Consider the following 576,716-nt stretch of genomic DNA (forward strand, 5'->3'; position numbering starts at 1 on the left):
TCTTAGAAAATCTTAAAGCACAAAACAACATCAGGTGTTTCGTATATACAGCTTGAAATATGAAATTGTCTTTTTTATATTTTTTTTAAAAGCAATAAAAAATAAAAACTTAGACAAATGTATTAATCGACCAGCAGAAAAATCTCCACCCGGCGTTACATTGATACTGCATAGATTTAAAAATTTAAAAGTAAGGTTACGTATCTTATATCAATTTTGGAAGAAAAATAAGACTTTCTTAGAAAATCTTGAAGCGAAAATCAACATCAGGTGTTTCGTTTATACTGATTGAAATAAAAGTTGTCTTTTTAATATTATTTTATTAAAAGCAATCAAAACTGAAAACTAAGACGAATGTATTAATCGATCAGCGGAAAAATCTCCACCTAGCGTAACATTGATACAGCATAGTTTTAAAAATTTAAGAGTTAGGTTAAGACTCTAATATCAATTTCAGGAGTAAATTAAGACTTTCTTAGAAAATCTTAAAGCGCCAAACAACATCAAGTGTTTCGTACATACTGGTTGAAATTTGAAGTTGTCTTTTTAATATTTTTTTTTAAAAGCTATCAAAAATAAAAACTAAGACGAATGTATTAACCGACCAGCGGAAAAATCTCCACCTGGCTTTACATTGATACTGCATAGATTTCAAAATTTAAGAGTTAGGTTACGTCTCTAATATCAATTTCTGCAGTTAATTAAGACTTTCTTAGAAAATCTTAAAGCGCAAAACAACATCAGGTGTTTCGTACATACTGGTTGATATTTGAAGTTGTCTTTTTAATATTTTGTTATTAAAAGCAATCAAAAATGAAAACTAAGACGAAATTACTAATCGACCAGCGGAAAAATCTCCACCTAGCGTTATATTGATACTGCATAGATTTAAAAATTTAAGAGTGCGGTTACGTCTCTAATATCAATTTCAGAAGAAAATGGGACATTCTTAGAAAATCTTGAAGCGCAAACCAACATCAGGTGTTTCGTATATACAGCTTGAAATATGAAATTGTCTTTTTAAAATATTGTTTTTAAAAGCAATAAATAATAAAAACTTAGACAAATGTATTAATCGACCAGCAGAAAAATCTCCCCACAGCGTTACATTGATACTGCATAGATTTAAAAATTTAAAAGTAAGGTTACGTATCTTATATCAATTTTGGAAGAAAAATGAGACTTTCTTAGAAATTCTTGAAGCGAAAATCAACATCAGGTGTTTCGTTTATACTGATTGAAATAAAAGTTGTTCTTTTAATATTATTTTATTAAAAGCAATCAAAACTGAAAACTTAGACGAATGTATTAATCGACCAGCGGAAAAATCTCCACCTAGCGTTACATTGATACGGCATAGATTTAAAAATTTAAGAGTTAGGTTACGTCTCGAATATCAATTTAGGAAGAAAAATGAGACTTACTTAGAAAATCTTGAGCCGCAAATCAACATCAGGTGTTTTGTATATACTGCACGAAGTTGGAAGTTGTCTTTTTAATATTTTTTATTAAAAGCAATCAAAAATAAAATCTAAGACGAATGTGTTAATCGACCAGCGGAAAAATCTCCCCACAGCGTTACATTGATACTGCATAGATTTAAAAATTTAAAAGTAAGGTTACGTATCTTATATCAATTTTGGAAGAAAAATGAGACTTTCTTAGAAAATCTTGAAGCGAAAATCAACATCAGGTGTTTCGTTTATACAGCTTGAAATAAAAGTTGTCTTTTTAATATTATTTTATTAAAAGCAATCAAAACTGAAAACTAAGACGAATGTATTAACCGACCAGCGGAAAAATCTCCACCTGGCGTTACATTGATACTGCATAGATTTAAAATTTTAAGAGTTAGGTTAAGACTCTACTATCAATTTCAGAAGAAAATGAGACTTTCTTAGAAAATCTTGAGCCGCAAATCAACATCAGGTGTTTTGTATATACTGCACGAAGTTGGAAGTTGTCTTTTTAATATTTTTTATTAAAAGCAATCAAAAATAAAATCTAAGACGAATGTGTTAATCGACCAGCGGAAAAATCTCCACCTGGCGTTACATTGATACTGCACAGATTTCAAAATTTAAGAGTTAGGTTACGTCTCTAATATCAATTTTAGGAGTAAATTAAGACTTTCTTAGAAAATCTTAAAGCGCAAAACAACATCAGGTGTTTCGTACATACTGGTTGAAATTTGAAGTTGTCTTTTTAATATTTTTTTATTAAAAGCAAACAAAAATTAAAACTAAGACGAATGTATTAACCGACCAGCGGAAAAATCTCCACCTGGCGTTACATTGATACTGCATAGATTTAAAATTTTAAGAGTTAGGTTAAGACTCTACTATCAATTTCAGAAGAAAATGAGACTTTCTTAGAAAATCTTGAGCCGCAAATCAACATCAGGTGTTTTGTATATACTGCACGAAGTTGGAAGTTGTCTTTTTAATATTTTTTATTAAAAGCAATCAAAAATAAAATCTAAGACGAATGTGTTAATCGACCAGCGGAAAAATCTCCACCTGGCGTTACATTGATACTGCACAGATTTCAAAATTTAAGAGTTAGGTTACGTCTCTAATATCAATTTTAGGAGTAAATTAAGACTTTCTTAGAAAATCTTAAAGCGCAAAACAACATCAGGTGTTTCGTACATACTGGTTGAAATTTGAAGTTGTCTTTTTAATATTTTGTTATTAAAAGCAATCAAAAATGAAAACTAAAACGAAATTACTAATCGAGTAGCGGATAAATCTCCACCTAGCGTTATATTGATACTGCATAGATTTAAAAATTTAAGAGTGCGGTTACGTCTCTAATATCAATTTCAGAAGAAAATGAGACATTCTTAGAAAATCTTGAAGCGCAAACCAACATCAGGTGTTTCGTATATACAGCTTGAAATATGAAATTATCTTTTTAAAATATTGTTTTTAAAAGCAATAAAAAATAAAAACTTAGACAAATGTATTAATCGACCAGCAGAAAAATCTCCACCCGGCGTTACATTGATACTGCATAGATTTAAAAATTTAAAAGTAAGGTTACGTATCTTATATCAATTTTGGAAGAAAAATAAGACTTTCTTAGAAAATCTTGAAGCGAAAATCAACATCAGGTGTTTCGTTTATACTGATTGAAATAAAAGTTGTCTTTTTAATATTATTTTATTAAAAGCAATCAAAACTGAAAACTAAGACGAATGTATTAATCGACCAGCGGAAAAATCTCCACCTAGCCTTACATTGATACTGCATAGATTTAAAAATTTAAATGTTAGGTTATGTCTCTAATATCAATTTCAGGAGTAAATTAAGACTTTCTTAGAAAATCTTAAAGCGCAAAACAACATCAGGTGTTTCGTACATACTGGTTGAAATTTGAAGTTGTCTTTTTAATATTTTTTTATTAAAAGCAAACAAAAATTAAAACTAAGACGAATGTATTAACAAACCAGCGGAAAAATCTCCACCTGGCGTTACATTGATACTGCATAGATTTAAAAATTTAAGAGTTAGGTTAAGACTCTACTATCAATTTCAGGAGTAAATTAAGACTTTCTTAGAAAATCTTGAAGCGCAAAACAACATCAGGTGTTTCGTTTATACTGCTTGAAATTTGAAGTTGTCTTTTTAATATTTTTTAACTAAAACCAATCAAAAATAAAAACCAAGACGAATGTATTAATCGACAAGAGGAAAATCTCCACCTAGCGTTACATTGATACGGCATAGATTTAAAAATTTAAGAGTTAGGTTACGTCTCTAATATCAATTTAGGAAGAATAATGAGACTTTCTTAGAAAATCTTGAAGCGTAAATCAACATCAGGTTTTTCGTATATACTGCACGATGTTTGAAGTTGTCTTTTTAATATTTTTTATTAAAAGCAATCATAACTGAGAACTAAGACGAATGTATTAATTGACCAGCGGAAAAACCTCCACCTAGCGTTACATTGATACTGCATAGATTTAAAAATTAAAAAGTGAGGTTACGTCTCTACTATCGATTTCAGAAGAAAATGAGACTTTCTTAGAAAATCTTGAAGCGCAAATCAACTTCAGGTTTTTCGTTTATACTGCTTGAAATTTGAAGTTGTCTTTTTAATATTTCTTTTTAAAAGCAATCAAAAATGAAAACTAAGACGAATGTATTGACCGACCAGCGGAAATATCTCCACCTGGCGTTACATTGATACGGAATAGATTTAAAAATTTAAGAGTTAGGTTACGACTCTAATATGAATTTAGTAAGATAAATGAGACTTTCTCAGAAAATATTGAAGCGCAAATCAACATCAGGTGTTTCGTATATACTGCACGAAATTCGAAGTTTTCTTTTTAATTTTTTTTTATTAAAAACTATCAGAAATGAAAAGTAAAACGAATGTATTAATCGACCAGCGGAAAATACTCCACCTAGCGTTACATTGATACGGCATAGATTTAAAAATTTAAAAGTTAGGTAACTTCTCTAATATCAATTTCAGAATAAAATGAGACTTTCTTAGAAACTCTTGGAGCGCAAAGCAACATCAGGTGTTTCGTTTATACTGCTTGAAATATGAAGTTGTTTTTTTTATATTTTTTTATTAAAAGCAATCAAAACTGAAAACTAAGACGAATGTTTTAATCGACCAGCGGAAAAATCTCCACCTAGCGTTACATTGGTACTGCATAGATTTAAAAATTTAAAAGTTAGGTTACGTCTCTAATATCAATTTCAAGAGTAAATTAAGACTTTCTCAGAAAATCTTGAAGCGAAAATCAACATCAGGTGTTTCGTTTATAGTGCTTGAAATTGAAGTTGTCTTTTTAATATTTTTATATTAAAAGCAATCAAAACTGAAAACTAAGACGAATGTATTAATCGACCAGCGGAAAAATCTCCACCTAGCTTTACATTGATACTGCATAGATTTAAAAATTTAAAAGTTAGGTTACGGCTCTTGTATCAATTTTGGAAGAAAAATGAGACTTTCTTAGAAAATCTTGAAGCGAAAATCAACATCAGGTGTTTCGTTTATACTGATTGAAATAGAATTTGTCTTTTTAATATTTTTTATTAAAAGCAATCAAAAATGAAAACTAAGACGAATGTATTAATCGACCAGCGGAAAAATCTCCAACTAGCGTTACATTGATACTGCATTGATTTAAAAATTTAAGGGTTAGGTTACGTCTCTAATATCAATTTCAGAAGAAAATGAGACTTTCTTAGAAAATCTTGAAGCGCAAAACAACATTAGGTGTTTCGTTTATACTGCTTGAAATTTGAAGTTGTCTTTTTAATATTTGTTTAATTAAAAGCAATAAAAAATAAAAACAACTAATGTAACGTTGCAAGTTAACGTCCCATAAATCTTAGTTAAAATTTTAACCAAAAAAAATATAATCACGAGAAACGTCTCATAAATCGCAATACAGCAAAAAATTGTTCAACCCTTAGCGGGTAACGGTACGCCTCAAGTGGCGTGGGGTCGTGGGAGCATGCTATTGGTTTAACGGATCTTTGTTTTTATAACAAAAATTCCAATGCGCCCGCGCACCAGCACACAGAGTTTACACCAGTGCTCGGGAGAAGGATCCAGGCCTCGGTCGCGTTCACTAGCTAGGTGTCGTCTCACGCACCGATGCACACTCGTTGTGTCGGTTGCGTTCACCAGCTATGTGTCTTCACACGCGCCGGGGCCAATTAGAATTTACGTTATAAATTTACGCCTTGGTCCTATTCATTCTCTGGGCATCATTTAGTTCACGCCACAACCTTTACATCGCCTCGCACCCCAAAGGGGTAAGTGTTGAACAAATATTATAAAGATATCATTATTAAGTAGCGTTCATCTATAAGTTAGAGCTCAACATTTTGTCTGTGTCCATAGTTCCATCATTATGTATTCATTATTACTTTCCAATTGTTTATTTATTTATCTCTTCTATTTTTATTTTACATGCTTTACATTTTGTAACTCCGTTCTGACAGTAAACAATCACATCAACTGCTTTCGGTTTCTGCCCTTACTTCATCGCAAGCCATCTCCGGGTTTAGTGTCAGCGGAGCAAAATGTACATATATTTATATATGTATATCATAACTGTGACATTTATTCACAGGTGCGAGTCTTATACTGCAAAGTTTACACTGCGACTTCTATACTGCAAGTTTTACGCTTCGAGTTTTACATTGCAAGTTTTAGACTGCAAGTTTTACACTGCAAGTTTTAGACTGTTGAAATTATATCACCGTGCACCGGAACCGATACAAACTGCAACCTAACGGCGCTCCCTGCTCTCGACTTGCTGCCGCCTGATCAGTCCTGGAAGATCGTGCGGCTGGCTACCACCACCATCAGGGGAGTACCGAGCTGCGGTGCAAAATTAGACCAGGCCTTCTGCCCACTACCCTTAGTTAAATAATTAAATACATATATATTTTTCTTTGTGTGCCTTTTTGTCGCCATCAACTTCTACCCTTAGTTAATTAAATACATATACATACTTTTCTTCTTGTGCCCTTTTTTTTATTGCCAACATAACTACCCTTTTAATTAATTAAATATATAATATTTTCTTTTTATGACGGCACACTAAGACGAATGTATTAATCGACCAGCGGAAAAATCTCCACCTAGCGTTACATTGATATTGCATAGATTTAAAAATTTAAGAGTAAGGTTAAGTTTCTAACATCAATTTCAGGGGAAAAATAAGACTTTCTTAGAAAATATTGAAGCGAAAATCAACAACAGGTGTTTCGTTTATACTGCATGAAATTTGAAGTTTTTTTTTTAATATTTTTTTATTAGAAGCAATCAAAAATAAAAACTAAGACGAATGTATTATTCGACCAGCGGAAGAATCTCCCCACAGCGTTACATTAATACTGCATAGATTTAAAAATTTAAAAGTTAGGTTACGTCTCTTGTATCAATTTTGGAAGAAAAATGAGACTTTCTCAGAAAATCTTGAAGCGAAAATCAACATCAGGTGTTTCGTTTATGCTGATTGAAATAGAATTTGTCTTTTTATAATATTTTTTATAAAAATCAATCAAAAATGAAAACTAAGACGAATGTATTATTCGACCAGCGGAAAAATCTTCAACTAGCGTTACATTGATACTGCATTGATTTAAAAATTTAAGAGTTAGGTTACGTCTCTAATATCAATTTCAGAAGAAAATGAGACTTTCTTAGAAAATCTTGAAGCGCAAAACAACATTATGTGTTTCGTTTATACTGCTTGAAATTTGAAGTTGTCTTTTTAAAATTTTTTTATTAAAAGCAATAAAAAATAAAAACAACTAAGACGAATGTATTAATCGACCAGCGGAAAAATCTCCACCTAGCGTTACATTGATACTGCATAGATTTAAAAATTTAAGAGTTAGGTTACGTTTCTAATATTAATTTCAGGGGAAAATTAAGACTTTCTTAGAAAATATTGAAGCGAAAATCAACATCAGGTGTTTCGTTTATACTGCATGAAATTTGAAGTTTTTTTTTTAATATTTTTTTATTAGAAGCAATCAAAAATAAAAACTAAGACGAATGTATTAATCGACCGGCGGAAGAATCTCCCCACAGCGTTACATTAATACTGCATAGATTTAAAAATTTAAAAGTTAGGTTACCTCTCTTGTATCAATTTCAGAAGAAAATGAGACATTTTTAGAAAATCTTGAAGCGAAGATCAACATCAGTAGTTTCCTTTATACTGCTTGAAATATGAAGTAGTCTTTTTAATATTTTTTATTAAAAGCAATCAAAACTGAAAACCTGCTCTAATCATCACCCAAAATATTGAGTCGTTCAAGAAATCTTTGGAGGCAGCAGTGACCGAGTTTCCAATGGAAACCGTTTGTAAATCCATCGACGAATGGCCCTATCGTCTAAAAGCGTGCGTCAAAGCTAAGGGTGGACACATTGAATAACTAGTTTAGTATATTAACATATCCTTTTCACTCTACATAATCACATGTAAAACTTTAGCATAAAGTTGTTTTTTAGCTATTATCGGATATTTTTTTTTGTAACGTAAGTTTATGCTAGACCAGGTATTATTTATATTTTTTATTATTCGTGATTATTTGACATTTTAACAGAAATGGACGTAAATACACAAGATAAAGATCGTGCGTGCGTGTGTGCGTGTGTGTTATTTAAATCCATTTCTATTACGATCCAAATGCGTTAATAACATAGTTATCGCTCCGCAGATGATTAGTGGCGCTAAGGTGGCCGGAGGCAAGGCGAAATCAGCCGGGGCGACCGCTCAGACAGTTCCATTTCAAGCGCAGTGTGTCCAGGTGCAGCCGGTGCTCGGAACGCAGCAGCTTACACGGGCACAGATCATCAGCCCACTACAGGTAACACTTGTCACGTCGCTTATCACTGCCATAAACATTATGCAGTTGAACTAGAGATAAAAAAAAATTAATAACTTTGATATTAGCAACCTTTGTGGCTAACCTTACTGGATTTCGTACATAAGTGGTCAATTTAAATTGTCCTATTATTTATTATCTTTGTTACGTACTCAAAAAGAAGATCAATAAATACTTGTATGCTATTTGAGAAAGTTAAAATCGAAATTGACCTGATAGCGGACAGCGCTGCACCGGTCACTGGGGGGAAGACAATGCCTTGCACTGGGAGTGTCTATCAGCCGTAGGAGAAGCTGAAAGTCCATGTGACTGATTTCGAATATAATTAGTTGAACAGAATAATACGTGTGTGTGTGTGTGCGTGTGCGTGTACGTGTGCGTGTGCGTGTGCGTGTGCGTGCGTGCGTGCGCACCTAAATACCAGATACTTGTCTATTTCCATACTATGATGGTCTGAAAAAATTTGCCCCATATGATAAAGACTGCCAATGTATATATTTTCTAACGTGTACAGTAAAGAGTAATATGTCTTTTTTAAAATAATAAGTCATTAAATCTCCTCAAAACTCATAAATTCAAGATGTCCCAATACAACTGTGCATTATTATGGAACTAATCGGTATATTTTGTTGCCTTTAGAGATGTTTGTTATGTTCAGCCCAAGTTATAATAAGCAGTTCGGCTTGTGAATTGAAACCCCTCTTTTCGCAATCTAATTAACGAATTGTTTGAAAATAAAATGCTTTCGCGAATCCCAAGCTCGCAAAAAAATTTGTCACTTTTAGTTAGTAAATAACATGAGTTTGGTTTTTGTTATTTTGCTAGTATGTCGCAACTGCGCATCGTCAATTTTTACAATGAGAACTTTAATTAAGGCATTACAGCACAATACAACGGCAGTACGAGCGTCATGTCACAGCGCGGTGACGAAACATTGAAATTTTGTTTGACTGCACTTGCGGACACCTGTACATGTATTTGCGAAATTATTGTTTATTTATTTGAATGCAATTGCGAATATCCTTATTTTATTGCATGTTATGTGGAACGTTCTTAGATTGGCAGCCGGTGTTTTTTATTAGTTGATCAGCGAGTGCGCGTGTAGTAAAACAGGTGCAAAACATGAGTCAATAATGACAGGAAAAGACAACTCGCACGGGGCATGATGTCCTTGTGGGTTGTCCATTTTATTTGTTGTTACCTGTTTTTTCTTACAATTAACTTTTGAAGTTTGCATGTTATTACTTTGTTAATTTATATATATAAATATATATATGTGGACTAGCTGACCCGGCCACGCGTTGCTCTGGCTAAAGTTTTTGTTATATTACATTATAGTAAACAATCTAATTTGACTCCTTATTTGACTTTCTACTACTATAACCCTTTAGTACAATGAAATTATTTATGAACAAAGACGAAAATGTTGATGTTGGTATACAAATTCACTGGATTGAGATTTGAAGGGGAAGTACGTTGAACACAATTAATTAAAATGTTCTTGCACTTGATATTAAGCAGAAATCAATAGGTACAAAATAAAAAATTATCAGATTTATTATTTCTATTTATTTTATAACAAATATAAGTATAATACAGTATAATACAGTAAATAACATGTGACGCTTAAACTCATAAATGAGGTATGCAAGGCAGACAGTCTTAAACTTTTAAACATTAATATCTATTTTTTTGAATTATAAATACTTTTAATTTCAATTTAATTTAACACCAATCGGTGCACAATGTTTTTGGTTAACCTGTCTTTAGCTAATACAAATATATTCGACGGTTTCCCAACACGTGAACACGCAACATATAGTTGCCCATGAGAAAAACATGGATTTTCCAAATCTAAACCACAAATGGACATTGTTTGACCTTGAGATTTATTTATAGACATGGCGAAAGCTAAACGAATTGGAAACTGTAGCCTTTTGAAGGGTACGGTAGAATCTGATGGTATCATCGGAATACGTGGCAGCAGGACCACTTTTCCTTTAAACTTCCCAGCCAAAATGGTTTGCTTCAAGAATGTTTCCGGTGATCTTTTTGATGACCAAACGCGTACCGTTACATAATTGAGGTGGATTCAAATTACGGAGGAGAATAATAGGGGAACCAATCTTTAATCGAAGATTATGTGGTGGCATTCCAGGGATATCTAATGAATTTAAAAATTCAATCGGAAAATTTACACTTTCATTTTCATCAACAACAGTATCGATTGATTTAAAAGACATCAGATCGCCTGGTAACAACTGTTGTAGCTGGAAGTTAATTTCATCAACATCAACGTTTTTGGCTGCCAAAATCGCCCGTTGACTAAGCCATTCATGATTCAAATAATTATTCTGTATATCCGGGAAAATACTCTGAATCAATTCATTTTTATCCTGAACAACAGTGCAAAAATTGTCTGGTAGTTTAATGCATTGCGTATTTAGTTGCAGTTCTATTTTACCGTTCCCAATATCTAGTAGTTGTTCGGAAAATATTTGTGCTGATGGATCATTTTGCAATTGTACTCGCATATTTAATCGAAGGTCAATCGAAGTGTTTCAACACTTCGCCATAAGAATGATTGTTTCAAACATGCATTAATCTCATCCGCGAAAGTAGAGCGAGGTATAACCGGTAAGGTCTGCCGGAAGTCACCAGACAAAAGTAAGATAGCACCACCGAAAAGTTTATTATTGCTGTTTAAATCTTGCATAGTTCTGTTTAATGCTTCAAGTGAATATTTGTGTGCCATTGTGCACTCATCCCAAATTATTATAGAACTCTTCCGCAACACTGCAGCTATTCCACTATTCTTTTTGATGTTACACATTGCATCTGGTTTATTATGAACGTCCAATGGCAGCTTGAATGTTGAATGTGCTGTTCGCCCACCATCCAGTAAAGTAGCCGCAATGCCTGACGATGCTACTGCTAATGCGATTTTTTGTTGCGACCGTATTTTGGCAAGAATCAACGATTTTAAAAATGTCTTACCGGTTCCACCGGGTGCATCCAAGAAAAAAAAACCGCCTTGTTCAGCAGCAACAGCCAGCATAATCCGATCATAAATAATTTTTTGTTCTGCTGTCAGTAACGGTTCACTGTTCATGATAATTGTTGCTAAACTTCCATGGTCATATTGATTTTCTCGTTGTAAATCGGTATTGACTAAGTCGGTGGCTGGACGATTAGGTGATGGCATACCATAATGATTAAGTGGTAAATTTGAAATAAGAACACATAAATCCTCGATTAAGACCAATGCTTCATTGTACATCTCTGGTGTATAATCTATGTTTTGGGATTGATTTGTTTGTCTAATTCGGTGCAAGATGTCTTCTGTCATACAATTTTTATATTTTTCCCACAAAGCTTGTGCTTGCGAGGGATAACATGTCGTCAAAATAATTGCAAACAACTGACGAATGTTATTCGGTGTTGATGTCAACGCAGCATCAGCAAGCGTTAAGTCCCAATGGTTATCGTCTTCTAGCAATTGCAGTTCACGACATGCATCCTGGTATGTATTGAATACTCGACCATTAACTGTTCGTAAAAATTCAAAAGACGTTGGTCCGGGAACATTCACCAATAACAAACGTAAATAGAAGCATTCACGTTGCTTTGGATGTACCGTGTAAAGTCTCCCCAATGTCTTAGCTTTGAATATGCCTGTAATGGAAGGATGTGGTTTTCCTTGTTTCCGTGGCTCCCATTTTTTACTGGATTTGTTCCATGTGAAATAACGTGGAACATCACCATACACCAATGTCTTCGCGAATTGGCCAAAAACATCAGGTTTTTGACGCAATGTAAAAAATTCAGTTAGAGTCGTTTTCGGAGCTTCGAACGCTCTTTGGAGAACATTTTCTTCAGTGAAGTATACACGTTGACCGTTTTCAAGATGTATTGCCAGATGTTGGACATCAGGATCTCTTTCGTGGATGGGAAAGCTGAGAATATGCCAAATAGCTTCATTGCTGCTAATGTATCTGCCCATTTGGTATCGTGCTATTTCGTCATTTTTATTAATGTTTTGTACTTCAAATATGGCCAAATCACTGCCTTTGTTTACATAATTACAAATATACTTAATTGATTTAACAGAACTGCAAAGCTCAACATTGATATGAGATTTGTAAGTTTTTGAAAGTAGTGGTGAGTATGGTACCACCCACTCATTATCAAACTCAACTTGATTTGGAAAGTTCGGCAGTCGCATTGTAAATGTGTGGCCACCATTCTCAGTACTTCTGCGGCGATACTTTGGATAACCATCAAAATCCGTGATCGTGTCATTCGTATGCGGCTTTGGGAAGTTTTTTTTACATTTTCCATTTTCCATGCACGGTGACGTCATGTTGAAAGCACCGCATGGCCCATGGATCATGTGTTTGGTGACAATATCAAATAATTCTTGATCAATTAATGGGTCTGGAATTTCGGCTGAAATTATTTGATCGATTTCTTCAGGACGGATTCTATCTTTAAGCCAAACCAAAATGTGGGCATGAGGCAAACCTCGCTTTTGCCACTCTATCGTATACAGCCAACAACGTGTGATACCAAAAATTGAATATTTAACAATAAAATCAATAAAGGATTTCAATTTTTTTTAAACACACGTGCAGTTAAATCATGACGATGAATGGCTTGTTGTCCTGGCAATAGTAAAGTTTGTATCTCTTCCTAATTCGGATTACATGTGAATGTAATAAATAAATCCGGTCGGCCGTAATGACGTACGTAAGTCATCGCATCTTGCATGTATTCCTGCATGTTCCGTGGACTGCCGATGTAGCTTGAAGGTAAAATGAAAGCATTACCGATGTCATTGGGATTTAAATTTCCATCGATGTTTCCAGCAACAGCATCTCGAAGGTGAATATACTCTTCAGATCGGAGTTTGGTCTGATTCAACCTGATGAATGTTAATCTCTCCGTTTCAATTTTAACATACATTTTAACAACATATTTGTGATATTGTCGCTGACAGTTCAATATGAGATTGTCTTCATTTTCCCGAATCATTAGGCGGTATGAATAATAGTTCATTGAATTGACTTTTTTGTTGATTTCAGAACCTGTAAATAGATTTTGTTTTAATAACATTGAAATATAAAATTAAAATACATAACGTAGTGACTGAGTTATTATTTCCATACCCAAAATAATATTTTAATTACCTGTAATGGGATTTATCATTTTTACTGAGAGATCATAGCCATCTTTACCTTGCCAAAATGCAATGGGATATTGTTGTGAATCATATGAGCGATGTGTTTCCTTTATACATTGTAATTGATCATTCCTACAATGTAAAACAATATCACGGGATTCCAAGTTTTCTCCAACTATAACGATAGCAACTTCATCGATAGTTGGTGCATTTAAATGTCTTGCATGTTGACCCGCAGGTGTTTTATCATCTTTTGTGACAATTTTGTGATTATCAGATGGCATCGGATCCAATGCAGTTTTAAACAATATAATCAATTGATTGTGTTCATGAAATAAAGTTTGTAATTGTTCTACAATAGACCTCTTTACTAAATTGTTGAACGCAGATTAATTTCTTGTGGTGAATTGGCCATAAAAAAAATTTGCAGGAATTTGTAGTCGCTATCTGACACTGGTAGTAGTGAACCTGCTCTGTGATATGTATTATTTGGCCTTGTATCTGTAAATAAAAAAAAATATTATGTTTGTACCAAACACCATAAAATAAAATTAAATAAATAAGCAATGTGGGATATAGATTTATGGATTATCAGTGATTAAACTTAAATAATATTTGTTCCTAAAAATGATATCTGTCTCCTAATCACTAAACAATATTTCATATCCTTAGATACCTCAATATGTAATATTTAGTTGTAACTAATATCTATCATCAAATAATTATATTGGGTTTCAAAATAATGAAAGTGTCACTAAAACTGAAACGCCAAATAATATGAAGACTAAGTGATCACATCTTAACTTGTTTGACAGAAAATATTGTTCACTAAAATAATTATGATCGACTGCTATAATACATACCCTCGGCCTGAGGGTGGGTAGAGCCAAATTCTCTACTCGTCACTTGGGTAATACCTGTCCGGCGCGTCCACGTCGCGGGGGTGGGCACCACTGACTCCAGTAGGCCGGAGTGAAATTGGTGGCCGAGTTCGGATAGGGACCTAGTGCCGCGGGATATAGCGCGGCCCCTTCCCCACGGTTACGGGTGAAGACCTTAACGGCTGCAAAGGCGGAGATGGAGTCCATTGGTACGGTAGAGCAGGCGGAAGAGGCAAATACCCCAGTCGCAAGCTGCCCTCACATATTGGGGTCACAGGTTACTCTGGAGCTACGCTGCCAGGTGGGGTGGTGTAGTAGGGTTGGTGATGAAGACCGCGGTCGGCAGAAGCACCCATAGCTCTCCAAGAGAGTTACTACCTTAGCGTCAGGCGACAGCCGGCTATAAAAACCCAATTGCCAAAACAAATTCTCCTTATCATGAAAGTTACAAGAAATAATAGACGAGATCATACTAGGGCGTACCCCACAAGCGACGCAAATACTTTAGAGGCGAATAAAAGGGCGACAAAAGAAGACAACACTAGGGCGTCCCCCGCAAGCGACGTAATTGACACTCCGAGATTCGCTACGTGGAACTTAGGTTTCCTTAACGGTCGCACCAGCGAACTAAGTGAAGTCCTCAAACGAAGATACATTGATGCGTGTTGCTTACAGGAAACCAAGTGGAAGGGTTCCAAGCCTCGTGATATTGGACTAGGATTTAAACTAATATATAATGGAACATTAACACACCGAAATGGTGTGGCCGTAGCTCTAAACTCTTGTCTGAAAGATAGAATCATTAGCATAAATAGGAAGTCTGACCGGCTCCTGGCCATAAAACTAGCGCTTGACAATCAGCCACCACTAAACATCATATCAGCATACGCTCCTCAAGTTGGATGCTCTAAGGAGGAAAAACAAGATTTCTATAGGAGTTAATGAATTAAAACTAATCGGCGGTGACCTTAATGGGCACGTTGGCCATAAAACTCCAAATGGCAGTGAACACCATGGCGGTTTTGGCTATGGCAAGCTAAATCAAGAAGGACATAGTATTTTAGATTTTTCAAGTAGACACAATTTAATGATCATTAACACATGCTTTGAGAAAAAGGAAGACCACCTTATAACTTACAAAAGTGGAGGTAAGAAGACGCAGGTTGATTACATACTGGGAGAGAAAAGCTTAATATCTAGATTCAAGGACTGTAAGGTTATCCCAGGGGAAGCATTAACAAGTCAACATCGAATACTTGTTACGAAGTTCAAATTGCGGAAACCACTGAGAAATGTCAAAGATATAAAGTGTTAGCGTCTTATTAAAAGATGTTTGTAACACTTTATCAATTTATTTAACACACGAACAAATTTTTATTAGCGCTTGAGGGCGAGCCAAAAGGACGTGCATTCGTCGTGGGACTCTGGGACGCACTGTGCTCCGCGACCGAGTGAAAGCGGGCAATAGAACAAAGGCGCAAAAGAAACAAAAGGTCTGCGCCCGCGTCACCGGTGCGTGCATGTGCCCGCTGCACTAATTCGGCACACTAAGTTCGCCCGTCGGCTACGCTCGCCCACAAAATCTTACACCTATTATTCATTCAGACATCACATCAGTGTATATACGACTCCCACAGATAAAACACCAAAAATCAAATGGGCTAAACTGAACGGACCAGAAGGAAGCCGCTTATTAGAAAGTATTACAAACCATTTAAAATCTAACTTGGACAACGAGTACCAAAACGTAAATGAAATGTGGTCCAAATTCGAAGATCTAACGGTCCCGGCAGCAAAAACTATACTAGGAGAGTCAAAAGGCATAATTCCAAATAAAGACCCTAGTTGGTGGAACGATACCGTGAAAGCAGCAGTGCGGAACAAAAAAGAGCATTTCAAGGCTTGGCAAGATTCGGAAAGCGACGAGGACCTAAAGGCATATAAAATAACCAAAGCCCACACCAAAATTATCGTTGCCCAAGAAAGACAGAAAGCTAGAGATAATTTCTATAGACAGTTAGAGGAAAACACAGACGATAATGATACATACAAAATTGCTAAGCAGCGCCAGCGCAGTACATTGGACATAAACATAAATAAATATATCAGAGATGTTAATGGTAAACTCTTGACCTCAAATAATGACATCAACAAAAGATGGAAAGATTACTACGTCGAATTATCCAACGAAGAATTTCCAAGCGAAAAATTCCCCTTCATACGTGTGACCTCAGGGCCCATCGAAGCCATAACAGAATCCGAAGTTAAAGTAGCGATACTAAAGATGAAGAACAAGAAGGCTACAGGGCCAGATCAGATACCTGCGGAGATATGGAAGCGTGGAGGAACGGTAGCTATAAGGTGGCTTACGAAACTCCTAAATCTTGTCCTCACGTCCGGTACAATGCCAGACTCCTGGCGAAAGAGCTACTTAATACCATTTTACAAGCATAAAGGAGACGTTTCGCTTTGTGGAAATTACAGGGGGATAAAATTAACATCACACACTTTTAAACTCTTCGAAAGAATTATTAATAATAGACTGCGGCTGCTTACAACCGTCACGGAAAACCAATTCGGCTTCACTGCTGGTAAATCAACGTCGGACGCAATTCAAGCCATGAGAATTATTATGGAGAAACATAGATGCAATAAAGAAGATTTACATATTGTCTTCATTGACCTGGAAAAAGCTTTCGATAGAGTGGCAAGACAACTTGTATGGCAAGCTCTCAGGTCTCAAGGCCTCCCCGAAAAGTATGTCTCCATAGTAAAAGACATGTACTACAACTGCGCGACCCAGGTGAGAAGCCCGGCAGGACTCAGTGACCTGTTCGAAGTAACAGTTGGCGTTCATCAGGGATCCGCACTTAGCCCATTATTATTTAACTGCGTCATGCATTACCTCACAAAGGATATACAGAATGCCTTACCATGGTGCCTTCTATATGCAGATGATATTGTTCATGCAAACAAATCAGCAGATGATTTTCAGAGAGACCTGAACCTATGGATTAGAGAACTAGAATCCAACGGCCTCCGCATAAGTAGATCCAAAACGAAACACATGCACTGTGCATTTGCACCAACACCAACACAAGGCCATAGCAATCTGAACATCAGTGGCATTCCAATACCATCCGTCACTAAGTTCAGGTACCTGGGGTCGACCTTAAGTACCGATGCAGACTCAACCGCTGATGTCAAGAACAGGGTACAAACTGCATGGATGAAGTGGAGGGAAGTGTCAGGCGTTCTATGTGATAACCGTATGCCCATTAATACCAAGGGTAAAGTCTACAAAGCAGTTGTCAGACCAGCTATGCTCTACGGCTCGGAATGCTGGACTGTAAGTCAGAGACACGAGCAAACACTTCATGTCAATGAGATGAAGAGGCTTAGATGGTCGGGTGGCGTCACTAGAATGGACAAAATACGGAACGAATATATCAGAGGTTCGTTTAAGGTAGCTCCGATCCCCAGCAAATTACAGGAAAAAAGATCACGATGGTATGGCCACATTCAACGAAAACCAGATGACCACGTAGTAAAAACTGCCTTAAGCCTCCCAGAATTCCCAAGAGGGAGAGGGCGTCCAAAAGCTACGTGGTGGTCTAATATCAGAAAGGAACTGGAAACCCTTCAACTTGATGCAGGGACAACCCAGGATAGAGTGGCCTGGCGCAAATTGATAAGGAGACCCGACCCCAAATAAAGGGAAAAGGGAAGGAAGAAGAAGAACTGATATAATACATACCTTAAAAGTTGACATAAAATTTTCTCAAACTACATTTGTTGCCCCAAATGAAGTCATTTGAAAGCAATTGTAATATTGTTGGATATTTGTCAAAAAGTGTATGGAATCTGGTCCTATTCCCGAAACTAATGAGTACAATGGCTCTGGTGGTGGATGCAATGGTATCGATTTCACTTTATCATTTGCGCAACACAATCCATTGGCTTCGTTTTTGTATTTCAATGCCTTACAATGTGAGCAAACCGAGTTCATAGAACCAATAACAACACATTGGTAGTTACTGTAGTCAACTGACACATCGTAACTAAATACAGCTCGATTCAAACTTGCGCGATTATTAGTTGAATGTCGCGTTCGCGCTTCACGCGTTTGTGATAACCGATTTTTTTCACGTTCATTTCGGTCGTTACGTTTTTGTGCACTAAGACAAGATAGGTAATTAGCTTGGTTTGTAGCATTTCGGGTTTTTCTACCTAAATTTCTTCGTCTTATAGGAGGCATATCAATAATATCATTGGTAACTAAACACTGCACAAAACACGGAAACAAACTCAGTGGTTAACAGAAAATCCAGGATAAACTACAATTGACATTGACAATTTTATATGACTTGGAGTCAAATCCATCAAGCCGTACCCACAATGTTTTATGTACGTAAAATAGGGATATTAATCAATTAAATTAAAACAAAACAAAAGTAATATTATCGCGAAGCTTAAATTAAAACAAAAGAAATATTATCGCGAAGCCAACCAAATTGAAAATCAGTACTATCATTAGTACTGATTTTCAATTTGTGTACATTTTGTGACTATTCAATTTGGTCGGGTCCGCGACATCACTTTTGTTGAGTTTCAGAACGCGGCATTAAATCCTCCAACGATGTATTCTGTGTTCCAACGCACACACGCACATTGTTTTGATAGATATGATTGAATTCGAACTTCGTGAAGCTATAATAAAGTGCAAATTGACTCGATAGGAACACACCTACATTGCTTAGACAACATTGAACTTTATTTCATAACAATAAACCTCAAATTGACGACTCTACGTTATAGTTATAAAACGTTTGTATGGAAAAAGGGAAAAGGCTGTTTTTAGGGTTTCTGCGGCAATTATTCGAATTTTTCTCGCTGTGAAATCCATCCTTGAACTTCAACGAACATTTAAAAAAAAGAATTGGCCAAATTGGTCCAGGCGTTGTTGAGTTATGCGCTTACCAACGCATTTTGCGATTTATTTTTATATTATAGAGAAGTAGATATGTAATATACATTCCATAAATCGAATCCAGCAATGAAGTGTTGATAGTCTTGTTTAGCTTGAACCTATTGTAGATTATTCATTTCTTTAGGCTTTGATAAACAAATGGAGCACGTTGAAGAAGATGGAGTCTCTGTCAATACTTGCGTTACTTTCCCGTCAATCATAGTCAAAAACATGTTGTATCTTACAGAAACTGTCGTATGTTCAGAAATTATTACTTGAGTAGGTTGAACCTACTCAAGTAATACGATTGATAGGTACCTATAGTGCAAGTACATACCTATATATATACATAAAATGTACATAAAATATTATATACTCTTATGCCTATATTTATACTTTGAAAACCATTGTTACATAATAATAAGCATATAAACAAAAAATAAAACTGTAGCCAGCTTGATTAATTAAGTAATTTTTAGTCTCCGTCGCGCTCTCTTTGAAAGTGAATTACAAAAAATGGGGCAAATATAGGCAAGATTTTATTGCCGATTCTGAAAGTAGATAGTTTAGCAAATAGAAAAACCATAATTTCTAATCAGCGGCAATCAGCGCAAGTAACTACTAAAACTTTAACGACAATTTTTATTTTTTTCGGTTGCAGTGTATTTTATTTCTCCATTTTTTTTTTAATATTTATTATTGATATTTTATACACCAAATAGTTTCTTATGCATATAAAAATATAATATTGTAAATATTTTACGTAAAAGATATGTTAACGATGGTTTGAAGCTGTCCTAGATTTTTTCAAAAAACTTCTGTTTGAAAATTCCGCAACTTTGAAGTTTCGTTATTAATAAATAAAAATAATTACAGAAAAATACATAGTCTATATAAAAAAACTACATAGTCTTACCTCTGTATACCATAGATTATATATATCGTACGACATATCAGACGAAAATGAATTATGAGATGATATTAACCTCGATGCACCATAGTGCGCTAAGGCTTTTTCTAGAGTGGAGACCACGAACCAACAAGCGTATGGAAGGATGTGCACCCACTAGGTGGACACACAACAGGTTTAGTAAGATCCTTGGAAGATGCTGACAAGCTACTTCCAACCAGTCCAGTTGGAAATCTATGTCAGTGGCATACATTAAGCTGTGGATGTCTTACAGCTATGATTGTGATGATTGAACCACATATTGCCTCAAAATCTCCGTTGCAGGTCTCTGGTGATCTGGGTAACCAAGTATACAAAGTGCGACGATACTTGAATCTACCATTAGTTTATGGGTTTATGTTACATTACGTTAGCTTCAACTTAAGAAGTACTTCAGAAGGTTCCTACACTGTTGATGTCCTTTCGTAATTTCATTGTACCTGTAACGTATCCGACGCATTAGTGAAAATCATCGACCTTACCCGACCGAAAATGTCGTCGACCGCAAAGGATTAATATCGCAAAAACATTTGCCATCGATTGCCGCGAAAATGAGTACACACTACAACTTTTCATATAACGATGAACTAAAATTAACGCAGATTTTTAAAAATTTAATATTCATGGTCATTTTGTTAACATAAATAAAAAGCCAATTCATTTGCTTTGTGACAAAAATTAAATACATCTTCCTTTTTGAATTATTTAATAGGGTTCCACTTTCAAAAATGCTATACTGCGAAAGCGCCATCTGTTATTGACTCGTCTCGTAACAGGTCGTACAGATGTTTTAGTTACACTTTTTAGCGACATCTAGGATATTTTGAAAAAATAGTTGCATTCTTAATCTGCGTACGGAAGGAACGTCGTCTATTACACAAGTCTCTATTATTATTATACATTGTATTAGTTATGCAATATACGATAATTTTATTCATTATTAATATTGTATATAAAATGTATATAAAATTAACAGCGGTTTATTACTGCAAGAAAAATAAGAAAATATATCTGTGAATAGATTGTTTTTATTACATTTCCATACAAATTTTATAAATCCATATTACATTTGAATGTCCAGAAACTTTAACATTACATTTATAAAGAATAATTACAAAAGTTGAAGTTTTTTATGAGTACACTTCTACCCGGAACGTTCGTAAAACATTTGTTATTGTCGAAAGTTGGAATCCCAAGAAATAACCCAGGTTTTTTGTTTATATTTCACTAAGCTGTAAAATGGAAAGGACGATAGTTCATTTACTTAAATACATTATGACGATTCCTGTGAGGTGGTACACGACAAAAACTAGAGAAAACAATGAATGGAGAAAAGAATACATTTCTTTGAAATAATAATGACGCTTACTAGCTCACTCTTGCTTCCCGTATACACTAGTAGTAAAATGCATAAAAAATATTTTCTATGCTCGCTCGGTGGAAACTTGTTTATAAGTACGTATATGTCGAAAAGTTAAAATAGCAGTAACACGAAGTATAACCATAAGAAGTTAGCTTTATTTTCAAGCTGTGTGTTCCTAGTGAAAATAATTACTGTTCCGCGCAAAGGATGATTAGGTCCGATTGTGCTTTCACTTAAATAAATGTAAATCTATCGTTATACAGCATCAAATAAAAAAAAATAATAAAAAAGCATACATTAGTAAAGTTATTGTATTGATTGTCATTTTTGGTATAAAAATCAAGTATCAGATGTCTCTCGTTAAATTCTAATTTGTACATGATTAAAAATGTATAATTACGTATAAGAGATTTTTTTACTTGGCTTAGACAGCTGCCCAAGTAACATTTGCAAAAAAAATTGCGGGTCTAATGAGGCAGGGCGCAGAGGGCGGGAACTTTGCCTAAAACCACTTTTAGCTGTCGAGTACCGTGCGGAGCCTCGGAGCAGAGATAGTGTGATTGCTCTATAGACGGCAAGTTTTGTGTGGAGCTTTAGGTCGTGAGACTTTCATACTCTTTGGTTCAGTTTATCAAAAGCAGCAGCGGCTTTTGCGATTCGCGCAGATATCTTTGCAGATTCTCCATACTGTCAGCCATAAGGCAAACATCGTCTGCATAAAGAATTTACAGCACAGAGGTCTGATGGATTTTATGTTTTACTCTGAAATGGGTAAGGTCCTGTACACTCTTGTCCGTGCGAACATTTAATGAAACACTATCATTGCAGTTCCTAAGGGCATCCTTCATAACCGCAGCAAAGTATGTAGCAAATAGGGTTGGAGCCATTACACAACCTTATTTCACTCCGCTTGTTACATTAAACTCTTCTGTCAAGTCATTTTCGTGGCATACACGGACCATCATGCCTTCATGAAATTGACGCATTAAATTTACGAACTTCAGAGGACATCCATATTTCTCGAATACTGTCCAAAAGGCAGATCTTGGTACGCGATCAAAGGCCTTTTCCGGGTCCACAAAACACATGTAGAGGTCACAGTGTTGCTCAAGGCTTTCTTCTTGTAATTGTTTGACAACAAAGATGGCATCAACCGTCCCTCGATTCGGTCTGAAACCACACTGGGTATCGGGAAGGAAGCTTTCAGCTAACGTACATAGGCGCTTGTTGATGGTATGCGCCAGGATCTTGCCAGCTATTGAAAGCAGGGCAATTCCTTAAAATGAGCTGCAATCTGAGAGGTCTCCTTTGCCTTTGTATAGTTTAACAATATTAGCATCCTTCCAGTTTTGTGGAACAAGCTCATCAGCCCAAGTTTGTTGAATAAGTGCAAACAGTCTGGAGTGCTATGGCAGATAATCTCGTGGTGCACTCTGTGCATAGATTTGAATTTATTAAATCTAAAAAAAATCAGGTTTTGTTTCTGAAAGCAAATTAAACAGAAAAATGAGGCATTATTAAAAATTAGAGCGAAAATCTATATCAGGTGTTTGGTTTAGACTGAATAAGTTATGATGATGTTATTAAAAGAGTTTTGGCTAAAATCAATTAAAAAAGAAAAATATGACGAATTTATTAACCGAATAGCGTGAACATCTACATTCAGCGTCCCATTGACAATGCATAGATTTGAATATTTTTTAAAAGCAGGTTTTGTTTCTGAAATCAAATTAAACAGAAAAATGAGGCATTATTAAAAATTAGAGCGAAAATCTATATCAGGTGTTTGGTTTAGACTGAATAAGTTATGAAGATGTTATTAAAAGAGTTTTGGCTAAAATCAATTAAAAAAGAAAAATATGACGAATTTATTAACCAACTAACGTGAACATCTACATTCAGCGTCCCGTTGATACTGCATAGATTTGAATATATTTTAAAATCAGGTTTTGCGCTTAAAATTTTGGTGCTGCGTCTTATTGGTCTGGTTGGCAGCGTCCTGCTTGGATCCAGGTGCTGGAGACGTGACGTCTTCCTTCCTACGGTGCTTGCCCTGGAATTCGATAAACAATACAGCATTGCTTATTATTTTCAAAATAAATATATATCACATAAATATAATCTTTTAATATTTTTTTATATCGCTTACACTGTTGTCCAAGAGATATTTGCAGATTAGATTAGAGGGCACTTTGTCTAAGACCTTTTTTAAGGTGGAGAAGCTCGAGGGCTCCTTAGGAAGCCTCAACTTGGTCAGCTTGTGATGTGTTACATCTTTGCCCTCTATTATTAACTCAATGGATATTTAAATAACAAGAATCCTGTAAGTACATTTAGGTTATATCAGACAGAGTGTACATACATAAGTCACAATTATTATTTAAAAAATAAAAGTGTTGTTGAGTTTCCTGTTCATCTCGACAATGACATGACACCTTGCAAATCAGAGTAGAGCCAAATATATAAAAAAATAATTGATCATCAATAAGAGACCTGATAAAAGTTCCAATATTGAGTAAATTAACTTTATCTTTATTTTTAAGTCATTGTTTCACATGGATTTTCATTCTTATAATATGTTCGACAGATCAAGTAAGTTAAGCTAATTTACTTGATCGGTCACAGGTACTCCGACGGCTTGCAGCTTTTAAATGTCAATAGGTCAAAAGCGACCATCACTTCACTGAAAAGAAATGTGGAAAAAAAAAATTAAGAGAAAACATAGGGCCAGCTTACTAGTGGATAATAAAATCTCTGATAGCCTATTAGGAATTTATGATAATAAATGAAACGGATTCGGAGCCTTAGAAACACGCAGTGTCGTGGGGGGTCGAATCGAAGAAAAATGTCATCGGATACTTTAGCTGTCAGATAGCGTTACATTGTCTTAACTTTGTAATGGGTTCTTAATAAGAAAAAAAGAATAGCAATTATCTTGTTTACTTGTAACTGTAATTTAATTTTTCCATTTTGTTATTCATATATGTATATAGAGCGCTTCATACAGCATAATGAACAAAATATTTATTACACGATATAACGTAAGGGCTAGTAAAAAGTATTGGTCCGTCGTTTCCGAATTAAAAAAAATGATACAACGTATTTCAAAGAGGTCACTTTATTTATTGATGACATTTTTATATTTCTAACTGATCTAAATAGCGTCAAACTCGGGAAATTTAAAGTAACTGGAAGTTAAAAAAATTATGAAAAAAATCTGACCATCCCGGAAATTTAAGGCGAATCGTCTGACTCGAAGTTCAAAAATAATTACAAGTTTAAAAAAAAAACAAACTGTCAAACGCGGGAAATTCAATGCGACTTGTCCAATGCGCGAAGTATAAAAGTAATATATATCCACATATGTTATATATATTTATATATATAAATTAACAAAGTAATAACATGCGAACTTCAAAAGTTAATTGTAAGAAAAAACAGGTAACAACAAATAAAATGGACAACCCACAAGGACATCATGCCCCGTGCGAGTTGTCTTTTCCTGTCATTATTGACTCATGTTTTGCACCTGTTTTACTACACGCGCACTCGCTGATCAACTAATAAAAAACACCGGCTGCCAATCTAAGAACGTTCCACATAACATGCAATAAAATAAGGATATTCGCAATTGCATTCAAATAAATAAACAATAATTTCGCAAATATATGTACAGGTGTCCGCAAGTGCAGTCAAACAAAATTTCAATGTTTCGTCACCGCGCTGTGACATGGCGCTCGTACTGCCGTTGTATTGTGCTGTAATGCCTTAACTAAAGTTCTCATTGTAAAAATTGACGATGCGCAGTTGCGACATACTTGCAAAATAACAAAAACCAAACTCATGTTATTTACTAACTAAAAGTGACAAATTTTTTTGCGAGCTTGGGATTCGCGAAAGCATTTTATTTTCAAACAATTCGTTAATTAGATTGCGAGAAGAGGGGTTTCAATTCACAAGCCGAACTGCTTACTATAACTTGGGCTGAACATAACAAACATCTCTAAAGGCAACAAAGTATACCGATTAGTTCCATAATAATGCACAGTTGTATTGGGACATCTTGAATTTATGAGTTTTGAGGAGATTTAATGACTTATTATTTTAAAAAAGACATATTACTCTTTACTGTACACGTTAGAAAATATATACATTGGCAGTCCTTATCATATGGGGCAAATTTTTTCAGACCATCATAGTATGGAAATAGACAAGTATCTGGTATTTAGGTGCGCACGCACGCACGCACTCGCACACGCACACGCACACGCACACGCACACGCACACGCACACGCACACGCACACGCAAACGCACACGCACACGTACACGCACACGCACACGCACACACACACACACACACGTATTATTCTGTTCAACTAATTATATTCGAAATCAGTCACATGCACTTTCAGCTTCTCCTACGGCTGATAGACACTCCCAGTGCAAGGCATTGTCTTCCCCCCAGTGACCGGTGCAGCGCTGTCCGCTATCAGGTCAATTTCGATTTTAACTTTCTCAAATAGCATACAAGTATTTATTGATCTTCTTTTTGAGTACGTAACAAAGACAATTAATAATAGGACAATTTAAATTGACCACTTATGTACGAAATCCAGTAAGGTTAGCCACAAAGGTTGCTAATATCAAAGTTTTTAATTTTTTTTATATCTAGTTCAACTGCATAATGTTTATGGCAGTGATAAGCGACGTGACAAGTATTACCTGTAGTGGGCTGATGATCTGTGCCCGTGTAAGCTGCTGCGTTCCGAGCACCGGCTGCACCTGGACACACTGCGCTTGAACTGGAACTGTCTGAGCGGTCTCCCCGGCTGATTTCGCCTTGCCTCCGGACACCTTAGCGCCACTAATCATCTGCGGAGCGACAACTATGTTATTAACGCATTTGGATCGTAATAGAAATAGATTTAAATAACACACACGCACGCACGATTTTTATCTTGTGTACTTACGTCCATTTCTGTTAAAATGTCAAATAATCACGAATAATATAAAATATAAATAATACCTGGTCTAGCATAAACTTACGTTACAAAAAAAATATCCGATAATAGCTAAAAAACAACTTTATGCTAAAGTTTTATATGTGATTATGTAGAGTGAAAAGGATATGTTAATATACTAAACTAGTTATTCAATGTGTCCACCCTTAGCTTTGACGCACGCTTTTAGACGATAGGGCCATTCGTCGATGGATTTACAAACGGTTTCCATTGGAAACTCGGTCACTGCTGCCTCCAAAGATTTCTTGAACGACTCAATATTTTGGGTGATGATTAGAGCAGGTTTTCAGTTTTGATTCCTTTAAATAAAAAATATTAAAAAGACTACTTCATATTTCAAGCAGTATAAAGGAAACTACTGATGTTGATCTTCGCTTCAAGATTTTCTAAGAATGTCTCATTTTCTTCTGAAATTCATATTAGAGACGTAACCTAACTTTTAAATTTTAAAATCTATGCCGCATCAATGTAACGCTAGGTGAAGATTTTTCCGCTGGTCGAATAATACATTCGTCTTAGTTTTCATTTTTGATTGCTTTTAATAAAAAATATTATAAAAAGACAAATACTATTTCAATCAGCATAAACGAAACACCTGATGTTGATTTTCGCTTCAAGATTTTCTGAGAAAGCCTCATTTTTCTTCCAAAATTGATACAAGAGACGTAACCTAACTTTTAAATTTTTAAATCTATGCAGTATTAATGTAACGCTGTGGGGAGATTCTTCCGCTGGTCGATTAATACATTCGTCTTAGTTTTTATTTTTGATTGCTTCTAATAAAAAAATATTAAAAAAAAACTTCAAATTTCATGCAGTATAAACGAAACACCTGTTGTTGATTTTCGCTTCAAGATTTTCTAAGAAAGTCTTAATTTTCCCCTGAAATTGATATTAGAAACGTAACCTAACTCTTAAATTTTTAAATCTATGCAGTATCAATGTATTGCTAGGGTGAGATTTTTCCGCTGGTCGGTTAATACATTCGTCTTAGTTTTTATTTTTTAATGCTTTTAATAAAAAATATTAAAAAGACAGCTTCAAATTTCGTGCAGTATATACGAAACACCTGATGTTGATTTGCGCTTCAAGATTTTCTTAGAATGTCTCATTTTCTTCTAAAATTGATATTAGAGACGTAACCTACCTTTTAAATTTTTAAATCTATGCAGTATCAATGTAACGCTAGGTGGGGATTTTTCCGCTGGTCGATTAATACATTCGTCTTAGTTTTCATTTTTGATTGCTTTTAATAAAAGAATATTGAAAAGTCAACTTCAAATTTCAAGCAGTATAAATGAAACACCTGATGTTGTTTTTCGCTTCAAGATTTTCTAAGAAATTCTCATTTATCTTCCTAAATTGATATTAGAGACGTAACCTAACTCTTAAATTTTTAAATCTATGCCGTATCAATGTAACGCTAGGTGGAGATTTTTCCGCTGGTCGATTAATACATTGGTCTTAGTTTTCAGTTTTGATAGCTTTTAATAAAAAAATATTATAAAGACAACTTCAAATTTCGTGCAGTATGTACGAAACACCTGATGTTGTTTTGCGCTTCAAGATTTCATTAGAATGTCTCATTTTTCTTCTAAAATTGATATTAGAGACGTAATCTAACTTTTAAATTTTTAAATCTATGCCGTATCAATGTAACGCTAGGTTGAGATTTTACTCTTGTCGATTAATACATTCGTCTTAGTTTTTTTTTTGTTTGCTTTTAATAAAAAAATATTAAAAAGACAACTGCATATTTTAAGCAGTATAAACGAAACACCTGATGGTTATTATCGCTTCCAGATTTTCTAAGAAAGTATTAATTTACTGCTGAAATTGATATTAAAGACGTAACCTACCTTTTAAATTTTAAAATCTAAGCCGTATCAATGTAACGCTAGGGTGAGATTTTTCCGCTGGTCGACTAATACATTCGTCTTAAATTTCAGTTTCGATTGCTTTTAATAAAAAAGTATTAAAAAGACAACTTCAAATTTCGTGCAGTATATACGAAACACCTGATGTTGTTTTGCGCTTTAAGATTTTTAAAGTCTTATTTTCTTCTGAAATTGATATTAGAGACGTAACCTAACTCTTAAATTTTTAAATCTATGCCGTATCAATGTGACGCTAAGTTGAGATTTTTCCGCCGGTCTAATAGTACATTCGTCCTAGTTTCCAATTTTGATTGCTTTTAATAACAAAATATTAAAAAGACAACTTCAAATTTCAAGCAGCATAAACGAAAAACCTGATGTTGATTTTCGCTTCAAGATTTTCTAAGAAAGTCTCATTTTCTTCTGAAATTGATATTAGAGACTTAACCTAACTTTTAAATTTTTAAATCTGTGCAGTATCAATGTAACGCTAGGTGGAGATTTTTCCGCTGGTCGATTAATACATTCGTCTTAGTTTTCAGTTTTGATTGCTTTTAATAAAAAATATTAAAGAGACAACTTCAAAATTCGTGCCGTATATACGAAACACCTGATGTTGGTTTGCGCTTCAAGATTTTGTAAGAAAGTCTCATTTTTCTTCCTAAATTGACATTAGAGACGTAACCTAACTTTAAAATTTTTAAATCTATGCCGTATCAATGTTACGCTAGGTGTAGATTTTTCCGCTGGTCGATTAATACATTCGTCTTAGTTTTCATTTTTGATTGCTTTTAATAAAAAAATATTAAAAAGACAACTTCTATTTCAAGCAGTATATACGAAACACCTGATGTTGAATTTCGCTTCAAGATTTTCTAAGAAAGTCTTAATTTACTCCTGAAATTGATATTAGAGACGTAACCTAACTCTTAAATTTTTAAATCTATGCCGTATCAATGTAACGCTAGGTGGAGATTTTTCCGCTGGTCGATTAATACATTCGTCTTAGTTTTCAGTTTTGATTGCTTTTAATAAAAAAATATAAAAAGACAACTTCATATTTCAAGCAGTATAAACGAAACACCTGATGTTGATTTGCGCTCCAAGAGTTTCTAAGAAAGTCTTATTTTTCTTCTAAAATTTATATCATAGACGTAAACTAACTTTTAAATTTTTAAATCTATGCAGTATAAATGTAACTCTAGGTGGAGATTTGTCCGCTGGTCGATTAATACATTAGTCTCAAATTTCAGTTTTGATTGCTTTTAATAATAAAATATTAAAAAGGAAACTCCTATTTCAAGCAGTATAAACGAAACACCTGATGTTGATTTGCGCTTCAAGATTTTGTAAGAAAGTCTCATTTTCTTCTAAAATTGATAATGCATACGTAACCTAACTTTTAAATTTTTAATTCTATGCAATATCAGTGTAACGATAGGTGGAGATTTTTCCGCTGGTCGATTAATACATTAGTCTCAAATTTCAGTTTTGATTGCTATTAATAAAAAAATATTAAAGAGGCAACTCCTATTTCAAGCAGTATAAACGAAACATCTGATGTTGATTTGCACTTCAAGATTTCCTAAGAAAGTCTCATTTTTCTTCCTAAATTGATATTAGAGACGTAACCTAACTTTTAAATTTGTAAATCTATGCAGTATCAATGTAACGCTAGGTGGAGATTTTTCCGCTGGACGATTAATACATTCGTCTTAGTTTTCAGTTTTGATTGCATTTAATAAAAAAATATTAAAAAGACAACTTCAAATTTCAAGCAGTATAAACGCAACACCTGATGTTGATTTGCGCTTCAAGATTTTCTTAGAATGTCTCATTTTCTTCTAAAATTGATATTGAAGACGTAACCTAACTTTTAAATTTTTAATTCTATGCAATATCAGTGTAACGATAGGTGGAGATTTTTCCGCTGGTCGATTAATACATTGGTCTCAAATTTCAGTTTTGATTGCATTTAATAAAAAATATTAAAAAGGCAACTCCTATTTCAAGCAGTATAAACGAAACACCTGATGTTGATTTGCACTTCAAGATTTTCTAAGAAAGACTCATTTTTCTTCCTAAATTGATATAAGAGACGTAACCTAACTTTTAAATTTGTAAATCTATGCAGTATCAATGTAACGCTAGGTGGAGATTTTCCGCTGGTCGATTAATACATTCGTCTTGGTTTTCATTTTTGATTGCTTTTAATAAAAAAATATTAAAAAGACAACTTCAAATTTCCAGCAGTATAAACGAAACACCTGATGATGATTTTCTCTTCAAGATTTTGTAAGAAATTCTCATTTTTCTCCCTAAATTGATATTAGAGACGTAACCTAACTCTTAAATTTTTAAATCTATGCAATATCAATGTAACGCTAGGTGGAGATTTTTCCGCTGGTCGATTAATACATTAGTCTCAAATTTCAGTTTTGATTGCTTTTAATAAAAAAATATTAAAAAAATAACTTCAAATTTCAAGCAGTATAAACGAAACACCTGATGTTAATTTTCGCTTCAATATTTTCTGAGAAAGTCTTATTTTTCTTACTAAATTGATATTAGAGACGTACCCTTCCTTTTAAATTTTTAAATCTATGCAGTATCAATGTAACGCTAGGTGGGGATTTTTCCGCTGGTCGATTAATACATTCGTCTTAGTTTTCATTTTTGATTGCTTTTAATAAAAAAATATTGAAAAGACAACTTCAAATCATCATGAGGTGTTTCGTTTATACTGCTTGAAATTTTAAGTTGTCTTTTTAATATTTTTTTATTAAAAGCAATCAAAAATGAAAACCAAGACGAATGTATTAATCGACCAGCGGAAAATCTCCACCTAGCGTTACATTGATACTGCATAGATTTACAAATTTAAAAGTTAGGTTACGTCTCTTATATCAATTTAGGAAGAAAAATGAGTCTTTCTTAGAAAATCTTGAAGTGCAAATCAACATCAGGTGTTTCGTTTATACTGCTTGAAATTTGAAGTTGTCTTTTTAATATTTTTTTATTAAAAGCATTCAGAAATAAAAACTAAGACGAATGTATTAATCAAACAGCGGAAAATTCTCCACCCAGCGCTACATTGATACGGCATAGATTTAAAAATTTAAAAGGAAGGGTACGTCTCTAATATCAATTTAGTAAGAAAAATAAGACTTTCTCAGAAAATATTGAAGCGAAAATTAACATCAGGTGTTTCGTTTATACTGCTTGAAATTTGAAGTTATTTTTTTAATATTTTTTTATTAAAAGCAATCAAAACTGAAATTTGAGACTAATGTATTAATCGACCAGCGGAAAAATCTCCACCTAGCGTTACATTGATACTGCATAGATTTATAAATTTAAAAGTTAGGTTACGTCTCTTATATCAATTTCAGGAGTAAATTAAGACTTTCTTAGAAAATCTTAAGGCACAAAACAACATCAGGTGTTTCGTACATACTGCTTGAAATATGAAGTTGTCTTTTTAATATTCTTTTATTAAAAGCAATCAAAAATAAAAACTAAGACGAATGTATTAATCGACCAGCAGAAAAACCTCCACCTAGCGTTACATTGATACGGCATAGATTTAACAATTTAAAAGTTAGGTTACGTCTGTAATATCAATTTCAGAAGAAAAAAACACTTTCTTTAAAAATCTTGAAGCGCTAAAAAACATTATGTGTTTCGTTTATACTGCTTGAAATCTGAAGTTGTCTTTTTAATATTGTTTTATTAAAATAAATCAAAACTGAAAACTAAGACGAATGTATTCATCGACCAGCGGAAAAATCTCCACCTAGCGTTACATTGGTACGGCATAGATTTAAAAATTTAAAAGTTAGATTACGTCTCTAATATCAATTTTAGAAGAAAAATGAGACATTCTCACGAAATCTTGAAGCGAATATCAACATCAAGTGTTTCGTTTATGCTGTATGAGGTTAGATATTTTATTGAAATAATTTTGGTTTAAAAAAGTCATAAAAGAAAAATATGACGAATTTATTATCGGACTAACGGAAAAATCTCCACACAGCGTTACATTGATACTGCAAAGATTTAAAAATTTAAAAGTTAGATTAAGTCTCTAATATCAATGTTAGAAGAAAATTGATACATTCTTACGAAATCTTGAAGCGAATATCAACATCAGGTGTTTCGTATATACTGCACGAAATTTGAAGTTGTCTTTTTAATTTTTTTTTATTAAAAGCAATCAAAAATGAAAACTAAAACGAATGTATTAATCGACCAGCGGAAAAATCTCCATCTAGCGTTACACTGATACGGCATAAATTTAAAGATTTCAAAGTTACGTTACGTCTCTAATATCAATTTCAAGAGGAAATTAAGACATTCTTAGAAAATCTTGAAGCGCAAACCAACATCAGGTGTTTCGTTTATACTGTTTGAAATTTGAAGTAGTCTTTTTAAAATTTTTTAATTAAAAGCAATCAAAAATGAAAACAAAGACGAATGTATTAATCGACCAGCGGAAAAATCTCCACCTAGCGTTACATTGATACTGCAAAGATTTAAAAATTTAAAAGTTGAATTACGTCTCTAACATCAATTTCAGAAGAAAATGAGACATTCTTAGAAAATCTTGAAGCGCAAACCAACATCAGGTGTTTCGTATATACTGTATGAGGTAAGACTTTTAATTAAATAATTTTGAGTAAAAAAGGCATGAAAGAAAATTATGACGAATTTATTATCGGACTAATGGAAAAATCTCCACACAGCGTTACATTGATACTGCAAAGATTTAAAAATTTAAAAGTTGAATTACGTCTCTAATATCAATTTCAGAAGAAAATGAGACATTCTTAGAAAATCTTGAAGCGCATATCAACATCAGGTGTTTAGTTTACACTGCTTGAAATTTGAAGTTGTCTTTTTAATATTTTTTTATTAAAAGTATTCAAAACTGAAAACTAAGATGAATGTATTAATCGACCAGCGGAAAAATCTCCATCTAGCGTTACACTGATACGTCATAAATTTAAAGATTTCAAAGTTACGTTACGTCTCTAATATCAATTTCAAGAGTAAATTAAGACATTCTTAGAAAAGCTTGAAGCGCAAATCAACATCAGGTGTTTCGTTTTTACTGCTTGAAGTAGGAGTTGCCTTTTTAATATTTTTTTATTAAAAGCAATCAAAACTGAAAACTAAGATGAATGTATTAATCGACCAGCGGAAAAATCTCCTCCTAGCGTTACATTGATACTGCAAAGATTTAAAAATTTAAGAGTTAGGTTACGTCTCTAATATCAATTTCAGAAGAAAATGAGACATTCTTAGAAAATCTTGAAGCGCAAACCAACATCAGGTGTTTCGTATATACTGTATGAGGTAAGATTTTTAATTAAATAATTTTGGTTTAAAAAAGTCATAAAAGAAAATTATGACGAATTTATTATCGGACTAATGGAAAAATCTCCACACAGCGTTACATTGATACTGCAAAGATTTAAAAATTTAAAAGTTTAATTACGTCCCTAATATCAATGTTAGAAGAAAAATGATACATTCTTACGAAATCTTGAAGCGAATATCAACATCAGGTGTTTCGTATATACTGCACGAAATTTGAAGTTGTCTTTTTAATTTTTTTTTATTAAAAGCAATCAAAAATGAAAACTAAAACGATGTATTAATCGACCAGCGGAAAAATCTCTATCTAGCGTTACACTGATACGGCATAAATTTAAAGATTTCAAAGTTACGTTACGTCTCTAATATCAATTTCAAGAGGAAATTAAGACATTCTTAGAAAATCTTGAAGCGCAAACCAACATCAGGTGTTTCGTTTATACTGTTTGAAATTTGAAGTAGTCTTTTTAAAATTTTTTAATTAAAAGCAATCAAAAATGAAAACAAAGACGAATGTATTAATCGACCAGCGGAAAAATCTCCACCTAGCGTTACATTGATACTGCAAAGATTTAAAAATTTAAAAGTTGAATTACGTCTCTAACATCAATTTCAGAAGAAAATGAGACATTCTTAGAAAATCTTGAAGCGCAAACCAACATCAGGTGTTTCGTATATACTGTATGAGGTAAGACTTTTAATTAAATAATTTTGAGTAAAAAAGGCATGAAAGAAAATTATGACGAATTTATTATCGGACTAATGGAAAAATCTCCACACAGCGTTACATTGATACTGCAAAGATTTAAAAATTTAAAAGTTGAATTACGTCTCTAATATCAATTTCAGAAGAAAATGAGACATTCTTAGAAAATCTTGAAGCGCATATCAACATCAGGTGTTTAGTTTACACTGCTTGAAATTTGAAGTTGTCTTTTTAATATTTTTTAATAAAAGCATTCAAAACTGAAAACTAAGATGAATGTATTAATCGACCAGCGGAAAAATCTCCATCTAGCGTTACACTGATACGTCATAAATTTAAAGATTTCAAAGTTACGTTACGTCTCTAATATCAATTTCAAGAGTAAATTAAGACATTCTTAGAAAAGCTTGAAGCGCAAATCAACATCAGGTGTTTCGTTTTTACTGCTTGAAGTAGGAGTTGCCTTTTTAGTATTTTTTTATTAAAAGCAATCAAAACTGAAAACTAAGATGAATGTATTAATCGACCAGCGGAAAAATCTCCTCCTAGCGTTACATTGATACTGCAAAGATTTAAAAATTTAAGAGTTAGGTTACGTCTCTAATATCAATTTCAGAAGAAAATGAGACATTCTTAGAAAATCTTGAAGCGCAAACCAACATCAGGTGTTTCGTATATACTGTGTGAGGTAAGATTTTTAATTAAATAATTTTGGAGTAAAAAAGTCATAAAAGAAAATTATGACGAATTTATTATCGGACTAATGGAAAAATCTCCACACAGCGTTACATTGATACTGCAAAGATTTAAAAATTTAAAAGTTGAATTACGTCCCTAATATCAATTTCAGAAGAAAATGAGACATTCTTAGAAAATCTTGAAGCGCATATCAACATCTGGTGTTTAGTTTACACTGCTTGAAATTTGAAGTTGTCTTTTTAATATTTTTTTATTAAAAGCATTCAAAACTGAAAACTAAGATGAATGTATTAATCGACCAGCGGAAAAATCTCCATCTAGCGTTACACTGATACGTCATAAATTTAAAGATTTCAAAGTTACGTTACGTCTCTAATATCAATTTCAAGAGTAAATTAAGACATTCTTAGAAAAGCTTGAAGCGCAAATCAACATCAGGTGTTTCGTTTTTACTGCTTGCAGTAGGAGTTGCCTTTTTAATATTTTTTTATTAAAAGCAATCAAAACTGAAAACTAAGATGAATGTATTAATCGACCAGCGGAAAAATCTCCTCCTAGCGTTACATTGATACTGCAAAGATTTAAAAATTTAAGAGTTAGGTTACGTCTCTAATATCAATTTCAGAAGAAAATGAGACATTCTTAGAAAATCTTGAAGCGCAAACCAACATCAGGTGTTTCGTATATACTGTATGAGGTAAGATTTTTAATTAAATAATTTTGGAGTAAAAAAGTCATAAAAGAAAATTATGACGAATTTATTATCGGACTAATGGAAAAATCTCCACACAGCGTTACATTGATACTGCAAAGATTTAAAAATTTAAAAGTTGAATTACGTCTCTAATATCAATTTCAGAAGAAAATGAGACATTCTTAGAAAATCTTGAAGCGCATATCAACATCAGGTGTTTCGTTTACACTGCTTGAAATTTGAAGTTGTCTTTTTAATATTTTTTTATTAAAAGCAATCAAAACTGAAAACTAAGATGAATGTATTAATCGACCAGCGGAAAAATCTTCACCTAGTGTTACATTGATACTGCAAAGATTTAAAAATTTAAGAGTGAGGTTACGTCTCTAACATCAATTTCAATAGTAAATTAAGACATTCTTACAAAATCTTGAAGCGCAAATCAACATCAGGTGTTTCGTTTATACTGCTTGAAATAGGAGTTGCCTTTTTAATATTTTTTTATTAAAAGCAATCAAAACTGAAAACTAAGATGAATGTATTAATCGACCAGCGGAAAAATCTCCATCTAGCGTTACACTGATACGTCATTAATTTAAAGATTTCAAAGTTACGTTACGTCTCTAATATCAATTTCAAGAGTAAATTAAGACATTCTTAGAAAAGCTTGAAGCGCAAATCAACATCAGGTGTTTCGTTTATACTGCTTGAAATAGGAGTTGCCTTTTTAATATTTTTTTATTAAAAGCAATCAAAACTGAAAACTAAGATGAATGTATTAATCGACCAGCGGAAAAATCTTCACCTAGCGTTACATTGATACTGCAAAGATTTAAAAATTTAAGAGTGAGGTTACGTCTCTAACATCAATTTCAATAGTAAATTAAGACATTCTTACAAAAGCTTGAAGTGCAAATCCACATAAGGTGTTTCGTTTATACTGCTTGAAATAGGAGTTGCCTTTTTAATATTTTTTTATTAAAAGCATTCAAAACTGAAAACTAAGATGAATGTATTAATCGACCAGCGGAAAAATCTCCATCTAGCGTTACACTGATACGTCATAAATTTAAAGATTTCAAAGTTACGTTACGTCTCTAATATCAATTTCAAGAGTAAATTAAGACATTCTTAGAAAAGCTTGAAGCGCAAATCAACATCAGGTGTTTCGTTTATACTGCTTGAAATAGGAGTTGCCTTTTTAATATTTTTTTATTAAAAGCAATCAAAACTGAAAACTAAGATGAATGTATTAATCGACCAGCGGAAAAATCTTCACCTAGCGTTACATTGATACTGCAAAGATTTAAAAATTTAAGAGTGAGGTTACGTCTCTAACATCAATTTCAATAGTAAATTAAGACATTCTTACAAAAGCTTGAAGTGCAAATCCACATAAGGTGTTTCGTTTATACTGCTTGAAATAGGAGTTGCCTTTTTAATATTTTTTTATTAAAAGCAATCAAAACTGAAAACTAAGATGAATGTATTAATCGACCAGCGGAAAAATCTCCTCCTAGCGTTACATTGATACTGCAAAGATTTAAAAATTTAAGAGTTAGGTTACGTCTCTAATATCAATTTCAGAAGAAAATGAGACATTCTTAGAAAATCTTGAAGCGCAAACCAACATCAGGTGTTTCGTATATACTGTGTGAGGTAAGATTTTTAATTAAATAATTTTGGAGTAAAAAAGTCATAAAAGAAAATTATGACGAATTTATTATCGGACTAATGGAAAAATCTCCACACAGCGTTACATTGATACTGCAAAGATTTAAAAATTTAAAAGTTGAATTACGTCCCTAATATCAATTTCAGAAGAAAATGAGACATTCTTAGAAAATCTTGAAGCGCATATCAACATCTGGTGTTTAGTTTACACTGCTTGAAATTTGAAGTTGTCTTTTTAATATTTTTTTATTAAAAGCATTCAAAACTGAAAACTAAGATGAATGTATTAATCGACCAGCGGAAAAATCTCCATCTAGCGTTACACTGATACGTCATAAATTTAAAGATTTCAAAGTTACGTTACGTCTCTAATATCAATTTCAAGAGTAAATTAAGACATTCTTAGAAAAGCTTGAAGCGCAAATCAACATCAGGTGTTTCGTTTTTACTGCTTGCAGTAGGAGTTGCCTTTTTAATATTTTTTTATTAAAAGCAATCAAAACTGAAAACTAAGATGAATGTATTAATCGACCAGCGGAAAAATCTCCTCCTAGCGTTACATTGATACTGCAAAGATTTAAAAATTTAAGAGTTAGGTTACGTCTCTAATATCAATTTCAGAAGAAAATGAGACATTCTTAGAAAATCTTGAAGCGCAAACCAACATCAGGTGTTTCGTATATACTGTATGAGGTAAGATTTTTAATTAAATAATTTTGGAGTAAAAAAGTCATAAAAGAAAATTATGACGAATTTATTATCGGACTAATGGAAAAATCTCCACACAGCGTTACATTGATACTGCAAAGATTTAAAAATTTAAAAGTTGAATTACGTCTCTAATATCAATTTCAGAAGAAAATGAGACATTCTTAGAAAATCTTGAAGCGCATATCAACATCAGGTGTTTCGTTTACACTGCTTGAAATTTGAAGTTGTCTTTTTAATATTTTTTTATTAAAAGCAATCAAAACTGAAAACTAAGATGAATGTATTAATCGACCAGCGGAAAAATCTTCACCTAGTGTTACATTGATACTGCAAAGATTTAAAAATTTAAGAGTGAGGTTACGTCTCTAACATCAATTTCAATAGTAAATTAAGACATTCTTACAAAATCTTGAAGCGCAAATCAACATCAGGTGTTTCGTTTATACTGCTTGAAATAGGAGTTGCCTTTTTAATATTTTTTTATTAAAAGCAATCAAAACTGAAAACTAAGATGAATGTATTAATCGACCAGCGGAAAAATCTCCATCTAGCGTTACACTGATACGTCATTAATTTAAAGATTTCAAAGTTACGTTACGTCTCTAATATCAATTTCAAGAGTAAATTAAGACATTCTTAGAAAAGCTTGAAGCGCAAATCAACATCAGGTGTTTCGTTTATACTGCTTGAAATAGGAGTTGCCTTTTTAATATTTTTTTATTAAAAGCAATCAAAACTGAAAACTAAGATGAATGTATTAATCGACCAGCGGAAAAATCTTCACCTAGCGTTACATTGATACTGCAAAGATTTAAAAATTTAAGAGTGAGGTTACGTCTCTAACATCAATTTCAATAGTAAATTAAGACATTCTTACAAAAGCTTGAAGTGCAAATCCACATAAGGTGTTTCGTTTATACTGCTTGAAATAGGAGTTGCCTTTTTAATATTTTTTTATTAAAAGCATTCAAAACTGAAAACTAAGATGAATGTATTAATCGACCAGCGGAAAAATCTCCATCTAGCGTTACACTGATACGTCATAAATTTAAAGATTTCAAAGTTACGTTACGTCTCTAATATCAATTTCAAGAGTAAATTAAGACATTCTTAGAAAAGCTTGAAGCGCAAATCAACATCAGGTGTTTCGTTTATACTGCTTGAAATAGGAGTTGCCTTTTTAATATTTTTTTATTAAAAGCAATCAAAACTGAAAACTAAGATGAATGTATTAATCGACCAGCGGAAAAATCTTCACCTAGCGTTACATTGATACTGCAAAGATTTAAAAATTTAAGAGTGAGGTTACGTCTCTAACATCAATTTCAATAGTAAATTAAGACATTCTTACAAAAGCTTGAAGTGCAAATCCACATAAGGTGTTTCGTTTATACTGCTTGAAATAGGAGTTGCCTTTTTAATATTTTTTTATTAAAAGCAATCAAAACTGAAAACTAAGATGAATGTATTAATCGACCAGCGGAAAAATCTCCTCCTAGCGTTACATTGATACTGCAAAGATTTAAAAATTTAAGAGTTAGGTTACGTCTCTAATATCAATTTCAGAAGAAAATGAGACATTCTTAGAAAATCTTGAAGCGCAAACCAACATCAGGTGTTTCGTATATACTGTGTGAGGTAAGATTTTTAATTAAATAATTTTGGAGTAAAAAAGTCATAAAAGAAAATTATGACGAATTTATTATCGGACTAATGGAAAAATCTCCACACAGCGTTACATTGATACTGCAAAGATTTAAAAATTTAAAAGTTGAATTACGTCCCTAATATCAATTTCAGAAGAAAATGAGACATTCTTAGAAAATCTTGAAGCGCATATCAACATCTGGTGTTTAGTTTACACTGCTTGAAATTTGAAGTTGTCTTTTTAATATTTTTTTATTAAAAGCATTCAAAACTGAAAACTAAGATGAATGTATTAATCGACCAGCGGAAAAATCTCCATCTAGCGTTACACTGATACGTCATAAATTTAAAGATTTCAAAGTTACGTTACGTCTCTAATATCAATTTCAAGAGTAAATTAAGACATTCTTAGAAAAGCTTGAAGCGCAAATCAACATCAGGTGTTTCGTTTTTACTGCTTGCAGTAGGAGTTGCCTTTTTAATATTTTTTTATTAAAAGCAATCAAAACTGAAAACTAAGATGAATGTATTAATCGACCAGCGGAAAAATCTCCTCCTAGCGTTACATTGATACTGCAAAGATTTAAAAATTTAAGAGTTAGGTTACGTCTCTAATATCAATTTCAGAAGAAAATGAGACATTCTTAGAAAATCTTGAAGCGCAAACCAACATCAGGTGTTTCGTATATACTGTGTGAGGTAAGATTTTTAATTAAATAATTTTGGAGTAAAAAAGTCATAAAAGAAAATTATGACGAATTTATTATCGGACTAATGGAAAAATCTCCACACAGCGTTACATTGATACTGCAAAGATTTAAAAATTTAAAAGTTGAATTACGTCCCTAATATCAATTTCAGAAGAAAATGAGACATTCTTAGAAAATCTTGAAGCGCATATCAACATCTGGTGTTTAGTTTACACTGCTTGAAATTTGAAGTTGTCTTTTTAATATTTTTTTATTAAAAGCATTCAAAACTGAAAACTAAGATGAATGTATTAATCGACCAGCGGAAAAATCTCCATCTAGCGTTACACTGATACGTCATAAATTTAAAGATTTCAAAGTTACGTTACGTCTCTAATATCAATTTCAAGAGTAAATTAAGACATTCTTAGAAAAGCTTGAAGCGCAAATCAACATCAGGTGTTTCGTTTTTACTGCTTGAAGTAGGAGTTGCCTTTTTAATATTTTTTTATTAAAAGCAATTAAAACTGAAAACTAAGATGAATGTATTAATCGGCCAGCGGAAAAATCTCCATCTAGCGTTACACTGATACGTCATAAATTTAAAGATTTCAAAGTTACGTTACGTCTCTAATATCAATTTCAAGAGTAAATTAAGACATTCTTAGAAAAGCTTGAAGCGCAAATCAACATCAGGTGTTTCGTTTATACTGCTTGAAATAGGAGTTGCCTTTTTAATATTTTTTTATTAAAAGCAATCAAAACTGAAAACTAAGATGAATGTATTAATCGACCAGCGGAAAAATCTTCACCTAGCGTTACATTGATACTGCAAAGATTTAAAAATTTAAGAGTGAGGTTACGTCTCTAACATCAATTTCAATAGTAAATTAAGACATTCTTACAAAAGCTTGAAGTGCAAATCCACATAAGGTGTTTCGTTTATACTGCTTGAAATAGGAGTTGCCTTTTTAATATTTTTTTATTAAAAGCATTCAAAACTGAAAACTAAGATGAATGTATTAATCGACCAGCGGAAAAATCTTCACCTAGCGTTACATTGATACTGCATAGATTTAAAAATTTAAGAGTGAGGTTACGTCTCTAACATCAATTTCAATAGTAAATTAAGACATTCTTACAAAAGCTTGAAGTGCAAATCCACATAAGGTGTTTCGTTTATACTGCTTGAAATTTTAAGTTGTCTTTTTAATATTTTTTTATTAAAAGCAATCAAAACTGAAATTTGAGACTAATGTATTAATCGACCAGCGGAAAAATCTCCACCTAGCGTTACATTGATACGACATAGATTTAAAAATTTAAAAATTAGGTTAAGTCTCTAGCATCAATTTCAGGAGTAAATTAAGACTATCTTAGAAAATTTTGAAGCGCAAATCAACATCAGGATTTTCGTATATACTGCTAGAAATTTGAAGTTGTCTTTTTAATATTTTTTATTAAAAGCAATCAAAATTGAAAACTAAGACGAATGTATTAATCGACCAGCGGAAGAATCTCCCCACAGCGTTACATTAATACTGCATAGATTTACAAATTTAAAAGTTACGTCACGTCTCCAATATCAATTTAGGAAGAAAAATGAGTCTTTCTTAGAAAATCTTGAAGTGCAAATCAACATCAGGTGTTTCGATTATACTGCTTGAAATAGGAGTTGCCTTTTTAATATTTTTTTATTAAAAGCAATCAAAACTTAAATTTGAGACTAATGTATTAATCGACCAGCGGAAAAATCTCCACCTAGCGTTAAATTGATATTGCATAGATTTAAAAATTATAAGTTAGGTTACGTCTTCAATATTAATTTCAGAAGAAAATGAGACTATCTAAGAAAATCTTGAAGTGAAATTCAACATCCGGTGTTTCGTATATACTGCTTGAAATGGAAGTTGTCTTTTTAATATTTTTTTATTAAAAGCAATCAAAAATAAAAACTAAGACGAATGTATTAATCGACCAGCGGAAAAATCTCCACCTAGCGTTACATTGATACGGCGTAGATTTAAAAATTTAAAAGTTAGATTACGTCTCTAATATCAATTTTAGATGAAAAATGAGACATTCTTTTGAAATCTTGATGCGAAAATCAATTCAGGTATTTCGTTTATGCTGTTTGAAATTTGAAGTAGTCTTTTTAAAATTTTTTAATTAAAAGCAATCAAAAATGAAAACTAAGACGTATGTATTTACCGACCAGCGGAAAAATCTCCTCCTAGCGTTACATTGATACTGCAAAGATTTAAAAATTTAAGAGTTAGGTTACGTCTCTAATATCAATTTCAGAAGAAAATGAGACTTTCTTAGAAAATCTTGAAGCGAAAATCAACATCAGGTGTTTCGTATATACTGTATGAGGTAAGATTTTTAATTAAATAATTTTGGAGTAAAAAAGTCATAAAAGAAAATTATGACGAATTTATTATCGGACTAATGGAAAAATCTCCACACAGCGTTACATTGATACTGCAAAGATTTAAAAATTAAAAAGTTAGATTACGTCTCTAATATCAATTTTAGAACAAAAATTAGACATAATTAGGTAATTTTTAATGGATTGAGGCGTTACATTGCGGAAGTCCATCCTAAATAAGAAAGGACCAATATCTAGCCACCTCCGCACATGCAGTGGTTGTCGTGCATGAAAGTGCACCGCCCGCCAGCCCGCTCGTAAATGCGCATGCGACAGACAATGCAAACTACACAACCGCCACCGTAAATTCACTCAACACGTGTTTCACCCCTCCACGGGGCACCTTCAGGAGCTGCTACACAGATTAGTGCTATAGCTGTTGCAAATGGCTACGAGCGGAGAATGGTGGATGGTTTAATTAGGAAGAAGATGAACCAGCGAGTGAGGGGCCTTTTATACTCGGTGACACCTGAGCGCGGTGTCCAAAACTGTAGGTCTAGTTTAGTGTATTTGGGACCAATATCCGAAAAATTATCTAAAATATTAAGAAAAAACGGCGTTTCTGTTTCATTCAGAACCAACAACACTATTCGGCGTGCGATTTGCAACGGCAAGGAAAAAACAGAGGTTGACAAAAAGTCGGGTATTTATAGGTTAAAGTGTGGTGGGTGTGAAGGGGTGTACGTGGGCCAAACTGGTCGAAGTTTCAACATTCGTTATAAGGAGCATATTTCCGCATATAGAAATGATCGCCCTGAAAGATCTCATTTTTCTAAACATTTATTAGAGACTGGACATAGTTTGCCCCATGGTCATTCCTATGACGTGCTGCACACCTGTAGCAAAGGATTACGTATGGACGTGTTGGAACGGCTAGAAATAATAAGACACGCGGGTAGTGGACCTGTATTTAATGAGCAGGTCAATGTCTCCTCCTCTCCATTATTGCAGGTTTGTCTGGGGAATCGGTCGGGGCACTCGTCTATTACGTAAAATCTCAAATATAACAAATGCGTAAGAGAGGGTAAAATAAAAAATACCCACGTGGTCGATCACGTGACATTAAGTTGTGGTGGGGAGGAGGTGACATATAAATAACAAAGCGACAGCGGACTGAGCTCACTCGGTGTTTAGCACTAATCTGTGTAACAACTCCTGAAGATGCCCCGTGGAGGGGTGAAACACGTGTTGAGTGAATTTACGGTGGCGGTTGTGTAGTTTGCATTGTCTGTCGCATGCGCATTTACGAGCGGGCTGGCGGGCGGTGCACTTTCATGCACGACAACCACTGCATGTGCGGAGGTGGCTAGATATTGGTCCTTTCTTATAATTAGGTAATCTTGAAGCGAAAATCAACATCAGGTGTTTCGTTTATACTGCTTGAAATTTGAAGTTGTCTTTTTAATATTTTTTTATTAAAAGCAATCAAAAATCCAAATTAAAACGAATGTATTAATCGACCAGCGGAAAAATCTCCACCTAGAGTTACATTGATACGGCATATATTTAAAAATTTAAAAGTTAGATAACGTCTCCAATATCAATTTCAGAAGAAAATAGGACGTTCTTAGGAAATCTTGAAGCGAAAAACAACATCAGGTGTTTCGTATATATTGCTTGAAATTTGAAGTTGTCTTTTTAATATTTTTTATTAATAGCAATAAAAATTGAAAACTGTAACGAATGTATTAATCGACCAGCGGAAAAATCTCCATCTAGCATTATCTTGACACTGCATAGATTTAAAAATTTAAAAGTTAAATTACGTCTTTAATATCAATTTAGAAAGGAAAAGAAACTTTCTTAGAAAATCTTGAAGAGAAAATCAACATCGGATGTTTCGTTTATCCTGCTTGAAATTTGAAGTTGTCTTTTTAATTTTTTTTTATTAAAACCAATCAAGACTGAAAACTAAGACGAATGTAATAATCGACCAGCGGAGAAATCTCCAACTCTCATTATCTTGACACGGCATAGATTTAAAAATTTACTAGTTAGGTTAGGTCTCTAATAACACTTTCAGAAGAAAAATGAGACATTCTATGGAATTCTTGAAGCGAAAATCATCATCAGTTGTTTCGAATATACTGTATGAGGTTAGATTTCTAATTTAAATAATTTTGGAGTGAAAAAGTCATAAAAGAAAATTATGACGAATTTATTATCGGACTAGCGGAAACTTCTCCACACAGCGTTACTTTGATACAGCATAGATTTAAAAAAATAAAAAATTAGGTTACGTCCTTTATATCAATTTAGGAAGAAAAATAAAACTTTCTTAGAAAATCTTGAAGCGAAAATCAAAATCATGTGTTTCGTTTACACTGCTTGAAATTTAAATTAGTCCTTTTAATATTTTTTTATTAAAAGCAATCAAAAATGAAAACTATAACGAATGTATTAATCGACCAGCGGAAAAATCTCCATCTAGCATTATCTTGACACTGCATAGATTTAAAAATTTACTAGTTAGGTTACGTCTCTAATTACAATTTCAGAAGAAAAATGAGACATTCTTAGGAAAGCTTGAAGCGCAAATCAACATCAGGTGTTTCGTTTATACTGCTTAAAATAATAGTTGCCTTTTTAATATTTTTTTATTAAAAGAAATCAAAACTGAAAACTAAGACGAATGTATTAATCGAACAGCGGAAAAATCTCCACCTTACGTTACATTGATACGGCAGAGATTTAAAAATTTAAAAGTTTGGTTACGTCTCTAATATCAATTTCAGAATAAAATGAGACTTTCTTAGACACTCTTGGAGCGCAAATCAACATCAGGTGTTTCGTATATACTGCTTGAATTTTGAAGTTGTCTTTTTAATATTTTTTATTAAAAGCAATCATTAATAAAAACTAAGACGAATGTATTAATCGACCAGCGGAAAAATCTCCACCTAACGTTACATTGATATGGCATAGGTTTAAAAATTTAAAAGTTAGGGTACGTCTCTAATATCAATTTAGGAAGAAAAATGAGACTTTCTTACAAAATCTTGAAGCGCAAATCAACATCCGGTGTTTCGTTTATACTGCTTGAAATATGAAGTTGTCTCTTTAATATTTTTTATTAAAAGCAATCAAAACTGAAAACTAAGACGAATGTATTAATCGACCAGCGGAAAAATCTCGACCTCACGTTACACTGATACGGCATATATTTAAAAATTTAGAAGTTACGTTACGTCTCTAATATCAATTTCAAGAGGAAATTAAGATATTCTTAGAAAATCTTGAAGCGCAAATCAACATCAGGTGTTTCGTTTATACTGCTTGAAATAAGAGTTGCCTTTTTAATATTTTTTATTAAATGCAATCAAAAATGAAAACTAAGACAAATGTATTAATCGACCAGCGAAAAAATCTCCACCTAGCGTTACATTGATACGACATAGATTTAAAAATTTAAAAGTTAGGTTACGTCTTTACTATCAATTTCAGAAGAAAATGAGACTTTCTTAGAAAATCTTGAAGCGCATATCAACATCAGGTGTTTCGTATATACTGCACGAAATTTGAAGTTGTCTTTTTAATATGTTTTTATTAAAAGAAATCAAAATTGAAAACTAAGACGAATGTATTAATCGACCAGCGGAAAAATCTTCACCTAGCGTTACATTGATACGGCATATATTTAAAAATTTAAGAGTTAGGTTACGTATCTAATATCAATTTAGGAAGAATAATGAGACTTTCTTAGAAAATCTTGAAGCGCAAATCAACATCAGGTTTTTCGTATATACTGCACGATGTTTGAAGTTGTCTTTTTAATATTTTTTATTAAAAGCAATCATAACTGAGAACTAAGACGAATGTATTAATTGACCAGCGGAAAAACCTCCACCTAGCGTTACATTGATACTGCATAGATTTAAAAATTAAAAAGTTAGGTTACGTCTCTACTATCGATTTCAGAAGAAAATGAGACTTTCTTAGAAAATCTTGAAGCGCAAACCAACATCAGGTGTTTCGTATATACTGTATGAGGTAAGATTTTTAATTAAATAATTTTGGAGTAAAAAAGTCATAAAAGAAAATTATGACGAATTTATTATCGGACTAATGGAAAAATCTCCACACAGCGTTACATTGATACTGCAAAGATTTAAAAATTTAAAAGTTGAATTACGTCTCTAATATCAATTTCAGAAGAAAATGAGACATTCTTAGAAAATCTTGAAGCGCATATCAACATCAGGTGTTTAGTTTACACTGCTTGAAATTTGAAGTTGTCTTTTTAATATTTTTTTATTAAAAGCATTCAAAACTGAAAACTAAGATGAATGTATTAATCGACCAGCGGAAAAATCTCCGTCTAGCGTTACACTGATACGTCATAAATTTAAAGATTTCAAAGTTACGTTACGTCTCTAATATCAATTTCAAGAGTAAATTAAGACATTCTTAGAAAAGCTTGAAGCGCAAATCAACATCAGGTGTTTCGTTTTTACTGCTTGAAGTAGGAGTTGCCTTTTTAATATTTTTTTATTAAAAGCAATTAAAACTGAAAACTAAGATGAATGTATTAATCGGCCAGCGGAAAAATCTCCATCTAGCGTTACACTGATACGTCATAAATTTAAAGATTTCAAAGTTACGTTACGTCTCTAATATCAATTTCAAGAGTAAATTAAGACATTCTTAGAAAAGCTTGAAGCGCAAATCAACATCAGGTGTTTCGTTTATACTGCTTGAAATAGGAGTTGCCTTTTTAATATTTTTTTATTAAAAGCAATCAAAACTGAAAACTAAGATGAATGTATTAATCGACCAGCGGAAAAATCTTCACCTAGCGTTACATTGATACTGCAAAGATTTAAAAATTTAAGAGTGAGGTTACGTCTCTAACATCAATTTCAATAGTAAATTAAGACATTCTTACAAAAGCTTGAAGTGCAAATCCACATAAGGTGTTTCGTTTATACTGCTTGAAATAGGAGTTGCCTTTTTAATATTTTTTTATTAAAAGCAATCAAAACTGAAAACTAAGATGAATGTATTAATCGACCAGCGGAAAAATCTTCACCTAGCGTTACATTGATACTGCATAGATTTAAAAATTTAAGAGTGGGGTTACGTCTCTAACATCAATTTCAATAGTAAATTAAGACATTCTTACAAAAGCTTGAAGTGCAAATCCACATAAGGTGTTTCGTTTATACTGCTTGAAATTTTAAGTTGTCTTTTTAATATTTTTTTATTAAAAGCAATCAAAACTGAAAACTAAGATGAATGTATTAATCGACCAGCGGAAAAATCTCCATCTAGCGTTACACTGATACGTCATAAATTTAAAGATTTCAAAGTTACGTTACGTCTCTAATATCAATTTCAAGAGTAAATTAAGACATTCTTAGAAAAGCTTGAAGCGCAAATCAACATCAGGTGTTTCGTTTATACTGCTTGAAATAGGAGTTGCCTTTTTAATATTTTTTTATTAAAAGCAATCAAAACTGAAAACTAAGACGAATGTATTAATCGACTGGCGGAAAAATTTCCACCTTACGTTACATTGATACGGCAGAGATTTAAAAATTTAAAAGTTTGGTTACGTCTCTAATATCAATTTCAGAATAAAATGAGACTTTCTTAGAAACTCTTGGAGCGCAAATCAACATCAGGTGTTTCGTATATACTGCTTGAATTTTGAAGTTGTCTTTTTAATATTTTTTATTAAAAGCAATCATTAATAAAAACTAAGACGAATGTATTAATCGACCAGCGGAAAAATCTCCACCTAACGTTACATTGATATGGCATAGGTTTAAAAATTTAAAAGTTTGGTTACGTCTCTAATATCAATTTCAGAATAAAATGAGACTTTCTTAGAAACTCTTGGAGCGCAAACCAACATCAGGTGTTTCGTATATACTGCTTGAATTTTGAAGTTGTCTTTTTAATATTTTTTATTAAAAGCAATCATTAATAAAAACTAAGACGAATGTATTAATCGACCAGCGGAAAAATCTCCACCTAACGTTACATTGATATGGCATAGGTTTAAAAATTTAAAAGTTAGGGTACGTCTCTAATATCAATTTAGGAAGAAAAATGAGACTTTCTTACAAAATCTTGAAGCGCAAATCAACATCCGGTGTTTCGTTTATACTGCTTGAAATATGAAGTTGTCTCTTTAATATTTTTTATTAAAAGCAATCAAAACTGAAAACTAAGACGAATGTATTAATCGACCAGCGGAAAAATCTCCACCTAGCGATACACTGATACGGCATATAATTAAAAATTTAAAAGTTACGTTACGTCTCCAATTTCAATTTCAGAAGAAAAATGAGACGTTCTTAGGAAATCTTGAATCGAAAATCAACATCAGGTGTTTCGTTTATACTGCTTGAAATAAGAGTTGCCTTTTTAATATTTTTTATTAAAAGCAATCAAAAATGAAAACTAAGACGAATGTATTAATCGACCAGCGGAAGAATCTCCCCACAGCGTTACATTAATACTGCATAGATTTACAAATTTAAAAGTTACGTCACGTCTCCAATATCAATTTAGGAAGAAAAATGAGACGTTCTTAGGAAATCTTGAAGCGAAAATCAACATCAGGTGTTTCGTTTATACTGCTTGAAATAAGAGTTGCCTTTTTAATATTTTTTATTAAAAGCAATCAAAAATGAAAACTAAGACAAATGTATTAATCGACCAGCGGAAAAATCTCCACCTAGCGTTACATTGATACGACATAGATTTAAAAATTTAAAAATTAGGTTAAGTCTCTAGCATCAATTTCAGGAGTAAATTAAGACTATCTTAGAAAATTTTGAAGCGCAAATCAACATCAGGTGTTTCGTATATACTGCTTGAAATTTGAAGTTGTCTTTTTAATATTTTTTTATTATAAGCATTCAAAACTGAAAACTAAAATGAATGTATTAATCGACCAGCGGAAAAATCTCCATCTAGCGTTACACTGATACGTCATAAATTTAAAGATTTCAAAGTTACGTTACGTCTCTAATATCAATTTCAAGAGTAAATTAAGACATTCTTAGAAAATCTTGAAGCGCATATCAACATCAGGTGTTTAGTTTACACTGCTTGAAATTTGAAGTTGTCTTTTTAATATTTTTTATTAAAAGCAATCATTAATAAAAACTAAGACGAATGTATTAATCGACCAGCGGAAAAATCTCCACCTAACGTTACATTGATATGGCATAGGTTTAAAAATTTAAAAGTTTGGTTACGTCTCTAATATCAATTTCAGAATAAAATGAGACTTTCTTAGAAACTCTTGGAGCGCAAACCAACATCAGGTGTTTCGTATATACTGCTTGAATTTTGAAGTTGTCTTTTTAATATTTTTTATTAAAAGCAATCAAAAATGAAAACTAAGACGAATGTAATAATCGACCAGCGGAAAAATCTCCATCTAGCGTTGCATTGATACGGCAGAGATTTAAAAATTTAAAAGTTTGGTTACGTCTCTAATATCAATTTAGGAAGGAAAATGAGACATTATAAGAAAATCTTGAAGCGCATATCAACATCAGGTGTTGCGTTTATACTGCTTGAAATATGAAGTTGTCTTTTTAATATTTTTTTATTAAAAGCAATCAAAACTGAAATTTAAGACGAATGTATTAATCGACCAGCGGAAAAATCTCCACCTAGCGTTACATTGATATTGCATAGATTTAAAAATTTAAAAGTTAGGTTACGTCTTCAATATCAATTTTAGAAGAAAATGAGACTATCTAAGAAAATCTTGAAGCGCAATTCAACATCAGGCTTTTCGTATATACTGCAGGAAATTTGAAGTTGTCTTTTTAATATTTTTTTATTTCAAGCAATCAAAACTGAAATTTAAGACGAATGTATTAATCGACAAGCGGAAAAATCTCCACCTTGCGTAACATTGATACGGCATAGATTTAAAAATTTAAAAGTTAGGTTACGTCTTTACTATCAATTTCAGGAGAAAATGAGACTTTCTTAGAAAATCTTGAAGCGCAAATCAACATCAGGTGTTTCGTATATACTGCACGAAATTTGAAGTTGTCTTTTTAATATGTTTTTATTAAAAGCAATCAAAACTGAAATTTAAGACGAATGTACTAATCGATTAGCGAAAAATCTCCACCTAGCGTTATACTGATACGGCATAGATTTAAAAATTTAAAAGTTAGGTTATGTCCCTAATATCAATTTAGGAAGAAAAATGAGACTTTCTTAGAAAATCTTAAAGCGCATATCAACATCAGGTGTTGCGTTTATACTGCTTGAAATTTAAAGTTGTCTTTTTAATATTTTTTTATTAAATGCAATCAAAACTGAAAACTAAGACGAATGTGTTAATCGACCAGCGGATAAATCTCCACCTAGCGTTACATTGGTACGGCATAGTTTTAAAAATTTAAAAGTTAGGTTACGTCACTAATTTCAATTTCAGAAGAAAATTGCGACATCCCTAGGAAATCTTGAAGCGAAAATCAACATCGGGTATTTCGTATAATACTGCTTGAAATATGAAGTTGTCTCTTTATTATTTTTTATTAAATGCAATCAAAACTGAAAACTAAGACGAATGTGTTAATCGACCAGCGGATAAATCTCCACCTAGCGTTACATTGGTACGGCATAGTTTTAAAAATTTAAAACTTAGGTTACGTCACTAATATCAATTTCAGAAGAAAACTGCGACATCCCTAGGAAATCTGGAAGCGAAAAACAACATCAGGTGTTTCATTTATACTGCTTGAAATTTTAAGTTGTCTTTTTAATATTTTTTTATTAAAAGCAATCAAAAATGAAAACTAAGACGAATGTATTAATCGACCAGCGGAAAATCTCCACCTAACGTTACATTGATACGGCAGAGATTTAAAAATTTAAACGGTAGGTTACGTCTCAAATATCAATTTTAGAAGAAAATGAGACTTTCTTAGGAAATCTTGAAGCGAAAATCAACATCAGGTGTTGCGTTTATACTGCTTGAAATTTGAAGTTTTCTTTTTAACATTTTTTTATTAAATGCAATCAAAACTGAAAACTAAGACGAATGTATTAATCGTCCAGCGGAAAAATCTCCACCTAGCGTTACATTGATACTGCATAGATTTACAAATTTAAAAGTAAGGTTACGTCTCTTATATCAATTTCAGAAGAAAAATGAGACATTCTTAGAATACCTTGAGGCGCAAAACATTATCAGGTGTTTCGTTTATACTGCTTGAAATTTGAAGTTGTCTTTTTAATTATTTTTGTATTAAGAGCAATCAAAATGAAAACTAAGACGAATGTATTATTCGAACAGCGGAAAAATCTCCACCTAGCGATACACTGATACGGCATATAATTAAAAATTTAAAAGTTACGTTACGTCTCCAATTTCAATTTCAGAAGAAAAATGAGACGTTCTTAGGAAATCTTGAAGCGAAAATCAACATCAGAAGTTTTGTTTATACTGCTTGAAATTTGAAGTTGTCTTTTAATATTTTTTTATTAAAAGCAATCAAAAATCGAAATAAAGACGAATGTATTAATCGACCAGCGGAAAAATCTCCACCTAGCGTTACATTGGTACGGCATAGATTTAAAAATTTAAAAGTTAGGTTACGTCTCTAATATCACTTTCAGAAGAAAAATGAAACATTCTTAGGAAATCTTGAAGCGTAAATCAAAATAAGGTGTTTCGTTTATACTGCTTGAAATTTGAAGTTGTCTTTTAATATTTTTTTAATAAAAGCAATCAAATATCGATATGAAGACGAATGTATTAATCGACCAGCGGAAAAATCTCCACCTAGCATTATCTTGACACGGCATAGATTTAAAAATTAACTAGTTAAGTTACGTCTCTAATTTCAATTTCAGAAGAAAAATGAGACATTCTTAGGAAATCTTGAAGCGAAAATCAACATCAGAAGTTTTGTTTATACTGCTTGAAATTTGAAGTTGTCTTTTAATATTTTTTTATTAAAAGCAATCAAAAATGAAAATTAAGACGAATGTATTAACCGACCAGCGGAAAAATCTTCACCTGGCGTTACATTGATACGGCATAAATTTAAAAATTTAAAAGTTAGGTTACGTCTCTAATATCAATTTCAGAAGAAAAATGAGCCATTCTTAGGAAATCTTGAAGTGCAAATCAACATCAGGTGTTTCGTTTATACTGCTTGAAATAGGAATTGCCTTTTTAATATTTTTTATTAAAAGCAATCAAAACTGAAATTTGAGACTAATGTATTAATCTACCAGCGGAAAAATCTCCACCTATCGTTACACTGATATTGCATAGAATTAAAAATTTAAAAGTAAGGTTACGTCTTCAATATCAATTTTAGAAGAAATGAGACTATCTAAGAAAATCTTGAAGCGAAATTCAACATCAGGCTTTTCGTATATACTGCAGGAAATTTGAAGTTGTCTTTTTAATATTTTTTTATTTCAAGCAATCAAAACTGAAATTTAAGACGAATGTATTAATCGACAAGCGGAAAAATCTCCACCTTGCGTAACATTGATACGGCATAGATTTAAAAATTTAAAAGTTAGGTTACGTCTTTACTATCAATTTCAGGAGAAAATGAGACTTTCTTAGAAAATCTTGAAGCGCAAATCAACATCAGGTGTTTCGTATATACTGCACGAAATTTGAAGTTGTCTTTTTAATATGTTTTTATTAAAAGCAATCAAAACTGAAATTTAAGACGAATGTACTAATCGATTAGCGAAAAATCTCCACCTAGCGTTATACTGATACGGCATAGATTTAAAAATTTAAAAGTTAGGTTATGTCCCTAATATCAATTTAGGAAGAAAAATGAGACTTTCTTAGAAAATCTTAAAGCGCATATCAACATCAGGTGTTGCGTTTATACTGCTTGAAATTTAAAGTTGTCTTTTTAATATTTTTTTATTAAATGCAATCAAAACTGAAAACTAAGACGAATGTGTTAATCGACCAGCGGATAAATCTCCACCTAGCGTTACATTGGTACGGCATAGTTTTAAAAATTTAAAAGTTAGGTTACGTCACTAATTTCAATTTCAGAAGAAAATTGCGACATCCCTAGGAAATCTTGAAGCGAAAATCAACATCGGGTATTTCGTATAATACTGCTTGAAATATGAAGTTGTCTCTTTATTATTTTTTATTAAATGCAATCAAAACTGAAAACTAAGACGAATGTGTTAATCGACCAGCGGATAAATCTCCACCTAGCGTTACATTGGTACGGCATAGTTTTAAAAATTTAAAACTTAGGTTACGTCACTAATATCAATTTCAGAAGAAAACTGCGACATCCCTAGGAAATCTGGAAGCGAAAAACAACATCAGGTGTTTCATTTATACTGCTTGAAATTTTAAGTTGTCTTTTTAATATTTTTTTATTAAAAGCAATCAAAAATGAAAACTAAGACGAATGTATTAATCGACCAGCGGAAAATCTCCACCTAACGTTACATTGATACGGCAGAGATTTAAAAATTTAAACGGTAGGTTACGTCTCAAATATCAATTTTAGAAGAAAATGAGACTTTCTTAGGAAATCTTGAAGCGAAAATCAACATCAGGTGTTGCGTTTATACTGCTTGAAATTTGAAGTTTTCTTTTTAACATTTTTTTATTAAATGCAATCAAAACTGAAAACTAAGACGAATGTATTAATCGTCCAGCGGAAAAATCTCCACCTAGCGTTACATTGATACTGCATAGATTTACAAATTTAAAAGTAAGGTTACGTCTCTTATATCAATTTCAGAAGAAAAATGAGACATTCTTAGAATACCTTGAGGCGCAAAACATTATCAGGTGTTTCGTTTATACTGCTTGAAATTTGAAGTTGTCTTTTTAATTATTTTTGTATTAAGAGCAATCAAAATGAAAACTAAGACGAATGTATTATTCGAACAGCGGAAAAATCTCCACCTAGCGATACACTGATACGGCATATAATTAAAAATTTAAAAGTTACGTTACGTCTCCAATTTCAATTTCAGAAGAAAAATGAGACGTTCTTAGGAAATCTTGAAGCGAAAATCAACATCAGAAGTTTTGTTTATACTGCTTGAAATTTGAAGTTGTCTTTTAATATTTTTTTATTAAAAGCAATCAAAAATCGAAATAAAGACGAATGTATTAATCGACCAGCGGAAAAATCTCCACCTAGCGTTACATTGGTACGGCATAGATTTAAAAATTTAAAAGTTAGGTTACGTCTCTAATATCACTTTCAGAAGAAAAATGAAACATTCTTAGGAAATCTTGAAGCGTAAATCAAAATAAGGTGTTTCGTTTATACTGCTTGAAATTTGAAGTTGTCTTTTAATATTTTTTTAATAAAAGCAATCAAATATCGATATGAAGACGAATGTATTAATCGACCAGCGGAAAAATCTCCACCTAGCATTATCTTGACACGGCATAGATTTAAAAATTAACTAGTTAAGTTACGTCTCTAATTTCAATTTCAGAAGAAAAATGAGACATTCTTAGGAAATCTTGAAGCGAAAATCAACATCAGAAGTTTTGTTTATACTGCTTGAAATTTGAAGTTGTCTTTTAATATTTTTTTATTAAAAGCAATCAAAAATGAAAATTAAGACGAATGTATTAACCGACCAGCGGAAAAATCTTCACCTGGCGTTACATTGATACGGCATAAATTTAAAAATTTAAAAGTTAGGTTACGTCTCTAATATCAATTTCAGAAGAAAAATGAGCCATTCTTAGGAAATCTTGAAGTGCAAATCAACATCAGGTGTTTCGTTTATACTGCTTGAAATAGGAATTGCCTTTTTAATATTTTTTATTAAAAGCAATCAAAACTGAAATTTGAGACTAATGTATTAATCTACCAGCGGAAAAATCTCCACCTATCGTTACACTGATATTGCATAGAATTAAAAATTTAAAAGTAAGGTTACGTCTTCAATATCAATTTTAGAAGAAATGAGACTATCTAAGAAAATCTTGAAGCGAAATTCAACATCAGGTGTTTCGTATATACTGCTTGAAATTTGAAGTTGTCTTTTTAATATTTTTTTATTAGAAGCAATCAAAAATGAAAACTAAGACGAATGTATTAATCGACCAGCGGAAAAATCTCCACCTAGCGATACACTGATACAGCATATACTTAAAAATTTAAAAGTTAGGTTTCGTCACTAATATCAATTTCAGAAAACAATAAGACTCTTCCAAAATCTTGAAGCGCAAAACAACATCAGGTGTTTCGTTTATACTGCTTGAAATTTTAAGTTGTCTTTTCAATATTTTTTTATTAATAGCAATCAAAAATGAAAACTAAGACGTATGTATTTACCGACCAGCGGAAAAATCTCCACCTAGCGTTACATTGGTACGGCATAGATTTAAAAGTTTAAGAGTTAGGTTACGTCTCTTATATCAATTTTAGAACAAAAATTAGACATTATAAGGAAATCTTGAAGCGAAAATCAACATCAGGTGTTTCGTTTAAATTGCTTGAAATTTGAAGGTGTCTTTTTAATATTTTTTTATTAAAAGCTAACAATAATTAAAACTGAGACGATTGTGTTAATCGACCAGTGGAAAAATCTTCAGCAAACGGTATCTTAATACTGCATAGATTTAAAAATTTAAAAGTTAGGTTTCGTCTCTAAAATCATTTTCAGAATAAAAATGAGACTTTATTACAAAATCTTTTAGCGCAATACAACATCAGGTGTTTCGTTTATACAGCTTGGAATTTGAAGATGAAGATCATTTTTAATAGCTTTTAATTAAAAAATATTAAAAAGGCTACTTCAAATTTCAAGCAGGATAAACGAAACATCAGATGTTGATTTTGGCTTCAAGATTTTCTAAGAAACTCTCATTTTCTTCGTAAATTGATATTAGAGACGTAACCTGACTTTTAAATTTTTAAATCTATGCCGTATCAATGTAGCGCTGGGTGGAGATTTTTCCGCAGGTCGTATAATACATTCGTCTTAGTTTTCATTTTTGTTTGCTTTTAATAAAAAAATATTAAAGAGACGACTAGAAAATTCGTGCAGTATGTACGAAACACCTGATGTTTTGCGCTTTAAGATTTTCTAATAAAGTCTGAATTTACTCTTCAAATTGATATTAGGGACATAACCTAAGTTTTAAATTTTTAAATCTATGCAGTATCAATGTAACGCTTGATGGAGATTTTTCCGTTGGTCAATTAATACATTCATCTTAGTTTTCAGTTTTGTTTGCTATTAATAAAAAAATATTAAAAAGACAAATTCAAATTTCAAGCAGTGTAAACGAAATACCTGATGTTGATTTTCGCTTCAAGATTTTTTAAGAAAGTCTCATTTTTCTTCCTAAATTGATATAAGATACGTAACCTATTTTTTTATTTTTTAAATCTATGCAGTATCAATGTAAAGCTAGGTGGAGATTTTTCCGCTGGTCGATTAATACATTCGTCTTAGTTTTCAGTTTTGATTGCTTTTAATAAAAAAATATTAAGGAGACGACTAGAAAATTCGTGCAGTATGTACGAAACACCTGATGTTTTGCGCTTTAAGATTTTCTAAGAAAGTCTGAATTTACTCTTCAAATTGATATTAGGGACATAACCTAACTTTTAAATTTTTAAATCTATGCAGTATCAATGTAACGCTTGATGGAGATTTTTCCGTTGGTCAATTAATACATTCGTCTTAGTTTTCAGTTTTGATTGCTTTTAATAAAATAATATTAAAAAGACAACTTCATATTTCGTGCAGTATATACGAAACTATAATGAAACGCCGGTTGTGAGATTCGAACAGAACTAACTTTTTATTTACGTTCAGAAACATACCTACATTTCACTTTATAACAATGACGGTAGGAACACTATACAATCTATGTTCCAATAGATGGCGGTATATGTATATTAATTAATGATTATTTGTATATAATTTCAACACCCCCACTATATCAAATAATCACATAATGACAATATGTTAACTGAACTTGGATCTATTTTACAACTACACCTAATACATTCATAAAAGTGTGATGCCTTTTAGAACACAAACTCTTTGTGAGCATATCAGCAGGCATATCAGCTGTCGACAAATATTTTAATTGAGTAATATTATTGGAAACACATTCTCTAGTAAAGTGATATTTCACATCAATGTGTTTAGACCTATTATGAAACACAGGATTTATTGACAGCTTCTGTGCACTCTGATTGTCATTGTATAAACACAACCTATATATTTTATTTGTTATTTCAAACTGTAAAGCCCGCAAATAAATGGCTTCTTTACAAGACTCTGAGATAGCCATGTGCTCAGCTTCACAACTTGATAGAGCCACAGTTTTCTGTTTCTTGCATTGCCAAGATATTATACCATTGGCAAGTACAAAACAAAACCCAGTATAAGACCGTCTATCCAAACGATTGTTTGCCCAATCGGCATCAACAAAACCTTTTATCTCAGAACTTCCATTTGCACAATATTTTATACCATAGTTTATAGTCCCTTTTAAATATTTTAAAACCCTTTTAGCATAACCCCAATGCTCACTAGTGTGACAATGATCAAATTGACTTAAATAGCTAACCGCATAAGTTATGTCTGGTCTAGTTAAAACAGATAGATACATCAAGCTCCCTATGAGCTGTTGATAAGGTACTTGGTTATTAATATTTTGTTTGTCTTTCACACTTAATTTACTCTCCATAGGTGTATCAACAGCCTTACAATCTGTCATATTGAACTTTCTTAACAAAGTATTAATATAATTCTCTTGACTTAAAGTTACTTGTTGACTTATTTAATTGGTCAAAATTAACGTTCATTCCCAAACATTTACTTGACCTAAATCTTTAATTTGAAATTGATTTGACAATACATTCTTAAGTTCTTCAGTTTCTCTCTTACAATTTGAGAATATAAAAAAGTCATCGACATATACTGTAACAATAGTCTTAAAATTATCAACATTTTTTATATACACGCATGGTTCCAACTTTGATTTACAATAACCTATTTTTAACAAACAACTGTCTACCTTCTTATTCCAGGCCCTTGAAGCCTGTTTCAGACCATAGATGGCCTTATTTAATTTTAATATTTTATTAGAGCTACCAGCAACATTATAATAATCTGTTTTTTGCATATAAATAGTTTCCTCCAAATCACCATTGAGAAATGCAGTTTTTACATTTAGATGTGTAACATGAAGTTCCAATAGTACTGACAATGAAAACAATACAATATGAAAAAAAAACAATAGTCTACCCCATACTTTTGAGAAAAACCCTTGGCAACTAGCCTGGCACGATATCTTACATTGTTCTCACTGTCACACTTCTTACGCAAAACCCATCTACATTGCACTATGGTTTTGTCTCTAGGCATATCAACAAGTTCCCACGCATTGTTACTATCAAAGCATTGTAACTCATCACGAACAGCCTCTAACCGTTGCTCTTTTTCAGGTCCTTTTAGAGCCTCGTCAAGCGAAATTTCACTATTATCTTCTATATTATGACCGATGCAAGCATTAGAATGCCCATACCTGTCAGGTTGTCGTCTCTGCCTACATGCAACATCTCTTCTACCGACACTTACAATACTTTCCATAGAGCTATCGGAAGAGTCCTCTTCTGGTACATATGTCTCATCAAGGATATCTTCATTTTCAGAGCAATCTGAAAAAACCCCCACTGAATCTTCATATACCTCTAAGGAGTCTGCAGGTATTTCTTGGATTGGAACAGAAACTTCATCAGCTACTAGCGGTTTTTCAACAATGATGACATCTCTACTGGTTGTAATCTGCTTAGTTTTCAGATTGTAAACGCGGTATCCTTTCACATCATCTGGATATCCTACAAGAATTCCTCTTTCAGCCTTTTTATCCAATTTCATTCTTTTTTCCTTAGGAATATGTATCATCACAATGCTCCCAAAAACTCTCAAATGGCTAATGTCTGGCTTTTCTTGTGTCCATAACTCGAATGGAGTCTTCCCATTTAGAGTTGATGACACAGTCCTGTTTTGTAAATAGACTGCAGTGTTAGATGCTTCAGCCCAAAATTGTTTATCAAGTTCATCATCAAATAATAAACATCTAGCTTTCTCTACTACAGTACGATTAAAGCGCTCTGCCAAGCCATTCTGTTCGGGCGTGTAAGGATTACTTCTTTGATGAATTATCCCAGAATTCTTGAGATGATCTTTTAAAACAACTAAAAGCTTCACTTTTGTTTCTCATAAAATAGATGTATATCATGCGGCTATAATCATCAACAAATAATATAAAATATTTAGATCCTCCAATCGAAGCATTAAACGGTCCAGATACATCTGTATGAACAGTATGCAGAAGTTCTTTACTTCTATAGCCATTCTGCGGAAAAGGTTAGCGGCTTTGCTTACCTTCACAACACACCCTACAAGACAATTTTGAAATATTTGCCTTTTTATCTAGTGTGATTCCTTCCACTGCATTCTCCATTCTATTTAGATAGTTGCTATTGACATGGCCAAGCCTGCGATGCCAAATATCGCTCGAGTTCATCACAGCTGCCATCAATACTTCAGGCATTCTTAGCTTGTAGACATCATTAAGTAATGTAGCAGTACCAACTAATTCACCACATTTATTGTAAATCTCACAGCCACTGTTGTTAAACAGTACTCTATAGCCTTTAGAAATTAGTTGACTCACAGAAATTAGGTTAGTGGTCAAACTAGGAACACACAATACACCTTCAACAACTATATCATACTCGCAGTTATCTGTTAAAGTTGTTATCGATACGTCACCAGAACATTTCACCGACACCTTTTCTTTATTCGCGACCACAATTTCTTTGATCGAATGCTCAACAGAAACATTTGTGAGCCAGTGTTCATTGGCGGTTAAATGTGCACTCGCTCCGGAGTCAATATACCAGTCATTTTTGGAGAAAGCACCATTTAAAAACACAGCACTAAATGCGTTTGATTGTTTACGTTCACAAGACTTGTTATTTTCTGAATCTTTATCGGAACTGGTGCACTGATTGCGATAATGTCCTGTTTGTTTGCACTTGTAGCATTTTATAACCTTCAATTTTGACTTTGACACATTTGAATTTGACACTTGCCCCTTTTTGACAAAGCTGCCAACCTTACAGTTTTTACGGAAACTCGCAAATGCTCCACTCACGTCGCCACTGTCTTCCTCCAAATCCAATAACTTAGTTTTAATGGCGTCCGCGGTAATCGAAATACCTGAATGTTCAATCGCCATTATCATCGGTGAATATTTTTCGGATAATCCTGCTAGAAGTAGCGATCCGACCCATTCATCGTTGATTTTAAAACCAGATCCACTTAACTTTTGACTAGTTTCAATTATTTGGGTGACATACGAAGTCATGGATGTAGAATTTTCTAGACGTATAGAAATCAAAGTCCTCAACAGACTGATTCTTCTGGTGAAACCCGAATCATCAAACAAATTTTTGAGTTTATCCCATAACTCTTTAGTAGTCTTAGATTCTTTTATATGTACATAAAGAGATAGATCAATAGTTAAAATCAGTTTCGCCTTAGTTTTTAAGTCGGCTGCAGCTTCTTCGGGTTTAGTAACTTTGATGTAATCAAAAGTTCCCTCCAACACGAGAAAATTCTCCGCTGCGAAAGCCCACTCTGTGTAGTTCTCCCGACCTTTCAGCTTAGGCACGCTCACGATATAGCTATTTGCCATTTTTAATTTTTAACTATATATCACAACTCACAGTTCACAAAACGTATAGTTCTCAATCTGCGTAGACTAATCGGCACGCTTGTGCAAGTCTTTTCGCGAGAAAAACACTTTATTATATAACTCGACTGGGCCCATAACCTATAATAAAACGCCCGTTGTGAGATTCGAACAGAACTAACTTTTTATTTACGTTCAGAAACATACCTACATTTCACTTTATAACAATGACGGCAGGAACACTATACAATCTATGTTCCAATAGATGGCGGTATATGTATATTAATTAATGATTATTTGTATATAATTTCAACAGCTTGAAATCTGAAGTTGTCTTTTTAATATTTTTTTATTAAAAGCAATCAAAACTGAAAACTAAGACGAATGTATTAATCGACCAGCGGAAAATCTCCACCTAGCGTTACATTGATATGGCATAGATTTAAAAATTTAAAAGTAAGGTTACGTCTCTAATATCAATTTCAGCAGTAAATTAATACTTTCATTGAAAATCTTGAAGCGAAAATAACCATCAGGTGTTTCGTTTATACTGCCTAAAATAGAAGTTGTCTTTATAATATTTTTTATTAAAAGCAATCAAAACTGAAAACTAAGACGAATGTATTAATCGACCAGCGGAAAAATTTCCACCTAGCTTTACATTGATACTGCATAGATTTAAAAATTTAAAAGTTAAGTTACGTCTCTAATATCAATTTCAAAAGAAAATAACACTTTCTTTAAAAATCTTGAAGCGCTAAAAAACATCAGGTGTTTCGTTTATACTGCTTGAAATCTGAAGTTGTCTTTTTAATATTTTTTTATTAAAAGCAATCAAAAATGAAAACTAAGACGAATTTATTAATCGACCAGCGGAAAAATCTCCACCTAGCGTTACAATGATACGGCATAGATATAAAAATTTAAAAGTAAGGTTCCCTCACTAATATCAATTTCAGAAACAAATAAGACTTTCTTCCAAAATCTTGAAGCGAAAATCAACATCAGGTGTTTCGTATATACTGCTTGAAACTTGAAGTTGTCTTTTTAATATTTTTTTATTAAAAGCAATCAAAAATCGAAATTAAGACAAATGTATTAATCGGCCAGCGGAAAAATCTCAACCTAGCGTAACATTAATAGGGCATAGATTTAAAAATTTAAAAGTTAGGTTTCGTCACTAATATCAATTTCAGAAAACAATAAGACTTCAAAAATCTTAAAGCGAAAATCAACATCAGATGTTTCGTTTTACTGCTTGAAATTTGAAGTTGTCTTTTTAATTATTTTAGTATTAAGAGCAATCAAAATGAAAACTTAGACGAATGTATTAATCGAACAGCGGAAAAATCTCCACCTAGCGATACACTGATACAGCATATACTTAAAAATTTAAAAGTTAGGTTTCGTCACTAATATCAATTTCAGAAAACAATAAGACTCTTCCAAAATCTTGAAGCGCAAAACAACATCAGGTGTTTCGTTTATACTGCTTGAAATTTTAAGTTGTCTTTTCAATATTTTTTTATTAGAAGCAATCAAAAATGAAAACTAAGACGAATGTATTAATCGACCAGCGGAAAAATCTCCACCTAGCGTTACAATGATACGGCATAGATATAAAAATTTAAAAGTAAGGTTCCCTCACTAATATCAATTTCAGAAACAAATAAGACTTTCTTCCAAAATCTTGAAGCGAAAATCAACATCAGGTGTTTCGTATATACTGCTTGAAACTTGAAGTTGTCTTTTTAATATTTTTTTATTAAAAGCAATCAAAAATCGAAATTAAGACAAATGTATTAATCGGCCAGCGGAAAAATCTCAACCTAGCGTAACATTAATAGGGCATAGATTTAAAAATTTAAAAGTTAGGTTTCGTCACTAATATCAATTTCAGAAAACAATAAGACTTCAAAAATCTTAAAGCGAAAATCAACATCAGATGTTTCGTTTTACTGCTTGAAATTTGAAGTTGTCTTTTTAATTATTTTAGTATTAAGAGCAATCAAAATGAAAACTTAGACGAATGTATTAATCGAACAGCGGAAAAATCTCCACCTAGCGATACACTGATACAGCATATACTTAAAAATTTAAAAGTTAGGTTTCGTCACTAATATCAATTTCAGAAAACAATAAGACTCTTCCAAAATCTTGAAGCGCAAAACAACATCAGGTGTTTCGTTTATACTGCTTGAAATTTTAAGTTGTCTTTTCAATATTTTTTTATTAATAGCAATCAAAAATGAAAACTAAGACGTATGTATTTACCGACCAGCGGAAAAATCTCCACCTAGCGTTACATTGGTACGGCATAGATTTAAAAGTTTAAGAGTTAGGTTACGTCTCTTATATCAATTTTAGAACAAAAATTAGACATTATAAGGAAATCTTGAAGCGAAAATCAACATCAGGGGTTTCGTTTAAATTGCTTGAAATTTGAAGGTGTCTTTTTAATATTTTTTTATTAAAAGCTAACAATAATTAAAACTGAGACGATTGTGTTAATCGACCAGTGGAAAAATCTTCATCAAACGGTATCTTAATACTGCATAGATTTAAAAATTTAAAAGTTAGGTTTCGTCTCTAAAATCATTTTCAGAATAAAAATGAGACTTTATTACAAAATCTTTTAGCGCAATACAACATCAGGTGTTTCGTTTATACAGCTTGGAATTTGAAGATGAAGATCATTTTTAATAGCTTTTAATTAAAAAATATTAAAAAGGCTACTTCAAATTTCAAGCAGGATAAACGAAACATCAGATGTTGATTTTGGTTTCAAGATTTTCTAAGAAACTCTCATTTTCTTCGTAAATTGATATTAGAGACGTAACCTGACTTTTAAATTTTTAAATCTATGCCGTATCAATGTAGCGCTGGGTGGAGATTTTTCCGCAGGTCGTATAATACATTCGTCTTAGTTTTCATTTTTGTTTGCTATTAATAAAAAAATATTAAAAAGACAAATTCAAATTTCAAGCAGTGTAAACGAAATACCTGATGTTGATTTTCGCTTCAAGATTTTTTAAGAAAGTCTCATTTTTCTTCCTAAATTGATATAAGATACGTAACCTATTTTTTTATTTTTTAAATCTATGCAGTATCAATGTAAAGCTAGGTGGAGATTTTTCCGCTGGTCGATTAATACATTCGTCTTAGTTTTCAGTTTTGATTGCTTTTAATAAAAAAATATTAAGGAGACGACTAGAAAATTCGTGCAGTATGTACGAAACACCTGATGTTTTGCGCTTTAAGATTTTCTAAGAAAGTCTGAATTTACTCTTCAAATTGATATTAGGGACATAACCTAACTTTTAAATTTTTAAATCTATGCAGTATCAATGGAACGCTTGATGGAGATTTTTCCGTTGGTCAATTAATACATTCGTCTTAGTTTTCAGTTTTGATTGCTTTTAATAAAATAATATTAAAAAGACAACTTCATATTTCGTGCAGTATATACGAAACTATAATGAAACGCCGGTTGTGAGATTCGAACAGAACTAACTTTTTATTTACGTTCAGAAACATACCTACATTTCACTTTATAACAATGACGGTAGGAACACTATACAATCTATGTTCCAATAGATGGCGGTATATGTATATTAATTAATGATTATTTGTATATAATTTCAACACCCCCACTATATCAAATAATCACATAATGACAATATGTTAACTGAACTTGGATCTATTTTACAACTACACCTAATACATTCATAAAAGTGTGATGCCTTTTAGAACACAAACTCTTTGTGAGCATATCAGCAGGCATATCAGCTGTCGACAAATATTTTAATTGAATAATATTATTGGAAACACATTCTCTAGTAAAGTGATATTTCACATCAATGTGTTTAGACCTATTATGAAACACAGGATTTATTGACAGCTTCTGTGCACTCTGATTGTCATTGTATAAACACAACCTATATATTTTATTTGTTATTTCAAACTGTAAAGCCCGCAAATAAATGGCTTCTTTACAAGACTCTGAGATAGCCATGTGCTCAGCTTCACAACTTGATAGAGCCACAGTTTTCTGTTTCTTGCATTGCCAAGATATTATACCATTGGCAAGTACAAAACAAAACCCAGTATAAGACCGTCTATCCAAACGATTGTTTGCCCAATCGGCATCAACAAAACCTTTTATCTCAGAACTTCCATTTGCACAATATTTTATACCATAGTTTATAGTCCCTTTTAAATATTTTAAAACCCTTTTAGCATAACCCCAATGCTCACTAGTGTGACAATGATCAAATTGACTTAAATAGCTAACCGCATAAGTTATGTCTGGTCTAGTTAACAGATAGATACATCAAGCTCCCTATGAGCTGTTGATAAGGTACTTGGTTATTAATATTTTGTTTGTCTTTCACACTTAATTTACTCTCCATAGGTGTATCAACAGCCTTACAATCTGTCATATTGAACTTTCTTAACAAAGTATTAATATAATTCTCTTGACTTAAAGTTACTGACTTATTTAATTGGTCAAAATTAACGTTCATTCCCAAACATTTACTTGACCTAAATCTTTAATTTGAAATTGATTTGACAATACATTCTTAAGTTCTTCAGTTTCTCTCTTACAATTTGAGAATATAAAAAAGTCATCGACATATACTGTAACAATAGTCTTAAAATTATCAACATTTTTTATATACACGCATGGTTCCAACTTTGATTTACAATAACCTATTTTTAACAAACAACTGTCTACCTTCTTATTCCAGGCCCTTGAAGCCTGTTTCAGACCATAGATGGCCTTATTTAATTTTAATATTTTATTAGAGCTACCAGCAACATTATAATAATCTGTTTTTTGCATATAAATAGTTTCCTCCAAATCACCATTGAGAAATGCAGTTTTTACATCTAGATGTGTAACATGAAGTTCCAATAGTACTGACAATGAAAACAATAGTCGTAGGGTAGTATGTCTAACAACAGGTGAAAATGTCTCCGTGTAATCTACCCCATACTTTTGAGAAAAACCCTTGGCACCTAGCCTGGCACGATATCTTACATTGTTCTCACTGTCACACTTCTTACGCAAAACCCATCTACATTGCACTATGGTTTTGTCTCTAGGCATATCAACAAGTTCCCACGCATTGTTACTATCAAAGCATTGTAACTCATCACCAACAGCCTCTAACCGTTGCTCTTTTTCAGGTCCTTTTAGAGCCTCATCAAGCGAAATTTCACTATTATCTTCTATATTATGACCGATGCAAGCATTAGAATGCCCATACCTGTCAGGTTGTCGTCTCTGCCTACATGCAACATCTCTTCTACCGACACTTACAATACTTTCCATAGAGCTATCGGAAGAGTCCTCTTCTGGTACAGGTGGCTCTTCTGGTGGAGGTACTCTTCTGAGACATATCTCATCAAGGATATCTTCATTTTCAGAGCAATCTGAAAAAACCCCCACTGAATCTTCATATACCTCTAAGGAGTCTGCAGGTATTTCTTGGATTGGAACAGAAACTTCATCAGCTACTAGCGGTTTTTCAACAATGATGACATCTCTACTGGTTGTAATCTGCTTAGTTTTCAGATTGTAAACGCGGTATCCTTTCACATCATCTGGATATCCTACAAGAATTCCTCTTTCAGCCTTTTTATCCAATTTCATTCTTTTTTCCTTAGGAATATGTATCATCACAATGCTCCCAAAAACTCTCAAATGGCTAATGTCTGGCTTTTCTTGTGTCCATAACTCGAATGGAGTCTTCCCATTTAGAGTTGATGACACAGTCCTGTTTTGTAAATAGACTGCAGTGTTAGATGCTTCAGCCCAAAATTGTTTATCAAGTTCATCATCAAATAATAAACATCTAGCTTTCTCTACTACAGTACGATTAAAGCGCTCTGCCAAGCCATTCTGTTCGGGCGTGTAAGGATTACTTCTTTGATGAATTATCCCAGAATTCTTGAGATGATCTTTTAAAACAACTAAAAGCTTCACTTTTGTTTCTCATAAAATAGATGTATATCATGCGGCTATAATCATCAACAAATAATATAAAATATTTAGATCCTCCAATCGAAGCATTAAACGGTCCAGATACATCTGTATGAACAGTATGCAGAAGTTCTTTACTTCTATAGCCATTCTGCGGAAAAGGTTAGCGGCTTTGCTTACCTTCACAACACACCCTACAAGACAATTTTGAAATATTTGCCTTTTTATCTAGTGTGATTCCTTCCACTGCATTCTCCATTCTATTTAGATAGTTGCTATTGACATGGCCAAGCCTGCGATGCCAAATATCGCTCGAGTTCATCACAGCTGCCATCAATACTTCAGGCATTCTTAGCTTGTAGACATCATTAAGTAATGTAGCAGTACCAACTAATTCACCACATTTATTGTAAATCTCACAGCCACTGTTGTTAAACAGTACTCTATAGCCTTTAGAAATTAGTTGACTCACAGAAATTAGGTTAGTGGTCAAACTAGGAACACACAATACACCTTCAACAACTATATCATACTCGCAGTTATCTGTTAAAGTTGTTATCGATACGTCACCAGAACATTTCACCGACACCTTTTCTTTATTCGCGACCACAATTTCTTTGATCGAATGCTCAACAGAAACATTTGTGAGCCAGTGTTCATTGGCGGTTAAATGTGCACTCGCTCCGGAGTCAATATACCAGTCATTTTTGGAGAAAGCACCATTTAAAAACACAGCACTAAATGCGTTTGATTGTTTACGTTCACAAGACTTGTTATTTTCTGAATCTTTATCGGAACTGGTGCACTGATTGCGATAATGTCCTGTTTGTTTGCACTTGTAGCATTTTATAACCTTCAATTTTGACTTTGACACATTTGAATTTGACACTTGCCCCTTTTTGACAAAGCTGCCAACCTTACAGTTTTTACGGAAACTCGCAAATGCTCCACTCACGTCGCCACTGTCTTCCTCCAAATCCAATAACTTAGTTTTAATGGCGTCCGCGGTAATCGAAATACCTGAATGTTCAATCGCCATTATCATCGGTGAATATTTTTCGGATAATCCTGCTAGAAGTAGCGATCCGACCCATTCATCGTTGATTTTAAAACCAGATCCACTTAACTTTTGACTAGTTTCAATTATTTGGGTGACATACGAAGTCATGGATGTAGAATTTTCTAGACGTATAGAAATCAAAGTCCTCAACAGACTGATTCTTCTGGTGAAACCCGAATCATCAAACAAATTTTTGAGTTTATCCCATAACTCTTTAGTAGTCTTAGATTCTTTTATATGTACATAAAGAGATAGATCAATAGTTAAAATCAGTTTCGCCTTAGTTTTTAAGTCGGCTGCAGCTTCTTCGGGTTTAGTAACTTTGATGTAATCAAAAGTTCCCTCCAACACGAGAAAATTCTCCGCTGCGAAAGCCCACTCTGTGTAGTTCTCCCGACCTTTCAGCTTAGGCACGCTCACGATATAGCTATTTGCCATTTTTAATTTTTAACTATATATCACAACTCACAGTTCACAAAACGTATAGTTCTCAATCTGCGTAGACTAATCGGCACGCTTGTGCAAGTCTTTTCGCGAGAAAAACACTTTATTATATAACTCGACTGGGCCCATAACCTATAATAAAACGCCCGTTGTGAGATTCGAACAGAACTAACTTTTTATTTACGTTCAGAAACATACCTACATTTCACTTTATAACAATGACGGCAGGAACACTATACAATCTATGTTCCAATAGATGGCGGTATATGTATATTAATTAATGATTATTTGTATATAATTTCAACAGCTTGAAATCTGAAGTTGTCTTTTTAATATTTTTTTATTAAAAGCAATCAAAACTGAAAACTAAGACGAATGTATTAATCGACCAGCGGAAAAATCTCCATCTAGCATTATCTTGACACTGCATAGATTTAAAAATTTACTAGTTAGGTTACGTCTCTAATTACAATTTCAGAAGAAAAATGAGACATTCTTAGGAAATCTTTAAGCGAAAATCAACATCAGGTGTTTCGTTTATACTGCTTGAAATTTGAAGTTGTCTTTATAATTTTTTTTTATTAAAAGCAATCAAAAATGAAAACTAAGACGAATGTATTAATCGAACAGCGGAAAAATCTCCACCTAGCGATACACTGATACGGAATAGATTTAAAAACTTAAAAGTTAGGTTACGTCTCTAATATCACTTTGAGGAGGAGAATGAGATATTCTTAGGAAATCTTGAAGCGAAAATCAACATCAGGTGTTTCGTTTATACTGCTTGAAATTTGAAGTTGTCTTTTTAATTTTTTTTTTATTAAAAACTATCAGAAATGAAAACTAAGACGAATGCATTAATCGACCAGCGGAAAAATCTCCACCTAGCGTTACATTGATACGGCATAGATTTAAAAATTTAAGAGTTAGGTTACGTCTCTAATATCAATTTCAGAAGAAAATAAGACTTTCTATAATAATCGTAAAGCGCAAAACAACATCAGGTGTTTCGTATATACTGCACGAAATTTGAAGTTGTCTTTTTAATCCTTTTTTTTAAAAGCAATCGAAACTGAAATTTAAGACGAATGTATTAGTCGACCAGCGGAACAATCTTCACCTAGCGGTACATTGATACGGCATAGATTTAAAAATTTAAGAGTTACGTTACGTCTCTAATGTCATTTTAAGAAGAAAAATGAGACTTTCTTACAAAATCTTAAAGCGCAAAACAACATCAGGTGTTTCGTATATACTGCACGAAATTTGAAGTTGTCTTTATACAAATTTTTTACTAAAAGCAATCAAAACTGAAAACTAAGATGAATGTATTAATCGACCAGCGGAAAAATCTTCACCTAGCGTTACATTGATACTGCATAGATTTAAAAATTTAAGAGTGAGGTTACGTCTCTAATGTCAATTTGGGAAGAAAAATGAGACTTTCTTAGAAAATCTTGAAGCGCAAATCAACATCAGGTGTTTCGTATATACTGCACGAAATTGGAAGTTGTGTTTTTAATATTTTTTATTAAAAGCAATCAAAAATAAAAACTAAGACGAATGTATTAATCGACCAGCATAAAAATCTCCACCTAGCGTTACATTGATACGGCATATATTTAAAAATTTATAAGTTAGGTTACGTCTATGATATCAATTTTAGAAGAAAAATGAGACATTCTTACGAAATCTTGAAGTGGAAATCAACATCAGGTATTTCGTTTATAATGTATGAGGTAAGATTTTTAATTAAATAATTTTGGAGTAAAAAAGTAATAAAAGAAAATTATGACGAATTTATTATTGGACTAGCGGAAAATCTCCACCTAGCGTTACATTGATACTGCATAGATTTAAAAATTAAATAGTTAGGTTACGTCTCTACTATCGATTTCAGAAGAAAATGAGACATTCTTAGAAAATCTTGAAGTGCAAATCAACTTCAGGGTTTTCGTTTATACTGCTTGAAATTTGAAGTTACCTTTTTAATTTTTTTTTTATTAAAAACTATCAGAAATGAAAACTAAGACGAATGCATTAATCGACCAGCGGAACAATCTCCACCTAGCGTTACATTGATACTGCATAGATTTAAAAATTTTAGAGTTAGGTTACGACTCTTGTATCAATTTAGTAAGAAAAATGAGACTTTCTCAGAAAATATTGAAGCGAAAATAAACATCAGGTGTTTCGTTTATACTGCTTGAAATTTGAAGTTGTCTTTTTAATTTTTTGTTATTAAAAACTATCAGAAATGAAAACTAAGACGAATGTTTTAATCGACCAGCGGAAAAATCTCCACCTAGCGTTACATTGATAAAGCATAGATTTAAAAATTTAACAGTTAGGTTACGTCTCTAACATCAATTTCAGAAAAAAATGAGACTTTCTTAGAAAATCTTGAAGCGCAAAACAACATATCAATTTCAGGAGTAAATCAAGACTTTCTTAGAAAATCTTAAAGCACAAAACAACATCAGGTGTTTCGTACATACTGGTTGAAATTTGAAGTTGTTTTTTAATTTTTTTTTTATTAAAAGCAATCAAAAATGAAAACTAAGACGAATTTATTAACCGACCAGCGGAAAAATCTCCACCTAGCGTTACACTGATACGGCATAGATTTAAAAATTTAAAAGTTTGGTTACGTCTCTTATATCAATTTCAGGAGTAAATTAAGACTTTCTTAGAAAATCTTGAAGCGCAAAACAACATCAGGTGTTTCGTTTATACTGCTTGAAATAGAAGTTGTCTTTATAATATTTTTTTATTAAAAGCAATCAAAACTGAAAACTAAGACGAATGTATTAATCGACCAGCGGAAAAATCTCCACCTAGCGTTACATTGATACGGCATAGATTTAAAAATTTAAGAGTTAGGTTACGTCTCTAATATCAATTTCAGGAGTAAATTAAGACTTTCTTAGAAAATCTTGAAGCGCAAATCAACATCGGGTGTTTCGTATATACTGCACGAAATTTGAAGTTGTCTTTATAAAAATTTTTTACTAAAAGCAATCAAAACTGAAAACTAAGACGAATTTACTAATCGACCAGCGAAAAAATCTCCACCTAGCGGTACATTGATACGGCATAGATTTAAAAATTTAAGAGTTAGGTTACGTCTCTAATATCAATTTCAGGAGTAAATTAAGACTTTCTTAGAAAATCTTGAAGCGAAAATCAACATCAGGTGTTTCGTTTATACTGCACGAAATTTGAAGTTGTCTTTATAAAAATTTTTTACTAAAAGCAATCAAAACTGAAAACTAAGACTGATTTACTAATCGACCGGCGGAAAAATCTCCACCTAGCGTTACACTGATATTGCATAGAATTAAAAATTTAAAAGTTAGGTTACGTATTCATTATCAATTTTAGAAGAAAATGAGACTTTCTTACAAAATCTTAAAGCGCAAATCAACATCAGGTGTTTCGTTTATACTGCATGAAATTTGAAGTTTTTTTTTAAATATTTTTTTATTAGAAGCAATCAAAAATAAAAACTAAGACGAATGTATTAATCGACCAGCGGAAGAATCTCCCCACAGCGTTACATTAATACTGCATAGATTTAAAAATTTAAAAGTTAGGTTACGTCTCCAATTTCAATTTTGGAAGAAAAATGAGACTTTCTCAGAAAGTCTTGAAGCGAAAATCAACATCAGGTGTTTCGTTTATGCTGATTGAAATAGTATTTGTCTTTTTATAATATTTTTTATTAAAAGCAATCAAAAATGAAAACTAAGACGAATGTATTATTCGACCAGCGGAAAAATCTCCACCTAGCGTTACATTGATACTGCAATGATTTAAAAATTTAAGAGTTAGGTTACGTCTCTAATATCAATTTCAGAAGAAAATGAGACTTTCTTAGAAAATCTTGAAGCGAAAATCAACATCAGGTGTTTCGTTTATACTGCTTGAAATATGAAGTAGTCTTTTTAATATTTTTTATTAAAAGCAATCAAAAATGAAAACTAAGACGAATCTATTAATCGACCAGCGGAAAAATCTCCACCTAGCGTTACATTGATACGGCATAGATTTAAAAATTTAAGAGTTAGGTTACGTCTCTAATATCAATTTCAGGAGAAAATGAGACTTTCTTAGAAAATCTTGAAGCGAAAATCAACATCAGGTGTTTCGTTTATACTGCTTGAAATTTGAAGTTGTCTTTTTAATATTTCTTTATTAAAAGCAATCAAAATTGGAAACTAAGACGTATTTACTAATCGATTAGCGGAAAAATCTCCACCTGGCGTTACATTGATACTGCATAGATTTAAAAATTTAAAAGTTAGGTTACGTCTCTTGTATCAATTTTTGAAGAAAAATGAGACTTTCTTAGAAAATCTTGAAGCGAAAATCAACATCAGGTGTTTCGTATATACTGCTTGAAATTTGAAGTTGTCTTTATACAAATTTTTTACTAAAAGCAATCAAAACTGAAAACTAAGATGAATGTATTAATCGACCAGCGGAAAAATCTTCACCTAGCGTTACATTGATACTGCATAGATTTAAAAATTTAAGAGTGAGGTTACGTCTCTAATGTCAATTTGGGAAGAAAAATGAGACTTTCTTAGAAAATCTTGAAGCGCAAATCAACATCAGGTGTTTCGTATATACTGCACGAAATTGGAAGTTGTGTTTTTAATATTTTTTATTAAAAGCAATCAAAAATAAAAACTAAGACGAATGTATTAATCGACCAGCATAAAAATCTCCACCTAGCGTTACATTGATACGGCATATATTTAAAAATTTATAAGTTAGGTTACGTCTATGATATCAATTTTAGAAGAAAAATGAGACATTCTTACGAAATCTTGAAGTGGAAATCAACATCAGGTATTTCGTTTATAATGTATGAGGTAAGATTTTTAATTAAATAATTTTGGAGTAAAAAAGTAATAAAAGAAAATTATGACGAATTTATTATTGGACTAGCGGAAAATCTCCACCTAGCGTTACATTGATACTGCATAGATTTAAAAATTAAATAGTTAGGTTACGTCTCTACTATCGATTTCAGAAGAAAATAGGACGTTCTTAGGAAATCTTGAAGCGAAAAACAACATCAGGTGTTTCGTATATATTGCTTGAAATTTGAAGTTGTCTTTTTAATATTTTTTATTAATAGCAATAAAAATTGAAAACTATAACGAATGTATTAATCGACCAGCGGAAAAATCTCCATCTAGCATTATCTTGACACTGCATGGATTTAAAAATTTAAAAGTTAAATTACGTCTTTAATATCAATTTAGAAAGGAAAAGAAACTTTCTTAGAAAATCTTGAAGAGAAAATCAACATCGGATGTTTCGTTTATCCTGCTTGAAATTTGAAGTTGTCTTTTTAATTTTTTTTTATTAAAACCAATCAAGACTGAAAACTAAGACGAATGTAATAATCGACCAGCGGAGAAATCTCCAACTCTCATTATCTTGACACGGCATAAATTTAAAAATTTAAAAGTTAGATTACGTCTCTAATAACACTTTCAGAAGATAAATGAGACATTCTATGGAATTCTTGAAGCGAAAATCATCATCAGTTGTTTCGATTATACTGTATGAGGTTAGATTTCTAATTTAAATAATTTTGGAGTGAAAAAGTCATAAAAGAAAATTATGACGAATTTATTATAGTAGTACTTTGATACAGCATAGATTTAAAAAATAAAAAAATTAGGTTACGTCCTTCATATCAATTTAGGAAGAAAAATGAGACTTTCTTAGAAAATCTTGAAGCGAAAATCAAAATCATGTGTTTCGTTTACACTGCTTGAAATTTGAATTAGTCCTTTTAATATTTTTTTATTAAAAGCAATCAAAAATGAAAACTATAACGAATGTATTAATCGACCAGCGGAAAAATCTCCATCTAGCATTATCTTGACACTGCATAGATTTAAAAATTTACTAGTTAGGTTACGTCTCTAATTACAATTTCAGAAGAAAAATGAGACATTCTTAGGAAATCTTGAAGCGAAATTCAACATCAGGTATTGCGTTTATACTGCACGAAATTTGAAGTTGTCTTTTTAATATTTTTTTATTAAAAGCAATCAAAAATGAAAACTAAGACGAATGTATTAATCGACTAGCGGAAAAATCTCCATCTAGCGTTACATTGATACGGCAGAGATTTAAAAATTTAAAAGTTAGGTTACGTCTCTAATATCAATTTTAGAAGAAAATGAGACATTCTTAGGAAATCTTGAAGCGAAAATCAACATCAGGTATTGCGTTTATACTGCACGAAATTTGAAGTTGTCTTTTTAATATTTTTTTATTAAATGCAATCAAAACTGAAAACTAAGACGAATGTATTAATCGACTAGCGGAAAAATCTCCACCTAGCGTTACATTGATACTGCATAGATTTACAAATTTAAAAGTTACGTTACGTCTCCAATATCAATTTAGGAAGAAAAATGAGACTTTCTTAGAAAATTTTGAAGTGCAAATCAACATCAGGTGTTTCGTTTATACTGCTTGAAATAGGAGTTGCGTCTTTAATATTTTTTTAATTAATAGCAATTAAAACTTAAATTTGGGACTAATGTATTAATCGACCAGCGGAAAAATCTCCACCTAGCGTTACATTGATATTGCATAGATTTAAAAATTATAAGTTAGGTTACGTCTTCAATATCAATTTTAGAAGAAAATGAGACTATCTAAGAAAATCTTGAAGCGAAATTCAACATCAGGTGTTTCGTATATACTGCTTGAATTTTGAAGTTCTCTTTTTAATATTTTTTTATTAAAAGCTATCAAAAATAAAAACTAAGACGAATTTATTAATCGACCAGCGGAAAAATCTCCATCTAACGTTACATTGATATGGCATAGGTTTAAAAATTTAAAAGTTAGGTTACGTCTCTAATATCAATTTAGGAAGCAAATTAAGACATTCTTAGAAAATCTTGAAGCGCAAATCAACATCAGGTGTTTCGTTTATACTGCTTGAAATAAGAGTTGCCTTTTTAATATTTTTTATTAAAAGCAATCAAAAATGAAAACTAAGACGAATGTATTAATCGACCAGCGGAAAAATCTCCACCTAGCGTTACATTGATACGACATAGATTTAAAAATTTAAAAATTAGGTAAAGTCTCTAGCATCAATTTCAAGAGTAAATTAAGACTATCTTAGAAAATTTTGAAGCGCAAATCAACATCAGGTGTTTCGTATATACTGCTTGAAATTTGAAGTTGTCTTTTTAATATTTTTTATTAAAAGCAATCAAAATTGAAAACTAAGACGAATGTATTAATCGACCAGCGGAAGAATCTCCCCACAGCGTTACATTAACACTGCATAGATTTACAAATTTAAAAGTTACGTCACGTCCCCAATATCAATTTGGAAGAAAAATGAGACTTTCTTAGAAAATCTTGAAGTGCAAATCAACATCAGGTGTTTCGATTATACTGCTGGAAATAGGAGTTGCCTTTTTAATATTTTTTTATTAAAAGCAATCAAAACTTAAATTTGAGACTAATGTATTAATCGACCAGCGGAAAAATCTCCACCTAGCGTTACATTGATATTGCATAGATTTGAAAATTATAAGTTAGGTTACGTCTTCAATACCAATTTTAGAAGAAAATGAGACTATTTAAGAAAATCTTGAAGCGAAATTCAACATCAGGTGTTTCGTATATACTGCTTGAAATGGAAGTTGTCTTTTTAATATTTTTTTATTAAAAGCAATCAAAAATAAAAACTAAGACGAATGTATTAATCGACCAGCGGAAAAATCTCCACCTAGCGTTACACTGATACGGCATAGATTTAAAAATTTAAAAGTTAGATTACGTCTCTAATATCAATTTTAGATGAAAAGTGAGACATTCTTTGGAAATCTTGATGCGAAAATCAATATCAGGTGTTTCGTTTATACTGTTTGAAATTTGAAGTAGTCTTTTTAAAATTTTTTAATTAAAAGCAATCAAAAATGAAATCAAAGACGATTGTATTAATCGACCAGCGGAAAAATCTCCACCTAGCGTTACATTGATACGACATAGATTTGAAAATTTACCAGTTAGGTTACGTCTCTAATTTCAATTTCAGAAGAAAAATGAGAAATTCTTAGGAAATCTTGAAGCGAAAATCAACATCAAGTGTTTCGTTTATACTGCTTGAAATATAAAGTTGATTTTTAATGTTTATTTATTAAAAGCAATCAAAACTGAAAACTAAGACGAATGTATTAATCGACCAGCGCAAATATCTCCACCTAGCGTTACATTGATACGGCATAGATTTAAAAATTTAAAAATTAGGTTAAGTCTCTAATATCAATTTCAGGAGTAAATTAAGACTTTCTTAGAAAATCTTGAAGCGCAAATCAACATCAGGTGTTTCGTATATACTACTTGAAATTTGAAGTTGTCTTTTTAATATTTTTTTATTAAAAGCAATCAAAATTGAAAACTAAGACGAATGTATTAATCGACCAGCGGAAATATCTCCACCTAACGTTACATTGATACGGAAGAGATTTAAAAATTTAAAAGTTAGGTTACGTTTCTAATATCAATTTTAGAAGAAAATGAGACATTCTTAGGAAATCTTGAAGAGAAAATCAACATCAGGTATTGCGTTTATACTGCTTGAAATGTGAAGTTGTCTTTTTAATATTTTTTTATTAAATGCAATCAAAACTGAAAACTAAGACGAATGTATTAATCGACTAGCGGAAAAATCTCCACCTAGCGTTACATTGATACTGCATAGATTTAGAAATTTAAAAGTTACGTCACGTCTCCAATATCAATTTAGGAAGAAAAATGAGACTAGCTAAGAAAATCTTGAAGTGCAAATCAACATCAGGTGTTGCGTTTATACTGCTTGAAATATGAAGTTGTCTTTTTAATATTTTTTTATTAAATGCAATCAAAACTGAAATTTAAGACGAATGTATTAATCGACCAGCGGAAAAATTTCCACCTAGCGTTACATTGATACTACAAAGATTTACAAATTTAAGAGTTAGGTAACGTCTCTAATATCAATTACAGAATTAAATTAAGACTTTCTTTGAAAATCTTTAAGCGAAATTCAACATCAGGTGTTTCGTTTATACTGTTTGAAATTTGAAGTAGTCTTTTTAAAATTTTTTAATTAAAAGCAATCAAAAATGAAATCAAAGACGATTGTATTAATCGACCAGCGGAAAAATCTCCACCTAGCGTTACATTGATACGACATAGATTTGAAAATTTACCAGTTAGGTTACGTCTCTAATTTCAATTTCAGAAGAAAAATGAGAAATTCTTAGGAAATCTTGAAGCGAAAATCAACATCAAGTGTTTCGTTTATACTGCTTGAAATATAAAGTTGATTTTTAATGTTTATTTATTAAAAGCAATCAAAACTGAAAACTAAGACGAATGTATTAATCGACCAGCGCAAATATCTCCACCTAGCGTTACATTGATACGGCATAGATTTAAAAATTTAAAAATTAGGTTAAGTCTCTAATATCAATTTCAGGAGTAAATTAAGACTTTCTTAGAAAATCTTGAAGCGCAAATCAACATCAGGTGTTTCGTATATACTACTTGAAATTTGAAGTTGTCTTTTTAATATTTTTTTATTAAAAGCAATCAAAATTGAAAACTAAGACGAATGTATTAATCGACCAGCGGAAATATCTCCACCTAACGTTACATTGATACGGAAGAGATTTAAAAATTTAAAAGTTAGGTTACGTTTCTAATATCAATTTTAGAAGAAAATGAGACATTCTTAGGAAATCTTGAAGAGAAAATCAACATCAGGTATTGCGTTTATACTGCTTGAAATGTGAAGTTGTCTTTTTAATATTTTTTTATTAAATGCAATCAAAACTGAAAACTAAGACGAATGTATTAATCGACTAGCGGAAAAATCTCCACCTAGCGTTACATTGATACTGCATAGATTTAGAAATTTAAAAGTTACGTCACGTCTCCAATATCAATTTAGGAAGAAAAATGAGACTAGCTAAGAAAATCTTGAAGTGCAAATCAACATCAGGTGTTGCGTTTATACTGCTTGAAATATGAAGTTGTCTTTTTAATATTTTTTTATTAAATGCAATCAAAACTGAAATTTAAGACGAATGTATTAATCGACCAGCGGAAAAATTTCCACCTAGCGTTACATTGATACTACAAAGATTTACAAATTTAAGAGTTAGGTAACGTCTCTAATATCAATTACAGAATTAAATTAAGACTTTCTTTGAAAATCTTTAAGCGAAATTCAACATCAGGTGTTTCGTTTATACTGCTTGAAATTTGAAGTTGTCTTTTTAAAATTTAATTATTAAAAGCAATCAAAACTTAAATTTGAGACTAATGTATTAATCGACCAGCGGAAAAATCTCCACCTAGCGTTACATTGATATTGCATAGATTTAAAAATTATAAGTTAGGTTACGTCTTCAATACCAATTTTAGAAGAAAATGAGACTATTGAAGAAAATCTTGAAGCGAAATTCAACATCAGGTGTTTCGTATATACTGCTTGAAATGAAAGTTGTCTTTTTAATATTTTTTTATTAAAAGCAATCAAAAATAAAAACTAAGACGAATGTATTAATCGACCAGCGGAAAAATCTCCACACAGCGTTACATTGATACGGCATAAATTTAAAAATTTAAAAATTAGATTACGTCTCTAATAACAATTTCAGAAGAAAATGAGACATTCTTAGAAAATCTTTAAGCGCAAACCAACATCAGGTGTTTCGTATATACTGTATGAGGTAAGATTTTTAATTAAATAATTTTGGAGTAAAAAAGTCATAAAAGAAAATTATGACGAATTTATTATCGGACTAATGGAAAAATCTCCACACAGCGTTACATTGATACTGCAAAGATTTAAAAATAAAAAGTTAGATTACGTCTCTAATATCAATTTCAGAAGAAAATGAGACTTTCTTAGAAAATCTTGAAGCGAAAATCAACATCAGGTGTTTCGTTTATACTGCTTGAAATTTGAAGTTGTCTTTTTAAAATTTAATTATTAAAAGCAATCAAAACTTAAATTTGAGACTAATGTATTAATCGACCAGCGGAAAAATCTCCACCTAGCGTTACATTGATACGGCATAGATTTAAAAATTTAAGAGTTAGGTTACGTCTCTAATATCAATTTCAGGAGAAAATGAGACTTTCTTAGAAAATCTTGAAGCGAAAATCAACATCAGGTGTTTCGTTTATACTGCTTGAAATTTGAAGTTGTCTTTTTAATATTTCTTTATTAAAAGCAATCAAAATTGGAAACTAAGACGTATTTACTAATCGATTAGCGGAAAAATCTCCACCTGGCGTTACATTGATACTGCATAGATTTAAAAATTTAAAAGTTAGGTTACGTCTCTTGTATCAATTTTTGAAGAAAAATGAGACTTTCTTAGAAAATCTTGAAGCAAAATCAACATCAGGTGTTTCGTATATACTGCTTGAAATTTGAAGTTGTCTTTTTAATATTTTTTTATTAAAAGCAATCAAAACTGAAAGTTTAGACGAATCTATTAATCGACCAGCGAAAAAATCTCCACCTAGCCTTACATTGATACGGCATAGATTTAAAAATTAAAAAGTTACGTTACGTCTCTAATATCAATTTCAGTAGTAAATTAAGACTTTCTTTAAAAATCTTGAAGCGAAAATAACCATCAGTTGTTTCGTTTAAACTGCAAAAAATATGCAGTTGTCTTTTAAATATTTTTTTTTATTAAAAGCAATCAAAATTGGAAACTAAGACGAATGTATTAACTGACCAGCGGAAAAATCTCCACCTAGCGTTACATTGATACGGCATAGATTTAAAAATTTAAAAGTTAGGTTACGTCTCTAATATCAATTTCAAGAGTAAATTAAGACTTTCTTAGAAAATCTTGAAGCGAAGATCAACATCAGTAGTTTCCTTTATACTGCTTGAAATATGAAGTAGTCTTTTTAATATTTTTATTTAAAGCAATCAAAACTGAAAACCTGCTCTGATCATTACCCAAAATATTGAGTCGTTCAAGAAATCTTTGGAGGCAGCAGTGACCGAGTTTCCAATGGAAACCGTTTGTAAATCCATCGACGAATGGCCCTATCGTCTAAAAGCATGCGTCAAAGCTAAGGGTGGACACATTGAATAACTAGTTCAGTATATTAACATATCCTTTTCACTCTACATAATCACATGTAAAACTTTAGCATAAAGTTGTTTTTTAGCTATTATCGGATATTTTTTTTGTAACGTAAGTTTTTGCTAGACCAGGTATTATTTATATTTTAATATTATTCGTGATTATTTGACATTTTAACAGAAATGGACGTAAATACACAAGGTTGTAGGAGTGGTCGTGGTACGGTAGCTTCTTGTGCTTCGGTAGTTCGTCGGTTGTATCTCGTTCGTCGATTTCTTCTTGTTCGTCGGTTGCTTCTTGATCTTCAGTTGCTTCTTCCTGCGTTGACCGCACCTCCGCTAGCCCTTATAATGAGCGCGGAGCCTCTCAACAGCGCGATGCAGATTTTCGTTGCGTCTACTGTGGCGCCATCTGTCATGTATCTGTACTTAATGTCTGTCGTGAATTGGGATATAAAATCTAAGTATCGAAACTGTCTTGGCGAACAATGCTGTTTGCTGGTAGTAAAGGCAAAAGTTAGCGGTTTATGATCCGTATAGATGGTGAATGACGCGGTTTCCACCATGTGTCTGAAGTATTTTATGGCCTCGTAGACCGCTAGAAGTTCTCTGTCGTAAGGGCTGTACTTTTTCTGCGTAGGCGATAGTTTACGGGAGAAGAACGCTAGAGGCTGCCATATGTTGTTTTTTAGTTGTTGTAACACTGCTCCAATAGCCGTGTCTGAAGCGTCGGTGACAATTGCTAACTTTGCCAAGTAATCTGGGTGAGCAAGAAGTGCAGCGTTGGAAAGCGAATTTTTGCAGTCTTCAAAAGCTTTTAGAAGCTCCGGTGTCATGTCTACTGGATGAGAGCCTTTAATTTTAGGTCCCTGTAGAACTGAATTGAGAGGCGCTTGGTGTTGGGCAGCCTTAGGGATAAATCTGCGGTAGAAATTTAGCATCCCTAGAAAACGACGCAGCTCTTTTACAGTTTGGGGAACGGGGAACTCTCTTATGGCTTGTATTTTCTCATCCAAAGGTTTACTTCCAGCACCAGATACCTCATAACCCAAAAATTTGACGACCTCCTGTCCAAATACGCATTTTGACGTGTTGATGAGTACGCCATATTGTTTAAGTCGATCGAAGAGCTGGCGTAGGTGCTGTTTGTGTGTTTCTCTGTCAGGAGAGAACAGGATAATGTCATCAACATATCCGTAGCAGAAATCCAGGCCTGAAAGTACTTCGTCGATGAAGCGTTGGAATGTTTGAGCCGCGTTTCGAAGTCCGAAAGTCATGAACGGGAACTCAAACATTCCGAATGGCGTCGTGATCGCCGTTTTTGGAATATCCTCGGGATTTACAGCGATCTGATTGTACGCTTTCACGAGATCAACCGTAGAGAAGATGGAGCATTCTGACAGCTGGTGGGCAAAATCTTGAATATGTCGGATAGGGTATCGATCAGGTATAGTCCTGGCGTTAAGTGCTCTGTAGTCACCGCAAGGTCTCCAGCTGTCATCTTTAAAATTTTTATTTCATTAATAATTATATTATTTTCTTTTATTATATTATTTTTAAATAATCCTTTATCAATAGGATTAATAATTCTTATTCGAACTTAATTTACTTGTATATTATCTGGCATATTTTTAAATACTTATTGATTTTCTTATATTTTATTCCTAGTATTTTTAGGAGGATTATTAGTTTTATTTATTTATGTTTCTAGAATTGCTTCTAATGAAATATTTAACATTAATATTTATTTAAAAATATTTTTCTACTTTTTTCCACTATTATTTTCATTATTTCAATAATATATATAATATAAATTGACTTAATTTTTTTTTCAATTATGAAATAAATGATATTCTTAATCCTTATATTTTTTTAATAATGAAAATAAAATTAACTTATCTAAATTATACAATAATCAAACATATTTTTTAATAACAATAATAATTATTTACTTATTTATTACACTCGTAGCAGTAGTAAAAATTACAAATATTTTTTTTGGCCCACTTCGTTCATCTAATTTCTAATGATAAATAAATTTTTAACCTTACGAAAAACCCATCCTTTACTTAAAATTATTAACGGTTCATTAATTGATCTTCCTTCTCCTTCCAATATTTCTTTTTGATGAAATTTTGGGTCTCTTTTAGCTTTATGTCTCATTATTCAAATTTTAACAGGTTTATTTTTAACTATATATTATACAGCAAATATTGAAATAGCATTTTATAGTGTTAATTATATTTGTCGAAATGTAAATTATGGTTGATTAATTCGAACATTACATGCCAATGGAGCTTCTTTTTTTTTATTTGTATTTATTTACATATTGGACGAGGAATTTATTATGAATACTTCAATTAAAAATTTACTTGAATAATCGGAGTTATTATTTTATTTGTTTTAATAGCAACTGCATTTATAGGATATGTTTTACCATGAGGACAAATATCTTTTTGAGGAGCTACTGTTATTTATTTATTATTTAACAGTTTATTGTACACAATAAAAACACTAAAGTAACAATACAAATATAACTGACACAACAGGCACTACTTATTTCTAACCAGAAATTTCTTCCAGTAGGCCTACGGAAGGAGATTCATAAAAAGTAAGGCAGACACAACGTGCACAATAATTTAATTGAAATATTTACAATAGATACGACTTTTGACCATAATTACATACTTAACATGAACAAAAATGTATACTTACATATTATATACTTACATAAATAAGCATAATAAATAATATATATACATAATATAAGCATAAATACATATATAACATATATAACTAAAAATATTATATATACTAGACAACTAGCGATAAATAGTGCTCTTTGACTCGCTTTTTAAATACAGGTAATGATGGACAATCACGTACTTCGTAGGGGAGAGCGTTCCATAATCTTGCGGCATGGACAGTGAAGGAATAGGAAAAGAAATCAGAGTGTTGGGTGGGGATGGCCAGTGACGTCCTTACGTTCGAACGACAAGGTTTGTCCTGGGCCCGGGAGAAGTGGAAGAGGTTACGGAGATAAGAAGGAGCAGAAGGATTGTATAGGATGTTATAGAGAGTAGAAAGAACATGAGCGTTCCTGCGGTGACGAATTGGAAGCCACTTGAGTTGCGATCGGAACTGGGAAATATGATCGTACTTACGTAAACCGAAAATAAATCTAATACATACATTTTGGAGACGCTCTAGTTTGTTTAGAAGCTCCTCAGTGGCATCCAGGTAGCACGCGTCAGCGTAGTCAAGAATGGGGAAAAGGAGAGTCTGTACGAGGGAGATCTTGGTTTTCAGAGGTAAAAAGTTCTGGAGACTTTTGAGCGAGTGAAGTGAAAAATGTATTTTTTGCTGACCTCATTGACGTGCGGGAGCCAAGACAAATTGGAATCGATGATTACCCCAACATTCTTTGCAGATTTGCTAAAAGGTATAATAACGCCATCGTAAAGCAATGGACGGATAGCAGTGACAGCGCCAAGACGCTTATACATATATGCGCTCCCAATAAGCAAAGCCTGTGACTTTTTCGGGTTTACTACTAGTCCGAATGACTTAGCCCAAGTAGAGATCCGCTCCAGATCGGCATTGATAAGAGCAATAGCATCATCAAGATCAGAGATTTTAAAATGCCGATAGATCTGCAAGTCGTCTGCATAAAGATGGAAGTTAGACAAAATTACAGTGGTGACTGTGTTTATAAAAACGGAAAACAGGAGTGGTGACAGTACACCACCCTGCGGCACACCCGCACCGAGATCGCACCAGTCTGAGGAGACATCATCAGAGTGGATCCGCTGAGAACGACCACGAAGGTAAGACTCAAACCACGCCAAAGCAAGAGGAGAGACGAAGAATAGCGAGAAGGACATCTAGGAAGGACTGTTATTACAAATCTTCTTTCAGCTATTCCTTGTTTAGGAACTATATTAGTAAATTGAATTTGAGGAGGATTTGCAGTAGATAATGCTACTTTAACTCGATCTTATTCTTTCCATTTTTTATTTCCTTTTATTATTCTTATATTAACAATAATTCACCTTTTATTCTTACATCAAACAGGATCTAATAATCCATTAGGAATTAATAGTAATTTAGATAAAATTCCTTTTCACCCATTTTTTACATTTAAGGATTTAATTGGATTCATTACTTTAATTTTATTATTAACTCTTTTAACTTTAACTAATCCTTATTTATTAGGAGATCCAGATAATTTTATTCCTGCTAATCCATTAGTAACTCCTATCCATATTCAACCTGAATGATATTTCTTATTCGCTTATGCAATTTTACGATCTATCCCTTATAAATTAGGAGGAGTAATTGCTTTAGTCATATCTATTTTAATTTTAATTATCTTAGCATTTACATTTAATAAAAAAATACAAGGAATTCAATTCTATCCTATTAATCAAATTATTTTCTGAATTATAATTATTACTATTTTTTTATTAACTTGAATTGGGGCACGCCCAGTTGAAGACCCTTACATTATTACTGGCCAATTATTAACTATTATATACTTTTCTTATTTTATTATTAATCCTATTATTAACAAATTTTGAGATAACTTAATTTTTAATTAATATTTAAATTAATGAGCTTGTATAAGCATTTGTTTTGAAAACTTAAGAAAGAATACTTATTATATTAATTTATACTAAAAATATTATTTAATTTAAAAAAAATTTTACCTCAATAAAAAATAATAAAAAATTTAACGAAATAGGTAAATAACCTTTTCAAGATAAATATATTAATTTATCATAACGATATCAAGGTAAAGTTCCTCGCACTCAAATAAATAAAAAAGAAATAAAAACTAATTTTAAATAAAAAGTAATCTAAGTCTATAACCCCCTATATATATTAAAATAAATAATAATCTTATAAATAAAATTCTAGAATATTCCGCTAAAAAAATTAAAGCAAATCCCCCTCTTCTATATTCAATATTAAATCCAGATACTAATTCTCTTTCTCCTTCAGCAAAATCAAAAGGAGTTCGATTAGTTTTAGCTAATCTTGATGATATTCAACATAATCTTAAAGGAATGATTAAAAATAAAAATCAAATTATTTCCTGATAAAAAAAATGATATTAAATTAAAATCTATAATTAAAATTATTCTTGATAATATAATTAAAGCTAATCTAACTTCATAAGAAATAGTTTGAGCAACCGCTCGTAAACCCCCCAATAAAGCATAATTAGAATTAGAAGATCATCCAGCAACTATAACAGTATAAACTCCTAAACTAGTACAACATAAAAAAAATAAAATTCCTCAATTAAATCTAATTATATTAAAATAATAAGGAATTAATATTCATAATATCAAAGAAATAATAAATCTAATAACAGGAGAAAAATAATAAGATATATAATTAGAATAATTAGGGAAAGTATGCTCCTTAGTAAATAATTTAATAGCATCAGAAAAAGGCTGTAAAATTCCCATAAAACCAACTTTATTAGGTCCTTTTCGAATTTGAATATAGCCTAAAACTTTACGTTCTAATAAAGTTAAAAAAGCAACTCCTACTAAAACACCAATAATTATAATTAATATCCCAATAATAAATAATATTATATCTTTTATCATCATTTACTATATATATAAATAATTATATATTCATGACTTCTAAAATCTTTACATTTTTTCTGCCAAAATAGTTATTAATTTATTAATAACATTCATTTTATAAAAAATATTTTTAATATTTGATCCTTTCGTACTAAAATATTATAATTTTCTAAAGATAGAAACCAACCTGGCTCACACCGATTTGAACTCAGATCATGTAAGATTTTAATGATCGAACAGATCAAAAATTTTAAACTTTTGCATTTAAATTTTATCTTAATCCAACATCGAGGTCGCAAACTTTTTTTCTTATAAGAATTAAAAAAAAAATTACGCTGTTATCCCTAAGGTAATTTTTTCTTATAATCATTATTAATGGATCATTAAATCATAAATCAATGTTAAATTTTAAAAAAACTTTATTTAATTTTTCTATCACCCCAATAAAATAATTTAATTAATTCTAATTTTAAAATTTATATATTAATAATTAATTAATTAAATTATAAAACTCTACAGGGTCTTCTCGTCTTGTAAAATTATTTTAGCTTTTTAACTAAAAAATTAAATTTTATAAATTAAGTAGAGACAGCTTATATCTCATCCAATCTTTCATACAAGTCACCAATTAAGAGACTATTGATTATGCTACCTTTGTACAGTCAAAATACTGCAGCCCTTTAATAATTTATCAGTGGGCAGATTAGACTTTATATTATTTTCAAAAAGACATGTTTTTGATAAACAAGTGAATATAAATTTTTGCCTAATTCCTTTACTTAATTTTTCATAAATATAAATTTATTATCTATATTTAAATATACTAATTTTATCATTATAATTAATTTTTATTTAATTATAAATTATTTTTTATAAAAAATTAAATATTTAATTTTAAAATAAATTAAATTATTAATAAAAAATTTGAATTTATTAACAATATAAATTCTAAAATTTTAAATTATAAGTTTAATTTATATTATAACATTTTATTTTAAAGCTTATCCCTTAAAATATTGAATATTTTTTAATAAAAATTTAATTAATAAAAATTATATAATAAAATATTTTAAATTAATTTTTTTCTAAAAAAACTAGTTATATTTAAAACGATTAACATTTCATTTCTAATTAATTATTAAAAATAATTATTCAACATTAACTTTTATAATTAATTAACTCTTTTAAATTCGAGATATTTTTTTCATAAAAATTTTTATTAATAAACTCTGATACACAAGATACAATAAATTAAATTTACTTTTATTTTGATTAATTTTCAAATATTTAAAATTTATTTTACAATACTAATTCACTATAAAATTTTTAATTTTTTCTTTATAAATACTTTAACCCCCATTAAATATCTATATTAAAAAAAAAAAATATTATTTTTTTATTTATTAATTTTTCCCCCTCAAATTAATTATTAATATAATATCTTTTCAATGTAAATGAAATACTTTTTCAAGCTCTAATTTGTTCTTTCTAGAAACACTTTCCAGTACCTCTACTTTGTTACGACTTATTTCAATTTATAAATGAAAGCGGCGGGCAATATGTACATATTTTAATTTAAAATCATTTTATTAAACTAAACAAAATTACATTTAAATCCACCTTCCAATATTTTTTAAAAAATATTATCCACTTAATTATTTCTTATTGTAATCCATTATATTCTTAATTATAATCTGCATCTTGATCTGAATTAATTTTTTATTTAAATTTTAAAATATTATTTTCATAAAAAAATATTTTTTTAACAACGATATACAAAATTAAATAATTAAGTAAATTTATTCGTGGATTATCAATTAATAAACAGATTCCTCTAAATGAACTAAAATACCGCCAAATTATTTAAGTTTTTATAAATAATTATATACTATTTTAGTATTTTAAATTTAATTTTTAATAATAGGGTATCTAATCCTAGTTTTTGAAAAAATTTAATAATTCATATTTTATAATGAAAATTTTAATTTATTAAAATTTCACTTAACAATTAATTATCTATTTTCTTTAAAATAATATTAATTATATACTGATAAAATATAAATTATTTTTTGTATAACCGCAACTGCTGGCACAAAATTTGTTAATAATTATTAAATAATACTAAATCTTAATTTCTTAAATTTTTAATTTTAATTACTACTATATTTTAATTTTAAAATTATTAAAATAATTAAAAATTAACACTAAAATTTATATGTAAAACAAATTTAAATTAAAATATTTGAACCATAAAAAATTTATTTATATATTTAATTTTGACACATAGTTTTTTTTATATTAAAATATTTATTAGAAATTATTAAATTTTATTTATTATTCTTTTCTTTTTTTTTCTATATTAATTAAATAATTAATTTTATAAAATAAACAATTTATATTAAGTAAATAATATAAAATTAATATTATATTATTTATAAAATACAATTTCTTATTTATATTATTAATTTATTAATATATTTAAATATTTATTATAACATTTAAATTAATAATTAATTATATATTTAATATACACGCATATAAATAAAATTTATAAATAAATTTAATTTGTTTTTCTTATTTAATATAATTTATTAACCATTGCTCATTAATTTTTTATAAATATAAAAATTAATAAATTAAAAATAAGCTAAATTTAAGCTTTTGGGTTCATACCTCAAATATAAAGGTAATTCCTTTTTTTAAAAAAATAAAGTGCCTCAAAAAAAGGATTATTCTGATAGGATAAATAATGTAGAATTCTTCCTTTATTATATTATTTATTGAATCAAACTATATCTAATAATATCAAAAATTATTGTGCTTCTTACACTAAAATATAAATATTAATAAATTGAATTTTTAGTTCTTTATAATCCCCCTATTATAAATTTTTCTAAATATTAATTCAAATAAAATATTTTTTTATTTTATTCTATTTGTTAGAACTTTAATTTCCATTTCTTCTAATTCTTGACTTGGATTAGAAATTAATTTACTTAGATTTATTCCCCTTATTTCTAATTCTAAAAATCTTTTATCTTCTGAAGCAGCTTTAAAATATTTCCTTACTCAAGCAATTGCTTCTATTAATTTTTTATTTTCAATTTTAATTAAAATAATTATAATTAAAAGATTTGAAATTAATTATTTTTTATCTATTATAATTAATTCTTCTATATTAATAAAAATAGGATCAGCCCCTTTCCATTTTTGATTTCCCAATATTATTGAAGGATTATCATGATTTAATTGTTTTATTATTATAACTTGACAAAAAATTTCCCCCATAATTTTATTGTCTTATTATATAAATTATAACTTTTTAATTATAATTATAATTCTTAATGCTATTATTGGTGCTTTAGGAGGATTTAACCAAACATCTTTACGAAAACTTATATCTTTTTCCTCAATTAATAATTTAGGATGAATATTAGCAGCTTTAATAATTAGAGAAAACTTATAAATATTTTATTTAATTTTTTATTCATTTTTAATTAGAATTATATGCTTTTTATTTAATTTTTTAAATTTTTATTTTATTAATCAATTATTTATAATTAATATAAATTCTTTAATTAAAATTTCTTTTTTAATTAATTTTTTATCATTAGGAGGATTACCGCCATTTTTAGGATTTTTTCCTAAATGAATTATTATTAATTTTTTATTAAATAGTCAACTTTTTTTTATTACTTTTATTTTTATCATAATAAGTTTAATTTTATTATTTTATTATATTCGAATTGTTTATTCATCATTAATATTTAATTATCTAAAAATAAAATGATTTAAATTTTTTTCTAAAATTAACTCATTATTTATTATTAATTTATTAAGTATAATTTCTTTACTAGGAATAATCTTAAGAACTTTTTTTTTTATATAAGGTTTTAAGTTATATAAACTAATAATCTTCAAAATTATAAAAAAAGAAATTCTTTAAGCCTTAGTAAAAAAAAATTACTCCTTAAAATTTGCAATTTTACATCATTATTGACTATAAGACCTAATTAATAAAAGAGATTATTTGTCATAAATAAATTTACAATTTATCGCTTATACTTCAGCCATTTTATTAGCGAAAATGACTATATTCTACTAATCATAAAGATATTGGTACATTATATTTTATTTTTGGAATTTGAGCTGGAATTTTAGGCACTTCCCTAAGTTTATTAATTCGAATTGAATTAGGAAATCCTGGCTCTTTAATTGGAGATGATCAAATTTATAACTATTGTTACAGCTCATGCTTTTATTATAATTTTTTTTATAGTTATACCAATTATAATCGGAGGATTTGGTAATTGATTAGTCCCTTTAATATTAGGAGCTCCTGATATAGCTTTCCCTCGAATAAATAATATAAGATTTTGACTTTTACCTCCTTCTTTAACTTTATTAATTTCTAGAAGAATTGTTGAAAATGGAGCAGGTACAGGATGAACAGTTTACCCCCCTCTTTCTTCTAATATTGCACATAGAGGCAGATTAGTTGATCTAGCTATTTTTTTCTTACACTTAGCAGGAATTTCTTCTATTCTAGGGGCAATTAATTTTATTACAACGATTATTAATATACGAGTTAATAATATATCTTTCGATCAAATACCTTTATTTGTATGAGCAGTAGGTATTACAGCTTTATTATTACTTCTATCTCTTCCTGTTTTAGCTGGAGCTTTTACTATACTTCTTACAGATCGTAATCTTAATACTTCTTTCTTTGATCCTGCTGGAGGAGGAGATCCTACCTTATATCAACATTTATTTTGATTTTTTGGCCATCCTGAAGTTTATATTTTAATTTTACTTGGATTTGGAATAATCTCTCATATTATTTCTCAAGAAAGAGGTAAAAAGGAAACTTTTAGTTGTTTAGGAATAATTTATGCTATAATAGCAATTGGCCTTTTAGGATTTATTGTTTGAGCTCATCATATATTTACAGTAGGAATAGATATTGATACTCGAGCTTATTTTACCTCAGCCACAATAATTATTGCTGTACCTACAGGAATTAAAATTTTCAGTTGACTTGCCACTTTACATGGAACACAAATTAATTACAGTCCTTCTATTTTATGAAGTTTAGGATTTATTTTTCTTTTTACTGTTGGAGGATTAACTGGTGTAATTTTAGCTAATTCATCTATTGATGTTTCTCTTCATGATACTTATTATGTAGTAGCTCATTTTCATTATGTTTTATCTATAGGAGCTGTATTTGCAATTATAGGAGGATTTATTCACTGATATCCTTTATTTTCCAGCCTTTCCCTTAATCCTTTTCTTTTAAAAATTCAATTTTTTACAATATTTATTGGAGTAAATTTAACCTTTTTTCCCCAACATTTTTTAGGATTAGCAGGAATACCTCGTCGATATTCTGATTATCCTGACAGTTTCATTTCTTGAAATATCATTTCCTCTTTTGGTTCTTATATTTCTTTATTATCTATAATAATAATAATATTAATTATTTGAGAATCAATAATTAATAAACGAATAATTTTATTCTCCCTTAATATATCATCTTCTATTATGAACTGACTACAAAATTTACCCCCAGCAGAACATTCTTATAATGAACTTCCTATTTTAAGAAATTTCTAATATGGCAGATTATATGTAATGGATTTAAACCCCATTTATAAAGGATTATCCTTTTTTTAGAAATGGCAACCTGATCTAATTTTAATCTCCAAAATGGAGCATCTCCCCTAATAGAACAAATTATTTTTTTTCATGATCATACCTTAGTTATTTTAATTATAATTACTATTTTAGTTAGATATTTAATGATTAACTTATTTTTCAATAATTATATTAATCGATTTTTACTAGAAGGTCAAATAATTGAATTAAATTGAACAATTATTCCAGCTATTACCCTAATTTTTGTAGCTTTACCTTCTCTTCGTCTTTTATATTTATTAGATGAACTTAATAATCCATTAATCACTCTAAAATCTATTGGCCATCAATGATATTGAAGCTATGAATATTCTGACTTTAACAATATTGAATTTGATTCTTATATAATTCAATATAATAATTCAGAAATAAAAAATTTCCGTTTATTAGATGTTGATAATCGTATTGTTTTACCTATAAATAACCAAATTCGTATTATAATAACAGCAACAGATGTAATTCATTCATGAACTATTCCTTCTCTAGGAGTTAAAATTGATGCTAATCCTGGTCGACTCAATCAAGGAAATCTTTATATTAATCGCCCAGGAATTTTTTATGGTCAATGTTCTGAAATTTGTGGGTCAAATCACAGATTTATACCTATTGTAATTGAAAGAATTTCTATTAAAAATTTTATTAATTGAATTAATAATTATTCTTCATTAGATGACTGAAAGCAAGTATTGGTCTCTTAAACCACTTTTTAGTAAATTAGCAATTATTTCTAATGAAAGAATTAGTTAAATTTATAACATAAATATGTCAAATTTATATTATTACTAAAGTAATATTCTTTTATTCCTCAAATAATACCCATTAATTGAATTTTATCTTTCTTTTTTTTATTACTATTTCTATTTTATTTAATATTATAAATTATTATATTTTCTTAAATAAAAATAATTTTAATAATAATCAAAATAAAAACGTTAAAAAAATTTTCAATTTTCGATCCTTCAACTAAATTATTTAATCTACAATTAAATTGAATTAGAACCCTTATTGGTTTAATTATTATTCCATATACATTTTGATTTATTTCCAATCGTAAATTTGTTTTTTGAAACTTAATTCTCAATAAATTACATAATGAATTTAAAACTTTATTAGGCCCTAATAGATTTAATGGGTCAACTTTTATTTTTATTTCATTATTTTCTTTTATTTTATTCAATAATTTTTTAGGACTATTTCCTTATATTTTTTCTAGAACAAGTCATTTAACTATTTCCCTTTCACTATGATTAAGATTTATATTATATGGTTGAATTAATAATTACCAACATATATTTATTCATATAATTCCTCAAGGAACTCCTAGTATTCTTATACCTTTTATAGTATTAATTGGAACAATTAGTAATGTTATTCGACCAGGATCATTAGCAGTTCGACTAACTGCTAATATAATTGCAGGCCATCTTCTTCTTACCTTATTGAGAAATACTGGAATTAATATACCTTCTTATATACTAATTTTTTAAATTTTTATTGAAATTTTACTGTTAATTCTTGAATCAGCAGTTGCAATTATTCAATCCTATGTAATTTCTATTCTTAGAACATTATATTCTAGTGAAACTAATTAATAACAATACATAATAATCACCCTTACCACTTAGTAGATTTTAGTCCCTGACCTTTAACAGGATCTATTGGAGTAATAACTTTAGTTACAGGAATAATTAAATGATTTCACAATTTTAACATAAATTTAATAATTTTAGGCTACATGATTATTTTATTAACAATATATCAATGATGACGAGATATTTGTCGAGAAGGTACTTTCCAAGGTAAACATACTTTATTTGTATCAAAAGGTTTACGATGAGGAATAATTCTTTTTATTATCTCTGAAGTATTTTTCTTTATCTCATTTTTTTGAGCTTTTTTTCATAATAGTCTTTCACCTAATATTGAAATTGGGGCAATATGACCTCCCTTTAGAATTATCCCATTTAACCCCTTTCAAATTCCATTATTAAATACAATTATTTTAATTACCTCAGGAATTACAGTTACCTGAGCTCACCATGCAATTATACAAAATAATTTTTCCCAAATAACTCAAGGTTTATTTATCACTATTATATTAGGAATTTATTTTTCTATTTTACAAGCATATGAATATTTTGAAGCTTCTTTTTCTATTGCAGATAGAATTTATTGATCTACTTTTTTTGTAGCAACAGGATTTCATGGACTTCATGTAATTATTGGGACAATTTTCCTTTTTATTTGTCTTATCCGTCATTTAAATTTCCATTTTTCCAATAATCATCATTTTGGATTTGAAGCAGCAGCATGATATTGACATTTTGTTGATGTAGTATGATTATTCCTTTATATTTCGATTTATTGATGAGGAAACTAATTTATTTATATAATATATTTAGTATATTTGACTTCCAATCAAAAAGTTTAATTTAATTTAATATAAATAATTAATTTATTATTAACATTAACTATTATAATTATATTAATTTCTAATATTTTAATATTTTTATCCTTAATTTTTATCAAAAAAATCATTTGTAGATCGAGAAAAAAATTCTCCATTTGAATGTGGATTTGACCCCAAATCTTCTGCACGAATACCATTTTCTCTTCACTTTTTTTTAATTACTATAATTTTTTTAATTTTTGATATTGAAATTGCATTAATTTTCCCTTTAATTAATTGTTTTAACTTAGTAAATTTTTCTACAATAATAAAAATTAGATTTTTTTTAATTATATTATTAATTGGGCTTTATCATGAATGAAATCAAAATATACTCAATTGAACAAATTAGGATTATAGTTTATAGAAAACATTTGATTTGCATTCAAAAAATATTAATTTTTAATTTATCTTAAATAAGAAGCAAATATTGCATTTAATTTCGACTTAAAAGAAGGAGTTAATAACTCCTTATTTAAATAATTAATTGAAACCAAAATAGAGGTATATCACTGTTAATGATATTATTGAATAAAAAATTCCAATTAAATTATGAAATATAAAAATTAAGCTACTAACTTAAACTATAGTGGTTAGTAATCATTAATATTTCTATTTATATAGTTTATTATTAAAACATTACATTTTCATTGTAAAAATAATTTTTTTTTAATAAATATTTAAAGATTTAATAATCTCCTTAATATCTTCAATATTACGCTCTTTTTATAAGCTATTTAAATTAATTAAATTAAAAATATTAAATATGTAATTAATATTCATAAAATAAAACTAAATAAATAAATTTTAAAATTATTTATTTGATAAAAATTATAATAAACAAAATAATTTTTAATAATATTAAATATACCTTGACCTCTATAAATTTCTCTTCATCCTATATCAATTATATGAGAGACGTAAACTAACTTTTGAATTTTTAAATCTATGCCGTATCAATGTAACGCTAAGTGCAGATTTTTCCGCTGGTCGATTAAAACATTCGTCTTAGTTTTCAGTTTTTGATTGCTATTAATAAAAAATATTAAAAAGACCACTTCAAATTTCAAGCAGTATAAGCGAAACACCTGATGTTGATTTTCGCTTCAAGATTTCCTAATTATGTTTAATTTTTTTTCTAAAATTGATATCAGAGACGTAATCTAACTTTTAAATTTTTTAATCTACGCCGTATCAATGTAACGCGAGGTGGAGATTTTTCCGCTGGTCGGTTAATACACTCGTCTTAAATTTCAGTTTTTATTGCTTTTAATAAATAAATATTAAAAAGTCTACTTCAAATTTCAAGCAATATAAACGAAACACCTGATTTTGATTTTCGCTTCAAGATTTCCTAATTATGTCTCATTTTTCTTCTATAATTGATATTAGTGACGTAACCTAACTTTTAAATTTTTAAATCTATGCCGTATTAATGTAACGCTTGGTTGAGATTTTTCCGCTGGTCGATTAATACATTCGTCCTAATTTCGATTTTTGATTGCTATTAATAAAAAAAATATTAAAAAGACAACTTCAAATTTCAAGCAGTATAAACGAAACACCTTATTTTGATTTTCGCTTCAAGATTTCCTAAGAATGTTTCATTTTTCTTCCTAAATTGATCTGAGAGACGTAACCTAATTTTTAAAATCTATGCAGTATCAATGTAACGCTGTGTGGAGAAGTTTCCGTTAGTCCGATAATAAATTCGTCATAATTTTCTTTTATGACTTTTTTACTCCAAAATTATTTAAATTAAAAATCTCACCTCATACAGTTTAAGCGAAACATCTGATGTTGATTGTCGCTTCAAGATTTCCTAATTATGTTTAATTTTTTTCTAAAATTGATATCAGAGACGTAATCTAACTTTTAAATTTTTTAATCTACGCCGTATCAATGTAACGCGAGGTGGAGATTTTTCCGCTGGTCGGTTAATACACTCGTCTTAAATTTCAGTTTTTATTGCTTTTAATAAATAAATATTAAAAAGTCTACTTCAAATTTCAAGCAATATAAACGAAACACCTGATTTTGATTTTCGCTTCAAGATTTCCTAATTATGTCTCATTTTTCTTCTAAAATTGATATTAGTGTCGTAACCTAACTTTTAATTTTTTAAATCTATGCCGTATTAATGTAACGCTAGGTGGAGATTTTTTCGCTGGTCGATTAATACATTCGTCTTAGTTTTCAGATTTGATTGCTTTTAATTAAAAATATTAAAAAGACAACTTCATATTTCAAGCAGTATAAACGAAACACCTGATGTTGATTTTCGCTTCAAAATTTTCTAAGAAAGTCTCAATTTTTTCTGAAATTGATATTAAAAACGTAACCTAACTTTTAAATTTTTAAATCTATGCCGTATCATTGTAACGCTAGGTGGAGATTTTTCCGCTGGTCGATTAATACATTCGTCTTAGTTTTCAGATTTGATTGCTTTTAATTAAAAATATTTAAAAGACAACTGCATATTTTAAGCAGTATAAACGAAACACCTAATGTTGATTTTCGCTTCAAAATTTTCTAAGAAAGTCTTTTTTTTCTGAAATTGATATTAGAGACGTAACCTAACTTTTATATTTGTAAATCTATGCCGTATCAATGTAACGCTAGGTGGAGATTTTTCCGCTGGTCGATTAATACATTCGTCTTAGTTTTCAGTTTTGATTGCTTTTAATAAAAAATATTAAAGAGACAACTTCAAATTTCGTGCAGTATATACGAAAAAACTGATGTTGTTTTGCGCTTCAAGATTTTCTAAAAAAGGCTCAGTTTACTCTTGAAATTGATATTAGAGACGTAACCTAACTTTTAAATTTTTAAATCTATGCCGTACCAATGTAACGCCAGGTGGAGATTTTTCCGCAGGTCGATTAATAGATTTGTCTTAATTTCCATTTTTGAATGCTTTTAATAAACAAATATTAAAAAGACAACTTCAAATTTCAAGCAGTATATACGAAACACCTGATGTGTTTTTGAGCTTCAAGAATTCCTATGAATGTCTCACTTTTCTTCTAAAATTGATATAAGAGACGTAATCTAACTTTTAAATTTTTAAATCTGTGCCGTATCAATGTAACGCTGTGTGGAGAAGTTTCCGCTAGTCCGATAATAAATTCGTCATAATTTATTTTATGACTTTTTTACTCCAAAATTATTTCAATAAAAAATTTAACCTCATACAGCATATACGAAACACTTGATGTTGATTTTCGCTTCAAGATTTCCTAAGAATGTCTCATTTTTCTTCTAAAATTGATATTAGAGACGTATCCCAACTTTCAAATTTTTAAATCTATGCAGTATCAAGATTATTCTTGGTGGAGATTTTATCACTGGTCGTTTAAAACATTCGTCTTAGTTTTCACTTTTGATTGCTTTTAATAAAAAAATATTAAAAAGACAACTTCAAATTTCAAGCAGTATAAACGAAACACCTTATTTTGATTTTCGCTTCAAGATTTCCTAAGAATGTTTCATTTTTCTTCCTAAATTGATTTGAGAGACGTAACCTAATTTTTAAAATCTATGCAGTATCAATGTAACGCTGTGTGGAGAAGTTTCCGGTAGTCCGATAATAAATTCGTCATAATTTTCTTCTATGACTTTTTTTTGACAGTATAAACGAAACACCTGATGAAGATATTCGCTTCAAGGTTACCTAAGAAAGTCTCTTTTTCTTCCTAAATTGATATTAGAGACGTAACCTGACCTTTAAATTTTTAAATCTATGCAGTATTAATGTAGCGCTGGGTGGAGAATTTTCCGCTGGTCGATTAATACATTCGTCTTAGTTTTCATTTTTGATTGCTATTAATAAAAAATATTAAAAAGACAACTTCAAATTTCAAGCAATGTAAACGAAAAACCCGATTTTGATTTTCGCTTCAAGATATCCTAATTATGTCTCATTTTTCTTTTAAAATTGATATTAGAGATTTTTCCGCTGGTCAATTAATACATTCGTCTTAGTTTTCATTTTTGATTGCTTTTAGTTAAAACATATTAAAAAGACAACTTCTATATCAAGCAGTATATACAAAACACCTGATGTTGTTTGTCGTTTCAAGATTTTCTAAGAAAGTTTTAATTTACTCTTGAAATTGATATTAGAGACGTAACGTAACTTTTAAATATTTAAATCTATGCAGTATCAATGTAACGCTAGTTGGAGGTTTTTCCGCTTGTCGGTTAATACATTCGTCTTTAATTTCAGTTATTATTGCTTTTAATTAAAAAAATATTAAAAAGACAACTTCAAATTTCAAGCAGTATAAACAAAATACCTAATGTTAATTTTCGCTTCAAGATTTTCTTAGAAAGTCTCATTTTCTTCTGAAATTGATATTGGAGACGTAACCTAACTTTTAAATTTTCAAATCTATTCCATATCAATGTAACGCTAGGTGGAGATTTTTCCGTTGGTCAATTAATACATTCGTCTTAGTTTTCAGTTATGATTGCTTTTAATAAAATAATATTAAAAAGACAACTTCAAATTTCAAGCAGTATATACGAAACACCTGATGGTTATTTTCGCTTCAAGAGTTTTAAAGAAAGTCTTAATTTAATCCTGAAATTGATATTAGAGACGTAACCTAACTTTTAAATTTTAAATCAATGCTGTATCAATGTAACGCTAGGTGGAGATTTTTCTGCTGGTCGATTAATACATTCGTCTTAGTTTTCATTTTTGATTGCTTATAGTTAAAAAATATTAAAAAGACAACTTCTATATCAAGCAGTATATACAAAACACCTAATGTTGTTTTTCGCTTCAAGATTTTCTAAGAAAGTTTTAATTTACTCTTGAAATTGATATTAGAGAGGTAACCTAACTTTAAAATTTTTAAATATATTTCTTATCAATATAACGCTAGGTGGAGATTTTTCCGCTGGTCGATTAATACATTCGTCTTAGTTTTTATTTTGATTGCTTTTAATAAAAAAATATTTAGAAGACTACTGCATATTTTATGCAGTATGAACGAAACACCTGATGGTTATTTTCGCTGCAAGATTTTCTAAAATATTTATTTATTCCTGAAATTGATATTAGTGACATAACCTAACTTTTAAATTTTTAAATCTATTCCGTATCAATGTAACGCTAGATGGAGATTCTTCCGCTGGTCGATTAATACATTCGTCTTAGTTTCCAATTTTGATTGCTTTTAATAACAAAATATTAAAGAGACAACTAGAAAATTCGTGCAGTATGTACGAAACACCTGATGTTTTGCGCCTTAAGATTTTCTAAGAAAGTCTGAATTTACTCTTCAAATTGATATTAGGGACATAACCTAACTTTTAAATTTTTAAATCTATGCAGTATCAATGTAACGCTAGGTGGAGATTTTTCCGCTGGTCGATTAATACATTCGTCTTAGTTTTCATTTTTGATTGCTTCTAGTTAAAAAATATTAAAAAGACAACTTCTATATCAAGCAGTATATACAAAACACCTAATGTTGTTTTTCGTTTCAAGATTTTCTAAGAAAGTTTTAATTTACTCTTGAAATTGATATTAGAGAGGTAACCTAACTTTAAAATTTTTAAATATATTTCTTATCAATATAACGCTAGGTGGAGATTTTTCCGCTGGTCGATTAATACGTTCGTTTTAGTTTTTATTTTTAATTGCTTTTAATAAAAAAATATTAAAAAAATAACTTTAAATTTCATGCAGTATATACGAAACACCTGATGTTGATTTTCGCTTCAATATTTTCTGATAAAGTCTCATTTTTCTCACTAAATTGATATTGGAGACGTAAATAAATTTTTAAATTTTTAAATCTATGCCGTATCAATGTAGCGCTAGGTGGAGAATTTTCCGCTGGTCGATTAATACATTCGTCTTAGTTTTCATTTTTGATTGCTTTTAATAAAAAATATTAAAAAGACAACTTCAAATTTCATGCAGTATATACGAAACACCTGATGTTGATTTTCGCTTCAAGATTTCGTAAGAATGTCTCATTTTTCTTCTGAAATTGATATTGGTGACGTAACTTAACTTTTAAATTTTTAAATCTATGCCGTACCAATGCAACGCTAGGTGGAGATTTTTCCGCTGGTCGATTAATACATTTGTCTTGGTCTTCATTTTAATTGCTTTTAATAAAAAAATATTAAAAAGACTAATTCAAATTTAATGCAGTATATACGAAACACCTGATGTTGTTTTGCACTTCAAGATTTTCTAAGAAAGTCTCATTTTTTTCTGAAATTGATATCAGAGACGTAATCTAACTTTTAAATTTTTAAATCTATGCCGTATCAATGTAACGCTAGGTGCAGATTTTTCCGCTGGTCGTCTAATACATTCGTCTTAGTTTTCATTTTTGATTGCTTTTAATAAAAAAATATTAAAAAGACAACTTTAAATTTCCAGCAGTACAAACGAAACACCTGATGTTTATTTTCTTTTCAAGATTTTCTAAGAAAGTCTCATTTCTTTCTAAATTAATATTAGAGACGTAACCTATCTTTTAAAATTTTAAATCTATGCCGAACCAATGTAATGCTAGGTGGAGAATTTTCCGCTGGTCGTCTAATACATTCGTCTTAGTTTTCATTTTTGATTGCTTTTAATAAAAAAATATTAAAAAGACAACTTGAAGTTTTGTGCAGTATATACGAAACACCTGATGTTGATTTTCGCTTCAAGAATTTCTAAGAAAGTCTCATTATGTTCCTAAATTAATATTAGAGACGTAACCTAATTTTTTATTTTTTAAATCTATGCTATATCAATTTAACGCTAGGTGGAGATTTTTCCGCTGGTCGGTTAATACATTCGTCTCAAATTTCAGTTTTTATTGCTTTTATTAAAAAAATATTAAAAAGACAACTTCAAATTTCAAGCAGTGTAAACGAAACACCTGATGATGATTTTCGCTTCAAGATTTACTAAGAAAGTCTCATTTTTCTTCCTAAATTGATATGAGAGACGTAACCTAATTTTTCATTTTTTAAATCTATGTAGTATCAATGTAACGCTGTGTGGAAAAGTTTCCGCTAGTCCGATAATAAATTCGTCATAATTTTCTTTTATGACTTTTTTACTCCAAAATAATTTAATTTAGAAATCTAACCTCATACAGTATAAACGAAACACCTGATGATGATTTTCGCTTCAAGATTTTCTATGTAAGTCTCATTTTCTTCTGAAATTGATATGAGAGACGTATCCTAACTTTTTAATTTTTAAATCTATGTCGTATCAATGTAACGCTAGGTGGAGATTTTTCCGTTGATCGGTTAATACATTCGTCTTAATTTCCATTTTTGATAGCTTTTAATAAAAAAATATTGAAAAGACAACTTAAAATTTCAAGCAGTATAAATGAAACACCTGATGTTGTTTTGCGCTTCAAGATTTCCTAAGAAAGTCTCATTTTCTTCTGAATTTGATATGAGAGACGTAACCTAATTTTTCATTTTTTAAATCTATGCTAAATCAATGTAACGCTGTGTGGAGAAGTTTCCGCTAGTCCGATAATAAATTCGTCATAATTTTCTTTGATGACTCTTTTACTCCAAAATTATTTACATTAAAAATCTAACCTCATACAGTAAGTATAAACGAAACATCTGATGATGGTTTTCGCTTCAAGATTTCCTAAGAATGTCTCATTTTTCTTCTAAAATTGATATTAGAGTCGTAACCTAACTTTTAATTTTTTTAATCTATGCCGTATCAATGTAACGCTAGGTTTAGATTTTTCCGCTGGTCGATTAATACATTCGTCTTAATTTCCATTTTTGATAGCTTTTAATAAAAAAATATTGAAAAGACAACTTCAAATTTCAAGCAGTATATACGAAACACCTGATGTTGATTTTCGCTTCAAGATTTTCTAAGAAAGTCTCATTATCTTCCTAAATTAATATCAGAGACGTAACCTATCTTTTAAATTTTTAAATCTATGCCGAACCAATGTAACGCTAGGTGGAGAATTTTCCGCTAGTCGTCTAATACATTCGTCTTAGTTTTCATTTTTGATTGCTTTTAATAAAAAAATATTAAAAAGACAACTTTAAATTTCCAGCAGTACAAACGAAACACCTGATGTTTATTTTCTTTTCAAGATTTTCTAAGAAAGTCTCATTTCTTTCTAAATTAATATTAGAGACGTAACCTATCTTTTAAAATTTTAAATCTATGCCGAACCAATGTAACGCTAGGTGGAGAATTTTCCGCTGGTCGTCTAATACATTCGTCTTAGTTTTCATTTTTGATTGCTTTTAATAAAAAAATATTAAAAAGACAACTTCATATTTCAAGCAGTATATACGAAACACCTGATGTTGATTTTCGCTTCAAGAATTTCTAAGAAAGTCTCATTATGTTCCTAAATTAATATTAGAGACGTAACCTAATTTTTTATTTTTTAAATCTATGCAGTATCAATGTAACGCTGTGTGGAGAAGTTTCCGCTAGTCCGATAATAAATTCGTCATAATTTTCTTTTATGACTTTTTTACTCCAAAATTATTTAAAGCAGAAATCTAACCTCATACAGTATAAACGGAACACCTGATGATGATTTTCGCTTCAAGATTTTCTAAGAAAGTCTCATTTTCTTCCTAAATTGATATTAGAGACGTAACCTAACTTTTAAATTTATAAATCTATGCCGTATCAATGTAACGCTAGGTGGAGATTTTTCCGCTGGTCGGTTAATACATTCGTCTTAAATTTCAGTTTTTATTGCTTTTAATAAAAAAAATATTAAAAAAACAACTTCAAATTTCAAGCAGTGTAAACGAAACACTTGATGATGATTTTCGCTTCAAGATTTACTAAGAAAGTCTTATTTTTCTTCCTAAATTGATATGAGAGACGTACTCAATTTTTCATTTTTTAAATCTATGCAGTATCAATGTAACGCTGTGTGGAGAAGTTTCCGCTAGTCCGATAATAAATTCGTCATAATTTTCTTTTATGACTTTTTTACTCCAAAATTATTTAATTTAGAAATCTAACCTCATACAGTATAAACGGAACACCTGATAATGATTTTCGCTTCAAGATTTTCTAAGAAAGTCTCATTTTCTTCCTAAATTGATATTAGAGACGTAGCCTAACTTTTAAATTTTTAAATCTATTCCGTATCAATGTAACGCTAGGTGGAGATTTTTCCGCAGTTCGATTAATAGATTTGTCTTAATTTCCATTTTTGAATGCTTTTAATAAAAAAATATTAAAAAGACAACTTCAAATTTCAAGCAGTATATACGAAACACCCGATGTGTTTTTGAGCTTCAAGAATTCCTATGAATGTCTCATTTTTCTTCTAAAATTGATATTAGAGACGTAATCTAACTTTTAAATTTTTTAATATGTGCTGTATCAATGTAACGCTGTGTGGAGAAGTTTCCGCTGGTCCGATAATAAATTCGTCATAATTTTCTTTTATGACTTTTTTACTCAAAAATTATTTCAATAAAAAATCTAACCTCATACAGCATATACGAAACACTTGATGTTGATTTTCGCTTCAAGATTTCCTAAGAATGTCTCATTTTTCTTCCAAAATTAATATTAGAGACGTAATCTAACTTCTAAATTTTTAAATCCATGTCGTATCAATGTAACGCTAGGTGGAGATTTTTCCGCTAGTCGATTAATACATTCGTATTAGTTTGCATTTTTGATTGCTTTTAATGAAAAAACATTAAAAAGGCAACTTCAAATTTCACGCAGTATAAACGAAACACTTGATGTTGATTTTCGCTTTAAGATTTCCTAAGAATGTCTCATTTTCCTTCTGAAATTGATATTAGTGACGTAACCTAACTTTTAAATTTTTAAATCTATGCCGTACCAATGTAACGCTAGGTGGAGATTTTTCCGCTGGTCGATTACAAGATTTGTCTTAATTTCCATTTTTGATTGCTTTTAATAAAAAAAAAATTAAAAAGACAACTTCAAATTACAAGCAGTATAAACGAAACACCTGATGTTGATTTTCGCTTCAAGATTTCCTAAAAATGTCTCAATTTTCTTTTGCAATTGATATTAGAGACGTAATCTAACTTTTAAATTTTTATATCTATGCCGTATCAATGTAACGCTAGGTGGAGATTTTTCCGCTGGTCGATTAATACAATAGTATTAGTTTTCATTTTTGATTGCTTTTAATAAAAAAAAATTAAAAAGACAAATTCAAATTTCAAGCAGTGTGAACGAAATACCTGATGTTGATTTTCGCTTCAAAATTTTCTAAGAAAGTCTCATTTTTCTTCCTAAAATGATATGAGAGACGTAACCTAATTTTTTTTTAATTTATGCAGTATCAATGTAACGCTAGGTGGAGATTTTTCCGCTGGTCGATTAATACATTTGTATTAGTTTTCATTAAAAAAATATTGAAAAGACAACTTAACATTTCAAGCAGTTAAAATGAAACACCTGATGTTGTTTTGCGCTTCAAGATTTCCTAATTATGTCTAATGTTTGTTCTAAAATTGATATCAGAGACGTAATCTAACTTTTAAATTGTTAAATCTGTACCGTATCAATGTAACGCTGTGTGGAGAAGTTTCCGCTGGTCCGATAATAAATTCGTCATAATTTTCTTTTATGACTTTTTTACTCCAAAATTATTTAAATTAGAAATCTAACCCCATACAGTATAAACGAAACACCTGATGATGATTTTCGCTTCAAGATTTTCTATGAAAGTCTCATTTTCTTCTGAAATTGATAAGAGAGACGTAATCTAACTTTTAAATTTTTAAATCTATGTCGTATCAATGTAACGCCAGGTGGAGATTTTTCCGCTGATCGGTTAATACATTCGTCTTAATTTCCATTTTTGATAGCTTTTAATAAAAAAATATTGAAAAGACAACTTAAAATTTCAAGCAGTATAAATGAAACACCTGATGTTGTTTTGCGCTTCAAGATTTCCTAAGAAAGTCTCATTTTCTTCTGAATTTGATATGAGAGACGTAATCTAACTTTAAAATTTTTAAATCTATGCCGCACCAATGTAACGCTAGGTGCAGATTTTTCCGCTGGTCGGTTAATACATTCGTCTTAATTTCCATTTTTTATAGCTTTTAACAAAAAAATATTAAAAAGACAACTTCAAATTTCAAGCAGTATAAACGAAACACCTGATGTTGATTTACGCTTTAAGATTTTTTAAGAAAGTCTCCTTTTTCTTCCTAAATTGATATAAGAGACGTAACCTAATTTTTAATTTTTTAAATCTGTGCTGAACTATCTAACGCTGTGTGGAGAAGTTTCCGCTAGTCCGATAATAAATTCGTCATAATTTTCTTTTATGACTCTTTTACTCCAAAATAATTTAAATTAAAAATCTAACCTCATACAGTATAAACGAAACACCTGATGTTGATTTTCGCTTCAAGATTTCCTAAGGATGTCTCATTTTTCTTCTGAAATTAATATTAGTGACGTAACCTAACTTTTAAATTTTTAAATCTATGCCGTACCAATGTAACGCTGGGTGGAGATTTTTCCGCTGGTCGATTAAAAGATTTGTCTTAATTTCCATTTTTGATTGCTTTTAATAAAAAATATTAAAAAGACAACTTCAAATTACAAGCAGTATAAACGAATTACCATATGTTGATTTTCGCTTCAAGGTTTCCTAATTATGTCTAATGTTTGTTCTAAAATTGATATCAGAGACGTAATCTTACTTTTAAATTGTTAAATCTGTACCGTATCAATGTAACGCTGTGTGGAGAAGTTTCCGCTGGTCCGATAATAAATTCGTCATAATTTTCTTTTATGACTTTTTTACTCCAAAATTATTTAAATTAGAAATCTAACCTCATACAGTATAAACGAAACACCTGATGATGATTTTCGCTTCAAGATTTTCTATGAAAGTCTCATTTTCTTCTGAAATTGATAAGAGAGACGTAATCTAACTTTTAAATTTTTAAATCTATGTCGTATCAATGTAACGCCAGGTGGAGATTTTTCCGCTGATCGGTTAATACATTCGTCTTAATTTCCATTTTTGATAGCTTTTAATAAAAAAATATTGAAAAGACAACTTAAAATTTCAAGCAGTATAAATGAAACACCTGATGTTGTTTTGCGCTTCAAGATTTCCTAAGAAAGTCTCATTTTCTTCTGAATTTGATATGAGAGACGTAATGTAACTTTAAAATTTTTAAATCTATGCCGTACCAATGTAACGCTAGGTGCAGATTTTTCCGCTGGTCGGTTAATACATTCGTCTTAATTTCCATTTTTTATAGCTTTTAACAAAAAAATATTAAAAAGACAACTTCAAATTTCAAGCAGTATAAACGAAACACCTGATGTTGATTTACGCTTTAAGATTTTTTAAGAAAGTCTCCTTTTTCTTCCTAAATTGATATAAGAGACGTAACCTAATTTTTAATTTTTTAAATCTGTGCTGAACTATCTAACGCTGTGTGGAGAAGTTTCCGCTAGTCCGATAATAAATTCGTCATAATTTTCTTTTATGACTCTTTTACTCCAAAATAATTTAAATTAAAAATCTAACCTCATACAGTATAAACGACACACCTGATGTTGATTTTCGCTTCAAGATTTCCTAAGAAAGTCTCATTTTCTTCTGAATTTGATATGAGAGACGTAATGTAACTTTAAAATTTTTAAATCTATGCCGTACCAATGTAACGCTAGGTGCAGATTTTTCCGCTGGTCGGTTAATACATTCGTCTTAATTTACATTTTTGATAGCTTTTAATAAAAAAATATTGAAAAGACAACTTAAAATTTCAAGCAGTATAAATGAACACCTGATGTTTTTTTGCGCTTCAAGATTTCCTAAGAAAGTCTCATTTTCTTCTGAAATTGATATGAGAGACGTAACCTAATTTTTAATTTTTAAATCCATGCTGAATCAATGTAACGCTGTGTGGAGAAGTTTCCGCTAGTCCAATAATAAATTCGTCATAATTTTCTTTGATGACTCTTTTACTCCAAAATTATTTAAATTAAAAATCTAACCTCATACAGTAAGTATAAACGAAACATCTGATGATGGTTTTCGCTTCAAGATTTCCTAAGAATGTCTCATCTTTCTTCTAAAATTGATATTAGAGACGTAACCTAACTTTTAATTTTTTTTATCTATGCCGTATCAATGTAACGCTAGGTTTAGATTTTTCCGCTGGTCGGTTAATACATTCCTCTTAATTTCCATTTTTTATAGCTTTTAACAAAAAAATATTAAAAAGACAACTTCAAATTTCAAGCAGTATAAACGAAACACCTGATGTTGATTTTCGCTTCAAGATTTCCTAAGAATGTCTCAATTTTCTTCTGAAATTGATATTGGTGATGTAACCTAACTTTAAATTTTTAAAACTATGCCATACCAATGTAACGCTAGGTGGAGATTTTACCGCTGGTAGATTAATAGATTCGTCTTAGTTTTCATTTTTGATTGCTTTTAATAAAAAAATATTAAAAAGACATCTTCAAATTTCGTGCAGTATATACGAAACACCTGATGTTGATTTGCGCTTCACGATTTTCTAAGAAAGTCTTAATTTACTTCTGAAATTTATATTAGAGACGTAACGTAACTTTTAAATTTTTAAATCTATGCCGTATGAGTGTAACGCTGGGTGGAAATTTTTCCGCTGGTCGATTAATTCATTCATCTTAGTTTTCATTTTTGATTGCTTTTAATAAAATAATATTTAAAAGACAACTACAAATTTCGTGCAGTATATACGAAACACCTGATGTTGTTTTGCACTTCAAGATTTTCTAAGAAAGTCTTAATTTACTTCTGAAATTGATATTAGAGACGTAACGTAACTTTTAAATTTTTAAATCTATGCCGTATCAGTGTAACGCTAGGTGGAGATTTTTCCGCTGGTCGATTAATACATTCGTCTTAGTTTTCATTTCTGATAGTTTTTAATAAAAAAAAATTAAAAAGACAACTTCAAATTTCAAGCAGTATAAACGAAACACCTGATGTTGATTTTCGCTTCAATATTTTCTGAGAAAGTCTCATTTATCTTACTAAATTTATATTAGAGTCGTAACCTAACTCTTAAATTTTTAAATCTATTCCGTTTCAATGTAACGCCAGGTGGAGATATTTCCGCTGGTCGATTAATACATTGGTCTCTAATTTCAGTTTTGATTGCTTTTAATAAAAAATATTAAAAAGGGAACTCCTATTTCAAGCAGTATAAACGAAACACCTGATGTTGATTTGCGCTTCAAGCTTTTCTAAGAATGTCTTAATTTACTCTTGAAATTGATATTAGAGACGTAACGTAAATTTTAAATTTTTAATCTATGCCGTATCAGTGTAACGCTAGGTTGAGGTTTTTCCGCTGGTCGATTAATACATTCTTCTTAGTTTTCATTTTTGATTGCTATTAATTAAAAAATATTAAAAAGACATCTTCAAATTTCGTGCAGTATATATGAAACACCCGATGTTGATTTTCGCTTCAAGATTTCGTAAGAATGTCTCATTTTTCTTCTAAAATTGATATTAGATACGTAATTTAACTTTTAAATTTTTAAAACTTTGCAGTATGAATGTAACGCTGTGTGGAGATTTTTCCGTTAGTCCGATAATAAATTCGTCATAATTTTCTTTTATGACTTTTTTACTCCAAAATTATTTAATTAAAAAGATTACCTCATACAGTGTAAACGAAACACCTGATGAAGATTTCCACTTCAATATTTTCTGAGAAAGTCTCATTTATCTTACTAAATTGATATTAGAGTCGTAACCTAACTCTTAAATTTTTAAATCTATTCCGTATCAATGTAACGCCAGGTGGAGATATTTCCGCTGGTCGGTAAAAACATTTGTCTTAGTTTTCATTTTTGGTTGCTTTTAAAAAAAAAACATTATGATTTAAAAATTTAAGAGTTAGGTTACGTCTCTTATATCAAATTGAGAAGATAATAAGACTTTCTTAGAAAATCTTGGAGCGAAAATCAACATCAGGTGTTTCGTTTATACTGATTGAAATAGAATTTGTCTTTTTAATATTTTTTATTAAAAGCAATCAAAAATGAAAACTAAGACGAATGTATTAACCGACCAGAGGAAAAATCTCCACCTGGCGTTACATTGATACTGCATAGATTTAAAAATATAAGAGTTAGGTTACGACTCTAATGTCAATTTAGGAAGAAAAATGAGACTTTCTTAGAAAATCTTGAAGCGAAAATAACCATCAGGTGTTCGGTATATACTGCTTGATATTCGAAGTTGTCTTTTTAAGATTTTGTTATTAAAAGCAATCAAAATTGGAAACTAAGACGAATTTACTAATCGACCAGCGGAAAAATTTCCACCTTGCGTAACATTGATACGGCATAGATTTAAAAATTTAAGAGTTAGGTTACGTCTCTAATATCAATTTCGGAAGAAAATAAGACTTTCTTTAAAAATCTTGAAGCGAAAATCAACATCAGGTTTTTCGTTTATGCTGCTTGAAATTCGAAGTTGTCTTTTTAATATTTTGTTATTAAAAGCAATTCAAAAATGAAAACTAAGACGAATGTATTAACCGACCAGCGGAAATATCTCCACCTGGCGTTACATTGATACTGCATAGATTTAAAAATTTAAGAGTTAGGTTAAGACTCTAATATGAATTTCAGGAGTAAATTAAGACTTTCTTAGAAAATCTTAAAGCGCAAAACAACATCAGGTGTTTCGTACATACTGGTTGAAATTTGAAGTTGTCTCTTTAATATTTTTCATTAAAAGCAATCAAAACTGAAAACTAAGACAAATGTATTAATCGACCAGCGGAAAAATCTCCACCTAGCGTAACATTGATACGGCATAGATTTAAAAATTTAAGAGTGCGGTTACGTCTCTAATATCAATTTCAGAAGAAAATGAGACATTCTTAGAAAATCTTGAAGCGAAGATCAACATCAGTAGTTTCCTTTATACTGCTTGAAATATGAAGTAGTCTTTTTAATATTTTTTATTTAAAGCAATCAAAACTGAAAACCTGCTCTAATCATCACCCAAGATATTGAGTTGTTCAAGAAATCTTTGGAGGCAGCAGTGACCGAGTTCCCAATGGAAACCGTTTGTAAATCCATCGACGAATGGCCCTATCGTCTAAAAGCGTGCGTCAAAGCTAAGGGTGGACACATTGAATAACTAGTTTAGTATATTAACATATCCTTTTCACTCTACATAATCACATATAAAACTTTAGCATAAAGTTGTTTTTTAGCTATTATCGGATATTTTTTTGTAACGTAAGTTTATGCTAGACCAGGTATTATTTATATTTTATATTATTCGTGATTATTTGACATTTTAACAGAAATGGACGTAAATACACAAGATAAAGATCGTGCGTGCGTGTGTGCGTGTGTGTTATTTAAATCCATTTCTATTACGATCCAAATTCGTTAATATAGTTGTTATTGTAGTTCGTATCATAGTTGTCGCTCCGCAGATGATTAGTGGCGCTAAGGTGTCCGGAGGCAAGGCGAAATCAGCCAGGGCGACCGCTCAGACAGTTCCAGTTCAAGCGCAGTGTGTCCAGGTGCGGCCGGTGCTCGGAACGCAGCAGCTTACACGGGCACAGATCATCAGCCCACTACAGTTAACACTTGTCACGTCGCTTATCACTGACATAAACATTATGGAGTTGAACTAGAGATAAAAAAAAATTAAAAACTTTGATATTAGCAACCTTTGTGGCTAACCTTACTGGATTTCGTACATAAGTGGTCAATTTAAATTGTCCTATTATTTATTGTCTTTGTTACGTACTCAAAAAGAAGATCAATAAATACTTGTATGCTATTTGAGAAAGTTAAAATCGAAATTGACCTGATAGCGGACAGCGCTGCACCGGTCACTGGGGGGAAGACAATGCCTTGCACTGGGAGTGTCTATCAGCCGTAGGAGAAGCTGAAAGTGCATGTGACTGATTTCGAATATAATTAGTTGAACAGAATAATACGTGTGTGTGTGTGGGTGTGCGTGTGCGTGTGCGTGTGCGTGTGCGTGTGCGTGCGTGCGCACCTAAATACCAGATACTTGTCTATTTCCATACTATGATGGTCTGAAAAAATTTGCCCCATATGATAAAGACTGCCAATGTATATATTTTCTAACGTGTACAGTAAAGAGTAATATGTCTTTTTTTAAATAATAAGTCATTAAATCTCCTCAAAACTCATAAATTCAAGAAGTCCCAATACAACTGTGCATTATTATGGAACTAATCGGTATATTTTGTTGCCTTTAGAGATGTTTGTTATGTTCAGCCCAAGTTATAATAAGCAGTTCGGCTTGTGAATTGAAACCCCTCTTCTCGCAATCTAATTAACGAATTGTTTGAAAATAAAATGCTTTCGCGAATCCCAAGCTCGCAAAAAAATTTGTCACTTTTAGTTAGTAAATAACATGAGTTTGGTTTTTGTTATTTTGCAAGTATGTCGCAACTGCGCATCGTCAATTTTTACAATGAGAACTTTAATTAAGGCATTACAGCACAATACTACGGCAGTACGAGCGTCATGTCACAGCGCGGTGACTAAACATTGAAATTTTGTTTGACTGCACTTGCGGACACCTGTACATATATTTGCGAAATTATTGTTTATTTATTTGAATGCAATTGCGAATATCCTTATTTTATTGCATGTTATGTGGAACGTTCTTAGATTGGCAGCCGGTGTTTTTTATTAGTTGATCAGCGAGTGCGCGTGTAGTAAAACAGGTGCAAAATATGAGTCAATAATGACAGGAAAAGACAACTCGCACGGGGCATGATGTCCTTGTGGGTTGTCCATTTTATTTGTTGTTACCTGTTTTTTCTTACAATTAACTTTTGAAGTTCGCATGTTATTACTTTGTTAATTTATATATATAAATATATAAATATATATATGTGGACTAGCTGACCCGGCCACGCGTTGCTGTGGCCAAATTTTTTGTTATATTACATTATAGTAAACAATCTAATTTGACTCCTTATTTGACTTTCTACTACTATAACCCTTTAGTACAATGAAATTATTTATGAACAAAGACGAAAATGTTGATGTTGGTATACAAATTCACTGGATTGAGATTTGAAGGGGAAGTACGTTGAACACAATTAATTAAAATGTTCTTACACTTGATATTAAGGAGAAATCAATAGGTACAAAATAAAAATTTATCAGATTTATTATTTCTATTTATTTTATAACAAATATAAGTATAATACAGTATAATACAGTAAATAACATGTGACGCTTAAACTCATAAATGAGGTATGCAAGGCAGACAGTCTTAAACTTTTAAACATTAATATCTATTTTTTTGAATTATAAATACTTTCAATTTCAATTTAATTTAACACCAATCGGTGCACAATGTTTTTGGTTAACCTGTCTTTAGCTAACACAAATAGATTCGACGGTTTCCCAACACGTGAACACGCAACATATAGTTGCCCATGAGAAAAACATGGATTTTCCAAATCTAAACCAAAAAGGAGAATAATAGCGGAACCAATCTTTAATCGAAGATTATGTGGTGGCATTCCAGGGATATCTAATGAATTTAAAAATTCAATCAGAAAATTTACACTTTCATTTTCATCAACAACAGTATCGATTGATTTAAAAGACATCAGATCGCCTGGTAACAACTGTTGTATCTGGAAGTTAATTTCATCAACATCAACGTTTTTGGCTGCCAAAATCGCCCGTTGACTGAGCCATTCATGATTCAAATAATTATTCTGTATATCCGGGAAAATACTCTGAATCAATTCATTTTTATCCTGAACAACAGTGCAAAAATTGTCTGGTAGTTTAATGCATTGCGTATTTAGTTGCAGTTCTATTTTACCGTTCCCAATATCTAGTAGTTGTTCGGAAAATATTTGTGCTGATGGATCATTTTGCAATTGTACTCGCATATTTAATCGAAGGTCAATCGAAGTGTTTCAACACTTCGCCATAAGAATGATTGTTTCAAACATGCATTAATCTCATCCGCGAAAGTAGAGCGAGGTATAACCGGTAAGGTCTGCCGGAAGTCACCAGACAAAAGTAAGATAGCACCACCGAAAAGTTTATTATTGCTGTTTAAATCTTGCATAGTTCTGTTTAATGCTTCAAGTGAATATTTGTGTGCCATTGTGCACTCATCCCAAATTATTATAGAACTCTTCCGCAACACTGCAGCTATTCCACTATTCTTTTTGATGTTACACATTGCATCTGGTTTATTATGAACGTCCAATGGCAGCTTGAATGTTGAATGTGCTGTTCGCCCACCATCCAGTAAAGTAGCCGCAATGCCTGACGATGCTACTGCTAATGCGATTTTTTGTTGCGACCGTATTTTGGCAAGAATCAACGATATTAAAAATGTCTTACCGGTTCCACCGGGTGCATCCGAGAAAAAAAAAACCGCCTTGTTCAGCAGCAACAGCCAGCATAATCCGATCATAAATAATTTTTTGTTCTGCTGTCAGTAACGGTTTACTGTTCATGATAATTGTTGCTAAACTTCCATGGTCATATTGATTTTCTCGTTGTAAATCGGTATTGACTAAGTCGGTGGCTGGACGATTAGGTGATGGCATACCATAATGATTAAGTGGTAAATTTGAAATAAGAACACATAAATCCTCGATTAAGACCAATGCTTCATTGTACATCTCTGGTGTATAATCTATGTTTTGGGATTGATTTGTTTGTCTAATTCGGTGCAAGATGTCTTCTGTCATACAATTTTTATATTTTTCCCACAAAGATTGTGCTTGCGAGGGATAACATGTCGTCAAAATAATTGCAAACAACTGATGAATGTTATTCGGTGTTGATGTCAACGCAGCATCAGCAAGCGTTAAGTCCCAATGGTTATCGTCTTCTAGCAATTGCAGTTCACGACATGCATCCTGGTATGTATTGAATACTCGACCATTAACTGTTCGTAAAAATTCAAAAGACGTTGGTCCGGGAACATTCACCAATAACAAACGTAAATAGAAGCATTCACGTTGCTTTGGATGTACCGTGTAAAGTCTCCCCAATGTCTTAGCTTTGAATATGCCTGTAATGGAAGGATGTGGTTTTCCTTGTTTCCGTGGCTCCCATTTTTTACTGGATTTGTTCCATGTGAAATAACGTGGAACATCACCATACACCAATGTCTTCGCGAATTGGCCAAAAACATCAGGTTTTTGACACAATGTAAAAAATTCAGTTAGAGTCGTTTTCGGAGCTTCGAACGCTCTTTGGAGAACATTTTCTTCAGTGAAGTATACACGTTGACCGTTTTCAAGATGTATTGCCAGATGTTGGACAGCAGGATCTCTTTCGTGGATGGGAAAGCTGAGAATATGCCAAAAAGCTTCATTGCTGCTAATGTATCTGCCCATTTGGTATCGAGCTATTTCGTCATTTTTATTAATGTTTTGTACTTCAAATATGGCCAAATCACTGCCTTTGTTTACATAATTACAAATATACTTAATTGATTTAACAGAACTGCTAAGCTCAACATTGATATGAGCTTTGTAAGTTTTTGAAAGTAGTGGTGAGTATGGTACCACCCACTCATTATCAAACTCAAATTGATTTGGAAAGTTCGGCAGTCGCATTGTAAATGTGTGGCCACCATTCTCAGTACTTCTGCGGCGATACTTTGGATAACCATCAATATCCGTGATCGTGTCATTCGTATGCGGCTTTGGGAAGTTTTTTTTACATTTTCCATTTTCCATGCACGGTGACGTCATGTTGAAAGCACCGCATGGCCCATGGATCATGTGTTTGGTGACAATATCAAAAATTCTTGATCAATTAATGGGTCTGGAATTTCGGCTGAAATTATTTGATCGATTTCTTCAGGACGGATTCTATCTTTAAGCCAAACCAAAATGTGGGCATGAGGCAAACCTCGCTTTTGCCACTCTATCGTATACAGCCAACAACGTGTGATACCAAAAATTGAATATTTAACAATAAAATCAATAAAGGATTTCAATTTTTTTTAAACACACGTGCAGTTAAATCATGACGATGAATGGCTTGTTGTCCTGGCAATAGTAAAGTTTGTATCTCTTCCTAATTCGGATTACATGTGAATGTAATAAATAAATCCGGTCGGCCGTAATGACGTACGTAAGTCATCGCATCTTGCATGTATTCCTGCATGTTCCGTGGACTGCCGATGTAGCTTGAAGGTAAAATGAAAGCATTACCGATGTCATTGGGATTTAAATTTCCATCGATGTTTCCAGCAACAGCATCTCGTAAGTGAATATATTCTTCCGATCGTAGTTTTGCCTGATTAAATCGAAGGAATCGCAAGCGTTCGCTTTCGACCTTAGCATACATATCAACAATGTATTGACGGAACAGCTGACGATATCGAAGGATATAATTGTCTTGATGTTGTCTAACCATTATTCGGTGTGCGTAGTAGTTCATTGAGCTAACTTTATTATTTTTGTAATCACCTAAAAAAATAAAATGCAATACGAAATTAAATCAATACATATAGTAAGAAAGTAAACGGATAATTGTCAAATTTACCGGTATTTGGATCATACTGTTTGATATTAAGGTGATATTAATTATATAAAAATATCAATGGATATTGTAGTGCGTCATATGAACGGTGTAGATCCGAAATCGTACTGATAGTGTTGTCTCTGTATACCATAGATTATATATATCGTACGACATATCAGACGAAAATGAATTATGAGATGATATTAACCTCGATGCACCATAGTGCGCTAAGGCTTTTTCTAGAGTGGAGACCACGAACCAACAAGCGTATGGAAGGATGTGCACCCACTAGGTGGACACACAACAGGTTTAGTAAGATCCTTGGAAGATGCTGACAAGCTACTTCCAACCAGTCCAGTTGGAAATCTATGTCAGTGGCATACATTAAGCAGTGGATGTCTTACAGCTATGATTGTGATGATTGAACCACATATTGCCTCAAAATCTCCGTTGCAGGTCTCTGGTGATCTGGGTAACCAAGTATACAAAGTGCGATGATAATTGAATCTACCATTAGTTTATGGGTTTATGTTACATTACGTTAGCTTCAACTTAAGAAGTACTTCAGAAGGTTCCTACACTGTTGATGTCCTTTCGTAATTTCATTGTACCTGTAACGTATCCGACGCATTAGTGAAAATCATCGACCTTACACTTACTTACCCGACCGAAAATGTCGTCGACCGCAAAGGATTAATATCGCAAAAACATTTGCCATCGATTGCCGCGAAAATGAGTACACACTACAACTTTTCATATAACGATGAACTAAAATTAACGCAGATTTTTAAAAATTTAATATTCATGGTCATTTTGTTAACATAAATAAAAAGCCAATTCATTTGCTTTGTGACAAAAATTAAATACATCTTCCTTTTTGAATTATTTAATAGGGTTCCACTTTCAAAAATGCTATACTGCGAAAGCGCCATCTGTTATTGACTCGTCTCGTAACAGGTCGTACAGATGTTTTCGTTACACTTTTTACAACATAATGTCGCATTAAATCTTACGAGATGCTGTTGCTGGAAACATCGATGGAAATTAAAATCCCAATGACATCGGTAATGCTTTCATTTTACCTTCAAGCAACATCGGCAGTCCACGGAACATGCAGGAATACATGCAAGATGCGATGACTTACGTACGTCATTACGGCCGACCGGATTTATTTATTACATTCACATGTAATCCGAATTGGGAAGAGATACAAACTTTACAATTGCCAGGACAACAAGCCATTCATCGTCATGATTTAACTGCACGTGTGTTTAAAAAAAATTGAAATCCTTAATTGATTTTATTGTTAAATATTTAATTTTTGGTATCACACGTTGTTGGCTGTATACGATAGAGTGGCAAAAGCGAGGTTTGCCTCATGCCCACATTTTGGTTTGGCTTAAAGATAGAATCCGTCCTGAAGAAATCGATCAAATAATTTCAGCCGAAATTCCAGACCCATTAATTGATCAAGAATTATTTGATATTGTCACCAAACACATGATCCATGGGCCATGCGGTGCTTTCAACATGACGTCACCGTGCATGGAAAATGGAAAATGTAAAAAAAACTTCCCAAAGCCGCATACGAATGACACGATCACGGATATTGATGGTTATCCAAAGTATCGCCGCAGAAGTACTGAGAATGGTGGCCACACATTTACAATGCGACTGCCGAACTTTCCAAATCAATTTGAGTTTGATAATGAGTGGGTGGTACCATACTCACCACTACTTTCAAAAACTTACAAAGCTCATATCAATGTTGAGCTTAGCAGTTCTGTTAAATCAATTAAGTATATTTGTAATTATGTAAACAAAGGCAGTGATTTGGCCATATTTGAAGTACAAAACATTAATAAAAATGACGAAATAGCTCGATACCAAATGGGCAGATACATTAGCAGCAATGAAGCTTTTTGGCATATTCTCAGCTTTCCCATCCACGAAAGAGATCCTGCTGTCCAACATCTGGCAATACATCTTGAAAACGGTCAACGTGTATACTTCACTGAAGAAAATGTTCTCCAAAGAGCGTTCGAAGCTCCGAAAACGACTCTAACTGAATTTTTTACATTGTGTCAAAAACCTGATGTTTTTGGCCAATTCGCGAAGACATTGGTGTATGGTGATGTTCCACGTTATTTCACATGGAACAAATCCAGTAAAAAATGGGAGCCACGGAAACAAGGAAAACCACATCCTTCCATTACAGGCATATTCAAAGCTAAGACATTGGGGAGACTTTACACGGTACATCCAAAGCAACGTGAATGCTTCTATTTACGTTTGTTATTGGTGAATGTTCCCGGACCAACGTCTTTTGAATTTTTACGAACAGTTAATGGTCGAGTATTCAATACATACCAGGATGCATGTCGTGAACTGCAATTGCTAGAAGACGATAACCATTGGGACTTAACGCTTGCTGATGCTGCGTTGACATCAACACCGAATAACATTCATCAGTTGTTTGCAATTATTTTGACGACATGTTATCCCTCGCAAGCACAATCTTTGTGGGAAAAATATAAAAATTGTATGACAGAAGACATCTTGCACCGAATTAGACAAACAAATCAATCCCAAAACATAGATTATACACCAGAGATGTACAATGAAGCATTGGTCTTAATCGAGGATTTATGTGTTCTTATTTCAAATTTACCACTTAATCATTATGGTATGCCATCACCTAATCGTCCAGCCACCGACTTAGTCAATACCGATTTACAACGAGAAAATCAATATGACCATGGAAGTTTAGCAACAATTATCATGAACAGTAAACCGTTACTGACAGCAGAACAAAAAATTATTTATGATCGGATTATGCTGGCTGTTGCTGCTGAACAAGGCGGTTTTTTTTTTCTCGGATGCACCCGGTGGAACCGGTAAGACATTTTTAATATCGTTGATTCTTGCCAAAATACGGTCGCAACAAAAAATCGCATTAGCAGTAGCATCGTCAGGCATTGCGGCTACTTTACTGGATGGTGGGCGAACAGCACATTCAACATTCAAGCTGCCATTGGACGTTCATAATAAACCAGATGCAATGTGTAACATCAAAAAGAATAGTGGAATAGCTGCAGTGTTGCGGAAGAGTTCTATAATAATTTGGGATGAGTGCACAATGGCACACAAATATTCACTTGAAGCATTAAACAGAACTATGCAAGATTTAAACAGCAATAATAAACTTTTCGGTGGTGCTATCTTACTTTTGTCTGGTGACTTCCGGCAGACCTTACCGGTTATACCTCGCTCTACTTTCGCGGATGAGATTAATGCATGTTTGAAACAATCATTCTTATGGCGAAGTGTTGAAACACTTCGATTGACCTTCGATTAAATATGCGAGTACAATTGCAAAATGATCCATCAGCACAAATATTTTCCGAACAACTACTAGATATTGGGAACGGTAAAATAGAACTGCAACTAAATACGCAATGCATTAAACTACCAGACAATTTTTGCACTGTTGTTCAGGATAAAAATGAATTGATTCAGAGTATTTTCCCGGATATACAGAATAATTATTTGAATCATGAATGGCTCAGTCAACGGGCGATTTTGGCAGCCAAAAACGTTGATGTTGATGAAATTAACTTCCAGATACAACAGTTGTTACCAGGCGATCTGATGTCTTTTAAATCAATCGATACTGTTGTTGATGAAAATGAAAGTGTAAATTTTCTGATTGAATTTTTAAATTCATTAGATATCCCTGGAATGCCACCACATAATCTTCGATTAAAGATTGGTTCCGCTATTATTCTCCTTTTTGGTTTAGATTTGGAAAATCCATGTTTTTCTCATGGGCAACTATATGTTGCGTGTTCACGTGTTGGGAAACCGTCGAATCTATTTGTGTTAGCTAAAGACAGGTTAACCAAAAACATTGTGCACCGATTGGTGTTAAATTAAATTGAAATTGAAAGTATTTATAATTCAAAAAAATAGATATTAATGTTTAAAAGTTTAAGACTGTCTGCCTTGCATACCTCATTTATGAGTTTAAGCGTCACATGTTATTTACTGTATTATACTGTATTATACTTATATTTGTTATAAAATAAATAGAAATAATAAATCTGATAAATTTTTATTTTGTACCTATTGATTTCTCCTTAATATCAAGTGTAAGAACATTTTAATTAATTGTGTTCAACGTACTTCCCCTTCAAATCTCAATCCAGTGAATTTGTATACCAACATCAACATTTTCGTCTTTGTTCATAAATAATTTCATTGTACTAAAGGGTTATAGTAGTAGAAAGTCAAATAAGGAGTCAAATTAGATTGTTTACTATAATGTAATATAACAAAAAATTTGGCCACAGCAACGCGTGGCCGGGTCAGCTAGTCCACATATATATATTTATATATTTATATATATAAATTAACAAAGTAATAACATGCGAACTTCAAAAGTTAATTGTAAGAAAAAACAGGTAACAACAAATAAAATGGACAACCCACAAGGACATCATGCCCCGTGCGAGTTGTCTTTTCCTGTCATTATTGACTCATATTTTGCACCTGTTTTACTACACGCGCACTCGCTGATCAACTAATAAAAAACACCGGCTGCCAATCTAAGAACGTTCCACATAACATGCAATAAAATAAGGATATTCGCAATTGCATTCAAATAAATAAACAATAATTTCGCAAATATATGTACAGGTGTCCGCAAGTGCAGTCAAACAAAATTTCAATGTTTAGTCACCGCGCTGTGACATGACGCTCGTACTGCCGTAGTATTGTGCTGTAATGCCTTAATTAAAGTTCTCATTGTAAAAATTGACGATGCGCAGTTGCGACATACTTGCAAAATAACAAAAACCAAACTCATGTTATTTACTAACTAAAAGTGACAAATTTTTTTGCGAGCTTGGGATTCGCGAAAGCATTTTATTTTCAAACAATTCGTTAATTAGATTGCGAGAAGAGGGGTTTCAATTCACAAGCCGAACTGCTTATTATAACTTGGGCTGAACATAACAAACATCTCTAAAGGCAACAAAATATACCGATTAGTTCCATAATAATGCACAGTTGTATTGGGACTTCTTGAATTTATGAGTTTTGAGGAGATTTAATGACTTATTATTTAAAAAAAGACATATTACTCTTTACTGTACACGTTAGAAAATATATACATTGGCAGTCTTTATCATATGGGGCAAATTTTTTCAGACCATCATAGTATGGAAATAGACAAGTATCTGGTATTTAGGTGCGCACGCACGCACACGCACACGCACACGCACACGCACACGCACACCCACACACACACACGTATTATTCTGTTCAACTAATTATATTCGAAATCAGTCACATGCACTTTCAGCTTCTCCTACGGCTGATAGACACTCCCAGTGCAAGGCATTGTCTTCCCCCCAGTGACCGGTGCAGCGCTGTCCGCTATCAGGTCAATTTCGATTTTAACTTTCTCAAATAGCATACAAGTATTTATTGATCTTCTTTTTGAGTACGTAACAAAGACAATAAATAATAGGACAATTTAAATTGACCACTTATGTACGAAATCCAGTAAGGTTAGCCACAAAGGTTGCTAATATCAAAGTTTTTAATTTTTTTTTATCTCTAGTTCAACTCCATAATGTTTATGTCAGTGATAAGCGACGTGACAAGTGTTAACTGTAGTGGGCTGATGATCTGTGCCCGTGTAAGCTGCTGCGTTCCGAGCACCGGCCGCACCTGGACACACTGCGCTTGAACTGGAACTGTCTGAGCGGTCGCCCTGGCTGATTTCGCCTTGCCTCCGGACACCTTAGCGCCACTAATCATCTGCGGAGCGACAACTATGATACGAACTACAATAACAACTATATTAACGAATTTGGATCGTAATAGAAATGGATTTAAATAACACACACGCACACACGCACGCACGATCTTTATCTTGTGTATTTACGTCCATTTCTGTTAAAATGTCAAATAATCACGAATAATATAAAATATAAATAATACCTGGTCTAGCATAAACTTACGTTACAAAAAAATATCCGATAATAGCTAAAAAACAACTTTATGCTAAAGTTTTATATGTGATTATGTAGAGTGAAAAGGATATGTTAATATACTAAACTAGTTATTCAATGTGTCCACCCTTAGCTTTGACGCACGCTTTTAGACGATAGGGCCATTCGTCGATGGATTTACAAACGGTTTCCATTGGGAACTCGGTCACTGCTGCCTCCAAAGATTTCTTGAACAACTCAATATCTTGGGTGATGATTAGAGCAGGTTTTCAGTTTTGATTGCTTTAAATAAAAAATATTAAAAAGACTACTTCATATTTCAAGCAGTATAAAGGAAACTACTGATGTTGATCTTCGCTTCAAGATTTTCTAAGAATGTCTCATTTTCTTCTGAAATTGATATTAGAGACGTAACCGCACTCTTAAATTTTTAAATCTATGCCGTATCAATGTTACGCTAGGTGGAGATTTTTCCGCTGGTCGATTAATACATTTGTCTTAGTTTTCAGTTTTGATTGCTTTTAATGAAAAATATTAAAGAGACAACTTCAAATTTCAACCAGTATGTACGAAACACCTGATGTTGTTTTGCGCTTTAAGATTTTCTAAGAAAGTCTTAATTTACTCCTGAAATTCATATTAGAGTCTTAACCTAACTCTTAAATTTTTAAATCTATGCAGTATCAATGTAACGCCAGGTGGAGATATTTCCGCTGGTCGGTTAATACATTCGTCTTAGTTTTCATTTTTGAATTGCTTTTAATAACAAAATATTAAAAAGACAACTTCGAATTTCAAGCAGCATAAACGAAAAACCTGATGTTGATTTTCGCTTCAAGATTTTTAAAGAAAGTCTTATTTTCTTCCGAAATTGATATTAGAGACGTAACCTAACTCTTAAATTTTTAAATCTATGCCGTATCAATGTTACGCAAGGTGGAAATTTTTCCGCTGGTCGATTAGTAAATTCGTCTTAGTTTCCAATTTTGATTGCTTTTAATAACAAAATCTTAAAAAGACAACTTCGAATTTCGTGCAGTATATACGAAACACCTGATGTTGATTTGCGCTTCAAGATTTTCTAAGAAATTCTCATTTTCCTCCTAAATTAATACGAGAGACGTAATCTAACTTTTAAATTTTTAAATCTATGCCGTATCAATGTAACGCTAGGTTGAGATTTTCCTCTTGTCGATTAATACATTCGTCTTAGTTTTTTTTTTGTTTGCTTTTAATAAAAAAATATTAAAAAGACAACTGCATATTTTAAGCAGTATAAACGAAACACCTGATGGTTATTATCGCTTCCAGATTTTCTAAGAAAGTATTAATTTACTGCTGAAATTGATATTAAAGACGTAACCTACCTTTTAAATTTTAAAATCTATGCCGTATCAATGTAACGCTAGGGTGAGATTTTTCCGCTGGTCGGTTAATACATTCGTCTTAGTTTTTATTTTTGATTGCTTTTAATAAAAAATATTAAAAAGACAACTTCAAATTTCGTGCAGTATATACGAAACACCTGATGTTGATTTGCGCTTCAAGATTTTCTAAGAAATTCTCATTTTCCTCCTAAATTGATACGAGAGACGTAATCTAACTTTTAAATTTTTAAATCTATGCCGTATCAATGTAACGCTAGGTGGAGATTTTCCTCTTGTCGATTAATACATTCATCTTTGTTTTTATTTTTGATTGGTTTTAGTAAAAAAATATTAAAAAGACAACTTCAAATTTCAAGCAGTATATACGAAACACCAGATGTTGTTTTGCGCTTCAAGATTTTCTATGAAAGTCATAATTTACTCCTGAAATTGATATAAGAGACTTAACAAAACTTTTAAATTTTTAAATCTATGCCATATCAGTGTAACGCTAGGTGGAGATTTTTCCGCTGGTCGGTTAATACATTCGTCTTAGTTTTCATTTTTGATTGCTTTTAATAAAAAATATTAAAAAGACAACTTCAAATTTCGTGCAGTATATACGAAACACCCGATGTTGATTTGCGCTTCAAGATTTTCTAAGAAAGTCTTAATTTACTCCTGAAATTGATATTAGAGACGTAACCTAACTCTTAAATTTTTAAATCTATGCCGTATCAATGTAACGCTAGGTGGAGATTTTTCCGCTGGTCGGTTAATACCGTCTAAGTTTTTATTTTTTATTGCTTTTAATAAAAAATATTAAAAAGACAACTTCAAATTTCGTGCAGTATATACGAAACACCCGATGTTGATTTGCGCTTCAAGATTTTCTAAGAAAGTCTTAATTTACTCCTGAAATTGATATTAGAGACGTAACCTAACTCTTAAATTTTTAAATCTATGCCGTATCAATGTAACGCTAGGTGGAGATTTTTCCGCTGGTCGGTTAATACCGTCTAAGTTTTTATTTTTTATTGCTTTTAATAAAAAATATTAAAAAGACAACTTCAAATTTCGTGCAGTATATACGAAACACCCGATGTTGATTTGCGCTTCAAGATTTTCTAAGAAAGTCTTAATTTACTCCTGAAATTGATATTAGAGACGTAACCTAACTCTTAAATTTTTAAATCTATGCCGTATCAATGTAACGCTAGGGTGAGATTTTTCCGCTGGTCGGTTAATACATTCGTCTAAGTTTTTATTTTTGATTGCTTTTAATAAAAAATATTAAAAAGACAACTTCAAATTTCGTGCAGTATATACGAAACACCTGATGTTGATTTGCGCTTCAAGATTTTCTAAGAAAGTCTCATTTTTCTTCCTAAATTGACATTAGAGACGTAACCACACTCTTAAATTATTAAATCTATGCAGTATCAATGTAACGCCAGGTGAAGATTTTTCCGCTGGTCGATTAATACATTCATTTTAGTTTTCAGTTTTGATTGCTTTTAATAAAAAATATTAAAAAGACAACTTCAAATTTCGTGCAGTATATACGAAACACCCGATGTTGATTTGCGCTTCAAGATTTTCTAAGAAAGTCTTAATTTACTCCTGAAATTGATATTAGAGACGTAACCTAACTCTTAAATTTTTAAATCTATGCCGTATCAATGTAACGCTAGGTGGAGATTTTTCCGCTGGTCGGTTAATACCGTCTAAGTTTTTATTTTTTATTGCTTTTAATAAAAAATATTAAAAAGACAACTTCAAATTTCGTGCAGTATATACGAAACACCCGATGTTGATTTGCGCTTCAAGATTTTCTAAGAAAGTCTTAATTTACTCCTGAAATTGATATTAGAGACGTAACCTAACTCTTAAATTTTTAAATCTATGCCGTATCAATGTAACGCTAGGGTGAGATTTTTCCGCTGGTCGGTTAATACATTCGTCTTAGTTTTTATTTTTGATTGCTTTTAATAAAAAATATTAAAAAGACAACTTCAAATTTCGTGCAGTATATACGAAACACCTGATGTTGATTTGCGCTTCAAGATTTTCTAAGAAAGTCTCATTTTTCTTCCTAAATTGACATTAGAGACGTAACCACACTCTTAAATTATTAAATCTATGCAGTATCAATGTAACGCCAGGTGAAGATTTTTCCGCTGGTCGATTAATACATTCATTTTAGTTTTCAGTTTTGATTGCTTTTAATAAAAAATATTAAAAAGACAACTTCAAATTTCGTGCAGTATATACGAAACACCCGATGTTGATTTGCGCTTCAAGATTTTCTAAGAAAGTCTTAATTTACTCCTGAAATTGATATTAGAGACGTAACCTAACTCTTAAATTTTTAAATCTATGCCGTATCAATGTAACGCTAGGTGGAGATTTTTCCGCTGGTCGGTTAATACCGTCTAAGTTTTTATTTTTGATTGCTTTTAATAAAAAATATAAAATATACAACTTCAAATTTCGTGCAGTATATACGAAACACCCGATGTTGATTTGCGCTTCAAGATTTTCTAAGAAAGTCTTAATTTACTCCTGAAATTGATATTAGAGACGTAACCTAACTCTTAAATTTTTAAATCTATGCCGTATCAATGTAACGCTAGGGTGAGATTTTTCCGCTGGTCGGTTAATACATTCGTCTTAGTTTTCATTTTTGATTGCTTTTAATAAAAAATATTATAAAGACAACTTCTATTTTAGGCAGTATAAACGAAACACCTGATGTTGGTTTTCGCTTCAAGATTTTCTAAGAAATTCTCATTTTCCTCCTAAATTGATAAGAGAGACGTAATCTAACTTTTAAATTTTTAAATCTATGCCGTATCAGTGTAACGCTAGGTGGAGATTTTACCGCTGGTCGATTAATACATTCGTCTTAGTTTTCAGTTTTTATTGCTTTTAATAAAAAATATTAAAAAGACAACTTCAAATTTCGTGCAGTATATACGAAACACCCGATGTTGATTTGCGCTTCAAGATTTTCTAAGAAAGTCTTAATTTACTCCTGAAATTGATATTAGAGACGTAACCTAACTCTTAAATTTTTAAATCTATGCCGTATCAATGTAACGCTAGGGTGAGATTTTTCCGCTGATGGTTAATACATTCGTCTAAGTTTTTATTTTTGATTGCTTTTAATAAAAAATATTAAAAAGACAACTTCTATTTCAAGCAGTATAAACGAAACACCTGATGTTGTTTTGCGCTTCAAGATTTTCTAAGAAAGTCTTAATTTACTCCTGAAATTGATATAAGAGACGTAACATAACTATTAAATTTTTAAATCTATGCCGTATCAGTGTAACGTTAGGTGAAGATTTTTCCGCTGGTCGGTTAATACATTCGTCTTAGTTTTCATTTTTGATTGCTTTTAATAAAAAATATTAAAAAGACAACTTCAAATTTCGTGCAGTATATACGAAACACCTGATGTTGATTTGCGCTTCAAGATTTTCTAAGAAATTCTCATTTTCCTCCTAAATTAATACGAGAGACGTAATCTAACTTTTAAATTTTTAAATCTATGCCGTATCAATGTAACGCTAGGTTGAGATTTTCCTCTTGTCGATTAATACATTCGTCTTAGTTTTTTTTTTGTTTGCTTTTAATAAAAAAATATTAAAAAGACAACTGCATATTTTAAGCAGTATAAACGAAACACCTGATGGTTATTATCGCTTCCAGATTTTCTAAGAAAGTATTAATTTACTGCTGAAATTGATATTAAAGACGTAACCTACCTTTTAAATTTTAAAATCTATGCCGTATCAATGTAACGCTAGGGTGAGATTTTTCCGCTGGTCGGTTAATACATTCGTCTTAGTTTTTATTTTTGATTGCTTTTAATAAAAAATATTAAAAAGACAACTTCAAATTTCGTGCAGTATATACGAAACACCTGATGTTGATTTGCGCTTCAAGATTTTCTAAGAAATTCTCATTTTCCTCCTAAATTGATACGAGAGACGTAATCTAACTTTTAAATTTTTAAATCTATGCCGTATCAATGTAACGCTAGGTGGAGATTTTCCTCTTGTCGATTAATACATTCATCTTTGTTTTTATTTTTGATTGGTTTTAGTAAAAAAATATTAAAAAGACAACTTCAAATTTCAAGCAGTATATACGAAACACCAGATGTTGTTTTGCGCTTCAAGATTTTCTATGAAAGTCATAATTTACTCCTGAAATTGATATAAGAGACTTAACAAAACTTTTAAATTTTTAAATCTATGCCATATCAGTGTAACGCTAGGTGGAGATTTTTCCGCTGGTCGGTTAATACATTCGTCTTAGTTTTCATTTTTGATTGCTTTTAATAAAAAATATTAAAAAGACAACTTCAAATTTCGTGCAGTATATACGAAACACCCGATGTTGATTTGCGCTTCAAGATTTTCTAAGAAATTCTCATTTTCCTCCTAAATTAATACGAGAGACGTAATCTAACTTTTAAATTTTTAAATCTATGCCGTATCAATGTAACGCTAGGTTGAGATTTTCCTCTTGTCGATTAATACATTCGTCTTAGTTTTTTTTTGTTTGCTTTTAATAAAAAAATATTAAAAAGACAACTGCATATTTTAAGCAGTATAAACGAAACACCTGATGGTTATTATCGCTTCCAGATTTTCTAAGAAAGTATTAATTTACTGCTGAAATTGATATTAAAGACGTAACCTACCTTTTAAATTTTTAAATCTATGCCGTATCAATGTAACGCTAGGTGGAGATTTACCTCTTGTCGATTAATACATTCATCTTTGTTTTTATTTTTGATTGGTTTTAGTAAAAAAATATTAAAAAGACAACTTCAAATTTCAAGCAGTATATACGAAACACCAGATGTTGTTTTGCGCTTCAAGATTTTCTAAGAAAGTCTTAATTTACTCCTGAAATTGATATAAGAGACTTAACAAAACTTTTAAATTTTTAAATCTATGCCGTATCAGTGTAACGCTAGGTGGAGATTTTTCCGCTGGTCGGTTAATACATTCGTCTTAGTTTTCATTTTTGATTGCTTTTAATAAAAAATATTAAAAAGACAACTTCAAATTTCGTGCAGTATATACGAAACACCCGATGTTGATTTGCGCTTCAAGATTTTCTAAGAAAGTCTTAATTTACTCCTGAAATTGATATTAGAGACGTAACCTAACTCTTAAATTTTTAAATCTATGCCGTATCAATGTAACGCTAGGTGGAGATTTTTCCGCTGGTCGGTTAATACCGTCTAAGTTTTTATTTTTTATTGCTTTTAATAAAAAATATTAAAAAGACAACTTCAAATTTCGTGCAGTATGTACGAAACACCCGATGTTGATTTGCGCTTCAAGATTTTCTAAGAAAGTCTTAATTTACTCCTGAAATTGATATTAGAGACGTAACCTAACTCTTAAATTTTTAAATCTATGCCGTATCAATGTAACGCTAGGTGGAGATTTTTCCGCTGGTCGGTTAATACCGTCTAAGTTTTTATTTTTTATTGCTTTTAATAAAAAATATTAAAAAGACAACTTCAAATTTCGTGCAGTATATACGAAACACCCGATGTTGATTTGCGCTTCAAGATTTTCTAAGAAAGTCTTAATTTACTCCTGAAATTGATATTAGAGACGTAACCTAACTCTTAAATTTTTAAATCTATGCCGTATCAATGTAACGCTAGGGTGAGATTTTTCCGCTGGTCGGTTAATACATTCGTCTAAGTTTTTATTTTTGATTGCTTTTAATAAAAAATATTAAAAAGACAACTTCAAATTTCGTGCAGTATATACGAAACACCTGATGTTGATTTGCGCTTCAAGATTTTCTAAGAAAGTCTCATTTTTCTTCCTAAATTGACATTAGAGACGTAACCACACTCTTAAATTATTAAATCTATGCAGTATCAATGTAACGCCAGGTGAAGATTTTTCCGCTGGTCGATTAATACATTCATTTTAGTTTTCAGTTTTGATTGCTTTTAATAAAAAATATTAAAAAGACAACTTCAAATTTCGTGCAGTATATACGAAACACCCGATGTTGATTTGCGCTTCAAGATTTTCTAAGAAAGTCTTAATTTACTCCTGAAATTGATATTAGAGACGTAACCTAACTCTTAAATTTTTAAATCTATGCCGTATCAATGTAACGCTAGGTGGAGATTTTTCCGCTGGTCGGTTAATACCGTCTAAGTTTTTATTTTTGATTGCTTTTAATAAAAAATATAAAATATACAACTTCAAATTTCGTGCAGTATATACGAAACACCCGATGTTGATTTGCGCTTCAAGATTTTCTAAGAAATTCTCATTTTCCTCCTAAATTGACATTAGAGACGTAACCACACTCTTAAATTTTTAAATCTATGCAGTATCAATGTAACGCCAGGTGAAGATTTTTCCGCTGGTCGATTAATACATTCGTCTTAGTTTTCAGTTTTTATTGCTTTTAATAAAAAATATTAAAAAGACAACTTCAAATTTCGTGCAGTATATACGAAACACCCGATGTGGATTTGCGCTTCAAGATTTTCTAAGAAAGTCTTAATTTACTCCTGAAATTGATATTAGAGACGTAACCTAACTCTTAAATTTTTAAATCTATGCCGTATCAGTGTAACGCTAGGTGGAGATTTTTCCGCTGGTCGGTTAATACATTCGTCTTAGTTTTCATTTTTGATTGCTTTTAATAAAAAATATTAAAAAGACAACTTCAAATTTCGTGCAGTATATACGAAACACCCGATGTTGATTTGCGCTTCAAGATTTTCTAAGAAAGTCTCATTTTCCTCCTAAATTAATACGAGAGACGTAATCTAACTTTTAAATTTTTAAATCTATGCCGTATCAATGTAACGCTAGGGTGAGATTTTTCCGCTGGTCGGTTAATACCGTCTAAGTTTTTATTTTTTATTGCTTTTAATAAAAAATATAAAAAAGACAACTTCAAATTTCGTGCAGTATATACGAAACACCCGATGTTGATTTGCGCTTCAAGATTTTCTAAGAAATTCTCATTTTCCTCCTAAATTAATACGAGAGACGTAATCTAACTTTTAAATTTTTAAATCTATGCCGTATCAATGTAACGCTAGGTTGAGATTTTCCTCTTGTCGATTAATACATTCGTCTTAGTTATTTTTTTGTTTGCTTTTAACAAAAAAAAATTAAAAAGACAACTGCATATTTTAAGCAGTATAAACGAAACACCTGATGGTTATTATCGCTTCCAGATTTTCTAAGAAAGTATTAATTTACTCCTGAAATTGATATTAGAGACGTAACCTAACTCTTAAATTTTTAAATCTATGCCGTATCAATGTAACGCTAGGGTGAGATTTTTCCGCTGGTCGGTTAATACATTCGTCTAAGTTTTTATTTTTGATTGCTTTTAATAAAAAATATTAAAAAGACAACTTCAAATTTCGTGCAGTATATACGAAACACCTGATGTTGATTTGCGCTTCAAGATTTTCTAAGAAAGTCTCATTTTTCTTCCTAAATTGACATTAGAGACGTAACCACACTCTTAAATTATTAAATCTATGCAGTATCAATGTAACGCCAGGTGAAGATTTTTCCGCTGGTCGATTAATACATTCATTTTAGTTTTCAGTTTTGATTGCTTTTAATAAAAAATATTAAAAAGACAACTTCAAATTTCGTGCAGTATATACGAAACACCCGATGTTGATTTGCGCTTCAAGATTTTCTAAGAAAGTCTTAATTTACTCCTGAAATTGATATTAGAGACGTAACCTAACTCTTAAATTTTTAAATCTATGCCGTATCAATGTAACGCTAGGTGGAGATTTTTCCGCTGGTCGGTTAATACCGTCTAAGTTTTTATTTTTGATTGCTTTTAATAAAAAATATAAAATAGACAACTTCAAATTTCGTGCAGTATATACGAAACACCCGATGTTGATTTGCGCTTCAAGATTTTCTAAGAAATTCTCATTTTCCTCCTAAATTGACATTAGAGACGTAACCACACTCTTAAATTTTTAAATCTATGCAGTATCAATGTAACGCCAGGTGAAGATTTTTCCGCTGGTCGATTAATACATTCGTCTTAGTTTTCAGTTTTTATTACTTTTAATAAAAAATATTAAAAAGACAACTTCAAATTTCGTGCAGTATATACGAAACACCCGATGTGGATTTGCGCTTCAAGATTTTCTAAGAAAGTCTTAATTTACTCCTGAAATTGATATTAGAGACGTAACCTAACTCTTAAATTTTTAAATCTATGCCGTATCAGTGTAACGCTAGGTGGAGATTTTTCCGCTGGTCGGTTAATACATTCGTCTTAGTTTTCATTTTTGATTGCTTTTAATAAAAAATATTAAAAAGACAACTTCAAATTTCAAGCAGTATATACGAAACACTTGATGTTGATTTGCGCTTCAAGATTTTCTAAGAAAGTCTTAATTTACTCCTGAAATTGATATTAGAGACGTAACCTAACTCTTAAATTTTTAAATCTATGCCGTATCAGTGTAACGCTAGGTGGAGATTTTTCCGCTGGTCGGTTAATACATTCGTCTTAGTTTTCATTTTTGATTGCTTTTAATAAAAAATATTAAAAAGACAACTTCAAATTTCAAGCAGTATATACGAAACACTTGATGTTGATTTGCGCTTCAAGATTTCGTATAAATGTCTCATTTTTCTTCTAAAATTGATATCATAGACGTAACCTAACTTTTAAATTTTTAAATCTATGCCGTATCAGTGTAACGCTAGGTGGAGATTTTACCGCTGGTCGATTAATACATTCGTCTTAGTTTTCAGTTTTTATTGCTTTTAATAAAAAATATTAAAAAGACAACTTCAAATTTCGTGCAGTATATACGAAACACCCGATGTTGATTTGCGCTTCAAGATTTTCTAAGAAATTCTCATTTTCCTCCTAAATTAATACGAGAGACGTAATCTAACTTTTAAATTTTTAAATCTATGCCGTATCAATGTAACGCTAGGTTGAGATTTTCCTCTTGTCGATTAATACATTCGTCTTAGTTATTTTTTTGTTTGCTTTTAATAAAAAAAAATTAAAAAGACAACTGCATATTTTAAGCAGTATAAACGAAACACCTGATGGTTATTATCGCTTCCAGATTTTCTAAGAAAGTATTAATTTACTGCTGAAATTGATATAGGAGACGTAACCTACCTTTTAAATTTTAAAATCTATGCCGTATCAATGTAACGCTAGGTGGAGATTTTTCCGCTGGTCGATTAATACATTCGTCTTAGTTTTCAGTTTTGATTTCTTTTAATAAAAAATATTTAAAAGATAACTTCGTATTTCAAGCAGTATATACGAAACACCTGATGTTGATTTGCGCTTCAAGATTTTCTAAGAAATTCTCATTTTCCTCCTAAATTGATAAGAGAGACGTAATCTAACTTTTAAATTTTTAAATCTATGCCGTATCAGTGTAACGCTAGGTGGAGATTTTACCGCTGGTCGATTAATACATTCGTCTTAGTTTTCAGTTTTTATTGCTTTTAATAAAAAATATTAAAAAGACAACTTCAAATTTCGTGCAGTATATACGTAACACCTGATGTTGATTTGCTCTTCAAGATTTTCTAAGAAATTCTCATTTTTCTCCTAAATTAATACGAGAGACGTAATCTAACTTTTAAATTTTTAAATCTATGCCGTATCAATGTAATGCTAGGTTGAGATTTTCCTCTTGTCGATTAATACATTCGTCTTAGTTTTTTTTTTGTTTGCTTTTAATAAAAAAATATTAAAAAGACAACTGCATATTTTAAGCAGTATAATCGAAACACCTGATCGTTATTATTGCTTCCAGATTTTCTAAGAAAGTATTAATTTACTGCTGAAATTGATATTAAAGACGTAACCTACCTTTTAAATTTTAAAATCTATGCCGTATCAATGTAACGCTAGGTGGAGATTTTACCGCTGGTCGATTAATACATTCGTCTTAGTTTTCAGTTTTTATTGCTTTTAATAAAAAATATTAAAAAGACGACTTCAAATTTCGTGCAGTATATACGAAACACCCGATGTTGATTTGCGCTTCAAGATTTTCTAAGAAAGTCTTAATTTACTCCTGAAATTGATATTAGAGACGTAACCTAACTCTTAAATTTTTAAATCTATGCCGTATCAATGTAACGCTAGGGTGAGATTTTTCCGCTGGTCGGTTAATACATTCGTCTAAGTTTTTATTTTTGATTGCTTTTAATAAAAAATATAAAAAAGACAACTTCAAATTTCGTGCAGTATATACGAAACACCTGATATTGATTTGCGCTTCAAGATTTTCTAAGAAATTCTCATTTTCCTCCTAAATTGATACGAGAGACGTAATCTAACTTTTAAATTTTTAAATCTATGCCGTATCAGTGTAACGCTAGGTGGAGATTTTACCGCTGGTCGATTAATACATTCGTCTTAGTTTTCAGTTTTAATTGCTTTTAATAAAAAATATTAAAAAGACGACTTCAAATTTCGTGCAGTATATACGAAACACCCGATGTTGATTTGCGCTTCAAGATTTTCTAAGAAAGTCTTAATTTACTCCTGAAATTGATATTAGAGACGTAACCTAACTCTTAAATTTTTAAATCTATGCCGTATCAATGTAACGCTAGGGTGAGATTTTTCCGCTGGTCGATTAATACATTCGTCTTAGTTTTCAGTTTTTATTGCTTTTAATAAAAAATATTAAAAAGACAACTTCAAATTTCGTGCAGTATATACGAAACACCCGATGTTGATTTGCGCTTCAAGATTTTCTAAGAAAGTTTTAATTTACTCCTGAAATTGATATTAGAGACGTAACCTAACTCTTAAATTTTTAAATCTATGCCGTATCAGTGTAACGCTAGGTGGAGATTTTTCCGCTGGTCGGTTAATACATTCGTCTTAGTTTTCATTTTTGATTGCTTTTAATAAAAAATATTAAAAAGACAACTTCAAATTTCAAGCAGTATATACGAAACACTTGATGTTGATTTGCGCTTCAAGATTTTCTAAGAAAGTCTTAATTTACTCCTGAAATTGATATTAGAGACGTAACCTAACTCTTAAATTTTTAAATCTATGCCGTATCAGTGTAACGCTAGGTGGAGATTTTTCCGCTGGTCGGTTAATACATTCGTCTTAGTTTTCATTTTTGATTGCTTTTAATAAAAAATATTAAAAAGACAACTTCAAATTTCAAGCAGTATATACGAAACACTTGATGTTGATTTGCGCTTCAAGATTTCGTATAAATGTCTCATTTTTCTTCTAAAATTGATATCATAGACGTAACCTAACTTTTAAATTTTTAAATCTATGCCGTATCAGTGTAACGCTAGGTGGAGATTTTACCGCTGGTCGATTAATACATTCGTCTTAGTTTTCAGTTTTTATTGCTTTTAATAAAAAATATTAAAAAGACAACTTCAAATTTCGTGCAGTATATACGAAACACCCGATGTTGATTTGCGCTTCAAGATTTTCTAAGAAAGTCTTAATTTACTCCTGAAATTGATATAAGAGACGTAACCTCACTCTTAAATTTTTAAATCTATGCAGTATCAATGTAACGCCAGGTGAAGATTTTTCCGCTGGTCGATTAATACATTCATCTTAGTTTTCAGTTTTGATTGCTTTTAGTAAAAAATTTTTATAAAGACAACTTCAAATTTCGTGCAGTATATACGAAACACCCGATGTTGATTTGCGCTTCAAGATTTTCTAAGAAAGTCTTAATTTACTCCTGAAATTGATATAAGAGACGTAACCTCACTCTTAAATTTTTAAATCTATGCAGTATCAATGTAACGCCAGGTGAAGATTTTTCCGCTGGTCGATTAATACATTCGTCTTAGTTTTCAGTTTTGATTTCTTTTAATAAAAAATATTTAAAAGACAACTTCATATTTCAAGCAGTATATACGAAACACCTGATATTGATTTGCGCTTCAAGATTTTCTAAGAAATTCTCATTTTCGTCCTAAATTAATACGAGAGACGTAATCTAACTTTTAAATTTTTAAATCTATGCCGTATCAATGTAACGCTAGGGTGAGATTTTTCCGCTGGTCGGTTAATACCGTCTAAGTTTTTATTTTTGATTGCTTTTAATAAAAAATATAAAATAGACAACTTCAAATTTCGTGCAGTATATACGAAACACCCGATGTTGATTTGCGCTTCAAGATTTTCTAAGAAATTCTCATTTTCCTCCTAAATTGACATTAGAGACGTAACCACACTCTTAAATTTTTAAATCTATGCAGTATCAATGTAACGCCAGGTGAAGAGTTTTCCGCTGGTCGATTAATACATTCGTCTTAGTTTTCAGTTTTTATTGCTTTTAATAAAAAATATTAAAAAGACAACTTCAAATTTCGTGCAGTATATACGAAACACCCGATGTTGATTTGCGCTTCAAGATTTTCTAAGAAAGTCTTAATTTACTCCTGAAATTGATATTAGAGACGTAACCTAACTCTTAAATTTTTAAATCTATGCCGTATCAGTGTAACGCTAGGTGGAGATTTTTCCGCTGGTCGGTTAATACATTCGTCTTAGTTTTCATTTTTGATTGCTTTTAATAAAAAATATTAAAAAGACAACTTCAAATTTCAAGCAGTATATACGAAAAACTTGATGTTGATTTGCGCTTCAAGATTTCGTATAAATGTCTCATTTTTCTTCTAAAATTGATATTGAAGACGTAACCTAACTTTTAAATTTTTAAATCTATGCAATATCAATGTAACGCTAGGTGGAGATTTTTCCGCTGGTCGATTAATACATTCGTCTTAAATTTCAGTTTTGATTGCTTTTAATAATAAAATATTAAAAAGGAAACTCCTATTTCAAGCAGTATAAACGAAACACCTGATGTTGATTTGCGCTTCAAGATTCTCTAAGAATGTCTTAATTTACTTTTAAGACGAATGTATTAATCGACCAGCGGTAAAATCTCCACCTAGCGTTACATTGATACGCCATAGATTTAAAAATTTAAAAGTTTTGTTACGTCTCTTATATCAATTTCAGGAGTAAATTAAGACTTTCTTAGAAAATCTTGAAGCGCAAAACAACATCAGGTGTTTCGTTTATACTGCTTGAAATAGAAGTTGTCTTTATAATATTTTTTTATTAAAAGCAATTAAAACTGAAAACTACGACGAATGTATTAATCGACCAGCGGAAAAATATTCACCTAGCGTTACATTGATACGGCATAGATTTAAAAATTTAAGAGTTAGGTTACGTCTCTAATATCAATTTCAGGAGTAAATTAAGACTTTCTTAGAAAATCTTGAAGCGCAAATCAACATCGGGTGTTTCGTATATGCTGCACGAAATTTGAAGTTGTCTTTTTAATATTTTTTATTAAAAGCAATAAAAACTGTAAACTAAGACGAATGTATTAATCGACCAGCGGTAAAATCTCCACCTAGCGTTACATTGATACGGCATAGATTTAAAAATTTAAGAGTTAGGTTACGTCTCTAATATCAATTTTAGGAGTAAATTAAGACTTTCTTAGAAAATTTTGAAGCGCAAATCAACATCGGGTGTTTCGTATATACTGCACGAAATTTGAAGTTGTCTTTTTAATATTTTTTATTAAAAGCAATAAAAACTGAAAACTAAGACGAATGTATTAATCGACCAGCGGTAAAATCTCCACTTAGCGTTACACTGATACGGCATAGATTTAAAAATTTAAAAGTTAGATTACGTCTCTCGTATCAATTTAGGAGGAAAATGAGAATTTCTTAGAAAATCTTGAAGCGCAAATCAACATCAGGTGTTTCGTATATACTGCACGAAATTTGAAGTTGTCTTTTTAATATTTTTTATTAAAAGCAATCAAAAATAAAAACTAAGACGAATGTATTAACCGACCAGCGGAAAAATCTCACCCTATCGTTACATTGATACGGCATAGATTTAAAAATTTAAGAGTTAGGTTACGTCTCTAATATCAATTTCAGGAGTAAATTAAGACTTTCTTAGAAAATCTTGAAGCGCAAATCAACATCGGGTGTTTCGTATATACTGCACGAAATTTGAAGTTGTCTTTTTAATATTTTTTATTAAAAGCAATAAAAACTGAAAACTAAGACGAATGTATTAATCGACCAGCGGTAAAATCTCCACTTAGCGTTACACTGATACGGCATAGATTTAAAAATTTAAAAGTTAGATTACGTCTCTCGTATCAATTTAGGAGGAAAATGAGAATTTCTTAGAAAATCTTGAAGCGCAAATCAACATCAGGTGTTTCGTTTCTACTGCATAAAATATGCAGTTGTCTTTTAAATATTTTTTTATTAAAAGCAATCAAAAATAAAAACTAAGACGAATGTATTAACCGACCAGCGGAATAATCTCCACCTGGCGTTACATTGATACTGCATAGATTAAAAAATTTAAAAGTTAGGTTTCGTCTCTAATATCAATTTAACGAGTAAATTAAGACTTTCTTAGAAAATCTTAAAACGCAAAACAACATCAGGTGTTTCGTACATACTGTTTGAAATTTGAAGTTGTATTATTAATATTTTTTTATTAAAAGCAATCAAAAATGAAAACAAAGACGAATTTATTAACCGACCAGCGGAAAAATCTCCACCTAGCGTAACATTGATACGGCATAGATTAAAAAATTTAAAAGTTAGGTTACGTCTCTAACATCAATTTAGGAAGGAAAATGAGACTTTCTTAGAAAATATTGAAGCGAAATTCAACATCAGGTGTTTCGTTTATACTGCTTGAAATATGAAGTTGTCTCTTTAATATTTTTTATTAAATGCAATCAAAAATGAAAACTAAGACGAATCTATTAATCGACCAGCGGAAATATCTCCACCTAACGTTACCTTGATACGGAAGAGATTTAAAAATTTAAAAGTTAGGTTACGTCTATGATATCAATTTTAGAAGAAAAATGAGACATTCTTACGAAATCTTGAAGTGGAAATCAACATCAGGTGTTTCGTTTATACTGTATGAGGTAAGATTTTTAATTAAATAATTTTGGAGGAAAAAAGTCATAAAAGAAAATTATGACGAATTTATTATCGTACTAGCGGAAAAATCTCCACACAGCGCTACATTGATACTGCATAGACTTAAAACTTTAAAAGTTAGGTTACGTCTCTAATATCAATTTTAGAAGAAAAATGAGACATTCTTACGAAATCTTGAAGTGGAAATCAACATCAGGTGTTTCGTTTATACTGTATGAGGTAAAATTTTTAATTAAATAATTTTGGAGTAAAAAAGTCATAAAAGAAAATTATGACGAATTTATTATTGGACTAGCGGAAAATCTCCACCTAGCGTTACATGGATACTTCATAGATTTAAAAATTAAATAGTTAGGTTACGTCTCTACTATCGATTTCAGAAGAAAATGAGACATTCTTAGAAAATCTTGAAGTGCAAATCTACTTCAGGGTTTTCGTTTATACTGCTTGAAATTTGAAGTTACCTTTTTAATTTTTTTTTACTAAAAATTATCAGAAATGAAAACTAAGACGAATGCATTAATCGACCAGCGGAAAAATCTCCACCTAGCGTTACATTGATACTGCATAGATTTAAAAATTTTAGAGTTAGGTTACGACTCTAATATCAATTTAGGAAGCAAATTGAGACTTTCTTAGGAAATCTTGAAGCGAATATCAACATCACGTGTTTCGTATATACTGCACGAAATTTGAAGTTGTCTTTTTAAAATTTTTTTATTAAAAGCAATCAAAAATGAAAACTAAGACGAATGTATTAATCGACCAGCGGAAAAATCTCCACCTAGCGTTACATTGATACTGCATAGAATTAAAAATTTAAAAGTAACGATACGTCTCTAATATCAATTTCAAGAGTAAATTAAAACTTTCTTAAAAATCATGAAGCGAAACACAACATCAGGTGTTTTGTATATACTGCTTGATATAGAAGTTGTCTTTTTAATATTTTTTTATTAAAAGCAATCAAAAATGAAAACTAAGATGAATCTATTAATCGACCAGCGGAAATATCTCCACCTAACGTTACCTTGATACGGAAGAGATTAAAAAATTTAAAAGTTAGGTTACGTCTCTAATATCAATTTTAGAAGAAAATTGAGACATCCTTAGGAAATCTTGAAGCGAAAATCAACATCAGGTGTTTCGTTTCTACTGCGTGAAATTTGAATTTGTCTTTTTAATTATTTTTGTATTAAGAGCAATCAAAATGAAAACTAAGATAAATGAATCAATCGACCAGCGGAAAAATCTCCACCCAGCGTTACACTGTTACGGCATATATTTAAAAATTTAAAAGTTACGTTACGTCCCTTGTATCAATTTCAGGTTTAAATTAAGACATTCTTAGAGAATCTTGAAGCGCAAATCAACATCAGGTGTTTCGTTTATACTGCTTGAAATAGGAGTTTCCTTTTTAATATTTTATTATTAAAAGCAATCAAAACTGAAATTTGAGACTAATGTATGAATCGACCAGCGGAAAAATCTCCACCTAGAGTTACATTGATACTGCATAGATTTAAAAATTTAAAAGTTAGGTTACGTCTCTTATATCAATTTCAGGAGTAAATTAAGACTTTCTTAGAAAATCTTGAAGCGCAAATCAACATCGGGTGTTTCGTATATACTGCACGAAATTTGAAGTTGTCTTTTTAATATTTTTTATTAAAAGCAATAAAAACTGAAAACTAAGACGAATGTATTAATCGACCAGCGGTAAAATCTCCACCTAGCGTTACATTGATACGCCATAGATTTAAAAATTTAAAAGTTTTGTTACGTCTCTTATATCAATTTCAGGAGTAAATTAAGACTTTCTTAGAAAATCTTGAAGCGCAAAACAACATCAGGTGTTTCGTTTATACTGCTTGAAATAGAAGTTGTCTTTATAATATTTTTTTATTAAAAGCAATTAAAACTGAAAACTACGACGAATGTATTAATCGACCAGCGGAAAAATATTCACCTAGCGTTACATTGATACGGCATAGATTTAAAAATTTAAGAGTTAGGTTACGTCTCTAATATCAATTTCAGGAGTAAATTAAGACTTTCTTAGAAAATCTTGAAGCGCAAATCAACATCGGGTGTTTCGTATATGCTGCACGAAATTTGAAGTTGTCTTTTTAATATTTTTTATTAAAAGCAATAAAAACTGTAAACTAAGACGAATGTATTAATCGACCAGCGGTAAAATCTCCACCTAGCGTTACATTGATACGGCATAGATTTAAAAATTTAAGAGTTAGGTTACGTCTCTAATATCAATTTTAGGAGTAAATTAAGACTTTCTTAGAAAATTTTGAAGCGCAAATCAACATCGGGTGTTTCGTATATACTGCACGAAATTTGAAGTTGTCTTTTTAATATTTTTTATTAAAAGCAATAAAAACTGAAAACTAAGACGAATGTATTAATCGACCAGCGGTAAAATCTCCACTTAGCGTTACACTGATACGGCATAGATTTAAAAATTTAAAAGTTAGATTACGTCTCTCGTATCAATTTAGGAGGAAAATGAGAATTTCTTAGAAAATCTTGAAGCGCAAATCAACATCAGGTGTTTCGTATATACTGCACGAAATTTGAAGTTGTCTTTTTAATATTTTTTATTAAAAGCAATCAAAAATAAAAACTAAGACGAATGTATTAACCGACCAGCGGAAAAATCTCACCCTATCGTTACATTGATACGGCATAGATTTAAAAATTTAAGAGTTAGGTTACGTCTCTTATATCAATTTCAGGAGTAAATTAAGACTTTCTTAGAAAATCTTGAAGCGCAAATCAACATCGGGTGTTTCGTATATACTGCACGAAATTTGAAGTTGTCTTTTTAATATTTTTTATTAAAAGCAATAAAAACTGAAAACTAAGACGAATGTATTAATCGACCAGCGGTAAAATCTCCACTTAGCGTTACACTGATACGGCATAGATTAAAAAATTTAAAAGTTAGATTACGTCTCTCGTATCAATTTAGGAGGAAAATGAGAATTTCTTAGAAAATCTTGAAGCGCAAATCAACATCAGGTGTTTCGTATATACTGCACGAAATTTGAAGTTGTCTTTTTAATATTTTTTATTAAAAGCAATCAAAAATAAAAACTAAGACGAATGTGTTAACCGACCAGCGGAAAAATCTCACCCTAGCGTTACATTGATACGGCATAGATTTTAAAATTTAAAAGGTAGGTTACGTCTTTAATATCAATTTCAGCAGTAAATTAATACTTTCTTAGAAAATCTGGAAGCGATAATAACCATCAGGTGTTTCGTTTATACTGCTTAATATATGCAGTAGTCTTTTTAATATTTTTTTATTAAAAGCAAACAAAAAAAAAACTAAGACGAATGTATTAATCGACAAGAGGAAAATCTCAACCTAGCGTTACATTGATACGACATAGATTTTAAAATTTAAAAGTTAGATTACGTCTCTCGTATTAATTTAGGAGGAAAATGAGAATTTCTTCGAAAATCTTGAAGCGCAAATCAACATCAGGTGTTTCGTATATACTGCACGAAATTTGAAGTTGTCTTTTTAATATTTTTTATTAAAAGCAATCAAAACTGAAAACTAAGACGAATGTATTAACCGACCAGCGGAAAAATCTCCACCTAGCGTTACATTGATACGGCATAGATTTAAAAATTTAAGAGTTAGGTTACGTCTCTAATATCAATTTTAGGAGTAAATTAAGACTTTCTTAGAAAATCTTGAAGCGCAAATCAACATCGGGTGTTTCGTATATACTGCACGAAATTTGAAGTTGTCTTTTTAATATTTTTTATTAAAAGCAATAAAAACTGAAAACTAAGACGAATGTATTAATCGACCAGCGGTAAAATCTCCACTTAGCGTTACACTGATACGGCATAGATTTAAAAATTTAAAAGTTAGATTACGTCTCTCGTATCAATTTAGGAGGAAAATGAGAATTTCTTAGAAAATCTTGAAGCGCAAATCAACATCAGGTGTTTCGTATATACTGCACGAAATTTGAAGTTGTCTTTTTAATATTTTTTATTAAAAGCAATCAAAAATAAAAACTAAGACGAATGTATTAACCGACCAGCGGAAAAATCTCACCCTAGCGTTACATTGATACGGCATAGATTTTAAAATTTAAAAGGTAGGTAACGTCTTTAATATCAATTTCAGCAGTAAATTAATACTTTCTTAGAAAATCTGGAAGCGATAATAACCATCAGGTGTTTCGTTTATACTGCTTAAAATATGCAGTAGTCTTTTTAATATTTTTTTATTAAAAGCAAACAAAAAAAAAACTATGACGAATGTATTAATCGACAAGAGGAAAATCTCAACCTAGCGTTACATTGATACGACATAGATTTTAAAATTTAAAAGTTAGATTACGTCTCTCGTATTAATTTAGGAGGAAAATGAGAATTTCTTAGAAAATCTTGAAGCGCAAATCAACATCAGGTGTTTCGTATATACTGCACGAAATTTGAAGTTGTCTTTTTAATATTTTTTATTAAAAGCAATCAAAACTGAAAACTAAGACGAATGTATTAATCGACCAGCGGAAAAATCTCCACCTAGCGTTACATTGATACGGCATAGATTTAAAAATTTAAGAGTTAGGTTACGTCTCTAATATCAATTTTAGGAGTAAATTAAGACTTTCTTAGAAAATCTTGAAGCGCAAATCAACATCGGGTGTTTCGTATATACTGCACGAAATTTGAAGTTGTCTTTTTAATATTTTTTATTAAAAGCAATAAAAACTGAAAACTAAGACGAATGTATTAATCGACCAGCGGTAAAATCTCCACTTAGCGTTACACTGATACGGCATAGATTTAAAAATTTAAAAGTTAGATTACGTCTCTCGTATCAATTTAGGAGGAAAATGAGAATTTCTTAGAAAATCTTGAAGCGCAAATTAACATCGGGTGTTTCGTATATACTGCACGAAATTTGAAGTTGTCTTTTTAATATTTTTATTAAAAGCAATCAAAAATAAAAACTAAGACGAATGTATTAACCGACCAGCGGAAAAATCTCACCCTAGCGTTACATTGATACGGCATAGATTTAAAAATTTAAAAGGTAGGTTACGTCTTTAATATCAATTTCAGCAGTAAATTAATACTTTTTTAGAAAATCTGGAAGCGATAATAACCATCAGGTGTTTCGTTTATACTGCTTAAAATATGCAGTTGTCTTTTTAATATTTTTTTATTTAAAGCAAACAAAAAAAAAAACTAAGACGAATGTATTAATCGACAAGAGGAAAATCTCAACCTAGCGTTACATTGATACGGCATAGATTTTAAAATTTAAAAGTTAGATTACGTCTCTCGTATTAATTTAGGAGGAAAATGAGAATTTCTTAGAAAATCTTGAAGCGCAAATCAACATCAGGTGTTTCGTATATACTGCACGAAATTTGAAGTTGTCTTTTTAATATTTTTTATTAAAAGCAATCAAAACTGAAAACTAAGACGAATGTATTAATCGACCAGCGGAAAAATCTCCACCTAGCGTTACACCGATACGGCATAGATTTAAAAATTTAAAAGTTAGATTACGTCTCTCGTATCAATTTAGGAGGAAAATGAGAATTTCTTAGAAAATCTTGAAGCGCAAATCAACATCGGGTGTTTCGTATATACTGCACGAAATTTGAAGTTGTCTTTTTAATATTTTTTATTAAAAGCAATAAAAACTGAAAACTAAGACGAATGTATTAATCGACCAGCGGTAAAATCTCCACTTAGCGTTACACTGATACGGCATAGATTTAAAAATTTAAGAGTTAGGTTACGTCTCTAATATCTATTTTAGGAGTAAATTAAGACTTTCTTAGAAAATCTTGAAGCGCAAATCAACATCGGGTGTTTCGAATATACTGCACGAAATTTGAAGTTGTCTTTTTAATATTGTTTATTAAAAGCAATCAAAAATAAAAACTAAGACGAATGTATTAACCGACCAGCGGAAAAATCTCACCCTAGCGTTACATTGATACGGCATAGATTTTAAAATTTAAGAGTTAGGTTACGTCTCTTATATCAATTTCAGGAGTAAATTAAGACTTTCTTAGAAAATCTTGAAGCGCAAATCAACATCGGGTGTTTCGTATATACTGCACGAAATTTGAAGTTGTCTTTTTAATATTTTTTATTAAAAGCAATAAAAACTGAAAACTAAGACGAATGTATTAATCGACCAGCGGTAAAATCTCCACCTAGCGTTACACTGATACGGCATAGATTTAAAAATTTAAAAGTTAGATTACGTCTCTCGTATCAATTTAGGAGGAAAATGAGAATTTCTTAGAAAATCTTGAAGCGCAAATCAACATCAGGTGTTTCGTATATACTGCACGAAATTTGAAGTTTTCTTTTTTTAATATTTTTTATTAAAAGCAATCAAAAATAAAAACTAAGACGAATGTATTAACCGACCAGCGGAAAAATCTCACCCTAGCGTTACATTGATACGGCATAGATTTAAAAATTTAAGAGTTAGGTTACGTCTCTTATATCAATTTCAGGAGTAAATTAAGACTTTCTTAGAAAATCTTGAAGCGCAAATCAACATCAGGTGTTTCGTATATACTGCACGAAATTTGAAGTTGTCTTTTTAATATTTTTTATTAAAAGCAATAAAAACTGAAAACTAAGACGAATGTATTAATCGACCAGCGGTAAAATCTCCACCTAGCGTTACACCGATACGGCATAGATTTAAAAATTTAAAAGTTAGATTACGTCTCTCGTATCAATTTAGGAGGAAAATGAGAATTTCTTAGAAAATCTTGAAGCGCAAATCAACATCAGGTGTTTCGTATATACTGCACGAAATATGAAGTTGTCTTTATAATATTTTTTATTAAAAGAAATCAAAAATACAAACTAAGACGAATGTATTAACCGACCAGCGGAAAAATCTCACCCTAGCGTTACATTGATACGGCATAGATTTTAAAATTTAAAAGGTAAGTTACGTCTTTAATATCAATTTCAGCAGTAAATTAATATTTTCTTAGAAAATCTGGAAGCGATAATAACCATCAGGTGTTTCGTTTATACTGCTTAAAATATGCAGTTGTCTTTTTAATATTTTTTTATTAAAAGCAAACAAAAAAAAAACTAAGACGAATGTATTAATCGACAAGAGGAAAATCTCAACCTAGCGTTACATTGATACGGCGTAGATTTTAAAATTTAAAATTTAGATAACGTCTCTCGTATTAATTTAGGAGAAAAATGAGAATTTCTTAGAAAATCTTGAAGCGCAAATCAACATCAGGTGTTTCGTATATACTGCTTGAAATATGAAGTTGTCTTTTAAATATTTTTTATTAAAAGAAATCAAAACTGAAAACTAAGACGAATGTATTAATCGACCAGCGGAAAAATCTCCACCTAGCGTTACATTGATACTGCATAGATTTAAAAATTTAAAAGGTAGGTTACGTCTCTTATATCAATTTCAGCAGTAAGTTAATACTTTCTTAGAAAATCTGGAAGCGATAATAACCATCAGGTGTTTCGTTTATACTGCTTAAAATATGCAGTTGTCTTTTTAATTTTTTTTTATTAAAAGCAAACAAAAAAAAAACTAAGACGAATGTATTAATCGACAAGAGGAAAATCTCCACCTAGCGTTACATTGATACGGCATAGATTTTAAAATTTAAAAGTTAGATAACGTCTCTCGTATCAATTTAGGAGGAAAATGAGAATTTCTTAGAAAATCTTGAAGCGCAAAACAACATTAGGTGTTTCGTATATACTGCTTGAAATTTGAAGTTGTCTTTTTAGTATTTTTTTACTAAAACCAATCAAAAATAAAAACTAAGATGAATGCATTAATCGACAAGAGGAAAATCTCCACCTAGCGTTACATTGATACGCCATAGATTTAAAAATTTAAAAGTTTTGTTACGTCTTTTATATCAATTTCAGGAGTAAATTAAGACTTTCTTAGAAAATCTTGAAGCGCAAAACAACATCAGGTGTTTCGTTTATACTGCTTGAAATAGAAGTTGTCTTTATAATATTTTTTTATTAAAAGCAATCAAAACTGAAAACTAAGACGAATGTATTAACCGACCAGCGGAAAAATCTCACCCTAGCGTTACATTGATACGGCATAGATTTAAAAATTTAAGAGTTAGGTTACGTCTCTTATATCAATTTCAGGATTAAATTAAGACTTTCTTAGAAAATCTTGAAGCGCAAATCAACATCGGGTGTTTCGTATATACTGCACGAAATTTGAAGTTGTCTTTTTAATATTTTTTATTAAAAGCAATAAAAACTGAAAACTAAGACGAATGTATTAATCGACCAGCGGTAAAATCTCCACCTAGCGTTACACTGATACGGCATAGATTTAAAAATTTAAAAGTTAGATTACGTCTCTCGTATCAATTTAGGAGGAAAATGAGAATTTCTTAGAAAATCTTGAAGCGCAAATCAACATCAGGTGTTTCGTATATACTGCACGAAATATGAAGTTGTCTTTATAATATTTTTTATTAAAAGAAATCAAAAATACAAACTAAGACGAATGTATTAACCGACCAGCGGAAAAATCTCCACCTAGCGTTACATTGATACGGCATAGATTTTAAAATTTAAAAGGTAAGTTACGTCTTTAATATCAATTTCAGCAGTAAATTAATATTTTCTTAGAAAATCTGGGAGCGATAATAACCATCAGGTGTTTCGTTTATACTGCTTAAAATATGCAGTTGTCTTTTTAATATTTTTTTATTAAAAGCAAACAAAAAAAAAAACTAAGACGAATGTATTAATCGACAAGAGGAAAATCTCAACCTAGCGTTACATTGATACGGCATAGATTTTAAAATTTAAAATTTAGATAACGTCTCTCGTATTAATTTAGGAGAAAAATGAGAATTTCTTAGAAAATCTTGAAGCGCAAATCAACATCAGGTGTTTCGTATATACTGCTTGAAATATGAAGTTGTCTTTTAAATATTTTTTATTAAAAGAAATCAAAACTGAAAACTAAGACGAATGTATTAATCGACCAGCGGAAAAATCTCCACCTAGCGTTACATTGATACTGCATAGATTTAAAAATTTAAAAGGTAGGTTACGTCTCTTATATCAATTTCAGCAGTAAGTTAATACTTTCTTAGAAAATCTGGAAGCGATAATAACCATCAGGTGTTTCGTTTATACTGCTTAAAATATGCAGTTGTCTTTTTAATATTTTTTTATTAAAAGCAAACAAAAAAAAAACTAAGACGAATGTATTAATCGACAAGAGGAAAATCTCAACCTAGCGTTACATTGATACGGCATAGATTTAAAAATTTAAAAGTTAGATTACGTCTCTCGTATTAATTTAGGAGGAAAATGAGAATTTCTTAGAAAATCTTGAAGCGCAAATCAACATCAGGTGTTTCGTATATACTGCACGAAATTTGAAGTTGTCTTTTTAATATTTTTTATTAAAAGCAATCAAAAATAAAAACTAAGACGAATGTATTAACCGACCAGCGGAAAAATTTCACCCTAGCGTTACATTGATACGGCATAGGTTTAAAAATTTAAAAGGTAGGTTACGTCTTTAATATCAATTTCAGCAGTAAATTAATACTTTCTTAGAAAATCTGGAAGCGATAATAACCATCAGGTGTTTCGTTTATACTGCTTAAAATATGCAGTTGTCTTTTTAATATTTTTTTATTAAAAGCAATCAAAACTGAAAACTAAGACGAATGTATTAATCGACCAGCGGAAAAATCTCCACTTAGCGTTACATTGATACGGCATAGATTTAAAAATTTAAGAGTTAGGTTACGTCTCTAATATCAATTTTAGGAGTAAATTAATACTTTCTTAGAAAATCTTGAAACGCAAATCAACATCGGGTGTTTCGTATATACTGCACGAAATTTGAAGTTGTCTTTTTAATATTTTTTATTAAAAGCAATAAAAACTGAAAACTAAGACGAATGTATTAATCGACCAGCGGTAAAATCTCCACCTAGCGTTACACTGATACGGCATAGATTTAAAAATTTAAAAGTTAGATTACGTCTCTCGTATCAATTTAGGAGGAAAATGAGAATTTCTTAGAAAATCTTGAAGCGCAAATCAACATCAGGTGTTTCGTATATACTGCACGAAATTTGAAGTTGTCTTTATAATATTTTTTATTAAAAGCAATCAAAAATGAAAACTAAGACGAATGTATTAACCGACCAGCGGAAAAATCTCACCCTAGCGTTACTTTGATACGGCATAGATTTTAAAATTTAAAAGGTAGGTAACGTCTTTAGTATCAATTCAGCAGTAAATTAATACTTTCTCAGAAAATCTGGAAGCGATAATAACCATCAGGTGTTTCGTTTATACTGCTTAAAATATGCAGTTGTCTTTTTAATATTTTTTTATTAAAAGCAAACAAAAAAAAACTAAGACGAATGTATTAATCGACAAGAGGAAAATCTCAACCTAGCGTAACATTGATACGGCATAGATTTAAAAATTTAAAAGTTAGATTACGTCTCTCGTATTAATTTAGGAGGAAAATGAGAATTTCTTAGAAAATCTTGAAGCGCATAACAACATCAGGTGTTTCGTATATACTGCTTGAAATTTGAAGTTGTCTTTTTAATATTTTTTTACTAAAACCAGTCAAAAATAAAAACTAAGTCGAATGTATTAACCGACCAGCGGAAAAATCTCACCCTAGCGTTACATTGATACGGCATAGATTTTAAAATTTAAAAGGTAGGTTACGTCTTTAATATCAATTTCAGCAGTAAATTAATACTTTCTTAGAAAATCTGGAAGCGATAATAACCATCAGGTGTTTCGTTTATACTGCTTAAAATATGCAGTTGTTTTTTTAATATTTTTTTATTAAAAGCAAACAAAAAAAAACTAAGACGAATGTATTAATCGACAAGAGGAAAATCTCAACCTAGCGTAACATTGATACGGCATAGATTTAAAAATTTAAAAGTTAGATTACGTCTCTCGTATTAATTTAGGAGGAAAATGAGAATTTTTTAGAAAATCTTGAATCGCAAATCAACATCAGGTGTTTCGTTTATACTGCACGAAATTTGAAGTTGTCTTTTTAATATTTTTTATTAAAAGCAATCAAAAATGAAAACTAAGACGAATGTATTAACCGACCAGCGGAAAAATCTCCACCTAGCGTTACACTGATACGGCATAGATTTAAAAATTTAAAAGTTTTGTTACGTCTCTTATATCAAATTCAGGAGTAAATAAAGACTTTCTTAGAAAATCTTGAAGCGCAAAACAACATCAGGTGTTTCGTTTATACTGCTTGAAATAGAAGTTGTCTTTATAATATTTTTTTATTAAAAGCAATTAAAACTGAAAACTAAGACGAATGTATTAATCGACCAGCGGAAAAATCTCCACCTAGCGTTACATTGATACGGCATAGATTTAAAAATTTAAGAGTAAGGTTACGTCTCTAATATCAATTTCAGGAGTAAATTAAGACTTTCTTAGAAAATCTTGAAGCGCAAATCAACATCGGGTGTTTCGTATATACTGCACGAAATTTGAAGTTGTCTTTTTAATATTTTTTATTAAAAGCAATAAAAACTGTAAACTAAGACGAAGTTATTAATCGACCAGCGGTAAAATCTCCACCTAGCGTTACACTGATACGGCATAGATTTAAAAATTTAAAAGTTAGATTACGTCTCTCGTACCAATTTAGGAGGAAAATGAGAATTTCTTAGAAAATCTTGAAGCGCAAATCAACATCAGGTGTTTCGTATATACTGCACGAAATTTGAAGTTGTCTTTTTAATATTTTTTATTAAAAGCAATAAAAATAAAAACTAAGACGAATGTATTAACCGACCAGCGGAAAAATCTCCACCTAGCGTTACACTGATACGGCATAGATTTAAAAATTTAAAAGTTTTGTTACGTCTCTTATATCAAATTCAGGAGTAAATTAAGACTTTCTTAGAAAATCTTGAAGCGCAAAACAACATCAGGTGTTTCGTTTATACTGCTTGAAATAGAAGTTGTCTTTATAATATTTTTTTATTAAAAGCAATTAGAACTGAAAACTAAGACGAATGTATTAATCGACCAGCGGAAAAATCTCCACCTAGCGTTACATTGATACGGCATAGATTTAAAAATTTAAGAGTAAGGTTACGTCTCTAATATCAATTTCAGGAGTAAATTAAGACTTTCTTAGAAAATCTTGAAGCGCAAATCAACATCGGGTGTTTCGTATATACAGCACGAAATTTGAAGTTGTCTTTATAATATTTTTTTATTAAAAGCAATTAAAACTGAAAACTAAGACGAATGTATTAATCGACCAGCGGTAAAATCTCCACCTAGCGTTACACTGATACGGCATAGATTTAAAAATTTAAAAGTTAGATTACGTCTCTCGTATCAATTTAGGAGGAAAATGAGAATTTCTTAGAAAATCTTGAAGCGCAAATCAACATCAGGTGTTTCGTATATACTGCACGAAATTTGAAGTTGTCTTTTTAATATTTTTTATTAAAAGCAATCAAAAATAAAAACTAAGACGAATGTATTAACCGACCAGCGGAAAAATCTCCACCTAGCGTTACACTGATACGGCATAGATTTAAAAATTTAAAAGTTTTGTTACGTCTCTTATATCAAATTCAGGAGTAAATTAAGACTTTCTTAGAAAATCTTGAAGCGCAAAACAACATCAGGTGTTTCGTTTATACTGCTTGAAATAGGAGTTGTCTTTATAATATTTTTTTATTAAAAGCAATTAAAACTGAAAACTAAGACGAATGTATTAATCGACCAGCGGAAAAATCTCCACCTAGCGTTACATTGATACGGCATAGATTTAAAAATTTAAGAGTAAGGTTACGTCTCTAATATCAATTTCAGGAGTAAATTAAGACTTTCTTAGAAAATCTTGAAGCGCAAATCAACATCGGGTGTTTCGTATATACTGCACGAAATTTGAAGTTGTCTTTTTAATATTTTTTATTAAAAGCAATAAAAACTGTAAACTAAGACGAAGTTATTAATCGACCAGCGGTAAAATCTCCACCTAGCGTTACACTGATACGGCATAGATTTAAAAATTTAAAAGTTAGATTACGTCTCTCGTATCAATTTAGGAGGAAAATGAGAATTTCTTAGAAAATCTTGAAGCGCAAATCAACATCAGGTGTTTCGTATATACTGCTTGAAATATGAAGTTGTCTTTTCAATATTTTTTATTAAAAGAAATCAAAACTGAAAACTAAGACGAATGTATTAATCGACCAGCGGAAAAATCTCCACCTAGCGTTACATTGATACGGCATAGATTTTAAAATTTAAAAGGTAGGTTACGTCTCTTATATCAATTTCAGCAGTAAATTAATACTTTCTTAGAAAATCTGGAAGCGATAATAACCATCAGGTATTTCGTTTATACTGCTTAAAATATGCAGTTGTCTTTTTAATTTTTTTTATTAAAAGCAAACAAAAAAAAAACTAAGACGAATGTATTAATCGACAAGAGGAAAATCTCCACCTAGCGTTACATTTACACGGTATAGATTTAAAAATTTAAAAGTTAGATTACGTCTCTCGTATTAATTTAGGAGGAAAATGAGAATTTCTTAGAAAATCTTGAAGCGCAAATCAACATCAGGTGTTTCGTTTATACTGCACGAAATTTGAAGTTGTCTTTTTAATATTTTTTATTAAAAGCAATCAAAAATGAAAACTAAGACGAATGTATTAATCGACCAGCGGAAAAATCTCACCCTAGCGTTACACTGATACGGCATAGATTTAAAAATTTAAAAGGTAGGTTGCGTCTTTAATATCAATTTCAGCAGTAAATTAATACTTTCTTAGAAAATCTGGAAGCGATAATAACCATCAGGTGTTTCGTTTATACTGCTTAAAATATGCAGTTGTCTTTTTAATATTTTTTTATTAAAAGCAAACAATAAAAAAAACTAAGACGAATGTATTAACCGACCAGCGGAAAAATCTCCACCTAGCGTTACACTGATACGGCATAGATTTAAAAATTTAAAAGTTTTGTTACGTCTCTTATATCAAATTCAGGAGTAAATTAAGACTTTCTTAGAAAATCTTGAAGCGCAAAACAACATCAGGTGTTTCGTTTATACTGCTTGAAATAGAAGTTGTCTTTATAATATTTTTTTATTAAAAGCAATTAGAACTGAAAACTAAGACGAATGTATTAATCGACCAGCTGAAAAATCTCCACCTAGCGTTACATTGATACGGCATAGATTTAAAAATTTAAGAGTAAGGTTACGTCTCTAATATCAATTTCAGGAGTAAATTAAGACTTTCTTAGAAAATCTTGAAGCGCAAATCAACATCGGGTGTTTCGTATATACAGCACGAAATTTGAAGTTGTCTTTATAATATTTTTTTATTAAAAGCAATTAAAACTGAAAACTAAGACGAATGTATTAATCGACCAGCGGTAAAATCTCCACCTAGCGTTACACTGATACGGCATAGATTTAAAAATTTAAAAGTTAGATTACGTCTCTCGTATCAATTTAGGAGGAAAATGAGAATTTCTTAGAAAATCTTGAAGCGCAAATCAACATCAGGTGTTTCGTATATACTGCACGAAATTTGAAGTTGTCTTTTTAATATTTTTTATTAAAAGCAATCAAAAATAAAAACTAAGACGAATGTATTAACCGACCAGCGGAAAAATCTCCACCTAGCGTTACACTGATACGGCATAGATTTAAAAATTTAAAAGTTTTGTTACGTCTCTTATATCAAATTCAGGAGTAAATTAAGACTTTCTTAGAAAATCTTGAAGCGCAAAACAACATCAGGTGTTTCGTTTATACTGCTTGAAATAGGAGTTGTCTTTATAATATTTTTTTATTAAAAGCAATTAAAACTGAAAACTAAGACGAATGTATTAATCGACCAGCGGAAAAATCTCCACCTAGCGTTACATTGATACGGCATAGATTTAAAAATTTAAGAGTAAGGTTACGTCTCTAATATCAATTTCAGGAGTAAATTAAGACTTTCTTAGAAAATCTTGAAGCGCAAATCAACATCGGGTGTTTCGTATATACTGCACGAAATTTGAAGTTGTCTTTTTAATATTTTTTATTAAAAGCAATAAAAACTGTAAACTAAGACGAAGTTATTAATCGACCAGCGGTAAAATCTCCACCTAGCGTTACACTGATACGGCATAGATTTAAAAATTTAAAAGTTAGATTACGTCTCTCGTATCAATTTAGGAGGAAAATGAGAATTTCTTAGAAAATCTTGAAGCGCAAATCAACATCAGGTGTTTCGTATATACTGCACGAAATTTGAAGTTGTCTTTTTAATATTTTTTATTAAAAGCAATCAAAAATAAAAACTAAGACGAATGTATTAACCGACCAGCGGAAAAATCTCACCCTAGCGTTACATTGATACGGCATAGGTTTAAAAATTTAAAAGGTAGGTTACGTCTTTAATATCAATTTCAGCAGTAAATTAATACTTTCTTAGAAAATCTGGAAGCGATAATAACCATCAGGTGTTTCGTTTATACTGCTTAAAATATGCAGTTGTCTTTTTAATATTTTTTTATTAAAAGCAAACAAAAAAAAAACTAAGACGAATGTATTAATCGACAAGAGGAAAATCTCAACCTAGCGTTACATTGATACGGCATAGATTTTAAAATTTAAAAGTTAGATTACGTCTCTCGTATTAATTTAGGAGGAAAATGAGAATTTCTTAGAAAATCTTGTAGCGCAAATCAACATCAGGTGTTTCGTTTATACTGCACGAAATTTGAAGTTGTCTTTTTAATATTATTTATTAAAAGCAATCAAAAATGAAAACTAAGACGAATGTATTAACCGACCAGCGGAAAAATCTCCACCTAGCGTTACATTGATAAGGCATAGATTTAAAAATTTAAGAGTTATGTTACGTCTCTAATATCAATTTCAGGAGTAAATTAAGACTCTCTTAGAAAATCTTGAAGCGCAAATCAACATCGGGTGTTTCGTATATACTGCACGAAATTTGAAGTTGTCTTTTTAATATTTTTTATTAAAAGCAATAAAAACTGAAAACTAAGACGAATGTATTAATCGACCAGCGGTAAAATCTCCACCTAGCGTTACACTGATACGGCATAGATTTAAAAATTTAAAAGTTTTGTTACGTCTCTTATATCAATTTCAGGAGTAAACTAAGACTTTCTTAGAAAATCTTGAAGCGCAAAACAACATCAGGTGTTTCGTTTATACTGCTTGAAATAGAAGTTATCTTTATAATATTTTTTTATTAAAAGCAATTAAAACTGAAAACTAAGACGAATGTATTAACCGACCAGCGGAAAAATCTCCACCTAGCGTTACACTGATACGGCATAGATTTAAAAATTTAAAAGTTTTGTTACGTCTCTTATATCAATTTTAGGAGTAAATTAAGACTTTCTTAGAAAATCTTGAAGCGCAAAACAACATCAGGTGTTTCGTTTATACTGCTTGAAAAAGAAGTTATCTTTATAATATTTTTTTATTAAAAGCAATTAAAACTGAAAACTAAGACGAATGTATTAATCGACCAGCGGAAAAATCTCCACCTAGCGTTACATTGATACGGCATAGATTTAAAAATTCAAGAGTTAGGTTACGTCTCTAATATCAATTTCAGGAGTAAACTAAGACTTTCTTAGAAAATCTTGAAGCGCAAAACAACATCAGGTGTTTCGTTTATACTGCTTGAAATAGAAGTTATCTTTATAATATTTTTTTATTAAAAGCAATTAAAACTGAAAACTAAGACGAATGTATTAACCGACCAGCGGAAAAATCTCCACCTAGCGTTACACTGATACGGCATAGATTTAAAAATTTAAAAGTTTTGTTACGTCTCTTATATCAATTTCAGGAGTAAATTAAGACTTTCTTAGAAAATCTTGAAGCGCAAAACAACATCAGGTGTTTCGTTTATACTGCTTGAAAAAGAAGTTATCTTTATAATATTTTTTTATTAAAAGCAATAAAAACTGAAAACTAAGACGAATGTATTAATCGACCAGCGGTAAAATCTCCACTTAGCGTTACACTGATACGGCATAGATTTAAAAATTTAAAAGTTAGATTACGTCTCTCGTATCAATTTAGGAGGAAAATGAGAATTTCTTAGAAAATCTTGAAGGGCAAATCAACATCAGGTGTTTCGTTTATACTGCACGAAATTTGAAGTTGTCTTTTTAATATTTTTTATTAAAAGCAATCAAAAATGAAAACTAAGACGAATGTATTAACCGACCAGCGGAAAAATCTCACCCTAGCGTTACATTGATACGGTATAGATTTAAAAATTTAAAAGTTAGATTACGTCACTCGTATTAATTTAGGAGGAAAATGAGAATTTCTTAGAAAATCTTGAAGCGCAAATCAACATCAGGTGTTTCGTTTATACTGCACGAATTTGAAGTTGTCTTTTTAATATTTTTTATTAAAAGCAATCAAAAATGAAAACTAAGACGAATGTATTAACCGACCAGCGGAAAAATCTCACCCTAGCGTTACATTGATACAGCATAGATTTTAAAATTTAAAAGGTAGGTTACGTCTTTAATATCAATTTCAGCAGTAAATTAATACTTTCTTAGAAAATCTGGAAGCGATAATAACCATCAGGTGTTTCGTTTATACTGCTTAAAATATGCAGTTGTCTTTTTAATATTTTTTTATTAAAAGCAAACAAAAAAAAAAACTAAGACGAATGTATTAATCGACCAGCGGAAAAATCTCCACCTAGCGTTACATTGATACGGCATAGATTTAAAAATTTAAGAGTTAGGTTACGTCTCTAATATCAATTTCAGGAGTAAATTAAGACTTTCTTAGAAAATCTTGAAGCGCAAATCAACATCGGGTGTTTCGTATATACTGCACGAAATTTGAAGTTGTCTTTTTAATATTTTTTATTAAAAGCAATAAAAACTGTAAACTAAGACGAAGTTATTAATCGACCAGCGGAAAAATCTCCACCTAGCGTTACACTGATACGGCATAGATTTAAAAATTTAAAAGTTAGATTACGTCTCTCGTATCAATTTAGGAGGAAAATGAGAATTTCTTAGAAAATATTGAAGCGCAAATCAACATCAGGTGTTTCGTATATACTGCACGAAATTTGAAGTTGTCTTTTTAATATTTTTTATTAAAAGCAATCAAAAATAAAAACTAAGACGAATGTATTAACCGACCAGCGGAAAAATCTCACCCTAGCGTTACATTGATACGGCATAGGTTTAAAAATTTAAAAGGTAGGTTACGTCTTTAATATCAATTTCAGCAGTAAATTAATACTTTCTTAGAAAATCTGGAAGCGATAATAACCATCAGGTGTTTCGTTTATACTGCTTAAAATATGCAGTTGTCTTTTTAATATTTTTTTATTAAAAGCAATCAAAACTGAAAACTAAGACGAATGTATTAATCGACCAGCGGAAAAATCTCCACTTAGCGTTACATTGATACGGCATAGATTTAAAAATTTAAGAGTTAGGTTACGTCTCTAATATCAATTTTAGGAGTAAATTAATACTTTCTTAGAAAATCTTGAAACGCAAATCAACATCGGGTGTTTCGTATATACTGCACGAAATTTGAAGTTGTCTTTTTAATATTTTTTATTAAAAGCAATAAAAACTGAAAACTAAGACGAATGTATTAATCGACCAGCGGTAAAATCTCCACCTAGCGTTACACTGATACGGCATAGATTTAAAAATTTAAAAGTTAGATTACGTCTCTCGTATCAATTTAGGAGGAAAATGAGAATTTCTTAGAAAATCTTGAAGCGCAAATCAACATCAGGTGTTTCGTATATACTGCACGAAATTTGAAGTTGTCTTTATAATATTTTTTATTAAAAGCAATCAAAAATGAAAACTAAGACGAATGTATTAACCGACCAGCGGAAAAATCTCACCCTAGCGTTACTTTGATACGGCATAGATTTTAAAATTTAAAAGGTAGGTAACGTCTTTAGTATCAATTCAGCAGTAAATTAATACTTTCTCAGAAAATCTGGAAGCGATAATAACCATCAGGTGTTTCGTTTATACTGCTTAAAATATGCAGTTGTCTTTTTAATATTTTTTTATTAAAAGCAAACAAAAAAAAAACTAAGACGAATGTATTAATCGACAAGAGGAAAATCTCAACCTAGCGTTACATTGATACGGCATAGATTTTAAAATTTTAAAAGTTAGATTACGTCTCTCGTATTAATTTAGGAGAAAAATGAGAATTTCTTAGAAAATCTTGAAGCGCAAATCAACATCAGGTGTTTCGTATATACTGCTTGAAATATGAAGTTGTCTTTTAAATATTTTTTATTAAAAGAAATCAAAACTGAAAACTAAGACGAATGTATTAATCGACCAGCGGAAAAATCTCCACCTAGCGTTACATTGATACGGCATAGATTTAAAAATTTAAAAGTTAGATTACGTCTCTCGTATCAATTTAGGAGGAAAATGAGAATTTCTTAGAAAATCTTGAAGCGCAAATCAACATCAGGTGTTTCGTTTATACTGCACGAAATTTGAAGTTGTCTTTTTAATATTTTTTATTAAAAGCAAACAAAAAAAAAAACTAAGACGAATGTATTAATCGACAAGAGGAAAATCTCAACCTAGCGTTACATTGATACGGCATAGATTTAAAAATTTAAAAGTTAGATTACGTCTCTCGTATTAATTTAGGAGGAAAATGAGAATTTCTTAGAAAATCTTGAAGCGCAAATCAACATCAGGTGTTTCGTTTATACTGCACGAAATTTGAAGTTGTCTTTTTAATATTTTTTATTAAAAGCAATCAAAAATGAAAACTAAGACGAATGTATTAACCGACCAGCGGAAAAATCTCACCCTAGCGTTACATTGATACAGCATAGATTTTAAAATTTAAAAGGTAGGTTACGTCTTTAATATCAATTTCAGCAGTAAATTAATACTTTCTTAGAAAATCTGGAAGCGATAATAACCATCAGGTGTTTCGTTTATACTGCTTAAAATATGCAGTTGTCTTTTTAATATTTTTTTATTAAAAGCAAACAAAAAAAAAACTAAGACGAATGTATTAATCGACAAGAGGAAAATCTCAACCTAGCGTTACATTGATACGGCATAGATTTTAAAATTTAAAAGTTAGATTACGTCTCTCGTATTAATTTAGGAGGAAAATGAGAATTTCTTAGAAAATCTTGTAGCGCAAATCAACATCAGGTGTTTCGTTTATACTGCACGAAATTTGAAGTTGTCTTTTTAATATTATTTATTAAAAGCAATCAAAAATGAAAACTAAGACGAATGTATTAACCGACCAGCGGAAAAATCTCCACCTAGCGTTACATTGATAAGGCATAGATTTAAAAATTTAAGAGTTATGTTACGTCTCTAATATCAATTTCAGGAATAAATTAAGACTCTCTTAGAAAATCTTGAAGCGCAAATCAACATCGGGTGTTTCGTATGTACTGCACGAAATTTGAAGTTGTCTTTTTAATATTTTTTATTAAAAGCAATAAAAACTGAAAACTAAGACGAATGTATTAATCGACCAGCGGTAAAATCTCCACCTAGCGTTACACTGATACGGCATAGATTTAAAAATTTAAAAGTTTTGTTACGTCTCTTATATCAATTTCAGGAGTAAACTAAGACTTTCTTAGAAAATCTTGAAGCGCAAAACAACATCAGGTGTTTCGTTTATACTGCTTGAAATAGAAGTTATCTTTATAATATTTTTTTATTAAAAGCAATTAAAACTGAAAACTAAGACGAATGTATTAACCGACCAGCGGAAAAATCTCCACCTAGCGTTACACTGATACGGCATAGATTTAAAAATTTAAAAGTTTTGTTACGTCTCTTATATCAATTTTAGGAGTAAATTAAGACTTTCTTAGAAAATCTTGAAGCGCAAAACAACATCAGGTGTTTCGTTTATACTGCTTGAAAAAGAAGTTATCTTTATAATATTTTTTTATTAAAAGCAATTAAAACTGAAAACTAAGACGAATGTATTAATCGACCAGCGGAAAAATCTCCACCTAGCGTTACATTGATACGGCATAGATTTAAAAATTCAAGAGTTAGGTTACGTCTCTAATATCAATTTCAGGAGTAAACTAAGACTTTCTTAGAAAATCTTGAAGCGCAAAACAACATCAGGTGTTTCGTTTATACTGCTTGAAATAGAAGTTATCTTTATAATATTTTTTTATTAAAAGCAATTAAAACTGAAAACTAAGACGAATGTATTAACCGACCAGCGGAAAAATCTCCACCTAGCGTTACACTGATACGGCATAGATTTAAAAATTTAAAAGTTTTGTTACGTCTCTTATATCAATTTCAGGAGTAAATTAAGACTTTCTTAGAAAATCTTGAAGCGCAAAACAACATCAGGTGTTTCGTTTATACTGCTTGAAAAAGAAGTTATCTTTATAATATTTTTTTATTAAAAGCAATAAAAACTGAAAACTAAGACGAATGTATTAATCGACCAGCGGTAAACTCTCCACTTAGCGTTACACTGATACGGCATAGATTTAAAAATTTAAAAGTTAGATTACGTCTCTCGTATCAATTTAGGAGGAAAATGAGAATTTCTTAGAAAATCTTGAAGGGCAAATCAACATCAGGTGTTTCGTTTATACTGCACGAAATTTGAAGTTGTCTTTTTAATATTTTTTATTAAAAGCAATCAAAAATGAAAACTAAGACGAATGTATTAACCGACCAGCGGAAAAATCTCACCCTAGCGTTACATTGATACGGTATAGATTTAAAAATTTAAAAGTTAGATTACGTCACTCGTATTAATTTAGGAGGAAAATGAGAATTTCTTAGAAAATCTTGAAGCGCAAATCAACATCAGGTGTTTCGTTTATACTGCACGAATTTGAAGTTGTCTTTTTAATATTTTTTATTAAAAGCAATCAAAAATGAAAACTAAGACGAATGTATTAACCGACCAGCGGAAAAATCTCACCCTAGCGTTACATTGATACAGCATAGATTTTAAAATTTAAAAGGTAGGTTACGTCTTTAATATCAATTTCAGCAGTAAATTAATACTTTCTTAGAAAATCTGGAAGCGATAATAACCATCAGGTGTTTCGTTTATACTGCTTAAAATATGCAGTTGTCTTTTTAATATTTTTTTATTAAAAGCAAACAAAAAAAAAACTAAGACGAATGTATTAATCGACAAGAGGAAAATCTCAACCTAGCGTTACATTGATACGGCATAGATTTAAAAATTTAAAAGTTAGATTACGTCTCTCGTATTAATTTAGGAGGAAAATGAGCATTTCTTAGAAAATCTTGTAGCGCAAATCAACATCAGGTGTTTCGTTTATACTGCACGAAATTTGAAGTTGTCTTTTTAATATTTTTTATTAAAAGCAATCAAAAATGAAAACTAAGACGAATGTATTAACCGACCAGCGGAAAAATCTCCACCTAGCGTTACATTGATACGGCATAGATTTAAAAATTTAAGAGTTATGTTACGTCTCTTATATCAATTTCAGGAGTAAATTAAGACTTTCTTAGAAAATCTTGAAGCGCAAATCAACATCGGGTGTTTCGTATATACTGCACGAAATTTGAAGTTGTCTTTTTAATATTTTTTTTTAAAAGCAATAAAAACTGAAAACTAAGACGAATGTATTAATCGACCAGCGGTAAAATCTCCACCTAGCGTTACACTGATACGGCATAAATTTAAAAATTTAAAAGTTTTGTTACGTCTCTTATATCAATTTCAGGAGTAAACTAAGACTTTCTTAGAAAATCTTGAAGCGCAAAACAACATCAGGTGTTTCGTTTATACTGCTTGAAATAGAAGTTGTCTTTATAATATTTTTTTATTAAAAGCAATTAAAACTGAAAACTAAGACGAATGTATTAATCGACCAGCGGAAAAATCTCCACCTAGCGTTACATTGATACGGCATAGATTTAAAAATTTAAGAGTTAGGTTACGTCTCTAATATCAGTTTCAGGAGGAAAATAAGAATTTCTTAGAAAATCTTGAAGCGCAAATCAACATCGGGTGTTTCGTATATACTGCCCGAAATTTGAAGTTGTCTTTTTAATATGTTTTTATTAAAAGCAATCAAAACTGAAATTTAAGACGAATGTATTAACCGACCAGCGGAAAAATCTCATCCTAGCGTGACATTGATACGGCATAGATTTTAAAATTTAAAAGGTAGGTTACGTCTTTAATATCAATTTCAGCAGTAAATTAATACTTTCTTAGAAAATCTGGAAGCGATAATAACCATCAGGTGTTTCGTTTATACTGCTTAAAATATGCAGTTGTCTTTTTAATATTTTTTTATTAAAAGCAAACAAAAAAAAAACTAAGACGAATATATTAATCGACAAGAGGAAAATCTCAACCTAGCGTTACATTGATACGGCATAGATTTAAAAATTTAAAAGTTAGATTACGTCTCTCGTATTAATTTAGGAGGAAAATGAGAATTTCTTAGAAAATCTTGAAGCGCAAATCAACATCAGGTGTTTCGTATATACTGCACAAAATTTGAAGTTGTCTTTTTAATATTTTTTATTAAAAGCAATCAAAAATGAAAACTAAGACGAATGTATTAACCGACCAGCGGAAAAATCTCCACCTAGCGTTACACTGATACGGCATAGATTTAAAAATTTAAAAGTTTTGTTACGTCTCTTATATCAATTTCAGGAGTAAATTAAGACTTTCTTAGAAAATCTTGAAGCGCAAAACAACATCAGGTGTTTCGTTTATACTGCTTGAAAAAGAAGTTATCTTTATAATATTTTTTTATTAAAAGCAATTAAAACTGAAAACTAAGACGAATGTATTAATCGACCAGCGGAAAAATCTCCACCTAGCGTTACATTGATACGGCATAGATTTAAAAAATCAAGAGTTAGGTTACGTCTCTAATATCAATTTCAGGAGTAAATTAAGACTTTCTTAGAAAATCTTGAAGCGCAAATCAACATCGGGTGTTTCGTATATACTGCACGAAATTTGAAGTTGTCTTTTTAATATTTTTTATTAAAAGCAATAAAAACTGAAAACTAAGACGAATGTATTAATCGACCAGCGGTAAAATCTCCACTTAGCGTTACACTGATACGGCATAGATTTAAAAATTTAAAAGTTAGATTACGTCTCTCGTATCAATTTAGGAGGAAAATGAGAATTTCTTAGAAAATCTTGAAGCGCAAATCAACATCGGGTGTTTCGTATATACTGCCCGAAATTTGAAGTTGTCTTTTTAATATGTTTTTATTAAAAGCAATCAAAACTGAAATTTAAGACGAATGTATTAACCGACCAGCGGAAAAATCTCATCCTAGCGTGACATTGATACGGCATAGATTTTAAAATTTAAAAGGTAGGTTACGTCTTTAATATCAATTTCAGCAGTAAATTAATACTTTCTTAGAAAATCTGGAAGCGATAATAACCATCAGGTGTTTCGTTTATACTGCTTAAAATATGCAGTTGTCTTTTTAATATTTTTTTATTAAAAGCAAACAAAGAAAAAACTAAGACGAATGTATTAATCGACAAGAGGAAAATCTCAACCTAGCGTTACATTGATACGGCATAGATTTAAAAATTTAAAAGTTAGATTACGTCTCTCGTATTAATTTAGGAGGAAAATGAGAATTTCTTAGAAAATCTTGAAGCGCAAATCAACATCAGGTGTTTCGTATATACTGCACAAAATTTGAAGTTGTGTTTTTAATATTTTTTATTAAAAGCAATCAAAAATGAAAACTAAGACGAATGTATTAACCGACCAGCGGAAAAATCTCCACCTAGCGTTACACTGATACGGCATAGATTTAAAAATTTAAAAGTTTTGTTACGTCTCTTATATCAATTTCAGGAGTAAATTAAGACTTTCTTAGAAAATCTTGAAGCGCAAAACAACATCAGGTGTTTCGTTTATACTGCTTGAAAAAGAAGTTATCTTTATAATATTTTTTTATTAAAAGCAATTAAAACTGAAAACTAAGACGAATGTATTAATCGACCAGCGGAAAAATCTCCACCTAGCGTTACATTGATACGGCATAGATTTAAAAAATCAAGAGTTAGGTTACGTCTCTAATATCAATTTCAGGAGTAAATTAAGACTTTCTTAGAAAATCTTGAAGCGCAAATCAACATCGGGTGTTTCGTATATACTGCACGAAATTTGAAGTTGTCTTTTTAATATTTTTTATTAAAAGCAATAAAAACTGAAAACTAAGACGAATGTATTAATCGACCAGCGGTAAAATCTCCACTTAGCGTTACACTGATACGGCATAGATTTAAAAATTTAAAAGTTAGATTACGTCTTTCGTATCAATTTAGGAGGAAAATGAGAATTTCTTAGAAAATCTTGAAGCGCAAATCAACATCAGGTGTTTCGTATATACTGCACGAAATTTGAAGTTGTCTTTTTAATATTTTTTATTAAAAGCAATCAAAAATAAAAACTAAGACGAATGTATTAACCGACCAGCGGAAAAATCTCACCCTAGCGTTACATTGATACGGCATAGATTTTAAAATTTAAAAGGTAGGTTACGTCTTTAATATCAATTTCAGCAGTAAATTAATACTTTCTTAGAAAATCTGGAAGCGAAAATCAACATCAGGTGTTTCGTATATACTGCACGAAATATGAAGTTGTCTTTTTAATATTTTTTATTAAAAGCAATCAAAAATGAAAACTAAGACGAATGTATTAATCGAACAGCGGAAAAATCTCCACCTAGCGATACACTGATACGGAATAGATTTAAAAACTTAAAAGTTAGGTTACGTCTCTAATATCACTTTGAGGAGGAGAATGAGATATTCTTAGGAAATCTTGAAGCGAAAATAAACATCAGGTGTTTCGTTTATACTGCTTGAAATAGAAGTTGTCTTTATAATATTTTTTTATTAAAAGCAATCAAAACTGAAAACTAAGACGAATGTATTAATCGACCAGCGGAAAAATCTCCACCTAGCGTTACATTGATACGGCATAGATTTAAAAATTTAAGAGTTAGGTTACGTCTCTAATATCAATTTCAGTAGTAAATTAAGACTTTCTTAGAAAATCTTGAAGCGCAAATCAACATCGGGTGTTTCGTATATACTGCACGAAATTTGAAGTTGTCTTTATAAAAATTTTTTACTAAAAGCAATCAAAACTGAAAACTAAGACGAATTTACTAATCGACCAGCGGAAAAATCTCCACCTAGCGTTACATTGATACGGCATAGATTTAAAAATTTAAGAGTTAGGTTACGTCTCTAATATCAATTTCAGGAGTAAATTAAGACTTTCTTAGAAAATCTTGAAGCGAAAATCAACATCAGGTGTTTCGTTTATACTGCACGAAATTTTAAGTTGTCTTTATAAAAATTTTTTACTAAAAGCAATCAAAACTGAAAACTAAGACGGATTTACTAATCGACCGGCGGAAAAATCTCCACCTAGCGTTACACTGATATTGCATAGAATTAAAAATTTAAAAGTTAGGTTACGTATTCATTATCAATTTTAGAAGAAAATGAGACTTTCTTACGAAATCTTGAAGCGCAAATCAACATCAGGTGTTTCGTATATACTGCACGAAATTTGAAGTTGTGTTTTTAATATTTTTTATTAAAAGCAATCAAAAATAAAAACTAAGACGAATGTATTAACCGACCAGCGGAAAAATCTCACCCTAGCGTTACATTGATACTGCAATGATTTAAAAATTTAAGAGTTAGGTTACGTTTCTGATATCAATTTCAGGGGAAAATTAAGACTTTCTTAGAAAATCTTGAAGCGAAAATCAACAACAGGTGTTTCGTTTATACTGCATGAAATTTGAAGTTTTTTTTTTAATATTTTTTTATTAGAAGCAATCAAAAATAAAAACTAAGACGAATGTATTAATCGACCAGCGGAAGAATCTCCCCACAGCGTTACATTAATACTGCATAGATTTAAAAATTTAAAAGTTAGGTTACGTCTCTTGTATCAATTTTGGAAGAAAAATGAGACTTTCTCAGAAAGTCTTGAAGCGAAAATCAACATCAGGTGTTTCGTTTATGCTGATTGAAATAGTATTTGTCTTTTTATAATATTTTTTATTAAAAGCAATCAAAAATGAAAACTAAGACGAATCTATTAATCGACCAGCGGAAAAATCTCCACCTAGCGTTACATTGATACGGCATAGATTTAAAAATTTAAGAGTTAGGTTACGTCTCTAATATCAATTTCAGGAGAAAATGAGACTTTCTTAGAAAATCTTGAAGCGAAAATCAACATCGGGTGTTTCGTATATACTGCTTGAAATTTGAAGTTGTCTTTTTAATATTTCTTTATTAAAAGCAATCAAAATTGGAAACTAAGACGTATTTACTAATCAATTAGCGGAAAAATCTCCACCTGGCGTTACATTGATACTGCATAGATTTAAAAATTTAAAAGTTAGGTTACCTCTCTTGTATCAATTTTTGAAGAAAAATGAGACTTTCTTAGAAAATCTTGAAGCGAAAATCAACATCAGGTGTTTCGTATATACTGCTTGAAATTTGAAGTTGTCTTTTTAATATTTTTTTATTAAAAGCAATCAAAACTGAAAGTTTAGACGAATCTGTTAATCGACCAGCGAAAAAATCTCCACCTAGCCTTACATTGATACGGCATAGATTTAAAAATTAAAAAGTTACGTTACGTCTCTTATAACAATTTCAGTAGTAAATTAAAACTTTCTTTAAAAATCTTGAAGCGATAATAACCATCAGGTGTTTCGTTTATACTGCTTAAAATATGCAGTTGTCTTTTTAATATTTTTTTATTAAAAGCAAACAAAAAAAAAAACTAAGACGAATGTATTAATTGACAAGAGGAAAATCTCAACCTAGCGTTACATTGATACGGCATAGATTTAAAAATTTAAGAGTTAGGTTACGTCTCTAATATCAATTTCAGGAGTAAATTAAGACTTTCTAAGAAAATCTTGAAGCGCAAATCAACATCGGGTGTTTCGTATATACTGCACGAAATTTGAAGTTGTCTTTTTAATATTTTTTATTAAAAGCAATAAAAACTGAAAACTAAGACGAATGTATTAATCGACCAGCGGTAAAATCTCCACCAAGCGTTACACTGATACGGCATAGATTTAAAAATTTAAAAATTAGATTACATCTCTCATATTAATTTAGGAGGAAAATGAGAATTTCTTAGAAAATCTTGAAGCGCAAATCAACATCAGGTGTTTCGTATATACTGCTTGAAATATGAAGTTGTCTTTTAAATATTTTTTATTAAAAGAAATCAAAACTGAAAACTAAGACGAATGTATTAATCGACCAGCGGTAAAATCTCCACCAAGCGTTACACTGATACGGCATAGATTTAAAAATTTAAAAGTTAGGATACGTCTCTAATATCAATTTAGGAAGATAAATGAGAATTTCGTAGAAAATCTTGAAGCGAAAATAAACATCAGGTGTTTCGTTTATACTGCTTGAAATAGAAGTTGTCTTTATAATATTTTTTTATTAAAAGCAATTAAAACTGAAAACTAAGACGAATGTATTAATCGACCAGCGGAAAAATCTCCACCTAGCGTTACATTGATACGGCATAGATTTAAAAATTTAAGAGTTAGGTTACGTCTCTAATATCAATTTCAGGAGTAAATTAAGACTTTCTAAGAAAATCTTGAAGCGCAAATCAACATCGGGTGTGTCGTATATACTGCACGAAATTTGAAGTTGTCTTTTTAATATTTTTTATTAAAAGCAATAAAAACTGAAAACTAAGACGAATGTATTAATCGACCAGCGGTAAAATCTCCACCAAGCGTTACACTGATACGGCATAGATTTAAAAATTTAAAAGTTAGGATACGTCTCTAATATCAATTTAGGAAGATAAATGAGAATTTCTTAGAAAATCTTGAAGCGAAAAACAACATCAGGTGTTTCGTTTATACTGCTTGAAATAGAAGTTGTCTTTATAATATTTTTTTATTAAAAGCAATTAAAACTGAAAACTAAGACGAATGTATTATTCGACCAGCGGAAAAATCTCCACCTAGCGTTACATTGATACGGCATAGATTTAAAAATTTAAGAGTTAGGTTACGTCTCTAATATCAATTTCAGGAGTAAATTAAGACTTTCTAAGAAAATCTTGAAGCGCAAATCAACATCGGGTGTTTCGTATATACTGCACGAAATTTGAAGTTGTCTTTTTAATATTTTTTATTAAAAGCAATAAAAACTGAAAACTAAGACGAATGTATTAATCGACCAGCGGTAAAATCTCCACCAAGCGTTACATTAATACTGCATAGATTTAAAAATTTAAAAGTTAGGTTACGTCTCTTGTATCAATTTTGGAAGAAAAATGAGACTTTCTCAGAAAGTCTTGAAGCGAAAATCAACATCAGGTGTTTCGTTTATGCTGATTGAAATAGTATTTGTCTTTTTATAATATTTTTTATTAAAAGCAATCAAAAATGAAAACTAAGACGAATCTATTAATCGACCAGCGGAAAAATCTCCACCTAGCGTTACATTGATACGGCATAGATTTAAAAATTTAAGAGTTAGGTTACGTCTCTAATATCAATTTCAGGAGAAAATGAGACTTTCTTAGAAAATCTTGAAGCGAAAATCAACATCGGGTGTTTCGTATATACTGCTTGAAATTTGAAGTTGTCTTTTTAATATTTCTTTATTAAAAGCAATCAAAATTGGAAACTAAGACGTATTTACTAATCGATTAGCGGAAAAATCTCCACCTGGCGTTACATTGATACTGCATAGATTTAAAAATTTAAAAGTTAGGTTACCTCTCTTGTATCAATTTTTGAAAAAAAATGAGACTTTCTTAGAAAATCTTGAAGCGAAAATCAACATCAGGTGTTTCGTATATACTGCTTGAAATTTGAAGTTGTCTTTTTAATATTTTTTTATTAAAAGCAATCAAAACTGAAAGTTTAGACGAATCTGTTAATCGACCAGCGAAAAAATCTCCACCTAGCCTTACATTGATACGGCATAGATTTAAAAATTAAAAAGTTACGTTACGTCTCTAATATCAATTTCAGTAGTAAATTAAAACTTTCTTTAAAAATCTTGAAGCGATAATAACCATCAGGTGTTTCGTTTATACTGCTTAAAATATGCAGTTGTCTTTTTAATATTTTTTTATTAAAAGCAAACAAAAAAAAAAACTAAGACGAATGTATTAATTGACAAGAGGAAAATCTCAACCTAGCGTTACATTGATACGGCATAGATTTAAAAATTTAAGAGTTAGGTTACGTCTCTAATATCAATTTCAGGAGTAAATTAAGACTTTCTAAGAAAATCTTGAAGCGCAAATCAACATCGGGTGTTTCGTATATACTGCACGAAATTTGAAGTTGTCTTTTTAATATTTTTTATTAAAAGCAATAAAAACTGAAAACTAAGACGAATGTATTAATCGACCAGCGGTAAAATCTCCACCAAGCGTTACACTGATACGGCATAGATTTAAAAATTTAAAAATTAGATTACATCTCTCATATTAATTTAGGAGGAAAATGAGAATTTCTTAGAAAATCTTGAAGCGCAAATCAACATCAGGTGTTTCGTATATACTGCTTGAAATATGAAGTTGTCTTTTAAATATTTTTTATTAAAAGAAATCAAAACTGAAAACTAAGACGAATGTATTAATCGACCAGCGGTAAAATCTCCACCAAGCGTTACACTGATACGGCATAGATTTAAAAATTTAAAAGTTAGGATACGTCTCTAATATCAATTTAGGAAGATAAATGAGAATTTCGTAGAAAATCTTGAAGCGAAAATAAACATCAGGTGTTTCGTTTATACTGCTTGAAATAGAAGTTGTCTTTATAATATTTTTTTATTAAAAGCAATTAAAACTGAAAACTAAGACGAATGTATTAATCGACCAGCGGAAAAATCTCCACCTAGCGTTACATTGATACGGCATAGATTTAAAAATTTAAGAGTTAGGTTACGTCTCTAATATCAATTTCAGGAGTAAATTAAGACTTTCTAAGAAAATCTTGAAGCGCAAATCAACATCGGGTGTTTCGTATATACTGCACGAAATTTGAAGTTGTCTTTTTAATATTTTTTATTAAAAGCAATAAAAACTGAAAACTAAGACGAATGTATTAATCGACCAGCGGTAAAATCTCCACCAAGCGTTACACTGATACGGCATAGATTTAAAAATTTAAAAGTTAGGATACGTCTCTAATATCAATTTAGGAAGATAAATGAGAATTTCTCAGAAAGTCTTGAAGCGAAAATCAACATCAGGTGTTTCGTTTATGCTGATTGAAATAGTATTTGTCTTTTTATAATATTTTTTTATTAAAAGCAATCAAAAATGAAAACTAAGACGAATCTATTAATCGACCAGCGGAAAAATCTCCACCTAGCGTTACATCGATACGGCATAGATTTAAAAATTTAAGAGTTAGGTTACGTCTCTAATATCAATTTCAGGAGAAAATGAGACTTTCTTAGAAAATCTTGAAGCGAAAATCAACATCGGGTGTTTCGTATATACTGCTTGAAATTTGAAGTTGTCTTTTTAATATTTCTTTATTAAAAGCAATCAAAATTGGAAACTAAGACGTATTTACTAATCGATTAGCGGAAAAATCTCCACCTGGCGTTACATTGATACTGCATAGATTTAAAAATTTAAAAGTTAGGTTACCTCTCTTGTATCAATTTTTGAAGAAAAATGAGACTTTCTTAGAAAATCTTGAAGCGAAAATCAACATCAGGTGTTTCGTATATACTGCTTGAAATTTGAAGTTGTCTTTTTAATATTTTTTTATTAAAAGCAATCAAAACTGAAAGTTTAGACGAATCTGTTAATCGACCAGCGAAAAAATCTCCACCTAGCCTTACATTGATACGGCATAGATTTAAAAATTAAAAAGTTACGTTACGTCTCTAATATCAATTTCAGTAGTAAATTAAAACTTTCTTTAAAAATCTTGAAGCGATAATAACCATCAGGTGTTTCGTTTATACTGCTTAAAATATGCAGTTGTCTTTTTAATATTTTTTTATTAAAAGCAAACAAAAAAAAAAACTAAGACGAATGTATTAATTGACAAGAGGAAAATCTCAACCTAGCGTTACATTGATACGGCATAGATTTAAAAATTTAAGAGTTAGGTTACGTCTCTAATATCAATTTCAGGAGTAAATTAAGACTTTCTAAGAAAATCTTGAAGCGCAAATCAACATCGGGTGTTTCGTATATACTGCACGAAATTTGAAGTTGTCTTTTTAATATTTTTTATTAAAAGCAATAAAAACTGAAAACTAAGACGAATGTATTAATCGACCAGCGGTAAAATCTCCACCAAGCGTTACACTGATACGGCATAGATTTAAAAATTTAAAAATTAGATTACATCTCTCATATTAATTTAGGAGGAAAATGAGAATTTCTTAGAAAATCTTGAAGCGCAAATCAACATCAGGTGTTTCGTATATACTGCTTGAAATATGAAGTTGTCTTTTAAATATTTTTTATTAAAAGAAATCAAAACTGAAAACTAAGACGAATGTATTAATCGACCAGCGGTAAAATCTCCACCAAGCGTTACACTGATACGGCATAGATTTAAAAATTTAAAAGTTAGGATACGTCTCTAATATCAATTTAGGAAGATAAATGAGAATTTCGTAGAAAATCTTGAAGCGAAAATAAACATCAGGTGTTTCGTTTATACTGCTTGAAATAGAAGTTGTCTTTATAATATTTTTTTATTAAAAGCAATTAAAACTGAAAACTAAGACGAATGTATTAATCGACCAGCGGAAAAATCTCCACCTAGCGTTACATTGATACGGCATAGATTTAAAAATTTAAGAGTTAGGTTACGTCTCTAATATCAATTTCAGGAGTAAATTAAGACTTTCTAAGAAAATCTTGAAGCGCAAATCAACATCGGGTGTTTCGTATATACTGCACGAAATTTGAAGTTGTCTTTTTAATATTTTTTATTAAAAGCAATAAAAACTGAAAACTAAGACGAATGTATTAATCGACCAGCGGTAAAATCTCCACCAAGCGTTACACTGATACGGCATAGATTTAAAAATTTAAAAGTTAGGATACGTCTCTAATATCAATTTAGGAAGATAAATGAGAATTTCTTAGAAAATCTTGAAGCGAAAAACAACATCAGGTGTTTCGTTTATACTGCTTGAAATAGAAGTTGTCTTTATAATATTTTTTTATTAAAAGCAATTAAAACTGAAAACTAAGACGAATGTATTATTCGACCAGCGGAAAAATCTCCACCTAGCGTTACATTGATACGGCATAGATTTAAAAATTTAAGAGTTAGGTTACGTCTCTAATATCAATTTCAGGAGTAAATTAAGACTTTCTAAGAAAATCTTGAAGCGCAAATCAACATCGGGTGTTTCGTATATACTGCACGAAATTTGAAGTTGTCTTTTTAATATTTTTTATTAAAAGCAATAAAAACTGAAAACTAAGACGAATGTATTAATCGACCAGCGGTAAAATCTCCACCAAGCGTTACATTAATACTGCATAGATTTAAAAATTTAAAAGTTAGGTTACGTCTCTTGTATCAATTTTGGAAGAAAAATGAGACTTTCTCAGAAAGTCTTGAAGCGAAAATCAACATCAGGTGTTTCGTTTATGCTGATTGAAATAGTATTTGTCTTTTTATAATATTTTTTATTAAAAGCAATCAAAAATGAAAACTAAGACGAATCTATTAATCGACCAGCGGAAAAATCTCCACCTAGCGTTACATTGATACGGCATAGATTTAAAAATTTAAGAGTTAGGTTACGTCTCTAATATCAATTTCAGGAGAAAATGAGACTTTCTTAGAAAATCTTGAAGCGAAAATCAACATCGGGTGTTTCGTATATACTGCTTGAAATTTGAAGTTGTCTTTTTAATATTTCTTTATTAAAAGCAATCAAAATTGGAAACTAAGACGTATTTACTAATCGATTAGCGGAAAAATCTCCACCTGGCGTTACATTGATACTGCATAGATTTAAAAATTTAAAAGTTAGGTTACCTCTCTTGTATCAATTTTTGAAAAAAAATGAGACTTTCTTAGAAAATCTTGAAGCGAAAATCAACATCAGGTGTTTCGTATATACTGCTTGAAATTTGAAGTTGTCTTTTTAATATTTTTTTATTAAAAGCAATCAAAACTGAAAGTTTAGACGAATCTGTTAATCGACCAGCGAAAAAATCTCCACCTAGCCTTACATTGATACGGCATAGATTTAAAAATTAAAAAGTTACGTTACGTCTCTAATATCAATTTCAGTAGTAAATTAAAACTTTCTTTAAAAATCTTGAAGCGATAATAACCATCAGGTGTTTCGTTTATACTGCTTAAAATATGCAGTTGTCTTTTTAATATTTTTTTATTAAAAGCAAACAAAAAAAAAAACTAAGACGAATGTATTAATTGACAAGAGGAAAATCTCCACCTAGCGTTACATTGATACGGCATAGATTTAAAAATTTAAGAGTTAGGTTACGTCTCTAATATCAATTTCAGGAGTAAATTAAGACTTTCTAAGAAAATCTTGAAGCGCAAATCAACATCGGGTGTTTCGTATATACTGCACGAAATTTGAAGTTGTCTTTTTAATATTTTTTATTAAAAGCAATAAAAACTGAAAACTAAGACGAATGTATTAATCGACCAGCGGTAAAATCTCCACCAAGCGTTACATTAATACTGCATAGATTTAAAAATTTAAAAGTTAGGTTACGTCTCTTGTATCAATTTTGGAAGAAAAATGAGACTTTCTCAGAAAGTCTTGAAGCGAAAATCAACATCAGGTGTTTCGTTTATGCTGATTGAAATAGTATTTGTCTTTTTATAATATTTTTTATTAAAAGCAATCAAAAATGAAAACTAAGACGAATCTATTAATCGACCAGCGGAAAAATCTCCACCTAGCGTTACATTGATACGGCATAGATTTAAAAATTTAAGAGTTAGGTTACGTCTCTAATATCAATTTCAGGAGAAAATGAGACTTTCTTAGAAAATCTTGAAGCGAAAATCAACATCGGGTGTTTCGTATATACTGCTTGAAATTTGAAGTTGTCTTTTTAATATTTCTTTATTAAAAGCAATCAAAATTGGAAACTAAGACGTATTTACTAATCGATTAGCGGAAAAATCTCCACCTGGCGTTACATTGATACTGCATAGATTTAAAAATTTAAAAGTTAGGTTACCTCTCTTGTATCAATTTTTGAAAAAAAATGAGACTTTCTTAGAAAATCTTGAAGCGAAAATCAACATCAGGTGTTTCGTATATACTGCTTGAAATTTGAAGTTGTCTTTTTAATATTTTTTTATTAAAAGCAATCAAAACTGAAAGTTTAGACGAATCTGTTAATCGACCAGCGAAAAAATCTCCACCTAGCCTTACATTGATACGGCATAGATTTAAAAATTAAAAAGTTACGTTACGTCTCTAATATCAATTTCAGTAGTAAATTAAAACTTTCTTTAAAAATCTTGAAGCGATAATAACCATCAGGTGTTTCGTTTATACTGCTTAAAATATGCAGTTGTCTTTTTAATATTTTTTTATTAAAAGCAAACAAAAAAAAAAACTAAGACGAATGTATTAATTGACAAGAGGAAAATCTCAACCTAGCGTTACATTGATACGGCATAGATTTAAAAATTTAAGAGTTAGGTTACGTCTCTAATATCAATTTCAGGAGTAAATTAAGACTTTCTAAGAAAATCTTGAAGCGCAAATCAACATCGGGTGTTTCGTATATACTGCACGAAATTTGAAGTTGTCTTTTTAATATTTTTTATTAAAAGCAATAAAAACTGAAAACTAAGACGAATGTATTAATCGACCAGCGGTAAAATCTCCACCAAGCGTTACACTGATACGGCATAGATTTAAAAATTTAAAAATTAGATTACATCTCTCATATTAATTTAGGAGGAAAATGAGAATTTCTTAGAAAATCTTGAAGCGCAAATCAACATCAGGTGTTTCGTATATACTGCTTGAAATATGAAGTTGTCTTTTAAATATTTTTTATTAAAAGAAATCAAAACTGAAAACTAAGACGAATGTATTAATCGACCAGCGGTAAAATCTCCACCAAGCGTTACACTGATACGGCATAGATTTAAAAATTTAAAAGTTAGGATACGTCTCTAATATCAATTTAGGAAGATAAATGAGAATTTCGTAGAAAATCTTGAAGCGAAAATAAACATCAGGTGTTTCGTTTATACTGCTTGAAATAGAAGTTGTCTTTATAATATTTTTTTATTAAAAGCAATTAAAACTGAAAACTAAGACGAATGTATTAATCGACCAGCGGAAAAATCTCCACCTAGCGTTACATTGATACGGCATAGATTTAAAAATTTAAGAGTTAGGTTACGTCTCTAATATCAATTTCAGGAGTAAATTAAGACTTTCTAAGAAAATCTTGAAGCGCAAATCAACATCGGGTGTTTCGTATATACTGCACGAAATTTGAAGTTGTCTTTTTAATATTTTTTATTAAAAGCAATAAAAACTGAAAACTAAGACGAATGTATTAATCGACCAGCGGTAAAATCTCCACCAAGCGTTACACTGATACGGCATAGATTTAAAAATTTAAAAGTTAGGATACGTCTCTAATATCAATTTAGGAAGATAAATGAGAATTTCTCAGAAAGTCTTGAAGCGAAAATCAACATCAGGTGTTTCGTTTATGCTGATTGAAATAGTATTTGTCTTTTTATAATATTTTTTATTAAAAGCAATCAAAAATGAAAACTAAGACGAATCTATTAATCGACCAGCGGAAAAATCTCCACCTAGCGTTACATCGATACGGCATAGATTTAAAAATTTAAGAGTTAGGTTACGTCTCTAATATCAATTTCAGGAGAAAATGAGACTTTCTTAGAAAATCTTGAAGCGAAAATCAACATCGGGTGTTTCGTATATACTGCTTGAAATTTGAAGTTGTCTTTTTAATATTTCTTTATTAAAAGCAATCAAAATTGGAAACTAAGACGTATTTACTAATCGATTAGCGGAAAAATCTCCACCTGGCGTTACATTGATACTGCATAGATTTAAAAATTTAAAAGTTAGGTTACCTCTCTTGTATCAATTTTTGAAGAAAAATGAGACTTTCTTAGAAAATCTTGAAGCGAAAATCAACATCAGGTGTTTCGTATATACTGCTTGAAATTTGAAGTTGTCTTTTTAATATTTTTTTATTAAAAGCAATCAAAACTGAAAGTTTAGACGAATCTGTTAATCGACCAGCGAAAAAATCTCCACCTAGCCTTACATTGATACGGCATAGATTTAAAAATTAAAAAGTTACGTTACGTCTCTAATATCAATTTCAGTAGTAAATTAAAACTTTCTTTAAAAATCTTGAAGCGATAATAACCATCAGGTGTTTCGTTTATACTGCTTAAAATATGCAGTTGTCTTTTTAATATTTTTTTATTAAAAGCAAACAAAAAAAAAAACTAAGACGAATGTATTAATTGACAAGAGGAAAATCTCAACCTAGCGTTACATTGATACGGCATAGATTTAAAAATTTAAGAGTTAGGTTACGTCTCTAATATCAATTTCAGGAGTAAATTAAGACTTTCTAAGAAAATCTTGAAGCGCAAATCAACATCGGGTGTTTCGTATATACTGCACGAAATTTGAAGTTGTCTTTTTAATATTTTTTATTAAAAGCAATAAAAACTGAAAACTAAGACGAATGTATTAATCGACCAGCGGTAAAATCTCCACCAAGCGTTACACTGATACGGCATAGATTTAAAAATTTAAAAATTAGATTACATCTCTCATATTAATTTAGGAGGAAAATGAGAATTTCTTAGAAAATCTTGAAGCGCAAATCAACATCAGGTGTTTCGTATATACTGCTTGAAATATGAAGTTGTCTTTTAAATATTTTTTATTAAAAGAAATCAAAACTGAAAACTAAGACGAATGTATTAATCGACCAGCGGTAAAATCTCCACCAAGCGTTACACTGATACGGCATAGATTTAAAAATTTAAAAGTTAGGATACGTCTCTAATATCAATTTAGGAAGATAAATGAGAATTTCGTAGAAAATCTTGAAGCGAAAATAAACATCAGGTGTTTCGTTTATACTGCTTGAAATAGAAGTTGTCTTTATAATATTTTTTTATTAAAAGCAATTAAAACTGAAAACTAAGACGAATGTATTAATCGACCAGCGGAAAAATCTCCACCTAGCGTTACATTGATACGGCATAGATTTAAAAATTTAAGAGTTAGGTTACGTCTCTAATATCAATTTCAGGAGTAAATTAAGACTTTCTAAGAAAATCTTGAAGCGCAAATCAACATCGGGTGTTTCGTATATACTGCACGAAATTTGAAGTTGTCTTTTTAATATTTTTTATTAAAAGCAATAAAAACTGAAAACTAAGACGAATGTATTAATCGACCAGCGGTAAAATCTCCACCAAGCGTTACACTGATACGGCATAGATTTAAAAATTTAAAAATTAGATTACATCTCTCATATTAATTTAGGAGGAAAATGAGAATTTCTTAGAAAATCTTGAAGCGCAAATCAACATCAGGTGTTTCGTATATACTGCTTGAAATATGAAGTTGTCTTTTAAATATTTTTTATTAAAAGAAATCAAAACTGAAAACTAAGACGAATGTATTAATCGACCAGCGGTAAAATCTCCACCAAGCGTTACACTGATACGGCATAGATTTAAAAATTTAAAAGTTAGGATACGTCTCTAATATCAATTTAGGAAGATAAATGAGAATTTCGTAGAAAATCTTGAAGCGAAAATAAACATCAGGTGTTTCGTTTATACTGCTTGAAATAGAAGTTGTCTTTATAATATTTTTTTATTAAAAGCAATTAAAACTGAAAACTAAGACGAATGTATTAATCGACCAGCGGAAAAATCTCCACCTAGCGTTACATTGATACGGCATAGATTTAAAAATTTAAGAGTTAGGTTACGTCTCTAATATCAATTTCAGGAGTAAATTAAGACTTTCTAAGAAAATCTTGAAGCGCAAATCAACATCGGGTGTTTCGTATATACTGCACGAAATTTGAAGTTGTCTTTTTAATATTTTTTATTAAAAGCAATAAAAACTGAAAACTAAGACGAATGTATTAATCGACCAGCGGTAAAATCTCCACCAAGCGTTACACTGATACGGCATAGATTTAAAAATTTAAAAGTTAGGATACGTCTCTAATATCAATTTAGGAAGATAAATGAGAATTTCTCAGAAAGTCTTGAAGCGAAAATCAACATCAGGTGTTTCGTTTATGCTGATTGAAATAGTATTTGTCTTTTTATAATATTTTTTATTAAAAGCAATCAAAAATGAAAACTAAGACGAATCTATTAATCGACCAGCGGAAAAATCTCCACCTAGCGTTACATCGATACGGCATAGATTTAAAAATTTAAGAGTTAGGTTACGTCTCTAATATCAATTTCAGGAGAAAATGAGACTTTCTTAGAAAATCTTGAAGCGAAAATCAACATCGGGTGTTTCGTATATACTGCTTGAAATTTGAAGTTGTCTTTTTAATATTTCTTTATTAAAAGCAATCAAAATTGGAAACTAAGACGTATTTACTAATCGATTAGCGGAAAAATCTCCACCTGGCGTTACATTGATACTGCATAGATTTAAAAATTTAAAAGTTAGGTTACCTCTCTTGTATCAATTTTTGAAGAAAAATGAGACTTTCTTAGAAAATCTTGAAGCGAAAATCAACATCAGGTGTTTCGTATATACTGCTTGAAATTTGAAGTTGTCTTTTTAATATTTTTTTATTAAAAGCAATCAAAACTGAAAGTTTAGACGAATCTGTTAATCGACCAGCGAAAAAATCTCCACCTAGCCTTACATTGATACGGCATAGATTTAAAAATTAAAAAGTTACGTTACGTCTCTAATATCAATTTCAGTAGTAAATTAAAACTTTCTTTAAAAATCTTGAAGCGATAATAACCATCAGGTGTTTCGTTTATACTGCTTAAAATATGCAGTTGTCTTTTTAATATTTTTTTATTAAAAGCAAACAAAAAAAAAAACTAAGACGAATGTATTAATTGACAAGAGGAAAATCTCAACCTAGCGTTACATTGATACGGCATAGATTTAAAAATTTAAGAGTTAGGTTACGTCTCTAATATCAATTTCAGGAGTAAATTAAGACTTTCTAAGAAAATCTTGAAGCGCAAATCAACATCGGGTGTTTCGTATATACTGCACGAAATTTGAAGTTGTCTTTTTAATATTTTTTATTAAAAGCAATAAAAACTGAAAACTAAGACGAATGTATTAATCGACCAGCGGTAAAATCTCCACCAAGCGTTACACTGATACGGCATAGATTTAAAAATTTAAAAATTAGATTACATCTCTCATATTAATTTAGGAGGAAAATGAGAATTTCTTAGAAAATCTTGAAGCGCAAATCAACATCAGGTGTTTCGTATATACTGCTTGAAATATGAAGTTGTCTTTTAAATATTTTTTATTAAAAGAAATCAAAACTGAAAACTAAGACGAATGTATTAATCGACCAGCGGTAAAATCTCCACCAAGCGTTACACTGATACGGCATAGATTTAAAAATTTAAAAGTTAGGATACGTCTCTAATATCAATTTAGGAAGATAAATGAGAATTTCGTAGAAAATCTTGAAGCGAAAATAAACATCAGGTGTTTCGTTTATACTGCTTGAAATAGAAGTTGTCTTTATAATATTTTTTTATTAAAAGCAATTAAAACTGAAAACTAAGACGAATGTATTAATCGACCAGCGGAAAAATCTCCACCTAGCGTTACATTGATACGGCATAGATTTAAAAATTTAAGAGTTAGGTTACGTCTCTAATATCAATTTCAGGAGTAAATTAAGACTTTCTAAGAAAATCTTGAAGCGCAAATCAACATCGGGTGTTTCGTATATACTGCACGAAATTTGAAGTTGTCTTTTTAATATTTTTTATTAAAAGCAATAAAAACTGAAAACTAAGACGAATGTATTAATCGACCAGCGGTAAAATCTCCACCAAGCGTTACACTGATACGGCATAGATTTAAAAATTTAAAAGTTAGGATACGTCTCTAATATCAATTTAGGAAGATAAATGAGAATTTCTCAGAAAGTCTTGAAGCGAAAATCAACATCAGGTGTTTCGTTTATGCTGATTGAAATAGTATTTGTCTTTTTATAATATTTTTTATTAAAAGCAATCAAAAATGAAAACTAAGACGAATCTATTAATCGACCAGCGGAAAAATCTCCACCTAGCGTTACATCGATACGGCATAGATTTAAAAATTTAAGAGTTAGGTTACGTCTCTAATATCAATTTCAGGAGAAAATGAGACTTTCTTAGAAAATCTTGAAGCGAAAATCAACATCGGGTGTTTCGTATATACTGCTTGAAATTTGAAGTTGTCTTTTTAATATTTCTTTATTAAAAGCAATCAAAATTGGAAACTAAGACGTATTTACTAATCGATTAGCGGAAAAATCTCCACCTGGCGTTACATTGATACTGCATAGATTTAAAAATTTAAAAGTTAGGTTACCTCTCTTGTATCAATTTTTGAAGAAAAATGAGACTTTCTTAGAAAATCTTGAAGCGAAAATCAACATCAGGTGTTTCGTATATACTGCTTGAAATTTGAAGTTGTCTTTTTAATATTTTTTTATTAAAAGCAATCAAAACTGAAAGTTTAGACGAATCTGTTAATCGACCAGCGAAAAAATCTCCACCTAGCCTTACATTGATACGGCATAGATTTAAAAATTAAAAAGTTACGTTACGTCTCTAATATCAATTTCAGTAGTAAATTAAAACTTTCTTTAAAAATCTTGAAGCGATAATAACCATCAGGTGTTTCGTTTATACTGCTTAAAATATGCAGTTGTCTTTTTAATATTTTTTTATTAAAAGCAAACAAAAAAAAAACTAAGACGAATGTATTAATTGACAAGAGGAAAATCTCAACCTAGCGTTACATTGATACGGCATAGATTTAAAAATTTAAGAGTTAGGTTACGTCTCTAATATCAATTTCAGGAGTAAATTAAGACTTTCTAAGAAAATCTTGAAGCGCAAATCAACATCGGGTGTTTCGTATATACTGCACGAAATTTGAAGTTGTCTTTTTAATATTTTTTATTAAAAGCAATAAAAACTGAAAACTAAGACGAATGTATTAATCGACCAGCGGTAAAATCTCCACCAAGCGTTACACTGATACGGCATAGATTTAAAAATTTAAAAATTAGATTACATCTCTCATATTAATTTAGGAGGAAAATGAGAATTTCTTAGAAAATCTTGAAGCGCAAATCAACATCAGGTGTTTCGTATATACTGCTTGAAATATGAAGTTGTCTTTTAAATATTTTTTATTAAAAGAAATCAAAACTGAAAACTAAGACGAATGTATTAATCGACCAGCGGTAAAATCTCCACCAAGCGTTACACTGATACGGCATAGATTTAAAAATTTAAAAGTTAGGATACGTCTCTAATATCAATTTAGGAAGATAAATGAGAATTTCGTAGAAAATCTTGAAGCGAAAATAAACATCAGGTGTTTCGTTTATACTGCTTGAAATAGAAGTTGTCTTTATAATATTTTTTTATTAAAAGCAATTAAAACTGAAAACTAAGACGAATGTATTAATCGACCAGCGGAAAAATCTCCACCTAGCGTTACATTGATACGGCATAGATTTAAAAATTTAAGAGTTAGGTTACGTCTCTAATATCAATTTCAGGAGTAAATTAAGACTTTCTAAGAAAATCTTGAAGCGCAAATCAACATCGGGTGTTTCGTATATACTGCACGAAATTTGAAGTTGTCTTTTTAATATTTTTTATTAAAAGCAATAAAAACTGAAAACTAAGACGAATGTATTAATCGACCAGCGGTAAAATCTCCACCAAGCGTTACACTGATACGGCATAGATTTAAAAATTTAAAAGTTAGGATACGTCTCTAATATCAATTTAGGAAGATAAATGAGAATTTCTTAGAAAATCTTGAAGCGAAAAACAACATCAGGTGTTTCGTTTATACTGCTTGAAATAGAAGTTGTCTTTATAATATTTTTTTATTAAAAGCAATTAAAACTGAAAACTAAGACGAATGTATTATTCGACCAGCGGAAAAATCTTCACCTAGCGTTACATTGATACGGCATAGATTTTAATATTTAAAAGTTAGGTTACGTCTCTAATATCAATTTCAGAAGAAAATGAGACATTCTTAGAAAATCTTGAAGCGAAGATCAACATCAGTAGTTTCCTTTATACTGCTTGAAATATGAAGTAGTCTTTTTAATATTTTTTATTTAAAGCAATCAAAACTGAAAACCTGCTCTAATCATCACCCAAGATATTGAGTTGTTCAAGAAATCTTTGGAGGCAGCAGTGACCGAGTTCCCAATGGAAACCGTTTGTAAATCCATCGACGAATGGCCCTATCGTCTAAAAGCGTGCGTCAAAGCTAAGGGTGGACACATTGAATAACTAGTTTAGTATATTAACATATCCTTTTCACTCTACATAATCACATAAAAAACTTTAGCATAAAGTTGTTTTTTAGCTATTATCGGATATTTTTTTTGTAACGTAAGTTTTTGCTAGACCAGGTATTATTTATATTTTAATATTATTCGTGATTATTTGACATTTTAACAGAAATGGACGTAAATACACAAGGTAAAGATCGTGCATGCGTGTGTGCGTGTGTGTTATTTAATTCCATTTCTATTACGATCCAAATGCGTTAATAACATAGTTGTCGCTCCGCAGATGATTAGTGGCGCTAAGGTGTCCGGAGGCAAGGCGAAATCAACCGGGGGGACCGCTCAGACAGTTCCAGTTCAAGCGCAGTGTGTCCAGGTGCAGCCGGTGCTCGGAACGCAGCAGCTTACACGGGCACAGATCATCAGCCCACTACAGGTAATACTTGTCACTTCGCTTATCACTACCATAAACATTATGCAGTTGAACTAGAGATAAAAAAAAATTAAAAACTTTGATATTAGCAACCTTACTGGATTTCGTACATAAGTGGTCAATTTAAATTGTCCTATTATTTATTGTCTTTGTTACGTACTCAAAAAGAAGATCAATAAATACTTGTATGCTATTTGAGAAAGTTAAAATCGAAATTGACCTGATAGCGGACAGCGCTGCACCGGTCACTGGGGGGAAGACAATGCCTTGCACTGGGAGTGTCTATCAGCCGTAGGAGAAGCTGAAAGTGCATGTGACTGATTTCGAATATAATTAGTTGAACAGAATAATACGTGTGTGTGTGTGTGTGCGTGTACGTGTGCGTGTGCGTGTGCGTGCGTGCGTGCGCACCTAAATACCAGATACTTGTCTATTTCCATACTATGATGGTCTGAAAAAATTTGCCCCATATGATAAAGACTGCCAATGTATATATTTTCTAACGTGTACAGTAAAGAGTAATATGTCTTTTTTTTAAATAATAAGTCATTAAATCTCCTCAAAACTCATAAATTCAAGATGTCCCAATACAACTGTGCATTATTATGGAACTAATCGGTATATTTTGTTGCCTTTAGAGATGTTTGTTATGTTCAGCCCAAGTTATAATAAGCAGTTCGGCTTGTGAATTGAAACCCCTCTTCTCGCAATCTAATTAACGAATTGTTTGAAAATAAAATGCTTTCGCGAATCCCAAGCTCGCAAAAAAATTTGTCACTTTTAGTTAGTAAATAACATGAGTTTGGTTTTTGTTATTTTGCAAGTATGTCGCAACTGCGCATCGTCAATTTTTACAATGAGAACTTTAATTAAGGCATTACAGCACAATACAACGGCAGTACGAGCGCCATGTCACAGCGCGGTGACGAAACATTGAAATTTTGTTTGACTGCACTTGCGGACACCTGTACATATATTTGCGAAATTATTGTTTATTTATTTGAATGCAATTGCGAATATCCTTATTTTATTGCATGTTATGTGGAACGTTCTTAGATTGGCAGCCAGTGTTTTTTATTAGTTGATCAGCGAGTGCGCGTGTAGTAAAACAGGTGCAAAACATGAGTCAATAATGACAGGAAAAGACAACTCGCACGGGGCATGATGTCCTTGTGGGTTGTCCATTTTATTTGTTGTTACCTGTTTTTTCTTACAATTAACTTTTGAAGTTCGCATGTTATTACTTTGTTAATTTATATATATAAATATATAAATATATATATGTGGACTAGCTGACCCGGCCACGCGTTGCTGTGGCTAAAGTTTTTGTTATATTACATTATAGTAAACAATCTAATTTGACTCCTTATTTGACTTTCTACTACTATAACCCTTTAGTACAATGAAATTATTTATGAACAAAGACGAAAATGTTGATGTTGGTATACAAATTCACTGGATTGAGATTTGAAGGGGAAGTACGTTGAACACAATTAATTAAAATGTTCTTGCACTTGATATTAAGCAGAAATCAATAGGTACAAAATAAAAATTTATCAGATTTATTATTTCTATTTATTTTATAACAAATATAAGTATAATACAGTAAATAGCATGTGACGCTTAAACTCATAAATGAGGTATGCAAGGCAGACAGTCTTAAACTTTTAAACATTAATATCTATTTTTTTGAATTATAAATACTTTCAATTTCAATTTATTTTAACACCAATCGGTGCACAATGTTTTTGGTTAACCTGTCTTTAGCTAACACAAATAGATTCGACGGTTTCCCAACACGTGAACACGCAATATATAGTTGCCCATGAGAAAAACATGGATTTTCCAAATCTAAACCACAAATGGACATTGTTTGACCTTGAGATTTATTTATAGACATGGCGAAAGCTAAACGAATTGGCAACTGTAGCCTTTTGAAGGGTACGGTAGAATCTGATGGTATCATCGGAATACGTGGCAGCAGGACCACTTTTCCTTTAAACTTCCCAGCCATAATGGTTTGCTTCAAGAATGTTTCCGGTGATCTTTTTGATGACCAAACGCGTACCGTTACATAATTGAGGTGGATTCAAATTACGGAGGAGAATAATAGGGAAACCAATCTTTAATCAAAGATTATGTGGTGGCATTCCAGGGATATCTAATGAATTTAAAAATTCAATCGGAAAATTTACACTTTCATTTTCATCAACAACAGTATCGATTGATTTAAAAGACATCAGATCGCCTGGTAACAACTGTTGTATCTGGAAGTTAATTTCATCAACATCAACGTTTTTGGCTGCCAAAATCGTCCGTTGACTAAGCCATTCATGATTCAAATAATTATTCTGTATATCCGGGAAAATACTCTGAATCAATTCATTTTTATCCTGAACAACAGTGCAAAAATTGTCTGGTAGTTTAATGCATTGCGTATTTAGTTGCAGTTCTATTTTACCGTTCCCAATTTCTAGTAGTTGTTCGGAAAATATTTGTGCTGATGGATCATTTTGCAATTGTACTCACATATTTAATCGAAGGTCAATCGAAGTGTTTCAACACTTCGCCATAAGAATGATTATTTCAAACATGCATTAATCTCATCCGCGAAAGTAGAGCGAGGTATAACCGGTAAGGTCTGCCGGAAGTCACCAGACAAAAGTAAGATAGCACCACCGAAAAGTTTATTATTGCTGTTTAAATCTTGCATAGATCTGTTTAATGCTTCAAGTGAATATTTGTGTGCCATTGTGCACTCATCCCAAATTATTATAGAACTCTTCCGCAACACTGCAGCTATTCCACTATTCTTTTTGATGTTACACATTGCATCTGGTTTATTATGAACGTCCAATGGCAGCTTGAATGTTGAATGTGCTGTTCGCCTACCATCCAGTAAAGTAGCCGCAATGCCTGACGATGCTACTGCTAATGCGATTTTTTGTTGCGACCGTATTTTGGCAAGAATCAACGATTTTAAAAGTGTCTTACCGGTTCCACCGGGTGCATCCAAGAAAAAAAACCGCCTTGTTCAGCAGCAACAGCCAGCATAATCCGATCATAAATAATTTTTTGTTGTGCTGTCAGTAACGGTTCACTGTTCATGATAATTGTTGCTAAACTTCCATGGTCATATTGATTTTCTCGTTGTAAATCGGTGGCTGGACGATTAGGTGATGGCATACCATAATGATTAAGTGGTAAATTTGAAATAAGAACACATAAATCCTCGATTAAGACCAATGCTTCATTGTACATCTCTGGTGTATAATCTATGTTTTGGGATTGATTTGTTTGTCTAATTCGGTGCAAGATGTCTTCTGTCATACAATTTTTATATTTTTCCCACAAAGTTTGTGCTTGCGAGGGATAACATGTCGTCAAAATAATTGCAAACAACTGACGAATGTTATTCGGTGTTGATGTCAACGCAGCATTAGCAAGCGTTAAGTCCTAATGGTTATCGTCTTCTAGCAATTGCAGTTCACGACATGCATCCTGGTATGTATTGAATACTCGACCATTAACTGTTCGTAAAAATTCAAAAGACGTTGGTCCGGGAACATTCACCAATAACAAACGTAAATAGAAGCACTCACGTTGCTTTGGATGTACCGTGTAAAGTCTCCCCAATGTCTTAGCTTTGAATATGCCTGTAATGGAAGGATGTGGTTTTCCTTGTTTCCGTGGCTCCCATTTTTTACTGGATTTGTTCCATGTGAAATAACGTGGAACATCACCATACACCAATGTCTTCGCGAATTGGCCAAAAACATCAGGTTTTTGACACAATGTAAAAAATTCAGTTAGAGTCATTTTCGGAGCTTCGAACGCTCTTTGGAGAACATTTTCTTCAGTGAAGTATACACGTTGACCGTTTTCAAGATGTATTGCCAGATGTTGGACATCAGGATCTCTTTCGTGGATGGGAAAGCTGAGAATATGCCAAATAGCTTCATTGCTGCTAATGTATCTGCCCATTTGGTATCGTGCTATTTCGTCATTTTTATTAATGTTTTGTACTTCAAATATGGCCAAATCACTGCCTTTGTTTACATAATTACAAATATACTTAATTGATTTAACAGAACTTATTTGATCGATTTCTTCAGGACGGATTCTATCTTTAAGCCAAACCAAAATGTGGGCATGAGGCAAACCTCGCTTTTGCCACTCTATCGTATACAGCCAACAACGTGTGATACCAAAAATTGAATATTTAACAATAAAATCAATAAAGGATTTCAATTTTTTTTAAACACACGTGCAGTTAAATCATGACGATGAATGGCTTGTTGTCCTGGCAATAGTAAAGTTTGTATCTCTTCCTAATTCGGATTACATGTGAATGTAATAAATAAATCCGGTCGGCCGTAATGACGTACGTAAGTCATCGCATCTTGCATGTATTCCTGCATGTTCCGTGGACTGCCGATGTAGCTTGAAGGTAAAATGAAAGCATTACCGATGTCATTGGGATTTAAATTTCCATCGATGTTTCCAGCAACAGCATCTCGAAGGTGAATATACTCTTCAGATCGGAGTTTGGTCTGATTCAACCTGATGAATGTTAATCTCTCCGTTTCAATTTTAACATACATTTTAACAACATATTTGTGATATTGTCGCTGACAGTTCAATATGAGATTGTCTTCATTTTCCCGAATCATTAGGCGGTATGAATAATAGTTCATTGAATTGACTTTTTTGTTGATTTCAGAACCTGTAAATAGATTTTGTTTTAATAACATTGAAATATAAAATTAAAATACATAACGTAGTGACTGAGTTATTATTTCCATACCCAAAATAATATTTTAATTACCTGTAATGGGATTTATCATTTTTACCGAGAGATCATAGCCATCTTCACCTTGCCAAAATGTAATGGGATATTGTTGTGCATCATATGAGCGATGTGTTTCCTTTATACATTGTAATTGATCATTCCTACAATGTAAAACAATATCACGGGATTCCAAGTTTTCTCCAACTACAACGATAGCAACTTCATCGATAGTTGGTGCATTTAAATGTCTTGCATGTTGACCCGCAGGTGTTTTATCATCTTTTGTGACAATTTTGTGATTATCAGATGGCATCGGATCCAATGCAGTTTTAAACAATATAATCAATTGATCGTGTTCATGAAATAAAGTTTGTAATTGTTCTGCAATAGACCTCTTTACTAAATTGTTGAACGCAGATTAATTTCATGTGGTGAATTGGCCATAAAAAAAATTTGCAGGAATTTGTAGTCGCTATCTGACACTGGTAGTAGTGAACCTGCTCTGTGATATATATTATTTGGCCTTGTATCTGTAAATAAAAAAAAAATATTATGTTTGTACCAAACACCATAAAATAAAATTAAATAAATAAGCAATGTGGGATATAGATTTATGGATTATCAGTGATTAAACTTAAATAATATTTATTCCTAAAAATGATATCTGTCTCCTAATCACTAAACAATATTTCATATCCTTAGATACCTCAATATGTAATATTTAGTTGTAACTAATATCTATCATCAAATAATTATATTGGGTTTCAAAATAATGAAAGTGTCACTAAAACTGAAACGCCAAATAATATGAAGACTAAGTGATCACATCTTAACTTGTTTGACAGAAAATATTGTTCACTAAAATAATTATGATCAACTGCTATAATACGTACCCTCGGCCTGAGGGTGGGTAGAGCCAAATTCTCTACTCGTCACTTGGGTAATACCTGTCCGGCGCGTCCACGTCGCGGGGGTGGGCACCACTCACAACAGTAGGCCGGAGTGAAATTGGTGGCCGAGTTCGGATAGGGACCTAGTGCCGCAGGGTATAGCGTGGCCCCTTGCCCAGGGTTACGGGTGAAGACCTTAAGGGCTGCAAAGGCGGAGATGAAGTCCATTGGTACGGTAGAGCAGGCGGAAGAGGCAAATACCCCAGTCGCAAGCTGCCTTCACATATTGGGTCACAGGTTGCTCTGGAGCTACGCTGCCAGGTGGGGTGGTGTAGTAGGGTTGGTGATGAAGACCGCGGTCGGCAGAAGCACCCTTAGCTCTCCAAGAGAGTTACTACCTTAGCGTCAGGCGGCAGCCGGCTGTAAAAACCCAATTGCCAAAACAAATTCTCCTTATCATGAAAGTTACAAGAAATAATAGACGAGATCATACTAGGGCGTACCCCACAAGCGACGCAAATACTTTAGAGGCGAATAAAAGGGCGACAAAAGAAGACAACACTAGGGCGTCCCCCGCAAGCGACGTAATTGACACTCTGAGATTCGCTACGTGGAACTTAGGTTCCCTTACCGGTCGCACCAGCGAACTAAGTGAAGTCCTCAAACGAAGATACATTGATGCGTGTTGCTTACAGGAAACCAAGTGGAAGGGTTCCAAGTCTCGTGATATAGGACTAGGATTTAAACTAATATATAATGGAACATTAACACACCGAAATGGTGTGGCCATAGCTCTAAACTCTTGTCTGAAAGATAGAATCATTAGCATAAATAGGAAGTCTGACCGGCTCCTAGCCATGAAACTAGCGCTTGACAATCAGCCACCACTAAACATCATATCAGCATACGCTCCTCAAGTTGGATGCTTTAAAGAGGAAAAACAAGATTTCTGGGAGGACTTTGATGATGTGATAGCCTCTATAGGAGTTAATGAATTAAAACTAATCGGCGGTGACCTTAATGGGCACGTTGGCCATAAAACTCCAAATGGCAGTGAACACCATGGCGGTTTTGGCTATGGCAAGCTAAATCAAGAAGGACATAGTATTTTAGATTTTTCAAGTAGACACAATTTAATGATCATTAACACGTGCTTTGAGAAAAAGGAAGAGCACCTTATAACTTACAAAAGTGGAGGTAAGAAGATGCAGGTTGATTACATACTGGGAGAGAAAAGCTTAATATCTAGATTCAAGGACTGTAAGTTTATCCCAGGGGAAGCATTAACAAGTCAACATCGAATACTTGTTACGAAGTCCAAATTGCGGAAACCACTGAGAAATGTCAAAGATATAAAGTGTTAGCGTCTTATTAAAAGATGTTTGTAACACTTTATCAATTTATTTAACACACGAACAAATTTTTATTAGCGCTTGAGGGCGAGCAAAAAGGACGTGCATTCGTCGTGAGACTCTGGGACGCACTGTGCTCCGCGACCGAGTGAAAGCGGGCAATAGAACAAAGGCGCAAAAGAAACAAAAGGTCTGCGCTCGCGTCACCGGTGCGTGCATGTGCCCGCTGCACTAATTCGGCACACTAAGTTCGCCCGTCGGCTACGCTCGCCCACAAAATCTTACACCTATTATTCATTCAGACATCACATCAGTGTATATACGACTCCCACAGATAAAACACCAAAAATCAAATGGGCTAAACTGAACGGACCAGAAGGAAGCCGCTTATTAGAAAGTATTACAAACCATTTAAAATCTAACTTGGACAACGAGTACCAAAACGTAAATGAAATGTGGTCCAAATTCGAAGATCTAACGGTCCCGGCAGCAAAAACTATACTAGGAGAGTCAAAAGGCATAATTCCAAATAAAGACCCTAGTTGGTGGAACGATACCGTGAAAGCAGCAGTGCGGAACAAAAAAGAGCATTTCAAGGCTTGGCAAAATTCGGAAAGCGACGAGGACCTCATACGTGTGACCTCAGGGCCCATCGAAGCCATAACAGAATCCGAAGTTAAAGTAGCGATACTAAAGATGAAGAACAAGAAGGCTACAGGGCCAGATCAGATACCTGCGGAGATATGGAAGCGTGGAGGAATGGTAGCTATAAGGTGGCTTACGAAACTCCTAAATCTTGTCCTCACGTCCGGTACAATGCCAGACTCCTGGCGAAAGAGCTACTTAATACCATTTTACAAGCATAAAGGAGACGTTTCGCTTTGTGGAAATTACAGGGGGATAAAATTAACATCACACACTTTTAAACTCTTCGAAAGAATTATTAATAATAGACTGCGGCTGCTTACAACCGTCACGGAAAACCAATTCGGCTTCACTGCTGGTAAATCAACGTCGGACGCAATTCAAGCTATGAGAATTATTATGGAGAAACATAGATGCAATAAAGAAGATTTACATATTGTCTTCATTGACCTGGAAAAAGCTTTCGATAGAGTTGCAAGACAACTTGTATGGCAAGCTCTCAGGTCTCAAGGCCTCCCCGAAAAGTATGTCTCCATAGTAAAAGACATGTACTACAACTGCGCGACCCAGGTGAGAAGCCCGGCAGGACTCAGTGACCTGTTCGAAGTAACAGTTGGCGTTCATCAGGGATCCGCACTTAGTCCATTATTATTATTTAACTGCGTCATGCATTACCTCACAAAGGATATACAGAATGCCTTACCATGGTGCCTTCTATATGCAGATGATATTGTTCATGCAAACAAATCAGCAGATGATTTTCAGAGAGACCTGAACCTATGGATTAGAGAACTAGAATCCAACGGCCTCCGCATAAGTAGATCCAAAACGAAACACATGCACTGTGCATTTGCACCAACACCAACACAAGGCCATAGCAATCTGAACATCAGTGGCATTCCAATACCATCCGTCACTAAGTTCAGGTACCTAGGGTCGACCTTAAGTACCGATGCAGACTCAACCGCTGATGTCAAGAACAGGGTACAAACTGCATGGATGAAGTGGATGGAAGTGTCAGGCGTTCTATGTGATAACCGTATGCCCATTAAGACCAAGGGTAAAGTCTACAAAGCAGTTGTCAGACCAGCTATGCTCTACGGCTCGGAATGCTGGACTGTAAGTCAGAGACACGAGCAAACACTTCATGTCAATGAGATGAAGAGGCTTAGATGGTCGGGTGGCGTCACTAGAATGGACAAAATACGGAACGAATATATCAGAGGTTCGTTTAAGGTAGCTCCGATCCCCAGCAAATTACAGGAAAAAAGATCACGATGGTATGGCCACATTCAACGAAAACCAGATGACCACGTAGTAAAAACTGCCTTAAGCCTCCCAGAATTCCCAAGAGGGAGAGGGCGTCCAAAAGCTACGTGGTGGTCTAATATCAGAAAGGAACTGGAAACCCTTCAACTTGATGCAGGGACAACCCAGGATAGAGTGGCCTGGCGCAAATTGATAAGGAGACCCGACCCCAAATAAAGGGAAAAGGGAAGGAAGAAGAAGAACTGCTATAATACATACCTTAAAAGTTGACATAAAATTTTCTCGAACTACATTTGTTGCCCCAAATGAAGTCATTTGAAAGCAATTGTAATATTGTTGGATATTTGTCAAAAAGTGTATGGAATCTGGTCCTATTCCCGAAACTAATGAGTACAATGGCTCTGGTGGTGGATGCAATGGTATCGATTTCACTTTATCAGTTGCGCAACACAATCCATTGGCTTCGTTTTTGTATTTCAATGCCTTACAATGTGAGCAAACCGAGTTCATAGAACCAATAACAACACATTGGTAGTTACTGTAGTCAACTGACACATCGTAACTAAATACAGCTCGATTCAAACTTGCGCGATTATTAGTTGAATGTCGCGTTCGCGCTTCACGCGTTTGTGATAACCGAATTTTTTCACGTTCATTTCGGTCGTTACGTTCTTGTGCGCTAAGACAAGATAGGTAATTAGCTTGGTTTGTAGCATTTCGGGTTTTTCTACCTAAATTTCTTCGTCTTATAGGAGGCATATCAATAATATCATTGGTAACTAAACACTGCACAAAACACGAAAACAAACTCAGTGGTTAACAGAAAATCCAGGATAAACTACAATTGACATTGACAATTTTATATGACTTGGAGTCAAATCCATCAAGCCGTACCCACAATGTTTTATGTACGTAAAATAGGGATATTAATTAATTAAATTAAAACAAAACAAAAGTAATATTATCGCGAAGCTTAAATTAAAACAAAAGAAATATTATCGCGAAGCCAACCAAATTGAAAATCAGTACTATCATTAATACTGATTTTCAATTTGTGTACATTTTGTGACTATTCAATTTGGTCGGGTCCGCGACATCACTTTTGTTGAGTTTCAGAACGCGGCATTAAATCCTCCAACGATGTATTCTGTGTTCCAACGCACACACGCACATTGTTTTGATAGATATGATTGAATTCGAACTTCGTGAAGCTATAATAAAGTGCAAATTGACTCGATAGGAACACACCTACATTGCTTAGACAACATTGAACTTTATTTCATAACAATAAACCTCAAATTGACGACTCTACGTTATAGTTATAAAACGTTTGTATGGAAAAAAGGAAAAGGCTGTTTTTAGGGTTTCTGCGGCAATTATTCGAATTTTTCTCGCTGTGAAATCCATCCTTGAACTTCAACGAACATTTAAAAAAAAGAATTGGCCAAATTGGTCCAGGCGTTGTTGAGTTATGCGCTTACCAACGCATTTTGCGATTTATTTTTATATTATAGAGAAGTAGATATGTAATATACATTCCATAAATCGAATCCAGCAATGAAGTGTTGATAGTCTTGTTTAGCTTGAACCTATTGTAGATTATTCATTTCTTTAGGCTTTGATAAACAAATGGAGCACGTTGAAGAAGAAGGAGTCTCTGTCAATACTTGCGATACTTTCCCGTCAATCATAGTCAAAAACATGTTGTATCTTACAGAAACTGTCGTATGTTCAGAAATTATTACTTGAGTAGGTTCAACCTACTCAAGTAAAGAAATTTCATTTTCGATTCCTGAAATAACCTTTCAGATTTTTTCCGGAGCTTCTTTAGTGTATTCTATTGATATAGGACGGCAATACCTATTATATATTAATAAAAATAATTACAGAAAAATACATAGCCTATATAAAAAAACTACATAGTCTTACCTCTGTATACCATAGATTATATATATCGTACGACATATCAGACGAAAATGAATTATGAGATGATATTAACCTCGATGCACCATAGTGCGCTAAGGCTTTTTCTAGAGTGGAGACCACGAACCAACAAGCGTATGGAAGGATGTGCACCCACTAGGTGGACACACAACAGGTTTAGTAAGATCCTTGGAAGATGCTGACAAGCTACTTCCAACCAGTCCAGTTGGAAATCTATGTCAGTGGCATATATTAAGCAGTGGATGTCTTACAGCTATGATTGTGATGATTGAACCACATATTGCCTCAAAATCTCCGTTGCAGGTCTCTGGTGATCTGGGTAACCAAGTATACAAAGTGCGACGATACTTGAATCTACCATTAGTTTATGGGTTTATGTTACATTACGTTAGCTTCAACTTAAGAAGTACTTCAGAAGGTTCCTACACTGTTGATGTCCTTTCGTAATTTCATTGTACCTGTAACGTATCCGACGCATTAGTGAAAATCATCGACCTTACCCGACCGAAAATGTCGTCGACCGCAAAGGATTAATATCGCAAAAACATTTGCCATCGATTGCCGCGAAAATGAGTACACACTACAACTTTTCATATAACGATGAACTAAAATTAACGCAGATTTTTTAAAATTGTAACCGTATTTTTGGCAGACTCCGTATGTATAATTTAATATTCATGGTCATTTTGTTAACATAAATAAAAAGCCAATTCATTTGCTTTGTGACAAAAATTAAATACATCTTCCTTTTTGAATTATTTAATAGGGTTCCACTTTCAAAAATGCTATACTGCGAAAGCGCCATCCGTTATTGACTCGTCTCGTAACAGGTCGTACAGATGTTTTCGTTACACTTTTTAGCGACATCTAGGATATTTTGAAAAAATAGTTGCATTCTTAATCTGCGTACGGAAGGAACGTCGTCTATTACACAAGTCTCTGTTATTATTATACATTGTATTAGTTATGCAATATACGATAATTTTATTCATTATTAATATTGCATATAAAATGTATATAAAATTAACAGCGGTTTATTACTGCAAGAAAAATAAGAAAATATATCTGTGAATTGATTGTTTTTATTACATTTCCATACAAATTTTATAAGTCCATATTACATTTGAATGTCTAGAAACTTTAACATTACATTTATAAAGAATAATTACAAAAGTTGAAGTTTTTTATGAGTACACTTCTACCCGGAACGTTCGTAAAACATTTGTTATTGTCGAAAGTTGGAATCCCAAGAAATAACCCAGGTTTTTTGTTTATATTTCACTAAGCTGTAAAATGGAAAGGACGATAGTTCATTTACTTAAATACATTATGACGATTCCTGTGAGGTGGTACACGACAAAAACTAGAGAAAACAATGAATGGAGAAAAGAATGCATCACGTTACCTTTATCTCGCTCTGTAGCTTATTAAAAGATACATTTCTTTGAAATAATAATGACGCCTACTAGCTCACTCTTGCTTCCCGTAAACACTAGTAGTAAAATGCATAAAAAAAATTATCTATGCTCGCTCGGTGGAAACTTGTTTATAAGTACGTATATGTCGAAAAGTTAAAATAGCAGTAACACGAAGTATAACCATAAGAAGTTAGCTTCATTTTCAAGCTGTGTGTTCCTAGTGAAAATAATTACTGTTCCGCGCAAAGGATGATCAGGTCCGATTGTGCTTTCACTTAAATAAATGTAAATCTATCGTTATACAGCATTAAATAAAAAATATAAATAATAAAAAAGCATACATTAGTAAAGTTATTGTATTGATTGTCATTTTTGGTATAAAAATCAAGTATCAGGTGTCTCTCGTTTAATTCTAATTTGTACATGATTAAAAATGTAAAATTACGTATAAGAGATTTTTTTACTTGGCTTAGACAGCTGCCCAAGTAACATTTGCAAAAAAAATTGCGGGTCTAATGAGGCAGGGCGCAGAGGGCGGGAACTTTGCCTAAAACCACTTTTAGCTGTCGAGTACCGTGCGGAGCCTCGGAGCAGAGGTAGTGTGATTGCTCTATAGACGGCAAGTTTTGTGTGGAGCTTTAGGTCGTGAGACTTTCATACTCTTTGGTTCAGTTTATCAAAAGCAGCAGCGGCTTTTGCGATTCGCGCAGATATCTTTGCAGATTCTCCATACTGTCAGCCATAAGGCAAACATCGTCTGCATAAAGAATTTACAGCACAGAGGTCTGATGGACTTTATGTTTTACTCTGAAATGGGTAAGGTCCTGTACACTCTTGTCCGTGCGAACATTTAATGAAACACTATCATTGAAGTTCCTAAGGGCATCCTTCATAACCGCAGCAAAGTATGTAGCAAATAGGGTTGGAGCCATTACACAACCTTATTTCACTCCGCTTGTTACATTAAACTCTTCTGTCAAGTCATTTTCGTGGCATACACGGACCATCATGCCTATCATGAAATTGACGCATTAAATTTACGAACTTCAGAGGACATCCATATTTATCGCATACTGTGCAAAAGGCAGATCTTGGTACGCGATCAAAGGCCTTTTCCGGGTCCACAAAACACATGTAGAGGTCACAGTGTTGCTCGAGGCTTTCTTCTTGTAATTGTTTGACAACAAAGATGGCATCAACCGTCCCTCGATTCGGTCTGAGACCACACTGGGTATCGGGAAGGAAGCTTTCAGCTAACGTATATAGGCGCTTGTTGATGGTATGCGCCAGGATCTTGCCAGCTACTGAAAGCAGGGCAATTCCTTAAAATGAGCTGCAATCTGAGAGGTCTCCTTTGCCTTTGTATAGTTTAACAATATTAGCATCCTTCCAGTTTTGTGGAACAAGCTCATCAGCCCAAGTTTGTTGAATAAGTGCAAACAGTCTGGAGTGCTATGGCAGATAATCTCGTGGTGCACTCTGTGCATAGATTTGAATTTATTAAATCTTAAAAAAATCAGGTTTTGTTTCTGAAATCAAATTAAACAGAAAAATGAGGCATTATTAAAAATTAGAGCGAAAATCTATATCAGGTGTTTGGTTTAGACTGAATAAGTTATGAAGATGTTATTAAAAGAGTTTTGGCTAAAATCAATTAAAAAAGAAAAATATGACGAATTTATTAACCAACTAACGTGAACATCTACATTCAGCGTCCCGTTGATACTGCATAGATTTGAATATATTTTAAAATCAGGTTTTGCGCTTAAAAATTTGGTGCTGCGTCTTATTGGTCTGGTTGGCAGCGTCCTGCTTGGATCCAGGTGCTGGAGACGTGACGCCTTCCTTCCTGCGGTGCTTGCCCTGGAAATCGAAAAACAATACAGTATTGCTGATTATTTTCAAAATAAATATATATCACATAAATATAATCTTTTAATACTTTTTTATATCGCTTACACTGTTGTCCGAGAGATATTTGCAGATTAGATTAGAGGGCACTTTGTCTAAGACCTTTTTTAAGGTGGAGAAGCTCGAGGGCTCCTTAGGAAGCCTTAACTTGGTCAGCTGGTGATGTGTTACATCTTTGCCCTCTATTATTAACTCAATGAATATTTAAATTACAAGAATCCTGTAAGTACATTTAGTATATATCTGACAGAGTGTACATACATAAGTCACAATTATTATTTAAAAAAAAAAGTGTTGTTGAGTTTCCTGTTCATCTCGACAATGACATGACACCTTGCAAATCAGAGTAGAGCCAAATATATAAAAAAATAATTGATCATCAATAAGAGACCTGATAAAAGTTCCAATATTGAGTAAATTAACTTTATCTTTATTTTTAAGTCATTGTTTCACATGGATTTTCATTCTTAGAATATGTTCGACAGATCAAGTAAGTTAAGCTAATTTACTTGATCGGTCACAGGTACTCCGACGGCTTGCAGCTTTTAAATGTCAATAGGTCAAAAGCGACCATCACTTTACTGAAAAGAAATGTGGAAAAAAAAATTAAGAGAAAACATAGGGCCAGCTTACTAGTGGATAATAAAATCTCTGATAGCCTATTAGGAATTTATGATAATAAATGAAACGGATTCGGAGCCTTAGAAACACGCAGTGTCGTGGGGGGTCGAATCGAAGAAAAATGTCATCGGATACTTTAGCTGTCAGATAGCGTTACATTGTCTTAACTTTGTAATGGGCTCTTAATAAGATAAAAAGAATAGCAATTATCGTGTTTACTTGTAACTGTAATTTAATTTTTCCATTTTGTTATTCATATATGTATATAGAGCGCTTCATACAGCATAATGAACAAAATATTTATTACACGATATAACGTAAGGGCTAGTAAAAAGTATTGGTCCGTCGTTTCCGAATTAAAAAAAATGATACAACGTATTTCAAAGAGGTCACTTTATTTATTGATGACATTTTTATATTTCTAACTGATCTAAATAGCGTCAAACTCGGGAAATTTAAAGTAACTGGAAGTTAAAAAAATTATGAAAAAAATCTGACCATCCCGGAAATTTAAGACGAATCGTCTGACTCGAAGTTCAAAAATAATTACAAGTTAAAAAAAAAACAAACTGTCAAACGCGGGAAATTCAATGCGACTTGTCCAATGCGCGAAGTATAAAAGTAATATATATCCACATATATATATTTATATATATAAATTAACAAAGTAATAACATGCGAACTTCAAAAGTTAATTGTAAGAAAAAACAGGTAACAACAAATAAAATGGACAACCCACAAGGACATCATGCCCCGTGCGAGTTGTCTTTTCCTGTCATTATTGACTCATGTTTTGCACCTGTTTTACTACACGCGCACTCGCTGATCAACTAATAAAAAACACCGGCTGCCAATCTAAGAACGTTCCACATAACATGCAATAAAATAAGGATATTCGCAATTGCATTCAAATAAATAAACAATAATTTCGCAAATATATGTACAGGTGTCCGCAAGTGCAGTCAAACAAAATTTCAATGTTTCGTCACCGCGCTGTGACATGGCGCTCGTACTGCCGTTGTATTGTGCTGTAATGCCTTAATTAAAGTTCTCATTGTAAAAATTGACGATGCGCAGTTGCGACATACTTGCAAAATAACAAAAACCAAACTCATGTTATTTACTAACTAAAAGTGACAAATTTTTTGCGAGCTTGGGATTCGCGAAAGCATTTTATTTTCAAACAATTCGTTAATTAGATTGCGAGAAGAGGGGTTTCAATTCACAAGCCGAACTGCTTATTATAACTTGGGCTGAACATAACAAACATCTCTAAAGGCAACACAATATACCGATTAGTTCCATAATAATGCACAGTTGTATTGGGACATCTTGAATTTATGAGTTTTGAGGAGATTTAATGACTTATTATTTTAAAAAAGACAAATTACTCTTTACTGTACACGTTAGAAAATATATACATTGGCAGTCTTTATCATATGGGGCAAATTTTTTCAGACCATCATAGTATGGAAATAGACAAGTATCTGGTATTTAGGTGCGCACGCACGCACGCACACGCACACGCACACGCACACGTACACGCACACGCACACACACACACACACACGTATTATTCTGTTCAACTAATTATATTCGAAATCAGTCACATGCACTTTCAGCTTCTCCTACGGCTGATAGACACTCCCAGTGCAAGGCATTGTCTTCCCCCCAGTGACCGGTGCAGCGCTGTCCGCTATCAGGTCAATTTCGATTTTAACTTTCTCAAATAGCATACAAGTATTTATTGATCTTCTTTTTGAGTACGTAACAAAGACAATTAATAATAGGACAATTTAAATTGACCACTTATGTACGAAATCCAGTAAGGTTAGCCACAAAGGTTGCTAATATCAAAGTTTTTAATTTCTTTTTATCTCTAGTTCAACTGCATAATGTTTATGGCAGTGATAAGCGACGTGACAAGTGTTACCTGTAGTGGGCTGATGATCTGTGCCCGTGTAAGCTGCTGCGTTCCGAGCACCGGCTGCACCTGGACACACTGCGCTTGAACTGGAACTGTCTGAGCGGTCTCCCCGGCTGATTTCGCCTTGCCTCCGGACACCTTAGCGCCACTAATCATCTGCGGAGCGACAACTATGTTATTAACGCATTTGGATCGTAATAGAAATGGATTTAAATAACACACACGCACACACGCACGCACGATCTTTATCTTGTGTATTTACGTCCATTTCTGTTAAAATGTCAAATAATCACGAATAATATAAAATATAAATAATACCTGGTCTAGCATAAACTTACGTTACAAAAGAAATATCCGATAATAGCTAAAAAACAACTTTATGCTAAACTTTTTTATGTGATTATGTAGAGTGAAAAGGATATGTTAATATACTAAACTAGTTATTCAATGTGTCCACCCTTAGCTTTGACGCACGCTTTTAGACGATAGGGCCATTCGTCGATGGATTTACAAACGGTTTCCATTGGGAACTCGGTCACTGCTGCCTCCAAAGATTTCTTGAACAACTCAATATCTTGGGTGATGATTAGAGCAGGTTTTCAGTTTTGATTGCTTTAAATAAAAAATATTAAAAAGACTACTTCATATTTCAAGCAGTATAAAGGAAACTACTGATGTTGATCTTCGCTTCAAGATTTTCTAAGAATGTCTCATTTTCTTCTGAAATTGATATTAGAGACGTAACCTAACTTTTAAATATTAAAATCTATGCCGTATCAATGTAACGCTAGGTGAAGATTTTTCCGCTGGTCGAATAATACATTCGTCTTAGTTTTCAGTTTTAATTGCTTTTAATAAAAAAATATTATAAAGACAACTTCTATTTCAAGCAGTATAAACGAAACACCTGATGTTGTTTTTCGCTTCAAGATTTTCTAAGAAATTCTCATTTATCTTCCTAAATTGATATTAGAGACGTATCCTAACTTTTAAATTTTTAAATCTATGCCGTATCAGTGTAACGCTTGGTGGAGATTTTACCGCTGGTCGATTAATACATTCGTCTCAAATTTCAGTTTTTATTGCTTTTAATAAAAAATATTAAAAAGACAACTTCAAATTTCGTGCAGTATATACGAAACACCCGATGTTGATTTGCGCTTCAAGATTTTCTTAGAAAGTCTTAATTTACTCCTGAAATTGATATTAGAGACGTAACCTAACTCTTAAATTTTTAAATCTATGCCGTATCAATGTAACGCTAGGTGGAGATTTTTCCGCTGGTCGATTAATACATTCGTCTTAGTTTTCAGTTTTAATTGCTTTTAATAAAAAAATATTATAAAGACAACTTCTATTTCAAGCAGTATAAACGAAACACCTGATGTTGTTTTGCGCTTCAAGATTTTCTAAGAAAGTCTTAATTTACTCCTGAAATTGATATTAAAGACGTAACCAATCTTTTAAATTTTTAAATCTATGCCGTATCAATGTAACGCTAGGTGGAGATTTTTCCGCTGGTCGATTAATACATTCGTCTTAGTTTTCAGTTTTGATTTCTTTTAATAAAAAATATTTAAAAGACAACTTCATATTTCAAGCAGTATATACGAAACACCTGATGTTGATTTGCGCTTCAAGATTTTCTAAGAAATTCTCATTTTCCTCCTAAATTAATATGAGAGATGTAATCTAATTTTTAAATTTTTAAATCTATGCCGTATCAATGTAACGCTAGGTTGAAATTTTCCTCTTGTCGATTAATACATTCGTCTTAGTTTTTTTTTTTGTTTGCTTTTAATAAAAAAATATTAAAAAGACAACTGCATATTTTAAGCAGTATAAACGAAACACCTGATGGTTATTATCGCTTCCAGATTTTCTAAGAAAGTATTAATTTACTGCTGAAATTGATATTAAAGACGTAACCTACCTTTTAAATTTTAAAATCTATGCCGTATCAATGTAACGCTAGGGTGAGATTTTTCCGCTGGTCGGTTAATACATTCGTCTTAGTTTTTATTTTTGATTGCTTTTAATAAAAAATATTAAAAAGACAACTTAAAATTTCGTGCAGTATATACGAAACACCCGATGTTGATTTGCGCTTCAAGATTTTCTAAGAAAGTCTTAATTTACTCCTGAAATTGATATTAGAGAAGTAACCTAACTCTTAAATTTTTAAATCTATGCCGTATCAATGTAACGCTAGGTGGAGATTTTTCCGCTGGTCGATTAATACATTCGTCTTAGTTTTCAGTTTTAATTGCTTTTAATAAAAAATATTATAAAGACAACTTCTATTTCAAGCAGTATAAACGAAACACCTGATGTTGTTTTGCGCTTCAAGATTTTCTAAGAAAGTCTTAATTTACTCCTGAAATTGATATAAGAGACGTAACAAAACTTTTAAATTTTTAAATCTATGCCGTATCAGTGTAACGCTAGGTGGAGATTTTTCCGCTGGTCGGTTAATACATTCGTCTTAGTTTTCATTTTTGATTGCTTTTAATAAAAAATATTAAAAAGACAACTTCAAATTTCGTGCAGTATATACGAAACACCTGATATTGATTTGCGCTTCAAGATTTTCTAAGAAATTCTCATTTTCCTCCTAAATTGATACGAGAGACGTAATCTAACTTTTAAATTTTTAAATCTATGCCGTATCAGTGTAACGCTAGGTGGAGATTTTACCGCTGGTCGATTAATACATTCGTCTTAGTTTTCAGTTTTTATTGCTTTTAATAAAAAATATTAAAAAGACAACTTCAAATTTCGTGCAGTATATACGAAAAATGAGACATTCTCACGAAATCTTGAAGCGAATATCAACATCAGGTGTTTCGTATATACTGCACGAAATTTGAAGATGTCTTTTAATATTTTTTATTCAAAGCAACCAAAAATAAAAACTAAGACGAATGTATTAATCGACCAGCGGAAAAATCTCCACCTAGCGTTACATTGGTACGGCATAGATTTAAAAATTTAAAAGTTAGATTACGTCTCTAATATTAATTTTAGAAGAAAAATGAGACATTCTCACGAAATCTTGAAGCGAAAATCAACATCAAGTGTTTCGTTTATGCTGTATGAGGTTAGATATTTTATTGAAATAATTTTGGTTTAAAAAAGTCATAAAAGAAAATTATGACGAATTTATTATCGGACTAACGGAAAAATCTCCACACAGCGTTACATTGATACTGCAAAGATTTAAAAATTTAAAAGTTAGATAAAGTCTCTAATATCAATTTTAGAAGAAAAATGATACATTCTTACGAAATCTTGAAGCGAATATCAACATCAGGTGTTTCGTATATACTGCACGAAATTTGAAGTTGTCTTTTTAAAATTTTTTAATTAAAAGCAATCAAAAATGAAATCAAAGACGAATGTATTAATCGACCAGCGGAAAAATCTCCATCTAGCGTTACATTGATACTGCAAAGATTAAAAAATTTAAAAGTTAGATTACGTCTCTAATATCAATTTTAGATGAAAAATGAGACATTCTCACGAAATCTTGAAGCGAATATCAACATCAGGAGTTTCGTATATCCTGCACGAAATTTGAAGTTGTCTTTTTAAAATTTTTTTAATAAAGGCAATCAAAAATGAAAACTAAGACGAATGTATTAATCGACCAGCGGAAAAATCTCCACCTAGCGTTACATTGATACTGCATAGATTTAAAAATTTAGGAGTGCGGTTACGTCTCTAATATCAATTTCAGAAGAAAATGAGACATTCTTAGAAAATCTTGAAGCGCAAACCAACATCAGGTGTTTCGTATATACAGCTTGAAATATGAAATTGTCTTTTTAATATATTTTTTTTAAAAGCTATAAAAAATAAAAACTTAGACAAATGTATTAATCGACCAGCAGAAAAATCTCCCCACAGCTTTACATTGATACTGCATTGATTTAAAAATTTAAAAGTTAGGTTACGTCTCTTATATCAATTTCAGGAGTAAATTAAGACTTTCTTACAAAAACTTACAGCAAAAAACAACATCAGGTGTTTCGTACATACTGCTTGAAATTCGAAGTTGTCTTTTTAATATTCTTTTATTAAAAGCAATCAAAAATGAAAACTAAGACGAATGTATTAATCGACCAGCGGAAAAACCTCCACCTAGCGTTACATTGATACGGCATAGATTTAAAAATTTAAAAGTTAGGTTACGTCTGTAATATCAATTTCAGAAGAAAAAAACACTTTCTTTAAAAATCTTGAAGCGCTAAAAAACATCAGGTGTTTCGTTTATACTGCTTGAAATCTGAAGTTGTCTTTTTAATATTGTTTTATTAAAATAAATCAAAACTGAAAACTTAGACGAATGTATTAATCGACCAGCGGAAAAATCTCCACCTAGCGTTACATTGGTACGGCATAGATTTAAAAAATTAAAAGTAAGGTTACGTCTCTAATATCAATTTTAGGAGTAAATTAAGACTTTCTTTAAAAATCTTGAAGCGAAAATAACCATCAGTTGTTTCGTATATACTGCTTGAAATTTAAAGTTGTCTTTTTAATATTATTTTATTAAAAGCAATCAAAACTGAATACTAAGACGAATGTATTAAACGACCAACGGAAAAATCTCCACCTAGCGTTACATTGGTACGGCATAGATTTAAAAGTTTAAGAGTTAGGTTATGTCTCTTATATCAATTTTAGAACAAAAATTAGACATTATAAGGAAATCTTGAAGCGAAAATCAACATCAGGTGTTTCGTTTAAATTGCTTGAAATTTGAAGGTGTCTTTTTAATATTTTTTTATTAAAAGCTAACAATAATTAAAACTGAGACGATTGTGTTAATCGACCAGTGGAAAAATCTTCATCAAACGGTATTTTAATACTGCATAGATTTAAAAATTTAAAAGTTAGGTTTCGTCTCTAAAATCATTTTCAGAATAAAAATGAGACTTTATTACAAAATCTTTTAGCGCAATACAACGTCTTAGTTTTCATTTTTGATTGCTATTAATAAAAAAAAATTGAAAAGACAACTTAAAATTTCAAGCAGTATAAACGAAACACCTGATGTTATTTTGCGCTTCAAGATTTTGGAAGAGTCTTATTGTTTTCTGAAATTGATATTAGTGACGAAACCTAACTTTTAAATTTTTAAGTATATGCTGTATCAGTGTAACGATAGGTGGAGATTTTTCCGCTGGTCGATTAATACATTAGTCTCAAATTTCAGTTTTGATTGCTTTTAATAAAAAATATTAAAAAGGCAATTCCTATTTCAAGCAGTATAAACGAAACACCTGATGTTGATTTGCACTTCAAGATTTCCTAAGAATGGCTCATTTTTCTTCTGAAATTGATATTAGAGACGTAACCTAACTTTTAAATTTTTAAATTTATGCCGTATCAATGTAACGCCAGGTGAAGATTTTTCCGCTGGTCGGTTAATACATTCGTCTTAATTTTCATTTTTGATTGCTTTTAATAAAAAAATATTAAAAGACAACTTCAAATTTCAAGCAGTATAAACAAAACTTCTGATGTTGATTTTCGCTTCAAGATTTCCTAAGAATGTCTGATTTTTCTTCTGAAATTGAAATTAGAGACGTAACTTAACTAGTTAATTTTTAAATCTATGCCGTGTCAAGATAATGCTAGGTGGAGATTTTTCCGCTGGTCGATTAATACATTCGTCTTCATATCGATATTTGATTGCTTTTGTTAAAAAAATATTAAAAGACAACTTCAAATTTCAAGCAGTATAAACGAAACACCTTATTTTGATTTACGCTTCAAGATTTCCTAAGAATGTTTCATTTTTCTTCTGAAAGTGATATTAGAGACGTAACCTAACTTTTAAATTTTTAAATCTATGCCGTACCAATGTAACGCTAAGTGGAGATTTTTCCGCTGGTCGATTAATACATTCGTCTTTATTTCGATTTTTGATTGCTTTTAATAAAAAAATATTAAAAGACAACTTCAAATTTCAAGCAGTATAAACAAAACTTCTGATGTTGATTTTCGCTTCAAGATTTCCTAAGAACGTCTCATTTTTCTTCTAAAATTGAAATTGGAGACGTAACGTAACTTTTAAATTTTTAATTATATGCCGTATCAGTGTATCGCTAGGTGGAGATTTTTCCGCTGTTCGATTAATACATTCATCTTAGTTTTCATTTTGATTGCTCTTAATACAAAAATAATTAAAAAGACAACTTCAAATTTCAAGCAGTATTAACGAAACACCTGATAATGTTTTGCGCCTCAAGATTTTCTAAGAATGTCTCATTTTTCTTCTGAAATTGATATAAGAGACGTAACCTAACTTTTAAATTCGTAAATCTATGCAGTATCAATGTAACGCTAGGTGGAGATTTTTCCGCTGGACGATTAATACATTCGTCTTAGTTTTCAGTTTTGATTGCATTTAATAAAAAAATATTAAAAAGAAAACTTCAAATTTCAAGCAGTATAAACGCAACACCTGATGTTGATTTTCGCTTCAAGATTTCCTAAGAAAGTCTCATTTTCTTCTAAAATTGATATTAGAGACGTAACCTACCGTTTAAATTTTTAAATCTCTGCCGTATCAATGTAACGTTAGGTGGAGATTTTCTGCTGGTAAATTAATACATTCGTCTTAGTTTTCATTTTCGATTGCTTTTAATGAAAAAATATTAAAAAGACAACTTAAAATTTCAAGCAGTATAAATGAAACACCTGATCTTGTTTTTCGCTTCCAGATTTCCTAGGGATGTCGCAATTTTCTTCTGAAATTGATATTAGTGACGTAACCTAACTTTTAAATTTTTAAAACTATGCCGTACCAATGTAACGCTAGGTGGAGATTTATCCGCTGGTCGATTAACACATTCGTCTTAGTTTTGATTGCATTTAATAAAAAATAATAAAGAGACAACTTCATATTTCAAGCAGTATTATACGAAACACCTGATGTTGATTTGCGCTTCAAGATTTTCTAAGAAAGTCTTAATTTACTCCAGGAATTGATATTAGAGACGTCACCTAACTTTTAAATTTTTAATCTATGCCGTATCAATGTTACGCTAGGTGAAAATTTTTCCGCTGGTCGATTAACCCTTAATTAGGCGCATGGGGTCAGGGCCACTTGAAATTCAAAAAATTATGGCTTACAGTGTCCAGAGCGTACTAATGCTCTTTCTAGCTTCCTAACTCCCCCCGGGTACGCGAATTAGTCACATCCAGAATATTAGCGCATGTGCATGCATCGCTGTCCTTTAGAGAGCTGACCCCATGCGCCCAGTTACGTCCCATTTTTTGGCGAAGGTAAGTTTTTACAATTGTGATTTTTTTTGTGTTTATATTAGTATATTGTTTACTATTTATCTTTGTATGTGTGTATTTTGATACGGTATGATTTCTTTATGTATTTTTGAGTTTTTTTCTATGCTTTTTCTTTTTTTTTAATTGAAATGCCTAACGACAAACAAGTATTGCAATGGCTGGATGAAGTGCTTGATGAAGAGCAAGATGCTTCGGATTCGCAAGACGAAACTTTAAACGATGCTGTCATTGATAGTGCTCATAATTCAGAAAGCGAAATTGAGGAGTCTGAACATATCCAAGACATCATGAAGATAATTACTTTTTATCTCGATATACTCAGAGAAATGGCCCGAAAGTGAAATGGTGTAAAATACCACCATCAAACGCAGTAAGGACCCGAGCACAAAATATTATTTTACATTTACCTGGAGTATAAACATATCTGGCATCAACGCATTTGTCATACACAAAGCGAATACTGAGAAGACTTTGACATATTCAAGACGGATTTTCTTGAAGAAAATAGCTGCGGCACTTGTGGAAGATCACCAAAAACGTCACATACAACTACGTGCTGTACCAGCGACAACAAAAAAACGGCTCCATGAAGTTTATAATATGAACAAGGCGGTTTATCAATCGACAGTTAAGCGCGGGCGCTGTTCATCATGTCCTAGAAAGGACGACAAAAAAGTGCCAACAAAATGTTTCAAGTGTCGTAAATTTATTTGTCAGCAACACTCAAGGATTAACTGCATCGGATGCAGAACAGAAGATTCCGCCGATGAGGCTGAATAAACTTTATTTCTTAAGTTGATCTCGGCTATGTCAAAAAAATTAGTTTAAAGAGAGGTTAACTGTTTTTGTTTTTTTTTTTAATTTTTTAATGTCATAGTAAGGATTTGTTTCTTAAAGTTAAGTATATTAAAGAACTTTATTAATTACTATAAAAAACCATTGAGTTTTATTCCTTTTTGATACTCATTTTCCAATGATTTTTTTGGGGTCATTTAAGACCCCATGCGCCTAATTGAGTGATTTTCTTCATGCGCCTAATTAACCCTTAATTAGGCGCATTAAGAAAATCACTCAATTACTACAATACTTAACTTTAAGAAACAAATTCTTACTATGACATTAAAAATATTAAAAAAAAAACTAAAACAGTAAACCTCTGTTTAAGCTAATTTTTTTGACATAGCCGTGATCAACTTAAGAAATAAAGTTTATTCAGCCTCATCAGCGGAATCGTCTGTTCTGCATCCGACGCAGTAAATGCTTGAGTGTTGCTGACAAATAAATTTACAACACTTGAAACATTTTGTTGGCACTTTTTTGTCGTCCTTTCTAGGACATTATGAACAGCGCCCGCGCTTAACTGTCGATTGATAAACCGCCTTGTTCACATTATAAACTTCATGGAACCGTTTTTTTGTTGTCGCTGGTACAGCACGTAGTTGTATGCGACGTTTTTGGTGATCTTCCACAAGTGCCGCAGCTATTTTCTTCAAGAAAATACGTCTTGAATATGTCAAAGTCTTTTCAATATTCGCTTTGTGTATGACAAATGCCAGATGTATATACTCCAGGTAAATTTAAAATAATATTTTGTGCTCGGGTCCTTACTGCGTTCGATGGTGGTACTTTACACCATTTCACTTTCGGGCCATTTCTCTGAGTATGTCGAGATAAAAAATAACTATCTTCCGTCTTCCGATGTCTTATGATATGTTCAGACTCCTCAATTTCGCTTTCTGAATTATAAGCACTATCAATGACAGCATCGTTTAAAGTTTCGTCTTCCGAATCCGAACCAGCGACATCTTGCTCTTCATCAAGCACTTCATCCAGCCATTGCAATACTTGTTGGTCGTTAGGCATTTCAATTAAAAAAAAAAGAAAAAGCATAGAAAAAACTCAAAAATACATAAAGAAATCATACCGTATCAAAATACACACATACAAAGATAAATAGTAAACAATATACTAATATAAACACAAAAAAAACAACAAAAGTAAAAACTTACCTTCGCCAAAAAATGTAACGTAACTGGGCGCATGGGGTCAGCTCTCTAAAGGACAGCGATGCATGCACATGCGTTAATGTTCTGGATGTGACTAATTTGCGTACCCCGGGGGGATTGAGGAAGCTAGAAAGAGTGTTAGTACGCTCTGAAGACTGTAAGCCATAATTTTTTGAATTTCTAGTGGCCCTGACCCCATGCGCCTAATTAAGGGTTAAGGGTTAATACATTCGTCTTAGTTTTCATTTTTGATTGCATTTAATAAAAAAATATTAAAAAGACAACTTCATATTTCAAGCAGTATAAACGAAACACCTGATGTTGATATGCACTTCAAGATTTCCTAAGAAAGACTCATTTTTCTTCCTAAATTGATATAAGAGACGTAACCTAACTTTTAAATTTGTAAATCTATGCAGTATCAATGTAACGCTAGGTGGAGATTTTTCCGCTGGACGATTAATACATTCGTCGTAGTTTTCAGTTTTGATTGCATTTAATAAAAAAATATTAAAAAGAAAACTTCAAATTTCAAGCAGTATAAACGCAACACCTGTTGTTGATTTTCGCTTCAAGATTTCCTAAGAAAGTCTCATTTTCTTCTAAAATTGATATTAGAGACGGAACCTACCGTTTAAATTTTTAAATCTCTGCCGTATCAATGTAACGTTAGGTGGAGATTTTCTGCTGGTCGATTAATACATTTGTCTTAGTTTTCATTTTTGATTGCTTTTAATAAAAAAATATTAAAAAGACAACTTAAAATTTCAAGCAGTATAAACGAAACACCTGATGTTGTTTTGCGCTTCAAGATTTTGGAAGAGACTTATTGTTTTCTGAAATTGATATTAGTGACGAAACCTAACTTTTAAATTTTTAAGTACATGCTGTATCAGTGTATCGCTAGGTGGAGATTTTTCCGCTGTTCGATTAACACATTCGTCTTAGTTTTCAGTTTTGATTGCTTTTAATAACAAAATATTAAAAAGACAACTTCAAATATCCAGCAGTATAAACGAAATACCTGATGTTGATTTTCGCTTCAATATTTCCTAGGGATGTCGCAATTTTCTCCGGAAATTGATATTAGTGACGTAACCTAACTTTTAAATTTTTAAAACTATGCCGTACCAATGTAACGCTAGGTGGAGATTTTTCCGCTGGTCGATTAATACATTCGTCTTAGTTTTCATTTTTGATTGCTTTTAATAAAAAAATATTGAAAAGACAACTTCAAATTTCAAGCAGTATAAATGAAACACCTGATGTTGATTTTCGCTTCAAGATTTTGGAAGACAGTCTTATTTTTTTCTGAAATTGATATTAGTGAGGGAACCTTACTTTTAAATTTTTATATCTATGCCGTATCATTGTAACGCTAGGTGGAGATTTTTCCGCTGGTCGATTAATATATTCGTCTTAGTTTTCATTTTTGATTGCTTCTAATAAAAAAATATTAAAAAGACAACTTCAAATTTCAAGCAGTATATACGAAACACCTGATGTTTTTTAGCGCTTCAAGATTTTCTTAGATAGTCTCATTTCTTCTAAAATTGATATTGAAGACGTAACCTAACTTTTAAATTTTTAATTCTATGCAATATCAGTGTAACGATAGGTGGAGATTTTTCCGCTGGTCGATTAATACATTAGTCTCAAATTTCAGTTTTGATTGCTTTTAATAAAAAATATTAAAAAGGCAATTCCTATTTCAAGCAGTATAAACGAAACACCTGATGTTGATTTGCACTTCAAGATTTCCTAAGAATGGCTCATTTTTCTTCTGAAATTGATATTAGAGACGTAACCTAACTTTTAAATTTTTAAATTTATGCCGTATCAATGTAACGCCAGGTGAAGATTTTTCCGCTGGTCGGTTAATACATTCGTCTTAATTTTCATTTTTGATTGCTTTTAATAAAAAAATATTAAAAGACAACTTCAAATTTCAAGCAGTATAAACGAAACACCTGATGTTGATATGCACTTCAAGATTTCCTAAGAAAGACTCATTTTTCTTCCTAAATTGATATAAGAGACGTAACCTAACTTTTAAATTTGTAAATCTATGCCGTGTCAAGATAATGCTAGGTGGAGATTTTTCCGCTGGTCGATTAATACATTCGTCTTCATATCGATATTTGATTGCTTTTATTAAAAAAATATTAAAAGACAACTTCAAATTTCAAGCAGTATAAACGAAACACCTTATTTTGATTTACGCTTCAAGATTTCCTAAGAATGTTTCATTTTTCTTCTGAAAGTGATATTAGAGACGTAACCTAACTTTTAAATTTTTAAATCTATGCCGTACCAATGTAACGCTAGGTGGAGATTTTTCCGCTGGTCGATTAATACATTCGTCTTAATTTCGATTTTTGATTGCTTTTAATAAAAAAATATTAAAAAGACAACTCCCTAATTTAAGCAGTATAAACGAAATACCTGATGTTGATTTTCGCTTCAAGATTTCCTAGGGATGTCGCAATTTTCTTCTGAAATTGATATTGGTGACGTAACCTAACTTTTAAATTTTTAAAACTATGCAGTATCAATGTAACGCTAGGTGGAGATTTTTCCGCTGGACGATTAATACATTCGTCGTAGTTTTCAGTTTTGATTGCATTTAATAAAAAAATATTAAAAAGAAAACTTCAAATTTCAAGCAGTATAAACGCAACACCTGATGTTGATTTTCGCTTCAAGATTTCCTAAGAAAGTCTCATTTTCTTCTAAAATTGATATTAGAGACGTAACCTACCGTTTAAATTTTTAAATCTCTGCCGTATCAATGTAACGTTAGGTGGAGATTTTCCGCTGGTAAATTAATACATTCGTCTTAGTTTTCATTTTCGATTGCTTTTAATAAAAAAATATTAAAAAGACAACTTCATATTTCAAGCAGTATAAATGAAACACCTGATGTTGTTTTTCGCTTCCAGATTTCCTAGGGATGTCGCAATTTTCTTCTGAAATTGATATTAGTGACGTAACCTAACTTTTAAATTTTTAAAACTATGCCGTACCAATGTAACGCTAGGTGGAGATTTATCCGCTGGTCGATTAACACATTCGTCTTAGTTTTCAGTTTTGATTGCATTTAATAAAAAATAATAAAGAGACAACTTCATATTTCAAGCAGTATTATACGAAACACCTGATGTTGATTTGCGCTTCAAGATTTTCTAAGAAAGTCTTAATTTACTCCTGGAATTGATATTAGAGACGTCACCTAACTTTTAAATTTTTAATCTATGCCGTATCAATGTAACGCTAGGTGAAGATTTTTCCGCTGGTCGATTAATACATTCGTCTTAGTTTTCATTTTTGATTGCATTTAATAAAAAAATATTAAAAAGACAACTTCATATTTCAAGCAGTATAAACGAAACACCTGATGTTGATATGCACTTCAAGATTTCCTAAGAAAGACTCATTTTTCTTCCTAAATTGATATAAGAGACGTAACCTAACTTTTAAATTTGTAAATCTATGCAGTATCAATGTAACGCTAGGTGGAGATTTTTCCGCTGGATGATTAATACATTCGTCGTAGTTTTCAGTTTTGATTGCATTTAATAAAAAAATATTAAAAAGAAAACTTCAAATTTCAAGCAGTATAAACGCAACACCTGATGTTGATTTTCGCTTCAAGATTTCCTAAGAAAGTCTCATTTTCTTCTAAAATTGATATTAGAGACGTAATCTACCGTTTAAATTTTTAAATCTCTGCCGTATCAATGTAACGTTAGGTGGAGATTTTCCGCTGGTCGATTAATACATTTGTCTTAGTTTTCATTTTTGATTGCTTTTAATTAAAAAAATATTAAAAAGACAACTTAAAATTTCAAGCAGTATAAATGACACACCTGATGTTGTTTTGCGCCTCAAGATTTTCTAAGAATGTCTCATTTTTCTTCTGAAATTGATATTAGAGAAGTAATCTAACTTTTAAATTTTTAAATCTATGCCGTATCAATGTTACGTTAGGTGGAGATGTTTCCGCTGGTCGATTAATACATTCGTCTTAATTTCGATTTTTGATTGCTTTTAATAAAAAAATATTAAAAAGACAACTCCCTAATTTAAGCAGTAAAAACGAAATACCTGATGTTGATTTTCGCTTCAAGATTTCCTAGGGATGTCGCAATTTTCTTCTGAAATTGATATTGGTGACGTAACCTAACTTTTAAATTTTTAAAACTATGCAGTATCAATGTAACGCTAGGTGGAGATTTTTCCGCTGGACGATTAATACATTCGTCGTAGTTTTCAGTTTTGATTGCATTTAATAAAAAAATATTAAAAAGAAAACTTCAAATTTCAAGCAGTATAAACGCAACACCTGATGTTGATTTTCGCTTCAAGATTTCCTAAGAAAGTCTCATTTTCTTCTAAAATTGATATTAGAGACGTAACCTACCGTTTAAATTTTTAAATCTCTGCCGTATCAATGTAACGTTAGGTGGAGATTTTCCGCTGGTAAATTAATACATTCGTCTTAGTTTTCATTTTCGATTGCTTTTAATAAAAAAATATTAAAAAGACAACTTCATATTTCAAGCAGTATAAATGAAACACCTGATGTTGTTTTTCGCTTCCAGATTTCCTAGGGATGTCGCAATTTTCTTCTGAAATTGATATTAGTGACGTAACCTAACTTTTAAATTTTTAAAACTATGCCGTACCAATGTAACGCTAGGTGGAGATTTATCCGCTGGTCGATTAACACATTCGTCTTAGTTTTCAGTTTTGATTGCATTTAATAAAAAATAATAAAGAGACAACTTCATATTTCAAGCAGTATTATACGAAACACCTGATGTTGATTTGCGCTTCAAGATTTTCTAAGAAAGTCTTAATTTACTCCTGGAATTGATATTAGAGACGTCACCTAACTTTTAAATTTTTAATCTATGCCGTATCAATGTAACGCTAGGTGAAGATTTTTCCGCTGGTCGATTAATACATTCGTCTTAGTTTTCATTTTTGATTGCATTTAATAAAAAAATATTAAAAAGACAACTTCATATTTCAAGCAGTATAAACGAAACACCTGATGTTGATATGCACTTCAAGATTTCCTAAGAAAGACTCATTTTTCTTCCTAAATTGATATAAGAGACGTAACCTAACTTTTAAATTTGTAAATCTATGCAGTATCAATGTAACGCCAGGTGGAGATTTTTCCGCTGGATGATTAATACATTCGTCGTAGTTTTCAGTTTTGATTGCTTTTAATAAAAAAATATTAAAAAGACAACTCCCTAATTTAAGCAGTATAAACGAAATACCTGATGTTGATTTGCGCTTCAAGATTTTCTTACAATGTCTCATTTTCTTCTAAAATTGATATTGGTGACGTAACCTAACTTTTAAATTTTTAAAACTATGCAGTATCAATGTAACGCTAGGTGGAGATTTTTCCGCTGGACGATTAATACATTCGTCGTAGTTTTCAGTTTTGATTGCATTTAATAAAAAAATATTAAAAAGAAAACTTCAAATTTCAAGCAGTATAAACGCAACACCTGACGTTGATTTTCGCTTCAAGATTTCCTAAGAAAGTCTCATTTTCTTCTAAAATTGATATTAGAGACGTAACCTACCGTTTAAATTTTTAAATCTCTGCCGTATCAATGTAACGTTAGGTGGAGATTTTCCGCTGGTAAATTAATACATTCGTCTTAGTTTTCATTTTCGATTGCTTTTAATAAAAAAATATTAAAAAGACAACTTCATATTTCAAGCAGTATAAATGAAACACCTGATGTTGTTTTTCGCTTCCAGATTTCCTAGGGATGTCGCAATTTTCTTCTGAAATTGATATTAGTGACGTAACCTAACTTTTAAATTTTTAAAACTATGCCGTACCAATGTAACGCTAGGTGGAGATTTATCCGCTGGTCGATTAACACATTCGTCTTAGTTTTCAGTTTTGATTGCATTTAATAAAAAATAATAAAGAGACAACTTCATATTTCAAGCAGTATTATACGAAACACCTGATGTTGATTTGCGCTTCAAGATTTTCTAAGAAAGTCTTAATTTACTCCTGGAATTGATATTAGAGACGTCACCTAACTTTTAAATTTTTAATCTATGCCGTATCAATGTAACGCTAGGTGAAGATTTTTCCGCTGGTCGATTAATACATTCGTCTTAGTTTTCATTTTTGATTGCATTTAATAAAAAAATATTAAAAAGACAACTTCATATTTCAAGCAGTATAAACGAAACACCTGATGTTGATATGCACTTCAAGATTTCCTAAGAAAGACTCATTTTTCTTCCTAAATTGATATAAGAGACGTAACCTAACTTTTAAATTTGTAAATCTATGCAGTATCAATGTAACGCTAGGTGGAGATTTTTCCGCTGGACGATTAATACATTCGTCGTAGTTTTCAGTTTTGATTGCATTTAATAAAAAAATATTAAAAAGAAAACTTCAAATTTCAAGCAGTATAAACGCAACACCTGATGTTGATTTTCGCTTCAAGATTTCCTAAGAAAGTCTCATTTTCTTCTAAAATTGATATTAGAGACGTAATCTACCGTTTAAATTTTTAAATCTCTGCCGTATCAATGTAACGTTAGGTGGAGATTTTCCGCTGGTCGATTAATACATTTGTCTTAGTTTTCATTTTTGATTGCTTTTAATTAAAAAAATATTAAAAAGACAACTTAAAATTTCAAGCAGTATAAATGACACACCTGATGTTGTTTTGCGCCTCAAGATTTTCTAAGAATGTCTCATTTTTCTTCTGAAATTGATATTAGAGAAGTAATCTAACTTTTAAATTTTTAAATCTATGCCGTATCAATGTTACGTTAGGTGGAGATGTTTCCGCTGGTCGATTAATACATTCGTCTTAATTTCGATTTTTGATTGCTTTTAATAAAAAAATATTAAAAAGACAACTCCCTAATTTAAGCAGTATAAACGAAATACCTGATGTTGATTTTCGCTTCAAGATTTCCTAGGGATGTCGCAATTTTCTTCTGAAATTGATATTGGTGACGTAACCTAACTTTTAAATTTTTAAAACTATGCAGTATCAATGTAACGCTAGGTGGAGATTTTTCCGCTGGACGATTAATACATTCGTCGTAGTTTTCAGTTTTGATTGCATTTAATAAAAAAATATTAAAAAGAAAACTTCAAATTTCAAGCAGTATAAACGCAACACCTGATGTTGATTTTCGCTTCAAGATTTCCTAAGAAAGTCTTATTTTCTTCTAAAATTGATATTAGAGACGTAACCTACCGTTTAAATTTTTAAATCTCTGCCGTATCAATGTAACGTTAGGTGGAGATTTTCCGCTGGTAAATTAATACATTCGTCTTAGTTTTCATTTTCGATTGCTTTTAATAAAAAAATATTAAAAAGACAACTCCCTAATTTAAGCAGTATAAACGAAATACCTGATGTTGATTTTCGCTTCAAGATTTCCTAGGGATGTCGCAATTTTCTTCTGAAATTGATATTGGTGACGTAACCTAACTTTTAAATTTTTAATACTATGCCGTACCAATGTAACGCTAGGTGGAGATTTATCCGCTGGTCGATTAACACATTCGTCTTAGTTTTCAGTTTTGATTGCATTTAATAAAAAATATTAAAGAGACAACTTCATATTTCAAGCAGTATAAACGAAACACCTGATGTTGATTTTCGCTTCAAGATTTTGTAAGAAAGTCTCATTTTTCTTCCTAAATTGATATTAGAGACGTAACCTAACTTTTAAATTTTTAAATCTATGCCGTATCAATGTTACGTTAGGTGGAGATTTTTCCGCTGGTCGATTAATACATTCGTCTTAGTTTTTATTAATGATTGCTTTTAATAAAAAATATTGAAAAGACAACTTCATATTTCAAGCAGTATAAACGAAACACCTGATGTTGATTTGCGCTTCAAGATCTTGTAAGAAAGTCTCATTTTTCTTCCTAAATTGATATTAGAGACGTAACCTAACTTTTAAATTTTTAAATCTATGCCGTATCAATGTTACGTTAGGTGGAGATTTTTCCGCTGGTCGATTAATACATTCGTCTTAGTTTTTATTAATGATTGCTTTTAATAAAAAATATTGAAAAGACAACTTCATATTTCAAGCAGTATAAACGAAACACCTGATGTTGATTTGCGCTTCAAGATCTTGTAAGAAAGTCTCATTTTTCTTCCTAAATTGATATTAGAGACGTAACCTAACTCTTAAATTTTTAAATCTATGCAATATCAATGTAACGCTAGGTGTAGATTTTTCCGCTGGTCGATTAATACATTAGTCTTAAATTTCAGTTTTGATTGCTTTTAATAAAAAAATATTAAAAAAATAATTTCAAATTTTAAGCAGTATATACGAAACACCTGATGTTGATTTGCTCTTCAAGATTTTCTTAGAATGTCTCATTTTCTTCTAAAATTGATATTAGAGACGTAACCTACCTTTTAAATTTTTAAACCTATGCAGTATCAATGTAACGCTAGGTGGAGATTTTTCCGCTGGTCGATTAATACATTCGTCTTATTTATCATTTTTGATTGCTTTTAATAAAAAAATATTGAAAAGACAACTTCAAATTTCAAGCAGTATAAATGAAACACCTGATGTTGTTTTTCGCTTCAAGATTTTCTAAGAAATTCTCATTTATCTTCCTAAATTGATATTAGAGACGTAACCTAACTTTTAAATTTTTAAATCTATGCGGTATCAGTGTAACGCTAGGTGGAGATTTTACCGCTGGTCGATTAATACATTCGTCTTAGTTTTCAGTTTTTATTGCTTTTAATAAAGAAATATTAAAAAGACAACTTCAAATATCCAGCAGTATAAACGAAATACCTGATGTTGATTTTCGCTTCAAGATTTCCTAGGGATGTCGCAATTTTTTTTTGAAATTTATATTAGAGACGTAACCTAACTTTTAAATTTTTAAAACTATGCCGTACCAATGTAACGCTAGGTGGAGATTTATCCGCTGGTCGATTAACACATTCGTCTTAGTTTTCAGTTTTGATTGCATTTAATAAAAAATATTAAAGAGATAACTTAATATTTCAAGCAGTATAAACGAAACACCTAATGTTGATTTTCGCTTCAAGATTTCCTAAGATTGCCTCAATTTTTTTTTGAAATTGATATTAGAGACGTAACCTAACTTTTAAATTATTTAATCTATGCCGTATCAATGTATCGCTAGGTGGAGATTTTTCCGCTGGTCGGTTAATACATTCGTCTTAGTTTTCATTTTTGATTGCTTTTAATAACAAAATATTAAAAAGACAACTTCATATTTCAAGCAGTATAAAAGAAACACCTGATGTTGAATTTCGCTTCAAATTTTCTAAGAAAGTCTCATTTTCCTTCCTAAATTGATATTAGATACGTAACCTAACTTTTAAATTTTTAAATCTATGCCGTATCAATGTTACGTTAGGTGGTGATTTTTCCGCTGGTCGATTAATACATTCGTCTTAGTTTTTATTAATGATTGCTTTTAATAAAAAATATTAAAAAGACAACTTCATATTTCAAGCAGTAAAAACGAAACACCGGATGTTGATTTGCGCTTCAAGATTTTGTAAGAAAGTCTCATTTTTCTTCCTAAATTGATGTTAGAGACGTAACTTAACTCTTAAATTTTTAAATCTCTGCCGTATCAATGCAACGCTAGGTGGAGATTTTTCCGCTGGTCGAATATAACATTCGTCTTAGTTTTCATTTTTGATTGATTTTAATAAAAGAATATTAAAAAAATAACTTCAAATTTTAAGCAGTATATACGAAACACCTGATGTTGATTTGCGCTTCAAGATTTTCTTACAATGTCTCATTTTTTTCTAAAATTGATATTAGAGACGTAACCTACCTTTTAAATTTTTAAAACTATGCCGTACCAATGTAACGCTAGGTGGAGATTTGTCCGCTGGTCGATTAACACATTCGTCTTAGTTTTCAGTTTTGATTGCTTTTAATAACAAAATATTAAAAAGACAACTTCAAATATCCAGCAGTATAAACGAAATACCTGATGTTGATTTTCGCTTCAATATTTCCTAGGGATGTCGCAATTTTCTCCTGAAATTGATATTAGTGACGTAACCTAACTTTTAAATTTTTAAAACTATGCCGTACCAATGTAACACTAGGTGGAGATTTTTCCGCTGGTCGATTAATACATTCGTCTTAGTTTTCGTTTTTGATTGCTTTTAATAAAAAAATTTTGAAAAGACAACTTCAAATTTCAAGCAGTATAAATGAAACACCTGATGTTGATTTTCGCTTCAAGATTTTGGAAGACAGTCTTATTTTTTTCTGAAATTGATATTAGTGAGGGAACCTTACTTTTAAATTTTTATATCTATGCCGTATCAATGTAACGCTAGGTGGAGATTTTTCCGCTGGTCGATTAATATATTCGTCTTAGTTTTCATTTTTGATTGCTTCTAATAAAAAAATATTAAAAAGACAACTTCAAATTTCAAGCAGTATATACGAAACACCTGATGTTTTTTAGCGCTTCAAGATTTTCTTAGATAGTCTCATTTCTTCTAAAATTGATATTGAAGACGTAACCTAACTTTTAAATTTTTAATTCTATGCAATATCAGTGTAACGATAGGTGGAGATTTTTCCGCTGGTCGATTAATACATTAGTCTCAAATTTCAGTTTTGATTGCTTTTAATAAAAAATATTGAAAAGGCAATTCCTATTTCAAGCAGTATAAACGAAACACCTGATGTTGATTTGCACTTCAAGATTTCCTAAGAATGGCTCATTTTTCTTCTGAAATTGATATTAGAGACGTAACCTAACTTTTAAATTTTTAAATTTATGCCGTATCAATGTAACGCCAGGTGAAGATTTTTCCGCTGGTCGGTTAATACATTCGTCTTAATTTTCATATTTGATTGCTTTTAATAAAAAAATATTAAAAGACAACTTCAAATTTCAAGCAGTATAAACGAAACACCTGATGTTGATATGCACTTCAAGATTTCCTAAGAAAGACTCATTTTTCTTCCTAAATTGATATAAGAGACGTAACCTAACTTTTAAATTTGTAAATCTATGCCGTATCAGTGTAACGCTAGGTGGAGATTTTACCGCTGGTCGATTAATACATTCGTCTTCATATCGATATTTGATTGCTTTTATTAAAAAAATATTAAAAGACAACTTCAAATTTCAAGCAGTATAAACGAAACACCTTATTTTGATTTACGCTTCAAGATTTCCTAAGAATGTTTCATTTTTCTTCTGAAAGTGATATTAGAGACGTAACCTAACTTTTAAATTTTTAAATCTATGCCGTACCAATGTAACGCTAGGTGGAGATTTTTCCGCTGGTCGATTAATACATTCGTCTTTATTTCGATTTTTGATTGCTTTTAATAAAAAAATATTAAAAGACAACTTCAAATTTCAAGCAGTATAAACGAAACACCTTATTTTGATTTACGCTTCAAGATTTCCTAAGAATGTTTCATTTTTCTTCTGAAATTGATATTAGTGACGTAACCTAACTTTTAAATTTTTAAAACTATGCCGTACCAATGTAACGCTAGGTGGAGATTTATCCGCTGGTCGATTAACACATTCGTCTTAGTTTTCAGTTTTGATTGCATTTAATAAAAAATATTAAAGAGATAACTTAATATTTCAAGCAGTATAAACGAAACACCTAATGTTGATTTTCGCTTCAAATTTTCTAAGAAAGTCTCATTTTCCTTCCTAAATTGATATTAGATACGTAACCTAACTTTTAAATTTTTAAATCTATGCCGTATCAATGTTACGTTACGTGAAGATTTTTCCGCTGGTCGATTAACACATTCGTCTTAGTTTTTATTAATGATTGCTTTTAATAAAAATATTAAAAAGACAACTTCAAATATCCAGCAGTATAAACGAAATACCTAATGTTGATTTTCGCTTCAAGATTTCCTAGGGACGTCGCAATTTTCTCCTGAAATTGATATTAGTGACGTAACCTAACTTTTAAATTTTTAAAACTATGCCGTACCAATGTAACGCTAGGTGGAGATTTATCCGCTGGTCGATTAACACATTTGTCTTAGTTTTCAGTTTTGATTGCATTTAATAAAAAATATTAAAGAGACAACTTCATATTTCAAGCAGTATAAAAGAAACACCTGATGTTGAATTTCGCTTCAAATTTTCTAAGAAAGTCTCATTTTCCTTCCTAAATTGATATTAGATACGTAACCTAACTTTTAAATTTTTAAATCTATGCCGTATCAATGTTACGTTAGGTGGTGATTTTTCCGCTGGTCGATTAATACATTCGTCTAAGTTTTTATTAATGATTGCTTTTAATAAAAAATATTAAAAAGACAACTTCATATTTCAAGCAGTATAAACGAAACACCGGATGTTGATTTGCGCTTCAAGATTTTGTAAGAAAGTCTCATTTTTCTTCCTAAATTGATGTTAGAGACGTAACCTAACTCTTAAATTTTTAAATCTCTGCCGTATCAATGCAACGCTAGGTGGAGATTTTTCCGCTGGTCGAATATAACATTCGTCTTAGTTTTCATTTTTGATTGATTTTAATAAAAAAATATTAAAAAAATAACTTCAAATTTTAAGCAGTATATACGAAACACCTGATGTTGATTTGCGCTTCAAGATTTTCTTACAATGTCTCATTTTCTTCTAAAATTGATATTAGAGACGTAACCTACCTTTTAAATTTTTAAAACTATGCCGTACCAATGTAACGCTAGGTGGAGATTTATCCGCTGGTCGATTAACACATTCGTCTTAGTTTTCAGTTTTGATTGCTTTTAATAACAAAATATTAAAAAGACAACTTCAAATATCCAGCAGTATAAACGAAATACCTGATGTTGATTTTCGCTTCAACATTTCCTAGGGATGTCGCAATTTTCTCCTGAAATTGATATTAGTGACGTAACCTAACTTTTAAATTTTTAAAACTATGCCGTACCAATGTAACGCTAGGTGGAGATTTTTCCGCTGGTCGATTAATACATTCGTCTTAGTTTTCATTTTTGATTGCTTTTAATAAAAAAATATTGAAAAGACAACTTCAAATTTCAAGCAGTATAAATGAAACACCTGATGTTGTTTTTCGCTTCAAGATTTTCTAAGAAATTCTCATTTATCTTCCTAAATTGATATTAGAGACGTATCCTAACTTTTAAATTTTTAAATCTATGCAGTATCAATGTAACGCTAGGTGGAGATTTTTCCGCTGGTCGATTAATACATTCGTCTTAGTTTTCATTTTTGATTGCTTTTAATAAAAAAATATTGAAAAGACAACTTCAAATTTCAAGCAGTATAAATGAAACACCTGATGTTGTTTTTCGCTTCAAGATTTTCTAAGAAATTCTCATTTATCTTTCTAAATTGATATTAGAGACGTATCCTAACTTTTAAATTTTAAAATCTATGCCGTATCAGTGTAACGCTAGGTGGAGATTTTACCGCTGGTCGATTAATACATTCGTCTTAGTTTTCAGTTTTTATTGCTTTTAATAAAGAAATATTAAAAAGACAACTTCAAATTTCAAGCAGTATAAACGAAACACCTGATGTTGATTTTCGCTTCAAGATTACCTAATTTCGTCTAAGTTTTGTTCTAAAATTGATATTAGAGACGTAATCTAACTTTTTAATTTTTAAATCTTTGCAGTATCAATGTAACGCTGTGTGGAGATTTTTCCATTAGTCCGATAATAAATTCGTCATAATTTTCTTTTATGACTTTTTTACTCCAAAATTATTTAATTAAAAATCTTACCTCATACAGTATATACGAAACACCTGATGTTGGTTTGCGCTTCAAGATTTTTTAAGTATGTCTCATTTTCTTCTGAAATTGATATTAGAGACGTAATTCAACTTTTAAATTTTTAAATCTTTGCAGTATCAATGTAACGCTGTGTGGAGAATTTTCCATTAGTCCGATAATAAATTCGTCATAATTTTCTTTTATGACTTTTTTACTCCAAAATTATTTAATTAAAAATCTTACCTCATACAGTATATACGAAACACCTGATGTTGGTTTGCGCTTCAAGATTTTCTAAGAAAGTCTCATTTTCCTTCCTAAATTGATATTAGAGACGTACCCTAACTTTTAAATTTTAAAATCTATGCCGTATCAGTGTAACGCTAGGTGGAGATTTTACCGCTGGTCGATTAATACATTCGTCTTAGTTTTCAGTTTTTATTGCTTTTAATAAAGAAATATTAAAAAGACAACTGCAAATTTCAAGCAGTATAAACGAAACACCTGATGTTGATTTTCGCTTCAAGATTACCTAATTTCGTCTAATTTTTGTTCTAAAATTGATATTAGAGACGTAATCTAACTTTTTAATTTTTAAATCTTTGCAGTATCAATGTAACGCTGTGTGGAGATTTTTCCATTAGTCCGATAATAAATTCGTCATAATTTTCTTTTATGACTTTTTTACTCCAAAATTATTTAATTAAAAATCTTACCTCATACAGTATATACGAAACACCTGATGTTGGTTTGCGCTTCAAGATTTTTTAAGTATGTCTCATTTTCTTCTGAAATTGATATTAGAGACGTAATTCAACTTTTAAATTTTTAAATCTTTGCAGTATCAATGTAACGCTGTGTGGAGAATTTTCCATTAGTCCGATAATAAATTCGTCATAATTTTCTTTTATGACTTTTTTACTCCAAAATTATTTAATTAAAAATCTTACCTCATACAGTATATACGAAACACCTGATGTTGGTTTGCGCTTCAAGATTTTCTAAGAAAGTCACATTTTCCTTCCTAAATTGATATTAGAGACGTACCCTAACTTTTAAATTTTTAACCTATGCCATATCAATGTAACGTGAGGTGGAGATTTTTCTGCTGGTCGATTAATACATTCGTCTTAGTTTTTATTAATGATTGCTTTTAATAAAAAATATTAAAAAGACAACTTCAAAATTCAAGCCGTATATACGAAACACCTGATGTTGGTTTGCGCTCCAAGAGTTTCTAAGAAAGTCTCATTTTATTCTGAAATTGATATTAGAGACGTAACCGAACTTTTAAATTTTTTAATCTATGCCGTATCAATGTATCGCTAGGTGGAGTTTTTTCCGCTGGTCGGTTAATACATTCGTCTTAGTTTTCATTTTTGATTGCTTTTAATAACAAAATATTAAAAAGACAACTTCAAATATCCAGCAGTATAAACGAAATACCTGATGTTGATTTTCGCTTCAAGATTTCCTAGGGATGTTGCAATTTTCTCCTGAAATTGATATTAGTGACGTAACCTAACTTTTAAATTTTTAAATCTATTCCGTATCAGTGTATCGCTAGGTGGAGATTTTTCCGCTGTTCGATTAATACATTCGTCTTAGTTTTCATTTTTGATTGCTTTTAATAAAAAAAAAATCATAAAGACAACTTCAAATTTCAAGCAGTATAAACGAAACACCTGATGTTGATTTTCGCTTCAAGATTTCCTAAGAATGTCTCATTTTTCTTCTGAAATTTTAATTAGAGACGTAACCTAACTAGTAAATTTTTAAATCTATGCAGTGTCAAGATAATGCTAGATGGAGATTTTTCCGCTGGTCGATTAATATATTCGTTACAGTTTTCATTTTTGATTGCTTTTAATAAAAAAATATTAAAAGGACTAATTCAAATTTCAAGCAGTGTAAACGAAACACATGATTTTGATTTTCGCTTCAAGATTTTCTAAGAAAGTCTCATTTTTCTTCCTAAATTGATATGAAGGACGTAACCTAATTTTTTATTTTTTAAATCTATGCTGTATCAAAGTAACGCTGTGTGAAGAAGTTTCCGCTAGTACGATAATAAATTCGTCATAATTTTCTTTTATGACTTTTTCACTCCAAAATTATTTAAATTAGAAATCTAACCTCATACAGTATAATCGAAACAACTGATGATGATTTTCGCTTCAAGAATTCCATAGAATGTCTCATTTTCCTTCTGAAATTGTTATTAGAGACGTAACCTAACTAGTAAATTTTTAAATCTATGCCGTGTCAAGATAATGAGAGTTGGAGATTGTTGGAGCAATCAAAACTGAAAACTAAGACGAATGTATTAATCGACCAGCGGAAAAATCTGCAACTAGCGTTACATTGATACTGCATAGATTTAAAAATTTAAGAGTGCGGTTACGTCTCTAATATCAATTTCAGGAGAGAATGAGACTTTCTTAGAAAATCTTAAAGCGAAAATCAGCATCAGGGGTTTCGTTTATACTGCTTAAAATTTGAAGTTGTCTTTTTAATATGTTTTTATTAAAAGCAATCAAAACTGAAAACTAAGACGAATGTATTAATCGACCAGCGGAAAAATCTCCACCTAGCGTTACATTGATACGGCATTGATTTAAAAATTTAAAAGTTAGGTTACGTCTCTAATATCACTTTCAGAAGAAAAATGAGACATTCTTAGCAAATCTTGAAGCGAAAATCAGATCAGGTGTTTCGTACATACTGTATGAGGTTAAATTTCTAATTTAAATAATTTTGTAGTAAAAAATCATAAAAGAAAATTATGACGAATTTATTATCGGACTAGCGAAAACTTCTCCACACAGCCTTACATTGATACTGCATAGATTTAAAAATTTAAAAGTTAGGTTACGTCACTAATATCAATTTCAGAAGAAAAATGAGACATTCTAAGGAAATCCTGAAGCGAAAATCAACATCAGGTGTTTTGTTTATACTGCTTGAAATTTGAAGTTGTCTTTTTAATATTTTTTATTAAAAGCAATCATTAATAAAAACTAAGACGAATTTATTAATCGACCAGCGGAAGAATCTTCACCTAGCGTTACATTGGTACGGCATAGATTTAAAAATTTAAAAGTTAGGATACGTCTCTAATATCAATTTTAAAAGAAAAATGAGACATTCATAGGAAATCTTGAAGCGAAAATCATCATCAGGTGTTTCGATTATACTGCTTGAAATTTGAAGTTGTCTTTTTAATATATTTTTATTAAAAGCAATCAAAAATCAAAATTGAGACGAATGTATTAATCGGCCAGCGGAAAAATCTCCACCAAGCGTTACATTGATAAGGCATAGATTAAAAAATTTAAAAGTTAGATTACGTCTCTGATATCATTTTCAGAAAAAAATGAGACATTCTTAGAAAATCTTGAAGTGCAAAACAACACCAGGTGTTTCGTATATACTGCATGAAATTTGAAGTTGTCTTTTTAATATTTTTATTAAAAGCAATCAAAAATGAAACCTAACACGAATGTATTAATCGACCAGCGGAAAAATCTCCACCTAGCGTAACATCGATACGGCATAGATTTAAAATTTAAAAGTTAGGTTACGTCTCTGATATCAATTTCAGAAGAAAAATGAGACATTCTTAGGAAATCTTGAAGCGAAAATCAACATCATATATTTTAAAATCAGGTTTTGCGCTTAAAAATTTGTTGCTGCGTCTTATTGGTCTGGTTGGCAGCGTCCTGCTTGGATCCAGGTGCTGGAGACGTGACGCCTTCCTTCCTGCGGTGCTTGCCCTGGAATTCGAAAAACAATACAGCATTGCTGATTATTTTCAAAATAAATATATATCACATAAATATAATCTTTTATTATTTTTTTATATCGCTTACACTGTTGTCCAAGAGATATTTGCAGATTAGATTAGAGGGCACTTTGTCTAAGACCTTTTTTAAGGTGGAGAAGCTCGAGGGCTCCTTAGGAAGCCTTAACTTGGTCAGCTTGTGATGTGTTATACCTTTGCCCTCTATTATTAACTCAATGAATATTTAAATTACAAGAATCCTGTAAGTACATTTAGTCTATATCTGACAGAGTGTACATACATAAGTCACAATTATTATTTAAAAAAAAAAGTGTTGTTGAGTTTCCTGTTCATCTCGACAATGACACCTTGCAAATCAGAGTAGAGCCAAATATATAAAAAAATAATTGATCATCAATAAGAGACCTGATAAAACTTCCAATATTGAGTAAATTAACTTTATCTTTATTTTTAAGTCATTGTTTCACATGGATTTTCATTCTTATAATATGTTCGACAGATCAAGTAAGTTAAGCTAATTTACTTGATCGGTCACAGGTACTCCGACGGCTTGCAGCTTTTAAATGTCAATAGGTCAAAAGCGACCATCACTTCACTGAAAAGAAATGTGGAAAAAAAAATTAAGAGAAAACATAGGGCCAGCTTACTAGTGGATAATAAAATCTCTGATAGCCTATTAGGAATTTATGATAATAAATGAAACGGATTCGGAGCCTTAGAAACACGCAGTGTCGTGGGGGGTCGAATCGAAGAAAAATGTCATCGGATACTTTAGCTGTCAGATAGCGTTACATTGTCTTAACTTTGTAATGGGCTCTTAATAAGATAAAAAGAATAGCAATTATCTTGTTTACTTGTAACTGTAATTTAATTTTTCCATTTTGTTATTCATATATGTATATAGAGCGCTTCATACAGCATAATGAACAAAATATTTATTACACGATATAACGTAAGGGCTAGTAAAAAGTATTGGTCCGTCGTTTCCGAATTAAAAAAAATGATACAACGTATTTCAAAAAGGTCACTTTATTTATTGATGACATTTTTATATTTCTAACTGATCTAAATAGCGTCAAACTCGGGAAATTTAAAGTAACTGGAAGTTAAAAAAATTATGAAAAAAATCTGACCATCCCGGAAATTTAAGGCGAATCGTCTGACTCGAAGTTCAAAAATAATTACAAGTTAAAAAAAAAACAAACTGTCAAACGCGGGAAATTCAATGCGACTTGTCCAATGCGCGAAGTATAAAAGTAATATATATCCACATATATATATTTATATATATAAATAAACAAAGTAATAACATGCGAACTTCAAAAGTTAATTGTAAGAAAAAACAGGTAACAACAAATAAAATGGACAACCCACAAGGACATCATGCCCCGTGCGAGTTGTCTTTTCCTGTCATTATTGACTCATGTTTTGCACCTGTTTTACTACACGCGCACTCGCTGATCAACTAATAAAAAACACCGGCTGCCAATCTAAGAACGTTCCACATAACATGCAATAAAATAAGGATATTCGCAATTGCATTCAAATAAATAAACAATAATTTCGCAAATATATGTAGAGGTGTCCGCAAGTGCAGTCAAACAAAATTTCAATGTTTCGTCACCGCGCTGTGACATGACGCTCGTACTGCCGTTGTATTGTGCTGTAATGCCTTAATTAAAGTTCTCATTGTAAAAATTGACGATGCGCAGTTGCGACATACTTGCAAAATAACAAAAACCAAACTCATGTTATTTACTAACTAAAAGTGACAAATTTTTTGCGAGCTTGGGATTCGCGAAAGCATTTTATTTTCAAACAATTCGTTAATTAGATTGCGAGAAGAGGGGTTTCAATTCACAAGCCGAACTGCTTATTATAACTTGGGCTGAACATAACAAACATCTCTAAAGGCAACACAATATACCGATTAGTTCCATAATAATGCACAGTTGTATTGGGACATCTTGAATTTATGAGTTTTGAGGAGATTTAATGACTTATTATTTTAAAAAAGACAAATTACTCTTTACTGTACACGTTAGAAAATATATACATTGGCAGTCTTTATCATATGGGGCAAATTTTTTCAGACCATCATAGTATGGAAATAGACAAGTATCTGGTATTTAGGTGCGCACGCACGCACGCACACGCACACGCACACGCACACGCACACGTACACGCACACGCACACGCACACACACACACACACACACGTATTATTCTGTTCAACTAATTATATTCGAAATCAGTCACATGCACTTTCAGCTTCTCCTACGGCTGATAGACACTCCCAGTGCAAGGCATTGTCTTCCCCCCAGTGACCGGTGCAGCGCTGTCCGCTATCAGGTCAATTTCGATTTTAACTTTCTCAAATAGCATACAAGTATTTATTGATCTTCTTTTTGAGTACGTAAAAAAGACAATAAATAATAGGACAATTTAAATTGACCACTTATGTACGAAATCCAGTAAGGTTAGCCACAAAGGTTGCTAATATCAAAGTTTTTAATTTCTTTTTATCTCTAGTTCAACTGCATAATGTTTATGGCAGTGATAAGCGACGTGACAAGTGTTACCTGTAGTGGGCTGATGATCTGTGCCCGTGTAAGCTGCTGCGTTCCGAGCACCGGCTGCACCTGGACACACTGCGCTTGAACTGGAACTGTCTGAGCGGTCTCCCCGGCTGATTTCGCCTTGCCTCCGGACACCTTAGCGCCACTAATCATCTGCGGAGCGACAACTATGTTATTAACGCATTTGGATCGTAATAGAAATGGATTTAAATAACACACACGCACACACGCACGCACGATCTTTATCTTGTGTATTTACGTCCATTTCTGTTAAAATGTCAAATAATCACGAATAATATAAAATATAAATAATACCCGGTCTAGCATAAACTTACGTTACAAGAAAAAATATCCGATAATAGCTAAAAAACAACTTTATGCTAAACTTTTTTATGTGATTATGTAGAGTGAAAAGGATATGTTAATATACTAAACTAGTTATTCAATGTGTCCACCCTTAGCTTTGACGCACGCTTTTAGACGATAGGGCCATTCGTCGATGGATTTACAAACGGTTTCCATTGGGAACTCGGTCACTGCTGCCTCCAAAGATTTCTTGAACAACTCAATATCTTGGGTGATGATTAGAGCAGGTTTTCAGTTTTGATTGCTTTTAATAAAAAATATTAAAAAGACTACTTCATATTTCAAGCAGTGTAAAGGAAACTACTGATGTTGATCTTCGCTTCAAGATTTTCTAAGAATGTCTCATTTTCTTCTGAAATTGATATTAGAGACGTAACCTAACTTTTAAATTTTAAAATTAATGCCGTATCAATGTAACGCTAGGTGAAGATTTTTCCGCTGGTCGATTAATACATTCGTCTTAGTTTTCATTTTTGATTGCTTTTAATAAAAAATATTAAAAAAACAAATTCTATTTCAATCAGCATAAACGAAACACCTGATGTTGATTTTCGCTTCAAGATTTTCTGAGAAAGTCTCAGTTTTCTTCCAAAATTGATACAAGAGACGTAACCTAACTTTTAAATTTTTAAATCTATGCAGTATTAATGTAACGCTGTGGGGAGATTCTTTCGCTGGTCGATTAATACATTCGTCATAGTTTTTATTTTTGATTGCTTCTAATAAAAAAATATTAAAAAAAAACTTCAAATTTCATGCAGTATAAACGAAACACCTGATGTTGATTTTCGCTTCAAGATTTTCTAAGAAAGTCTTAATTTTCCCCTGAAATTGATATTAGAAAGGTAACCTAACTCTTAAATTTTTAAATCTATGCAGTATCAATGTAACGCTAGGTGGAGATTTTTCCGCTGGTCGATTAATACATTCGTCTTAGTTGTTTTTATTTTTTATTGCTTTTAATAAAAAAATATTAAAAAGACAACTTCAAATTTCATGCAGTATAAACGAAACACCTGATGTTGTTTTGCGCTTCAAGATTTTCTAAGAAAGTCTCATTTTCTTCTGAAATTGATATTAGAGACGTAACCTAACTCTTAAATTTTTAAATCAATGCAGTATCAATGTAACGCTAGTTGGAGATTTTTCCGCTGGTCGATTAATACATTCGTCTTAGTTTTCAGTTTTGATTGCTTTTAATAAAAAATATTAAAAAGACAACTTCAAATTTCATGCAATATATACGAAACACCTGATGTTGTTTTGCACTTCAAGATTTCCTAAGAATGTCTCATTTTTCTTCTGAAATTGATATTAGAGACATAACCTAACTTTTAAATTTTTAAATCTATGCCGAATCAATGTTACGCTACGTGGAGATTTTTCCGCTGGTCGATTAATACATTCGTCTTAGTTGTTTTTATTTTTTATTGCTTTTAATAAAAAAATATTAAAAAGATAACTTCAAATTTCATGCAGTATGAACGAAACACCTGATGTTAATTTTCGCTTCAAGATTTTCTAAGAAAGTCTTAATTTTCCCCTGAAATTGATATTAGAAAGGTAACCTAACTCTTAAATTTTTAAATCTATGCAGTATCAATGTAACGCTAGGGGGAGATTTTTCGCTAATCGATTAGTACATTCGTCTTAAATTTCAGTTTTGATTGCTTATAATTAAAAAATATTAAAAAGACAACTTAAAATTTCGTGCAGTATTTACGAAACACCTGATGTTGTTTTGCGCTTCAAGATTTTCCAAGAAAGTCTCATTTTTCTTCCTAAATTGATATTAGAGACGTAACCTAACTCTTAAATTTGTAAATCTATGCAGTATCAATATAACGCTAGGTGAAGATTTTTCCGCTGGTCGATTAATACATTCATCATAGTTTTCAGTTTTGATTGCTTTTAATAAAAAAAATTTAAAAAGACAACTTCAAATTTTCGTGCAGTATATACGAAACACCTGATGTTGGTTTGCGCTTCAACATTTTGAAAGAAAGTCTCATTTTCTTCTGAAATCGATAGTAGAGACGTAACCTAACTTTTTAATTTTTAAATCTATGCAGTATCAATGTTACGTTAGGTGGAGATCTTCCGCAGGTCGATTAATACATTAGTCTCAAATTTCAGTTTTGATTGCATTTAATAAAAAAAATATTAAAAAGACAACTTAAAATTTCAAGCAGTATAAACGAAACACCTGCGTTCAGCGTTACATTGATACGGCATAGATTTAAAAATTTAAAAGTTAGGTTACGTCTCTATTATCAATTTCAGAAGAAAATGAGACATTCTTAGAAAATATTGAAGCGCAAATCAACATCAGGTGTTTCGTTTATACTGCTTGAAATCTGAAGTTGTCTTTTTAGGATTTTTTTATTAAAAGCAATCAAAACTGAAAACTAAGACGAATGTATTAATCGACCAGCGGAAAAATCTCCACCTAGCGTTACATTGATACTGCATAGATTTAAAAATTTAAGAGTTAGGTTACCTTTCTAATATCAATTTCAGGGGAAAATTAAAACTTTCTTAGAAAATCTTGAAGCGAAAATAACCATCAGGTCTTTCGTATATTCTGCATGAAATTTGAAGTTGTCTTTTTAATAATTTTTTATTAAACGCAATTAAAAATGCAAACTAATACGAATATATTAATCGACTAGTGGAAAAATCTCCACCTAGCGTTACATTGATATGACATAGATTTAAAAATTTAAAAGTTAGGTTACGTCTCTAATATCAATTTTAGAAGAAAAATGAGACATTCTTAGGAAATCTTGAAGCGAAAATCAACATCAGGTGTTTCGTTTATACTGCTTGAAATCTGAAGTTGTCTTTATAATATTTTTTTATTAAAAGCAATCAAAACTGAAAACTAAGACGAATGTATTAATCGACCAGCGGAAAAATCTCCACCTAGCGTTACATTGATACGGCATAGATTAAAAATTTAAAAGTTAGTTTACGTCACTAATATCAATTTCAGTAGTAAATTAAAACTTTTTTAGAAAATCTTGAAGCGAAAATATCCATCAGGTGTTTCGCTTATGCTGCTTGAAATTCGAAGTTGTCTTTTTAATATTTTGTTATTAAAAGCAATCAAAAACGAACATTAAAACGAATGTATTAACCGACCAGCGGAAAAATCTCCACCTGGCGTTACATTGATACTGCATAGATTTAAAAATTTAAGAGTTAGGTTAAGACTCTAATATCAATTTCAGGAGTAAATTAAGACTTTCTCAGAAAATCTTGAAGCGAAAATCAACATCAGGTGTTTCGTTTATGCTGATTGAAATAGAATTTGTCTTTTTATAATATTTTTTATTAAAAGCAATCAAAAATGAAAACTAAGACGAATGTATTATTCGACCAGCGGAAAAATCTTCACCTAGCGTTACATTGATACGGCATAGATTTTAAAATTTAAAAGTTAGGTTACGTCTCTATTATCAATTTCAGAAGAAAATGAGACATTCTTAGAAAATATTGAAGCGCAAATCAACATCAGGTGTTTCGTTTATACTGCTTGAAATCTGAAGTTGTCTTTTTAGGATTTTTTTATTAAAAGCAATCAAAACTGAAAACTAAGACGAATGTATTAATCGACCAGCGGAAAAATCTCCACCTAGCGTTACATTGATACTGCATAGATTTAAAAATTTAAGAGTTAGGTTACCTTTCTAATATCAATTTCAGGGGAAAATTAAAACTTTCTTAGAAAATCTTGAAGCGAAAATAACCATCAGGTCTTTCGTATATTCTGCATGAAATTTGAAGTTGTCTTTTTAATAATTTTTTATTAAACGCAATTAAAAATGCAAACTAATACGAATATATTAATCGACTAGTGGAAAAATCTCCACCTAGCGTTACATTGATATGACATAGATTTAAAAATTTAAAAGTTAGGTTACGTCTCTAATATCAATTTTAGAAGAAAAATGAGACATTCTTAGGAAATCTTGAAGCGAAAATCAACATCAGGTGTTTCGTTTATACTGCTTGAAATCTGAAGTTGTCTTTATAATATTTTTTTATTAAAAGCAATCAAAACTGAAAACTAAGACGAATGTATTAATCGACCAGCGGAAAAATCTCCACCTAGCGTTACATTGATACGGCATAGATTAAAAATTTAAAAGTTAGTTTACGTCACTAATATCAATTTCAGTAGTAAATTAAAACTTTTTTAGAAAATCTTGAAGCGAAAATATCCATCAGGTGTTTCGCTTATGCTGCTTGAAATTCGAAGTTGTCTTTTTAATATTTTGTTATTAAAAGCAATCAAAAACGAACATTAAAACGAATGTATTAACCGACCAGCGGAAAAATCTCCACCTGGCGTTACATTGATACTGCATAGATTTAAAAATTTAAGAGTTAGGTTAAGACTCTAATATCAATTTCAGGAGTAAATTAAGACTTTCTCAGAAAATCTTGAAGCGAAAATCAACATCAGGTGTTTCGTTTATGCTGATTGAAATAGAATTTGTCTTTTTATAATATTTTTTATTAAAAGCAATCAAAAATGAAAACTAAGACGAATGTATTATTCGACCAGCGGAAAAATCTTCACCTAGCGTTACATTGATACGGCATAGATTTTAAAATTTAAAAGTTAGGTTACGTCTCTAATATCAATTTCAGAAGAAAATGAGACATTTTTAGAAAATCTTGAAGCGAAGATCAACATCAGTAGTTTTCTTTATACTGCTTGAAATATGAAGTAGTCTTTTTAATATTTTTTATTAAAAGCAATCAAAACTGAAAACCTGCTCTAATCATCACCCAAAATATTGAGTCGTTCAAGAAATCTTTGGAGGCAGCAGTGACCGAGTTTCCAATGGAAACCGTTTGTAAATCCATCGACGAATGGCCCTATCGTCTAAAAGCGTGCGTCAAAGCTAAGAGTGGACACATTGAATAACTAGTTTAGTATATTAACATATCCTTTTCATTCTACATAATCACATAAAAAACTTTAGCATAAAGTTGTTTTTTAGCTATTATCGGTTATTTTTTTTGTAACGTAAGTTTATGCTAGACCAGGTATTATTTATATTTTATATTATTCGTGATTACTTCACATTTTAACAGAAATGGACGTAAATACACAAGATAAAGATCGTGCGTGCGTGTGTGCGTTTGTGTTATTTAAATCCATTTCTATTACGATCCAAATTCGTTAATATAGTTGTTATTGTAGTTCGTATCATAGTTGTCGCTCCGCAGATGATTAGTGGCGCTAAGGTGTCCGGAGGCAAGGCGAAATCAGCCGGGGCGACCGCTCAGACAGTTCCAGTTTAAGCGCAGTGTGTCCAGGTGCAGCCGGTGCTCGGAACGCAGCAGCTTACACGGGCACAGATCATCAGCCCACTACAGGTAACACTTGTCACGTCGCTTATCACTGCCATAAACATTATGCAGTTGAACTAGAGATAAAAAAAATTAAAAACTTTGATATTAGCAACCTTTGTGGCTAACCTTACTGGATTTCGTACATAAGTGGTCAATTTAAATTGTCCTATTATTTATTGTCTTTGTTACGTACTCAAAAAGAAGATCAATAAATACTTGTATGCTATTTGAGAAAGTTAAAATCGAAATTGACCTGATAGCGGACAGCGCTGCACCGGTCACTGGGGGGAAGACAATGCCTTGCACTGGGAGTGTCTATCAGCCGTAGGAGAAGCTGAAAGTGCATGTGACTGATTTCGAATATAATTAGTTGAACAGAATAATACGTGTGTGTGTGTGTGTGCGTGTGCGTGTACGTGTGCGTGTGCGTGTGCGTGTGCGTGTGCGAGTGCGTGCGTGCGTGCGCACCTAAATACCAGATACTTGTCTATTTCCATACTATGATGGTCTGAAAAAATTTGCCCCATATGATAAAGACTGCCAATGTATATATTTTCTAACGTGTACAGTAAAGAGTAATATGTCTTTTTTTTAAATAATAAGTCATTAAATCTCCTCAAAACTCATAAATTCAAGATGTCCCAATACAACTGTGCATTATTATGGAACTAATCGGTATACTTTGTTGCCTTTAGAGATGTTTGTTATGTTCAGCCCAAGTTATAATAAGCAGTTCGGCTTGTGAATTGAAACCCCTCTTCTCGCAATCTAATTAACGAATTGTTTGAAAATAAAATGCTTTCGCGAATCCCAAGCTCGCAAAAAAATTTGTCACTTTTAGTTAGTAAATAACATGAATTTGGTTTTTGTTATTTTGCAAGTATGTCGCAACTGCGCATCGTCAATTTTTACAATGAGAACTTTAATTAAGGCATTACAGCACAATACAACGGCAGTACGAGCGCCATGTCACAGCGCGGTGACGAAACATTGAAATTTTGTTTGACTGCACTTGCGGACACCTCTACATATATTTGCGAAATTATTGTTTATTTTTTTGAATGCAATTGCGAATATCCTTATTTTATTGCATGTTATGTGGAACGTTCTTAGATTGGCAGCCGGTGTTTTTTATTAGTTGATCAGCGAGTGCGCGTGTAGTAAAACAGGTGCAAAACATGAGTCAATAATGACAGGAAAAGACAACTCGCACGGGGCATGATGTCCTTGTGGGTTGTCCATTTTATTTGTTGTTACCTGTTTTTTCTTACAATTAACTTTTGAAGTTCGCATGTTATTACTTTGTTAATTTATATATATAAATATATAAATATATATATGTGGACTAGCTGACCCGGCCACGCGTTGCTGTGGCTAAAGTTTTTGTTATATTACATTATAGTAAACAATCTAATTTGACTCCTTATTTGACTTTCTACTACTATAACCCTTCAGTACAATGAAATTATTTATGAACAAAGACGAAAATGTTGATGTTGGTATACAAATTCACTGGATTGAGATTTGAAGGGGAAGTACGTTGAACACAATTAATTAAAATGTTCTTACACTTGATATTAAGCAGAAATCAATAGGTACAAATTAAAAATTTATCAGATTTATTATTTCTATTTATTTTATAACAAATATAAGTATAATACAGTATAATACAGTAAGTAACATGTGACGCTTAAACTCATAAATGAGGTATGCAAGGCAGACAGTCTTAAACTTTTAAACATTAATATCTATTTTTTTGAATTATAAATACTTTCAATTTCAATTTAATTTAACACCAATCGGTGCACAATGTTTTTGGTTAACCTGTCTTTAGCTAACACAAATAGATTCGACGGTTTCCCAACACGTGAACACGCAACATATAGTTGTCCATGAGAAAAACATGGATTTTCCAAATCTAAACCACAAATGGACATTGTTTGACCTTGAGATTTATTTATAGACATGGCGAAAGCTAAACGAATTGGAAACTGTAGCCTTTTGAAGGGTACGGTAGAATCTGATAGTATCATCGGAATACGTGGCAGCAGGACCACTTTTCCTTTAAACTTCCCAGCCAAAATGGTTTGCTTCAAGAATGTTTCCGGTGATCTTTTTGATGACCAAACGCGTACCGTTACATAATTGAGGTGGATTCAAATTACGGAGGAGAATAATAGGGGAACCAATCTTTAATCGAAGATTATGTGGTGGCATTCCAGGGATATCTAATGAATTTAAAAATTCAATCGGAAAATTTACACTTTCATTTTCATCAACAACAGTATCGATTGATTTAAAAGACATCAGATCGCCTGGTAACAACTGTCGTATCTGGAAGTTAATTTCATCAACATCAACGTTTTTGGCTGCCAAAATCGTCCGTTGACTAAGCCATTCATGATTCAAATAATTATTCTGTATATCCGGGAAAATACTCTGAATCAATTCATTTTTATCCTGAACAACAGTGCAAAAATTGTCTGGTAGTTTAATGCATTGCGTATTTAGTTGCAGTTCTATTTTACCGTTCCCAATATCTAGTAGTTGTTCGGAAAATATTTGTGCTGATGGATCATTTTGCAATTGTACTCGCATATTTAATCGAAGGTCAATCGAAGTGTTTCAACACTTCGCCATAAGAATGATTGTTTCAAACATGCATTAATCTCATCCGCGAAAGTAGAGCGAGGTATAACCGGTAAGATCTGCCGGAAGTCACCAGACAAAAGTAAGATAGCACCACCGAAAAGTTTATTATTGCTATTTAAATCTTGCATAGTTCTGTTTAATGCTTCAAGTAAATATTTGTGTGCCATTGTGCACTCATCCCAAATTATTATAGAACTCTTCCGCAACACTGCAGCTATTCCACTATTCTTTTTGATGTTACACATTGCATCTGGTTTATTATGAACGTCCAATGGCAGCTTGAATGTTGAATGTGCTGTTCGCCCACCATCCAGTAAAGTAGCCGCAATGCCTGACGATGCTACTGCTAATGCGATTTTTTGTTGCGACCGTATTTTGGCAAGAATCAACGATTTTAAAAATGTCTTACCGGTTCCACCGGGTGCATCCAAGAAAAAAAAACCGCCTTGTTCAGCAGCAACAGCCAGCATAATCCGATCATAAATAATTTTTTGTTCTGCTGTCAGTAACGGTTCACTGTTCATGATAATTGTTGCTAAACTTCCATGGTCATATTGATTTTCTCGTTGTAAATCGGTATTGACTAAGTCGGTGGCTGGACGATTAGGTGATGGCATACCATAATGATTAAGTGGTAAATTTGAAATAAGAACACATAAATCCTCGATTAAGACCAATGCTTCATTGTACATCTCTGGTGTATAATCTATGTTTTGGGATTGATTTGTTTGTCTAATTCGGTGCAAGATGTCTTCTGTCATACAATTTTTATATTTTTCCCACAAAGATTGTGCTTGCGAGGGATAACATGTCGTCAAAATAATAGCAAACAACTGACGAATGTTATTCGGTGTTGATGTCAACGCAGCATCAGCAAGCGTTAAGTCCCAATGGTTATCGTCTTCTAGCAATTGCAGTTCACGACATGCATCCTGGTATGTATTGAATACTCGACCATTAACTGTTCGTAAAAATTCAAAAGACGTTGGTCCGGGAACATTCACCAATAACAAACGTAAATAGAAGCACTCACGTTGCTTTGGATGTACCGTGTAAAGTCTCCCCAATGTCTTAGCTTTGAATATGCCTGTAATGGAAGGATGTGGTTTTCCTTGTTTCCGTGGCTCCCATTTTTACTGGATTTGTTCCATGTGAAATAACGCGGAACATCACCATACACCAATGTCTTCGCGAATTGGCCAAAAACATCAGGTTTTTGACACAATGTAAAAAATTCAGTTAGAGTCGTTTTCGGAGCTTCGAACGCTCTTTGGAGAACATTTTCTTCAGTGAAGTATACACGTTGACCGTTTTCAAGATGTATTGCCAGATGTTGGACAGCAGGATCTCTTTCGTGGATGGGAAAGCTGAGAATATGCCAAATAGCTTCATTGCTGCGAATGTATCTGCCCATTTGGTATCGTGCTATTTCGTCATTTTTATTAATGTTTTGTACTTCAAATATGGCCAAATCACTGCCTTTGTTTACATAATTACAAATATACTTAATTGATTTAACAGAACTGCAAAGCTCAACATTGATATGAGCTTTGTAAGTTTTTGAAAGTAGTGGTGAGTATGGTACCACCCACTCATTATCAAACTCAACTTGATTTGGAAAGTTCGGCAGTCGCATTGTAAATGTGTGGCCACCATTCTCAGTACTTCTGCGGCGATACTTTGGATAACCATCAATATCCGTGATCGTGTCATTCGTATGCGGCTTTGGGAAGTTTTTTTTACATTTTCCATTTTCCATGCACGGTGACGTCATGTTGAAAGCACCGCATGGCCCATGGATCATGTGTTTGGTGACAATATCAAATAATTCTTGATCAATTAATGGGTCTGGAATTTCGGCTGAAATTATTTGATCGATTTCTTCAGGACGGATTCTATCTTTAAGCCAAACCAAAATGTGGGCATGAGGCAAACCTCGCTTTTGCCACTCTATCGTATACAGCCAACAACGTGTGATACCAAAAATTGAATATTTAACAATAAAATCAATTAAGGATTTCAATTTTTTTTAAACACACGTGCAGTTAAATCATGACGATGAATGGCTTGTTGTCCTGGCAATAGTAAAGTTTGTATCTCTTCCCAATTCGGATTACATGTGAATGTAATAAATAAATCCGGTCGGCCGTAATGACGTACGTAAGTCATCGCATCTTGCATGTATTCCTGCATGTTCCGTGGACTGCCGATGTAGCTTGAAGGTAAAATGAAAGCATTACCGATGTCATTGGGATTTAAATTTCCATCGATGTTTCCAGCAACAGCATCTCGTAAGTGAATATATTCTTCCGATCGTAGTTTTGCCTGATTAAATCGAAGGAATCGCAAGCGTTCGCTTTCGACCTTAGCATACATATCAACAATGTATTGATGGAACAGCTGACGATATCGAAGGATATAATTGTCTTGATGTTGTCTAACCATTATTCGGTGTGCGTAGTGGTTCATTGAGCTAACTTTATTATTTCTGTAATCACCTAAAAAAATAAAATGCAATACGAAATTTAATCAATACATATAGTAAGAAAGTAAACGGATAATTGTCAAATTTACCGGTATTTGGATCATACTGTTTGATATTAAGGTGATATTAATTATATAAAAATATCAATGGATATTGTAGTGCGTCATATGAACGGTGTAGATCCGAAATCGTACTGATAGTGTTGTCTCGCCGTGTAATTTTTATAGATCTTTTGTCAACTGGATCACCAACCATGATAACAACAAGCAACCTCATCAACAGTTGGAGCGTTGAATCTACCAGCATGTTCACCTAATGGTACTTTGTCGGCTTTTATGACGATTTGATAATTGTCATTTTGCAGTCGTGGCGAAACTCTTTTGATCAATTGAATTAGTTGATTGTGATCTTCTAAAAAATTTTCCAATAATATCACAATTGCTCTTTCCTCTGCTTGTTCAATAAAATTATACAGGCACCGAGTCGTCACGCGCTCTTCACAATCGCCCATAAAATAAATTTGAAGAAATTTCGGAATGTTATCAGGCATTGGCATCAGTGATCCGATTTTATGGTACACCTGGCCTTGAATTTTGAATGTAGTTTCAAAATTACGTCCATCGGATGCACGATCGCAAATTTTAGTTGCCCCAAATGACGTCATTTGGAAGCAAGAATTAAATTTGCGTATCTTACGCAAAAATAATTTGGAATCATCTGAATTGCCAGTAAGAAGGGATAATAAAGGCTCCGGCGGAGCGGGTAGAGGTGACAGCACAACTTTTCCTGATGCGCAGCACATGCCGGCTGCTTCATTCCGAAATTTCAATGCATGACAATATTGACATACTTTATCCATTCCACCGATAGCAATTTTTGAATGCGCTGAGTAGTTAATATCTGGTGCATATTCAAAGGCAAGCCGAACGAATGATGCACGTGTTAATGAGCGGCTGATCCGTTGCCTTTGTCGATCTAGTGCTGGTACTGTAGCTATGTTTCGTTCTCGTGCCACTCTTGTTCTCGTAATATTCTGTTGCAGACGTTCGTCACGCTGTTCTTGAGATTCTCGTGCACGACTTTCTGCAGTCCTGATTCTTTGAGCTGCATTTCTTGTTTCGATTTGTTCTGGTAATTGCTGAGCTCTTTCAACACGTTTGCGTCGCGACCCTTTGCTGCTCGCGTTGTTGAGGTTAGATTTTTTCGGTGGCATTTGACTGAAAATAATAATTTAATCGTTTAAATATTAGAAAGAGGAACTGAAAAACATGTTATCATAGCACATTGAAATAATAAGTGCAAAATAGAGATTAAATAAAAATAATATAAAAATTTTTGTACAATTATTGAAAAAGTGTGAGGAGTTTTGTGCCATTTTCTCATTGATATATTAATTAACTTTTATAAAACTATGTGATATTACTTACATGTGTAAATTGAAATTATTGTTCCTGTGCTCCTACTGTGGCTATGTCTCGTTCTCCTGCTGCTCTTGTTCTTATGATATTCTCTTGAAGACGTTCGTTACACTGTTCTTGAGATTCTTGTGCATGACCTTCTGCTGTACTGATTCTTTGTGCTAGATTTCTTGATTCAATTTGTTCTGCAAAATGATGGGCTCTTTTAATACGTTTGCGTCGTGCCTCTCTGGTGCTCGCGTTGTTGAGGTTAGATTTTTTCCGTGGCATTTGACTGAAAATAATAAATTATCGTTTAAATATGAGAAAAAAAAATTGAAAATCATTCTAATTAACTTTTATAATTATGTGATAATACTGACATGTACATATTTAAATTATAGAGTTTAAATAATAATTTCAATAAGAATTGAAATACTAATTTAATCGTTTAAATATAAGTAAAAAAATCTGAAAAACTTTTTATCATAGCACATTGAAATTATAAGCGCTAAATATTTTTTAATAGCGGTTAAATGAAAACAATAAAAAAAATATTTGTACAACTATTGAAAAAGTATAGGAAATTGTGTATCATTTTTGCATTGACATTTTAATTAAATTTTATAATTATTTGATAATACTTACATCAGTCTAAGTAACACGTGGCCGGCTCTGCTAACACCAAAAATTTAAAAAGTGGAAATAATTGAATTATACGGTATTTCGTTCACTACAAAATAAATTTAATTAATTTTATAGCGTCAACAACACGTGGTAATTATGCTGTTAAAATGTAGCTTATATGACACGTTCGTAGATTTACCATAGCAGCGCCATCTATTGATTACTTACTCAACCCAGTCGAAAGGTATCGACATCTGGTAGAATCATTTGGAGTTAACAGATAATTGTGACTGTCAAATAATAACAGATAATAATAAGCAATAAATTAAAATTGCGACTATAATTTGAGATTTAAACTATCCTATCTCTCAAATTAGATCGAACTGCACATGGTGTGCGAATTTAATTATAATCGGTTAAGTGGTTTAGAAGTCCATTGAGGACAAACATTGTGACACGAGATTTATATATATTAAGAAGATATATATTACTTTTATACTTCGCGCATTGGACAAGTCGCATTGAATTTCCCGCGTTTGACAGTTTGTTTTTTTTTAACTTGTAATTATTTTTGAACTTCGAGTCAGACGATTCGCCTTAAATTTGCGGGATGGTCAGATTTTTTTCATAATTTTTTTAACTTCCAGTTACTTTAAATTTCCCGAGTTTGACGCTATTTAGATCAGTTAGAAATATAAAAATGTCATCAATAAATAAAGTGACCTCTTTGAAATACGTTGTATCATTTTTTTAAATTCGGAAACGACGGACCAATACTTTTTACTAGCCCTTACGTTATATCGTGTAATAAATATTTTGTTCATTATGCTGTATGAAGCGCTCTATATACATATATGAATAACAAAATGGAAAAATTAAATTACAGTTACAAGTAAACAAGATAATTGCTATTCTTTTTATCTTATTAAGAGCCCATTACAAAGTTAAGACAATGTAACGCTATCTGACAGCTAAAGTATCCGATGACATTTTTCTTCGATTCGACCCCCCACGACACTGCGTGCTTCTAAGGCTCCGAATCCGTTTCATTTATTATCATAAATTCCTAATAGGCTATCAGAGATTTTATTATCCACTAGTAAGCTGGCCCTATGTTTTCTCTTAATTTTTTTTTCCACATTTCTTTTCAGTGAAATGATGGTCGCTTTTGACCTATTGACATTTAAAAGCTGCAAGCCGTCGGAGTACCTGTGACCGATCAAGTAAATTAGCTTAACTTACTTGATCTGTCGAACATATTATAAGAATGAAAATCCACGTGAAACAATGACTTAAAAATAAAGATAAAGTTAATTTACTCAATATTGGAACTTTTATCAGGTCTCTTATTGATGATCAATTATTTTTTTATATATTTGGCTCTACTCTGATTTGCAAGGTGTCATTGTCGAGATGAACAGGAAACTCAACAACACTTTTTTTTTTAAATAATAATTGTGACTTATGTATGTACACTCTGTCAGATATAGACTAAATGTACTTACAGGATTCTTGTAATTTAAATATTCATTGAGTTAATAATAGAGGGCAAAGATGTAACACATCACCAGCTGACCAAGTTAAGGCTTCCTTAGGAGCCCTCGAGCTTCTCCACCTTAAAAAAGGTCTTAGACAAAGTGCCCTCTAATCTAATCTGCAAATATCTCTCGGACAACAGTGTAAGCGATATAAAAAAGTATTAAAAGATTATATTTATGTGATATATATTTATTTTGAAAATAATCAGCAATACTGTATTGTTTTTCGAATTCCAGGGCAAGCACCGCAGGAAGGAAGGCGACACGTCTCCAGCACCTGGATCCAAGCAGGACGCTGCCAACCAGACCAATAAGACGCAGCACCAAATTTTTAAGCGCAAAACCTGATTTTAAAATATATTCAAATCTATGCAGTATCAACGGGACGCTGAATGTAGATGTTCACGTTAGTTGGTTAATAAATTCGTCATATTTTTCTTTTTTAATTGATTTTAGCCAAAACTCTTTTAATAACATCTTCATAACTTATTCAGTCTAAACCAAACACCTGATATAGATTTTCGCTCTAATTTTTAATAATGCCTCATTTTTCTGTTTAATTTGATTTCAGAAACAAAACCTGCTTTTAAAAAATATTCAAATCTATGCATTGTCAATGGGACGCTGAATGTAGATGTTCACGCTATTCGGTTAATAAATTCGTCATATTTTTCTTTTTTAATTGATTTTAGCCAAAACTCTTTTAATAACATCATCATAACTTATTCAGTCTAAACCAAACACCTGATATAGATTTTCGCTCTAATTTTTAATAATGCCTCATTTTTCTGTTTAATTTGATTTCAGAAACAAAACCTGATTTTTTTAAGATTTAATAAATTCAAATCTATGCACAGAGTGCACCACGAGATTATCTGCCATAGCACTCCAGACTGTTTGCACTTATTCAACAAACTTGGGCTGATGAGCTTGTTCCACAAAACTGGAAAGATGCTAATATTGTTAAACTATACAAAGGCAAAGGAGACCTCTCAGATTGCAGCTCATTTTAAGGAATTGCCCTGCTTTCAGTAGCTGGCAAGATCCTGGCGCATACCATCAACAAGCGCCTATATACGTTAGCTGAAAGCTTCCTTCCCGATACCCAGTGTGTTCTCAGACCGAATCGAGGGACGGTTGATGCCATCTTTGTTGTCAAACAATTACAAGAAGAAAGCCTCGAGCAACACTGTGACCTCTACATGTGTTTTGTGGACCCGGAAAAGGCCTTTGATCGCGTACCAAGATCTGCCTTTTGGACAGTATGCGATAAATATGGATGTCCTCTGAAGTTCGTAAATTTAATGCGTCAATTTCATGATAGGCATGATGGTCCGTGTATGCCACGAAAATGACTTGACAGAAGAGTTTAATGTAACAAACGGAGTGAAATAAGGTTGTGTAATGGCTCCAACCCTATTTGCTACATACTTTGCTGCGGTTATGATGGATGCCCCTAGGAACTGCAATGATAGTGTTTCATTAAATGTTCGCACGGACAAGAGTGTACAGGACCTTACCCATTTCAGAGTAAAACATAAAGTCCATCAGACCTCTGTGCTGTAAATTCTTTATGCAGACGATGTTTACCTTATGGCTGACAGTATGGAGAATCTGCAAAGATATCTGCGCGAATCGCAAAAGCCGCTGCTGCTTTTGATAAACTGAACCAAAGAGTATGAAAGTCTCACGACCTAAAGCTCCACACAAAACTTGCCGTCTATAGAGCAATCACACTACCTCTGCTCCGAGGCTCCGCACGATACTCGACAGCTAAAAGTGGTTTTAGGCAAAGTTCCCGCCCTCTGCGCCCTGCCTCATTAGACCCGCAATTTTTTTTGCAAATGTTACTTGGGCAGCTGTCTAAGCCAAGTAAAAAAATCTCTTATACGTAATTTTACATTTTTAATCATGTACAAATTAGAATTAAACGAGAGACACCTGATACTTGATTTTTATACCAAAAATGACAATCAATACAATAACTTTACTAATGTATGCTTTTTTATTATTTTTTTTTATTTAATGCTGTATAACGATAGATTTACATTTATTTAAGTGAAAGCACAATCGGACCTAATCATCCTTTGCGCGGAACAGTAATTATTTTCACTAGGAACACACAGCTTGAAAATGAAGCTAACTTCTTATGGTTATACTTCGTGTTACTGCTATTTTAACTTTTCGACATATACGTACTTATAAACAAGTTTCCACCGAGCGAGCATAGAAAATATTTTTTATGCATTTTACTACTAGTGTATACGGGAAGCAAGAGTGAGCTAGTAAGCGTCATTATTATTTCAAAGAAATGTATCTTTTAATAAGCTACAGAGCGAGATAAAGGTAACGTGATGCATTCTTTTCTCCATTCATTGTTTTCTCTAGTTTTTGTCGTGTACCACCTCACAGGAATCGTCATAATGTATTTAAGTAAATGAACTATCGTCCTTTCCATTTTACAGCTTAGTGAAATATAAACAAAAAACCTGGGTTATTTCTTGGGATTCCAACTTTCGACAATAACAAATGTTTTACGAACGTTCCGGGTAGAAGTGTACTCATAAAAAACTTCAACTTTTGTAATTATTCTTTATAAATGTAATGTTAAAGTTTCTAAACATTCAAATGTAATATGGACTTATAAAATTTGTATGGAAATGTAATAAAAACAATCTATTCACAGATATATTTTCTTATTTTTCTTGCAGTAATAAACCGCTGTTAATTTTATATACATTTTATATACAATATTAATAATGAATAAAATTATCGTATATTGCATAACTAATACAATGTATAATAATAATAGAGACTCGTGTAATAGACGACGTTCCTTCCGTACGCAGATTAAGAATGCAACTATTTTTTCAAAATATCCTAGATGTCGCTAAAAAGTGTAACTAAAACATCTGTACGACCTGTTACGAGACGAGTCAATAACAGATGGCGCTTTCGCAGTATAGCATTTTTGAAAGTGAAACCCTATTAAATAATTCAAAAAGGAAGATGTATTTAATTTTTGTCACAAAGCAAATGAATTGGCTTTTTATTTATGTTAACAAAATGACCATGAATATTAAATTATACATACGGAGTCTGCCAAAAATACGGTTACAATTTTAAAAAATCTGCGTTAATTTTAGTTCATCGTTATATGAAAAGTTGTAGTGTGTACTCATTTTCGCGGCAATCGATGGCAAATGTTTTTGGGATATTAATCCTTTGCGGTGGACGACATTTTCGGTCGGGTAAGGTCGATGATTTTCACTAATGCGTCGGATACGTTACAGGTACAATGAAATTACGAAAGGACATCAACAGTGTAGGAACCTTCTGAAGTACTTCTTAAGTTGAAGCTAACGTAATGTAACATAAACCCATAAACTGATGGTAGATTCAAGTATCGTCGCACTTTGTATACTTGGTTACCCAGATCTCCAGAGACCTGCAACGGAGATTTTGAGGCAATATGTGGTTCAATCATCACAATCATAGCTGTAAGACATCCACTGCTTAATGTATGCCACTGACATAGATTTCCAACTGGACTGGTTGGAAGTAGCTTGTCAGCATCTTCCAAGGATCTTACTAAACCTGTTGTGTGTCCACCTAGTGGGTGCACATCCTTCCATACGCTTGTTGGTTCGTGGTCTCCACTCTAGAAAAAGCCTTAGCGCACTATGGTGCATCGAGGTTAATATCATCTCATAATTCATTTTCGTCTGATATGTCGTACGATATATATAATCTATGGTATACAGAGGTAAAACTATGTAGTTTTTTTTTATTTACAAGGTATTTTTCTGTAATTATTTTTATTTATTAATAATGAAACTTCAAAGTTGCGGAATTTTCAAACAGAAGTTTTTTGAAAAAATCTAGGACAGCTTCAAACCATCGTTAACATATCTTTTACGTAAAATATTTACAATATTATATTTTTATATGCATAAGAAACTATTTGGTGTATAAAATATCAATAATAAATATTAAAAAAAAATGGAGAAATAAAATACACTGCAACCGAAAAAAATAAAAATTGTCGTTAAAGTTTTAGTAGTTACTTGCGCTGATTGCCGCTGATTAGAAATTATGATTTTTCTATTTGCTAAACTATCTACTTTCAGAATCGGCAATAAAATCGTGCCTATATTTGCCCCATTTTTTGTAATTCACTTTCAAAGAGAGCGCGACGGAGACTAAAAATTACTTAATAATTCAAGCTGCCTACAGTTTTATTTTTTATTTATATGCTTATTATTATGTAACAATGGTTTTCAAAGTATAAATATAGGCATAAGAGTATATAATATTTTATGTACATTTTATGTATATATATAGGTATGTACTTGCACTATAGGTACCTATCAAGTCGTACTCATTATATAATAAAACCACGATAATATTTTTCCGGTTACATAACCAGTAGAGACATACTTAACCACAATTGTAATAGTTAAAATACATTATCAATTTTTATCACTTTTACCACATTTACCTCATTTCTATTCATTTATATATCAGATCGGGGACAAAATTGCACACGTTACAATAAATAATGCCGTGTGACTTTAAAATTCGTATAAATAGCTGTAAAATGATTGTTTCAATATTAGTGCCCTTGAAGTGTACACTAAATATACTTAGCTATATTGTGACAGTTTTCTTCGTGCAATTGAATTTAAAGTCAATTGTTATGTCTATACTAAAGATCAAAATTAAAGACCTGTGTATCGCTTTCATTGAACATGGAAAACATATTTCTACAGCAGAGTCTTATTTAAACGACAATTTTAACCTAACCGAAACGCAATTTACTTGTGCCAAAGCTAATATTCAAAAATCTTTGTTGCTCAAATTCAAATCTAAATGGAAAAATGTAGCAAGAACTAGGGATCGATTTATGACTAATAACGAAGAATGGTTAAATTCTGAGTATCTCATCGAATTTGACAATCCAGAAGCCTCCACGTCAGAGACTACTACACTTTAAAAAATTTTTCAACGGACGAGGCCTTAGCATTTTCATAGATTTAAATATATCCAGAGATAATTATCAATTAATGAAAAATACACTTGACGAGAATAAGTGCAAAATACTTCCGGCTTACAGAAAAATATTGACAGAAAAATTTGAATGTTATCCTAACGGGGTATCTGTAACGGCTACTAAGTCAAATGTTGGACTTCAAAATCTTCTTAATCATACGGTACAAAGAATTTTAAAAATCGATTCTGTTAGTGTTTTAAATACTCTTGATTTGATATTATATGTGAAATGGGGATGCGATGGATCATCCGGCCAGGCAGAATATAAACAAATTTTGTCTGGAGAAAGTAAACTCATATCGGATGCCAATCTTTTTATTGCTTCCTTGGTTCCTATTAAGTTGATGGATCCTCTAAATAATAAAATAGTGTGGGAATATCCATCACCATCTTCTAATAGGTATTGCCGTCCTATATCAATAGAATTCACTAAAGAAACTCCGGAAAAAATCAGAAAGGTTATTTCAGGAATCGAAAATGAAATTTCTTTACTTGAGTAGGTTGAACCTACTCAAGTAATAATTTCTGAACATACGACAGTTTCTGTAAGATACAACATGTTTTTGACTATGATTGACGGGAAAGTAACGCAAGTATTGACAGAGACTCCATCTTCTTCAACGTGCTCCATTTGTTTATCAAAGCCTAAAGAAATGAATAATCTACAATAGGTTCAAGCTAAACAAGACTATCAACACTTCATTGCTGGATTCGATTTATGGAATGTATATTACATATCTACTTCTCTATAATATAAAAATAAATCGCAAAATGCGTTGGTAAGCGCATAACTCAACAACGCCTGGACCAATTTGGCCAATTCTTTTTTTTAAATGTTCGTTGAAGTTCAAGGATGGATTTCACAGCGAGAAAAATTCGAATAATTGCCGCAGAAACCCTAAAAACAGCCTTTTCCCTTTTTCCATACAAACGTTTTATAACTATAACGTAGATTCGTCAATTTGAGGTTTATTGTTATGAAATAAAGTTCAATGTTGTCTAAGCAATGTAGGTGTGTTCCTATCGAGTCAATTTGCACTTTATTATAGCTTCACGAAGTTCGAATTCAATCATATCTATCAAAACAATGTGCGTGTGTGCGTTGGAACACAGAATACATCGTTGGAGGATTTAATGCCGCGTTCTGAAACTCAACAAAAGTGATGTCGCGGACCCGACCAAATTGAATAGTCACAAAATGTACACAAATTGAAAATCAGTACTAATGATAGTACTGATTTTCAATTTGGTTGGCTTCGCGATAATATTTCTTTTGTTTTAATTTAAGCTTCGCGATAATATTACTTTTGTTTTGTTTTAATTTAATTAATTCATATCCCTATTTTACGTACATAAAACGTTGTGGGTACGGCTTGATGGATTTGACTCCAAGTCATATAAAATTGTCAATGTCAATTGTAGTTTATCCTGGATTTTCTGTTAACCACTGAGTTTGTTTTCGTGTTTTGTGCAGTGTTTAGTTACCAATGATATTATTGATATGCCTCCTATAAGACGAAGAAATTTAGGTAGAAAAACCCGAAATGCTACAAACCAAGCTAATTACCTATCTTTTCTTAGTGCACAAAAACGTAACGACCGAAATGAACGTGAAAAAAATCGGTTATCACAAACGCGTGAAGCGCGAATGCGACATTCAACTAATAATCGCGCAAGTTTGAATCGAGCTGTATTTAGTTACGATGTGTCAGTTGACTACAGTAACTACCAATGTGTTGTTATTGGTTCTATGAACTCGGTTTGCTCACATTGTAAGGCATTGAAATACAAAAACGAAGCCAATGGATTGTGTTGCGCAAATGATAAAGTGAAATCGATACCATTGCATCCACCACCAGAGCCATTGTACTCATTAGTTTCGGGAATAGGACCAGATTCCATACACTTTTTGACAAATATCCAACAATATTACAATTGCTTTCAAATGACTTCATTTGGGGCAACAAATGTAGTTCGAGAAAATTTTATGTCAACTTTTAAGGTATGTATTATAGCAGTTCTTCTTCTTCCTTCCCTTTTCCCTTTATTTGGGGTCGGGTCTCCTTATCAATTTGCGCCAGGCCACTCTATCCTGGGTTGTCCCTGCATCAAGTTGAAGGGTTTCCAGTTCCTTTCTGATATTAGACCACCACGTAGCTTTTGGACGCCCTCTCCCTCTTGGGAATTCTGGGAGGCTTAAGGCAGTTTTTACTACGTGGTCATCTGGTTTTCGTTGAATGTGGCCATACCATCGTGATCTTTTTTCCTGTAATTTGCTGGGGATCGGAGCTACCTTAAACGAACCTCTGATATATTCGTTCCGTATTTTGTCCATTCTAGTGACGCCACCCGACCATCTAAGCCTCTTCATCTCATTGACATGAAGTGTTTGCTCGTGTCTCTGACTTACAGTCCAGCATTCCGAGCCGTAGAGCATAGCTGGTCTGACAACTGCTTTGTAGACTTTACCCTTGGTCTTAATGGGCATACGGTTATCACATAGAACGCCTGACACTTCCATCCACTTCATCCATGCAGTTTGTACCCTGTTCTTGACATCAGCGGTTGAGTCTGCATCGGTACTTAAGGTCGACCCTAGGTACCTGAACTTAGTGACGGATGGTATTGGAATGCCACTGATGTTCAGATTGCTATGGCCTTGTGTTGGTGTTGGTGCAAATGCACAGTGCATGTGTTTCGTTTTGGATCTACTTATGCGGAGGCCGTTGGATTCTAGTTCTCTAATCCATAGGTTCAGGTCTCTCTGAAAATCATCTGCTGATTTGTTTGCATGAACAATATCATCTGCATATAGAAGGCACCATGGTAAGGCATTCTGTATATCCTTTGTGAGGTAATGCATGACGCAGTTAAATAATAATAATGGACTAAGTGCGGATCCCTGATGAACGCCAACTGTTACTTCGAACAGGTCACTGAGTCCTGCCGGGCTTCTCACCTGGGTCGCGCAGTTGTAGTACATGTCTTTTACTATGGAGACATACTTTTCGGGGAGGCCTTGAGACCTGAGAGCTTGCCATACAAGTTGTCTTGCAACTCTATCGAAAGCTTTTTCCAGGTCAATGAAGACAATATGTAAATCTTCTTTATTGCATCTATGTTTCTCCATAATAATTCTCATGGCTTGAATTGCGTCCGACGTTGATTTACCAGCAGTGAAGCCGAATTGGTTTTCCGTGACGGTTGTAAGCAGCCGCAGTCTATTATTAATAATTCTTTCGAAGAGTTTAAAAGTGTGTGATGTTAATTTCATCCCCCTGTAATTTCCACAAAGCGAAACGTCTCCTTTATGCTTGTAAAATGGTATTAAGTAGCTCTTTCGCCAGGAGTCTGGCATTGTACCGGACGTGAGGACAAGATTTAGGAGTTTCGTAAGCCACCTTATAGCTACCATTCCTCCACGCTTCCATATCTCCGCAGGTATCTGATCTGGCCCTGTAGCCTTCTTGTTCTTCATCTTTAGTATCGCTACTTTAACTTCGGATTCTGTTATGGCTTCGATGGGCCCTGAGGTCACACGTATGAAGGGGAATTTTTCGCTTGGAAATTCTTCGTTGGATAATTCGACGTAGTAATCTTTCCATCTTTTGTTGATGTCATTATTTGAGGTCAAGAGTTTACCATTAACATCTCTGATATATTTATTTATGTTTATGTCCAATGTACTGCGCTGGCGCTGCTTAGCAATTTTGTATATATCATTATCGTCTGTGTTTTCCTCTAACTGTCTATAGAAATTATCTCTAGCTTTCTGTCTTTCTTGGGCAACGATAATTTTGGTGTGGGCTTTGGTTATTTAATATGCCTTTAGGTCCTCGTCGCTTTCCGAATCTTGCCAAGCCTTGAAATGCTCTTTTTTGTTCCGCACTGCTGCTTTCACGGTATCGTTCCACCAACTAGGGTCTTTATTTGGAATTATGCCTTTTGACTCTCCTAGTATAGTTTTTGCTGCCGGGACCATTAGATCTTCGAATTTGGACCACATTTCATTTACGTTTTGGTACTCGTTGTCCAAGTTAGATTTTAAATTGTTTGTAATACTTTCTAATAAGCGGCTTCCTTCTGGTCCGTTCAGTTTAGCCCATTTGATTTTTGGTGTTTTATCTGTGGGAGTCGTATATACACTGATGTGATGTCTGAATGAATAATAGGTGTAAGATTTTGTGGGCGAGCGTAGCCGACGGGCGAACTTAGTGTGGCGAATTAGTGCAGCGGGCACATGCACGCACCGGTGACGCGGGCGCAGACCTTTTGTTTCTTTTGCGCCTTTGTTCTATTGCCCGCTTTCACTCGGTCGCGGAGCACAGTGCGTCCCAGAGTCCCACGACGAATGCACGTCCTTTTTGCTCGCCCTCAAGCGCTAATAAAAATTTGTTCGTGTGTTAAATAAATTGATAAAGTGTTACAAACATCTTTTAATAAGACGCTAACACTTTATATCTTTGACATTTCTCAGTGGTTTCCGCAATTTGAACTTCGTAACAAGTATTCGATGTTGACTTGTTAATGCTTCCCCTGGGATAACCTTACAGTCCTTGAATCTAGATATTAAGCTTTTCTCTCCCAGTATGTAATCAACCTGCGTCTTCTTACCTCCACTTTTGTAAGTTATAAGGTGGTCTTCCTTTTTCTCAAAGCATGTGTTAATGATCATTAAATTGTGTCTACTTGAAAAATCTTAAATACTATGTCCTTCTTGATTTAGCTTGCCATAGCCAAAACCGCCATGGTGTTCACTGCCATTTGGAGTTTTATGGCCAACGTGCCCATTAAGGTCACCGCCGATTAGTTTTAATTCATTAACTCCTATAGAAATCTTGTTTTTCCTCCTTAGAGCATCCAACTTGAGGAGCGTATGCTGATATGATGTTTAGTGGTGGCTGATTGTCAAGCGCTAGTTTTATGGCTAGGAGCCGGTCAGACTTCCTATTTATGCTAATGATTCTATCTTTCAGACAAGAGTTTAGAGCTATGGCCACACCATTTCGGTGTGTTAATGTTCCATTATATATTAGTTTAAATCCTAGTCCAATATCACGAGACTTGGAACCCTTCCACTTGGTTTCCTGTAAGCAACACGCATCAATGTATCTTCGTTTGAGGACTTCACTTAGTTCGCTGGTGCGACCGGTAAGGGAACCTAAGTTCCACGTAGCGAATCTCAGAGTGTCAATTACGTCGCTTGCGGGGGACGCCCTAGTGTTGTCTTCTTTTGTCGCCCTTTTATTCGCCTCTAAAGTATTTGCGTCGCTTGTGGGGTACGCCTTAGTATGATCTCGTCTAATATTTCTTGTAACTTTCATGATAAGGAGAATTTATTTTGGAAATTGGGTTTTTACAGCCGGCTGCCGCCTGACGCTAAGGTAGTAACTCTCTTGGAGAGCTATGGGTGCTTCTGCCGACCGCGGTCTTCATCACCAACCCTACTACACCACCCCACCTGGCAGCGTAGCTCCGGAGCAACCTGTCACCCCAATATGTGAGGGCAGCTTGCCACTGGGGTATTTGCCTCTTCCGCCTACTCTACCGTACCAATGGACTCCATCTCCGCCTTTGCAGCCGTTAAGGTCTTCACCCGTAACCGTGGGGAAGGGGCCGCGCTATACCCCGCGGCACTAGGTCCCTATCCCAACTCGGCCACCAATTTCACTCCGGCCTACTGGAGTGAGTGGTGCCCACCCCCGCGACGTGGACGCGCCGGACAGGTATTACCCAAGTGACGAGTAGAGAATTTGGCTCTACCCACCCTCAGGCCGAGGGTATGTATTATAGCAGTCGATCATAATTATTTTAGTGAACAATATTTTCTGTCAAACAAGTTAAGATGTGATCACTTAGTCTTCATATTATTTGGCGTTTCAGTTTTAGTGACACTTTCATTATTTTGAAACCCAATATAATTATTTGATGATAGATATTAGTTACAACTAAATATTACATATTGAGGTATCTAAGGATATGAAATATTGTTTAGTGATTAGGAGACAGATATCATTTTTAGGAACAAATATTATTTAAGTTTAATCACTGATAATCCATAAATCTATATCCCACATTGCTTATTTATTTAATTTTATTTTATATATGTTTGGTACAAACATATATAAAATAAAATTATATGTGTTTGGTACAAACATAATTTTTTTTTTATTTACAGATACAAGGCCAAATAATACATATCACAGAGCAGGTTCACTACTACCAGTGTCAGATAGCGACTACAAATTCCTGCAAATTTTTTTTATGGCCAATTCACCACAAGAAATTAATCTGCGTTCAACAATTTAGTAAAGAGGTCTATTGCAGAACAATTACAAACTTTATTTCATGAACACGATCAATTGATTATATTGTTTAAAACTGCATTGGATCCGATGCCATCTGATAATCACAAAATTGTCACAAAAGATGATAAAACACCTGCGGGTCAACATGCAAGACATTTAAATGCACCAACTATCGATGAAGTTGCTATCGTTGTAGTTGGAGAAAACTTGGAATCCCGTGATATTGTTTTACATTGTAGGAATGATCAATTACAATGTATAAAGGAAACACATCGCTCATATGATGCACAACAATATCCCATTACATTTTGGCAAGGTGAAGATGGCTATGATCTCTCGGTAAAAATGATAAATCCCATTACAGGTAATTAAATTATTATTTTGGGTATGGAAATAATAACTCAGTCACTATGTTATGTATTTTAATTTTATATTTCAATGTTATTAAAACAAAATCTATTTACAGGTTCTGAAATCAACAAAAAAGTCAATTCAATGATCTACTATTCATACCGCCTAATGATTCGGGAAAATGAATCAATCTCATATTGAAATGTCAGCGACAATATCACAAATATGTTGTTGACGTGTATGTTAAAATTGAAACGGAGAGATTAACATTCATCAGGTTGAATCAGACCAAACTCCGATCTGAAGAGTATATTCACCTTCGAGATGCGATTAATACTGATGGAAATGCACAGAATGTTGGCCGGATGACTATTTTTCCAGCAACATACATCGGAAGTCCTCGACACATGCACGAATATGCTTAAGATGCCATGTCGTATGTTCGTCATTATGGTGCAGCAGATTTATTCATCACATTTACATGCAATCCACACTGTTTTGTGTGGTGCAAACCTCAGCTTATTTTTGACTCCCCATTCATGAACATGCTAGCATCATGCTAGTGTGGTGGTGAAATGTAATAAACGGATGCAATTGAGAAAATCCTAATTTATTGTTCACACAACCACTGTACAAAGGTAGGCGCGTCGGAGCGAGAGTTTATTACGGTGGGCTTGCATGTGCGTTGATTTGCGGCCGGATCGAGTGAGTGAGACGCGCGCGCCGAGCGACCGGGGATCCGGGTCGCTGGCTTACGTCACATCGTTGAGGCGCTAGGGTAGTCCGGGTCCGACGTAGTGGGACTGTCCGCCATACTAGTAATTAGCATTTTTTAAATACATTATAGGTCGTTCATACTCCGAACCTTTATTTGGTTTATTATTTTTGACCATCTTTCTCCTACTTGTGCTTCTTTTAATGGCATGTAATTGGGGACTACATTTTTTTCCACTAGTTTCTGTATCTGATCTCAGGCAGATTTTATGTTGGATTTTTGAACTAATTTTTTGTGTAATTTTTGTCTTGCTAAATTTTGGTGCTAAAGCTTCCGCATTTGAAAGACGTTCAAGCAATACGACAGGTTGCATGTGCGTATGAAAACCTGAAACATTAATTAAGGATTTTTAAATTCATTCATGTCATTAAGAAAATTTACAGTCTTCAAGTTCAAATTCTAAAAGTTTTAAATCTTCAAGAAATAATAGCATATTAAGTTCTATTATAAAGCTATATCATCACGGAACAACATGCTATTTTAGTTTCATACTCTGTTTAACGAAAACTTATGAAACTAGGCAAAAGCAAATCAACATGACACATTTTACCATTCATTTGATTTGAAACTGTTTAAGAAGCTGATTGTTTTACTTAACTTCATGCAATCCTCTACTTTAACTGTAGATTATCTTATAATATGTCAATGAAACCTTCAAAATTGAATAAAGTAGTGAAATTTTAAACATCTTGGTATTATTTAGGTAAGAGATAATTTCGATGGCTGCTTTGTAATGTGTATTCCATTAATGTATAAGAATAACTCTTGTCCTCATCTCAACAAAATAAAATCTTAAATTAGGCTTACTTTTAAATGAAACCAGATCCGAAAGACTCTTTACCTGTAGAACTACTTTTAAATATTTTTCAATATTCCTTATTGATTTCGCCATCTTTTTGGGCGGAAGACTGAACTTTGTATTTGTATGCGGGACATTCTGCTACCAGGTGGATCACGGTCTGGTCCACGCCCGGTTCACAGAAGCACGAGGGGTCCTCCCTGAGCTTAAACCTATGAAGGTACTCAGAGAACCCTCCATGCCCCGTGAAAAGCTGAACCAAGACCGCGTCCACCTCCGAACGTCCTCCGAACGTGGGACAATCCGGTTCACAGAAGCACGAGGGGTCCTTGAGCTTAAATCGGTGGAGGTACTCGGAGAACCCCTCGTGCCCCGTGAAGAGCTGGACCAAGACCGCGTCCACCTCGACACTGCGGAGTACGCGCCGTCGTACTTTCCATATACCTCCTTTTCCATTTGTCGAGTGTTCCCAGCCGAAGCCGTCGCTTGACGAATGAGATAAAACATTCTGGTCTTCTTTTGCACTTCAGGGCCGCGTCTTTGGACAGTCGATCCGCCCTCTCATTCCCCTCCGTCCCCGCGTGCGCTTTTACACAGTAAAGATCCTTCCCACTTTCTCTCACTTTCATGAAATTCTCTTTTACCCTTAACGCTAAGGGATGGAGGGTGTCAGATTATGCGACCGTTTAGAGAGTGGACCGCGAGTCGCTTAGTATGGTGCATGACTGCGCCGACCCGCCGGCCGCGTACCCTGTCGCTTCCGCTAATGCCAGCAGCTCTACCTGGTTATACAGTGCAGAAGCTGCCCAATTTGAGCTTCTTGCTGTGCAGCTGTGCGGCGTTCCGCATAACGCAGAACGCCCCGCCCACCTTATCCTCTATGCGGCTGCCGTCGGTGTAAATGACCAGATCGGCATCTGTGTTGGCAAGTCGTGCAGCCTCCTCACCTTCCTCCAGGCAGGAGAACAACCACACCAAACTGACTGATGAGTAAATTTTACAATTCAGCAATATTTTAACAGACAAAATAATCGTATTTATGCTGAAATCTCTTTAGAGTTTCCCACAGTTAATCAGCAGTGTACAACGTGGACATCATGCAGCTTCAGCGATTATGATTTATGGTCAATTTTAGTTAGAAAGGTTTGCTCTAAACGTCATGATAGTTTAGAGTCCCCAAAATACTAATCTCGACGTTTAAAGAACGCAGCCCATGGACACCACTTCGAATCGCTTTGAAAGCTCTTTAAATATTTATATAAATTTTTAATGGTTTTATGTTAACGTTCTAAACCAGAGGTGATCAACCTTTTTATTCAACAAACCGATTTAAATTTATTATTTTTGACGGGCTGCACATAAAGTAACAAATATTAATAATTTACACATTATTTAAAATAATGGTCCAATAGTATTTAATAACTGCACTGCTAGTGACACTGCAAAAGCCAACTTTCTTTTTTTTTGTTTATTTGCTTAAAAAGAATTCAAATGTTATAATTTACGTAATATTTACATATATAAGGTCATTAAAGTTTGTAATTGTTCTACAGTAGACCTCTTTACTAAATTGTTGAACGCAGATTAATTTCTTGTGGTGAATTGGCCATAAAAAAAATTTGCAGGAATTTGTAGTCGCTATCTAACACTGGTAGTAGTGAACCTGCTCTGTGATATGTATTATTTGGCCTTGTATCTGTAAATAAAAAAAAAATATTATGTTTGTACCAAACACCATAAAATAAAATTAAATAAATAAGCAATGTGGGGTATAGATTTATGGATTATCAGTGATTAAACTTAAATAATATTTGTTCCTAAAAATGATATCTGTCTCCTAATCACTAAACAATATTTCATATCCTTAGATACCTCAATATGTAATATTTAGTTGTAACTAATATCTATCATCAAATAATTATATTGGGTTTCAAAATAATGAAAGTGTCACTAAAACTGAAACGCCAAATAATATGAAGACTAAGTGATGAGACATCTTAACTTGTTTGACAGAAAATATTGTTCTCTAAAATAATTATGATCAACTGCTATAATACGTACCCTCGGCCTGAGGGTGGGTAGAGCCAAATTCTCTACTCGTCACTTGGGTAATACCTGTCCGGCGCGTCCACGTCGCGGGGGTGGGCACCACTGACTCCAGTAGGCCGGAGTGAAATTGGTGGCCGAGTTCGGATAGGGACCTAGTGCCGCGGGATATAGCGCGGCCCCTTCCCCACGGTTACGGGTGAAGACCTTAACGGCTGCAAAGGCGGAGATGGAGTCCATTGGTACGGTAGAGCAGGCGGAAGAGGCAAATACCCCAGTCGCAAGCTGCCCTCACATATTGGGGTCACAGGTTACTCTGGAGCTACGCTGCCAGGTGGGGTGGTGTAGTAGGGTTGGTGATGAAGACCGCGGTCGGCAGAAGCACCCATAGCTCTCCAAGAGAGTTACTACCTTAGCGTCAGGCGGCAGCCGGCTATAAAAACCCAATTGCCAAAACAAATTCTCCTTATCATGAAAGTTACAAGAAATAATAGACGAGATCATACTAGGGCGTACCCCACAAGCGACGCAAATACTTTAGAGGCGAATAAAAGGGCGACAAAAGAAGACAACACTAGGGCGTCCCCCGCAAGCGACGTAATTGACACTCTGAGATTCGCTACGTGGAACTTAGGTTTCCTTAACGGTCGCACCAGCGAACTAAGTGAAGTCCTCAAACGAAGATACATTGATGCGTGTTGCTTACAGGAAACCAAGTGGAAGGGTTCCAAGCCTCGTGATATTGGACTAGGATTTAAACTAATATATAATGGAACATTAACACACCGAAATGGTGTGGCCGTAGCTCTAATCTCTTGTCTGAAAGATAGAATCATTAGCATAAATAGGAAGTCTGACCGGCTCCTGGCCATAAAACTAGCGCTTGACAATCAGCCACCACTAAACATCATATCAGCATACGCTCCTCAAGTTGGTTGCTCTAAGGAGGAAAAACAAGATTTCTATAGGAGTTAATGAATTAAAACTAATCGGCGGTGACCTTAATGGGCACGTTGGCCATAAAACTCCAAATGGCAGTGAACACCATGGCGGTTTTGGCTATGGCAAGCTAAATCAAGAAGGACATAGTATTTTAGATTTTTCAAGTAGACACAATTTAATGATCATTAACACATGCTTTGAGAAAAAGGAAGACCACCTTATAACTTACAAAAGTGGAGGTAAGAAGACGCAGGTTGATTACATACTGGAAGAGAAAAGCTTAATATCTAGATTCAAGGACTGTAAGGTTATCCCAGGGGAAGCATTAACAAGTCAACATCGAATACTTGTTACGAAGTTCAAATTGCGGAAACCACTGAGAAATGTCAAAGATATAAAGTGTTAGCGTCTTATTAAAAGATGTTTGTAACACTTTATCAATTTATTTAACACACGAACAAATTTTTATTAGCGCTTGAGGGCGAGCAAAAAGGACGTGCATTCGTCGTGGGACTCTGGGACGCACTGTGCTCCGCGACCGAGTGAAAGCGGGCAATAGAACAAAGGCGCAAAAGAAACAAAAGGTCTGCGCCCGCGTCACCGGTGCGTGCATGTGCCCGCTGCACTAATTCGGCACACTAAGTTCGCCCGTCGGCTACGCTCGCCCACAAAATCTTACACCTATTATTCATTCAGACATCACATCAGTGTATATACGACTCCCACAGATAAAACACCAAAAATCAAATGGGCTAAACTGAACGGACCAGAAGGAAGCCGCTTATTAGAAAGTATTACAAACCATTTAAAATCTAACTTGGACAACGAGTACCAAAACGTAAATGAAATGTGGTCCAAATTCGAAGATCTAACGGTCCCGGCAGCAAAAAATATACTAGGAGAGTCAAAAGGCATAATTCCAAATAAAGACCCTAGTTGGTGGAACGATACCGTGAAAGCAGCAGTGCGGAACAAAAAAGAGCATTTCAAGGCTTGGCAAGATTCGGAAAGCGACGAGGACCTAAAGGCATATTAAATAACCAAAGCCCACACCAAAATTATCGTTGCCCAAGAAAGACAGAAAGCTAGAGATAATTTCTATAGACAGTTAGAGGAAAACACAGACGATAATGATATATACAAAATTGCTAAGCAGCGCCAGCGCAGTACATTGGACATAAACATAAATAAATATATCAGAGATGTTAATGGTAAACTCTTGACCTCAAATAATGACATCAACAAAAGATGGAAAGATTACTACGTCGAATTATCCAACGAAGAATTTCCAAGCGAAAAATTCCCCTTCATACGTGTGACCTCAGGGCCCATCGAAGCCATAACAGAATCCGAAGTTAAAGTAGCGATACTAAAGATGAAGAACAAGAAGGCTACAGGGCCAGATCAGATACCTGCGGAGATATGGAAGCGTGGAGGAATGGTAGCTATAAGGTGGCTTACGAAACTCCTAAATCTTGTCCTCACGTCCGGTACAATGCCAGACTCCTGGCGAAAGAGCTACTTAATACCATTTTACAAGCATAAAGGAGACGTTTCGCTTTGTGGAAATTACAGGGGGATGAAATTAACATCACACACTTTTAAACTCTTCGAAAGAATTATTAATAATAGACTGCGGCTGCTTACAACCGTCACGGAAAACCAATTCGGCTTCACTGCTGGTAAATCAACGTCGGACGCAATTCAAGCCATGAGAATTATTATGGAGAAACATAGATGCAATAAAGAAGATTTACATATTGTCTTCATTGACCTGGAAAAAGCTTTCGATAGAGTTGCAAGACAACTTGTATGGCAAGCTCTCAGGTCTCAAGGCCTCCCCGAAAAGTATGTCTCCATAGTAAAAGACATGTACTACAACTGCGCGACCCAGGTGAGAAGCCCGGCAGGACTCAGTGACCTGTTCGAAGTAACAGTTGGCGTTCATCAGGGATCCGCACTTAGTCCATTATTATTATTTAACTGCGTCATGCATTACCTCACAAAGGATATACAGAATGCCTTACCATGGTGCCTTCTATATGCAGATGATATTGTTCATGCAAACAAATCAGCAGATGATTTTCAGAGAGACCTGAACCTATGGATTAGAGAACTAGAATCCAACGGCCTCCGCATAAGTAGATCCAAAACGAAACACATGCACTGTGCATTTGCACCAACACCAACACAAGGCCATAGCAATCTGAACATCAGTGGCATTCCAATACCATCCGTCACTAAGTTCAGGTACCTAGGGTCGACCTTAAGTACCGATGCAGACTCAACCGCTGATGTCAAGAACAGGGTACAAACTGCATGGATGAAGTGGATGGAAGTGTCAGGCGTTCTATGTGATAACCGTATGCCCATTAAGACCAAGGGTAAAGTCTACAAAGCAGTTGTCAGACCAGCTATGCTCTACGGCTCGGAATGCTGGACTGTAAGTCAGAGACACGAGCAAACACTTCATGTCAATGAGATGAAGAGGCTTAGATGGTCGGGTGGCGTCACTAGAATGGACAAAATACGGAACGAATATATCAGAGGTTCGTTTAAGGTAGCTCCGATCCCCAGCAAATTACAGGAAAAAAGATCACGATGGTATGGCCACATTCAACGAAAACCAGATGACCACGTAGTAAAAACTGCCTTAAGCCTCCCAGAATTCCCAAGAGGGAGAGGGCGTCCAAAAGCTACGTGGTGGTCTAATATCAGAAAGGAACTGGAAACCCTTCAACTTGATGCAGGGACAACCCAGGATAGAGTGGCCTGGCGCAAATTGATAAGGAGACCCGACCCCAAATAAAGGGAAAAGGGAAGGAAGAAGAAGAACTGCTATAATACATACCTTAAAAGTTGACATAAAATTTTCTCGAACTACATTTGTTGCCCCAAATGAAGTCATTTGAAAGCAATTGTAATATTGTTGGATATTTGTCAAAAAGTGTATGGAATCTGGTCCTATTCCCGAAACTAATGAGTACAATGGCTCTGGTGGTGGATGCAATGGTATCGATTTCACTTTATCAGTTGCGCAACACAATCCATTGGCTTCGTTTTTGTATTTCAATGCCTTACAATGTGAGCAAACCGAGTTCATAGAACCAATAACAACACATTGGTAGTTACTGTAGTCAACTGACACATCGTAACTAAATACAGCTCGATTCAAACTTGCGCGATTATTAGTTGAATGTCGCGTTCGCGCTTCACGCGTTTGTGATAACCGAATTTTTTCACGTTCATTTCGGTCGTTACGTTCTTGTGCGCTAAGACAAGATAGGTAATTAGCTTGGTTTGTAGCATTTCGGGTTTTTCTACCTAAATTTCTTCGTCTTATAGGAGGCATATCAATAATATCATTGGTAACTAAACACTGCACAAAACACGAAAACAAACTCAGTGGTTAACAGAAAATCCAGGATAAACTACAATTGACATTGACAATTTTATATGACTTGGAGTCAAATCCATCAAGCCGTACCCACAATGTTTTATGTACGTAAAATAGGGATATTAATTAATTAAATTAAAACAAAACAAAAGTAATATTATCGCGAAGCTTAAATTAAAACAAAAGAAATATTATCGCGAAGCCAACCAAATTGAAAATCAGTACTATCATTAATACTGATTTTCAATTTGTGTACATTTTGTGACTATTCAATTTGGTCGGGTCCGCGACATCACTTTTGTTGAGTTTCAGAACGCGGCATTAAATCCTCCAACGATGTATTCTGTGTTCCAACGCACACACGCACATTGTTTTGATAGATATGATTGAATTCGAACTTCGTGAAGCTATAATAAAGTGCAAATTGACTCGATAGGAACACACCTACATTGCTTAGACAACATTGAACTTTATTTCATAACAATAAACCTCAAATTGACGACTCTACGTTATAGTTATAAAACGTTTGTATGGAAAAAAGGAAAAGGCTGTTTTTAGGGTTTCTGCGGCAATTATTCGAATTTTTCTCGCTGTGAAATCCATCCTTGAACTTCAACGAACATTTAAAAAAAAGAATTGGCCAAATTGGTCCAGGCGTTGTTGAGTTATGCGCTTACCAACGCATTTTGCGATTTATTTTTATATTATAGAGAAGTAGATATGTAATATACATTCCATAAATCGAATCCAGCAATGAAGTGTTGATAGTCTTGTTTAGCTTGAACCTATTGTAGATTATTCATTTCTTTAGGCTTTGATAAACAAATGGAGCACGTTGAAGAAGAAGGAGTCTCTGTCAATACTTGCGATACTTTCCCGTCAATCATAGTCAAAAACATGTTGTATCTTACAGAAACTGTCGTATGTTCAGAAATTATTACTTGAGTAGGTTCAACCTACTCAAGTAAAGAAATTTCATTTTCGATTCCTGAAATAACCTTTCAGATTTTTTCCGGAGCTTCTTTAGTGTATTCTATTGATATAGGACGGCAATACCTATTATATATTAATAAAAATAATTACAGAAAAATACATAGCCTATATAAAAAAACTACATAGTCTTACCTCTGTATACCATAGATTATATATATCGTACGACATATCAGACGAAAATGAATTATGAGATGATATTAACCTCGATGCACCATAGTGCGCTAAGGCTTTTTCTAGAGTGGAGACCACGAACCAACAAGCGTATGGAAGGATGTGCACCCACTAGGTGGACACACAACAGGTTTAGTAAGATCCTTGGAAGATGCTGACAAGCTACTTCCAACCAGTCCAGTTGGAAATCTATGTCAGTGGCATATATTAAGCAGTGGATGTCTTACAGCTATGATTGTGATGATTGAACCACATATTGCCTCAAAATCTCCGTTGCAGGTCTCTGGTGATCTGGGTAACCAAGTATACAAAGTGCGACGATACTTGAATCTACCATTAGTTTATGGGTTTATGTTACATTACGTTAGCTTCAACTTAAGAAGTACTTCAGAAGGTTCCTACACTGTTGATGTCCTTTCGTAATTTCATTGTACCTGTAACGTATCCGACGCATTAGTGAAAATCATCGACCTTACCCGACCGAAAATGTCGTCGACCGCAAAGGATTAATATCGCAAAAACATTTGCCATCGATTGCCGCGAAAATGAGTACACACTACAACTTTTCATATAACGATGAACTAAAATTAACGCAGATTTTTTAAAATTGTAACCGTATTTTTGGCAGACTCCGTATGTATAATTTAATATTCATGGTCATTTTGTTAACATAAATAAAAAGCCAATTCATTTGCTTTGTGACAAAAATTAAATACATCTTCCTTTTTGAATTATTTAATAGGGTTCCACTTTCAAAAATGCTATACTGCGAAAGCGCCATCCGTTATTGACTCGTCTCGTAACAGGTCGTACAGATGTTTTCGTTACACTTTTTAGCGACATCTAGGATATTTTGAAAAAATAGTTGCATTCTTAATCTGCGTACGGAAGGAACGTCGTCTATTACACAAGTCTCTGTTATTATTATACATTGTATTAGTTATGCAATATACGATAATTTTATTCATTATTAATATTGCATATAAAATGTATATAAAATTAACAGCGGTTTATTACTGCAAGAAAAATAAGAAAATATATCTGTGAATTGATTGTTTTTATTACATTTCCATACAAATTTTATAAGTCCATATTACATTTGAATGTCTAGAAACTTTAACATTACATTTATAAAGAATAATTACAAAAGTTGAAGTTTTTTATGAGTACACTTCTACCCGGAACGTTCGTAAAACATTTGTTATTGTCGAAAGTTGGAATCCCAAGAAATAACCCAGGTTTTTTGTTTATATTTCACTAAGCTGTAAAATGGAAAGGACGATAGTTCATTTACTTAAATACATTATGACGATTCCTGTGAGGTGGTACACGACAAAAACTAGAGAAAACAATGAATGGAGAAAAGAATGCATCACGTTACCTTTATCTCGCTCTGTAGCTTATTAAAAGATACATTTCTTTGAAATAATAATGACGCCTACTAGCTCACTCTTGCTTCCCGTAAACACTAGTAGTAAAATGCATAAAAAAAATTATCTATGCTCGCTCGGTGGAAACTTGTTTATAAGTACGTATATGTCGAAAAGTTAAAATAGCAGTAACACGAAGTATAACCATAAGAAGTTAGCTTCATTTTCAAGCTGTGTGTTCCTAGTGAAAATAATTACTGTTCCGCGCAAAGGATGATCAGGTCCGATTGTGCTTTCACTTAAATAAATGTAAATCTATCGTTATACAGCATTAAATAAAAAATATAAATAATAAAAAAGCATACATTAGTAAAGTTATTGTATTGATTGTCATTTTTGGTATAAAAATCAAGTATCAGGTGTCTCTCGTTTAATTCTAATTTGTACATGATTAAAAATGTAAAATTACGTATAAGAGATTTTTTTACTTGGCTTAGACAGCTGCCCAAGTAACATTTGCAAAAAAAATTGCGGGTCTAATGAGGCAGGGCGCAGAGGGCGGGAACTTTGCCTAAAACCACTTTTAGCTGTCGAGTACCGTGCGGAGCCTCGGAGCAGAGGTAGTGTGATTGCTCTATAGACGGCAAGTTTTGTGTGGAGCTTTAGGTCGTGAGACTTTCATACTCTTTGGTTCAGTTTATCAAAAGCAGCAGCGGCTTTTGCGATTCGCGCAGATATCTTTGCAGATTCTCCATACTGTCAGCCATAAGGCAAACATCGTCTGCATAAAGAATTTACAGCACAGAGGTCTGATGGACTTTATGTTTTACTCTGAAATGGGTAAGGTCCTGTACACTCTTGTCCGTGCGAACATTTAATGAAACAGCAGTTCTTAAGGGCATCCTTCATAACCGCAGCAAAGTATGTAGCAAATAGGGTTGGAGCCATTACACAACCTTATTTCACTCCGCTTGTTACATTAAACTCTTCTGTCAAGTCATTTTCGTGGCATACATGGACCATCATGCCTTCATGAAATTGACGCATTAAATTTACGAACTTCAGAGGACATCCATATTTATCGAATACTGTCCAAAAGGCAGATCTTGGTACGCGATCAAAGGCCTTTTCCGGGTCCACAAAACACATGTAGAGGTCACAGTGTTGCTCGAGGCTTTCTTCTTGTAATTGTTTGACAACAAAGATGGCATCAACCGTCCCTCGATTCGGTCTGAGACCACACTGGTTATCGGGAAGGAAGCTTTCAGCTAACGTATATAGGCGCTTGTTGATGATATGCGCCAGGATCTTGCCAGCTACTGAAAGCAGGGCAATTCCTTAAAATGAGCTGCAATCTGAGAGGTCTCCTTTGCCTTTGTATAGTTTAACAATATTAGCATCCTTCCAGTTTTGTGGAACAAGCTCATCAGCCCAAGTTTGTTGAATAAGTGCAAACAGTCTGGAGTGCTATGGCAGATAATCTCGTGGTGCACTCTGTGCATAGATTTGAATTTATTAAATCTTAAAAAAATCAGGTTTTGTTTCTGAAATCAAATTAAACAGAAAAATGAGGCATTATTAAAAATTAGAGCGAAAATCTATATCAGATGTTTGGTTTAGACTGAATAAGTTATGATGATGTTATTAAAAGAGTTTTGGCTAGAATCAATTAAAAAAGAAAAATATGACGAATTTATTAACCGACTAGCGTGAACATCTACATTCAGCGTCCCATTGACAATGCATAGATTTGAATATTTTTTAAAAGCAGGTTTTGTTTCTGAAATCAAATTAAACAGAAAAATGAGGCATTATTAAAAATTAGAGCGAAAATCTATATCAGGTGTTTGGTTTAGACTGAATAAGTTATGAAGATTTTATTAAAAGAGTTTTGGCTAAAATCAATTAAAAAAGAAAAATATGACGAATTTATTAACCAACTAACGTGAACATCTACATTCAGCGTCCCGTTGATACTGCATAGATTTGAATATATTTTAAAATCAGGTTTTGCGCTTAAAAATTTGGTGCTGCGTCTTATTGGTCTGGTTGGCAGCGTCCTGCTTGGATCCAGGTGCTGGAGACGTGACGCCTTCCTTCCTGCGGTGCTTGCCCTGGAAATCGAAAAACAATACAGTATTGCTGATTATTTTCAAAATAAATATATATCACATAAATATAATCTTTTAATACTTTTTTATATCGCTTACACTGTTGTCCGAGAGATATTTGCAGATTAGATTAGAGGGCACTTTGTCTAAGACCTTTTTTAAGGTGGAGAAGCTCGAGGGCTCCTAAGGAAGCCTTAACTTGGTCAGCTGGTGATGTGTTACATCTTTGCCCTCTATTATTAACTCAATGAATATTTAAATTACAAGAATCCTGTAAGTACATTTAGTCTATATCTGACAGAGTGTACATACATAAGTCACAATTATTATTTAAAAAAAAAAGTGTTGTTGAGTTTCCTGTTCATCTCGACAATGACATGACACCTTGCAAATCAGAGTAGAGCCAAATATATAAAAAAATAATTGATCATCAATAAGAGACCTGATAAAAGTTCCAATATTGAGTAAATTAACTTTATCTTTATTTTTAAGTCATTGTTTCACATGGATTTTCATTCTTATAATATGTTCGACAGATCAAGTAAGTTAAGCTAATTTACTTGATCGGTCACAGGTACTCCGACGGCTTGCAGCTTTTAAATGTCAATAGGTCAAAAGCGACCATCACTTCACTGAAAAGAAATGTGGAAAAAAAAATTAAGAGAAAACATAGGGCCAGCTTACTAGTGGATAATAAAATCTCTGATAGCCTATTAGGAATTTATGATAATAAATGAAACGGATTCGGAGCCTTAGAAACACGCAGTGTCGTGGGGGGTCGAATCGAAGAAAAATGTCATCGGATACTTTAGCTGTCAGATAGCGTTACATTGTCTTAACTTTGTAATGGGCTCTTAATAAGATAAAAAGAATAGCAATTATCTTGTTTACTTGTAACTGTAATTTAATTTTTCCATTTTGTTATTCATATATGTATATAGAGCGCTTCATACAGCATAATGAACAAAATATTTATTACACGATATAACGTAAGGGCTAGTAAAAAGTATTGGTCCGTCGTTTCCGAATTAAAAAAAATGATACAACGTATTTCAAAAAGGTCACTTTATTTATTGATGACATTTTTATATTTCTAACTGATCTAAATAGCGTCAAACTCGGGAAATTTAAAGTAACTGGAAGTTAAAAAAATTATGAAAAAAATCTGACCATCCCGGAAATTTAAGGCGAATCGTCTGACTCGAAATTCAAAAATAATTACAAGTTAAAAAAAAAACAAACTGTCAAACGCGGGAAATTCAATGCGACTTGTCCAATGCGCGAAGTATAAAAGTAATATATATCCACATATATATATTTATATATATAAATAAACAAAGTAATAACATGCGAACTTCAAAAGTTAATTGTAAGAAAAAACAGGTAACAACAAATAAAATGGACAACCCACAAGGACATCATGCCCCGTGCGAGTTGTCTTTTCCTGTCATTATTGACTCATGTTTTGCACCTGTTTTACTACACGCGCACTCGCTGATCAACTAATAAAAAACACCGGCTGCCAATCTAAGAACGTTCCACATAACATGCAATAAAATAAGGATATTCGCAATTGCATTCAAATAAATAAACAATAATTTCGCAAATATATGTAGAGGTGTCCGCAAGTGCAGTCAAACAAAATTTCAATGTTTCGTCACCGCGCTGTGACATGACGCTCGTACTGCCGTTGTATTGTGCTGTAATGCCTTAATTAAAGTTCTCATTGTAAAAATTGACGATGCGCAGTTGCGACATACTTGCAAAATAACAAAAACCAAACTCATGTTATTTACTAACTAAAAGTGACAAATTTTTTTGCGAGCTTGGGATTCGCGAAAGCATTTTATTTTCAAACAATTCGTTAATTAGATTGCGAGAAGAGGGGTTTCAATTCACAAGCCGAACTGCTTATTATAACTTGGGCTGAACATAACAAACATCTCTAAAGGCAACAAAGTATACCGATTAGTTCCATAATAATGCACAGTTGTATTGGGACATCTTGAATTTATGAGTTTTGAGGAGATTTAATGACTTATTATTTTAAAAAAAAGACATATTACTCTTTACTGTACACGTTAGAAAATATATACATTGGCAGTCCTTATCATATGGGGCAAATTTTTTCAGACCATCATAGTATGGAAATAGACAAGTATCTGGTATTTAGGTGCGCACGCACGCACGCACACGCACACGCACACGTACACGCACACGCACACACACACACACACGTATTATTCTGTTCAACTAATTATATTCGAAATCAGTCACATGCACTTTCAGCTTCTCCTACGGCTGATAGACACTCCCAGTGCAAGGCATTGTCTTCCCCCCAGTGACCGGTGCAGCGCTGTCCGCTATCAGGTCAATTTCGATTTTAACTTTCTCAAATAGCATACAAGTATTTATTGATCTTCTTTATGAGTACGTAAAAAAGACAATAAATAATAGGACAATTTAAATAGACCACTTATGTACGAAATCCAGTAAGGTTAGCCACAAAGGTTGCTAATATCAAAGTTTTTAATTTTTTTTATCTCTAGTTCAACTGCATAATGTTTATGGCAGTGATAAGCGACGTGACAAGTGTTACCTGTAGTGGGCTGATGATCTGTGCCCGTGTAAGCTGCTGCGTTCCGAGCACCGGCTGCACCTGGACACACTGCGCTTGAACTGGAACTGTCTGAGCGGTCGCCCCGGCTGATTTCGCCTTGCCTCCGGACACCTTAGCGCCACTAATCATCTGCGGAGCGACAACTATGTTATTAACGCATTTGGATCGTAATAGAAATGGATTTAAATAACACACACGCACACACGCACGAACGATCTTTATCTTGTGTATTTACGTCCATTTCTGTTAAAATGTCAAATAATCACGAATAATATAAAATATAAATAATACCTGGTCTAGCATAAACTTACGTTACAAAAAAAATATCCGATAATAGCTAAAAAACAACTTTATGCTAAAGTTTTTTATGTGATTATGTAGAGTGAAAAGGATATGTTAATATACTAAACTAGTTATTCAATGTGTCCACCCTTAGCTTTGACGCACGCTTTTAGACGATAGGGCCATTCGTCGATGGATTTACAAACGGTTTCCATTGGAAACTCGGTCACTGCTGCCTCCAAAGATTTCTTGAACGACTCAATATTTTGGATGATGATTAGAGCAGGTTTTCAGTTTTGATTGCTTTTAATAAAAAATATTAAAAAGACTACTTCATATTTCAAGCAGTATAAAGGATAATACTGATGTTGATCTTCGCTTCAAGATTTTCTAAGAATGTCTCATTTTCTTCTGAAATTGATATTAGAGACGTAACCTAACTTTTAAATTTTAAAATCCATGCCGTATCAATGTAACGCTAGGTGAAGATTTTTCCGCTGGTCGATTAATACATTCGTCTTAGTTTTCATTTTTGATTGCTTTTAATAAAAAATATTAAAAAGACAAATTCTATTTCAATCAGCATAAACGAAACACCTGATGTTGATTTTCGCTTCAAGATTTTCTGAGAAAGTCTCAGTTTTCTTCCAAAATTGATACAAGAGACGTAACCTAACTTTTAAATTTTTAAATCTATGCAGTATTAATGTAACGCTGTGGGGAGATTCTTCCGCTGGTCGATTAATACATTCGTCATAGTTTTTATTTTTGATTGCTTCTAATAAAAAAATATTAAAAAAAAAACTTCAAATTTCATGCAGTATAAACGAAACACCTGATGATAATTTTCGCTTCAAGATTTTCTAAGAAAGTCTTAATTTTCCCCTGAAATTGATATTAGAAAGGTAACCTAACTCTTAATTTTTTAAATCTATGCAGTATCAATGTATCGCTAGGTGGAGATTTTTCCGCTGGTCGATTAATACATTCGTCTTAGTTGTTTTTATTTTTTATTGCTTTTAATAAAAAAATATTTAAAAGACAACTTCGAATTTCATGCAGTATATACGAAACACCTGATGTTGTTTTGCACTTCAAGATTTCCTAAGAATGTTTCATTTTTCTTCTGAAATTGATATTAGAGACAAAACCTTACTTTTAAATTTTTAAATCTATGCCGAATCAATGTTACGCTAGGTGGAGATTTTTCCGCTGGTCGATTAATACTTTCGTCTTAACTTCGATTTTTGATTGCTTTTAATAAAAAAATATTAAAGAGACAACTTCAAATTGCAAGCAGTATAAACGAAACACCTGATGTTGATTTTCGCTTCAAGATTTTTTAATTGTCTAATTTTTCTTATAAAATTGATATTAGAGACGTAACCTAACTTTTTAATTTTTAAATCTATGCCGTACCAATGTAACGCTAGGTGGAGATTTTTCCGCTGGTCGATTAATACATTCGTCTTAGTTGTTTTTATTTTTTATTGCTTTTAATAAAAAAATCCTAAAAAGACAACTTCAGATTTCAAGCAGTATAAACAAAACACCTGATGGTTATTTTCGCTTCAAGATTTTCTAAGAAAGTTTTAATTTACTCCTGAAATTGATATTAGTGACATAACCTAACTTTTAAATTTTTAATCCATGCCGTATCAATGTAACGCTAGTTGGAGATTTTTCCGCTGGTCGATTAATACATTCGTCTTAGTTTTCAGTTTTGATTGCTTTTAATAAAAAATATTAAAAAGACAACTTCAAATTTCATGCAATATATACGAAACACCTGATGTTGTTTTGCACTTCAAGATTTTCTAAGAAAGTCTAATTTTTTTCTGAAATTGATATCAGATACGTAATCTAACTTTTAAATTTTTTAATCTATTGCGTATCAATGTAACGCTTGGTGGAGATTTTTCCGCTGGCGGATTAATACATTCGTCTTAATTTCGATTTTTGATTGCTTTTAATAAAAAAAATATTAAAAAGACAAATTCAAATTTCATGCAGTATATACGAAACACCTGATGTTGTTTTGCACTTCAAGATTTTCTAAGAAAGTCTAATTTTTTTCTAAAATTGATATCAGAGACGTAATCTAACTTTTAAATTTTTTAATCTATTGCGTATCAATGTAACGCTAGGTGGAGATTTTTCCACTAGTCGATTAATACATTCGTATTAGTTTGCATTTTTGATTGCGTTTAATAAAAAATTATTAAAAAGACAACTTCAAATTTCATGCAGAATATACGAAACACCTGATGTTGATTTTCGCTTCAAGATTTCCTAATTATGTCTAATTTTTCTTATAAAATTGATATTAGAGACGTAACCTAACTTTTTAATTTTTAAATCTATGCCGTACCAATGTAACGCTAGGTGGAGATTTTTCCGCTGGTCGATTAATACATTCGTCTCAGTTGTTTTTATTTTTTATTGCTTTTTAATAAAAAAATCCTAAAAAGACAACTTCAGATTTCAAGCAGTATAAACGAAACACCTGATGGTTATTTTCGCTTCAAGATTTTCTAAGAAAGTTTTAATTTTCCCCTGAAATTGATATTAGAAAGATAACCTAACTCTTAAATTTTCAAATCTATGCAGTATCAATGTAACGCTAGGTGGAGATTTTTCCGCTGGTCGATTAATACATTCGTCTTAGTTGTTTTTATTTTTTATTGCTTTTAATAAAAAAATCCTAAAAAGACTACTTCAGATTTCAAGCAGTATAAGCGAAACACCTGATGGATATTTTCGCTTCAAGATTTTCTAAAAAAGTTTTAATTTACTACTGAAATTGATATTAGTGACGTAAACTAACTTTTAAATTTTTAATCTATGCCGTATCAATGTAACGCTAGGTGGAGATTTTTCCGCTGGTCGATTAATACATTCGTCTTAGTTTTCAGTTTTGATTGCTTTTAATAAAAAAATATTATAAAGACAACTTCAGATTTCAAGCAGTATAAACGAAACACCTGATGTTGATTTTCGCTTCAAGATTTCCTAAGAATGTCTCATTTTTCTTCTAAAATTGATATTAGAGACGTAACCTAACTTTTAAATTTTTAAATCAATGTCATATCAATGTAACGCTAGGTGGAGATTTTTCCACTAGTCGATTAATACATTCGTATTAGTTTGCATTTTTAATTGCGTTTAATAAAAAATTATTAAAAAGACAACTTCAAATTTCATGCAGAATATACGAAAGACCTGATGGTTATTTTCGCTTCAAGATTTTCTAAGAAAGTTTTAATTTTCCCCTGAAATTGATATTAGAAAGGTAACCTAACTCTTAAATTTTTAAATCTATGCAGTATCAATGTAACGCTAGGTGGAGATTTTTCCGCTGGTCGATTAATACATTCGTCTTAGTTTTCAGTTTTGATTGCTTTTAATAAAAAAATCCTAAAAAGACAACTTCAGATTTCAAGCAGTATAAACGAAACACCTGATGGTTATTTTCGCTTTAAGATTTTCTAAGAAAGTTTTAATTTTCCCCTGAAATTGATATTAGAAAGGTAACCTAACTCTTAAATTTTTAAATCTATGTCGTATCAATGTAACGCTAGTTGGAGATTTTTCCGCTGGTCGATTAATACATTCGTCTTAGTTTTCAGTTTTGATTGCTTTTAATAAAAAATATTAAAGAAACAACTTCAAATTTCGTGCAGTACATACGAAACACCTGATGTTGATTTGCGCTTCAAGATTTTCTAAGAAAGTCTCATTTTATTCTGAAATTGATATTAGAGACGTAACCTACCTTTTAAATTTTTAAATCTATGCAGTGTCAATGTAACGCTAGGTGGAGGTTTTTCCGCTGGTTGATTAATACATTCGTCTTAGTTTTCAGTTTTGATTTATTTTAATAAAACAATATTAAAAAGACAACTTCAGATTTTAAGCAGTATAAACGAAACACCTGATGTTTTTTAGCGCTTCAAGATTTTTAAAGAAAGTGTTTTTTTCTTCTGAAATTGATATTACAGACGTAACCTAACTTTTAAATTTTTAAATCTATACAGTATCAATGTAAAGCTAGGTGGAGATTTTTCCGCTGGTGGATTAACACATTCGTCTTAGTTTTTATTTTTGATTGCTTTTAATAAAAAATATTAAAAAGACAACTTCAAACTTCGTGCAGTATATACGGAACACCTGATGTTGATTTGCGCTTCAAGATTTTCTAAGAAAGTCTCATTTTATTCTGAAATTGATATTAGAGACGTAACCTACCTTTTAAATTTTTAAATCTATGCAGTATCAATGTAAAGCTAGGTGGAGATTTTTCCGCTGGTGGATTAACACATTCGTCTTAGTTTTTATTTTTGATTGCTTTTAATAAAAAATATTAAAAAGACAACTTCAAATTTCGTGCAGTATATACGAAACACCTGATGTTGATTTGCGCTTCAAGATTTTCTAAGAAATTCTCATTTTCCTCCTAAATTGATACGAGAGACGTAATCTACCTTTTAAATTTTTAAATCTATGCCGTATCAATGTAACGCTAGTTGGAGATTTTTCCGCTGGTCGATTAATACATTCGTCTTAGATTTTATTTTTGATTGCTTTTAATAAATAATATTAAAAAGACAACTTCAAACATCGTGCAGTATATACGAAACACCTGATGTTGATTTGCGCTTCAAGATTTTCTAAGAAAGTCTCATTTACTTCTGAAATTGATAGTAGAGACGTAACCTAACTTTTAAATTTTTAAATCTATGCCGTATCAATGTAACGCTAGGTGCAGATTTTTCCGCTGGTCGTTTAAAATATTCGTCTTAGTTTTCACTTTTGATTGCTTTTAATAAAAAAATATTAAAAAGACAACTTCAAATTTCAAGCAGTATTTTCGAAACACCTGATGTTGTTTTGCGCTTCAAAATTTTCTAAGAAAGTCTCATTTTCTTCTGAAATTGATATTAGGGACGTAACCAAATTTTTAATTTTTAAATATATGCCGTATCGATGTTACGCTAGGTGGAGATTTTTCCGCCGGTCGATTAATACATTCGTCTCAATTTTGATTTTTGATTGTTTTTAATAAAAAATATTAAAAAGACAACTTCAAACATCGTGCAGTATATACGAAACACCTGATGTTGATTTGCGCTTCAAGATTTTCTAAGAAAGTCTCATTTTTCTTCCTAAATTGATATTAGAGACGTAACCTAACTCTTAAATTTTTAAATCTATGCCGTATCAATGTAACGCTAGGTGGAGATTTTTCCGCTGGTCGATTAATACATTCGTCTTAGTTTTCAGTTTTGATTGCTTTTAATAAAAAATATTAAAGAAACAACTTCAAATTTCGTGCAGTACATACGAAACACCTGATTTTGATTTGCGCTTCAAGATTTTCTAAGAAAGTCTCATTTTATTCTGAAATTGATATTAGAGACGTAACCTACCTTTTAAATTTTTAAATCTATGCAGTGTCAATGTAACGCTAGGTGGAGATTTTTCCGCTGGTCGATTAATACATTCGTCTTAGTTTTCAGTTATGATTTATTTTAATAAAACAATATTAAAAAGACAACTTCAGATTTCAAGCAGTATAAACAAAACACCTGATGTTGATTTTCGCTTCAAGATTTCCTAAGAATGTCTCATTTTTCTTCTAAAATTGATATTAGAGACGTAACCTAACTTTTAAATTTTTAAATCTATGTCGTATCAATGTAACGCTAGGTGGAGATTTTTCCACTGGTCGGTTAATACACTCGTCTAAAATTTCAGTTTATATTGCTTTTAATAAAAAAATATTAAAAAGACAACTTCAAATTTCAAGTAGTATAAGCGAAACACCTGATGGTTATTTTCGCTTTAAGATTTTCTAAGAAAGTTTTAATTTTCCCCTGAAATTGATATTAGAAAGATAACCTAACTCTTAAATTTTCAAATCTATGCAGTATCAATGTAACGCTAGGTGGAGATTTTTCCGCTGGTCGATTAATACATTCGTCTTAGTTGTTTTTATTTTTTATTGCTTTTAATAAAAAAATCCTAAAAAGACTACTTCAGATTTCAAGCAGTATAAGCGAAACACCTGATGGATATTTTCGCTTCAAGATTTTCTAAAAAAGTTTTAATTTACTACTGAAATTGATATTAGTGACGTAAACTAACTTTTAAATTTTTAATCTATGCCGTATCAATGTAACGCTAGGTGGAGATTTTTCCGCTGGTCGATTAATACATTCGTCTTAGTTTTCAGTTTTGATTGCTTTTAATAAAAAAATATTATAAAGACAACTTCAGATTTCAAGCAGTATAAACGAAACACGTGATGTTGATTTTCGCTTCAAGATTTCCTAAGAATGTCTCATTTTTCTTCTAAAATTGATATTAGAGACGTAACCTAACTTTTAAATTTTTAAATCTATGTCATATCAATGTAACGCTAGGTGGAGATTTTTCCACTAGTCGATTAATACATTCGTATTAGTTTGCATTTTTAATTGCGTTTAATAAAAAATTATTAAAAAGACAACTTCAAATTTCATGCAGAATATACGAAAGACCTGATGGTTATTTTCGCTTCAAGATTTTCTAAGAAAGTTTTAATTTTCCCCTGAAATTGATATTAGAAAGGTAACCTAACTCTTAAATTTTTAAATCTATGCAGTATCAATGTAACGCTAGGTGGAGATTTTTCCGCTGGTCGATTAATACATTCGTCTTAGTTTTCAGTTTTGATTGCTTTTAATTAAAAAAATCCTAAAAAGACAACTTCAGATTTCAAGCAGTATAAACGAAACACCTGATGGTTATTTTCGCTTTAAGATTTTCTAAGAAAGTTTTAATTTTCCCCTGAAATTGATATTAGAAAGGTAACCTAACTCTTAAATTTTTAAATCTATGCCGTATCAATGTAACGCTAGTTGGAGATTTTTCCGCTGGTCGATTAATACATTCGTCTTAGATTTTATTTTTGATTGCTTTTAATAAATAATATTAAAAAGACAACTTCAAACATCGTGCAGTATATACGAAACACCTGATGTTGATTTGCGCTTCAAGATTTTCTAAGAAAGTCTCATTTACTTCTGAAATTGATAGTAGAGACGTAACCTAACTTTTAAATTTTTAAATCTATGCCGTATCAATGTAACGCTAGGTGCAGATTTTTCCGCTGGTCGTTTAAAATATTCGTCTTAGTTTTCACTTTTGATTGCTTTTAATAAAAAAATATTAAAAAGACAACTTCAAATTTCAAGCAGTATTTTCGAAACACCTGATGTTGTTTTGCGCTTCAAAATTTTCTAAGAAAGTCTCATTTTCTTCTGAAATTGATATTAGGGACGTAACCAAATTTTTAATTTTTAAATATATGCCGTATCGATGTTACGCTAGGTGGAGATTTTTCCGCCGGTCGATTAATACATTCGTCTCAATTTTGATTTTTGATTGTTTTTAATAAAAAATATTAAAAAGACAACTTCAAACATCGTGCAGTATATACGAAACACCTGATGTTGATTTGCGCTTCAAGATTTTCTAAGAAAGTCTCATTTTTCTTCCTAAATTGATATTAGAGACGTAACCTAACTCTTAAATTTTTAAATCTATGCCGTATCAATGTAACGCTAGGTGGAGATTTTTCCGCTGGTCGATTAATACATTCGTCTTAGTTTTCAGTTTTGATTGCTTTTAATAAAAAATATTAAAGAAACAACTTCAAATTTCGTGCAGTACATACGAAACACCTGATTTTGATTTGCGCTTCAAGATTTTCTAAGAAAGTCTCATTTTATTCTGAAATTGATATTAGAGACGTAACCTACCTTTTAAATTTTTAAATCTATGCAGTGTCAATGTAACGCTAGGTGGAGATTTTTCCGCTGGTCGATTAATACATTCGTCTTAGTTTTCAGTTATGATTTATTTTAATAAAACAATATTAAAAAGACAACTTCAGATTTCAAGCAGTATAAACAAAACACCTGATGTTGATTTTCGCTTCAAGATTTCCTAAGAATGTCTCATTTTTCTTCTAAAATTGATATTAGAGACGTAACCTAACTTTTAAATTTTTAAATCTATGTCGTATCAATGTAACGCTAGGTGGAGATTTTTCCACTGGTCGGTTAATACACTCGTCTAAAATTTCAGTTTATATTGCTTTTAATAAAAAAATATTAAAAAGACAACTTCAAATTTCAAGTAGTATAAGCGAAACACCTGATGGTTATTTTCGCTTTAAGATTTTCTAAGAAAGTTTTAATTTTCCCCTGAAATTGATATTAGAAAGATAACCTAACTCTTAAATTTTCAAATCTATGCAGTATCAATGTAACGCTAGGTGGAGATTTTTCCGCTGGTCGATTAATACATTCGTCTTAGTTGTTTTTATTTTTTATTGCTTTTAATAAAAAAATCCTAAAAAGACTACTTCAGATTTCAAGCAGTATAAGCGAAACACCTGATGGATATTTTCGCTTCAAGATTTTCTAAAAAAGTTTTAATTTACTACTGAAATTGATATTAGTGACGTAAACTAACTTTTAAATTTTTAATCTATGCCGTATCAATGTAACGCTAGGTGGAGATTTTTCCGCTGGTCGATTAATACATTCGTCTTAGTTTTCAGTTTTGATTGCTTTTAATAAAAAAATATTATAAAGACAACTTCAGATTTCAAGCAGTATAAACGAAACACGTGATGTTGATTTTCGCTTCAAGATTTCCTAAGAATGTCTCATTTTTCTTCTAAAATTGATATTAGAGACGTAACCTAACTTTTAAATTTTTAAATCTATGTCATATCAATGTAACGCTAGGTGGAGATTTTTCCACTAGTCGATTAATACATTCGTATTAGTTTGCATTTTTAATTGCGTTTAATAAAAAATTATTAAAAAGACAACTTCAAATTTCATGCAGAATATACGAAAGACCTGATGGTTATTTTCGCTTCAAGATTTTCTAAGAAAGTTTTAATTTTCCCCTGAAATTGATATTAGAAAGGTAACCTAACTCTTAAATTTTTAAATCTATGCAGTATCAATGTAACGCTAGGTGGAGATTTTTCCGCTGGTCGATTAATACATTCGTCTTAGTTTTCAGTTTTGATTGCTTTTAATTAAAAAAATCCTAAAAAGACAACTTCAGATTTCAAGCAGTATAAACGAAACACCTGATGGTTATTTTCGCTTTAAGATTTTCTAAGAAAGTTTTAATTTTCCCCTGAAATTGATATTAGAAAGGTAACCTAACTCTTAAATTTTTAAATCTATGTCGTATCAATGTAACGCTAGTTGGAGATTTTTCCGCTGGTCGATTAATACATTCGTCTTAGTTTTCAGTTTTGATTGCTTTTAATAAAAAATATTAAAGAAACAACTTCAAATTTCGTGCAGTACATACGAAACACCTGATGTTGATTTGCGCTTCAAGATTTTCTAAGAAAGTCTCATTTTATTCTGAAATTGATATTAGAGACGTAACCTACCTTTTAAATTTTTAAATCTATGCAGTGTCAATGTAACGCTAGGTGGAGGTTTTTCCGCTGGTCAATTAATACATTCGTCTTAGTTTTCAGTTTTGATTTATTTTAATAAAACAATATTAAAAAGACAACTTCAGATTTTAAGCAGTATAAACGAAACACCTGATGTTTTTTAGCGCTTCAAGATTTTTAAAGAAAGTGTTTTTTTCTTCTGAAATTGATATTACAGACGTAACCTAACTTTTAAATTTTTAAATCTATACAGTATCAATGTAAAGCTAGGTGGAGATTTTTCCGCTGGTGGATTAACACATTCGTCTTAGTTTTTATTTTTGATTGCTTTTAATAAAAAATATTAAAAAGACAACTTCAAACTTCGTGCAGTATATACGGAACACCTGATGTTGATTTGCGCTTCAAGATTTTCTAAGAAAGTCTCATTTTATTCTGAAATTGATATTAGAGACGTAACCTACCTTTTAAATTTTTAAATCTATGCAGTATCAATGTAAAGCTAGGTGGAGATTTTTCCGCTGGTGGATTAACACATTCGTCTTAGTTTTTATTTTTGATTGCTTTTAATAAAAAATATTAAAAAGACAACTTCAAATTTCGTGCAGTATATACGAAACACCTGATGTTGATTTGCGCTTCAAGATTTTCTAAGAAATTCTCATTTTCCTCCTAAATTGATACGAGAGACGTAATCTACCTTTTAAATTTTTAAATCTATGCCGTATCAATGTAACGCTAGTTGGAGATTTTTCCGCTGGTCGATTAATACATTCGTCTTAGATTTTATTTTTGATTGCTTTTAATAAATAATATTAAAAAGACAACTTCAAACATCGTGCAGTATATACGAAACACCTGATGTTGATTTGCGCTTCAAGATTTTCTAAGAAAGTCTCATTTACTTCTGAAATTGATAGTAGAGACGTAACCTAACTTTTAAATTTTTAAATCTATGCCGTATCAATGTAACGCTAGGTGCAGATTTTTCCGCTGGTCGTTTAAAATATTCGTCTTAGTTTTCACTTTTGATTGCTTTTAATAAAAAAATATTAAAAAGACAACTTCAAATTTCAAGCAGTATTTTCGAAACACCTGATGTTGTTTTGCGCTTCAAAATTTTCTAAGAAAGTCTCATTTTCTTCTGAAATTGATATTAGGGACGTAACCAAATTTTTAATTTTTAAATATATGCCGTATCGATGTTACGCTAGGTGGAGATTTTTCCGCCGGTCGATTAATACATTCGTCTCAATTTTGATTTTTGATTGTTTTTAATAAAAAATATTAAAAAGACAACTTCAAACATCGTGCAGTATATACGAAACACCTGATGTTGATTTGCGCTTCAAGATTTTCTAAGAAAGTCTCATTTTTCTTCCTAAATTGATATTAGAGACGTAACCTAACTCTTAAATTTTTAAATCTATGCCGTATCAATGTAATGCTAGGTGGAGATTTTTCCGCTGGTCGATTAATACATTCGTCTTAGTTTTCAGTTTTGATTGCTTTTAATAAAAAATATTAAAGAAACAACTTCAAATTTCAAGCAGTATTTTCGAAACACCTGATGTTGTTTTGCGCTTCAAAATTTTCTAAGAAAGTCTCATTTTCTTCTGAAATTGATATTAGGGACGTAACCAAATTTTTAATTTTTAAATATATGCCGTATCGATGTTACGCTAGGTGGAGATTTTTCCGCCGGTCGATTAATACATTCGTCTCAATTTTGATTTTTGATTGTTTTTAATAAAAAATATTAAAAAGACAACTTCAAACATCGTGCAGTATATACGAAACACCTGATGTTGATTTGCGCTTCAAGATTTTCTAAGAAAGTCTCATTTTTCTTCCTAAATTGATATTAGAGACGTAACCTAACTCTTAAATTTTTAAATCTATGCCGTATCAATGTAACGCTAGGTGGAGATTTTTCCGCTGGTCGATTAATACATTCGTCTTAGTTTTCAGTTTTGATTGCTTTTAATAAAAAATATTAAAGAAACAACTTCAAATTTCAAGCAGTATTTTCGAAACACCTGATGTTGTTTTGCGCTTCAAAATTTTCTAAGTAAGTCTCATTTTCTTCTGAAATTGATATTAGGGACGTAACCAAATTTTTAATTTTTAAATCTATGCCGTATCGATGTTACGCTAGGTGGAGATTTTTCCGCCGGTCGATTAATACATTCGTCTCAATTTTGATTTTTGATTGTTTTTAATAAAAAATATTAAAAAGACAACTTCAAACATCGTGCAGTATATACGAAACACCTGATATTGATTTGCGCTTCAAGATTTTCTAAGAAAGTCTCATTTTTCTTCCTAAATTGATATTAGAGACGTAACCTAACTCTTAAATTTTTAAATCTATGCCGTATCAATGTAACGCTAGGTGGAGATTTTTCCGCTGGTCGATTAATACATTCGTCTTAGTTTTTAGTTTTGATTGCTTTTAATAAAAAAATCCTAAAAAGACAACTTCAGATTTCAAGCAGTATAAACGAAACACCTGATGGTTATTTTCGCTTTAAGATTTTCTAAGAAAGTTTTAATTTTCCCCTGAAATTGATATTAGAAAGGTAACCTAACTCTTAAATTTTTAAATCTATGTCGTATCAATGTAACGCTAGTTGGAGATTTTTCCGCTGGTCGATTAATACATTCGTCTTAGTTTTCAGTTTTGATTGCTTTTAATAAAAAATATTAAAGAAACAACTTCAAATTTCGTGCAGTACATGCGAAACACCTGATGTTGATTTGCGCTTCAAGATTTTCTAAGAAAGTCTCATTTTATTCTGAAATTGATATTAGAGACGTAACCTACCTTTTAAATTTTTAAATCTATGCAGTGTCAATGTAACGCTAGGTGGAGGTTTTTCCGCTGGTCAATTAATACATTCGTCTTAGTTTTCAGTTTTGATTTATTTTAATAAAACAATATTAAAAAGACAACTTCAGATTTTAAGCAGTATAAACGAAACACCTGATGTTTTTTAGCGCTTCAAGATTTTTAAAGAAAGTGTTTTTTTCTTCTGAAATTGATATTACAGACGTAACCTAACTTTTAAATTTTTAAATCTATACAGTATCAATGTAAAGCTAGGTGGAGATTTTTCCGCTGGTGGATTAACACATTCGTCTTAGTTTTTATTTTTGATTGCTTTTAATAAAAAATATTAAAAAGACAACTTCAAACTTCGTGCAGTATATACGGAACACCTGATGTTGATTTGCGCTTCAAGATTTTCTAAGAAAGTCTCATTTTATTCTGAAATTGATACGAGAGACGTAATCTACCTTTTAAATTTTTAAATCTATGCCGTATCAATGTAACGCTAGTTGGAGATTTTTCCGCTGGTCGATTAATACATTCGTCTTAGATTTTATTTTTGATTGCTTTTAATAAATAATATTAAAAAGACAACTTCAAACATCGTGCAGTATATACGAAACACCTGATGTTGATTTGCGCTTCAAGATTTTCTAAGAAAGTCTCATTTACTTCTGAAATTGATATTAGAGACGTAACCTTACTTTTAAATTTTTAAATCTATGCAGTATCAATGTAACGCTAGGTGGAGATTTTTCCGCTGGTCGATTAGTACATTCGTCTCAGTTTCCAATTTTGATTGCTTTTAATAACAAAATATTAAAAAGACAACTTCAAATTTCAACTAGTATGTACGAAACACCTGATGTTGTTTTGCGTTTTAAGATTTTCTAAGAAAGTCTCATTTTCTTCTGAAATTGATATTAGGGACGTAACCAAATTTTTAATTTTTAAATCTATGCCGTATCGATGTTACGCTAGGTGGAGATTTTTCCGCTGGTCGATTAATACATTCGTCTCAATTTTGATTTTTGATTGTTTTTAATAAAAAATATTAAAAAGACAACTTCAAACATCGTGCAGTATATACGAAACACCTGATATTGATTTGCGCTTCAAGATTTTCTAAGAAAGTCTCATTTTTCTTCCTAAATTGATATTAGAGACGTAACCTAACTCTTAAATTTTTAAATCTATGCCGTATCAATGTAACGCTAGGTGGAGATTTTTCCGCTGGTCGATTAATACATTCGTCTTAGTTTTCAGTTTTGATTGCTTTTAATAAAAAATATTAAAGAAACAACTTCAAATTTCGTGCAGTACATACGAAACACCTGATTTTGATTTGCGCTTCAAGATTTTCTAAGAAAGTCTCATTTTATTCTGAAATTGATATTAGAGACGTAACCTACCTTTTAAATTTTTAAATCTATGCAGTGTCAATGTAACGCTAGGTGGAGATTTTTCCGCTGGTCGATTAATACATTCGTCTTAGTTTTCAGTTATGATTTATTTTAATAAAACAATATTAAAAAGACAACTTCAGATTTCAAGCAGTATAAACGAAACACCTGATGTTGATTTTCGCTTCGAGATTTCCTAAGAATGTCTCATTTTTCTTCTAAAATTGATATTAGAGACGTAACCTAACTTTTAAATTTTTAAATCTATGTCGTATCAATGTAACGCTAGGTGGAGATTTTTCCACTGGTCGGTTAATACACTCGTCTAAAATTTCAGTTTATATTGCTTTTAGTAAAAAAATATTAAAAAGACAACTTCAAATTTCAAGCAGTATAAGCGAAACACCTGATGGTTATTTTCGCTTTAAGATTTTCTAAGAAAGTTTTAATTTTCCCCTGAAATTGATATTAGAAAGGTAACCTAACTTTTAAATTTTTAAATCTATGTCGTATCAATGTAACGCTAGTTGGAGATTTTTCCGCTGGTCGATTAATACATTCGTCTTAGTTGTTTTTATTTTTTATTGCTTTTTAATAAAAAAATCCTAAAAAGACAACTTCAGATTTCAAGCAGTATAAACGAAACACCTGATGGTTATTTTCGCTTCAAGATTTTCTAAGAAAGTTTTAATTTTCCCCTGAAATTGATATTAGAAAGATAACCTAACTCTTAAATTTTCAAATCTATGCAGTATCAATGTAACGCTAGGTGGAGATTTTTCCGCTGGTCGATTAATACATTCGTCTTAGTTGTTTTTATTTTTTATTGCTTTTAATAAAAAAATCCTAAAAAGACTACTTCAGATTTCAAGCAGTATAAGCGAAACACCTGATGTTGATTTGCGCTTCAAGATTTTCTAAGAAAGTCTCATTTTTCTTCCTAAATTGATATTAGAGACGTAACCTAACTCTTAAATTTATAAATCTATGCCGTATCAATGTAACGCTAGGTGGAGATTTTTCCGCTGGTCGATTAATACATTCGTCTTAGTTTTTAGTTTTGATTGCTTTTAATAAAAAAATCCTAAAAAGACAACTTCAGATTTCAAGCAGTATAAACGAAACACCTGATGGTTATTTTCGCTTTAAGATTTTCTAAGAAAGTTTTAATTTTCCCCTGAAATTGATATTAGAAAGGTAACCTAACTCTTAAATTTTTAAATCTATGTCGTATCAATGTAACGCTAGTTGGAGATTTTTCCGCTGGTCGATTAATACATTCGTCTTAGTTTTCAGTTTTGATTGCTTTTAATAAAAAATATTAAAGAAACAACTTCAAATTTCGTGCAGTACATGCGAAACACCTGATGTTGATTTGCGCTTCAAGATTTTCTAAGAAAGTCTCATTTTATTCTGAAATTGATATTAGAGACGTAACCTACCTTTTAAATTTTTAAATCTATGCAGTGTCAATGTAACGCTAGGTGGAGGTTTTTCCGCTGGTCAATTAATACATTCGTCTTAGTTTTCAGTTTTGATTTATTTTAATAAAACAATATTAAAAAGACAACTTCAGATTTTAAGCAGTATAAACGAAACACCTGATGTTTTTTAGCGCTTCAAGATTTTTAAAGAAAGTGTTTTTTTCTTCTGAAATTGATATTACAGACGTAACCTAACTTTTAAATTTTTAAATCTATACAGTATCAATGTAAAGCTAGGTGGAGATTTTTCCGCTGGTGGATTAACACATTCGTCTTAGTTTTTATTTTTGATTGCTTTTAATAAAAAATATTAAAAAGACAACTTCAAACTTCGTGCAGTATATACGGAACACCTGATGTTGATTTGCGCTTCAAGATTTTCTAAGAAAGTCTCATTTTATTCTGAAATTGATACGAGAGACGTAATCTACCTTTTAAATTTTTAAATCTATGCCGTATCAATGTAACGCTAGTTGGAGATTTTTCCGCTGGTCGATTAATACATTCGTCTTAGATTTTATTTTTGATTGCTTTTAATAAATAATATTAAAAAGACAACTTCAAACATCGTGCAGTATATACGAAACACCTGATGTTGATTTGCGCTTCAAGATTTTCTAAGAAAGTCTCATTTACTTCTGAAATTGATATTAGAGACGTAACCTTACTTTTAAATTTTTAAATCTATGCAGTATCAATGTAACGCTAGGTGGAGATTTTTCCGCTGGTCGATTAGTACATTCGTCTCAGTTTCCAATTTTGATTGCTTTTAATAACAAAATATTAAAAAGACAACTTCAAATTTCAACTAGTATGTACGAAACACCTGATGTTGTTTTGCGTTTTAAGATTTTCTAAGAAAGTCTCATTTTCTTCTGAAATTGATATTAGGGACGTAACCAAATTTTTAATTTTTAAATCTATGCCGTATCGATGTTACGCTAGGTGGAGATTTTTCCGCTGGTCGATTAATACATTCGTCTCAATTTTGATTTTTGATTGTTTTTAATAAAAAATATTAAAAAGACAACTTCAAACATCGTGCAGTATATACGAAACACCTGATATTGATTTGCGCTTCAAGATTTTCTAAGAAAGTCTCATTTTTCTTCCTAAATTGATATTAGAGACGTAACCTAACTCTTAAATTTTTAAATCTATGCCGTATCAATGTAACGCTAGGTGGAGATTTTTCCGCTGGTCGATTAATACATTCGTCTTAGTTTTCAGTTTTGATTGCTTTTAATAAAAAATATTAAAGAAACAACTTCAAATTTCGTGCAGTACATACGAAACACCTGATTTTGATTTGCGCTTCAAGATTTTCTAAGAAAGTCTCATTTTATTCTGAAATTGATATTAGAGACGTAACCTACCTTTTAAATTTTTAAATCTATGCAGTGTCAATGTAACGCTAGGTGGAGATTTTTCCGCTGGTCGATTAATACATTCGTCTTAGTTTTCAGTTATGATTTATTTTAATAAAACAATATTAAAAAGACAACTTCAGATTTCAAGCAGTATAAACGAAACACCTGATGTTGATTTTCGCTTCGAGATTTCCTAAGAATGTCTCATTTTTCTTCTAAAATTGATATTAGAGACGTAACCTAACTTTTAAATTTTTAAATCTATGTCGTATCAATGTAACGCTAGGTGGAGATTTTTCCACTGGTCGGTTAATACACTCGTCTAAAATTTCAGTTTATATTGCTTTTAGTAAAAAAATATTAAAAAGACAACTTCAAATTTCAAGCAGTATAAGCGAAACACCTGATGGTTATTTTCGCTTTAAGATTTTCTAAGAAAGTTTTAATTTTCCCCTGAAATTGATATTAGAAAGGTAACCTAACTCTTAAATTTTTAAATCTATGTCGTATCAATGTAACGCTAGTTGGAGATTTTTCCGCTGGTCGATTAATACATTCGTCTTAGTTGTTTTTATTTTTTATTGCTTTTTAATAAAAAAATCCTAAAAAGACAACTTCAGATTTCAAGCAGTATAAACGAAACACCTGATGGTTATTTTCGCTTCAAGATTTTCTAAGAAAGTTTTAATTTTCCCCTGAAATTGATATTAGAAAGATAACCTAACTCTTAAATTTTCAAATCTATGCAGTATCAATGTAACGCTAGGTGGAGATTTTTCCGCTGGTCGATTAATACATTCGTCTTAGTTGTTTTTATTTTTTATTGCTTTTAATAAAAAAATCCTAAAAAGACTACTTCAGATTTCAAGCAGTATAAGCGAAACACCTGATGGATATTTCCGCTTCAAGATTTTCTAAAAAAGTTTTAATTTACTACTGAAATTGATATTAGTGACGTAAACTAACTTTTAAATTTTTAATCTATGCCGTATCAATGTAACGCTAGGTGGAGATTTTTCCGCTGGTCGATTAATACATTCGTCTTAGTTTTCAGTTTTGATTGCTTTTAATAAAAAATATTAAAGAAACAACTTCAAATTTCGTGCAGTACATACGAAACACCTGATGTTGATTTGCGCTTCAAGATTTTCTAAGAAAGTCTCATTTTATTCTGAAATTGATATTAGAGACGTAACCTACCTTTTAAATTTTTAAATCTATGCAGTGTCAATGTAACGCTAGGTGGAGATTTTTCCGCTGGTCGATTAATACATTCGTCTTAGTTTTCAGTTATGATTTATTTTAATAAAACAATATTAAAAAGACAACTTCAGATTTCAAGCAGTATAAACGAAACACCTGATGTTGATTTTCGCTTCAAGATTTCCTAAGAATGTCTCATTTTTCTTCTAAAATTGATATTAGAGACGTAACCTAACTTTTAAATTTTTAAATCTATGTCGTATCAATGTAACGCTAGGTGGAGATTTTTCCGCTGGTCGATTAATACATTCGTCTTAGTTTTCAGTTTTGATTGCTTTTAATAAAAAATATTAAAGAAACAACTTCAAATTTCGTGCAGTACATACGAAACACCTGATGTTGATTTGCGCTTCAAGATTTTCTAAGAAAGTCTCATTTTATTCTGAAATTGATATTAGAGACGTAACCTACCTTTTAAATTTTTAAATCTATGCAGTGTCAATGTAACGCTAGGTGGAGATTTTTCCGCTGGTCGATTAATACATTCGTCTTAGTTTTCAGTTATGATTTATTTTAATAAAACAATATTAAAAAGACAACTTCAGATTTCAAGCAGTATAAACGAAACACCTGATGTTGATTTTCGCTTCAAGATTTCCTAAGAATGTCTCATTTTTCTTCTAAAATTGATATTAGAGACGTAACCTAACTTTTAAATTTTTAAATCTATGTCGTATCAATGTAACGCTAGGTGGAGATTTTTCCACTGGTCGGTTAATACACTCGTCTAAAATTTCAGTTTATATTGCTTTTAATAAAAAAATATTAAAAAGACAACTTCAAATTTCAAGCAGTATAAGCGAAACACCTGATGTTGATTTTCGGTTCAAGATTTCCTAATTATGTTTAATTTTTTTTCTAAAATTGATATCAGAGACGTAATCTAACTTTTAAATTTTTTAATCTACGCCGTATCAATGTAACGCGAGGTGGAGATTTCTCCGCTGGTCGGTTAATACACTCGTCTTAAATTTCAGTTTTTATTGCTTTTAATAAATAAAAATTAAATTAATTTAATTTAATAATTAAAAATTGAAGTCCATGAAATCCTGTTGCTACAAAAAAGTAGATCCATAAATTCTAACTGCAATAGAAAAAGAAGCTTCAAAATATTCATATGCTTGTAAAATAGAAAAATAAATTCCTAATATAATAGTGATAAATAAACCTTGTAGTAATATTGCTATAAAAAAGCCGCCAGATGTGAAAGTTCCCGCGGACGTCGTCACAACGCTCAACCTTTTGTTTGTCTCGCCCACTCGTCTCGCTCACTCGCACGGCGTGCACGATACGCACTCTTGCTTGCTCTTGGCAGGTAGCCAAGACGCGCAGCACGTGCGCCCGCGGCCGTTGGAGTTCTGAGAGTCGGATTTGAGCCATGGTTCGATGCGCAACCGCGCGTAGGCGAATTATTCATTTTCCGCGCACAAATTGTTTTAATAATTAAATAAACGTGTTTCCACATCACACTGTCGCCCAACCCGTGGCCTACGCGCTAATTATCGACGAAATCGCGTACTCAACCGTTCGCCATCTTAGCGTCGTAGAAGAATCCTATCGAAAATTTAACAATTGTGCGTTATCGGAGTGAATTTCGTCAGTGGTTTGCATCTGTTGTTTGCGATGCCGCGTTGCAAGGCTACAGGCGTCCGTAACAACGTCGAGAATGAGGACTCGGACAGGTTCATGACCGAGGGGCAGCTATCGTCGTTCATGGCGGCGTTCGCCAAGGCTCAAGCGGAGTCAAACCGCCAGCTAATAGAGAGTCTTTTGCTGCGATCGCCGGCCTTCACCACAGGAGCGCCCTCGCCATCACCATCGCCATCGTCGTCTTCGGCTCATCCGTCTCCGTCGGGAAACTTCGCCGGTTGCACGGCTCGTTTCAAATTAACACGAGAAAGTGTACAAAGCAATCAGCGAGCAGGGAGTGCGGGCTCGCGCGCGCGTGCGACGTGCAAGGCACGCGCCGCCGCCGCCGCCGCCGCCGTCGTCGCTGTACCAGCTGTGGTAAGCGCAGCAAATGCGCCGAATCGAGGTAAACGGTTTTGTGTTTATTGCAAGAAGAGTGGACATAATCGCGATGAGTGCTCAAGGCTTAGATCTAAAAGTGATCCGCATACAGTTTCGTGTTACGGTTGTGGTATGAAAGGTATTATTCGTGCTAATTGTGTTAACTGTAATACAAAAAATACGGACACTAAGGATTCGTTCTTTGCATGCGATTTTATGTCAACAAATAGGCATTTATATTCCAAAACCGAGGCATCGCAATGTCAAGCCCATGTTTCTTTTGATTGTAATACTGTTTTTTTAAATTCTGTTTGTAATGTATATGATGTACCTGATGCGCGGTCAGTGGATAACTCGCGTACCGAGCGCTTGCGTCCGGATGTTTGTACCAAAGGCCGTCCAATTTTGGACATAGAGATTTTTGGCTATCGCGGTACCGGTCTATTAGACACGGCGGCTAAACGTAGCGTTGCCGGATCCACGCTGTACTCCTTGTTGCTTAAGTTAGGGCAGCCGATGCGTAGTAGCGTCATGACTGTAAAACTTGCTGACGGTGTAGTTCGTGACGTGACAGTCAGACTGGTGGACGTTGTGGTGATGCTCGCGGGCGCATCAATACCTATCACATTTATAATTTTTCCAGATGCAGTTAACAATGAAACATTGCTAGGCATTGATTTTATACGTAAAGCTGGTTTGGTTATTGATATTTTTAATGAAACGTGGTTCACAGCTAATCAACCTCAGGTCATTCACCCCTTGCGTTGTGAGAAATCACGTAACTTCATCGGGTGCGCCTCTGCCGACATGTTGCGTTCGGACGAGGGTATGATGCTGTCACCACCTGAAAGAGCAAGCCTTGCGCAGACATTGCAGGAATACGAGGACATTTTCCGAGAAGGGGGAGGACCGACGTCGTTCGCTGAACACCGCATTGACACCGGCACCCACCCGCCGATCGCCGTCCCGCCGTACCGCCTGACGCCTGCGAAAAAAGAAGTTATGGAGGCTGAAATTAATAAGATGCTGACGGAGGGTGTCATCGAAGAGTGTGAGTCTCCGTGGGCAGCACCAGCGCTGTTGGTACCTAAAAAGGATGGGTCCTACAGATTTTGTGTGGATTATCGCAAATTGAATTCCATCACGAAGGTCGACTCCTATCCGCTTCCGGTGATCGACGATCTACTGCAGTATACTGGCAAAAGCTGTCTCATGAGCACCATCGACCTCAAGGCAGGTTACTGGCAGGTTGCTGTCAAGGAAGAGGATCGCGACAAGACCGCCTTCGTGTCACCATTTGGCGTTTTCAGATTCAATCGTGTGCCTTTTGGCTTGCGCAACGCTCCAGCGACGTTCCAGCGTCTGATTGACAGGTTTCGTTCAGGGTCTGCTTTAAAAGGCGTGACTATTTTAGGTTACATAGACGACCTCATCGTGATCTCTGAAAACTTTGCTCAGCATCTACAGGATCTTCGAGTTGTTTTCGATCGCCTTCGTGTCTTCAGCCTGTGCGCCAATCGAGCTAAATGCGTGTTTGCTAGAGAAAGTGTTAAGTATCTAGGTCACGTGATTTCGTCTCAAGGGCTATCGCCGGATCCTGACAAAATCAGCGCCATCGTCGATATGAACGAGCCAACGAATGTGAAGCACTTGAAATCCTTCTTACAGACGTGCTCGTGGTTCCGCAAGTTCGTGCCGAACTTCGCAAAGGTTGCGCAACCATTGACTATGCTGACGAAGAAAGATCAGTCTTGGTTGTGGGGCGAAGCTCAAGTCACCGCGTTCTTGGAACTTAAGAAATCACTTACCTCTCCTCCAATCCTCATCCAGCCAGATTATAGTCTTCCTTTTGTGCTTAGGACTGACTAGAGCAGCTATGCTTTAGGTGCAGCTCTCTTGCAGGGGGAGTCGCCGCGCGAGGAGCGTCCGATCGCGTACGCCAGCCGCCTTCTGACTTCGGCGGAACGAAACTACTCAACCACCGAGCGTGAAGCTCTTGCAGTTGTGTGGGCAGTCGAGAAGTTTCGCGGCTACATCGATGGTCATCCCGTGCGCGTCGCCAGCGACCACCAGCCCCTGAAGTGGTTACTAACCTTGAAGTCTCCTGCAGGTAGATTGGTCCGTTGGGCTATGAAGTTGCAGTCTTTCGATCTCCAAGTGGACTACACCCCAGGAAAGGCAAACGTCATCGCAGATTCTCTCAGTCGACCGCCATGCGTTGAGGAGGCTCGAGATGCTTGTGGCGTCTGTACGGTGGTGGTTGAAACGCCACGATGGGAGGCAACCGCTCTTCGTGAAGATCAGCTCGCAGATCCTGAAATCGCGAAGATTATCCTGGGCCTGGAGGGAAAGGAAGAAGTGGAGATTGGTAGGTGGACAGATAGAGGTTATCATATGTCAAAGGGGATACTTTACCGATATACGGAAGCAGAAACGGATGAACCGCAGCTTGTTGTACCAGTCAACCGTCGGAAGCAAGTTATGGTTGAATGTCACGACGCTGCAACAGCTGGTCACGGTGGTGTTGATAGGACTTTGCATCGTATTTCCCAGCGGTTCTATTTTCCCGGAATGCGTCGTTTTGTAGCGGAGTATCTCAAGTCTTGTACTGAATGTCAGCGTTACAAGCCTTCGAATGAGAAGCCTTCAGGCTTGTTGCAGACTCCAGTACCCGCACAGCGCTTCGAAGTTGTAGCAGTAGATTTGTTCGGTCCACTTCCTAAGGGTCCCAAGGGTGAACGTTGGGTCCTTATTGTCGAAGACACCGCCAGTAAGTGGGTAGAGCTGTTTGCGCTTACTGAAGCTACTGCTGAAGCTTGTGCTAAGATCTTGATAGAGGAGGTTTTCCTTCGTTTTGGTGTTCCTAGGCGATTAATTTCTGACAATGGTGTCCAATTCGTCGCCGATGTTATGCAGAAAGCCATGTTTGTTTTGGGTGTTAAGCAGAATCTGGTGCCCCTGTATCATCCAGAAGCGAATCCTGTGGAGAGGAAGAACAGGGACCTTAAGGTGCAAATGGCTATCCTCGTGGAAAATCACCATCAAAAATGGCCTGAAGCTCTGCCCTTTATTCGTTTCGCTTTAAACACATCGTTGACAAAAGCAACCCAACAGACTCCTGCATACCTGACTTTTGCTCGCGAACTTCGCTCACCAATTGCAGCTCAGACGGACTTGCGTGCAGTTGTCGAAGCGGAGAACTACGTGCCGCAAATCACACCTTATCTGCTAAGACTCGCAGATACTCTCCAGTCCAGCAAAGAAAGTATTGAACACCAACAAGACCTCCGCAAAGCTGTTAAAGATAAAATTCGTAAAAGTGACAGTCTCGACGTCGGCGACCTCGTATTGATGAAAACGCACGTTCTCAGCAACTCTGCAAAAGGAGTCAGCGCTAAGTTCGTACCTAAACGAGACGGGCCTTACGTCGTTCAGAAGAAAGTTAGCCCAACTACGTACCTGTTAGCGTTTCCTGATAAGTCCGACATTACCATTGGGAAGTATCATGTCTCTGACTTAAGACGCTATCATTCGCGAGAGGGTGAATGCACTGAGATTCCTGAGCCTGTGGCTCCAAAACGTCCTCGCGGCCGACCGCGAAAGCTTGTGTCGGTTTGACCAGTTGTGAGGTCACTGGTCCTGGTCAAAAGGGGGAGTATGTAGTAATATTGCTATAAAAAAGCCGCCAGATGTGAAAGTTCCCGCGGACGTCGTCACAACGCTCAACCTTTTGTTTGTCTCGCCCACTCGTCTCGCTCACTCGCACGGCGTGCACGATACGCACTCTTGCTTGCTCTTGGCAGGTAGCCAAGACGCGCAGCACGTGCGCCCGCGGCCGTTGGAGTTCTGAGAGTCGGATTTGAGCCATGGTTCGATGCGCAACCGCGCGTAGGCGAATTATTCATTTTCCGCGCACAAATTGTTTTAATAATTAAATAAACGTGTTTCCACATCACAACCTTGAGTTATTTGAGAAAAATTATTTTGTATAATTGCATGGTGAGCTCAGGTAACTGTAATTCCTGAGGTAATTAAAATAATTGTATTTAATAATGGAATTTGAAAGGGGTTAAATGGGATAATTCTAAAGGGAGGTCATATTGCACCAATTTCAATATTAGGTGAAAGACTACTATGAAAAAAAGCTCAAAAAAATGAGATAAAGAAAAATACTTCAGAGATAATAAAAAGAATTATTCCTCATCGTAAACCTTTTGATACAAATAAAGTATGTTTACCTTGGAAAGTACCTTCTCGACAAATATCTCGTCATCATTGATATATTGTTAATAAAATAATCATGTAGCCTAATATTATTAAATTTATGTTAAAATTGTGAAATCATTTAATTATTCCTGTAACTAAAGTTATTACTCCAATAGATCCTGTTAAAGGTCAGGGACTAAAATCTACTAAGTGGTAAGGGTGATTATTATGTATTGTTATTAATTAGTTTCACTAGAATATAATGTTCTAAGAATAGAAATTACATAGGATTGAATAATTGCAACTGCTGATTCAAGAATTAATAGTAAAATTTGAATAAAAATTTAAAAAATTAGTATATAAGAAGGTACATTAATTCCAGTATTTCTCAATAAGGTAAGAAGAAGATGGCCTGCAATTATATTAGCAGTTAGTCGAACTGCTAATGTTCCTGGTCGAATAACCTTACTAATTGTTCCAATTAATACTATAAAAGGTATGAGAATACTAGGAGTTCCTTGAGGAATTATATGAATAAATATATGTTGGTAATTATTAATTCAACCATATAATATAAATCTTAATCATAGTGAAAGGGAAATAGAAAGAGAAATTTTTAAATGACTTGTTCTAGTAAAAATATAAGGAAATAGTCCTAAAAAATTATTGAATAAAATAAAAGAAAATAATGAAATAAAAATAAAAGTTGACCCATTAAATCTATTAGGGCCTAATAAAGTTTTAAATTCATTATGTAATTTATTAAGAATTAATTTTCAAAAAACAAATTTACGATTGGAAATAAATCAAAATGTATATGGAATAATAATTAAACCAATAAGGATTCTAATTCAATTTAATTGTAGATTAAATAAATTAGTTGAAGGATCGAAAATTGAAAATTTTTTTAACGTTTTAATTTTGATTATTATTAAAATTATTTTTATTTAAGAAAATATAATAATTTATAATATTAAATAAAATAGAAATAGTAATAAAAAAAAAGAAAGATAAAATTCATTTAATGGGTATTATTTGAGGAATAAAAGAATATTACTTTAGTAATAATATAAATTTGACATATTTATGTTATAAATTTAACTAATTCTTTCATTAGAAATAATTGCTAATTTACTATTAAGTGGTTTAAGAGACCAATACTTGCTTTCAGTCATCTAATGAAGAATAATTATTAATTCAATTAATAAAATTTTTAATAGAAATTCTTTCAATTACAATAGGTATAAATCTGTGATTTGACCCACAAATTTCAGAACATTGACCATAAAAAATTCCTGGGCGATTAATATAAAGATTTCCTTGATTGAGTCGACCAGGATTAGCATCAATTTTAACTCTTAGAGAAGGAATAGTTCATGAATGAATTACATCTGTTGCTGTAATTATAATACGAATTTGGTTATTTATAGGTAAAACAATACGATTATCAACATCTAATAAACGGAATTTTTTTATTTCTGAATTATTATATTGAATTATATAAGAATCAAATTCAATATTGTTAAAGTCAGAATATTCATAGCTTCAATATCATTGATGGCCAATAGATTTTAGAGTGATTAATGGATTATTAAGTTCATCTAATAAACATAAAAGACGAAGAGAAGGTAAAGCTACAAAAATTAGGGTAATAGCTGGAATAATTGTTCAAATTAATTCAATTATTTGACCTTCTAGTAAAAATCGATTAATATAATTATTGAAAAATAAGTTAATCATTAAATATCTAACTAAAATAGTAATTATAATTAAAATAACTAAGGTATGATCATGAAAAAAAATAATTTGTTCTATTAGGGGAGATGCTCCATTTTGGAGATTAAAATTAGATCAGGTTGCCATTTCTAAAAAAAGGATAATCCTTTATAAATGGGGTTTAAATCCATTACATATAATCTGCCATATTAGAAATTTCTTAAAATAGGAAGTTCATTATAAGAATGTTCTGCTGGGGGTAAATTTTGTAGTCAGTTCATAATAGAAGATGATATATTAAGGGAGAATAAAATTATTCGTTTATTAATTATTGATTCTCAAATAATTAATATTATTATTATTATAGATAATAAAGAAATATAAGAACCAAAAGAGGAAATGATATTTCAAGAAATGAAACTGTCAGGATAATCAGAATATCGACGAGGTATTCCTGCTAATCCTAAAAAATGTTGGGGAAAAAAGGTTAAATTTACTCCAATAAATATTGTAAAAAATTGAATTTTTAAAAGAAAAGGATTAAGGGAAAGGCCGGAAAATAAAAGATATCAGTGAATAAATCCTCCCATATTTGCAAATACAGCTCCTATAGATAAAACATAATGAAAATGAGCTACTACATAATAAGTATCATGAAGAGAAACATCAATAGATGAATTAGCTAAAATTACACCAGTTAATCCTCCAACAGTGAAAAGAAAAATAAATCCTAAACTTCATAAAATAGAAGGACTGTAATTAATTTGTGTTCCATGTAAAGTGGCAAGTCAACTGAAAATTTTAATTCCTGTAGGTACAGCAATAATTATTGTGGCTGAGGTAAAATAAGCTCGAGTATCAATATCTATTCCTACTGTAAATATATGATGAGCTCAAACAATAAATCCTAAAAGGCCAATTGCTATTATAGCATAAATTATTCCTAAACAACCAAAAGTTTCCTTTTTACCTCTTTCTTGAGAAATAATATGAGAGATTATTCCAAATCCAGGTAAAATTAAAATATAAACTTCAGGATGGCCAAAAAATCAAAATAAATGTTGATATAAGATAGGATCTCCTCCTCCAGCAGGATCAAAGAAAGAAGTATTAAGATTACGATCTGTAAGAAGTATAGTAATAGCTCCAGCTAAAACAGGAAGAGATAGAAGTAATAATAAAGCTGTAATACCTACTGCTCATACAAATAAAGGTATTTGATCGAAAGATATATTATTAACTCGTATATTAATAATCGTTGTAATAAAATTAATTGCCCCTAGAATAGAAGAAATTCCTGCTAAGTGTAAGAAAAAAATAGCTAGATCAACTGATCTGCCTCTATGTGCAATATTAGAAGAAAGAGGGGGGTAAACTGTTCATCCTGTACCTGCTCCATTTTCAACAATTCTTCTAGAAATTAATAAAGTTAAAGAAGGAGGTAAAAGTCAAAATCTTATATTATTTATTCGAGGGAAAGCTATATCAGGAGCTCCTAATATTAAAGGGACTAATCAATTACCAAATCCTCCGATTATAATTGGTATAACTATAAAAAAAATTATAATAAAAGCATGAGCTGTAACAATAGTTATAAATTTGATCATCTCCAATTAAAGAGCCAGGATTTCCTAATTCAATTCGAATTAATAAACTTAGGGAAGTGCCTAAAATTCCAGCTCAAATTCCAAAAATAAAATATAATGTTCCAATATCTTTATGATTAGTAGAATATAGTCATTTTCGCTAATAAAATGGTTGAAGTATGAGCGATAAATTGTAAATTTATTTATGACAAATAATCTCTTTTATTAATTAGGTCTTATAGTCAATAATGATGTAAAATTGCAAATTTTAAGGAGTAATTTTTTTTTACTAAGGCTTAAAGAATTTCTTTTTTTATAATTTTGAAGATTATTAGTTTATATAACTTAAAACCGTATATAAAAAAAAAAGTTCTTAAGATTATTCCTAGTAAAGAAATTATACTTAATAAATTAATAATAAATATTGAGTTAATTTTAGAAAAAAATTTAAATCATTTTGTTTTTAGATAATTAAATATTAATGATGAATAAACAATTCGAATATAATAAAATAATAAAATTAAACTTATTATGATAAAAATAAAAGTAATAAAAAAAGTTGACTATTTAATAAAAAATTAATAATAATTCATTTAGGAAAAAATCCTAAAAATGGCGGTAATCCTCCTAATGATAAAAAATTAATTAAAAAAGAAATTTTAATTAAAGAATTTATATTAATTATAAATAATTGATTAATAAAATAAAAAATTAAAAAATTAAATAAAAAGCATATAATTCTAATTAAAAATGAACAAAAAATTAAATAAAATATTCATAAGTTTTCTCTAATTATTAAAGCTGCTAATATTCATCCTAAATTATTAATTGAGGAAAAAGATATAAGTTTTCGTAAAGATGTTTGGTTAAATCCTCCTAAAGCACCAATAATAGCATTAAGAATTATAATTATAATTAAAAAGTTATAATTTATATAATAAGACAATAAAATTATGGGGGAAATTTTTTGTCAAGTTATAATAATAAAACAATTAAATCATGATAATCCTTCAATAATATTGGGAAATCAAAAACGGAAAGGGGCTGATCCTATTTTTATTAATATAGAAGAATTAATTATAATAGATAAAAAATAATTAATTTCAAATCTTTTAATTATAATTATTTTAATTAAAATTGAAAATAAAAAATTAATAGAAGCAATTGCGTGAGTAAGGAAATATTTTAAAGCTGCTTCAGAAGATAAAAGATTTTTAGAACTAGAAATAAGGGGAATAAATCTAAGTAAATTAATTTCTAATCCAAGTCAAGAATTAGAAGAAATGGAAATTAAAGTTCTAACAAATAGAATAAAATAAAAAAATATTTTATTTGAATTAATATTTAGAAAAATTTATAATAGGGGGATTATAAAGAACTAAAAATTCAATTTATTAATATTTATATTTTAGTGTAAGAAGCACAATAATTTTTGATATTATTAGATATAGTTTGATTCAATAAATAATATAATAAAGGAAGAATTCTACATTATTTATCCTATCAGAATAATTTTAATTTTTATATATTATAAAAAATATATATATTATTATAAAAAATTAATGAGCAATGGTTAATAAATTATATTAAATAAGAAAAACAAATTAAATTTATTTATAAATTTTATTTATATGCGTATACATATATATATATATATATATATATATATATATATATATATATATATATATATATATATATGTATATATTAAATATTTAATTAATTATTAATTTAAATGTTATAATAAATATTTAAATATATTAATAAATTAATAATATAAATAAGAAATTGTATTTTATAAATAATATAATATTAATTTTATATTATTTAATTAATATAGAAAAAAAAAGAAAAGAATAATAAATAAAATTTAATAATTTCTAATAAATATTTTAATATAAAAAAAACTATGTGTCAAAATTAAATATATAAATAAATTTTTTATGGTTCAAATATTTTAATTTTAATTTGTTTTACATATAAATTTTAGTGTTAATTTTTAATTATTTTAATAATTTTAAAATTAAAATATAGTAGTAATTAAAATTAAAAATTTAAGAAATTAAGATTTAGTATTATTTAATAATTATTAACAAATTTTGTGCCAGCAGTTGCGGTTATACAAAAAATAATTTAAATTTTATCAGTATATAATTAATATTATTTTAAAGAAAATAGATAATTAATTGTTAAGTGAAATTTTAATAAATTAAAATTTTCATTATAAAATATGAATTATTAATTTTTTTCAAAAACTAGGATTAGATACCCTATTATTAAAAATTAAATTTAAAATACTAAAATAGTATATAATTATTTATAAAAACTTAAATAATTTGGCGGTATTTTAGTTCATTTAGAGTAATCTGTTTATTAATTGATAATCCACGAATAAATTTACTTAATTATTTAATTTTGTATATCGTTGTTAAAAAAATATTTTTTTATAAAAATAATATTTTAAAATTTAAATAAAAAATTAATTCAGATCAAGATGCAGATTATAATTAAGAATATAATGGATTACAATAAGAAATAATTAAATGGATAATATTTTTTAAAAAATATTGGAAGGTGGATTTAAATGTAATTTTATTTAGTTTAATAAAATGATTTTAAATTAAAATATGTACATATTGCCCGTCGCTTTCATTTATAAATTGAAATAAGTCGTAACAAAGTAGAGGTACTGGAAAGTGTTTCTAGAAAGAACAAATTAGAGCTTGAAAAAGTATTTCATTTACATTGAAAAGATATTATATTAATAATTAATTTGAGGGGGAAAAATTAATAAATAAAAAAATAATAATTTTTTTTTAAATATAGATATTTAATGGGGGTTAAAGTATTTATAAAGAAAAAATTAAAAATTTTATAGTGAATTAATATTGTAAAATAAATTTTAAATATTTGAAAATTAATCAAAATAAAAGTAAATTTAATTTATTGTATCTTGTGTATCAGAGTTTATTAATAAAAATTTTTATCTCGAATTTAAAAGAGTTAATTAATTATAAAAGTTAATGTTGAATAATTATTTTTAATAATTAATTAGAAATGAAATGTTAATCGTTTTAAATATAACTAGTTTTTTTAGAAAAAAAATTAATTTAAAATATTTTATTATATAATTTTTATTAATTAAATTTTTATTAAAAAATATTCAATATTTTAAGGGATAAGCTTTAAAATAAAATGTTATAATATATAATTTATATATTATAACAACAGTTCAAATCGGTGTGAGCCAGGTTGGTTTCTATCTTTAGAAAATTATAATATTTTAGTACGAAAGGATCAAATATTAAAAATAATTTTTATAAAATGAATGTTATTAATAAATTAATAACTATTTTGGCAGAAAAAATGTAATGATTTTAGAAGTCATGAATATATAATTATTTATATATATATAGTAAATGATGATAAAAGATATAATATTATTTATTATTGGGATATTAATTATAATTATTGGTTTTTTAGTAGGAGTTTCTTTTTTAACTTTATTAGAACGTAAAGTTTTAGGCTATATTCAAATTCGAAAAGGACCTAATAAAGTTGGTTTTATGGGAATTTTACAGCCTTTTTCTGATGCTATTAAATTATTTACTAAGGAGCATACTTTCCCTAATTATTCTAATTATATATCTTATTATTTTTCTCCTGTTATTAGATTTATTATTTCTTTGATATTATGAATATTAATTCCTTATTATTTTAATATAATTAGATTTAATTGAGGAATTTTATTTTTTTTATGTTGTACTAGTTTAGGAGTTTATACTGTTATAGTTGCTGGATGATCTTCTAATTCTAATTATGCTTTATTGGGGGGTTTACGAGCGGTTGCTCAAACTATTTCTTATGAAGTTAGATTAGCTTTAATTATATTATCAAGAATAATTTTAATTATAGATTTTAATTTAATATCATTTTTTTATCAGGAAATAATTTGATTTTTATTTTTAATCATTCCTTTAAGATTATGTTGAATATCATCAAGATTAGCTAAAACTAATCGAACTCCTTTTGATTTTGCTGAAGGAGAAAGAGAATTAGTGTCTGGATTTAATATTGAATATAGAAGAGGGGGATTTGCTTTAATTTTTTTAGCGGAATATTCTAGAATTTTATTTATAAGATTATTATTTATTTTAATATATATAGGGGGTTATAGACTTAGATTACATTTTATTTAAAATTAGTTTTTATTTCTTTTTTTATTTATTTGAGTGCGAGGAACTTTACCTTGATATCGTTATGATAAATTAATATATTTATCTTGAAAAGGTTATTTACCTATTTCGTTAAATTTTTTATTATTTTTTATTGGGGTAAAATTTTTTTTAAATTAAATAATATTTTTAGTATAAATTAATATAATAAGTATCCTTTCTTAAGTTTTCAAAACAAATGCTTATACAAGCTCATTAATTTAAATATTAATTAAAAATTAAGTTATCTCAAAATTTGTTAATAATAGGATTAATAATAAAATAAGAAAAGTATATAATAGTTAATAATTGGCCAGTAATAATGTAAGGGTCTTCAACTGGGCGTGCCCCAATTCAAGTTAATAAAAAAATAGTAATAATTATAATTCAGAAAATAATTTGATTAATATGATAGAATTGAATTCCTTGTATTTTTTTATTAAATGTAAATGGTAAGATAATTAAAATTAAAATAGATATGACTAAAGCAATTACTCCTCCTAATTTATAAGGGATAGATCGTAAAATTGCATAAGCGAATAAGAAATATCATTCAGGTTGAATATGGATAGGAGTTACTAATGGATTAGCAGGAATAAAATTATCTGGATCTCCTAATAAATAAGGATTAGTTAAAGTTAAAAGAGTTAATAATAAAATTAAAGTAATGAATCCAATTAAATCCTTAAATGTAAAAAATGGGTGAAAAGGAATTTTATCTAAATTACTATTAATTCCTAATGGATTATTAGATCCTGTTTGATGTAAGAATAAAAGGTGAATTATTGTTAATATAAGAATAATAAAAGGAAATAAAAAATGGAAAGAATAAGATCGAGTTAAAGTAGCATTATCTACTGCAAATCCTCCTCAAATTCAATTTACTAATATAGTTCCTAAACAAGGAATAGCTGAAAGAAGATTTGTAATAACAGTCCTTCCTAGATGTCCTTCTCGCTATTCTTCGCTCTCTTAACGTCTCTCCTCTTGCTTTGGCGTGGTTTGAGTCTTACCTTCGTGGTCGTTCTCAGCGGATCCACTCTGATGATGTCTCCTCAGACTGGTGCGATCTCGGTGCGGGTGTGCCGCAGGGTGGTGTACTGTCACCACTCCTGTTTTCCGTTTTTATAAACACAGTCACCACTGTAATTTTGTCTAACTTCCATCTTTATGCAGACGACTTGCAGATCTATCGGCATTTTAAAATCTCTGATCTTGATGATGCTATTGCTCTTATCAATGCCGATCTGGAGCGGATCTCTACTTGGGCTAAGTCATTCGGACTAGTAGTAAACCCGAAAAAGTCACAGGCTTTGCTTATTGGGAGCGCATATATGTATAAGCGTCTTGGCGCTGTCACTGCTATCCGTCCATTGCTTTACGATGGCGTTATTATACCTTTTAGCAAATCTGCAAAGAATCTTGGGGTAATCATCGATTCCAATTTGTCTTGGCTCCCGCACGTCAATGAGGTCAGCAAAAAATACATTTTTCACTTCACTCGCTCAAAATCTCAGTATTCATAATAAATTCCTCGTCCAATATGTAAATAAATACAAATAAAAAAAAAGAAGCTCCATTGGCATGTAATGTTCGAATTAATCAACCATAATTTACATTTCGACAAATATAATTAACACTATAAAATGCTATTTCAATATTTGCTGTATAATATATAGTTAAAAATAAACCTGTTAAAATTTGAATAATGAGACATAAAGCTAAAAGAGACCCAAAATTTCATCAAATAGAAATATTGGAAGGAGAAGGAAGATCAATTAATGAACCGTTAATAATTTTAAGTAAAGGATGGGTTTTTCGTAAGGTTAAAAATTTATTTATCATTAGAAATTAGATGAACGAAGTGGGCCAAAAAAAATATTTGTAATTTTTACTACTGCTACGAGTGTAATAAATAAGTAAATAATTATTATTGTTATTAAAAAATATGTTTGATTATTGTATAATTTAGATAAGTTAATTTTATTTTCATTATTAAAAAAAATATAAGGATTAAGAATATCATTTATTTCATAATTGAAAAAAAAATTAAGTCAATTTATATTATATATATATATATTATTGAAATAATGAAAATAATAGTGGAAAAAAGTAGAAAAATATTTTTAAATAAATATTAATGTTAAATATTTCATTAGAAGCAATTCTAGAAACATAAATAAATAAAACTAATAATCCTCCTAAAAATACTAGGAATAAAATATAAGAAAATCAATAAGTGTTTAATAATATGCCAGATAATATACAAGTAAATTAAGTTCGAATAAGAATTATTAATCCTATTGATAAAGGATGATTTAAAAATAATATAATAAAAGAAAATAATATAATTATTAATGAAATAAAAATTTTAATGATATCAAAGAATATTTTAATAAAAATAATAATTTTGGAGATTATAGATAAAGAAATTCTTTTTCTTTGTAGTTTTTAAAGAAAAGACTTATTTTTGATTTACAAGACCAATGTTTTATTTAAACTATAAAAACTACTAATGATAATAAATATGATAATAGTTATTTTAATTATATTTATTTTTGGGAATATAATTTTTGCTTCTTAGCATAAACATTTATTAATTGTTTTATTAAGTTTAGAATTTATTGTTTTAAGATTTTTTTTTATTACTTTTAATAATATAGAAAATGATACTTATATAATAATAGTTTTTTTATTATTTTCAGTATGCGAAGGAGCTTTAGGTTTATCAATTTTAGTTTCTATAATTCGTACTCATGGTAATGATTATTTTCAAAGATTTAATTTATTATAAAAATGATAAAATTTTTATTTATAATAATTTTTATAATTCCTTTATGTTTTTTAAAAAATATATTTTGAATGGTTCAAATAATAATAATAGTGATTATATTTTTATTTATAAATTTAAGTATTAATATTTATATTTTAGATATTTAAGATATATAATAGGTTGTGATTTAATTTCATATGGGTTAATTTTACTAAGAATTTGAATTTGTTTATTGATAATTATAGCAAGAGAAAATTTGAATAAAATAAAATTTTACTCAAATTTTTTTTATTCAATGTTGTTATTTTATTAATTATATTATATTTAATTTTTAGTGTAATAAATTTATTTTTATTTTATTTATTTTTTGAATGAAGATTAATTCCTACTTTATTATTAATTATTGGATGAGGTTATCAACCTGAACGAATTCAAGCAGGAGCTTATTTATTATTTTATACTTTATTTGTTTCTTTGCCTATATTAATTGTGTGATATGGAAAAACGTTTATTTAATTATTAAAACAATTTGTGCGCGGAAAATGAATAATTCGCCTACGCGCGGTTGCGCATCGAACCATGGCTCAAATCCGACTCTCTGGAACTCCAACGGCCGCGGGCGCACGTGCTGCGCGTCTTGGCTACCTGCCAAGAGCAAGCAAGAGCGCGTATCGTGCACGCCGTGCGAGTGAGCGAGACGAGTGGGCGAGACAAACAAAAGGTTAAGCGTTGTGACGACGTCCGCGGGAACTTTCACATCTGGCGGCTTTTTTATATAGCAGTATTATTACATACTCCCCCTTTTGACCAGGACCAGTGACCTCACAACTGGTCAAACCGACACAAGCTTTCGCGGTCGGCCGCGAGGACGTTTTGGAGCCACAGGCTCAGGAATCACAGTGCATTCACCCTCTCGCGAATGATAGCGTCTTAAGTCAGAGACATGATACTTCCCAATGGTAATGTCGGACTTATCAGGAAACGCTAACAGGTACGTAGTTGGGCTAACTTTCTTCTGAACGACGTAAGGCCCGTCTCGTTTAGGTACGAACTTAGCGCTGACACCTTTTGCAGAGTTGCTGAGAACGTGCGTTTTCATCAATACGAGGTCGCCGACGTCGAGACTGTCACTTTTACGAATTTTATCTTTAACAGCTTTGCGGAGGTCTTGTTGGTGTTCAATACTTTCTTTGCTGGACTGGAGAGTATCTGCGAGTCTTAGCAGATAAGGTGTGATTTGCGGCACGTGGTTCTCCGCTTCGACAACTGCACGCAAGTCCGTCTGAGCTGCAATTGGTGAGCGAAGTTCGCGAGCAAAAGTCAGGTATGCAGGAGTCTGTTGGGTTGCTTTTGTCAACGATGTGTTTAAAGCGAAACGAATAAATGGCAGAGCTTCAGGCCATTTTTGATGGTGATTTTCCACGAGGATAGCCATTTGCACCTTAAGGTCCCTGTTCTTCCTCTCCACAGGATTCGCTTCTGGATGATACAGGGGCACCAGATTCTGCTTAACACCCAAAACAAACATGGCTTTCTGCATAACATCGGCGACGAATTGGACACCATTGTCAGAAATTAATCGCCTAGGAACACCAAAACGAAGGAAAACCTCTATCAAGATCTTAGCACAAGCTTCAGCAGTAGCTTCAGTAAGCGCAAACAGCTCTACCCACTTACTGGTGGTGTCTTCGACGATAAGGACCCAACGTTCACCCTTGGGACCCTTAGGAAGTGGACCGAACAAATCTACTGCTACAACTTCGAAGCGCTGTGCGGGTACTGGAGTCTGCAACAAGCCTGAAGGCTTCTCATTCGAAGGCTTGTAACGCTGACATTCAGTACAAGAATTGAGATACTCCGCTACAAAACGACGCATTCCAGGAATATAGAACCGCTGGGAAATACGGTGCAAAGTCCTATCAACACCACCGTGACCAGCTGTTGCAGCGTCGTGACATTCAACCATAACTTGCTTCCGACGGTTGACTGGTACAACAAGCTGCGGTTCATCCGTTTCTGCTTCCGTATATCGGTAAAGTATCCCCTTTGACATATGATAACCTCTATCTGTCCACCTACAAATCTCCACTTCTTCCTTTCCCTCCAGGCCCAGGATAATCTTCGCGATTTCAGGATCTGCGAGCTGATCTTCACGAAGAGCGGTTGCCTCCCATCGTGGCGTTTCAACCACCACCGTACAGACGCCACAAGTGTCTCGAGTCTCCTCAACGCATGGCGGTCGACTGAGCGAATCTGCGATGACGTTTGCCTTTCCTGGGGTGTAGTCCACTTGGAGATCGAAAGACTGCAACTTCATAGCCCAACGGACCAATCTACCTGCAGAAGACTTCAAGGTTAGTAACCACTTCAGGGGCTGGTGGTCGCTGGCGACGCGCACGGGATGACCATCGATGTAGCCGCGGAACTTCTCGACTGCCCACACAACTGCAAGAGCTTCGCGCTCGGTGCTTGAGTAGTTTCGTTCCGCCGAAGTCAGAAGGCGGCTGGCGTACGCGATCGGACGCTCCTCGCGCGGCGACTCCCCCTGCAAGAGAGCTGCACCTAAAGCATAGCTGCTCGAGTCAGTCCTAAGCACAAAAGGAAGACTATAATCTGGCTGGATGAGGATTGGAGGAGAGGTAAGTGATTTCTTAAGTTCCAAGAACGCGGTGACTTGAGCTTCGCCCCACAACCAAGACTGATCTTTCTTCGTCAGCATAGTCAACGGTTGCGCAACCTTTGCGAAGTTCGGCACGAACTTGCGGAACCACGAGCACGTCTGTAAGAAGGATTTCAAGTGCTTCACATTCGTCGGCTCGTTCATATCGACAATGGCGCTGATTTTGTCAGGGTCCGGCGATAGCCCTTGAGACGAAATCACGTGACCTAGATACTTAACACTTTCTCTAGCAAACACGCATTTAGCTCGATTGGCGCACAGGCTGAAGATACGAAGGCGATCGAAAACAGCTCGAAGATCCCGTAGATGCTGAGCAAAGTTTTCAGAGATCACGATGAGGTCATCTATGTAACCTAAAATAGTCACGCCTTGCAAAGCAGACCCCGAACGAAACCTGTCAATCAGGCGCTGGAACGTCGCTGGAGCGTTGCGCAAGCCAAAAGGCATACGATTGAATCTGAAAACGCCAAATGGTGACACGAAGGCGGTCTTGTCGCGATCCTCTTCCTTGACAGCAACCTGCCAGTAACCTGCCTTGAGGTCGATGGTGCTCATGAAACAACTTTTGCCAGTATACTGCAGTAGATCGTCGATCACCGGAAGCGGATAGGAGTCGACCTTCGTGATGGAATTCAATTTGCGATAATCCACACAAAATCTGTAGGACCCATCCTTTTTAGGTACCAACAGCGCTGGTGCTGCCCACGGAGACTCACACTCTTCGATGACACCCTCCGACAGCATCTTATTAATTTCAGCCTCCATAACTTCTTTTTTCGCAGGCGTCAGGCGGTACGGCGGGACGGCGATCGGCGGGTGGGTGCCGGTGTCAATGCGGTGTTCAGCGAACGACGTCGGTCCTCCCCCTTCTCGGAAAATGTCCTCGTATTCCTGCAATGTCTGCGCAAGGCTTGCTCTTTCAGGTGGTGACAGCATCATACCCTCGTCCGAACGCAACATGTCGGCAGAGGCGCACCCGATGAAGTTACGTGATTTCTCACAACGCAAGGGGTGAATGACCTGAGGTTGATCAGCTGTGAACCACGTTTCATTAAAAATATCAATAACCAAACCAGCTTTACGTATAAAATCAATGCCTAGCAATGTTTCATTGTTAACTGCATCTGGAAAAATAATAAATGTGATAGGTATTGATGCGCCCGCGAGCATCACCACAACGTCCACCAGTCTGACTGTCACGTCACGCACTACACCGTCAGCAAGTTTCACAGTCATGACGCTACTACGCATCGGCTGCCCTAACTTAAGCAACAAGGAGTACAGCGTGGATCCGGCAACGCTACGTTTAGCCGCCGTGTCTAATAGACCGGTACCGCGATAGCCAAAAATCTCTATGTCCAAAATTGGACGGCCTTTGGTACAAACATCCGGACGCAAGCGCTCGGTACGCGAGTTATCCACTGACTGCGCATCAGGCACATCATATACATTACAAACAGAATTTAAAAAAACAGTATTACAATCAAAAGAAACATGGGCTTGACATTGCGATGCCTCGGTTTTGGAATATAAATGCCTATTTGTTGACATAAAATCGCATGAAAAGAACGAATCCTTAGTGTCCGTATTTTTTGTATTACAGTTAACACAATTAGCACGAATAACACCTTTCATACCACAACCGTAACACGAAACTGTATGCGGATCACTTTTAGATTTAAGCCTTGAGCACTCATCGCGATTATGTCCACTCTTCTTGCAATAAACACAAAACCGTTTACCTCGATTCGGCGCATTCGTTGCGCTTACCATAGCAGGTACAGCGACGACGGCGGCGGCGGCGGCGGCGTTGCACGTCGCACGCGCGCGCAATCCCGCACTCCCTGCTCGCTGATCGCTTTGTACACTTTCTCGTGTTAATTTGAAACGAGCCGTGCAACCGGCGAAGTTTCCCGACGGAGACGGATGAGCCGAAGACGACGATGGCGATGGTGATGTCGAGGGCGCTCCTGTGGTGAAGGCCGGCGATCGCAGCAAAAGACTCTCTATTAGCTGGCGGTTTGACTCCGCTTGAGCCTTGGCGAACGCCGCCATGAACGACGATAGCTGCCCCTCGGTCATGAACCTGTCCGAGTCCTCATCCTCGACGTTGTTACGGACGCCTGGAGCCTTGCGACGCGGCATCGCATACAACAGATGCAAACCACTGACGAAATTCACTCCGATAACGCACAATTGTTAAATTTTCGATGGGATTCTTCTACGACGCTAAGATGGCGAACGGTTGAATACGCGATTTCGTCGATAATTAGCGTGTAGGCCACGGGTTGGGCGCCAGTGTGATGTGGAAAAACGTTTATTTAATTATTAAAACAATTTGTGCGCGGAAAATGAATAATTCGCCTACGCGCGGTTGCGCATCGAACCATGGCTCAAATCCGACTCTCTGGAACTCCAACAGCCGCGGGCGCACGTGCTGCGCGTCTTGGCTACCTGCCAAGAGCAAGCAAGAGCGCGTATCGTGCACGCCGTGCGAGTGAGCGAGACGAGTGGGCGAGACAAACGAAAGGTTAAGCGTTGTGACGACGTCCGCGGGAACTTTCACATCTGGCGGCTTTTTTATATAGCAGTATTATTACAATAGGATTTTTTTTTATTTTCCATAACTTAAATTATATAATTATATATTTTTATAAATTTTTTAGAATAGATTATTTTTTATTATATTTATCTATAATTTTAGCTTTTTTAGTAAAGATACCTATATATTTTGTTCATTTATGACTTCCTAAGGCTCATGGAGAAGCTCCGGTTTCAGGTTCAATAATTTTAGCTGGAATTATACTAAAATTAGGAGGTTATGGACTTTTACGAATTATAATTCTTTTCCAAAAAATTGGAATAAAATTTAATTTTATTTAAGTAGTTATTAGATTATTAGGTGGTTTGTTTATTAGATTAAATTGTTTTTGACAAGTTGATATAAAATCTTTAATTGCTTATTCGTCAGTAGCTCATATAAGATTAGTGATTTGCGGTATTATACCTATAAATTATTGAGGTTATGTGGGTTCTTATATTATAATAATTGGTCATGGTTTATGTTCTTCGGGAATATTTTGTTTAGCTAATATTAATTATGAGCGTTTACAAAGACGAAGATTATATATCAATAAGATATATATCAAGGGGATAATAAATTTTATACCTTCGATAAGATTATGATGATTTTTACTAATATCTTCAAATACAGCAGCCCCACCTTCAATAAATTTAATAGGAGAGATTAGATTAATTAATAGAGTAGTAGGATGATCTTGATTATCAATAATTACTTTGATTATAATTTCTTTTTTTAGAGCTGGTTATAGATTATATTTATATTCTCATACGCAACATGGAAAATATAATTTAGGAATTTTTAGATTTTACACAGGGGTATCACGGGAATATTTAATATTAATATTACATTGATTACCTCTTAATATTTTAGTTTTAAAAATTGATTATTTTTTTTATTTGATTTTATTTAAATAATTTAATATAAAATATTGATTTGTGGAGTCAAAAATATGAAATTTCATTTTAAATCATTAAAAGATATTTTATTTGTTTTATTAGATTTTTTTTATTTTTTTTTAGAATAATAAGTTTTTTTTTATAATATATTTTATTATGGAGAATTTAACTTTATTTTTAGAGTGAGAAATTATTTCTTTTAGGTCTATAAGAGTAGTAATGTCTATTTTATTGGATTGAATATCTTTATTATTTTTAATATTTGTTTTAATAATTTCTTCTTCTGTAATTTATTATAGAGGAAGATATATACATTCTGAGTTAAATTTAAATCGATTTATTATTTTAGTTTTATTATTTGTATTATCAATAGTTTTATTAATTATTAGACCTAATATAATTAGAATTTTTTTAGGATGAGATGGGTTAGGTTTAGTTTCATATTGTTTGGTAATTTATTATCAAAATATTAAGTCTTATAATGCAGGAATGTTAACGGCTTTATCTAATCGTATTGGAGATGTAATAATTTTAATGGTTATTGCTTGAATAATAAATTATGGAAGATGAAATTATATTTTTTATTTGAATTTTATAAATAATGATTTTATAATAAAATTTATTAGATTTTTATTAATTATTGCAGCTATAACAAAGAGAGCCCAGATTCCTTTTAGATCTTGATTACCTGCGGCAATAGCAGCCCCCACTCCAGTATCGGCTTTAGTTCATTCTTCTACTTTAGTTACTGCTGGAGTTTATTTATTAATTCGATTTAATGTGATATTAGTTCATATAATTTTTTTAAAGTTTTTATTAGTTTTATCAAGATTAACTATATTTATGGCTGGTATTTCTGCTAATTATGAATTTGATTAAAAAAAAATTATTGCTTTATCTACTTTAAGACAATTAGGATTAATAATAAGAATTTTAAGAATAGGATTAGCTGATTTAGCTTTTTTTCATTTACTAACTCATGCTATGTTTAAGGCTTTATTATTTACATGTGCGGGTGTTATTATTCATATAATAAATGATATTCAAGATATTCGTTATATAGGTGGAATTAGATTTTATATTCCTTTAACTTCTTTATGTTTAAATATTTCTAATTTAGCTTTATGTGGTATTCCTTTTTTAGCTGGATTTTATTCAAAGGATTTAATTTTAGAAATGGTTAGTATAAGAAATTTAAATATATAATTTTTTTTTTATATTATTTTTCTACTGGTTTAACTATATTTTATACTATTCGTTTATTATTTTATTTAATAATTAATGATTAAAATTTATTAGTAGTTTATAATTTATATGATGAAGATTATACAATATTAAAGAGAATATTTATATTATTAGGAATAAGACTAGTAGTAGGAAGAATGTTAAGTTGATTAATTTTTAATTATCCTTATATAATTTATTTACCTTTTAATATCAAAATAATAGTAATTTATGTAAGAATATTAGGATTTTTACTAGGATATTTAATTAGAAATATAAAAATTATTTCTGTAAATAAATTTTTAAAAACTTATAGTTTAAGAAATTTTTTATGTTTAATATGATTTATACCTAATTTATCTACTTATGGTTTAAATTATTATTTTTTAAAATTAGGTCAAAATTTTAGATGAGATTTAGGAAGAAAAATGAGACTTTCTTAGAAAATCTTGAAGCGCAAAACAACATCAAGTGTTTCGTATATACTGCATGAAATTTGAAGTTGTCTTTTTAATATTTTTTTATTAAAAGCAATTAAAACTGAAATTTAAGACGAATTTATTAATCGACCAGCGGAAAAATCTCCACCTAGCGTTACATTGATACTGCATATATTCAAAAATTTAATAAATACGTTATGTCTCCAATATCAATTTAGTAAGAAAAATGAGACTTTGTCAGAAAATATTGAAGCGAAAATCAACATCAGGTGTTTCGTTTATACTGCGTGAAATTTGAAGTTGTCTTTTTATTTTTTTTTATTAAAAGCAATCAAAAATGAAAACTAAGACGAATGTATTAATCGACCAGCGGAAAAATCTCCACCTAGCGTTACATTGATACTGCATAGATTATAAAATTCAAAAGTTAGGTTATGTCTCTCATATCAATTTAGGAAGAAAAATGAGACTTTCTCAGAAAATCTTGAAGCGCAAATCAACATCAGGTGTTTCGTATATTCTGCATGAAATTTAAAGGTGTCTTTTTAATATTTTTTTTATTAAAAGCAATCAAAAATGAAAACTAATACGAATGTTTTAATCGGCCAGCGGAAATATTTTCACCTAGCGATACACTGATACGGCATAAATTTAAAAATTTAAAAGTTAGATTACGTCTCTAATATCAATTTTAGAAGAAAAATGAGACATTCATAAGAATTCTTGAAGCTCAAAAACACATCAGGTGTTTCGTATATACTGCTTGAAATTTGAAGTTGTCTTTTTATTTTTTTTTTATTAAAAGCATTAAAAAATGGAAATTAAGACAAATCTATTAATCGACCAGCGGAAAAATCTCCACCTAGCGTTATATTAGTACGGCATAGATTTAAAAATTTAAAAGTTAGGTTACGTCTCTAATATCAATTTCAGAAGAAAAATGAGACATACTTAGGAAATCTTAAAGCGAAAATCAACATCAGGTGTTTCGTTTATACTGCTTGAAATTTGAAGTTGTCTTTTTAATATTTTTTTTATTAAAAGCAATCAAAAATCGAAATAAAGACGAATGTATTAATCGGCCAGCGGAAAAATCTCCACCAAGCGTTACATTGATACGGCATAGATTAAAAAATTTAAAAGTTAGATTACATCTCTGATATCAATTTTAGAAGAAAAATAAAACATAATTAGGAAATCTTGAAGCGAAAATCCACATCAGGTGTTTCGTATATACTGCATGAAATTTTAAGTTGTCTTTTTAATATTTTTTTACTAAAAGAAATTAAAACTGAAATTTAAGACGAGTGTATTAACCGACCAGCGGGAAAATCTCCACCTAGCGTTACATTGATACGGCATAGATTTAAAAATTAAAAAGTTAGATTACGTCTCTAATATCAATTTTAGAAGAAAAATGAGACATAATTAGGAAATCTTGAAGCGAAAATCAACATCAGGTGTTTCGTATATTCTGCATGAAATTTAAAGGTGTCTTTTTAATATTTTTTTTATTAAAAGCAATCAAAAATGAAAACTAATACGAATGTTTTAATCGGCCAGCGGAAATATTTCCACCTAGCGATACACTGATACGGCATAAATTTAAAAATTAAAAAGTTAGATTACGTCTCTAATATCAATTTTAGAAGAAAAATGAGACATAATTAGGAAATTTTGAAGCGAAAATCAACATCAGGTATTTCGTATATTCTGCATGAAATTTAAAGGTGTCTTTTTAATATTTTTTTTTTATTAAAAGCAATCAAAAATGAAAACTAAGACGGATGTATTAATCTACCAGCGGAAAAATCTCCACCCAGCGCTACATTGATACTGCATAGATTTAAAAATTTAAAAGTTAGGTTACGTCTCTAATATCAATTTTAGAAGAAAAATGAGACATTCTTACGAAATCTTGAAGTGGAAATCAACATCAGGTGATTCGTTTATGCTGTATGAGGTAAGATTTTTAATTAAATAATTTTGGAGTAAAAAAGTCATAAAAGAAAATTATGACGAATTTATTATCGGACTAGCAGAAACTTCTCCACCTAGCGTTACATTGATACTGCATAGATTATAAAATTCAAAAGTTAGGTTACGTCTCTCATATCAATTTAGGAAGAAAAATGAGACTTTCTCAGAAAATCTTGAAGCGAAAATAACCATCAGGTGTTTCGTTTATACTGCTTGAAATCTGAAGTTGTCTTTTTAGGATTTTTTTATTAAAAGCAATCAAAACTGAAAACTAAGACGAATGTATTAATCGACCAGCGGAAAAATCTCCAACTAGCGTTACATTGATACTGCATTGATTTAAAAATTTAAGAGTTAGGTTACGTCTCTAATATCAATTTCAGAAGAAAATGAGACATTCTTAGAAAATCTTGAAGCGAAGATCAACATCATTAGTTTTCTTTATACTGCTTGAAATATGAAGTAGTCTTTTTAATATTTTTTATTAAAAGCAATCAAAACTGAAAACCTGCTCTAATCATCACCCAAAATATTGAGTTGTTCAAGAAATCTTTGGAGGCAGCAGTGACCGAGTTCCCAATGGAAACCGTTTGTAAATCCATCGACGAATGGCCCTATCGTCTAAAAGCGTGCGTCAAAGCTAAGGGTGGACACATTGAATAATTAGTTTAGTATATTAACATATCCTTTTCACTCTACATAATCACATAAAAAAGTTTAGCATAAAGTTGTTTTTTAGCTATTATCGGATATTTTTTCTTGTAACGTAAGTTTATGCTAGACCGGGTATTATTTATATTTTATATTATTCGTGATTATTTGACATTTTAACAGAAATGGACGTAAATACACAAGATAAAGATCGTGCGTGCGTGTGTGCGTGTGTGTTATTTAAATCCATTTCTATTACGATCCAAATGCGTTAATAACATAGTTGTCGCTCCGCAGATGATTAGTGGCGCTAAGGTGTCCGGAGGCAAGGCGAAATCAGCCGGGGAGACCGCTCAGACAGTTCCAGTTCAAGCGCAGTGTGTCCAGGTGCAGCCGGTGCTCGGAACGCAGCAGCTTACACGGGCACAGATCATCAGCCCACTACAGGTAACACTTGTCACGTCGCTTATCACTGCCATAAACATTATGCAGTTGAACTAGAGATAAAAAGAAATTAAAAACTTTGATATTAGCAACCTTTGTGGCTAACCTTACTGGATTTCGTACATAAGTGGTCAATTTAAATTGTCCTATTATTTATTGTCTTTTTTACGTACTCAAAAAGAAGATCAATAAATACTTGTATGCTATTTGAGAAAGTTAAAATCGAAATTGACCTGATAGCGGACAGCGCTGCACCGGTCACTGGGGGGAAGACAATGCCTTGCACTGGGAGTGTCTATCAGCCGTAGGAGAAGCTGAAAGTGCATGTGACTGATTTCGAATATAATTAGTTGAACAGAATAATACGTGTGTGTGTGTGTGTGCGTGTGCGTGTACGTGTGCGTGTGCGTGTGCGTGTGCGTGTGCGTGTGCGTGTGCATGTGCGTGCGTGCGTGCGCACCTAAATACCAGATACTTGTCTATTTCCATACTATGATGGTCTGAAAAAAATTGCGCCATATGATAAAGACTGCCAATATATATATTTTCTAACGTGTACAGTAAAGAGTAATTTGTCTTTTTTAAAATAATAAGTCATTAAATCTCCTCAAAACTCATAAATTCAAGATGTCCCAATACAACTGTGCATTATTATGGAACTAATCGGTATATTTTGTTGCCTTTAGAGATGTTTGTTATGTTCAGCCCAAGTTATAATAAGCAGTTCGGCTTGTGAATTGAAACCCCTCTTCTCGCAATCTAATTAACGAATTGTTTGAAAATAAAATGCTTTCGCGAATCCCAAGCTCGCAAAAAAATTTGTCACTTTTAGTTAGTAAATAACATGAGTTTGGTTTTTGTTATTTTGCAAGTATGTCGCAACTGCGCATCGTCAATTTTTACAATGAGAACTTTAATTAAGGCATTACAGCACAATACAACGGCAGTACGAGCGTCATGTCACAGCGCGGTGACGAAACATTGAAATTTTGTTTGACTGCACTTGCGGACACCTCTACATATATTTGCGAAATTATTGTTTATTTATTTGAATGCAATTGCGAATATCCTTATTTTATTGCATGTTATGTGGAACGTTCTTAGATTGGCAGCCGGTGTTTTTTATTAGTTGATCAGCGAGTGCGCGTGTAGTAAAACAGGTGCAAAACATGAGTCAATAATGACAGGAAAAGACAACTCGCACGGGGCATGATGTCCTTGTGGGTTGTCCATTTTATTTGTTGTTACCTGTTTTTTCTTACAATTAACTTTTGTTGTAAAGTTGTAAAGTTGTAAAGTTCGCATGTTATAACTTTGTTAATTTATATATATAAATATATATATGTGGATATATATTACTTTTATACTTCGCGCATTGGACAAGTCGCATTGAATTTCCCGCGTTTGACAGTTTGTTTTTTTTTTAACTTGTAATTATTTTTGAACTTCGAGTCAGACGATTCGCCTTAAATTTCCGGGATGGTCAGATTTTTTTCATAATTTTTTTAACTTCCAGTTACTTTAAATTTCCCGAGATTGACGCTATTTAGATCAGTTAGAAATATAAAAATGTCATCAATAAATAAAGTGACCTTTTTGAAATACGTTGTATCATTTTTTTTAATTCGGAAGCGACGGACCAATACTTTTTACTAGCCCTTACGTTATATCGTGTAATAAATATTTTGTTCATTATGCTGTAGGAAGCGCTCTATATACATATATGAATAACAAAATGGAAAAATTAAATTACAGTTACAAGTAAACAAGATAATTGCTATTCTTTTTATCTTATTAAGAGCCCATTACAAAGTTAAGACAATGTAACGCTATCTGACAGCTAAAGTATCCGATGACATTTTTCTTCGATTCGACCCCCCACGACACTGCGTGTTTCTAAGGCTCCGAATCCGTTTCATTTATTATCATAAATTCCTAATAGGCTATCAGAGATTTTATTATCCACTAGTAAGCTGGCCCTATGTTTTCTCTTAATTTTTTTTTCCACATTTCTTTTCAGTGAAGTGATGGTCGCTTTTGACCTATTGACATTTAAAAGCTGCAAGCCGTCGGAGTACCTGTGACCGATCAAGTAAATTAGCTTAACTTACTTGATCTGTCGAACATATTATAAGAATGAAAATCCATGTGAAACAATGACTTAAAAATAAAGATAAAGTTAATTTACTCAATATTGGAAGTTTTATCAGGTCTCTTATTGATGATCAATTATTTTTTTATATATTTGGCTCTACTCTGATTTGCAAGGTGTCATTGTCGAGATGAACAGGAAACTCAACAACACTTTTTTTTTTAAATAATAATTGTGACTTATGTATGTACACTCTGTCAGATATAGACTAAATGTACTTACAGGATTCTTGTAATTTAAATATTCATTGAGTTAATAATAGAGGGCAAAGGTATAACACATCACAAGCTGACCAAGTTAAGGCTTCCTAAGGAGCCCTCGAGCTTCTCCACCTTAAAAAAGGTCTTAGACAAAGTGCCCTCTAATCTAATCTGCAAATATCTCTTGGACAACAGTGTAAGCGATATAAAAAAATAATAAAAGATTATATTTATGTGATATATATTTATTTTGAAAATAATCAGCAATGCTGTATTGTTTTTCGAATTCCAGGGCAAGCACCGCAGGAAGGAAGGCGTCACGACTCCAGCAACCAGACCAATAAGACGCAGCAACAAATTTTTAAGCGCAAAACCTGATTTTAAAATATATGATGTTGATTTTCGCTTCAAGATTTCCTAAGAACGTCTCATTTTTCTTCTGAAATTGATATTAGTGACGTAACCTCACTTTTAAATTTTTAAATCTATGCCGTACCAATGTAACGCTAGGTGGAGATTTTTCCGCTGGTCGATTAATACAATCGTCTTAGTTTTCAGTTTTTATCGCTTTTAATAAAAAAATATTAAAAAGACAACTTCAAATTTCAAACAGTATAAACGAAACACCTGATATTGATTTTCGCATCAAGATTTCAAAAGAATGTCTCATTTTTCTTCTAAAATTGATATTAGAGACGTAACCTAACTTTTAAATTTTTTAATCTATGCCTTATCAATGTAACGCTTGGTGGAGATTTTTCCGCTGGCCGATTAATACATTCGTCTCAATTTTGATTTTTGATTGCTTTTAATAAAAATATATTAAAAAGACAACTTCAAATTTCAAGCAGTATAATCGAAACACCTGATGATGATTTTCGCTTCAAGATTTCCTATGAATGTCTCATTTTTCTTTTAAAATTGATATTAGAGACGTATCCTAACTTTTAAATTTTTAAATCTATGCCGTACCAATGTAACGCTAGGTGAAGATTCTTCCGCTGGTCGATTAATAAATTCGTCTTAGTTTTTATTAATGATTGCTTTTAATAAAAAATATTAAAAAGACAACTTCAAACTTCATGCAGTGTATACGAAACACCTGGTGTTGTTTTGAACTTCAAGATTTTCTAAGAAAGTCTCATTTTCTTCTGAAATTGATATTAGAGAGGTAACCTAACTTTTAAATTTTTAAAACTATGCCGTATCAATGTAGCGCTGGGTGGAGATTTTTCCGCTGGTCGATTAATACATTCGTCTTAGTTTTCAGTTTTGATTGCTTTTAATAATAAATATTAAAAAGACAATTTCATATTTCAAGCAGTATAAACGAAACACCTGATGCTGATTTTCGCTTCAAGATTTTCTAAGATAGTCTCATTTTCTCCTGAAATTGATATTAGAGACATAACCGCACTCTTAAATTTTTTAAATCTATGCCGTATCAATGCAACGCTAGGTGGAGATTTTTCCGCTGGTCGATTAATACATTCGTCTTAGTTTCCAATTTTGATTGCTTTTAATAACAAAATATTAAGAAGACAACTTCAAATTTCAAGCAGTATATACGAAACACCTGATAGGTATTTTCGCTTCAAGATTTTCTAAGAAAGTCTTTATTTACTCCTGAAATTGATATTAGACATGTAACCGAACTTTTAAATTTTTAAATCTATGCCGTATCAATGTAACGCGAGGTGAAGAAATTTGCGCTGGTCGATTAATACATTCGTCTTAGTTTTCAGTTTTGATTGCTTTTAATATAAAAATATTAAAAAGGCAACTTCAAATTTCAAGCAGTATAAACGAAACACCTGATGTTGATTTTCGCTTCAAGATTTCCTAAGAATGTTTTATTTTTCTTCTAAAATGGATATTAGAGACGTAACATAACTTTTAAATTTTTAAATCTACGCCGTATCAATGTAACGCTAGGTGGAGATTTCTCGCTAGTCAATTAGTACATTCGTCTTAAATTTCAGTTTTGATTGCTTTTAATAAAAAAATATTAAAAAGACAACTTCAAATTTCGTGCAGTATATACGAAACACCTGATGTTGGTTTGCACTTCAAGATTTCCTAAGAAAGACTCATTTTTCTTCCTAAATTGATATGTGAGACGTAACCTAACTCTTAATCCGCTGTTCGATTAATACATTCGTCTTAGTTTTCAGTTTTGATTGCTTTTAATAAAAAATATTAAAGAGACTACTTCAAATTTTAAGCAGTATAAACGAAACACATGATGCTGATTTTCGCTTCAAGATATTCTAAGAAAGTCTTAATTTACTCTTGAAATTGATATTAGAGACGTAACTGCACTCTTAAATTTTTAAATCTATGCCGTATGAATGTAACGCTGTGTGGAGAAGTTTCCGCTAGTCCGATAATAAATTCGTCATAATTTTCTTTTATGACTTTTTTACTCCAAAATTATACAATTAAAAATCTTACCTCATACAGCATAAACGAAACACCTGATGTTGATTTCCACTTCAAGATTTCGTAAGAATGTCTCATTTTTCTTCTGAAATTGTTATTAGAGACGTAACCTAACTTTTAAATTTTTAAATCTATGCAGTATCAATGTAGCGCTGGGTGGAGATTTTTCCGCTGGTAGATTAATACATCCGTCTTAGTTTTCATTTTTGATTGCTTTTAATAAAAAAATATTAAAAAGACAACTGCAAATTTCAAGCAGTATATACGAAACAACTGATGTTGTTTTGCACTTCAAGATTTCGTAAGAATGTCTCATTTTTTTCTAAAATTGATATCAGAGACGTAATCTAACTTTTAAATTTTTAAATCTATGCCGTATCAAGGTAACGCTAGGTTAAGATTTTCCCGCTGGTCGATTAATACATTAGTCTCAAATTTCAGTTTTGATTGCTTTTAATAAAAAAAATATTAAAAAGGCGACTCCTATTTCAAGCAGTATAAACGAAACACCTGATGTTGATTTGCGCTTCAAGCTTTTCTAAGAATGTCTTAATTTACTCTTGAAATTGATATTAGAGACGTAACGTAACTTTGAACTCTTTAAATTTATGTCGTATCAGTGTAACGCTAGGTGGAGATTATTCCGCTGGTCGATTAAAACATCCGTCTTAGTTTTCATTTTTGATTGCTTTTAATAAGAAAAAATATTAAAAAGACAACTTCAAATTTCAGGCAGTATATACGAAACAACTGATGTTGTTTTGCACTTCAAGATTTTTTAAGAAAGTCTCATTTTCTTCTGAAATTGATATCAGAGACGTAATCTAACTTTTAAATTTTTAAATCTATGCCGTATCAAGGTAACGCTAGGTTGAGATTTTCCCGCTGGTCGATTAATACATTAGTCTTAAATTTCAGTTTTGATTGCTTTTAATAAAAAAATATTAAAAAGGCAACTCTTATTTCAAGCACTATAAACGAAACACCTGATGTGTTTTTGAGCTTCAAGAATTCCTATGAATGTCTCATTTTTCTTCTAAAATTGATATTAGATACGTAATCTAACTTTTAAATTTTTAAATCTGTGCCGTATCAAGATAACGCTAGGTTGAGATTTTCCCGCTGGTCGATTAATACATTCGTCTTAGTTTTCAGTTTTGATTGCTTTTAATTAAAAAAATTATAAAAAGACAACTTCTATTTCAAGCAGTATAAACGAAACACCTGATGTTGATTTCCACTTCAAGATTTCTTAAGAATGTCTCATTTTTCTTCTAAAATTGATATTAGAGACGTAATCTAACTTTTAAATTTTTAAATCTGTGCCGTATGAATGTAACGCTGTGTGGAGAAGTTTCCGCTAGTCCGATAATAAATTCGTCATAATTTTATTTTATGACTTTTTTACTCCAAAATTATTTTAATAAAAAATCTAACCTCATACAGCATATACGAAACACTTGATGTTGATTTTCGCTCCAAGATTTCTTCAGAATGTCTCATTTTTCTTCTAAAATTGATATTAGAGACGTAACCTAATTTTTAAATTTTTAAATCTATGTCGTATCAATATAACGCTAGGTGGAGATTTTTCCTCTAGTCGATTAATACATTCGTATTAGTTTGCATTTTTGATAGCGTTTAATAAAAAATTATTAAAAAGACAATTTCAAATTTCAAGCAGTATAAACGAAACACCTGATGTTGATTTTCGCTTCAAGATTTCCTAAGAATGTCTCATTTTTCTTCCTAAATTGATATGAGAGACGTAACCTAACTTTTAAATTTTAAAATCTATGCCGTATCAATGTAACGCTAGGTGGAGATTTTTCCGCAGGTCGATTAATACATTCGTATTAGTTTTCATTTTTGATTGCTTTTAATAAAAAATTATTAAAAAGACAACTTCAAATTTCATGCAGAATATACGAAACACCTGATGTTGATTTGCGCTTCAAGATTTTCTGAGAAAGTCTCATTTTTCTTCCTAAATTGACATGAGAGACGTAACCTAACTTTTGAATTTTATAATCTATGCAGTATCAATGTAACGCTAGGTGGAGAAGTTTCCGCTAGTCCGATAATAAATTCGTCATAATTTTCTTTTATGACTTTCTTACTCCAAAATTATTTAATTAAAAATCTTACCTCATACAGCATAAACGAAACACCTGATGTTGATTTTCACTTCAAGATTTCGTAAGAATGTCTCATTTTTCTTCTAAAATTGATAATAGAGACGTAACCTAACTTTTAAATTTTTAAATCTATGCAGTATCAATGTAGCGCTGGATGGAGATTTTTCCGCTGGTAGATTAATACATCCGTCTTAGTTTTCATTTTTGATTGCTTTTAATAAAAAAATATTAAAAAGACAACTTCAAATTTCAAACAGTATAAACGAAACACCTGATATTGATTTTCGCATCAAGATTTCAAAAGAATGTCTCATTTTTCTTCTAAAATTGATATTAGAGACGTAAGCTAACTTTTAAATTTTTAAATTTATGCCGTATCAGTGTATCGCTAGGTGGAAATATTTCCGCTGGCCGATTAATACATTCGTATTAGTTTTCATTTTTGATTGCTTTTAATAAAAAAAATATTAAAAATACAACTTCAAATTTCATGCAGTATATACGAAACACCTGATGTTGGTTTGTGCTTCAAGATTTCCTAAGAATGTCTCAATTTTCTTCTGAAATTGATATTAGAGACGTAATCTAACTTTTAAATTTTTAAATCTGTGCCGTATGAATGTAACGCTGTGTGGAGAAGTTTCCGCTAGTCCGATAATAAATTCGTCATAATTTTCTTTTATGACTTCTGTACTCCAAAATTATTTCAATAAAAAATCTAACCTCATACAGCATATACGAAACACTTGATGTTGATTTTCGCTTCAAGATTTCCTAAGAATGTCTCATTTTTCTTCTAAAATTGATATTAGAGACGTAACCTAACTTTTAAATTTTTAAATCCATGCCGTATCAATGTAACGCTAGGTGGAGATTTTTCCGCTGGTCGATTAATACATTCGTATTAGTTTTCATATTTGATTGCTTTTAATAAAAAAATATTAAAAAGACAACTTCAAATTTCATGCAGAATATACGAAACACCTGATGTTGATTTTCGCTTCAAGATTTCCTAATTATGTCTCATTTTTCTTCTTAAATTGATATTAGAGACGTAATCTAACTTTTAAATTTTTTAATCTATGCCGTATCAATGTAACGCTAGGTGGAGATTTTCCCGCTGGTCGGTTAATACACTCGTCTTAAATTTTAGTTTTTATTGCTTTTAATAAAAATTATTAAAAAGACAACATCAAATTTCATGCAGTATATACGAAACACCTGATGTTGATTTGCGCTTCAAGATTTTCTGAGAAAGTCTCATTTTTCTTCCTAAATTGATACGAGAGACGTAACCTAACTTTTGAATTTTATAATCTATGCAGTATCAATGTAACGCTAGGTGGAGAAGTTTCCGCTAGTCCGATAATAAATTCGTCATAATTTTCTTTTATGACTTTTTTACTCCAAAATTATTCAATTAAAAATCTTACCTCATACAGCATAAACGAAACAACTGATGTTGATTTTCACTTCAAGATTTCGCAAAAATGTCTCATTTTTCTTCTGAAATTGATATTAGAGACGTAACCTAACTTTTAAATTTTTAAATCTATGCCGTATCAATGTAACGCTTGGTGGAGATTTTTCCGATTGCCGATTAATACATTCGTCTTTATTTCGATTTTTGATTGCTTTTAATAAAAAATTATTAAAAAGACAACTTAAAATTTCATGCAGTATATACGAAACACCTGATGTTGATTTGCGCTTCAAGATTTCCTAAGAATGTCTCATTTTTCTTCTGAAATTGATATTAGAGACGTAACCTAACTTTTAAATTTTAAAATCTATGTCGTATCAATGTAACGCTAGGTGGAGATTTTTCCGCTAGTCGATTAATACATTCGTATTAGTTAGCATTTTTGATAGCGTTTAATAAAAAATTATTAAAAAGACAACTTCAAATTTCATGCAGTATAAACGAAACAACTGATGTTGATTTTCGCTTCAAGATTTCCTAAGAATGTCTCATTTTTCTTCTGAAATTGATATTAGAGACGTAACCTAACTTTTAAATTTTTAAATCTATGCCGTATCAATGTAACGCTTGGTGGAGATTTTTCTGCTGGCCGATTAATACATTCGTCTTTATTTCGATTTTTGATTGCTTTAAATAAAAAATTATTAAAAACACAACTTAAAATTTCATGCAGTATATACGAAACACCTGATGTTGATTTGCGCTTCAAGATTTCCTAAGAATGTCTCATTTTTCTTCTGAAATTGATATTAGAGACGTAACCTAGTTTTTATATTTTTAAATCTATGTCGTATCAATGAAACGCTAGGTGGAGATTTTTCCGCTAGTCGATTAATACATTCGTATTAGTTAGCATTTTTGATAGCGTTTAATAAAAAAATATTAAAAAGACAACTTCAAATTTCAAGCAGTATAAACGAAACACCTGATGTTGATTTTCGCTCCAAGATTTCCTAAGAATGTCTCATTTTTCTTCTAAAATTGATATTAGAGACGTAACCTAACTTTTAAATTTTAAAATCTATGTCGTATCAATGTAACGCTAGGTGGAGATTTTTCCGCTAGTCGATTAATACATTCGTATTAGTTAGCATTTTTGATAGCGTTTAATAAAAAATTATTAAAAAGACAACATCAAATTTCAAGCAGTATAAACGAAACACCTGATGTTGATTTTCGCTTCAAGATTTCCTAAGAATGTCTCATTTTTCTTCCAAAAATTGATATTAGAGACGTAATCTAACTTTTAAATTTTTTAATCTATGCCGTATCAATGTAACGCTTGGTGGAGATTTTTCCGCTAGTCGATTAATACATTCGTATTAGTTAGCATTTTTGATAGCGTTTAATAAAAAATTATTAAAAAGACAACATCAAATTTCAAGCAGTATAAACGAAACACCTGATGTTGATTTTCGCTTCAAGATTTCCTAAGAATGTCTCATTTTTCTTCTAAAATTGATATTAGAGACGTAACCTAACTTTTAAATTTTAAAATCTATGTCGTATCAATGTAACGCTATGTGGAGATTTTTCCGCTAGTCGATTAATACATTCGTATTAGTTAGCATTTTTGATAGCGTTTAATAAAAAATTATTAAAAAGACAACATCAAATTTCAAGCAGTATAAACGAAACACCTGATGTTGATTTTCGCTTCAAGATTTCCTAAGAATGTCTCATTTTTCTTCTGAAATTGATATTAGAGACGTAACCTAACTTTTAAATTTTTAAATCTATGCCGTATCAATGTAACGCTTGGTGGAGATTTTTCCGCTGGCCGATTAATACATTCGTCTTTATTTCGATTTTTGATTGCTTTTAATAAAAAATTATTAAAAAGACAACTTAAAATTTCATGCAGTATATACGAAACACCTGATGTTGATTTGCGCTTCAAGATTTCCTAAGAATGTCTCATTTTTCTTCTGAAATTGATATTAGAGACGTAACCTAGTTTTTATATTTTTAAATCTATGTCGTATCAATGTAACGCTAGGTGGAGATTTTTCCGCTAGTCGATTAATACATTCGTATTAGTTAGCATTTTTGATAGCGTTTAATAAAAAATTATTAAAAAGACAACTTCAAATTTCAAGCAGTATAAACGAAACACCTGATGTTGATTTTCGCTTCAAGATTTCCTAAGAATGTCTCATTTTTCTTCTGAAATTGATATTAGAGACGTAACCTAACTTTTAAATTTTAAAATCTATGTCGTATAAATGTAACGCTAGGTGGAGATTTTTCCGCTAGTCGATTAATACATTCGTATTAGTTAGCATTTTTGATAGCGTTTAATAAAAAATTATTAAAAAGACAACATCAAATTTCAAGCAGTATAAACGAAACACCTGATGTTGATTTTCGCTTCAAGATTTCCTAAGAATGTCTCATTTTTCTTCTAAAATTGATATTAGAGACGTAACCTAACTTTTAAATTTTAAAATCTATGTCGTATCAATGTAACGCTATGTGGAGATTTTTCCGCTAGTCGATTAATACATTCGTATTAGTTAGCATTTTTGATAGCGTTTAATAAAAAATTATTAAAAAGACAACATCAAATTTCAAGCAGTATAAACGAAACACCTGATGTTGATTTTCGCTTCAAGATTTCCTAAGAATGTCTCATTTTTCTTCTGAAATTGATATTAGAGACGTAACCTAACTTTTAAATTTTTAAATCTATGCCGTATCAATGTAACGCTTGGTGGAGATTTTTCCGCTGGCCGATTAATACATTCGTCTTTATTTCGATTTTTGATTGCTTTTAATAAAAAATTATTAAAAAGACAACCTAAAATTTCATGCAGTATATACGAAACACCTGATGTTGATTTGCGCTTCAAGATTTCCTAAGAATGTCTCATTTTTCTTCTGAAATTGATATTAGAGACGTAACCTAGTTTTTATATTTTTAAATCTATGTCGTATAAATGTAACGCTAGGTGGAGATTTTTCCGCTAGTCGATTAATACATTCGTATTAGTTAGCATTTTTGATAGCGTTTAATAAAAAAATATTAAAAAGACAACATCAAATTTCAAGCAGTATAAACGAAACACCTGATGTTGATTTTCGCTTCAAGATTTCCTAAGAATGTCTCATTTTTCTTCCAAAAATTGATATTAGAGACGTAATCTAACTTTTAAATTTTTTAATCTATGCCGTATCAATGTAACGCTTGGTGGAGATTTTTCCGCTAGTCGATTAATACATTCGTATTAGTTAGCATTTTTGATAGCGTTTAATAAAAAATTATTAAAAAGACAACATCAAATTTCAAGCAGTATAAACGAAACACCTGATGTTGATTTTCGCTTCAAGATTTCCTAAGAATGTCTCATTTTTCTTCTAAAATTGATATTAGAGACGTAACCTAACTTTTAAATTTTAAAATCTATGTCGTATCAATGTAACGCTATGTGGAGATTTTTCCGCTAGTCGATTAATACATTCGTATTAGTTAGCATTTTTGATAGCGTTTAATAAAAAATTATTAAAAAGACAACATCAAATTTCAAGCAGTATAAACGAAACACCTGATGTTGATTTTCGCTTCAAGATTTCCTAAGAATGTCTCATTTTTCTTCTGAAATTGATATTAGAGACGTAACCTAACTTTTAAATTTTTAAATCTATGCCGTATCAATGTAACGCTAGGTGGAGATTTTTCCGCTGGTCGATTAATAGATTTGTCTTAATTTTCATTTTTGCATGCTTTTAATAAAAAAAAATATTAAAAAGACAACTGCAAATTTCAATCAGTATATACGAAAAACCTGATGTTGGTTTGCGCTTCAAGATTTCCTAAGAATGTCTCATTTTTCTTCTAAAATTGATATTAGAGACGTAACCTAACTTTTAAATTTTAAAATCTATGTCGTATCAATGTAACGCTAGATGGAGATTTTTCCGCTAGTCGATTAATACATTCGTATTAGTTAGCATTTTTGATAGCGTTTAATAAAAAATTATTAAAAAGACAACATCAAATTTCAAGCAGTATAAACGAAACACCTGATGTTGATTTTCGCTTCAAGATTTCCTAAGAATGTCTCATTTTTCTTCCAAAAATTGATATTAGAGACGTAATCTAACTTTTAAATTTTTTAATCTATGCCGTATCAATGTAACGCTTGGTGGAGATTTTTCCGCTGGCCGATTAATACATTCGTCTTTATTTCGATTTTTGATTGCTTTTAATAAAAAATTATTAAAAAGACAACTTAAAATTTCATGCAGTATAAACGAAACACCTGATGTTGATTTGCGCTTCAAGATTTCCTAAGAATGTCTCATTTTTCTTCTGAAATTGATATTAGAGACGTAACCTAACTTTTACATTTTTAAATCTATGCCGTACCAATGTAACGCTAGGTAGAGATTTCTCCGCTGGTCGATTAATAGATTTGTCTTAATTTCCATTTTTGAATGCTATTAATAAAAAAAATTAAAAAGACAACTGCAAATTTCAAGCAGTATATACGAAACACCTAATGTATTTTTGAGCTTCAAGAATTCCTAATTATGTCTCATTTTTCTTCTTAAATTGATATTAGAGACGTAATCTAACTTTTTAATTTTTTAATCTATGCCGTATCAATGTAACGCTAGGTGGAGATTTTCCCGCTGGTCGGTTAATACACTCGTCTTAAATTTTAGTTTTTATTGCTTTTAATAAAAATTATTAAAAAGACAACTTCAAATTTCATGCAGTATATACGAAACACCTGATGTTGATTTGCGCTTCAAGATTTTCTGAGAAAGTCTCATTTTTCTTCTTAAATTGATATGAGAGACGTAACCTAACTTTTGAATTTTATAATCTATGCAGTATCAATGTAACGCTAGGTGGAGAAGTTTCCGCTAGTCCGATAATAAATTCGTCATAATTTTCTTTTATGACTTTTTACTCCAAAATTATTTAATTAAAAATCTTACCTCATACAGCATAAACGAAACACCTGATGTTGATTTTCACTTCAAGATTTCGTAAGAATGTCTCATTTTTCTTCTAAAATTGATATTAGAGACGTAACCTAACTTTTAAATTTTTAAATCTATGCAGTATCAATGTAGCGCTGGGTGGAGATTTTTCCGCTGGTAGATTAATACATCCGTCTTAGTTTTCATTTTTGATTGCTTTTAATAAAAAAATATTGAAAAGACAACTTCAAATTTCAAACAGTATAAACGAAACACCTGATATTGATTTTCGCATCAAGATTTCAAAAGAATGTCTCATTTTTCTTCTAAAATTGAAATTAGAGACGTAAGCTAACTTTTAAATTTTTAAATTTATGCCGTATCAGTGTATCGCTAGGTGGAAATATTTCCGCTGGCCGATTAATACATTCGTATTAGTTTTCATTTTTGATTGCTTTTAATAAAAAAAATATTAAAAAGACAACTTCAAATTTCATGCAGTATATACGAAACACCTGATGTTGGTTTGCGCTTCAAGATTCCCTAAGAATGTCTCATTTTTCTTCTGAAATTGATATTAGAGACGTAATCTAACTTTTAAATTTTTAAATCTGTGCCGTATGAATGTAACGCTGTGTGGAGAAGTTTCCGCTAGTCCGATAATAAATTCGTCATAATTTTCTTTTATGACTTCTGTACTCCAAAATTATTTCAATAAAAAATCTAACCTCATACAGCATATACGAAACACCTGATGTTGATTTTCGCTTCAAGATTTCCTAAGAATGTCTCATTTTTCTTCTAAAATTGATATTAGAGACGTAACCTAACTTTTAAATTTTTAAATCCATGCCGTATCAATGTAACGCTAGGTGGAAATTTTTCCGCTGGTCGATTAATACATTCGTATTAGTTTTCATATTTGATTGCTTTTAATAAAAAAATATTAAAAAGACAACTTCAAATTTCATGCAGAATATACGAAACACCTGATGTTGATTTTCGCTTCAAGATTTCCTAATTATGTCTCATTTTTCTTCTTAAATTGATATTAGAGACGTAATCTAACTTTTTAATTTTTAAATCTATGCCGTATCAATGTAACGCTAGGTGGAGATTTTCCCGCTGGTCGGTTAATACACTCGTCTTAAATTTTAGTTTTTATTGCTTTTAATAAAATTATTAAAAAGACAACTTCAAATTTCATGCAGTATATACGAAACACCTGATGTTGGTTTGCGCTTCAAGATTTCCTAAGAATGTCTCATTTTTCTTCTGAAATTGATATTAGAGACGTAATCTAACTTTTAAATTTTTAAATCTGTGCCGTATGAATGTAACGCTGTGTGGAGAAGTTTCCGCTAGTCCGATAATAAATTCGTCATAATTTTCTTTTATGACTTCTGTACTCCAAAATTATTTCAATAAAAAATCTAACCTCATACAGCATATACGAAACACTTGATGTTGATTTTCGCTTCAAGATTTTCTAAGAATGTCTCATTTTTCTTCTAAAATTGATATTAGAGACGTAACCTAACTTTTAAATTTTTAAATCCATGCCGTATCAATGTAACGCTAGGTGGAGATTTTTCCGCTAGTCGATTAATACATTCGTATTAGTTAGCATTTTTGATAGCGTTTAATAAAAAATTATTAAAAAGACAACATCAAATTTCAAGCAGTATAAACGAAACACCTGATGTTGATTTTCGCTTCAAGATTTCCTAAGAATGTCTCATTTTTCTTCCAAAAATTGATATTAGAGACGTAATCTAACTTTTAAATTTTTTAATCTATGCCGTATCAATGTAACGCTTGGTGGAGATTTTTCCGCTGGCCGATTAATACATTCGTCTTTATTTCGATTTTTGATTGCTTTTAATAAAAAATTATTAAAAAGACAACTTAAAATTTCATGCAGTATATACGAAACACCTGATGTTGATTTGCGCTTCAAGATTTCCTAAGAATGTCTCATTTTTCTTCTGAAATTGATATTAGAGACGTAACCTAATTTTTATATTTTTAAATCTATGTCGTATCAATGTAACGCTAGGTGGAGATTTTCCGCTGGTCGATTAATACATTCGTATTAGTTAGCATTTTTGATAGCGTTTAATAAAAAATTATTAAAAAGACAACTTCAAATTTCATGCAGTATAAACGAAACACCTGATGTTGATTTTCGCTTCAAGATTTCCTAAGAATGTCTCATTTTTCTTCCAAAAATTGATATTAGAGACGTAATCTAACTTTTAAATTTTTTAATCTATGCCGTATCAATGTAACGCTTGGTGGAGATTTTTCCGCTGGCCGATTAATACATTCGTCTTTATTTCGATTTTTGATTGCTTTTAATAAAAAATTATTAAAAAGACAACTTAAAATTTCATGCAGTATATACGAAACACCTGATGTTGATTTGCGCTTCAAGATTTCCTAAGAATGTCTCATTTTTCTTCTGAAATTGATATTAGAGACGTAACCTAACTTTTAAATTTTTAAATCTATGCCGTACTAATGTAACGCTAGGTGGAGATTTTTCCGCTGGTCGATTAATAGATTTGTCTTAATTTCCATTTTTGAATGCTTTTAATAAAAAAAATATTAAAAAGACAACTGCAAATTTCAATCAGTATATACGAAAAACCTGATGTTGGTTTGCGCTTCAAGATTTCCTAAGAATGTCTCATTTTTCTTCTGAAATTGATATTAGAGACGTAACCTAACTTTTAAATTTTTAAATCTATGCCGTACTAATGTAACGCTAGGTGGAGATTTTTCCGCTGGTCGATTAATAGATTTGTCTTAATTTCCATTTTTGAATGCTTTTAATAAAAAAAATATTAAAAAGACAACTGCAAATTTCAATCAGTATATACGAAACACCTGATGTTGATTTGCGCTTCAAGATTTCCTAAGAATGTCTCATTTTTCTTCTGAAATTGATATTAGAGACGTAACCTAACTTTTAAATTTTTAAATCTATGCCGTACCAATGTAACGCTAGGTAGAGATTTCTCCGCTGGTCGATTAATAGATTTGTCTTAATTTCCATTTTTGAATGCTATTAATAAAAAAAAAAAATTAAAAAGACAACTGCAAATTTCAAGCAGTATATACGAAACACCTAATGTGTTTTTGAGCTTCAAGAATTCCTAATTATGTCTCATTTTTCTTCTTAAATTGATATTAGAGACGTAATCTAACTTTTTAATTTTTAAATCTATGCTGTATCAATGTAACGCTAGGTGGAGATTTTCCCGCTGGTCGGTTAATACACTCGTCTTAAATTTTAGTTTTTATTGCTTTTAATAAAAATTATTAAAAAGACAACTTCAAATTTCATGCAGTATATACGAAACACCTGATGTTGATTTGCGCTTCAAGATTTTCTGAGAAAGTCTCATTTTTCTTCCTAAATTGATATGAGAGACGTAACCTAACTTTTGAATTTTATAATCTATGCAGTATCAATGTAACGCTAGGTGGAGAAGTTTCCGCTAGTCCGATAATAAATTCGTCATAATTTTCTTTTATGACTTTTTTACTCCAAAATTATTTAATTAAAAATCTTACCTCATACAGCATAAACGAAACACCTGATGTTGATTTTCACTTCAAGATTTCGTAAGAATGTCTCATTTTTCTTCTAAAATTGATATTAGAGACGTAACCTAACTTTTAAATTTTTAAATCTATGCAGTATCAATGTAGCGCTGGGTGGAGATTTTTCCGCTGGTAGATTAATACATCCGTCTTAGTTTTCATTTTTGATTGCTTTTAATAAAAAAATATTAAAAAGACAACTTCAAATTTCAAACAGTATAAACGAAACACCTGATATTGATTTTCGCATCAAGATTTCAAAAGAATGTCTCATTTTTCTTCTAAAATTGATATCAGAGATGTAATCTAACTTTTAAATTTTTTAATCTATGCCGTATCAATGTAACGCTTGGTGGAGATTTTTCCGCTGGCCGATTAATACATTCGTCTTTATTTCGATTTTTGATTGCTTTTAATAAAAAAAATATTAAAAAGACAACTTCAAATTTCAAGCAGTATAAACGAAACACCTGATGTTGATTTTCGCTTCAAGATTTCCTAAGTATGTCTCATTTTTCTTCTGAAATTGATATTAGAGACGTAATCTAACTTTTAAATTTTTTAATCTATGCCGTATCAATGTAACGCTAGGTGGAGATTTTTCCGCTGGTCGATTAATAGATTTGTCTTAATTTCCATTTTTAAATGCTTTTAATAAAAAAAATATTAAAAAGACAACTTCAACTTTCAAGCAGTATATACGAAACACCTTATGTGTTTTTGAGCTTCAAGAATTCTTATGAATGTCTCATTTTTCTTCTAAAATTGATATTAGAGACGTAATCTAACTGTTAAATTTTTAAGTCTATGCTTTCTCAATGTAACGCTAGTTGGATATTTTTCCGCTGGTCGATTAATACATTCGTCTTAGTTCTCAGTTTTGATTGTTTTTAATAAAAGATATTAAAGAGACAACATCAAATTTCGTGCAGTATAAACGAAACACCTGATATTGTTTCGCGCTTCAAGATTTTCTAAGAAAGTCTCATTTTCTTCTGAAATTGATATCAGAGACGTAACTTCTTTTTAAATTTTTAAATCTATGCCATATCAATGTAACGCAAGATGGATATTTTTCCGCTGGTCGATTAATAGATTTGTCTTAGTTTTTATTTTTGATTGCTTTTAGTAAAAAAATATTAAAAAGACAACTTCTATATCAAGCAGGATATACAAAACACCTGATGTTGTTTTTCGCTTCAAGATTTTCTAAGAAAGTTTTAATTTACTCTTGAAATTGATATTATAGACGTAACGTAACTTTTAAATTTTTAAATCTATGCAGCATCAAAGTAACGCTAGGTGGAAATTTTTCCGCTGGTCGATTAAAACATTCGTCTTAGTTTTCAGTTTTGATTGCTTTTAATAAAAAAATAATTAAAAAGACAACTTCTATATCAAGCAGTTTATACAAAACACCTGATGTTGTTTTTCGCTTCAAGATTTTCTAAGAAAGTTTTAATTTACTCTTGAAATTGATATTAGAGACATAACCTAACTTTTAAATTTTTAAATCTATGCAGTATCAATGTAACGCTAGGAGGAGATTTTTCCCCTTGTAGATTAATACATTCGTCTTAGTTTTCATTTTCGATTGCTTGTAATAAAAAAATATAAAAAAGACTACTTCAAATTTCAAACAGTACATACGAAACACCTGATGTTGATTTTCGCTTCAAGATTTTCTAAGAAAGTCTAAATTTTTTTCTTAAATTGATATTAGAGTCGTAACCTAACTCTTAAATTTTTAAATCTATGCAGTATCAATGTAAGGCTAGGTGGAGATATTTCCGCTGGTCGGTTAATACATTCGTCTTAGTTTCCAATTTTGATTGCTTTTAATAAAAAAATATTAAAAAGTCAACTTCAATTTTCAAGCAGTATAAACGAAACACCTGATGTTGAATTTCGCTTCAAGATTTTCTAAGAAAGTCTTAATTTACTCTTGAAATTGATATTAGAGACATAACCTAAATCTTAAATTTTTAAATATATGCAGTATCAATTTAACGCTAGGTGGAGATTTTTCCGCTGGTCGATTAATACATTAGTCTCAAATTTCAGTTTTGATTGCTTTTAATAATAAAATATTAAAAAGGAAACTCCTATTTCAAGCAGTATAAACGAAACACCTGATGTTGATTTGCGCTTCAAGATTTTCTAAGAATGTCTTAATTTACTCTTGAAATTGATATTAGAGACGTAACCTAACTCTTAAATTTTCAAATCTATGCTGTATCAATGTAACGCCAGGTGGAGATATTTCCGCTGGTCGGTTAATACATTCGTCTTAGTTTTCATTTTTGATTGCTTTTATAAAAAAGATATTATAAAGACAACTTCAAAATTCAAGCAGTATAAACGCAACACCTGATATTGATTTTCGCTTCAATATTTTCTGAGAAAGTCTCATTTTTCTTACTAAATTGATATTAGAGTCGTAACCTAACTCTTAAAATTAACCTAGAAACACTTGCACTGTGCATTTGCACCAACACCAACACAAGGCCATAGCAATCTGAACATCAGTGGCATTCCAATACCATCCGTCACTAAGTTCAGGTACCTAGGGTCGACCTTAAGTACCGGTGCAGACTCAACCGCTGATGTCAAGAACAGGGTACAAACTGCATGGATGAAGTGGAGGGAAGTGTCAGGCGTTCTATGTGATAACCGTATGCCCATTAAGACCAAGGGTAAAGTCTACAAAGCAGTTGTCAGACCAGCCATGCTCTACGGCTCGGAATGCTGGACTGTAAGTCAGAGACACGAGCAAACACTTCATGTCAATGAGATGAAGAGGCTTAGATGGTCGGGTGGCGTCACTAGAATGGACAAAATACGGAACGAATATATCAGAGGTTCGTTTAAGGTAGCTCCGATCCCCAGCAAATTACAGGAAAAAAGATCACGATGGTATGGCCACATTCAACGAAAACCAGATGACCACGTAGTAAAAACTGCCTTAAGCCTCCCAGAATTCCCAAGAGGGAGAGGGCGTCCAAAAGCTACGTGGTGGTCTAATATCAGAAAGGAACTGGAAACCCTTCAACTTGATGCAGGGACAACCCAGGATAGAGTGGCCTGGCGCAAATTGATAAGGAGACCCGACCCCAAATAAAGGGAAAAGGGAAGGAAGAAGAAGAACTGCTATAATACATACCTTAAAAGTTGACATAAAATTTTCTCGAACTACATTTGTTGCCCCAAATGAAGTCATTTGAAAGCAATTGTAATATTGTTGGATATTTGTCAAAAAGTGTATGGAATCTGGTCCTATTCCCGAAACTAATGAGTACAATGGCTCTGGTGGTGGATGCAATGGTATCGATTTCACTTTATCATTTGCGCAACACAATCCATTGGCTTCGTTTTTGTATTTCAATGCCTTACAATGTGAGCAAACCGAGTTCATAGAACCAATAACAACACATTGGTAGTTACTGTAGTCAACTGACACATTGTAACTAAATACAGCTCGATTCAAACTTGCGCGATTATTAGTTGAATGTCGCGTTCGCGCTTCACGCGTTTGTGATAACCGAATTTTTTCACGTTCATTTCGGTCGTTACGTTCTTGTGCGCTAAGACAAGATAGGTAATTAGCTTGGTTTGTAGCATTTCGGGTTTTTCTACCTAAATTTCTTCGTCTTATAGGAGGCATATCAATAATATCATTGGTAACTAAACACTGCACAAAACACGAAAACAAACTCAGTGGTTAACAGAAAATCCAGGATAAACTACAATTGACATTGACAATTTTATATGACTTGGAGTCAAATCCATCAAGCCGTACCCACAACGTTTTATGTACGTAAAATAGGGATATTAATTAATTAAATTAAAACAAAACAAAAGTAATATTATCGCGAAGCTTAAATTAAAACAAAAGAAATATTATCGCGAAGCCAACCAAATTGAAAATCAGTACTATCATTCATTAGTACTGATTTTCAATTTGTGTACATTTTGTGACTATTCAATTTGGTCGGGTCCGCGACATCACTTTTGTTGAGTTTCAGAACGCGGCATTAAATCCTCCAACGATGTATTCTGTGTTCCAACGCACACACGCACATTGTTTTGATAGATATGATTGAATTCGAACTTCGTGAAGCTATAATAAAGTGCAAATTGACTCGATAGGAACACACCTACATTGCTTAGACAACATTGAACTTTATTTCATAACAATAAACCTCAAAATGACGACTCTACGTTATAGTTATAAAACGTTTGTATGGAAAAAAGGAAAAGGCTGTTTTTAGGGTTTCTGCGGCAATTATTCGAATTTTTCTCGCTGTGAAATCCATCCTTGAACTTCAACGAACATTTAAAAAAAAGAATTGGCCAAATTGGTCCAGGCGTTGTTGAGTTATGCGCTTACCAACGCATTTTGCGATTTATTTTTATATTATAGAGAAGTAGATATGTAATATACATTCCGTAAATCGAATCCAGCAATGAAGTGTTGATAGTCTTGTTTAGCTTGCACCTATTGTAGATTATTCATTTCTTTAGGCTTTGATAAACAAATGGACCACGTTGAAGAAGATGGAGTCTCTGTCAATACTTGCGTTACTTTCCCGTCAATCGTAGTCACAAACATGTTGTATCTTACAGAAACTGTCGTATGTTCAGAAATTATTACTTGAGTAGGTTCAACCTACTCAAGTAAAGAAATTTCATTTTCGATTCCTGAAATAACCTTTCTGATTTTTTCCGGAGTTTCTTTAGTGAATTCTATTGATATAGGACGGCAATACCTATTAGAAGATGGTGATGGATATTCCCACACTATTTTATTATTTAGAGGATCCATCAACTTAATAGGAACCAAGGAAGCAATAAAAAGATTGGCGTCCGATATGAGTTTACTTTCTCCAGGCAAAATTTGCTTATATTCTGCCTGGCCGGATGATCCATCGCATCCCCATTTCACATATAATATCAAATCAAGAGTATTTAAAACACTAACGGAATCGATTTTTAAAATTCTTTGTACCGTATGATTAAGAAGATTTTGAAGTCCAACATTTGACTTAGTAGCCGTTACAGATACCCCGTTAGGATAACATTCAAATTTTGCTGTCAATATTTTTCTGTAAGCCGGAAGTATTTTGCACTTATTCTCGTCAAGTGTATTTTTCATTAATTGATAATTATCTCTGGATATATTTAAATCTATGAAAATGCTAAGGCCTCGTCCGTCGAAAAATTTTTTAAAGTATAGTAGTCTCTGACGTGGAGGCTTCTGGATTGTCAAATTCGATGAGATACTCAGAATTTAACCATTCTTCGTTATTAGTCATAAATCGATCCCTAGTTCACGCTACATTTTTCCATTTAGATTTGAATTTGAGCAACAAAGATTTTTGAATATTAGCTTTGGCACAAGTAAATTGCGTTTCGGTTAGGTTAAAATTGTCGTTTAAATAAGACTCTGCTGTAGAAATATGTTTTCCATGTTCAATGAAAGCGATACACAGGTCTTTAATTTTGATCTTTAGTATAGACATAACAATTGCCTTTAAATTCAATTGCACGAAGAAAACTGTCACAATATAGCTAAGTATATTTAGTGTACACTTCAAGGGCACTAATATTGAAACAATCATTTTACAGCTATTTATACGAATTTTAAAGTCACACGGCATTATTTATTGTAACGTGTGCAATTTTGTCCCCGATCTGATATATAAATGAATAGAAATGAGGTAAATGTGGTAAAAGTGATAAAAATTGATAATATATTTTAACTATTACAATTGTGGTTAAGTATGTCTCTACTGGTTATGTAACCGGAAAAATATTATCGTGGTTTTATTATATAATGAGTACGACTTGATAGGTACCTATAGTGCAAGTACATACCTATATATATACATAAAATGTACATAAAATATTATATACTCTTATGCCTATATTTATACTTTGAAAACCATTGTTACATAATAATAAGCATATAAATAAAAAATAAAACTGTAGGCAGCTTGATTAATTAAGTAATTTTTAGTCTCCGTCGCGCTCTCTTTGAAAGTGAATTACAAAAAATGGGGCAAATATAGGCAAGATTTTATTGCCGATTCTGAAAGTAGATAGTTTAGCAAATAGAAAAACCAAAATTCTAATCAGCGGCAATCAGCGCAAGTAACTACTAAAACTTTAACGACAATTTTTATTTTTTTCGGTTGCAGTGTATTTTATTTCTCCATTTTTTTTTAATATTTATTATTGATATTTTATACACCAAATAGTTTCTTATGCATATAAAAATATAATATTGTAAATATTTTACGTAAACGATATGTTAACGATGGTTTGAAGCTGTCCTAGATTTTTTCAAAAAACTTCTGTTTGAAAATTCCGCAACTTTGAAGTTTCATTATTAATAAATAAAAATAATTACAGAAAAATACCTTGTAAATAAAAAAAACTACATAGTCTTACCTCTGTATACCATAGATTATATATATCGTACGACATATCAGACGAAAATGAATTATGAGATGATATTAACCTCGATGCACCATAGTGCGCTAAGGCTTTTTCTAGAGTGGAGACCACGAACCAACAAGCGTATGGAAGGATGTGCACCCACTAGGTGGACACACAACAGGTTTAGTAAGATCCTTGGAAGATGCTGACAAGCTACTTCCAACCAGTCCAGTTGGAAATCTATGTCAGTGGCATACATTAAGCAGTGGATGTCTTACAGCTATGATTGTGATGATTGAACCACATATTGCCTCAAAATCTCCGTTGCAGGTCTCTGGAGATCTGGGTAACCAAGTATACAAAGTGCGACGATACTTGAATCTACCATTAGTTTATGGGTTTATGTTACATTACGTTAGCTTCAACTTAAGAAGTACTTCAGAAGGTTCCTACACTGTTGATGTCCTTTCGTAATTTCATTGTACCTGTAACGTATCCGACGCATTAGTGAAAATCATCGACCTTACCCGACCGAAAATGTCGTCGACCGCAAAGGATTAATATCGCAAAAACATTTGCCATCGATTGCCGCGAAAATGAGTACACACTACAACTTTTCATATAACGATGAACTAAAATTAACGCAGATTTTTAAAAATTTAATATTCATGGTCATTTTGTTAACATAAATAAAAAGCCAATTCATTTGCTCTGTGACAAAAATTAAATACATCTTCCTTTTTGAATTATTTAATAGGGTTCCACTTTCAAAAATGCTATACTGGGAAAGCGCCATCTGTTATTGACTCGTCTCGTAACAGGTCGTACAGATGTTTTTTTTAGATGGTTACACTTTTTAGCGACATCTAGGATATTTTGAAAAAATAGTTGCATTCTTAACCAGCGTACGGAAGGAACGTCGTCTATTACACAAGTCTCTATTATTATTATACATTGTATTAGTTATGCAATATACGATAATTTTATTCATTATTAATATTGTATATAAAATGTATATAAAATTAACAGCGGTTTATTACTGCAAGAAAAATAAGAAAATATATCTGTGAATAGATTGTTTTTATTACATTTCCATACAAATTTTATAAGTCCATATTACATTTGAATGTCCAGAAACTTTAACATTACATTTATAAAGAATAATTACAAAAGTTGAAGTTTTTTATGAGTACACTTCTACCCGGAACGTTCGTAAAACATTTGTTATTGTCGAAAGTTGGAATCCCAAGAAATAACCCAGGTTTTTTGTTTATATTTCACTAAGCTGTAAAATGGAAAGGACGATAGTTCATTTACTTAAATACATTATGACGATTCCTGTGAGGTGGTACACGACAAAAACTAGAGAAAACAATGAATGGAGAAAAGAATACATTTCTTTTGAAATAATAATGACGCTTACTAGCTCACTCTTGCTTCCCGTATACACTAGTAGTAAAATGCATAAAAAATATTTTCTATGCTCGCTCGGTGGAAACTTGTTTATAAGTACGTATATGTCGAAAAGTTAAAATAGCAGTAACACGAAGTATAACCATAAGAAGTTAGCTTCATTTTCAAGCTGTGTGTTCCTAGTGAAAATAATTACTGTTCCGCGCAAAGGATGATGAGGTCCGATTGTGCTTTCACTTAAATAAATGTAAATCTGTCGTTATACAGCATCAAATAAAAAAAAATAATAAAAAAGCATACATTAGTAAAGTTATTGTATTGATTGTCATTTTTGGTATAAAAATCAAGTATCAGGTGTCTCTCGTTTAATTCTAATTTGTACATGATTAAAAATGTATAATTACGTATAAGAGATTTTTTTACTTGGCTTAGACAGCTGCCCAAGTAACATTTGCAAAAAAAATTGCGGGTCTAATGAGGCAGGGCGCAGAGGGCGGGAACTTTGCCTAAAACCACTTTTAGCTGTCGAGTACCGTGCGGAGCCTCGGAGCAGAGGTAGTGTGATTGCTCTATAGACGGCAAGTTTTGTGTGGAGCTTTAGGTCGTGAGACTTTCATACTCTTTGGTTCAGTTTATCAAAAGCAGCAGCGGCTTTTGCGATTCGCGCAGATATCTTTGCAGATTCTCCATACTGTCAGCCATAAGGCAAACATCGTCTGCATAAAGAATTTACAGCACAGAGGTCTGATGGACTTTATGTTTTACTCTGAAATGGGTAAGGTCCTGTACACTCTTGTCCGTGCGAACATTTAATGAAACAGCAGTTCTTAAGGGCATCCTTCATAACCGCAGCAAAGTATGTAGCAAATAGGGTTGGAGCCATTACACAACCTTATTTCACTCCGCTTGTTACATTAAACTCTTCTGTCAAGTCATTTTCGTGGCATACATGGACCATCATGCCTTCATGAAATTGACGCATTAAATTTACGAACTTCAGAGGACATCCATATTTATCGAATACTGTCCAAAAGGCAGATCTTGGTACGCGATCAAAGGCCTTTTCCGGGTCCACAAAACACATGTAGAGGTCACAGTGTTGCTCGAGGCTTTCTTCTTGTAATTGTTTGACAACAAAGATGGCATCAACCGTCCCTCGATTCGGTCTGAGACCACACTGGTTATCGGGAAGGAAGCTTTCAGCTAACGTATATAGGCGCTTGTTGATGATATGCGCCAGGATCTTGCCAGCTACTGAAAGCAGGGCAATTCCTTAAAATGAGCTGCAATCTGAGAGGTCTCCTTTGCCTTTGTATAGTTTAACAATATTAGCATCCTTCCAGTTTTGTGGAACAAGCTCATCAGCCCAAGTTTGTTGAATAAGTGCAAACAGTCTGGAGTGCTATGGCAGATAATCTCGTGGTGCACTCTGTGCATAGATTTGAATTTATTAAATCTTAAAAAAATCAGGTTTTGTTTCTGAAATCAAATTAAACAGAAAAATGAGGCATTATTAAAAATTAGAGCGAAAATCTATATCAGATGTTTGGTTTAGACTGAATAAGTTATGATGATGTTATTAAAAGAGTTTTGGCTAGAATCAATTAAAAAAGAAAAATATGACGAATTTATTAACCGACTAGCGTGAACATCTACATTCAGCGTCCCATTGACAATGCATAGATTTGAATATTTTTTAAAAGCAGGTTTTGTTTCTGAAATCAAATTAAACAGAAAAATGAGGCATTATTAAAAATTAGAGCGAAAATCTATATCAGGTGTTTGGTTTAGACTGAATAAGTTATGAAGATTTTATTAAAAGAGTTTTGGCTAAAATCAATTAAAAAAGAAAAATATGACGAATTTATTAACCAACTAACGTGAACATCTACATTCAGCGTCCCGTTGATACTGCATAGATTTGAATATATTTTAAAATCAGGTTTTGCGCTTAAAAATTTGGTGCTGCGTCTTATTGGTCTGGTTGGCAGCGTCCTGCTTGGATCCAGGTGCTGGAGACGTGACGCCTTCCTTCCTGCGGTGCTTGCCCTGGAAATCGAAAAACAATACAGCATTGCTGATTATTTTCAAAATAAATATATATCACATAAATATAATCTTTTAATATTTTTTTATATCGCTTACACTGTTGTCCAAGAGATATTTGCAGATTAGATTAGAGGGCACTTTGTCTAAGACCTTTTTTAAGGTGGAGAAGCTCGAGGGCTCCTTAGGAAGCCTTAACTTGGTCAGCTTGTGATGTGTTACATCTTTGCCCTCTATTATTAACTCAATGAATATTTAAATTACAAGAATCCTGTAAGTACATTTAGTCTATATCTGACAGAGTGTACATACATAAGTCACAATTATTATTTAAAAAAAAAGTGTTGTTGAGTTTCCTGTTCATCTCGACAATGACATGACACCTTGCAAATCAGAGTAGAGCCAAATATATAAAAAAATAATTGATCATCAATAAGAGACCTGATAAAAGTTCCAATATTGAGTAAATTAACTTTATCTTTATTTTTAAGTCATTGTTTCATATGGATTTTCATTCTTATAATATGTTCGACAGATCAAGTAAGTTAAGCTAATTTACTTGATCGGTCACAGGTACTCCGACGGCTTGCAGCTTTTAAATGTCAATAGGTCAAAAGCGACCATCACTTCACTGAAAAGAAATGTGGAAAAAAAATTAAGAGAAAGCATAGGGCCAGCTTACTAGTGGATAATAAAATCTGTGATAGCCTATTAGGAATTTATGATAATAAATGAAACGGATTCGGAGCCTTAGAAACACGCAGTGTCGTGAGGGGTCGAATCGAAAAAAAATGTCATCGGATACTTTAGCTGTCAGATAGCGTTACATTGTCTTAACTTTGTAATGGGCTCTTAATAAGATAAAAAGAATAGCAATTATCTTGTTTACTTGTAACTGTAATTTAATTTTTCCATTTTGTTATTCATATATGTATATAGAGCGCTTCATACAGCATAATGAACAAAATATTTATTACACGATATAACGTAAGGGCTAGTAAAAAGTATTGGTCCGTCGCTTCCGAATTAAAAAAAATGATACAACGTATTTCAAAAAGGTCACTTTATTTATTGATGACATTTTTATATTTCTAACTGATCTAAATAGCGTCAATCTCGGGAAATTTAAAGTAACTGGAAGTTAAAAAAATTATGAAAAAAATCTGACCATCCCGGAAATTTAAGGCGAATCGTCTGACTCGTAGTTCAAAAATAATTACAAGTTAAAAAAAAAAAAACAAACTGTCAAACGCGGGAAATTCAATGCGACTTGTCCAATGCGCGAAGTATAAAAGTAATATATATCTTCTTAATATATATAAATCTCGTGTCACAATGTTTGTCCTCAATGGACTTCTAAACCACTTAACCGATTATAATAAAATTCGCACACCATGTGCAGTTCGATCTAATTTGAGTGATAGGATAGTTTAAATCCCAAATATAGTCGCAATTTTATTTTATTGCTAATTATTGTCTGTTATTATTTGACAGTCACAATTATCTGTTAACTCCAAATGATTCTAACAGATGTCGATACCTTTCGACTGGGTTGAGTAAGTAATCAATAGATGGCGCTGCTATGGTAAATCTACGAACGTGTCATATAAGCTACATTTTAACAGCATAATTACCACGTGTTGTTGACGCTATAAAATTAATAAAATTTATTTTGTAGTGAACGAAATACCGTATAATTCAATTATTTCCACTTTTTAAATTTTTGGTGTTAGCATAGCCGGCCACGTGTTACTTAGACTGATGTAAGTATTATCAAATAATTATAAAATTTAATTAAAATGTCAATGCAAAAATGATACACAATTTCCTACACTTTTTCAATAGTTGTACAAATATTTTTTTTATTGTTTTCATTTAACCGCTATTAAAAAATATTTAGCGCTTATTATTTCAATGTGCTATGATAACAAGTTTTTCAGATTTTTTTTCTTATATTTAAACGATTAAATTAGTATTTCAATTCTTATTGAAATTATTATTTAAACTCTATAATTTAAATATGTACATGTCAGTATTATCACATAATTATAATAGTTAATTAGAATGATTTTCAATTTTTTTTTTCTCATATTTAAATGATAATTTATTATTTTCAGTCAAATGCCACGGAAAAAATCTAACCTCAACAACGCGAGCACCAGAGAGACACGACGCAAACGTATTAAAAGAGCCCATCAGTTGGCAGAACAAATTGAATCAAGAAATCTAGCACAAAGAATCAGTACAGCAGAAGGTCATGCACAAGAATCTCAAGAACAGTGTAACGAACGTCTTCAAGAGAATATCATAAGAACAAGAGCAGCAGGAGAACGAGACATAGCCACAGTAGGAGCACAGGAACAATAATTTCAATTTACACATGTAAGTAATATCACATAGTTTTATAAAAGTTAATTAATATATCAATGAGAAAATGGCACAAAACTCCCCACACTTTTTCAATAATTGTACAAATTTTTTTATATTATTTTTATTTAATCTCTATTGAAAATTATTTTGCACTTATTATTTCAATGTGCTATGATAACATGTTTTTCAGTTCCTCTTTCTAATATTTAAACGATTAAATTATTATTTTCAGTCAAATGCCACCGAAAAAATCTAACCTCAACAACGCGAGCAGCAAAGGGTCGCGACGCAAACGTGTTGAAAGAGCTCAGCAATTACCAGAACAAATCGAAACAAGAAATGCAGCTCAAAGAATCAGGACTGCAGAAAGTCGTGCACGAGAATCTCAAGAACAGCGTGACGAACGTCTGCAACAGAATATTACGAGAACAAGAGTGGCACGAGAACGAAACATAGCTACAGTACCAGCACTAGATCGACAAAGGCAACGGATCAGCCGCTCATTAACACGTGCATCATTCGTTCGGCTTGCCTTTGAATATGCACCAGATATTAACTACTCAGCGCATTCAAAAATTGCTATCGGTGGAATGGATAAAGTATGTCAATATTGTCATGCATTGAAATTTCGGAATGAAGCAGCCGGCATGTGCTGCGCATCAGGAAAAGTTGTGCTGTCACCTCTACCCGCTCCGCCGGAGCCTTTATTATCCCTTCTTACTGGCAATTCAGATGATTCCAAATTATTTTTGCGTAAGATACGCAAATTTAATTCTTGCTTCCAAATGACGTCATTTGGGGCAACTAAAATTTGCGATCGTGCATCCGATGGACGTAATTTTGAAACTACATTCAAAATTCAAGGCCAGGTGTACCATAAAATCGGATCACTGATGCCAATGCCTGATAACATTCCGAAATTTCTTCAAATTTATTTTATGGGCGATTGTGAAGAGCGCGTGACGACTCGGTGCCTGTATAATTTTATTGAACAAGCAGAGGAAAGAGCAATTGTGATATTATTGGAAATTTTTTTAGAAGATCACAATCAACTAATTCAATTGATCAAAAGAGTTTCGCCACGACTGCAAAATGACAATTATCAAATCGTCATAAAAGCCGACAAAGTACCATTAGGTGAACATGCTGGTAGATTCAACGCTCCAACTGTTGATGAGGTTGCTTGTTGTTATCATGGTTGGTGATCCAGTTGACAAAAGATCTATAAAAATTACACGGCGAGACAACACTATCAGTACGATTTCGGATCTACACCGTTCATATGACGCACTACAATATCCATTGATATTTTTATATAATTAATATCACCTTAATATCAAACAGTATGATCCAAATACCGGTAAATTTGACAATTATCCGTTTACTTTCTTACTATATGTATTGATTAAATTTCGTATTGCATTTTATTTTTTTAGGTGATTACAGAAATAATAAAGTTAGCTCAATGAACCACTACGCACACCGAATAATGGTTAGACAACATCAAGACAATTATATCCTTCGATATCGTCAGCTGTTCCATCAATACATTGTTGATATGTATGCTAAGGTCGAAAGCGAACGCTTGCGATTCCTTCGATTTAATCAGGCAAAACTACGATCGGAAGAATATATTCACTTACGAGATGCTGTTGCTGGAAACATCGATGGAAATTTAAATCCCAATGACATCGGTAATGCTTTCATTTTACCTTCAAGCTACATCGGCAGTCCACGGAACATGCAGGAATACATGCAAGATGCGATGACTTACGTACGTCATTACGGCCGACCGGATTTATTTATTACATTCACATGTAATCCGAATTGGGAAGAGATACAAACTTTACTATTGCCAGGACAACAAGCCATTCATCGTCATGATTTAACTGCACGTGTGTTTAAAAAAAATTGAAATCCTTAATTGATTTTATTGTTAAATATTCAATTTTTGGTATCACACGTTGTTGGCTGTATACGATAGAGTGGCAAAAGCGAGGTTTGCCTCATGCCCACATTTTGGTTTGGCTTAAAGATAGAATCCGTCCTGAAGAAATCGATCAAATAATTTCAGCCGAAATTCCAGACCCATTAATTGATCAAGAATTATTTGATATTGTCACCAAACACATGATCCATGGGCCATGCGGTGCTTTCAACATGACGTCACCGTGCATGGAAAATGGAAAATGTAAAAAAAACTTCCCAAAGCCGCATACGAATGACACGATCACGGATATTGATGGTTATCCAAAGTATCGCCGCAGAAGTACTGAGAATGGTGGCCACACATTTACAATGCGACTGCCGAACTTTCCAAATCAAGTTGAGTTTGATAATGAGTGGGTGGTACCATACTCACCACTACTTTCAAAAACTTACAAAGCTCATATCAATGTTGAGCTTTGCAGTTCTGTTAAATCAATTAAGTATATTTGTAATTATGTAAACAAAGGCAGTGATTTGGCCATATTTGAAGTACAAAACATTAATAAAAATGACGAAATAGCACGATACCAAATGGGCAGATACATTCGCAGCAATGAAGCTATTTGGCATATTCTCAGCTTTCCCATCCACGAAAGAGATCCTGCTGTCCAACATCTGGCAATACATCTTGAAAACGGTCAACGTGTATACTTCACTGAAGAAAATGTTCTCCAAAGAGCGTTCGAAGCTCCGAAAACGACTCTAACTGAATTTTTTACATTGTGTCAAAAACCTGATGTTTTTGGCCAATTCGCGAAGACATTGGTGTATGGTGATGTTCCGCGTTATTTCACATGGAACAAATCCAGTAAAAATGGGAGCCACGGAAACAAGGAAAACCACATCCTTCCATTACAGGCATATTCAAAGCTAAGACATTGGGGAGACTTTACACGGTACATCCAAAGCAACGTGAGTGCTTCTATTTACGTTTGTTATTGGTGAATGTTCCCGGACCAACGTCTTTTGAATTTTTACGAACAGTTAATGGTCGAGTATTCAATACATACCAGGATGCATGTCGTGAACTGCAATTGCTAGAAGACGATAACCATTGGGACTTAACGCTTGCTGATGCTGCGTTGACATCAACACCGAATAACATTCGTCAGTTGTTTGCTATTATTTTGACGACATGTTATCCCTCGCAAGCACAATCTTTGTGGGAAAAATATAAAAATTGTATGACAGAAGACATCTTGCACCGAATTAGACAAACAAATCAATCCCAAAACATAGATTATACACCAGAGATGTACAATGAAGCATTGGTCTTAATCGAGGATTTATGTGTTCTTATTTCAAATTTACCACTTAATCATTATGGTATGCCATCACCTAATCGTCCAGCCACCGACTTAGTCAATACCGATTTACAACGAGAAAATCAATATGACCATGGAAGTTTAGCAACAATTATCATGAACAGTGAACCGTTACTGACAGCAGAACAAAAAATTATTTATGATCGGATTATGCTGGCTGTTGCTGCTGAACAAGGCGGTTTTTTTTTCTTGGATGCACCCGGTGGAACCGGTAAGACATTTTTAAAATCGTTGATTCTTGCCAAAATACGGTCGCAACAAAAAATCGCATTAGCAGTAGCATCGTCAGGCATTGCGGCTACTTTACTGGATGGTGGGCGAACAGCACATTCAACATTCAAGCTGCCATTGGACGTTCATAATAAACCAGATGCAATGTGTAACATCAAAAAGAATAGTGGAATAGCTGCAGTGTTGCGGAAGAGTTCTATAATAATTTGGGATGAGTGCACAATGGCACACAAATATTCACTTGAAGCATTAAACAGAACTATGCAAGATTTAAATAGCAATAATAAACTTTTCGGTGGTGCTATCTTACTTTTGTCTGGTGACTTCCGGCAGATCTTACCGGTTATACCTCGCTCTACTTTCGCGGATGAGATTAATGCATGTTTGAAACAATCATTCTTATGGCGAAGTGTTGAAACACTTCGATTGACCTTCGATTAAATATGCGAGTACAATTGCAAAATGATCCATCAGCACAAATATTTTCCGAACAACTACTAGATATTGGGAACGGTAAAATAGAACTGCAACTAAATACGCAATGCATTAAACTACCAGACAATTTTTGCACTGTTGTTCAGGATAAAAATGAATTGATTCAGAGTATTTTCCCGGATATACAGAATAATTATTTGAATCATGAATGGCTTAGTCAACGGACGATTTTGGCAGCCAAAAACGTTGATGTTGATGAAATTAACTTCCAGATACAACAGTTGTTACCAGGCGATCTGATGTCTTTTAAATCAATCGATACTGTTGTTGATGAAAATGAAAGTGTAAATTTTCCGATTGAATTTTTAAATTCATTAGATATCCCTGGAATGCCACCACATAATCTTCGATTAAAGATTGGTTCCCCTATTATTCTCCTCCGTAATTTGAATCCACCTCAATTATGTAACGGTACGCGTTTGGTCATCAAAAAGATCACCGGAAACATTCTTGAAGCAAACCATTTTGGCTGGGAAGTTTAAAGGAAAAGTGGTCCTGCTGCCACGTATTCCGATGATACCATCAGATTCTACCGTACCCTTCAAAAGGCTACAGTTTCCAATTCGTTTAGCTTTCGCCATGTCTATAAATAAATCTCAAGGTCAAACAATGTCCATTTGTGGTTTAGATTTGGAAAATCCATGTTTTTCTCATGGGCAACTATATGTTGCGTGTTCACGTGTTGGGAAACCGTCGAATCTATTTGTGTTAGCTAAAGACAGGTTAACCAAAAACATTGTGCACCGATTGGTGTTAAATTAAATTGAAATTGAAAGTATTTATAATTCAAAAAAATAGATATTAATGTTTAAAAGTTTAAGACTGTCTGCCTTGCATACCTCATTTATGAGTTTAAGCGTCACATGTTACTTACTGTATTATACTGTATTATACTTATATTTGTTATAAAATAAATAGAAATAATAAATCTGATAAATTTTTAATTTGTACCTATTGATTTCTGCTTAATATCAAGTGTAAGAACATTTTAATTAATTGTGTTCAACGTACTTCCCCTTCAAATCTCAATCCAGTGAATTTGTATACCAACATCAACATTTTCGTCTTTGTTCATAAATAATTTCATTGTACTGAAGGGTTATAGTAGTAGAAAGTCAAATAAGGAGTCAAATTAGATTGTTTACTATAATGTAATATAACAAAAACTTTAGCCACAGCAACGCGTGGCCGGGTCAGCTAGTCCACATATATATATTTATATATTTATATATATAAATTAACAAAGTAATAACATGCGAACTTCAAAAGTTAATTGTAAGAAAAAACAGGTAACAACAAATAAAATGGACAACCCACAAGGACATCATGCCCCGTGCGAGTTGTCTTTTCCTGTCATTATTGACTCATGTTTTGCACCTGTTTTACTACACGCGCACTCGCTGATCAACTAATAAAAAACACCGGCTGCCAATCTAAGAACGTTCCACATAACATGCAATAAAATAAGGATATTCGCAATTGCATTCAAATAAATAAACAATAATTTCGCAAATATATGTAGAGGTGTCCGCAAGTGCAGTCAAACAAAATTTCAATGTTTCGTTACCGCGCTGTGACATGGCGCTCGTACTGCCGTTGTATTGTGCTGTAATGCCTTAATTAAAGTTCTCATTGTAAAAATTGACGATGCGCAGTTGCGACATACTTGCAAAATAACAAAAACCAAACTCATGTTATTTACTAACTAAAAGTGACAAATTTTTTTGCGAGCTTGGGATTCGCGAAAGCATTTTATTTTCAAACAATTCGTTAATTAGATTGCGAGAAGAGGGGTTTCAATTCACAAGCCGAACTGCTTACTATAAGTTGGGCTGAACATAACAAACATCTCTAAAGGCAACAAAGTATACCGATTAGTTCCATAATAATGCACACTTGTATTGGGACATCTTGAATTTATGAGTTTTGAGGAGATTTAATGACTTATTATTTTAAAAAAGACATATTACTCTTTACTGTACACGTTAGAAAATATATACATTGGCAGTCTTTATCATATGGGGCAAATTTTTTCAGACCATCATAGTATGGAAATAGACAAGTATCTGGTATCTAGGTGCGCACGCACGCACGCACTCGCACTCGCACACGCACACGCACACGCACACGCACACGCACACGCACACGCACACGCACACGCACACGCACACGCACACGCACACGCACACGCACACGCACACGCACACGCACACGCACACGCACACGCACACGCACACGCACACGCACACGCACACGCACACGCACACGCACACGCACACGCACACGCACACGTACACGCACACGCACACGCACACGCACACGCACACACACACACACACGTATTATTCTGTTCAACTAATTATATTCGAAATCAGTCACATGCACTTTCAGCTTCTCCTACGGCTGATAGACACTCCCAGTGCAAGGCATTGTCTTCCCCCCAGTGACCGGTGCAGCGCTGTCCGCTATCAGGTCAATTTCGATTTTAACTTTCTCAAATAGCATACAAGTATTTATTGATCTTCTTTTTGAGTACGTAACAAAGACAATTAATAATAGGACAATTTAAATGACCACTTATGTACGAAATCCAGTAAGGTTAGCCACAAAGGTTGCTAATATCAAAGTTTTTAATTTTTTTTATATCTAGTTCAACTGCATAATGTTTATGGCAGTGATAAGCGACGTGACAAGTGTTACCTGTAGTGGGCTGATGATCTGTGCCCGTGTAAGCTGCTGCGTTCCGAGCACCGGCTGCGCCTGGACACACTGCGCTTGAACTGGAACTGTCTGAGCGGTCTCCCCGGCTGATTTCGCCTTGCCTCCGGACACCTTAGCGCCACTAATCATCTGCGGAGCGACAACTATGTTATTAACGCATTTGGATCGTAATAGAAATAGATTTAAATAACACACACGCACGCACGATCTTTATCTTGTGTACTTACGTCCATTTCTGTTAAAATGTCAAATAATCACGAATAATATAAAATATAAATAATACCTGGTCTAGCATAAACTTACGTTACAAAAAAAATATCCGATAATAGCTAAAAAACAACTTTATGCTAAAGTTTTATATGTGATTATGTAGAGTGAAAAGGATATGTTAATATACTAAACTAGTTATTCAATGTGTCCACCCTTAGCTTTGACGCACGCTTTTAGACGATAGGGCCATTCGTCGATGGATTTACAAACGGTTTCCATTGGAAACTCGGTCACTGCTGCCTCCAAAGATTTCTTGAACGACTCAATATTTTGGGTGATGATTAGAGCAGGTTTTCAGTTTTGATTGCTTTTAATAAAAAATATTAAAAAGACTACTTCATATTTCAAGCAGTATAAAGGAAACTACTGATGTTGATCTTCGCTTCAAGATTTTCTAAGAATGTCTCATTTTCTTCTGAAATTCATATTAGAGACGTAACCTAACTTTTAAATTTTAAAATCTATGCCGCATCAATGTAACGCTAGGTGAAGATTTTTCCGCTGGTCGAATAATACATTCGTCTTAGTTTTCATTTTTGATTGCTTTTAATAAAAAATATTATAAAAAGACAAATACTATTTCAATCAGCATAAACGAAACACCTGATGTTGATTTTCGCTTCAAGATTTTCTGAGAAAGCCTCATTTTTCTTCCAAAATTGATACAAGAGACGTAACCTAACTTTTAAATTTTTAAATCTATGCAGTATTAATGTAACGCTGTGGGGAGATTCTTCCGCTGGTCGATTAATACATTCGTCTTAGTTTTTATTTTTGATTGCTTCTAATAAAAAAATATTAAAAAAAAAAACTTCAAATTTCATGCAGTATAAACGAAACACCTGTTGTTGATTTTCGCTTCAAGATTTTCTAAGAAAGTCTTAATTTTCCCCTGAAATTGATATTAGAAAGGTAACCTAACTCTTAAATTTTTAAATCTATGCAGTATCAATGTAACGCTAGGTGGAGATTTTTCCGCTGGTCGATTAATACATTCGTCTTAGTTGTTTTTATTTTTTATTGCTTTTAATAAAAAAATATTAAAAAGACAACTTCAAATTTCATGCAGTATAAACGAAACACCTGATGTTGTTTTGCGCTTCAAGATTTTCTAAGAAAGTCTCATTTTCTTCTGAAATTGATATTAGAGACGTAACCTAACTCTTAAATTTTTAAATCAATGCAGTATCAATGTAACGCTAGTTGGAGATTTTTCCGCTGGTCGATTAATACATTCGTCTTAGTTTTCAGTTTTGATTGCTTTTAATAAAAAATATTAAAAAGACAACTTCAAATTTCATGCAATATATACGAAACACCTGATGTTGTTTTGCACTTCAAGATTTCCTAAGAATGTCTCATTTTTCTTCTGAAATTGATATTAGAGACATAACCTAACTTTTAAATTTTTAAATCTATGCCGAATCAATGTTACGCTACGTGGAGATTTTTCCGCTGGTCGATTAATACATTCGTCTTAGTTGTTTTTATTTTTTATTGCTTTTAATAAAAAAATATTAAAAAGATAACTTCAAATTTCATGCAGTATGAACGAAACACCTGATGTTAATTTTCGCTTCAAGATTTTCTAAGAAAGTCTTAATTTTCCCCCGAAATTGATATTAGAAACGTAACCTAACTCTTAAATTTTTAAATCTATGCAGTATCAATGTAACGCTAGGGTGAGATTTTTCCGCTGGTCGGTTAATACATTCGTCTTAGTTTTTATTTTTGATTGCTTTTAATAAAAAATATTAAAAAGACAGCTTCAAATTTCGTGCAGTATATACGAAACACCTGATGTTGATTTGCGCTTCAAGATTTTCTTAGAATGTCTCATTTTCTTCTAAAATTGATATTAGAGACGTAACCTACCTTTTAAATTTTTAAATCTATGCAGTATCAATGTAACGCTAGGTGGGGATTTTTCCGCTGGTCGATTAATACATTCGTCTTAGTTTTCATTTTTGATTGCTTTTAATAAAAGAATATTGAAAAGTCAACTTCAAATTTCAAGCAGTATAAATGAAACACCTGATGTTGTTTTTCGCTTCAAGATTTTCTAAGAAATTCTCATTTATCTTCCTAAATTGATATTAGAGACGTATCCTAACTTTTAAATTTTTAAATCTATTCCGTATCAGTGTAACGCTAGGTGGAGATTTTACCGCTGGTCGATTAATACATTCGTCTTAGTTTTCAGTTTTTATTGCTTTTAATAAAAAAATATTAAAAAGACAACTTCAAATTTCAAGCAGCATAAACCAAAAACCTGATGTTGATTTGCGCTTCAAGATTTTCTAAGAAAGTCTTAATTTACTCCTGAAATTGATATTAGAGACGTAACCTAACTCTTAAATTTTTAAATCTATGCCGTATCAAAGTAACGCTAGGTGGAGATTTTTCCGCTGGTCGATTAATACATTGGTCTTAGTTTTCAGTTTTGATAGCTTTTAATAAAAAAATATTATAAAGACAACTTCAAATTTCATGCAGTATAAACGAAACACCTGATGTTGTTTTGCGCTTCAAGATTTCGTTAGAATGTCTCATTTTTCTTCTAAAATTGATATTAGAGACGTAATCTAACTTTTAAATTTTTAAATCTATGCCGTATCAATGTAACGCTAGGTTGAGATTTTACTCTTGTCGATTAATACATTCGTCTTAGTTTTTTTTTTGTTTGCTTTTAATAAAAAAATATTAAAAAGACAACTGCATATTTTAAGCAGTATAAACGAAACACCTGATGGTTATTATCGCTTCCAGATTTTCTAAGAAAGTATTAATTTACTGCTGAAATTGATATTAAAGACGTAACCTACCTTTTAAATTTTAAAATCTATGCCGTATCAATGTAACGCTAGGGTGAGATTTTTCCGCTGGTCGACTAATACATTCGTCTTAAATTTCAGTTTCGATTGCTTTTAATAAAAAAGTATTAAAAAGACAACTTCAAATTTCGTGCAGTATATACGAAACACCTGATGTTGTTTTGCGCTTTAAGATTTTGAAAGTCTTATTTTCTTCTGAAATTGATATTAGAGACGTAACCTAACTCTTAAATTTTTAAATCTATGCCGTATCAATGTGACGCTAAGTTGAGATTTTTCCGCCGGTCTAATAGTACATTCGTCCTAGTTTCCAATTTTGATTGCTTTTAATAACAATCTTAAAAAGACAACTTCAAATTTCAAGCAGCATAAACGAAAAACCTGATGTTGATTTTCGCTTCAAGATTTTCTAAGAAAGTCTCATTTTCTTCTGAAATTGATATTAGAGACGTAACCTAACTTTTAAATTTTTAAATCTGTGCAGTATCAATGTAACGCTAGGTGGAGATTTTTCCGCTGGTCGATTAATACATTAGTCTCAAATTTCAGTTTTGATTGCTTTTAATAATAAAATATTAAAAAGGAAACTCCTATTTCAAGCAGTATAAACGAAACACCTGATGTTGATTTGCGCTTCAAGATTCTCTAAGAATGTCTTAATTTAAACCTGAAATTGATACAAGGGACGTAACGTAACTTTTAAATTTTTAAATCTATGCCGTATCAGTGTAACGCTGGGTGGAAATTTTTCCGCTGGTCGATTAATTCATTCATCTTAGTTTTCATTTTTGATTGCTTTTAATAAAAAAATATTAAAAAGACAACTTCAAATTTCGTGCAGTATATACGAAACACCTGATGTTGGTTTGCGCTTCAAGATTTTGTAAGAAAGTCTCATTTTTCTTCCTAAATTGACATTAGAGACGTAACCTAACTTTAAAATTTTTAAATCTATGCCGTATCAATGTTACGCTAGGTGTAGATTTTTCCGCTGGTCGATTAATACATTCGTCTTAGTTTTCATTTTTGATTGCTTTTAATAAAAAAATATTAAAAAGACAACTTCTATTTCAAGCAGTATATACGAAACACCTGATGTTGAATTTCGCTTCAAGATTTTCTAAGAAAGTCTTAATTTACTCTTGAAATTGATATTAGAGACGTAACGTAACTTTTAAATTTTTATATCTATGCAGTATCAATGTAGCGCTGTGTGGAGATTTTTCCGCTAGTCCGATAATAAATTCGTCATAATTTTCTTTTATGACTTTTTTCCTCCAAAATTATTTAATTAAAAATCTTACCTCATACAGTATAAACGAAATACCTGATGTTGATTTCCACTTCAAGATTTCGTAAGAATGTCTCATTTTTCTTCTAAAATTGATATTAGAGACGTAACCTAACTTTTAAATTTTTAAGTCTATGCAGTATCAATGTAGCGCTGTGTGGAGATTTTTCCGCTAGTACGATAATAAATTCGTCATAATTTTCTTTTATGACTTTTTTCCTCCAAAATTATTTAATTAAAAATCTTACCTCATACAGTATATACGAAACACCTGATGTTGATTTCCACTTCAAGATTTCGTAAGAATGTCTCATTTTTCTTCTAAAATTGATATTAGAGACGTAACCTAACTTTTAAATTTTTAAATATATGCCGTATCAATGTAACGCTAGGTGGAGATTTTCCTCTTGTCGAATAATACATTCATATTAGTTTTTATTTTTGATTGGTTTTAGTAAAAAAATATTAAAAAGGCAACTTCAAATTTCAAGCAGTATATACGAAACACCTGATGTTGTTTTGCGCTTTAAGATTTTCTAAGAAAGTTTTAATTTACTCCTGAAATTGATATTAAAGACGTAACCAAACTTTTAAATTTTTAAATCTATGCCGTATCAATGTAACGCTAGGTGGAGATTTTTCCGCTGGTCGATTAATACATTCGTCTTAGTTTTCAGTTTTGATTGCTTTTAATAAAAAATATTAAAAAGACAACTTCAAATTTCGTGCAGTATATACGAAACACCTGATGTTGATTCGCGCTTCAAGATTTTCTAAGAAATTCTCATTTTCCTCCTAAATTGATACGAGAGACGTAATCTAACTTTTAAATTTTTAAATCTATGCCGTATCAGTGTAACGCTAGGTGGAGATTTTACCGCTGGTCGATTAATACATTCTTCTTAGTTTTCAGTTTTTATTGCTTTTAATAAAAAATATTAAAAAGACAACTTCAAATTTCGTGCAGTATATACGAAACAACCGATGTTGATTTGCGCTTCAAGATTTTCTAAGAAAGTCTTAATTTACTCCTGAAATTGATATTAGAGACGTAACCTAACTCTTAAATTTTTAAATCTATGCCGTATCAATGTAACGCTAGGTGGAGATTTTTCCGCTGGTCGATTAATACATTCGTCTTAGTTTTCAGTTTTGATTGCTTTTAATAAAAAAATATAAAAAAGACAACTTCATATTTCAAGCAGTATAAACGAAACACCTGATGTTGATTTGCGCTCCAAGAGTTTCTAAGAAAGTCTTATTTTTCTTCTAAAATTTATATCATAGACGTAACCTCACTTTTAAATTTTTAAATCTATGCAGTATCAATGTAACTCTAGGTGGAGATTTGTCCGCTGGTCGATTAATACATTAGTCTCAAATTTCAGTTTTGATTGCTTTTAATAATAAAATATTAAAAAGGAAACTCCTATTTCAAGCAGTATAAACGAAACACCTGATGTTGATTTGCGCTTCAAGATTTTGTAAGAAAGTCTCATTTTCTTCTAAAATTGATAATGCATACGTAACCTAACTTTTAAATTTTTAATTCTATGCAATATCAGTGTAACGATAGGTGGAGATTTTTCCGCTGGTCGATTAATACATTAGTCTCAAATTTCAGTTTTGATTGCTATTAATAAAAAAATATTAAAGAGGCAACTCCTATTTCAAGCAGTAAAAACGAAACATCTGATGTTGATTTGCACTTCAAGATTTCCTAAGAAAGTCTCATTTTTCTTCCTAAATTGATATTAGAGACGTAACCTAACTTTTAAATTTGTAAATCTATGCAGTACCAATGTAACGCTAGGTGGAGATTTTTCCGCTGGACGATTAATACATTCGTCTTAGTTTTCAGTTTTGATTGCATTTAATAAAAAAATATTAAAAAGACAACTTCAAATTTCAAGCAGTATAAACGCAACACCTGATGTTGATTTGCGCTTCAAGATTTTCTTAGAATGTCTCATTTTCTTCTAAAATTGATATTGAAGACGTAACCTAACTTTTAAATTTTTAATTCTATGCAATATCAGTGTAACGATAGGTGGAGATTTTTCCGCTGGTCGATTAATACATTAGTCTCAAATTTCAGTTTTGATTGCATTTAATAAAAAATATTAAAAAGGCAACTCCTATTTCAAGCAGTATAAACGAAACACCTGATGTTGATTTGCACTTCAAGATTTTCAAAGAAAGACTCATTTTTCTTCCTAAATTGATATAAGAGACGTAACCTAACTTTTAAATTTGTAAATCTATGCAGTATCAATGTAACGCTAGGTGGAGATTTTTCCGCTGGACGATTAATACATTCGTCTTAGTTTTCAGTTTTGATTGCATTTAATAAAAAAATATTAAAAAGACAACTACAAATTTCAAGCAGTATAAACGCAACACCTGATGTTGATTTTCGCTTCAAGATTTCCTAAGAAAGTCTCATTTTCTTCTAAAATTGATATTAGAGACGTAACCTACCGTTTAAATTTTTAAATCTCTGCCGTATCAATGTAACGTTAGGTGGAGATTTTCCGCTGGTCGATTAATACATTCGTCTTAGTTTTCATTTTTGATTGCTTTTAATAAAAAAATATTAAAAAGACAACTTCAAATTTCCAGCAGTATAATCGAAACACCTGATGATGATTTTCTCTTCAAGATTTCTTAAGGATGTCTCATTTTTCTTCCTAAATTAATATTAGAGACGTAACCTAACTTTTAAATTTTTAAATTTATGCCGTATCAGTGTAACGCTAGGTGGAGATTTTTCCGCTGGTCGATTAATACATTCGTCTTAGTTTTTATTGATGATTGCTTTTAATAAAAATATTAAAAAGACAACTTCATATTTCAAGCAGTATAATCGAAACACCTGATGTTGATTTGCGCTTCAAGATTTCCTAAGAAAGTCTCATTTTCTTCTAAAATTGATATTAGAGACGTAACCTACCGTTTAAATTTTTAAATCTCTGCCGTATCAATGTAACGTTAGGTGGAGATTTTCCGCTGGTCGATTAATACATTCGTCTTAGTTTTCATTTTTGATTGCTTTTAATAAAAAAATATTAAAAAGACAACTTCAAATTTCCAGCAGTATAATCGAAACACCTGATGATGATTTTCTCTTCAAGATTTCTTAAGGATGTCTCATTTTTCTTCCTAAATTAATATTAGAGACGTAACCTAACTTTTAAATTTTTAAATTTATGCCGTATCAGTGTAACGCTAGGTGGAGATTTTTCCGCTGGTCGATTAATACATTCGTCTTAGTTTTTATTGATGATTGCTTTTAATAAAAATATTAAAAAGACAACTTCATATTTCAAGCAGTATAAACGAAACACCTGATGTTGATTTGCGCTTCAAGATTTTGTAAGAAATTCTCATTTTTCTCCCTAAATTGATGTTAGAGACGTAACCTAACTCTTAAATTTTTAAATCTATGCAATATCAATGTAACGCTAGGTGGAGATTTTTCCGCTGGTCGATTAATACATTAGTCTCAAATTTCAGTTTTGATTGCTTTTAATAAAAAAATATTAAAAAAATAACTTCAAATTTCAAGCAGTATAAACGAAACACCTGATGTTAATTTTCGCTTCAATATTTTCTGAGAAAGTCTAATTTTTCTTACTAAATTGATATAAGAGACGTACCCTTCCTTTTAAATTTTTAAATCTATGCAGTATCAATGTAACGCTAGGTGGGGATTTTTCCGCTGGTCGATTAAAACATTCGTCTTAGTTTTCATTTTTGATTGCTTTTAATAAAAAATATTGAAAAGACAACTTCAAATCATCATCAGGTGTTTCGTTTATACTGCTTGAAATATGAAGTTGTCTTTTTAATATTCTTTTATTAAAAGCAATCAAAAATGAAAACTAAGACGAATGTATTAATCGACCAGCGGAAAAACCTCCACCTAGCGTTACATTGATACGGCATAGATTTAACAATTTAAAAGTTAGGTTACGTCTCTAATATTAATTTAGGAAGAAAAATGAGACATCCTTAAGAAATCTTGAAGAGAAAATCATCATCAGGTGTTTCGATTATACTGCTTGAAATTTTAAGTTGTCTTTTTAATATTTTTTTATTAAAATCAATAAAAACTCAAAACTAAGACGAATGTATTAACCGACCAGCGGAAAAATCTCCACCTGGCGTTACATTGATACGGCATAGATTTATAAATTTAAAAGTTAGGTTACGTCTCTTATATCAATTTCAGGAGTAAATTAAGACTTTCTTAGAAAATCTTAAGGCACAAAACAACATCAGGTGTTTCGTACATACTGCTTGAAATATGAAGTTGTCTTTTTAATATTCTTTTATTAAAAGCAATCAAAAATGAAAACTAAGACGAATGTATTAATCGACCAGCGGAAAAACCTCCACCTAGCGTTACATTGATACGGCATAGATTTAACAATTTAAAAGTTAGGTTACGTCTGTAATATCAATTTCAGAAGAAAAAAACACTTTCTTTAAAAATCTTTAGCGCTAAAAAACATTATGTGTTTCGTTTATACTGCTTGAAATCTGAAGTTGTCTTTTTAATATTGTTTTATTAAAATAAATCAAAACTGAAAACTAAGACGAATGTATTCATCGACCAGCGGAAAAATCTCCACCTAGCGTTACATTGGTACGGCATAGATTTAAAAATTTAAAAGTTAGATTACGTCTCTAATATCAATTTTAGAAGAAAAATGAGACATTCTCACGAAATCTTGAAGCGAATATCAACATCAAGTGTTTCGTTTATGCTGTATGAGGTTAGATATTTTATTGAAATAATTTTGGTTTAAAAAAGTCATAAAAGAAAAATATGACGAATTTATTATCGGACTAACGGAAAAATCTCCACACAGCGTTACATTGATACTGCAAAGATTTAAAAATTTAAAAGTTAGATTAAGTCTCTAATATCAATGTTAGAAGAAAAATGATACATTCTTACGAAATCTTGAAGCGAATATCAACATCAGGTGTTTCGTATATACTGCACGAAATTTGAAGTTGTCTTTTTAAAATTTTTTAATTAAAAGCAATCAAAAATGAAAACAAAGACGAATGTATTAATCGACCAGCGGAAAAATCTCCACCTAGCGTTACATTGATACTGCAAAGATTTAAAAATTTAAAAGTTGAATTACGTCTCTAATATCAATTTCAGAAGAAAATGAGACATTCTTAGAAAATCTTGAAGCGCAAACCAACATCAGGTGTTTCGTATATACTGTATGAGGTAAGACTTTTAATTAAATAATTTTGAGTAAAAAAGGCATGAAAGAAAATTATGACGAATTTATTATCGGACTAATGGAAAAATCTCCACACAGCGTTACATTGATACTGCAAAGATTTAAAAATTTAAAAGTTGAATTACGTCTCTAATATCAATTTCAGAAGAAAATGAGACATTCTTAGAAAATCTTGAAGCGCATATCAACATCAGGTGTTTAGTTTACACTGCTTGAAATTTGAAGTTGTCTTTTTAATATTTTTTTATTAAAAGCATTCAAAACTGAAAACTAAGATGAATGTATTAATAGACCAGCGGAAAAATCTCCATCTAGCGTTACACTGATACGTCATAAATTTAAAGATTTCAAAGTTACGTTACGTCTCTAATATCAATTTCAAGAGTAAATTAAGACATTCTTAGAAAAGCTTGAAGCGCAAATCAACATCAGGTGTTTCGTTTTTACTGCTTGAAGTAGGAGTTGCCTTTTTAAAATTTTTTAATTAAAAGCAATCAAAACTGAAAACTAAGATGAATGTATTAATCGACCAGCGGAAAAATCTCCTCCTAGCGTTACATTGATACTGCAAAGATTTAAAAATTTAAGAGTTAGGTTACGTCTCTAATATCAATTTCAGAAGAAAATGAGACATTCTTAGAAAATCTTGAAGCGCAAACCAACATCAGGTGTTTCGTATATACTGTATGAGGTAAGATTTTTAATTAAATAATTTTGGAGTAAAAAAGTCATAAAAGAAAATTATGACGAATTTATTATCGGACTAATGGAAAAATCTCCACACAGCGTTACATTGATACTGCAAAGATTTAAAAATTTAAAAGTTAAATTACGTCTCTAATATCAATTTCAGAAGAAAATGAGACATTCTTAGAAAATCTTGAAGCGCATATCAACATCAGGTGTTTCGTTTACACTGCTTGAAATTTGAAGTTGTCTTTTTAATATTTTTTTATTAAAAGCAATCAAAACTGAAAACTAAGATGAATGTATTAATCGACCAGCGGAAAAATCTTCACCTAGTGTTACATTGATACTGCAAAGATTTAAAAATTTAAGAGTGAGGTTACGTCTCTAACATCAATTTCAATAGTAAATTAAGACATTCTTACAAAATCTTGAAGCGCAAATCAACATCAGGTGTTTCGTTTATACTGCTTGAAATTTGAAGTTGTCTTTTTAATATTTTTTTATTAAAAGCAATCAAAAATGAAAACTAAGACGAATGTATTAATCGACCAGCGGAAAAATCTCCATCTAGCGTTACACTGATACGTCATAAATTTAAAGATTTCAAAGTTACGTTACGTCTCTAATATCAATTTCAAGAGTAAATTAAGACATTCTTAGAAAAGCTTGAAGCGCAAATCAACATCAGGTGTTTCGTTTATACTGCTTGAAATAGGAGTTGCCTTTTTAATATTTTTTTATTAAAAGCAATCAAAACTGAAATTTGAGACTAATGTATTAATCGACCAGCGGAAAAATCTTCACCTAGCGTTACATTGATACTGCAAAGATTAAAAAATATAAGCGTGAGGTTACGTCTCTAACATCAATAACAATAGTAAATTAAGACATTCTTACAAAAGCTTGAAGAGCAAATCCACATAAGGTGTTTCGTTTATACTGCTTGAAATTTTAAGTTGTCTTTTAAATATTTTTTTATTAAAAGCAATCAAAACTGAAATTTGAGACTAATGTATTAATCGACCAGCGGAAAAATCTCCACCTAGCGTTACATTGATACGACATAGATTTAAAAATTTAAAAATTAGGTTAAGTCTCTAGCATCAATTTCAGGAGTAAATTAAGACTATCTTAGAAAATTTTGAAGCGCAAATCAACATCAAGATTTTCGTATATACTGCTAGAAATTTGAAGTTGTCTTTTTAATATTTTTTATTAAAAGCAATCAAAATTGAAAACTAAGACGAATGTATTAATCGACCAGCGGAAGAATCTCCCCACAGCGTTACATTAATACTGCATAGATTTACAAATTTAAAAGTTACGTCACGTCTCCAATATCAATTTAGGAAGAAAAATGAGACTTTCTTAGAAAATCTTGAAGTGCATATCAACGTCAGGTGTTTCGTTTATACTGCTTGAAATAGGAGTTGCCTTTTTAATATTTTTTTATTAAAAGCAATCAAAACTTAAATTTGAGACTAATGTATTAATCGACCAGCGGAAAAATCTCCACCTAGCGTTACATTGATATTGCATAGATTTAAAAATTATAAGTTAGGTTACGTCTTCAATATCAATTTAAGTAGAAAATGAGACTATCTAAGAAAATCTTGAAGTGAAATTCAACATCAGGTGTTTCGTTTATACTGCTTGAAATAGGAGTTGCCTTTTTAATATTTTTTTATTAAAAGCAATCAAAACTGAAAACTAAGACGAATGTATTAATCGAACAGCGGAAAAATCTCCACCTAGCGATACACTGATACGGAATAGATTTAAAAACTTAAGAGTGAGGTTACGTCTTTAACATCAATTTCAATAGTAAATTAAGACATTCTTACAAAAGCTTGAAGCGATAATCAACATCAGGTGTTTCGTTTATACTGCTTGAAATTTGAAGTTGTCTTTTTAATATTTTTTTATTAAAAGCAATCAAAAATGAAAACTAAGACGAATGTATTAATCGACTAGCGGAAAAATCTCCACCTTACGTTACATTGATACGGCAGAGATTTAAAAATTTAAAAGTTTGGTTACGTCTCGAATGTCATTTTAAGAAGAAAAATGAGACTATCTTACTAAATCTTGAAGCGCAAACAAACATCAGGTGTTTCGTATGTACTGCACGAAATTTGAATATGTCTTTTAAAAATTTTTTACTAAATGCAATCAAAAATAAAAACTAAGACGAATGTATTAATCGACCAGCGGAAAAATCTCCACCTAGCGTTACATTGATACGGCATAGATTTAAAAATTTAAAAGTTAGATTACGTCTCTAATATCAATTTTAGATGAAAAATGAGACATTCTTTTGAAATCTTGATGCGAAAATCAATATCAGGTGTTTCGTTTATACTGTTTGAAATTTGAAGTAGTCTTTTTAAAATTTTTTAATTAAAAGCAATCAAAAATGAAAACAAAGACGAATGTATTAATCGACCAGCGGAAAAATCTCCTCCTAGCGTTACATTGATACTGCAAAGATTTAAAAATTTAAGAGTTAGGTTACGTACCTAATATCAATTTCAGAAGAAAATGAGACATTCTTAGAAAATCTTGAAGCGCAAACCAACATCAGGTGTTTCGTATATACTGTATGAGGTAAGATTTTTAATTAAATAATTTTGGAGTAAAAACGTCATAATAGAAAATTATGACGAATTTATTATCGGACTAATGGAAAAATCTCCACAGAGCGTAACATTGATACTGCAAAGATTTAAAAATTTAAAAGTTGAATTACGTCTCTAATATCAATTTCAGAAGAAAATGAGACATTCTTAGAAAATCTTGAAGCGCATATCAACATCAGGTGTTTCGTTTACACTGTTTGAAATTTGAAGTTGTCTTTTTAATATTTTTTTATTAAAAGCAATCAAAACTGAAAACTAAGATGAATGTATTAATCGACCAGCGGAAAAATCTTCACCTAGTGTTACATTGATACTGCAAAGATTTAAAAATTTAAGAGTGAGGTTACGTCTCTAACATCAATTTCAATAGTAAATTAAGACATTCTTAGAAAATCTTGAAGCGCAAATCAACATCAGGTGTTTCGTTTATACTGCTTGAAATAGGAGTTGCCTTTTTAATATTTTTTTATTAAAAGCAATCAAAACTGAAAACTAAGATGAATGTATTAATCGACCAGCGGAAAAATCTCCATCTAGCGTTACACTGATACGTCATAAATTTAAAGATTTCAAAGTTACGTTACGTCTCTAATATCAATTTCAAGAGTAAATTAAGACATTCTTAGAAAAGCTTGAAGCGCAAATCAACATCAGGTGTTTCGTTTATACTGCTTGAAATAGGAGTTGCCTTTTTAATATTTTTTTATTAAAAGCAATCAAAACTGAAAACTAAGATGAATGTATTAATCGACCAGCGGAAAAATCTTCACCTAGCGTTACATTGATACTGCAAAGATTAAAAAATATAAGCGTGAGGTTACGTCTCTAACATCAATTACAATAGTAAATTAAGACATTCTTACAAAAGCTTGAAGAGCAAATCCACATAAGGTGTTTCGTTTATACTGCTTGAAATAGGAGTTGCCTTTTTAATATTTTTTTATTAAAAGCAATCAAAACTGAAAACTAAGATGAATGTATTAATCGACCAGCGGAAAAATCTTCACCTAGCGTTACATTGATACTGCATAGATTTAAAAATTTAAGAGTGGGGTTACGTCTCTAACATCAATTTCAATAGTAAATTAAGACATTCTTACAAAAGCTTGAAGTGCATATCCACATAAGGTGTTTCGTTTATACTGCTTGAAATTTTAAGTTGTCTTTTTAATATTTTTTTATTAAAAGCAATCAAAACTGAAAACTAAGATGAATGTATTAATCGACCAGTGGAAAAATCTCCATCTAGCGTTACACTGATACGTCATAAATTTAAAGATTTCAAAGTTACGTTACGTCTCTAATATCAATTTCAAGAGTAAATTAAGACATTCTTAGAAAAGCTTGAAGCGCAAATCAATATCAGGTGTTTCGTTTATACTGCTTGAAATAGGAGTTGCCTTTTTAATATTTTTTTATTAAAAGCAATCAAAACTGAAAACTAAGATGAATGTATTAATCGACCAGCGGAAAAATCTTCACCTAGCGTTACATTGATACTGCATAGATTTAAAAATTTAAGAGTGGGGTTACGTCTCTAACATCAATTTTAATAGTAAATTAAGACATTCTTACAAAAGCTTGAAGTGCAAATCCACATAAGGCGTTTCGTTTATACTGCTTGAAATTTTAAGTTGTCTTTTTAATATTTTTTTATTAAAAGCAATCAAAACTGAAATTTGAGACTAATGTATTAATCGACCAGCGGAAAAATCTCCACCTAGCGTTACATTGATACGACATAGATTTAAAAATTTAAAAATTAGGTTAAGTCTCTAGCATCAATTTCAGGAGTAAATTAAGACTATCTTAGAAAATTTTGAAGCGCAAATCAACATCAGGATTTTCGTATATACTGCTAGAAATTTGAAGTTGTCTTTTTAATATTTTTTATTAAAAGCAATCAAAATTGAAAACTAAGACGAATGTATTAATCGACCAGCGGAAGAATCTCCCCACAGCGTTACATTAATACTGCATAGATTTACAAATTTAAAAGTTACGTCACGTCTCCAATATCAATTTAGGAAGAAAAATGAGACTTTCTTAGAAAATCTTGAAGTGCATATCAACGTCAGGTGTTTCGATTATACTGCTTGAAATAGGAGTTGCCTTTTTAATATTTTTTATTAAAAGCAATCAAAACTTAAATTTGAGACTAATGTATTAATCGACCAGCGGAAAAATCTCCACCTAGCGTTACATTGATATTGCATAGATTTAAAAATTATAAGTTAGGTTACGTCTTCAATATCAATTTTAGAAGAAAATGAGACTATCTAAGAAAATCTTGAAGTGAAATTCAACATCAGGTTTTTCGTATATACTGCTTGAAATGGAAGTTGTCTTTTTTATATTTTTTTATTAAAAGCAATCAAAAATAAAAACTAAGACGAATGTATTAATCGACCAGCGGAAAAATCTCCACCTAGCGTTACATTGATACGGCATAGATTTAAAAATTTAAAAGTTAGATTACGTCTCTAATATCAATTTTAGATGAAAAATGAGACATTCTTTTGAAATCTTGATTCGAAAATCAATTCAGGTATTTCGTTTATACTGTTTGAAATTTGAAGTAGTCTTTTTAAAATTTTTTAATTAAAAGCAATCAAAAATGAAAACAAAGACGAATGTATTAATCGACCAGCAGAAAAATCTCCATCTAGCATTATCTTGACACTGCATAGATTAAAAAATTTACTAGTTAGGTTACGTCTCTAATTACAATTTCAGAAGAAAAATGAGACATTCTTAGGAAAGCTTGAAGCGCAAATCAACATCAGGTGTTTCGTTTATACTGCTTGAAATAGGAGTTGCCTTTTTAATATTTTTTTATTAAAAGCAATCAAAACTGAAAACTAAGACGAATGTATTAATCGAACAGCGGAAAAATCTCCACCTAGCGATACACTGATACGGAATAGATTTAAAAACTTAAGAGTAAGGTTACGTCTCTAACATCAATTTCAATAGTAAATTAAGACATTCTTACAAAAGCTTGAAGCGATAATCAACATCAGGTGTTTCGTTTATACTGCTTGAAATTTGAAGTAGTCTTTTTAATATTTTTTTATTAAAAGCAATCAAAAATGAAAACTAAGACGAATGTATTAATCGACTAGCGGAAAAATCTCCACCTTACGTTACATTGATACGGCAGAGATTTAAAAATTTAAAAGTTTGGTTACGTCTCTAATATCAATTTCAGAATAAAATGAGACTTTCTTAGACACTCTTGGAGCGCAAATCAACATCAGGTGTTTCGTATATACTGCTTGAATTTTGAAGTTGTCTTTTTAATATTTTTTATTAAAAGCAATCATTAATAAAAACTAAGACGAATGTATTAATCGACCAGCGGAAAAATCTCCACCTAACGTTACATTGATATGGCATAGGTTTAAAAATTTAGAAGTTTGGTTACGTCTCTAATATCAATTTCAGAATAAAATGAGACTTTCTTAGAAACTCTTGGAGCGCAAACCAACATCAGGTGTTTCGTATATACTGCTTGAATTTTGAAGTTGTCTTTTTAATATTTTTTATTAAAAGCAATCATTAATAAAAACTAAGACGAATGTATTAATCGACCAGCGGAAAAATCTCCACCTAACGTTACATTGATATGGCATAGGTTTAAAAATTTAAAAGTTAGGGTACGTCTCTAATATCAATTTAGAAAGAAAAATGATACTTTCTTACAAAATCTTGAAGCGCAAATCAACATCCGGTGTTTCGTTTATACTGCTTGAAATATGAAGTTGTCTCTTTAATATTTTTTTATTAAAAGCAATCAAAACTGAAAACTAAGACGAATGTATTAATCGACCAGCGGAAAAATCTCCACCTCACGTTACACTGATACGGCATATATTTAAAAATTTAGAAGTTACGTTACGTCTCTAATATCAATTTCAAGAGGAAATTAAGATATTCTTAGAAAATCTTGAAGCGCAAATCAACATCAGGTGTTTCGTTTATACTGCTTGAAATAAGAGTTGCCTTTTTAATATTTTTTATTAAATGCAATCAAAAATGAAAACTAAGACAAATGTATTAATCGACCAGCGGAAAAATCTCCACCTAGCGTTACATTGATACGACATAGATTTAAAAATTTAAAAGTTAGGTTACGTCTTTACTATCAATTTCAGAAGAAAATGAGACTTTCTTAGAAAATCTTGAAGCGCATATCAACATCAGGTGTTTCGTATATACTGCACGAAATTCGAAGTTGTCTTTTTATATGTTCTTATTAAAAAAAATCAAAATTGAAAACTAAGACGAATGTATTAATCGACCAGCGGAAGAATCTCCCCACAGCGTTACATTAATACTGCATAGATTTACAAATTTAAAAGTTACGTCACGTCTCCAATATCAATTTAGGAAGAAAAATGAGACTTTCTTAGAAAATCTTGAAGCGCAAACCAACATCAGGTGTCTCGTTTATACTGTTTGAAATTTGAAGTTGTCTTTTTAAAATTTTTTAATTAAAAGCAATCAAAAATGAAAACAAAGACGAATGTATTAATCGACCAGCGGAAAAATCTCCACCTAGCGTTACATTGATACTGCAAAGATTTAAAAATTTAAAAGTTGAATTACATCTCTAATATCAATTTCAGAAGAAAATGAGACATTCTTAGAAAATCTTGAAGCGCAAACCAACATCAGGTGTTTCTTATATACTGTATGAGGTAAGACTTTTAATTAAATAATTTTGAGTAAAAAAGGCATGAAAGAAAATTATGACGAATTTATTATCGGACTAATGGAAAAATCTCCACACAGCGTTACATTGATACTGCAAAGATTTAAAAATTTAAAAGTTGAATTACGTCTCTAATATCAATTTCAGAAGAAAATGAGACATTCTTAGAAAATCTTGAAGCGCACATCAACATCAGGTGTTTAGTTTATACTGCTTGAAATAGGAGTTGCCTTTTTAATATTTTTTTATTAAAAGCAATCAAAACTGAAAACTAAGATGAATGTATTAATCGACCAGCGGAAAAATCTCCATCTAGCGTTACACTGATACGTCATAAATTTAAAGATTTCAAAGTTACGTTACGTCTCTAACATCAATTTCAATAGTAAATTAAGACATTCTTACAAAAGCTTGAAGTGCAAATCCACATAAGGTTTTTCGTTTATACTGCTTGAAATTTTAAGTTGTCTTTTTAATATTTTTTTATTAAAAGCAATCAAAACTGAAATTTGAGACTAATGTATTAATCGACCAGCGGAAGAATCTCCCCACAGCGTTACATTAATACTGCATAGATTTACAAATTTAAAAGTTACGTCACGTCTCCAATATCAATTTAGGAAGAAAAATGAGACTTTCTTAGAAAATCTTGAAGTGCAAATCAACATCAGGTGTTTCGATTATACTGCTTGAAATAAGAGTTGCCTTTTTAATATTTTTTATTAAATGCAATCAAAAATGAAAACTAAGACAAATGTATTAATCGACCAGCGGAAAAATCTCCACCTAGCGTTACATTGATACGACATAGATTTAAAAATTTAAAAGTTAGGTTACGTCTTTACTATCAATTTCAGAAGAAAATGAGACTTTCTTAGAAAATCTTGAAGCGCATATCAACATCAGGTGTTTCGTATATACTGCACGAAATTTGAAGTTGTCTTTTTAATATGTTTTTATTAAAAGAAATCAAAATTGAAAACTAAGACGAATGTATTAATCGACCAGCGGAAGAATCTCCCCACAGCGTTACATTAATACTGCATAGATTTACAAATTTAAAAGTTACGTCACGTCTCCAATATCAATTTAGGAAGAAAAATGAGACTTTCTTAGAAAATCTTGAAGTGCAAATCAACATCAGGTGTTTCGATTATACTGCTTGAAATAGGATTTGCCTTTTTAATATTTTTTTATTAAAAGTAATCAAAACTTAAATTTGAGACTAATGTATTAATCGACCAGCGGAAAAATCTCCTCCTAGCGTTACATTGATACTGCAAAGATTTAAAAATTTAAAAGTTAGGTTACGTCTCTAATATCATTTTCAGAAGAAATTGAGACATTCTTAGAAAATCTTGAAGCGCAAACCAACATCAGGTGTTTCGTATGTACTGTATGAGGTAAGATTTTTAATTAAATAATTTTGGAGTAAAAACGTCATAAAAGAAAATTATGACGAATTTATTATCGGACTAATGGAAAAATCTCCACACAGCGTTACATTGATACTGCAAAGATTTAAAAATTTAAAAGTTGAATTACGTCTCTAATATCAATTTCAGAAGAAAATGAGACATTCTAAGAAAGTCTTGAAGCGCATATCAACATCAGGTGTTTCGTTTACACTGCTTGAAATTTGAAGTTGTCTTTTTAATATTTTTTTATTAAAAGCAATCAAAACTGAATACTAAGATGAATGTATTAATCGACCAGCGGAAAAATCTTCACCTAGTGTTACATTGATACTGCAAAGATTTAAAAATTTAAGAGTGAGGTTACGTCTCTAACATCAATTTCAATAGTAAATTAAGACATTCTTACAAAATCTTGAAGCGCAAATCAACATCAGGTTTTTCGTTTATACTGCTTGAAATAGGAGTTGCCTTTTTAATATTTTTTTATTAAAAGCAATCAAAACTGAAAACTAAGGTGAATGTATTAATCGACCAGCGGAAAAATCTCCATCTAGCGTTACACTGATACGTCATAAATTTAAAGATTTCAAAGTTACGTTACGTCTCTAATATCAATTTCAAGAGTAAATTAAGACATTCTTAGAAAAGCTTGAAGCGCAAATCAACATCAGGTGTTTCGTTTATACTGCTTGAAATAGGAGTTGCCTTTTCAATATTTTTTTATTAAAAGCAATCAAAACTGAAAACTAAGATGAATGTATTAATCGACCAGCGGAAAAATCTTCACCTAGCGTTACATTGATACTGCAAAGATTTAAAAATTTAAGAGTGAGGTTACGTCTCTAACATCAATTTCAATAGTAAATTAAGACATTCTTACAAAAGCTTGAAGTGCAAATCCACATAAGGTGTTTCGTTTATACTGCTTGAAATTTTAAGTAGTCTTTTTAATATTTTTTTATTAAAAGCAATCAAAACTGAAATTTGAGACTAATGTATTAATCGACCAGCGGAAAAATCTCCACCTAGCGTTACATTAATACTGCATAGATTTAAAAATTTAAAAGTTAGGTTACGTCTTTACTATTAATTTCAGAAGAAAATGAGACTTTCTTAGAAAATCTTGAAGCGCAAACCAACATCAGGTGTTTCGTATATACTGTATAAGGTAAGACTTTTAATTAAATAATTTTGGAGTAAAAAAGTCATAAAAGATAATTATGACGAATTAATTAACCGACCAGCGGAAAAATCTCCACCTGGCGTTACATGGATACGGAATAGATTTAAGAATTTAAGAGTTAGGTTACGTCTCTAATGTCATTTTAAGAAGAAAAATGAGACTATCTTACAAAATCTTGAAGCGCAAATCAACATCAGGTGTTTCGTATATACTGCACGAAATTTGAAGTTGTCTTTTAAATTTTTTTTACTAAAAGCAATCAAAAATAAAAACTAAGACGAATGTATTAATCGACCAGCGGAAAAATCTCCACCTAGCGTTACATTGATACGGCATGGATTTAAAAATTTAAAAGTTAGATAACATCTCTAATATCAATTTTAGAAGAATAATGAAACATTCTTTTGAAATCTTGATGCGAAAATCAATATCAGGTGTTTCGTTTATACTGTTTGAAATTTGAAGTAGTCTTTTTAAAATTTTTTAATTAAAAGCAATCAAAAATGAAAACAAAGACGAATGTATTAATCGACCAGCGGAAAAATCTCCTCCTAGCGTTACATTGATACTGCAAAGATTTAAAAATTTAAGAGTTAGGTTACGTACCTAATATCAATTTCAGAAGAAAATGAAACATTCTTAGAAAATCTTGAAGCGCAAATCAACATCAGGTGTTTCGTTTATACTGTTTGAAATTTGAAGTTGTCTTTTTAAAATTTTTTAATTAAAAGCAATCAAAAATGAAAACAAAGACGAATGTATTAATCGACCAGCGGAAAAATCTCCACCTAGCGTTACTTTGATACTGCAAAGATTTAAAAATTTAGGAGTTAGGTTACGTCTCGAATGTCATTTTAAGAAGAAAAATGAGACTATCTTACTAAATCTTGAAGCGCAAACAAACATCAGGTGTTTCGTATGTACTGCACGAAATTTGAATATGTCTTTTAAAAATTTTTTACTAAATGCAATCAAAAATAAAAACTAAGACGAATGTATTAATCGACCAGCGGAAAAATCTCCACCTAGCGTTACATTGATACGGCATAGATTTAAAAATTTAAAAGTTAGATTACGTCTCTAATATCAATTTTAGATGAAAAATGAGACATTCTTTTGAAATCTTGATGCGAAAATCAATATCAGGTGTTTCGTTTATACTGTTTGAAATTTGAAGTAGTCTTTTTAAAATTTTTTAATTAAAAGCAATCAAAAATGAAAACAAAGACGAATGTATTAATCGACCAGCGGAAAAATCTCCTCCTAGCGTTACATTGATACTGCAAAGATTTAAAAATTTAAGAGTTAGGTTACGTACCTAATATCAATTTCAGAAGAAAATGAGACATTCTTAGAAAATCTTGAAGCGCAAACCAACATCAGGTGTTTCGTATATACTGTATGAGGTAAGATTTTTAATTAAATAATTTTGGAGTAAAAACGTCATAATAGAAAATTATGACGAATTTATTATCGGACTAATGGAAAAATCTCCACACAGCGTTACATTGATACTGCAAAGATTTAAAAATTTAAAAGTTGATTTACGTCTCTAATATCAATTTCAGAAGAAAATGAGACATTCTTAGAAAGTCTTGAAGCGCATATCAACATCAGGTATTTCGTTTACACTGCTTGAAATTTGAAGTTGTCTTTTTAATATTTTTTTATTAAAAGCAATCAAAACTGAATACTAAGATGAATGTATTAATCGACCAGCGGAAAAATCTTCACCTAGTGTTACATTGATACTGCAAAGATTTAAAAATTTAAGAGTGAGGTTACGTCTCTAACATCAATTTCAATAGTAAATTAAGACATTCTTACAAAATCTTGAAGCGCAAATCAACATCAGGTGTTTCGTTTATACTGCTTGAAATAGGAGTTGCCTTTTTAATATTTTTTTATTAAAAGCAATCAAAACTGAAAACTAAGATGAATGTATTAATCGACCAGCGGAAAAATCTCCATGTAGCGTTACACTGATACGTCATAAATTTAAAGATTTCAAAGTTACGTTACGTCTCTAATATCAATTTAAAGAGTAAATTAAGACATTCTTAGAAAAGCTTGAAGCGCAAATCAACATCAGGTGTTTCGTTTATACTACTTGAAATAGGAGTTGCCTTTTCAATATTTTTTTATTAAAAGCAATCAAAACTGAAAACTAAGATGAATGTATTAATCGACCAGCGGAAAAATCTTCACCTAGCGTTACATTGATACTGCAAAGATTTAAAAATTTAAGAGTGAGGTTACGTCTCTAACATCAATTTCAATAGTAAATTAAGACATTCTTACAAAAGCTTGAAGTGCAAATCCACATAAGGTGTTTCGTTTATACTGCTTGAAATTTTAAGTTGTCTTTTTAATATTTTTTTATTAAAAGCAATCAAAACTGAAATTTGAGACTAATGTATTAATCGACCAGCGGAAAAATCTCCACCTAGCGTTACATTAATACTGCATAGATTTAAAAATTTAAAAGTTAGGTTACGTCTTTACTATCAATTTCAGAAGAAAATGAGACTTTCTTAGAAAATCTTGAAGCGCAAACCAACATCAGGTGTTTCGTATATACTGTATGAGGTAAGACTTTTAATTAAATAATTTTGGAGTAAAAAAGTCATAAAAGAAAATTATGACGAATTAATTAACCGACCAGCGGAAAAATCTCCACCTGGCGTTACATGGATACGGAATAGATTTAAGAATTTAAGAGTTAGGTTACGTCTCTAATGTCATTTTAAGAAGAAAAATGAGACTATCTTACAAAATCTTGAAGCGCAAACTAACATCAGGTGTTTCGTATATACTGCACGAAATTTGAAGTTGTCTTTTAAATTTTTTTTACTAAAAGCAATCAAAAATAAAAACTAAGACGAATGTATTAATCGACCAGCGGAAAAATCTCCACCTAGCGTTACATTGATACGGCATAGATTTAAAAATTTAAAAGTTAGATAACATCTCTAATATCAATTTTAGAAGAATAATGAGACATTCTTTTGAAATCTTGATGCGAAAATCAATATCAGGTGTTTCGTTTATACTGTTTGAAATTTGAAGTTGTCTTTTTATAATTTTTTAATTAAAAGCAATCAAAAATGAAAACAAAGACGAATGTATTAATCGACCAGCGGAAAAATCTCCACCTAGCGTTACTTTGATACTGCAAAGATTTAAAAATTTAGGAGTTAGGTTACGTCTCGAATGTCATTTTAAGAAGAAAAATGAGACTATCTTACAAAATCTTGAAGCGCAAACTAACATCAGGTGTTTCGTATATACTGCACGAAATTTGAAGTTGTCTTTTAAATTTTTTTTACTAAAAGCAATCAAAAATAAAAACTAAGACGAATGTATTAATCGACCAGCGGAAAAATCTCCACCTAGCGTTACATTGAAACGGCATAGATTTAAAAATTTAAAAGTTAGATAACATCTCTAATATCAATTTTAGAAGAATAATGAGACATTCTTTTGAAATCTTGATGCGAAAATCAATATCAGGTGTTTCGTTTATACTGTTTGAAATTTGAAGTTGTCTTTTTAAAATTTTTTAATTAAAAGCAATCAAAAATGAAAACAAAGACGAATGTATTAATCGACCAGCGGAAAAATCTCCACCTAGCGTTACTTTGATACTGCAAAGATTTAAAAATTTAGGAGTTAGGTTACGTCTCGAATGTCATTTTAAGAAGAAAAATGAGACTATCTTACTTAATCTTGAAGCGCAAACAAACATCAGGTGTTTCGTATGTACTGCACGAAATTTGAATATGTCTTTTAAAAATTTTTTACTAAATGCAATCAAAAATAAAAACTAAGACGAATGTATTAATCGACCAGCGGAAAAATCTCCACCTAGCGTTACATTGATACGGCATAGATTTAAAAATTTAAAAGTTAGATTACGTCTCTAATATCAATTTTAGATGAAAAATGAGACATTCTTTTGAAATCTTGATGCGAAAATCAATATCAGGTGTTTCGTTTATACTGTTTGAAATTTGAAGTAGTCTTTTTAAAATTTTTTAGTTAAAAGCAATCAAAAATGAAAACTAAGACGAATGTATTAATCGACCAGCGGAAAAATCTCCTCCTAGCGTTACATTGATACTGCAAAGATTTAAAAATTTAAGAGTTAGGTTACGTATCTAATATCAATTTCAATAGTAAATTAAGACATTCTTACAAAATCTTGAAGCGAAAATCAACATCAGGTGTTTCGTTTATACTGCTTGAAATAGGAGTTGCCTTTTTAATATTTTTTTATTAAAAGCAATCAAAACTGAAAACTAAGATGAATGTATTAATCGACCAGCGGAAAAATCTCCATCTAGCGTTACACTGATACGTCATAAATTTAAAGATTTCAAAGTTACGTTACGTCTCTAATATCAATTTCAAGAGTAAATTAAGACATTCTTAGAAAAGCTTGAAGCGCAAATCAACATCAGGTGTTTCGTTTATACTACTTGAAATAGGAGTTGCCTTTTCAATATTTTTTTATTAAAAGCAATTAAAACTGAAAACTAAGATGAATGTATTAATCGACCAGCGGAAAAATCTTCACCTAGCGTTACATTGATACTGCAAAGATTTAAAAATTTAAGAGTGAGGTTACGTCTCTAACATCAATTTCAATAGTAAATTAAGACATTCTTACAAAAGCTTGAAGTGCAAATCCACATAAGGTGTTTCGTTTATACTGCTTGAAATTTTAAGTTGTCTTTTTAATATTTTTTTATTAAAAGCAATCAAAACTGAAATTTGAGACTAATATATTAATCGACCAGCGGAAAAATCTCCACCTAGCGTTACATTAATACTGCATAGATTTAAAAATTTAAAAGTTAGGTTACGTCTTTACTATCAATTTCAGAAGAAAATGAGACTTTCTTAGAAAATCTTGAAGCGCATATCAACATCAGGTGTTTCGTATATTCTGCACGAAATTTGAAGTTGTCTTTTTAATATGTTTTTATTAAAAGAAATCAAAACTGAAATTTAAGACGAATGTACTAAGCGATTAGCGAAAAATCTCCTCCTAGCGTTACATTGATACTGCATAGATTTAAAAATTTAAGAGTTAGGTTACGTCTCTAATATAAATTTCAAAAGAAAAAAAGACTTTCTTTAAAAATCTTAAAGCGCAAAACAACATCAGGTGTTTCGTTTCTACTGCATAAAATATGCAGTTGTCTTTTTGATATTTTTTTATTAAAAGCAATCAAAAATAAAAACTAAGACGAATGTATTAACCGACCAGCCGAATAATCTCCACCTGGCGTTACATTGATATTGCATAGATTTAAAAATTTAAAAGTTAGGTTACGTCTCTAATATCAATTTAGGAAAAAAATGAGACTTTCTTAGAAAATCTTAAAACGCAAAACAACATCACGTGTTTCGTACATACTGGTTGAAATTTGAAGTTGTCTTTTTAATATTTTTTAATTAAAAGCAATCAAAAATGAAAACAAAGACTAATGTATTATTCGATCAGCGGAAAAATCTCCTCCTAGCGTTACATTGATACTGCAAAGATTTAAAAATTTAAGAGTTAGGTTACGTATCTAATATCAATTTCAGAAGAAAATGAAACATTCTTAGAAAATCTTGAATCGCAAACCAACATCAGGTGTTTCGTATATACTGTATGAGGTAAGATTTTTAATTAAATAATTTTGAAGTAAAAACGTCATAAAAGAAAATTATGACGAATTTATTATCGGACTAATGGAAAAATCTCCACACAGCGTTACATTGATACTGCAAAGATTTAAAAATTTAAAAGTTGAATTACGTCTCTAATATCAATTTCAGAAGAAAATGAGACATTCTAAGAAAGTCTTGAAGCGCATATCAACATCAGGTGTTTCGTTTACACTGCTTGAAATTTGAAGTTGTCTTTTTAATATTTTTTTATTAAAAGCAATCAAAACTGAATACTAAGATGAATGTATTAATCGACCAGCGGAAAAATCTTCACCTAGTGTTACATTGATACTGCAAAGATTTAAAAATTTAAGAGTGAGGTTACGTCTCTAACATCAATTTCAATAGTAAATTAAGACATTCTTACAAAATCTTGAAGCGCAAATCAACATCAGGTTTTTCGTTTATACTGCTTGAAATAGGAGTTGCCTTTTTAATATTTTTTTATTAAAAGCAATCAAAACTGAAAACTAAGGTGAATGTATTAATCGACCAGCGGAAAAATCTCCATCTAGCGTTACACTGATACGTCATAAATTTAAAGATTTCAAAGTTACGTTACGTCTATAATATGAATTTCAAGAGTAAATTAAGACATTCTTAGAAAAGCTTGAAGCGCAAATCAACATCAGGTGTTTCGTTTATACTGCTTGAAATAGGAGTTGCCTTTTCAATATTTTTTTATTAAAAGCAATCAAAACTGAAAACTAAGATGAATGTATTAATCGACCAGCGGAAAAATCTTCACCTAGCGTTACATTGATACTGCAAAGATTTAAAAATTTAAGAGTGAGGTTACGTCTCTAACATCAATTTCAATAGTAAATTAAGACATTCTTACAAAAGCTTGAAGTGCAAATCCACATAAGGTGTTTCGTTTATACTGCTTGAAATTTTAAGTTGTCTTTTTAATATGTTTTTATTAAAAGAAATCAAAACTGAAATTTAAGACGAATGTACTAAGCGATTAGCGAAAAATCTCCTCCTAGCGTTACATTGATACTGCATAGATTTAAAAATTTAAGAGTTAGGTTACGTCTCTAATATAAATTTCAAAAGAAAAAAAGACTTTCTTTAAAAATCTTAAAGCGCAAAACAACATCAGGTGTTTCGTTTCTACTGCATAAAATATGCAGTTGTCTTTTTGATATTTTTTTATTAAAAGCAATCAAAAATAAAAACTAAGACGAATGTATTAACCGACCAGCCGAATAATCTCCACCTGGCGTTACATTGATATTGCATAGATTTAAAAATTTAAAAGTTAGGTTACGTCTCTAATATCAATTTAGGAAAAAAATGAGACTTTCTTAGAAAATCTTAAAACGCAAAACAACATCACGTGTTTCGTACATACTGGTTGAAATTTGAAGTTGTCTTTTTAATATTTTTTAATTAAAAGCAATCAAAAATGAAAACAAAGACTAATGTATTATTCGATCAGCGGAAAAATCTCCTCCTAGCGTTACATTGATACTGCAAAGATTTAAAAATTTAAGAGTTAGGTTACGTATCTAATATCAATTTCAGAAGAAAATGAAACATTCTTAGAAAATCTTGAATCGCAAACCAACATCAGGTGTTTCGTATATACTGTATGAGGTAAGATTTTTAATTAAATAATTTTGAAGTAAAAACGTCATAAAAGAAAATTATGACGAATTTATTATCGGACTAATGGAAAAATCTCCACACAGCGTTACATTGATACTGCAAAGATTTAAAAATTTAAAAGTTGAATTACGTCTCTAATATCAATTTCAGAAGAAAATGAGACATTCTAAGAAAGTCTTGAAGCGCATATCAACATCAGGTGTTTCGTTTACACTGCTTGAAATTTGAAGTTGTCTTTTTAATATTTTTTTATTAAAAGCAATCAAAACTGAATACTAAGATGAATGTATTAATCGACCAGCGGAAAAATCTTCACCTAGTGTTACATTGATACTGCAAAGATTTAAAAATTTAAGAGTGAGGTTACGTCTCTAACATCAATTTCAATAGTAAATTAAGACATTCTTACAAAATCTTGAAGCGCAAATCAACATCAGGTTTTTCGTTTATACTGCTTGAAATAGGAGTTGCCTTTTTAATATTTTTTTATTAAAAGCAATCAAAACTGAAAACTAAGGTGAATGTATTAATCGACCAGCGGAAAAATCTCCATCTAGCGTTACACTGATACGTCATAAATTTAAAGATTTCAAAGTTACGTTACGTCTATAATATGAATTTCAAGAGTAAATTAAGACATTCTTAGAAAAGCTTGAAGCGCAAATCAACATCAGGTGTTTCGTTTATACTGCTTGAAATAGGAGTTGCCTTTTCAATATTTTTTTATTAAAAGCAATCAAAACTGAAAACTAAGATGAATGTATTAATCGACCAGCGGAAAAATCTTCACCTAGCGTTACATTGATACTGCAAAGATTTAAAAATTTAAGAGTGAGGTTACGTCTCTAACATCAATTTCAATAGTAAATTAAGACATTCTTACAAAAGCTTGAAGTGCAAATCCACATAAGGTGTTTCGTTTATACTGCTTGAAATTTTAAGTTGTCTTTTTAATATTTTTTTATTAAAAGCAATCAAAACTGAAATTTGAGACAAATGTATTAATCGACCAGCGGAAAAATCTCCACCTAGCGTTACATTAATACTGCATAGATTTAAAAATTTAAAAGTTAGGTTACGTCTTTACTATCAATTTCAACAGAAAATGAGACTTTCTTAGAAAATCTTGAAGCGCATATCAACATCAGGTGTTTCGTATATACTGCACGAATTTTGAAGTTGTCTTTTTAATATGTTTTTATTAAAAGAAATCAAAACCGAAATTTAAGACGAATGTACTAATCGATTAGCGAAAAATCTCCTCCTAGCGTTACATTGATACTGCAAAGATTTAAAAATTTAAGAGTTAGGTTACGTCTCTAATATTAATTTCAGAAGAAAATGAGACATTCTTAGAAAGTCTTGAAGCGCATATCAACATCAGGTGTTTCGTTTACACTGCTTGAAATTTGAAGTTGTCTTTTTAATATTTTTTTATTAAAAGCAATCAAAACTGAATACTAAGATGAATGTATTAATCGACCAGCGGAAAAATCTTCACCTAGTGTTACATTGATACTGCAAAGATTTAAAAATTTAAAAGTTAGGTTACGTCTCTAATATCAATTTCAATAGTAAATTAAGACATTCTTACAAAAGCTTGAAGTGCAAATCCACATAAGGTGTTTCGTTTATACTGCTTGAAATTTTAAGTTGTCTTTTTAATATTTTTTTATTAAAAGCAATCAAAACTGAAATTTGAGACTAATGTATTAATCGACCAGCGGAAAAATCTCCACCTAGTGTTACATTGATACTGCAAAGATTTAAAAATTTAAAAGTTAGGTTACCTCTCTAACATCAATTTCAATAGTAAATTAAGACATTCTTACAAAAGCTTGAAGCGAAAATCAACATCAGGTGTTTCGTTTATACTGCTTGAAATAGGAGTTGCCTTTTTAATATTTTTTTATTAAAAGCAATCAAAACTGAAAACTAAGATGAATGTATTAATCGACCAGCGGAAAAATCTCCATCTAGCGTTACACTGATACGTCATAAATTTAAAGATTTCAAAGTTACGTTACGTCTCTAATATCAATTTCAAGAGTAAATTAAGACATTCTTAGAAAAGCTTGAAGCGCAAATCAACATCAGGTGTTTCGTTTATACTACTTGAAATAGGAGTTGCATTTTCAATATTTTTTTATTAAAAGCAATCAAAACTGAAAACTAAGATGAATGTATTAATCGACCAGCGGAAAAATCTTCACCTAGCGTTACATTGATACTGCAAAGATTTAAAAATTTAAGAGTGAGGTTACGTCTCTAACATCAATTTCAATAGTAAATTAAGACATTCTTACAAAAGCTTGAAGTGCAAATCCACATAAGGTGTTTCGTTTATACTGCTTGAAATTTTAAGTTGTCTTTTTAATATTTTTTTATTAAAAGCAATCAAAACTGAAATTTGAGACTAATATATTAATCGACCAGCGGAAAAATCTCCACCTAGCGTTACATTAATACTGCATAGATTTAAAAATTTAAAAGTTAGGTTACGTCTTTACTATCAATTTCAGAAGAAAATGAGACTTTCTTAGAAAATCTTGAAGCGCATATCAACATCAGGTGTTTCGTATATTCTGCACGAAATTTGAAGTTGTCTTTTTAATATGTTTTTATTAAAAGAAATCAAAACTGAAATTAAAGACGAATGTACTAAGCGATTAGCGAAAAATCTCCTCCTAGCGTTACATTGATACTGCATAGATTTAAAAATTTAAGAGTTAGGTTACGTCTCTAATATAAATTTCAAAAGAAAAAAAGACTTTCTTTAAAAATCTTAAAGCGCAAAACAACATCAGGTGTTTCGTTTCTACTGCATAAAATATGCAGTTGTCTTTTTGATATTTTTTTATTAAAAGCAATCAAAAATAAAAACTAAGACGAATGTATTAACCGACCAGCCGAATAATCTCCACCTGGCGTTACATTGATAGTGCATAGATTTAAAAATTTAAAAGTTAGGTTACGTCTCTAATATCAATTTAGGAAAAAAATGAGACTTTCTTAGAAAATCTTAAAACGCAAAACAACATCAGGTGTTTCGTACATACTGGTTGAAATTTGAAGTTGTCTTTTTAATATTTTTTAATTAAAAGCAATCAAAAATGAAAACAAAGACTAATGTATTAATCGATCAGCGGAAAAATCTCCTCCTAGCGTTACATTGATACTGCAAAGATTTAAAAATTTAAGAGTTAGGTTACGTATCTAATATCAATTTCAGAAGAAAATGAAACATTCTTAGAAAATCTTGAATCGCAAACCAACATCAGGTGTTTCGTATATACTGTATGAGGTAAGATTTTTAATTAAATAATTTTGAAGTAAAAACGTCATAAAAGAAAATTATGACGAATTTATTATCGGACTAATGGAAAAATCTCCACACAGCGTTACATTGATACTGCAAAGATTTAAAAATTTAAAAGTTGAATTACGTCTCTTATATCAATTTCAGAAGAAAATGAGACATTCTAAGAAAGTCTTGAAGCGCATATCAACATCAGGTGTTTCGTTTACACTGCTTGAAATTTGAAGTTGTCTTTTTAATATTTTTTTATTAAAAGCAATCAAAACTGAATACTAAGATGAATGTATTAATCGACCAGCGGAAAAATCTTCACCTAGTGTTACATTGATACTGCAAAGATTTAAAAATTTAAGAGTGAGGTTACGTCTCTAACATCAATTTCAATAGTAAATTAAGACATTCTTACAAAATCTTGAAGCGCAAATCAACATCAGGTTTTTCGTTTATACTGCTTGAAATAGGAGTTGCCTTTTTAATATTTTTTTATTAAAAGCAATCAAAACTGAAAACTAAGGTGAATGTATTAATCGACCAGCGGAAAAATCTCCATCTAGCGTTACACTGATACGTCATAATTTTAAAGATTTCAAAGTTACGTTACGTCTATAATATCAATTTCAAGAGTAAATTAAGACATTCTTAGAAAAGCTTGAAGCGCAAATCAACATCAGGTGTTTCGTTTATACTGCTTGAAATAGGAGTTGCCTTTTCAATATTTTTTTATTAAAAGCAATCAAAACTGAAAACTAAGATGAATGTATTAATCGACCAGCGGAAAAATCTTCACCTAGCGTTACATTGATACTGCAAAGATTTAAAAATTTAAGAGTGAGGTTACGTCTCTAACATCAATTTCAATAGTAAATTAAGACATTCTTACAAAAGCTTGAAGTGCAAATCCACATAAGGTGTTTCGTTTATACTGCTTGAAATTTTAAGTTGTCTTTTTAATATTTTTTTATTAAAAGCAATCAAAACTGAAAACTAAGATGAATGTATTAATCGACCAGCGGAAAAATCTCCATCTAGCGTTACACTGATACGTCATAAATTTAAAGATTTCAAAGTTACGTTACGTCTCTAATATCAATTTCAAGAGTAAATTAAGACATTCTTAGAAAAGCTTGAAGCGCAAATCAACATCAGGTGTTTCGTTTATACTACTTGAAATAGGAGTTGCCTTTTCAATATTTTTTTATTAAAAGCAATCAAAACTGAAAACTAAGATGAATGTATTAATCGACCAGCGGAAAAATCTTCACCTAGCGTTACATTGATACTGCAAAGATTTAAAAATTTAAGAGTGAGGTTACGTCTCTAACATCAATTTCAATAGTAAATTAAGACATTCTTACAAAAGCTTGAAGTGCAAATCCACATAAGGTGTTTCGTTTATACTGCTTGAAATTTTAAGTTGTCTTTTTAATATTTTTTTATTAAAAGCAATCAAAACTGAAATTTGAGACTAATATATTAATCGACCAGCGGAAAAATCTCCACCTAGCGTTACATTAATACTGCATAGATTTAAAAATTTAAAAGTTAGGTTACGTCTTTACTATCAATTTCAGAAGAAAATGAGACTTTCTTAGAAAATCTTGAAGCGCATATCAACATCAGGTGTTTCGTATATTCTGCACGAAATTTGAAGTTGTCTTTTTAATATGTTTTTATTAAAAGAAATCAAAACTGAAATTAAAGACGAATGTACTAAGCGATTAGCGAAAAATCTCCTCCTAGCGTTACATTGATACTGCATAGATTTAAAAATTTAAGAGTTAGGTTACGTCTCTAATATAAATTTCAAAAGAAAAAAAGACTTTCTTTAAAAATCTTAAAGCGCAAAACAACATCAGGTGTTTCGTTTCTACTGCATAAAATATGCAGTTGTCTTTTTGATATTTTTTTATTAAAAGCAATCAAAAATAAAAACTAAGACGAATGTATTAACCGACCAGCCGAATAATCTCCACCTGGCGTTACATTGATAGTGCATAGATTTAAAAATTTAAAAGTTAGGTTACGTCTCTAATATCAATTTAGGAAAAAAATGAGACTTTCTTAGAAAATCTTAAAACGCAAAACAACATCAGGTGTTTCGTACATACTGGTTGAAATTTGAAGTTGTCTTTTTAATATTTTTTAATTAAAAGCAATCAAAAATGAAAACAAAGACTAATGTATTAATCGATCAGCGGAAAAATCTCCTCCTAGCGTTACATTGATACTGCAAAGATTTAAAAATTTAAGAGTTAGGTTACGTATCTAATATCAATTTCAGAAGAAAATGAAACATTCTTAGAAAATCTTGAATCGCAAACCAACATCAGGTGTTTCGTATATACTGTATGAGGTAAGATTTTTAATTAAATAATTTTGAAGTAAAAACGTCATAAAAGAAAATTATGACGAATTTATTATCGGACTAATGGAAAAATCTCCACACAGCGTTACATTGATACTGCAAAGATTTAAAAATTTAAAAGTTGAATTACGTCTCTAATATCAATTTCAGAAGAAAATGAGACATTCTAAGAAAGTCTTGAAGCGCATATCAACATCAGGTGTTTCGTTTACACTGCTTGAAATTTGAAGTTGTCTTTTTAATATTTTTTTATTAAAAGCAATCAAAACTGAATACTAAGATGAATGTATTAATCGACCAGCGGAAAAATCTTCACCTAGTGTTACATTGATACTGCAAAGATTTAAAAATTTAAGAGTGAGGTTACGTCTCTAACATCAATTTCAATAGTAAATTAAGACATTCTTACAAAATCTTGAAGCGCAAATCAACATCAGGTTTTTCGTTTATACTGCTTGAAATAGGAGTTGCCTTTTTAATATTTTTTTATTAAAAGCAATCAAAACTGAAAACTAAGGTGAATGTATTAATCGACCAGCGGAAAAATCTCCATCTAGCGTTACACTGATACGTCATAAATTTAAAGATTTCAAAGTTACGTTACGTCTCTAATATCAATTTCAAGAGTAAATTAAGACATTCTTAGAAAAGCTTGAAGCGCAAATCAACATCAGGTGTTTCGTTTATACTGCTTGAAATAGGAGTTGCCTTTTCAATATTTTTTTATTAAAAGCAATCAAAACTGAAAACTAAGATGAATGTATTAATCGACCAGCGGAAAAATCTTCACCTAGCGTTACATTGATACTGCAAAGATTTAAAAATTTAAGAGTGAGGTTACGTCTCTAACATCAATTTCAATAGTAAATTAAGACATTCTTACAAAAGCTTGAAGTGCAAATCCACATAAGGTGTTTCGTTTATACTGCTTGAAATTTTAAGTTGTCTTTTTAATATTTTTTTATTAAAAGCAATCAAAACTGAAATTTGAGACTAATGTATTAATCGACCAGCGGAAAAATCTCCACCTAGCGTTACATTAATACTGCATAGATTTAAAAATTTAAAAGTTAGGTTACGTCTTTACTATCAATTTCAACAGAAAATGAGACTTTCTTAGAAAATCTTGAAGCGCATATCAACATCAGGTGTTTCGTATATACTGCACGAATTTTGAAGTTGTCTTTTTAATATGTTTTTATTAAAAGAAATCAAAACCGAAATTTAAGACGAATGTACTAATCGATTAGCGAAAAATCTCCTCCTAGCGTTACATTGATACTGCAAAGATTTAAAAATTTAAGAGTTAGGTTACGTCTCTAATATTAATTTCAGAAGAAAATGAGACATTCTTAGAAAGTCTTGAAGCGCATATCAACATCAGGTGTTTCGTTTACACTGCTTGAAATTTGAAGTTGTCTTTTTAATATTTTTTTATTAAAAGCAATCAAAACTGAATACTAAGATGAATGTATTAATCGACCAGCGGAAAAATCTTCACCTAGTGTTACATTGATACTGCAAAGATTTAAAAATTTAAAAGTTAGGTTACGTCTCTAATATCAATTTCAATAGTAAATTAAGACATTCTTACAAAAGCTTGAAGTGCAAATCCACATAAGGTGTTTCGTTTATACTGCTTGAAATTTTAAGTTGTCTTTTTAATATTTTTTTATTAAAAGCAATCAAAACTGAAATTTGAGACTAATGTATTAATCGACCAGCGGAAAAATCTCCACCTAGTGTTACATTGATACTGCAAAGATTTAAAAATTTAAAAGTTAGGTTACGTCTCTAACATCAATTTCAATAGTAAATTAAGACATTCTTACAAAAGCTTGAAGTGCAAATCCACATAAGGTGTTTCGTTTATACTGCTTGAAATTTTAAGTTGTCTTTTTAATATTTTTTTATTAAAAGCAATCAAAACTGAAATTTGAGACTAATGTATTAATCGACCAGCGGAAAAATCTCCACCTAGCGTTACATTAATACTGCATAGATTTAAAAATTTAAAAGTTAGGTTACGTCTTTACTATCAATTTCAACAGAAAATGAGACTTTCTTAGAAAATCTTGAAGCGCATATCAACATCAGGTGTTTCGTATATACTGCACGAAATTTGAAGTTGTCTTTTAAATTTTTTTTACTAAAAGCAATCAAAAATAAAAACTAAGACGAATGTATTAATCGACCAGCGGAAAAATCTCCACCTAGCGTTACATTGAAACGGCATAGATTTAAAAATTTAAAAGTTAGATAACATCTCTAATATCAATTTTAGAAGAATAATGAGACATTCTTTTGAAATCTTGATGCGAAAATCAATATCAGGTGTTTCGTTTATACTGTTTGAAATTTGAAGTTGTCTTTTTATAATTTTTTAATTAAAAGCAATCAAAAATGAAAACAAAGACGAATGTATTAATCGACCAGCGGAAAAATCTCCACCTAGCGTTACTTTGATACTGCAAAGATTTAAAAATTTAGGAGTTAGGTTACGTCTCGAATGTCATTTTAAGAAGAAAAATGAGACTATCTTACTTAATCTTGAAGCGCAAACAAACATCAGGTGTTTCGTATGTACTGCACGAAATTTGAATATGTCTTTTAAAAATTTTTTACTAAATGCAATCAAAAATAAAAACTAAGACGAATGTATTAATCGACCAGCGGAAAAATCTCCACCTAGCGTTACATTGATACGGCATAGATTTAAAAATTTAAAAGTTAGATTACGTCTCTAATATCAATTTTAGATGAAAAATGAGACATTCTTTTGAAATCTTGATGCGAAAATCAATATCAGGTGTTTCGTTTATACTGTTTGAAATTTGAAGTAGTCTTTTTAAAATTTTTTAGTTAAAAGCAATCAAAAATGAAAACTAAGACGAATGTATTAATCGACCAGCGGAAAAATCTCCTCCTAGCGTTACATTGATACTGCAAAGATTTAAAAATTTAAGAGTTAGGTTACGTATCTAATATCAATTTCAATAGTAAATTAAGACATTCTTACAAAATCTTGAAGCGCAAATCAACATCAGGTGTTTCGTTTATACTGCTTGAAATAAGAGTTGCCTTTTTAATATTTTTTTATTAAAAGCAATCAAAACTGAAAACTAAGATAAATGTATTAATCGACCAGCGGAAAAATCTCCATCTAGCGTTACACTGATACGTCATAAATTTAAAGATTTCAAAGTTACGTTACGTCTCTAATATCAATTTCAAGAGTAAATTAAGACATTCTTAGAAAAGCTTGAAGCGCAAATCAACATCAGGTGTTTCGTTTATACTACTTGAAATAGGAGTTGCCTTTTCAATATTTTTTTATTAAAAGCAATCAAAACTGAAAACTAAGATGAATGTATTAATCGAGCAGCGGAAAAATCTTCACCTAGCGTTACATTGATACTGCAAAGATTTAAAAATTTAAGAGTGAGGTTACGTCTCTAACATCAATTTCAATAGTAAATTAAGACATTCTTACAAAAGCTTGAAGTGCAAATCCACATAAGGTGTTTCGTTTATACTGCTTGAAATTTTAAGTTGTCTTTTTAATATTTTTTTATTAAAAGCAATCAAAACTGAAATTTGAGACTAATGTATTAATCGACCAGCGGAAAAATCTCCACCTAGCGTTACATTAATACTGCATAGATTTAAAAATTTAAAAGTTAGGTTACGTCTTTACTATCAATTTCAGAAGAAAATGAGACTTTCTTAGAAAATCTTGAAGCGCATATCAACATCAGGTGTTTCGTATATTCTGCACGAAATTTGAAGTTGTCTTTTTAATATGTGTTTATTAAAAGAAATCAAAACTGAAATTTGAGACGAATGTACTAATCGATTAGCGAAAAATCTCCTCCTAGCGTTACATTGATACTGCAAAGATTTAAAAATTTAAGAGTTAGGTTACGTCTCTAATATAAATTTCAGAAGAAAATGAGACATTCTTAGAAAGTCTTGAAGCGCATATCAACATCAGGTGTTTCGTTTACACTGCTTGAAATTTGAAGTTGTCTTTTTAATATTTTTTTATTAAAAGCAATCAAAACTGAATACTAAGATGAATGTATTAATCGACCAGCGGAAAAATCTTCACCTAGCGTTACATTGATACTGCAAAGATTTAAAAATTTAAGAGTGAGGTTACGTCTCTAACATCAATTTCAATAGTAAATTAAGACATTCTTACAAAAGCTTGAAGTGCAAATCCACATAAGGTGTTTCGTTTATACTGCTTGAAATTTTAAGTTGTCTTTTTAATATTTTTTTATTAAAAGCAATCAAAACTGAAATTTGAGACTAATGTATTAATCGACCAGCGGAAAAATCTCCACCTAGTGTTACATTGATACTGCAAAGATTTAAAAATTTAAAAGTTAGGTTACCTCTCTAACATCAATTTCAATAGTAAATTAAGACATTCTTACAAAAGCTTGAAGTGCAAATCCACATAAGGTGTTTCGTTTATACTGCTTGAAATTTTAAGTTGTCTTTTTAATATTTTTTTATTAAAAGCAATCAAAACTGAAATTTGAGACTAATGTATTAATCGACCAGCGGAAAAATCTCCACCTAGCGTTACATTAATACTGCATAGATTTAAAAATTTAAAAGTTAGGTTACGTCTTTACTATCAATTTCAACAGAAAATGAGACTTTCTTAGAAAATCTTGAAGCGCATATCAACATCAGGTGTTTCGTATATACTGCACGAAATTTGAAGTTGTCTTTTTAATATGTGTTTATTAAAAGAAATCAAAACTGAAATTTAAGACGAATGTACTAATCGATTAGCGAAAAATCTTCTCCTAGCGTTACATTGATACTGCAAAGATTTAAAAATTTAAGAGTTAGGTTACGTCTCTAATATAAATTTCAGAAGAAAATGAGACATTCTTAGAAAGTCTTGAAGCGCATATCAACATCAGGTGTTTCGTTTACACTGCTTGAAATTTGAAGTTGTCTTTTTAATATTTTTTTATTAAAAGCAATCAAAACTGAATACTAAGATGAATGTATTAATCGACCAGCGGAAAAATCTTCACCTAGTGTTACATTGATACTGCAAAGATTTAAAAATTTAAAAGTTAGGTTACGTCTCTAATATCAATTTCAATAGTAAATTAAGACATTCTTACAAAAGCTTGAAGTGCAAATCCACATAAGGTGTTTCGTTTATACTGCTTGAAATTTTAAGTTGTCTTTTTAATATTTTTTTATTAAAAGCAATCAAAACTGAAATTTGAGACTAATGTATTAATCGACCAGCGGAAAAATCTCCACCTAGTGTTACATTGATACTGCAAAGATTTAAAAATTTAAAAGTTAGGTTACCTCTCTAACATCAATTTCAATAGTAAATTAAGACATTCTTACAAAAGCTTGAAGTGCAAATCCACATAAGGTGTTTCGTTTATACTGCTTGAAATTTTAAGTTGTCTTTTTAATATTTTTTTATTAAAAGCAATCAAAACTGAAATTTGAGACTAATGTATTAATCGACAAGCGGAAAAATTTCCACCTAGCGTTACATTGATACGGCATAGATTTAAAAATTTAAAAGTTAGGTTACGTCTTCAATATCAATTTTAGAAGAAAATGAGACTATCTAAGAAAATCTTGAAGCGCAATTCAACATCAGGCTTTTCGTATATACTGCAGGAAATTTGAAGTTGTCTTTTTAATATTTTTTTATTTCAAGCAATCAAAACTAAAATTTAAGACGAATGTACTAATCGATTAGCGAAAAATCTCCACCTAGCGTTATACTGATACGGCATAGATTTAAAAATTTAAAAGTTAGGTTATGTCTCTAATATCAATTTAGGAAGAAAAATGAGACTTTCTTAGAAAATCTTAAAGCGCAAATCAACATCAGGTGTTTCGTTTATGCTGCTTGAAATTTGAAGTTGTCTTTTTAAAATTTTGTTATTAAAAGCAATCAAAACTGAATACTAAGATGAATGTATTAATCGACCAGCGGAAAAATCTTCACCTAGTGTTACATTGATACTGCATAGATTTAAAAATTTAAAAGTTAGGTTACGTCTTTACTATCAATTTCAACAGAAAATGAGACTTTCTTAGAAAATCTTGAAGCGCATATCAACATCAGGTGTTTCGTATATACTGCACGAAATTTGAAGTTGTCTTTTTAATATGTTTTTATTAAAAGAAATCAAAACTGAAATTTAAGACGAATGTACTAATCGATTAGCGAAAAATCTCCTCCTAGCGTTACATTGATACTGCAAAGATTTAAAAATTTAAGAGTTAGGTTACGTCTCTAATATAAATTTCAGAAGAAAATGAGACATTCTTAGAAAGTCTTGAAGCGCATATCAACATCACGTGTTTCGTTTACACTGCTTGAAATTTGAAGTTGTCTTTTTAATATTTTTTTTATTAAAAGTAATCAAAACTGAATACTAAGATGAATGTATTAATCGACCAGCGGAAAAATCTTCACCTAGTTACATTGAGTCACTAGTTACAGTGTTACATTGATACTGCAAAGATTTAAAAATTTAAAAGTTAGGTTACGTCTCTAATATCAATTTAGGAAAAAAATGAGACTTTCTTAGAAAATCTTAAAACGCAAAACAACATCAGGTGTTTCGTACATACTGGTTGAAATTTGAAGTTGTCTTTTTAATCTTTTGTTATTAAAAGCAATCAAAATTGGAAACTGAGACGAATGTACTAATCGACCAGCGGAAAAATCTCCACCTAGCGTTACATTGATACTGCATAGATTTAAAAATTTAAAAGTTAGGTTACGTCTCTAATATCATTTTCAGAAGAAAATGAGACATTCTTAGAAAATCTTGAAGCGCAAACCAACATCAGGTGTTTCGTATATACTGTATGAGGTAAGATTTTTAATTAAATTATTTTGGAGTAAAAAAGTCATAAAAGAAAATTATGACGAATTTATTATCGGACTAATGGAAAAATCTCCACACAGCGTTACATTGATACTGCAAAGATTTAAAAATTAAAAAGTTAGATTACGTGTCTAATGTCAATTTTAGAACAAAAATTAGACATAATTAGGTAATCTTGAAGCGAAAATCAACATCAGGTGTTTCGTTTATACTGCTTGAAATTTGAAGTTGTCTTTTTAATATTTTTTTATTAAAAGCAATCAAAAATCCAAATTAAAACGAATGTATTAATCGACCAGCGGAAAAATCTCCACCTAGAGTTACATTGATACGGCATATATTTAAAAATTTAAAAGTTAGATTACGTCTCCAATATCAATTTCAGAAGAAAATAGGACGTTCTTAGGAAATCTTGAAGCGAAAAACAACATCAGGTGTTTCGTATATATTGCTTGAAATTTGAAGTTGTCTTTTTAATATTTTTTATTAATAGCAATAAAAATTGAAAACTATAACGAATGTATTAATCGACCAGCGGAAAAATCTCCATCTAGCATTATCTTGACACTGCATAGATTTAAAAATTTAAAAGTTAAATTACGTCTTTAATATCAATTTAGAAAGGAAAAGAAACTTTCTTAGAAAATCTTGAAGAGAAAATCAACATCGAATGTTTCGTTTATCCTGCTTGAAATTTGAAGTTGTCTTTTTAATTTTTTTTTATTAAAACCAATCAAGACTGAAAACTAAGACGAATGAAATAATCGACCAGCGGAGAAATCTCCAACTCTCATTATCTTGACACGGCATAGATTTAAAAATTTACTAGTTAGGTTAGGTCTCTAATAACACTTTCAGAAGAAAAATGAGACATTCTATGGAATTCTTGAAGCGAAAATCATCATTAGTTGTTTCGATTATACTGTATGAGGTTAGATTTCTAATTTAAATAATTTGGAGTGAAAAAGTCATAAAAGAAAATTATGACGAATTTATTATCGGACTAGCGGAAACTTCTCCACACAGCGTTACTTTGATACAGCATAGATTTAAAAAATAAAAAATTAGGTTACGTCCTTCATATCAATTTAGGAAGAAAAATAAGACTTTCTTAGAAAATCTTGAAGCGAAAATCAAAATCATGTGTTTCGTTTACACTGCTTGAAATTTGAATTAGTCCTTTTAATATTTTTTTTATTAAAAGCAATCAAAAATGAAAACTATAACGAATGTATTAATCGACCAGCGGAAAAATCTCCATCTAGCATTATCTTGACACTGCATAGATTTAAAAAATTACTAGTTAGGTTACGTCTCTAATTACAATTTCAGAAGAAAAATGAGACATTCTTAGGAAAGCTTGAAGCGCAAATCAACATCAGGTGTTTCGTTTATACTGCTTGAAATAGGAGTTGCCTTTTTAATATTATTTTATTAAAAGCAATCAAAACTGAAAACTAAGACGAATGTATTAATCGAACAGCGGAAAAATCTCCACCTAGCGTTACATTGACACTGCATAGATTTAAAAATTTAAAAGGTAGGTTACGTCTCTAATATCAATTTCAGAATAAAATGAGACTTTCTTAGAAAATCTTGGAGCGCAAATCAACATCAGGTGTTTCGTTTATACTGCTTGAAATAGGAGTTGCCTTTTTAATATTTTTTTATTAAAAGCAATCAAAACTGAAAACTAAGATGAATGTATTAATCGACCAGCGGAAAAATCTCCATCTAGCGTTACACTGATACGTCATAAATTTAAAGATTTCAAAGTTACGTTACGTCTCTAATATCAATTTCAAGAGTAAATTAAGACATTCTTAGAAAAGCTTGAAGCGCAAATCAACATCAGGTGTTTCGTTTATACTGCTTGAAATAGGAGTTGCCTTTTTAATATTTTTTTATTAAAAGCAATCAAAATTGGAAACTGAGACGAATGTATTAATCGACCAGCGGAAAAATCTCCACCTAGCGTTACATTGATACGACATAGATTTAAAAATTTAAAAGTTAGATTACGTCTCTAATATCAATTTTAGATGAAAAATGAGACATTCTTTTGAAATCTTGATGCGAAAATCAATATCAGGTGTTTCGTTTATACTGTTTGAAATTTGAAGTAGTCTTTTTAAAATTTTTTAATTAAAAGCAATCAAAAATGAAAACAAAGACGAATGTATTAATCGACCAGCGGAAAAATCTCCTCCTAGCGTTACATTGATACTGCATAGATTTAAAAATTTAAAAGTAAGGTTATGTCTCTAATATCAATTTCAGGAGTAAATTAAGACTAAGTAAATTAATATCAATTTAGGAAAAAAATTTAGACTTTCTTAGAAAATCTTGAAGCGCAAATCAACATCAGGTGTTTCGTTTTTACTGCTTGAAGTAGGAGTTGCCTTTTTAATATTTTTTTATTAAAAGCAATCAAAACTGAAATTTAAGACGAATGTATTAATCGACCAGCGGAAAAATTTCTACCTAGCGTTACATTGATACTGCAAAGATTTAAAAATTTAAGAGTTAGGTTACGTATCTAATATCAATTTCAGAAGAAAATGAAACATTCTTAGAAAATCTTGAAGCGCAAACCAACATCAGGTGTTTCGTATATACTGTATGAGGTAAGATTTTTAATTAAATAATTTTGGAGTAAAAACGTCATAAAAGAAAATTATGACGAATTTATTATCGGACTAATGGAAAAATCTCCACACAGCGTTACATTGATACTGCAAAGATTTAAAAATTTAAAAGTTGAATTACGTCTCTAATATCAATTTCAGAAGAAAATGAGACATTCTTAGAAAGTCTTGAAGCGCATATCAACATCAGGTGTTTCGTTTACACTGCTTGAAATTTGAAGTTGTCTTTTTAATATTTTTTTATTAAAAGCAATCAAAACTGAATACTAAGATGAATGTATTAATCGACCAGCGGAAAAATCTTCACCTAGTGTTACATTGATACTGCAAAGATTTAAAAATTTAAGAGTGAGGTTACGTCTCTAACATCAATTTCAATAGTAAATTAAGACATTCTTACAAAATCTTGAAGCGCAAATCAACATCAGGTGTTTCGTTTATACTGCTTGAAATAGGAGTTGCCTTTTTAATATTTTTTTATTAAAAGCAATCAAAACTGAAAACTAAGATGAATGTATTAATCGACCAGCGGAAAAATCTCCATCTAGCGTTACACTGATACGTCATAAATTTAAAGATTTCAAAGTTCGTTACGTCTCTATTATCAATTTCAAGAGTAAATTAAGACATTCTTAGAAAAGCTTGAAGCGCAAATCAACATCAGGTGTTTCGTTTATACTGCTTGAAATAGGAGTTGCCTTTTCAATATTTTTTTATTAAAAGCAATCAAAATTGAAAACTAAGACGAATGTATTAATCGACCAGCGGAAGAATCTCCCCACAGCGTTACATTAATACTGCACAGATTTACAAATTTAAAAGTTACGTCACGTCTCCAATATCAATTTAGGAAGAAAAATGAGACTTTCTTAGAAAATCTTGAAGTGCAAATCAACATCAGGTGTTTCGATTATACTGCTTGAAATAGGAGTTGCCTTTTTAATATTTTTTTATTAAAAGCAATCAAAACTTAAATTTGAGACTAATGTATTAATCGACCAGCGGAAAAATCTCCACCTAGCGTTACATTGATATTGCATAGATTTAAAAATTATAAGTTAGGTTACGTCTTCAATATCAATTTTAGAAGAAAATGAGACTATCTAAGAAAATCTTGAAGTGAAATTCAACATCAGGTGTTTCGTATATACTGCTTGAAATGGAAGTTGTCTTTTTAATATTTTTTTATTAAAAGCAATCAAAAATAAAAACTAAGACGAATGTATTAATCGACCAGCGGAAAAATCTCCACCTAGCGTTACATTGATACGGCATAGATTTAAAAATTTAAAAGTTAGATTACGTCTCTAATATCAATTTTAGATGAAAAATGAGACATTCTTTTGAAATCTTGATTCGAAAATCAATTCAGGTATTTCGTTTATACTGTTTGAAATTTGAAGTAGTCTTTTTAAAATGTTTTAATTAAAAGCAATCAAAAATGAAAACAAAGACGAATGTATTAATCGACCAGCGGAAAAATCTCCTCCTAGCGTTACATTGATACGACATAGATTTAAAAATTTAAAAATTAGGTTAAGTCTCTAGCATCAATTTCAGGAGTAAATTAAGACTATCTTAGAAAATTTTGAAGCGCAAATCAACATCAGGTGTTTCGTATATACTGTATGAGGTAAGATTTTTAATTAAATAATTTTGGAGTAAAAAAGTCATAAAAGAAAATTATGACGAATTTATTATCGGACTAATGGAAAAATCTCCACACAGCGTTACATTGATACTGCAAAGATTTAAAAATTTAAAAGTTGAATTACGTCTCTAATATCAATTTCAGAAGAAAATGAGACATTCTTAGAAAATCTTGAAGCGCATATCAACATCAGGTGTTTAGTTTACACTGCTTGAAATTTGAAGTTGTCTTTTTAATATTTTTTTATTAAAAGCATTCAAAACTGAAAACTAAGATGAATGTATTAATCGACCAGCGGAAAAATCTCCATCTAGCGTTACACTGATACGTCATAAATTTAAAGATTTCAAAGTTACGTTACGTCTCTAATATCAATTTCAAGAGTAAATTAAGACATTTTTAGAAAAGCTTGAAGCGCAAATCAACATCAGGTGTTTCGTTTATACTGCTTGAAATAGGAGTTGCCTTTTTAATATTTTTTTATTAAAAGCAATCAAAACTGAAAACTAAGATGAATGTATTAATCGACCAGCGGAAAAATCTTCACATAGCGTTACATTGATACTGCATAGATTTAAAAATTTAAGAGTGAGGTTACGTCTCTAACATCAATTTCAATAGTAAATTAAGACATTCTTACAAAAGCTTGAAGTGCAAATCCACATAAGGTGTTTCGTTTATACTGCTTGAAATTTTAAGTTGTCTTTTTAATATTTTTTTATTAAAAGCAATCAAAACTGAAATTTGAGACTAATGTATTAATCGACCAGCGGAAAAATCTCCACCTAGCGTTACATTGATACGACATAGATTTAAAAATTTAAAAATTAGGTTAAGTCTCTAGCATCAATTTCAGGAGTAAATTAAGACTATCTTAGAAAATTTTGAAGCGCAAATCAACATCAGGATTTTCGTATATACTGCTAGAAATTTGAAGTTGTCTTTTTAATATTTTTTATTAAAAGCAATCAAAATTGAAAACTAAGACGAATGTATTAATCGACCAGCGGAAGAATCTCCCCAGAGCGTTACATTAATACTGCATAGATTTACAAATTTAAAAGTTACGTCACGTCTCCAATATCAATTTAGGAAGAAAAATGAGACTTTCTTAGAAAATCTTGAAGTGCAAATCAACATCAGGTGTTTCGATTATACTGCTTGAAATAGGAGTTGCCTTTTTAATATTTTTTTATTAAAAGCAATCAAAACTTAAATTTGAGACTAATGTATTAATCGACCAGCGGAAAAATCTCCACCTAGCGTTAAATTGATATTGCATAGATTTAAAAATTATAAGTTAGGTTACGTCTTCAATATTAATTTCAGAAGAAAATGAGACTATCTAAGAAAATCTTGAAGTGAAATTCAACAGCAGGTGTTTCGTATATACTGCTTGAAATGGAAGTTGTCTTTTTAATATTTTTTTATTAAAAGCAATCAAAAATAAAAACTAAGACGAATGTATTAATCGACCAGCGGAAAAATCTCCACTTAGCGTTACATTGATACGGCGTAGATTTAAAAATTTAAAAGTTAGATTACGTCTCTAATATCAATTTTAGATGAAAAATGAGACATTCTTTTGAAATCTTGATGCGAAAATCAATTCAGGTATTTCGTTTATACTGTTTGAAATTTGAAGTAGTCTTTTTAAAATTTTTTAATTAAAAGCAATCAAAAATGAAAACAAAGACGAATGTATTAATCGACCAGCGGAAAAATCTCCTCCTAGCGTTACATTGATACTGCAAAGATTTAAAAATTTAAAAATTAGGTTAAGTCTCTAGCATCAATTTCAGGAGTAAATTAAGACTATCTTAGAAAATTTTGAAGCGCAAATCAACATCAGGTGTTTCGTATATACTGCTTGAAATTTGAAGTTGTCTTTTTAATATTTTTTATTAAAAGCAATCAAAATTGAAAACTAAGACGAATGTATTAATCGACCAGCGGAAGAATCTCCCCACAGCGTTACATTAATACTGCATAGATTTACAAATTTAAAAGTTACGTCACGTCTCCAATATCAATTTAGGAAGAAAAATGAGACTTTCTTAGAAAATCTTGAAGTGCAAATCAACATCAGGTGTTTCGATTATACTGCTTGAAATAGGAGTTGCCTTTTTAATATTTTTTTATTTAAAGTAATCAAAACTTAAATTTGAGACTAATGTATTAATCGACCAGCGGAAAAATCTCCACCTAGCGTTACATTGATACTGCAAAGATTTAAAAATTTAAGAGTTAGGTTACGTACCTAATATCAATTTCAGAAGAAAATGAGACATTCTTAGAAAATCTTGAAGCGCAAACCAACATCAGGTGTTTCGTATATACTGTATGAGGTAAGATTTTTAATTAAATAATTTTGGAGTAAAAAAGTCATAAAAGAAAATTATGACGAATTTATTATCGGACTAATGGAAAAATCTCCACACAGCGTTACATTGATACTGCAAAGATTTAAAAATTTAAAAGTTGAATTACGTCTATAATAAAAATTTCAGAAGAAAATGAGACATTCTTAGAAAATCTTGAAGCGCATATCAACATCAGGTGTTTAGTTTACACTGCTTGAAATTTGAAGTTGTCTTTTTAATATTTTTTTATTAAAAGCATTCAAAACTGAAAACTAAGATGAATGTATTAATCGACCAGCGGAAAAATCTCCATCTAGCGTTACACTGATACGTCATAAATTTAAAGATTTCAAAGTTACGTTACGTCTCTAATATCAATTTCAAGAGTAAATTAAGACATTTTTAGAAAAGCTTGAAGCGCAAATCAACATCAGGTGTTTCGTTTATACTGCTTGAAATAGGAGTTGCCTTTTTAATATTTTTTTATTAAAAGCAATCAAAACTGAAAACTAAGATGAATGTATTAATCGACCAGCGGAAAAATCTTCACCTAGCGTTACATTGATACTGCATAGATTTAAAAATTTAAGAGTGAGGTTACGTCTCTAACATCAATTTCAATAGTAAATTAAGACATTCTTACAAAAGCTTGAAGTGCAAATCCACATAAGGTGTTTCGTTTATACTGCTTGAAATTTTAAGTTGTCTTTTTAATATTTTTTTATTAAAAGCAATCAAAACTGAAATTTGAGACTAATGTATTAATCGACCAGCGGAAAAATCTCCACCTAGCGTTACATTGATACGACATAGATTTAAAAATTTAAAAATTAGGTTAAGTCTCTAGCATCAATTTCAGGAGTAAATTAAGACTATCTTAGAAAATTTTGAAGCGCAAATCAACATCAGGATTTTCGTATATACTGCTAGAAATTTGAAGTTGTATTTTTAATATTTTTATTAAAAGCAATCAAAATTGAAAACTAAGACGAATGTATTAATCGACCAGCGGAAGAATCTCCCCAGAGCGTTACATTAATACTGCAGATTTACAAATTTAAAAGTTACGTCACGTCTCCAATATCAATTTAGGAAGAAAAATGAGACTTTCTTAGAAAATCTTGAAGTGCAAATCAACATCAGGTGTTTCGATTATACTGCTTGAAATAGGAGTTGCCTTTTTAATATTTTTTTATTAAAAGCAATCAAAACTTAAATTTGAGACTAATGTATTAATCGACCAGCGGAAAAATCTCCACCTAGCGTTACATTGATATTGCATAGATTTAAAAATTATAAGTTAGGTTACGTCTTCAATATCAATTTTAGAAGAAAATGAGACTATCTAAGAAAATCTTGAAGTGAAATTCAACATCAGGTGTTTCGTATATACTGCTTGAAATGGAAGTTGTCTTTTTAATATTTTTTTATTAAAAGCAATCAAAAATAAAAACTAAGACGAATGTATTAATCGACCAGCGGAAAAATCTCCACCTAGCGTTACATTGATACTGCAAAGATTTAAAAATTTAAGAGTTAGGTTACGTCTCTAATATCAATTTCAGAAGAAAATGAGACATTCTTAGAAAATCTTGAAGCGCAAACCAACATCAGGTGTTTCGTATATACTGTATGAGGTAAGATTTTTAAATAAATAATTTTGGAGTAAAAAAGTCATAAAAGAAAATTATGACGAATTTATTATCGTACTAATTGAAAAATCTCCACACAGCGTTATATTGATACTGCAAAGATTTAAAAATTAAAAAGTTAGATTACGTCTCTAATATCAATTTTAGAACAAAAATTAGTCATAATTAGGTAATCTTGAAGCGAAAATCAACATCAGTTGTTTCGTTTATACTGCTTGAAATACGAAGTTGTCTTTTTAATATTTTTTTATTAAAAGCAATCAAAAATCCAAATTAAAACGAATGTATTAATCGACCAGCGGAAAAATCTCCACCTAGAGTTACATTGATACGGCATATATTTAAAAATTTAAAACTTAGATTACGTCTCCAATATCAATTTCAGAAGAAAATAGGACGTTCTTAGGAAATCTTGAAGCGAAAAACAACATCAGGTGTTTCGTATATATTGCTTGAAATTTGAAGTTGTCTTTTTAATATTTTTTATTAATAGCAATAAAAATTGAAAACTATAACGAATGTATTAATCGACCAGCGGAAAAATCTCCATCTAGCATTATCTTGACACTGCATAGATTTAAAAATTTAAAATTTAAATTACGTCTTTAATATCAATTTAGAAAGGAAAAGAAACTTTCTTAGAAAATCTTGAAGAGAAAATCAACATCGGATGTTTCGTTTATCCTGCTTGAAATTTGAAGTTGTCTTTTTAATTTTTTTTTATTAAAACCAATCAAGACTTAAAACTAAGACGAATGTAATAATCGACCAGCGGAGAAATCTCCAACTCTCATTATCTTGACACGGCATAGATTTAAAAATTTACTAGTTAGGTTAGGTCTCTAATAACACTTTCAGAAGAAAAATGAGACATTCTATGGAATTCTTGAAGCGAAAATCATCATCAGTTGTTTCGATTATACTGTATGAGGTTAGATTTCTAATTTAAATAATTTTGGAGTGAAAAAGTCATAAAAGAAAATTATGACGAATTTATTATCGGACTAGCGGAAACTTCTCCACACAGCGTTACTTTGATACAGCATAGATTTAAAAAATAAAAAATTAGGTTACGTCCTTCATATCAATTTAGGAAGAAAAATAAGACTTTCTTAGAAAATCTTGAAGCGAATATCAAAATCATGTGTTTCGTTTACACTGCTTGAAATTTGAAGTTGTCTTTTTAATATTTTTTTATTAAAAGCAATCAAAAATGAAAACTAAGACGAATGTATTAATCGACTAGCGGAAAAATCTCCACCTTACGTTACATTGATACGGCAGAGATTTAAAAATTTAAAAGTTTGGTTACGTCTCTAATATCAATTTCAGAATAAAATGAGACTTTCTTAGAAACTCTTGGAGCGCAAATCAACATCAGGTGTTTCGTATATACTGCTTGAATTTTGAAGTTGTCTTTTTAATATTTTTTATTAAAAGCAATCATTAATAAAAACTAAGACGAATGTATTAATCGACCAGCGGAAAAATCTCCACCTAACGTTACATTGATATGGCATAGGTTTGAAAATTTAAAAGTTTGGTTACGTCTCTAATATCAATTTCAGAATAAAATGAGACTTTCTTAGAAACTCTTGGAGCGCAAACCAACATCAGGTGTTTCGTATATACTGCTTGAATTTTGAAGTTGTCTTTTTAATATTTTTTATTAAAAGCAATCATTAATAAAAACTAAGACGAATGTATTAATCGACCAGCGGAAGAATCTCCCTACAGCGTTACATTAATACTGCATAGATTTACAAATTTAAAAGTTACGTCACGTCTCCAATATCAATTAAGGAAGAAAAATGAGACGTTCTTAGGAAATCTTGAAGCGAAAATCAACATCAGGTGTTTCGTTTATACTGCTTGAAATAAGAGTTGCCTTTTTAATTTTTTTTATTAAAAGCAATCAAAAATGAAAACTAAGACAAATGTATTAATCGACCAGCGGAAAAATCTCCACCTAGCGTTACATTGATACGACATAGATTTAAAAATTTAAAAATTAGGTTAAGTCTCTAGCCTCAATTTCAGGAGTAAATTAAGACTATCTTAGAAAATTTTGAAGCGCAAATCAACATCAGGTGTTTGGTATATACTGCTTGAAATTTGAAGTTGTCTTTTTAATATTTTTTATTAAAAGCAATCAAAATTGAAAACTAAGACGAATGTATTAATCGACCAGCGGAAGAATCTCCCCACAGCGTTACATTAATACTGCATAGATTTACAAATTTAAAAGTTACGTCACGTCTCCAATATCAATTTAGGAAGAAAAATGAGACTTTCTTAGAAAATCTTGAAGTGCAAATCAACATCAGGTGTTTCGATTTTACTGCTTGAAATAGGAGTTGCCTTTTTAATATTTTTTTATTAAAAGTAATCAAAACTTAAATTTGAGACTAATGTATTAATCGACCAGCGGAAAAATCTCCTCCTAGCGTTACATTGATACTGCAAAGATTTAAAAATTTAAGGGTTAGGTTCCCTCACTAATATCAATTTCAGAAGAAAATGAGACATTCTTAGAAAATCTTGAAGCGCAAACCAACATCAGGTGTTTCGTATATACTGTAAGAGGTAAGATTTTTAATTAAATAATTTTGGAGTAAAAAAGTCATAAAAGAAAATTATGACGAATTTATTATCGGACTAATGGAAAAATCTCCACACAGCGTTACATTGATACTGCAAAGATTTAAAAATTTAAAAGTTGAATTACGTCTCTAATATCAATTTCAGAAGAAAATGAGACATTCTTAGAAAATCTTGAAGCGCATATCAACATCAGGTGTTTAGTTTACACTGCTTGAAATTTGAAGTTGTCTTTTTAATATTTTTTTATTATAAGCATTCAAAACTGAAAACTAAAATGAATGTATTAATCGACCAGCGGAAAAATCTCCATCTAGCGTTACACTGATACGTCATAAATTTAAAGATTTCAAAGTTACGTTAAGTCTCTAATATCAATTTCAAGAGTAAATTAAGACATTCTTAGAAAATCTTGAAGCGCATATCAACATCAGGATTTTAGTTTACACTGCTTGAAATTTGAAGTTGTCTTTTTAATATTTTTTATTAAAAGCAATCATTAATAAAAACTAAGACGAATGTATTAATCGACCAGCGGAAAAATCTCCACCTAACGTTACATTGATATGGCATAGGTTTAAAAATTTAAAAGTTAGGTTACGTCACTAATATCAATTTCAGAAGAAAATTGCGACATCCCTAGGAAATCTGGAAGCGCAAATCAACATCAGGTGTTTCGTATATACTGCTTGAAATTTTAAGTTGTCTTTTTAATATTTTTTTATTAAAAGCAATCAAAAATGAAAACTAAGACGAATGTAATAATCGACCAGCGGAAAAATCTCCACCTAGCGTTGCATTGATACGGCAGAGATTTAAAAATTTTAAAGTTTGGTTACGTCTCTAATATCAATTTAGGAAGGAAAATGAGACATTCTAAGAAAATCTTGAAGCGCATATCAACATCAGGTGTTGCGTTTATACTGCTTGAAATATGAAGTTGTCTTTTTAATATTCTTTTATTAAAAGCAATCAAAACTGAAATTTAAGACGAATGTATTAATCGACCAGCGGAAAAATCTCCACCTAGCGTTACATTGATATTGCATAGATTTAAAAATTTAAAAGTTAGGTTACGTCTTCAATATCAATTTTAGAAGAAAATGAGACTATCTAAGAAAATCTTGAAGCGCAATTCAACATCAGGCTTTTCGTATATACTGCAGGAAATTTGAAGTTGTCTTTTTAATATTTTTTTATTTAAAGCAATCAAAACTGAAATTTAAGACGAATGTATTAATCGACAAGCGGAAAAATTTCCACCTAGCGTTACATTGATACGGCATAGATTTAAAAATTTAAAAGTTAGGTTACGTCTTCAATATCAATTTTAGAAGAAAATGAGACTATCTAAGAAAATCTTGAAGCGCAATTCAACATCAGGCTTTTCGTATATACTGCAGGAAATTTGAAGTTGTCTTTTTAATATTTTTTTATTTCAAGCAATCAAAACTGAAATTTAAGACGAATGTACTAATCGATTAGCGAAAAATCTCCACCTAGCGTTATACTGATACGGCATAGATTTAAAAATTTAAAAGTTAGGTTATGTCTCTAATATCAATTTAGGTAGAAAAATGAGACTTTCTTAGAAAATCTTAAAGCGCAAATCAACATCAGGTGTTTAGTTTATGCTGCTTGAAATTTGAAGTTGTCTTTTTAAAATTTTTGTTATTAAAAGCAATCAAAATTGGAAACTAAGACGAATGTATTAATCGACCAGCGGAAAAATCTCCACCTTGCGTAACATTGATACGGCATAGATTTAAAAATTTAAAAGTTAGGTTACGTCTTTTCTATCAATTTCAGGAGAAAATGAGACTTTCTTAGAAAATCTTGAAGCGCAAATCAACATCAGGTGTTTCGTATATACTGCACGAAATTTGAAGTTGTCTTTTTAATATGTTTTTATTAAAAGCAATCAAAACTGAAATTTAAGACGAATGTACTAATCGATTAGCGAAAAATCTCCACCTAGCGTTATACTGATACGGCATAGATTTAAAAATTTAAAAGTTAGGTTATGTCTCTAATATCAATTTAGGAAGAAAAATGAGACTTTCTTAGAAAATCTTAAAGCGCAAATCAACATCAGGTGTTGCGTTTATACTGCTTGAAATTTAAAGTTGTCTTTTTAATATTTTTTTATTAAATGCAATCAAAACTGAAAACTAAGACGAATGTGTTAATCGACCAGCGGATAAATCTCCACCTAGCGTTACATTGGTACGGCATAGTTTTAAAAATTTAAAAGTTAGGTTACGTCACTAATTTCAATTTCAGAAGAAAATTGCGACATCCCTAGGAAATCTTGAAGCGAAAATCAACATCGGGTATTTCGTATAATACTGCTTGAAATATGAAGTTGTCTCTTTATTATTTTTTATTAAATGCAATCAAAACTGAAAACTAAGACGAATGTGTTAATCGACCAGCGGATAAATCTCCACCTAGCGTTACATTGGTACGGCATAGTTTTAAAAATTTAAAAGTTAGGTTACGTCACTAATATCAATTTCAGAAGAAAATTGCGACATCCCTAGGAAATCTGGAAGCGAAAAACAACATCAGGTGTTTCATTTATACTGCTTGAAATTTTAAGTTGTCTTTTTAATATTTTTTTATTAAAAGCAATCAAAAATGAAAACTAAGACGAATGTATTAATCGACCAGCGGAAAATCTCCACCTAACGTTACATTGATACGGCAGAGATTTAAAAATTTAAACGGTAGGTTACGTCTCAAATATCAATTTTAGAAGAAAATGAGACTTTCTTAGGAAATCTTGAAGCGAAAATCAACATCAGGTGTTGCGTTTATACTGCCTGAAATTTGAAGTTTTCTTTTTAATATTTTTTTATTAAATGCAATCAAAACTGAAAACTAAGACGAATGTATTAATCGTCCAGCGGAAAAATCTCCACCTAGCGTTACATTGATACTGCATAGATTTACAAATTTAAAAGTAAGGTTACGTCTCTTATATCAATTTCAGAAGAAAAATGAGACATTCTTAGAATACCTTGAGGCGCAAAACATTATCAGGTGTTTCGTTTATACTGCTTGAAATTTGAAGTTGTCTTTTTAATTATTTTTGTATTAAGAGCAATCAAAATGAAAACTAAGACGAATGTATTATTCGAACAGCGGAAAAATCTCCACCTAGCGATACACTGATACGGCATATAATTAAAAATTTAAAAGTTACGTTACGTCTCCAATTTCAATTTCAGAAGAAAAATGAGACGTTCTTAGGAAATCTTGAAGCGAAAATCAACATCAGAAGTTTTGTTTATACTGCTTGAAATTTGAAGTTGTCTTTTAATATTTTTTTATTAAAAGCAATCAAAAATTGAAATAAAGACGAATGTATTAATCGACCAGCGGAAAAATCTCCACCTAGCGTTACATTGGTACGGCATAGATTTAAAAATTTAAAAGTTAGGTTACGTCTCTAATATCACTTTCAGAAGAAAAATGAAACATTCTTAGGAAATCTTGAAGCGTAAATCAAAATAAGGTGTTTCGTTTATACTGCTTGAAATTTGAACTTGTCTTTTAATATTTTTTTAATAAAAGCAATCAAATATCGATATGAAGACGAATGTATTAATCGACCAGCGGAAAAATCTCCACCTAGCATTATCTTGACACGGCATAGATTTAAAAATTAACTAGTTAAGTTACGTCTCTAATTTCAATTTCAGAAGAAAAATGAGACATTCTTAGGAAATCTTGAAGCGAAAATCAACATCAGAAGTTTTGTTTATACTGCTTGAAATTTGAAGTTGTCTTTTAATATTTTTTTATTAAAAGCAATCAAAAATGAAAATTAAGACGAATGTATTAACCGACCAGCGGAAAAATCTTCACCTGGCGTTACATTGATACGGCATAAATTTAAAAATTTAAAAGTTAGGTGACGTCTCTAATATCAATTTCAGAAGAAAAATGAGCCATTCTTAGGAAATCTTGAAGTGCAAATCAACATCAGGTGTTTCGTTTATACTGCTTGAAATAGGAATTGCCTTTTTAATATTTTTTATTAAAAGCAATCAAAACTGAAATTTGAGACTAATGTATTAATCTACCAGCGGAAAAATCTCCACCTATCGTTACACTGATATTGCACAGAATTAAAAATTTAAAAGTTAGGTTACGTCTTCAATATCAATTTTAGAAGAAATGAGACTATCTAAGAAAATCTTGAAGCGAAATTCAACATCAGGTGTTTCGTATATACTGCTTGAAATTGAAGTTGTCTTTTTAATATTTTTTTATTAGAAGCAATCAAAAATGAAAACTAAGACGAATGTATTAATCGACCAGCGGAAAAATCTCCACCTAGCGTTACAATGATACGGCATAGATTTAAAAATTTAAAAGTTAGGTTTCGTCACTAGGTTTAAGTCTATGCAGTATCAATGTAGCGCTAGGTGGAGATTATTCCGCTGGTAGATTAATACATCCGTCTTAGTTTTCATTTTTGATTGCTTTTAATAAAAAAATATTAAAAAGACATATTCAAATTACAAGCAGTATATACGAAAGACCTGATGTTGGTTTGCGCTTCAAGATTTTCTAAGAAAGTTTCATTTTCTTCTGAAATCGATAGCAGAGAAGAAACCTAACTTTTAAATATTTAAATCTATGCAGTATTAATGTAACGCTAGGTGGAGATTTTTCCGCTGGTCGATTAATACATTAGTCTCAAATTTCAGTTTTGATTGCTTTTAATAAAAAAATATTAAAAAGACAACTTAAAATTTCAAGCAGTATAAACGAAACACCTTATGTGGATTTGCACTTCAAGCTTTTGTAAGAATGTCTTAATTTACTATTGAAATTGATGTTAGAGACGTAACCTCACTCTTAAATTCTTAAATCTATGCAGTATCAATGTAACGCTAGGTGAAGATTTTTCCGCTGGTCGATTAATACATTCATCTTAGTTTTCAGTTTTGATTGCTTTTAGTAAAAAATTTTTAGAAAGATAACTTCTATTTCAAGCAGTATAAACGAAAAACCTGAAGTTGATTAGCGCTTCAAGATTTTCTAAGAAAGTCTCATTTTCTTCTGAAATCGATAGTGGAGAGGTAACCTAACTCTTAAATTTTTAAATCAATGCAGTATCAATGTAACGCTAGTTGAAGATTTTTCCGCTGGTCGAATAATACATTCGTCTTAGTTTTCATTTTTGATTGATTTTAATAAAAAATATTATAAAAAGACAAATTCTATTTCAATCAGCATAAACGAAACACCTGATGTTGATTTTCGCTTCAAGATTTTCTGAGAAAGTCTCATTTTTCTTTCAAAATTGATACAAGAAACGTAACCTAACTTTTAAATTTTTAAATCTATGCAGTATTAATGTAACGCTGTGGGGAGATTCTTCCGCTGCTCGAATAATACATTCGTCTTAGTTTTTATTTTTGATTGCTTCTAATAAAAAAATATTAAAAAAAAAACTTCAAATTTCATGCAGTATAAACGAAACACCTGTTGTTGATTTTCGCTTCAATATTTTCTAAGAAAGTCTTATTTTTCCCCTGAAATTGATGTTAGAAACTTAACCTTACTCTTAAATTTTTAAATCTATGCAGTATCAATGTAACGCTAGGTGGAGATTTTTCCGCTGGTCGATTAATACATTCGTCTTAGTGTGCCGTCATAAAAAGAAAATATTATATATTTAATTTATTAAAAGGGTAGTTATGTTGGCAATAAAAAAAAGGGCACAAGAAGAAAAGTATGTATTTGTATTTAATTAACTAAGGGTAGAAGTTGATGGCGACAAAAAGGCACACAAAGAAAAATATATATGTATTTAATTATTTAACTAAGGGTAGTGGGCAGAGGGCCTGGTCTAATTTTGCACCGCAGCTCGGTACTCCCCTGATGGTGGTGGTAGCCAGCCGCACGATCTTCCAGGACTGATCAGGCGGCAGCAAGTCGAGAGCAGGGAGCGCCGTTAGGTTGCAGTTTGTATCGGTTCCGGTGCACGGTGATATAATTTCAACAGTGTAAAACTTGCAGTGTAAAACTTGCAGTCTAAAACTTGCAATGTAAAACTCGAAGCGTAAAACTTGCAGTATAGAAGTCGCAGTGTAAACTTTGCAGTATAAGACTCGCACCTGTGAATAAATGTCACAGTTATGATATACATATATAAATATATGTACATTTTGCTCCGCTGACGCTAAACCCGGAGATGGCTTGCGATGAAGTAAGGGCAGAAACCGAAAGCAGTTGATGTGATTGTTTACTGTCAGAACGGAGTTACAAAATGTAAAGCATGTAAAATAAAAATAGAAGAGATAAATAAATAAACAATTGGAAAGTAATAATGAATACATAATGATGGAACTATGGACACAGACAAAATGTTGAGCTCTAACTTATAGATGAACGCTACTTAATAATGATGTCTTTATAATATTTGTTCAACACTTACCCCTTTGGGGTGCGAGGCGATGTAAAGGTTGTGGCGTGAACTAAATGATGCCCAGAGAATGAATAGGACCAAGGCGTGAATTTATAACGTAAATTCTAATTGGCCCCGGCGCGTGTGAAGACACATAGCTGGTGAACGCAACCGACACAAAGAGTGTGCATCGGTGCGTGAGACGACACCTAGCTAGTGAACGCGACCGAGGCCTGGATCCTTCTCCCGAGCACTGGTGTAAACTCTGTGTGCTGGTGCGCGGGCGCATTGGAATTTTTGTTATAAAAACAAAGATCCGTTAAACCAATAGCATGCTCCCACGACCCCACGCCACTTGAGACGTACCGTTACCCGCTAAGGGTTGAACAATTTTTTGCTGTATTGCGATTCGTGAGACGTTTCTCGTGATTATATTTTTTTTGGTTAAAATTTTAACTAAGATTTATGGGACGTTAACTTGCAACGTTACATTAGTTGTTTTTATTTTTTATTGCTTTTAATAAAAAAATATTAAAAAGACAACTTCAAATTTCAAGCAGTATAAACGAAACACCTAATGTTGTTTTGCGCTTCAAGATTTTCTAAGAAAGTCTCATTTTCTTCTGAAATTGATATTAGAGACGTAACCTAACCCTTAAATTTTTAAATCAATGCAGTATCAATGTAACGCTAGTTGGAGATTTTTCCGCTGGTCGATTAATACATTCGTCTTAGTTTTCATTTTTGATTGCTTTTAATAAAAAATATTAAAAAGACAACTTCAATTTCATGCAGTATAAACGAAACACCTGATGTTGATTTTCGCTTCAAGATTTTCTGAGAAAGTCTTAATTTACTCTTGAAATTGATATTAGAGACGTAACCTAACTTTTAAATTTTTAAATCTATGCAGTACCAATGTAACGCTAGGTGGAGTATTTTCCGCTGGTCGATTAATACATTCGTTTTACTTATCATTTCTGATAGTTTTTAATAAAAAAAAATTTAAAAGAAAACTTCGAATTTCGTGCAGTATATACGAAACACCTGATGTTGATTTGCGCTTCAATATTTTCTGAGAAAGTCTCATTTATCTTACTAAATTGATATTAGAGTCGTAACCTAACTCTTAAATTTTTAAATCTATTCCGTATCAATGTAACGCCAGGTGGAGATATTTCCGCTGGTCGGTCAATACATTCGTCTTAGTTTTCATTTTTGATTGCTTTTAAAAAGAAATATTAAAAAGACAACTTCAAATTTCAAGCAGTATAAACGAAAAACCTGAAGTTGATTTGCGCTTCAAGATTTTCTAAGAAAGTCTCATTTTCTTCTGAAATCGATAGTAGAGACGTAACCTTACTTTTTAATTTTTAAATCTATGCAGTATCAATGTAACGCTAGGTGGAGGTTTTTCCGCTGGTCAATTAATACATTCGTCTTAGTTCTCAGTTATGATTGCTTTTAACAAAAAAATATTAAAAAGACAACTTCAAATTTTAAGCAGTATATACGAAACACCTGATGTTGATTTGCACATCAAGATTTTCTAAGAAAGTCTCATTTTCTTCTGAAATCGATAGTAGAGACGTAACCTAACTTTTTAATTTTTAAATCTATGCAGTATCAATGTAACGCTAGGTGGAGGTTTTTCCGCTGGTCAATTAATACATTCGTCTTAGTTCTCAGTTATGATTGCTTTTAATAAAAAATATTAAAAAGACAACTTCAAACATCGTGCAGTATATACGAAAAACCTGATGTTGATTTGCGCTTCAAGATTTTCTAAGAAAGTCTCATTTTCTCCTGAAATTGATATTAGAGACGTAACCTAACTCTTAAATTTTTAAATCTATGCCGTATCAATGTAACGCTAGGTGGAGATTTTCCTCTTGTCGATTAATACATTCGTCTTGGTTTTTATTTTTGATTGGTTTTAGTTAAAAAATATTAAAAAGACAACTTCAAATTTCAAGCAGTATATACGAAACACCTGATGTTGTTTTGCGCTTCAAGATTTTCTAAGAAAGTCTTAATTTACTCCTGAAATTGATTTTAGAGACGTAACCAAACTTTTAAATTTTTAAATCTATGCCGTATCAATGTAACGCTAGGTGGAGATTTTTCCGCTGGTCGATTAATACATTCGTCTTAGTTTTCAGTTTTGATTGCTTTTAATAAAATAATATTAAAAAGACAACTTTTATTTCAATCAGTATAAACGAAACACCTGATGTTGATTTTCGCTTCAAGATTTTCTAAGAAAGTCTCATTTTTCTTCCAAAATTGATATAAGATACGTAACCTTACTCTTAAATTTTTAAATCTATGCAGTATCAATGTAACGCTGTGGGGAGATTTTTCTGATGGTCGATTAATACATTTGTCTAAGTTTTTATTTTTTATTGCTTTTAAAAACAATATTTTAAAAAGACAATTTCATATTTCAAGCTGTATAAACGAAACACCTGATGTTGATTTTCGCTTCAAGATTTTCTAAGAAAGTCTCATTTTTCTTCCAAAATTGATATAAGATACGTAACCTTACTTTTAAATTTTTAAATCTATGCAGTATCAATGTAACGCTGTGGGGAGATTTTCCTCTTGTCGATTAATACATTCGTCTTGGTTTTTATTTTTGATTGGTTTTAGTTAAAAAATATTAAAAAGACAACTTCAAATTTCAAGCAGTATATACGAAACACCTGATGTTGTTTTGTGCTTTAAGATTTTCTAAGAAAGTCTTAATTTACTCCTGAAATTGATATAAGAGATGTAACCTAACTTTTAAATTTTTAAATCTAGGCAGTGTCAATATAACGCTAGGTGGAGATTTTTCCGCTGGTCGATTAGTAATTTCGTCTTAGTTTCAAATTTTGATTGCTTTTATTAACAAAATATTAAAAAGACAACTTCAAATATCAACCAGTATGTACGAAACACCTGATGTTGTTTTGCGCTTTAAGATTTTCTAAGAAAGTCTTAATTTACTGCAGAAATTGATATTAGAGACGTAACCTAACTCTTAAATTTTGAAATCTATGCCATATCAATGTTACGCTAGGTGGAGATTTTTCCGCTGGTCGATTAATACATTCGTCTTAGTTTTCAGTTTTGATTGCTTTTAATGAAAAATATTTAAGAGACAACTTCAAATTTCAACCAGTATGTACGAAACACCTGATGTTGTTTTGCGCTTTAAGATTTTCTAAGAAAGTCTTATTTTCTTCTGAATTTGATATAAGAGACGTAACCTAACTCTTAAATTTTTAAATCTATGCAGTATCAATGTAACGCCAGGTGGAGATTTTTCCGCTGGTCGGTTAATACATTCGTCTTAGTTTTCATTTTTGATTGCTTTTAATAACAAAATATTAAAAAGACAACTTCAAATTTCAAGCAGCATAAACCAAAAACCTGATGTTGATTTTCGCTTTAAGATATTTAAAGAAAGTCTTATTTTCTTCTGAATTTGATATAAGAGACGTAACCTAACTCTTAAATTTTTTAATCAATGCAGTATCAATGTAATGCCATGTGGAGATTTTTTCGCTGGTCGGTTAATACTTTCGTCTAAGTTTTTATTTTTTATTGCTTTTAATAAAAAAATATTAAAAAAAAACTTCAAATTTCATGCAGTATAAACGAAACACCTGATGTTGATTTTCGCTTTAAGATTTTCTAAGAAAGTCTTAATTTACTCCTGAAATTGATATTAGAGTCTTAACCTAACTCTTAAATTTTTAAATCTATGCCGTATCAATGTAACGCTAGGTGGAGATTTTCCTCTTGTCGATTAATACATTCGTCTTGGTTTTTATTTTTGATTGGTTTTAGTTAAAAAATATTAAAAAGACAACTTCAAATTTCAAGCAGTATATACGAAACACCTGATGTTGTTTTGCGCTTCAAGATTTTCTAAGAAAGTCTTTATTTACTCCTGAAATTGATTTTAGAGACGTAACCAAATTTTTAAATTTTTAAATCTATGCCGTATCAATGTAACGCTAGGTGGAGATTTTCCTTTTGTCGATTAATACATTCGTCTTGGTTTTTATTTTTGATTGGTTTTAGTTAAAAAATATTAAAAAGACAACTTCATATTTCAAGCAGTATATACGAAACACCTGATGTTGATTTGCGCTTCAAGATTTTCTAAGAAAGTCTCATTTTTCTTCCTAAATTGATATTAGAGACGTAACCTAACTCTTAAATTTTTAAATCTATGCCGTATCAATGTAACGCTAGGTGGAGATTTTTCCGCTGGTCGATTAATACATTCGTCTTAGTTTTCAGTTTTGATTGCTTTTAGTAAAAAAATATTATAAAGACAACGTCTATTTCAATCAGTATAAACGAAACACCTGATGTTGATTTTCGCTCACAGATTTTCTAAGAAAGTCTCATTTTCTTCTGAAATTGACATAAGAGACGTAAACTAACTTTAAAATTTTTAAATATATTTCTTATCAATGTAACGCTAGGTGGAGATTTTTCCGCTGGTCGATTAATACATTCGCCTTAAATTTCAATTTTGATTGCTTTTAATAAATAAAATATTAAAAAGACAACTTCAAATTTCAAGCAGTATAAACGAAACATCTGATGTTGATTTGAGCCTAAAGATTTTCTAAGAAAGTCTCATTTCTCTTCCTAAATTGATTTTACAGACGTAACCTAACTCCTAAATTTTCAAATTTATGCAGTATCAATGTAACGCTGTGTTGATATTTCTCCGCTAGTCCGATAATAAATTCGACATAATTTTCTTTTATGACTTTTTAACTCTAAAATTATTTAATTAATAAATCTTACCTCATACAGTATAAACTAAACACCTGATGTTGATTTTCGCTTCAAGATTTTCTAAGAAATTCTCATTTTCCTCCTAAATTGATACGAGAGACGTAATTTAACTTTTAAATTTTTAAATCTATGCCGTATTAATGTAACGCTAGGTGGAGATTTTCCTCTGGTCGATTATTACATTCGTCTTAGTTTTTATTTTTGATTGGTTTTAGTAAAAAAATATTAAAAAGACAACTTCATATTTCAAGCAGTATATACGAAACACCTGATGTTGTTTTGCGCTTCAAGATTTTCTAAGAAAGTTTCATTTTTTTTTACTAAATTGATATTGGACACGTAACGTATTTTTTAAATTTTTAAATCTATGCCGTATCAATGTAAGGCTAGGTGGAGATTTTTTCGGTGGTCGGTTAATACATTCGTCTTAGTTTTTATTTTTGATTGCTTTTGATAAAAAAATATTTAAAAGACAACTGCATATTTTAAGCAGTATAAACGAAACACCTGATGGTTATTTTCGCATCAAGATTTTCTAAGAAAGTCTTAATTTACTGCAGAAATTGATATTAGAGACATAACCTTACTTTTAAATTTTTAAATCTATGCCGTATCAATGTAACGCTAGGTGGAGATTTTTCCGCTGGTCGATTAATACATTTGTCTTAGTTTTCAGTTTTGATTGCTTTTAATAAAAAATATTAAAGAAACAACTTCAAATTTCGTGCAGTACATACGAAACACCTGATGTTTATTTGCGCTTCAAGATTTTCTAAGAAAGTCTCATTTTATTCTGAAATTGATATTAGAGACGTAACCTACCTTTTAAATTTTTAAATCTATGCAGTGTCAATGTAACGCTAGGTGGAGATTTTTCCGCTGGTCGATTAATACATTCGTCTTAGTTTTCAGTTTTGATTTATGTTAATAAAACAATATTAAAAAGACAACTTCAGATTTCAAGCAGTATAAACGAAACACCTGATGTTTTTTAGCGCTTCAAGATTTTTAAAGAAAGTGTTTTTTTCTTCTGAAATTGATATTACAGACGTAACCTAACTTTTAAATTTTTAAATCTATGCAGTATCAATGTAAAGCTAGGTGGAGATTTTTCCGCTGGTGGATTAACACATTCGTCTTAGTTTTTATTTTTGATTGCTTTTAATAAAAAATATTAAAAAGACAACTTCAAATTTCTAGCAGTATATACGAAACACCTGATGTTGTTTTGCGCTTCAAGATTTTGGAAGAAAGTCTTATTTTTCTTCCTAAATTGATATTCGAGACGTAACCTAACTTTTAAATTTTTAAATCTATGCCGTATCAATGTAACGCTAGGTGGAGATTTTTCCGCTGGTCGATTAATACATTCGTCTTAGTTTTCAGTTTTGATTGCTTTTAATAAAAAAATATTAAAAAGACAACTTCAGATTCCAAGCAGTATAAACGAAACACCTGATGTTTTTTAGCGCTTCAAGATTTTTAAAGAAAGTGTTATTTTCTTTTGAAATTGATATTAGAGACGTAACCTAACTTTTAAATTTTTAAATCTATGCAGTATCAATGTAAAGCTAGGTGGAAATTTTTCCGCTGGTCGATTAATACATTCGTCTTAGTTTTCAGTTTTGATTGCTTTTAATAAAAAATATTATAAAGACAACTTCTATTTTAGGCAGTATAAACGAAACACCTGATGGTTATTTTCGCTTCAAGATTTTCAATGAAAGTATTAATTTACTGCTGAAATTGATATTAGAGACGTAACATTACTTTTAAATTTTTAAATCTATGCCGTATCAATGTAACGCTAGGTGGAGATTTTCCGCTGGTCGATTAATACATTCGTCTTAGTTTTCAGTTTTGATTGCTTTTAATAAAAAAATATTAAAAAGACAACTTCAGATTTCAAGCTGTTGAAATTATATACAAATAATCATTAATTAATATACATATACCGCCATCTATTGGAACATAGATTGTATAGTGTTCCTGCCGTCATTGTTGTAAAGTGAAATGTAGGTATGTTTCTGAACGTAAATAAAAAGTTAGTTCTGTTCGAATCTCACAACGGGCGTTTTATTATAGGTTATGGGCCCAGTCGAGTTATATAATAAAGTGTTTTTCTCGCGAAAAGACTTGCACAAGCGTGCCGATTAGTCTACGCAGATTGAGAACTATACGTTTTGTGAACTGTGAGTTGTGATATATAGTTAAAAATTAAAAATGGCAAATAGCTATATCGTGAGCGTGCCTAAGCTGAAAGGTCGGGAGAACTACACAGAGTGGGCTTTCGCAGCGGAGAATTTTCTCGTGTTGGAGGGAACTTTTGATTACATCAAAGTTACTAAACCCGAAGAAGCTGCAGCCGACTTAAAAACTAAGGCGAAACTGATTTTAACTATTGATCTATCTCTTTATGTACATATAAAAGAATCTAAGACTACTAAAGAGTTATGGGATAAACTCAAAAATTTGTTTGATGATTCGGGTTTCACCAGAAGAATCAGTCTGTTGAGGACTTTGATTTCTATACGTCTAGAAAATTCTACATCCATGACTTCGTATGTCACTCAAATAATTGAAACTAGTCAAAAGTTAAGTGGATCTGGTTTTAAAATCAACGATGAATGGGTCGGATCGCTACTTCTAGCAGGATTATCCGAAAAATATTCACCGATGATAATGGCGATTGAACATTCAGGTATTTCGATTACCGCGGACGCCATTAAAACTAAGTTATCGGATTTGGAGGAAGACAGTGGCGACGTGAGTGGAGCATTTGCGAGTTTCCGTAAAAACTGTAAGGTTGGCAGCTTTGTCAAAAAGGGGCAAGTGTCAAATTCAAATGTGTCAAAGTCAAAATTGAAGGTTATAAAATGCTACAAGTGCAAACAAACAGGACATTATCGCAATCAGTGCACCAGTTCCGATAAAGATTCAGAAAATAACAAGTCTTGTGAACGTAAACAATCAAACGCATTTAGTGCTGTGTTTTTAAATGGTGCTTTCTCCAAAAATGACTGGTATATTGACTCCGGAGCGAGTGCACATTTAACCGCCAATGAACACTGGCTCACAAATGTTTCTGTTGAGCATTCGATCAAAGAAATTGTGGTCGCGAATAAAGAAAAGGTGTCGGTGAAATGTTCTGGTGACGTATCGATAACAACTTTAACAGATAACTGCGAGTATGATATAGTTGTTGAAGGTGTATTGTGTGTTCCTAGTTTGACCACTAACCTAATTTCTGTGAGTCAACTAATTTCTAAAGGCAATAGAGTACTGTTTAACAACAGTGGCTGTGAGATTTACAATAAATGTGGTGAATTAGTTGGTACTGCTACATTACTTAATGATGTCTACAAGCTAAGAATGCCTGAAGTATTGATGGCAGCTGTGATGAACTCGAGCGATATTTGGCATCGCAGGCTTGGCCATGTCAATAGCAACTATCTAAATAGAATGGAGAATGCAGTGGAAGGAATCACACTAGATAAAAAGGCAAATATTTCAAAATTGTCTTGTAGGGTGTGTTGTGAAGGTAAGCAAAGCCGCTAACCTTTTCCGCAGAATGGCTATAGAAGTAAAGAACTTCTGCATACTGTTCATACAGATGTATCTGGACCGTTTAATGCTTCGATTGGAGGATCTAAATATTTTATATTATTTGTTGATGATTATAGCCGCATGATATACATCTATTTTATGAGAAACAAAAGTGAAGCTTTTAGTTGTTTTAAAAGATCATCTCAAGAATTCTGGGATAATTCATCAAAGAAGTAATCCTTACACGCCCGAACAGAATGGCTTGGCAGAGCGCTTTAATCGTACTGTAGTAGAGAAAGCTAGATGTTTATTATTTGATGATGAACTTGATAAACAATTTTGGGCTGAAGCATCTAACACTGCAGTCTATTTACAAAACAGGACTGTGTCATCAACTCTAAATGGGAAGACTCCATTCGAGTTATGGACACAAGAAAAGCCAGACATTAGCCATTTGAGAGTTTTTGGGAGCATTGTGATGATACATATTCCTAAGGAAAAAAGAATGAAATTGGATAAAAAGGCTGAAAGAGGAATTCTTGTAGGATATCCAGATGATGTGAAAGGATACCGCGTTTACAATCTGAAAACTAAGCAGATTACAACCAGTAGAGATGTCATCATTGTTGAAAAACCGCTAGTAGCTGATGAAGTTTCTGTTCCAATCCAAGAAATACCTGCAGACTCCTTAGAGGTATATGAAGATTCAGTGGGGGTTTTTTCAGATTGCTCTGAAAATGAAGATATCCTTGATGAGACATATGTACCAGAAGAGGACTCTTCCGATAGCTCTATGGAAAGTATTGTAAGTGTCGGTAGAAGAGATGTTGCATGTAGGCAGAGACGACAACCTGACAGGTATGGGCTTTCTAATGCTTGCATCGGTCATAATATAGAAGATAATAGTTAAATTTCACTTGATGAGGCTCTAAAAGGATCTGAAAAAGAGCAATGGTTAGAGGCTGTTCGTGATGAGTTACAATGCTTTGATAGTAACAATGCGTGGGAACTAGTTGATATACCTAGAGACAAAACCATAGTGCAATGTAGATGGGTTTTGCGTAAGAAGTGTGACAGTGAGAACAATGTAAGATATCGTGCCAGGCTAGTTGCCAAGGGTTTTTCTCAAAAGTATGGGGTAGACTATTGTTTTTTTTTTCATATTGTATTGTTTTCATTGTCAGTACTTTTGGAACTTCATGTTACACATCCAGATGTAAAAACTGCATTTCTCAATGGTGATTTGGAGGAAACTATTTATATGCAAAAACCAGATTATTATGATGTTGCTGGTAGCTCTAATAAAATATTAAAATTAAATAAGGCCATCTATGGTCTGAAACAGGCTTCAAGGGCCTGGAATAAGAAGGTAGACAGTTGTTTGTTAAAAATAGGTTATTGTAAATCAAAGTTGGAACCATGCTTGTATATAAAAATGTTGATAATTTTAAGGCTATTGTTACAGTATATGTCGATGACTTTTTTACATTCTCAAATTGTAAGAGAGAAACTGAAGAACTTAAGAATGTATTGTCAAATCAATTTCAAATTAAAGATTTAGGTCTAAACACATTGACGTGAAATATCACTTTACTAGAGAATGTGTTTCCAATAATATTATTCAATTAAAATATTTGTCGACAGCTGATATGCCTGCTGATATGCTCACAAAGAGTTTGTGTTCTAAAAGGCATCACACTTTTATGAATGTATTAGGTGTAGTTGTAAAATAGATCCAAGTTCAGTTAACATATTGTCATTATGTGATTATTTGATATAGTGGGGTTGTTGAAATTATATACAAATAATCATTAATTAATATACATATACCGCCATTTATTGGAACATAGATTGTATAGTGTTCCTACCGTCATTGTTATAAAGTGAAATGTAGGTATGTTTCTGAACGTATAATAAAAGTTAGTTCTGTTCGAATCTCACAACCGGCGTTTTATTATATTGAAATAGAAGTTTTCTTTTTAATATTTTTTTATTAAAAGCAATCAAAATTGGAAACTAAGAGGAATGTATTAATCGACCAGCGGAAAAATCTCCACCAAGCGTTACATTGATACGGCATAGATTTAAAAATTTAAAAGTTAGTTTACGTCTCTAATATCAATTTCGGAAGAAAATAAGACTTTCTTTAAAAATCTTGAAGCGAAAATCAACATCAGGTTTTTCGTTTATGCTGCTTGAAATTTGAAGTTGTCTTTTTAATATTTTTTTATTAAAAGCAATCAAAACTGAAATTTAAGACGAATGTGTTTGTAGGAGTGGTCGTGGTACGGTAGCTTCTTGTTCTTCGGTAGCTTCTTGTGCTTCGGTAGTTCGTCGGTTGTATCTTGTTCGTCGGTTGCTTCTTGATCTTCAGTTGCTTCTTCCTGCGTTGACCGCACCTCCGCTAGCCCTTATAATGAGCGCGGAGACTCTCAACAGCGCGATGCAGATTTTCGTTGCGTCTACTGTGGCGCCATCTGTCACGTATCTGTTTCACTGCCGCCGCCGCCATGCGATTGACGGTCACGTGGGTAAGAGCTTGGCGTTTGAGTGGCGCGCGATATGCACGCCACATATTAATCAACCAGCGGAAAAATCTTCACCTAGCGGTACATTGATACGGCATATATTTAAAAATTTAAGAGTTTCGTTACGTCTCTAATGTCATTTTAAGAAGAAAAATGAGACTTTCTTACAAAATCTTGAAGCGCAAACCAACATCAGGTGTTTCGTTTATACTGCTTGAAATAGAAGTTGTCTTTTTAATATTTTTTATTAAAAGCAATCAAAAATGAAAACTAAGACGAATGTATTAATCGACCAGCGGAAAAATTTCCACCTAGCGTTATATTGATACTGCATAGATTTGCACTTTTAAGAGTTAGGTTACGTCTCTAATATAAATTTAGGAAGAAAAATGAGACTTTCTTGGAAAATCTTGAAGCGCAATTCAACATCAAGTGTTTCGTATATACTGCACGAAATTTGAAGTTGTCTTTTTAATATTTTTTTATTAAAAGCAATCAAAACTGAAATTTAAGACGAATGTACTAATCGATTAGCGAAAAATCTCCACCTAGCGTTACATTGATACGGCATAGATTTAAAAATTTGAAAGTTACGTTACGTCTCTACTATCAATTTCAGAAGAAAAATAAAACATTCTTAGGAAATCTTGAAGCAAAAATCAACATCAGGTGTTTCGTTTATACTGCTTGAAATTTGATGTTGTGTTTTTAATATTTTTACATTAAAAGCAATCAAAACTGAAAACTAAGACAAATGTATTAATCGAACAGCGCAAATATCTCCACCTAGCGTTACATTGATACGGCATAGATTTAAAAATTTAAAAGTTAGGTTACATGTCTAATATCAATTTCAGGAGTAAATAGAGACTTTCTTAGAAAATCTTGAAGCGAAAATAACCATCAGGTGTTACGTTTATACTGCACGAAATTTGAAGTTGTCTCTTTAATATTTTTTATTTAAAAACAATCAAAACTGAAAACTAAGACGAATGTATTAATCGACCAGCGGAAAAATTTCCACCTAGCGTTATATTGATACTGCATAGATTTACAAATTTAAGAGTTAGGTTACGTCTCTAATATCAATTTCCGAAGAAAAATGAGACATTCTTAGGAAATCTTGAAGCAAAAATCAACATCAGGTGTTTCGTTTATACTGCTTGAAATTTGAAGTTGTTATTTTAATATTTTTTTATTAAAAGCAATTAAAAATGGAAATTAAGACGAATGTATTAATCGGCCAGCAAAAAAATCTCCACCTAGCGATACACTGATACGGCATATACTTATAAATTAAAAAGTTACGTTACGTCTCTAATATCAATTTCAGAAGAAAAATGAGACTTTCTTAGAATATCTTGAAGCGCAAATCAACATTAGGTGTTTCGTATATACTGCTTGAAATAGAAGTTGTCTTTTTAATATTTTTTATTAAAAGCAATCAAAAATGAAAACTAAGACGAATGTATTAATCGACCGGCGGAAAAATCTCCACCTAGCGTTACATTGATACGGCATAGATTTAAAAATTTAAAAGTTACGTTACGTCTCTACTATCAATTTCAGAAGTAAATGAGACTTTCTTAGAAAATCTTGAAGCACAAAACCACATCAGGTATTTCGTATATACTGCACGAAATTTGAAGTCGTCTTTTTAATATATTTTTATTAAAAGCAATCAAACATGAAAACTAAGACGAATGTATTAATCGACCAGCGCAAATATCTCCACCTAGCGTTACATTGATACGGCATAGATTTAAAAATTTAAAAGTTAGGTTACATGTCTAATATCAATTTCAGGAGTAAATAGAGACTTTCTTAGAAAATCTTGAAGCGAAAATAACCATCAGGTGTTACGTTTATACTGCACGAAATTTGAAGTTGTCTCTTTAATATTTTTTATTTAAAAACAATCAAAACTGAAAACTAAGACGAATGTATTAATCGACCAGCGGAAAAATTTCCACCTAGCGTTATATTGATACTGCATAGATTTACAAATTTAAGAGTTAGGTTACGTCTCTAATATTAATTTAGGAAGAAAAATGAGACTTTTTTGGAAAATCTTGAAGCGCAAATCAACATCAGGTGTTTCGTTTATACTGCTTGAAATTTGAAGTTGTTATTTTAATATTTTTTTATTAAAAGCAATCAAAAATGAAAAGGAAGAAGAATGTATTAATCGGCCAGCGGAAAAATCTCCACCTAGCGATACACTGATACGGCATATACTTATAAATTTAAAAGTTACGTTACGTCTCTAATATCAATTTCAGAAGAAAAATAAAACATTCTTAGGAAATCTTGAAGCAAAATCAATATCAGGTGTTTCGTTTATGCTGATTGAAATATAATTTGTCTTTTTATAATATTTTTTATTAAAAGCAATCAAAACTGAAAACTAAGACGAATGTATTATTCGACCAGCGGGAAAATCTTCACCTAGCGTTACATTGATACGGCATAGATTTTAAAATTTAAAAGTTAGGTTATGTCTCTAATATCAATTTAGGAAGAAAATGAGACTTTCTTAGAAAATCTTGAAACGAAAATCAACATAAGGTGTTTCGTATATACTGCACGAAATTTGAAGTTGTCTTTTTTATATTTTTTTATTACAAGCAATAAAAAATGAAAACTAAGACCAATGTATTAATCTAGAAGCGGAAAAATCTCCTCCTAGCGTTACATTGATACTGCATAGATTTAAAAATTTAAAAGTAAGGTTATGTCTCTAATATCAATTTCAGGAGTAAATTAAGACTAAGTAAATTAATATCAATTTAGGAAAAAAATTTAGACTTTCTTAGAAAATCTTGAAGCGCAAAACAACATCAGGTGTTTCGTATAAACTGCTTGAAATAGAAGTTGTCTTTTTAATTATTTTTTTATTAAAAGCAATCAAAACTGAAAACTAAGACGAATGTTTTAATTGACCAGCGGAAAAATCTCCAACTAGCGTTACATTGATACTGCATTGATTTAAAAATTTAAGAGTTAAGTTATGTCTCTAATATCAATTTCAGGAGAAAATGAGACTATCTTAGAAAATCTTGATTCGAAAATCAGCATCAGGTGTTTTGTTTATACTGCTTGAAATATGAAATTGTCTTTTTAATTTTTTTTTATTAAAAGCAATCAAAAATGGAAACTAAGACGAATGTATTAATCGACCAACGGAAAAATCTCGAACCAGCGCTACATTGACACGGCATAGATTTAAAAATTTACTAGGTAGGTTAAGCCTCTAATTTCAATTTCAGAAGAAAAATGAGACATTCTAAGGAATTCTTGAAGCGAAAATCAACTTAAGGTATTTCGTTTGTACTGCTTGAAATTTGAAGTTGTCTTTTTAATATGTTTTTATTAAAAGCAATCAAAACTGAAAACTACGACTAATGTATTAATCGACCAGCGGAAAAATCTCCACCTAGCGTTACATTGATAAGGCATAGATTTAAAAGTTACGTTACGTCTCTAATATCAATTTCAAAAGTAAATTAAGACATTCTTAGAAAATCTTGAAGCGCAAATCAACATCAGGTGTTTCGTTTATACTGCTTGAAATAGGAGTTTCCTTTTTAATATTTTATTATTAAAAGCAATAAAAACTGAAATTTGAGACTAATGTATTAATCTACCAGCGGAAAAATCTCCACCTAGCGTTAAATTGATACTGCATGTATTTAAAAAATTAAGATTTAGGTTATGTCTCTAATATCAATTTCAAGAGTAAATTAAGACTTTCTTAGAAAATGTTGAAGCGAAATTCAAAATCAGGTGTTTCGTTTATACTGCTTGAAATTTGAAGTTAACTATTTAATATTTTTTTATTAAAAGCAATCAAAATTGGAAACTAAGACGAATGTATTAACCGACCAGCGGAAATATCTCCACCTAGCCTTACTACATTGATACTGCATAGATTTAAAAGTTACGTTACGTCTCTAATATCAATTTCAAAAGTAAATTAAGACATTCTTAGAAAATCTTGAAGCGCAAATCAACATCAGGTGTTTCGTTTAAACTGCTTGAAATAGGAGTTTCCTTTTTAATATTTTATTATTAAAAGCAATAAAAACTGAAATTGGAGACTAATGTATTAATCGACCAGCGGAAAAATCTCCACCTAGCGTTAAATTGATACTGCATATATTTAAAAATTTAAGATTTAGGTTATGTCTCTAATATCAATTTCAAGAGTAAATTAAGACTTTCTTAGAAAATGTTGAAGCGAAATTCAACATCAGGTGTTTCGTTTATACTGCTTGAAATTTGAAGTTAACTATTTAATATTTTTTTATTAAAAGCAATCAAAATTGGAAACTAAGACGAATGTATTAACCGACCAGCGGAAATATCTCCACCTAGCCTTACTACATTGATACTGCATAGATTTAAAAGTTACGTTACGTCTCTAATATCAATTTCAAAAGTAAATTAAGACATTCTTAGAAAATCTTGAAGCGCAAATCAACATCAGGTGTTTCGTTTAAACTGCTTGAAATAGGAGTTTCCTTTTTAATATTTTATTATTAAAAGCAATAAAAACTGAAATTGGAGACTAATGTATTAATCGACCAGCGGAAAAATCTCCACCTAGCGTTAAATTGATACTGCATATATTTAAAAATTTAAGATTTAGGTTAAGTCTCTAATATCAATTTCAAGAGTAAATTAAGACTTTCTTAGAAAATCTTGAAGCGAAAATCAACATCAGGTGTTTCGTTTATACTGCTTGAAATTTGAAGTTGTCTTTTTAATATCTTGTTATTAAAAGCAATCAAAATTAGAAATTAAGACGATATATTAATCGACCAGCGGAAAAATTTCCACCTAGCGTTACATTGATGCTGCATAGATTTACAAATTTAAGATTTAGGTTACTTCTCTAATATCAATTTAGGAAGAAAAATGAGACTTTCTTTAAAAATCTTGAAGCGAAAATCTACATCAGGTGTTTCGTTTATACTGCTTGAAATAGAAGTTTTCTTTTTAATATTTTTTTATTAAAAGCAATCAAAATTGGAAACTAAGACGAATGTATTAATCGACCAGCGGAAAAATCTCCACCAAGCGTTACATTGATACGGCATAGATTTAAAATTTTAAAAGTTAGTTTACGTCTCTAATATCAATTTCGGAAGAAAATAAGACTTTCTTTAAAAATCTTGAAGCGAAAATCAACATCAGGTTTTTCGTTTATGCTGCTTGAAATTTGAAGTTGTCTTTTTAATATTTTTTTATTAAAAGCAATCAAAACTGTAATTTAAGACGAATGTATTTGTAGGAGTGGTCGTGGTACGGTAGCTTCTTGTTCTTCGGTAGCTTCTTGTTCTTCGGTAGCTTCTTGTGCTTCGGTAGTTCGTCGGTTGTATCTTGTTCGTCGGTTGCTTCTTGATCTTCAGTTGCTTCTTCCTGCGTTGACCGCACCTCCGCTAGCCCTTATAATGAGCGCGGAGACTCTCAAGAGCGCGATGCAGATTTTCGTTGTGTCTACTGTGGCGCCATCTGTCACGTATCGCAAATCAACATCAAGTGTTTCGTATATACTGCACGAAATTTGAAGTTGTCTTTTTAATATTTTTTTATTAAAAGCAATCAAAACTGAAATTTAAGACGAATGTACTAATCGATTAGCGAAAAATCTCCACCTAGCGTTACATTGATACGGCATAGATTTAAAAATTTGAAAGTTACGTTACGTCTCTACTATCAATTTCAGAAGAAAAATAAAACATTCTTAGGAAATCTTGAAGCGAGAATCAACATCAGGTGTTTCGTTTATACTGCTTGAAATAGACGTTGTCTTTTTAATATTTTTTATTAAAAGCAATCAAAAATGAAAACTAAGACGAATGTATTAATCGACCGGCGGAAAAATCTCCACCTAGCGTTACACTGATACGGCATAGATTTAAAAATTTAAAAGTTACGTTACGTCTCTACTATCAATTTCAGAAGTAAATGAGACTTTCTTAGAAAATCTTGAAGCACAAAACCACATCAGGTATTTCGTATATACTGCACGAAATTTGAAGTCGTCTTTTTGATATATTTTTATTAAAAGCAATCAAAAATGTAAACTAAGACGAATGTATTAATCGACCAGCGGAAAAATCTCCACCTAGCGTTACATTGATACGGCATAGATTTAAAAGTTACGTTACGTCTCTAATATCAATTTCAGAAGAAAATAACACTTTCTTTAAAAATCTTGAAGCGCTAAAAAACATCAGGTGTTTCGTTTATACTGCTTGAAATCTGAAGTTGTCTTTATAATAATTTTTATTAAAAGCATTAAAAACTGAAATTTAAGTTGAGTGTATTAACCTTTAACTATGGACGTCATTTTTTTGTCACACTACCATGGACGCGCGGTCTCTCGGACCGCTATGTTCTGAAGTCCAAATATTACGTAAATATTAATTTTATTTGTACACTTTTGTATTTATTGTTTTTTAGGTATATTGAAATTAAATAATTTCGAGGCTTTTAATCAATCTTTCTTTATTTGTAAACAAAATAAAGCATACTAACAATTAAAGGCACTTTTTGGCATACATTTACTAGAGATCAATTTTAGGACGAAAAACTCGAATAAATTAAACTTATTCAAAAAAATAACAATCAAAACTATAAATCTAAGGTTTAACCTAATATAAAAACGAATAAAAGTCTACTCAAATTAAAATACAAAATTTTTGACTTTGGTCCAATTGTTGAAAATTATTGGCTGTCCTTGCACAAGGGCTCACTGTAAACATTTGACCTGCCTACAACTTACACAAGTCTAATTGGACTTTCTCTTTAGTTTTGGTGGACAAAGACGACATGTCTTTTGCTTTAATGAATCACTCCGGAGAGTGATTCATTAAAGCGAAATACTAGCTAGGGGGGGTTCATCAAGGAGCATATCTGCCCCTAATAAAAATCGCCTCATTGTCATTTTCAATTCGTTTGAAATATTTGGTTTTATTGCTCGTCTTTGCACATGCGGAACGACTAAAGATCGTGCTATTTTTTTTAGGAATACTCCACTTTCTATTTTTTGGCGCTGGTGCTCATTGTGTAGTACACGAGTATTTATACCACACAAGTCAAGAATGCGATATAAAATGAGCAAAGGCCATCTTCTCGTTCAATATTCATTGACATTTTGAATGAAAATAACATAAAACAATCAAATTAAACAAAATCACCGCTTATATTATTTACGCAGGAAACGTGGACGTGCAGTCCGACAGATCGCGGTTAAAGTATAAAGTAAAATAACTCAGCTAATTTGTGGCCTCCGACACAACCTCTCATCTCAACATACGTTTCGGCGCTAAAACTAAAGCTAATGAGAGTATTAAACGCAGGGAGCAAGGGTAAAGGGGTAAACACAAAAATTACAAACTGCAAGCGGTCTGTGAGACCGCGCGTCCACAGTTAAAGGTTAACCGAGCAGCGGAAAAATTTCCACCTAGCGTTACATTGATACGGCATAGATTTAAAAATTTACTAGTTAGGTTACGTCTCTAATATCAATTTCAGAAAAAAATAAGACTTTCTTCCAAAATCTTGAAGCGCAAATCAACATCAGGTGTTTCGTATATACTGCACGAAATTTGAAGTTGTCTTTTTAATATTTTTTATTAAAAGCAGTCAAAAATAAAAACTAAGACGAATGTATTAACCGGCCAGCGGAAAAATCTCCACCTAGCGTTACATTGATACGGCATAGATTAAAAATTTAAAAGTTAGGTTACGTCACTAATATCAATTTCAGGAGTAAATTAAAACTTTCTTAGAAAAACTTGAAGCGAAAATAACCATCAGGTGTTTCGTTTATACTGCTTAAAATATGCAGTTGTCTTTTTAATATTTTTTATTAAAACCAATCAAAAATAAAAACTAAGACGAATGTATTAACCGACCAGCGGAAAAATCTCCACCTAGCGTTACATTGATACGGCATAGATTTAAAAATTTAAAAGTAAGGTTACGTCTCTAACATCAATTTCAGCAGTAAATTAATACTTTCTTAGAAAATCTTGAAGCGAAAATAACCATCAGGTGTTTCGTTTATACTGCTTAAAATATGCAGTTGTCTTTTAAATATTTTTTTTATTAAAAGCAATCAAAAATAAAAACTAAGACGAATGTATTAACCGACCACCGGAAAAATCTCCACCTAGCGTTACATTGATACTGCATAGATTTAAAAATTTTAAAAATACGTTACGTCTCCAATATCAATTTAGTAAGAAATATGAAACTTTCTTAGAAAATCTTGAAGCGCAAAACAACATCAGGTGTTTCGTATATACTGCTTGAAATTTGAAGTTGTCTTTTTTATATTTTTTTACTAAAACCAATCAAAAATAAAAACTGAGACGAATGTATTAACCGACCAGCGGAAAAATCTCCACCTAGCGTTACATTGATACGGCATAGATTTAAAAATTTAAAAGTACGGTTACGTCTCTAACATCAATTTCAGCAGTAAATTAATACTTTCTTAGAAAATCTTGAAGCGAAAATAACCATCAGGTGTTTCGTTTATACTGCTTAAAATATGCAGTTGTCTTAAATATTTTTTTATTAAAAGCAATCAAAAATAAAAACTAAGACGAATGTATTAACCGACCACCGGAAAAATCTCCACCTAGCGTTACATTGATACTGCATAGATTTAAAAATTTAACAGTTAGGTTACGTCTCTAATACCAATTTCAGAAAAAAATGAGACTTTCTTAGAAAATCTTGAAGCGCAAAACAACATCAGGTGTTTCGTTTATACTGCATGAAATTTGAAGTTGTCTTTTTAATGTTTTTTTATTAAAAGCAATCAAAACTGAAATTTAAGACGAATGTATTAATCAACCAGCGGAAAAATCTTCACCTAGCGGTACATTGATACGGCATATATTTAAAAATTTAAGAGTTACGTTACGTCTCTAATGTCATTTTAAGAAGAAAAATGAGACTTTCTTACAAAATCTTGAAGCGCAAACCAACATCAGGTGTTACGTTTATACTGCTTGAAATTTGAAGTTGTCTTTTTTATATTTTTTTACTAAAACCAATCAAAAATAAAAACTGAGACGAATGTATTAATCGACCAGCGGAAAAATCTCCACCAAGCGTTACATTGATACGGCATAGATTTAAAAATTTAAAAGTTAGTTTACGTCTCTAATATCAATTTCGGAAGAAAATAAGACTTTCTTTAAAAATCTTGAAGCGAAAATCAACATCAGGTTTTTCGTTTATGCTGCTTGAAATTTGAAGTTGTCTTTTTAATATTTTGTTATTAAAAACAATCAAAATTGGAAACTAAGACGAATGTACTAATCGACCGGCGGAAAAATCTCCACCTAGCGTTACATTGATACGGCATAGATTTAAAAATTTAAAAGTTAGGTTACGTCTTTTATATCAATTTCAGGAGTAAATTTAGACTTTCTTAGAAAATCTTAAAGCACAAAACAACATCAGGTGTTTCGTATATACTGCACGAAATTTGAAGTTGTATTTTTAATATTTTTTTAATTAAAAGCAATTAAAAATGAAAACTAAGACGAATGTATTAACCGACCAGCGGAAAAATCTCCACCTGGCGTTACATTGACACTGCATAGATTTAAAAATTTAAAAGTTAGGTTACGTCTCTAATATCAATTTAGGAAGAAAAATGAGACTTTCTTAGAAAATCTTGAAGCGAAAATAACCATCAGGTGTTGCGTACATACTGCTTGAAATTCGAAGTTGTCTTTTTGATATTTTGTTGTTAAAAGCAATTAAAATTGGAAACTAAGACGAATTTACTAATCGACCAGCGGAAAAATCTCCACCTGGCGTTACATTGATACGGCACAGATTTAAAAATTTTAAACTTAGATTTCGTCTCTAATATCAATTTTAGAAGAAAAATAAGACATAATTAGGAAATCTTGAGGCGAAAACCAACATCAGGTGTTTCGTATATTCTGCTTGAAATAGAAGTTTTCTTTTTAATATTTTTTTATTAAAAGCAATCAAAACTGAAATTTAAGACGCATGTATTTGTAGGAGTAGTCGTGGTACGGTAGCTTCTTGTTCTTCGGTAGCTTCTTGTGCTTCGGTAGTTCGTCGGTTGTATCTTGTTCGTCGGTTGTATCTTGTTCGTCGGTTGCTTCTTGATCTTCAGTTGCTTCTTCCTGCGTTGACCGCACCTCCGCTAGCCCTTATAATGAGCGCGGAGACTCTCAACAGCGCGATGCAGATTTTCGTTGCGTCTACTGTGGCGCCATCTGTCACGTATCTGTTTCACTGCCGCCGCCGCCATGCGATTGACGGTCACGTGGGTAAGAGCTTGGCGTTTGAGTGGCGCGCGATATGCACGCCACATCACTCCCCCGCCCAGACCGTAACTATGGTCGATAACAATTTGGTAACCTTACTCTTCTGCCGCTCCGGGTCCTCTTGTCTCCGTCTGAGGTAGTAGCAGTTGAAGTGGTTGAAGTGGCTGTAGCGGTTGAAGTATTGGTAGTGGTTAAATTAGTCGACTTGGGGATTAGAGGGATGACCTGATTAGGGACTTGATCTTCCCTAGTCAGATAGGCAGGTTTCAGTCTGTCGACTGAGACAGTAGAGGCCTTGTCCCGTAATTCTATTGTGAAGAATTTTGGATGTCTTTCTAAGACCTTGAAAGGACCGGCATATGGGGGTTCGAGAGCACCACGTACATGATCTTGACGGAGAAAGACGTGAGAAGTTGTATTAAGATCACGTGGTATGTAAAATGGCGCTTTGGTGTGCCAAGACGAGGGTTTCTGGGACAAGTTTGCCATGTGTGCTCGAAGTCTTGTTGCGTACTGAGTAACGTCAGCTGTAGTGTAGTCGTCCACCGGAGCGAGGAACTGGCCAGGCAGTTGAAGTGGCTCGCCGTAGACGAGCTCTGCTGGGCTGGCTTGCAGATCTTCTTTCCAGGAACTCCGGATCCCCATGAGTACGAGTGGAAGTGATTCAGTCCAACTCGATGTGTCGTGGCACATTATGGCTGCCTTCAGCTGGCGGTGCAGGCGCTCCACCATGCCGTTAGCAGCTGGGTGATAAGCAGTGGTGTGAAGATGTCGGGCGCCAATCATGGTAGTAAGAGCCTTGAAGAGGTGGCCCTCAAATTGGCGACCACGGTCGGTAGTCACTCGCGCGGGACACCCAAATCGGGCTATCCATCCGGACACGAGTGCAGCTGCGCAGGTTTCTGCAGTGATGTCTTGTAGTGGAATTGTTTCAGGCCATCTTGTAAATCTGTCAATGACAGTGAGGCAATATCTGTAAGATGAAGATAGCGGTAAGGGTCCTACGAGGTCGATGTGGATGTGGGAGAACCTCGCAGATGGGGTAAGGAAGGAGGAGAGCGGAGCACGGGTGTGACGGGTAACTTTACTTGTTTGGCATTTCATGCATTGCCGAGACCACTCTCTACAGTCTTTGCGTATCCCTGGCCACACAAATTTTTGTACGACCAGCCGTGCTGTAGCTGAAATTCCAGGATGATTCCAGTTGTGGACTATGTCGAAGGCTTGGCGTCTGAAGTTTGGCGTGATGTATGGTCGCGGTGGATGGACGGAAGTATCGCAGAAGATAGGTAAGTTGCTGTGTACTGTAGACCTTTTTTCGAGTTACAAGGCCGAGCCACGCAGAAGCAGATTTTGCAGTTCTGGATCATCGTTCTGAGATATTGCAAGTTTGTCGTAGTCAAGTGCCACCGCGAGTTCCTCCACACGTGAAAGAGCGTCCGCTACTACGTTGTCTGGTCCGGGTATGTACTTAATGTCTGTCGTGAATTGGGATATAAAATCTAAGTATCGAAACTGTCTTGGCGAACAATGCTGTTTGCTGGTAGTAAAGGCAAAAGTTAGCGGTTTATGATCCGTATAGATGGTGAATGACGCGGTTTCCACCATGTGTCTGAAGTATTTTATGGCCTCGTAGACCGCTAGAAGTTCTCTGTCGTAAGGGCTGTACTTTTTCTGCGTAGGCGATAGTTTACGGGAGAAGAACGCTAGAGGCTGCCAGATGCTGTTCTTTCGCTGTTGTAACACTGCTCCAATAGCCGTGTCTGAAGCGTCAGTGACAATTGCTAACTCTGCTAAGTAATCTGGGTGAGCAAGAAGTGCAGCGTTAGAAAGCGAATTTTTGCAGTCTTCAAAAGCTTTTAGAAGTTCCGGTGTCATGTCTACTGGATGAGAGCCTTTAATTTTAGGTCCCTGTAGTACCGAATTGAGAGGCGCTTGGTGTTGGGCAGCCTTAGGGATAAATCTGCGGTAGAAATTTAGCATCCCTAGAAAACGACGCAGCTCTTTTACAGTTTGGGGAACGGGGAACTCTCTTATGGCTTGTATTTTCTCATCCAAAGGTTTAATTCCAGCACCAGATACCTCATAACCCAAAAATTTGACGACCTCCTGTCCAAATACGCATTTTGATGTGTTGATGAGTACGCCATATTGTTTAAGTCGCTCGAAGAGCTGGCGTAGGTGCTGTTTGTGTGTTTCTCTGTCAGGAGAGAACAGGATAATGTCATCAACATATCCGTAGCAGAAATCCAGGCCTGATAGTACTTCGTCGATGAAGCGTTGGAATGTTTGAGCCGCGTTTCGAAGTCCGAAAGTCATGAACGGGAACTCAAACATTCCGAATGGCGTCGTGATCGCCATTTTTGGAATATCCTCGGGATTTATAGCGATCTGATTGTACGCTTTCACAAGATCAACCGTAGAGAAGATGGAGCATCCTGACAGCTGGTGGGCAAAATCTTGAATATGTCGGATAGGGTATCGATCAGGTATAGTCCTGGCGTTAAATGCTCTGTAGTCACCGCAAGGTCTCCAGCTGTCATCTTCCTTTTTTACCAGGTGAAGAGCAGAAGACCATGGACTCTCCGAGCGTCGAGCTGTACCAGCTGCCAACATGTCCTCGAACTCCTTCTTGGCTGCCTGAGAACGAGCTGGATCTAGACGTCGTGGCTTACAAGAAATCGGCTGACCTGGAGTGGTTCTAATGTAGTGCATCGTGGAATGTTTCGAGGCACCACGCATGCCTGCAGGCCTCGTAATTTCGGGGAACTCGCGTAGAATCTCGTGGAACTCTGTATCTCCGCTAAAGGTTTTGACGGAAGAGATGTCGTCGATAGTTTCTGCGTTGTGGTAGGGGCGATTTCGTACACTTTGTCCGCCAGCTCCCCCAGCTTTTCTAAAGTAAGGTCTATCTGTGAAGCAATCACTGTTTGTATGTTTTGAGGTAGACCGTTAGACCATATTGATTTTACTATATGCGAAGGTACTGATGGGCCTGCTAAATCCTCCAAGTAGCGTAGGAATCGTGAGGGTTTCCTATCTCCGAGCTCTTCGAACATTAGTAATTGCTTCACGCGTTTCTCTTGTGAAGCTGACAGGCGTCGTATAAGTTCCGTTGTCAGTTTTTCATATTTTTCTCTGTCTGGAGGACGAATAATTACGTCTTTCACTTCGACGGCGACTTGGTGGTCCAGTTGTGCTACCAAGTAATTAAATTTGGTTTCATCGGCACTGATGCCAGACAGGCTGAATTGGCACTCCAGCTGTGAAAACCATAGAGCCGGCTCTTCAGGCCAAAATGGGGGCACTCTTACGCCAACGCGTAACACTTCGGCGATTTTGCGGTCGTCGTTACTAGGCTGACTCATATTGTGGTTTATCTGCGCGTCTTCCGAGTGTGGTATCAGCTGGGTCCGGAAGGTGCTTCTCGTTGTCCATCACGTCGGGGTCACCAGTGTAGGAGTGGTCGTGGTACGGTAGCTTCTTGTTCTTCGGTAGCTTCTTGTGCTTCGGTAGTTCGTCGGTTGTATCTTGTTCGTCGGTTGCTTCTTGATCTTCAGTTGCTTCTTCCTGCGTTGACCGCACCTCCGCTAGCCCTTATAATGAGCGCGGAGACTCTCAACAGCGCGATGCAGATTTTCGTTGCGTCTACTGTGGCGCCATCTGTCACGTATCTGTTTCACTGCCGCCGCCGCCATGCGATTGACGGTCACGTGGGTAAGAGCTTGGCGTTTGAGTGGCGCGCGATATGCACGCCACATATTAATCAACCAGCGGAAAAATCTTCACCTAGCGGTACATTGATACGGCATAGATTTAAAAATTTAAGAGTTACGTTACGTCTCTAATGTCATTTTAAGAAGAAAAATGAGACTTTCTTACAAAATCTTGAAGCGCAAACCAACATCAGGTGTTTCGTTTATACTGCATGAAATTTGAAGTTGTCTCTTTAATATTTTTTATTTAAAAACAATAAAAACTGAAAACTAAGACGAATGTATTAATCGACCAGCGGAAAAATTTCCACCTAGCGTTATATTGATACTGCATAGATTTACAAATTTAAGAGTTAGGTTACGTCTCTAATATCAATTTAGGAAGAAAAATGAGACTTTCTTGGAAAATCTTGAAGCGCAAATCAACATCAGGTGTTTCGTTTATACTGCTTGAAATTTGAAGTTGTCTTTTTAATATTTTTTATTAAAAGCAATCAAATCTGAAAACTAAGACGAATGTTTTAATCGACCAGCGGAAAAATCTCCACCTAGCGTTACATTGATACGGCATAGATTTAAAAATTTAAAAGTAAGGTTACGTATCTAATATTTTTTTCAGAAAACAATAACACTCTTCCGAAATCTTGAAGCGCAAAACAACGACAGGTGATTCGTTTATACTGCTTGAAATTTGAAGTTGTCTTTTTAATATATTTTTATTAAAAGCTATCAAAAATGAAAACTAAGACGAATGTATTAATCGACCAGCGGAAAAATCTCCACCTAGCGTTACATTGATACAGCATAGCTTTAAAAATTTAAGAGTTAGGTTACGTTTCTAATATCAATTTCAGGGGAAAATTAAGACTTTCTTAGAAAATATTGAAGCGAAAATCAACAACAGGTTTTTCGTTTATACTGCATGAAATTTGAATTTTTTTTTTTATATTTTTTTATTAGAAGCAATCAAAAATAAAAACTAAGACGAATGTATTAATCGACCAGCGGAAGAATCTCCCCACAGCGTTACATTAATACTGCATAGATTTAAAAATTCAAAAGTTAGGTAACGTCTCTTGTATCAATTTTGGAAGAAAAATGAGACTTTCTCAGAAAATCTTGAAGCGAAAATCAACATCAGGTGTTTCGTTTATGCTGATTGAAATAGAATTTGTCTTTTTATAATATTTTTTATTAAAAGCAATCAAAACTGAAAACTAAGACGAATGTATTATTCGACCAGCGGAAAAATCTTCACCTAGCGTTACATTGATACGGCATAGATTTTAAAATTTAAAAGTTAGGTTACGTCTCTAATATCAATTTCAGAAGAAAATGAGACATTTTTAGAAAATCTTGAAGCGAAGATCAACATCAGTAGTTTCTTTTACACTGCTTGAAATATGAAGAAGTCTTTTTAAATTTTTTTATTAAAAGGAATCAAAACTGAAAACCTGCTCTAATCATCACCCAAAATATTGAGTCGTTCAAGAAATCTTTGGAGGCAGCAGTGACCGAGTTTCCAATGGAAACCGTTTGTAAATCCATCGACGAATGGCCCTATCGTCTAAAAGCGTGCGTCAAAGCTAAGGGTGGACACATTGAGTAACTAGTTTAGTATATTAACATGTCTTTTTCACTCTACATAATCACATATAAAACTTTAGCATAAAGTTGTTTTTTAGCTATTATCGGATATTTTTTTTGTAACGTAAGTTTATGCTAGACCAGGTATTATTTATATTTTATATTATTCGTGATTATTTGACATTTTAACAGAAATGGACGTAAATACACAAGATAAAGATCGTGCGTGCGTGTGTGCGTGTGTGTTATTTAAATCCATTTCTATTACGATCCAAATGCGTTAATAACATAGTTGTCGCTCCGCAGATGATTAGTGGCGCTAAGGTGTCCGGAGGCAAGGCGAAATCAGCCGGGGCGACCGCTCAGACAGTTCCAGTTCAAGCGCAGTGTGTCCAGGTGCAGCCGGTGCTCGGAACGCAGCAGCTTACACGGGCACAGATCATCAGCCCACTACAGTTAACACTTGTCACGTCGCTTATCACTGCCATAAACATTATGCAGTTGAACTAGAGATAAAAAAAAATTAAAAACTTTGATATTAGCAACCTTTGTGGCTAACCTTACTGGATTTCGTACATAAGTGGTCAATTTAAAGTGTCCTATTATTTATTGTCTTTGTTACGTACTCAAAAAGAAGATCAATAAATACTTGTATGCTATTTGAGAAAGTTAAAATCGAAATTGACCTGATAGCGGACAGCGCTGCACCGGTCACTGGGGGGAAGACAATGCCTTACACTGGGAGTGTCTATCAGCCGTAGGAGAAGCTGAAAGTGCATGTGACTGATTTCGAATATAATTAGTTGAACAGAATAATACGTGTGTGTGTGTGTGTGTGCGTGTGCGTGTACGTGTGCGTGGGCGTGTGCGTGTGCGTGCGTGCGTGCGCACCTAAATACCAGATACTTGTCTATTTCCATACTATGATGGTCTGAAAAAATTTGCCCCATATGATAAAGACTGCCAATGTATATATTTTCTAACGTGTACAGTAAAGAGTAATATGTCTTTTTTTAAAATAATAAGTCATTAAATCTCCTCAAAACTCATAAATTCAAGATGTCCCAATACAACTGTGCATTATTATGGAACTAATCGGTATATTTTGTTGCCTTTAGAGATGTTTGTTATGTTCAGCCCAAGTTATAATAAGCAGTTCGGCTTGTGAATTGAAACCCCTCTTCTCGCAATCTAATTAACGAATTGTTTGAAAATAAAATGCTTTCGCGAATCCCAAGCTCGCAAAAAAATTTGTCACTTTTAGTTAGTAAATAACATGAGTTTGGTTTTTGTTATTTTGCAAGTATGTCGCAACTACGCATCGTCAATTTTTACAATGAGAACTTTAATTAAGGCATTACAGCACAATACAACGGCAGTACGAGCGTCATGTCACAGCGCGGTGACGAAACATTGAAATTTTGTTTGACTGCACTTGCGGACACTTGTACATGTATTTGCGAAATTATTGTTTATTTATTTGAATGCAATTGCGAATATCCTTATTTTATTGCATGTTATGTGGAACGTTCTTAGATTGGCAGCCGGTGTTTTTTATTAGTTGATCAGCGAGTGCGCGTGTAGTAAAACAGGTGCAAAACATGAGTCAATAATGACAGGAAAAGACAACTCGCACGGGGCATGATGTCCTTGTGGGTTGTCCATTTTATTTGTTGTTACCTGTTTTTTCTTACAATTAACTTTTGAAGTTCGCATGTTATTACTTTGTTAATTTATATATATAAATATATAAATATATATATGTGGACTAGCTGACCCGGCCACGCGTTGCTGTGGCTAAAGTTTTTGTTATATTACATTATAGTAAACAATCTAATTTGACTCCTTATTTGACTTTCTACTACTATAACCCTTTAGTACAATGAAATTATTTATGAACAAAGACGAAAATGTTGATGTTGGTATACAAATTCACTGGATTGAGATTTGAAGGGGAAGTACGTTGAACACAATTAATTAAAATGTTCTTACACTTGATATTAAGCAGAAATCAATAGGTACAAAATAAAAATTTATCAGATTTATTATTTCTATTTATTTTATAACAAATATAAGTATAATACAGTATAATACAGTAAATAACATGTGACGCTTAAACTCATAAATGAGGTATGCAAGGCAGACAGTCTTAAACTTTTAAACATTAATATCTATTTTTTTGAATTATAAATACTTTCAATTTCAATTTAATTTAACACCAATCGGTGCACAATGTTTTTGGTTAACCTGTCTTTAGCTAACACAAATAGATTCGACGGTTTCCCAACACGTGAACACGAAACATATAGTTGTCCATGAGAAAAACATGGATTTTCCAAATCTAAACCACAAATGGACATTGTTTGACCTTGAGATTTATTTATAGACATGGCGAAAGCTAAACGAATTGGAAACTGTAGCCTTTTGAAGGGTACGGTAGAATCTGATGGTATCATCGGAATACGTGGCAGTAGGACCACTTTTCCTTTAAACTTCCCAGCCAAAATGGTTTGCTTCAAGAATGTTTCCGGTGATCTTTTTGGTGACCAAACGCGTACCGTTACATAATTGAGGTGGATTCAAATTACGGAGGAGAATAATAGGGGAACCAATCTTTAATCGAAGATTATGTGGTGGCATTCCAGGGATATCTAATGAATTTAAAAATTCAATCGGAAAATTTACACTTTCATTTTCATCAACAACAGTATCGATTGATTTAAAAGACATCAGATCGCCTGGTAACAACTGTTGTATCTGGAAGTTAATTTCATCAACATCAACGTTTTTGGCTGCCAAAATCGTCCGTTGACTAAGCCATTCATGATTCAAATAATTATTCTGTATATCCGGGAAAATACTCTGAATCAATTCATTTTTATCCTGAACAACAGTGCAAAAATTGTCTGGTAGTTTAATGCATTGCGTATTTAGTTGCAGTTCTATTTTACCGTTCCCAATATCTAGTAGTTGTTCGGAAAATATTTGTGCTGATGGATCATTTTGCAATTGTACTCGCATATTTAATCGAAGGTCAATCGAAGTGTTTCAACACTTCGCCATAAGAATGATTGTTTCAAACATGCATTAATCTCATCCGCGAAAGTAGAGCGAGGTATAACCGGTAAGGTCTGCCGGAAGTCACCAGACAAAAGTAAGATAGCACCACCGAAAAGTTTATTATTGCTGTTTAAATCTTGCATAGTTCTGTTTAATGCTTCAAGTGAATATTTGTGTGCCATTGTGCACTCATCCCAAATTATTATAGAACTCTTCCGCAACACTGCAGCTATTCCACTATTCTTTTTGATGTTACACATTGCATCTGGTTTATTATGAACGTCCAATGGCAGCTTGAATGTTGAATGTGCTGTTCGCCCACCATCCAGTAAAGTAGCCGCAATGCCTGACGATGCTACTGCTAATGCGATTTTTTGTTGCGACCGTATTTTGGCAAGAATCAACGATTTTAAAAATGTCTTACCGGTTCCACCGGGTGCATCCAAGAAAAAAAAACCGCCTTGTTCAGCAGCAACAGCCAGCATAATCCGATCATAAATAATTTTTTGTTGTGCTGTCAGTAACGGTTCACTGTTCATGATAATTGTTGCTAAACTTCCATGGTCATATTGATTTTCTCGTTGTAAATCGGTATTGACTAAGTCGGTGGCTGGACGATTAGGTGATGGCATACCATAATGATTAAGTGGTAAATTTGAAATAAGAACACATAAATCCTCGATTAAGACCAATGCTTCATTGTACATCTCTGGTGTATAATCTATGTTTTGGGATTGATTTGTTTGTCTAATTCGGTGCAAGATGTCTTCTGTCATACAATTTTTATATTTTTCCCACAAAGATTGTGCTTGCGAGGGATAACATGTCGTCAAAATAATTGCAAACAACTGATGAATGTTATTCGGTGTTGATGTCAACGCAGCATCAGCAAGCGTTAAGTCCCAATGGTTATCGTCTTCTAGCAATTGCAGTTCACGACATGCATCCTGGTATGTATTGAATACTCGACCATTAACTGTTCGTAAAAATTCAAAAGACGTTGGTCCGGGAACATTCACCAATAACAAACGTAAATAGAAGCACTCACGTTGCTTTGGATGTACCGTGTAAAGTCTCCCCAATGTCTTAGCTTTGAATATGCCTGTAATGGAAGGATGTGGTTTTCCTTGTTTCCGTGGCTCCCATTTTTTACTGGATTTGTTCCATGTGAAATAACGTGGAACATCACCATACACCAATGTCTTCGCGAATTGGCCAAAAACATCAGGTTTTTGACACAATGTAAAAAATTCAGTTAGAGTCGTTTTCGGAGCTTCGAACGCTCTTTGGAGAACATTTTCTTCAGTGAAGTATACACGTTGACCGTTTTCAAGATGTATTGCCAGATGTTGGACATCAGGATCTCTTTCGTGGATGGGAAAGCTGAGAATATGCCAAATAGCTTCATTGCTGCTAATGTATCTGCCCATTTGGTATCGTGCTATTTCGTCATTTTTATTAATGTTTTGTACTTCAAATATGGCCAAATCACTGCCTTTGTTTACATAATTACAAATATACTTAATTGATTTAACAGAACTGCAAAGCTCAACATTGATATGAGCTTTGTAAGTTTTTGAAAGTAGTGGTGAGTATGGTACCACCCACTCATTATCAAACTCAACTTGATTTGGAAAGTTCGGCAGTCGCATTGTAAATGTGTGGCCACCATTCTCAGTACTTCTGCGGCGATACTTTGGATAACCATCAATATCCGTGATCGTGTCATTCGTATGCGGCTTTGGGAAGTTTTTTTACATTTTCCATTTTCCATGCACGGTGACGTCATGTTGAAAGCACCGCATGGCCCATGGATCATGTGTTTGGTGACAATATCAAATAATTCTTGATCAATTAATGGGTCTGGAATTTCGGCTGAAATTATTTGATCGATTTCTTCAGGACGGATTCTATCTTTAAGCCAAACCAAAATGTGGGCATGAGGCAAACCTCGCTTTTGCCACTCTATCGTATACAGCCAACAACGTGTGATACCAAAAATTGAATATTTAACAATAAAATCAATTAAGGATTTCAATTTTTTTTAAACACACGTGCAGTTAAATCATGACGATGAATGGCTTGTTGTCCTGGCAATAGTAAAGTTTGTATCTCTTCCCAATTCGGATTACATGTGAATGTAATAAATAAATCCGGTCGGCCGTAATGACGTACGTAAGTCATCGCATCTTGCATGTATTCCTGCATGTTCCGTGGACTGCCGATGTAGCTTGAAGGTAAAATGAAAGCATTACCGATGTCATTGGGATTTAAATTTCCATCGATGTTTCCAGCAACAGCATCTCGTAAGTGAATATATTCTTCCGATCGTAGTTTTGCCTGATTAAATCGAAGGAATCGCAAGCGTTCGCTTTCGACCTTAGCATACATATCAACAATGTATTGATGGAACAGCTGACGATATCGAAGGATATAATTGTCTTGATGTTGTCTAACCATTATTCGGTGTGCGTAGTGGTTCATTGAGCTAACTTTATTATTTCTGTAATCACCTAAAAAAATAAAATGCAATACGAAATTTAATCAATACATATAGTAAGAAAGTAAACGGATAATTGTCAAATTTACCGGTATTTGGATCATACTGTTTGATATTAAGGTGATATTAATTATATAAAAATATCAATGGATATTGTAGTGCGTCATATGAACGGTGTAGATCCGAAATCGTACTGATAGTGTTGTCTCGCCGTGTAATTTTTATAGATCTTTTGTCAACTGGATCACCAACCATGATAACAACAAGCAACCTCATCAACAGTTGGAGCGTTGAATCTACCAGCATGTTCACCTAATGGTACTTTGTCTGCTTTTATGACGATTTGATAATTGTCATTTTGCAGTCGTGGCGAAACTCTTTTGATCAATTGAATTAGTTGATTGTGATCTTCTAAAAAATTTTCCAATAATATCACAATTGCTCTTTCCTCTGCTTGTTCAATAAAATTATACAGGCACCGAGTCGTCACGCGCTCTTCACAATCGCCCATAAAATAAATTTGAAGAAATTTCGGAATGTTATCAGGCATTGGCATCAGTGATCCGATTTTATGGTACACCTGGCCTTGAATTTTGAATGTAGTTTCAAAATTACGTCCATCGGATGCACGATCGCAAATTTTAGTTGCCCCAAATGACGTCATTTGGAAGCAAGAATTAAATTTGCGTATCTTACGCAAAAATAATTTGGAATCATCTGAATTGCCAGTAAGAAGGGATAATAAAGGCTCCGGCGGAGCGGGTAGAGGTGACAGCACAACTTTTCCTGATGCGCAGCACATGCCGGCTGCTTCATTCCGAAATTTCAATGCATGACAATATTGACATACTTTATCCATTCCACCGATAGCAATTTTTGAATGCGCTGAGTAGTTAATATCTGGTGCATATTCAAAGGCAAGCCGAACGAATGATGCACGTGTTAATGAGCGGCTGATCCGTTGCCTTTGTCGATCTAGTGCTGGTACTGTAGCTATGTTTCGTTCTCGTGCCACTCTTGTTCTCGTAATATTCTGTTGCAGACGTTCGTCACGCTGTTCTTGAGATTCTCGTGCACGACTTTCTGCAGTCCTGATTCTTTGAGCTGCATTTCTTGTTTCGATTTGTTCTGGTAATTGCTGAGCTCTTTCAACACGTTTGCGTCGCGACCCTTTGCTGCTCGCGTTGTTGAGGTTAGATTTTTTCGGTGGCATTTGACTGAAAATAATAATTTAATCGTTTAAATATTAGAAAGAGGAACTGAAAAACATGTTATCATAGCACATTCAAATATTAAGTGCAAAATAATTTTCAATAGAGATTAAATAAAAATAATATAAAAAAATTTGTACAATTATTGAAAAAGTGTGGGGAGTTTTGTGCCATTTTCTCATTGATATATTAATTAACTTTTATAAAACTATGTGATATTACTTACATGTGTAAATTGAAATTATTGTTCCTGTGCTCCTACTGTGGCTATGTCTCGTTCTCCTGCTGCTCTTGTTCTTATGATATTCTCTTGAAGACGTTCGTTACACTGTTCTTGAGATTCTTGTGCATGACCTTCTGCTGTACTGATTCTTTGTGCTAGATTTCTTGATTCAATTTGTTCTGCCAACTGATTGGCTCTTTTAATACGTTTGCGTCGTGTCTCTCTGGTGCTCGCGTTGTTGAGGTTAGATTTTTTCCGTGGCATTTGACTGAAAATAATAAATTATCATTTAAATATGAGAAAAAAAAATTGAAAATCATTCTAATTAACTATTATGTGATAATACTGACATGTACATATTTAAATTATAGAGTTTAAATAATAATTTCAATAAGAATTGAAATACTAATTTAATCGTTTAAATATAAGAAAAAAAATCTGAAAAACTTGTTATCATAGCACATTGAAATAATAAGCGCTAAATATTTTTTAATAGCGGTTAAATGAAAACAATAAAAAGAAATATTTGTACAACTATTGAAAAAGTGTAGGAAATTTTGTATCATTTTTGCATTGACATTTTAATTAAATTTTATAATTATTTGATAATACTTACATCAGTCTAAGTAACACGTGGCCGGCTATGCTAACACCAAAAATTTAAAAAGTGGAAATAATTGAATTATACGGTATTTCGTTCACTACAAAATAAATTTTATTAATTTTATAGCGTCAACAACACGTGGTAATTATGCTGTTAAAATGTAGCTTATATGACACGTTCTTAGATTTACCATAGCAGCGCCATCTATTGATTACTTACTCAACCCAGTCGAAAGGTATCGACATCTGTTAGAATCATTTGGAGTTAACAGATAATTGTGACTGTCAAATAATAACAGACAATAATTAGCAATAAAATAAAATTGCGACTATATTTGGGATTTAAACTATCCTATCTCTCAAATTAGATCGAACTACACATGGTGTGCGAATTTTATTATAATCGGTTAAGTGGTTTAGAAGTCCATTGAGGACAAACATTGTGACACGAGATTTATATTACTAAGATATATATTACTTTTATACTTCGCGCATTGGACAAGTCGCATTGAATTTCCCGCGTTTGACAGTTTGTTTTTTTTTTTTTTAACTTGTAATTATTTTTGAACTTCGAGTCAGACGATTCGCCTTAAATTTCCGGGATGGTCAGATTTTTTTCATAATTTTTTTAACTTCCAGTTACTTTAAATTTCCCGAGATTGACGCTATTTAGATCAGTTAGAAATATAAAAATGTCATCAATAAATAAAGTGACCTTTTTGAAATACGTTGTATCATTTTTTTTAATTCGGAAGCGACGGACCAATACTTTTTACTAGCCCTTACGTTATATCGTGTAATAAATATTTTGTTCATTATGCTGTATGAAGCGCTCTATATACATATATGAATAACAAAATGGAAAAATTAAATTACAGTTACAAGTAAACAAGATAATTGCTATTCTTTTTATCTTATTAAGAGCCCATTACAAAGTTAAGACAATGTAACGCTATCTGACAGCTAAAGTATCCGATGACATTTTTCTTCGATTCGACCCCCCACGACACTGCGTGTTTCTAAGGCTCCGAATCCGTTTCATTTATTATCATAAATTCCTAATAGGCTATCAGAGATTTTATTATCCACTAGTAAGCTGGCCCTATGCTTTCTCTTAATTTTTTTTCCACATTTCTTTTCAGTGAAGTGATGGTCGCTTTTGACCTATTGACATTTAAAAGCTGCAAGCCGTCGGAGTACCTGTGACCGATCAAGTAAATTAGCTTAACTTACTTGATCTGTCGAACATATTATAAGAATGAAAATCCACGTGAAACAATGACTTAAAAATAAAGATAAAGTTAATTTACTCAATATTGGAACTTTTATCAGGTCTCTTATTGATGATCAATTATTTTTTTATATATTTGGCTCTACTCTGATTTGCAAGGTGTCATTGTCGAGATGAACAGGAAACTCAACAACACTTTTTTTTTTAAATAATAATTGTGACTTATGTATGTACACTCTGTCAGATATAGACTAAATGTACTTACAGGACTCTTGTAATTTAAATATTCATTGAGTTAATAATAGAGGGCAAAGATGTAACACATCACAAGCTGACCAAGTTAAGGCTTCCTAAGGAGCCCTCGAGCTTCTCCACCTTAAAAAAGGTCTTAGACAAAGTGCCCTCTAATCTAATCTGCAAATATCTCTCGGACAACAGTGTAAGCGATATAAAAAAATATTAAAAGATTATATTTATGTGATATATATTTATTTTGAAAATAATCAGCAATGCTGTATTGTTTTTCGATTTCCAGGGCAAGCACCGCAGGAAGGAAGGCGTCACGTCTCCAGCACCTGGATCCAAGCAGGACGCTGCCAACCAGACCAATAAGACGCAGCACCAAATTTTTAAGCGCAAAACCTGATTTTAAAATATATTCAAATCTATGCAGTATCAACGGGACGCTGAATGTAGATGTTCACGTTAGTTGGTTAATAAATTCGTCACATTTTTCTTTTTTAATTGATTTTAGCCAAAACTTTTTTAATAACATCTTCATAACTTATTCAGTCTAAACCAAACACCTGATATAGATTTTCGCTCTAATTTTTAATAATGCCTCATTTTTCTGTTTAATTTGATTTCAGAAACAAAACCTGCTTTTAAAAAATATTCAAATCTATGCATTGTCAATGGGACGCTGAATGTAGATGTTCACGCTAGTCGGTTAATAAATTCGTCATATTTTTCTTTTTTAATTGATTCTAGCCAAAACTCTTTTAATAACATCATCATAACTTATTCAGTCTAAACCAAACATCTGATATAGATTTTCGCTCTAATTTTTAATAATGCCTCATTTTTCTGTTTAATTTGATTTCAGAAACAAAACCTGATTTTTTTTAGATTTAATAAATTCAAATCTATGCACAGAGTGCACCACGAGATTATCTGCCATAGCACTCCAGACTGTTTGCACTTATTCAACAAACTTGGGCTGATGAGCTTGTTCCACAAAACTGGAAGGATGCTAATATTGTTAAACTATACAAAGGCAAAGGAGACCTCTCAGATTGCAGCTCATTTTAAGGAATTGCCCTGCTTTCAGTAGCTGGCAAGATCCTGGCGCATACCATCAACAAGCGCCTATATACGTTAGCTGAAAGCTTCCTTCCCGATAACCAGTGTGGTCTCAGACCGAATCGAGGGACGGTTGATGCCATCTTTGTTGTCAAACAATTACAAGAAGAAAGCCTCGAGCAACACTGTGACCTCTACATGTGTTTTGTGGACCCGGAAAAGGCCTTTGATCGCGTACCAAGATCTGCCTTTTGAACAGTATTCGATAAATATGGATGTCCTCTGAAGTTCGTAAATTTAATGCGTCAATTTCATGAAGGCATGATGGTCCGTGTATGCCACGAAAATGACTTGACAGAAGAGTTTAATGTAACAAGCGGAGTGAAATAAGGTTGTGTAATGGCTCCAACCCTATTTGCTACATACTTTGCTGCGGTTATGAAGGATGCCCTTAGGAACTGCAATGATAGTGTTTCATTAAATGTTCGCACGGACAAGAGTGTACAGGACCTTACCCATTTCAGAGTAAAACATAAAGTCCATCAGACCTCTGTGCTGTAAATTCTTTATGCAGACGATGTTTGCCTTATGGCTGACAGTATGGAGAATCTGCAAAGATATCTGCGCGAATCGCAAAAGCCGCTGCTGCTTTTGATAAACTGAACCAAAGAGTATGAAAGTCTCACGACCTAAAGCTCCACACAAAACTTGCCGTCTATAGAGCAATCACACTACCTCTGCTCCGAGGCTCCGCACGGTACTCGACAGCTAAAAGTGGTTTTAGGCAAAGTTCCCGCCCTCTGCGCCCTGCCTCATTAGACCCGCAATTTTTTTTGCAAATGTTACTTGGGCAGCTGTCTAAGCCAAGTAAAAAAATCTCTTATACGTAATTATACATTTTTAATCATGTACAAATTAGAATTAAACGAGAGACACCTGATACTTGATTTTTATACCAAAAATGACAATCAATACAATAACTTTACTAATGTATGCTTTTTTATTATTTATTTTTTTTATTTAATGCTGTATAACGATAGATTTACATTTATTTAAGTGAAAGCACAATCGGACCTGATCATCCTTTGCGCGGAACAGTAATTATTTTCACTAGGAACACACAGCTTGAAAATGAAGCTAACTTCTTATGGTTATACTTCGTGTTACTGCTATTTTAACTTTTCGACATATACGTACTTATAAACAAGTTTCCACCGAGCGAGCATAGAAAATATTTTTTATGCATTTTACTACTAGTGTTTACGGGAAGCAAGAGTGAGCTAGTAAGCGTCATTATTATTTCAAAGAAATGTATCTTTTAATAAGCTACAGAGCGAGATAAAGGTAACGTGATGCATTCTTTTCTCCATTCATTGTTTTCTCTAGTTTTTGTCGTGTACCACCTCACAGGAATCGTCATAATGTATTTAAGTAAATGAACTATCGTCCTTTCCATTTTATAGCTTAGTGAAATATAAACAAAAAACCTGGGTTATTTCTTGGGATTCCAACTTTCGACAATAACAAATGTTTTACGAACGTTCAGGGTAGAAGTGTACTCATAAAAAACTTCAACTTTTGTAATTATTCTTTATAAATGTAATGTTAAAGTTTCTAGACATTCAAATGTAATATGGACTTATAAAATTTGTATGGAAATGTAATAAAAACAATCAATTCACAGATATATTTTCTTATTTTTCTTGCAGTAATAAACCGCTGTTAATTTTATATACATTTTATATGCAATATTAATAATGAATAAAATTATCGTATATTGCATAACTAATACAATGTATAATAATAATAGAGACTTGTGTAATAGACGACGTTCCTTCCGTACGCAGATTAAGAATGCAACTATTTTTTCAAAATATCCTAGATGTCGCTAAAAAGTGTAACGAAAACATCTGTACGACCTGTTACGAGACGAGTCAATAACAGATGGCGCTTTCGCAGTATAGCATTTTTGAAAGTGGAACCCTATTAAATAATTCAAAAAGGAAGATGTATTTAATTTTTGTCACAAAGCAAATGAATTGGCTTTTTATTTATGTTAACAAAATGACCATGAATATTAAATTATACATACGGAGTCTGCCAAAAATACGGTTACAATTTTAAAAAATCTGCGTTAATTTTAGTTCATCGTTATATGAAAAGTTGTAGTGTGTACTCATTTTCGCGGCAATCGATGGCAAATGTTTTTGCGATATTAATCCTTTGCGGTCGACGACATTTTCGGTCGGGTAAGGTCGATGATTTTCACTAATGCGTCGGATACGTTACAGGTACAATGAAATTACGAAAGGACATCAACAGTGTAGGAACCTTCTGAAGTACTTCTTAAGTTGAAGCTAACGTAATGTAACATAAACCCATAAACTAATGGTAGATTCAAGTATCGTCGCACTTTGTGTACTTGGTTACCCAGATAACCAGAGACCTGCAACGGAGATTTTGAGGCAATATGTGGTTCAATCATCACAATCATAGCTGTAAGACATCCACTGCTTAATGTATGCCACTGACATAGATTTCCAACTGGACTGGTTGGAAGTAGCTTGTCAGCATCTTCCAAGGATCTTACTAAACCTGTTGTGTGTCCACCTAGTGGGTGCACATCCTTCCATACGCTTGTTGGTTCGTGGTCTCCACTCTAGAAAAAGCCTTAGCGCACTATGGTGCATCGAGGTTAATATCATCTCATAATTCATTTTCGTCTGATATGTCGTACGATATATATAATCTATGGTATACAGAGGTAAGACTATGTAGTTTTTTTTATTTACAAGGTATTTTTCTGTAATTATTTTTATTTATTAATAATGAAACTTCAAAGTTGCGGAATTTTCAAACAGAAGTTTTTTGAAAAAATCTAGGACAGCTTCAAACCATCGTTAACATATCTTTTACGTAAAATATTTACAATATTATATTTTTATATGCATAAGAAACTATTTGGTGTATAAAATATCAATAATAAATATTAAAAAAAAATGGAGAAATAAAATACACTGCAACCGAAAAAAATAAAAATTGTCGTTAAAGTTTTAGTAGTTACTTGCGCTGATTGCCGCTGATTAGAATTTTGGTTTTTCTATTTGCTAAACTATCTACTTTCAGAATCGGCAATAAAATCTTGCCTATATTTGCCCCATTTTTTGTAATTCACTTTCAAAGAGAGCGCGACGGAGACTAAAAATTACTTAATTAATCAAGCTGCCTACAGTTTTATTTTTTATTTATATGCTTATTATTATGTAACAATGGTTTTCAAAATATAAATATAGGCATAAGAGTATATAACATTTTATGTACATTTTATGTATATATATAGGTATGTACTTGCACTATAGGTACCTATCAAGTCGTACTCATTATATAATAAAACCACGATAATATTTTTCCGGTTACATAACCAGTAGAGACATACTTAACCACAATTGTAATAGTTAAAATATATTATCAATTTTTATCACTTTTACCACATTTACCTCATTTCTATTCATTTATATATCAGATCGGGGACAAAATTGCACACGTTACAATAAATTATGGCGTGTGACTTTAAAATTCGTATAAATAGCTGTAAAATGATTGTTTCAATATTAGTGCCTTTGAAGTGTACACTAAATATACTTAGCTATATTGTGACAGTTTTCTTCGTGCAATTGAATTTAAAGTCAATTGTTATGTCTATACTAAAGATCAAAATTAAAGACCTGTGTATCGCTTTCATTGAACATGGAAAACATATTTCTACAGCAGAGTCTTATTTAAACGACAATTTTAACCTAACCGAAACGCAATTTACTTGTGCCAAAGCTAATATTCAAAAATCTTTGTTGCTCAAATTCAAATCTAAATGGAAAAATGTAGCAAGAACTAGGGATCGATTTATGACTAATAACGAAGAATGGTTAAATTCTGAGTATCTCATCGAATTTGACAATCCAGAAGCCTCCACGTCAGAGACTACTACACTTTAAAAAATTTTTCGACGGACGAGGCCTTAGCATTTTCATAGATTTAAATATATCCAGAGATAATTATCAATTAATGAAAAATACACTTGACGAGAATAAGTGCAAAATACTTCCGGCTTACAGAAAAATATTGACAGCAAAATTTGAATGTTATCCTAACGGGGTATCTGTAACGGCTACTAAGTCAAATGTTGGACTTCAAAATCTTCTTAATCATACGTTACAAAGAATTTTAAAAATCGATTCTGTTAGTGTTTTAAATACTCTTGATTTGATATTATATGTGAAATGGGGATGCGATGGATCATCCGGCCAGGCAGAATATAAACAAATTTTGTCTGGAGAAAGTAAACTCATATCGGACGCCAATCTTTTTATTGCTTCCTTGGTTCCTATTAAGTTGATGGATCCTCTAAATAATAAAATAGTGTGGGAATATCCATCACCATCTTCTAATAGGTATTGCCGTCCTATATCAATAGAATTCACTAAAGAAACTCCGGAAAAAATCAGAAAGGTTATTTCAGGAATCGAAAATGAAATTTCTTTACTTGAGTAGGTTGAACCTACTCAAGTAATAATTTCTGAACATACGACAGTTTCTGTAAGATACAACATGTTTTTGACTATGATTGACGGGAAAGTAACGCAAGTATTGACAGAGACTCCATCTTCTTCAACGTGGTCCATTTGTTTATCAAAGCCTAAAGAAATGAATAATCTACAATAGGTTCAAGCTAAACAAGACTATCAACACTTCATTGCTGGATTCGATTTACGGAATGTATATTACATATCTACTTCTCTATAATATAAAAATAAATCGCAAAATGCGTTGGTAAGCGCATAACTCAACAACGCCTGGACCAATTTGGCCAATTCTTTTTTTTAAATGTTCGTTGAAGTTCAAGGATGGATTTCACAGCGAGAAAAATTCGAATAATTGCCGCAGAAACCCTAAAAACAGCCTTTTCCTTTTTTCCATACAAACGTTTTATAACTATAACGTAGAGTCGTCAATTTGAGGTTTATTGTTATGAAATAAAGTTCAATGTTGTCTAAGCAATGTAGGTGTGTTCCTATCGAGTCAATTTGCACTTTATTATAGCTTCACGAAGTTCGAATTCAATCATATCTATCAAAACAATGTGCGTGTGTGCGTTGGAACACAGAATACATCGTTGGAGGATTTAATGCCGCGTTCTGAAACTCAACAAAAGTGATGTCGCGGACCCGACCAAATTGAATAGTCACTAAATGTACACAAATTGAAAATCAGTACTAATGATAGTACTCATTTTCAATTTGGTTGGCTTCGCGATAATATTTCTTTTGTTTTAATTTAAGCTTCGCGATAATATTACTTTTGTTTTGTTTTAATTTAATTAATTAATATCCCTATTTTACGTACATAAAACTTTGTGGGTACGGCTTGATGGATTTGACTCCAAGTCATATAAAATTGTCAATGTCAATTGTAGTTTATCCTGGATTTTCTGTTAACCACTGAGTTTGTTTTCGTGTTTTGTGCAGTGTTTAGTTACCAATGATATTATTGATATGCCTCCTATAAGACGAAGAAATTTAGGTAGAAAAACCCGAAATGCTACAAACCAAGCTAATTACCTATCTTGTCTTAGCGCACAAGAACGTAACGACCGAAATGAACGTGAAAAAATTCGGTTATCACAAACGCGTGAAGCGCGAACGCGACATTCAACTAATAATCGCGCAAGTTTGAATCGAGCTGTATTTAGTTACGATGTGTCAGTTGACTACAGTAACTACCAATGTGTTGTTATTGGTTCTATGAACTCGGTTTGCTCACATTGTAAGGCATTGAAATACAAAAACGAAGCCAATGGATTGTGTTGCGCAAATGTAAAAGTGAAATCGATACCATTGCATCCACCACCAGAGCCATTGTACTCATTAGTTTCGGGAATAGGACCAGATTCCATACACTTTTTGACAAATATCCAACAATATTACAATTGCTTTCAAATGACTTCATTTGGGGCAACAAATGTAGTTCGAGAAAATTTTATGTCAACTTTTAAGGTATGTATTATAGCAGTTCTTCTTCTTCTTCCTTCCCTTTTCCCTTTATTTGGGGTCGGGTCTCCTTATCAATTTGCGCCAGGCCACTCTATCCTGGGTTGTCCCTGCATCAAGTTGAAGGGTTTCCAGTTCCTTTCTGATATTAGACCACCACGTAGCTTTTGGACGCCCTCTCCCTCTTGGGAATTCTGGGAGGCTTAAGGCAGTTTTTACTACGTGGTCATCTGGTTTTCGTTGAATGTGGCCATACCATCGTGATCTTTTTTCCTGTAATTTGCTGGAGATCGGAGCTACCTTAAACGAACCTCTGATATATTCGTTCCGTATTTTGTCCATTCTAGTGACGCCACCCGACCATCTAAGCCTCTTCATCTCATTGACATGAAGTGTTTGCTCGTGTCTCTGAATTACAGTCCAGCATTCCGAGCCGTAGAGCATAGCTGGTCTGACAACTGCTTTGTAGACTTTACCCTTGGTCTTAATGGGCATACGGTTATCACATAGAACGCCTGACACTTCCCTCCACTTCATCCATGCAGTTTGTACCCTGTTCTTGACATCAGCGGTTGAGTCTGCACCGGTACTTAAGGTCGACCCTAGGTACCTGAACTTAGTGACGGATGGTATTGGAATGCCACTGATGTTCAGATTGCTATGGCCTTGTGTTGGTGTTGGTGCAAATGCACAGTGCATGTGTTTCTAGGTTAACTTTAAGAGTTAGGTTACGACTCTAATATCAATTTAGTAAGAAAAATGAGACTTTCTCAGAAAATATTGAAGCGAAAATCAATATCAGGTGTTGCGTTTATACTGCTTGAATTTTGAAGTTGTCTTTATAATATCTTTTTTATAAAAGCAATCAAAAATGAAAACTAAGACGAATGTATTAACCGACCAGCGGAAATATTTCCACCTGGCGTTACATTGATACAGCATAGATTGAAAAATTTAAGAGTTAGGTTACGTCTCTAATATCAATTTCAAGAGTAAATTAAGACATTCTTAGAAAATCTTGAAGCGCAAATCAACATCAGGTGTTTCGTTTATACTGCTTGAAATAGGAGTTTCCTTTTTAATATTTTATTATTAAAAGCAATCAAAACTGAAATTTGAGACTAATGTATTAATCGACCAGCGGAAAAATCTCCACCTAGCGTTAAATTGATACTGCATATATTTAAAAATAAAAGATTTAGGTTATGTCTCTAATATCAATTTCAAGAGTAAATTAAGACTTTCTTAGAAAATCTTGAAGCGAAATTCAACATCAGGTGTTTCGTTTATACTGCTTGAAAATTGAAGTTGACTTTTTAATATTTTTTTATTAAAAGCAATCAAAATTGGAAACTAAGACGAATGTATTAACCGACCAGCGGAAATATCTCCACCTAGCCTTACATTGATACTGCATAGATTTAAAAATTTAAGAGTTAGGTTACGACTCTAATATCAATTTAAGAAAAAATTTAGACTTTCTTAGAAAATCTTGAAGCGAAAATCAACATCAGGTGTTTCGTATGTACTGCACGAAATTTGAAGTAGTCTTTTTTATATTTTTTTATTACAAGCAATCAAAAATGAAAACTAAGACGAATGTATTAATCTACAAGGGGAAAAATCTCCTCCTAGCGTTACATTGATACTGCATAGATTTAAAAATTTAAAAGTTAGGTTATGTCTCTAATATCAATTTCAGGAGTAAATTAAGACTTTCTTAGAAAATCTTGAAGCGCAAAACAACATCAGGTGTTTCGTATATACTGCTTGAAATAGAAGTTGTCTTTTTAATTATTTTTTTATTAAAAGCAATCAAAACTGAAAACTAAGACGAATGTTTTAATCGACCAGCGGAAAAATTTCCACCTAGCGTTACTTTGATACTGCATAGATTTAAAAATTTAAAAGTTACGTTACGTCTGTAATATCAATTTCAAGAGTAAATTAAAACTTTCTTAGAAAATCTTGAAGCGAAAAACAACATCAGGTGTTTTGTATATCCTGCTTGATATAGAAGTAGTCTTATTAATATTTTTTTACTAAAAGCAATCAAAAATGAAAACTAAGACAAATCTATTAATCGACCAGCGGAAAAATATCCATCTAGCGTTACATTGATATGGCATAGATTTAAAAATTTAAAAAGAAGTTACGTCTCTAATATCAATTTCAGAAGAAAATGAGACTTTATTAGAAAATCTTGAAGCGCGAAACAATATCAGGTGTTTCGTTTATACTGCACGAAATTTGATGTTGTCTCTTTAATATCTTTTATTAAAAACAATCAAAACTGAGAACTAAGACGAATGTATTAATCGACCAGCGGAAAAATCTCCAACTAGCGTTACATTGAGAAAGCATAGATTTAAAAATTTAACAGTTAGATTACGTCTCTAATATCAATTTTAGAAGAAAAATGAGACATTCATAAGAATTCTTGAAGCTCAAAAACACATCAGGTGTTTCGTATATACTGCTTGAAAGTTGAAGTTGTCTTTTTAATATTTTTTTTTATTAAAAGCATTTAAAAATGGAAATTAAGACAAATCTATTAATCGACCAGCGGAAAAATCTCCACCTAGCGTTACATTGATACGGCATAGATTTAAAAATTTAAAAGTTAGGTTACGTCTCTAATATCAATTTCAGAAGAAAAATGAGACATACTTAGGAAATCTTGAAGCGAAAATCAACATCAGGTGTTTCGTTTATACTGCTTGAAATTTGAAGTTGTCTTTTTAATATTTTTTTTATTAAAAGCAATCAAAAATCGAAATAAAGACGAATGTATTAATCGGCCAGCGGAAAAATCTCCACCAAGCGTTACATTGATACGGCATAGATTAAAAAATTTGAAAGTTAGATTACGTCTCTGATATCAATTTTAGAAGAAAAATGAAACATAATTAGGAAATCTTGAAGCGAAAATCAACATCAGGTGTTTCGTATATACTGCATGAAATTTTAATTTGTCTTTTTAATAATTTTTATTAAAAGCAATTAAAACTGAAATTTAAGACGAGTGTATTAACCGACCAGCGGGAAAATCTCCACCTAGCGTTACATTGATACGGCATAGATTTAAAAATTTAAAAGTTAGATTACGTCTCTAATATCAATTTCAGAAGAAAAATGAGACATTCTTAGGAAATCTTGAAGCGCAAACCAACATCAGGTGTTTCGTATATACTGCATGAAATTTGAAGTTGTCTTTTTAATATTTTTTTTATGAAAGCAATCAAAAATGAAAACTAATACGAATGTATTAATCGGCCAGCGGAAATATTTCCACCAAGCGATACACTGATACGGCATAAATTTAAAAATTTAAAAGTTAGCTTACGTCTCTAATATCAATTTAAGAAGAAAAATGAGACATTCTTAGGAAATCTTGAAGCGCAAACCAACATCAGGTTTTTCGTATATACTGATTGAAATTTGCAGTTGTCTTTTTAATATTTTTTTTATTAAAAGCATTTAAAAATGGAAATTAAGACAAATCTATTAATCGACCAGCGGAAAAATCTCCACCTAGCGTTACATTAGTACGGCATAGATTTAAAAATTTAAAAGTTAGGTTACGTCTCTAATATCAATTTCAGAAGAAAAATGAGACATTCTTAGGAAATCTTGAAGCGCAAATCAACATCAGGTGTTTCGTATATACTGCATGAAATTTTAAGTTGTCTTTTTAATAATTTTTTAATAAAAACAATCAAAAATCGAAATAAAGACGAATGTATTAATCGGCCAGCGGAAAAATCTCCACCAAGCGTTACATTGATACGGCATAAATTTAAAGAGTTCAAAGTTACGTTACGCTCTAATATCAATTTCAAGAGTAAATTAAGACATTCTTAGGAAATCTTGAAGCGAAAATCAACATCAAGTGTTTCGTATATGCTGTATGAGGTTAGATTTTTTATTGAAATAATTTTGGAGTACAGAAGTCATAAAAGAAAATTATGACGAATTTATTATCGGACTAGCGGAAACTTCTCCACACAGCGTTACATTCATACGGCACAGATTTAAAAATTTAAAAGTTAGATTACGCCTCTAATATCAATTTCAGAAGAAAAATGAGACATTCTTAGGAAATCTTGAAGCGCAAACAAACATCAGGTGTTTCGTATATACTGCATGAAATTTGAAGTTGTCTTTTTAATATTTTTTTTATTAAAAGCAATGAAAAATGAAAACTATTACGAATGTATTAATCGGCCAGCGGAAATATTTCCACCTAGCGATACACTGATACGGCATAAATTTAAAAATTTAAAAGTTAGCTTACGTCTCTAATATCAATTTTAGAAGAAAAATGAGACATTCTTTTGAAATCTTGATGCGAAAATCAATATCAGGTGTTTCGTTTATACTGTTTGAAATTTGAAGTTGTCTCTTTAATATTTTTTTATTAAAAGCAATCAAAAATGAAAACTAAGACGGATGTATTAATCTACCAGCGGAAAAATCTCCACCCAGCGCTACATTGATACTGCATAGATTTAAAAATTTAAAAGTTAGGTTACGTCTCTAATATCAATTTTATAAGAAAAATTAGACATAATTAGGAAATCTTGAAGCGAAAATCAACATCAGGTGTTTCGTATATTCTGCATGAAATTTGAAGTTGTCTTTTTAATATTTTTTTATTAAACGCAATCAAAAATGCAAACTAATACGAATGTATTAATCGACTAGTGGAAAAATCTCCACCTAGCGTTACATTGATACGCAATAGATTAAAAAATTTAAAAGTTAGATTACGTCTCTGATATCAATTTTAGAAAAAAATTAGACTTTCTTAGAAAATCTTGAAGTGCAAAACAACATCAGGTGTTTCGTATATACTGCATGAAATTTGAATTTGTCTTTTTAATATTTTTTTTATTAAAAGCAATCAAAAATCGAAATTAAGACGAATGTATTAATCCGCCAGCGGAAAAATCTCCACCAAACGTTACATTGATACGCAATAGATTAAAAAATTTAAAAGTTAGATTACGTCTCTGATATCAATTTCAGGAGTAAATTAAAACTTTCTTAGAAAATCTTGAAGCGAAAATAACCATCAGGTGTTTCGTTTATACTGCTTGAAATCTGAAGTTGTCTTTTTAGGATTTTTTTATTAAAAGCAATAAAAAATAAAAACAACTAAGACGAATGTATTAATCGACCAGCGGAACAATCTCCACCTGGCGTTACATTGGTAAGGCATAGATTTAAAAATTAAAAAGTTAGGTTACGTCTCTAATATCAATTTTATAAGAAAAATTAGACATAATTAGGAAATCTTGAAGCGAAAATCAACATCAGGTGTTTCGTATATTCTGCATGAAATTTGAAGTTGTCTTTTTAATATTTTTTATTAAAAGCAATCAAAACTGAAAACTAAGACGAATGTATTAATCGACCAGCGGAAAAATTTCCAACTAGCGTTACATTGATACGGCATAGATTAAAAATTTAAAAGTTAGGTTACGTCACTAATATCAATTTCAGGAGTAAATTAAAACTTTCTTAGAAAATCTTGAAGCGAAAATAACCATCAGGTGTTTCGTTTATACTGCTTGAAATCTGAAGTTGTCTTTTTAGGATTTTTTTATTAAAAGCAATAAAAAATAAAAACAACTAAGACGAATGTATTAATCGACCAGCGGAACAATCTCCACCTGGCGTTACATTGGTAAGGCATAGATTTAAAAATTAAAAAGTTAGGTTACGTCTCTAATATCAATTTTATAAGAAAAATTAGACAATTAAAAAATCTTGAAGCGAAAATCAACATCAGGTGTTTCGTTTATACTGCTTGCAATTTGAAGTTGTCTCTTTAATATTTTTTTATTAAAAGCAATCAAAAATCGAAGTTAAGACGAAAGTATTAATCGACCAGCGGAAAAATCTCCACCTAGCGTAACATTGATTCGGCATAGATTTAAAAATTTAAAAGTTAGGTTATGTCTCTAATATCAATTTCAGAAGAAAAATGAGACATTCTTAGGAAATCTTGAAGTGCAAAACAACATCAGGTGTTTCGTATATACTGCATGAAATTCGAAGTTGTCTTTTTAATATTTTTTTATTAAAAGCAATAAAAAATAAAAACAACTAAGACGAATGTATTAATCGACCAGCGGAAAAATCTCCACCTAGCGTTACATTGATACTGCATAGATTTAAAAATTTAAAAGTTAGGTTACCTTTCTAATATCAATTTCAGGGGAAAATTAAGACTTTCTTAGAAAATCTTGAAGCGAAAATCATCATCAGGTGTTTCGTTTATACTGCATGAAATCTGAAGTTGTCTTTTTAGGATTTTTTTATTAAAAGCAATAAAAAATAAAAACAACTAAGACGAATGTATTAATCGACCAGCGGAACAATCTCCACCTAGCGTTACATTGGTAAGGCATAGATTTAAAAATTAAAAAGTTAGGTTACGTCTCTAATATCAATTTTATAAGAAAAATTAGACATAATTAGGAAATCTTGAAGCGAAAATCAACATCAGGTGTTTCGTATATTCTGCATGAAATTTGAAGTTGTCTTTTTAATATTTTTTTATTAAACGCAATCAAAAATGCAAACTAATACGAATGTATTAATCGACTAGTGGAAAAATCTCCACCTAGCGTTACATTGATACGCAATAGATTAAAAAATTTAAAAGTTAGATTACGTCTCTGATATCAATTTTAGAAAAAAATTAGACTTTCTTAGAAAATCTTGAAGTGCAAAACAACATCAGGTGTTTCGTATATACTGCATGAAATTTGAATTTGTCTTTTTAATATTTTTTTTATTAAAAGCAATCAAAAATTGAAATTAAGACGAATGTATTAATCCGCCAGCGGAAAAATCTCCACCAAGCGTTACATTGATACGCAATAGATTAAAAAATTTAAAAGTTAGATTACGTCTCTGATATCAATTTCAGGAAAAAATTAGACTTTCTTAGAAAATCTTGAAGTGCAAAACAACATCAGGTGTTTCGTATATATTGCATGAAATTTGAAGTTGTCTTTTTAATATTTTTTATTAAAAGCAATCAAAACTGAAAACTAAGACGAATGTATTAATCGACCAGCGGAAAAATCTCCAACTAGCGTTACATTGATACGGCATAGATTAAAAATTTAAAAGTTAGGTTACGTCACTAATATCAATTTCAGGAGTAAATTAAAACTTTCTTAGAAAATCTTGAAGCGAAAATAACCATCAGGTGTTTCGTTTATACTGCTTGAAATCTGAAGTTGTCTTTTTAGGATTTTTTTATTAAAAGCAATAAAAAATAAAAACAACTAAGACGAATGTATTAATCGACCAGCGGAACAATCTCCACCTGGCGTTACATTGGTAAGGCATAGATTTAAAAATTAAAAAGTTAGGTTACGTCTCTAATATCAATTTTATAAGAAAAATTAGACAATTAAAAAATCTTGAAGCGAAAATCAACATCAGGTGTTTCGTTTATACTGCTTGCAATTTGAAGTTGTCTCTTTAATATTTTTTTATTAAAAGCAATCAAAAATCGAAGTTAAGACGAAAGTATTAATCGACCAGCGGAAAAATCTCCACCTAGCGTAACATTGATTCGGCATAGATTTAAAAATTTAAAAGTTAGGTTATGTCTCTAATATCAATTTCAGAAGAAAAATGAGACATTCTTAGGAAATCTTGAAGTGCAAAACAACATCAGGTGTTTCGTATATACTGCATGAAATTCGAAGTTGTCGTTTTAATATTTTTTTATTAAAAGCAATACAAAATAAAAACAACTAAGACGAATGTATTAATCGACCAGCGGAAAAATCTCCACCTAGCGTTACATTGATACTGCATAGATTTAAAAATTTACGAGTTAGGTTACCTTTCTAATATCAATTTCAGGGGAAAATTAAGACTTTCTTAGAAAATCTTGAAGCGAAAATCATCATCAGGTGTTTCGTTTATACTGCATGAAATCTGAAGTTGTCTTTTTAGGATTTTTTTATTAAAAGCAATAAAAAATAAAAACAACTAAGACGAATGTATTAATCGACCAGCGGAACAATCTCCACCTAGCGTTACATTGGTAAGGCATAGATTTAAAAATTAAAAAGTTAGGTTACGTCTCTAATATCAATTTTATAAGAAAAATTAGACAATTAAAAAATCTTGAAGCGAAAATCAACATCAGGTGTTTCGTTTATACTGCTTTCAATTTGAAGTTGTCTCTTTAATATTTTTTTATTAAAAGCAATCAAAAATCGAAGTTAAGACGAAAGTATTAATCGACCAGCGGAAAAATCTCCACCTAGCGTAACATTGATTCGGCATAGATTTAAAAATTTAAAAGTTAGGTTATGTCTCTAATATCAATTTCAGAAGAAAAATGAGACATTCTTAGGAAATCTTGAAGTGCAAAACAACATCAGGTGTTTCGTATATACTGCATGAAATTCGAAGTTGTCTTTTTAATATTTTTTTATTAAAAGCAATAAAAAACAAAAACAACTAAGACGAATGTATTAATCGACCAGCGGAAAAATCTCCACCTAGCGTTACATTGATACTGCATAGATTTAAAAATTTAAGAGTTAGGTTACCTTTCTAATATCAATTTCAGGGGAAAATTAAGACTTTCTTAGAAAATCTTGAAGCGAAAATCATCATCAGGTGTTTCGTTTATACTGCATGAAATTTGAAGTTTTTTTTTAAATATTTTTTTATTAGAAGCAATCAAAAATAAAAACTATGACGATTGTATTAATCGACCAGCGGAAGAATCTCCCCACAGCGTTACATTAATACTGCTTAGATTTAAAAATTTAAAAGTTAGGTTACGTCTCTTGTATCAATTTTGGAAGAAAACTGAGACTTTCTCAGAAAATCTTGAAGCGAAAATCAACATCAGGTGTTTCGTTTATGCTGATTGAAATAGAATTTGTCTTTTTAATATTTTTTATTAAAAGCAATCAAAAATGAAAACTAAGACGAATGTATTAATCGACCAGCGGAAAAATCTTCACCTAGCGTTACATTGATACGGCATGGATTTTAAAATTTAAAAGTTAAGTTACGTCTCTAATATCAATTTCAGAAGAAAATGAGACATTCTTAGAAAATCTTGAAGCGAAGATCAACATCAGTAGTTTCCTTTATACTGCTTGAAATATGAAGTAGTCTTTTTAATATTTTTTATTAAAAGCAATCAAAACTGAAAACCTGCTCTAATCATCACCCAAAATATTGAGTCGTTCAAGAAATCTTTGGAGGCAGCAGTGACCGAGTTTCCAATGGAAACCGTTTGTAAATCCATCGACGAATGGCCCTATCGTCTAAAAGCGTGCGTCAAAGCTAAGGGTGGACACATTGAATAACTAGTTAAGTATATTAACATATCCTTTTCACTCTACATAATCACATAAAAAACTTTAGCATAAAGTTGTTTTTTAGCTATTATCGGATATTTTTTTTGTAACGTAAGTTTATGCTAGACCAGGTATTATTTATATTTTATATTATTCGTGATTATTTGACATTTTAACAGAAATGGACGTAAATACACAAGATAAAGATCGTGCGTGCGTGTGTGCGTGTGTGTTATTTAAATCCATTTCTATTACGATCCAAATTCGTTAATAACATAGTTGTCGCTCCGCAGATGATTAGTGGCGCTAAGGTGTCCGGAGGCAAGGCGAAATCAGCCGGGGCGACCGCTCAGACAGTTCCAGTTTAAGCGCAGTGTGTCCAGGTGCAGCCGGTGCTCGGAACGCAGCAGCTTACACGGGCACAGATCATCAGCCCACTACAGGTAACACTTGTCACGTCGCTTATCACTGCCATAAACATTATGCAGTTGAACTAGAGATAAAAAAAATTAAAAACTTTGATATTAGCAACCTTTGTGGCTAACCTTACTGGATTTCGTACATAAGTGGTCAATTTAAAGTGTCCTATTATTTATTGTCTTTGTTACGTACTCAAAAAGAAGATCAATAAATACTTGTATGCTATTTGAGAAAGTTAAAATCGAAATTGACCTGATAGCGGACAGCGCTGCACCGGTCACTGGGGGGAAGACAATGCCTTGCACTGGGAGTGTCTATCAGCCGTAGGAGAAGCTGAAAGTGCATGTGACTGATTTCGAATATAATTAGTTGAACAGAATAATACGTGTGTGTGTGTGTGTGTGCGTGTGCGTGTACGTGTGCGTGGGCGTGTGCGTGTGCGTGCGTGCGTGCGCACCTAAATACCAGATACTTGTCTATTTCCATACTATGATGGTCTGAAAAAATTTGCCCCATATGATAAGGACTGCCAATGTATATATTTTCTAACGTGTACAGTAAAGAGTAATATGTCTTTTTTTAAAATAATAAGTCATTAAATCTCCTCAAAACTCATAAATTCAAGATGTCCCAATACAACTGTGCATTATTATGGAACTAATCGGTATACTTTGTTGCCTTTAGAGATGTTTGTTATGTTCAGCCCAAGTTATAATAAGCAGTTCGGCTTGTGAATTGAAACCCCTCTTCTCGCAATCTAATTAACGAATTGTTTGAAAATAAAATGCTTTCGCGAATCCCAAGCTCGCAAAAAAATTTGTCACTTTTAGTTAGTAAATAACATGATTTGGTTTTTGTTATTTTGCAAGTATGTCGCAACTGCGCATCGTCAATTTTTACAATGAGAACATTAATTAAGGCATTACAGCACAATACAACGGCAGTACGAGCGTCATGTCACAGCGCGGTGACGAAACATTGAAATTTTGTTTGACTGCACTTGCGGACACCTGTACATATATTTGCGAAATTATTGTTTATTTATTTGAATGCAATTGCGAATATCCTTATTTTATTGCATGTTATGTGGAACGTTCTTAGATTGGCAGCCGGTGTTTTTTATTAGTTGATCAGCGAGTGCGCGTGTAGTAAAACAGGTGCAAAACATGAGTCAATAATGACAGGAAAAGACAACTCGCACGGGGCATGATGTCCTTGTGGGTTGTCCATTTTATTTGTTGTTACCTGTTTTTTCTTACAATTAACTTTTGAAGTTCGCATGTTATTACTTTGTTTATTTATATATATAAATATATATATGTGGATATATATTACTTTTATACTTCGCGCATTGGACAAGTCGCATTGAATTTCCCGCGTTTGACAGTTTGTTTTTTTTTTAACTTGTAATTATTTTTGAACTTCGAGTCAGACGATTCGCCTTAAATTTCCGGGATGGTCAGATTTTTCAGGTCGGGTAAGGTCGATGATTTTCACTAATGCGTCGGATACGTTACAGGTACAATGAAATTACGAAAGGACATCAACAGTGTAGGAACCTTCTGAAGTACTTCTTAAGTTGATGCTAACGTAATGTAACATAAACCCATAAACTAATGGTAGATTCAAGTATCGTCGCACTTTGTATACTTGGTTACCCAGATCTCCAGAGACCTGTAACGGAGATTTTGAGGCAATATGTGGTTCAATCATCACAATCATAGCTGTAAGACATCCACTGCTTAATGTATGCCACTGACATAGATTTCCAACTGGACTGGTTGGAAGTAGCTTGTCAGCATCTTCCAAGGATCTTACTAAACCTGTTGTGTGTCCACCTAGTGGGTGCACATCCTTCCATACGCTTGTTGGTTCGTGGTCTCCACTCTAGAAAAAGCCTTAGCGCACTATGGTGCATCGAGGTTAATATCATCTCATAATTCATTTTCTTCTGATATGTCGTACGATATATATAATCTATGGTATACAGAGGTAAAACTATGTAGTTTTTTTTTATTTACAAGGTATTTTTCTGTAATTATTTTTATTTATTAATAATGAAACATCAAAGTTGCGAAATTTTCAAACAGAAGTTTTTTGAAAAAATCTAGGACAGCTTCAAACCATCGTTAACATATCTTTTACGTAAAATATTTACAATATTATATTTTTATATGCATAAGAAACTATTTAGTGTATAAAATATCAATAATAAATATTAAAAAAAATGGAGAAATAAAATACACTGCAACCGAAAAAAATAAAAATTGTCGTTAAAGTTTTAGTAGTTACTTGCGCTGATTGCCGCTGATTAGAAATTATGATTTTTCTATTTGCTAAACTATCTACTTTCAGAATCGGCAATAAAATCTTGCCTATATTTGCCCCATTTTTTGTAATTCACTTTCAAAGAGAGCGCGACGGAGACTAAAAATTACTTAATAATTCAAGCTGCCTACAGTTTTATTTTTTATTTATATGCTTATTATTATGTAACAATGGTTTTCAAAGTATAAATATAGGCATAAGAGTATATAATATTTTATGTACATTTTATGTATATATATATAGGTATGTACTTGCACTATAGGTACCTATCAAGTCGTACTCATTATATAATAAAACCACGATAATATTTTTCCGGTTACATAACCAGTAGAGACATACTTAACCACAATTGTAATAGTTAAAATATATTATCAATTTTTATCACTTTTACCACATTTACCTCATTTCTATTCATTTATATATCAGATCGGGGACAAAATTGCACACGTTACAATAAATAATGCCGTGTGACTTTAAAATTCGTATAAATAGCTGTAAAATGATTGTTTCAATATTAGTGCCCTTGAAGTGTACACTAAATATACTTAGCTATATTGTGACAGTTTTCTTCGTGCAATTGAATTTAAAGTCAATTGTTATGTCTATACTAAAGATCAAAATTAAAGACCTGTGTATCGCTTTCATTGAACATGGAAAACATATTTCTACAGCAGAGTCTTATTTAAACGACAATTTTAACCTAACCGAAACGCAATTTACTTGTGCCAAAGCTAATATTCAAAAATCTTTGTTGCTCAAATTCAAATCTAAATGGAAAAATGTAGCCAGAACTAGGGATCGATTTATGACTAATAACGAAGAATGGTTAAATTCTGAGTATCTCATCGAATTTGACAATCCAGAAGCCTCCACGTCAGAGACTACTACACTTTAAAAAATTTTTCGACGGACGAGGCCTTAGCATTTTCATAGATTTAAATATATCCAGAGATAATTATCAATTAATGAAAAATACACTTGACGAGAATCAGTGCAAAATACTTCCGGCTTACAGAAAAATATTGACAGGCATAGATTTTAAAATTTAAAAGGTAGGTTACGTCTTTAATATCAATTTCAGCAGTAAAGTAATACTTTCTTAGAAAATCTGGAAGCGATAATAACCATCAGGTGTTTCGTTTATACTGCTTAAAATATGCAGTTGTCTTTTTAATATTTTTTTATTAAAAGCAAACAAAAAAAAAACTAAGACGAATGTATTAATCGACAAGAGGAAAATCTCAACCTAGCGTTACATTGATACGGCATAGATTTTAAAATTTAAAAGTTAGATAACGTCTCTCGTATTAATTTAGGAGAAAAATGAGAATTTCTTAGAAAATCTTGAAGCGCAAATCAACATCAGGTGTTTCGTATATACTGCTTGAAATATGAAGTTGTCTTTTAAATATTTTTTAATTAAAAGAAATCAAAACTGAAAACTAAGACGAATGTATTAATCGACCAGCGGAAAAATCTCCACCTAGCGTTACATTGATACGGCATAGATTTTAAAATTTAAAAGGTAGGTTACGTCTCTTATATCAATTTCAGCAGTAAGTTAATACGTTCTTAGAAAATCTGGAAGCGATAATAACCATCAGGTGTTTCGTTTATACTGCTTAAAATATGCAGTTGTCTTTTTAATTTTTTTTTATTAAAAGCAAACAAAAAAAAAACTAAGACGAATGTATTAATCGACAAGAGGAAAATCTCCACCTAGCGTTACATTGATACGACATAGATTTAAAAATATAAAAATTAGGTTACGTCTCTAATATCAATTTCAGAAGAAAAATGAGACATTCTTAGGAAATCTTGAAGCGCAAATCAACATCAGGTGTTTCGTATATACTGCATGAAATTTTAAGTTGTCTTTTTAATAATTTTTTATTAAAAGCAATCAAAAATCGAAATAAAGACGAATGTATTAATCGGCCAGCGGAAAAATCTCCACCAAGCGTTACATTGATACGGCATAGATTAAAAAATTTAAGAGTTAGGTTACGTCTCTAATATCAATTTTAGGAGTAAATTAAGACTTTCTTAGAAAATCTTGAAGCGCAAATCAACATCGGGTGTTTCGTATATACTGCACGAAATTTGAAGTTGTCTTTTAAATATTTTTTATTAAAAGCAATAAAAACTGTAAACTAAGACGAATGTATTAATCGACCAGCGGAAAAATCTCACCCTAGCGTTACATTGATACGGCATAGATTTAAAAATTTAAGAGTTAGGCTACGTCTCTTATATCAATTTCAGGAGTAAATTAAGACTTTCTTAGAAAATCTTGAAGCGCAAATCAACATCGGGTGTTTCGTATATACTGCACGAAATTTGAAGTTGTCTTTTTAATATTTTTTATTAAAAGCAATAAAAACTGAAAACTAAGACGAATGTATTAATCGACCAGCGGTAAAATCTCCACCTAGCGTTACACTGATACGGCATAGATTTAAAAATTTAAAGGATAGATTACGTCTCTCGTATCAATTTAGGAGGAAAATAAGAAATTTCTTAGAAAATCTTGAAGCGCAAATCAACATCAGGTGTTTCGTATATACTGCACGAAATATGAAGTTGTCTTTATAATATTTTTTATTAAAAGCAATCAAAAATAAAAACTAAGACGAATGTATTAACCGACCAGCGGAAAAATCTCACCCTAGCGTTACATTGATACGGCATAGATTTTAAAATTTAAAAGGTAGGTTACGTCTTTAATATCAATTTCAGCAGTAAATTAATACTTTCTTAGAAAATCTGGAAGCGATAATAACCATCAGGTGTTTCGTTTATACTGCTTAAAATATGCAGTTGTCTTTTTAATATTTTTTTATTAAAAGCAAACAAAAAAAAAACTAAGACGAATGTATTAATCGACAAGTGGAAAATCTCAACCTAGCGTTACATTGATACGGCATAGATTTTAAAATTTAAAAGTTAGATTACGTCTCTCGTATTAATTTAGGAGAAAAATGAGAATTTCTTAGAAAATCTTGAAGCGCAAATCAACATCGGGTGTTTCGTATATACTGCACGAAATTTGAAGTTGTCTTTTAAATATTTTTTATTAAAAGAAATCAAAACTGAAAACTAAGACGAATGTATTAATCGACCAGCGGAAAAATCTCACCCTAGCGTTACATTGATACGGCATAGATTTAAAAATTTAAGAGTTAGGCTACGTCTCTTATATCAATTTCAGGAGTAAATTAAGACTTTCTTAGAAAATCTTGAAGCGCAAATCAACATCGGGTGTTTCGTATATACTGCACGAAATTTGAAGTTGTCTTTTTAATATTTTTTATTAAAAGCAATAAAAACTGAAAACTAAGACGAATGTATTAATCGACCAGCGGTAAAATCTCCACCTAGCGTTACACTGATACGGCATAGATTTAAAAATTTAAAGGATAGATTACGTCTCTCGTATCAATTTAGGAGGAAAATAAGAAATTTCTTAGAAAATCTTGAAGCGCAAATCAACATCAGGTGTTTCGTATATACTGCACGAAATATGAAGTTGTCTTTATAATATTTTTTATTAAAAGCAATCAAAAATAAAAACTAAGACGAATGTATTAACCGACCAGCGGAAAAATCTCACCCTAGCGTTACATTGATACGGCATAGATTTTAAAATTTAAAAGGTAGGTTACGTCTTTAATATCAATTTCAGCAGTAAATTAATACTTTCTTAGAAAATCTGGAAGCGATAATAACCATCAGGTGTTTCGTTTATACTGCTTAAAATATGCAGTTGTCTTTTTAATATTTTTTTATTAAAAGCAAACAAAAAAAAAACTAAGACGAATGTATTAATCGACAAGTGGAAAATCTCAACCTAGCGTTACATTGATACGGCATAGATTTTAAAATTTAAAAGTTAGATTACGTCTCTCGTATTAATTTAGGAGAAAAATGAGAATTTCTTAGAAAATCTTGAAGCGCAAATCAACATCGGGTGTTTCGTATATACTGCACGAAATTTGAAGTTGTCTTTTAAATATTTTTTATTAAAAGAAATCAAAACTGAAAACTAAGACGAATGTATTAATCGACCAGCGGAAAAATCTCCACCTAGCATTACATTGATACGGCATAGATTTTAAAATTTAAAAGGTAGGTTACGTCTCTTATATCAATTTCAGCAGTAAGTTAATACGTTCTTAGAAAATCTGGAAGCGATAATAACCATCAGGTGTTTCGTTTATACTGCTTAAAATATGCAGTTGTCTTTTTAATTTTTTTTTATTAAAAGCAAACAAAAAAAAAACTAAGACGAATGTATTAATCGACAAGAGGAAAATCTCCACCTAGCGTTACATTGATACGACATAGATTTAAAAATATAAAAATTAGGTTACGTCTCTAATATCAATTTCAGAAGAAAAATGAGACATTCTTAGGAAATCTTGAAGCGCAAATCAACATCAGGTGTTTCGTATATACTGCATGAAATTTTAAGTTGTCTTTTTAATAATTTTTTATTAAAAGCAATCAAAAATCGAAATAAAGACGAATGTATTAATCGGCCAGCGGAAAAATCTCCACCAAGCGTTACATTGATACGGCATAGATTAAAAAATTTAAGAGTTAGGTTACGTCTCTAATATCAATTTTAGGAGTAAATTAAGACTTTCTTAGAAAATCTTGAAGCGCAAATCAACATCGGGTGTTTCGTATATACTGCACGAAATTTGAAGTTGTCTTTTAAATATTTTTTATTAAAAGCAATAAAAACTGTAAACTAAGACGAATGTATTAATCGACCAGCGGAAAAATCTCACCCTAGCGTTACATTGATACGGCATAGATTTAAAAATTTAAGAGTTAGGTTACGTCTCTTATATCAATTTCAGGAGTAAATTAAGACTTTCTTAGAAAATCTTGAAGCGCAAATCAACATCGGGTGTTTCGTATATACTGCACGAAATTTGAAGTTGTCTTTTTAATATTTTTTATTAAAAGCAATAAAAACTGAAAACTAAGACGAATGTATTAATCGACCAGCGGTAAAATCTCCACCTAGCGTTACACTGATACGGCATAGATTTAAAAATTTAAAGGTTAGATTACGTCTCTCGTATCAATTTAGGAGGAAAATAAGAAATTTCTTAGAAAATCTTGAAGCGCAAATCAACATCGGGTGTTTCGTATATACTGCACGAAATTTGAAGTTGTCTTTTTAATATTTTTTATTAAAAGCAATAAAAACTGAAAACTAAGACGAATGTATTAATCGACCAGCGGTAAAATCTCCACCTAGCGTTACACTGATACGGCATAGATTTGAAAATTTAAAAGTTTTGTTACGTCTCTTATATCAGTTTCAGGAGTAAATTAAGACTTTCTTAGAAAATCTTGAAGCGCAAAACAACATCAGGTGTTTCGTTTATACTGCTTGAAATAGAAGTTGTCTTTATAATATTTTTTTATTAAAAGCAATTAAAACTGAAAACTAAGACGAATGTATTAACCGACCAGCGGAAAAATCTCCACCTAGCGTTACACTGATACGGCATAGATTTAAAAATTTAAAAGTTTTGTTACGTCTCTTATATCAATTTCAGGAGTAAATTAAGACTTTCTTAGAAAATCTTGAAGCGCAAAACAATATCAGGTGTTTCGTTTATACTGCTTGAAATAGAAGTTGTCTTTATAATATTTTTTAATTAAAAGCAATTAAAACTGAAAACTAAGACGAATGTATTAATCGACCAGCGGAAAAATCTCCACCTAGCGTTACATTGATACGGCATAGATTTAAAAATTTAAGAGTTAGGTTACGTCTCTAATATCAATTTCAGGAGGAAAATAAGAATTTCTTAGAAAATCTTGAAGCGCAAATCAACATCGGGTGTTTCGTATATACTGCCCGAAATTTGAAGTTGTCTTTTTAATATGTTTTTATTAAAAGCAATCAAAACTGAAATTTAAGACGAATGTATTAACCGACCAGCGGAAAAATCTCATCCTAGCGTTACATTGATACGGCATAGATTTTAAAATTTAAAAGGTATGTTACGTCTTTAATATCAATTTCAGCAGTAAATTAATACTTTCTTAGAAAATCTGGAAGCGATAATAACCATCAGGTGTTTCGTTTATACTGCTTAAAATATGCAGTTGTCTTTATAATTTTTTTTTATTAAAAGCAAACAAAAAAAAAACTAAGACGAATGTATAAATCGACCAGCGGAAAAATCTCCACCTAGCGTTACATTGATACGGCATAGATTTTAAAATTTAAAAGGTAGGTTACGTCTCTTATATCAATTTCAGCAGTAAATTAATACTTTCTTAGAAAATCTGGAAGCGATAATAACCATCAGGTGTTTCGTTTATACTGCTTAAAATATGCAGTTGTCTTTATAATTTTTTTTTATTAAAAGCAAACAAAAAAAAAACTAAGACAAATGTATTAATCGACAAGAGGAAAATCTTAACCTAGCGTTACATTGATACGGCATAGATTTAAAAATTTAAAAGTTAGATTACGTCTCTCGTATTAATTTAGGAGGAAAATGAGAATTTCTTAGAAAATCTTGAAGCGCAAATCAACATCAGGTGTTTCGTATATACTGCACGAAATTTGAAGTTGTCTTTTTAATATTTTTTATTAAAAGCAATCAAAAATGAAAACTAAGACGAAAGTATTAACCGACCAGCGGAAAAATCTCCACCTAGCGTTACACTGATACGGCATAGATTTAAAAATTTAAAAGTTTTGTTATGTCTCTTATATCAATTTCAGGAGTAAATTAAGACTTTCTTAGAAAATCTTAAAGCGCAAAACAACATCGGGTGTTTCGTATATACTGCTTGAAATTTGAAGTTGTCTTTTTAATATTTTTTTACTAAAACCAATCAAAAATAAAAACTAATATGAATGTATTAATCGACAAGAGAAAAATCTCCACCTAGCGTTACATTGATACGGCATAGATTTAAAAATTTAAAAGTTAGATTACGTCTCTCGTATCAATTTAGGAGGAAAATGAGAATTTCTTAGAAAATCTTGAAGCGCAAATCAACATCAGGTGTTTCGTATATACTGCACGAAATTTGAAATTGTCTTTTTAATATTTTTTATTAAAAGCAATCAAAAATGAAAACTAAGACGAATGTATTAACCGACCAGCGGAAAAATCTCCACCTAGCGTTACACTGATACGGCATAGATTTAAAAATTTAAAAGTTTTGTTACGTCTTTAATATCAATTTCAGCAGTAAATTAATACTTTCTTAGAAAATCTGGAAGCGATAATAACCATCAGGTGTTTCGTTTATACTGCTTAAAATATGCAGTTGTCTTTTTAATTTTTTTTTATTAAAAGCAAACAAAAAAAAAACTAAGACGAATGTATTAATCGACAAGAGGAAAATCTCAACCTAGCGTTACATTGATACGGCATAGATTTAAAAATTTAAAAGTTAGATTACGTCTCTCGTATTAATTTAGGAGGAAAATGAGAATTTCTTAGAAAATCTTGAAGCGCAAATCAACATCAGGTGTTTCGTATATACTGCACGAAATTTGAAGTTGTCTTTTTAATATTTTTTATTAAAAGCAATCAAAAATTAAAACTAAGACGAATGTATTAACCGACCAGCGGAAAAATCTCCACCTAGCGTTACACTGATACGGCATAGATTTAAAAATTTAAAAGTTTTGTTACGTCTCTTATATCAATTTCAGGAGTAAATTAAGACTTTCTTAGAAAATCTTGAAGCGCAAAACAACATCAGGTGTTTCGTTTATACTGCTTGAAATAGAAGTTGTCTTTATAATATTTTTTTATTAAAAGCAATTAAAACTGAAAACTAAGACGAATGTATTAATCGACCAGCGGTAAAATCTCCACCTAGCGTTACACTGATACGGCATAGATTTAAAAATTTAAGAGTTATGTTACGTCTCTAATATCAATTTCAGGAGTAAATTAAGACTTTCTTAGAAAATCTTGAAGCGCAAATCAACATCGGGTGTTTCGTATATACTGCACGAAATTTGAAGTTGTCTTTTTAATATTTTTTATTAAAAGCAATAAAAACTGAAAACTAAGACGAATGTATTAATCGACCAGCGGTAAAATCTCCACCTAGCGTTACACTGATACGGCATAGATTTGAAAATTTTAAATTTTTTTACGTCTCTTATATCAGTTTCAGGAGTAAATTAAGACTTTCTTAGAAAATCTTGAAGCGCAAAACAACATCAGGTGTTTCGTTTATACTGCTTGAAATAGAAGTTGTCTTTATAATATTTTTTAATTAAAAGCAATTAAAACTGAAAACTAAGACGAATGTATTAATCGACCAGCGGAAAAATCTCCACCTAGCGTTACATTGATACGGCATAGATTTAAAAATTTAAGAGTTAGGTTACGTCTCTAATATCAATTTCAGGAGGAAAATAAGAATTTCTTAGAAAATCTTGTAGCGCAAATCAACATCGGGTGTTTCGTATATACTGCCCGAAATTTGAAGTTGTCTTTTTAATATGTTTTTATTAAAAGCAATCAAAACTGAAATTTAAGACGAATGTATTAACCGACCAGCGGAAAAATCTCATCCTAGCGTTACATTGATACGGCATAGATTTTAAAATTTAAAAGGTAGGTTACGTCTTTAATATCAATTTCAGCAGTAAATTAATACTTTCTTAGAAAATCTGGAAGCGATAATAACCATCAGGTGTTTCGTTTATACTGCTTAAAATATGCAGTTGTCTTTATAATTTTTTTTTATTAAAAGCAAACAAAAAAAAAACTAAGACGAATGTATAAATCGACCAGCGGAAAAATCTCCACCTAGCGTTACATTGATACGGCATAGATTTTAAAATTTAAAAGGTAGGTTACGTCTCTTATATCAATTTCAGCAGTAAATTAATACTTTCTTAGAAAATCTGGAAGCGATAATAACCATCAGGTGTTTCGTTTATACTGCTTAAAATATGCAGTTGTCTTTATAATTTTTTTTTTTATTAAAAGCAAACAAAAAAAAAACTAAGACAAATGTATTAATCGACCAGCGGTAAAATCTCCACCTAGCGTTACATTGATACGGCATAGATTTAAAAATTTAAGAGTTAGGTTTCGTCTCTAATATCAATTTTAGGAGTAAATTAAGACTTTCTTAGAAAATCTTGAAGCGCAAATCAACAACGGGTGTTTCGTATATACTGCACGAAATTTGAAGTTGTCTTTTTAATATTTTTTATTAAAAGCAATTAAAACTGAAAACTAAGACGAATGTATTAATCGACCAGCGGTAAAATCTCCACTTAGCGTTACACTGATACGGTATAGATTTAAAAATTTAAAAGTTAGATTACGTGTCTCGTATCAATTTAGGAGGAACATGAGAATTTCTTAGAAAATCTTGAAGCGCAAATCAACATCAGGTATTTCGTATATACTGCACGAAATTTGAAGTTGTCTTTTTAATATTTTTTTTATTAATAGCAATCAAAAATCGAAATTAGGACGAATGTATTAATCGACAAGAGGAAAATCTCCACCTAGCGTTACATTGATACGACATAGATTTAAAAATATAAAAATTAGGTTACGTCTCTAATATCAATTTCAGAAGAAAAATGAGACATTCTTAGGAAATCTTGAAGCGAAAATCAACATCAGAAGTTTTGTTTATACTGCTTGAAATTTGAAGTTGTCTTTTAATATTTTTTTATTAAAAGCAATCAAAAATGAAAATTAAGATGAATGTATTAACCGACCAGCGGAAAAATCTTCACCTGGCGTTACATTGATACGGCATAAATTTAAAAATTTAAAAGTTAGGTTACGTCTCTAATATCAATTTCAGAAGAAAAATGAGCCATTCTTAGGAAATCTTGAAGTGCAAATCAACATCAGGTGTTTCGTTTATACTGCTTGAAATAGGAATTGCCTTTTTAATATTTTTTATTAAAAGCAATCAAAACTGAAATTTGAGACTAATGTATTAATCGACCAGCGGAAAAATCTCCACCTATCGTTACACTGATATTGCATAGAATTAAAAATTTAAAAGTTAGGTTACGTCTTCAATATCAATTTTAGAAGAAATGAGACTATCTAAGAAAATCTTGAAGCGAAATTCAACATCAGGTGTTTCGTATATACTGCTTGAAATTTGAAGTTGTCTTTTTAATATTTTTTTATTAGAAGCAATCAAAAATGAAAACTAAGACGAATGTATTAATCGACCAGCGGAAAAATCTCCACCTAGCGTTACAATGATACGGCATAGATATAAAAATTTAAAAGTAAGGTTCCCTCACTAATATCAATTTCAGAAAAAAATAAGACTTTCTTCCAAAATCTTGAAGCGAAAATCAACATCAGGTGTTTCGTATATACTGCTTGAAACTTGAAGTTGTCTTTTTAATATTTTTTTATTAAAAGCAATCAAAAATCAAAATTAAGACAAATGTATTAATCGGCCAGCGGAAAAATCTCAACCTAGCGTAACATTAATAGGGCAAAGATTTAAAAATTTAAAAGTTAGGTTTCGTCACTAATATCAATTTCAGAAAACAATAAGACTTCAAAAATCTTAAAGCGAAAATCAACATCAGATGTTTTGTATATACTGCTTGAAATTTGAAGTTGTCTCTTTAATATTTTTTTATTAGAAGCAATCAAAAATGAAAACTAAGACGAATGTATTAATCGACCAGCGGAAAAATCTCCACCTAGCGTTACAATGATACGGCATAGATATAAAAATTTAAAAGTAAGGTTCCCTCACTAATATCAATTTCAGAAAAAAATAAGACTTTCTTCCAAAATCTTGAAGCGAAAATCAACATCAGGTGTTTCATATATACTGCTTGAAACTTGAAATTGTCTTTTTAATATTTTTTTATTAAAAGCAATCAAAAATCGAAATTAAGACAAATGTATTAATCGGCCAGCGGAAAAATCTCAACCTAGCGTAACATTAATAGGGCATAGATTTAAAAATTTAAAAGTTAGGTTTCGTCACTAATATCAATTTCACTAAACAATAAGACTTTAAAAATCTTAAAGCGAAAATCAACATCAGATGTTTCGTTTTACTGCTTGAAATTTGAAGTTGTCTTTTTAATTATTTTAGTATTAAGAGCAATCAAAATGAAAACTTAGACGAATGTATTAATCGTACAGCGGAAAAATCTCCACCTAGCGATACACTGATACAGCATATACTTAAAAATTTAAAAGTTAGGTTTCGTCACTAATATCAATTTCAGAAAACAATAAGACTCTTCCAAAATCTTGAAGCGCAAAACAACATCAGGTGTTTCGTTTATACTGCTTGAAATTTTAAGTTGTCTTTTCAATATTTTTTTATTAATAGCAATCAAAAATGAAAACTAAGACGTATGTATTTACCGACCAGCGGAAATATCTCGACCTAGCGTTACATTGGTACGGCATAGATTTAAAAGTTTAAGAGTTAGGTTACGTCTCTTATATCAATTTTAGAACAAAAATTAGACATTATAAGGAAATCTTGAAGCGAAAATCAACATCAGGTGTTTCGTTTATATTGCTTGAAATTTGAAGGTGTCTTTTTAATATTTTTTTATTAAAAGCTAACAATAATTAAAACTGAGACGATTGTGTTAATCGACCAGTGGAAAAATCTTCATCAAACGGTATCTTAATACTGCATAGATTTAAAAATTTAAAAGTTAGGTTTCGTCTCTAAAATCATTTTCAGAATAAAAATGAGACTTTATTACAAAATCTTTTAGCGCAATACAACATCAGGTGTTTCGTTTATACAGCTTGGAATTTGAAGATGAAGATCATTTTTAATAGCTTTTAATTAAAAAATATTAAAAAGGCTACTTCAAATTTCAAGCAGGATAAACGAAACATCAGATGTTGATTTTGGCTTCAAGATTTTCTAAGAAACTCTCATTTTCTTCGTAAATTGATATTAGAGACGTAACCTAACTTTTAAATTTTTAAATCTATTCCGTATCAATGTAACGCTAGGTGGAGATTTTTCCGTTGGTCAATTAATACATTCGTCTTAGTATTCAGTTTTGATTGCTTTTAATAAAATAATATTAAAAAGACGACTTCAAATTTCAAGCAGTATATACGAAACACCTGATGTTTTGCGCTTTAAGATTTTCTAAGAAAGTCTGAATTTACTCTTCAAATTGATATTAGGGACATAACCTAAGTTTTAAATTTTTAAATCTATGCAGTATCAATGTAACGCTTGATGGAGATTTTTCCGTTGGTCAATTAATACATTCGTCTTAGTTTTCAGTTTTGATTGCTTTTAATAAAATAATATTAAAAAGACAACTTCATATTTCGTGCAGTATATACGAAACTATAATGAAACGCCGGTTGTGAGATTCGAACAGAACTAACTTTTTATTTACGTTCAGAAACATACCTACATTTCACTTTATAACAATGACGGTAGGAACACTATACAATCTATGTTCCAATAGATGGCGGTATATGTATATTAATTAATGATTATTTGTATATAATTTCAACACCTCCACTATATCAAATAATCACATAATGACAATATGTTACTGAACTTGGATCTATTGTACAACTACACCTAATACATTCATAAAAGTGTGATGCCTTTTAGAACACAAACTCTTTGTGAGCATATCAGCAGGCATATCAGCTGTCGACAAATATTTTAATTGAATAATATTATTGGAAACACATTCTCTAGTAAAGTGATATTTCACATCAATGTGTTTAGACCTATTATGAAACACAGGATTTATTGACAGCTTCTGTGCACTCTGATTGTCATTGTATAAACACAACCTATATATTTTATTTGTTATTTCAAACTGTAAAGCCCGCAAATAAATGGCTTCTTTACAAGACTCTGAGATAGCCACGTGCTCAGCTTCACAACTTGATAGAGCCACAGTTTTCTGTTTCTTGCATTGCCAAGATATTATACCATTGGCAAGTACAAAACAAAACCCAGTATAAGACCGTCTATCCAAACGATTGTTTGCCCAATCGGCATCAACAAAACCTTTTATCTCAGAACTTCCATTTGCACAATATTTTATACCATAGTTTATAGTCCCTTTTAAATATTTTAAAACCCTTTTAGCATAACCCCAATGCTCACTAGTGTGACAATGATCAAATTGACTTAAATAGCTAATCGCATAAGTTATGTCTGGTCTAGTTAAAACAGATAGATACATCAAGCTCCCTATGAGCTGTTGATAAGGTACTTGGTTATTAATATTTTGTTTGTCTTTCACACTTAATTTACTCTCCATAGGTGTATCAACAGCCTTACAATCTGTCATATTGAACTTTCTTAACAAAGTATTAATCGAACAGCGGAAAAATCTCCACCTAGCGATACACTGATACGGAATAGATTTAAAAACTTAAAAGTTAGGTTACGTCTCTAATATCACTTTGAGGAGGAGAATGAGATATTCTTAGGAAATCTTGAAGCGAAAATCAACATCAGGTGTTTCGTTTATACTGCTTGAAATAGAAGTTGTCTTTATAATATTTTTTTATTAAAAGCAATCAAAACTGAAAACTAAGACGAATGTATTAATCGACCAGCGGAAAAATCTCCACCTAGCGTTACATTGATACGGCATAGATTTAAAAATTTAAGAGTTAGGTTACGTCTCTAATATCAATTTCAGGAGTAAATTAAGACTTTCTTAGAAAATCTTGAAGCGCAAATCAACATTGGGTGTTTCGTATATACTGCACGAAATTTGAAGTTGTCTTTATAAAAATTTTTTACTAAAAGCAATCAAAACTGAAAACTAAGACGAATTTACTAATCGACCAGCGGAAAAATCTACACCTAGCGTTACATTGATACGGCATAGATTTAAAAATTTAAGAGTTAGGTTACGTCTCTAATATCAATTTCAGGAGTAAATTAAGACTTTCTTAGAAAATCTTGAAGCGAAAATCAACATCAGGTGTTTCGTTTATACTGCACGAAATTTTAAGTTGTCTTTATAAAAATTTTTTACTAAAAGCAATCAAAACTGAAAACTAAGACGGATTTACTAATCGACCGGCGGAAAAATCTCTACCTAGCGTTACACTGATATTGCATAGAATTAAAAATTTAAAAGTTAGGTTACGTATTCATTATCAATTTTAGAAGGAAATGAGACTTTCTTACAAAATCTTGAAGCGCAAATCAACATCAGGTGTTTCGTATATACTGCACGAAATTTGAAGTTGTGTTTTTAATATTTTTTATTAAAAGCAATCAAAAATAAAAACTTAGACGAATGTATTAACCGACCAGCGGAAAAATCTCACCCTAGCGTTACATTGATACTGCATAGATTTAAAAATTTAAGAGTTAGGTTACGTTTCTGATATCAATTTCAGGGGAAAATTAAGACTTTCTTAGAAAATCTTGAAGCGAAAATCAACAACAGGTGTTTCGTTTATACTGCATGTAATTTGAAGTTTTTTTTTTAAAATTTTTTTATTAGAAGCAATCAAAAATAAAAACTAAGACGAATGTATTAATCGACCAGCGGAAGAATCTCCCCACAGCGTTACATTAATACTGCATAGATTTAAAAATTTAAAAGTTAGGTTACGTCTCTTGTATCAATTTTGGAAGAAAAATGAGACTTTCTCAGAAAGTCTTGAAGCGAAAATCAACATCAGGTGTTTCGTTTATGCTGATTGAAATAGTATTTGTCTTTTTATATTATTTTTTATTAAAAGCAATCAAAAATGAAAACTAAGACGAATGTATTATTCGACCAGCGGAAAAATCTCCAACTAGCGTTACATTGATACTGCAATGATTTAAAAATTTAAGAGTTAGGTTACGTCTCTAATATCAATTTTAGAAGAAAATGAGACTTTCTTAGAAAATCTTGAAGCGAAAATCAACATCAGGTGTTTCGTTTATACTGCTTGAAATATGAAGTAGTCTTTTTAATATTTTTTATTAAAAGCAATCAAAAATGAAAACTAAGACGAATCTATTAATCGACCAGCGGAAAAATCTCCACCTAGCGTTACATTGATACGGCATAGATTTAAAAATTTAAGAGTTAGGTTACGTCTCTAATATCAATTTCAGGAGAAAATGAGACTTTCTTAGAAAATCTTGAAGCGAAAATCAACATCAGGTGTTTCGTTTATACTGCTTGAAATTTGAAGTTGTCTTTTTAATATTTCTTTATTAAAAGCAATCAAAATTGGAAACTAAGACGTATTTACTAATCGATTAGCGGAAAAATCTCCACCTGGCGTTACATTGATACTGCATAGATTTAAAAATTTAAAAGTTAGGTTACGTCTCTTGTATCAATTTTTGAAGAAAAATAAGACTTTCTTAGAAAATCTTGAAGCGAAAATCAACATCAGGTGTTTCGTATATACTGCTTGAAATAGAAGTTGTCTTTATAATATTTTTTTATTAAAAGCAATCAAAACTGAAAACTAAGACGAATGTATTAATCGACCAGCGGAAAAATCTCCACCTAGCGTTACATTGATACGGCATAGATTTAAAAATTTAAGAGTTAGGTTACGTCTCTAATATCAATTTCAGGAGGAAAATAAGAATTTCTTAGAAAATCTTGTAGCGCAAATCAACATCGGGTGTTTCGTATATACTGCCCGAAATTTGAAGTTGTCTTTTTAATATGTTTTTATTAAAAGCAATCAAAACTGAAATTTAAGACGAATGTATTAACCGACCAGCGGAAAAATCTCATCCTAGCGTTACATTGATACGGCATAGATTTTAAAATTTAAAAGGTAGGTTACGTCTTTAATATCAATTTCAGCAGTAAATTAATACTTTCTTAGAAAATCTGGAAGCGATAATAACCATCAGGTGTTTCGTTTATACTGCTTAAAATATGCAGTTGTCTTTATAATTTTTTTTTATTAAAAGCAAACAAAAAAAAAACTAAGACGAATGTATAAATCGACCAGCGGAAAAATCTCCACCTAGCGTTACATTGATACGGCATAGATTTTAAAATTTAAAAGGTAGGTTACGTCTCTTATATCAATTTCAGCAGTAAATTAATACTTTCTTAGAAAATCTGGAAGCGATAATAACCATCAGGTGTTTCGTTTATACTGCTTAAAATATGCAGTTGTCTTTATAATTTTTTTTTTTTATTAAAAGCAAACAAAAAAAAAACTAAGACAAATGTATTAATCGACAAGAGGAAAATCTCCACCTAGCGTTACATTGATACGACATAGATTTAAAAATATAAAAATTAGGTTACGTCTCTAATATCAATTTCAGAAGAAAAATGAGACATTCTTAGGAAATCTTGAAGCGAAAATCAACATCAGAAGTTTTGTTTATACTGCTTGAAATTTGAAGTTGTCTTTTAATATTTTTTTATTAAAAGCAATCAAAAATGAAAATTAAGATGAATGTATTAACCGACCAGCGGAAAAATCTTCACCTGGCGTTACATTGATACGGCATAAATTTAAAAATTTAAAAGTTAGGTTACGTCTCTAATATCAATTTCAGAAGAAAAATGAGCCATTCTTAGGAAATCTTGAAGTGCAAATCAACATCAGGTGTTTCGTTTATACTGCTTGAAATAGGAATTGCCTTTTTAATATTTTTTATTAAAAGCAATCAAAACTGAAATTTGAGACTAATGTATTAATCGACCAGCGGAAAAATCTCCACCTATCGTTACACTGATATTGCATAGAATTAAAAATTTAAAAGTTAGGTTACGTCTTCAATATCAATTTTAGAAGAAATGAGACTATCTAAGAAAATCTTGAAGCGAAATTCAACATCAGGTGTTTCGTATATACTGCTTGAAATTTGAAGTTGTCTTTTTAATATTTTTTTATTAGAAGCAATCAAAAATGAAAACTAAGACGAATGTATTAATCGACCAGCGGAAAAATCTCCACCTAGCGTTACAATGATACGGCATAGATATAAAAATTTAAAAGTAAGGTTCCCTCACTAATATCAATTTCAGAAAAAAATAAGACTTTCTTCCAAAATCTTGAAGCGAAAATCAACATCAGGTGTTTCGTATATACTGCTTGAAACTTGAAGTTGTCTTTTTAATATTTTTTTATTAAAAGCAATCAAAAATCAAAATTAAGACAAATGTATTAATCGGCCAGCGGAAAAATCTCAACCTAGCGTAACATTAATAGGGCAAAGATTTAAAAATTTAAAAGTTAGGTTTCGTCACTAATATCAATTTCAGAAAACAATAAGACTTCAAAAATCTTAAAGCGAAAATCAACATCAGATGTTTTGTATATACTGCTTGAAATTTGAAGTTGTCTCTTTAATATTTTTTTATTAGAAGCAATCAAAAATGAAAACTAAGACGAATGTATTAATCGACCAGCGGAAAAATCTCCACCTAGCGTTACAATGATACGGCATAGATATAAAAATTTAAAAGTAAGGTTCCCTCACTAATATCAATTTCAGAAAAAAATAAGACTTTCTTCCAAAATCTTGAAGCGAAAATCAACATCAGGTGTTTCATATATACTGCTTGAAACTTGAAATTGTCTTTTTAATATTTTTTTATTAAAAGCAATCAAAAATCGAAATTAAGACAAATGTATTAATCGGCCAGCGGAAAAATCTCAACCTAGCGTAACATTAATAGGGCATAGATTTAAAAATTTAAAAGTTAGGTTTCGTCACTAATATCAATTTCACTAAACAATAAGACTTTAAAAATCTTAAAGCGAAAATCAACATCAGATGTTTCGTTTTACTGCTTGAAATTTGAAGTTGTCTTTTTAATTATTTTAGTATTAAGAGCAATCAAAATGAAAACTTAGACGAATGTATTAATCGTACAGCGGAAAAATCTCCACCTAGCGATACACTGATACAGCATATACTTAAAAATTTAAAAGTTAGGTTTCGTCACTAATATCAATTTCAGAAAACAATAAGACTCTTCCAAAATCTTGAAGCGCAAAACAACATCAGGTGTTTCGTTTATACTGCTTGAAATTTTAAGTTGTCTTTTCAATTTTTTTTTATTAATAGCAATCAAAAATGAAAACTAAGACGTATGTATTTACCGACCAGCGGAAATATCTCGACCTAGCGTTACATTGGTACGGCATAGATTTAAAAGTTTAAGAGTTAGGTTACGTCTCTTATATCAATTTTAGAACAAAAATTAGACATTATAAGGAAATCTTGAAGCGAAAATCAACATCAGGTGTTTCGTTTATATTGCTTGAAATTTGAAGGTGTCTTTTTAATATTTTTTTATTAAAAGCTAACAATAATTAAAACTGAGACGATTGTGTTAATCGACCAGTGGAAAAATCTTCATCAAACGGTATCTTAATACTGCATAGATTTAAAAATTTAAAAGTTAGGTTTCGTCTCTAAAATCATTTTCAGAATAAAAATGAGACTTTATTACAAAATCTTTTAGCGCAATACAACATCAGGTGTTTCGTTTATACAGCTTGGAATTTGAAGATGAAGATCATTTTTAATAGCTTTTAATTAAAAAATATTAAAAAGGCTACTTCAAATTTCAAGCAGGATAAACGAAACATCAGATGTTGATTTTGGCTTCAAGATTTTCTAAGAAACTCTCATTTTCTTCGTAAATTGATATTAGAGACGTAACCTAACTTTTAAATTTTTAAATCTATTCCGTATCAATGTAACGCTAGGTGGAGATTTTTCCGTTGGTCAATTAATACATTCGTCTTAGTATTCAGTTTTGATTGCTTTTAATAAAATAATATTAAAAAGACGACTTCAAATTTCAAGCAGTATATACGAAACACCTGATGTTTTGCGCTTTAAGATTTTCTAAGAAAGTCTGAATTTACTCTTCAAATTGATATTAGGGACATAACCTAAGTTTTAAATTTTTAAATCTATGCAGTATCAATGTAACGCTTGATGGAGATTTTTCCGTTGGTCAATTAATACATTCGTCTTAGTTTTCAGTTTATATCAATTTCCGAAGAAAAATGAGACATTCTTAAGAAATCTTGAAGCAAAAATCAACATCAGGTGTTTCGTTTATACTGCTTGAAATTTGAAGTTGTTATTTTAATATTTTTTTATTAAAAGCAATCAAAAATGGAAATTAAGACGAATGTATTAATCGGCCAGCGGAAAAATCTCCACCTAGCGATACACTGATACGGCATATACTTATAAATTTAAAAGTTACGTTACGTCTCTAATATCAATTTCAGAAGAAAAATAAAACATTCTTAGGAAATCTTGAAGCGAAAATCAACATCAGGTGTTTCGTTTATACTGCTTGAAATTTGAAGTTGTGTTTTTAATATTTTTACATTAAAAGCAATCAAAACTGAAAACTAAGACGAATGTATTAATCGACCGGCGGAAAAATCTCCACCTAGCGTTACATTGATACGGCATAGATTTAAAAATTTAAAAGTTACGTTACGTCTCTACTATCAATTTCAGAAGAAAATGAGACTTTCTTAGAAAATCTTGAAGCGAAAATCAACATCAGGCGTTTCGTATATACTGCTTGAAATTTGAAGTCGTCTTTTTAATATGTTTTTATTAAAAGCAATCAAAAATGAAAACTAAGACGAATGTATTAATTGACCAGCGGAAAAATCTCCAACTAGCGTTACATTGATACTGCATTGATTTAAAAATTTAAGAGTTAGGTTACGTTTCTAATATTAATTTCAGGGGAAAATTAAGACTTTCTTAGAAAATCTTGAAGCGAAAATCAACAACAGGTTTTTCGTTTATACTGCATGAAATTTGAAATTTTTTTTTTAATATTTTTTTATTAGAAGCAATCAAAAATAAAAACTAAGACGAATGTATTAATCGACCAGCGGAAGAATCTCCCCACAGCGTTACATTAATACTGCTTAGATTTAAAAATTTAAAAGTTAGGTTACGTCTCTTGTATCAATTTTGGAAGAAAAATGAGACTTTCTCAGAAAATCTTGAAGCGAAAATCAACATCAGGTGTTTCGTTTATGCTGATTGAAATAGAATTTGTCTTTTTATAATATTTTTTATTAAAAGCAATCAAAACTGAAAACTAAGACGAATGTATTATTCGACCAGCGGAAAAATCTTCACCTAGCGTTACATTGATACGGCATAGATTTTAAAAATTAAAAGTTAGGTTACGTCTCTAATATCAATTTCAGAAGAAAATGAGACATTTTTAGAAAATCTTGAAGCGAAGATCAACATCAGTAGTTTCCTTTTTACTGCTTGAAATATGAAGTAGTCTTTTTAAATTTTTTTATTAAAAGTAATCAAGACTGAAAACCTGCTCTAATGATCACCCAAAATATTGAGTCGTTCAAGAAATCTTTGGAGGCAGCAGTGACCGAGTTTCCAATGGAAACCGTTTGTAAATCCATCGACGAATGGCCCTATCGTCTAAAAGCGTGCGTCAAAGCTAAAGGTGGACACATTGAGTAACTAGTTTAGTATATTAACATGTCTTTTTCACTCTACATAATCACATATAAAACTTTAGCATAAAGTTGTTTTTTAGCTATTATCGGATATTTTTTTTTGTAACGTAAGTTTATGCTAGACCAGGTATTATTTATATTTTATATTATTCGTGATTATTTGACATTTTAACAGAAATGGACGTAAATACACAAGATAAAGATCGTGCGTGCGTGTGTGCGTGTGTGTTATTTAAATCCATTTCTATTACGATCCAAATGCGTTAATAACATAGTTGTCGCTCCGCAGATGATTAGTGGCGCTAAGGTGTCCGGAGGCAAGGCGAAATCAACCGGGGCGACCGCTCAGACAGTTCCAGTTCAAGCGCAGTGTGTCCAGGTGCAGCCGGTGCTCGGAACGCAGCAGCTTACACGGGCACAGATCATCAGCCCACTACAGGTAATACTTGTCACTTCGCTTATCACTACCATAAACATTATGCAGTTGAACTAGAGATAAAAAAAAAATTAAAAACTTTGATATTTGCAACCTTACTGGATTTCGTACATAAGTGGTCAATTTAAATTGTCCTATTATTTATTGTCTTTGTTACGTACTCAAAAAGAAGATCAATAAATACTTGTATGCTATTTGAGAAAGTTAAAATCGAAATTGACCTGATAGCGGACAGCGCTGCACCGGTCACTGGGGGGAAGACAATGCCTTGCACTGGGAGTGTCTATCAGCCGTAGGAGAAGCTGAAAGTGCATGTGACTGATTTCGAATATAATTAGTTGAACAGAATAATACGTGTGTGTGTGTGTGTGTGCGTGTGCGTGTACGTGTGCGTGTGCGTGTGCGTGTGCGTGCGTGCGTGCGCACCTAAATACCAGATACTTGTCTATTTCCATACTATGATGGTCTGAAAAAATTTGCCCCATATGATAAGGACTGCCAATGTATAATAAGTCATTAAATCTCCTCAAAACTCATAAATTCAAGATGTCCCAATACAACTGTGCATTATTATGGAACTAATCGGTATATTTTGTTGCCTTTAGAGATGTTTGTTATGTTCAGCCCAAGTTATAATAAGCAGTTCGGCTTGTGAATTGAAATCCCTCTTCTCGCAATCTAATTAACGAATTGTTTGAAAATAAAATGCTTTCGCGAATCCCAAGCTCGCAAAAAAATTTGTCACTTTTAGTTAGTAAATAACATGAGATTGGTTTTTGTTATTTTGCAAGTATGTCGCAACTGCGCATCGTCAATTTTTACAATGAGAACATTAATTAAGGCATTACAGCACAATACAACGGCAGTACGAGCGTCATGTCACAGCGCGGTGACGAAACATTGAAATTTTGTTTGACTGCACTTGCGGACACCTGTACATATATTTGCGAAATTATTGTTTATTTATTTGAATGCAATTGCGAATATCCTTATTTTATTGCATGTTATGTGGAACGTTCTTAGATTGGCAGCCGGTGTTTTTTATTAGTTGATCAGCGAGTGCGCGTGTAGTAAAACAGGTGCAAAACATGAGTCAATAATGACAGGAAAAGACAACTCGCACGGGGCATGGTGTCCTTGTGGGTTGTCCATTTTATTTGTTGTTACCTGTTTTTTCTTACAATTAACTTTTGAAGTTCGCATGTTATTACTTTGTTAATTTATATATATAAATATATAAATATATATATGTGGACTAGCTGACCCGGCCACGCGTTGCTGTGGCTAAAGTTTTTGTTATATTACATTATAGTAAACAATCTAATTTGACTCCTTATTTGACTTTCTACTACTATAACCCTTTAGTACAATGAAATTATTTATGAACAAAGACGAAAATGTTGATGTTGGTATACAAATTCACTGGATTGAAATTTGAAGGGGAAGTACGTTGAACACAATTAATTAAAATGTTCTTACACTTGATATTAAGCAGAAATCAATAGGTACAAAATAAAAATTTATCAGATTTATTATTTCTATTTATTTTATAACAAATATAAGTATAATACAGTATAATACAGTAAATAACATGTGCCGCTTAAACTCATAAATGAGGTATGCAAGGCAGACAGTCTTAAACTTTTAAACATTAATATCTATTTTTTTGGAATTATAAATACTTTCAATTTCAATTTAATTTAACACCAATCGGTGCACAATGTTTTTGGTTAACCTGTCTTTAGCTAACACAAATAGATTCGACGGTTTCCCAACACGTGAACACGCAATATATAGTTGTCCATGAGAAAAACATGGATTTTCCAAATCTAAACCACAAATGGACATTGTTTGACCTTGAGATTTATTTATAGACATGGCGAAAGCTAAACGAATTGGCAACTGTAGCCTTTTGAAGGGTACGGTAGAATCTGATGGTATCATCGGAATACGTGGCAGCAGGACCACTTTTCCTTTAAACTTCCCAGCCAAAATGGTTTGCTTCAAGAATGTTTCCGGTGATCTTTTTGATGACCAAACGCGTACCGTTACATAATTGAGGTGGATTCAAATTACGGAGGAGAATAATAGGGAAACCAATCTTTAATCGAAGATTATGTGGTGGCATTCCAGGGATATCTAATGAATTTAAAAATTCAATCGGAAAATTTACACTTTCATTTTCATCAACAACAGTATCGATTGATTTAAAAGACATCAGATCGCCTGGTAACAACTGTTGTATCTGGAAGTTAATTTCATCAACATCAACGTTTTTGGCTGCCAAAATCGTCCGTTGACTAAGGCATTCATGATTCAAATAATTATTCTGTATATCCGGGAAAATACTCTGAATCAATTCATTTTTATCCTGAACAACAGTGCAAAAATTGTCTGGTAGTTTAATGCATTGCGTATTTAGTTGCAGTTCTATTTTACCGTTCCCAATTTCTAGTAGTTGTTCGGAAAATATTTGTGCTGATGGATCATTTTGCAATTGTACTCACATATTTAATCGAAGGTCAATCGAAGTGTTTCAACACTTCGCCATAAGAATGATTGTTTCAAACATGCATTAATCTCATCCGCGAAAGTAGAGCGAGGTATAACCGGTAAGGTCTGCCGGAAGTCACCAGACAAAAGTAAGATAGCACCACCGAAAAGTTTATTATTGCTGTTTAAATCTTGCATAGTTCTGTTTAATGCTTCAAGTGAATATTTGTGTGCCATTGTGCACTCATCCCAAATTATTATAGAACTCTTCCGCAACACTGCAGCTATTCCACTATTCTTTTTGATGTTACACATTGCATCTGGTTTATTATGAACGTCCAATGGCAGCTTGAATGTTGAATGTGCTGTTCGCCTACCATCCAGTAAAGTAGCCGCAATGCCTGACGATGCTACTGCTAATGCGATTTTTTGTTGCGACCGTATTTTGGCAAGAATCAACGATATTAAAAATGTCTTACCGGTTCCACCGGGTGCATCCAAGAAAAAAAAACTGCCTTGTTCAGCAGCAACAGCCAGCATAATCCGATCATAAATAATTTTTTGTTCTGCTGTCAGTAACGATTCACTGTTCATGATAATTGTTGCTAAACTTCCATGGTCATATTGATTTTCTCGTTGTAAATCGGTATTGACTAAGTCGGTGGCTGGACGATTAGGTGATGGCATACCATAATGATTAAGTGGTAAATTTGAAATAAGAACACATAAATCCTCGATTAAGACCAATGCTTCATTGTACATCTCTGGTGTATAATCTATGTTTTGGGATTGATTTGTTTGTCTAATTCGGTGCAAGATGTCTTCTGTCATACAATTTTTATATTTTTCCCACAAAGATTGTGCTTGCGAGGGATAACATGTCGTCAAAATAATTGCAAACAACTGACGAATGTTATTCGGTGTTGATGTCAACGCAGCATTAGCAAGCGTTAAGTCCCAATGGTTATCGTCTTCTAGCAATTGCAGTTCACGACATGCATCCTGGTATGTATTGAATACTCGACCATTAACTGTTCGTAAAAATTCAAAAGACGTTGGTCCGGGAACATTCACCAATAACAAACGTAAATAGAAGCACTCACGTTGCTTTGGATGTACCGTGTAAAGTCTCCCCAATGTCTTAGCTTTGAATATGCCTGTAATGGAAGGATGTGGTTTTCCTTGTTTCCGTGGCTCCCATTTTTTACTGGATTTGTTCCATGTGAAATAACGTGGAACATCACCATACACCAATGTCTTCGCGAATTGGCCAAAAACATCAGGTTTTTGACACAATGTAAAAAATTCAGTTAGAGTCATTTTCGGAGCTTCGAACGCTCTTTGGAGAACATTTTCTTCAGTGAAGTATACACGTTGACCGTTTTCAAGATGTATTGCCAGATGTTGGACATCAGGATCTCTTTCGTGGATGGGAAAGCTGAGAATATGCCAAATAGCTTCATTGCTGCTAATGTATCTGCCCATTTGGTATCGTGCTATTTCGTCATTTTTATTAATGTTTTGTACTTCAAATATGGCCAAATCACTGCCTTTGTTTACATAATTACAAATATACTTAATTGATTTAACAGAACTTATTTGATCGATTTCTTCAGGACGGATTCTATCTTTAAGCCAAACCAAAATGTGGGCATGAGGCAAACCTCGCTTTTGCCACTCTATCGTATACAGCCAACAACGTGTGATACCAAAAATTGAATATTTAACAATAAAATCAATAAAGGATTTCAATTTTTTTTAAACACACGTGCAGTTAAATCATGACGATGAATGGCTTGTTGTCCTGGCAATAGTAAAGTTTGTATTTCTTCCTAATTCGGATTACATGTGAATGTAATAAATAAATCCGGTCGGCCGTAATGACGTACGTAAGTCATCGCATCTTGCATGTATTCCTGCATGTTCCGTGGACTGCCGATGTAGCTTGAAGGTAAAATGAAAGCATTACCGATGTCATTGGGATTTAAATTTCCATCGATGTTTCCAGCAACAGCATCTCGAAGGTGAATATACTCTTCAGATCGGAGTTTGGTCTGATTCAACCTGATGAATGTTAATCTCTCCGTTTCAATTTTAACATACATTTTAACAACATATTTGTGATATTGTCGCTGACAGTTCAATATGAGATTGTCTTCATTTTCCCGAATCATTAGGCGGTATGAATAATAGTTCATTGAATTGACTTTTTTGTTGATTTCAGAACCTGTAAATAGATTTTGTTTTAATAACATTGAAATATAAAATTAAAATACATAACGTAGTGACTGAGTTATTATTTCCATACCCAAAATAATATTTTAATTACCTGTAATGGGATTTATCATTTTTACCGAGAGATCATAGCCATCTTCACCTTGCCAAAATGTAATGGGATATTGTTGTGCATCATATGAGCGATGTGTTTCCTTTATACATTGTAATTGATCATTCCTACAATGTAAAACAATATCACGGGATTCCAAGTTTTCTCCAACTACAACGATAGCAACTTCATCGATAGTTGGTGCATTTAAATGTCTTGCATGTTGACCCGCAGGTGTTTTATCATCTTTTGTGACAATTTTGTGATTATCAGATGGCATCGGATCCAATGCAGTTTTAAACAATATAATCAATTGATCGTGTTCATGAAATAAAGTTTGTAATTGTTCTGCTATAGACCTCTTTACTAAATTGTTGAACGCAGATTAATTTCATGTGGTGAATTGGCCATAAAAAAAATTTGCAGGAATTTGTAGTCGCTATCTGACACTGGTAGTAGTGAACCTGCTCTGTGATATATATTATTTGGCCTTGTATCTGTAAATAAAAAAAAATATTATGTTTGTACCAAACACCATAAAATAAAATTAAATAAATAAGCAATGTGGGATATAGATTTATGGATTATCAGTGATTAAACTTAAATAATATTTGTTCCTAAAAATGATATCTGTCTCCTAATCACTAAACAATATTTCATATCCTTAGATACCTCAATATGTAATATTTAGTTGTAACTAATATCTATCATCAAATAATTATATTGGGTTTCAAAATAATGAAAGTGTCACTAAAACTGAAACGCCAAATAATATGAAGACTAAGTGATCACATCTTAACTTGTTTGACAGAAAATATTGTTCACTAAAATAATTATGATCAACTGCTATAATACGTACCCTCGGCCTGAGGGTGGGTAGAGCCAAATTCTCTACTCGTCACTTGGGTAATACCTGTCCGGCGCGTCCACGTCGCGGGGGTGGGCACCACTCACAACAGTAGGCCGGAGTGAAATTGGTGGCCGAGTTCGGATAGGGACCTAGTGCCGCAGGGTATAGCGTGGCCCCTTGCCCAGGGTTACGGGTGAAGACCTTAACGGCTGCAAAGGCGGAGATGGAGTCCATTGGTACGGTAGAGCAGGCGGAAGAGGCAAATACCCCAGTCGCAAGCTGCCCTCACATATTGGGTCACAGGTTGCTCTGGAGCTACGCTGCCAGGTGGGGTGGTGTAGTAGGGTTGGTGATGAAGACCGCGGTCGGCAGAAGCACCCTTAGCTCTCCAAGAGAGTTACTACCTTAGCGTCAGGCGGCAGCCGGCTGTAAAAACCCAATTGCCAAAACAAATTCTCCTTATCATGAAAGTTACAAGAAATAATAGACGAGATCATACTAGGGCGTACCCCACAAGCGACGCAAATACTTTAGAGGCGAATAAAAGGGCGACAAAAGAAGACAACACTAGGGCGTCCCCCGCAAGCGACGTAATTGACACTCTGAGATTCGCTACGTGGAACTTAGGTTCCCTTACCGGTCGCACCAGCGAACTAAGTGAAGTCCTCAAACGAAGATACATTGATGCGTGTTGCTTACAGGAAACCAAGTGGAAGGGTTCCAAGTCTCGTGATATAGGACTAGGATTTAAACTAATATATAATGGAACATTAACACACCGAAATGGTGTGGCCATAGCTCTAAACTCTTGTCTGAAAGATAGAATCATTAGCATAAATAGGAAGTCTGACCGGCTCCTAGCCATGAAACTAGCGCTTGACAATCAGCCACCACTAAACATCATATCAGCATACGCTCCTCAAGTTGGATGCTTTAAGGAGAAAAAACAAGATTTCTGGGAGGACTTTGATGATGTGATAGCCTCTATAGGAGTTAATGAATTAAAACTAATCGGCGGTGACCTTAATGGGCACGTTGGCCATAAAACTCCAAATGGCAGTGAACACCATGGCGGTTTTGGCTATGGCAAGCTAAATCAAGAAGGACATAGTATTTTAGATTTTTCAAGTAGACACAATTTAATGATCATTAACACGTGCTTTGAGAAAAAGGAAGAGCACCTTATAACTTACAAAAGTGGAGGTAAGAAGACGCAGGTTGATTACATACTGGGAGAGAAAAGCTTAATATCTAGATTCAAGGACTGTAAGGTTATCCCAGGGGAAGCATTAACAAGTCAACATCGAATACTTGTTACGAAGTTCAAATTGCGGAAACCACTGAGAAATGTCAAAGATATAAAGTGTTAGCGTCTTATTAAAAGATGTTTGTAACACTTTATCAATTTATTTAACACACGAACAAATTTTTATTAGCGCTTGAGGGCGAGCAAAAAGGACGTGCATTCGTCGTGAGACTCTGGGACGCACTGTGCTCCGCGACCGAGTGAAAGCGGGCAATAGAACAAAGGCGCAAAAGAAACAAAAGGTCTGCGCCCGCGTCACCGGTGCGTGCATGTGCCCGCTGCACTAATTCGGCACACTAAGTTCGCCCGTCGGCTACGCTCGCCCACAAAATCTTACACCTATTATTCATTCAGACATCACATCAGTGTATATACGACTCCCACAGATAAAACACCAAAAATCAAATGGGCTAAACTGAACGGACCAGAAGGAAGCCGCTTATTAGAAAGTATTACAAACCATTTAAAATCTAACTTGGACAACGAGTACCAAAACGTAAATGAAATGTGGTCCAAATTCGAAGATCTAACGGTCCCGGCAGCAAAAACTATACTAGGAGAGTCAAAAGGCATAATTCCAAATAAAGACCCTAGTTGGTGGAACGATACCGTGAAAGCAGCAGTGCGGAACAAAAAAGAGCATTTCAAGGCTTGGCAAGATTCGGAAAGCGACGAGGACCTAAAGGCATATAAAATAACCAAAGCCCACACCAAAATTATCGTTGCCCAAGAAAGACAGAAAGCTAGAGATAATTTCTATAGACAGTTAGAGGAAAACACAGACGATAATGATATATACAAAATTGCTAAGCAGCGCCAGCGCAGTACATTGGACATAAACATAAATAAATATATCAGAGATGTTAATGGTAAACTCTTGACCTCAAATAATGACATCAACAAAAGATGGAAAGATTACTACGTCGAATTATCCAACGAAGAATTTCCAAGCGAAAAATTCCCCTTCATACGTGTGACCTCAGGGCCCATCGAAGCCATAACAGAATCCGAAGTTAAAGTAGCGATACTAAAGATGAAGAACAAGAAGGCTACAGGGCCAGATCAGATACCTGCGGAGATATGGAAGCGTGGAGGAATGGTAGCTATAAGGTGGCTTACGAAACTCCTAAATCTTGTCCTCACGTCCGGTACAATGCCAGACTCCTGGCGAAAGAGCTACTTAATACCATTTTACAAGCATAAAGGAGACGTTTCGCTTTGTGGAAATTACAGGGGGATAAAATTAACATCACACACTTTTAAACTCTTCGAAAGAATTATTAATAATAGACTGCGGCTGCTTACAACCGTCACGGAAAACCAATTCGGCTTCACTGCTGGTAAATCAACGTCGGACGCAATTCAAGCCATGAGAATTATTATGGAGAAACATAGATGCAATAAAGAAGATTTACATATTGTCTTCATTGACCTGGAAAAAGCTTTCGATAGAGTGGCAAGACAACTTGTATGGCAAGCTCTCAGGTCTCAAGGCCTCCCCGAAAAGTATGTCTCCATAGTAAAAGACATGTACTACAACTGCGCGTCCCAGGTGAGAAGCCCGGCAGGACTCAGTGACCTGTTCGAAGTAACAGTTGGCGTTCATCAGGGATCCGCACTTAGTCCATTATTATTATTTAACTGCGTCATGCATTACCTCACAAAGGATATACAGAATGCCTTACCATGGTGCCTTCTATATGCAGATGATATTGTTCATGCAAACAAATCAGCAGATGATTTTCAGAGAGACCTGAACCTATGGATTAGAGAACTAGAATCCAACGGCCTCCGCATAAGTAGATCCAAAACGAAACACATGCACTGTGCATTTGCACCAACACCAACACAAGGCCATAGCAATCTGAACATCAGTGGCATTCCAATACCATCCGTCACTAAGTTCAGGTACCTAGGGTCGACCTTAAGTACCGATGCAGACTCAACCGCTGATGTCAAGAACAGGGTACAAACTGCATGGATGAAGTGGAGGGAAGTGTCAGGCGTTCTATGTGATAACCGTATGCCCATTAATACCAAGGGTAAAGTCTACAAAGCAGTTGTCAGACCAGCTATGCTCTACGGCTCGGAATGCTGGACTGTAAGTCAGAGACACGAGCAAACACTTCATGTCAATGAGATGAAGAGGCTTAGATGGTCGGGTGGCGTCACTAGAATGGACAAAATACGGAACGAATATATCAGAGGTTCGTTTAAGGTAGCTCCGATCCCCAGCAAATTACAGGAAAAAAGATCACGATGGTATGGCCACATTCAACGAAAACCAGATGACCACGTAGTAAAAACTGCCTTAAGCCTCCCAGAATTCCCAAGAGGGAGAGGGCGTCCAAAAGCTACGTGGTGGTCTAATATCAGAAAGGAACTGGAAACCCTTCAACTTGATGCAGGGACAACCCAGGATAGAGAGGCGTGGCGCAAATTGATAAGGAGACCCGACCCCAAATAAAGGGAAAAGGGAAGGAAGAAGAAGAACTGCTATAATACATACCTTAAAAGTTGACATAAAATTTTCTCGAACTACATTTGTTGCCCCAAATGAAGTCATTTGAAAGCAATTGTAATATTGTTGGATATTTGTCAAAAAGTGTATGGAATCTGGTCCTATTCCCGAAACTAATGAGTACAATGGCTCTAGTGTTGGATGCAATGGTATCGATTTCACTTTTACATTTGCGCAACACAATCCATTGGCTTCGTTTTTGTATTTCAATGCCTTACAATGTGAGCAAACCGAGTTCATAGAACCAATAACAACACATTGGTAGTTACTGTAGTCAACTGACACATCGTAACTAAATACAGCTCGATTCAAACTTGCGCGATTATTAGTTGAATGTCGCGTTCGCGCTTCACGCGTTTGTGATAACCGAATTTTTTCACGTTCATTTCGGTCGTTACGTTTTTGTGCACTAAGACAAGATAGGTAATTAGCTTGGTTTGTAGCATTTCGGGTTTTTCTACCTAAATTTCTTCGTCTTATAGGAGGCATATCAATAATATCATTGGTAACTAAACACTGCACAAAACACGAAAACAAACTCAGTGGTTAACAGAAAATCCAGGATAAACTACAATTGACATTGACAATTTTATATGACTTGGAGTCAAATCCATCAAGCCGTACCCACAATGTTTTATGTACGTAAAATAGGGATATTAATCAATTAAATTAAAACAAAACAAAAGTAATATTATCGCGAAGCTTAAATTAAAACAAAAGAAATATTATCGCGAAGCCAACCAAATTGAAAATCAGTACTATCATTAGTACTGATTTTCAATTTGTGTACATTTTGTGACTATTCAATTTGGTCGGGTCCGCGACATCACTTTTGTTGAGTTTCAGAACGCGGCATTAAATCCTCCAACGATGTATTCTGTGTTCCAACGCACACACGCACATTGTTTTGATAGATATGATTGAATTCGAACTTCGTGAAGCTATAATAAAGTGCAAATTGACTCGATAGGAACACACCTACATTGCTTAGACAACATTGAACTTTATTTCATAACAATAAACCTCAAATTGACGACTCTACGTTATAGTTATAAAACGTTTGTATGGAAAAAGGGAAAAGGCTGTTTTTAGGGTTTCTGCGGCAATTATTCGAATTTTTCTCGCTATGAAATCCATCCTTGAACTTCAACGAACATTTAAAAAAAAGAATTGGCCAAATTGGTCCAGGCGTTGTTGAGTTATGCGCTTACCAACGCATTTTGCGATTTATTTTTATATTATAGAGAAGTAGATATGTAATATACATTCTATAAATCGAATCCAGCAATGAAGTGTTGATAGTCTTGTTTAGCTTGAACCTATTGTAGATTATTCATTTCTTTAGGCTTTGATAAACAAATGGAGCACGTTGAAGAAGATGGAGTCTCTGTCAATACTTGCGTTACTTTCCCGTCAATCATAGTCAAAAACATGTTGTATCTTACAGAAACTGTCGTATGTTCAGAAATTATTACTTGAGTAGGTTGAACCTACTCAAGTAATACGATTGATAGGTATCTATAGTGCAAGTACATACCTATATATATACATAAAATGTACATAAAATATTATATACTCTTATGCCTATATTTATACTTTGAAAACCATTGTTACATAATAATAAGCATATAAATAAAAAATAAAACTGTAGGCAGCTTGATTAATTAAGTAATTTTTAGTCTCCGTCGCGCTCTCTTTGAAAGTGAATTACAAAAAATGGGGCAAATATAGGCAAGATTTTATTGCCGATTCTGAAAGTAGATAGTTTAGCAAATAGAAAAACCATAATTTCTAATCAGCGGCAATCAGCGCAAGTAACTACTAAAACTTTAACGACAATTTTTATTTTTTTCGGTTGAAGTGTATTTTATTTCTCCATTTTTTTTAATATTTATTATCGATATTTTATACACCAAATAGTTTCTTATGCATATAAAAATATAATATTGTAAATATTTTACGTAAAAGATATGTTAACGATGGTTTGAAGCTGTCCTAGATTTTTTCAAAAAACTTCTGTTTGAAAATTCCGCAACTTTGAAGTTTCGTTATTAATAAATAAAAATAAATACAGAAAAATACATAGTCTATATAAAAAAACTACATAGTCTTACCTCTGTATACCATAGATTATATATATCGTACGACATATCAGACGAAAATGAATTATGAGATGATATTAACCTCGATGCACCATAGTGCGCTAAGGCTTTTTCTAGAGTGGAGACCACGAACCAACAAGCGTATGGAAGGATGTGCACCCACTAGGTGGACACACAACAGGTTTAGTAAGATCCTTGGAAGATGCTGACAAGCTACTTCCAACCAGTCCAGTTGGAAATCTATGTCAGTGGCATACATTAAGCAGTGGATGTCTTACAGCTATGATTGTGATGATTGAACCACATATTGCCTCAAAATCTCCGTTGCAGGTCTCTGGTGATCTGGGTAACCAAGTATACAAAGTGCGACGATACTTGAATCTACCATTAGTTTATAGGTTTATGTTACATTACGTTAGCTTCAACTTAAGAAGTACTTCAGAAGGTTCCTACACTGTTGATGTCCTTTCGTAATTTCATTGTACCTGTAACGTATCCGACGCATTAGTGAAAATCATCGACCTTACCCGACCGAAAATGTCGTCGACCGCAAAGGATTAATATCGCAAAAACATTTGCCATCGATTGCCGCGAAAATGAGTACACACTACAACTTTTCATATAACGATTAACTAAAATTAACGCAGATTTTTTAAAATTGTAACCGTATTTTTGGCAGACTCCGTATGTATAATTTAATATTCATGGTCATTTTGTTAACATAAATAAAAAGCCAATTCATTTGCTTTGTGACAAAAATTAAATACATCTTCCTTTTTGAATTATTTAATAGGGTTCCACTTTCAAAAATGCTATACTGCGAAAGCGCCATCTGTTATTGACTCGTCTCGTAACAGGTCGTACAGATGTTTTAGTTACACTTTTTAGCGACATCTAGGATATTTTGAAAAAATAGTTGCATTCTTAACCTGCGTACGGAAGGAACGTCGTCTATTACACAAGTCTCTATTATTATTATACATTGTATTAGTTATGCAATATACGATAATTTTATTCATTATTAATATTGTATATAAAATGTATATAAAATTAACAGCGGTTTATTACTGCAAGAAAAATAAGAAAATATATCTGTGAATAGATTGTTTTTATAACATTTCCATACAAATTTTATAAATCCATATTACATTTGAATGTCCAGAAACTTTAACATTACATTTATAAAGAATAATTACAAAAGTTGAAGTTTTTTATGAGTACACTTCTACCCGGAACGTTCGTAAAACATTTGTTATTGTCGAAAGTTGGAATCCCAAGAAATAACCCAGGTTTTTTGTTTATATTTCACTAAGCTGTAAAATGGAAAGGACGATAGTTCATTTACTTAAATACATTATGACGATTCCTGTGAGGTGGTACACGACAAAAACTAGAGAAAACAATGAATGGAGAAAAGAATACATTTCTTTGAAATAATAATGACGCTTACTAGCTCACTCTTGCTTCCCGTATACACTAGTAGTAAAATGCATAAAAAATATTTTCTATGCTCGCTCGGTGGAAGCTTGTTTATAAGTACGTATATGTCGAAAAGTTAAAATAGCAGTAACACGAAGTATAACCATAAGAAGTTAGCTTCATTTTCAAGCTGTGTGTTCCTAGTGAAAATAATTACTGTTCCGCGCAAAGGATGATCAGGTCCGATTGTGCTTTCACTTAAATAAATGTAAATCTATCGTTATACAGCATCAAATAAAAAAAAATAATAAAAAAGCATACATTAGTAAAGTTATTGTATTGATTGTCATTTTTGGTATAAAAATCAAGTATCAGGTGTCTCTCGTTTAATTCTAATTTGTACATGATTAAAAATGTATAATTACGTATAAGAGATTCTTTTACTTGGCTTAGACAGCTGCCCAAGTAACATTTGCAAAAAAAATTGCGGGTCTAATGAGGCAGGGCGCAGAGGGCGGGAACTTTGCCTAAAACCACCTTTAGCTGTCGAGTACCGTGCGGAGCCTCGGAGCAGAGATAGTGTGATTGCTCTATAGACGGCAAGTTTTGTGTGGAGCTTTAGGTCGTGAGACTTTTATACTCTTTGGTTCAGTTTATCAAAAGCAGCAGCGGCTTTTGCGATTCGCGCAGATATCTTTGTAGATTCTCCATACTGTCAGCCATAAGGCAAACATCGTCTACATAAAGAATTTACAGCACAGAGGTCTGATGGACTTTATGTTTTACTCTGAAATGGGTAAGGTCCTGTACACTCTTGTCCGTGCGAACATTTAATGAAACACTATCATTGCAGTTCCTAAGGGCATCCTTCATAACCGCAGCAAAGTATGTAGCAAATAGGGTTGGAGCCATTACACAACCTTATTTCACTCCGTTTGTTACATTAAACTCTTCTGTCAAGTCATTTTCGTGGCATACACGGACCATCATGCCTTCATGAAATTGACGCATTAAATTTACGAACTTCAGAGGACATCCATATTTCTCGAATACTGTCCAAAAGGCAGATCTTGGTACGCGATCAAAGGCCTTTTCCGGGTCCACAAAACACATGTAGAGGTCACAGTGTTGCTCAAGGCTTTCTTCTTGTAATTGTTTGACAACAAAGATGGCATCAACCGTCCCTCGATTCGGTCTGAAACCACACTGGGTATCGGGAAGGAAGCTTTCAGCTAACGTACATAGGCGCTTGTTGATGGTATGCGCCAGGATCTTGCCAGCTATTGAAAGCAGGGCAATTCCTTAAAATGAGCTGCAATCTGAGAGGTCTCCTTTGCCTTTGTATAGTTTAACAATATTAGCATCCTTCCAGTTTTGTGGAACAAGCTCATCAGCCCAAGTTTGTTGAATAAGTGCAAACAGTCTGGAGTGCTATGGCAGATAATCTCGTGGTGCACTCTGTGCATAGATTTGAATTTATTAAATCTTAAAAAAATCAGGTTTTGTTTCTGAAATCAAATTAAACAGAAAAATGAGGCATTATTAAAAATTAGAGCGAGAATCTATATCAGGTGTTTGGTTTAGACTGAATAAGTTATGATGATGTTATTAAAAGAGTTTTGGCTAAAATCAATTAAAAAAGAAAAATATGACGAATTTATTAACCGACTAGCGTGAACATCTACATTCAGCGTACCATTGACAATGCATAGATTTGAATATTTTTTAAAATCAGGTTTTGTTTCTGAAATCAAATTAAACAGAAAAATGAGGCATTATTAAAAATTAGAGCGAAAATCTATATCAGGTGTTTGGTTTAGACTGAATAAGTTATGAAGATGTTATTAAAAGAGTTTTGGCTAAAATCAATTAAAAAAGAAAAATATGACGAATTTATTAACCAACTAACGTGAACATCTACATTCAGCGTCCCGTTGATACTGCATAGATTTGAATATATTTTAAAATAAGGTTTTGCGCTTAAAAATTTGGTGCTGCCACTTATTGGTCTGGTTGGCAGCGTCCTGCTTGGATCCAGGTGCTGGAGACGTGACGCCTTCCTTCCTGCGGTGCTTGCCCTGGAATTCGGAAAACAATACAGCATTGCTGATTATTTTCAAAATAAATATATATCACATAAATATAATCTTTTAATATTTTTTTATATCGCTTACACTGTTGTCCAAGAGATATTTGCAGATTAGATTAGAGGGCACTTTGTCTAAGACCTTTTTAAAGGTGGAGAAGCTCGAGGGCTCCTTAGGAAGCCTCAACTTGGTCAGCTTGTGATGTGTTACATCTTTGCCCTCTATTATTAACTCAATGAATATTTAAATTACAAGAATCCTGTAAGTACATTTAGTCTATATCTGACAGAGTGTACATACATAAGTCACAATTATTATTTAAAAAAAAAAAGTGTTGTTGAGTTTCCTGTTCATCTCGACAATGACACCTTGCAAATCAGAGTAGAGCCAAATATATAAAAAAATAATTGATCATCAATAAGAGACCTGATAAAAGTTCCAATATTGAGTAAATTAACTTTATCTTTATTTTTAAGTCATTGTTTCACGTGGATTTTCATTCTTATAATATGTTCGACAGATCAAGTAAGTTAAGCTAATTTACTTGATCGGTCACAGGTACTCCGACGGCTTGCAGCTTTTAAATGTCAATAGGTCAAAAGCGACCATCACTTCACTGAAAAGAAATGTGGAAAAAAAAAATTAAGAGAAAACATAGGGCCAGCTTACTAGTGGATAATAAAATCTCTGATAGCCTATTAGGAATTTATGATAATAAATGAAACGGATTCGGAGCCTTAGAAACACGCAGTGTCGTGGGGGGTCGAATCGAAGAAAAATGTCATCGGATACTTTAGCTGTCAGATAGCGTTACATTGTCTTAACTTTGTAATGGGCTCTTAATAAGATAAAAAGAATAGCAATTATCTTGTTTACTTGTAACTGTAATTTAATTTTTCCATTTTGTTATTCATATATGTATATAGAGCGCTTCATACAGCATAATGAACAAAATATTTATTACACGATATAACGTAAGGGCTAGTAAAAAGTATTGGTCCGTCGTTTCCGAATTAAAAAAAAGATACAACGTATTTCAAAGAGGTCACTTTATTTATTGATGACATTTTTATATTTCTAACTGATCTAAATAGCGTCAAACTCGGAAAATTTAAAGTAACTGGAAGTTAAAAAAATTATGAAAAAAATCTGACCATCCCGGAAATTTAAGACGAATCGTCTGACTCGAAGTTCAAAAATAATTACAAGTTAAAAAAAAACAAACTGTCAAACGCGGGAAATTCAATGCGACTTGTCCAATGCGCGAAGTATAAAAGTAATATATATCCACATATATATATTTATATATATAAATTAACAAAGTAATAACATGCGAACTTCAAAAGTTAATTGTAAGAAAAAACAGGTAACAACAAATAAAATGGACAACCCACAAGGACATCATGCCCCGTGCGAGTTGTCTTTTCCTGTCATTATTGACTCATGTTTTGCACCTGTTTTACTACACGCGCACTCGCTGATCAACTAATAAAAAACACTGGCTGCCAATCTAAGAACGTTCCACATAACATGCAATAAAATAAGGATATTCGCAATTGCATTCAAATAAATAAACAATAATTTCGCAAATATATGTACAGGTGTCCGCAAGTGCAGTCAAACAAAATTTCAATGTTTCGTCACCGCGCTGTGACATGGCGCTCGTACTGCCGTTGTATTGTGCTGTAATGCCTTAATTAAAGTTCTAATTGTAAAAATTGACGATGGGCAGTTTGTCGCAACTAAAAACTAAAAACTACTTGCAAAATAACAAAAACCAAACTCATGTTATTTACTAACTAAAAGTGACAAATTTTTTGCGAGCTTGGGATTCGCGAAAGCATTTTATTTTCAAACAATTCGTTAATTAGATTGCGAGAAGAGGGGTTTCAATTCACAAGCCGAACTGCTTATTATAACTTGGGCTGAACATAACAAACATCTCTAAAGGCAACACAATATACCGATTAGTTCCATAATAATGCACAGTTGTATTGGGACATCTTGAATTTATGAGTTTTGAGGAGATTTAATGACTTATTATTTTAAAAAAAGACATATTACTCTTTACTGTACACGTTAGAAAATATATACATTGGCAGTCTTTATCATATGGGGCAAATTTTTTCAGACAATCATAGTATGGAAATAGACAAGTATCTGGTATTTAGGTGCGCACGCACGCACGCACTCGCACACGCACACGCACACGCACACGCACACGCACACGCACACGCACACGTACACGCACACGCACACGCACACACACACACACACACGTATTATTCTGTTCAACTAATTATATTCGAAATCAGTCACATGCACTTTCAGCTTCTCCTACGGCTGATAGACACTCCCAGTGCAAGGCATTGTCTTCCCCCCAGTGACCGGTGCAGCGCTGTCCGCTATCAGGTCAATTTCGATTTTAACTTTCTCAAATAGCATACAAGTATTTATTGATCTTCTTTTTAGTACGTAACAAAGACAATAAATAATAGGACAATTTAAATTGACCACTTATGTACGAAATCCAGTAAGGTTAGCCACAAAGGTTGCTAATATCAAAGTTTTTAATTTTTTTTATCTCTAGTTCAACTGCATAATGTTTATGGCAGTGATAAGCGACGTGACAAGTGTTACCTGTAGTGGGCTGATGATCTGTGCCCGTGTAAGCTGCTGCGTTCCGAGCACCGGCTGCACCTGGACACACTGCGCTTGAACTGGAACTGTCTGAGCGGTCTCCCCGGCTGATTTCGCCTTGCCTCCGGACACCTTAGCGCCACTAATCATCTGCGGAGCGACAACTATGTTATTAACGCATTTGGATCGTAATAGAAATGGATTTAAATAACACACACGCACACACGCACGCACGATCTTTATCTTGTGTATTTACGTCCATTTCTGTTAAAATGTCAAATAATCACGAATAATATAAAATATAAATAATACCTGGTCTAGCATAAACTTACGTTACAAAAAAAATATCCGATAATAGCTAAAAAACAACTTTATGCTAAAGTTTTATATGTGATTATGTAGAGTGAAAAGGATATGTTAATATACTAAACTAGTTATTCAATGTGTCCACCCTTAGCTTTGACGCACGCTTTTAGACGATAGGGCCATTCGTCGATGGATTTACAAACGGTTTCCATTGGAAACTCGGTCACTGCTGCCTCCAAAGATTTCTTGAACGACTCAATATTTTGGGTGATGATCAGAGCAGGTTTTCAGTTTTGATTGCTTTAAATAAAAAATATTAAAAAGACTACTTCATATTTCAAGCAGTATAAAGGAAACTACTGATGTTGATCTTCGCTTCAAGATTTTCTAAGAATGTCTCATTTTCTTCTGAAATTGATATTAGAGACGTAACCTAACTTTTAAATTTTAAAATCTATGCCGTATCAATGTAACGCTAGGTGAAGATTTTTCCGCTGGTCGAATAATACATTCGTCTTAGTTTTCATTTTTGATTGCTTTTAATAAAAAAAAATAAAAAAAGACAAATACTATTTCAATCAGCATAAACGAAACACCTGATGTTGATTTTCGCTTCAAGATTTTCTGAGAAAGCCTCATTTTTCTTCCAAAATTGATACAAGAGACGTAACCTAACTTTTAAATTTTTAAATCTATGCAGTATTAATGTAACGCTGTGGGGAGATTCTTCCGCTAGTCGATTAATACATTCGTCTTAGTTTTTATTTTTGATTGCTCCTAATAAAAAAATATAAAAAAAAAAACTTCAAATTTCATGCAGTATAAACGAAACACCTGTTGTTGATTTTCGCTTCAAGATTTTCTAAGAAAGTCTTAATTTTCCCCTGAAATTGATATTAGAAACGTAACCTAACTCTTAAATTTTTAAATCTATGCAGTATCAATGTAACGCTAGGGTGAGATTTTTCCGCTGGTCGGTTAATACATTCGTCTTAGTTTTTATTTTTGATTGCTTTTAATAAAAAATATTAAAAAGACAGCTTCAAATTTCGTGCAGTATATACGAAACACCTGATGTTGATTTGCGCTTCAAGATTTTCTTAGAATGTCTCATTTTCTTCCAAAATTGATATTAGAGACGTAACCTACCTTTTAAATTTTTAAATCTATGCAGTATCAATGTAACGCTAGGTGGGGATTTTTCCGCTGGTGGATTAATACATTCGTCTTAGTTTCCATTTTTGATTGCTTTTAATAAAAGAATATTGAAAAGACAACTTCAAATTTCAAGCAGTATAAACGAAACACCTGATGGTTATTATCGCTTCCAGATTTTCTAAGAAAGTATTAATTTACTGCTGAAATTGATATTAAAGACGTAACCTACCTTTTAAATTTTAAAATCTATGCCGTATCAATGTAACGCTAGGATGAGATTTTACCGCTGGTCGATTAATACATTCGTCTTAGTTTTCAGTTTTTATTGCTTTTAATAAAAAAATATTAAAAAGACAACTTCAAATTTCGTGCAGTATATACGAAACACCCGATGTTGATTTGCGCTTCAAGATTTTCTAAGAAAGTCTTAATTTACTCCTGAAATTGATATTAGAGACGTAACCTAACTCTTAAATTTTTAAATCTATGCCGTATCAATGTAACGCTAGGTGGAGATTTTTCCGCTGGTCGATTAATACATTCGTCTTAGTTGTCAGTTTTGATTGCTTTTAATAAAAAAATATTATGAAGACAACTTCTACTTCAAGCAGTATAAACGAAACACCTGATGTTGTTTTGCGCTTCAAGATTTTCTAAGAAAGTCTTAATTTACTCCTGAAATTGATATAAGAGACGTAACAAAACTTTTAAATTTTTAAATCTATGCCGTATCAGTTTAACGCTAGGTGGAGATTTTTCCGCTGGTCGGTTAATACATTCGTCTTAGTTTTCATTTTTGATTGCTTTTAATAAAAAATATTAAAAAGACAACTTCAAATTTCGTGCAGTATATACGAAACACCTGATGTTGATTTGCGCTTCAAGATTTTCTAAGAAATTCTCATTTTCTTCCTAAATTAATACGAGAGACGTAATCTAACTTTTAAATTTTTAAATCTATGCCGTATCAGTGTAACGCTAGGTGGAGATTTTACCGCTGGTCGATTAATACATTCGTCTTAGTTTTCAGTTTTTATTGCTTTTAATAAAAAATATTAAAAAGACAACTTCAAATTTCGTGCAGTATATACGAAACACCCGATGTTGATTTGCGCTTCAAGATTTTCTAAGAAAGTCTTAATTTACTCCTGAAATTGATTTTAGAGACGTAACCTAACTCTTAAATTTTTAAATCTATGCCGTATCAATGTAACGCTAGGTGGAGATTTTTCCGCTGGTCGATTAATACATTCGTCTTAGTTTTCAGTTTTAATTGCTTTTAATAAAAAAATATTATAAAGACAACTTCTATTTCAAGCAGTATAAACGAAACACCTGATGTTGTTTTGCGCTTCAAGATTTTCTAAGAAAGTCTTAATTTACTCCTGAAATTGATATAAGAGACGTAACAAAACTTTTAAATTTTTAAATCTATGCCGTATCAGTGTAACGCTAGGTGGAGATTTTTCCGCTGGTCGGTTAATACATTCGTCTTAGTTTTCATTTTTGATTGCTTTTAATACAAAAAAAATTAAAAAGACAACTGCATATTTTAAGCAGTATAAACGAAACACCTGATGGTTATTATCGCTTCCAGATTTTCTAAGAAAGTATTAATTTACTGCTGAAATTGATATAAGAGACGTAACCTAATTTTTAAATTTTTAAATCTATGCCGTATCAATGTAACGCTAGGGTGAGATTTTTCCGCTGGTCGGTTAATACATTCGTCTTAGTTTTTATTTTTGATTGCTTTTAATAAAAAATATTAAAAAGACAAGTTCAAATTTCGTGCAGTATATACGAAACACCTGATGTTGATTTGCGCTTCAAGATTTTCTAAGAAAGTATTAATTTACTGCTGAAATTGATATTAAAGACGTAACAAAACTTTTAAATTTTTAAATCTATGGCGTATCAATGTAACGCTAGGTGGAGATTTTCCTCTTGTCGATTAATACATTCATCTTAGTTTTTAATTTTGATTGGTTTTAGTAAAAGAATATTAAAAAGACAACTTCAAATTTCGTGCAGTATATACGAAACACCTGATGTTGTTTTGCGCTTCAAGATTTTCTAAGAAATTCTCATTTTCCTCCTAAATTAATACGAGAGACGTAATCTAACTTTTAAATTTTTAAATCTATGCCGTATCAATGTAACGCTAGGTTGAGATTTTCCTCTTGTCGATTAATACATTCGTCTTAGTTTTTTTTTTGTTTGCTTTTAATAAAAAAAAATTAAAAAGACAACTGCATATTTTAAGCAGTATAAACGAAACACCTGATGGTTATTATCGCTTCCAGATTTTCTAAGAAAGTATTAATTTACTGCTGAAATTGATATAAGAGACGTAACCTACCTTTTAAATTTTAAAATCTATGCCGTATCAGTGTAACGCTAGGTGGAGATTTTACCGCTGGTCGATTAATACATTCGTCTTAGTTTTCAGTTTTAATTGCTTTTAATAAAAAATATTAAAAAGACAACTTCAAATTTCGTGCAGTATATACGAAACACCCGATGTTGATTTGCGCTTCAAGATTTTCTAAGAAAGTCTTAATTTACTCCTGAAATTGATATTAGAGACGTAACCTAACTCTTAAATTTTTAAATCTATGCCGTATCAATGTAACGCTAGGTGGAGTTATTTGCGCTGGTCGATTAATACTTTCGTCTTAGTTTTCAGTTTTGATTGCTTTTAATAAAAGATATTAAAGAGTCAACTTCAAATTTCGTGCAGTATAAACACCTGATGGTTATGTTCGCTTCAAGATTTTCTAAGAAAGTCTTTATTTACTCCTGAAATTGATATTAGACACGTAATCTAACTTTTAATTTTTTAAATCTATGCCGTATAAGTGTAACGCTAGGTGGAGATTTTTCCGCTGGTCGATTAATACATTCGTCTTAGTTTTCATTTTTGATTGCTTTTAATAAAAAATATTAAAAAGACAAATTCAAATTTCGTGCAGTATAAACGTAACACCTGATGGTTATGTTCGCTTCAAGATTTTCTAAGAAAGTCTTAATTTACTCCTGAAATTTATATTAGAGACGTAAACTAACTTTTAAATTTTTAAATCTATGCCGTATCAGTGTAACGCTAGGTGGAGATTTTTCCGCTGGTCGATTAATATATTCGTCTTAGTTTTCATTTTTGATAGCGTTTAATAAAAAATTTTTAAAAAGACAACTTAAAATTTCAAGCAGTATAAACGAAACACCTGATGTTGATTTTCGCTTCAAGATTTCGTAAGAATGTCTCGTTTTTCTTCTAAAATTGATATTAGAGACGTAATCTAACGTTAAAATTTTTAAATCTTTGCATTATCAATGTAACGCTGTGTGGAGATTTTTCCGCTAGTCCGATAATAAATTCGTCATAATTTTCTTTTATGACTTTTTTACTCCAAAATTATTTAATTAAAAATCTTACCTCATACAGTGTAAACGAAACACCTGATGAAGATTTCCACTTCAAGATTTCGTGAGAATGTCTCATTTTTCTTCTAAAATTGATATTGGAGACGTAACCTAACTTTTAAATTTTTAAATCTATGCAGTATCAATGTAGCGCTGGGTGGAGATTTTTCCGTTGGTAGATTAATACATTCGTCTTAGTTTTCATTTTTGATTGCTTTTAATAAAAAAATATTAAAAAGACAACTTCAAATTTCAAGCAGTATAAACGAAACACCTGATGTTGATTTGCGCTTCAATATTTTCTAAGAATGTCTCATTTTCTTCTGAAATTGATAATAGAGACGTAACCTAACTTTTAAATTTTTAAATCTATGCCGTATCAATGTAACGCTGAACGCAGGTGTTTCGTTTATACTGCTTGAAATTTTAAGTTGTCCTTTTAATATTTTTTTTATTAAATGCAATCTAAACTGAAATTTGAGACTAATGTATTAATCGACCTGTGGAAGATCTCCACCTAACGTAACATTGATACTGCATAGATTTAAAAATTAAAAAGTTAGGTTACGTCTCTACTATCGATTTCAGAAGAAAATGAGACTTTCTTTCAAAATGTTGAAGCGCAAACCAACATCAGGTGTTTCGTATATACTGCACGAAAATTTGAAGTTGTCTTTTTAAATTTTTTTTATTAAAAGCAATCAAAACTGAAAACTATGATGAATGTATTAATCGACCAGCGGAAAAATCTTCACCTAGCGTTATATTGATACTGCATAGATTTACAAATTTAAGAGTTAGGTTACGTCTCTAATATCAATTTAGGAAGAAAAATAAGACTTTCTTGGAAAATCTTGAAGCGCAAAACAACATCAGGTGTTTCGTAAATACTGCACGAAATTTGAAGTTGTCTTTTTAATATTTTTTTATTAAAAGCAATCAAAACCGAAATTTAAGACGAATGTACTAATCGATTAGCGAAAAATCTCCCCCTAGCGTTACATTGATACGACATAGATTTAAAAATTTAAAAGTTATGTTACGTGTCTAATATCAATTTCAGAAGAAAATGAAACATTCTTAGAAAATATTGAAGCGCAAACCAACATCAGGTGTTTCGTTTATACTGCTTGAAATTTGAAGTTGTCTTTTTAATATTTTTTTTATTAAAGGCAATCAAAAATGAAAACTAAGACGGATGTATTAATCTACCAGCGGAAAAATCTCCACCCAGCGCTAAATTGATACTGCATAGATTTAAAAATTTAAAAGTTAGGTTACGTCTCCAATATCAATTTTAGAAGAAAAATGAGACATTCTCACGAAATCTTGAAGTGGAAATCTTCATCAGGTGTTTCGTTTACACTGTATGAGGTAAGATTTTTAATTAAATAATTTTGGAGTAAAAAAGTCATAAAAGAAAATTATGACGAATTTATTATCGGACTAACGGAAAAATCTCCACACAGCGTTACATTGATACTGCAAAGATTTAAAAATTTAAAAGTTACGTTACGTCTCTTATATCAATTTCAAGAGTAAATTAAGACATTCTTAGAAAAGCTTGAAGCGCAAATCAACATCAGGTGTTTCGTTTATACTGCTTGAAATTTGAAGTTGTCTTTTTAATTTTTTTTTATTTAAACTATCAGAAATGAAAACTAAGACGAATGTATTATTCGACCAGCGGAAAAAACTCCACCTAGCGTTACATTGATACAGCATAGCTTTAAAAATTTAAAAGTTAGGTTACGTCTCTACTATCGATTTCAGAAGAAAATGAGACTTTCTTAGAAAATCTTGAAGCGCGAACCAACATCAGGTGTTTCGTTTATACTGCTTAAAATTTGAATTTGTCTTTTTAATATTATTTTATTAAAAGCAATCAAAAATGAAAACTAAGACGGATGTATTAATCTACCAGCGGAAAAATCTCCACTCGGCGCTACATTGATATTGCATAGACTTAAAAATTTAAAAGTTAGGTTACATCTCTAATATCAATTTTAGAAGGAAAATGAGACATTCTTACGAAATCTTGAAGTGGAAATCAACATCAGGTGTTTCGTTTATACTGTATGAGGTAAGATTTTTAATTACATAATTTTGAAGTAAAAAAGTCATAAAAGAAAATTATGACGAATTTATTATCGGACTAACGGAAAAATCTTCACACAGCGTTACTTTGATACTGCAAAGATTTAAAAATTTAAAAGTGAGATTACGTCTCTAATATCAATTTTAGAAGAAAAATGAGACATTCTCACGAAATCTTGAAGCGAAAATCAACATCAAGTGTTTCGTATATGCTGTATGAGGTTAGATTTTTTATTGAAATAATTTTGGTGTAAAAAAGTCATAAAAGAAAATTATGACGAATTTAGTATCGGACTAACGGAAAAATCTCCACACAGCGTTACATTGATACTGCAAAGATTTAAAAATTTAAAAGTTAGATTACGTCTCTAATATCAATTTTAGAAGAAAACTGAAACATTCTTACGAAATCTTGAAGCGAATATCAACATCAGGTGTTTCGTATATACTGCACGAAATTTTAAGTTGTCTTTTTAAAAAATTTTTATTAAAAGCAATCAAAAATGAAAACTAAGACGAATGTATTAATCGACCAGCGGAAATATTTCCACCTAGCGATACACTGATACGGCATAGATTTAAAAATTTAAAAGTTAGGTTACGTCTCTAATATCAATTTCAGAAGAAAATAACACTTAATTTAAAAAACTTGAAGCGCTAAAAAACATCAGGTGTTTCGTTTATACTGCTTGTGTAATAAAACGCCGGTTGTGAGATTCGAACAGAACTAACTTTTATTATACGTTCAGAAACATACCTACATTTCACTTTATAACAATGACGGTAGGAACACTATACAATCTATGTTCCAATAGATGGCGGTATATGTATATTAATTAATGATTATTTGTATATAATTTCAACAACCCCACTATATCAATTTGACAATACATTCTTAAGTTCTTCAGTTTCTCTCTTACAATTTGAGAATGTAAAAAAGTCATCGACATATACTGTAACAATAGCCTTAAAATTATCAACATTTTTATATACAAGCATGGTTCCAACTTTGATTTACAATAACCTATTTTTAACAAACAACTGTCTACCTTCTTATTCCAGGCCCTTGAAGCCTGTTTCAGACCATAGATGGCCTTATTTAATTTTAATATTTTATTAGAGCTACCAGCAACATCATAATAATCTGGTTTTTGCATATAAATAGTTTCCTCCAAATCACCATTGAGAAATGCAGTTTTTACATCTGGATGTGTAACATGAAGTTCCAAAAGTACTGACAATGAAAACAATACAATATGAAAAAAAAAACAATAGTCTACCCCATACTTTTGAGAAAAACCCTTGGCAACTAGCCTGGCACGATATCTTACATTGTTCTCACTGTCACACTTCTTACGCAAAACCCATCTACATTGCACTATGGTTTTGTCTCTAGGTATATCAACTAGTTCCCACGCATTGTTACTATCAAAGCATTGTAACTCATCACGAACAGCCTCTAACCATTGCTCTTTTTCAGATCCTTTTAGAGCCTCATCAAGTGAAATTTCACTATTATCTTCTATATTATGACCGATGCAAGCATTAGAAAGCCCATACCTGTCAGGTTGTCGTCTCTGCCTACATGCAACATCTCTTCTACCGACACTTACAATACTTTCCATAGAGCTATCGGAAGAGTCCTCTTCTGGTACATATGTCTCATCAAGGATATCTTCATTTTCAGAGCAATCTGAAAAAACCCCCACTGAATCTTCATATACCTCTAAGGAGTCTGCAGGTATTTCTTGGATTGGAACAGAAACTTCATCAGCTACTAGCGGTTTTTCAACAATGATGACATCTCTACTGGTTGTAATCTGCTTAGTTTTCAGATTGTAAACGCGGTATCCTTTCACATCATCTGGATATCCTACAAGAATTCCTCTTTCAGCCTTTTTATCCAATTTCATTCTTTTTTCCTTAGGAATATGTATCATCACAATGCTCCCAAAAACTCTCAAATGGCTAATGTCTGGCTTTTCTTGTGTCCATAACTCGAATGGAGTCTTCCCATTTAGAGTTGATGACACAGTCCTGTTTTGTAAATAGACTGCAGTGTTAGATGCTTCAGCCCAAAATTGTTTATCAAGTTCATCATCAAATAATAAACATCTAGCTTTCTCTACTACAGTACGATTAAAGCGCTCTGCCAAGCCATTCTGTTCGGGCGTGTAAGGATTACTTCTTTGATGAATTATCCCAGAATTCTTGAGATGATCTTTTAAAACAACTAAAAGCTTCACTTTTGTTTCTCATAAAATAGATGTATATCATGCGGCTATAATCATCAACAAATAATATAAAATATTTAGATCCTCCAATCGAAGCATTAAACGGTCCAGATACATCTGTATGAACAGTATGCAGAAGTTCTTTACTTCTATAGCCATTCTGCGGAAAAGGTTAGCGGCTTTGCTTACCTTCACAACACACCCTACAAGACAATTTTGAAATATTTGCCTTTTTATCTAGTGTGATTCCTTCCACTGCATTCTCCATTCTATTTAGATAGTTGCTATTGACATGGCCAAGCCTGCGATGCCAAATATCGCTCGAGTTCATCACAGCTGCCATCAATACTTCAGGCATTCTTAGCTTGTAGACATCATTAAGTAATGTAGCAGTACCAACTAATTCACCACATTTATTGTAAATCTCACAGCCACTGTTGTTAAACAGTACTCTATTGCCTTTAGAAATTAGTTGACTCACAGAAATTAGGTTAGTGGTCAAACTAGGAACACACAATACACCTTCAACAACTATATCATACTCGCAGTTATCTGTTAAAGTTGTTATCGATACGTCACCAGAACATTTCACCGACACCTTTTCTTTATTCGCGACCACAATTTCTTTGATCGAATGCTCAACAGAAACATTTGTGAGCCAGTGTTCATTGGCGGTTAAATGTGCACTCGCTCCGGAGTCAATATACCAGTCATTTTTGGAGAAAGCACCATTTAAAAACACAGCACTAAATGCGTTTGATTGTTTACGTTCACAAGACTTGTTATTTTCTGAATCTTTATCGGAACTGGTGCACTGATTGCGATAATGTCCTGTTTGTTTGCACTTGTAGCATTTTATAACCTTCAATTTTGACTTTGACACATTTGAATTTGACACTTGCCCCTTTTTGACAAAGCTGCCAACCTTACAGTTTTTACGGAAACTCGCAAATGCTCCACTCACGTCGCCACTGTCTTCCTCCAAATCCGATAACTTAGTTTTAATGGCGTCCGCGGTAATCGAAATACCTGAATGTTCAATCGCCATTATCATCGGTGAATATTTTTCGGATAATCCTGCTAGAAGTAGCGATCCGACCCATTCATCGTTGATTTTAAAACCAGATCCACTTAACTTTTGACTAGTTTCAATTATTTGAGTGACATACGAAGTCATGGATGTAGAATTTTCTAGACGTATAGAAATCAAAGTCCTCAACAGACTGATTCTTCTGGTGAAACCCGAATCATCAAACAAATTTTTGAGTTTCTCCCATAACTCTTTAGTAGTCTTAGATTCTTTTATATGTACATAAAGAGATGGATCAATAGTTAAAATCAGTTTCGCCTTAGTTTTTAAGTCGGCTGCGGCTTCTTCGGGTTCAGTAACTTTGATGTAATCAAAAGTTCCCTCCAACACGAGAAAATTCTCCGCTGCGAAAGCCCACTCTGTGTAGTTCTCCCGGCCTTTCAGCTTAGGCACGCTCACGATATAGCTATTTGCCATTTTTAATTTTTAACTATATATCACAACTCACAGTTCACAAAACGTATAGTTCTCAATCTGCGTAGACTAATCGGCACGCTTGTGCAAGTCTTTTCGCGAGAAAAACACTTTATTATATAACTCGACTGGGCCCATAACCTATAATAAAACGCCGGTTGTGAGATTCGAACAGAACTAACTTTTTATTTACGTTCAGAAACATACCTACATTTCATTTTATAACAATGACGGCAGGAACACTATACAATCTATGTTCCAATAGATGGCGGTGTATGTATATTAATTAATGATTATTTGTATATAATTTCAACAGCTTGAAATCTGAAGTTGTCTTTTTAATATTTTTTTATTGAAAGCAATCAAAAGTGAAAACTAAGACGAATGTATTAATCGACCATCGGAAAATCTCCACCTAGCGTTACATTGATAAGGCATAGATTTAAAAATTTAAAAGTAAGGTTACGTCTCTAATATCAATTTCAGCAGTAAATTAATACTTTCTTAGAAAATCTTGAAGCGAAAATAACCATCAGGTGTTTCGTTTATACTGCTTAAAATATGCAGTTGTCTTTTTAATATTTTTTTATTGAAAGCAATCAAAACTGAAAACTAAGACGAATGTATTAATCGACCAGCGGAAAAATCTCCACCTAGCTTTACATTGATACTGCATAGATTTAAAAATTTAAAAGTTATGTTACGTCTCTAATATCAATTTCAAAAGAAAATAACACTTTCTTTAAAAATCTTGAAGCGCTAAAAAACATCAGGTGTTTCGTTTATACTGCTTAAAATCTGAAGTTGTCTTTTTAATATTTTTTTATTGAAAGCAATCAAAACTGAAAACTAAGACGAATGTATTAATCGACCAGCGGAAAAATCTCCACCTAGCGTTACATTGACACTGCATAGATTTAAAAATGTAAAAGGTAGGTTACGTCTCTAATATCAATTTCAGAATAAAATGAGACTTTCTTAGAAAATCTTGAAGCGCAAATCAACATCAGGTGTTTCGTATGTACTGCACGAAATTTGAAGTTGTTTCTTTAATATTTTTTATTAAAAGCAATCAAAACTGAAAACTAAGACGAATGTATTAATCGACCAGCGGAAAAATCTCCACCTAGCGTTACAATGATACGGCATAGATTTAAAAATTTAAGAGTTAGGTTACGTCTCTAATATCAATTTAGGAAAAAAAATTAGACTTTCTTAGAAAATCTTGAAGCGCAAATCAACATCAGGTGTTTCGTATAAACTGCACGATGTTTGAAGTTGTCTTTTTAATATTTTTTTATTAAAAGCAATCAAAAATGAAAACTAAGACGAATGTGTTAATCGACCAGCGGAAAAATCTCCACCTAGCTTTACATTGATACTGCATGGATTTAAAAATTTAAAAGTTAGGTTACGTCTCTAATATCAATTTCAAAAGAAAATAAGACTTTCTTTAAAAATCTTGAAGCGCTAAAAAACATCAGGTGTTTCGTTTATACTGCTTGAAATCTGAAGTTGTCTTTTTAATATTTTTTTATTGAAAGCAATCAAAACTGAAAACTAAGACGAATGTATTAATCGACCAGCGGAAAAATCTCCACCTAGCGTTACATTGATACGGCATAGATTTAAAAATTTAAAAGGTAGGTTACGTCTCTAATATCAATTTGAGAATAAAATGAGACTTTCTTAGAAAATCTTGAAGCGCAAATCAACATCAGGTGTTTCGTATGTACTGCACGAAATTTGAAGTTGTTTCTTTAATATTTTTTATTAAAAGCAATCAAAACTGAAAACTAAGACGAATGTATTAATCGACCAGCGGAAAAATCTCCACCTAGCTTTACATTGATACTGCATAGATTTAAAAATTTAAAAGTTAGGTTACGTCTCGAATATCAATTTAGGAAGAAAAATGAGACTTACTTAGAAAATCTTGAGCCGCAAATCTACATCAGGTGTTTCGTATATACTGCACGAAGTTTGAAGTTGTCTCTTTAATATTTTTTATTAAAAGCAATCAAAAACAAAAACTAAGACGAATGTGTTAATCGACCAGCGGAAAAATCTCCACCTAGCTTTACATTGATACTGCATAGATTTAAAAATTTAAAAGTTAGGTTACGTCTCTAATATCAATTTCAGAAGAAAATAACACTTTCTTTAAAAATCTTGAAGCGCTAAAAAACATCAGTTGTTTCGTTTATAGTGCTTGAAATCTGAAGTTGTCTTTTTAATATTGTTTTATTAAAATAAATCAAAACTGAAAACTAAGACGAATGTATTAATCGACCTGCAAAAAAATCTCCACCTAGCGTTACATTGATACTGCATAGATTTAAAAATTTAAAAGTTAGGTTATGCCTCTAATATCAATTTCAGAATAAAATGAGACTTTCTGAGAAAATCTTGAAGCGAAAATCAACATCAGGTGTTTCGTATATACTGCACGAATTTTGAAGTTGTCTCTTTAATATTTTTCATTAAAAGCAATCAAAACTGAAAACTAAGACGAATGTATTAATCGACCAGCGGAAAACTCTCCACCTACCGTTACATTGATACGGCATAGATTTAAAAATTTAAAAGTTACGTTACGTCTCTACTATCAATTTCAGAAGTTAACGAGACTTTCTTAGAAAATCTTGAAGCACAAAACAACATCAGATGTTTCGTTTATACTGCTTGAAATCTGAAGTTGTCTTTATAATATTTTTTATTAAAAGCAATCAAATATGAAAACTAAGACAAATGTATTAATCGACCAGCGGAAAACTCTCCACCTAGCGTTACATTGATACGGCATGGGTTTAAAAATTTAAAAGTTAGGTTACCTCTCTAATATCAATTTTAGAAGAAAAATGAGACATTCTTAGGAAATCTTGAAGCGAAAATCAACATCAGGTGTTTCGTTTATACTGCTTGAAATTTGAAGTTGTCTTTTTAATAATTTTTTTATTTAACGCAATCAAAAATGCAAACTAATACGAATGTATTAATCGACTAGTGGAAAAATCTCCACCTAGCGTTACATTGATACGACATAGATTTAAAAATTTAAAAGTTAGGTTACGTCTCTAATATCAATTTCAGAAGAAAAATGAGACATTCTTAGGAAATCTTGAAGCTCAAAAACACATCAGGTGTTTCGTATATACTGCTTGAAATTTGAAGTTGTCTTTTTAATATTTTTTTTATTAAAAGCATTCAAAAATGGAAATTAAGACAAATCTATTAATCGACCAGCGGAAAAATCTCCTCCTAGCGTTACATTGGTACGGCATAGATTTAAAAATTAAAAAGTTAGGTTACGTCTCTAATATCAATTTTATAAGAAAAATTAGACATAATTAGAAAATCTTGAAGCGAAAATCAACATCAGGTGTTTCGTATATTCTGCATGAAATTTGAAGTTGTCTTTTTAATAATTTTTTATTAAACGCAATCAAAAATGCAAACTAATACGAATGTTTTAATCGACTAGTGGAAAAATCTCCACCTAGCGTTACATTGATACGACATAGATTTAAAAATTTAAAAGTTAGGTTACGTCTCTAATATCAATATTAGAAGAAAAATGAGACATTCTTAGGAAATCTTGAAGCGAAAATCAACATCAGGTGTTTCGTTTATACTGCTTGAATTTTGAAGTTGTCTTTTTAATATTTTTTTTTATTAAAAGCAATCAAAAATCGAAATAAAAAAGGATGTATTAATCGACCAGCGGAAAAATCTCCACCAAGCGTTACATTGATACGGCATAGATTTAAAAATTTAAAAGTTAGGATACGTCTCTAATATCAATTTAGGAAGATAAATGAGAATTTCTTAGAAAATCTTGAAGCGAAAAATAACATCAGGTGTTTCATTTATACTGCTTGAAATTTGAAGTTGTCTTTTCAATATTTTTTTATTAAAAGCAATCAAAAATGAAAACTAAGACGAATGTGTTAATCGACCAGCGGATAAATCTCCACCTAGCGTTACATTGGTACGGCATAGTTTTAAAAATTTAAAAGTTAGGTTACGTCACTTATATCAATTTCAGGAGAAAATTGCGACATCCCTAGGAAATATTGAAGCGAAAATCAACATCAGGTATTTCGTTTATACTGCTGGATATTTGAAGTTGTCTTTTTAATATTTTGTTATTAAAAGCAATCAAAACTGAAAACTAAGACGAATGTGTTAATCGACCAGCGGATAAATCTCCACCTAGCGTTACATTGGTACGGCATAGTTTTAAAAATTTAAAAGGTAGGTTACGTCTCTAATATCAATTTTAGAAGAAAATGAGACATTCTAAGAAAATCTTGAAGCACAAATCAACATCAGGTGTTTCGTATATACTGCTTAAAATTTGAAGTTATTTTTTTAATATTTTTTTATTAAAAGCAATCAAAAATGAAATTTAAGACGAATGTATTAATCGACCAGCGGAAAAATCTCCACCTAACGTAACATTGATACGGCACAGATTTAAAAATTTAAAAGTTAGGTTACGTATCTAATATCACGACACTGCGTGTTTCTAAGGCTCCGAATCCGTTTCATTTATTATCATAAATTCCTAATAGGCTATCAGAGATTTTATTATCCACTAGTAAGCTGGCCCTATGTTTTCTCTTAATTTTTTTTCCACATTTCTTTTTAGTGAAGTGATGGTCGCTTTTGACCTATTGACATTTAAAAGCTGCAAGCCGTCTGAGTACCTGTGACCGATCAAGTAAATTAGCTTAACTTACTTGATCTGTCGAACATATTAAAAGAATGAAAATCCATGTGAAACAATGACTTAAAAATAAAGATAAAGTTAATTTACTCAATATTGGAACTTTTATCAGGTCTCTTATTGATGATCAATTATTTTTTTATATATTTGGCTCTACTCTGATTTGCAAGGTGTCATGTCATTGTCGAGATGAACAGGAAACTCAACAACACTTTTTTTTTAAAATAATAATTGTGACTTATGTATGTACACTCTGTCAGATATAGACTAAATGTACTTACAGGATTCTTGTAATTTAAATATTCATTGAGTTAATAATAGAGGGCAAAGATATAACACATCACAAGCTGACCAAGTTAAGGCTTCCTAAGGAGCCCTCGAGCTTCTCCACCTTAAAAAAGGTCTTAGACAAAGTGCCCTCTAATCTAATCTGCAAATATCTCTTGGACAACAGTGTAAGCGATATAAAAAAATATTAAAAGATTATATTTATGTGATATATATTTATTTTGAAAATAATCAGCAATGCTGTATTGTTTTTCGAATTCCAGGGCAAGCACCGCAGGAAGGAAGGCGTCACGTCTCCAGCACCTGGATCCAAGCAGGACGCTGCCAACCAGACCAATAAGACGCAGCAACAAATTTTTAAGCGCAAAACCTGATTTTAAAACATATGATGTTGAATTTCGCTTCAAATTTTCTAAGAAAGTCTCATTTTCCTTCCTAAATTGATATTAGATACGTAACCTAACTTTTAAATTTTTAAATCTATGCCGTATCAATGTTACGTTAGGTGGTGATTTTTCCGCTGGTCGATTAATACATTCGTCTTAGTTTTTATTAATGATTGCTTTTAATAAAAATGTTAAAAAGACAACTTCATATTTCAAGCAGTATAAACGAAACACCGGATGTTGATTTGCGCTTCAAGATTTTGTAAGAAAGTCTCATTTTTCTTCCTAAATTGATATTAGAGACGTAACTTAACTCTTAAATTTTTAAATCTCTGCCGTATCAATGCAACGCTAGGTGGAGATTTTTCCGCTGGTCGAATATTACATTCGTCTTAGTTTTCATTTTTGATAGCTTTTAATAAAAAAATATTAAAAAAATAACTTCAAATTTTAAGCAGTATATACGAAACACTTGATGTTGATTTGCGCTTAAAGATTTTCTTAGAATGTCTCATTTTCTTCTAAAATTGATATTAGAGACGTAACCTACCTTTTAAATTTTTAAAACCATGCCGTACCAATGTAACGCTAGGTGGAGATTTATCCGCTGGTCGATTAACACATTCGTCTTAGTTTTCAGTTTTGATTGCTTTTAATAACAAAATATTAAAAAGACAACTTCAAATATCCAGCAGTATAAACGAAATACCTGATGTTGATTTTCGCTTCAAGATTTCCTAGGGATGTCGCAATTTTCTCCTGAAATTGATATTAGTGACGTAACCTAACTTTTAAATTTTTAAATCTATGCCGTACCAATGTAACGCTAGGTGGAGATTTTTCCGCTGGTCGATTAATACATTCGTCTTAGTTTTCATTTTTGATTGCTTTTAATAAAAAAATATTGAAAAGACAACTTCAAATTTCAAGCAGTATAAATGAAACACCTGATGTTGTTTTTCGCTTCAAGATTTTCTAAGAAATTCTCATTTATCTTCCTAAATTGATATTAGAGACGTATCCTAACTTTTAAATTTTTAAATCTATGCAGTATCAATGTAACGCTAGGTGGAGATTTTTCCGCTGGTCGATTAATAGATTTGTCTTAATTTCCATTTTTGAATGCTTTTAATAAAAAAAATATTAAAAAGACAACTTCAAATTTCAAGCAGTATATACGAAACACCTGATGTGTTTTTGAGCTTCAAGATTTCCTAAAAATGTCTCATTTTTCTTCTATAATTGATATTAGAGACGTAATCTAACTTTTAATTTTTTTAATCTATGCCGTATCAGTGTAACGCTAGGTGGAGATTTTACCGCTGGTCGATTAATACATTCGTCTTAGTTTTCAGTTTTTATTGCTTTTAATAAAGAAATATTAAAAAGACAACTTCAAATTTCAAGCAGTATAAACGAAACACCTGATGTTGATTTTCGCTTCAAGATTACCTAATTTCGTCTAATTTTTGTTCTAAAATTGATATTAGAGACGTAATCTAACTTTTTAATTTTTAAATCTTTGCAGTATCAATGTAACGCTGTGTGGAGATTTTTCATTAGTCCGATAATAAATTCGTCATAATTTTCTTTTATGACTTTTTTACTCCAAAATTATTTAATTAAAAATCTTACCTCATACAGTATATACGAAACACCTGATGTTGGTTTGCGCTTCAAGATTTTCTAAGAAAGTCTCATTTTCCTTCCTAAATTGATATTAGAGACGTACCCTAACTTTTAAATTTTTAACCTATGCCATATCAATGTAACGTGAGGTGGAGATTTTTCTGCTGGTCGATTAATACATTCGTCTTAGTTTTTATTAAAGATTGCTTTTAATAAAAAATATTAAAAAGACAACTTCAAAATTCAAGCAGTATATACGAAACACCTGATGTTGGTTTGCGCTCCAAGAGTTTCTAAGAAAGTCTCATTTTATTCTGAAATTGATATTAGAGACGTAATCTAACTTTTAAATTTTTAAATCTATGCCGTATCAATGCAACGCTAGGTGGAGATTTTTCCGCTGGTCGATTATTACATTCGTCTTAGTTTTCATTTTTGATTGCTTTTAATAAAAAAATATTAAAAAGACAAATTCAAATTTCAAGCAGTGTAAACGAAATACCTGATGTTGTTTTTCGCTTCAAGATTTTCTAAGAAATTCTCATTTATCTTCCTAAATTGATATTAGAGACGTATCCTAACTTTTAAATTTTTAAATCTATGCCGTATCAGTGTAACGCTAGGTGAAGATTTTACCGCTGGTCGATTAATACATTCGTCTTAGTTTTCAGTTTTTATTGCTTTTAATAAAGAAATATTAAAAAGACAACTTAAAATTTCAAGCAGTATAAACGAAACACCTGATGTTGATTTGCACTTCAAGATTTTCTTAGAATGTCTCATTTTCTTCTGAAATTGATATTAGAGACGTAACCTAACTTTTAAATTTTTTAATCTATGCCGTATCAATGTATCGCTAGGTGGAGATTTTTCCGCTGGTCGGTTAATACATTCGCCTTAGTTTTCATTTTTGATTGCTTTTAATAACAAAATATTAAAAAGACAACTTCAAATATCCAGCAGTATAAACGAAATACCTGATGTTGATTTTCGCTTCAATATTTCCTAGGGATGTCGCAATTTTCTCCTGAAATTGATATTAGTGACGTAACCTAACTTTTAAATTTTTAAATCTATTCCGTATCAGTGTATCGCTAGGTGGAGATTTTTCCGCTGTTCGATTAATACATTCGTCTTAGTTTTCATTTTTGATTGCTTTTAATAAAAAAAAAATCATAAAGACAACTTCAAATTTCAAGCAGTATAAACGAAACACCTGATGTTGATTTTCGCTTCAAGATTTCCTAAGAATGTCTCATTTTTCTTCTGAAATTGTAATTAGAGACGTAACCTAACTAGTAAATTTTTAAATCTATGCAGTGTCAAGATAATGCTAGATGGAGATTTTTCCGCTGGTCGATTAATATATTCGTTATAGTTTTCATTTTTGATTGCTTTTAATAAAAAAATATTAAAAGGACTAATTCAAATTTCAAGCAGTGTAAACGAAACACATGATTTTGATTTTCGCTTCAAGATTTTCTAAGAAAGTCTCATTTTTCTTCCTAAATTGATATGAAGGACGTAACCTAATTTTTTATTTTTTAAATCTATGCAGTATCAATGTAAAGCTAGGTGGAGATTTTTCCGCTGGTCGATTAATACATTCGTCTTAGTTTTCAGTTTTGATTGCTTTTAATAAAAAAATATTAAAGAGACGACTAGAAAATTCGTGCAGTATGTACGAAACACCTGATGTTTTACGCTTTAAGATTTTCTAAGAAAGTCTGAATTTACTCTTCAAATTGATATTAGGGACATAACCTAACTTTTAAATTTTTAAATCTATGCAGTATCAATGTAACGCTTGATGGAGATTTTTCCGTTGGTCAATTAATACATTCGTCTTAGTTTTCAGTTTTGATTGCTTTTAATAAAATAATATTAAAAAGACAACTTCATATTTCGTGCAGTATATACGAAACTATAATGAAACGCCGGTTGTGAGATTCGAACAGAACTAACTTTTTATTTACGTTCAGAAACATACCTACATTTCACTTTATAACAATGACGGTAGGAACACTATACAATCTATGTTCCAATAGATGGCGGTATATGTATATTAATTAATGATTATTTGTATATAATTTCAACACCCCCACTATATCAAATAATCACATAATGACAATATGTTAACTGAACTTGGATCTATTTTACAACTACACCTAATACATTCATAAAAGTGTGATGCCTTTTAGAACACAAACTCTTTGTGAGCATATCAGCAGGCATATCAGCTGTCGACAAATATTTTAATTGAATAATATTATTGGAAACACATTCTCTAGTAAAGTGATATTTCACATCAATGTGTTTAGACCTATTATGAAACACAGGATTTATTGACAGCTTCTGTGCACTCTGATTGTCATTGTATAAACACAACCTATATATTTTATTTGTTATTTCAAACTGTAAAGCCCGCAAATAAATGGCTTCTTTACAAGACTCTGAGATAGCCATGTGCTCAGCTTCACAACTTGATAGAGCCACAGTTTTCTGTTTCTTGCATTGCCAAGATATTATACCATTGGCAAGTACAAAACAAAACCCAGTATAAGACCGTCTATCCAAACGATTGTTTGCCCAATCGGCATCAACAAAACCTTTTATCTCAGAACTTCCATTTGCACAATATTTTATACCATAGTTTATAGTCCCTTTTAAATATTTTAAAACCCTTTTAGCATAACCCCAATGCTCACTAGTGTGACAATGATCAAATTGACTTAAATAGCTAACCGCATAAGTTATGTCTGGTCTAGTTAAAACAGATAGATACATCAAGCTCCCTATGAGCTGTTGATAAGGTACTTGGTTATTAATATTTTGTTTGTCTTTCACACTTAATTTACTCTCCATAGGTGTATCAACAGCCTTACAATCTGTCATATTGAACTTTCTTAACAAAGTATTAATATAATTCTCTTGACTTAAAGTTACTGACTTATTTAATTTGTCAAAATTAACGTTCATTCCCAAACATTTACTTGACCTAAATCTTTAATTTGAAATTGATTTGACAATACATTCTTAAGTTTTTCAGTTTCTCTCTTACAATTTGAGAATATAAAAAAGTCATCGACATATACTGTAACAATAGTCTTAAAATTATCAACATTTTTTATATACACGCATGGTTCCAACTTTGATTTACAATAACCTATTTTTAACAAACAACTGTCTACCTTCTTATTCCAGGCCCTTGAAGCCTGTTTCAGACCATAGATGGCCTTATTTAATTTTAATATTTTATTAGAGCTACCAGCAACATTATAATAATCTGTTTTTTGCATATAAATAGTTTCCTCCAAATCACCATTGAGAAATGCAGTTTTTACATCTAGATGTGTAACATGAAGTTCCAATAGTACTGACAATGAAAACAATAGTCGTAGGGTAGTATGTCTAACAACAGGTGAAAATGTCTCAGTGTAATCTACCCCATACTTTTGAGAAAAACCCTTGGCAACTAGCCTGGCACGATATCTTACATTGTTCTCACTGTCACACTTCTTACGCAAAACCCATCTACATTGCACTATGGTTTTGTCTCTAGGCATATCAACAAGTTCCCACGCATTGTTACTACTATCAAAGCATTGTAACTCATCACGAACAGCCTCTAACCGTTGCTCTTTTTCAGGTCCTTTTAGAGCCTCATCAAGCGAAATTTCACTATTATCTTCTATATTATGACCGATGCAAGCATTAGAATGCCCATACCTGTCAGGTTGTCGTCTCTGCCTACATGCAACATCTCTTCTACCGACACTTACAATACTTTCCATAGAGCTATCGGAAGAGTCCTCTTCTGGTACAGGTGGCTCTTCTGGTGGAGGTACTCTTCTGAGACATATCTCATCAAGGATATCTTCATTTTCAGAGCAATCTGAAAAAACCCCCACTGAATCTTCATGTACCTCTAAGGAGTCTGCAGGTATTTCTTGGATTGGAACAGAAACTTCATCAGCTACTAGTGGTTTTTCAACAATGATGACATCTCTGCTGGTTGTAATCTGCTTAGTTTTCAGATTGTAAACGCGGTATCCTTTCACATCATCTGGATATCCTATAAGAATTCCTCTTTCAGCCTTTTTATCCCATTTCATTCTTTTTTCCTTAGGAATATGTATCATCACAATGCTCCCAAAAACTCTCAAATGGCTAATGTCTGGCTTTTCTTGTGTCCATAACTCGAATGGAGTCTTCCCATTTAGAGTTGATGACACAGTCCGGTTTTGTAAATAGACTGCAGTGTTAGATGCTTCAGCCCAAAATTGTTTATCAAGTTCAGCATCAAATAATAAACATCTAGCTTTCTCTACTACAGTACGATTAAAGCGCTCTGCCAAGCCATTCTGTTCGGGCGTGTAAGGGTTACTTCTTTGATGAATTATCCCAGAATTCTTGAGATGATCATCAAATTCTTTATTACAGAATTCTCTACCATTATCGCTTCTTAAAATTTTAATTTTCTTGTTAAGTTGGTTTTCTACAAGAACTTTATATCTTTTAAAACAACTAAAAGCTTCACTTTTGTTTCTCATAAAATAGATGTATATCATGCGGCTATAATCATCAACAAATAATATAAAATATTTGGATCCTCCAATCGAAGCATTGAACGGTCCACATACATCTGTATGAACAGTATGCAGAAGTTCTTTACTTCTATAGCCATTCTGCGGAAAAGGTAAGCGGCTTTGCTTACCTTCACGACACACCCTACAAGACAATTTTGATATATTTGCCTTTTTATCTAGTGTGATTCCTTCCACTGCATTCTCCATTCTATTTAGATAGTTGCTATTGACATGGCCAAGCCTGCGATGTCAAATATCGCTCGAATTCATCATAGCTGCCATCAATACTTCAGGCATTCTTAGCTTGTAGACACCATTTAGTAATTTAGCAGTACCAACTAATTCACCACATTTATTATAAATCTCACAGCCACTGTTGTTAAACAGTACTCTATTGCCTTTAGCAATTAGTTGACTCACAGAAATTAGGTTAGTGGTCAAACTAGGAACACACAATACACCTTCAACAACTATATCATACTCGCAGTTATCTGTTAAGGTTGTTATCGATACGTCACCAGAACATTTCACCGACATTTTTTCTTTATTCGCGACCACAATTTCTTTGATCGAATGCTCAACAGAAACATTTGTGAGCCAGTGTTCATTGGCGGTTAAATGTGCACTCGCTCCGGAGTCAATATACCAGTCATTTTTGGAGAAAGCACCATTTAAAAACACAGCACTAAATGCGTTTGATTGTTTACGTTTACAAGACTTGTTATTTTCTGAATCTTTATTGGAACTGGTGCATTGATTGCGATAATGTCCTGTTTGTTTGCACTTGTAGCATTTTATAACCTTCAATTTTGACTTCGAAACATTTGAGTGATTTGAACCCGAATCATCAAACAAATTTTTGAGTTTCTCCCATAACTCTTTAGTAGTCTTAGATTCCTTTATATATACATAAAGAGATGGATCAATAGTTAAAATCAGATTCGCCTTAGTTTTTAAGTCGGCTGCGGCTTCTTCGGGTTTAGTAACTTTGATGTAATCAAAAGTTCCCTCCAACACGAGAAAATTCTCCGCTGCGAAAGCCCACTCTGTGTAGTTCTCCCGACCTTTCAGCTTAGGCACGCTCACGATATAGCTATTTGCCATTTTTAATTTTTAACTATATATCACAACTCACAGTTCACAAAACGTATAGTTCTCAATCTGCGTAGACTAATCGGCACGCTTGTGCAAGTCTTTTCGCGAGAAAAACACTTTATTTTATAAACTCGACTGGGCGCATAACCTATAATAAAACGCCGATTGTGAGATTCGAACAGAACTAACTTTTTATTTACGTTCAGAAACATACCTACATTTCACTTTATAACAATGACGGAAGGAACACTATACAATCTATGTTCCAATAGATGGCGGTATATGTATATTAATTAATGATTATTTGTATATAATTTCAACAGAAACACCTGATGTTGATTTGCGCTTCAAGATTTTCTAAGAAAGTCTGATTTTTCTTCAAAAATTGATACAAGAGACGTAACCTAACTTTTAAATTTTTAAATCTATGCAGTATCAATGTAACGCCAGGTGGAGATTTTTCCGCTAATCGATTAGTAAATACGTCTTAGTTTCCAATTTTGATTGCTTTTAATAAAGAAATATTAAAAAGACAACTTCAAATTTCAAGCAGTATAAACGAAACACCTGATGTTGATTTTCGCTTCAAGATTTTCTAAGAAAGTCTCATTTTCTCCTGAAATTGATATTAGAGACGTAACCTAACTCTTAAATTTTTAAATCTATGCCGTATCAATGTAACGCTAGGTGGAGATTTTTCCGCTGGTCGATTAATAGATTCGTCTTAGTTTTCATTTTTGATTGCTTTTAATAAAAAATATTAAAAACACAACTTCCAATTTCGTGCAGTATATACGAAACACCTGATGTTGATTTGCGCTTCAAGATTTTCTAAGAAAGTCTCATTTTTCTTCCCAAATTGACATTAGAGACGTAACCTCACTCTTAAATTTTTAAATCTATGCAGTATCAATGTAACGCTAGGTGAAGATTTTTCCGCTGGTCGATTAATACATTCATCTTAGTTTTCAGTTTTGATTGCTTTTAGTAAAAAATTTTTAAAAAGACAACTTCAAATTTCGTGCAGTATATACAAAACACCTGATGTTGATTTGCGCTTCAAGATTTTCTTAGAAAGTCTTAATTTACTCCTGAAATTGATATTAGAGACATAACTTAACTTTTAAATTTTTAAATTTATGCAGTATCAATGTAACGCTAGATGCAGATTTTTCAGTTGGTCGATTAATACATTCGTCTTAGTTTTTATTTTTGATTGCTTTTAATAAAAAAATATTTAAAAGACAACTGCATATTTTATGCAGTATGAACGAAACACCTGATGGTTATTTTCGCTTCAAGATTTTCTAAGAAAGTCTTTATTTACTTCTGAAATTGATATTAGTGACATAACCTAAATTTAAAATTTTTAAATCTATTCCGTATCAATGTAACGCTAGGTGGAGATTTTTCCGCTGGTCGATTAATACATTCGTCTTAGTTTCCAATTTTGATTGCTTTTAATAACAAAATATTAAAAAGACAACTTCAAATTTCAAGCAGCATAAACGAAATACCTGATGTTGATTTTCGCTTCAAGATTTTCTAAGAAAGTCTCATTATTCTTCCTAAATTGTTATTAGAGACGTAACGTAACTTTTAAATTTTTCAAATCTATGCCGTATCAGTGTATCTCTTGATGGAAATTTTTCCGCTGGTCGGTTAATACATTCGTCTTAGTTTTTATTTTTGATTGCTTTTAGTAAAAAAATTTAAAAAACAACTTCAAATTTCGTGCAGTATATACGTGTAGTGATCTCACTACCACTAGTCACTTTATTTAAATTGTTATTTGTCAAAATTTTTATTTACATTTATTTTAATACAAAAGATTTTATTTACATAAACCTAAACACCTAAATTAATTTCAAATATATCTACTTATAATTGTATATATGTATTCAATAAATAAATATTCTAGGGTCAAACTGACATTGTACGCAACATTTATTTTAGCAGTCTAGCTGCGACATTTGCTTGCCGGCCGGCTATGTAGGTCACGGCCCGCCGCGCCCGCGCAACCCCCGCTCACGCAGTGCAGCGGCTGCGCCGGCGCGGAATCCAGTCTCGGTACGATTTTGACGCGGAGCGCATGTCAGTTTGCCCCTCAACTTTCTCGCATAAATACGTTGGTTTTAGTATAAGTTTTCCCATTCTGCCCTCGCACCTTCTATTCTTTTAAAAAGCTTGCTACGTACCCACGCACGCATGCTTTAGTGGTGACCACCTTTGGAACAAAATGGCGAATGAGGAGAACGAGAACAAAGGATCGGATGAACACGTGCTGAATCGCGTCGCGGTAAAAGTACCGCCGTTCTACGCGGCAAAGCCAAAACTGTGGTTTGCGACGTTGGAGAGCCAGTTTGTTTTAGCTAACATAACGTCCGATGCAACAAAGTATCATCATGCAGTCTCACAGCTGGAACCGCAGTATGCGGAAATCGTCGAAGATATTGTTGAGGGCCCGGCCGCGACGAACAAATACGAAACCCTGAAAAATGAACTCATCAAGCGGTTGTCTGCGTCTCGGGAGCGACAGGTACAGCAATTGCTTCACCATGAAGAGCTGGGTGATAGCAAGCCATCACAGTTCCTGCGTCGGTTAAAGAGCCTGGCCGGTTCTGGTGTACCGGATAATCTGCTCAGAACCCTCTGGGCCAGTCGTCTGCCTAGCAGTGTGCAGCCCATCATCGCGTCTCAGGCCAAAATGACGCTGGATGAAGTCGCCGAGCTCGCAGATCAGGTCCTAGATGCGGTGTCACCGACCTCTCAGGTTGCAGGAATTTCGGGTACGTCTTCTGGTGGATCTACTGAGATAGCCGCATTGACCCGACAAGTATAAGCATTGACGGAAAAAGTCGACCGTATGTCGCGGTCAAAGTCAAAAAATCGGAATTTCTCAAAACGTCGAGGTCGTTCATCAGCATCATCCACTAGGTCTCACTCAAACTATAGAAAGTTCCCAATCTGTTGGTACCATAGCAAGTTCGCGGACTCAGCAAATAAGTGTGTCAAGCCCTGCGATTTTACGGGAAACGCAAAAGGCAGTCGGTGATGGCGGCCGACGACTGCTCGACTACCGGTCGCCTATTCGTCACGGATAAACGAACTAAACTACAGTTATTAGTCGATACAGGAAGTGACTTGTGTGTGTTTCCCCGTAAATATTTAAAACAATATCGCTCAAAAACAAATTTCGAGTTGTGTGCTGCGAATGGCTCAATTATTCACACTTACGGTTTTTACAACTTAGTGCTTAATCTAGGCTTGCGCCGTGACTTTTCGTGGAATTTTATTGTAGCTGACGTTACGAGGGCGATAATAGGTGTTGATTTCCTTTCACACTACAATATTATAGTAGATGTACGAAACCAGCGACTCATCGACGGCGTCACAACGCTCGCGACTGTAGCGTCACCCGCGAATACTAACGAGAGTATTTCTTCGGTGAAGGTGATATCTGGTCACTCGGTGTATCACGACATACTTGCCAAATTCCCTGAAGTCACTCGCCCACACGGCGTTCATCGCACACTGACTCACAACACAGTTCACCACATCCGCACTACACCTGGGCCACCGGTCTCTTGCACACCACGCAGGCTTGCGCCTGATAAACTTAAGATTGCCAAGTCGGAGTTTGAGGCGATGTTGCAGAACGGTACCTGCCGTCCTTCGGAGTCTGCATGGGCTTCACCCCTCCACCTAGCCCCCAAGAAGGACAACGGGTGGCGTCCTTGTGGGGATTACCGCATGCTGAATGCCCGAACTGTACCCGACAGGTACCCCATCAAACACATACACGACTTTTCCCATTGTTTGTCAGGTTGCACAATCTTTTCTACCATTGACCTGGTAAAAGCCTACAACCAGATCCCCGTGCATCCGGATGACATCGCGAAGACAGCCATCACGACGCCGTTCGGTCTGTACGAATTTCCTTATATGACGTTCGGACTTCGTAATGCCGGACAGACGTTTCAGCGCTTCGTCGATGAGATGCTACGGGGCCTGGATTTCACCTACGCTTACCTGGACGATTTTCTTGTATTTTCTAGGGACCAGAAGACGCACGAAGATCACTTGCGACAACTTTTCGCCAGGATGAAGCAGTACGGCATGGTCGTCAATACGGCCAAATGTGTGTTTGGCGCGCCGGAAGTCACTTTTTTGGGTTACCGCATTTCAGGTAAAGGTACCACACCGCTGCCGGCGAAGGTTGAGGCGATCAAGGTTTTCCCTGTCCCTAAAACAGTGAAAGAACTTCGTAGGTTCCTCGGGATGGTAAACTTTTACCGAAGGTTCATCCCAAGTGCAGCTTCACAACAAGCTCCTCTCAACGCGCTTCTCACAGGATCAGTGAAAGGCTCACATCCTGTTGATATCACTGGACAGTCGCTCGAGGCTTTTGAGACATGTAAAGAAGGCCTATGTCAGGCCGCCTTGCTGGCTCATCCCAGCTGTGACGCTAGATTAGCGCTTGTCACCGACGCGTCCGATAAGGTTATTGGCGCCGTCTTGCAGCAGCAGTCGAGGAACTATAGGTCGTGGGAGCCACTAGCATTTTTCTCTCGCGGGCTGAGTTCTTCTCAGCAAAAATACTCGCCCTACGACCCAGAGGTGCTCGCCGTATATGAAAGTATAAAATACTTTCGCCACATGCTCGAGGCCCGAGTCTTCACGGTCTATACAGACCATAAGCCGCTGATTTACGCTTTTCACAATAGGAAAGAAAACTGCTCGCCCAGACAGTTCCGGCACCTGGATCTGATCGCGCAGTTTACCACCGATATACAGCACATATCCGGTAAAGACAATGTGGTGGCCGATACCCTCTCGCGAGTTGCAGAAATTTCCCAGCCAGTAGATCCGGAGCAGCTGGCAGTCGCTCAGCACTCCGATCCAGAGCTCACTCAACTCGCAGAAGGCTCCACGTCACTGTGCCTGAAAAAACTTAAGGTTCCAGGCTGCAACACGGAGCTGTTCTGCGACGTCAGTACCAACGTGGTACGGCCCTTCGTCCCCAAGATGCTACGGAGACGGGTATTTGAGAGCCTTCATTCTCTCAGTCACCCCGGGGCTAATGCAACAGCCAAACTAGTCTCCGAGCGTTACGTGTGGCCAGAGGTAAAAAAAGATTGCAGGAGCTGGGTGCGAACGTGTTTAGCGTGTCAGCGTTCGAAAATTACACGCCACACAAGCGCTCCCGTTGGCACCTTCAAACTTCCTGCAGCTCGTTTCAAGTTCGTCCATATCGACCTGGTAGGACCATTGCCTCTGTCACAAGGTTTTAGGTATTGTCTCACCGCCATCGACCGCTTTACGCGTTGGCCTGAGGCAATTCCTTTGGCAGATATTTCAGCCGAGACAGTGGCACGAGCCCTACTCAGTGGCTGGATATCCCGATTTGGTTGTCCTGCTGACATCGTTACCGATCGTGGCAGGCAGTTTGAATCCGCGTTATTTAAGAATCTTTCACGCATTTCTGGATTCAACCACCGCCGTACCACTGCCTATCATCCGGCCTGCAATGGTCTGGTGGAAAGATTCCATCGACAGTTGAAGTCTGCCATAGTCTGTCACGGTGATGGGAATTGGGTAGAATCTCTCCCGCTTGTTTTGTTGGGTGTTCGAAGTGCCTACAAGGAAGACCTGCACGCTACCTCAGCCGAGCTAGTATATGGCGAACCACTACGCCTGCCAGGTGAATTTTTTGACTCAAAGGTCGACTATACCCTAGACTTGATGGAGTTTACGTCAAGACTACGGAGTATAATTCAGAGCTTGAAGCCTTCACCTGCAGCTCGCCATAGTGGTACGCGTCCGACGTTCGTTTTTAAGGAGTTAGCCACTTGCAGTCACGTATTCTTGCGTGACTGTACTGTCGGCGGTACCTTAAAACCCGCGTATACCGGACCGTACGAGGTGCTTCAGCGTGACGATAAAGTTTTCGCTATCCTGGTCAATGGTAAAAAAGTCACAGTATCGGTAGACCGAGTTAAGCCCGCTTACATACTACGTGACACAGACACCACTCCATGCACACCTACTAAACACACAACACACACAGCAACACATTCAACTAATTCCACTCTTACAACACAGACACAATCACATGACACACGCAAACACGATACAAAAACACATGTGACACGCTCAGGAAACCAGAGCTCACCAGATCCTGAGAAAAATACTCACACTACGCGATCTGGACGAAAAGTAAGGTTTCCTAACTATTATCGCCCTTGACGGTCTCAAGGGGGGGCTGATGTAGTGATCTCACTACCACTAGTCACTTTATTTAAATTGTTATTTGTCAAAATTTTTATTTACATTTATTTTAATACAAAAGATTTTATTTACATAAACCTAAACACCTAAATTAATTTCAAATATATCTACTTATAATTGTATATATGTATTCAATAAATAAATATTCTAGGGTCAAACTGACATTGTACGCAACATTTATTTTAGCAGTCTAGCTGCGACATTTGCTTGCCGGCCGGCTATGTAGGTCACGGCCCGCCGCGCCCGCGCAACCCCCGCTCACGCACTGCAGCGGCTGCGCCGGCGCGGAATCCAGTCTCGGTACGATTTTGACGCGGAGCGCATGTCAGTTTGCCCCTCAACTTTCTCGCATAAATACGTTGGTTTTAGTATAAGTTTTCCCATTCTGCCCTCGCACCTTCTATTCTTTTAAAAAGCTTGCTACGTACCCACGCACGCATGCTTTATACGAAACACCTGATGTTGGTTTGCGCTTCAAGATTTTGTAAGAAAGTCTCATTTTTCTTCTTAAAATGACATTAGAGACGTAACCTAACTCTTAAATTCTTAAATCTATGCCGTATCCATGTAACGCCAGGTGGAGATTTTTCCGCTGGTCGGTTAATTTTTTCGTCAAAATTTTCTTTTATGACTTTTTTACTCCAAAATTATTTAATTAAAAGTCTTACCTCATACAGTATATACGAAACACCTGATGTTGATTTGCTCTTCTAGATTTTCTAAGAAAGTCTCATTTTCTTTCGAAATTGATAGTAGAGACTTAACCTAACGTTTAAATTTTTAAGTCTATGCAGTATCAATGTTACGCTAGGCGGAGATTTTTCCACTGGTCGATTAATACATTCGTCTCAGTTTTCAGTTATGATTGCTTTTAATAAAAAATATTAAAAAGACAACATCAAATTTCATGCTGTATATAGAAAACATCTGATGTTGATTTACGCTTCAAGATTTCATAAGAAATTCTCATTTTTCTTCTAAAATTGATATTATAGACATAACCTAACTTTAAAATTTTTAAATCTATGTCGTATCAATGTAACGCTAGTTGGAGGTTTTTCCGCTGGTCGGTTAATACATTCGTCTTTAATTTCAGTTTTTATTGCTTTTAATAAAAAAATATTAAAAAGACAACTTCAAATTTCTAGCAGTATAAACGAAATACCTTATGTTAATTTTCGCTTCAAGATTTTCTAAGAAAGTCTCATTTTCTTCTGAAATTGATATTGGAGACGTAACCTAACTTTTAAATTTTTAAATCTATTCCGTATCAATGTAACGCTAGGTGGAGATTTTTCCGTTGGTCGTTTAATACATTCGTCTTAGTATTCAGTTTTGATTGCTTTTAATAAAATAATATTAAAAAGACAACTTCAAATTTCAAGCAGTATATACGAAACAACTGATGGTTATTTTCGCTTCAAGATTTTTAAAGAAAGTCTTAATTTACTCCTAAAATTGATATTAGAGACGTAACCATACTTTTAATTTTTTAAATCTATGCCGTACCAATGTAACGCTAGGTGGAGATTTTTCCGCTGGTCGATTAATACATTCGTCTTAGTTTTCAGTTTTGATTTATTTTAATAAAACAATATTAAAAAGACAACTTCAGATTTCAAGCAGTATAAACAAAACACCTGATGTTTTTAGCGCTTCAAGATTTTTAAAGAAAGTGTTTTTTTCTTCTGAAATTGATATTACAGACGTAACCTAACTTTTAAATTTTTAAATCTATGCCGTATCAATGTAACGCTAGGTGGAGGTTTTTCCGCTGGTCGATTAATACATTCGTCTTATTTTTCATTTTTGATTGCTTTTAATAAAAGAATATTAAAAAGACAACTTCAAATTTCAAGCAGTATGTACGAAACACCTGATGTTGGTTTTTGCTGTAAGTTTTTGTAAGAAAGTCTTAATTTACTCCTGAAATTGATATAAGAGACGTAACCTAACTTTTAAATTTATAAATCTATGCCGTATCAATGTAACGCCAGGTGGAGATTTTTCCGCTGGTCGGTTAATACATTCGTCTTAGTTTTCAGTTTTGATTGCTTTTAATAAAATAATATTAAAAAGACAACTATTATTTCAATCAGTATAAACGAAACACCTGATGTTGATTTTCGATTCAAGATTTTCTAAGAAAGTCTCATTTTTCTTCCAAAATTGATATAAGATACGTAACCTTACTTTTAAATTTTTAAATCTATGCAGTATCAATGTAAAGCTGTGGGGAGATTTTTCTGCTGGTCGATTAATACATTTGTCTAAGTTTTTATTTTTTATTGCTTTTAAAAAAAAATATATTAAAAAGACAATTTCATATTTCAAGCTGTATATACGAAACACCTGATGTTGGTTTGCGCTTCAAGATTTTCTAAGAATGTCTCATTTTCTTCTGAAATTGATATTAGAGACGTAACCGCACTCCTAAATTTTTAAATCTATGCAGTATAAATGTAACGCTAGGTGGAGATTTTTCCGCTGGTCGATTAATACATTCGTCTTAGTTTTCATTTTTGATTGCCTTTAATAAAAAATTTTTAAAAAGACAACTTCAAATTTCGTGCAGGATATACGAAACTCCTGATGTTGATATTCGCTTCAAGATTTCGTAAGAATGTATCATTTTTCTTCTAAAATTGATATTAGAGACTTAATCTAACTTTTAAATTTTTAAATCTTTGCAGTATCAATGTAACGCTGTGTGGAGATTTTTCCGACAGTCCGATAATAAATTCGTCATAATTTTCTTTTATGACTTTTTTACACCAAAATTATTTCAATAAAAAATCTAACCTCATACAGCATAAACGAAACACTTGATGTTGATTTTCGCTTCAATATTTCGTGAGAATGTATCATTTTTCTTCTAAAATTGATATTAGAGACGTAATCTAACTTTTAAATTTTTAATCTATGCCGTATAAATGTAACGCTAGGTGGAGATTTTTCCGCTGGTCGATTAATACATTCGTCTTAGTTTTTATTTTTGGTTGCTTTGCATAAAAAATATTAAAAGACATCTTCAAATTTCGTGCAGTATATACGAAACACCTGATGTTGATATTCGCTTCAAGATTTCGTGAGAATGTCTCATTTTTCTTCTAAAATTGATATTAGAGACGTAATCTAACTTTTAAATTTTTTAATCTTTGCAGTATCAATGTAACGCTGTGTGGAGATTTTTACATTAGTCCGATAATAAATTCCTCATAATTTTCTTTTATGACTTTTTTACTCCAAAATTATTTAATTAAAAATCTTACCTCATACAGTATATACGAAACACCTGATGTTGATTTTCGCATCAAGATTTCAAAAGAATGTCTCATTTTTCTTCTAAAATTGATAATGAGACATCCTTAAGAAATCTTGAAGAGAAAATCATCATCAGGTGTTTCGTTTATACTGCTGGAAATTTGAAGTTGTCTTTTTAATATTTTTTTATTAAAAGCAATCAAAAATGAAAACTAAGACGAATGTATTAATCGACCAGCGGAAAATCTCCACCTAACGTTACATTGATACGGCAGAGATTTAAAAATTTAAACGGTAGGTTACGTCTCTAATATCAATTTTAGAAGAAAATGAGACTTTCTTAGGAAATCTTGAAGCGAAAATCAACATCAGGTGTTGCGTTTATACTGCTTGAAATTTGAAGTTGTCTTTTTAATATTTTTTTATTAAATGCAATCAAAACTGAAAACTAAGACGAATGTATTAATCGTCCAGCGGAAAAATCTCCACCTAGCGTTACATTGATACTGCATAGATTTACAAATTTAAAAGTTAGGTTACGTCTCTTATATCAATTAAGGAAGAAAATTGCGACATCCCTAGGAAATCTTGAAGCGAAAATCAACATCGGGTATTTCGTTTATACTGCTGGATATTTGAAGTTGTCTTTTTAATATTTTGTTATTAAAAGCAATCAAAAATGAAAACTAAGACGAATGTATTAACCGACCAGCGGAAAAATCTCCACCTAGCGTTATATTGATACTGCATAGATTTAAAAATTTAAGAGTTAGGTTAGGACTCTAATATCAATTTCAGGAGTAAATTAAGACTTTCTTAGAAAATCTTGAAGCGAAAATCAACATCAGGTGTTTCGTTTATACTGCACGAAATTTGAAGTTGTCTTGTAAATATTTTTTTATTAAAAGCAATCAAAAATGAAAACTAAGATGAATGAATTAATCGACCAGCGGAAAAATTTCCACCCAGCGTTATACTGATACGTCATAGATTTAAAAATTTAAAAGTTACGTTACGTCCCTTATATCCATTTCAGGTTTAAATTAAGACATTTTTAGAAGATCTTGAAGCGCAAATCAACATCAGGTGTTTCGTTTATACTGCTTGAAATAGGAGTTTCCTTTTTAATATTTTATTATTAAAAGCAATCAAAACTGAAATTTGAGACTAATGTATTAATCGACCAGCGGAAAAATCTCCTCCTAGAGTTACATTGATACTGCATAGATTTAAAAATTTAAAAGTTAGGTTACGTCTATGACATAAATTTTAGAAGAAAATGAGACTTTCTTAGAAAATCTTGGAGCGCAAATCAACATCAGGTGTTTCGTATATACTGCACGAAATTTGAAGTTGTCTTTTTAATATTTTTTATTAAAAGCAATCAAAAATAAAAACTAAGACGAATGTATTAACCGACCAGCGGAAAAATCTCACCCTAGCGTTACATTGATACGGCATAGATTTTAAAATTTAAAAGGTAGGTTACGTCTTTAATATCAATTTCAGCAGTAAATAATACTTTCTTAGAAAATCTGGAAGCGATAATAACCATCAGGTGTTTCGTTTATACTGCTTAAAATATGCAGTTGTCTTTTTAATATTTTTTTATTAAAAGCAAACAAAAAAAAAACTAAGACGAATGTATTAATCGACAAGAGGAAAATCTCAACCTAGCATTACATTGATACGGCATAGATTTAAAAATTTAAAAGTTAGATTACGTCTCTCGTATTAATTTAGGAGGAAAATGAGAATTTCTTAGAAAATCTTGAAGCGCAAATCAATATCAGGTGTTTCGTATATACTGCTTGAAATATGAAGTTGTCTTTTAAATATTTTTTATTAAAAGAAATCAAAACTGAAAACTAAGACGAATGTATTAATCGACCAGCGGAAAAATCTTCACCTGGCGTTACATTGATACTGCATAGATTTAAAAATTTAAGAGTGAGGTTACGTCTCTTATATCAATTTCAGGAGTAAATTAAGACTTTCTTAGAAAATCTTGAAGCGCAAATCAACATCGGGTGTTTCGTATATACTGCACGAAATTTGAAGTTGTCTTTTTAATATTTTTTATTAAAAGCAATAAAAACTGAAAACTAAGACGAATGTATTAATCGACCAGCGGTAAAATCTCCACCTAGCGTTACACTGATACGGCATAGATTTAAAAATTTAAAAGTTAGGTTACGTCTATGATATCAATTTTAGAAGAAAAATGAGACATTTATACGAAATCTTGAAGCGCAAATCAACATCAAGTGTTTCGTATATACTGCTTGAAATTTGAAGTTGTCTTTTTAATATTTTTTATTAAAAGCAATCAAAAATGAAAACTAAGACGAATGTATTAACCGACCAGCGGAAAAATCTCCACCTAGCGTTACACTGATAAGGCATAGATTTAAAAATTTAAGAGTTAGGTTACGTCTCTAATATCAATTTCAGGAGTAAATTAAGACTTTCTTAGAAAATCTTGAAGCGCAAATCAACATCGGGTGTTTCGTATATACTGCTTGAAATAGAAGTTGTCTTTATAATATTTTTTTATTAAAAGCAATTAAAACTGAAAACTAAGACGAATGTATTAATCGACCAGCGGTAAAATCTCCACCTAGCGTTACATTGATACGGCATAGATTTAAAAATTTAAGAGTTAGGTTACGTCTCTAATATCAATTTTAGGAGTAAATTAAGACTTTCTTAGAAAATCTTGAAGCGCAAATCAACATCGGGTGTTTCGTATATACTGCACGAAATTTGAAGTTGTCTTTATAATATTTCTTATAAAAAGCAATCAAAAATAAAAACTAAGACGAATGTATTAACCGACCAGCGGAAAAATCTCCACCTAGCGTTACACTGATACGGCATAGATTTTAAAATTTAAAAGGTAGGTTACGTCTCTTATATCAATTTCAGCAGTAAATTAATACTTTCTTAGAAAATCTGGAAGCGATAATAACCATCAGGTGTTTCGTTTATACTGCTTAAAATATGCAGTTGTCTTTTTAATTTTTTTTTATTAAAAGCAAACAAAAAAAAACTAAGACGAATGTATTAATCGACAAGAGGAAAATCTCAACCTAGCGTTACATTGATACGGCATAGATTTAAAAATTTAAAAGTTAGAGTACGTCTCTCGTATTAATTTAGGAGGAAAATGAGAATTTCTTAGAAAATCTTGAAGCGCAAAACAACATCAGGTGTTTCGTATATACTGCACGAAATTTGAAGTTGTCTTTTTAATATTCTTTTACTAAAACCAATCAAAAATAAAAACTAAGATGAATGTATTAATCGACAAGAGGAAAATCTCCACCTAGCGTTACATTGATACGCCATAGATTTAAAAATTTAAAAGTTTTGTTACGTCTCTTATATCAATTTCAGGAGTAAATTAAGACTTTCTTAGAAAATCTTGAAGCACAAAACAACATCAGGTGTTTCGTTTATACTGCTTGAAATAGAAGTTGTCATTATAATATTTTTCTATTAAAAGCAATTAAAACTGAAAACTAAGACGAATGTATTAACCGACCAGCGGAAAAATCTCCACCTAGCGTTACACTGATACGGCATAGATTTAAAAATTTAAGAGTTAGGTTACGTCTCTAATATCAATTTTAGGAGTAAATTAAGACTTTCTTAGAAAATTTTGAAGCGCAAATCAACATCGGGTGTTTCGTATATACTGCACGAAATTTGAAGTTGTCTTTTTAATATTTTTTATTAAAAGCAATAAAAACTGAAAACTAAGACGAATGTATTAATCGACCAGCGGTAAAATCTCCACTTAGCGTTACACTGATACGGCATAGATTTAAAAATTTAAAAGTTAGATTACGTCTCTCGTATCAATTTAGGAGGAAAATGAGAATTTCTTAGAAAATCTTGAAGCGCAAATCAACATCAGGTGTTTCGTATATACTGCACGAAATAGAAGTTGTCATTATAATATTTTTCTATTAAAAGCAATTAAAACTGAAAACTAAGACGAATGTATTAACCGACCAGCGGAAAAATCTCCACCTAGCGTTACACTGATACGGCATAGATTTAAAAATTTAAGAGTTAGGTTACGTCTCTAATATCAATTTTAGGAGTAAATTAAGACTTTCTTAGAAAATTTTGAAGCGCAAATCAACATCGGGTGTTTCGTATATACTGCACGAAATTTGAAGTTGTCTTTTTAATATTTTTTATTAAAAGCAATAAAAACTGAAAACTAAGACGAATGTATTAATCGACCAGCGGTAAAATCTCCACTTAGCGTTACATTGATACGGCATAGATTTAAAAATTTAAAAGTTAGATTACGTCTCTCGTATCAATTTAGGAGGAAAATGAGAATTTCTTAGAAAATCTTGAAGCGCAAATCAACATCAGGTGTTTCGTATATACTGCACGAAATTTGAAGTTGTCTTTTTAATATTTTTTATTAAAAGCAATCAAAAATGAAAACTAAGACGAATGTATTAACCGACCAGCGGAAAAATCTCCACCTAGCGTTACACTGATACGCCATAGATTAAAAAATTAAAAAGTTTTGTTACGTCTCTTATATCAATTTCAGGAGTAAATTAAGACTTTCTTAGAAAATCTTGAAGCGCAAAACAACATCAGGTGTTTCGTTTATACTGCTTGAAATAGAAGTTGTCTTTATAATATTTTTTTATTAAAAGCAATTAAAACTGAAAACTAAGACGAATGTATTAATCGACCAGCGGAAAAATCTCCACCTAGCGTTACATTGATACGGCATAGATTTAAAAATTTAAGAGTTAGGTTTCGTCTCTAATATCAATTTTAGGAGTAAATTAAGACTTTCTTAGAAAATCTTGAAGCGCAAATCAACATCGGGTGTTTCGTATATACTGCACGAAATTTGAAGTTGTCTTTTTAATATTTTTTATTAAAAGCAATAAAAACTGAAAACTAAGACGAATGTATTAATCGACCAGCGGTAAAATCTCCACCTAGCGTTATATTGATACGGCATAGATTTTAAAATTTAAAAGGTAGGTTACGTCTTTAATATCAATTTCAGCAGTAAATTAATACTTTCTTAGAAAATCTGGAAGCGATAATAACCATCAGGTGTTTCGTTTATACTGCTTAAAATATGCAGTTGTCTTTTTAACATTTTTTTATTAAAAGCAAACAAAAAAAAAACTAAGACGAATGTATTAATCGACAAGAGGAAAATCTCAACCTAGCGTTACATTGATACGGCATAGATTTAAAAATTTAAAAGTTAGATTACGTCTCTCGTATTAATTTAGGAGGAAAATGAGAATTTCTTAGAAAATCTTGAAGCGCAAATCAACATCAGGTGTTTCGTATATACTGCACGAAATTTGAAGTTGTCTTTTTAATATTTTTTATTAAAAGCAATCAAAACTGAAAACTAAGACGAATGTATTAATCGACCAGCGGTAAAATCTCCACTTAGCGTTACACTGATACGGCATAGATTTAAAAATTTAAAAGTTAGATTACGTCTCTCGTATCAATTTAGGAGGAAAATGAGAATTTCTTAGAAAATCTTGAAGCGCAAATCAACATCAGGTGTTTCGTATATACTGCACGAAATTTGAAGTTGTCTTTTTAATATTTTTTATTAAAAGCAATAAAAACTGAAAACTAAGACGAATGTATTAATCGACCAGCGGTAAAATCTCCACTTAGCGTTACACTGATACGGCATAGATTTAAAAATTTAAAAGTTAGATTACGTCTCTCGTATCAATTTAGGAGGAAAATGAGAATTTCTTAGAAAATCTTGAAGCACAAAACAACATCAGGTGTTTCGTTTATACTGCTTGAAATAGAAGTTGTCATTATAATATTTTTCTATTAAAAGCAATTAAAACTGAAAACTAAGACGAATGTATTAACCGACCAGCGGGAAAATCTCACCCTAGCGTTACATTGATACGGCATAGATTTTAAAATTTAAAAGGTAGGTTACATCTCTTATATCAATTTCAGGAGTAAATTAAGACTTTCTTAGAAAATCTTGAAGCGCAAAACAACATCAGGTGTTTCGTATATACTGCTTGAAATTTGAAGTTGTCTTTTTAATATTCTTTTACTAAAACCAATCAAAAATAAAAACTAAGATGAATGTATTAATCGACAAGAGGAAAATCTCCACCTAGCGTTACATTGATACGGCATAGATTTAAAAATTTAAAAGTTAGATTACGTCTCTCGTATCAATTTAGGAGGAAAATGAGAATTTCTTAGAAAATCTTGAAGCGCAAATCAACATCAGGTGTTTGTATATACTGCACGAAATTTGAAGTTGTCTTTTTAATATTTTTTATTAAAAGCAATCAAAAATGAAAACTAAGACGAATGTATTAACCGACCAGCGGGAAAATCTCACCCTAGCGTTACATTGATACGGCATAGATTTTAAAATTTAAAAGGTAGGTTACGTCTTTAATATCAATTTCAGCAGTAAATTAATACTTTCTTAGAAAATCTGAAAGCGATAATAACCATCAGGTGTTTCGTTTATACTGCTTAAAATATGCAGTTGTCTTTTGAATTTTTTTTTGTTAAAAGCAAACAAAAAAAAAACTAAGACGAATGTATTAATCGACAAGAGGAAAATCTCAACCTAGCGTTACATTGATACGGCATAGATTTAAAAATTTAAAAGTTAGATTACGTCTCTCGTATCAATTTAGGAGGAAAATGAGAATTTCTTAGAAAATCTTGAAGCGCAAATCAACATCAGGTGTTTCGTATATACTGCACGAAATTTGAAGTTGTCTTTTTAATATTTTTTATTAAAAGCAATCAAAAATGAAAACTAAGACGAATGTATTAACCGACCAGCGGAAAAATCTCCACCTAGCGTTACACTGATACGCCATAGATTAAAAAATTAAAAAGTTTTGTTACGTCTCTTATATCAATTTCAGGAGTAAATTAAGACTTTCTTAGAAAATCTTGAAGCGCAAAACAACATCAGGTGTTTCGTTTATACTGCTTGAAATAGAAGTTGTCTTTATAATATTTTTTTATTAAAAGCAATTAAAACTGAAAACTAAGACGAATGTATTAATCGACCAGCGGAAAAATCTCCACCTAGCGTTACATTGATACGGCATAGATTTAAAAATTTAAGAGTTAGGTTTCGTCTCTAATATCAATTTTAGGAGTAAATTAAGACTTTCTTAGAAAATCTTGAAGCGCAAATCAACATCGGGTGTTTCGTATATACTGCACGAAATTTGAAGTTGTCTTTTTAATATTTTTTATTAAAAGCAATAAAAACTGAAAACTAAGACGAATGTATTAATCGACCAGCGGTAAAATCTCCACCTAGCGTTATATTGATACGGCATAGATTTTAAAATTTAAAAGGTAGGTTACGTCTTTAATATCAATTTCAGCAGTAAATTAATACTTTCTTAGAAAATCTGGAAGCGATAATAACCATCAGGTGTTTCGTTTATACTGCTTAAAATATGCAGTTGTCTTTTTAACATTTTTTTATTAAAAGCAAACAAAAAAAAAACTAAGACGAATGTATTAATCGACAAGAGGAAAATCTCAACCTAGCGTTACATTGATACGGCATAGATTTAAAAATTTAAAAGTTAGATTACGTCTCTCGTATTAATTTAGGAGGAAAATGAGAATTTCTTAGAAAATCTTGAAGCGCAAATCAACATCAGGTGTTTCGTATATACTGCACGAAATTTGAAGTTGTCTTTTTAATATTTTTTATTAAAAGCAATCAAAACTGAAAACTAAGACGAATGTATTAATCGACCAGCGGTAAAATCTCCACTTAGCGTTACACTGATACGGCATAGATTTAAAAATTTAAAAGTTAGATTACGTCTCTCGTATCAATTTAGGAGGAAAATGAGAATTTCTTAGAAAATCTTGAAGCGCAAATCAACATCAGGTGTTTCGTATATACTGCACGAAATTTGAAGTTGTCTTTTTAATATTTTTTATTAAAAGCAATAAAAACTGAAAACTAAGACGAATGTATTAATCGACCAGCGGTAAAATCTCCACTTAGCGTTACACTGATACGGCATAGATTTAAAAATTTAAAAGTTAGATTACGTCTCTCGTATCAATTTAGGAGGAAAATGAGAATTTCTTAGAAAATCTTGAAGCGCAAATCAACATCAGGTGTTTCGTATATACTGCACGAAATTTGAAGTTGTCTTTTTAATATTTTTTATTAAAAGCAATCAAAAATGAAAACTAAGACGAATGTATTAACCGACCAGCGGAAAAATCTCCACCTAGCGTTACACTGATACGCCATAGATTTAAAAATTAAAAAGTTTTGTTACGTCTCTTATATCAATTTCAGGAGTAAATTAAGACTTTCTTAGAAAATCTTGAAGCGCAAAACAACATCAGGTGTTTCGTTTATACTGCTTGAAATAGAAGTTGTCTTTATAATATTTTTTTATTAAAAGCAATTAAAACTGAAAACTAAGACGAATGTATTAACCGACCAGCGAAAAAATCTCCACCTAGCGTTACACTGATACGGCATAGATTTAAAAATTTAATAGTTTTGTTACTTCTCTTATATCAATTTCAGGAGTAAATTAAGACTTTCTTAGAAAATCTTGAAGCGCAAATCAACATCGGGTGTTTCGTATATACTGCACGAAATTTGAAGTTGTCTTTTTAATATTTTTTATTAAAAGCAATAAAAACTGAAAACTAAGACGAATGTATTAATCGACCAGCGGTAAAATCTCCACCTAGCGTTACATTGATACGGCATAGATTTTAAAATTTAAAAGGTAGGTTACGTCTTTAATATCAATTTCAGCAGTAAATTAATACTTTCTTAGAAAATCTGGAAGCGATAATAACCATCAGGTGTTTCGTTTATACTGCTTAAAATATGCAGTTGTCTTTTTAACATTTTTTTATTAAAAGCAAACAAAAAAAAAACTAAGACGAATGTATTAATCGACAAGAGGAAAATCTCAACCTAGCGTTACATTGATACGGCATAGATTTAAAAATTTAAAAGTTAGATTACGTCTCTCGTATTAATTTAGGAGGAAAATGAGAATTTCTTAGAAAATCTTGAAGCGCAAATCAACATCAGGTGTTTCGTATATACTGCACGAAATTTGAAGTTGTCTTTTTAATATTTTTTATTAGAAGCAATCAAAAATGAAAACTAAGACGAATGTATTAATCGACCAGCGGAAAAATCTCCACCTAGCGTTACATTGATACGGCATAGATTTTAAATTTTAAAAGGTAGGTTACGTCTCTTATATCAATTTCAGCAGTAAATTAATACTTTCTTAGAAAATCTGGAAGCGATAATAACCATCAGGTGTTTCGTTTATACTGCTTAAAATATTCAGTTGTCTTTTTAATTTTTTTTTATTAAAAGCAAACAAAAAAAAAACTAAGACGAATGTATTAATCGACAAGAGGAAAATCTCAACCTAGCGTTACATTGATACGGCATAGATTTAAAAATTTAAAAGTTAGATTACGTCTCTCGTATTAATTTAGGAGGAAAATGAGAATTTCTTAGAAAATCTTGAAGCGCAAATCAACATCAGGTGTTTCGTATATACTGCACGAAATTTAAATTGTCTTTTCAATATTTTTTATTAAAAGCAATCAAAACTGAAAACTAAGACGAATGTATTAACCGACCAGCGGAAAAATCTCCACCTAGCGTTACACTGATACGGCATAGATTTAAAAATTTAAAAGTTTTGTTAAGTCTCTTATATCAATATCAGGAGTAAATTAAGACTTTCTTAGAAAATCTTGAAGCGCAAAACAACATCAGGTGTTTCGTATATACTGCTTGAAATTTGAAGTTGTCTTTTTAATATTCTTTTACTAAAACCAATCAAAAATAAAAACTAAGATGAATGTATTAATCGACAAGAGGAAAATCTCCACCTAGCGTTACATTGATACGGCATAGATTTAAAAATTTAAAAGTTAGATTACGTCTCTCGTATCAATTTAGGAGGAAAATGAGAATTTCTTAGAAAATCTTGAAGCGCAAAACAACATCAGGTGTTTCGTTTATACTGCTTGAAATAGAAGTTGTCTTTATAATATTTTTTTATTAAAAGCAATTAAAACTGAAAACTAAGACGAATGTATTAACCGACCAGCGGGAAAATCTCACCCTAGCGTTACATTGATACGGCATAGATTTTAAAATTTAAAAGGTAGGTTACATCTCTTATATCAATTTCAGGAGTAAATTAAGACTTTCTTAGAAAATCTTGAAGCGCAAAACAACATCAGGTGTTTCGTATATACTGCTTGAAATTTGAAGTTGTCTTTTTAATATTCTTTTACTAAAACCAATCAAAAATAAAAACTAAGATGAATGTATTAATCGACAAGAGGAAAATCTCCACCTAGCGTTACATTGATACGGCATAGATTTAAAAATTTAAAAGTTAGATTACGTCTCTCGTATCAATTTAGGAGGAAAATGAGAATTTCTTAGATAATCTTGAAGCGCAAATCAACATCAGGTGTTTGTATATACTGCACGAAATTTGAAGTTGTCTTTTTAATATTTTTTATTAAAAGCAATCAAAAATGAAAACTAAGACGAATGTATTAACCGACCAGCGGGAAAATCTCACCCTAGCGTTACATTGATACGGCATAGATTTTAAAATTTAAAAGGTAGGTTACGTCTTTAATATCAATTTCAGCAGTAAATTAATACTTTCTTAGAAAATCTGAAAGCGATAATAACCATCAGGTGTTTCGTTTATACTGCTTAAAATATGCAGTTGTCTTTTGAATTTTTTTTTGTTAAAAGCAAACAAAAAAAAAACTAAGACGAATGTATTAATCGACAAGAGGAAAATCTCAACCTAGCGTTACATTGATACGGCATAGATTTAAAAATTTAAAAGTTAGATTACGTCTCTCGTATCAATTTATGAGGAAAATGAGAATTTCTTAGAAAATCTTGAAGCGCAAATCAACATCAGGTGTTTCGTATATACTGCACGAAATTTGAAGTTGTCTTTTTAATATTTTTTATTAAAAGCAATTAAAAATGAAAACTAAGACGAATGTATTAACCGACCAGCGGGAAAATCTCACCCTAGCGTTACATTGATGCGGCATATATTTTAAAATTTAAAAGGTAGGTTACGTCTTTAATATCAATTTCAGCAGTAAATTAATACTTTCTTAGAAAATCTGAAAGCGATAATAACCATCAGGTGTTTCGTTTATACTGCTTAAAATATGCAGTTGTCTTTTTAATTTTTTTTTGTTAAAAGCAAACAAAAAAAAAACTAAGACGAATGTATTAATCGACAAGAGGAAAATCTCAACCTAGCGTTACATTGATACGGCATAGATTTAAAAATTTAAAAGTTAGATTACGTCTCTCGTATTAATTTAGGAGGAAAATGAGAATTTCTTAGAAAATCTTGAAGCGCAAATCAACATCAGGTGTTTCGTATATACTGCACGAAATTTGAAGTTGTCTTTTTAATATTTTTTATTAAAAGCAATCAAAAATGAAAACTAAGACGAATGTATTAACCGACCAGCGGAAAAATCTCCACCTAGCGTTACAGTGATACGGCATAGATTTTAAAATTTAATAGTTTTGTTACGTCTCTTATATCAATTTCAGGAGTAAATTAAGACTTTCTTAGAAAATCTTGAAGCGCAAATCAACATCAGGTGTTTCGTTTATACTGCTTGAAATAGAAGTTATCTTTATAATATTTTTTTATTAAAAGCAATTAAAACTGAAAACTAAGACGAATGTATTAATCGACCAGCGGAAAAATCTCCACCTAGCGTTACATTGATACGGCATAGATTTTAAAATTTAAAAGTTTTGTTACGTCTTTAATATCAATTTCAGCAGTAAATTAATACTTTCTTAGAAAATCTGGAAGCGATAATAACCATCAGGTGTTTCGTTTATACTGCTTAAAATATGCAGTTGTCTTTTGAATTTTTTTTTGTTAAAAGCAAACAAAAAAAAAACTAAGACGAATGTATTAATCGACAAGAGGAAAATCTCAACCTAGCGTTACATTGATACGGCATAGATTTAAAAATTTAAAAGTTAGATTACGTCTCTCGTATCAATTTAGGAGGAAAATGAGAATTTCTTAGAAAATCTTGAAGCGCAAATCAACATCAGGTGTTTCGTATATACTGCACGAAATTTGAAGTTGTCTTTTTAATATTTTTTATTAAAAGCAATCAAAAATGAAAACTAAGACGAATGTATTAACCGACCAGCGGGAAAATCTCACCCTAGCGTTACATTGATGCGGCATATATTTTAAAATTTAAAAGGTAGGTTACGTCTTTAATATCAATTTCAGCAGTAAATTAATACTTTCTTAGAAAATCTGAAAGCGATAATAACCATCAGGTGTTTCGTTTATACTGCTTAAAATATGCAGTTGTCTTTTTAATTTTTTTTTGTTAAAAGCAAACAAAAAAAAAACTAAGACGAATGTATTAATCGACAAGAGGAAAATCTCAACCTAGCGTTACATTGATACGGCATAGATTTAAAAATTTAAAAGTTAGATTACGTCTCTCGTATTAATTTAGGAGGAAAATGAGAATTTCTTAGAAAATCTTGAAGCGCAAATCAACATCAGGTGTTTCGTATATACTGCACGAAATTTGAAGTTGTCTTTTTAATATTTTTTATTAAAAGCAATCAAAAATGAAAACTAAGACGAATGTATTAACCGACCAGCGGAAAAATCTCCACCTAGCGTTACAGTGATACGGCATAGATTTTAAAATTTAATAGTTTTGTTACGTCTCTTATATCAATTTCAGGAGTAAATTAAGACTTTCTTAGAAAATCTTGAAGCGCAAATCAACATCAGGTGTTTCGTTTATACTGCTTGAAATAGAAGTTATCTTTATAATATTTTTTTATTAAAAGCAATTAAAACTGAAAACTAAGACGAATGTATTAATCGACCAGCGGAAAAATCTCCACCTAGCGTTACATTGATACGGCATAGATTTTAAAATTTAAAAGTTTTGTTACGTCTTTAATATCAATTTCAGCAGTAAATTAATACTTTCTTAGAAAATCTGGAAGCGATAATAACCATCAGGTGTTTCGTTTATACTGCTTAAAATATGCAGTTGTCTTTTGAATTTTTTTTTTGTTAAAAGCAAACAAAAAAAAAACTAAGACGAATGTATTAATCGACAAGAGGAAAATCTCAACCTAGCGTTACATTGATACGGCATAGATTTAAAAATTTAAAAGTTAGATTACGTCTCTCGTATCAATTTAGGAGGAAAATGAGAATTTCTTAGAAAATCTTGAAGCGCAAATCAACATCAGGTGTTTCGTATATACTGCACGAAATTTGAAGTTGTCTTTTTAATATTTTTTATTAAAAGCAATCAAAAATGAAAACTAAGACGAATGTATTAACCGACCAGCGGGAAAATCTCACCCTAGCGTTACATTGATGCGGCATATATTTTAAAATTTAAAAGGTAGGTTACGTCTTTAATATCAATTTCAGCAGTAAATTAATACTTTCTTAGAAAATCTGAAAGCGATAATAACCATCAGGTGTTTCGTTTATACTGCTTAAAATATGCAGTTGTCTTTTTAATTTTTTTTTGTTAAAAGCAAACAAAAAAAAAACTAAGACGAATGTATTAATCGACAAGAGGAAAATCTCAACCTAGCGTTACATTGATACGGCATAGATTTAAAAATTTAAAAGTTAGATTACGTCTCTCGTATTAATTTAGGAGGAAAATGAGAATTTCTTAGAAAATCTTGAAGCGCAAATCAACATCAGGTGTTTCGTATATACTGCACGAAATTTGAAGTTGTCTTTTTAATATTTTTTATTAAAAGCAATCAAAAATGAAAACTAAGACGAATGTATTAACCGACCAGCGGAAAAATCTCCACCTAGCGTTACAGTGATACGGCATAGATTTTAAAATTTAATAGTTTTGTTACGTCTCTTATATCAATTTCAGGAGTAAATTAAGACTTTCTTAGAAAATCTTGAAGCGCAAATCAACATCAGGTGTTTCGTTTATACTGCTTGAAATAGAAGTTATCTTTATAATATTTTTTTATTAAAAGCAATTAAAACTGAAAACTAAGACGAATGTATTAATCGACCAGCGGAAAAATCTCCACCTAGCGTTACATTGATACGGCATAGATTTAAAAATTTAAGAGTTAGGTTACGTCTCTAATATCAATTTCAGGAGTAAATTAAGAATTTCTTAGAAAATCTTGAAGCGCAAATCAACATCGGGTGTTTCGTATATACTGCACGAAATTTGAAGTTGTCTTTTTAATATTTTTTATTAAAAGCAATAAAAACTGAAAACTAAGACGAATGTATTAATCGACCAGCGGTAAAATCTCCACCTAGCGTTACACTGATACGGCATATATTTAAAAATTTAAAAGTTAGATTACGTCTCTCGTATCAATTTAGGAGGAAAATGAGAATTTCTTAGAAAATCTTGAAGCGCAAATCAACATCAGGTGTTTCGTATATACTGCACGAAATTTAAATTGTCTTTTCAATATTTTTTATTAAAAGCAATCAAAACTGAAAACTAAGACGAATGTATTAACCGACCAGCGGAAAAATCTCCACCTAGCGTTACACTGATACGGCATAGATTTAAAAATTTAAAAGTTTTGTTAAGTCTCTTATATCAATATCAGGAGTAAATTAAGACTTTCTTAGAAAATCTTGAAGCGCAAAACAACATCAGGTGTTTCGTATATACTGCTTGAAATTTGAAGTTGTCTTTTTAATATTCTTTTACTAAAACCAATCAAAAATAAAAACTAAGATGAATGTATTAATCGACAAGAGGAAAATCTCCACCTAGCGTTACATTGATACGGCATAGATTTAAAAATTTAAAAGTTAGATTACTTCTCTCGTATCAATTTAGGAGGAAAATGAGAATTTCTTAGAAAATCTTGAAGCGCAAAACAACATCAGGTGTTTCGTTTATACTGCTTGAAATAGAAGTTGTCTTTATAATATTTTTTTATTAAAAGCAATTAAAACTGAAAACTAAGACGAATGTATTAACCGACCAGCGGAAAAATCTCCACCTAGCGTTACAGTGATACGGCATAGATTTTAAAATTTAATAGTTTTGTTACGTCTCTTATATCAATTTCAGGAGTAAATTAAGACTTTCTTAGAAAATCTTGAAGCGCAAATCAACATCAGGTGTTTCGTTTATACTGCTTGAAATAGAAGTTATCTTTATAATATTTTTTTATTAAAAGCAATTAAAACTGAAAACTAAGACGAATGTATTAATCGACCAGCGGAAAAATCTCCACCTAGCGTTACATTGATACGGCATAGATTTAAAAATTTAAGAGTTAGGTTACGTCTCTAATATCAATTTCAGGAGTAAATTAAGAATTTCTTAGAAAATCTTGAAGCGCAAATCAACATCGGGTGTTTCGTATATACTGCACGAAATTTGAAGTTGTCTTTTTAATATTTTTTATTAAAAGCAATAAAAACTGAAAACTAAGATGAATGTATTAATCGACAAGAGGAAAATCTCCACCTAGCGTTACATTGATACGGCATAGATTTAAAAATTTAAAAGTTAGATTACGTCTCTCGTATCAATTTAGGAGGAAAATGAGAATTTCTTAGAAAATCTTGAAGCGCAAAACAACATCAGGTGTTTCGTTTATACTGCTTGAAATAGAAGTTGTCTTTATAATATTTTTTTATTAAAAGCAATTAAAACTGAAAACTAAGACGAATGTATTAACCGACCAGCGGGAAAATCTCACCCTAGCGTTACATTGATACGGCATAGATTTTAAAATTTAAAAGGTAGGTTACATCTCTTATATCAATTTCAGGAGTAAATTAAGACTTTCTTAGAAAATCTTGAAGCGCAAAACAACATCAGGTGTTTCGTATATACTGCTTGAAATTTGAAGTTGTCTTTTTAATATTCTTTTACTAAAACCAATCAAAAATAAAAACTAAGATGAATGTATTAATCGACAAGAGGAAAATCTCCACCTAGCGTTACATTGATACGGCATAGATTTAAAAATTTAAAAGTTAGATTACGTCTCTCGTATCAATTTAGGAGGAAAATGAGAATTTCTTAGAAAATCTTGAAGCGCAAATCAACATCAGGTGTTTGTATATACTGCACGAAATTTGAAGTTGTCTTTTTAATATTTTTTATTAAAAGCAATCAAAAATGAAAACTAAGACGAATGTATTAACCGACCAGCGGGAAAATCTCACCCTAGCGTTACATTGATACGGCATAGATTTTAAAATTTAAAAGGTAGGTTACGTCTTTAATATCAATTTCAGCAGTAAATTAATACTTTCTTAGAAAATCTGAAAGCGATAATAACCATCAGGTGTTTCGTTTATACTGCTTAAAATATGCAGTTGTCTTTTGAATTTTTTTTTGTTAAAAGCAAACAAAAAAAAAACTAAGACGAATGTATTAATCGACAAGAGGAAAATCTCAACCTAGCGTTACATTGATACGGCATAGATTTAAAAATTTAAAAGTTAGATTACGTCTCTCGTATCAATTTAGGAGGAAAATGAGAATTTCTTAGAAAATCTTGAAGCGCAAATCAACATCAGGTGTTTCGTATATACTGCACGAAATTTGAAGTTGTCTTTTTAATATTTTTTATTAAAAGCAATTAAAAATGAAAACTAAGACGAATGTATTAACCGACCAGCGGGAAAATCTCACCCTAGCGTTACATTGATGCGGCATATATTTTAAAATTTAAAAGGTAGGTTACGTCTTTAATATCAATTTCAGCAGTAAATTAATACTTTCTTAGAAAATCTGAAAGCGATAATAACCATCAGGTGTTTCGTTTATACTGCTTAAAATATGCAGTTGTCTTTTTAATTTTTTTTTGTTAAAAGCAAACAAAAAAAAAACTAAGACGAATGTATTAATCGACAAGAGGAAAATCTCAACCTAGCGTTACATTGATACGGCATAGATTTAAAAATTTAAAAGTTAGATTACGTCTCTCGTATTAATTTAGGAGGAAAATGAGAATTTCTTAGAAAATCTTGAAGCGCAAATCAACATCAGGTGTTTCGTATATACTGCACGAAATTTGAAGTTGTCTTTTTAATATTTTTTATTAAAAGCAATCAAAAATGAAAACTAAGACGAATGTATTAACCGACCAGCGGAAAAATCTCCACCTAGCGTTACAGTGATACGGCATAGATTTTAAAATTTAATAGTTTTGTTACGTCTCTTATATCAATTTCAGGAGTAAATTAAGACTTTCTTAGAAAATCTTGAAGCGCAAATCAACATCAGGTGTTTCGTTTATACTGCTTGAAATAGAAGTTATCTTTATAATATTTTTTTATTAAAAGCAATTAAAACTGAAAACTAAGACGAATGTATTAATCGACCAGCGGAAAAATCTCCACCTAGCGTTACATTGATACGGCATAGATTTAAAAATTTAAGAGTTAGGTTACGTCTCTAATATCAATTTCAGGAGTAAATTAAGAATTTCTTAGAAAATCTTGAAGCGCAAATCAACATCGGGTGTTTCGTATATACTGCACGAAATTTGAAGTTGTCTTTTTAATATTTTTTATTAAAAGCAATAAAAACTGAAAACTAAGACGAATGTATTAATCGACCAGCGGTAAAATCTCCACCTAGCGTTACACTGATACGGCATATATTTAAAAATTTAAAAGTTAGATTACGTCTCTCGTATCAATTTAGGAGGAAAATGAGAATTTCTTAGAAAATCTTGAAGCGCAAATCAACATCAGGTGTTTCGTATATACTGCACGAAATTTGAAGTTGTCTTTTTAATATTTTTTATTAAAAGCAATCAAAAATGAAAACTAAGACGAATGTATTAACCGACCAGCGGAAAAATCTCCACCTAGCTTTACATTGATACGGCATAGATTTTAAAATTTAAAAGTTTTGTTACGTCTTTAATATCAATTTCAGCAGTAAATTAATACTTTCTTAGAAAATCTGGAAGCGATAATAACCATCAGGTGTTTCGTTTATACTGCTTAAAATATGCAGTTGTCTTTTTAATATTTTTTTATTAAAAGCAAACAAAAAAAAAACTAAGACGAATGTATTAATCGACAAGAGGAAAATCTCAACCTAGCGTTACATTGATACGGCATAGATTTAAAAATTTAAAAGTTAGATTACGTCTCTCGTATTAATTTAGGAGGAAAATGAGAATTTCTTAGAAAATCTTGAAGCGCAAATCAACATCAGGTGTTTCGTATATACTGCACGAAATTTGAAGTTGTCTTTTTAATATTTTTTATTAAAAGCAATCAAAAATGAAAACTAAGACGAATGTATTAACCGACCAGCGGAAAAATCTCCACCTAGCGTTACACTGATACGGCATAGATTTAAAAATTTAATAGTTTTGTTACGTCTCTTATATCAATTTCAGGAGTAAATTAAGACTTTCTTAGAAAATCTTGAAGCGCAAAACAACATCAGGTGTTTCGTTTATACTGCTTGAAATAGAAGTTGTCTTTATAATATTTTTTTATTAAAAGCAATTAAAACTGAAAACTAAGACGAATGTATTAACCGACCAGCGGGAAAATCTCACCCTAGCGTTACATTGATACGGCATAGATTTTAAAATTTAAAAGGTAGGTTACATCTCTTATATCAATTTCAGGAGTAAATTAAGACTTTCTTAGAAAATCTTGAAGCGCAAAACAACATCAGGTGTTTCGTATATACTGCTTGAAATTTGAAGTTGTCTTTTTAATATTCTTTTACTAAAACCAATCAAAAATAAAAACTAAGATGAATGTATTAATCGACAAGAGGAAAATCTCCACCTAGCGTTACATTGATACGGCATAGATTTAAAAATTTAAAAGTTAGATTACGTCTCTCGTATCAATTTAGGAGGAAAATGAGAATTTCTTAGAAAATCTTGAAGCGCAAATCAACATCAGGTGTTTGTATATACTGCACGAAATTTGAAGTTGTCTTTTTAATATTTTTTATTAAAAGCAATCAAAAATGAAAACTAAGACGAATGTATTAACCGACCAGCGGGAAAATCTCACCCTAGCGTTACATTGATACGGCATAGATTTTAAAATTTAAAAGGTAGGTTACGTCTTTAATATCAATTTCAGCAGTAAATTAATACTTTCTTAGAAAATCTGAAAGCGATAATAACCATCAGGTGTTTCGTTTATACTGCTTAAAATATGCAGTTGTCTTTTGAATTTTTTTTTGTTAAAAGCAAACAAAAAAAAAACTAAGACGAATGTATTAATCGACAAGAGGAAAATCTCAACCTAGCGTTACATTGATACGGCATAGATTTAAAAATTTAAAAGTTAGATTACGTCTCTCGTATCAATTTAGGAGGAAAATGAGAATTTCTTAGAAAATCTTGAAGCGCAAATCAACATCAGGTGTTTCGTATATACTGCACGAAATTTGAAGTTGTCTTTTTAATATTTTTTATTAAAAGCAATCAAAAATGAAAACTAAGACGAATGTATTAACCGACCAGCGGGAAAATCTCACCCTAGCGTTACATTGATGCGGCATATATTTTAAAATTTAAAAGGTAGGTTACGTCTTTAATATCAATTTCAGCAGTAAATTAATACTTTCTTAGAAAATCTGAAAGCGATAATAACCATCAGGTGTTTCGTTTATACTGCTTGAAATAGAAGTTGTCTTTATAATATTTTTTTATTAAAAGCAATTAAAACTGAAAACTAAGACGAATGTATTAACCGACCAGCGGGAAAATCTCACCCTAGCGTTACATTGATACGGCATAGATTTTAAAATTTAAAAGGTAGGTTACATCTCTTATATCAATTTCAGGAGTAAATTAAGACTTTCTTAGAAAATCTTGAAGCGCAAAACAACATCAGGTGTTTCGTATATACTGCACGAAATTTGAAGTTGTCTTTTTAATATTTTTTATTAAAAGCAATCAAAAATGAAAACTAAGACGAATGTATTAACCGACCAGCGGAAAAATCTCCACCTAGCGTTACAGTGATACGGCATAGATTTTAAAATTTAATAGTTTTGTTACGTCTCTTATATCAATTTCAGGAGTAAATTAAGACTTTCTTAGAAAATCTTGAAGCGCAAATCAACATCAGGTGTTTCGTTTATACTGCTTGAAATAGAAGTTATATTTATAATATTTTTTTATTAAAAGCAATTAAAACTGAAAACTAAGACGAATGTATTAATCGACCAGCGGAAAAATCTCCACCTAGCGTTACATTGATACGGCATAGATTTAAAAATTTAAGAGTTAGGTTACGTCTCTAATATCAATTTCAGGAGTAAATTAAGAATTTCTTAGAAAATCTTGAAGCGCAAATCAACATCGGGTGTTTCGTATATACTGCACGAAATTTGAAGTTGTCTTTTTAATATTTTTTATTAAAAGCAATAAAAACTGAAAACTAAGACGAATGTATTAATCGACCAGCGGTAAAATCTCCACCTAGCGTTACACTGATACGGCATATATTTAAAAATTTAAAAGTTAGATTACGTCTCTCGTATCAATTTAGGAGGAAAATGAGAATTTCTTAGAAAATCTTGAAGCGCAAATCAACATCAGGTGTTTCGTATATACTGCACGAAATTTGAAGTTGTCTTTTTAATATTTTTTATTAAAAGCAATCAAAAATGAAAACTAAGACGAATGTATTAACCGACCAGCGGAAAAATCTCCACCTAGCGTTACATTGATACGGCATAGATTTTAAAATTTAAAAGTTTTGTTACGTCTTTAATATCAATTTCAGCAGTAAATTAATACTTTCTTAGAAAATCTGGAAGCGATAATAACCATCAGGTGTTTCGTTTATACTGCTTAAAATATGCAGTTGTCTTTTTAATATTTTTTTATTAAAAGCAAACAAAAAAAAAACTAAGACGAATGTATTAATCGACAAGAGGAAAATCTCAACCTAGCGTTACATTGATACGGCATAGATTTAAAAATTTAAAAGTTAGATTACGTCTCTCGTATTAATTTAGGAGGAAAATGAGAATTTCTTAGAAAATCTTGAAGCGCAAATCAACATCAGGTGTTTCGTATATACTGCACGAAATTTGAAGTTGTCTTTTTAATATTTTTTATTAAAAGCAATCAAAAATGAAAACTAAGACGAATGTATTAACCGACCAGCGGAAAAACTCCACCTAGCGTTACACTGATACGGCATAGATTTAAAAATTTAATAGTTTTGTTACGTCTCTTATATCAATTTCAGGAGTAAATTAAGACTTTCTTAGAAAATCTTGAAGCGCAAATCAACATCAGGTGTTTCGTTTATACTGCTTGAAATAGAAGTTGTCTTTATAATATTTTTTTATTAAAAGCAATTAAAACTGAAAACTAAGACGAATGTATTAATCGACCAGCGGAAAAATCTCCACCTAGCGTTACACTGATACGGCATATATTTAAAAATTTAAAAGTTAGATTACGTCTCTCGTATCAATTTAGGAGGAAAATGAGAATTTCTTAGAAAATCTTGAAGCGCAAATCAACATCAGGTGTTTCGTTTATACTGCTTGAAATAGAAGTTGTCTTTATAATATTTTTTTATTAAAAGCAATTAAAACTGAAAACTAAGACGAATGTATTAACCGACCAGCGGGAAAATCTCACCCTAGCGTTACATTGATACGGCATAGATTTTAAAATTTAAAAGGTAGGTTACATCTCTTATATCAATTTCAGGAGTAAATTAAGACTTTCTTAGAAAATCTTGAAGCGCAAAACAACATCAGGTGTTTCGTATATACTGCTTGAAATTTGAAGTTGTCTTTTTAATATTCTTTTACTAAAACCAATCAAAAATGAAAACTAAGATGAATGTATTAATCGACAAGAGGAAAATCTTCACCTAGCGTTACATTGATACGGCATAGATTTAAAAATTTAAGAGTTAGGTTACGTCTCTAATATCAATTTCAGGAGTAAATTAAGACTTTCTTAGAAAATCTTGAAGCGCAAATCAACATCGGATGTTTCGTATATACTGCACGAAATTAGAAGTTGTCTTTTTAATATTTTTTATTAAAAGCAATCAAAAATTAAAACTAAGACGAATGTATTAATCGACCAGCGGAAAAATCTCCACCTAGCGTTACATTGATACGGCATAGATTTAAAAATTTAAGAGTTAGGTTACGTCTCTAATATCAATTTCAGGAGTAAATTAAGACTTTCTTAGAAAATCTGGAAGCGATAATAACCATCAGGTGTTTCGTTTATACTGCTTAAAATATGCAGTTGTCTTTTTAATTTTTTTTTATTAAAAGCAAACAAAAAAAAAACTAAGACGAATGTATTAATCGACAAGAGGAAAATCTCAACCTAGCGTTACATTGATACGGCATAGATTTAAAAATTTAAAAGTTAGATTACGTCTCTCGTATTAATTTAGGAGGAAAATGAGAATTTCTTAGAAAATCTTGAAGCGCAAAACAACATCAGGTGTTTCGTATATACTGCACGAAATTTGAAGTTGTCTTTTTAATATTCTTTTACTAAAACCAATCAAAAATAAAAACTAAGATGAATGTATTAATCGACAAGAGGAAAATCTCCACCTAGCGTTACATTGATACGCCATAGATTTAAAAATTTAAAAGTTTTGTTACGTCTCTTATATCAATTTCAGGAGTAAATTAAGACTTTCTTAGAAAATCTTGAAGCGCAAATCAACATCAGGTGTTTCGTATATACTGCACGAAATTTGAAGTTGTCTTTTTAATATTTTTTATTAAAAGCAATCAAAAATGAAAACTAAGACGAATGTATTAACCGACCAGCGGGAAAATCTAACCCTAGCGTTACATTGATACGGCATAGATTTTAAAATTTAAAAGGTAGGTTACGTCTTTAATATCAATTTCAGCAGTAAATTAATACTTTCTTAGAAAATCTGGAAGCGATAATAACCATCAGGTGTTTCGTTTATACTGCTTAAAATATGCAGTTGTCTTTTTAATATTTTTTTATTAAAAGCAAACAAAAAAAAAACTAAGACGAATGTATTAATCGACAAGAGGAAAATCTCAACCTAGCGTTACATTGATACGGCATAGATTTAAAAATTTAAAAGTTAGATTACATCTCTCGTATTAAGTTAGGAGGAAAATGAGAATTTCTTAAAAAATCTTGAAGCGCAAAACAACATCAGGTGTTTCGTATATACTGCTTGAAATTTGAAGTTGTCTTTTTAATATTCTTTTACTAAAACCAATCAAAAATAAAAACTAAGATGAATGTATTAATCGACAAGAGGAAAATCTCCACCTAGCGTTACATTGATACGGCATAGATTTAAAAATTTAAAAGTTAGATTACGTCTCTCGTATTAATTTAGGAGGAAAATGAGAATTTCTTAGAAAATCTTGAAGCGCAAATCAACATCAGGTGTTTCGTATATACTGCACGAAATTTGAAGTTGTCTTTTTAATATTTTTTATTAAAAGCAATCAAAAATGAAAACTAAGACGAATGTATTAACCGACCAGCGGGAAAATCTCACCCTAGCGTTACATTGATACGGCATAGATTTTAAAATTTAAAAGGTAGGTTACGTCTTTAATATCAATTTCAGCAGTAAATTAATACTTTCTTAGAAAATCTGGAAGCGATAATAACCATCAGATGTTTCGTTTATACTGCTTAAAATATGCAGTTGTCTTTTTAATATTTTTTTATTAAAAGCAAACAAAAAAAAAACTAAGACGAATGTATTAACCGACCAGCGGAAAAATCTCCACCTAGCGTTACACTGATACGCCATAGATTTAAAAATTAAAAAGTTTTGTTACGTCTCTTATATCAATTTCAGGAGTAAATTAAGACTTTCTTAGAAAATCTTGAAGCGCAAATCAACATCAGGTGTTTCGTTTATACTGCTTGAATTAGAAGTTGTCTTTACAATATTTTTTTATTAAAAGCAATTAAAACTGAAAACTAAGACGAATGTATTAATCGACCAGCGGAAAAATCTCCACCTAGCGTTACATTGATACGGCATAGATTTAAAAATTTAAGAGTTAGGTTTCGTCTCTAATATCAATTTTAGGAGTAAATTAAGACTTTCTTAGAAAATCTTGAAGCGCAAATCAACATCGGGTGTTTCGTATATACTGCACGAAATTTGAAGTTGTCTTTTTAATATTTTTTATTAAAAGCAATAAAAACTGAAAACTAAGACGAATGTATTAATCGACCAGCGGTAAAATCTCCACCTAGCGTTACATTGATACGGCATAGATTTTAAAATTTAAAAGGTAGGTTACGTCTTTAATATCAATTTCAGCAGTAAGATAATACTTTCTTAGAAAATCTGGAAGCGATAATAACCATCAGGTGTTTCGTTTATACTGCTTAAAATATGCAGTTGTCTTTTTAATATTTTTTTATTAAAAGCAAACAAAAAAAAAACTAAGACGAATGTATTAATCGACAAGAGGAAAATCTCAACCTAGCGTTACATTGATACGGCATAGATTTAAAAATTTAAAAGTTAGATTACGTCTCTCGTATTAATTTAGGAGGAAAATGAGAATTTCTTAGAAAATCTTGAAGCGCAAATCAACATCAGGTGTTTCGTATATACTGCACGAAATTTGAAGTTGTCTTTTTAATATTTTTTATTAAAAGCAATCAAAAATGAAAACTAAGACGAATGTATTAATCGACCAGCGGAAAAATCTCCACCTAGCGTTACATTGATACGGCATAGATTTTAAAATTTAAAAGGTAGGTTACGTCTCTTATATCAATTTCAGCAGTAAATTAATACTTTCTTAGAAAATCTGGAAGCGATAATAACCATCAGGTGTTTCGTTTATACTGCTTAAAATATGCAGTTGTCTTTTTAATTTTTTTTTATTAAAAGCAAACAAAAAAAAAACTAAGACGAATGTATTAATCGACAAGAGGAAAATCTCAACCTAGCGTTACATTGATACGGCATAGATTTAAAAATTTAAAAGTTAGATTACGTCTCTCGTATTAATTTAGGAGGAAAATGAGAATTTCTTAGAAAATCTTGAAGCGCAAATCAACATCAGGTGTTTCGTATATACTGCACGAAATTTAAATTGTCTTTTTAATATTTTTTATTAAAAGCAATCAAAACTGAAAACTAAGACGAATGTATTAACCGACCAGCGGAAAAATCTCCACCTAGCGTTACACTGATACGGCATAGATTTAAAAATTTAAAAGTTTTGTTAAGTCTCTTATATCAATATCAGGAGTAAATTAAGACTTTCTTAGAAAATCTTGAAGCGCAAAACAACATCAGGTGTTTCGTATATACTGCTTGAAATTTGAAGTTGTCTTTTTAATATTCTTTTACTAAAACCAATCAAAAATAAAAACTAAGATGAATGTATTAATCGACAAGAGGAAAATCTCCACCTAGCGTTACATTGATACGGCATAGATTTAAAAATTTAAAAGTTAGATTACGTCTCTCGTATCAATTTAGGAGGAAAATGAGAATTTCTTAGAAAATCTTGAAGCGCAAATCAACATCAGGTGTTTCGTATATACTGCACGAAATTTGAAGTTGTCTTTTCAATATTTTTTATTAAAAGCAATCAAAAATGAAAACTAAGACGAATGTATTAACCGACCAGCGGGAAAATCTCACCCTAGCGTTACATTGATACGGCATAGATTTTAAAATTTAAAAGGTAGGTTACGTCTTTAATATCAATTTCAGCAGTAAATTAATACTTTCTTAGAAAATCTGAAAGCGATAATAACCATCAGGTGTTTCGTTTATACTGCTTAAAATATGCAGTTGTCTTTTTAATATTTTTTTATTAAAAGCTAACAAAAAAAAACTAAGACGAATGTATTAATCGACAAGAGGAAAATCTCAACCTAGCGTTACATTGATACGGCATAGATTTAAAAATTTAAAAGTTAGATTACGTCTCTCGTATTAATTTAGGAGGAAAATGAGAATTTCTTAGAAAATCTTGAAGCGCAAATCAACATCAGGTGTTTCGTATATACTGCACGAAATTTGAAGTTGTCTTTTTAATATTTTTTATTAAAAGCAAACAAAAATGAAAACTAAGACGAATGTATTAACCGACCAGCGGAAAAATCTCCACCTAGCGTTACAGTGATACGGCATAGATTTTAAAATTTAATAGTTTTGTTACGTCTCTTATATCAATTTCAGGAGTAAATTAAGACTTTCTTAGAAAATCTTGAAGCGCAAATCAACATCAGGTGTTTCGTTTATACTGCTTGAAATAGAAGTTATCTTTATAATATTTTTTTATTAAAAGCAATTAAAACTGAAAACTAAGACAAATGTATTAATCGACCAGCGGAAAAATCTCCACCTAGCGTTACATTGATACGGCATAGATTTAAAAATTTAAGAGTTAGGTTACGTCTCTAATATCAATTTCAGGAGTAAATTAAGAATTTCTTAGAAAATCTTGAAGCGCAAATCAACATCGGGTGTTTCGTATATACTGCACGAAATTTGAAGTTGTCTTTTTAATATTTTTTATTAAAAGCAATAAAAACTGAAAACTAAGACGAATGTATTAATCGACCAGCGGTAAAATCTCCACCTAGCGTTACACTGATACGGCATATATTTAAAAATTTAAAAGTTAGATTACGTCTCTCGTATCAATTTAGGAGGAAAATGAGAATTTCTTAGAAAATCTTGAAGCGCAAATCAACATCAGGTGTTTCGTATATACTGCACGAAATTTGAAGTTGTCTTTTTAATATTTTTTATTAAAAGCAATCAAAAATGAAAACTAAGACGAATGTATTAACCGACCAGCGGAAAAATCTCAGCCTAGCGTTACATTGATACGGCATAGATTTTAAAATTTAAAAGGTAGGTTACGTCTTTAATATCAATTTCAGCAGTAAATTAATACTTTCTTAGAAAATCTGGAAGCGATAATAACCATCAGGTGTTTCGTTTATACTGCTTAAAATATGCAGTTGTCTTTTTAATATTTTTTTATTAAAAGCAAACAAAAAAAAAAACTAAGACGAATGTATTAATCGACAAGAGAAAAATCTCAACCTAGCGTTACATTGATACGGCATAGATTTAAAAATTTAAAAGTTAGATTACGTCTCTCGTATTAATTTAGGAGGAAAATGAGAATTTCTTAGAAAATCTTGAAGCGCAAATCAACATCAGGTGTTTCGTATATACTGCACGAAATTTGAAGTTGTTTTTTTAATATTTTTTATTAAAAGCAATCAAAAATGAAAACTAAGACGAATGTATTAACCGACCAGCGGAAAAATCTCCACCTAGCGTTACACTGATACGGCATAGATTTAAAAATTTAATAGTTTTGTTACGTCTCTTATATCAATTTCAGGAGTAAATTAAGACTTTCTTAGAAAATCTTGAAGCGCAAATCAACATCAGGTGTTTCGTTTATACTGCTTGAAATAGAAGTTGTCTTTATAATATTTTTTTATTAAAAGCAATTAAAACTGAAAACTAAGACGAATGTATTAATCGACCAGCGGTAAAATCTCCACCTAGCGTTACACTGATACGGCATACATTTAAAAATTTAAAAGTTAGATTACGTCTCTCGTATCAATTTAGGAGGAAAATGAGAATTTCTTAGAAAATCTTGAAGCGCAAATCAACATCAGGTGTTTCGTATATACTGCACGAAATTTGAAGTTGTCTTTTTAATATTTTTTATTAAAAGCAATCAAAAATGAAAACTAAGACGAATGTATTAACCGACCAGCGGAAAAATCTCCACCTAGCGTTACACTGATACGGCATAGATTTAAAAATTTAAAAGTTTTGTTAAGTCTCTTATATCAATTTCAGGAGTAAATTAAGACTTTCTTAGAAAACCTTGAAGCGCAAAACAACACCAGGTGTTTCGTATATACTGCTTGAAATTTGAAGTTGTCTTTTTAATATTCTTTTACTAAAACCAATCAAAAATAAAAACTAAGATGAATGTATTAATCGACAAGAGGAAAATCTTCACCTAACGTTACATTGATACGGCATAGATTTAAAAATTTAAGAGTTAGGTTACGTCTCTAATATCAATTTCAGGAGTAAATTAAGACTTTCTTAGAAAATCTTGAAGCGCAAATCAACATCGGATGTTTCGTATATACTGCACGAAATTTGAAGTTGTCTTTTTAATATTTTTTATTAAAAGCAATCAAAAAGTAAAACTAAGACGAATGTATTAATCGACCAGCGGAAAAATCTCCACCTAGCGTTACATTGATACGGCATAGATTTAAAAATTTAAGAGTTAGGTTACGTCTCTAATATCAATTTCAGGAGTAAATTAAGACTTTCTTAGAAAATCTTGAAGCGCAAATCAACATCGGGTGTTTCGTATATACTGCACGAAATTTGAAGTTGTCTTTTTAATATTTTTTATTAAAAGCAATCAAAAATAAAAACTAAGACGAATGTATGAACCGACCAGCGGAAAAATCTCACCCTAGCGTTACATTGATACGGCATAGATTTTAAAATTTAAAAGGTAGGTTACGTCTTTAATATCAATTTCAGCAGTAAATTAATACTTTCTTAGAAAATCTGGAAGCGATAATAACCATCAGGTGTTTCGTTTATACTGCTTAAAATATGCAGTTGTCTTTTTAATATTTTTTTATTAAAAGCAAACAAAAAAAAAACTAAGACGAATGTATTAATCGACAAGAGGAAAATCTCAACCTAGCGTTACATTGATACGGCATAGATTTAAAAATTTAAAAGTTAGATTACGTCTCTCGTATTAATTTAGGAGGAAAATGAGAATTTCTTAGAAAATCTTGAAGCGCAAATCAACATCAGGTGTTTCGTATATACTGCACGAAATTTGAAGTTGTCTTTTTAATATTTTTTATTAAAAGCAATCAAAAATAAAAACTTAGACGAATGTATTAACCATCAGCGGAAAAATCTCACCCTAGCGTTACATTGATACGGCATAGATTTAAAAATTTAAGAGTTAGGTTACGTCTCTAATATCAATTTCAGGAGTAAATTAAGACTTTCTTAGAAAATCTTGAAGCGCAAATCAACATCGGGTGTTTCGTATATACTGCACGAAATTTGAAGTTGTCTTTTTAATATTTTTTATTAAAAGCAATAAAAACTGAAAACTAAGACGAATGTATTAACCCTTTCAGGACCATAAGGTTACGGTACCTTATTTAATCAATTTAGCTAGATGTAATGAATTAATAGGCATCCTAAAAACATAATTTACACTAAAAATTCAAAAAAGTTTTACATTTTTTTTGGAAATTTATGGGACAACTATGTCCCTATGGTCGCTAAGGGTTACTTTCTACTTAAACATCTAAGTTTTGGTTCACTTGTTGGTAAGTCTGTTTTGTTGTAAATAATGTACATTTGTTACTTAGTGTACTTTTTTTACTTGTTTATGAATAATATAAATATAATAGGGCAAGTTATTTGTGGTACTCGACGAAACAATTCCTGTTGTTAGATGATTGGTCAATGATTAGATGGATTGTTTTTTTGAGATTTTGAAGGTTCAGGTAACTCTTGCCGATAAAGAGTCGTCGTTTCTTCAACCTCGACATCAAATCCGTCTAGTCAAAAGTCCTGTACTAGAAGTTTTTGGTCCTCGTCATCAAGCACTAAGTCATCTTCCTCATCGCTATTGTCACCCACAAAAATTTGAATAATTTTATTTTTTCGAAGTTCAAAAACTTCACGTCCCTTACGAAATATATTCTGCGAAGAATATGAATAAGAAAATGATAGCATTTTGGTATATCACCAAGCCAAAAGTTAAGAAATTCCGTATAAAAAGTATCCCTTTACGCCGACAGGGACATCCGTGTCCCATAATCTTTATAACGATTTATCACAGAATACAACATAAATACATTACTACTGAATATTTAGAATAACAATTTACTTACCAGGTAATGATAATTTGACACTGTAAAAACTTGAAAAGCACTTTTACAATATTAATTATTTATTCCAAACAACAGATCATTCGCGCCTAAAGAACTCTAACGTTCCGGTGACGATAGACAATAAACGGTGTTAGTTATCATGTATTTCCAGTAAAAAATAATAAAAAGGTACTTTCCGAAATATTAAAACAAAAAAATAATTTACAATTGTTACGTAAATATTTAATTAATCCATGATTTTTGCTTGGGACACCGGCGTCCCCGTGGTCGTGAAAGGGTTAATCGACCAGCGGTAAAATCTCCACCTAGCGTTACACTGATACGGCATATATTTAAAAATTTAAAAGTTAGATTACGTCTCTCGTATCAATTTAGGAGGAAAATGAGAATTTCTTAGAAAATCTTGAAGCGCAAATCAACATCAGGTGTTTCGTATATACTGCACGAAATTTGAAGTTGTCTTTTTAATATTTTTTATTAAAAGCAATCAAAAATGAAAACTAAGACGAATGTATTAACCGACCAGCGGAAAAATCTCCACCTAGCGTTACACTGATACGGCATAGATTTAAAAATTTAAAAGTTTTGTTAAGTCTCTTATATCAATTTCAGGAGTAAATTAAGACTTTCTTAGAAAATCTTGAAGCGCAAAACAACATCAGGTGTTTCGTATATACTGCTTGAAATTTGAAGTTGTCTTTTTAATATTCTTTTACTAAAACCAATCAAAAATAAAAACTAAGATGAATGTATTAATCGACAAGAGGAAAATCTCCACCTAGCGTTACATTGATACGGCATAGATTTAAAAATTTAAAAGTTAGATTACGTCTCTCGTATCAATTTAGGAGGAAAATGAGAATTTCTTAGAAAATCTTGAAGCGCAAATCAACATCAGGTGTTTCGTATATACTGCACGAAATTTGAAGTTGTCTTTTTAATATTTTTTATTAAAAGCAATCAAAAATGAAAACTAAGACGAATGTTTTAACCGACCAGCGGGAAAATCTCAACCTAGCGTTACATTGATACGGCATAGATTTTAAAATTTAAAAGGTAGGTTACGTCTTTAATATCAATTTCAGCAGTAAATTAATACTTTCTTAGAAAATCTGGAAGCGATAATAACCATCAGGTGTTTCGTTTATACTGCTTAAAATATGCAGTTGTCTTTTTAATATTTTTTTATTAAAAGCAAACAAAAAAAAAACTAAGACGAATGTATTAATCGACAAGAGGAAAATCTCAACCTAGCGTTACATTGATACGGCATAGATTTAAAAATTTAAAAGTTAGATTACGTCTCTCGTATTAATTTAGGAGGAAAATGAGAATTTCTTAGAAAATCTTGAAGCGCAAATCAACATCTGGTGTTTCGTATATACTGCACGAAATTTGAAGTTGTCTTTTTAATATTTTTTATTAAAAGCAATCAAAAATAAAAACTTAGACGAATGTATTAACCATCAGCGGAAAAATCTCACCCTAGCGTTACATTGATACGGCATAGATTTAAAAATTTAAGAGTTAGGTTACGTCTCTAATATCAATTTCAGGAGTAAATTAAGACTTTCTTAGAAAATCTTGAAGCGCAAATCAACATCGGGTGTTTCGTATATACTGCACGAAATTTGAAGTTGTCTTTTTAATATTTTTTATTAAAAGCAATCAAAAATTAAAACTAAGACGAATGTATTAATCGACCAGCGGAAAAATCTCCACCTAGCGTTACATTGATACGGCATAGATTTAAAAATTTAAGAGTTAGGTTACGTCTCTAATATCAATTTCAGGAGTAAATTAAGACTTTCTTAGAAAATCTTGAAGCGCAAATCAACATCGGGTGTTTCGTATATACTGCACGAAATTTGAAGTTGTCTTTTTAATATTTTTTATTAAAAGCAATCAAAAATGAAAACTAAGACGAATGTATTAATCGACCAGCGGTAAAATCTCCACCTAGCGTTACATTGATACGGCATAGATTTAAAAATTTAAGAGTTAGGTTTCGTCTCTAATATCAATTTTAGGAGTAAATTAAGACTTTCTTAGAAAATCTTGAAGCGCAAATCAACAACGGGTGTTTCGTATATACTGCACGAAATTTGAAGTTGTCTTTTTAATATTTTTTATTAAAAGCAATTAAAACTGAAAACTAAGACGAATGTATTAATCGACCAGCGGTAAAATCTCCACTTAGCGTTACACTGATACGGTATAGATTTAAAAATTTAAAAGTTAGATTACGTGTCTCGTATCAATTTAGGAGGAACATGAGAATTTCTTAGAAAATCTTGAAGCGCAAATCAACATCAGGTATTTCGTATATACTGCACGAAATTTGAAGTTGTCTTTTTAATATTTTTTATTAAAAGCAATCAAAAATAAAAACTAAGACGAATGTATTAACCGACCAGCGGAAAAATCTCACCCTAGCGTTACATTGATACGGCATAGATTTAAAAATTTAAGAGTTAGGTTACGTCTCTTATATCAATTTCAGGAGTAAATTAAGACATTCTTAGAAAATCTTGAAGCGCAAATCAACATCGGGTGTTTCGTATATACTGCATGAAATTTGAAGTTGTCTTTTTAATATTTTTTATTAAAAGCAATAAAAACTGAAAACTAAGACGAATGTATTAATCGACCAGCGGTAAAATCTCCACCTAGCGTTACACTGATACGGCATAGATTTAAAAATTTAAAAGTTAGATTACGTCTCTCGTATCAATTTAGGAGGAAAATGAGAATTTCTTAGAAAATCTCGAAGCGCAAATCAACATCAGGTGTTTCGTATATACTGCACGAAATATGAAGTTGTCTTTATAATATTTTTTATTAAACGCAATCAAAAATAAAAACTAAGACGAATGTATTAACCGACCAGCGGAAAAATCTCACCCTAGCGTTACATTGATACGGCATAGATTTTAAAATTTAAAAGGTAGGTTACGTCTCTTATATCAATTTCAGCAGTAAATTAATACTTTCTTAGAAAATCTGGAAGCGATAATAACCATCAGGTGTTTCGTTTATACTGCTTAAAATATGCAGTTGTCTTTTTAATATTTTTTTATTAAAAGCAAACAAAAAAATAACTAAGACGAATGTATTAATCGACAAGAGGAAAATCTCAACCTAGCGTTACATTGATACGGCATAGATTTAAAAATTTAAAAGTTAGATTACGTCTCTCGTATTAATTTAGGAGGAAAATGAGAATTTCTTAGAAAATCTTGAAGCGCAAATCAACATCAGGTGTTTCGTATATACTGCACGAAATTTGAAGTTGTCTTTTTAATATTTTTTATTAAAAGCAATCAAAAATGAAAACTAAGACGAATGTATTAACCGACCAGCGGAAAAATCTCCACCTAGCGTTACACTGATACGGCATAGATTTTAAAATTTAAAAGTTAGGTTACGTCTCTAATATCAATTTCAGGAGTAAATTAAGACTTTCTTAGAAAATCTTGAAGCGCAAATCAACATCAGGTTTTTCGTTTATGCTGCTTGAAATTCGAAGTTGTCTTTTTAATATTTTGTTATTAAAAGGAATCAAAAAAGAACATTAAGACGAATGTATTAACCGACCAGCGGAAAAATCTCCACCTGGCGTTACATTGATACTGCATAGATTTAAAAATTTAAGAGTTAGGTTAAGACTCTAATATCAATTTCAGGAGTAAATTAAGACTTTCTTAGAAAATCTTAAAGCGCAAAACAACATCAGGTGTTTCGTTTATACTGTTTGAAATTTGAAGTTGTCTTTTTAAAAAAATTTTATTAAACGCTATCAAAAATGAAAACTAAGACGAATATATTAATCGACTAGCGGAAAAATCTCCACCTAGCGTTACACTGATACGGCATAGATTTTAAAATTTAAAAGTTAGGTTACGTCTCTTGTATCAATTTTGGAAGAAAAAGGAGACTTTCTCAGAAAATCTTGAAGCGAAAATCAACATCAGGTGTTTCGTTTATGCTGATTGAAATAGAATTTGTCTTTTTATAATATTTTTTATTAAAAGCAATCAAAAATGAAAACTAAGACGAATGTATTATTCGACCAGCGGAAAAATCTTCACCTAGCGTTACATTGATACGGCATAGATTTTAAAATTTAAAAGTTAGGTTACGTCTCTAATATCAATTTCAGAAGAAAATGAGACATTTTTAGAAAATCTTGAAGCGAAGATCAACATCAGTAGTTTTCTTTATACTGCTTGAAATATGAAGTAGTCTTTTTAATATTTTTTATTAAAAGCAATCAAAACTGAAAACCTGCTCTAATCATCACCCAAAATATTGAGTCGTTCAAGAAATCTTTGGAGGCAGCAGTGACCGAGTTTCCAATGGAAACCGTTTGTAAATCCATCGACGAATGGCCCTATCGTCTAAAAGCGTGCGTCAAAGCTAAGAGTGGACACATTGAATAACTAGTTTAGTATATTAACATATCCTTTTCATTCTACATAATCACATAAAAAACTTTAGCATAAAGTTGTTTTTTAGCTATTATCGGTTATTTTTTTTGTAACGTAAGTTTATGCTAGACCAGGTATTATTTATATTTTATATTATTCGTGATTACTTCACATTTTAACAGAAATGGACGTAAATACACAAGATAAAGATCGTGCGTGCGTGTGTGCGTTTGTGTTATTTAAATCCATTTCTATTACGATCCAAATTCGTTAATATAGTTGTTATTGTAGTTCGTATCATAGTTGTCGCTCCGCAGATGATTAGTGGCGCTAAGGTGTCCGGAGGCAATGCGAAATCAGCCGGGGCGACCGCTCAGACAGTTCCAGTTCAAGCGCAGTGTGTCCAGGTGCAGCCGGTGCTCGGAACCCAGCAGCTTACACGGGCACAGATCATCAGCCCACTACAGGTAACACTTGTCACGTCGCTTATCACTGCCATAAACATTATGCAGTTGAACTAGAGATAAAAAAAATTAAAAACTTTGATATTAGCAACCTTTGTGGCTAACCTTACTGGATTTCGTACATAAGTGGTCAATTTAAATTGTCCTATTATTTATTGTCTTTGTTACGTACTCAAAAAGAAGATCAATAAATACTTGTATGCTATTTGAGAAAGTTAAAATCGAAATTGACCTGATAGCGGACAGCGCTGCACCGGTCACTGGGGGGAAGACAATGCCTTGCACTGGGAGTGTCTATCAGCCGTAGGAGAAGCTGAAAGTGCATGTGACTGATTTCGAATATAATTAGTTGAACAGAATAATACGTGTGTGTGTGTGTGTGCGTGTGCGTGTGCGTGTGCGTGTGCGTGTGCGTGTGCGTGTGCGTGTGCGTGTGCGTGTGCGTGTGCGTGCGTGCGTGCGCACCTAAATACCAGATACTTGTCTATTTCCATACTATGATGGTCTGAAAAAATTTGCCCCATATGATATAGACTGCCAATGTATATATTTTCTAACGTGTACAGTAAAGAGTAATATGTCTTTTTTTAAAATAATAAGTCATTAAATCTCCTCAAAACTCATAAATTCAAGATGTCCCAATACAACTGTGCATTATTATGGAACTAATCGGTATACTTTGTTGCCTTTAGAGATGTTTGTTATGTTCAGCCCAAGTTATAATAAGCAGTTTTGCTTGTGAATTGAAACCCCTCTTCTCGCAATCTAATTAACGAATTGTTTGAAAATAAAATGCTTTCGCGAATCCCAAGCTCGCAAAAAAATTTGTCACTTTTAGTTAGTAAATAACATGATTTGGTTTTTGTTATTTTGCAAGTATGTCGCAACTGCGCATCGTCAATTTTTACAATGAGAACTTTAATTAAGGCATTACAGCACAATACAACGGCAGTACGAGCGTCATGTCACAGCGCGGTGACGAAACATTGAAATTTTGTTTGACTGCACTTGCGGACACCTCTACATATATTTGCGAAATTATTGTTTATTTATTTGAATGCAATTGCGAATATCCTTATTTTATTGCATGTTATGTGGAACGTTCTTAGATTGGCAGCCGGTGTTTTTTATTAGTTGATCAGCGAGTGCGCGTGTAGTAAAACAGGTGCAAAACATGAGTCAATAATGACAGGAAAAGACAACTCGCACGGGGCATGATGTCCTTGTGGGTTGTCCATTTTATTTGTTGTTACCTGTTTTTTCTTACAATTAACTTTTGAAGTTCGCATGTTATTACTTTGTTAATTTATATATATAAATATATATACATGTGGACTAGCTGACCCGGCCACGCGTTGCTGTGGCTAAAGTTTTTGTTATATTACATTATAGTAAACAATCTAATTTGACTCCTTATTTGACTTTCTACTACTATAACCCTTTAGTACAATGAAATTATTTACGAACAAAGACGAAAATGTTGATGTTGGTATACAAATTCACTGGATTGAGATTTGAAGGGGAAGTACGTTGAACACAATTAATTAAAATGTTCTTACACTTGATATTAAGCAGAAATCAATAGGTACAAAATAAAAATTTATCAGATTTATTATTTCTATTTATTTTATAACAAATATAAGTATAATACAGTATAATACAGTAAATAACATGTGACGCTTAAACTCATAAATGAGGTATGCAAGGCAGACAGTCTTAAACTTTTAAACATTAATATTTATTTTTTTGAATTATAAATACTTTCAATTTCAATTTAATTTAACACCAATCGGTGCACAATGTTTTTGGTTAACCTGTCTTTAGCTAACACAAATAGATTCGACGGTTTCCCAACACGTGAACACGCAACATGTAGTTGCCCATGAGAAAAACATGGATTATCCAAATCTAAACCACAAATGGACATTGTTTGACCTTGAGATTTATTTATAGACGTGGCGAAAGCTAAACGAATTGGAAACTGTAGCCTTTTGAAGGGTACGGTAGAATCTGATGGTATCATCGGAATACGTGGCAGCAGGACCACTTTTCCTTTAAACTTCCCAGCCAAAATGGTTTGCTTCAAGAATGTTTCCGGTGATCTTTTTGATGACCAAACGCGTGTCGTTACATAATTGAGGTGGATTCAAATTACGGAGGAGAATAATAGGGAAACCAATCTTTAATCGAAGATTATGTGGTGGCATTCCAGGGATATCTAATGAATTTAAAAATTCAATCGGAAAATTTACACTTTCATTTTCATCAACAACAGTATCGATTGATTTAAAAGACATCAGATCGCCTGGTAACAACTGTTGTATCTGGAAGTTAATTTCATCAACATCAACGTTTTTGGCTGCCAAAATCGTCCGTTGACTAAGCCATTCATGATTCAAATAATTATTCTGTATATCCGGGAAAATACTCTGAATCAATTCATTTTTATCCTGAACAACAGTGCAAAAATTGTCTGGTAGTTTAATGCATTGCGTATTTAGTTGCAGTTCTATTTTACCGTTCCCAATTTCTAGTAGTTGTTCGGAAAATATTTGTGCTGATGGATCATTTTGCAATTGTACTCGCATATTTAATCGAAGGTCAATCGAAGTGTTTCAACACTTCGCCATAAGAATGAATGTTTCAAACATGCATTAATCTCATCCGCGAAAGTAGAGCGAGGTATAACCGGTAAGATCTGCCGAAAGTCACCAGACAAAAGTAAGATAGCACCACCGAAAAGTTTATTATTGCTATTTAAATCTTGCATAGTTCTGTTTAATGCTTCAAGTGAATATTTGTGTGCCATTGTGCACTCATCCCAAATTATTATAGAACTCTTCCGCAACACTGCAGCTATTCCACTATTCTTTTTGATGTTACACATTGCATCTGCTTTATTATGAACGTCCAATGGCAGCTTGAATGTTGAATGTGCTGTTCGCCCACCATCCAGTAAAGTAGCCGCAATGCCTGACGATGCTACTGCTAATGCGATTTTTTGTTGCGACCGTATTTTGGCAAGAATCAACGATATTAAAAATGTCTTACCGGTTCCACCGGGTGCATCCAAGAAAAAAAAACCGCCTTGTTCAGCAGCAACAGCCAGCATAATCCGATCATAAATAATTTTTTGTTCTGCTGTCAGTAACGGTTCACTGTTCATGATAATTGTTGCTAAACTTCCATGGTCATATTGATTTTCTCGTTGTAAATCGGTATTGACTAAGTCGGTGGCTGGACGATTAGGTGATGGCATACCATAATGATTAAGTGGTAAATTTGAAATAAGAACATATAAATCCTCGATTAAGACCAATGCTTCATTGTACATCTCTGGTGTATAATCTATGTTTTGGGATTGATTTGTTTGCCTAATTCGGTGCAAGATGTCTTCTGTCATACAATTTTTATATTTTTCCCACAAAGATTGTGCTTGCGAGGGATAACATGTCGTCAAAATAATTGCAAACAACTGACGAATGTTATTCGGTGTTGATGTCAACGCAGCATCAGCAAGCGTTAAGTCCCAATGATTATCGTCTTCTAGCAATTGCAGTTCACGACATGCATCCTGGTATGTATTGAATACTCGACCATTAACTGTTCGTAAAAATTCAAAAGACGTTGGTCCGGGAACATTCACCAATAACAAACGTAAATAGAAGCACTCACGTTGCTTTGGATGTACCGTGTAAAGTCTCCCCAATGTCTTAGCTTTGAATATGCCTGTAATGGAAGGATGTGGTTTTCCTTGTTTCCGTGGCTCCCATTTTTACTGGATTTGTTCCATGTGAAATAACGCGGAACATCACCATACACCAATGTCTTCGCGAATTGGCCAAAAACATCAGGTTTTTGACACAATGTAAAAAATTCAGTTAGAGTCGTTTTCGGAGCTTCGAACGCTCTTTGGAGAACATTTTCTTCAGTGAAGTATACACGTTGACCGTTTTCAAGATGCATTGCCAGATGTTGGACAGCAGGATCTCTTTCGTGGATGGGAAAGCTGAGAATATGCCAAATAGCTTCATTGCTGCTAATGTATCTGCCCATTTGGTATCGTGCTATTTCGTCATTTTTATTAATGTTTTGTACTTCAAATATGGCCAAATCACTGCCTTTGTTTACATAATTACAAATATACTTAATTGATTTAACAGAACTGCAAAGCTCAACATTGATATGAGCTTTGTAAGTTTTTGAAAGTAGTGGTGAGTATGGTACCACCCACTCATTATCAAACTCAACTTGATTTGGAAAGTTCGGCAGTCGCATTGTAAATGTGTGGCCACCATTCTCAGTACTTCTGCGGCGATACTTTGGATAACCATCAATATCCGTGATCGTGTCATTCGTATGCGGCTTTGGGAAGTTTTTTTTACATTTTCCATTTTCCATGCACGGTGACGTCATGTTGAAAGCACCGCATGGCCCATGGATCATGTGTTTGGTGACAATATCAAATAATTCTTGATCAATTAATGGGTCTGGAATTTCGGCTGAAATTATTTGATCGATTTCTTCAGGACGGATTCTATCTTTAAGCCAAACCAAAATGTGGGCATGAGGCAAACCTCGCTTTTGCCACTCTATCGTATACAGCCAACAACGTGTGATACCAAAAATTGAATATTTAACAATAAAATCAAATAAGGATTTCAATTTTTTTTAAACACACGTGCAGTTAAATCATGACGATGAATGGCTTGTTGTCCTGGCAATAGTAAAGTTTGTATCTCTTCCCAATTCGGATTACATGTGAATGTAATAAATAAATCCGGTCGGCCGTAATGACGTACGTAAGTCATCGCATCTTGCATGTATTCCTGCATGTTCCGTGGACTGCCGATGTAGCTTGAAGGTAAAATGAAAGCATTACCGATGTCATTGGGATTTAAATTTCCATCGATGTTTCCAGCAACAGCATCTCGTAAGTGAATATATTCTTCCGATCGTAGTTTTGCCTGATTAAATCGAAGGAATCGCAAGCGTTCGCTTTCGACCTTAGCATACATATCAACAATGTATTGATGGAACAGCTGACGATATCG

The 576,716-nt window shown here is 32.0% G+C and overlaps 1 protein-coding gene and 4 pseudogenes across 1 annotated transcript; 3 read left to right on the top strand and 2 right to left on the bottom strand.

Moving 5' to 3' along the window:
• Positions 1–86,319: 86,319 nt before the first annotated feature.
• LOC137927508 (NADH-ubiquinone oxidoreductase chain 1-like) lies at positions 86,320–302,397 on the bottom strand (annotated as a pseudogene).
• LOC137927520 (ATP synthase subunit a-like) lies at positions 93,852–94,496 on the top strand (annotated as a pseudogene).
• On the bottom strand, positions 295,699–296,392 carry LOC137927525 (ATP synthase subunit a-like; annotated as a pseudogene).
• Positions 302,398–310,854: 8,457 nt separating the features above from the next.
• Positions 310,855–313,152, top strand: LOC137927509 (NADH-ubiquinone oxidoreductase chain 5-like; annotated as a pseudogene).
• Positions 313,153–529,379: 216,227 nt separating this feature from the next.
• LOC137927510 (uncharacterized) lies at positions 529,380–529,982 on the top strand. The gene has a single exon (XM_068771315.1). It carries the CDS (start codon positions 529,380–529,382, stop codon positions 529,980–529,982), a length of 603 nt encoding a protein of 200 aa, XP_068627416.1.
• Positions 529,983–576,716: the final 46,734 nt, after the last annotated feature.

Source organism: Battus philenor, unplaced genomic scaffold, assembly GCF_028537555.1.
Source record: "Battus philenor isolate CCGP_79_NKW_IND1 unplaced genomic scaffold, ilBatPhil1.0.hap1 SCAF_31, whole genome shotgun sequence".
Lineage (NCBI taxonomy): Eukaryota > Metazoa > Arthropoda > Insecta > Lepidoptera > Papilionidae > Battus > Battus philenor.

Coding starts and splice junctions, on each gene's coding strand:
- LOC137927510 (XM_068771315.1), top strand. CDS start 529,380: ATGGCGAATGAGGAGAACGAGAACAAAGGATCGGATGAACACGTGCTG.